Below are 487587 nucleotides of genomic sequence, written 5' to 3'. Positions count from 1 at the left end.
TTATGGCCTACTCAGATCCAGTATGACCATGACTTAACCAATTACCAACACCCTATTTCCAAAATCACATCACATTCTGAAGTTCTGAGTTGAGCTTTTGGAGGATATAATATAGCTGTATCAAATACATTTCAATAGTGTTTACTCACTGGGTGGGCTTATGGTTAAAATATTTCAATGTTTCTCTACACTTTAAGCAGCATATGTTGCATTTACATGAAGTTTATTGTTCAAAAATTGCTTTGCCCTAATATAGCTCACAAGATGCCAGGTCCATCATTCCATACTCATATAGTGTATCTTTTCTCAAAAGCATCCAGCAAAGCTGTTTCTTCTTCCAGCACTAGAATAGATTACTGTTCCTTTAGGTGAGTGTTGGTTTGTGTTTATATGCTATATTGTACACAAAAGAAAAAAAGGTGTCTAAGCTTGAAAGGACAGTTGAATGTGTTCAAGTTAAATGAGTATATGATGATATTCCACTGTTTTAGTTTTGTAATTGGGAAAAAAATAATTTATAAGTGTTAACAAAAATAACTAACAACAATGGCAATAAGGAAAAAATCTCAAAGAGAAAAAATATTCATTTCTAAAATGGACTTCTTTAAGAGACTGGGTATATATGAGTCTTTCTAGATTTTTTTAAGGTTCAAGGGGAGAAAACTTTAAGAAATAATGTTTAATGCTCAGTACTAAGTGGAGGTCAGGCTGCAAAACTGAGGTTTAATAATCAGGGTTCCAACAAAGCTGCTGCTGCTGATCTGCAACCATCAGGGCCAACAAAGAAATTAAATTAAAATGAAAATTGGCAACATTTGAGATATTGTGTCTAAATTATAGTGATTTTCTGTCTTTCAAAATTGTTTGAAAATACACTTATCTTTTAAAGATTTTATGACTATGGTTTCTTTCATAACTGGAGTAAGTTTTATCAAAACCTCAATTCAGTAAGTATTGTCATGTACAGAGGCTGACATCATGGGTAGTCAAAGAATATGTTTAATAAAAAATAATTAAACTTCCATTTGCTCTATAGAACATCATAGAAAGTAATTTAATAAATTACAAATGACTTTTTAAGACGTTTGCTCAACTACAGAAAGCAAATTCAGACTACACAAAACACAACTGGTAAATATTGCAAATGTCCACAAAAGAAAAATTGGACTAAGACTTGAATCATGAGACCTGAAACAAGGGCTATAAATACAAGGCAATAACAGCTATATTTCTTTTAGTAACTACCAACACATACTTGGATATCCTTTCAACTTTAGTATTCTGTAATTCTACTGATTTTTTCCTTATAACCCTTAACTTTATACAACCACATTTGCGTGTTTTTTTCTTAGCTGATAACATTTCCCCAATCAATACTTAATAAAAGTATCTTGAAACCCAGAGAATGCTTAAAGTTAATTAATACTAGCCTTAATGCTTTGAAAACTGTAATTGCCTTATTACATAGAAAGAGAATCACTAGGATGTTAACCAAATTCATTTGACCATAATTAGGAAAATACTTTATCTCATAAATTTGATATAAATTAGATTTTAGTGATAAGATCTAGGATTTTTTTTCCTTTTTTTTTTTTTTTAATTGAGGAAAGAAAGGAATAAAGATCATGTGGGTAGAACTAGAGGGAAGAAGGGATACATGAATGGTGTTGAAATACTCCACCGGCAAACTAAGTTAGCTGTGTTTGAAAACTTTGGCTATCTCATAGGTGTATCCTAGTTAAACAAAAGTGCAATACTGCAAAGGGAAGATACTAAATATGTCACACATCATTTTCATGATGAAGAATTACTACCCACTTCTCCTGGATGGGCTTCATAGTGACTATTGCTAAGACATTGCATAAAGGACTATCAATTCAAAGTACTATTTTGGGAAAATACAAAAATCAATACAATCCCATTGGAACTTATATAATTTTGTAAATACATATAACACTGTCTTTCTAATAAAGGGTTAGTTATTTTACATACAGAAACATAATTCACTGGTAAAGGTCTTGGAAAACCTAATATAATTGCTTAATTCATGACAAAGCCACAGTTTATCAAACATATTGAAAGTTATTTTTAAAGAATTCAGGTTTTGTTTTTCTTTAAATTGATCCCCTGGCAAACTTTATCACTGACTTATCTGAGTACCAGAAAAATGGTAACATTTCTGTCTCCTTCGAATTTAAGTATTTTAACATCTAATTCAGTTCTAATTGTTTACATGTACATGAAGGTGACCTGGACCTCTACTTTGTCAGATTAGTAGCAGCTTTAGCAGGAGAAACTGTATCACAAATCAAATACCAGACAAAACTGAGCAGAAGCCTTGGGCCTCATTTTTGTGGTTTACAGGTAATACCTTGTAAAATCTCTTGAAATTATTCAAAGTGCATTTTCAAAATGGGCAACTCAGTATATTTAATATAAACTGATCACCCAACACTGATTCTGGGTAACAATTAGTTTGTTTATATCTAGAAACTCAAAACAAATTTAGACTATCTGCATATTACATTACCACTATTATTTGTTAATTTTGGAATATTCCATGACATAAAACACAAAGAGAAATCTACACAAATAAAGCAAACAAACAATTTCTTTTACATGAAGTATGCTGTGTTGAAAGTTCTTTTCAGTGGCATTTCATGAGTTTGCCTTTTCTGAACCCTGGAAACAGACATTACTCATCTGAGACAATTTTTTCTAATAGGAGGCCAAACATTGAAAAGTTAAAACTAAGTATGTCTATAGGGTGCCAAAGTCACATGACACAGATTATTTCATGACTTAACTTTGCTGATGTCCGAGTGAAGCTCAGCAAAGACTAAGTCATATTTCTTGCCAGATCAACGTGATATAGAGGATGTGTCTAAAAAACCCCTGAAAACAAGTGTAGAATTAGAAACGAATGTAAACTTCCTAAACTAACTCAGCTGAGGTAACAGGTAGCCAGTTAAATTGGCTGATTGGGAAACTTATTTCTTCTTTAAAACATACTTGTACCTGAATTGGAAATATCAGCAGTGCATCACAACACTAGAGCATTTTCATGTAATTAAAGCAATGGATGGTGACGTAGATTCTACAGCTTTCATGACATTCATTAGCTGCCCAAATTATTGCTGAGTTTTGATCTGTAAATTATAGGTGTCAAGGAGGCTGTAAAACTATATTCAAATTAAATCAGTAATATGCATAAAGTATTCTGTGTTCACTGCAAATATATTAAATATACAACTCTTATTGAGCATAATTTTCATAAAATTAACCCCCAACAAAATTATAATGCCTTTTGTTGTAATTTTACACCTTTATGTATTTGATAGTACATACGAGTTCAGAAACTTATGAATCTTAAGAAATATTACATGCAAAACGTCTCTGAAAGCAGTTTGCACTTCTAAACAAATAACTGAAATGTTCTGTCAGTAAGTTATTGATGCACTCAACACTGGGCTATGTACAATTAATAATTAAAGAAAAAAATCCAAAATCAGTTCATAATTTAAGTGCAGAGTCTGGGAATCAGTCTTCATTACTAGAATCTGAATCCTCGGATGATGATGATGTACTATCAGATCCAGATGAAGCATCGGCTTTCTCTGAACCCTCATCTGTGCTGTTTTCATTGAGAGGACTTGGTTCAGTCTCCCCTTTGTCTTCCTGATCTCTAACTCTAGAATCTTCTTCCTTTACTTCTACAGACTTAGATGAGCCTAAGTCACTGTTCTTGTTTTTCTGTACATCAAAAGTATTGGACTGGGACAAAGTTGGAACATGAAGATTAAGGCCTGGAGTGAGAAGCATCCCTGGATAAAGTATATTTGATAGTAATAGTGGGTTAAGAGCTAACTGGTTGGCAGCTGCAGCTGTATTTAACGCAGCAGTAGAGGAAGTTGAAGGAGAACTTGACACTGAGTTTTCTCCACCATTCTCTGAACTTTGGCTCTCTGTCCTTTCTTTTTTTCCTTCTAGCTCCTTAGAGTCATTTCCCTTTTTCTCTTCAGTCCCAGATTCTGTAGGCTTTGTCAGGAGTCCTCCCATGCCCAAGAGATTAGGTAATCCAGCCATTCCTGACAGTAGCATGGGGAACATAGCAGCCATGTTTTTAGCTTCTCCTCCAGAAGAAAGGCCAGCAGGCATTCCCATCAACCCTGCAGTTACTTGCAGTGACTGCAAGTTTTGTAGGTTTTGTTGTAAGGCCTGAAGCGTTGTGAGATCCACACCGGGAAGTAATCCATTAGCTAACACAGGACTGCCTGAAACATTGGTGGCAGTTGCAGCCGCTGCTGCCGCTGCCGCCGCCTTCGCAATTCCACTTTTAGGCCGTCTCCCGCGCCTGCTCACTTCCTCTCTCACAACAGGACCAGTGAGAATACGTTCATACATACTCTCTGGAAGAAACCCCTGGAAGAAAAACATATTCATTCACATCAGCTCTGTGAAAGAAAAACCAGTAACTGTCAGATTACCGATTAACTTATTAAAAATAGGAAATGACTTGTAAGGTTATTCTGTACTGATATGAAATAATTATGAAAAAGATAATCTATTTTATTGTACAGAACAGCTTAAAACAGCTATTCCACTTCTCATATTATTGTAGGATGACAGTAGGAAGAAGCCTCTAGTCTCCCTCCATGGTGAAGTAGAGTTTGTAGAAGAGTTTCAGGAAACAGAAGATCCAAAGAAAAATTTTCATGGGTGCTTCTGTAACCTTTATGTTTCACCTCACCATTTCATCTAGGAAAGGTCAATTAGGAAAGGATAAGGGAGGTAAGTGCAAGCTCAAGGTTAAAATGAGATGTTTTAATCTGCTAGGTCACTACTCCCCAAAATGCCTGCAATGGCTGGGGCTGGGATTAGGCCAGTTCCAAATTTGGGAGCCAGGAACTCAAAGTGAATCTTTCATGTGGGTAGCATTATTTGAGTCATCACTGCTGCCTCCCAGGGTCCCCAACAGCTATAATGAGAAGTCACAGCCAGGAATTGAATCATGTACTCATTTGTGGGATACAGGGGACTTAACAACTAAGCTACATGCCCAATTCTCTTATGAATCTTTTGACTGTTACCTTGAGAATAGAGGAGATAAGAGTCAAGCTAAAAAAAAAATATTCAAAAGGGGAAAAAGATCATTTGGCTCAGGCAGTAGCAGCATCTGCAGACTGGGAACCATCTATCTAGGACAGTGGAGGACAATCTCTGTACTTTCATTTAGTTCTCCCTTGATCTTCTGAGAGCTCAAAACTCTTAGAAGTTTTAGAAGTTCAGATCATCTGGACCAGCCCCGTCTGACAGAAATATAATACAACTCATATATGTAATTTTAAATTTCCTAGCAGCCACATTAAAAAATAGAAATGTGAAATTAATTAAATAATATATTAAACCCAATATAACAAAAATATTTCAATATATAATCTATAAAAACAAATATTTTACATGTTTTGGTATGTACTTCAGACTTAACACATCTCAATATAGACCAGTTCATTTTAAGTGCTCAACAGCCACATGTGCCTAGAGGCTATGTTTGTGACAGCTTTAGACAATGGTTTAAGGAAAAACTCTTATGAGACTTTTTAATTTTGTTTTGAATTGATGAACTTATTTTCTTATTTTTATTTATTTGTAAGGCAGAGTTAGAGAGAGAGAGAGGAGAAGGGGAGGGAGAGGGGGGAGAGAGAGGGAGAGGGAGGGAGTGGGAGAGGGAGAGGGAGAGGGAGAGGGAGAGGGAGAGAGAGAGGTCTTCTATCTGATGGTTTACTCTCCAAATGGCTGCAATAGCTGAGACTGGGCCAGGCCAAAGCCAGGAGCTTCCTCTGAGTCTCCCACATGGATACAGGGGCCCAAGCACTTGGGCCATCCTTCGCTGCATTTGCAGGCACATTAGCAGGGAACTGGATCAGAAGTGGAGAAGCTGGGACTTGAACCAGCAGTCACATGGGATTTTGGTGTTTTAGGTAGTGGCTTAATCTGCTATGCGACCATACAGGCAAACTTATTTTCTGTCTTAAATTTAAAAAATTTATTTGAAAGGCAAAGAGAGAAAGAGAAAGAGAAAGAGAAAGAGAAAGAGAAAGAGAAAGAGAAAGAGAAAGAGAAAGAGAAAGAGAGAGGGGAGGGAGAATAGGTATCTTCTGTCTGCAGATTTACGTTCTAATTGTCCACAATAGCCAGGGTTGGGTCAGCCTGAATCTAGGAGCCTGGAACCCAGTCCAAGTCTCCAATGTGGGCGGTAGGGACATAAGTACTTGAGCCATAACTTGCTGCCTCCCAGGACATTTTAGCATAAAACTGGAATCTGAGGCAAAGCCAGGATGTGAACCCATGCACTCCAATATGGGATGAGGGCATTCCAAGCAGCATGCTGTGCCAAATGCCTGCTCCTTATATGTTCTCTTTACAAAGTCATTAGGGTTCATTGCAGAAAACACAGCAACAAAAAATACAACATAAAATAAAAATGATCTATAATCTCATCATTGAGAAATAACCAACTGCTAATATTTCAGGGTATGTTCTTAAGTATACACATTCTCCAATCTTCCCCATCTCCCTTTCTAAAATAAAGAAGCGGAATCATTCTGAACTCGATTTTTACAGCCTGTGCTTTTCATTTGGACAACTGTAAAAGCAATAGCTGTTATTTACTAACCATTTGCCATGCAGCTAGAGTTCATTATTCTAAAAGTTAAAGTACTGTCATATTTAACACACTGTGAACTTTTTTCATCATGTTATTCAATGTTCTTCTAGTTTTAAAATGATTGTACAGTTTTCCAATATATAGATGGTTTGCCAATTTATTTCCAATTTTTTTTACTACAATGCCATGATGAATATTCTTATATATATATATTTCTTTGCTGACATATAGAGGTTAAAGTGAAAACAAATCAGTACTTATTGGTTGTGCATTCTATCTCAACATGCATATGACAAATCTGGAAATGTGTTTTGTAAAATAAAATTCTGAACTACAAAATACTATCACATGTTCAGAAAATAGTTTATGAATTCTTAAAATTTAATGAAATGGTATCTAATTTTTAAAGTGATAAATGAGTTATGATTTGTAAAATACTCACAGATTGCTTAACAACTTCTCCCCATTCAGGAGCTACTCCATATTCTGAATTTTCTTTCAGGAATCTACATAAATCTTTTAAAGGAGGAGCAAATGCACCTCCAACCTGTAATAAAAAACAGATTATTAAATCTTTAAAACACAATTCAATCTGAAATTGTTGCTTTTATTCTGTACTATAAAGACATTATTTCTTTAAAATACTATTTTTGAACCACCTGTAACAATTTTTATGATTACATTAAAAAAGGGCTACCAAGGGGCCGGCGCTGTGGCATAGTAGGTTAATCCTCCACCTGTGGCGCCAGCATCGCATATTAGTGCCAGCGATTCCTGGCTGCTCCTCTTCTGATCCAGCTCTCTGCTAGGGCCTGGGAAAGAAGTTGAAGATGGCCCAAGTGGCTTGGGCCCCTGCACTCGTGTGGGGGACCCGGAGGAGGCTTCTGGCTCCTGGCTTCCGACTGGCCTAGCTCTGCTCATTGCAGTCACTTGGGGAGTGAACCAGGACACTGAAGACCTTTCTCTCTCTCCCTCTGTCTGTAACTCTACCTTTCAAATAAATAAATAAAAATCATAAAAAGGGGGGGGCAAACAAAATACATTGATCTGCTACATAAATATATGACACTAACTTCTGAAGTTTCATGTAGAATAATTAAATAAGGATAACAGCTCTTCCCTCCTAGGGTTAAAGATAAAATGAGGCAATTCAAACATCTTAACATAATGTCTAGCTTATAATAAGTTGTTATTACAATAATATGCAAAGTAGTGTGATAAAGACTTTTTTTATTACAACATCTTTTTGAGACATCATTACGTCTATTTTTTAAATGAAGAAACTAATTTTTAGAGAAGGTATATAATTTGTCTAAAGTCAGCTAATAAATGTTAGGGTCATAATTCAAATCCAGGTCTCAAAAACTCATAATCTAATCTATTACATAGATTTACTCTCTAAAAGTAGAAAAAAATACATATCTGTTATATGGCTAAAGTGCTATAACTCACCAATCATATGTAAATTTGAAAAAATAAAAAAAACACTCAATATAATAATTAGTATGATATTGAGATATATTTTGAAATTCAAGTTAAGGATATTATATTTAGGGGTGGGAGGATGTTAAAGATTATATTTGTACAAATGATTTGAAATCACCAATTTAAAGTTCCTTTGGAGTTTAAGAATTTTTTTTATTTTTATTTTTTTAATGACAGGTAGAGTTATAGACAGTGAGATAGACAGAGAGAAAGGTCTTCCTTCCTTTGGTTCACTCCCTAAATGGCCGCTACGGCCGGCGCTGCGCTGATCCGAAGCCAGGAGGTACTTTTTCCTGGTCTCCCATGCGGGTGCAGGGGCCCAAGCACTTGGGCCATCTTCCACTGCCTTCCCGGGCCACAGCAGAGAGCTGGACTGGAAGAGGAGCAACCGGGACTAGACCCCACCGCCCATATGGGATGCTGGCACCACACATGGAGGTTTAACCAAGTGAGCTACGGCGCCGGCCCAAGGATATTTCTTTTTTCTTTTTTTTTTTTTGGACAGGAAAAAGTAGACAGTGAGAGAGACAGACAGAAAGGTCTTCCTTTGCTGTTGGCTCACCCGCCAATGGCCGCTGCAGCCAGTGCACTGCGGCCAGCACACGGCGCTGATCCGAAGCCAGGAGCCAGGTGCTTCTCCTGGTCTCCCATGGGGTGCAGGACCCAAGGACTTGGGCCATCCTCCACTGCAGTCCTGGGCCACAGCAGAGAGCTGGACTGGAAGAGGAGCAACCAGGACAGAATCTGGCGCCCCAACCATGACTAGAACCCAGGGTGCCGGCACCGCAGGCGGAGGATTAACCTATTGAGCTGTGGTGCCAGCCCCAAGGATATTTCTTAAGTAATTCCTTTTGCCATATCCCTTTGAATGAATATGTACTATATTTTAATAGGATACAGCTATTTAATATGTATATTTCCTATATAATACATAATAATATGATATATATCATTATCATTATATTATCATATGATATATATAATAGGAAATATACATATATACATATATATAATATATATTTCCTACTATATATTATATATAAATATATAAAAATAAGTATATTTCCTATTAGTATTCTCAAGTATCTTTTTTTTCAAAGATTTATTTATTTGAAAGAGTTACATAGAGAGAGGTGAGGCAGAGAGAGCGAGAGAGAGAGAGAGGTCTTCCATCCACTGGTTCTCTCCCCAACTGGCCTCAACAGCAGGAGCTGCGCCAGAAGCTTCTTTCGGGTCTCCCACGTGATGCAGGGGCCCAAGGACTTGGGCCATCTTCTACTGCTTTTCTAGGCAGAGGACTGGATAGGAAGTGGAACAGCTGGGACACAAACCAGAGCCTGTATGGGATGCTGGCACTGCAGGCAGCAGCTTTACTCGCTATGCCACAGTGCTGCCCCCGCCCCCCCAGTATTTCTTATACTTTTATTTTCCTTTTTGTTGAGCTTCATTAAACTTCAATTTAGACTGGAGGCTCTCTTGGGGGTTTATAAGGGATTTAGTAGGTAGATTTTTTTCACTTAGTGACTTACCATTCCTTAAGTCTGCCCTAGAGACTGAAGATATTAAAGAACTCTACAAACTAAGGGAAATGAACAGGTTCCTCTGAGGTTACAACAATTAAAAATAAACTACAAGCTGGCGCCGCGGCTCAACAGGCTAATCCTCCACCTAGCGGCGCCGGCACTCCGGCTTCTAGTCCCGGTCGGTGCGCCGGATTCTGTCCCGGTTGCCCCTCTTCCAGGCCAGCTCTCTGCTGTGGCCAGGGAGTGCAGTGGAGGATGGCCCAAGTGCTTGGGCCCTGCACCCCATGGGAGACCAGGATAAGTACCTGGCTCCTGCCATCGGATCAGCACGGTGCGCTGGCCACAGCACGCTGGCCGCACTGGCCACTGGAGGGTGAACCAACGGCAAAAGGAAGACCTTTCTGTCTGTCTCTCTCTCTCATTGTCCACTCTGCCTGTCAAAAAATAAATAAATAAACTACAGAATGTTTAATATAAATCTAACAAGGAAAAAAATTAAAAACTTTCCCATTTCCTTAAAATTGGTTGAGGCAAATTCATTCATAATATTTGATAAGGTGAATTTGTGGCATAAGAGGAAATCTATGCAAGCACAAAATTGAGTAAAATGCTACTAAAATTCACTTTGTTTTTTTCTCTAAGACATTTGTGCTAAGACTTTAAAACAGTAACAAAATCTGAGTAACCTGTTCTTTTTCACAAAATTGGAGCAATTTAGTATTAATTTTAGCATGTTGATATATATAATAATTATTTCAAAAACAATTTTATTCCAAGCTAATATTTCTTATGAGAAATTCAAATGTTTATATGTATTTTTATCATAGCAATGAGAGTATTTAACAGAGAACAAAACAGAACCAGGACATTAACATGACTTATGGGAAATATTTTAGTTTGTGAATCAAAGAACTCAAAGACAAATTTACTGTTCTTACTCCCGGGCCATGCTTTCTTTCTTATTTATTTATTTGTTTATTCACCAAAATGAAAAACAGTGTGTCAGACCTACACATTTACATAGGGCATCACAGGACTTCCATCATTTACTTTGTGGGGTAAAAACAGACATCTACTAATTCAAACATAAAACAATTTGAGTAGACAATCACTGAACCATATCAAGTTGAAAAATAAGCTTTAGAAAAACCCCAACTTTTATCACTCATCAATCAATAAAATAAGAAGTGCAGAGGTACCATTAATTTAGAAGGTACCTGCAAAACATTTCTTTTTATCAGAAAATTATGTAATATGAAGAGTTTAAAAGAACAAGACACTACAAGGCCATCTGGTGAAAGATTACTCCTGAATATATAGCAGATTTACAGAAGTATGAAGTAGTATCCCCTTAGATAAGAGTTTCTCAGCCTTAAAACTATAGACATTTCGGACTGGTATTCTGAGGGCTTGTTTTGTGTACTATAGGTGATTTACCAGCATCTCTGTCTTCTATCCATTACATATGAGTGGTATTCCGCCCTTCCACCGCTCCCCCACCCCAGTGAGAGTCATGGTTACCAATAGTATCTCCAGACACTGCCAAATGTTCCCTGGGGTTGCACAAAAATCACCTCCTCAAGAAAATCAAGGCCTTAGATGTAGTGCCTCCTGCAGCGTACAATCATATGCAATGGCACTGCTAAGGCAATATGTTAAGTGATTTGATCATTTAGCCAATGATATGGTATTTGAAATCAGGATGCATAAAATCATAGTCCTTGCCTTTCCCCACGAATCTGGCAGGGTCAACTTATTTCTTCCTCTATTAGAAAATACTGAATAATGAAACAGTGTTTTAGAGATTTCTTACATATTGAATCAATATGAAATATTAAAAACAAATATACAAATACCTTTCTGGCATTTCTTCTGTTAATCAGCTGAACACGTTCTTCTCCGGTGAGACTATTAACATCTAATTTATTAGGGTTTCTGCAACGATGCCTTTTTTGTTTGGGCCTTCCCTCATGAAGCTGATTTCTCTAAAATATATAGACAAAAAAATACCTTTAAAATCTTTTTAGCCTATACAAAACTCTTCAAAATATTAAAAGGAAACTGATCTAAGTAATTAAATATACGTATGTATGTATGAATGAATGTATGTATGTATGAATCAAATGTATATTATTTGAGCAAGATACATAGACAGTGCTCTCATCTACTGGTTCTCTCCTAAATGTCCATAATAGCAGGGGGAGGCCAAAGCCAGGAGCTAGGAACTCAATCTAGGTCTCCCACAGAGTGACAGAGACTCAACTAGTTGCCCCATCACCTGCTGTGTCCTACAGTGCACATTAGCAGGAAGCTGTAATCAGGAGCAGATCTGGAAACTGAACCCAGGTTCTCTAATATGGGACACGGGCATTTTAAAAAATTTTATTTATTTGAAAGGCAGCATTAGAGAAAGAGAAAGAGTGAGAGAGAGAGAGAGAGAAATACAAAGAAAGAGAGACAAAGAGAGAGAGATCTCTTCCACCCACTGGTTCACTCTCCAAGTGGCTTCAATGACCAGGGCTAAGCCAGGCTCAAGTCAGGAGCCAGGAGCTTCTTCCAGGTCTCCCACATGGGTGGCAGGGGCCACATGTTCATGTCCCAGCTGCTCCAATTTTGATCCAGCTCAATGCTAGTGGCCTGCGAAAGCAGCAGAAGATGGCCCAAGTGCTTGGGCACCTGCTGCCCACAAGGGAGACTCAAATGAAGTTCTTGGCTTTAGCCTGGCCCAGCCCTGGCCGCTGTTGCAGCCATCTGGGGAGTGAACCAGCAGATGAAACATCTCTTTCTCTCTGCCTATCTTTTTGTAACTGAGTTTCAAATAAATAATTCTTTAAAAAAGAAAAACTTTTGGCATTTCAATTTTTTACTTATAAACAGTTATAACATTGCCATCCTAAATAAATTTGTTGTGTATATTAAATGATAATGCATAAGTGCTAAATACTCCCAAAATGGTAGACCCACAGTTAACCTTAATAAATATTTACTACTAGTAAATTTTTTACTAGTAAAAAATACTTTACTAATAAAATATTTATTATTTTAAAACAAATCGCTTGAGAGAAAGAATTGGAAGTTTTATATTTTTACAACCTTCATTGGTTTCAATATGGTAATCTAATATTCAAAGTGATTTTTATTATTAAATACTTGTTGACTATAGAATAAAAAATGGAAAATGACGGCCGGCGCCGCAGCTCACTAGGCTCATCCTCCGCCTTGCGGCGCCGGCACACCGTGTTCTAGTCCCGGTTGGGGCGCCGGATTCTGTCCCGGTTGCCCCTCTTCCAGGCCAGCTCTCTGCTGTGGCCAGGGAGTGCAGTGGAGGATGGCCCAAGTGCTTGGGCCCTGCACCCCATGGGAGACCAGGATAAGTACCTGGCTCCTGCCATTGGATTAGCGCGGTGTGCCGTCCGAAGCGCGCCGGCTGCGGCAGCCATTGGAGGGTGAACCAACAGCAAAGAAAGACCTTTCTGTCTGTCTCTCTCTCTCATTGTCCACTCTGCCTGTCAAAAAATAATAAAAAACAAAACAAAACATGGAAAATGGCAAATGTATTGTATCATGGAAAAGATGGTGATTATTATTTTCTACCAATTTTCCTGACTCTTTGAAGTGGGGGTAAGAATTTATGCTTTATCATTATAGATTTGCTAAATAGCAGAAATAAAATATGCCAAGGTTTGCAAGGTTCCACTTACAGGAATAAATGCTCCTAAATCTTCCACATAACCTGGATGCTCCTTAAGCCATCTTTCCAAATCTTTTCTCTTCGGTGCATCATCTCCTGCAAGTCTTGTCCCGTCTTTAAGATTAATAACTGGAACTGGACTTTCTGTATCAGGAATTCCTTGAGGTTGAGTATAGGACAGTGCTGGATTTATCCCTGTGGAAATCTGTGAAGTGGTTAAGCCCAAAGGAACCTATAGAAAACATCAAATGAAACTGTTATTGCTGTGCTTCATTATTCTAAACAGTATACTTCCAATTTCCTTATTATCCTAAAAAATTCACAAAATAGCAACATGTAGTGTGTTTTGTTTTGTTTTTTTTTTTTTTTTTTGACAGGCAGAGTGGACAGTGAGAGAGAGAGACAGAGAGAAAGGTCTTCCTTTTGCCGTTGGTTCACCCTCCAATGGCCGCCGCCGGCGTGCTACGGCTGGCGCACTGCGCTGATCCAATGGCAGGAGCCAGGTGCTTCTGGTCTCCCATGGGGTGCAGGGCCCAAGCACTTGGGCCATCCTCCACTGCACTCCCTGGCCAGAGCAGAGAGCTGGACTGGAAGAGGGGCAACCAGGACAGAATCTGGCGCCCTGACTGGACTAGAACCTAGTGTGCTGGCGCTGCTAGGTGGAAGATTAGCCTAGTGAGCCACAGTGCCGGCCAAAACAGCAACATGTATGTTTACTAGGACTGAATTTTAGATTCAAGAATCAGTAGTTTCTGGTTTTTTTATTTTTTTTATTTTACAGGTAGAGTTATAGACAGTGAGAGAGAAAGGTCTTCCTTCCGTTGGTTCACTCCCCAAATGGCCGCTACGGCTGGCGCTGCACTGATCTGAAGCCAGGAGCCAGGTGCTTCTTCCTGGTCTCCCATGCGGGTGCAGGACCCAAGTACCTGGGCCATCCTCCACTGCCCTCCCAGGCCACAGCAGAGAGCTGACTGGAAGAGGAGCAACCAGGACAGAACCTGGTGCCATTATGGGATGCCGACGCTTCAGGTGGAGGATTAACCAAGTGAGCCACGGTGCCGGCCCCAAGAATCAGTAGTTTTTAAGCACTGCTTTACTTACATGATTAGGTGGTTTATTTCTGTTAAAAAAGAGGATGTCAACACCTTCTACATTCTTCCTTCTTCCCCTCCTTTTTTTGACTATAGGCTGGTTGTCTAATATCACTCCATTGGCACCAACAGTTGACTGAATGGAAGTACCTAATCAAATTAAAAATGCAAAATAGTGATATAAATCTAGATCTTAAACAAGTTGACAGCGATAACTTTCCTAAATATATGGAAATGTTAGCTCGTTTATCTTACATCAAGCAATTCTTAAACTAAAAGTATCATCCCTATTTCTCATTTAAAAACTTGGAGAACTGTAATCCAGGCCTCTTTCAAATTTTGACTTTTCTTCCCCATCCCCTTCCTGAATCTCCTCCATCCTCTTACTCATACACCTTTTCCTCCTTGACCTGAAAGGGGAAGAAGCAAGCCCTTCTCAAGGCAAACCAAGACAAACTTTCCCCCTTTCGCTGAACCCAGTAACTCCTACATTTCCTTAAAAAAAATTAAGATTTATTTATTTATTTATTTGAAAGTCACATCAATCTTCCATCTACTGGTTCACTCCCAAAATGGCTGCTATGGTCAGGGCTGAGCCAGACGGAAGCCAGGAGTCAGGAGCTTTTTCTAGGTCTCCCATGTGGGTACAAGGGCTGAAGCACTTGGGCCATCTTCTGCCTCCTTCCCAAGTGCATTAGCAGGGAGCTGGATCAGAAGTGGAGCAGCTAAGTCTCGAACCAGCACCCATATGGGATGCCAGGGTCGTGCATGACAGCTTTACCCACTATGCCACAGTGCTAGCACCAAAATAATTTTTGTGTCTCTATATTTTTGTGCCAAAACACCTTTTATTAAATTTACATTAGAACCTTCTTACTAACTTAAAAATATAATTTAACACAAATAAACAGAAACTTCTTTTGGCTTTTTTGTAATTCCCAAAACTTTTCAAAGACTGGTGTCTACCGTACTCCTTTTCCTGTATGACCAACTCTTCTCAGTTTCCTATTCCTGCACCAATCCACTTAAGATATTTTCTTCAAGGTCATCAGTAAGTATCATTATTAGTTGTCAAATTAAAACTAACCTTCCTTATTTCAGCATGCATTAAATAAATATGTTTGTAAGATGTATGAATGAAATTTTTTCCAATAAACATTTATTAAGTAGCCAAGTACTAAATACAACATTGTTCCTTTCCTCAAAATATATAATTTTGGATTATTAAAAGAAAATATTGAGGATGAGGCATTTAAAATAGCTTACATGTTTGTAGTATGAAATGCCTTTTCAATCACTGAGCAAGTCCTATGTATTCTTGAATAAGGTATTATTATTAAGCTGGATGTATTTCCTTACAAAAGCCACTTACCTTCTTCCAATCTGTTTCAGAAAGATACTTTAATACATATGGTAAGGAATAATTAACTACAACAACTAATTCGTATAATACATTTTAGTTTATAAATAACAGGGTAACTTTCCTAAAGTGTCACTTGAAAAAATTTATTCATTTATTTATCTGACAGGCAGAGATAAAGAATTCCTGTCAGCTAATTCACTCCTCAAATGACTATAATACCTAGGGCTGGGCTAGGCAGATGCTAGGAATTCCCCAGGTCTCCCATGGGGGTTTCAGGAAACCAATTACTTGAGCAATTAGCCCTGCTTCAAAGTCTACATTAGCAGGAATGGAATCAAGAGCCAGGGCTGGGTACTCATGCACAACCACGTGAGATCACAGGTGTCCCAACCAGCATCTTAACTGCTAGGCCAACTGCTAACCCCTGATGTTTCACTTAGAAGTACCATTCTGCTCCATTTCTCCTGCAGCCAGGAAGTCCACTGTTGAGCACAATACCATGGCTTCCAATACTTTGATAAAATCTTAAATGCGTCTCCTGCCCAAGCATCTGCAATTTCACACTGTTGTTCTCTTGGGGTATGCCTCTTTCTTTCCTTCCTTCCTTCCTTCCTTCCTTCCTTCCTTCCTTCCTTCCTTCCTTCCTTCCTTCCTTCCTTTATTTATTTTTTTTTGACAGGCAGAGTGGACAGTGAGAGAGACAGAGAGAAAGGTCTTCCTTTACCATTGGTTCACCCTCCAATGGCTGCTGAGGCTAGTGCACCGCGCTGATCTGAAGCCAGGAGCCAGGTTTTTCTCCTGGTCTCCCATGCGGGTGCAGGGCCCAAGCACTTGGGCCATCCTCCACTGCACTCTCAGGCCACAGCAGAGAGCTGGACTGGAAGAGGGGCCACTGGGACAGAATCCGGTGCCCCGACCGGGACTAGAACCCAGTGTGCTGGCTCCGCAAGGTGGAGGATTAGCCTATTGAGCCGCGGCGCCAGCAAGGGGGTATGCCTCTTTATAAGTTTACCATGACTGAACATAAGAAAGAAGGCATATGCAAATTTCTATGGAAATTATGATTCCATTAAAGATTCTGAGAATAGTGCTAAGAGATTTTGAAATATAAAGAATTTCTTTTGGAGGAGTGGGCATTTGACACAGCAGGTGAGATAGTTCTAGGATGCCTACATTCTAAGAGTGCCTATGTTTGAGTCATGGTAGTGCTTCTGATTCTAGCTTCCTGCAAAAGTGCATGCTGTGAGACGGCAGGTGATGGCTCAAGTAGTTGGGTCCCTGCCACCATGTGGGAGATCTGGATTCAGTTCTGGGCTTCTGGTTGCAGCCTGAACACATTCTGGCTGGTGCAGGTACTTGGGGAGTTACCAGTAGATGGAAGATCTCTCTCTCTTTCAAATAAATGAAAAAAATTTTTAAAAGAGCTTATAAGATTTTCAAGAATGTCTTTGCATTCTGTTCTGCCGAAATCTGTCACTAACCTGTGTTCCGGAACTACGAAAGATGAATATGTGGGCTAAGGAATAGTTTCTCTTGATAAAAGAAAAATCAACAAATACTGTGGATAGTAAATTAAAAAGTACTATTCCTTTTCATAACTTTAGAAACCTTCCTATTCTGATATGGATGACCTTTCCTGCATCAACCTTTTACTATATGATGCCCAAAACTCAACCCCTGCTCTAGAGTTCAGATTTTGATGCTTTCCATTACTTAGATTCACCATTCTGAAGTAAATTCTGAACTTTCACACATTTCTGTCTCTCCAGTAAGAATTTACACTAGCTAGATCAGTGTCATCATGAAATCAGAGTATTTCCTTGGCATGTAGCCTCTGGTTCATGCTATCATTTGCCCCTCTTTCACCTCTCCCACCAACCTCATTTCCTAGAAGGACTGCTATCTAATCTTAGTCTCTTGTTCAAAATCACAACAGCTAATACATGACAGAATTCAACCTTAGCTGCTTGGCTCTGCCATCTTTTATCCACTATTCTAGGTAATTTCTGGAATGGATAGTTTTTTTTAAAAAATATTTATTGTATTAGAAAAGCAGAGTTACACAGAGAGAAATGGGTAGACACACACACACACAGAGAAAGAGAGAGAGGGAGAGAGAGAGAGAGATCTTCCATCTGTTGGTTCACGCCCCAAATGGTTGCAGTGGCTGGGGTGGGGCCTGTCCAAAGCCAGAAACTAGAAGCCTTTTCTGGTTCTCCCACGTAGATGCTGGGGCCCAAGCACTCGGGTTATCTTCGGCTGCTTTCATAGGCATCTTAGCAGGGAGCCAGATTGGAAGTGGAGCAGCCAGGCTTCGAATTAGCACTCATGGGATGTTGGCACTGCAGGTGGTGGCTTTAACCACTACATCATAGTGCAGGCCCCAGTTTTTTGTTTTTCATTTTCCTGACATTTATTTATTTAAAAGAGTTACAGAGAGAGAGGGAGAAACAAAGAAAGGGAGATCTTTCATCGGCTAATTCACTCCCCAGATGGCTGCAACAGCCAGGGCTGAGCCAGGCTGAAGAAAGGAGTCAGGAGCTTCATCTAAGTCTCCCACCTGGGTGGCAGGAGCCCAAACATTTGGGCCGGCTTCCACTGCTTTGCCCAGGCCATTAGCAGGAGGCTAGATAAGAAATGGAGCAGCCAGGAAACAAACCAGGGCTCATATGGGATGCCAGCATCATAGGTGGCAGATTTACCTGCTATGCCAAAACACTGGCCCTGGAATCTTTAGTTTTGTTCTCTTGTTATAATTTATTATATATTGCTTTCCTTTATTAACTTATATTACATCTCATTTTGCTCAAGGCTCTTGATAAAATTCAGGGAGTAATCACACAAGAACAAAAAAGGCACAGCCTTTGGAAAGTGAAGAATTTTTTTTTTTTATTTGACAGAGTTAGACAGTAAGAGAGAGAGAGAGAGAGAGACAGAGAAAGGTCTTCCTTCCATTTGTTCACCCTGCAAATGGCCGCTATAGCCGGAGCTACGCCGATCCGAAGCCAGGAGCCAGGTGCTTCCTCCAGGTCTTCCATGTGGGTGCAGGGGCCCAAGCACTTGGGCCATCCTGCACTGCCTTCCCAGGCCTCAGCAGAGAGCTGGACTGGAAGAGGAGCAACTGGGACTAGACCCCAGCACCCACATGGGATGCCAGCGCCGCAGGCGGAGGATTAACCAAGTGAGCCATAGCGCCGGCCCCGAAAAGCGAAGAATTAACAGCATCTATTAAGCTTCTAGTTCTAAAATTTGTCAGTACCTAATTTTAACATCTGTTTAAATGTGTGCCAACTTATTTACTAGTCAGTTTATGTACACTGTTTTATTTAATTCACCCAACAAGGTCCCTTCTCTTTTTCCCATCCCTCGTTTCACAAACAGGAAAAAGTTCTAAAATGTTAAGAGATTTCCCGAAAGCCACGTAAGACAGATCCGTATTTCACATTTGCAGTTATTAATACAAATGATATAATCCTTAGGTAGTAACTCAATATAGTGTTAATAATATTTGAGACTTGATTTTGTATAGCTGCAAAATTAGTGTCACAATTGCTACTGACACTATTAAATAAACAGCATCACTTAACAAAGAAGGTGAAAGCTGTACATCTTCAACTACAATAGCAATTAAATGTTCAGATGATATAAATATCAATCCCATTCACTTATTCATTCAAGAAGAAGGGAGATGGAGGGAGAATGAGAGAGAAAAAGAGTGAGAGTGAGTCAACAATACAAAAGTTGCACTTTCTAAATTCACATTTATTAAATAAAAAAAATAACTACATAACAAACAAAAAAAAAGAACTTAATACTTTACCCTTTTAGTATTTTTTATGTTCTACTTAAAAGTATTGGTTGAACTCTGTAATTAATACACAATTACTCTTAGGTGTTTAATTAATGCTATAACTAGTACTCAAATAGTATTTTACACTTTGTGTTTCTGTGTGGGTGCAAACTGTTGAAATCTTTACTTAATATATGCTAAATTGATCTTCTGTATATAAAGATAATTGAAAATGAATCTTGATGTGAATGGAAGGGGAGAGGGAGTAGGAGAGGGGAGTGTTGTGGCTGGGAGGGAAGTTATGGGGTAGGGGAAGCTATTGTAATCCATAAGCTGTACTTTGGAAATTTATGTTCATTAAATAAAAAAAAAAAAAAAAGTGAGAGTGAGTGAGCACATGCACTCCCACTCTTATTCACTGTTTAATTTTCCTACATGAATGGGAGAGGGGTGGGCTGAAGTCAAGAACTCAGGCTAGGTCTCACATACGGTTGCAGGAACCTAATTACTTTAAGCCATCACCACTGTCTCCCAGGGTCTGCACTGACAAGAAACTAAGTCAGGAAATGTTCCTATTTTCTTGTGAAAAAAAGAGCCCCTTAGTACAAAACAGTCATTATTAGACATAACGTGCAGGATTTATACTTCTGTACTACAAGGATGGCTGGTTCTGGTTCATATTTGAAATGCAATTCATATATTTCTGAAAGTCTAATAATTGGAAATTACACTGAATAATGAATTTACAAAGGACCAAATTGATGCTGATCAATTTATAATTAAAAAGTAGTAAAGCAGCATATAGAAATGGTAATCAATTCAAGATAACACTGATAATAAGCATTATTTTTCCAAATAGCAGGAATTTCACATACTATGCACATGCATGATGAGATTTTTTAAATAAACACTGGCATTCCGGATGGGTGCTGGTTCATGTCATGGCTGCTCCACTTCTGATCCAGCTCCCTACTAACGTGTCTGGGAAAAGCAGCAGAAGGTGGTCCAAGTACTCAGGCTCCTACACCCATGTAGGGTTGAAGCTCTTGGCTCCCAGCTTCAGCCTAGCCCAGCCCTGGCTGATTGCGGTCACTTGGGGGAGTGAACCAGCAGATTAAAGTTCTGTCTTTCCTTCTAACTTTCAAATAAAATAAATAAATCTTTAAAAAAATAACTCGTAGCATTTTTGGGGATTGATGTGTTATGGTCCACACAATGAGTCAGTTGATCTTTAGTATCATTCTCAATTCTTGACAACACACGGACAGACACAGACAACTAGGGCAAGATGAAAATGATGTCAAATTTATTCCTCAATGGCTGCAGAGCACATAGTACATTCAAATTGTCAAAAGCTAATTCAGAGTGGCATGTACCAGGCACAATTTACTTTCTTCTAAGGAAGAGTTTTCTGATAATGACAGTTGCCAAACAATAAAAAGGGTTGTATACGGTAGAAAAATCTTGTTCCTGAAGTGTTCCATGAGGATGAAAGATTGGTCTTTCAGGGATTAGACAATAATTCTTGTAACCTATAGACTTAAGACTAAGTTTTTCTAAACTTTCTCTTTTTTTTTTTTGACAGGCAGGCAGAGTGGACAGTGAGAGAGAGACAAAGAGAAAGGTCTTCCTTTTCTGTTGGTTCACCCTCCAATGGCCGCTGCAGCTGGCGTGCTGCGGCCAGTGCACCGCGCTGATCCAATGGCAGGAGCCAGGTGCTTCTCCTGGTCTCCCATGCGGGTGCAGGGCCCAAACACTTGGGCCACAGCAGAGAGCTGGACTGGAAGAGGAGCAACCAGGACAGAATCCGGTGCCCCGACCGGGACTAGAACCCAGGCCGGCACCGCAGGCGGAAGATTAGCCTAGTGAGCTGCAGCACTGGCCATTTTTTTTAAGATTTATTTATTTATTTGAAAGTCAGAGTTGCAGAGAAAGAGGGAAAGACAGAGATCTCCTATTAGCTGGTTTACTTCCCAGATGGCTTTAAGGGTCTGGGCTGGGCCAGGCTGAAGCCAGGAGTCAGGAGCTTCACCTTGGTCTCCCACATGGGTGGCAGGGGACCAAAAACTTGGGACATCTGCTGCTTCTTTTCCTAGGCCCATTAGCAGGGAGCTGGATTGGAAGTGGAGCAGCCAGGACATAAACCAGAACCGATATGGAATGCTGGCATCATAGGTAGCAACTTTACCTGCTAAACTACACTAGCCCCCTAAAATTTCTCATTTTAACTACTACTAATTACCATTATTTTGTGAATTATGTGATTGTTTTAAAATTCATTCTATACTTTCATAGTGAAATGTTGTCTGTTTTAAAATGTGTACTATACTTTCACAGAAAAATGTTGTCTGAATTGTTAACTGTATAAATTTGATGAAACAATTTTCAAGCCCCAAAGCTACATTGCCCTCTATGTTTTAAAAATGTCATATTCAATAATCCAATAACTATTAAGATTTAAAATTACATTAATAACTTAACAGACATGAGAGGTCCCCAACATTATAAGAAAAATGAATTTTTTATATCACTTCTTAACCTTGGGGTTAAGATCAAGTGAAGAAATTTTTATTGCAATGGCCTATGAATATTTCATACCCAGACAACAATTATTTGCATATTTACCTGATACTGGCACCGACTTTGGGAAATTGACAAGGCTGGTCTCTGATGCACTTTGAAGCTCCCGAAGTCGAGTGAGGTATTGTTGCTGCCCCAGGGCACCATCTTCACTCTCAAACGGTCTTTTCTGAGCAAGTCCTTGCTTCTGAAATGTCAATTTCAAACCACCTTCCTGTTAAACAAACACTATTATTAGGATGATAACGGATAAACAATGCTACTGTAAGATACTAAGATAAATTTTTTACTTAGGAAAAAAACCTTGAAACACTGATGATGTTCTCTCATTTCACTGATAAATCAAGTGAATAAAACTGTTGAGTCAGTTACTAAATCAATATTGAATTTTCTATTCTAAATAAGTAAAATCTAAGTACCATACACACTTTTTTTGAGCAAAACAAAGTTTTTCATGTGACCAGTACATTGTGATGTTTTCAGCTTTAGACATTTGTCTCAGTGTACGTTATTCATTTGACATTTTAGAGGACAATACCCATCTTTTAGACACTGAGTCTCAAATAGAGCTTCTAGTATATTAAAAAAAAAAGGTTACTGATAACAATGCATGCTAAATGTTTAAAAGATAAAGTGTACTGACATACCATTTAGATATTATATAAGAGAACCAGAACAGAAATTGTCATACTGTTTTAAGAAAGCATCTTGATCAGCAGAACTATTTTCAGAAATATAGGGAGAGAAACACATGTAATGACGATCCCTCTAGTAGAATATTCAAGTTTAATAACCTGGATATCAAAAAGAAAACAATCCAAATACCAGGAAACAAGTATGTGAAGGAAGGAAGAGTAAGAGCAGGCAGCCATTTGCAGGAAAAGCATGCTGCACACCGCAATCGCAATCAGGCCCTAGGGCAATAAAAATACACATACGTCTTTGATTTTCACTGTAAACTCCTTTTCTCGTACATGCTTCTTCACCTTTGACATCTGTGTTGACTGATCATGTTCTTCTTTCACACTGGCACCTGGGGGAGTGGGTACACTGGGCTCGCTATATTCTGTAGCTGCTCCAGGGCTGTCCAGCAGTTTTGTAGTATAAAATGAAGCCACCGTGTTAGCATCATAAGTTCTTCTAGCTGAAGGCCACTTCCCTTTCAGAACTGTTTGACAAATACTGTCCAACCGGTTGATCATCACACGATCCTAGAAAAGCATGCAACATCAAAATATAACTTTAATAGTTAGGCCAGACCCTTGGAGATCAAACAGCTTAAAAGCTTTATTGTATTTAACTCATCAGAGTTAACACACAAGAGATGTATATGTGTTCTGTGTAAATATTCTCACATAAATATTACAATTCTCTAATAATTATACAAATTCCCTTTGGTGAAGCTGAAAAATACTATACCATAAAGGCAGTTTTCTATTGTTTTTGAAGAAATGTTTATTTGGTGGGGAGGGAAGGGAAAAGCGAGAGTGAGCGAGCACTTGCATCTTCTGGTTCACTCTGGGAGTCTAGAATTCAATCCATGTCTCTCAATTGGGTGGCGGGAACCCCGTTACTTTAGTTGTCATCTGCTGAGGGAGTGTATTAGCAGGAAGCTGAAACTGGAACTAGAATCAGGACTCAAATATGGGATGTGGATGTCCAAAGTGGTAGCTTAAGTGTTAGACCATATGCCCACTGCTGTTTTTACAATTACAAAAGTAACACAGGTGCCTTATAAAGAATTTAAACAACTTAAAAGTACAAGAAATAATTTAGGGGCTAAAGTTGTGGTATAACAGGTAAAGCCACTGTTTGCAACTCCAGCATTCCATATGGGTGCTGGTTCAAGTTCACTTCTGATCTAGATCCCCGACAACAGCCTAGGAAAAGCAGTGTATGATGGTCCAACTGCTTGGGTCTCTTTCCCTCTCTCTCTGTAACTCTTTCAAAATAAATAAATAAATAAGGCTTTTAAAAAATTTAATGGAAAATGGGAATTATCTTTTAATTCCATTTTTCATAAACTTTTATAAATATCCTCATTTATAAAATAGAAAAATCCTAGGGCTGGTGCTGTGGTGTAGCAGGTAAAGCCACTGCCTACAGTGCCAGCATCCCATTTGGGTGCTAGGTTCGAGTCTGGCTGCTCTACTTCTGGTCCAATTTCTTTAACGTGCCTGAGAAAGCAGCAGAAAATGGTCCAAGTACTTGGGCCCCTGCACCCATGGGAGACCTGGATGAAGCTCCTGGCTCCTGGCTTCAGTCTGGCCCAGCCCTGACCAAATGTTGTGACCATTTGGGGAGTGAACCAGCGGATGGAAGACCTCTCTATCTCTCTGTGTCTCTCCCTCTTTCTCTGTAACTCTGCCTTTCAAATAAATCTTAAAAAAAAAATCTTAAAAAACCCAGAATATCTACCATTATAGCAATCCAGAAAAATATTAATGAACAACCCATCCGAACCAAAAATTTTTCCTTTACCTTTGGCCAGTATGAGGCTGCCAGCATGTAGCCACCTTGTAAGATGTAAGCAGACTCTGGTGTCCCATTGTTCATTTGGAAACTATCCTGGGTCTCATCCTGGGTAGTGCTCAGTGACGCAACACTTTCTTCATCATAGGCTTTGATGTGAGGGGTACCTTCTGCTAGGAACAATTATAATCACGTTTGAAAAGATGGCAAAAAATAACTTTACATGTACTTTTAAAATCTTATATAATTATTTGAAAACATCTGAAAATAAAAAAAAGTTGAAGTAAAAATGAGTTGTAAAAAAATCAAGTGGAATTAAAAAAAGAAAAATATCTATAATTTAGTAAAATACCTATTATTTTAAAATGATTCCTGATTGGTCGACTTCATTTGGATTGGTAAGACTATAAATACCTGATGGGCATACTGTAATTCTCTAAATGAAGTTAATTCTTAGAATTGGGCATGTTTCTCATGGCAACCCTATAAGTTACACAAATGGAGTTAGCTATATGAGATTCTGGCTCTTGCACATGCCTGATGACAACTCATCAGCACCTCGACTGTGGGACTGTTTGAGAACGTCTGCCGAAAAGGACCACCTAATGCTAGGCTGTTGACAGCCTGTGATTTTTATCTGTACCCTTCTGAGTAGGCAGGTATCAAACTTGGCCCATTATAATTTTGTTGGTCAGTTTAATCTGAGCCTCCTGGTGATGTTATATAATATTTTCTTTAAAGTGTTCACTAAGTTTTTCCAGGGAAAAATATAATACTAAATTCAAGGCATTCGTCACAAGGGAATAAATATATAAAAGTTTCTAAATCCTCTGTTTGGCTAATCTATTTTTGCCATGCCTTGAAGACTGATTATGGAACATATACCAGTGTTTCTAGTTTCTTTACAACAGAACCTGAGAAAATTTGTACACATAAAATTTAAGCTAACAAGTTTAAACATGCGTAAATTATATGAATAATATTCTTATCATTTTCACTTGAAAAGGTGCCCTAAAAATAGCAAAATTACTTCATGCATATACCTCGCTTTTGGACTTCCTCTTCTTCACTGTCACTTTCTTCTGATGAAGATGAAGAGGATGATGATGAGGAGGAGGAGGAGGAGGATGAAGACGATGCCGAAGAACAAGACGAGGATGAAGAAGAACTAGAGCCTGATCGAGAGTGGGAACAAGAGGAGGAGGAAGACGAGGAAGATGATGATCTGGAAGAACAGGATGATCTTTCAGAATCAGAGTCAGAATCAGAACTAGATTCTGATCCTCTTTTGTGGACTCTCTGCTTTTTAGAAGCTGGGTTTGGAGTTAGGGGCTCTGTTCTGGCTGCAACCATGCGTCTGTCTGTTTCGCCTTTTCCACCAGATTTCTGGTCTGCAGTGGCCTGTGGTAAGACACCATTCTTTGGACTTACAGGCTCAGACTTTATTAGTGTCCTGGTTTCCACAGAAGACATAGACTCTTCTTCAGAAGACTGAGGTTCTTCTTTTAGGTTTTCACTTTTAACTTTCATATCCTCTAGAATAATACCTTTAGCATCTAGGAGCCTAGGTAGAGAGGTAAGAGGAGAAGCAGAAAGTGCTACTTGATATTGCTGTAAAAGTGGGGTAGAAGTCCTTGAATGAGCCATCTTACTTTGACTGTAGTTCCTTTGAGCTGCCATAAACGAGAGTTCAGGATCACGAAGAATATGATAGTCTGTTCGGCTCACCCCATGCTTAGCAGCACCAATAAGCAAATCCCTATCATGAGGGCCACATTCCCACCAGACTGGTAAGTCTGGATTTGGATGGCAAAGCTTCAAGCGTTCAAACAATTGTGGATGCCGTAGTGCCTGTTCCCGTACTTTCCTTAGAAGTTCAATGCGATATAAAGTCCTAGAAGCACGTTCTTCAGTGATTGGTTGGATAAAAATATTTGGATCCACCAATTCTACATCGAAACAAAGGCAGAAATATTAACTCAAATATACTTCATTACAGATTTAAAACAAATAATACAACTTTTAAAATGTACCTCTACTTAGTATCATACATGGTTTGTAGAATTTGTTTTTGATATTTTTAAATCAAGAGAAGTTTAATTTTAAAAAGTACTGAAAATCACATAACATAAAACACCAGACAGCCTAAATTAGGTAAAACATAAGATTGTTTTGGAAGTATGTTAGAATAACGGGGAATTTACTTTACATCTTATAAATGAAACATTAAAAGATACACCAACCAAATGTAATTTGGCATATTTCAAACTGTACAAGGTAACGAACAGCTCAGCAAAGAACTCATAGGGGCACCACAGGCTTTCTTACATTTTGAGGGAAACAAAGGTACATCTATCAAGCACTGCACAAACTACTCATGAAATAATTCAGTTTCAACATTAGGAGAGGCAAAGTGGGACATATATGGAAACTCTCTATACTTTTCTGGCAACTTTTCTATAAGCCTAACCGAGTTCAAAACAGAAAAGTAAGACTGTGCAAAAATCAATATGAAGGGAAAACAAGGTGGAAGCGTCCAGTCTACTTCCAAGATTTCAAAGCTATACAGTATCCAACAGTTGACATATATCCCTTTAGTAATTGTGGTTATTCGGGAAAAAAATAAAAGTATTACTTTTTTATTTTCATGCACTAAACTAGACTGTTAAGACATAAATATGTAAGTTGTTTGATTTATTTATTAAACAGAATTGCTAGGTATTTCTTTTGGCTACAGGTGCTATAAAAATTAATGAGACATTGAGGGCACTGTGAACTGAAGTCTGGGAAACTCTAAGTAAAACTTCACTCACATTCTTTTTTTTTTTTTAATAAGATTTATTTATTTATTTGAAAGAGTTACACACAGGGAGAGGGAGAGGGAGAGGGAGAGGGAGAGGGAGAGGGAGAGAGAGAGAAAATCTCCCATCTACTGGTTCACTCCCCAGATGGTTGCAACGGCTGCAGTCGAACCGATCTGAAGCCTGGAGCCAGGAGCTTCTTTTGGGTCTCCCATGTGGGTGCAGGGGCCCAAGCACTTGGGGGGCCATCTTCTACTGCTTTCCCAGGCCACAGCAGAGAGCTGGATCAGAAGTGGAGCAGAAGGGACTTGAACCAGCACCCATATGGGATGCCAGCAGTGTAGGCGGCGGCTTTATCCACTATACCACAGCACTGGCCTCTCACTCATATTCTTTTTTTTTTGACAGGCAGAGTGGACAGTGAGAGAGAGAGACAGAGAGAAAGGGCTTCCTTTGCCGTTGGTTCACCCTCCAATGGCCGCTGCGGCCGGCGCACCGCGCTGATCCGATGGCAGGAGCCAGGAGCCAGGTGCTTTTCCTGGTCTCCCATGGGGTGCAGGGCCCAAGCACCTGGGCCATCCTCCATTGCACTCCCTGGCCACAGCAGAGGGCTGGCCTGGAAGAGGGGCAACCGGGACAGAATCCGGCGCCCCAACCGGGACTAGAACCCGGTGTGCTGGTGCCGCTAGGCGGAGGATTAGTCTAGTGAGCCGCGGCGCCAGCCTCTCACTCATATTCTTATTAAGAAAGTCATACACTTTCAATGATGATTAAGTAATTAACTTTTTTTCTTCTAAAACTAGAATCAGAACAATAAATTTATTCACATCAATCTATTGCTGATGAGAATTAAGAAGATAAAAGAAATGAAGATCTGTTGGCAACCATAAGTAATAAAAGACAATATTTTACTTTGTCTGGTTGTCAATCAAGTGAATTAACTGTAGTTAATAGACTGGTAACAAATCTGTTAGGAAATAAAACCAGTGAAGAAATCAATGTGAAATTTAAGAAACTTACATTTTTACAGTGAAATAATAAGAGGCCACTGGGCTTAACTGTTAGAAATCACATTCAACAAAAAACAGAGTCTGCTTATAACATAGTATTACTGGGGCCGTTGTTGTGGCCTAGTGAGTCAAGCTGCTATCTGTAGAACCAGCATCCCATATGGGTAGCAGTCTGAGTCCTGGCTGCTCCACTTCCCATCTGGCTCCCTGCTAATGCACCTGGAAAAGCAGTGAAAGATGGTCCAAGTGCTGAGGCCCCTGCACCCATATGGGAAACCTGGAAGCTCCTGGCTCCTGACTCCAACTTGGCCCAGTCCTGGCTATTGCATAAATTTGGGAAGTGGACCAGTGGATGGAAGATCTCTCTGACTCTCCCTCTCCTTCTATACCTCTGCCTTACCAAATAAATAAATCTTAAAAACAAACAAACAAACAAACAAAAAAACAACAACAAAAAAAAACCATAGTATTACTGGAAGGAACTGCTGACATGATAACCCATTTGAACCTTCAAGACAATGGAATTCATCTCAGAACAGTTCCCGAGCTAAGCATTAGCACCTTGACTAGTTAACCTTTTTGAAGACAGTCCTGGATGGAGATCTTTCCTGCCAACATTCTTTAAAATATCTTATTGGTATGGGCAGGTGTTGTGGTATAATGGGTATTTGCCATCTGTGATGCCGGTTTGAGTTCTGTCTGTTCCACTTCCAATCCAGCTCCCTGCTAACGACCTGGAAAGGCAGTGGAAGATGGCCCAAGAGCTTGGGCCTCTGTACCCACATGGGAAACCTGGAAGAAGCTCCTGACTGCTGGCTTGAGACCAGTCAAGCTCTGGCTGTTGTGGCCATGTGGGGAGTGAACAAGTGAATGGAAGATCTCTTTCTCTCTCCAATTCTGCCTTTCAAATAAAAAAAATATATATTGTTTTAAAAAATCTTATTGGTGGAGGGGGAAGGTCCTCATTTCTTGCAAAATTTTTTCTTTAGCACAATTCCTATAAGATGGACTCAAACTGTATGTAAGTTCCATTTACCAAAAGCTAGCTTTTTAAAAAAATTTATTTGAGGTAAAGTTATAGATAGAGAGAGGGAGAGATATAGAGGTCTTCCATCTGCTGGTTCACTCCCCAAATGGCTGCAATAGCTGGAGCTGTGCAGATCTGAAGCCAGGAGCGAGGAGATTCCTTTGCGTCTCCCATACAGGTATAGGGGCCCAAGCATTTGGGCCATTTTCCACTGCTTTCTCAGGCACATTATCAGGGAACTGGATCAGAAGAGGAGCAGCTGAGACACAAACTGGCATTCATGGGATGCTGGTGCCACAAGTGGCGGCTTAGCCTACTATGCCACAGCACCGGTCCCAAAAGTTGTCTTTTATATTCTACCTCAACCTAATCATAAATGTATCAATAAACACTAGCTATTGATGAAATAAAGAAAAATAAACTTTATACATTACCTTCTTTGGAAGGAAGACGGCAAACCCTCCGACACATGGACATGAATGCATATAAATATTTCTCCAAACTATCATCAGTTTTCTTGTGCAGCCTTGCCATAGCTCTAAATTTTGTCCAATCAAAGTGGCCTCTGTCAGGATCGAAAACTACTCCAAATGTAGATACAACTCTATAAAAGTCAGCCTCTTCTCTTCTTGTCCATCTATTATGAATCACATGAAAGAAAAAGACATGCTGGTCACTGAAATATGTGTTTTTAATGAATATAATGACAATATAAACTTAAAACATGGCAAGTACCTAACACTTTAAAGGACTAAATCCAGGTTTATTACCTTGTAAAATACATTTTTAAATGCTAGCTAACTCATCTATCCAACCATTATTTTATTTATTTATTTATTTATTGACAGGCAGAGGGGACAGTGAAATAGAGACAGAGAGAAAGGTCTTCCTTCCCCAACCATCATTTTAGTTTACACTGTTCCTACAGACACTAACAGGATACAAGATTATAAGATGATCCTGCCATTCAGGAAAAAGAAACTATTTTCAAACACCTTTACAGTTTAAGCTAGTACTTTACAGTTGTACAAGTTATAGAAGACAGAATTTTAGCACAGCACAAAGGATGTAAGGATCAGTTCAGACCTGAGCCATAAAGAAAGCTTCATGTTATGGTTGTTATTTCACATGGGACAAGGCTAAGGTTAGGAATGGAATGCTAGCAAGAGGGCATGGAATAAGCAAAGGAGAAAGTAATAGCATTTTTGCAGGGCATGATGAGTATCCCAGACTTAAAAGGATATGGCCATGTATGTATCTGGGACAAAGTGAGATACAGCTGGGGTCAGATTGTGAATACTCTAAATGCCTGGCTAACAAGAATGTTTCTTCAGGTGAAAGCTCCCAATATTTTCAGAGTAATATATTAATCGTACATGACAGATCTCCAAATTTCAGTATTTCCATCCATAGAAACTTTGCTTTGCTTAACTAAGGATTGCTGTGTAAAGGAGAAAAAACATATGGGAAACACCTTTGAAAAATATTAGCAGGCCATTTTTATTGCAGTAATACATTTTTTTTAAGGGAAAGGGTTTACTGGGGAATACCCAACAGACCGGAGTGAAAGGGCGGCGAAGGGAAAGAGAAAGTATAAGAGAGAAAGCCAGAGGAGAGGAGATAGTGAGGAGAGAAGATAGAGCAGAGAAGAGAGGAGGAGAGGAGAGCAGAGAGCAGGAGAGTCAAGAAAGCACAGGAGAGAGGGGCCAAGAGAGCACGTGTTTAGGAACAGGCCCTTTTAAAACTTTCCCTGAGGGCGGGCAGGGAAGCAGGAGCAGCAAATCCCATTAGGATGGGGGTGGAGCTTGACCAGATATTGGGCCATGTGGCCACCTGGCTAAAATGCAGTAATACATTAAGATCAATGTAATGATGGTTTAAAAATAGCCACCTGGAGATCCAGAATGGGGATTCTGGTTTCTTCTTTTGGCCTGGCCCAGACTTGGATGTTGGGGCCATTTGGGGAGTCAATCATCAGAAAGATCCCTCTCTCACTTTGCCTTCCAAATAAAACTTAATTCAATCAATAGATAGGTCAATCAATTGATAAATAAATCTCTAAACAAATAATCTATAAGTAAATAAATAAAGCCAGCCCCCCAGCCAGCTTGGGAATGCAATTAAGTCAATGAACTTTTGACCTAATAACAGGAAAGGAGCAGTAAGCATTTGGCGTAGCAGTTAGCCCTGTTTGTCTATTTCTGTCTCTGAAGAACCAGGTGATCAATTCAAAAGTGAAAGAAATGAAAAACTGATATTATTTTAAATAATTTTGTTCTGGATTTGGGGTGGTTTTTCGTACAATAGATCACTGAAACTGTTATTTATAGCGGTAGTAGTATTTGAAAATTATGGCTAGACTAAATTCTAGCTACAATGAATGTGCTGTAAATGGAACAAAAGAATCATGATTTCTCTTGCAGAGAACATTCAAGGACTCAGGTTTAACAAGGAGGAAAGGTTATTGTTGAATATTGCTATCCTTTTCTGTGAACTCTATTCTTTTTAAGAAGTTCAACTGTTTGCAATGAATTTGTCTTCATAAAATCTCCTGCAATTTGTTTCCTTTGACATCAGTTGTTCCTTCCATACATTCTTATATTTCATCATGTAAAATAAGATAGCATGAAATTAATTTCATGTAATTTAAGTGTCTATTTTATTGATAATTCAATTACTGAGCATGCTCTGCATCTTTAGTTCTTTATCGCCTTAAGTATTCCTAAATATGACAAAAGACTGACTAAATATGAAATATGGCTAGCAAGATGCAATTAGCAAGGGGTGGAGCCATGGCACAGCAGGTGAAGCTATGGCTTGCAGTGCCGGCATCCCATATGGGTGCAGCTTCAAGTCCCAGGTGTTCCACTTCTGATCCAGCTCCCTGCTGATGTGCCTGGAAAAGCAGCAGAGAATGGTTTCACAAGTGCTTAGGCCCCTGCACCCACATGGGACACTTGGATGAATCTCCTGTTTCCTGGCTTTGGTTTGGCCCAGCCCAAACTGTTGTGGCCATTTGGGGAGTGAACCAGTGAATGGAAGATCTTTTATCTCTTTCTTGGTCTCTTCCTCTCAGTAACTCTACCTTTCAAATAAAATAAATAAATCTTACAAAAAAAGAGATATAATCATCTTTAATAATTTCATCATACTTGTGTATATATAATAGTGTAAGTATATGTGTACATTATACAAAGCACTTTGCTGTGACTAATTTCTCTACCTTTGTATGTTTTTCACAAAGCACAATACTTACATCTTGACAGTCTTTGGAATGAACAACTATGATATCAATATTAAAGATTAAAACTTTAGTGCCATTTTCTTACCTCTGCTGTCTTTCTATCTTGGCTGCCATTTTAGGATTAAGAGTGGCTTCTTCATAAAGAGGCTGCATTACACTGGCAGGCATTGTGAAAGTTGGCTGTATCTGCTGGATTTGTCTGTTTTTATTAGTACGCTGATATGCAGTGATGAGACGCCTCAAACGTGTGGTTAAAGCTGATGGAGTGGGCCAATAAATCTTATCACCTTCCATCAGTTGACCATCTACATTTAAAGAAACTCACATCAATAATAATAGTAACAAAAACAAAACAGATGTGATATGAAGTTCACAAAAGTAGCAAAGTTCTCTACTTTAGAGTTGTTTTCTTCAATAATATTATAGGGGAGAAAATAAACAATTTTCTCATCATAAAAAAGTTTTAACAACAACCCAGAAAATATTACCACACATTTTAAGAGCTACTCAAAGCAAGCAGGACACAACAGAATAACAGCAACAATGTCATCTATCGAAAGGAACATTTCACTTGCACAGAAAGTACAACTCTTGCATTTCTAGGTCTAATACATCATATTACACCTAGTGCCCTGACTGAAATAAATTCAAAGTCAAACTGAAATCCTTGAGAGGTTCAATGCTGCAAGCTCTTCTCATGAAATTGTCTGTATTAAATTTATCTTTATTTAACTTAGAATCAAAATAGTTTGAAAATCATTATGGAAGAAAACTATGGTTTTAAAAGTTCAGTATGACAATGCTATAACTTTATTCACTTAATAAAGTGTAGGAACTGTCTTCACTAAAATCACACATTCCACAATCAAGCTGTGCTCATTCTTTTTTTTTTTTATCTTTTATTTAATGAATATAAATTTCCAAAGTACGACTCATGGGTTACAATGGCTTCCCCCCCCATACCGTCCCTCCCACCCACAACCCTCCCCTTTCCCACTCCCTCTCCCCTTCCATTCACATCAAGATTCATTTTCGATTATCTTAATATACAGAAGATCAAGCTGTGCTCATTCTTACTAAACAAAAACTACCCCTCATTGCTAGTTTAACTATCAGAGGGGAAAGCACTATTCCTGTTGTATGCCAGGTGGGGATGAGTATACTCTAGTGACAATATAGTTCTATTTTGATATCAGAAGGAAGCAGAAGCAAGATATTGCTTAGAAAAACTTTGAAAAAACTGGGTAATAAATAAAGGATACTAATGCACATGCAGAACTAATAAGAAATTGAATATATCATCAAATTAATGCTTTAATGTTGAAACCTTACATACAAGTTTTACAATCAACCATAAAGTCAACAAATCCTCTAATATGTAAAAGCTCAGTGAGTCACTACATAAAGTTCTGTAATAGCTAAAAGTATTGTAAAATTTCTAATCTAGTTATATCCTATAATGATTACAACTGTGTTCACCAAAAATTTCATGTAAGTTTGAAACATTATAAAACTCTGACAGATCTTAGAGTATCATGAGAATGTGGATTTACAATAAAACAAAGTAAAGATATAAATGCAATTTACCTCCATCTGCTATAACAAGATCTCCTGGTGAGGAAACATCATCCTTTTAAGAAAGAATAAAAAATCGTCATAGAGTAATTGGGTTAAGATACATACTAAAAAAAAAAAAAATAGATAATCAAACTTCTTTATAATAGAGAACATTTTTGCAACAGAATTTTAATGATTAACTCAGCAAATATAAAAATTTCAATCAGTTTTCTCAATTTTGATTCTTTTACATTCTACTTTTCCCTTGACACTTTACATAGGACATTATTTACAAAAATTATTTCCTTTTATATGACTACTCAACACATTTACTTATTTGAGGAGAGAGACAGACAGAGGGCTTCTGCTTACTGGCTTACTTCCCAAATGCTCACAGTCACCTGGCTGGGCTGTGCCAATGCCAGGAGCTGGGAACTCCTTCCAGGTTCCCTATATGAGTGCCAGGGACCCAATTACTTGAGCCATCAATGCTGCTTCCCAGAGTCTGTGTAAGTAGGAAGCTGGAGTCAGGATCTGGATGTGAGCATTGAACTCAAGCAGTACGACATGGGCTGTAGGTATCTTAACAACAAGGCCAAACACCAGCCCCTATGATTACTTTTTTTTTTTTTTAACAGGCAGAGTGGACAGTGAGAGAGAGAGACAGAGAGAAAGGTCTTCCTTCCGTTGGTTCACCCCCAGTGGCCGCTGTGGCTGGCGCACTGCGCTGATCCGAAGCCAGGAGCCAGGTGCTTTTCCTGGTCTCCCATGGGGTACAGGGCCCAAACACCCTCCACTGCATTCCTGGGCCACAACAGAGAGCTGGAATGGAGAGGAGCAATTGGGACAGAATCCGACGCCCCAACCGGGACTAGAACCCAGTGTGCCGGTGCCGCAGGCGGAGGATTAGCCTATTGAGCCACAGCGCCGGCCCCCTATGATTACTTTTAAGCCACTTTAATCTCCTCTACCTTTTCTTGCTCTAGGTTTTATTGCTAACCTTTTTTTTCCCTTTCTGTATACTAATTATCAGATAAAATTTATTTATTTTTGTTTTTATTTGGTTATTAGACAACCTGAAAATCTGTTCTTTTTCTAATCTGAAGAGCCTGCTTATGCTACAGATTCAATTTTTATCTGTCAACAGAGGATCTTCAATTATGTATATCAACATTTCTGAAACTTGATATTCATAATTTCTTTTTTTTTTAAGGTTTGCTTATTTATTTGAAAACCAGAGTTACAGACAGAGGGAGGGAGAGAGAGAGAGAGAGGTCTTCCACCTGCTGGTTCATTCTTTTTGTTTTTTTTTGAAAGGCAGAGTTAGACAGTGAGAGACAGAGAGAAAAGTCTTCCTTTTCCGTTGGTTCACCCCCCAAATGGCCACTACGGCTGGCACGCTGCGGCTGGCGCGCTGCGCCAATCCGAAGCCAGAAGCCAGGTGCTTCTCTTGGTCTCCCATGCGGGTGTAGGGCCCAAGCACTTGGGCCATCCTCCACTGCCTTGCCGGGCCACAGCAGAGAGCTGGACTGGAAGAGGGGCCACTGGGACAGAATCCGGTGCCCCAACTGGGACTAGAACCTGGGGTGCCAGCGCTGTAGGCGGAGGATTAGCCAAGAAAGCTATGGCACCAGCCCTGGTTCACTCTTTAAATAGCCACAACAGCTGGAGTTGGGCTGATCCGAAGCCAGGAGCTTCTTCTAGGCCCACGTGGGTGCAGGGGCCCAAGCACTTGGGCCATCCTTGCTGCTTTTCCAGGTGCATCAACAGGAAGCTGGATTGGAAGTGGAGCAGCCTGGACTCAAACTGGGGTCCATATGGGATGATGGCACTGCAGGCAGAGGCTTACCCTACTATGCCACAGTGCTGGCCCCAACTTTGTTTATTTTATTCAATGATTACTAGTTTCTATTGTTGTTTAAGAAAAGCCTAAAGTTAGAATGATCACATTTCCTTTCTTCTGGCATATCTGCAAGATATTTATTGGAGTAGATTTAATACATTTATCCTACCACTAGATTCACTTTGTTTCTGAAAATCTAATGGTTTATCCTTTTTAATGTCTGAAAAATTCTCAGCTCACGTTTTGTGAAATAGTGGTTTACTTGCTCTAAGAAAAATATATCTGAGCTTTTTTAGTGTTTTTTCTTCCGTCAGTCAGTACAATGCTAAGCTTTGTCAGCAGTAGGAACCGGAGAGACACTACAGGAAGAAAAGGTTTTTACTTCCTAGTTCTGGTGTACGCCTCCATTGCTCAGGTCCTACCCCATAGGTTGCTTTCCCACACCTACCTCTCGCAGTATGCGCATCTTTGGCATCTTTAGCACCCCTGAGTCAAAATTTGCTTTTTCTAGCAACCTCCTCCTTGGGTGATTTTGTAGTGTGGAGTTATCTCCAGGAGATACTTCCTTGGAAACCCTAGACACAGATTTCAGGCCAGTTCCTGAGGGGAGATTTCCATTAAGTTGTGCCTGTGTGGTTGCACAGTAAATTTTCTGTTCTGCAGTTGGTTGTGGCCCTGTTTTCCAAGTCTGTAGTAAGGATGGGGGTTCTCCCTCGCGTGCTCTATTTAAGCCCTAGAAGTAGTGTATGCTTCTATATCCAATATTACTATGTTGTTTACAGCTCTTTTTATAAATCTTTCATTAGTTCAATCCCTCTATTATATTTAATAAGTACTTACATTAAAATCTGCCTTTTAAAGGGTGAACAATTAGTGTAATGATTAAGATGCTATTTGAAGGGTTAGTGTTGTAGCATAATGGGTTAAGCCATTGCCTGCAATGCTGGCATCCCATATGGGCACTGGTTTGAGTCCCAGGGGATCCATTTCTGATTCAGTTTCCTGCTAATGCACCTGGGAAGGCAGAGGAAAATGGTCCAAGTGCTTTAAAGGCCCCTGCCACCCATGTGGATAGAGTTCCAGGCTCCTGGTTTTAGCCTGGCCCAGCTTTGGCTATTGAGTCCACTTGGGGAGTGAACCAGCTGATGGAAGAAAGTAATTTTACTTTTCAAATAAATTTATAACTAAATATTTAAACTCTGTAACTCTACCTTTCAAATTAACAAATAAATAAATACTTGAAAAAAAAAAAAGATGTGGGGCTAGTGTTGAGGTGTACTGGGGTAAAGCCATTGTTTACAACACTGGCATCCCACAAGGGTGCCAGTTCTTGTCCCAGCTCCTCCACTTCCGATCCAACTCCCTGCTAATGCCCTGAGAAAAGCAGCGGGAGATGGCCCAAGTATTTGAGCCCCTGCTACCCACGTGGGAGATCCAGATGAAGTTCCTGGTTCCTGGCTTTGGCCTAGCCCAGCCATGACTGCTGTGGCCATCTTGGGAAGTGAACCACCAGATAAAGATCTCTCTATTGTTCTGTCTCTGTAACTCTGACTTTCAAATAAATAAATCAATCTTAAAAAAAAATGCTACTTAAGATGCCCATATCCCATACTGGAGTGTCTGGTTCAAGTCCAGGCTCCTACCAATGCATATGCATGTGGGAGACTTGGATTGAATTTTGGGCTCATTGCTTCAGCCTGACCCAGGATGTTTGGGGGAGTGACCCACTGAAAGGAATAGTTCTCTTTCTCCCTGTTGTCTTCTAACTATTTTTTCTTTAAATATTTATTTGGAAGGCAGGGCATCAAGAGAGAGGGAAATACAGAGATCATCCATCTGTTGGGTCCCTCCCCAAACTGTCACAACAGCCAGTCCTGAGCCAGGAGTAAGAAACACCACCTGAGTCTCCCACTTGGGGGTGGGCACCCAAGCATTTGGACCATTATTCACTGCTTTCCCAAGTGCAGTAGCAGGGAGCTGGATAGGAAGCACAGTAGCTGAGACTGGCACTCTGATATGGGATGCCAACATACCCAGCAGTGGCTTAAGCCACAACGCAGAGCCCCGCAACTAATTTTTCCAGCAGTCTTATGGGATGCTGGCATTTCAGGTAGCAACTTGACCTCCTATGTTACACACTGGCCTCTAAGTAATTTTTAAATATTCTTTTTCTGTTTACAATCTTTTTTCTTGTTAGATTGGCCCAGGCTGATCCACCATGCTCGTTTTGGATAATATTCTAAATAATTTCTTCTCTCATGAGCTGTGTATAATCTCTAGTAGGTAGTTAAACTACTTACTGAGTTTTAATGTTAATAACTGTATTTTCTACTTTTAAAGTTATATATAATCCTTTTCCTTTCTTCCTACTCTCCAAAAATCATCTTTTTTTTTTTTTAAAGATTTATTTATTTCCAAGTCAGAGTTTTACAGAGAGGAGAGGCATAGAGCGAGAGAGAAAGAGAGCGAGCGAGCGAGCGAGCGAGCTGGACAGAGGGAAGGGGAGGGAGGGAGAGGGAGGTCTTCCATCCGATGGTTCACTCCCCAATTGGCTGCAACAGCCAGAGCTACGCCGATCTGAAGCCAGGAGCCAGGAGCTTCCTCCAGATCTCCCATATGAATGCAGGGGCCCAAGGACTTGGGCCATCTTCCACTGCCTTTCCAGGCCACAGCAGAGAGCTTGATGGGAAATGGAGCAGCCGGGTCTTGAACCGGCGCCCATATGGGATCCCAGCGCCTCAGGCCAGGGTATTAACCTGTTGTGCCACAGCACTGGCCCCAATCATCTTTCTTTTGTTAATGGTTCTTTCTTTAATCATTTAAAAATTTACTTATTTTTTTATTTCAATAGATGTATATTATCAGAAGTTCTGAAGGCTCTAATCTTGTTCTTTGTTGTATAATAATATCTGCTTATTATAAACTATTTCTCATATATTTTTAAATTTTGGATTTTAACTTCATTTCATGGAGGTCTTCATATTCAGGATTCATGTGTAGTGTGAAGTTGTTTCTTCCTGAGTACCATATACTCTTGGGATACTACCTTCTTAAATGACATTGAGGGTTCCTGTATCACTAAAATGAATAAAAAGAATCAAACTATAAACCAAAAAGAAGGAGGCCTATCATAAATTCTCAGGGAAGACAATGTTATTTCCTACTCAGAGCCCATGGTAAGATAAATTTCCTTGCTGTTTAACAGTAACACTGGACAGAAAGTATTGGCTTTAACTAGGAATTTCTCATTTATTTTTAACATCATTTTCACAATTCCACAGACTAGTTTCTGATTTTCATTCAACTCTTCTTTTTTGAACATTCTATAAATAGAGCTCATAGAAATATGAGCTGAGAATTCCTCTAGGCTCTACCACTATTTCAAACCTCCTTATGAAGATACAGTTTCTTTCTTGCTGTATACCTTTAGTATCTAGTTCTTACTCTGCTTTGGGATTTTGCCTGCACATTTGTGTTTCATAGCTCTATGAAGGGTGGCATGTGGGAAAGTCCCATTCAATCCACATGTCCAAACTAGCCTCCATCTTGTCAAGGAAGAGAGATCAGGTAAATTTTAAATGAATATTTTTGTGATGTCTGTCAACCCACGGTGATCACTTAATAATACTTACTTAATCTGTGGAGGGACAGAAGATTACATACAGTGAAAACATATGAATGGAAAAATGAAAAAGAATAGAAACAAAAGATACCAAGGAATAACTAAAATTGAGGTTTTAAAGTATTTACCACATACCTCTATATCATCTTTAAAGATGGCTGGGGCAGGTTTATATTCTGGATCTTCCACATCCCTGTTAAAATACCAAACACTAAACTTATCATAATGGACTCACATTTCTCTTGACAAGACAAAAAAATGGAGCCTTATTAGAAGGCTTTTTAAAGGTCAGACTGAAGTTTCTGTTGCCTAGAGAAGTCCAATTCATAATATAAAGCCTGCTGTATGGCAACCAAGAAGAAAGCTAGTTCCTATTCATTTACTTCCAAATTCACTTTTAAATGTGCTATTATTAACCTCAATGTTTCCTCCTTTCCCTTTTGGGAAGAAAGGGAAAATTATGTCAGGCCTTATAACAAGTATAATAAATGCTATCACATTTCTCTTAATTTATAATATTATTGCCTTTCATTTTTCCTCTTTTACCGCTTGTATTTGTCGCAGCTCTGTTGGACAAGTGTTAACTAATTCGAGTATCAGTAGCTCTCTCAGATTTTAAAGTCTAATTCTCTTTTGGCTACATCATTTAAAGATAAACATCATTAACATAGAATATGCCAATGTTGAACAGAAGACAGAGATATATGGAGAATTCTTGACTCCAAAATGACTCACCCATCCATATAATCATTTGCTCTCTGTTCGGCTGCAACAGCTTTGTCATCAGGTTTTCCCACTCTTTCTAAGAAGCATAACGCTGGGTCTGCTCGGATAGTATTATATTTTTCATAACCTGAAAGCATCATCAATTACAAAAGCACAAAAGATAAAGAGAAGAAAGGTGTATAAATATAAGCATTCTTTGTAGTATTGTGGATGATAACTCCTGGACTAAAGGGACCATATATGAAAATGATATAGGTTAAGTGTATTTTCTAGATATTATCACAAATATTACATGATTTGACAATACATATATATAAAAATTTGGATTAAGTTTATCAATAATATGAAAAACAGGAAAAACTGAACACACACACATATTTCACATAAAAATTCTTTCTAAGAGAGGAAGCTATATGAAACATATCCAGCACAAGCAGGTCACAGATGTCCCTCTTTGATGAGAAAATATAGTTCAGTAGTCTATTTTAATGCTGTTTATATAACATGGGTACTATTAAAATAAAATTGTACTAGAAATCAATAAAATGAGAATTAGCTAAATTACAATAGATTTAAGAGGATCCTACCTACCTTACTTCTTACTTACCATGTTTAAAAACTCCAATAAGGAGTGACTTATCAGCATCAAAATCCCACCACTCGGCAGGAACTTCTGAGTGGTCTGGTTCTGGTATCCAAACATCAATGTCACTATTTAAAAAGGAAAAGATAAAATATTATGAATGATTATAAACAAGTCAAAAAGGAAGCGAAGTTTTACCTAGCTTTTAAAGCTGTGTGGTTTTTTTTTTTTTTTGGTAAGAAAAAGAGGTTAGGATTTTGATAAATTTTGCAAGATACCAGCAATTATAATTATAAAACTACATTTTAATAGATAGCATAACATGAACTAACATTATTAAGCTCACCAACATGATCAAATTAAGTTTCAGTGAGGTTTACTAGACAATTCTCTTAAGGAATCATATTCTTTCCACTAATGGAAAGGGTTCTATCAGAAAATAGTCTTATGTTAGCAAGTAATCTGACAAAAATCATCTGCTTCAAATATTGCATTTTGTATAAGAAGAAATTTAGGCTCTAAGAAGGCAAATGAATTAGACAGAAGTTATGCTTTTCTAGACCACTACCACCAAGAAAATCACATTAAAATTAGAAAGTGTTTAATATATAATTTGATTGAATCACTCAATGTACTAATTTTATGCTGTATGCATATATTTTCCATAAATGACAACACCATCCAGTACTAAAACTATAATAATAAATTCATATTGTTTTCATATTATGGCTATTTTCATGAGAAAGAACGAACTTAAGTACTGGTAATTTTGTAAATAATTTTTTTTTCTTTCTTTTTTAAAGACTTTTTCTTCCTTTATTTGAAAGGCAGAGTGACAAGGAGATAGGGGAAGAGACAGAGAGATCTTCCATTTGCTGATTCTTTCCCCAAATGGTTCCAAGGGCCAGGTTTAGGTCAGGCAGAAGCCAGGAGCCAGGAACTCCACTTGGTTCTCTTATGTGAGCAGGAAGGGCCCAAGTAATTGGGCCATCTTCTGTTGTTTTCCCAGACCCAGTAGCAGGGAGCTCAATTGGAAGTAGGGCAGCTGGGACTTGAACTGGCACCCATATGGTATGCTGGCATTGCAGGCCGCTTAACCCGCTGCACTACAATTACAGCACTTTACTAACATTTCTTTTTTCTAAAAAGGTGTAATGCACAGGACTGAACAGTAATCACTTCTTTACCCATAGTGATTCAAGCCATGCTCTCACCTAGCAAGGAAAATAATGTCTGATAATAATTAGCAAAACATTATGAATTTTTATATATTTACATTTTCTTATATTCAAAGTCAAGGAGTAGAGATTGGCTAGGTTAAATTCCTGTATGAAATCAAATACTCTAGATGAGAATTTCCCTGTTTGTTATCCATGAGCTACCAATTTTCTTTTCTTTCTTTTTTTTTTTTTTGTATTTGACAGGTAGAGTTATAGAAAGTGAGAGACAGAAAGGTCTTCCTTCCGTTGGTTCACTCCCCAAATAGCCGCTACAGCCAGCATTGCGCCGATCAGAGCCAGGAGCCAGGTGTTTCTCCTGGTCTCCCATGGGGTGCAGGGCCCAAGCACTTGGGACATCCTCCACTGCCCTCCCGGGCCACAGCAGGGAGCTGGACTGGAAGAGGAGCAACCAGTACTAGAACCCGGGGCCCATATGGGACGCCAGTGCCGCAGGCAGAGGATTAACCAAGCGAGCCATGGCGCCAGGCCCCACAGCTACCAATTTTCAAACAGATATAACCAACTTCATAAATTAATTAACAAAGATCTATAGGTCTGAATAAATGAGAAATTTCCTACTTAAAATTAAGTTCTGGGTCAAAAGTTCATTTGTAAATTAGTTGTCATTGGGAACTTAAAATAAATTTTCGTGTAATAACAAACCAATAAATGGTAGGAACCAAATCAATATTTAACCACTAGTGCCACTGCTGTGGCTCACTGGATTGAGCTGTTGCCTCAGACGGTGGCATCCTATAAGAATGTCAGTTTGAGTCCCAGCTGCTCCACTTCCAATCCAGTTTCCTGCTGATAAACCTGGGAAAGCAGCAGAAGATGGCCCCTGAGTGATTGGGCCCCTGAGACTCTGTGGGAGACCCAGATGGAGCTGCAGGCTCCTAACTTTGAGGAGTGAATGAGTGGATGAAGATCTTTCTGTCTCTGTCTCTCCCTCTCTAACTCCGCCTCCAAATAATAAGTCTTTTCTAAAAAAAATATAACCACTAATATAGTTGAAATAAAAGACACTGGCAACGAATAAGAAAGACATTTTTTATCAGCCAGTGAAAAATACTCACAATTGAATTTTTTTTTAGCTCAGAACAGAAAAACAGGAAAAGGTAGAATCATTTTCTAATGAAATGGCAAAAAGTAAGAGATGAAGAGAAATGTGGTTAAAGAAGGTATTTATTTTTTATCAAGTACCTAACTAGGAATAAACAAAGCATTAGCATTGAAAGGTAAATAAAGAGGAAATGGGCAGGTATTGTGGCACAGTGGGTTAAGTCACCACTTTGGATACCCACATCCCGTATCAGAGTGCTGGTTCAAGTCCCACTCTGCTTCCAGTCCAGCATTTCTGCTCAAGCATCCTAGAAGGTAGCAGACCTGATGGAGTTGTAGGCTCCTGGCTTTGGCCTGGCTCAGCCCTGGTTGTTATGGATATTCGGGTAGTGAAGAAGCAGCTGGAAGATCTGTGTGTGTGTGTCTGTGTGTGTGTGTCTGTGTGTGACTGCCTTTCAACCAAAGGTGGCACTCTAAGCTCAAAACACTGTGGTTATCATCTGAAATAGAAGGTTTTCCTGTTTGTAAAGAAGAAAAGGCAATTACTACATGGTTCAAATGTAAATACTACATATATACTCGGTATTAGTGAACTACTAGTAAAAGAATATAATAAGGTGTATGCACATCTGTTGTTGATTTCTGTTTTTAATGACAATTTACATGCCATCTACTGCATAAAACTTCCTTTAGCTTTCTCAGTCCAGATCACTCATTCAAAATATATTCAAGCAACACTCACCATATGCCAAGAATGACAATAATGAATTAAAATAGACTTCTCCCTGCCCTTTTAAAGAGGTACCTGCAATACTGTAGTATGAGTGCTATGAAAGAGTACTATGGGTATGTGCTTAACACAGACTTGAGAGGTCAGAAAGCCTGAGTCGGTCGGCGCTGCGGCTGACTAGGCTAATCCTCCACCTGTGGCGCCGGCACTCCGGGTTCTAGTCCTGGTTGGGGTGCCGATTCTGTCCTGGTTGCTCCTCTTCCTGTCCAGCTATCTGCTGTGGCCTGGCAAGGCAGTGGAGGATGGCCCAAGTGCTTGGGCCCTGCACCCGCGTGGGAGACTAGGAGGAAGCACCTAGCTCCTAGCTTCGGATCGGTACAGCGCACCGGCTGTAGCAGCTATTTGGGGGGTGAACCAATGGAAGGAAGACCTTTCTCTCTGTTTCTCTCACTCACTAACTGCCTGTCAAAAAACAAACAAACAAACAAAAAACAAAAGAAAGACTGAGTCAATGTTAGCTGAGAAACAGAAGGGAGAGAATGGAGGAAGGAAAGAGAATGACCTAGCAAGAATGTAGAAACCCTGGGGCATCAGTAATTAATCGTGGCACACTGAGAAATGTGCAGCTGAGGCTCAGTAAAAGAGATATGGGTTGGAGATAGAGATCTGGCAGATATCAGCAGAGATAACAATTAAAGCCACTAAGATAAGAATACAAGAAAATATGTGACATGAAGAGAGAACCCACAGGAAGACTCTTTGACATTTACAGGTCATGCAGAAAAGGAGCTTGAGGCCGGCGCCACGGCTCACTAGGCTAATCTTCCGCCTGCGGTGCCGGCACACCGGGTTCTAGTCCTAGTTGGTGCGCCGGATTCTGTCTCAGTTGCTCTTCTTCCAGTCCAGCTCTCTGCTGTGGCCCAGGAAGGCAGTGGAGGATGGCCCAAGTGCTTGGGCCCTGCACTCATATGGGAGACCAGGAGGAAGCTGGCTCCTGGCTTCAGATCGGCACAGCGTACCAGCTGTAGTGGCCATTTGGAGGGTGAACCAACGGAAGGAAGAACTTTCTCTCTGTCTCTCTCTCTCACTGTCTAAAAACTCTGCCTGTCAAAAAAAAAAAAAAAAAAAAAAAAAAAAGGAGCTTGAAAATGCAAGCAGCAAACTAAAAAGAAAAACCATGGCGGAATGATACCTTGGAAGTATTTTAAAAAGGAAGTGATCCACCAAATTTAGCAGCAAGAATGTTGCTGGAGAACTTGTTGGAGTGGGTGGTAGAACAAGGAGGTAGGAGCTGCAGACACTGTGATGGAATACATAATGAATGGGAGGGCAGAAAAAGTAGACAGAAAATGCAGATACTTCTTAGGGGCCAGCGTTGTGGTGTGGCACATAAAACTATCACTTGCAATGCCAGCAACCCATTTAGGTGCCTTTTAATTTTTTTTTTATTTTTACAGGCAGAGTGGACAGTGAGAGAGACAGAGAGACAGAGAGAAAGGTCTTCCTTTTCCATTGGTTCACCCCCCAATGGCCACTGCGGCCAGTGCACCGCACTGATCCGATCCAGGAGCCAGGTGCTTCTCCTGGTCTCCCATGCAGGTGCAGGGCCCAAGCACTTGGGCCATCCTCCACTGCACTCCCGGGCCACAGCAGAGAGCTGGACTGGAAGAGGAGCAACCGGGACAGAATCTGGCGCCCCAAATGGGACTAGAACCCGGTGTGCCGGCACCTCAGGTGGAGGATTAGCCTAGTGAGCCGCGGCGCTGGCCTTAGGTGCTTGTTTGTGTCCTGGCTGTTCTACTTCCAATCCAGCTCCCTGGCAATGGCTTGGGAAAGTCAGTAGAGGACGATCCAAAGTGCCTGGGCCCCTGCTGTCGATGTGGGAGACACAGAGGAAGCTCCTGGCTCCTGTCTACTGCCTGGCCCAACCCTGTCTATTGTGGTCATCTGGGGAGTGAACCAGAGGATCATCTCCCTCTGTCTTTTCCTCTCTCTAATTCTCTCAAATAAATAAATAAATCTTAAAAGAAAAAAATTCTGAAATCCAGAAGAGTAATAATATGGTAGTTTGAGGAACTACAGGATCAAAAATTGTTAAGCTTCTGTGTGTGTGCACACGTTATTCATGTGTATATGTTAAGGTGAGGGAGATGCAAACATGTTACAATTCAAATGAGAGGCCAGAAAGGGAGATTAACAAGAGAGGAGAACATAAGGATGATTCACAGAAACAGTCCCTGGGAAATCACAAACTGATCAAATGCAGTTAGGTCAAGGTAAAGGGGTCATTAAAAATTAAATATTTACTAAGTAACTTTATATGTTCCAGATTTTAGGAGCCGAGAATACAATGATCATATAAAACAGATGACATACTTACCTTCAAGAAGTTTTAAATTATAACACAAAGGAAATAAATGATGCAAACATAAAAAAGCAGAATTTCTCAACAACAATAGGCTTTATGAATAAGTAGTAAGTGACTGGTAAGGTACTTTAGCTGTGGAAGGCAGAGAAGGCCTAATTGAGGAGGGAATACTGGAGTTGAGACCCAAATTACTGGAGGAGGTACTTCTGTGGAAGATCTGAGAAAAGTATCTGGACTAAGAATGAGCTTCACACATTGGAGGAACAGAAACACCAGCAGAAGTAGCAGGGAGGAAAAGAGATTTAACTAGGAGGCCACTACAAAAGTGTAAATAGAATATAACAGTGACTCAGACTAGAGATTTAGCAGAAATAGTGAAACATGCTCAGCTATGGCATGTATTTTGTCAAGCTAAGAAGTTTTCCTGGGGATGAGAGGAAGAGAGGAATCAAGAATGACACCAGAACAACCTACATTTACCAAGACAGAACAGGGAGGGAAAGTATTGGAGATAGTAGATTTGGGAGTCAGGGAAGTTTAAGATGCCAATTTGACTTTTAAGGGGACATGCTGGGAGGCAGCTGACCTAGAGCTTGAAACTCAGGGGACAGGTCTGGTATGAATATGTAAATTTGTCACCTTTTATAGATACTATTTGGTAGGATGAAACTGCATGAGTTTACCTAAAGAGGAACTAAACATAAGCAAAAGAGCTGAGTTCTTGATGAATCTAATACTTAGAGATCTATTAGAATATTAAGAGGAAAGGAGGGGGCCAGTGCTGTGGCGCAGTGGGTTAAAGACCTGGCCTGAAGCGCCGGCATCCCATATGGGCTCTTATATGAGTCTTGGCTGCTCCACTTCTGATCCAGCTCTCTGCTGTGGCCTGGGAAAGCAGTAGAAGATGACTCAAATCTTTGGGCCCCTGCACCCATGTGGGAGACCCAGAAGAAGCTCCTGGCTCCTGGCTTCAGATTGGTGCAGCTCCAGCCGTTGCGGCCATCTGGGGAGTGAACCAGCAGATGGAAGATCTCTCTCTCTGTCTCTACCTCTCTCTGCAACTTTCAAATAAATAAAATAAATAAATAAAATAAATCTTAAAAAAAAGAGGAAAGGAGAATGAAAGAGCACAAAAAGGATAATGAAATGCATAAAAGGATAATTAACTAATATAGCATGAATGCCTACTATTATAGCATGGATGCCTGTTTAAAGAACTGATCATAATGTAGGCCATTAGAGAACATGTTAAGAACAATTTCAGTGGGCCAGTGAAAATAAAAGATTAACTGGAATGAAGAAAAAATGCAAATTAGAGCCAGTAATTACAGAAAACTTTTCAAAGGAGTTTGTTGCAAAAGAAGAGCAAAACAAATTAAGTGGTGGCATGTCTATTAAGAGAGTTGCTATTCCTTTCTTTTAAAGTAAATGATACTAAGGCAGTAAAGTAGGGAAAAAGCTAGATTATCTCAGGAGAAAAATCCTTAAAAGTTTAAGAAGAGACAAGTTTGTTCGTTTTTTTTTTTTTTTTTTTTTTAAAGATTTGGTTACTTATTGCTACACAGAGAGTGAAGGAGAGGCAGAGAAAGAGAGAGAGGTCTTCCATCCACTGGTTCACTCCCCAATTGGCCGCAACAGCTAGAGCTGCACCGGATCTGAATCCAGGAGTCAGGAGCTTTTTCTGGGTCTCCCACGTGGGTGCAGGGGCCCAAGGATTTGGGCCATCTTCTACTGCTTTCCCAGGCCATAGCAGAGAGCTGGATTAGAAGTGGAGCAGCCAGGACTCAAAACAGCGCCCATATGGGATGCTGGCACTGCACGCAGAGGTTTTACTCACTACACCACAGTGCCACATCTAAGACAAGTTCTAAGGCACAAAGTTTGCCTTAGCAGAACAGACCTAATATATCCTTGAGGAAAGAACAGGTGGATACATCTGCAAGTAGAACTCAATGTAGCTCTTGTCTATGTCTATTTTCTTTACTAAAATTGCAGTAAGTTCATTATTGGAGGGTTGTGGTGGTAGGGTGGAAAGATACTATGAGACATAAAATGGTCCTCTGAAAAAGTAGGAAAGCAACTTTTCTTACTTAGCACAGTGATTAACAGTCTGTGCTTAATCTCATTTGAGACTTAATGCTCATAAAAGTGAGTCCATTCACTATGGACTTATCTTCTCCAGCTGGAGGTAAAGGTAAGAAGTAAATGGGTATTTGGGTTTAATTTGAGTTGGGTTGTCACAGGTATTCAGGAGAAAAAGGTAGGGAATGGGAGATAAGTATTTTAGCTAAAGAGCGCAGGATTTTAAAATCTAGGTTTGAACAATGAATGAAGGAAGAAGGGATATCAAAGTGCTGATGGCTACTGAGTAAGTGGTAAGACGTGGGGCCATCCGGAGGAGATTAGATAATTATGACAAGAAGCTCCCAAATTAAATAAGTTGGATGTAAGGAGGTGATGATCAAGATCCAGATTTAAGAAGTAGTGCTGCTCCTGATAATAGCAAGATCAAGTCTAAAACCAGGTGAATGTGGTGAGGAAAAAAATAAATATGACTGGGGCAGGCATTGTGGTATGCTGTGTTAAGCTGTTGGCTCATGACACTACAGCTTTCTGATAATAAGACTGTAAAGGCAATAGATGATAGCCCAAGTATTTGGGTTCCTGTCACCTGTCTGGGAGAGCAGAAGAGTTCCTGGCTACTGACTGCAGCCTGGCTTAGTCCTTACTATTGCGGGCATTTGAGAAATGAACCAGCAGATGAAAGATCTGTGCCTTTCAAGTCAGTCAGTCACTCACTCACTCACTCAATCGATTTATCTATCTATCCATCTAAAAAAAATAGATGACTGTAGATTAAGGTCAAGGATGAGACACCAGGGTATTGGATGGATTGAATGTGGATACAGAAGTCAGCTGCCATAAAACATCTTCCACTATAAATAGAGGGAAGAAGAATAAGCACAGAAAAATAAAGTTTTAGGTTTGGTAGTGTGAAATTGAAAGAAATTTAACCCAAAGAAATTTTGTTAGTTGGATGCTTATTTTTTTTTACAAAGCAGGAAGAATATCAGGAGGATATCAACAGGGAGTTGAACAGTGGGCTTAAGGTATGTAGAGCAGGAGCTGGAAGCTCCTTCCAGGCCTCCCACCTGGATAACAAGAACCCAAGTACCTGAGCCATTATCTGCTGCCTCACTGGTGCATTAGCAGGAAGCCAGATTAGAAGCCTGAAATAGTTGGGATTTGAACCAGGCATAGGTTCAGGTGTCCCAGATGGTAGCTTTACCTGCTGCAACACAATGCCTGCCTCAATACCATTCTTTTTTTTTTTTTTTTAAGATTTTATTTATTTATTTGAGAGGTAGAGTTATAGATAGTGAGAGAGAGACAGAGAGAAAGGTCTCCCTTCCGTTAGTTCACTCCCCAAATGGGCACAACGGCCGGAGCTGTGCCGATCTGAATCCAGGAGCCAGGAGCTTCCTCCAGGTCTCCCATGCAGGTGCAGGGACCCAAGAACTTGGGCCATCCTCCATTGCTCTCCCAGGCCACAGCAGAGAGCTGGACTAGAAGACGAGCAATTGGGACTAGAACCGGCGCCCATATGGGATGCTGGCACTGCAGGCGCAGAATTAACCTAGTGTGCCATGGCGCTGGCCCCCAAGTACCATTCTTAATATTACCATTATTACTACTGTAATTGTTATGACTTTTAGTGACAGAGTCAAAGATGAGAGTAATAGAAGTAAGAGAACAAACTGGCAAGAGCTAGTTCCTTAAGTTTGATGGATTTCCTTCTTAGGAATTTCACTAAGGAGCCACCTAAAATACAATATTTGGCTCATACAAATTTTCCATCATCATGCTATTAATAAACATTATTTGATTTACCTTGCATCAACTCCATCAAATACTTTCTGACACTCATTTCCAATGACTTCTTGCTTTAGATAATATAGCATTCTCACACGAAGCAAAACCCTGAAAATAAGGGAAAATACTAAGTCAAAAGGCAAAAACATATTAATCACTAAAAATATGTTGTTCTCTCACCCACAGTGTTAAAATTAGAAGAGAATTTGAAACATTTTATAATGAAATAATAATTATTTCTGATTAGATGAATCTTGTTACTTCCAAATATATAAAAGGTTTCTTTAACATCTTCACAATTACCATTTTTTAAATTCCAATTAACATATAATGAATTCATTAATGGCCATTTTATCTGCTGATGAAAACAGTGACACAAGAGGTACTATTATCCCTTGAAGGATATCATGTAAGATTAAGATTACGACTGGTCCTAAAACAAACTTCCTTTGTTTGTGAAAATCATCATGCTTTAAGACGTTTAATAAATTTAGAAAGGAAAACTTTCAAAGAGCTGTGTTAAAAATATCCTACTACCTACTTATTACAGTGGTGTTTTATATGCTTTTTGTAGCCTTCATCTTGAAGGAGCTGCTCAGGATTATATTTTCGAAGCCATTCAGCTTTTTGTATATCGAACGAACTTGTTTGCGTCTTTACTTTCTTTCCTTTTCGACCCCTGGGTACAGGAGCTGATAGGCCTGTTAAGATGACAAGATAAATAAAATCAGGAATAATTTATATAAAGATTCGAAATACAACAAATTCTTTCAATGCAATTCCAATGCAAGTAATTTTTGGAGACTTTGTGCAGGTTATACACATCTTGAAACTCAGAGTTACAAGGAGAGAGGGAGAGACAGAGCTCTTCCACCTACTGCTTTACTCCTCAAACGGCAGTAACGGTTGGGGCAGAGCCAAGCTGAAGCCAGGAGCTAGCTGCTTCATCTGGGTCTCCCATGTGCGTGCAGGAGCCCAAGGCCTTGGGTCATTCTCTGCAGCTTTCACAGGCACATTAGCAGGGATTTGGATCCAGGTGGAGTAGCTGGGACTGGTGCCCATATGTTATGTCGGCATTGCTGGTGGCAGCTTTACCTGTTAAGCCACAATGCTGGACCGAGTGTCTTGCTTTTCAAAATTGATTTTACCACATAATATGGATTAGATTAACCACTGGAGGTACCTGTTCAAGAAGGCTAAGTTCATTTTATTTCCTGGAGATTTCTGATATGAAATATCTCAAAAATACAAAATAAGTACTTCTACTTTTTATGTTAAAATATCCCAAGTTTGAGCAGTTTTTTTTTTTAAAATATTTATTTGAAAAGCAGAGCTACAGAGTGAGAAGAGACAGAGAGAGGGAGAAACAGAGAGATCTTCCATCTGCTGGTTCACTCCCCAAATGGGTGCAACAGCTAGGGCTGCACCAAGCCAAATCCAGGAGCCAGGAGCTTCTTCTTGATTACCCATGTGGGTATAAAGGCCCAAGCACTTGTGCCATCTTTCGCTGCTTTCCCAGGCACATTAGGAAGGAACTGGATTGGAAAGGGAGCAGATGCCGGCATTGTAGGTGGCTCCTTTACCACTATGTTACAACACTGGTCTGAGAGAGAGATCTTCTTTCCATTCTTGAGACTCACTTTGCAAGTGGTCTCAAGAAGAAGTGCTAGGCTAGCAGGTGGAAGCCAAGAAACTGAAACTCTATCAGGTTTCTCATGTGGGTGGTAGGGACCCAAGTACTTGAGCCATCTTTGGCTGCCCTCCTAGGCACATTATCAGGGAGTTGGATTGAAAGCAAAGAAACCAGGTCTCAAACCGGCACTCTGATGTGGAATGCCAGTGTCATAAGAAACGGCTTCACCTGCTGTGTCACAATGCCAGCCCCATCTTCAGTTAAAGTAGATAATACATAGTTATGCAGACCTCTCCCATGCAATTCATTCATTTTTTTCCAAAAATCACCACTAGCCTGAATTTGTTTTCTCATTCCATGTAAGTTTATAGTATTGCTACATGGGTTGCAGAAAATATTTAGCACTTAAGGTTTAGATATTATATTAGATACTGCAACTTATTTATAACTCTTGGGTTTTTTCTTGAGATTTGTTTCATGTTGATTTGTGAGATCTTACTTATCCACTTTAATTGCAGTGTAATAATTTATTGCCTAATTATAACATCTCCTTTGATCAATTTCCGTAATTTTGAGGTTGTCTCCTTTCCAATTTTCCATAATCACTAACAATGCACTTTTGACTCCTAATACTTCATCATTTCCGTGTCATATTTTAATAGGTAGGAACTCCATCACAATGAAAACTAAAAGCACTGTATGAATTTGTCCATTTCTCCTTACAATTTTAGCAACACTGGCATCTTTTTTTTTTTTTTTTTTGAAGATTTATCTATTCATTTGAAGGCAGAATTACAGCGAGGCAGAGAGAGGGAGGGAGGGAAGGAAAGAGGAAAGGAGGGAGACCAACTCTCCAACCGCAGGTTCACTTTCCAGTGGCTTCAATGGCTGGAGCTGTGCCAATCTGAAGCCAGGGCTTCTCCCGGATCTCCCACGCAGGTGCAGGGCCCAAGAACCTGGCCCATCTTTCATTGCTGTCCAAGGCCACAGCAGAGAGCAGATTGGAAGTGGAGTGCTGGCATACCATATGAATACCAGTTCTACTCCTGGCTGCTCTACTGCTGATCCAGCTCTCTGCTAACGTGCCTGGGAAAGCAGCGGAGGATGACTCAAGTGCTTGGGCCCCTGCACCCACGTGGGAGACTTGGAGGAAGCTCCTGGCTCCTGGCTTTGGCTTCGGCTGTTGTGACCATTTGGGGAATGAACCAGTGGATGGAAGATCTTTCTCTCTTTCTCTCTCTAATTCTACCTCTCTTAAATAAAGAAAATCTAAAACAAACAAACAACTCATTGATAAAATAAAAACGTTCTGAATTCAAGTCTCCTCCATTCTTGAGGTTTGGGAATTAAACGGTACATATTTTAAAATACATATACTTAAATTTTCCTAACACAATGTAGATACTCTATATATTTAATATGCATACTCTTCCTAATGAGGTTTTCTCAGCTTCATCAATTAATCTATTTTTTCATGTCTGTTGCGTATTCACTTATAATTTACATAGGTTTGATTATTATTTCAATATTTTGTTATCTTTCAAAGTTTCATTATATTTGAAGTCTCTGATGGTACTATAGTTCAAAAAAATCTTTTTTTAATACTTATTTTTTCCAAGTTCCTTTTAACAATTAACAGTAGATGGAAGATCTCTCTCTCTCTCTCTCTTTTCTCTCTTTCTACCCCTTCCCTTTTCTTGGTAACTCTTTCAAATAAATAATAAATCTAAAAAAAATGATCGACCAAAGAGTGACAAGTATTCTGAATGAGCAGAGCTTACTCACTGTGGGCTCACTGAAGGATATCTGGCTGCTTTTATTCCCTGACAGTATCTTTAGGTTTTGAGCTGGTCAGATTACCAAAGAAAAATTTTTAGTTTTCTTTCTTGACTATTGCAGCATGCATAAATTCATTTAAACACCATTTAGTAGCACGATACCTCAACCTCCAATGCAACACAGAAATCCTCTATTTACCTTCTCCAGAAAATAGGCTTTCTGTTTTCATACTGACTATATAGAATTGAAAGGGGTATTTAGCATTTTGAACCACTATTAACTTATAAATAAAGCCCTATCCTTATACCCACTTCCAGAAGTTTCTGATGTTAAAAATCTTGAGTCCTTTGGGAAATATATTAAATAAATCAGTTTGATTTTTGCCTTTCTCATTCTGACCTAGGATTTAGCTCTCTCAATCGGTCAAGTTCATAATCACTAACCTATTTTCTTCTAGCTCACAAAATTTGTTACTGTTTCCTTATACAGTACAGAAAGGTGGCAGTTGCGGGATGAGAGGCACTGCTTATTTAAAAAGAACAAAAATCATTACAGAACCACTAACAGCGAGGAAAAAGCAAGAATTAGAGGTCTTCCCTTAACAGAATTTTCTGCAAAGAAAATATCAATATGGCATGGGGCTGGCGTTGTGGTGCAGTGGGTTAACGCTCTGGCCTCAAGTGCCGGAATCCCATATAGGCGCTGGTTCAAGTCCCAGCTGCTCCACTTCCGATCCAGCTCTCTGCTATGGCCTGGGAAAGCAGTAGAAGATGGCCCAAGTCCTTGGGCCCCTGCACCCGCGTGGGAGACCAGGAAGAAGCTCCTGGTTCCTGGCTTCGGATCAGCACAGCTCCAGCTGTTGTGGCCATCTGGGGAGTGAACCAGTGGATGGAAGACCTCTCTCTCTCTCTCTGTGTGTGTGTAACTCTTTCAAATAAATAAATAAATCTTTAAAAAAAAATCAGTATGGCGAAGAGGTATCTGTGCTCCTGTGTTCACTATTCACAATAGCAAAAATACAGAACAACCTACATATCCCAGCCTTGGCTGATGTGGGTATTTAGGGAATAAACCAGTGGATGGAAGCTCTCTCCTTCTGTTACTCTGTCTCAAATACACAAATCTTAGGGAAAACAAATCTCTGAGACATACTGTTATCAATTGGAAAATTGAAACTTGTTTGATAATTTTTGACAGGCAGAGTTAGACAGTGAGAGAGAGAGAGAGAGAGAGAGAAAGGTCTTCCTTTTTTCATTGGTTCATCCCCCAAGTGGTCACTACGGCCGGCGCGTTGTGGCTGGTGCGCTGCAGCTGGTGCGGTGCGGCGATCCAAAGCCAGGAGCCAGGTGCTTCCTCCTGGTCTCCCATGCGGGTGCAGGGCCCAAGGACCTGGGCCATCTTCCACTGCACTCCTGGGCCACAGCAGAGAGCTGGACTGGAAGAGGGGCAACCGGGACAGAATCTGGCGCCCCAAATGGGACTAGAACCCGGTGTGCCGGCGTCACAGGCAGAGGATTAGCCTAGTGAGCCGCGGCACCAGCCCTTAATAATAATTTTTAAAACCCAACAAACTCATAATATGGCATTTTTTGGAAACTGGAACTTGAATTGAGAGTGAAGGTTAAGGTTCTTTAATATTATCTGTAATGTCTTAAGATTTCTTTTTTTAAAAAAGATTTATATTTTATTTGAAAGTCAGAGTTACACAGAGAGAGGAGAGGCAGAGAGAGAGAGAGAGAGAGGTATTCCATCCTATGGTTCACTCCCCAGCTGGCCACAATGGCTGGAGCTGTGCTGATCCGAAGCAAGGAGCCAGAAGCTTCTTCCATGACTCCCATGCAGGTGCAGGGGCCCAAAGACTCGGGCCATCTTCTACTTCTTTCCCAGACCACTGCAGAGAGCTGGATCACAAGTGGAGCAGCTGGGTCTCGACCTGGTGCCCATATTGGAGGCTGGCGCTTCAGGCCATGGTGTTAACCCACTGCACCACAGCGCCGGCCCCAGTCTCAAGATTTCAATAGAAGTAAATGTTAAGTATTACATGGCTAAAAATAAATTTTAAAAGAAAACAAAGAATATTCTTACCTAGATGATTCTGTAGTTCTCGTGTTTGCCCATCTTCAGTTGGAGTAATGAGATCCCATATGAAACCTTTAATTTTCTCATCTCCTCGGTAGTGAACAAGGCAATATGCTAAGAGGGCTCGGCAAATTATTTCTACATCATGCTCATTGAGCTGCCTTTTAAAACGGCCATGAGATAGAATTTCTCTCCATCGGCCCCACCTGGTAAAGAGATGCATATTTACATTAAAAATGCATCAAGTTCCAGAGAAAAATATGAATCATAGATAAAAAGCATGCAAATCTAAAAAACAAAACTTTTGTTATTAATATAATTTGCTAATGAAGTTTTTATCCATGTGTAGAAAGTAGAGGCATAATATGATATTATTCAATAATGGAGAAAACATTATCCACTTAGTATCACTGAAGACACAAAATTGAAAATTAGGTGTCAGACATTTATATTTAAATATTTAAGGACACCCATCCATCATTCTGGTAAATAAATGTTAAACATAGAAATTCAGGGCACTTGAAAAACAGATTTTATCAATTTTAATAAGATAAAAAACATACTTGAAAAATTTCTGAAACTTTATATACTGGACTACTTAAACATTAAAAATAATATTTTACCCATAAACCAGCAGGTTTTTCTCTACTCTAAAGCATTCAGTTCTTCCATAACCATTGGAACGGTCACAGGGTCTTCTGAGCTTGGGCTTTTCATCTCCTTCACTTTCAGCTTCAGATAATTCAGCCAATTCATCTTTTGTGGCACTGAAAGGTCTTGTTTGCTTTCTAATTCTTGGAGTGTCAATAACCAAGCTGTTCTGTAAAATTTAACAGCTATCACTTGAGGTTCCTTTTATAATTTTGCTTCAAACAATGTTTTATATTTTTACCTTTTAGAGCGCATGAATAATAATTATAGAAAGACAAACTAAATAATTTACTATACTAGTAATTTCAACAACCTATCAAATTAACCTAAAGTTTTCTTATACTTCTTTAAAATTCTTAATACCATATGCATGTAACCTATGACACAGGATAAAAAGTTTGCTTCATTATTATCAAAAATTACTGTATTTCTGTAATTTTAAAACACATATATTTACAAATTTTTATTATTTGAGAGGTAGAGAGAGAGATGAAGAGAAAACTCTTATCCACTGGTTTATTTCCCAAATGACTGCAACAGTTCTGGGCTAAGGACTAAATTCAAAGTGGGCCGGCGCCTTGGTTCACTGAGTTAATCCTTTACCTGCGGCGCCAGCATCCATCCCATATGGGTACCAGTTCTCTCTTCCTATCCAGCTTTCTGCTATGGCCTGGGAAAGCAGTAGAAGATGGCCCAAGTCCTTGGGCCCCTGCACACACGTGGGAGACCAGGGAGAAGCTCCTGGCTCCTGGCTCTGGATTGGCGCTGCTCCAGCCGCTGCGGCCATTTGGGGAGTGAATCAACAGAGGGAGGACCTTTTCTCTCTGTCTCTCTCATTGGATGTACAATGTCAAACAAATAAATAAAATCCTGAAAAAAAAAAAGGAATGGGAACTCTGTCCAGGTCTCCCATGTAGGTGGCAATGACCACCCTTCCTTTCCCTCCACCACCCCTGCAAACTACTTGAGCTATCACTGCAGTCTCTCAGCGTGTCCATTAGCAAGAAGCTAGATTCAGAAGTGGACTTAGATATCAAATCCAGGCACATTGATATGGGATGCAGGCATCTTTAACTGTGAGGCTTTACTCATACCTAACATGTATTTTTAAGCTGAATTTTATACCTCATAATTTTATTTATCTAATTAATTCACAGTTTAGATTATTTTCAAATTTAAAATAAGCAATGCTAAAGTAAATCCTGTTTTCTAAGTATGTCCTAAAGATATATCTGGGCCAGTGCTGTGGCTCGCTAGGCTAATCCTCTGGCTGTTGCGCCAGCACCCCAGGTTCTAGTCCCAGTTGGGGTGCCGGTTCTGTCTCGGTTGCTCCTTTTCCAGTCCAGTTCTCTGCTGTGGCCCAGGAAGGCAGTGGAGGATGGCCCAAGTGCTTGGGCCCTGCACCCGCGTGGGAGACCAGGAGGAAGCACCTGGCTCCTGGCTTTGGATTGGCACAGCACGCTGGCCGTACCGACCATTTGGGGGGTGAACCAATGGAAGGAAGACCTTTTTTCTCTCTCTCTCACTAACTCTGCTTGTCAAAAATAAATAAATAAATAAATAAATAAATAAATAAATAAAAGATATATCCACAAAAAGAGAAATATCCAGGGATGGAGATATGAATCCAAGGTTATCAGTATTTTATAGATCTAGAAAAGTGTTTCAATGCTTTCCAAGATTTTTACTAATATACAAAAACTAAAGTAATAAATTTATGAATGTTGCTATTTTTAGCTTAGTTTAATTCTTTGAAAAAGACTTAAGTTGACACACTTTTTTAAAACTTCTCTAAGGTAGGCACTATGTTGTGGACTGTGGATATGAAGATAACTCCTGCTCACAAAGAATCCAGTAGGGTGTCAGATAAATGTATAATAAATAAAACATTCTTTAGGATAAAATATTTTATGATACATAATGGGTCCAAAGGAACTTTCAAACAACAGTTCTTGAAGAACTAGAAGTAGTTTGCCAGGCAGAGAGGAACTAGCATTATAAATAAAGAGTAATAGGCCTGAAATGGCATTAGATGGTTAGGAAATATTCAAGTCCTAGGCCGAAAAGGATACATGGTGAGACAGAAGTATGGACCATAACACAATGGTCCTGGGGTACTACAATAGTACATACACAGTGCATGTATTTGAGGGAGAAACATGATGTCAATATGTCCTATTACAGGTGATGTTGACCTTTGCCAAGTTTGTTCCCTGTAAAGTTATTTGTTTCCTTTGGTAATTAATATATATTTTAGAAGATATACATGAGAATTCTTAAATATCCTATTTCTCCTTAAATTCTCACCTATTTATTTTAGAATTCATTGATAGATCTTGTTGGTTACAATTATTACTGTGGTGGATTAATAATGATTTTATGTATTGCTAATTTTTTCTGTATTTATTAATCGGAATTCTTCCGTAAGGAAGACTTGTCCCCCTTCTTCTCACAGTTTCTTTAAAAAACTGCATTTTTCTTTTTTTTAAGATTTATTTATTTATTCTAAAGTCAGAGTTACACAGAGAGAGGAGAAGCAGAGAGAGAAAAGAGGTATTCCATCTGATGGTTCACTCCCTAGATGGCCACTACGGCCACAGCTGCACAAATCCAAAGCCAGAAGCCAGGAGCTTCCTCCTGGTCTCCCACACAGGTGCAGGGGCCCAAGGACTTGGGCCATCTTCTACTGCTTTCTCAGGCCACAGCAGAGAGCTGGATCGGAAGAGGAGCAGCCGGGACTAGAACCGGTGTCCATATGGGATGCCGGCGCTTTAGGCCAGGGTGTTAACCCATTGTGCCACAGCACTTGCACCAGAACTGCATTTTTTCTTGAGTAAAATTTCAAATGTCTTTTTTCACATAATCTTAGAGATTTTGATGACTGTCTCATCAATTTACATTAGCTTTATATAATAAAACATTAACTTTCTTTTTTAAAAGAAATTTAATTATCTAAAAACAGAGTGACAGAGAGCTCTTCCAGCTGCTGCTTCACTCCCTAAATGTCCTCAACAGCCAAGGCGTGATCAGGCTAAAGCCAGGAGCCAGGAACTCCATCTGGATCTCACACTTGAGTGGCAGGAACCCAAGTACTCAGGCCATTATCTGCTGTTTCCCAGATAGGTGAATTAGCAGGAAGCTGAATTGGAAGTGGAGCAGGCAGGACTTGAATCAGTATTTCAATATGGGATGCAGTGATCCAGAGTGAAAACTTAACCCACTGTTCCATGGCAACCGCCCCAAAGCAAATTAACTTTCATATGGATTAATGAGACTACTTGTCTCATTAATCTGAGTGTACTTTCATTTTGCCATCAATTTTGTCTTATACAATTTAATGTATAAATCATTTCCATTCTGATTGACATTTCCCCACAAAATGTTTTGTAAAAAGAAATTTAGTTTCTTCTAGTTTTCATCACAAAATATTTAAAAACATTGTACAAAAAATGTTTACTTGGTATACTGTACAATACTCCACTTAATGTTAACCCAATATTCAAATCACTACTTGTAACTTTCTGTATCTAATAATATTTCTTTTTTTAAAAGATTTACTTAAGATTTTAAGATTATTTTTAAGATATTTATATTTATTTGAAAGGCAGAGACAGAGTGAAGGAGAGAAAGATCTCCATCCATCCACACTGATTCACTCCCCAAATGGCTGCAACAGCCAGGGCTGGGCCAAGCTGAAGCCAGGAGCCAGGAGCCAGGATTCAGAATCCAGGAGCCATGAGCCATGAGCTGCCTCCCATATGGGCGCAGGAGTCCAAAGACTTGGGCCATCTTCTGCTGCCTTCCCAGGAGCATTAGCAGGGAGCTGGAACAGAAGTGGAGCAGCTGGGACTCGAACTGGCATCCATATGGGATGCTGACACTGCAAGCGGAGGCTTAACTTTCTATGCCACAGTGCCAGCCCCCTCTAATACTGTTTCTAAATTAAACTTGAGCTTTTCTATTCTTAGCTTTGCTCTTTGTATCTTTCTCTCATACTAAATCACTTTTGATTTATAATTTACTAATATATTTTGACACATGATAATTTGTCTTCAGTGCTTCATTTTCAGAAAATAATTTTCACTAAAGTATAAATTGAAAAATGTAATCATGCAATATTAAATGAATATGTGTTTATATGTTTATTTATAAAATCTTAACTACTAAGGCAATCTATACAAGTTAAATTGACACTTTTGAGAAGCAATGACTTTGAAAAGACCTTGTTTTGACTGTTGAGGCACATTTTTTTTCATACTACTTGTTGAAAACAGAGGATTAATCATATGTGTATAAAGTTAATAGAAAATAGATCTTAGTAGAAGATAAGAATGGGAATAGGTGAGGGAGGAGGAAGAGGTGTGGGAGAGTAGATGGGAATGGGTATGATGGGAAGAATCACCATATTCCTAAAGTTGTAATTATGAAATGTATGAAATTTATATTCATTAAATAAAAGGTTTCTGGGGGAAAATAAATAAATAAATATACAAAGAGTCCTGTTGTCTTGATCCATGTATAGTTTCTGACCTTACCTATTACCACACTGACTCTTCACATTCTGCCAGAATGCCTTCCTGTTTCTGAATGTACTAGTCAATGAATGACTCAGTGCCAGTCCCTCTGCTTCAAAGTTTTGCTTATCTCTTCACATTATGTTGATTTTTTCTCCTCATTCAAATCTCACTGCAAATGTCACCTCAGACTGACTTCTCTTAATAATTTCACTCAATCCTTACTCCTCTCACAACATCCACCATCTTACTGTTTTGTTTCCTTTGCTCCATGAAATTATCTCATGTATTTGTTTGCTGCTATCTCATTCATGAAAATGTAAGCTCTAGGAAAGCAGATGTTTGTCTGTCTTGTTCATTTTAGCTATAATATGAGAGTGGTGCCTGGTTCAGAGTGTGCTCTTGTTGGATCCATAACATAAGTTTGTGAGTATGTGTATTACTAATATATACTATTGGAGAATCATAAAAAGAGATCACATTTTAAATATTTAATTATCTGTTTTGGAGATGCTTTAAATGCTGTACCTAAGAATGTACATGAATATTTTTAACTAGTGCATAGAAAAAATAGATGTTTCATTTCATTACTGTAGGAAAATTTAGTGTCTAAATTTTTTGCTGTAATGGAAAATGTTATATCAAGCATCACTATAACACAGGATCATTGTGCAACATTCTTACTGATGTAGGACAGATTCCTCAGGCAGCACTAAATAGTTTCCCAATTTAATTTTAAAACCACTTTGTCTAGTTACATGAAAAAATGGTTTAATGTCTTAAGTTGCATTGTATCTATGAGTTAAACTTCTAAGATTATGAACTATTAAAATGTTTAAAATGTAGTTTTTCCCATTCTAAATGTGAAACTTTACAACTAAATTCCACTTTATAAAAAACATAAACATTTACTTTAAGTATAATCTTGGGTTCTGTATCTTTTTTTCTACTGTGAAGGAGATCTCCTTATGTTTTTCTATGTCTGATGGTTACTGATGTTTAAGACGTCTAAGTGAAACATATTTTCTATGCAGTTAATTCACTGAGCTCATTTTTGAATTTTATAGTGTTCTGCAGATTTTACTGTCTTTTTAGGCAAATGAACATATACACAAATAATGATTTTTATAAGTACCTTTTAAAATGTACTTATTTCTCTCAAACAGAATTACATATATTTTAAAACATATTAAGTAATAATGACTATAGAGGGAAATGGTACCATTCCTAACTAAAGATTTACAATTGAAGAGCTTGTCTATTAAAGGAATTCCATACAGCAATGCTTTTAATCATTTAGATGTCACACATTGATTGCTTCACATTTGTTCAGATAGATGTCTTAGTAAACAGTTATGCTATTATTATTGGTTTCACGAATTCTAATTTAGCTTTTTGGGCCTTTCTTCCTTAGCTGTAAGGGAAATAATTTAAAACAAAGTTTAAAAATGCCACTTTCTTAGCTACTTTTCCGCTTCTATATTCTACTGGGTTATTATTAATGGTTTTTGATGCCAAGAAAGCAGTGAAACAGCAAAAACCAAAAAGACTCATGATTTGAACCCATATAAAAAAATTTAAAATGCATTATAAGAATGTAAATTATAGCCAAAAGTTAATTTCTCTGTATGACAACCCACCATGACAGATGTCAGAAGTATTAAATTTAAGCAGTGCCTGATGCAATATATGATCAATATACTGCCCCATTCCAATTTATATATGCAGAAGTTTATTGCATAATGGAACACCTTAAAATAAGAATAATATTGCCAAAAATATCCCAGAAGAAAATTCAGAAAGAAATACTTACTCTGCCACTGATAGCATCTATATCTATTTCTGCCTTTTTAGCCCACTTTTGCCAGAAGTTGGGATCATCTAAGGAAATATCTGTCCGGTTTCCAGATGCCACAAAACTCGCCTGAAATACACAAGAAAGGTTTTTCAAAATGTTCTGGAGCTCCAAGGGAAAAAAAAATCCATCAAAGTATACTTAAAATGTTATCTCCTCACATTTACTATGGGTAGAATTTGAATTCAGCATACACATTCAAAGGCTTTTTCAAATCCAGTGGTCTGACAGCAACTGCTCAAGGCAAAGGCTTAATGTCAACATGGTACAAGTGAGGAGCAGCTTATAGTAAGTTATTACTGCTGGTTAACTCCTAAATTTTTGGTATGCAAGGATCAAATAATTTTTTTGGCAAGGAAACTACATAAAACAGAGATATGCTTTCTAAAAACACTACATGAATATTAACAAATTAGGTTAGAACAAGGATTTCAAAACTGCCTGTATTATACAGTTAATTTTCTGCTACATTTCTACTTTAATTCAATTCCATTTTCAGATGGCTATATCTCCTAAAGAAAATGTAACACAACATATGGGAAATAAAAATGAATTGTTTGTATGTTTACAACTCTTTTTTCAATAAAATATTGCATAATTGAAAAATATAATAGGCCGGCGCCGTGGCTCAATAGGCTAATCCTCCACCTTGCGGCGCCGGCACACCGGGTTCTAGTCCCGGTTGGGGCGCCGGATTCTGTCCCGGTTGTCCCTCTTCCAGGCCAGCTCTCTGCTATGGCCAGGGAGTGCAGTGGAGGATGGCCCAGGTGCTTGGGCCCTGCACCCCATGGGAGACCAGGAGAAGCACCTGGATCCTGGCTCCTGCCATCGGATCAGCGCGGTGCGCCGGCTTGCAGCGGCGGCCATTGGAGGGTGAACCAACGGCAAAGGAAGACCTTTCTCTCTGTCTCTCTCTCTCACTGTCCACTCTGCCTGTCAAAAATAAAAAAAATAAAAAAAAATAATAAAATACAAAATAATATTAATGAAATTTAAGTGATTTATTTTATCATGGAAATTAAAAAATATTTTAGGTGGAAGAAATCTTATGTGATACATTTCAACCCTGCAACTTACAGACTAATAACCATGATTTATAACTTAAGTCACTAAAATTAGATATGTCACATCAAAGAAAAGTGATCAAAGTGCTTTATTAAAAAACAGAAGCAGTGATGATACATAATGCTTTTAGAAAGAAAAGGATCTAAAAAAATGCATGCCACTCTTAAAATGATTTTCAAAGAGAATATAATTGGCTTTAAGATAATGCTTAATTATCTGGGATATACTTAAAAGATAAATCTTCACTAATAAACCATCAGGATAGAATTTAATAATACAGAAAACCACACATTAGAAAGATAAACTGTTAAAAACAAATAAGCCATTAATGGCATTCAAGATAAAAAGAAGTTATTAGAACACTAGATAATATCAAGGCATATCAAGGAATTATACTTAATCTTATTTTTAAGTGTGGTAACAGTACTGTAGTTATGTTTAAAAAGGAGGGGGTTTATTCTTAGTGATACATATAGAAACATGTTTAAAGGTAATGATATGTCACCTGAGATTTGCTTAAAAAAATATGAAAGATGGATGGAATAGTAATGAAGGGAGTTTAGCACGAGTTAATTATAGCTGACCCTGGGTGATAAGTATACAAGATCTCATCCCTAATCCCAAAAGCTAAAATCCAGAGTGCTCCAAGATCAGGAAGGTTTTCAGATTTTTGAATTAGGCATGTTCAACTGCTAGTCTATGCCTCTATTCCAAAACAAGAAAAATTCCAAAACCCGAGATTCTTATTCCAAGCATTTCTGATAAGGGATATTTCAACCTGCAGTTTGAAACTTTATAAAATTTCAAAAAAATAAGTAGGAACAAAATTAAAATACTAAACCTCTCTTGCTGAACTTAAGGATTTAGTTAATGTCATTGCTTACCAAGTAATAAGTATACTTATTCATTTTATCAGCATTCTTCTGAGGCTGGGCTTTTAAGATGCTCATACATAGCAAATGTTAAATATTATAGGTGTTTAAATATGTCCATCTTGCTGGCATATTTATGAAAGAGGTGACAGGATTAAATAAAATACATTTACCTTTTAATCTTGTTCTACATTAAACTTTATGATTAGGAAATTTCTAAGAAGCAGTTCTTTTGTATTTATTTGAAATGATGAATGTGGTAGGCTGAATAATGGCCCCAAAGGTGTCTGGTCCTAACATTGTGAGTGTTGCTTTATATGGTAGAAGGGATTTTGCAGATGGGGAGGGGAATGAGTTTGTATTATCCAAGTAGGCCCTAAAAGTAATTAAGCATCCTTAAAAGAAGGAGGCAGAGGGAAATTCGACTATAGAAGAGGAAAAGGATATGACACGACAGAAGCAGCATTTGGAGTACTGTGGCCACAAGCCAAGGAATGCACGCAGTCTTAGGAACTGGAAGAGATAAGAAACAGATTCTCTCCTGGAGCCTCCAGAATGAACCAGCCCTGCTGACACCTTGATTCTAGCCCTATAAAACCATGTTGGACTTCTAACATCCAGAACTATAAGAGAATAAATTCTTTTGTTTTAAGCCACTAAATCTGAAATAATTTACAGTGGCAATACAAAATAACAGAATGAGACACTTCATAATAATAAACCACATAACACAAAAACTTATAGCCAACATCAAAGAACAAAGGTTAACTAACTAGTTGGATAAGATAAAAACAGGATTGCCATTATCTTCTGTATATAAGTCATTATATGGGGAAGGTGGTTAGCCTAGTGGTTGAAACTCTGATTGGGATGCTCATGCCTCACAATGGAGTTCCTGAATTTGACTCCCAACTCAAGCTTCCAATTTCCTGCTAACACAGACCCAAGAGGCAGAGGTGATAACTCATGTAGTTGGGTTCTTGTCACCCATATGGGACCTGGATTGAGTTCAGTTCCCAGCGTAGCCCTAGTTCAGTACCAGCATTCACCAGTTAGTGAACCAGCAATTGGAAATGTCCTCTCTCTCCATCTCTCAAGTAAATAAATAAATAAAGCTTAACAAATAGAAGGTACATCTTAACATTTCATCAAATGGTTTAAGTGCAAGAGATATATATTTAAGGAATTAAGTAATTCCTTCAATACGAGTAGACTTCATTTTGTTCATTTAGAAATGAATTTATTACAACTGAGGACATACGCTATAAAGTCTTCATTAGCATAAAGCCATTAGTTTTTAGGACCATGGAAAAGTTCACTAACTAGGCACATGGAGACTTATTTTGTATTAGTTTCACTGACACGTCTTTTGCGACTTAACCAAGTAAATTAATATCTGTTTTACATGAATTGGAGAACATTTAACATGAAAAGCCAACAAATATGAAATCACTGAAAGAAAAATTTTATGCTACATTAGATAATCATTTTTATTCTACCAGATAACAACTGATTACTGAAATAATCTGCTAGGAAAAACTTCACAATTAAATAGCTTTTGTGGCATTCATCATAAGGAATATGACAGGGGCCGACACGGTGGTGTAGCAGGTAAAGCTGCCACCTGCAGTGCTGGCATCCCATATGGGCACCACCAGTTAGAGATCCGGCTGCTCTACTTCTGATCCAGCTCTCTGCTATGGCCTGGGAAATCAGTGGAAGATGGCCAAGTCCTTGGGCCCCTGCATCCACGTGAGAGACCTGGAAGAAGCTCCTGGCTCCTGTTTCAGATGGTTGCAGCTCCGGCCCTTGCAGCCAACTGGAGAATGAACCAGCAGATGGAAGACCTCTCTTTCTCTCTCTGTCTCTTCTCTCTCTGTGTAACTCTTTCAAATAAATAAATAAATCTTTTAAAAAATAATAAAAGAAATATGACAGGGGTTGGCACTGTAGTGCAGTGGGTTAATTGTTGCAGGCAGGACCAGCATCCCATATGGACACATCTTTGAGTCTGGGCTGCTCCACTTCCAATCCAGCTCTCTGCTACTGTGCCTGAGAAGGTAGCAGAGGATAGCCCAAGTCCTTGGGACCCTGCACCCCTATGGGAGACAAGGATGAAGCTCCTGGCTCCTGGCTTCAGTCTGACCCAGCCCTGGCCATTTTGTAGCCATTTGGGGAGGGAACCATTGGATGAAAGACCTCACTCTCTTTGCCTCTGCCTCTCTTCACTCTGCCTTTCAAATAAATGGGGGCTGGCATTGTGGCATAGTAAGTAAAGCCATTGCCTGCAGTGCCAACATCCCATATAGGTGCCGGATTAAGTCCCGACTTCCAATTCAACAGGTGCCACTTCCAATCCAGCTCTCTGCTAACGACCTGGGAAAGCAGCAGAAAATAACCCAAGTCCTTGGGCCCTTGCACCCGCGTGAGAGACCTGGAAGAAACTCCAGGCTCCTAGTGTTGGATCAGCACAGCTCCGGCTGTTGTGGCCATTTGGGGAGTGAATCAACAGATGAAAGACCACCCTGGCCCTCTGAAACACTGCCTTTCAAATAAATAAATAAATAAATCTTTAAATACAAGAAATATTACAAGCTTATTTTTCAAATAGATGCAATTGTTGGTGCCAATGTTGCAGCTTAGTAGGTTAAGCCACCACCTGCAATGCTCGTATCCCAAGTCTTGGCTATCCCACTTCTGATCCAGTTCCCTGTTAATATGCCTGAGAAAGTGGCGGAGGATGGACTTAGCACCTTCTGTCCCTGCCACCCATTGTGGGCTCCTGGCTTCAGCATGGCCCAGCCCTGGCTATTGCTGCCATTTGGGGAGTGAACCAGAAAATGGAAGATCTTTCTCTCCCTCTCTTTCTCTCTCTCTCTCTCTCCCCCTCTCTTTAATCCTTTCTATAAATAAGCAAATCTTAAAAAAAAAAAAGATGCTGCTGTTAATTGAGAATATTTTCAAGATAACTTACATGATTTCAAGGATTGTGAAAATGCATTAAAACTTACTTTAGAAATGCCTGTTGGGGAAGATGTCAACAAGTACAGATTTATCAATTTCAAAATATTAAATCCTAGTTTCTGCAAAATTATTTTAAAAAATACATTCCTTCAATCACTAATTCCTTTACTATTTGCAAGGAAAGATTTTCATTATTTTTTTAAGTAATTATCTAAAAAGAATTAAATTTATTTATTCATGAGGCAGAGAGACAGGGAGAGAGCTCCCAAACACTGGTTTATTCTACAAATGCTCCCAATAGCTAAGGCTGAGAGCTACAAGTTGAGAACTCATCCAATTGTCTTACATGGGTGACAGTACATGAGTGACAACTACTTGAGTTGTCACTGCTGCCTCCCCGCTGGAATTGGGAGGGGAGCTAGGAACTGAACTCAGCACTCTGACGCAGGATGTAGGCAACCCAAATGGTGCCTAAATCACTAAGCCACATGCCTACCTCAAGGAGTATTTTTAGAAATTAGCAGAAAGCAGGAATCACAAAAGGGCCCTTACAAATAAGCAATCCATTGGAAGCATGATTCAGATTTTGTTTTGTAAATTGAACAATTAAATGTCTTTTGTTCTACATCAAATTTTTACTTTATTTTTTTTTTCATTTTATTTGGAAGGCAGAGAGACAAAAAGCAAGCAAGAGAGGAGATGTAGACATCACTGCCATGTTTATATAACAGCATTCTTTATTACCTTGGCAAATGTTGATCCTCGTCCTTCTGATTCAATTGTAATGGTTTTTGTGCGACGTAGTAATATCTGGTCAATATCTTCTTCACAGAATTTAGAACCTTCATCTTCTTCCTCCATAATAGCACCATAAGCCCCTCTTCGAAGCAGGTCTTCTATTTCCTTTTTGGAAAGCTGTTGAATCTGGGCAGAAAATAATTTTGGTAAGAATGGTTTAAAGATTACCAAGTATGTCAAAAACAAGAGGCCATGTTTAAGTTGTATTTTGGTTTAGGATCAACATAACAGAGAACTCATTGAGGTAATATGCTGAAAGCGCTGACTCTTCTTTTTGCTGCCTTCAAAATAAAAATTATCTATTTGCCAAAAATATCTTACTAAAATAAAGCCTATGGGGCAGGTAATCACTGAAGATTTCTTATTTTTATTTTTATTTTTTGACAGGCAGAATTAGACAGTGAGAGAGAGAGACAGAGAAAAGGTCTTCCTTCCATTGGTTCACTCCCCAAATGGCAGCTATGGGGCGCTGCACCGATCCGAAGCCAGGAGGCAGGTGCTTCCTCCTGGTCTCCCATGCAGGTGCAGGGCCCAAGGACTTGGGCCATCCTCCACTGCCTTCCAGGGCCACAGCAGAGAGATGGACTGGAAGAGGAGCAACTGGGACAGAATCTGGCGCCCCAACCGGACTAGAACCCAGGGTGCCAGCATCATGATTAGCCAAGTGAGCCGCGGTGCAGTCTGTCACTGAAGATTTTTTTTTTTTAATTATTATTTTTTTTTGACAGGCAGAGTGGACAGTGAGAGAGAGAGACAGAGAGAAAGGTCTTCCTTTGCCGTTGGTTCACCCTCCAATGGCCAGCGCGGCCGGCGCGCTGCGGCAGGCGCACCGCGCTGATCCGATGGCAGGAGCCAGGTACTTCTCCTGGTCTCCCATGGGGTGCAGGGCCCAAGCACCTGGGCCATCCTCCACTGCACTCCCTGGCCACAGCAGAGGGCTGGCCTGGAAGAGGGGCAACCGGGACAGAATCCGGCGCCCCGACCGGGACTAGAACCCGGTGTGCCGGCGCCGCTAGGTGGAGGATTAGCTTAGTGAGCCGCGGTGCCGGCCTGAAGATTTTTAAAACTAGGATTCTTAGCCGGCGCCATGGCTCGATAGGCTAATCCTCCACCTTGTGGCACACCGGGTTCTAGATCCCGTCAGGGCGCCAGATTCTGTCCCGGTTGCTCCTCTTCCAGGCCAGCTCTCTGCTGTGGCCAGGAGTGCAGTGGAGGATGGCCCAAGTGCTTGGGCCCTGCACCCCATGGGAGACCAGGAGAAGTACCTGGCTCCTACCTTCGGATCAGCGCGGTGCGCCGGCTGCAGCACACCGGTTGCGGTGGCCATTGCAGGGTGAACCAACGGCAAAGGAAGACCTTTCTCTCTCTCTCTCACTCTCTCTCACTGTCCACTCTGCTTGTCAAAAAACAAACAAAAACAAACAAACAAAAAAAACACCTAGGATTCCTTAAGTAAGAATATTGAGGGAAAAAAATGCCAAAAGCCATCTTTATAGAGACAAATCAATGCTAGTAGGGGACCTTTAAAAGATAACTTAAGAAACTGTTTATAAAAATAACAGGTATTTTCACAAATTCTATTTTGCTATGTCACTATACACATGTCCTAAAACGAGAGCAAAGAATTTCTGTTGTGAAAACACCATCTTAGAATTGATAGGCTCTGGAGGTAAGACAAAAGAGGACTCAGAAGTATTAACTAAAGAGCTCCCTTCTGAAAATGATCTCTCACATAAAACAATGTATTTTATTTACTGCTCCATAAGCATCAAAATTAAATGAAAAAATACTAGAGTTAAAATTAAATGCCAAAAAGAAGAGTGAAAAAGAGAATAAACTTACACCACCAACATTACTGTCTCTTCCACTCATGCTCTGTAACACAGCCTTATCTAAGCCCAGTTTCAGACTGGCTCGGTCAAACATCTCCCTCTCATACGAGTTACGAGTCACTAGTCTGTAGACTTTAACTGCCTTATTTTGACCAATTCTGTGGCAACGAGCTTGGGCCTATTAAAAAAATGAAAAGTTATAGATTCAATTTTTTTTTCACAAAAGGCATTTAACAGTAAATAATATATGGTGTACAAATATGTGAGAATATGAGAAATGTTAGATATTACCTTTTTCTAAAAGTTCAGGTAGAGTTCTCCAGAATGAGAAGTCACACACTCAGTAGTAAGTTAAAATTTAAGGTTATATTTCAGAAATATAAATCCATTTTATTTAAATAGGGATATAACTGATTATTTTTGAAAGGAAAACAAAATCTGTGAACAGATCTTTTAACTGAAGGCAACTTGAATTATTTTTAAAGATTCATTTTAATTATTTGAAAGGCAGAGTTAGAGAGAAAGCGAGGTAGTGAGGGAGATGGAGGGAGAGGAAGAGGGAGAGAGGGAGACAGGGAGAGAGGGAGAGAGGGAGAGAGGGAGAGAGGGAGAGCGAGAGATTTTCTATGCACTGGTTCACTCCACCTCTTCAAGGTTCAAAAGTTGGCCTGGCTGCTGCTTTCTTCTATGTTTGGCCAAAGTTCAATGCAGCAGCCTCCAAAAATCATAAATATATCCCACAACATATTTTAAACAATAAAATACTGTATTAAACTAGGTATATCATTTTGTAAGTTATTAAGACGTATTAATAAAAAGTATATTTTATTGTCATTAAAATAGTATCAATGATTTTATTTTGGACATTTTGTAGGAAAACACACGTTAGTCTGTCCAGATAAAGATGAGTATTATGAAAAAGTTCCAAGATTTTTTATTAAAAAATGAGATTCCTTATTAGCTATGGAATTAAACTTACCTGAAGGTCATTTTGAGGATTCCAATCAGAATCAAAAATTATACATGTATCAGCTGCAGTTAAGTTGATGCCCAACCCACCAGCTCGGGTACATAAGAGAAAAACAAATCGATCTGAATCAGGTTTACTAAATCGATCTATAGCAGCTTGTCGAAGATTCCCTCTGACTCTTCCATCAATTCGCTCATATAAATATCTAGCAAATGAAAGATAATCAATTTAGGTAGATAAATATAATGAAAATGAAGATATTCTATCAAATATAAACTTAATTTTCCTATATTACATTTACTATAAAATTAAAAAGCTATATCATCTCAATTAGTATTTAGGGTTTTATACTTCTTGGTATTGGTGCTAAGGAAGAAATACAAAGCAATATAAAAATATAAAATCTCTAAATCCCTAGATGACTGGGTAAAATAGCACTACAATATTATTTTCAACAGTTGGACTAACAAAAGACAGCCCATAAAATCTACTTTGTTGATCTCATCATAAAAAATTACTTTTTACAAGAAGTAAAAACTTTCATAAGTTCCACAAGAAGCCTGGAAAATTTTTTTTGGTCTTTAATCTAGTTATTCTCAACTGATAAACGTGATTCAGGGTGACTTTTGCCAATGTTACCTATGACAATAAAGGCAACTTGAGGTTTTCAACAATAATCATAAAATTTATATGTACAATTATATTTATCTTTTCTACAATTCTTTGAGTATGGAAACCATGAAATATAAGAATAGCTATTTTAGGAATATTGCAATTTAATGTTTCTACCACTTAGATGGTTATAAAATTGAGAATTATATACATTTTAGAGTAATTCCAAAGGAGTAGAACAACAAACATGGAATTAGAAAGAAAAATGAGAAATTAAAATGAACTATATTATCTTTGACAATATGAACCTTTACTTATCTATAAACACAGACCTTTACTTTTATGAAGATAAAAATCTGCTACATTGAAATCTATAATATTATTTTTATATTAATGTGTTGGTATCAGATTGAATCCCTAATGCTTTAATAAAATATCCCATAATATTCTATTCATCTAAATATGGATAATATTTAAGAGTACCTTACTGTCATAAATGTACAAACACAAGCATGACCAAACTGTATTTAGTGCATAAGAATTCAAGGGCAACAATTTAAGGTTCTAATTATAACAATCAAACAGATCCAAAAAGGCTCTTGCATCAATTTTTTCAATTTTGAAGATGGGTGTCTTAAATATGTCAATTTAAACTGTTGTTACCATGAGGCTTACATATCAAGTAAAATGTAAACTAGTAAACCCATTCCTAGGTCAAAAAAAATACCTGTTAATTTGCAAAGTTTTCTTAATCAGTCTCCTCAGCCCCACCTACTACTGCAACATATGTAGGTTAGGAAAACACATAACACATAATCCTAAGCAATCTTTACTTATAGATTTGAACGGATTCTTATCTAGGTAAAGAGAAAGATAATGCGTAAAGTTAGGTTACGGTATAGTGCTGCACAAACATTAAAAACACAGTAATTGATAGCATAATTCAGAGCAAAAATCAGTGAGTTACATACAGTATGCCTTACCTTTTATGTATGAGATAGTCCTCTAGAATGTCAAGGCAGCGGACCATTTGAGAGAAGATGAGTACTTTATGACCTCCTGCTTTCATTTTGGGAAGCAATTTATCAATAAGGACCAATTTACCAGCAGACTGGATCATTGCTTGAAGATGAAAATCAGAAGCAGCTGGATTGTATGTGTCTCTAAATTCTCCAAGTATTTTTTCCTCAGCACCTATCAAAGAAATAGGAGACTGCAGCAATGCTCAAATGTAGACAACCCCAAGGTGCTTTCTTTTTGTTTTTAAAGAATTATTATTATTATTTTTAAAGAGATACAGAGAGAGGTAGAGCCAGAGAGAGAGAAGTCTTCCATTCTGCTAGTTTACTCCCCAAATGACTGCAATGGCCAGAGCTGAGCTGATCCGAAGCCAGGAGCCAGGAGCTTCTTCAGGTCTCCCACATGTGTGCAGGGACCCAAGGACTTGGGCCATCTTCCACTGCTTTCCCAGGCCACAGCAGAGAGCTGGATTGGAAGAGGAGCAGCGAAGACTCGAACTGGTGCCCATATGGGATGCCAGTGCTGCAGGCTGGGGCTTTAACCCACTGTGCCACAGCACGGCACCCCCAACCCCCACCCCCACCCCCATTGCTTTCTTTTAAGTCAGAATTACTGTTCCTCCATGCTTCTGTAGCATACCTTTCTGATGACAGAATTGCTTTTATTAGAATTATTTACATTTGTGGCTAACTCCATACAATATATGAGTTTAATTTCATTAATGAAATAAACAATGTCTTACATATCTTTTTATGTCCTTAATAGCTGGGCAAAAGGCATAATGCCTTGATAAATTTATGTTTCTGCTGGGGACGGCACTGTGGCATAGAAGGTTAAGCCTCTGCATGCAATGTTGGCATTCTATATGGGCACCAGTTGGAATCCCTGTGCCTCCACTTTCGATCCAGCTCCCTGCTTATTCTCTTAGGAAAGCAGCGGAAGATGGCCCAAGCGCTTGAGCCCCTACATCCATGTAGGAGACCTGAAAGAGGCTCATGGATTCAGCCTGGCCCAGCCCTGGCTGTTACAGGGCAGTAAAGCAGACAACGGAAGACTGATTTTTCTCTCTCCTATCTCTGCCTTTCAAATAAATAAATCTTTAAGGAAAAAAAGTTATGTTTCTGAATGTTTAATGAATATTATTAGGAAAAAGAATAAGTGAAATTGTGGCCCTAATGCTATACATAAACATACAAATTTTAAAATAAATATCTAATATTAACAAATCAATCAATAACAGTGGTCATAACTGAAGGGTGATAATAGTTGATGTGGTCTCAGCTATAAGTATCTTGTTAGCCACAAAAACAAGAATAAATGACAAGGGAAGTCACATTATAAGTCTTTGCTACCTTCAGAATTCCTTCAGAATCTAGACAAAATTACAAAGACTGTGTTCCTGTCCCCAGACTGTCTAGTCAAAAGAGTAGTAGGATTCTCAAAGAGATTTCATTTTTTTTTGGATAAAGTTAAGCAAATGAAGAGTATATTCCCAGGAATAAGCATAAAGACTCAAACACTGTAGAGGGAACACTGTAAAGAACCTCACAAGACCTTAAAAAGTAACATTATTGTAGCACAAAAATTCAAACACTAACAAGGATACCTAGACCATAAAGAAATCAGGAAAAAAAAAAAATGCTGCATGCAGAGGTTCAAATAAGGGCTTTGCTGTCTTTGCCTATCAGGATTAAACTGCTGGAAGAATGTCAGTCAAAACTGGACTGAACAAATTCCTACTCTTGTAACCTGTTCTACCAACACAACAGTAAAGGAGTAGTTTATCTTGTCCTTGTTTAGAAACACTTGTAATTGCTCAGAACACTAGAGTAGATAACTGTTGATAGCTACTAGGCTGTAGTGATGTTTTGCTCCTTTATTAGATTCTGCAGTAGGACAAAAATATTTCAACTACCTTTGATAAGATATGGGTGATTACAGCACTTTCTGAGCTCCATCATGGTATTGACCAAGTTAGGTACGTTAGTTTGTCCTGCTCCTTTGGATAAAAATGAAAAATTCTTCTCCAAAATGGCGCGGTAGTATTTCTTCTGAATGTTGGTCAGTTCTACTTCAATGATGGTTTCTTCTTTAGGTGCCAACTTTTTCTCCACATCTTCTTTTAATCGTCTCAGCATCATTGGCTTCAGAATAGCCTGAAGTTTCTGCACCTGAATTAAAATTATGAAAATACCTATTATATAAGTGTACAATCAATTACACATACAAATTAATTACAATAAGAAATCTGATGTACTTGTACAAAGAGCAATAGGATACCTGTTCTTCTGTTTTCAGATCCCCAAATTCTTGCATAAATGTTGATTCAGAAGGAAACCTTAAGGGTTCAAGAAAATGAAGAAGACTGAATAGTTCTTCAACTGTATTTTGGAGAGGTGTGCCAGTCAAAAGCACCTTGTGTTCCTACAGTAAGCAAAAACAATTGACATCAACCACCACAGCACTAAAATTATATGACAGCTGACTTATCAAATGTTCAGTATTTGAAAAGCAAGTACTTTTGTGAACATAATTTAAAAGTCAACTCAAAATACCTATCTACTTATCTTTAGCAAGTACTCTTTGAATCACTTTTTAAATTTCGTTGTTGGGGCCGGTGCTGTGGTGTAGCGGATAAAGTGGCTACTTGTACCAGCATCCTGTATAGGTGCCAGTTCCAGTTCTGGCTGCTTCACTTCGAAACAGCTCCCTGTTAATACACTTGGGAAATCAGAGGAAGATGGCCCAAGTACTTGGGCCCCTGAACCCTCGTGGGAGGCCCAGTAGCTCTTGGCTCCTGGCTTTGGATCGGCCTAGCTCTAGCTGTTGCGGCCATCTGAGGAGTGAACAGTAGATAGAAATCTCTCTCCCCCTCTCCCTTCTTCCTTCCCTCCCTCCCTCTATAACTCTACTTTTCAAATAAATGAATCTTTTTTTAAAAAAAATCTATCATTCTTATATTTTACTCCATATGCTATTAATTTTTACCTATTTATGCCTTATAAAATTCTAAATAATTTTAAAAGTATATAATAGGCTTCCCAATGAAATAACTTTCTAGGAACAAAGAGGGTATTTGCTTTTTTAAGCCTTCCTTGGTTTGGTAATTTGTATGCCAGAGACTGTTCATTTCTTATAATTTGGATGATTATCACTTTTCACTGAAGAATAAATTGTCAAATCATTTAGGCTGCAACCCAAGAAGTATTGAATATACTTCTAAACTAGAATTCTTTTAAAAATGAAACATTATTAGTAACAGATGAAAATAAAAATGTTAACAGCACAAATTATGATTTAAAATTTCATTTGACACCTTCAAATTGTCTAAATAAATTACATATCCATTTGCACATATATATATATGCTAACAAATGATCTAGAAAAATAACTTCAAACTTTAAATATTGGAGTGAGGAGTTAAATTGGATGTGAGTCATAGATGGAGAGGGAGTAAAAGGAGCATTTGATTTGATACTGTTTATCTGAGTTATCTGTTCTAGTGCTCATATAATATGTGATCTTAAATTAAAAATTAAAATGTAATTAAAAGAAACACATGAATAAGAAAATAACATTAAGAAATCACACTATTAATTATAATCAACAAATGATAAGCATGTAGAATTGTACAGGAACTTTATTTTTTTAAAAGATTTATTTATTTATTTGAAACGCAGAGACCTGGAAAGAGTTCCCAGATCCTGGATTTGTCCCAGCGAGGGGCCATTTATGGGCATTTGGGGACTGAACCAGTAGATGGGAGCTCTGCCTCTCTAAAAATAACAAGAAAAAAGTTATTTATGTCTTAGAAAACAGATATTAACTGCCTTGTACTAATTAAAGAGAAAAAAAAACCCTCAATTATTACAGACAGAATTCAAGTGTATCTATACTCTAAACAAAATACATACCTAATTTATTTATAACTTTTTAGCCTTAGCTTTCTGATCCTCCATGATCTTTTAATACAAAACTAAGAGATAAGTTGTCATAATGATATATTAAGTTACTTACCAGATTCATGAGTTTCAGACCTTCTAGAAGTTTACAATTTTTATTTTTTAACCTATGTGCTTCATCAATAATCACACATCGCCATTCAATTGCATTAAGCTCTCCACAGCCTCCAAGAATCATTTCGAAAGTGGTGATGATGGCCTGGAATCTGTAAGCTCCTCGAATGATACGTCCCTAGAAATTATTATCAAATATAATAATTGGCTAGAATATCTTAATGTATTTTTACTCCTGTCACATAGAAAAAAAGTACACCTAATAACATCTGCTATAAATATTTTCCACTGAAATCCTCATATACGCAGACAGTGCTGTAAAATCAGAAATTTTAGTATTAAAACTACATTAGATTGCTGCTGTCTTCAACAACACTGTCAAAATTTATGTTAATATAATCATATTATTTATAATTGTATCCAAGTAAGTATTCTTGGGTAAAATGTTTTATGATAATATTTAAGATCTGTAATATCAACCTTAGCTAAAAAAAAATTGGTCACTATAAAATCTGGCCAGTACTAGTAATTATTACTTGTATCCATGAGTCTACATAGGTGGCAAAGAAATGGTAAATATCAAAATTAGCCATCCAATAATTTATTTGGCAAATTTTATTTTCTATGTGACAGACCCTGTTTAGCTGCTGAAGATACAACAATAAACAAAACAGACAAAAGTAACTATCAAAGTTGAACTTACATTCCAATAATTCTAATACAAAAAATGGCCAATAAAAATAAACAACAAAAATTTCTTTCTAGAAAAGCAAGCTAGAAAGAGGTAAGTGCTGAAGGATAAAGTAGAAAAAGGATGTGGGATAAGCAGTCTAGGGTTGGAGGTGACCATTGCAATTTTGTATGGGATAGTTGGGAAACCATTACTGAGAAGCAATGTCTGAGCACAGATCTGAAGATAAAGAAGGAAGCCCGCTATACTGACATCTAGATCTGGAGATGGCATTCTTGAAGCAGCAGCAAGTGTCAGAGTCAGAGATAAAGTCAAATTTGACTCTAAAATTTTAATGAACAACTGAAAAATGGTGTTGCTATTTACTAACATGAGAAAATCTACAATTTTGGTTAATACATGTTCAGTTTGAGATGTCTGCTAGAAATATGCAAGAGGAGTTGTTGACTGGACTTTTGAGTACGATTTTAGAATTTAGCAAAGAATTCAGAGTTGGTGATATATAGATTTGGGAGTGTCTCAAAGTACAAACAGTATTGCTTTTTTTTTTTTTTTTAAGTTTATTTATTTCAAAGTCAGAGTTACAGAGAGAGAGAAAGAAAGAGAGAGAGGCCGGCGCCGCGGCTCACTAGGCTAATCCTCCGCCTAGCGGCGCCGGCACACCGGGTTCTAGTCCCGGTTGGGGTGCCGGATTCTGTCCCGGTTGCCCCTCTTCCAGGCCAGCCCTCTGCTGTGGCCAGGGAGTGCAGTGGAGGATGGCCCAGGTGCTTGGGCCCTGCACCCCATGGGAGACCAGGAAAAGCACCTGGCTCCTGGCTCCTGCCATCGGATCAGCGCGGTGCGCCGGCCACATCGCGCTGGCCGCGGCGGCCACTGGAGGGTGAACCAACGGCAAAGGAAGACCTTTCTCTCTCACTGTCCACTCTGCCTGTCAAAAATAAAAAAAAAAAAAAAAAAAAAAAAAGAAAGAGAGAGAGAGGTCTTTCATTTACCAGTTAACTCCCCAAATGGCTGCAACAGCTATAGTTGAGTTGATCTGAAGCCAGAAGCCTGGAGCTTCTGAGTCTCCCAGGCAATTCTTCTGCTTTCCCAGGCCACAGCAGAGAGCTGGATCAGAAGTGGAGCAGCTAGGACTCGAATCGGTGCCCATAAGGGATGCTGGCACTGCAAATGGTGGCTTTACCCACTATGCCACAGCGCCAGCCATACAAATAATATTTAAAGTTATGGAGCTGGCTCCGTGGCTCACTTGGTTCATCCTCCGCCTGCGGGCCCAGCATCCAATATGGGCGCCGGGTTCTAGTCCCAGTTGCTCCTCTTCCAGACCAGCTCTCTGCTATGGCCCGAGAGGGCAGTTGAGGATAGCCCAAATGTTTGGGCCCCTGCACCCACATGGGAGACCAGGAAGAAGCACCTGGCTCCTGGCTTCGGATCGGTGCAGTGCCGGCCGTTGCAACCATTTGGGGAGTTAACCATGGAAGGAAGACCTTTCTCTCTGTCTCTCTGTCTATAACTCTGTCAAAAAAAAAAAAAAAAAAAAAAAAAAAGTTGTACAATGGGGCCAGCGCTGTGGCGCAGCAGGTTAACACCCTAGCCTGAAGCACCGGCACCCGACATGGGCACTGGTTCAAGACCCGGCTGTTCCACTTCCAATCCAGCTCTCTGCTATGGCCTGGGAAAGCAATGGAAGATGGCACAAGCCCTTGGGCCCCTGCACCCACATGGGAGACCCAGAAGAAGCTCCTTGTTCCTGGCTTTGGATCGGTACAGCTCTGACTGTTGCAGCCAATTGGGGAGTGAACCATTGGATGGAAGACCTCTCTCTGCCTTTCTTCTCTCTGTGTAACTCTGACTTTCAAGAAAAATAAATAATTTTTAAATAACCTTTAAAAAAAATAAAGTAGTACATATGAATGAAATCTCTGAGGGAATGAGTAGAGATGTAATGTTTGAAGACCAAGCCCTGGTCACCTCAAAGTTTAGAAATAGAGGTAAGAAGGAATCAGACATGGGGGGGTTGCAAAGGAATAGTTTGTGATGTAGGAGAGCATGAAGTTCTGCAGTCTTAGTAAAGAGGCTGTTTAAATGAGCTTGAAAATGTAAACTACTAAAAGAAAGGAAGGGTTAACAACAATTTTATATTCTTGGATTCAAGTCATATTAATTTAATTAACTTCAATTAATTCACATTGGCTAAATACACTGGCCATTAAATGAAACAGTAGCTCAAGGAAGATAGTATCAAGATTAGTATAAAGGGAGCTGGCATCGAGGCACACTGATTTAAGCCACCACTTAGGATGCTGGCATCCCATACTGGAATGCTGGTTGGAATACTGGTTGCTTTGCTTCTTGATCCAGCTTCCCGCTTTCTCTTAAAGCACCTGGGAAAGCAGCAGAGATGGCCCAAGTACTTTGGCCCCTGTCACATACATGGCAGGCCTGTAGGGAGTTCTGGGCTCCTGAATTCAGCCTTGCTATTGTGGCCATTTGGGGAGTCAACCAGTGAATGGAAGATCTCTCTTTCTCTGTCTCTTCCTTGCTCTGTGTCATTCTTCCTTTCAAATAAATAAAGGATTAAAAAATCATATAAAGTATAAATTTATGGCATTTGTAGAGGTCAAAAATCCTGGAATGAATTGTGTACTTGGCACAGTATGTAAGCAAGTGGTTGAGAGACCCACACCCCCTATCAGAGTGCCTATGTTTGTATCCCCAACTCCACTCCCAATTCCAGTTTCCTGCTAATACACACCCTGGGAGACAGCAAGTGATAGATCAAGTACTTGGATTCCTGCTCTTCACTTAAGGGATCAGATTTAGTTGCTAGGTCTCAGGCACTTGGGGAGTGAACAGGCAGAGGGGAATGCTCTGTATGCCTAACTCTGTAGTAAAACAAAAAACAAAACTGAGATGTAATATGTTCAATTAAGTTGATAACATAAGTGTTTAATAACAGTGGCTGTTGAACTGGGTATAATTTTTTTTAAAATATTGATTCAGAGAGAGAGAGAGAGAGAGAGAAAGAGAGAGAGAGAGAGAAAGAGAAAGAAATATCTTCCATATGCTAGTTTACTCCCCAAATGACCACAATGGCCAGGGCTGGGCCAGGCTGAAGCCAGGAGCCAGGAGCTTCATGCAGGTCTCCCCATCAAGGTTCAAGAGCCCAAGGATGTGGGCTATCTTCTGCTGCTTTCCCAGGTGCATTAGGAGGGAAGTGGATTGGAATTGGAGCAGCTGAGACTCAAACTGATGCCCATATGAGATGTCAGAATCTCAGGCGGCAGCTCAACCTGTTATACTACAACACGGGACTCTTGAATTGGTTTTAGTAATTCCAGTTTTGCTCTGTGGTTTTGGGGCATTTATATAATTTCTTTATGTGTACATTTCCTCATGTACAAAAAGTTGGCATTGCAAAGGTTAAGTGAAATAATAAATGTAAACTTTTGCATAATGCCAAACACAGGATAAATAATAAATGTTTATGGTATATTACTTTTTCCAGGGCAATTTAGAAAATTGTATCATAATTTTACTATTACTCTGATTTCAAGTTGCTTTATAAGTTGGAAAAAAGCATAAGTAAAATATCTAGTTCCTTAATACTATACTAAATTTGAAAGAGTTAATATTGCAAGTTATCTCTATATTTAAAATACAGATATAAGACATCCTTATCTTTTGAAATTTAAAACTACCTCAGATAATATCCCTCTAAAATCTGTAATATTTACAATAAGATATATTATTTAATATATGCTACTCAGTTTATTACACATCAAGAATCTGTTGGCCTTTCAGCTATTGTATATCTAACAAACTCATATGACATATAAAAAGTTTTAACTTTATTAGAAATCCCTTAAAGTCTCAAGATTTAGTTATGCCTTCTGTAAAAAAAAGAAAGGTCAAACTAAATAAATTTCATGGTATGATACAGCTCTAAAATTCTACAAATATAGGATTAGAATAAAATACTATAGAAGGGAATCAAGCTATAACCTAACTGAGATTCCACTGACTCCAAAGGTGAACATTTTCAATAGAATTGAGAAATAACATAAGGATTATACAGGTGCTTCATTTCATGTACATGTAATTGTTTTAACCTTGGAAGTGGAAGAAAAGATGAGGTTACAGAAACAAAAATCAGTTATTTCATCCTTTTAAGCCTGAAATAGGTAGAAAAATCAGAAAAAACTGGGAGATAATGTAGAAGTCTATCTGCATTACTTTACTTCAAGCCCTAGCATATCAAAGAAACTGACCATGTGTTATAATGATGATTTTAGTACAAAAGAATGTAAGAAAGGTATGTATAAGTTATTGCCATACAGTTTCAGGCAATATGCCTTTTCCAATTAAAAAATACAAATTTGTGAATTATGTTTGCTAATTTTATTTCTTACTAATGAATTGCTTAAAATTCATAACAACAACTTCATGACTTTTAGCCTTTTAGCTAAAAAATTCTTTTCTTGTATCACTTTATGATTTGTGTATCTGATAAAAAGAGAGAATTCCTTCATAAAGAGTTAATTAGCCAAAATAAAATAGTAAATGTGCCTCTAAGATATAGGGTAGTGGAATTCATGAAGTTACTGGAGTACTGAAATAATCAGTCCTTAGGAGAAAATGATGGAAGGATGTTTATATTAATACATAAAACAATAAAAAATTTTAGAGAATGTCTATAATCAAAATCCACTGAACATAAAAGAACTATGGTCTCACATGTTGTTCACTGAAAATTTAATTTTAAAAATAGGGGCCAGTGCTATGGCATAGAAGGTAAGGCCACTGCCTACAATAAGAGCCTCCCATATGGGCACTGGTTCATGTCCTGGCTGCTCCACTTCTGATCGAGCTCCTTGTTAATGGTTTGGGAAGGGCAGCAGGTCGGGGGTGGGAGGATGGCCAAGTGCTTGGGCACCTGCATCCACATGGAAGACATGGATAAAGCTCTTGGCTCCTGGCTTTGGCCTGGCCCAGCAATGGCCATGGTGGCCATCTAGGGGATGAACCAATGGATGGAAGATGTCTCTCTCTCTCTAACTCTGACTTTCAAATAAATAAATAAGCCTTTCAAAATTAAAAACTAAGGAAAAGTGAGAAGATGATGAAATGGGTCGTTAACCTAAAAATAAATTTAATACGGTATTTTAAAATAGTAAATATTCAAGTTGAAAATTTTGTGCATTGCTATAAATCAGCAAACATGATTATAGTGAAGTGGAGCATTAACACATTTTTTTTTCCAGCAACTAAGATTTACTGTAAAATAAATATGATGAATAAAAAAGAACATAAACTAAAATCTAACTATACAATTAAAATCTACTATGAATTAAAAAGTAATTGCTATCTAATGCTTATTTTTCAACAACCTTTTAAACAGTAACTTTTTAAACAACCTTTTAAACCTTTTTAAATAACAAGCAAAATCATCAGTAACAAACCTGTGAGTCCCTGAAGTACATCTCATATTGCTGTATCATCTGTCTGCTAATTAGGCTTCCATGATAAACCACAACATTAATATCAGTCCATGTACGAAATTCTCTCTCCCAGTTTGCAATAGTAGAAAGTGGAGCAATAATCAGGAAAGGTCCTCTTATACCAGTCAGAAGGATTTCGTAGAGGAATGTAATTGACTGAATGGTTTTGCCAAGACCCATTTCATCTGCTAAAATGCAGTTTCGCCTGAAATAAAAATATATACATATAATCCATGCATATGTTGAGTTTTTCTGTACATTAAAATGTTTTTAAATAAATGTATATAAATGATCAAAGGTCAAATAAAAAAACCTGCATTTATAAAGATGTAAGTGTTGCTAAAGTTCAGATCAGGTTCAAGATTACAATTTTACTATAATCCTGAAAGGAAAAAAAAAAGATTTCTGTAACTCCAAAATAAAGATATCACTTATTATAATTCTGATTCTTTTAGTAAAAAGCCAAGAGCAAGGCAAACTAAACATGTTATTTATTTAGGAAGCATTTATTAAATACCTCCTAGTATCTCGAGAAAATACAAAAAGACAGGACACAAAAGAAACAGAACATATTCTTTGTCTTCCAGGGCCATGTATCTCTTAGAGAAGCAGACATCCAAATAAACAAGCATTCATGCAATGTGCTATCACAGAAGCGCAGATAAAGCACTGGTCTTCATGGGTGTGCATTAGAAGACTGCAAAGCCTGAAGAAAACCACAGGTATCCTGGCCCCTCCTGTATAAATTCAGATTAAATGTGTATAGAGCAGGATGAAAATCAGCTGTTAATTTAAAAATTAGGGCTGGCGCTAAGGCGCTATGGTATAAAATGTCAAGCCTCCATCTGCAGTGCCAGCATTCCATATGGGTGCTGCTTTGAGTCCCAGCTGATCTGCTTCTGATCCAGTTCCCTGCTAATATGCCTGAGAAAGCAGCGGAGGACGGCCCAAGGGCTTGGGCCCCTGCACTGATGTGGTAGACCCAGATGATACTCCTGGCTTCGGCCTAGCCAAGCTCCAGCCATTGCAGCCATCTGGGGAGTGAACCAGCAGATGGAAGATTTCTCTCTCTGTGTCTCTCCCTCTCTTTCTCTGTGTAATTCTGCCTTTCAAATAAAATAATCTTTAAAAAAATTTTAAAAATAAGCTCCACAGATGACATGTGGTCTAAAACATTTCAGTATAAAGTCTCTTCTGGGGGCTCTGAAGAGTGAGTGTGGATTCTGGCTACAGGAGATAAGGGAAGAAGACCTCCTTAGGCAAATGGGATTTTGCTAAAGGGCATAACAAGGGAGCAGAATTATAAAGAACATGATCAACTGGGGATCTTAATGTTTACTATTATTTTACAAAGAAGGTAAGAGGGAAGGAGTCATAAAGGTCATAAACAGAAGAGATTAGACAATTACACAATGGATTCCCTGAAAATCTTCAAAGAAATCCAATGACATTAAGTTTGTATTTTAAAGTTTACTCTGGTGCTACCATGGATATTAGAGGGTAATTAATTATAAGATGGCACACTAATTGGGTAAGTACTATAAATGGTACAAGGAAGAAAGTATGGGCACATGCATTAAGGAAGAAGAGACTAAAAGAAGAAAACTGATTAAGAGTTAATTCTGAGTTACAAAGAATCAGACCTAGTCACCTAGATGTATGAGGTATAGGTTAGCAAACAGCTTTCAGTTTGGGTGAGTAAATGAATTGTGTTATTATTAACCAGGATGAAAAATATGGAAGAAAAATAAGAATGATATTGAGGAAAAAAGAAATGATAATGTTAATTTTCATCTATTATATTTAAAGATTCACTGAAATAAGACATTCAGACAGCAAGAGGCAAAAAGAAATACGGGCCTAGGTTTAATGCTTTGAGATAACAGTATGGGACCATTAGAATATTAAGGCATGTATGGGGTAGAGGTAGGAGTATGGAGTATGTCTTAGGGAAAGCAAACATGTAATATAAGAGACAGCTAAAGACAGAACCTGGAACAAGAGAAAAATAACATTTAAAGAGAGGAAGAGGAATCAGCAGACTACTTAAAAAGAATAGTCACAAAGGAACAGCAGAGTTGTGGTGTGGAGCCTGTAGAGGATAAGAATGGAGGAAAAGTTTAAAGGGAAGAAGGAATAGCAACGACTATACAACATAGCAGAGAGAGCAAATTAGAGCTAAAAATATCCTGAAATAAAATCCAGACAACAGATTCGAAAGAAAATTGGAGATGAGAAAAATGGGGAGAGCTAGAGTTAGGCTATTCTACCTGGAAATTTGCCAAAGAAATTAGAAGGCTTGAGGCAGACCCAAGGAAGAGAAGAATAATAACTGACAAAGTGAGGTTCTGAGAAGACTGGATGAGATGGCATGTCAAGAATTGAGGTGGAAGGCATCATTAATCTTGGACCTGGGGAAGGACCTTTTAACTTCTGATATATGAGAATTAGAGGTAAGAATGGCTGTGGGTGGAGATATATTTGTAGGTTTAGATGTGAGGACAGGTGACAATTTTGACTTTGAAATCTGTTATTCCTGAGTTTCTCTATGAAGCAGTCATATCTAGAGAGTGAAGGGTGTAGGGCTGTGATAAAGAACTTGAAGAATATGATGGATGTTTAAAACAGGCAACGTGGGGCCAGAGCTGTGGCGCAGTGTGTTTAGCTTCCATCTGCAGTGCTGGAGTTCCAAATGGGCTCTGGTTGGGAGTCCCAGCTGTTGGATTTCTGATCCAACTCCCTGCTACTGTGCCTGGGAGGGCAGTGGAGGATGACCCAAGTGCTTGGGCCCCTGCCACCCACGTGGGAGACCTGGAGGAAGCTCGTGGCTCCTGGCTTCAGCCTGGCACAGCTCCAGCCATTGCAGCCATTTGTGGAGTGGACCCGTGCACAGAGGATCGATCTCTCTCTCTCTTTCTCTCGCTCTGTATCTCTGCCTTTCAAATAAATAAATCAATCTTTGGGAGGAAAAAAAAAACAGGCAATGTAGGGCTGGCATAGTGGCGTAGTGGGTAAAGCCACGATCTGTGACACCTGGCTGTTCCACTTCCAATCCAGCTCCCTGTTAATGTGCCTGGGAGAGTAATGGAAGACGGCCCAAATGCTTGGTCCCTTACACCCATGTGGGAGACCCAGAGAAGCTCCTGGCTTCTGACTTCGGGCTGGCCCAGCTCCAGCCATTGCAGCCATCTGGGGAGTGAACCCGTTGATGGAAGATATTTATCTCTTTGTAACTCTGCCTTTCAAATAAATAAATAAATCTTTTTAAAAATAGTGAAGGCTTTATGATTACAATGATATGGCAACATTAGTACCTATTTTACTTAAAAGATGTTGGGGCACATTAAAAAGAAAAAACAGCTAACATACTAAAACTTTTTCTTTTAATGTGTACAACATACCTATTATACCAATTGAATAACAGCCAGTTGAGTCCTTCCAGTTGATATTCCCTGAGTTGATTGCCATTTTTATAGTCCCTGGATTGATCTATTTTCTTCCAGATATTAGAAGGAGGACGGTCCTTTGTGGAAAAAAACAAAAGTGAATGATGTATATGAGATGTTGAAATTTTTCATAGATTTTATTATTCATGTCAAAAGGCAATGTTTTAAAAGTATTCTTAGAAGCGTAACAGTACAAAATGTTATGATGAATATTTACCCAGCACAAATCCTACACAAACTCTTTCAGAAAACTTAAGAGGAAGGCATATCTCCAAAGTCATTCAATGGAGCCCGGATATCAAAATCAGTTAAAGACATCACGTGAAAAAAATATTGTAGGCCAATAAACCTCATGAACAGATATGGAAATATTCTTAATAAATTTTCACCAAATAGAATCCAACAATATATGAAAAGGGCAATAAATCATCACCAAATAGGGTTTTTGTTTTTTTAACAAGGAATAAAAAGTAGGTTTAAACTGAAAATTAATCAATGCTAATCAACAGTTTAAAAAAAAATAATGGGGCCAACACTGTGGTGTAGCAGGTAAAGCCACTGCCTGCAGTGCCAGCATTCCATATGGGTGCTGGTTTGAGACCCAGCTGCTCTACTTCTCATCCAGCTCTCTTCTATGGCCTGGGAATGCAGCAGAAGATGGCCCAAGTCCTTGAGCCCCTGCACCCCATGGGAGACCCAGAAGAAGCTCCTGGTTCCTGGCTCCTGGCTTCAGGTCGGCACAGCTCTGGCTGTTGCGGCCAGTTGGGGAGTGAACCAGGGGATGGAAGACCTCTCTCTCTCTCTCTGCCTCTCTTTCTTTGTGTAACTCTGACTTTCAAATAAGTAAATAAATTTCAAAAAAAAAAAATAATTAGATAACATTATAGATGCAGAAAAGGTATTTGAAAAATTCAATACCAATTCCTAATAATAATTTTTATCAAATTTTGAATAGAAGGGAACATTCTCAACCTTTGAGGAGCATCTATGAAAAACAACCAAACTCAACATCATACTTAAAAGTGAAAGACTGAATACTTTCCCTCTAAAATCAGGAATAAAACAAGCAGGTCTACTATCAGCACTTCTACTCAACGTTGTACTGCAGGATCCACAAACTAACAAGCAAGAAAAAGAAATGTCATCAAGATCAGAAAGAAAGAAATGAAACCACCTGTATTCATATAAGATATGACTTGTTTGTGGAGAATATGCTTTTAGAGGTGGATATTTGGCATAATGGTTAAGACAGCACTTGGGACAACAGCATCCCAAATAGAACTACCAGGAAGTCCCAGCTCTGCTTCTAATCCTTCTAATTTCCTGGGAGGCAGTAGGTAATAATAGTTCAGGTATGTGAATCCCTGTCACTCATATGGGAGACCCAACCAGAGTTCTGGGCTGCTAGCTTCCCCCTGGCTCAGCCCCAACTATTCTGGGCATTTGGGGAGTGAACCAGTGAATGAAGATCTCTCTGTGTCTGTATCATTCAGCTTTTCAAAAAAAAAAAAAAAATCCTGCATAATCTACAAAAAGGTAAACTAAGCATTGATTTTAGCAAAGTTGCATAATACAAAATCAATATACAAAACTCATTTGTTTTCTATAATAGCAATGATCATGACACTTTAAAAAAAAGATTTATTTATTTATTTGAATGGCAGAGTTACAGAGGCAGAGGTAGAGAGAGAGAGAGAGAGAGAGAGAGAGGAGATAGAGGAGTCTTTCATCCGCTGGTTCACTCCCCAGATGGCTGCAATGGTTGGAGCTGTGCTGAACCAAAGCCAGGAGCCAGGAACTTCTTTCGGGTCTCCCATACAGCTGGCAGGGACCCAGGCACTTGGGCCATCTTCTACTGCTTTCCCAGGCCATTAACAAAAAGCTGGATTGGAAGTGGAACAGCCTGGACTTGAAATAGTCCCCATATTGGATGCTGGCACTGCAGGTGGTGGCTTTACGCGCTACACCACAGTACCGGCCCCGACACATTTTTAAAAAACAAATTTTATGATAGCATCCAAAATATGAAATATTTAGGAATTTTAGAAAATTTGTGGAAGTCTAGTAAATACAAAACTACAAAATACTGCAGAGAGAAATTAATTAAACAGGGTAGGCGTTGTGTAGCCAGCCACAAACTATGATGCTTGCATCCCACATGGGTGCCAGTTTGAGTCCCAGTTGCTCCACTTCTGATCCGATTCCCTGCTAACACGCCTGGGGAAAGAGTGGAAGATGGCCCCTGAAACACACATGGAAGACCAGGATAAAGCTCCTGATTCTTGGCTTTGGCCTGGCTCAGTCCTGACCATTGCAGCCAGCTGGGAAGTGAACCAGCAAATGGAAGACATCTTTCTCCTCTTCTGTTCCTACCTCTCTCTCTGTAACTCTATCAAACAAATTAATTAATCTTAAAAAGAGAGACAGAAAGAGAGCTAAATAGAGATGAACCATGTTCATGGACTGAAAGATTCAACATTGCTAAGTTATTAATTCTCCGTAAGCTGAACAACAGATTCAACACAATCCTGGGGACTGGCGCCGTGGGTCACTTGGCTAATCCTCTGCCTGCGGCGCCAGCATCCCATATGGGCACCGGGTTCTAGTCCCAGTTGCTCCTTTTCCAGTCCAGCTCTCTGCTGTGGCCCGGGAGGGCAGTAGAGGATGGACCAAGTGCTGGGGCACCTGCACCCGCATGGGAGACCAGGAAAAAGCACCGGGCTCCTGGCTTTGGATCGGCGCAGTGCCGGCTGTAGTGGCCACTTGGAGGGGTGAACCAACTGAAGGAAGACCTTTCTCTCTGTCTCTCTCTCTCTCACAGTCTGTAACTCTACCTGTCAAATAAATAAATAAAAATCTAAACAAAACAAAACAAAACAAAAAAACCACAATCCTAAAAAATTCCATCAAGGTTTTTGTAGAAATTAACTAGCAGACTCTAAAAAGCATATGGAAATGCAAAGGACCAGAAATAGGCAAAACAAGTTGAGACTCGTAAAAGTTGCAGAATGAAAACTGTATAAAATGGATGTAAAGATAAAAAGACAGATGACTGGAATAGAACAGATGGTGAAGAAATATACCCACAGATATTTAGTGAATCACTGAGAAATTTGGAAAGGCACTTCAAAGCAGAAAATGTTTTTTAACCTACTGGATACTCACAACCAAAAAATGAACTTTATTCCACATATTGTACTACATATAAAAATGAACTCAAGGGGCAGGCTCTGCGGTGCAGTAGGTTCTACGCCTGCGGCGCCGGCATCCCATATGGGCGCTGGTTCTAGTCCCAGCTGCCTCTCTTCCAATCCAGCTCTCTGCTATAGCCTGGGAAAGCAGCAGAAGATGACCCAAGACCTTGGGCCCCTACACCCACATGGGAAACCAGGAAGAAGTACCTGGCTCCTGGCTTCGGATTGGCAGAGCTCCGGCCGTTGCAGCCATCTGCAGAGTGAACCAACGGAAGGAAGACCTTTCTGTCTCTCCCTCTCACTCTCTGTAACTATACCTCTCAAATAAATAAATAAAATATTAAAAAAAAAAAGAACTCAAAATGGATCACAGACTATTACCTGAAACTATACAATTTCCTGAAGAAAGCAGAAGAAAAATCTTTGTAAACGTGGGTGATGTAAGATTTCTTAGATACAAGGAAAAGAAAAAATGGACTTCATCAAAACCAAGACTTTTCACTTTATAAAAGATACTGTTAGGATAATGAAAAAGAAAGCTACAGACTGGGAGAAAATATCTGCAAATCTTATACCAAAGAAGTTGTATCTAGAATATCCGAACAAAAAGTATAATAAAACAAGTCAGTGAAAAATAGGTGAGGTCTCAGTAGGAAAAATAACTTTCTAAGAAACAAGCAAAAAATTTCCTATTGTTTACTATAAAAATTATATTATACTGTTACTAATTAACAAAATTACTCTTCTGAAAATTATAAGTGTAACACAAATATCAATGACAAGCAGAACAAGCAAATACTTATCAAAGCTCTGCTGCTACTAATACGTGCAGAGTTTACTAAAGAAAACAGTTCTTATGATAGACAACAGATTTTATTTACTGCTTAAAATAATTTATACGTTAAATCATACTCTGTATTAGCTTCTTTGTAGGAATCTAACCACTACTGATTTTTCCATTTGGGACTGAGAAATTACATTTTCAGACTTTCTAAAAATATTTTACATGATTTATATGCTATTTAACAAAAGACTAGCATTGTTACCGACTTTACATTAGTTAAGGAGATTAATGACACTGGCTGATCCTCTTTTACCATAAACTACATTATGTATATAAGGTATTTCTAATTTTTGGAAAGCTCCAAAAGAGATTCTGATAGAGAACCATTGATCTAAAGAAACAGGTTACCTGATAAGGCTAAATGATGGATTACCATTAAGACACAGTCTCTACCTCTAAAATAAAATTGTTCTCTTTCACAACATCCTTTGATCTAAATCTCTCTGAATGAGTTAACCTATTTCCTTATTTCAAAAAAATGTATTCAGAAGTCAAAAGAGGTGGAAGTGAACTTTTGTGCATTTGATAATAGCCTATGGGCATGACTGTGAAGCATAATAAGACCAAAAACAATATATAACAAGCCTTAAAAAATAATAATTCTAAACAATCTTATCCTAAATATTTAATTCATTTCCTCCTCTTATCCTACACTTTCTTATCACAGGAGCTTTCCTTACTCTGGTGTTAATCCAAAAGTAATGCCCTTCTGTCTTTTCACATATAAACTCCCTCTTCAGCTTACAAAAGAAATTTTACAACCAAATCACATTGAAAGAGGAAGGGACAAAAAATTAAGTAAAAATATAACATGTCTACTCAATGTGAATTTCTTTGGTTGTCTCCCCAAACAGAATTCATGTAATAATATTATGTTTGAGAGAAAAACATTTTATAATTATTAGAAACAGAACAAGTTGCCATAACCTTCTAGAATTCCATGGTTTCTGAATTAGAAAATAAATAATCTACTCAAGTATACTTTGTTTTAGTGGGATGAAATATGCATGAAGCCGAAAAGGAACTAACTCACCTACATGCAGGACTTTAACAATATTCTACACAAAAATTACTTCTTTATGAAAGCTATTATGTAACTTTATTTATTTATTTATTTACTTTTTTTTTGACAGGCAGAATGGACAGTGAGAAAGAGAGAGAGAGACAGAGAGAAAGGTCCTCCTTTTGCCATTGGTTCACCCTCCAATGGCCACCATGGCTGGTGTGCTGCGGCCGGCGCACCGAGCTGATCCGAAGGCAGGAGCCAGGTGCTTCTCCTGGTCTCCCATGGGGTGCAGGGCCCAAGCACTTGGGCCATCCTCCACTGCATTCCCAGGCCACAGCAGAGAGCTGGCCTGGAAGAGGGGCAACCGGGACAGAATCCGGTGCCCCAACCGGGACTAGAACCCGGTGTGCCGGCGCCGCTAGGTGGAGGATTAGCCTAGTGAGCCGCGGCGCCAGCCTATGAAAGCTATTATGGATATAGGTAAACTTTATAGTTGTATATTACATGCTAAACTAAAAAGTCAAAGTTTACATTAAAGCTGCTAAATAAAGAAGTGTTAGTTAAGATTTTATGAAGCTGAAGCAGGTTCTTACCAAATGTCTTGTGTCAGGCCTTGAAGCTTGTAATTGTTCAAACTCTTCTATTTTTGCAAGATCTACGTCTTCCTTTAGTTCCCAAGTACTATCTTCATATGGCAATGAGCACCACTTTACTAAGTAGTATATAACAGGCTGTAAAAAAAATTTTCATTTTACTATTTTGATAAACAGAATAGTAACAACTAATTTAAATAGGGATGTTGGAAATCGTTTAAATACACTAACTTAACTACATCAATAAACAAAAATGAATGTGTGTGTGGTTTTAGGCTTTAACTTTTAAAAAGTACCAAGTTTGATATTTGGCAAGTTACAGGTGTTTTTTACTTAAAAAACAGTATTGTTACCAAATATTTACCTCACCAGTATCTTTATCTTCACAAAAGGAGACTTCTAATACTCTGTCTACTTCAACGTAGTCTGGGTTAAATGGTTCTTCTTCCATCTAAAATTAAAAAGTAACTTAATTGATATCTGACAGAGAAGTAGAAAGAAAAATAAAGGCAAATTTACTAGCTTTTCATTATACAATAAATTAATTTGATTTCAATGAATCCTCCAGTAAGAATCCCTCCAGTTTAGTTTCCAAAAGATATTCACGGTACTAAGAATTACCACACTACAAATAAAACCAACCAAACAGCACTAAAAAAAAAACAGGATATTCCAGACAATTAACTTACTAACGTTCACTAAGAATTTCCTAAATGCACCCTATATTTCTTTTGCTACTTTCCTCAGGTTATACAGGTTGAAGACCAATCACCCTACCTGTGAGCTCAATTATCTACTTCATTTTTTTTTTTATTTGACAGGTAGAGATATAAACAGTGAAAGAGAGAGACGGAGAGAAAGGTCTTCCTTCTGTTGGTTCACTCCCAAAATGGCCACTACAGCTGGCGCGTGCCGATCTGAAGCCAGGAGCTAGGTGCTTCTTCCTTGTCTCCCATGCAGGTGCATGCTCACTTTTTTCACATAGGACACACCTGATAACAAGCATTGCCCAACACCAGAATGGTACTAAGGTACTTTCAGGTTTAAAAAAAAAAAAAGGTAAGGTAAGGTAAGAACAATCTAAAGTAATGGATATGTTAGTATGATTATTTCATAATGAATTTGTATATCAAATCAGTAAATTGTGTACCTTAAAAATAACTCATTAAAAAAAAAACTAAAACAAGAAGAGATTTCACTCACTAAAAGAAAAAAACCTGTTTAACTCCTATTTATGTTGTATCTGATCAGGTAAGAAAAATCAGTCTTCATAATAATTTAAACCTTATTATGTACTACTTTTTTTTTTTTTTATGACAGGTACAGCTATAGACAGTGAGAGAGAGAGAGACAGAGAGAAAGGTCTTCCTTCCATTGGTTCACTCCCCAAATGGCCGCCACGGCCAGTGCTGCACTAATCCGAAGCCAGGAGCCAGGTGCTTTTTCCTGGGCCCAAGCATTTGGGTCATCCTCCATTGCCCTCTCGGGCCACAGCAGAGAGCTGGACTGGAAGAGGAACAACCGGGACTAGAACTGGCACCCATATGGGATGCCGGTGAAGCACGCGGAAGATTAACCAAGTGAGCCATGGCGCCAACCCTATTATATACTTCTCACAGCTACAACTTATTAGGATCATCTATATCAGAATAAACAGGTGAGAGATTTTTTTGAAGCACTGGGAGGACCTCTCAGCATCCATGAACTGATAGGTCATTAGAATCATTAAATTTTTTAAAAAGATTTATTTAATTTATTTGAAAGGCAGAGTTAAAGATAAAGGAGAGACAGAAAGAGACAGAGACAGAGAGACAGGGAGAGAGGGAGAGAGGGAGAGAAGAAGAGAGGGAGAGAGGTCTTCTATTCGCTGATTCACTCCCTAAATGACCCAAAGACAGGAGCCAGGAGCTTCTTCCGGGTCTCCAATGTGGGTAGTACAGGGGCTCTAGTACTTGGGTCATCCTCTGTTGCTTTCCCAGGCACATTAGCAGGGAGCCAGAATGGAAGGGGAGCACCTGGGAACAGAATGGGTACCACAGCGGATACTGGGGCTGTAGGTGGTGGCTTAACCTGCTATGCCACAGCACCAGCCCCAGAACCATTTCAGTTTAGAGGAAGATTTTTAAATTTTTAAAAATTTCATGATGGTGAAAACTAGCTGGTAACAACTTAAGCTAGTGAATAAAATCAACCATTAGTTGAGTGGGCTTTTGGTCTAGTGGATAAGACACTCATGTCCCATATTGGAGTTTATGGATTTGAGTCCTGGTTCTAGCTCCCTCCTAATGTCCACCCTGGGAGGCAGCGGGTGATGGCCCAAGGAGTTAGATCCCTGACACCCATTTGGGAGATCTGCACTGTATTCCCAGCTCCAGGTTTTGGCTTGGGCCAGTCCTGGCCATTAAAGGCATTTGAGCTCTGACCACTGAAATGAGAGCTTGCATTATCTTGCTCTCTCCCTTTGCAGCTCAAACATTTTAAAAAAAGAAATAATTGTTTTAAAGTTACCCAGTAGTAAAGAGCAAACAGGTATCATGTTCTGCCTGACATGATTCCCCAACAGAGATAAAGCATCATTTCTGTCGTGTTCTAAAAAGTGTATAACCTGGGGGTTGGAGCCATGGCTCACTTGGTTAATCCTCTGCCTCCGACACTGGCATCCCATATGGGCGGTTGCTCCTCTTCCAGTCCAGCTCTCTGCTGTGGCCCGGGAAGGCAGTGGAGGATGGCCCAAATGCTTGGGCCCCTGCACCTCCACGGGAGACCAGGAAGAAGCACCTGGCTCCTGGCTTCGGATTGGTGCAGCGCAAGCTGTAGCGGTCATTTGGGGAGTGAACCAACTGAAGGAAGACCTTTCTCTGTCTCTCTCTCTCTCACTGTCTATAACTCTACCTGTTCCACCCTCCCAAAAAAAGTGTATAACCTGAATTAGGAAGCATAGCACAACCCCAAATTGAGGGATATTCTACAAAATCCATGAAATGAAAACAGAGGATAGAATGATTAAATGGAACATGACAACTAAATGCAGCATATGATGTTGGCTATCAAAACACAAGTGAAACAATTAGTGAAATATGAATAAGGTCTCTAGATAATAGCATTGTATCAATGTTTACTATTTTTTTAAAGTATTTATCTACCTACCTACCTATGTGAAAAGTAGTAACAGGGAGAGAGGGACAGGGATATGGAGAGGGAGAGGGGGAACGGAGAGAAAAACAGAAATAGAGGGAGGAAGAGAGAGAGATTTCTATCTTCTGCTTCAATTGCTAAATGGCTACAACAGCCAGGGCTGGGCCAGGCTGATGCCAGGAATCAGGAACTCCACATGGTCTCTCACATGGACCACCAATCATCTGCTGCCTTCTCAAGAGCATTAAAAGCAAGCTGAATCAGAAGTGGAACAGCCAGGACTCTAACTGGCACTCCAATATAGGGTGCTAGTGGTATAAACAGAGGCTTAATCTGCTGTGCCACCACGCTGGTTTCTAATTCAAATGTTTATGTAAATAATATATATTTTAAAGAAATAAATAAAGAAGCATTTGCAGTTTACTTTCAAACAGTTCAGAATGAATGCATGTGCATGACAGAGTGAATGAATACAAACGATAAAGCAAAAAAGGTAAAATACTAATACTTGCGAGGTCTAGTTGAAATGTACATGAGGGCCGATGCCGTGGCTCACTAGGCTAATCCTCTGCCTTGCGGCGCCAGCACACTGGGTTCTAGTCCCGGTTGGGGCACCGGATTCTGTCCCGGTTGCCCCTCTTCCAGGCCAGCTCTCTGCTGTGGCCTGGGAGTGCAGTGGAGGATGGCCCAAGTGCTTGGGCCCTGCACCCCATGGGAGACCAGGAGAAGCACCTGACTCCTGCCTTCGGATCAGCGCAGTGTGCAGGCCATTGGAGGGTGAACCAACGGCAAAAAGGAAGACCTTTCTCTCTGTCTCTCTCTCTCTCACTGTCCACTCTGCCTGTCAAAAATAAATAAATAAATAAATAAATAAATAAATAAAATTAAAAAAAAGAAATGTACATGAGAACCTGCTATACCATTTTGTTGAAAAAAGAAAGTTAAAAAAATTCTTCGAATTAAAAACGTTTAGATGAACCTAAAACTGTTATAAAATATAATCTATTTAAAAATGTTTTAGATTAGAAAAGGACATCATTTAGTAGGGCCTAGAGAGGTAATCAATATTTCCAATGATGCTCTCTATACACAAACATAAGGGTGGTAGAAAATATGCAATATATCTTATGTACAGAAAAGATTATTTTCTATTTGCTACATTTCACTTCCTTTGCTTGGATAACTGCTGATACATTCTGTGTGATATTAACACACCCAGATTCAACTTTAAGTACTGGCAAAGATACTAACTTAAAAATAAAAGCATTAACTAACATCTGAATTATCAGTTTTCCTGTTTCAGCTACTTTTCAGGACAACACTGGAAAAAGTAAAGTATTGTATGTAGATACCATTTGTATTCAAATGTCAACATTGCAAGTCTGAGAATTAAAATAAAAAAATTTAAGTTTTTGATACTGTGTGTGTTCAACAATTAGTCTTTATTTTTTTCTTACATCTGCAAAAAAATGTGCTCTTTGTGCTTGTCTCAATTTGAATCGTTTGATTTTCTGCTGGATCCTTTTGTCTTTCAAAAGTTGCTGTTCTGTAGCCCACTCACAGTGAAGATAGGAGCTAAAATTTTTATAAAAAAGCAATGTATTAGAATGACATAGAAAACCATTTTCTTTTAATATACATTTTTAATCGTAACAGCTAATATAAAATATTAGCTTAAACTTTACAAATAGATAACTTTAATTTCAGCCACTGTCATCATTATATCCTAAGTAGTGGTATAAACGTCTACAATTTTCCATAGAGAAACAGATTAGCAAGCTAATCAAGTGCATAACACCACGATGTGACTTCTTTCTTTTTCATTATAACCATTTTGTCATAACCAGAAGGCTAGTGTTTTGCCACAATGTAATGTAATTTAAAAGCTTTCACTGAAGTATAGAGAAAAGTCATAAAATGTACAAAAAGAGAGTAAATGATTTTCTCAAAATTAGCAACTTCTCAGTTAATTTACCTATGCCCAGATTGATGTTTAAAGTTCTGAAAGTCAAGCCATATTATATACATCTAAAGCAATAACTAAAGGTCACAATGTTTTTCACAGAAAGAAGAAAATCAGAAAAATTCAATAGATTCAACACCGTAACAATAATAAATGATGCCCATAATTTGTTATAATATATTTTATAAAGACTCCTGCATTTTGAGCTTGATAGTATTTTCTGGAAAAAAAATTCAGTTTTAACATAAAAGGTTTTCAAGAAGTCATTTTACTTCTTAATGATTTTAAGTTTGTGCAGTTATAAATAATAGACAAAATGCAGCTAAAATACTTACTATATTTCTACTTTATTAGACATTTATTTAAATTAATAATAAATTCCTATTATTTTTCCAACTCAAATACTTACTAATTCTTGTATTTTACAAAAAATTCTTCTGTATCAATCAACACTCCAGGTGATATCTAAGAAAATAAAATTAATAATTGTGACTCTTTTATATAAGCCACAGAATAAAATGTGAAATATAATGTACCATTACTTACTTCCTTTTTTACAATTCTAGAAGATAGTATTTTGTCTACAATTGCAGCATCTTCCTCACTTGGATTCTCCTATAAGAGGAGGGAGAAAAATATGATAGAACTCTTAGTTACCACAAGTTTATAGACACACTAAAAATTGAGCATATTTGCTGGGTACTAACATTACATGTTATGAATACAAAAATGGAAAAAATATATTATTGCTTTTACACTCTTTGCCCTCATATGCATCATAGTAAACATAAGGTGTTTTTCAATATGCAAGGAATTAGTCTAAACATTCTTCATAGTTTAGCTAATTTAACCTATTAGCATCCTCATTATTATGTACCCTATTATCATTTCCTCTTTACAGATTAGGAAATTTAGGAATAGGTGCTGCTGAGGTCTCAACTAACTCAACCAGGGGATGAGTAGTTAGCTTATAATGCAGACGGTAGGATTAAAAACTATAGAAAAGGAGATACAATATGCAAAACACAGAGTTGTCAAAATGTGGCATTCAGGCAATTATGTACATAAAGCAAGGACGAAGTGTTAGCAGTGACTGCAAATGAAGCCAGAAAATCCAAGAAAAATTATTAATTAATACATTTCTGATGTAAACAATTTTATTAACATAATATGGAATTCAGAGGATAAGTTGGAACAAGTTTTAGGAGAAAAAACAATGAGAGTATTTTAATTTCCATTGGTTAAAATGTTTTGTAGTCATTATCACCATTATATCTTACCACAAATAATTGTATCGGCTGTTCAGCAGGTAAAGGAGCTGAGTTCTTTTTTATTTTCATGGAGCCTTTAACCTCTTCTTCAGATTGCTTCCCTTCTGCATCTTCTGCATATTTTTTTCTTTTAATTTGTCGATTTGATCTTCTTTTCTGCAATGAACCACAGAGATCAGATTTCCAAAATTTATTTTGAAAATAATTTAAAATTTTTATATTTTTAAAAAATTACCCTAAAGTCAGCAATTTTGTACATAAAATGCTCAAAATTATGTTCAACATTCATATTTTCTAATTTTTTATTAAAAGAAGATTATAATTTGCCCTTTGCCACAGACTTAGAATATTTCTTAAGTTTTACTTCTTACAGTTTCAAATAAGATCTGTGATATCTTTATCTTTTTTTTCTTAGAAACTGTAGGAATAAAAAGATCTCTTTAATGATTTCACAGTTTGGGAAAAATATATTTTATTAATAATATCTTAATTGCTGTATTATTTTATTTAGATACTACTCCTAAGAACAGTAAAAACTATTTCACATCTTGGACAATATATATTTTAAATTATTAATACTTAAGCAGTTTTTGGCCAAATCCTAAAAATTGCATCAGATGAATACTGCTTAAAAACTAATATGGTGCATAAACCTAGAAAAATAGATATTTGCCAAAACATATGAAACTGTGTTTAAAGTAGAAACAAATTTTAAAAATGTAAAATGTCTATGAATACAAAATATTAAGTATTAAATCTACCAAACAATTCAACTGGATTAACTTTACCCATTTTCCTTAAACGTCAAGAACATCATTGGGCCAGCGCCATGGCTCACTTGGCTAATCCTCCGCCTGCGGCGCCAGCACCCTGGGTTCTAGTCCTGGTTGGAGCACCGGGTACTAGTCCCGGTTGCCCTCTTCTAGTCCAGCTCTCTGCTGGGGCCCGGGAGGGCAGTGGAGGATGGCCCAAGTCCTTGGGTCCCTGCCACCTGCATAGCAGACCAGGAGGAAGTACCCGGCCCCTGGCTTTGGATTGGCGTAGCGCCGGCCGTAGCGGCCATTAGGGGAGTGAACCAACTGAAGGAAGACCTTTTTGTCTGTCTCTCTCTCACTGTCTATAACTCTCTCTGTCTCTCTCACTGTCTAACTCTGCCTGGCCAAAAAAAAAAAAACCACAAAATACAAGAAAACCTTTTAAATTATATTATAAGTAAGAAACATAATTTTTAAATGACTGAAGTAATTTTCAACCAGGAATGAAATACACATGGCTTTACTTACCTTCTTCAATATTTAATATTTTAACATCTGTTTCAAAAGCTTATTATTTCAAGGAGAATTACAAAATCCAAAATAACATTTCTTGTGATGTTTCCACAATTTTCAGTTGGCTTGAAAATTCCAAAGGACTTGGGGTGTTTAGTTTTAATTTCCCTAAACTCTCAAACCAGTGTTTGTGTCATTGCTCAAAATCTGGCAAATTTACTCCTTCTTCCTTTTTCTATTCCATTTTTTCTATAAATTTAGTAATTTCCATGACAGTGCCCAGAAATGGAACCAACAAAATAACCCATGTGTTCTTTTGGTTCCTGCCAGTGTCTTCTATTCGGCAGGCCTTTCATTACTTCTATAGCCATGACAGAAATGGCTCTCAGTGCAGCAAAGTGGAAACAAATTATTATTTATATCCTTAAAGCTTCAGTGGCCTTTAACATCATGCCTATGCCCCTTCATCTTGTGAATAATGCAAGACTGAAAGAAAGAAGAAAGGCAGTATATTGTTCTATGGATACAACAAGCAACTCTTTGCCTCACTCAGGATGGGTCACTATCTCTTGGCCATGAAGACTTCTACATTTCCAACCTCAAAGTAACATTTTTGTTAACACAAGAGACAGGAAGGTGGCATATAATTATAAAACAAATTTAATTCTGCCACATCCAGTTTTAAAAAAATATATTAATGTTCCCTGGTGGTACAGCAATTTCTGTATCTCTAGGCTAAAAATGTTTATAATTCTATTCTGGGCATCATATGGATCTTAATGTTCAGGAATAGTTTAAATTAATAACTAACTATGGCATGTATTATTCTAACAATAACATGTATTATTAATGTCTCACTAAGCATAACTCCTAAATAATTAAGTTTGAGAATAATTTAGCAGATTCTGTTAGATGTTTACAGCATTATGCCTCCTTTCTGGTCATAAAATACTGAGTAAGTACTTAGAAATGTCTCTTAATCTTTAATACATAGAAAATGAGTGGCCTAAACTCTTGAAAGTACACACTTGGTTACTTCTTCACAAGATAGAAATAAAGGCCATTTATTGAAAATAGTTTCCTCATCCTATGAAGATTTTGTGAGTCTAACAATCTAAACCCATGAATTATGAGATTATACTTGATTTCATGAAAAGTACCAGGAGTATATATAGTTACACTGAGGGCAAAGCCACATAAGGTATCATTCTCACAAATTATCCTTCATCATACATTTCTACTAGCTTAAAAATATTTTAAAAAAAATCTGATGTCCACATTTTTGGCTAATGTGTTTTTTTCTGACTGTTTCTCCAGACTGTTTTTCCAACACAATTTTAAATACTAAGACATTTCTAACATTTTCCTTGTATCTTAAAAGTTTCAACAGATTAGTTCATAGCTCTCTGCATAACAGGTCAGATGCATCATTCTTTCAAATTACTAATACTTCATCATGATGACATAGTGCTTGTTTCCTATAATGAACCAATATAAGCTGCTGAAGAGGCATTTTTTAAAAAAATTTAAGTCTTTAAACAGAGTTGGAGTACTGAAGTACTCTTAATTAAGATTAAAGGTAGCAAAAATAAATGCCATATTCATATTTCCAGAGTCTCATGAGGCTCTAAAACTTCATTAGTTTTCAAGAATTCAAATCCTGACAATCCACTGTTATAGCTAAAAGCTACATGGACCCTTCCAACATTTATATCATGATACAATCAAGTACAGCAATAATATATATTTGTAAGTGATTACCAGAAAATATTTATTTCCCCGTTTTGTGTAGTGTGTGTGTGTTAAAGCAACACAACTGTAAAGCAACTTTTGTGAAAAGCATGGAAAAATGTGAATAGTGACCTATTCTACCATTTCATTATTTGGTAATTACATAATGGAAAAAAAATGGCCAGCAATATTCTAGTAAAAATTAAAGCAAAATTTCTCATACTGAATAAATTAAATATGTGTTTACCTAAGTTAAGGATACCATATGAAGAGAAAGCCAGGCCATATAATATTAGGAGCTTTTTCACTGCCCTTACCTCAACTCTTGCAGCAGCCCAGGAGCCTTGAGCCACTACTCTCCCATTGGATAAGAAGCTGCATAAGGAAGAAGAAAGGCCATTCAGGGGCTTTCTGGCCCCATAATTCAACAACTGCCACCACCCCTATGGCTTACAGTCGTGTTTTAAGTATTAGAAAGGAGAGGGTGGCCTGAATTATTATGACCTTCACTAAATATATATCTATATATATACTTAAACTTCACAGGGTTATTTTGAATATTCACTTATTAAAAAAGGCAAAATGCACAGTATTTAACTCTATATGAGGAGATTTTTAATATAATTTAGTATTCTTTCTTCAATAGTAGCACATGAAAGAAAATGTCTCTAGGAATGAATCAATCCATTTGTTTTGTCATTTGTATGATTTTAAAAAATGGATATCTGTAAGTTCATTCAAAAGCACTGTAAGTACAGGATATCACTAGAGACTTCTCCATGCTAAAAGCCATCAAAGAGTTTGTTTTGTTAATTCACCTCTCAGGGCTTCAGCTTAATGATCTCAAAAATTTAGGGGTTGGGAGAGGATATAAGTTTCCTCTCACATCTAATATTCTATGGCAATACTTCCAGGAACATATACTGTAATAATTCTTTCCTATAAATTTAATCATACAATAAGATGCATTTCTACTGCTAAACTACAATATCAATATCCATTAGGTAGTATTATGCTGCCTCAATAACTGTAACAATATTTCTTTTCTTAGAAAAAATGTAATACTCACTTGAGAATCTTGATCTTTGAATGTGTGCTGTGGCATCTGCTCTGAATCAGATATTTCATCTGAAGACTCATTCTTTCTTTTTTGTTTCTTACCCAATGTAATAATGAGCTTGCTGTTTCAAAAGAAAAAGAGTAAACACTAAGAACTCTTTACATTTTTGGTCAAATTAAGATCGCCATAATAAACTTTCTTCCATTCTATATAATTTGCATATCCAACCACAGATAATTAACTTGAAACCCATAATGACATTTTGAGCATTCTAATGGAACAAATAAAAGCAAATTCTATAATTAATGAATCTCTAAGCATAGAAAGGCAGTCAAGTCCTATTTCTTGTTTTTTTTATACTCACAATAACTTTTCATGGGAAAAATTACAGGTTATATAATGATATTTTCTTTAGACTCAATAGTAACTTCTCCCTACTTTAAAAATTTAATTTATGTCAAGGCCTATCTTAGCAATACTGTATGTTCTTAGAGAATGTCATCTATTATTTCTTATATTTCTATAGCATGTATGTATCTTTATGTATGTATATGTTCGTATGTTAATATATACACACAGACCAAATTAAAGATATCTAGAATGATAACAGTGGTTTCAAATTTCATTATCTGCTTCACCAGATACAGGGACATGATCTTAAAGTACCATCGTAATCCTAAACTATGGTAATTACTAATCAGCAAAATTTCATTTCAGACATCTATATTCTAAAAATTGAAAACTTCCAAATTATTTTCAGGTATAATAAATATTTTAGAAGGATATCAGAATTCTTCCAACAATTATTTACTAAAGTGGGGGAACTTGGAATTTAAGAGCATGCACTTTGAAATCACATGGCCAAAAACTGAAACCTTTACTCCCCCCTCATTTAACTATCTGTGAGACAATGGGCAAATTACTTTGTTTTTTTAGCCTTAGTTTCTTTGTGTGGAAAATAAATATAATAGCTAACTCCATTGTCAGAATTAAGTGGTCTAATGTATGTTAGCTCTTAGCACAATCTTGACACATACTAATCTCTCAACTAATGATAACTATTTCTAATTACTATATGCCATGCACTTATCAAGATTCTAGAATATGAAGATAAAGGGGTAGCTCCTAACCATAGACTGTGATCACAGCCATAATGCTAAAAGTGGAGGCTGGCACAAAAGAAGACATGCTTATGTTTACTGAATAGTAAAGGAAATTTTGGAGAAAAGGTGAAGTTTGAGATAGGAATTGAATGATGAAAAAGAGTATAACAGGTAGTAAAAGAGAAGTCAAGGTCCATTCCAGGCAGTTGGATACCAAAGAAGAATAGCATGACAAGAATATACAGAGTATTGTAGGAAAAAGGAAGGGGCTGGGCAACCATAAGGCCTTATATGGCATGTGAGGAGTTAACATTTTAGGGCCAGTTTTCATGCTCCACAGGATAAGAATTTAAAAGGAATCAGTCTTATCCATCCAGTAGCAAAAAATATTCAGTGAATAGGCACTGAGATATTTCTGAATGAAAAACTAAGGCAACTTTTTAAGACTTATTTATCTATTCTTTTGAAAGGCAGAGTTACAGACAGACAGGGAGAGGCAGAAAGAGAGCTCTTCCATCTCTGGTTCATTCCCCAAATGGTTGCATTAACCAGGGCTGGGCTGGGCTGAAGCCAGGAGCTAGAAGACAGGAGCTTTATCCTATATGCCATGTGGGTACAGGGGCCCAAGCACTTGGGTCATCTTCTACTGCTTTTCCCAGGCGCATTACCAGGGAGCTGGACTGGAAGTGAAGCAGCAGAGACTCGAACCCATATGAGATGCTGGTGCTGCAGGTGGTGACTTAACCTGCCGCATCATAGTTGCTGGCCCTAAAATGCAAGAATTTTAAACAATGGAGCAATGTGACTAGAAGGAAGTGAAATACAAGACAGAAAAACCAGTGACAAAGCAAATGAGAATTAGGTTAGAGACAAAGGAAGCAGTCTCCAGCCATGGCAATGTGGATGAAGAGGTAAAGAAAGAAAACAGTTTTTTTAAATTGTGGAAGCAGAACCAATAGAATGTGGTTATTGACTGGATGACCAGATGTAAGGCAAGAAAAAGTTACAGAATAATTTATTCCTGTATTACTCTTGGGATAATGATAATACTTAGTATCTACCTGTGTTATTCTGAATGTGTGCATAAAGTAAGAATAAAATGTGTCTATTTTCTCTGATTTCCAGGTTCCAACATAAGTCATATATGGCTTACGTTGGAACCCGGAAATCAGAGGAAATAGAAAGATACTCTGAAACAACTCTAAGGATCCAAAAGTAGTTCCCTCCATTCCTTCTCATCAGTTTCTCCATTTCCTCCCTCTTCCAGTCCTATTTCCAAAAATAACACTCTCCCTTAAGGACATTATCTACTGTTAGAGATTTATTTACTTATGATCTTGTTCTTCCTCATTCTTATCTTTTCAGTAGTTCTCAAAAGTCATTTCAATCTCAGTAATTTTGTATTCATAGCTTTCATTTATTCACTGTTTACATGAATCAACCTTTGACTTTCTTTGTATGCATTCTCTTACACAACTCTGAGAAGCAGTATCATTATTTTATAAGCAGAGGAAATTTTGGCTTACAGATATTGAGTAACTTCCTAAAGTCACACAGATAATAAGAACAGACAGAAACTAAGCATGGACTCCTAATGTCTAAGGCCAACAATGGTTTTTCAAATGACAAATGACAAATTCAATAGAAAAATTTAAAGTCTTATCCACCAATATGTAACAACTATTTCCTATTCATGCAGCTTTGGCTCCATGACACAATAATATTCCAGAGCTCATTAATTTTCCTCTCACTAAACTGTGATTCCTTTTACTCCATCTTTTCCTTGAATGTTTCATCAGGATTCAGTCTTTCACAACTCTTCAGCCAGCCCCCTTAAGAACTTCGGTGTTTGGGGCTGGTGCTGTGGTGCAGCGGGTTAAAGACCCAGCCTGCAGCTCTCGCATCCCATGTGGCTGCTCCACTTCCAGTCCAAATCTCTGCCATGACCCGGGAAAACAGTAAAGGATGGCCCAAGTGCTTGGGCCCCTGTACCCACATGGGGGACCCAGAAGAATCCTGGCTCCTGGCTTTGGATCAGCTCAGCTCTGGCCACCGCAGTCATTTGGGGAGTGAACCAGCGGAATGTAAGACCTCTCTCTCTCTGGCTCTACCTCTCTCTGAACTCTTCCAAATAAATAAAATAATTCTTAAAAAAAAAAAAAAAACAACTTTGGTGTTTATCAAAGTTCTATTTTCAGTCTTCTTATCTTTTGAAATACTGTACCCAGGAGATTTACTATAATCTATAGTCATGTACCACATAATGATTTCTCAATGATGGACCGACCACATATATGACATTATTCCCATAAAATTATAATGAAGCTGAAAAATTCTTATTTCCTAGTGACATCTTAGTCAGTCATAGTACAACACATTCCTCACATGTTTGTAGACATGCTGGTATAAACAAACCTACTACTGTGCTTACAGATGTACAAAAATTTAGTACAGTTATGCATAATATGTAATACTTGATAATAAGCAACTGTTACTGTTTCTGTATTTACTGCATTATACTTTTTACTGTTAGAGTGTACCCCTTCTATGCATATAAAAAAGTTTACTGTAAAACTATACCATGTTGGGGGCGCTGGGTTGTAGCAGGTAAAGCCACTGCCTGCAGTGCCGGCATCCCACATGGGCACAGGTTTGAGTTCCAGCTGCTTCACTTTTGATCCAGTTCTCTGCTATGGCCTAGAAAAGCAGTGGAAAATGGCCCAAATCTTTGGGCTCCTGCACCCATGTGGGAGATCCGAAAGAACCTCCTGGCTCCTGGCTTCGGATCTGTGCAGCTCTGGCTGTTGCAGCCAACTGGGGAATGAACCAGCGAATGGAAGACCTCTCTCTCTGCACCTGTGTGGGAGACCAGGAAGAAGCTCCTGGCTCCTGGCTTTGGATCTGCCCAGCTCCGCCCACTGTGGCTATTTGGGGAGTGAACCAGTAGATAAAAAACCTCTCTCTCTTTCTCTCTCTCTTTCTCTCTCTCCCTCTGCCTCTGCCTCTTTGTATCTCTGCCTTTCAAATAAATAGATAAATCTTTAAAACAAAAAACAATACATGCTACATCAGCAGCAACTTCATACATCTTATGTTTACTGTCTCTTGACTGCATCAGAGTTGAGTGACTCATCTATGACACCTAGGTTTGTGTGAAGTATTCTCCGTGATGTTCACACAACGACAAGATTGCCTAACAATGCATTCAGAACACATCTCCAAATTTCTTGTTTCTAGGTTCCAATCCCCAAGCGTCAGACTCATAGGTCAGGACTTCATAAGGTTCATGGAAAAGTGGTTTTAAAAGTTAACTTTGTTTTGGTGCCAATACTTTTTGAAATCCATGCAGTTTTTTTTTTTCACAATACACATTTTTTATTATATTTTAAAGTTTGAAGATATCCTCCAAATAATCAACTGCTTATCAGACATATCCATGTGGATATTTCACAGATAACACTATCTCAAAATGACCCCAAATTTAATCCCTTATGTTCTGTAAAGCTAACAGTACAAAAGTACATTAATATTAAAACACAATGTAAATTCAGAATAGCACACACAAGACTATAGCTCAAAGAATTTTCTCAAATTGAAAATACTTGTTACCAGCTTCCAGACCAAGAAACAAGACATTATTGGTTTCTCAGAAATTCATCTCTCATGTGTGTTCCATTAACAACCTCCTGAAGATACCCATTAACCTGTCTGTGATAAAGCTCTTCTATAGATGACTTTTCTCTTTGCATTCTAAAAGATTTCAAAGGCAGAGAGAGAGAGAGAGAGAGAGAGAGAGAGAGAATATCTTACATCCACTGGTTCACCCCACAAATTTCCACAACAGCCAGGGTTGGGCCAGGCCAAAGCCAGGGGCCAGAAATCCATCTGGGTCTCCCACGCGGGTGGCAGGAACCCAAGCATTTGGGCCATCAATGGCTATCTTCCCAGGTGCATTAGTAGGAAGCTGAAAGGGAACTGGGGGATCCAGGACTGAATGGGGCACCCTGATACAGGATGTGGCCGTGACAGTCCCAAGCTACAGCTTAACCCATGGCACCACAATGCCTATCCCTTACAGATGATGTTCAATGGCAAAGCCTGGGACAACAGTATATAAAATTAGATAGTATAATATATACTTGATACTCTGTCCCATTTGATATCCATCTCCAACCCTAAATGGATAGACAGGTTTGTAGATAAGAAAAAAATTAGTAAAATTAGATTTTGGTGCTTAAATATTTTCCTATGAAATGCAAATAAAGGCTTGTTAACATTCTTTAATATATTGTTTAAAAAGGTATTTTCTCAATGTTTGGTAGCCTAAATAAATTATGTGAAATATACTCTGATACATTATCTACATGGTTACTTTAAAATTCAAATTTCACTGAATAAAAAAATTCAACGAAATGAGGGAAACAGACATTCAAATATTTTTCCTAGTTTACAAGTGAGTGTGCAGCACTTATGCTGTTCTTTCTAGTACTATATGCGGATTAAAGGAAGATTCTTTAAGGACAAACGATGAAGCTGCTTAAACACTTTTATGATAAATATTACCTAAATACCTAGAAAATAAATACTAATTAATAAGCACTACCTAATAGATAAAATGATTCCCATATGTTTTAGATAAGCCTCTGTTATATTATTGGAAAAATTTACTTAAAAACAAAAACAGGAAAGTTTATTTTCCTTATGTTCTGTTTTTCTTTCAAGATTTTTTCTGTGCTCCTAAAATACCACCCGATTTCACAAATTTATTAACCATTTCACAACCTAATAAGTCTTATTCAAATTATAACTTAGCAGGAGTCATTTCAGATATTATAATTTCCTACTAAACCACTCTAAGTCCAAAATATTTCTGTTTAAAAAGGGTATATTTCTGCTGTACATTTCAGGAGCTGACATTGTAGCATTGAAGGTTAAGCCTCCACTGCAGTGCCAGCATCTCATATGAGTAAGTTCCAGTCCCGGCTGCTCCATTTCCGATCCAGCTCCCTGCTAATGTGTCTGGGAAAGCCGTGGAAGATGGCCCAGCCATTGCAGCAATTTGGGAAGTGTACAAGCAGATGGAAGATATCTCTCTCACTCTCTGTATCTCTGCTTTTAAAATAAATAAATCTTTAAAAAAAAAAAGGGAGGGGGTACATTTCCATGACAAGACAGAAGTTGATTTAAAAAAATTTTTTTTGGCCAGAATCCAATTCAGGTTCCAGTTTAACTTGTAAGAGGTATTTTAGATTCTTATGTAGTCCTTTCCTACTAAATCTTTCTAAATCTATAATGTTTCCAAGTCCAAAATGTTTCTGTTTAAAAACAGCACATTTATAAGACATGAAAAAAGCTGATTCTGCAATTTATTTTCTGCCAGGATCCAGTTCAGGTTCTCATTGACACTGTAAGAGGTACTGTAGGTTCTTACATAGCAGTTTCCTCTAAACAGAATCTTTCCTCCAGTCCAGAATGTTTCTGTTTAAAAAGCATACCATTTCCAATGACAAGGCAATTCTGAAACTTGAAGTCATTCTTGGTAATTCCGAATTTTTAATAAAAAAGTATACACAATTTAAAAGCTTCAAAATGAGGATTACTTAAGTGGAACACTGATTGGAAATTATGAAATCCTATCAGTGTATATTATATATCTAAAATATGTAGAACCAACTTCATCAGAAAGGTGCCTGTTTAAAAAACAGGTTCCTCATGAGGAAAAATGAGACAAACTCAAATTGATGAACATAATTCAAAATAACTGGCCATTGTACTTCCATGTTGAAAATGTCATGAAAAAATAATTCAGAAATTATCTCAATCTGGAAGAAATTAAGAAGGCATGATGACAAAATGAAATGTGGGAACCTAAATTGGATCCTGTCCTACATCCCCACAAAAAAACAAAGTTTGCATTAAGTCTGCAGATTAGTTAATATGATTGTATAGATGTTGTATGGTTTAATCAGATTTTTTTAAAGATTTATTTTATTTATTTGAAAGTCAGAGTTACACAGAGAAAGGAGAGGCAGAGATAGAGAGAGGTCTTCCATCAGATGGTTCACTCCCCAATTGGCCGCAACGGCCGGAACTGTGCAGATCCGAAGCCAGGAGCCAGGAGCTTCTTCCTGGTCTCCCATGTGGGTGCAGGGGCCCAAGGACTTGGGCCATCTTGCACTGCTTTCCCAGGCCATAGTAGAGAGCCAGATCGGAAGTGGAGCAGCCAGGTCTCGAACCGGCGCCCATATGGGATTCCGGCGCTTCAGGCCAAGGCATTAACCCACTGAGCCACAGCGCTGGCCCCATATCAGATGTTAATATTTGAGGTAGCTGGAAGAAGAGCTAAAGACACTTCTGTCCTATTTTCACAAGTATAAAGTTATTAAAAACCAAACAATAACCTAGATTTGTGAGTTCCAATTCCAGGATTCTGATCAAGCAAATGGGACTCCAATAAGGCTTTAAAAATATTCCTCCAAAGGCCAGGCATTGTCATATACTGAGACAAGCTGTCATCTTTGACACTGACATCCCACACAGGTGTCGGTTTGTGTCCCAACTGCTCCACTTCTTTTTGTTGTTGTTGTTGCTCTTAAGATTTTTAGTTATTCATTTGAGAGGTAGAGTCATGGACAAAGGGAATGAGAGACAGAGAGACAGGTCTTCCATCTGCTGGTTCACTCCCCAAATGGCCGCAACAGCAGAAGCTGGGCCAAGCCAAAGCCAGGAGCTTCTTCCAGGTCTCCTATGCGGATTTAGGAGTCTAAGGACTTGGGCCATCCTCTACTGCTTTCCCAGGCCGTAGCAGAGAGTTGGATCAGAAGTGGAGCAGCAGAACTCCAACTAGCACCCATATGGGATACTGACACTGCAGGCGGTGGTCCTACCCGCTAAGCCACTGCGCCAGTTCCAGCCGCTGCTCCACTTCTGATCCAGCTCCTTGCTTATGGCCTGGGAAAGCAGTGGATGGCCGAAATGCCTGGACCTCTGCCACCCATGTGGGAGACTCAGGTGAAGTTCTGTCTCCTGGCTTTGGCGGGGTCCAGCCCTGACTGTTGCTGCCATCTGGGGAGTGACGGGAACCAGCAGATGAAAGATCTCTCTCTCTGTTATTCTGGCTTTCAAATCAATCAATCTATTAAAAAAAAAAAAAATCCCAGGAGTTCTGATCCTCCACTAGGTTTGAGAATCATGGGCTCACAAAATAACACTACAGAAAACTCCAGAAAAAATATCCGTGGGGGCAGGTGTTTAGCCTAGCAGTTAAGACACTTGCATCCCATAATGGAGTGCCTGGGTTCTACTCCTGGCCTCAACTTATGATTCCAGCTTTCTGCTACTTGTAGATCCTGGAAGCCAGCTGTGATGGCTCAAGTGGTTGGGTCCCTGCCACCCACTGAATTCCTAGCTCCAGGGCATTTGGGTAGTGAACTGGCAGATCAGTGTTCTCACTGTTTATCTGTTTTTCTCTTCCTCTCAAATAAACAAATGGAACAAAAAATTTTTTAAAGATTCCAGATTATTAGACTATTTTATATTTGTAAGATGATTAATATTTCAAAGTGTCTTTAATCACGATATCTCAGTTGATTCTGAGAAAATTCTAAACTAGGTATGGTCCCACCATACCAATAGGGGAAAGTTCAGCCCTGAAATATCAAACACAAACCCAAAGTAACAAATCTAATACCAGACAAGGAAGGTCTTAAATTCTAGATAATCAAGAGCATTCATTGTGGCACCCAGGCTAAGCCACTGCTTGGGACACTCACATCCCATGTCGAGTGCCATTTGGAGTTCTTTTGCTCTGCTTCTGATCCAGCTTCCTGATGATACATCCTGGGAGTTACTGGATGGCAAACCAAGTACTTGTGCCCCTGCCACCCATGTGTGAAACTGGGATGGAGTTCTGAGCTCTTGACCTCAGACTGGGTTGGCCCTGGCTACTGTAGGCATTTGGGGACAGAACCAGCACATGGAACATCTCTTGTCTCTCTCTCTGTCACTTTGCCTTTCAAGTAGATGAAAATATACATTTTTATAATCCTAGGTTACGATTCCAACATATTTTACTGATTTTAAAATAACACATAGACTTCAACTAGTCAATAAATATTTAATAACAATAGTTTAATGAACAAAGAAATGAGAAAATATATTTTTAAAATAAATTATTAAGGTTAAAAGTTATCTGGGGCCGGTGCTGTGGTGCAGTGGGTTGACACCCTGGCCTGAAGCGCCAGCATCCCATATGGGCACTGGTTCAAGACCTGGCTGCTCCACTTCCTGTCCAGCTCTCTGCTATGGCCTGAGAAAGCAGTAGAAGATGGCCCAAGTCCTTGGGCCCCTGCACCCGTGTAGGAAACCGGGAAGAAGCTCCTGGCTCCTGGCTTTGGATCGGCACGGCTCCGGCCATTGTGGCCATCTGGGGAGTGAACCATCGGATGGAAAATCTCTCTCTCTGCCTCTGCCTCTCCTCTTTCTGTGTAACTCTGACTTTCAAATAAATTAAATCTTAAAAAAAAAGGTTAAAAGTTATCTAACAACCAGAAATCTCTATTGCCTAGACAATGACCAGTCAGCCTCAAGAAGTATATGAAGAAAATCAGATGTTTTAGAAGTATAGGGGCCAGTGTTGAGGCAAAGCAGGTTAAATTGCCATCTGTGATGCTGACATCCCATACAGAAGCACCAGTTCCAGTACTGGCTGGTCTGCTTGTGATCCTGCTCCCTGTTAATGCACCTGGGAAGGCAGCAGAAGATGGTCCAAGTACTTAGGTCCCTGCCTCCCATGGGAGACCCAGTTAAAGCTCTGGCACTGTGACCATTTTGGGGAGTGAGGAGAGGGTAGAAGATCTCTCTCTATTTCTGTAATTCTGCCTTTCAAATAAATAAATAAATCTTAATTAAAAAGTAAAAATAAAAGCAGAAAGGCCAGCACTGCAGTGCAGCAGATTAAGCTGCTGCCTGCTATGCCAGCATCCTATACTGGAGCACCAGATAAATCCCTGGCTGCTCTGCTTGATGTCCAGCTCCCTCCAAATGCACCTGGGAAAGGCGGGGCAAGATGGCCCAAGTGTCTGGGCCACTGTCACCCACATAGGAGACTAGAATGGAGTTCCAGGTTCCTAATTTTGGCTTGGCCCAGCCCTGGCCACTGCAGATATTTGGGGAGTGAACCAGAACATGGAAATTCTATCTTTCAAAAAAATAAATAAACCTTTTTTTTTTTTTTAAAGTAGAAAAACAGAATCAGTTAAGCACACTAGCCAACTGTCACAGAACATTCTGTTTTTCTATCATGGACTATAGGGGTTACTGTATGTAGTCTAAAACAAAATTTTGGGGTAGGCATTTGGCCTAAAGTTAAAGACACCAATTAGGTATTTTGGATCAGAATGTCCTGCTAAAGCGTGCTCTGGGAGGCAGTGGGTGACAGCTCAAGTAGTAGGGTCTCTGCTGTCCATGCAGGAGAACCAGGCTGAATTCCTGTTCCAGGGCATAGGTCTGTCCTGGCCCCAGTCATTGTGGGCATTTGATGACTAAGCCAGCAGATGGGAGCTCTAGATCTCTCTGCCTTTCAAACAAATGGAATATTTTTAAATAAAATTTCCCTGCAAGTAAAACTAAAATATTATTATAAATATATTCTACCAAGACAATGACAGTTTTCTATTGTAAGGATAAATATTCCCAAAAGTAAAGTGACAAATACCGAATAAGTTAATAAAAGCACATGCAAAATTTGTTTTAAAAAGATGTTATCAATGTTAGCAAACTGCAGCAGCAGATATTCAGGCCAGCAGATAAGCTAAATATCAAAACATGGGTTTTTTTTCTTGACATTAAAGGACAATTTCAAACTAAGACCTAAATTTGAAATGTTAATTCATTTGATAAGTGCAGGCACTAGTAAACCACAGTGTTTATACTTGACATGTCTATATTTGATTTTCAGATGTAATTTATGCACTCATCTAAATCCTACCCACATGTTATTAGTAGATACTGTGTAACAAGCTGCATTCTACACTGTGTCAATCTGTAATTGCCCCCTGTTGATTCTCTCATTGCAATAATTGGACAATGAATCTTACCCAATTAGTCCATTTGTTGTAATTAACACACCCAATTCATCAAAAGTGAAGAGGCAAAATTCTATTATTTTTTCTTTACAAATCAAGCAAAAGATACTGAAGTTATTTTAAAGTAATCAAACAAACTTTTTTGTTGTTGTTTATAAACATTTAACTCAATGAAACCCCTCAGGTTTAAAGTTCAGCTCAAGATTTCCTATTAGGCCGGCACTGTGGCACAGAGGGTTAAAGCCCTGGCCTGAAGTGCCAGCATCCAATATGGGTGCTGGTTCTAGTCTGGATGCTCCTCTTCAGACCAGCTCTCTGCTGTGGCCTGGGAAAGCAGTAGAGGATGGCCCAAGTCCTTAGGACCCTGCACCCATATGGGAGACCCGGAAGAAGCTCCTGGCTCCTGGCTCCAGATCAGCACAACTCAGGCCCTTGCGGCCATCTGGGAGAGTGAAACAGCAAATGGAAGACCTCTCTCTCTCTGTCTCTACCTCACTCTGTAACTCTTTCAAATAAATAAAATAAAATAAAATAAAATTTTTTTAAAAAGACTTCCTACTAAACCTATCTTGGGGAAAGTGATCAAGTTTGTCCCTTCTTTTAGATAAAACTGTAAATCTGAAATATATGCCAATAACACTGTGGGTTTTTGGTAAATTGGACTATTATTTCCTGTTTAAAGTTGCACTCATTTTTTCCAAAAGGAGGAATAAAAAACACTAAGTTGTTTCATATAAATAATCACTAATAATCCAAGTATTAGATAAGTATTTATTAGTCAATATATTTATGAGTTCAGTCTAATATTATTTCTTAAAAGATATATATTTTTCATAAACTAACAGCTCTGCTATCAGGATTCATTTAATAACATGCCACAATTTTAACTGGTAATAACTGTTTTATAATCAATGACATCTTAGATTCAGTAAAATGTGCTACATCATTCTGCTAATAAATCTTACTAGTTTCATGTAAAGGTATAATTCTTTTTTAAAAAAATTATTTATTTATTTGAGAGGTAGAGTTACAGACAGAGGGAGAGACTGGAAGAAAGAAAGGTCTTCCATCCACTGGTTCACTCTCCAAATGACTGCAATGGCCAGAGCTGGGCCGATCTGAAGCCAGGAGCCAGAAGCTTCTTCTGGGTCTCCAAGATGGGTACAGGGGCCCAAACACTTGAGCCATTTTCTACTTCTTTCCCAGGCCATAGCAGAGAGCTGGATCAGAAGAGGAGCAGCCAGGACTTGAATTGGTGCCCAAATGGGATGCTGGCGCCAAAGGCGGAAGCTTAGCCTACTATGCCACAGCGCAGGCCCCAAGGTATAATTTTTAAAAATGGAAATTTAAGTTTTCATTGAAATTCAAAAATAATATACAGATCTACTCTTTCTATGAATGAGTATGTTTCAGATTTCCACTGAGCTTTATAATTTAGATGTTAAGTAGAAAAATTAGTAAAACATTTTATCTGCTTGGCTTTAAAAATTACAGAATTTATATATAGAATACTAATGGTGTATGATTAATAATAAATGTATACTACTCATTTATCACTCCTTTTTTAAAAAAATTTGAGAACAGAGACACACAGAGAGAAACAGAGACAAAGTGAGAGCTCCTATTAATGAGTTCACTCCCCAAATGTCTGCAAAGGCTGGATCTGAGACAAGGTGAAGCCAGGAGACAGAGACATGTTATTCAACATGGGTGACAGGGGTCCAACTACTTGAGCCATCACTGCTGTGCTCATTAGTAGGAAGCTAGAAGTGGGAACAGAGCTGGGATTCAGTACCTAGGCACTGTGATATGGGATACAAGCATCTTAATCACCAAGACAATGGCCAGTCTCTACAACTGTCTTGTTATGTAACGAGAAACAATTATTAATTAATGTGTTTATATTTTATTCAAGTATGACTTTGAAAATTTTGCAATTAGGGGCCATGTCACTTTATTTATATGTACTATAAAGTGAAAATTTCTGATGATTTATTTTTTACTTAGATTTTGTTCTATAGATGGAAATATTTCTCTAAAGACATACATGTAGGGCAGGCATTCTGCACAGCAATTAAGATTGAGTCCTGGCTACTCTCAATTCCAGTTTGCTGCTAATGTGTACTCAAGGAGGCAGCAGTGATGGAAAAAGTAGTTGGATACCTACCATCTACATGGGAGATTGGAATCAGTCTCCAGTTCCTGGCTTTGGCCTACTCCAGCCTCAACTGTAGTAGATATTTGGTAAGTGAACCGGCAGATGAGAGTTCTGTCTTTCAAACAAGTAAAATTTTTTTATTTATTTATTTGATAGGTAGAGTTACAGATAGAGACAGAGAGAAAGGTCTCCCATCCGATGGTTCACCCCCAAATGGCCTCTACGGCTGGAGCTACACTGATCTGAAGCCAGGATCCAGGTGCCTCTTCCTGGTCTCCCATGCGGGTGCAGGGGCCCAAGCACTTGGGCCATCCTGCACTGCCTTCCCAGGCCTCAGCAGAGAGCTGGACTGGAAGAGGAGCAACCGAGACTAGAACCCGGTGCCCATATGGGATGCTGGCACCACAGGCGGAGGACAAACCCAGTGCGCCACGGTGCCAGCCCCAAACAAGTAAAATTTTTAAAAGAGACATAAATACAAGTTAGTTTTACTAAAAATATACATATACATGAATATGTATGGAACATGGTAAGTAATTTTAAGATATTATTTTCTTCCTTCCTTCTTGGGAGTTCAAAAGACTAGCAAATAAAAGTAGAATTTAATTCTGAGATCTAAGTGTTTTCTTCATAACATACTTAAACTTATTTTCTACTGGGTTTTGATGAATGTCTCCAAATTTAGATATTTTCTGCTGTAACTAGAAAGGAAAGTTACTTCTTGGACTTGATAACTAGGATAATTATGAGTAATACAAAAAAGGAAAGTTTTAAGTTGTTTTTCTTTTTTAATTTTTTTAAGATTTCACTTATCTAAAATGCAGAGTTACAGACAGGAGAGATTTTTTTTCTCTTCTGTTTTACTCCCAAAATGGCTGCAACAGCCAGGACCAAACCAGGTTGAAGCCAAGAGCCTGGAACTCTATCCAGGTCTCCCATATGGGTGGCAGGGACCCAGGTTCTCGGGTCATCAGCCAATGCTTTTCCAGGTACACTTAGCTGGATTGAGAGTGGAGAAGCCAGGACTTAAACTGGTGCTCATACGGGATGCTGGTGTTGCAGGTGGTGGTTTAACCCACAGCGCCACATGCTGGTCCCCTAGAGGAGCTTAATTTCAAAAGGCTAAAACTGATTAATTTTATAGGACTATGAGAACATTTTAAAATAACAAAAGCATAACTTTATGTCTGTCAGATAATCTACAAAACAAAGAAGTAAATTCAGACTGACAACATGGAAACATAAAGCTCAAAGTTATAAAGCATAAAGTTAAAACTGTTTCAGTCAAATCATGTGAAGTTCTAATATATAATCCAAATAACCAAACTAAGTCATAAGAACATTTTGGGGTTTTAGAATGAATTTTACTAATTAACTTTAGAGTCTAACTCACTAATATCATTAGTTATGTCTCTGCAGTTTTATGAACAGATTAGTTTGCCATTTCTGTTTTCAATTTAACAAATCAAATTCAACCATTTGGTATCATTCAATGTTCAATCTTCTTTCCATTCATTCATTTCATAAAATTCATTCCATTCCATTAATGGAGTATCTATTATATACCTATTATTATTTAAGGAAAACCTGTTGTTCTATTTGAAAAGTAGTTTTTAAGCACCTGACCAGCAAGATTATGAAAAATGTCAAAGCAGAAAAAGGTTTGCTTCTAATTCTACCTCACACTTCACTGTCACTCCCATTTCAACTTTTTCAGGTAACTATCGGCAACTCTCTCAAATTCCATGCACGTTTCAAACAAAATTTATTTATCTTAAATGCTCTTTTAGATAACCTGATAAGCAGAGGTATGCTTGTGTGAAAATAGTTAATAGTATCACTAGTCTATTATCTGCCTTAGTAAGTTAACACTTTTTCTCTTTTATTGGACTTTCAAACTGATCTTAATGGAAACACAGTCTTAATGGAAAGAGAAACCTGGGTGGCTGGATGAGTTTAGGCTTGACGATAAGAACTCACTTCACCAGGAGATAAGCACTATCATCATTCCCATTTTACAGATGAGGAATCTTGAGTTGGGAGGTTCAGCACCTCTCCAGGGTTATACTACATATAAGTGATAGAACTGGCATTTCAATAAATGCAATTGCCTCCAAAGCCATAGACTTTAACTACATTATTGTACTGTCTACCCAGTTTAACTCAGAGAATTGTTATAAAACTTAGACTATATGATAGTGCTCTATTTCTTGCATTGAAAAACAACTATGAAAGTGACAAATAATGATAAGGTTTCAAATATACCAGCAAGCAGAGACATTATTATTTTTTTTAAGATTGGTCTTCTAAATTACATCTGTGGGTTAAATAAATAACAGCTCTGTGCATCACACATAAATTATTGTTTACAAACTGAACTACATTTTAAATTTATGTATCATAGTACTGGTGGTTACAATGCAGCATATATTGTTTCACAAATTATCTGATATCAATAATCTGATATTAGTAACCCAAATGTTCTAAAATTAATAAACAAGGGTTTTAAAAAGAAAATAAATATTTCATAACTAGTTGTGAAATACATTCATTTCATAACTAACTGTACTAATGCAACTTATTTTTAACGATGACTTCACATAAAAAGTGAAAACTAAGGAAATTAAAAATTATAAAGTATAGTCTCTTATTTGAAGGCATGGTAATTAAATATTTCAACTGAGTAACACTGGAATTCTGGATTGTATATGAGTTGCATTTATTCTAACTATGCCTTTTCTCTACCATGACACTTATTTTTATCTCTGGTTGGTAAAGATGATCAAGATATTGTCTTACTCCAACAGCCTAATAATATAGGCAAGCTTCAATTTTGCTAACCTGCCTACAATTTATGAACTCCTCTATAAAAAAGATCTATACTCTCAACCAGTCCATTTTTTGAGGAACTACTCATTATCTTATCATATACTTAACTAAAATAGAAAAATGTCATTCCTAGTACAACTTTCTTATTTTCTGTTTTCTTGATATTGTTACCTAAAAATAAATACTAAATTGAACAATGCTGGGTGTTATTAAAATGATTAATTATAATCTACCTACAAATAAAAAAATACAAATAGCACAAAATGTGTCAATACAACATAGTAGTTTTACTATTCCATACTATACCATCATAAAAAAATTGATGCTTCTCTTGAATTCAATTATTACTAATTTTCCCTTGTGTACATTACTTTTTCATAACCAGATTCTCTTCTGGAATTGTTTCCTTTTAGATGCTCCCTTCAAGTTTAAAGCAAATAATTGCTGCTGTAATTTCTGCAGTTTATTGGTCAATTTCTTATTTTATGCATCATTTTTCAAAATATTATCCTTTAAAATAGTACACTGCTTTGACCATATCTCTGAACAAGTTAAAACTGGAAAACTTTAAGCATATTAACTTTTAACCTAGCAAAAGGCTAAATATGGGGTGTCCTAAATAAAATTAGATAGAGCTTTAGAAAAGATACTTTCATATTAAAAACTTTTAATAAAAAAAGAAATCTAACTTTGATATTTCACTTTAGTTGTCTGCAAATAAATGTAAAATCAATCCTAATACTTACTGATCTTAAGAAAGCCTGTACTATTTAATGATGCTATCATGACCAAAGTAAATAATTCAATCTTGTGGCTGCATTTAAAATACTAAGAATTCATTTGGCTTACAAAATTATCATAGTTCTAAAAATTTATTTAATCAATAATTTCTCAAAAATGACGACTTTCATAACAAAAGGGGGTCTTTATTGTGTTTTGTGTGTATATGAAAGAAGAAATTAAGATTAAGCACTTCATACAAAAGTCCACATAAAGCTTTCAAAAAAATGACCAAACAGTTCCTCCAAAATAATTTTAAACCACATTGACCTTGGGTTATATTTACTCTTGCATGCAAAACAAAACGCACATATAAAGCAAATAACTCCTATTATATTTTGTTTGTTGAAAATGTATTACATAAGCAGGCAAATAAAAATAGTAGAATTAATGTATCCCCCTACAGCAACTCTTTTTCCTTAAAATTCTCTTCAAGCATTAATCCTCACTTGGCCTCATTATTATAGTAAGTAAATCAGAGACTGAACATGAGTAAATCAGTAAGCCCCAGGAACTGCTTATTGTTGGCTTACATAGTTTTTGCTTTCTTGCCTTTCCATTTAGTTCAAAGCTATGGGTCTGAGAACTAAAGAGAATGGCAAGAAAACTAAAACTATAAGGTGCCCAGTGAGACACAAATATATAAAGAAGTATAAAAATCTTATAAAGAATTTCAATGTATGGTCCATAAAGAAAGTGAATTTGAAGCTGGCATAGCAATATGGATCTTATTTTTTACCTTCCTTAGTTACACAGACTGAAACGTTTTCCTATTTTGAATTCCATTTACTGATATTTTAAAAAATGTACAAAAAGCTACATTCACAGAATAGGAAAATTTAGGGAATCCTGAAATATAAGTTAATTCATTCAAAAAGGAAATAAGATATACATGATACCTGGAAATTTAAAACTCTAAATGAGAGTAAAATATATCACACTCAAATCAAAAGTAATTTAGACAGGGTATACTTTAAAAAAAAAAGGAATTTAATTTTTAACCAACTTACCCAATTTTCGTCTTCTCTTTTAACTTAGAACAAGGTTTTGTTTTTTTGCTGTCTTTGTCCTTTGGTTTGGATTTCATCCTTCTACCTTTCTTTTCCTCTTTTCCTTCAACTGAAGCACTAGGAAAGTTTTCAGGGCTCATTACTCGTGGAATATTGCGTTCCCCACGCTCCTTTGCTTTTGCTATGGCCTCTGATATTATACGATTAGCTTTTTCTTGCTTGCTTTCTGATTCCACCTTTTTTCTCTGCTTCTTCTCAGACATGACCCTCACCTGGGTATTCTGCAACTTAGTATATGTCCCAGAACCATCATTCTTCTTGGAAGATGGAGGCTAGAGAGATCAAAAGATTGTTTTATAGAATATACCAAAGTACATGTAAAATAACTGACAATATCTCCGAAAATTTAAAGTTATGTAGAAAAATAAAATTTCATGAACAAATACGTGAGTGCTACAAACAAATTAAAAATTAAGACATTTTGCTTATCTTAGAAATTAGTAGAAACAGCTCAACTGCTGCTTTTAAAAATGTAGCTTCAAGACTGGTAATAGATTCATTGATATTTTCATAGCATTTTTCAGTTAGTAAGGTAATGTGATATTTTGTCCTGTAAAAATAGTTCACTCAAATTTTATCCTGTAAATATTCTGTGCATTTGAAATAGAAGTCTCTTCTTTTCTCTCCACTTCAAAACTCTGAAAATTATTAATAGGTTTAAAATAGGAAGTTTAATTTAGAACTATTCCTTACAGTTTATTATTATTTTTACAAAAATAAAACCTTTACTTTAAAACTTGAATTAGAACCTGAAATCATTTAGGTCATTTTAATGCAGCAACATAGCTAGTTAGTAAACAGACATTCCCATACTTAAAATTAGAGAAAGTTTTAGTTTTTCCATGGAAGAGTTAAATGTGGAATTTTTTTTCCCTTTTCTAGATCATAATTATTTTGCTCAAGCAATCTGGGAAAGAAACAAGTTTTACAGTTCTACATTAAAATTATTAATATTTTAGCAATATCACAGGAAGCAGATCAAAAGCATTTTAAAAAGAATTTCTTCTTCAAACACACATTCATCCACATATACTTAGATCACAGTTTTGTTATATTCTTACCCGTAAACATGCCTCTGACTATAGCAAAGGAAAAAACCATCAGGAATTTTCAAACACATTTTCATGCTGATTCCAGTGTGCTTCACTGGATATCTTTTCTATACCTGCCTCATCAAAGATTTCATAGCAGTGCTGCAGCACTGGGAAGGGAAGGAGGGTTTTGAATCGCTCGCTAAAATGCCACCTTAAGGCCTACAGGCTATAACAAATAACCAAGACTCGAGAAAACAGCAACAAGCTCAAGATGGCGATGCAGTACGACTCCCGCAGCAGCAGCCAGTAATAAGGAAGGTTATTCAATCCCATTAGCCTTTTAGCCCAAAGAACCCCTCCTCCTCCCACTCATTCAGGCTTTCACTTACCCTTCCTCTTGGCCTCTTCACTGAAGACATTTTTGGCGTCAGACAAAGGCTTGCCCTCTGCTTTTTCACCACCCCAGGCAGTGCTCAAGAAAAAAGCATTGAAAGAAGATTCCTAAATGGCCTATTTAGCAAGCTGCAACCAAGAGATGCACAACCCTCCACAAATACACATTTTAATTTATCAACACATTTCTGCCTTGGCAAGTTTATATCTACTGTTCATCCTATTTAGGTATGATAAAGGCTGTAAACCCTCCAAAAAAGCAGAGTTTCCTCAATAGCTGTAAGCAGATAGCCAGATTCCAACAAAGCACAGAAAGAAATGAATGCACAAAGCATCAAAATGCATCAGCATGAATATTAGAGATGTCGTTAAAAATACTGACTCCTTCTGCGGAAGTAGGCCAGCAGATGGTGCTACCAGTTATTATTCCATTAGACTCTGCAATTTAACCCCCAATGGACTGTTCTTCCCTCCATGTAACACATTAACTCTCACTCTGCCATTTCCTAAAGTTTTTAAAAATATACGTTAAAAAATCTTATTTTTAAAAATCACCAAAATCTGGTAAAACAGTTCTGTGTGGCTATCAGTATTTAAAAAAAAACAAAATCCAATGCAATTTTTACCGGAGAAAAACACTTTTCTCCACGATATTCTAATATATTTGAAATACGGAAATAGCTTGAAGGGTTAAAGAGCAGGTCATGCAAATAAACACTTAACAAGTGACTTTTCTTTAAGAAATTAGATAATGTCTCTTCTAACAAAAAGCTAACAGTATTACTTTAAAAATACGGAAATGAAGCCATTTTCACTTAAGTTCTAGAAAGAGGCTTATGATTTGAAATGAACAAATGAGACCTATTTATAAAGAATGACTAACTACATTAAATTTTTTTCATTATCTTAATTGGGATGAATACATTAATTTATTTGCCTAACATGAAAAACTCATAAAATCCTCCTGACTTTTACTCTTCACATTCTATTTTAACTGAACTCCTGAATTTTTCCAAAAAAAAAATTAAGTTTAGCTCCTTCCTAAAAATAAATGAGTAGCAGATCAACTTAAATTTGATCATCGATACAATTTCTCTTTCTTTAAAAATTTGAGGCAATTTTAGTAAGCGATGATTTTAAGTAGCTAAAATAAAACTTTACTGCTTCAAAACTCAAGTTTACCTCTTTTGTTAAACTCATTTTTTCAACTGTTCTAGTCTAGTCATATGATAATGCTATCAAAAATTCTTTTTTCTTTTGGGCACCAAAAGGTGAATACTGTCCCAGGAAAACCAATCTAGACAAAATGAAAGGATAGTAAAGGCAGAAAACCATTAAGAGCAAGTATGTAAAAATCATCATAATAATTCGAGCTAACACTGAGTACTTAAGTGCCAGTCATTATTCTAAATATTTTATAAATAATAACTAATCCTGAAGGATAACAAGGAAATAATAACAGTGATGACAGAGAGAAAGGGGGTGGTCAATTAGAAAGATACTCTTATAGTAGTAGCATTACAAAATGATAGATTAGGGGCCAGCACTGTGGCTTAGAAGGTTAATCCTCAGTCTGCAGTGCTGGGATCCCATGTGGGCACTGGTTTGAGTCCCCACTGCTCCACTTCTAATCCAGGTCCCTGCTTATGCACCTGGAAAAGCAGCGGAGGATGGCCCAAGTACTAGGGCTCCTGCAGCCACATGGGAGACCCAGAAGAAGTTCCTGGCTTCGGCCTGGCCCAACCCCAGCCATTGTAGCCACTTGGGGAGTCAATCAGTGGGTGGAAGATTTATTTCTCCTTCTCTCTCTGTAACTCTGCATTTCAATCATAAACAAATCTTTTAAAAAGTGATAGAAGAGACCAGAGAAAGCATGCCATCACAAAATACTAATGATAACAATAATGAAATTAAAATATAGGGCTTACAATGTTCCAGGAACTATTCCTAATATTTCCCATATATTGGCTGGTCTTCAAAATAACCCTGTGAAACATGAACTACTGCTATGCTCATTTTATTGATACAGCTACTGAGGCACAGAAAAGCAACCTGCCTGAGATCACAAAGTTAATGAATAGTGAACCAGAAATTAAAAACAAGAGGGCTTCATTATGCAGATCATGGTTGTAACCACTACATTATATCACTTTTGGTTCAAATAGTATAATTTAGAGACTAATTTAAAAAAAAGTAAGTGACTTTCTAAAAATGCAGGTATACTAGTTATAAAAAAAAGAAGAAATCTGTATTTTTCCCCCAGTGTCTTCAAAGATACTGTTGATTCAAAGAATCAACAAGATATGAGTAAGGATTGGGAAGAGTCAATACTTGGTTTGTTGGCCAACTACTGGTACAAAAGAAGGCAAAAAAATAGGAAACTTACTTGAGAAAGGGTTTATAAGTGTGTGTGTGTGTGTGTGTGTGTGTGTGTGTGTGTAAGTTTAATTCTTTTCATTCTGAGTTTGAAATGTGGAGCTCTAACATGGAAATTTGAGACTGGATCCTGGGAGACAGAAAAATCAGGGCTAGAACGTAAGATGCGGATTCCCCTGCTATTCGCCTTTATTACCCTTAACTTACTGACATATTCAAAGAACCTAGGAGGATTTCCAAAATAACTCACTTCTCCCCAGAAAGTTTTTTAACAGATTCTCTTACCCATATTAAAATCCCAACTGTTTAACAATCAATCTTAGCAGCAAACAATAGAGAATCTGTGATCAACTATTTCTTCTGCCACTAAAACATGTAACATTTTAAAACTATATATAGCTCACAGAACATCAACAGCATGGTGTGAAATAACTAAACCTTTTTAATGCCAGTCACTTCCCAATATACACACAATGCTATCATTTTCTCTGTCCTCCATCTATGAAATCATCAAATTCTGTCAAATCTACAAAATTGTATATTGTTTTGTTTTCTTCTTCTCAGTCTCCACAGCTCCTGCTATATTTATTTCCCACTTGCTTTAGCAAATTGTGGTTCTACAGTAAAATGTTCTTACCTGTAAGAAATATATTCTAAGCCGGCGCCGCGGCTCACTAGGCTAATCCTCTGCCTTGCAGCACTGGCACACCGGGTTCTAGTCCCGGTCGGGGCGCCGGATTCTGTCCCGGTTGCCCCTCTTCCAGGCCAGCTCTCTGCTGTGGCCAGGGAGTGCAGTGGAGGATGGCCCAAGTCCTTGGGTCCTGCACCCCATGGGAGACCAGGAGAAGTACCTGGCTCCTGCCATCGGATCAGCCCATTGCGCCGGCCGCGGCGGCCATTGGAGGGTGAACCAATGGCAAAGGAAGACCTTTCTCTCTCTCTCTCTCTCACTGTCCATTCTGCCTATCCAAAAAAAAAAAAAAAAAAAAAAAGAAGAATAAAGAAATATATTCTAAAGTCTTTAGGAATGAGAATATCAGGTCTGCAATTCTTTGTACTACATTTGGAATTTTATTGTAAGTTTGTGATAATTTTAGAATACAAGCTTTTAAAAAATTTAAATTAGGGGCCGGTGCTATAGCACAGTGGGTTAACACCTTGTCCTGAAGCGCTGGCATCCCATATGGACGCTGGTTCGAAACCCAGCTGCTCTACTTCCGATCCAGATCTCCATTATGGCCCGTGAAAGCAGTGGAGGATGGGCCAAGTCCTTGGCCCCTGCACCTGGATGGGAGACCCAGAAGAAGCTCTTTGCTCCTCACTTCGGATCTGGATCTGCGCAACTCTGGCCGTTGTGGCCAACTGGGGAATGAACCATCGGATGGAAGACCTTTCTCTTTTTCTCTCTCTCTGCCACTCCTCTCTCTCTGCAACTCTTTCAAATAAATAGACCTTTTTAAAAAAATTAAAATTAAAGCACAGGCCTTATCCACTAAGAATCTGTATCCTAACTGATAAAAAATACATTAAAATGTATAACATTAAATCCAAACATTGAAAAATAAGAAAAATAAATCATAGTAAGGCAGATAATTTAGTATATGACTTACAATTTTGATAGCAACTGAGCAGAACACAGGAGAACATACTGGATATACCATATTTCATTTTGGGGAACCTCAGATTTTCATTAAATCATAGGTCACTACCTAATAGTATATTAAATCATGTTCTGATTACCACTAAAAAGATAAACTAGAACAGAGTATAAATGTACTTCACATCCCTAATAAAATTAAATAGTTTTCACATCACCTGTTTGTGGGGAGTCCCACAGGAGTCCCAAAAGAGTTACAGAGCACCGCTAACCCAAAAAGGAAGAGAAAAAGCAAAACCAAAATGCAGTTACTTGAGCTAAGGCCACCAAGCACCAGAAACTGCCTAGACCAACTGTCAGAACAGACATAGGTGGTGAAGCCTGATGAGGAGTGGGGGGCATTACATTATAAGAAGAATCCAACCAGCTGGCTACTGCGTTACTTCACCGTCCCTACTGCACCACAATTGGTCACACCCAGAAGACACCTAAAACATCATTGGTCACACCTGGTAGCTTTGGGATCCGCAAGGGGGAAGGCCTACACTTCCAGGAATGGAGAGGCCTACTTCTGGGGAAGAAAGTCCTTGTCAAGGTCCCTGCGGGTGCCTAAAGGTCAACCAATGAGGATCAGACCCGCCTCAACCTTTAACTTCCATGCCCTGAATCTATAAAAGCTCTCCCAATTCTCTGACGCGCGACTTCCCCGGCCCCCGCTCTGTTGCTCTGTTGGGACCGGGGAACCTCGCCCTGGAGCAGAACCCCAATAAAAGCCTGTGAATTAATTGATTCGTCTGCCTGGGAAGATCTGTTATGTGCCGGACACCTTACAGCACCCAGGCATCAACATCTGGTTGGTGACACCCCAAAGGATGAGCTTGTGATTGGTGACACACTAGGGCACCTTCACCGCCTACCTGCTCCAGAGGGGGGATAAAAAGGCAAGCCTCACAACTGCTCTTCATCCCCAGGGACCATGGCTCAGTGCAAGTGAAACTGCCCAAGTCTCCACTGACTGAAGCTCTGCTTGCCACTCCGCTGGAGCCAACCTCGCCTGGACATCCCAGCTGCTGCCGGACCTGACATCGGAGCTGGACTGGACCTCTCCAACCCTTCACCTTGCTGTCTATCCGGGAACTTCAAGCCTACTGTCCAGAGAGTGCCAGTCATCCCACGACTCCTGCCTGTAAGTGACTGTTTAGAGATCCATCTCTCCAAGTGGTAATGGTGACTTTGGACTTTTACTTTTTTGTGACCGTGATACGAACCTTGAGAACGCAGCATTCACATTACATCCTAGCCATGAGTATTTAGATCGGTTATGCTTTTATGCTTTGTAATAACCATTGATGGATATTTCTGGAAATTGCCTTACTCCTAGATGTGTGTTATAACCTTTGGATTAACGACATATACTGAGTGGTATTGACCTTTAGATGTGTTTATTAAATACATATATATTGAGTGGTACTGATTATGAATAATAAATTATATTGAAAAGACTATCACAATTCTGTGTGATTCTTCCTCATGCTCCGACATGTTGCATTAGCCTTGTCAAGCTGCGTGACAAGTGGTGCTTGCGACACTGTTATTCTCTTTTTTCTTCATAAGGTCAAAGCAGCAAAGACTCTTGAACAAGAAATTGGAGATTTTGGGGCCGGCACTGTGGCACAGCGGGTTAAAGCCCTGGCCCAAAGCACTGGCATCCCATATGGGCGCCGGTTCTAATCCCGGTTGCTTCTCTTCCAATCCAGCTCTCTGCTATCACCTGGGAAAGCAGTGGAGGATGGCTCAAGTCCTTGGACCCCTGCACCCACGTGGGAGACCCGGAAGAAGCTCCTGGCTCCTGGCTTCGGATTGGCTCAGCTCCAGCCGTTGTGGCCATCTGGGGAGTTAATCAGCGGATAGAAGACCTTTCTCTCTGTCGCTACCTCTCTCTGTAACTCCTTCAAATAAGAAAGAGTTACTCCCCAACTGCCTGCAACAGCCGCCGGCACCGCGTCTCACTAGGCTAATCCTCTGCTTGCAGCCCTGGCACCCCAGGTTCTAGTCCCGGTTGCTCCTCATCCAGTCCAGCTCTCTGCTGTGGCCCAGGAGGGCAGTGGAGGATGGCCCAAGTGCTTGGGCCCTGCACCCGTATGGGAGACCAGGAGGAAGCTCCTGGCTTCGGATCGGTGCAGGCACCAGCCATAGCAGCTATTTGGGGGGTGAACCTTTCTCTTAAAAAAAAAAAAAAAAAAAAACAACCAGAAGCATAATAATTCTTTACTTGAATATTCATATTAAAACAATTTCCTAAAAAGAATAGATTTTAGGCCAGCACTGTGGCACAGTGGGTTAATGTTCCACCTGTGGCGCCGGCATCCCATATGGGTGCTGGTTCTAATCCCGACTGCTCCTCTTCCTATCCAGCTCTCTGCTATGGACTGGGAAAGCAGTAAAAGATAGCCCAAGTGCTTGGGATCCTGCACCTGTGTAGGAGACCCGGAAGAAGCTCCTGGCTCAGCTCTGGCCATGGTGGCCACTTGAGGAGTGAACTAGTGGACGGAAAACCTTTCTGTCTGTCTCTACCTCTCCGTAACTCTGGCTTTCAAATAAATAAATCTAAAAAAAAAAAAAAATTAGATTTATAATTAAATTTAGTTGTATATATCAAACAACAATGTTGTGATGTCTTCAAGTTTTTAATGCATACAATATTTTTCTTCAAGTTACCCATAAAACTTCGCTTTAAACAGTGAAAAAAAAATTGATCCAAAGGCAAATTATAACGTCAAAGTCTTTTTCTGAGTTTTACTCTTAGATGTGTTTTCAGAGTTTTTGACAGAAGTGAAACAATTATTTCACTTCACTTTCTTCACATCTGTGAGCTACCATGTTCACAAATTAAAAGGCTTGTGACTTGTAGAAGTACCCAAGTTTCCACTTTCAGCTAATAGTAACATTTTTCAAGTGTCATAATCCTGAATATATTTGAAATAGATAACACATTATCTTTATTTTTATCTTCAATATAACTGCCCAGGCAAATAAACGTTCACAAAAGCTGTTATTTATCTAACTTCCAGGAAATACGTGGGAGAATGGAACATTTTATATGCAACCAGCAAAATGGGGATATAATCAGTAAAATCCAGACTGTGGGAACTCTGAAGGACAAATGACTCTGAATTCATCAAATAAGAAGTTCTAAGGGGCCGGAACCATGGAAAAGTGGGTAACCTTCAAGTGCCGACATCCCAAATGGGTTCCAGGTCAAGTCCCCGACATTCCATTTCCAATCCAGATCTATGCTAACAGCCTGAAAAGCAGCAGAGGATGGCCAAAATGTTTGGTCACCTGTACCTACATGGCTCCTGGCTTCCCATAGGCCCAGCTCCAGCAATTGCAGCCATTTGGGGAGTGAGCCAGCTGATGGAAGATCTCCCTCTCTGTCTCTCTCTATATAACTCTGCCCTTCAAATAAACAAACAAATCCCATAGATAAAAGGGGATCATAAAGGGGACTTAATGGTTAATTAAAATAACAAAAGAAAACAAATGGAAGGAAAAACATGAGAGAAACTTGAAAGACTTATAAATCAAATGCAATGTGTAGGCTTTGTTTAGATATTGACCTGAACAAACAAAATGTAAAAATACATTTATTAAAATATGGAAGCTTAAATTCTGATCAGATACTTGATTGTAGAGGAATTACAGGTTTTTTCAGGTGTCAAACTAGTTTTGCAGTATTTTAAGGACACGTCTTTGATATCTTAGATTACAGAAACTGAAATATTCACAGATGAAGTGATAAGCAGAATGTGCTTCAAAAAAATCCAAGGAAGGCCAGCACTGTGGCACAGCCAGTAAAGCAGCCTGCTCCACTTCTGATCTGGCATCCTGCTGATACGCCTGAGAAACCAGAAGATGGCCCAAATTCTTGAGCCCCTGCACCCACATGAAAGAACTGGAAGAAGCTCCTGGCTCCTAGCTTCAGATCAGCCGAGCTCTGGCCATTGTGGCCATTTGAAGAGTGAACCCAGCAAATGGAAGATCTCACTGACTGTCTCTAACTCTGCATTTCAGGCAAATAAATAAATAAATAGTTAAACAAAAATCCATGGAGAGAGTGGGTAAAATATTTAAAGGGTAGTGCAGATGAAATAGTTGGTGATGGATATTCTACTTTTGTGTATTCAGATCCATGAAATGTTATAAAGAAATTTAAAAAAAAAAAGATTTAACTATTTGAAAGAGTTACACAGAAAAGGAGAGGCAGAGGGAGTGAGAGAGAGAGAAGTCTTCCATCTGCTGGTCCACTCCCCAAATGGACGCAATGGCCAGAGCTGCACTGATCCAAAGCCAAGAGCAAGGAGCTTCCTCCGAGTCTTCCCACACAGGTGCAGGGGCCCAAGGACTTGGACCATCTTCCACTGCTTTCCCAGGCCATAGCAGAGAGCTGGATTGGAAGTGGAGCAGCTGGGATGTGAACCGGCACCCATATGGGATGCTGGCACTGCAGGTGGAGGCTTTACCTGCTACACCACAGCACTGGCTCCACAAAGAAATTTTAAAACTTTTATATCCTGGAATACCAAGTAGATTGGCATGACAAGAAAACTAAATGCATATGGGAGAATGATAAGCAATAAGGAATGAAATCTAACAGGTTAGATTACAAAATTATTACCAGCTTTGTTAAAATACCTGGACATTGCATCTAAATAGTAGTTAAGCCACAGCTTGGGATGCCTGCATCCCATATCAATGTGCCTGGGTTCCAGTTCTGATTCCAGCTTCCTGCTAATGCACACTCTGGGAAATAGTAGCTGATGGTTCAAGTAGTTGGGTCCCTGCTACCCACACAAGAAATCTAGACTGAGGTCCTGGTTTGGGGCTTTTGTTTGGCCCAGGCCTAGCTGTTGAAGTCATTTTGGGAATGAACTAACAGACAGGAACTCTGTCTCAGCCATTCAAATAAACAAAATTTTAAATATATATACATTTACATGATCTTATGCTGAAGAAATTAGATAATCAATAATGATTTTATAGACAGAAATAAAAAGATCAGATTTTCAGAAACATGTTTGCTAAGTGGTTTCAATAAAAATATTCATTCCTGGGGTGGGCAACTGGCCTAGCAGTTAATATCTCAACCTGGGGCCGGTACTGTGGCGTAGCTGGTAAAGCTGCTGCCTCCAGTGCTGGCATCCCATATGAGCACCAGGTTCGATTCCTGGCCGTTTCACTTCCAATCCAGCGATCTGCTATGGCCTGGGAAAGCAGTAGAAGATGGTCCAAGTCCTTGGGTCTCTATACCCGTGTGGGAGACCCAGAACAAGCTCGTGGCTCCTAGCTTCAGACAGGCGTAGCTCCAGCTTGTTGCGGCCATCTGGAGAGTCAATCAGTGGATGGAAAACTTCTCTCTCTCTGCCTTTCAAATAAATAAATAAATCTTTTACAAAAAAAAAAAAATCCCAAATCCCATATCAGTGTGCCTGCCTTCCAGTTCTGATTCTGCACCTCATTGCAGCTTCCTGCTAATAGGTACCCTGGGACACAGCATGTGAAGGTTCAACTGGTTGGGTCACTGCCATCCACATGAGAGATAGAAATTGAGTTCCTAATTCCAGCCTTTGGCCTGAGTCAGCTTGTCTGTCTGTCTCTGCCTCTCAAATAAATGAACAAAAGGAAAGGGGAAAAAAATCTTTTTATACAGGATTTAAAAACAAGTCATAAATAACCTTTCATTTTACATTAGTTTGTGTGTGGTTTTTAAGATTTATTTATTTATTTGAAAGTCAGAGTGAGAGTTAGAGAGAGAAAAGGAGAGACACATAGAGACAGAACTTCCATCTGCTAGTTCACTGCCCAGATGGCCGCAATGCCTGGGGCTGGGCCAGGTGGATACCAGAAGCCAGGAGCTTTTATCTGGGTCTCCCTTGTAGGTGCCAGAGGCCCAAGCACCAGGGCCATCTTCCACTGCTTTTCCCTGACCATTAGCAGGAGCTAGATCAAAAGTGGAACAGCAGAGACTAGGACCGGTGCCCTGATGGGAAGCTAGTGTCACAGGCGGCGGCTTTACTCACTATGCCATAATGCCGGCCCCTGTGTTATTTTCTCAGTGCTTTCAAATAATAGCATCTACCTTAGAGGGCTGCTGTGAGACCTAATACATGGTTTTTACAAAGTGCATAGCATGGTATCTGGCACACAAATCCTCAGAGATATTAGATATTATTATTGTAGTGGTGTGATGTTGTTTTTCTCTACTCAGTACATCATATTAGGGAGTACACTATGCTAGTAAATCTGATTCTTGGTTATATCAACTTTATCACTTGGTTAAAGTAGTGTCTCCCATGATTTTCCACTGTAAATGTTTCCTTTTATAATTACTATATATCATATGAGAAGATATTTTGGGATTATGCAACTTTCCTGTTTCTCATATACATTTATTCAATAATTTTAGCAATTATTGATGGTTCTTGCCTGTAACAATTATTACTACAGTATGTACCCAACAGAAATTTGCTATCATTTCTTCTGCATTTTTTTTTAAGATTTTTTTTTTTTTGGAAGGCAGAATTATAGGGAGAGAGAGGAAGAGATAAGGGATGCTGGCATTGCAGGCAGCAGACTAATGTGGTAATACTGGTCCCCAAAGTACTATTTTTTAAAAAAAGATTTATTTATTTTATTGGAAAAGCAGAGTTATGGGGTGGGAGGAGGGAGATGTGGGAGAGGGAAGGGAAAGAAAGGGAAGGGAAGGGGAGGGAAGGGGAGGGGCGGGGAGGGATGGGGAGAGGAGAGGAGGGGAGAGAAGAGGAGAGGAGAGGGGAGGAGAGGAGAGGAGAGGGGAGGAGGGGAAATATCGAATAGCTGCACTGGTTGGGGCTGGGCCAGGCTAAAGCCAGGAGCCAGAAGCTTCAACCGCATGTCCCACGGTGGTGGTGCAGGGGCCCAAGGACTTGGACCATCTTCCGCTACTTTCCCAGCACATTAACAGAAAGCTGGATCAGAAAGAGGAGCAGCCAAGACTCAAACCAGTGCCCGTAAGGGATGCCAGCACTATAGGCAGTGGATTAACCTGTTAAGCTACAGCACTGGCCTCTCCTTCTGCATTTTCAATAGAAATTCAACTATAAACAAGACCTGGCTCTTCTTTCTTATTAACTTATTTATTCACTTAATTATGCCAATAAATACTCAGGGATATTTATTTCATCCTATGGCTTATAATTTGATATTATGACTATTCATGTGTTACTCAATTATCCCAGCTCTGGTTTTTAGTTCACTTTCATGTTGCTTCCTGTGTTCATGTGATATACCTCCATCATGTTTCAAATATTCCCATAGTTTCTAGCACTCCAGGTATATGGTTAGGAAAGTGTAATGGAGTAGTTGAGAGGGAGGCCATACTACAATAGTTAAAAAGTAAACGATAAGAAAAGAAATGGTGAACTTCAAAGGCTCTTCTTACCCAGGTACATGAAAGGAAAGATAGTAGGGACAGCAGAATCAGGAACTGGAGTATGTTTGTGGGCTATAAAAAACAGCTAATATAGTGCTTAAACACTGAGAGAGAGAAAGAAAAGAAACTAGAGGGTTGGCTTTAAAATTTGAGTAGAAAATTTGAGGTTGCTGTTGTGGTATATTGGATTAAGCTGCTGCTTATAGTGCCAGCATCCCATATGAACACTGGTTTGAGTCCCAGCTGCTCCACTTCCCATCCAGCTCCTTGCTAATGTGCATGAGAAAGCAGTGGAAGATGGCCCAAGTACTTGGGCCCCTGCACCTATGTGGGAAACCTGGAAGAAACTCTGGGCTTTGGCCTGGCCCAGCTCTGGCCATTGTGGCCATTTGGGGAGTGAACCAGTGGACTGAAGATGTCTTTCTCTTTCATATAAATAAATAAATCTTTTTAAAAAAATATTTAAAGCACTCTATATAATAATTCAAAATACCACATTAGCAATAAAAATTTATTATATATAAATATTGCTTTGGTAAATAATATAAACTTTCAATAGTATCTTTTTTCAAATGCTTCCTGCAAAGGGAAAGAAGGTGAGTACCAAAAATAACTTCTTGAATACAAGGCCATCTATAACCCATTTTCCTCCTCAAAAGTTTCCAAAATTTCATGTGTATTTTTTTACTTGATTTCATATTACTATGAAATTAAAAAATTGAACACTAATTACTATAGTCTTAATAGATAAAATAATTCAGACATAGACAGATAAGTACCTGTCTATTACACTGAAATAACAGCAGAGTTCAACTTTTCAAAAATAATTTTACTATACATTGTCCACATCTACCACTCGCACTTAGGTGATCACTGATCCAAAGTTCACAAAGCATTAAAAACTCATCTATGATAATCTATCTTGAAACCAGTAACATTAAGTTTACCAAGATGCCATCAACCACATTTCCCCACTTACAAAGATGATATTGTAGTGACAACCAGAAAAATAGCCCTGATAGTTCCTGATAAAGTAGAAGGGAAATAATGTAAGCAAATTAGCCAAGCAGTTACATAATTAGCTTGATAACACTGACTATCAAGCTCTAAATTCTTTTGGAAAACAATGTTTCCAAATGTCTTAAAATAAATGCACAGGAAAAACAATGTATTAAAGAGTATTTTTTTTTATATCTAATGCATTGAGTAGGCTAAATAGACTCGTGTGATTTGAGAAATATTAAGTATATTTTAATGCACACACATACACACCTATGTATATACATTCATAAACATGTCTAAATAAGCACTTATATGTTGGGTCCCAGTCAAAAAGTTTCCAAAACACTATTCTAAGAGGTCAATGAATACTTCTGATTTCACTATCTGATTTCATATGTATAACATTCTGGAAACAATAAAACTGTAGTTAGAGAACAGATCAGTGGTTGCAAAGGTTTATGGATGAGACTAGGGTTGGAGAGAGGTGGATGTTGTTAAGAAAGGACAATAGGATTCTTGTGATGGTATTATTCTGTTTCTTAACTATGGGTGGTAGATATGTGGATCTACATATGAGTTATAATTTCATAGAAAAAATCATACATGCACACCAATGAGAGCATGTAAAACTGGCAAAATCTAGTTAAGATTACTGGATTACTTTAATTCAACCTCCTGACCTCTGGTAAGATACTGAAGTTCTACAAAATTTTTTCATTAAAGGAAACTGTGTAAAGCGTATACTGGATCTCTCTGTATTATATCTTACAATTTCATGTGAGTCTGCAAATATACAATTGCCTCAAACCTGAAAAAGAAGAGTTTTACGTTTTTAAAGAACAGGGCTTAATCTGTCTCTACTTCAGGGATACTGTCCTACTGACCCTGAAGAAACAAGCTACAGCCTCCGCTGATACACCTCTTTTGAGAGTGTAGGAAGAGAACCCAGCAAAGCTTGTACCCAGACACTTGACCCATGAAAACTACGAGATACTAAATGTGTGCTGTTGAGGCTGGTGTTGTGGCATAGTGGGTAAAGCCACTGCCTGCAACACCAGCAACCCATATGGGCACCACTTCCAGTCCTGGCTGCTCTACTTCTACTCCCTGCTAATGGGCCTGGGAAAGCAGCAGAAGACAGAACAAGTCATTGGCCCCCTGTACCCACATGGGAGACACAGAAGCTCTTGCCTTCTCGCTTCAAATGGAACCAGCTTTGGCTATTGCAACCATTTGGGGAATGAACCAGTAGATGGAAGATATCTGTGTGTGTGTGTGTGTGTGTGTTTCTCTCTCTCTGTAAACCCTGCCTTTCAAATAAATAAATCAATCAATCTTTTAAAAAATATGTATGCTGTTTTAAGCTTCTAAGTATGTAGTGATTTGCTACTACAGAGCATAGCATTAGGAAATTAATACATTCACATACCCAATGATTGAACAGTTCCACTCCTGAGTATATACCCAACATAAATACAAATAAATTCCAATAACATGCAAAATTAACGTATGAGGATATATAAGTTAGAATAGTAGTCACAACTGGGGTGAGGGCAAACAGTGGCAAAGAGGAAGCTCTAGGAGATTTCAAGGATTATTCTATTACTTGATCCAATAATACTTGATTAGGAAACTGATTATGCAGAAGACGATTACACTCTCAAAGTTAATCACACTGTTCACTTAAATTTCTTTATTTTCTGTAGGTACATTATAGTTTTATAAAATTTATATTTAGAGATTATAACTCAGATTATTACCAACATTATCATTAGAGTAAATGACAATTCATTACATCCAGGTTTTTCTGGAAAAGGCCAACAGTGCTTCTCATGCAATGATGTCTTAAGACTAAAACAAATTATTTTTCTTTATAATATTAACATGATACTTCAGATTTTTTCATTTAGAAAGAAAAAGTAAGAGAAATATAATACTGTATATTTCCTCAAATACCAGGAGCAATCTACAAAATGCTGAAAAAGCTGAGAGTTACCTTAACCAATGTCACTAGTCAGGAGGGGAAGGAAGAAGCAGGAAGAAAAGGTAGTTGTTTTTTCTTTTTAACCCACAATAAAAATGTGAAAGAGAAAAAAAGGAAACAATATGTTTAAGTTTGTACTCATTTTAGGTCTTTATGTTTCTGAATAACATGATCAGCATATCTCCCTTCATTTCTATCTCTAATTCTCAAACAACTGTTTTGTTTTTCATATTCCAGCAACACTCAGCAACTTTCCTGTTCTTTAGATACAATATACAAAAACTTTGAATTTACTGTTTCAGTTGTCTACAGTGCCTGCCTAATACAATCCCCAAAGTCACATGTTAATGGTATTTGAAAGGCAGAACCTTTGGTAGACCCATTCATAGGTTAATTGGTTATTCAGGAAGTGGCTTTGTTATAAAAGTGAGTGCTCTTGGTGTCCTTGCTCTGCTCATCATTTGATGACCTCTGCCATGTTATGATGTAGTGCAGGACCATGTCCATCCCTGGTCTTCCCAACCTCCAGAACCACAAACCACTATATTCTTTATAAGTTACTGGTCTCAAGTATTTTGTTATAGTAACAGATAGTGGCCTATAGTGCTCTTTCTCCAAAATATAATCTAGCAAATGTCTATTCAAAAATTGAATTTTGGGGGCAGGCACTATGGCACAGTGGGTTAAGCAGCCACTTGAGATGCCTACATTCCGTATACTCCATTCTAAACCTAGCTTCCTGCTACAGCATCTTGGGAGGCAGCAGGTGATGGCTCAAGTACTTGTGCTGCTACTACCCACATGGGAGAAGTGGATGGAATTAAAGGCTCCCTGGCCCAGCCCTGGCTGTTGTGGGTTTTTGAGTAGTGAATCAATGGATAAAAGTGCTCTCTCTTCCTCATCATTCTTCTTTCCACCCTGTTGCTCTACCTTTCAAATAAGTGATTTTAAAATATACATACCAAAAGGACAGGATCAATTTTCCTCTAACTTACCTATTTAGCAACTCTTTTTATTAGCTTTAATTATTGCGCTACAAACTAAATTAGATTATTTTAGTATAATTTCTATAAGTTATGCTAGTCTACTGATAGTGGAAGACACTCACTTTAGAAAATAGTTGCTAAGAACATATTACAAATAGGTGTAACAACAGACCCTGGAGAATAGGCAAGAAACAAAAGATTGAATATTGTCCACAAAATTGTTGCTATTCTTATGATAGAGCTAAAATATATACATCTACAACATGAGAAAAAGAAGCAGTACCAGATGTTTTGAGGACAAAGATAAAAAAAATCAATAGGAACCAGAAAGGACGAGGAAGACTTGGAACTGTGTAGTCAAAGAATAAGTTAATGTTCAGGACCGGTGCTGTGGAATAGTGGGTAAAGCCGCCACCTGAAGTGCCCGGATCCCATATGGGTGCCAGTTTGAGTCCAGGCTGCTCCACTTCCGATCCAGCAATCTGCTATAGCCTGTGAAAGCAGTAGAAGATGGCCCAACTCCTTGGGAACCTGTACCCATGTGGGAGACTTGAAGGAAGATCCTGGCTCCTGGCTTTGCATTGATGTGGCTCCGACCTTTGCAGCCAACTGGGGAGTGAACCAGCAGATGGAAGACCTCTCTCTCTGCCTCTCCTCTCTCTGTGTAACTCTTTTTTTTTTTTTTTTTTAATTTTTATTTTATTTTATTTTTGACAGGCAGAGAGGACAGTGAGAGAGAGAGAGAGAGAGAGATAGAAAGGTCTTCCTTTTCCGCTGGTTCACCCCCCAGTGGCCGCTGCGGCCGGCGCGCCAATTTGAAGCCAGGAGCCAGGTGCCTCTCCTGGTCTCCCATGTGGGTGCAGGGCCCAAGGACTTGGGCCATCCTCCACTGCCCTCCCGGGCCACAGCAGAGAGCTGGACTGGAAGAGGAGCAACCGGGACAGAATCCAGTGCCCCGACCAGGACTAGAACCCAGGGTGCCGGAGCTACAGGCGGAGGATTAGCCTATTGAGCCGCAGTGCCGGCCTTTTTTTTTTTTTTTTAATTTTATTTTATTTTATTTTATTTTATTTTATTTTATTTTTGACAGGCAGAGTGGGCAGTGAGAGAGAGAGAGACAGAGAGAAAGGAACTCTGACTTTCAAATAAATAAATCTTAAAAAAAGATCTTTATTCAACAATAAACAGACAATATTCAAAAAAACCTTTTGATTCTCAGTACAGACAAAAAGCAATTCTTTTTTATTCTCTAAAAGCCATCTTGTTTCTTTTAAAGTCAAAAATGTTTCTAAAAGTTGAGAAAGAGGGGCCAGTGCTGTGGCGCTGGCAGTTAACGCCCTGGCCTTAAGCACCGGCATCCCATATGGGTGCCGGTTCGAATCCCGGCTTCGCCACTTCCTGTCCAGCTCTCTGCTATGGCCCGGGAAAGCAGTAGAAGATGGCCCAACTCCTTGGGCCCCTCTACCCACATAGAAGACTGGGAAGAAGCTCCTGGCTCCTAGCTTTGGATCAGCACAGCTCCGGCCATTGCGGCCATCTGGGGAGTGAACCATCGGATTGAAGACCTCTCTCTCTCTCTCTCACTATGTAACTCTGACTTTCAAATAAATAAATAAATATTTTTAAAAAAATTGAAATTGGGTTTGTATCCACCCACCTCTATACCACAGAGAGAAAGTAAACTACAATAATCTTAGCAATAGAGGGATTTAAACCTTCATTGTGAAAAGAGGCCTCAACTGGTGCTGTCTGATCAAGCTGTCTGCTAATGTGCCTGGGAAAGCATCAGAGGATGGCCCAAGAGCTTGGGTCCCTGCACCCACATGGGAGATCTGGAAGAAGCTCCTGGCTCTGATGGGATGTAGCCCCTGTCATTGGTGGTCATTTGGGGAGTGAACCAGCAGATGGAAGATCTCTTTCTCTCTGAAAAAAGAAAAGGAAGAAGGAAAGGGAAAGGGAAAGGGAAAGGGAAAGGGAAGAAAAGGAAAGGAAAGGAAAGGAAGAAAAGCAATCTACAGATTCAATGCAATACCAATCAAGATAACAAAGACATTCTTCTCAGATCTACAAAAAAAATGATGCTGAAATTCATATGGAGACGCAGGAGACCTCGAATAGCTAAAGCAATTTTGTACAACAAAAACAAAGCCAGAGGCATCACAATACCAGATTTCAGGACATACTACAGGGCAGTTGTAATCAAAACAGCATGGTACTGGTACAGAAACAGATGGATAGACCAATGGAACAAAATAGAAACACCAGAAATCAACCCAAACATCTACAACCAACTTATATTTGATCAAGGATCTAAAACCAATTCCTGGAGAAAGGACAGTCTATTCAATAAATTGTGCTGGGAAAACTGGATCTCCACGTGCAGAAGCATGAAGCAAGACCCCTACCTTATACCTTACACACACACACACACACACACACACAAAAGGCCGGAGCCACAGCTCACTAGGCTAATCCTCCGCCTTGCGGTACCAGCACACCGGGTTCTAGTCCCGGTCGGGGCGCTGGATTCTGTCCCGGTTGCCCCTCTTCCGGGCCAGCTCTCTGCTGTTGCCCACGAGCGCAGTGGAGGATGGCCCAAGTCCTTGGGCCCTGCACCCCATGGGAGACCAGGAGAAGCACCTGGCTCCTGCTTTAGCCTGGCTCAGCCCCACCATTGCAGCCAATTGGGGAATGACCCAGAGGTTAGAAGATCTCTCTGTCTCTCCATCTGTCTCTGTAACTGCCTTTCAGATAAATAAATCTTTAAAAAGAAATTATCATGGCCTACTAGTTCCATTCCTAGATATATACCCAAGAGAAATTAAAATTTATATAATGATTTATAGCATCATTAATCATAATAGCCCCAAATTGGAAACAACTAAAATATATATCACTGATGAACAGATACACAAAATGTGGTATATTCCATATAATGTAATTTTACTTGGCAATAAAAAATGAAATATCCATAAGAAACAAACAAAAAGAAGTACTGTTAAATGCTACAACATAGATGAACCTTAAGAATATTCTACTAGGCATCATAAAAGACCACCTACTGTATGGTTCCATTTATTTGAAATATCTAGAGTATGCAAACCTATGGGCAGAAAGTTGACTGGTAGTTGCCTAAGGCTTGGGCTGTCAGTAGGATATGATGAGTGACTGTTATAGATTATGAGGTTCCTTTCAGGAATAGTGAAAATGTTTTGGAATTGATCATAGTGATGATTGCACACTGCCATGAATATATTCAAAACAACTGAATCATGTGTCTCAATTTGCTAAGTTATACAATTTGGGGATTATACTAGATAGAGCTATTACTAAAAAAATTATTCTCTAGGCCAGTGTTGTAGTGTAGCAGGTAAAGTTGCTGCCTGCAATGCCAATATCCCATATAGGTGCCAGTTCGCAAGTTCCAGCTGCTCTGCTTTCAATCTAGCTCCCTGCTAATGCACCTGGGAAAGCAGTGAAGCTGGCCAATACTTGGGCCCCTGCCATCCATGTGGTAAACCTGGATAAAGTTCCTGGCTCCTGGCTTTGGTCTGGCCCAGCTATGGCCGCTGCAGCCATTTGGGGAGTGAATCATGGATGGAAGTTCTCTCTGTCTCTCCATCAGTCTCTGTAACTGTCTTTTAGGTAAATAAATCTTAAAAAAAAAAAGAAAAGTATCCTCTCTCCCCCATCTCTCTCTCAGAAAAAAAATTAATGAATTTAGTACAAGTATAGAAAGTTTAACTTTACAGTAACTCATTATTATATTCATTTAAAAGATTATTATTATAAACATTTAAGAGCATCATTTAAATACCAAGCAACTCCTTTCTTAATTAAAAGCCTAGTATTTTTCTTGTAAAGATTTATTTTATTGGGGCTGGTGCTACAATAGGTAAAGCCACTGCCTGCAGTGCCAGTATATCCAGCTCTCTGCTATGGCTTGGGAAAGCAATGAAAGATGGCCCAAGTCCTTGGGCCCTTGCACTCACGTGGGAGGACCGGAAGAAGCTCCTGGCTCCTGGCTTCAGATCGGTGCAGCTCTGGCCATTGCGGCCAATTGGGGAGTGAACCAGTGGATGGAAGACCTCTTTCTCTCTCTCTCTCTCTCTCTCTCTGTGTAACTCTTTCAAGTAAATAAAAAAAAAATCTTAAAAAAATTTATTTACTTGAAAGACAGGGTTACAGAGAGAGGCAGAGACAGAGAGAAGTCTTCCTGGTTCACTCCCCAAATGGCTGAAACGGCCAAACTGAGCTGATCGGAAGCCAGGAGCTTCTTCTGGGTCTCCCACATGGATGCAGGGACCTAAAGACTTGCGTCATCCCCTGCTGTTTTCCAGATGCATTAGCGGGAGCTGGATCGGAAGTAGAGCAGCTGGGACTTGAACCAGCACTCATCTGGGATGCTAGTGCTGCTAGACTAGGGCTTTAACCTGCTGTGTCACAGCATTAGCCCCAAAAGCTTATTATTTTTAAAGATTTATTTGTTGGCCGGCGCTGTGGCTCAATAGGCTAATCCTCTGCCTTGCGGCGCCGGCACACCGGGTTCTAGTCCCGGTCGGGGTGCCGGATTCTGTCCCGGTTGCCCCTCTTCCAGGCCAGCTCTCTGTTATGGCCCAGGAGTGCAGTGGAGGATGGCCCAAGTCCTTGGGCCCTGCACCCGCATGGGAGACCAGGAAAAAGCACCTGGCTCCCGGCTTCGGATCAGCGTGATGCGCCGGCCGCAGGGCACCAGCTGCGGCGGCCATTGGAGGGTGAACCAACGGCAAAGGAAGACCTTTCTCTCTCTCTGTCTACTCTGCCTGTCAAAATAAATAAATAAATAAAATAAAATAAAATAAAATAAAATAAAGATTTATTTGCTGGCCTGGTGCTGTGGTGCAGCGGGTTAATGCCCTTGCCTGAAGTGCCGGCATCCCATATGGGCGCCGGTCTGGTCCTGGCTGCTCCTCTTCTGATCCAGCTCTCTGCTGTGGTCTGGGTGAGCAGTGGAGGATGGCCCAAGTCCTTGGGCCCCTACACCTGCATGGGAGACACGGAGGAAGCTCCTGATCGGCGTAGCTCTGGCCGTTGTGGCCATGTGGGGAGTAAACCATTGGATGGAAGACTTCTCTCTTTTTCTCTTCTTCCCTCCCTCCCTCCCTCCCTCTCTGTGTAACTCCAACTTTCAAATACATAAATAAAATCTTTTTTTAAAAAAGAGATTTATTTCGTTATTTGAAAGGTTGAGTTACACAGAGGGAAAAGCAGAGAGAGAGAAATCTTCCATCCACTGGTTCATTTCCTAAATGGTTACAACGGCCAGAGCTGGGTCAGATCAAAGCAAGGAGCCAGAAACTTCATCCGGGTCTCCCATGGGGATGCAGGGGCCCATGCACTTGGACCGTCTTTTGCTGCTTTCCCAGGCACATTAGCAGGCAGCTGGATTGGAAGTGGAGCAGCTGGGACTTGAACTGTCACCCATATATGATGTAGGCACTGCAGGCAGCGGCTTATACCCCTACACCACAGTGCTGGCCCAATTAAAAGCCCATTTCAAACAAAGGGCCTTTCTTTTTTTTTTTTTAACTTTTATTTAATGAATATAAATTTCCGAAGTACAGCTTATGGATTACAATGGCTTTCCTCCCCCATAACTTCCCTCCCACCCGCAACCCTCCCCTTTTCCGCTCCCTCTCCCCTTCCATTCACATCAAGATTCATTTTCAATTCTCCTTATATACAGAAGATCAGTTTACTTAATATATATTAAGTAAAGATTTCAACAGTTTGCACCCACATAAAAACACAAAGTGAAAAATACGGTTTGAGTACTAGTTATAGCATTAAATCACAATGTACAGCACATTAAGGACAGAGATCCTACATGAGGAACAAGTGCACAGTGACTTCTGTTGTTGACTTAACAATTTGACACTCCTGTTTATGGCGTCAGTAATCACCCTAGGCTCTTGTCATGAGTTGCCAAGGCTATGGAAGCCTTTTGAGTTCACCGACTCTGATCATATTTAGACAAGGTCATAGTCAGAGTGGAAGTTCTCTCCTCCCTTCAGAGAAAGGTACCTCCTTCTTTGATGACCTGTTCTTTCCACTGGGATCTCACTCACAGAGATCTTTCATTTAGGTGTTTTTTTGTTTGTTTGCCAGAGTGTCTTGGCTTTCCATGCCTGAAATACTCTCATGGGCTTTTCAGCTGGATCCGCATGCCTTAAGGGCTGATTCTGAGGCCAGAGTGCTGTTTAGGACATCCTCCATTCTATGAGTCTGTTGTGTATCTCGCTTCCCATGTTGGATGGTTCTCTCCCTTTTTTGTTCTATCGGTCAGTATTTTCAGACATTAGTCTTGTTTATATGATCCCTTTGACTCTTAGTCCTATCATTATGATCAATTGTGAACAGAAATTGATCACTTGGACTAGTGAGATGGCATTGTTACATGCCACCTTGATGTATTGAATTAGAATCCCCTGGTATGTTTCTAACTCTACCGTTTGGGGCAAGTCATCTTGAGCATGTCCAAAGGGCCTTTCTACATAACTTTTCACTCAAATTCAAAGTTGTAATTTACTCAATCATGTGGTCAAATTAGGTTAAAAACTGTACAAAGCATCAAAATTAATTCTTTCTGTATAAGTAGTCATTGTGTGTTTTCTAACTTTGCCAAAGCAGTTATTAGAGGCCTTCAATACTAACAATGCATTATATATAAGTCACATTCCTGAAACCTTTAAAATATATTCACATTTAAAATATTTATTTATTCTTTTCTTACTTTCAACCAACATTATTTTCTTTTTCCTTTCGAAACTAGGTATCTCAAAAGAATACAATCTTGATTTTCTTACTGCTAACAGATTTTTAAAATTTGGATCTTATTCCTCCACAGTTTACAAAAGTCCTATTTTCAAGGTCACCAATAACCTTTTATACTTTCATCCTGCTTGACACTGTTGCTCACTACTTTTTCTGTAATCTGTCTCTATAGATTTGGGGACAATACAAAGTCTTCACTGATCTTTTTGCTTTTAATTCCCTGGTTGTTCATTTTCCTTTTGCCTGACAAATTCACGTATCCCAAGATTCCTGCCCAAATTTGTTACCTCACTCTACACTTTATACTTCAATTATCTCAGCCAATAGCTACAACTATTACTTATCACTTTGTAATAGATACTCCAAAAATACACATCTTTTGAATTCTGGATTTATATTTTTCAATTAACTAGTGACGACTTCTTCTAAAACAGTCATACTGGCTCTGCTCTGTTCCACTTCAAACCCAGAATCATCCGTTCCAGCTTTTATGGATGGTTTTTCCTGTTGAAGTCTTCTCTTAGCCTGACATTTGAAAGCCTTGCACGTGACAATGAAATCTTCCCAAATCGCACTATAAGTATCACCAATTCATTAAAATATTTTTGCTTTCTTTAAAAATAACAGTCTAACAAATCAACACATAAGTAACCCTTCTTTTAGTGCCATACTTTTTAATGTAATACCTATTTCTTATCACTAGATGAGATTAAATAGAATAGCATTAGTAAAGAATTTAGAACAAAATAGTCATACACAAAATATTAGCTGAATATATACTAAGCCCTTCAAGGAATAGCTCTTTTTAATACTGAAAATAATCTTACATGACTGGTATCAATATTATACACATTTTATGAATAAGGATACTAAAGTCTGGAAAGATTAACAAACTTGCCTAAGGTTACATTAGTAGTAAGTAACAGAAAGAAGGTTTAAATCCAAGGCTATGTAACTCCAAAACCACTATTTTATTGTTAATATTTAATAATATAATATTCTTAACTTAGAAAAAACAAACTGACACTTATGAAATGGTATTAAACATATGTTAGTATTTGCCTTATTTGTTTCAAATCACTGTTCTTCAATTTAAAAACTAGTTATAGATATAATCCTACTTCCTTTCCCCACCATTTTTATAGATACACTAAGTCCATCATATGATTAGAAAAACACACATTAATACTAAGCTGATCTTCTGTATATTAAGATAATCGAAAATGAATCTTGATGTGAATGGAAGGGGAGAGGGAGTGGGAAAGGGGAGGGTTGTGGGTGGGAGGGACGGTATGGGGGGGGGAAGCCATTGTAACCCATGAGTCGTACTTTGGAAATTTATATTCATTAAATAAAAGATAAAAAAAAACACACACACACACATTAGAAAAATAGATGACAGTAACAAAATAGTGGTTTACTTTGGAAAGAAAGGGGAATGGGACTTGGATTTTCAATGGTTACTCATAATGGGTTGTTTTTAAAGATTTATTTATTTATTTGAAAGTCAGAGTTACACAAAGAAGAAGAAGCAGAGAGAGAGAAAGGCCCTCCATCTGCTGGTTCACTCCCCAATTGGCAGCAACGGTTGAAGCTGCACCAAACCAAAGCCAGGAGCCAGGAGCTGCTTTTGGGACTCCCATGCAGGTGCAGGGGCCCAAGGACTTGGGCCATCTTCCAAGAGCCGGATCGGAAGTAGAGCAGCAGGGACTCTAACAGCGCCCATATGGGACACTGGCACTGCAGGCAGCGGCCTCACACGCTACACCATAGCGCTGGCCCCATTCATAATTTATTTCTTTAAGAAAAAATAGATTTGAAGTAAATAGTACATTTGTTAAACCTAGGTGGTGGGTAGATATATGAGTGTTTGTATACTATCTTCTAAGCTCTTCTATTTTTACACTGATACTTTTTTTTAAAGGTTTATTAATTTATTTATTTGAAAGAGTTACACAGTGAGGAGAGGCATAGAGAGAGAGGTCTTCCATCTGATGGTTCACTCCCTAGTTGGCCGCAACTGCGCTGATCCGAAGCCAGGGGCGAAGAGCTTCTTCCAGGTCTCCCACGTGGGTGCAGGGAGCACAAGGACTTGGGCATTCTTCTACCGCTTTCCCCAGCCATAGCAGAGAGCTGGATCGGAAGTGAAGCAGCCAGGACTCAAACTGGTGCCCATATGGGATGCCGGCACTGCAGGTGGTGGCTTTACCTGCTTCACCACAGTGTCAGCCCACTGATTCATTTTTGAAAAGTATCAATACATAGATTAATACTGATCTAAGGCCTAGTCTAGAAAGTGATACTTTAAAATTGTTACACCATTTTGATTAGAATAGTTTTTTAAAAATATTATAAAGGTGGATGGGTTATTAATTTCAATTATTGAAGGTATCTGTGTTCCTATATCAAATATAGTATATATATATAGTTCGATATACATTTATTTATTTTTACATATTCATATATATATGAATTTTAAATACTTGATATTGCCAGGGTCTCCCAATTCCATCCATTATATCTTAATGAAAAGTAAGTCTTCTTTTGTTGGCTGGCACTGTGGCGTAGAGGGGTAAGTCTCCACCTGTGGATGCTGGCATCCCACATGGGCGCAGATTCATGCACTGGATGCTCCTCTTCCAATCCAGCTCTTTGCTGTGACCTGGGAAAGCAGCAGAAGATGGCCCAAGTGCTTGGGCTCCTGCACCTGCATGGGAGACCCAGGAGAAGTTTCTGGCTCCTGGCTTCAGATTGGCCCAGCTCTAGTCTTACAGCCATTTGGACAGTGAACCAGCGGATGGAAGATATTTCTCCCTGCATCTCCCTCTCTCTGTGACTCCACCTCAAAAATAAATATATAAAATCTTTAACAAAAAATAAATAAATAAAAAAAAAAAAGAAAGAGAAAAGTAAGCCTTCTCAAGTATGGTTCAAATAATTGGGCTTCTGCTACCCATATGAGAGAACTGGATTGAATTCCCAGCTCCCAGTTTTGGTCAGCTCCAGCCCAGCTGTTGCAAGCATTTGCAGGGTGAACCAACAGATGAGAGCTCTCTGTTTATCTGTCTCTATCTCTGCATCTCAAACAAATAAAACCTTTTAAAAAGTTACCAAAATTAAATTTTGGGTAAGGCATTTAGTGCAGTGGCTAAGACGCAGCTTGGGACACCTGGATCCCTTATTAAAGTGCCTGGGATCAAACCCTGGCTTTGCTGCCGATTCCAGTCTCTTGCTAATCTGTACTCTCGGGAGGCAGCAGGTGATGGCTCAAATACCTGGGTCCCTGTCACCTACATGGCAGACCTGGATTGAGTTCTGGGCTCTTAGTTTGGCCTGTCCAGTCCAAACTGCCGCAAGTATTTTGGTAGTGAACCAACAGATGGAATAGCAATGGTGAGAGTAGGCATCCTTGCCTGGTTCTGGATCTCAGTGGGAATGTTTCCAACAGATGGAAGATATGGCTCTGTGTCTGTCTGTCTCTCTGCCTCTTTTTCTCTCTCTCAAATAACAAAAAAATAAAATTTTTTCATTAAGACTAGCTTTCTTCCTTAAAGCTTAAATTCTTATTATATTTAAATATTGTCTGGTTAATGAAGAGTTTATCTAAAAAATCAGAAATGTGAAATAAAAAGTTACATCACTTAGAACCTGGGAAACCTTTAACTCAAAACACTGTGAAAAAATACAAACTGCATTGAACCTAAATGAAGAGTTCTTAGCAAGTTTTTTCCAAGACAATGCCAGTTTCCATAAAAGTGTTTCCAACATAGTATCCTATGAAGTTACTATAGCACACAATAACCTATCAAGAATAAAATCTCTGGGGTGGGTGCAGTGGTGCAGCAGTTCAAGCTGCTACTTGGTACACCTGCATCCCACATCGCAGTGGTGTTTCAAGTCCCAGTTATTCTGCTTCCAATTCTGCTTCCTATTAATAAACCTGGGAGGCAATGGATGATGACCCAAGTATTTGGGTTCCTGTTACCCAGGGGAAAGATCTGAATAGAGTTCCTGGCTCCTGGCTTCAGCATTGTCCAGCCCTGGCTATTGCATATATTTGGGGAGTGAACCAGAAGATCTCTCTCCCTCCCAACTCCCATCACTTTGTCTTTCAAATAAATAAAATAAACCTTTAAAAATAAAATAATTAAATTAAGAAGTAAAGCTGCATGAATCCACCCACTTTTTAGTAGGAAAAGCAAATACTCTGATATAACTAAATTAAAGCAGCAAATTATAATTGGGGTATACATGCTTAATCAATCATGCTTAGTAAAAAATATGTTTTGCTGTTTTTAATCAGACACTTGTCCTCAACAATTGGGTGAGGATTACTGCTATTAACTAAAGAAACTGGGATACAGAATATCCCAAATAGCTAAAGCAATCTTATACAACAAAAACAAAGCTGGAGGTATCACAATACCAGATTTCAAGACATACTACAGGGCAATTATAAACAAAACAACCTGGTACTGGTTAAAAAAAAAAAAAAAAACAGATGGAAAGACTAATGGAACAGAAAAAAAAAAACACCAGAAATCAACGCAAGCATCTACAACAAACTTATCTTTGAGAAAAGAGCTAAAATTGGCCCCTGGAGCAAGGACAGTCTCTTCAAAAAAACGGTGCTAGCAGCACTGATCTCCACATGCAGAAGTATGAAGCAAGACCCCTACCTTACACCTTACACAAAAATTCACTCAAAATGGTGGGTATATTTCGCTCATAGCTAGTGGTCCCTAGGCAACTGTACCTGGAGTCCATTCTTAAACTTGGTTTAAAAGAAAAAATTAAGAATAGTTTAGATGTTAAGTCATCCAATATCATGCTGAGACATTAATCTTGTCTTATTTATAGAAAACATTTTTAAAGAAGTATTTTGACTTGGTATATTAAGCACAACTCAATTCTCAAAAGTATCTGAGCTACTGCATAAAATTTATGTAAAAGTGAACAAAAAATTTGTTTTAATCTTTTTTAATATTTATATTAGTCTAGAGCTAAGTTTCAAACAAGCAATTCAATTTTTGCTTATATTATATATATATATATATATATTTTTTTTTTTTTTTGGACAGGCAGAGTGGACAGTGAGAGAGAGAGACAGAGAGAAAGGTCTTCCTTTGCCGTTGGTTCACCCTCCAATGGCCGCCACGGCCGGCACGCTGTGGCTGGCACACCGCACCGATCCAAGGCAGGAGCCAGGTGCTTCTCCTGGTCTCCCATCGGGTGCAGGGCCCAAATACTTGGGCCATCCTCCACTGCACTCCCTGGCCACAGCAGAGAGCTGGCCTGGAAGACGGGCAACCGGGACAGAATCCGGCGCCCCAACCGGGACTAGAACCCGGAGTGCCGGCGCTGCAAGGCAGAGGATTAGCCTATTGAGCTGCGGCGCTGGCATTATATTATAATATATTATATATAAATTACTGTACCACAATAGTTATTGTTTCTAAAAAATCTTCACATGACAAGTATGATTTACTTATTCCCACTGTCGGCCAAAAATTAAGCAGCACGTTTAATTCTAAAATAAGAAACTTGAGAAATTCCGACTCTCATACTCACTACAGATGCCTATTACAATGATGGTTTATGCACTTAAGAAATCCAAAGTGCTGAAAATTAAATACATCCCTTCTTTACATTTCAATAAGTCTTCCAATCAAAAACACTGCCACCTTTATTTCCCCTTAATGTATCACAAAAACAGTCGTGACGTATTTATATCCCCTCTCATGCTTCCTCCACTGAAGATAAAAGAAATTTAAGAAGACCCTTAGCATCTCACTGTCTTCCTCAAGTTGTACACATCCTTTCTATTAATCCCAGTTTAGCTAAAAGTTTCCCAGAAAGAAAAAGGAAATGAGGAAAGCATATTTAAAACAAAGCTAAGGCTGTATTTCAAAAATGCTAGGGAGGAACTCATGGCTATTTACAGACCACTGCTCTTCAAGACACCCTAGTGGGGGCTGGTGCTGTAGTGTAGTGGGTAAAGCCAACACCTGTAGTGCAGGCATCCCATATGGGCACTGGTTCGAGTTCCGGCTGTCCACTTCGGATCCAGCTCTCTGCTATGGCCTGGAAAAGCAGTAAAAGATGGCCCAAGTTCTTAGGCCCCTGCACTCGCGTGAGAGACCCGGAAGAAGATCCTGGCTTTGGACTGGCACAGCTCTGGCCCTTGTGGCCAATTGGGGAGTGAATCTTCAGATGGAAGATCTCTCTCTGCCTCTCTGTGTAACTCTGACTTTGAAATAAGTAAATAAATAAAGACATCTTAGTGATAAGAAAATACACAAAAAGTTATGTCATGCTTAATTAGTAGTTCTTTTAGACTACATATATCACACATCTCATAACAGTCTTAAAAATAAATACAAATAATTCATTCTAACATAATTGACAAATATTTATTGAGCCCTTCTAAGTGATAATGGATTAAGTGCAGAGGGACATGTATGGCAGGAAATTAATTTACTAACAATCATGTCTCCAAGAACTGTAAGTGGTATGTTTTTAATATTATATTGTGATCAAAATTAGACTATTAAAATAATTCAGAGAACTGATCTCTTATGTGAAAACGATAAAAAAATTGAGTTGAGTATCTTGTCTTAGTAATTGGGTAAACTTGAATATGAATTAGACTTTTGGATGATATGGAATTATTATCTTAAATGTGGTACTGCATAGAAGAATCATCCTATTCTTAGGAAATAATATGATGAATTTGGAGGTAAAAATCTCATGATGGGGGCTGATGCTGTGACGCAGTGGGTAAAGCTGCTGTCTGCAATGCCGTTATCCCATGTGAGCACTGGTTCATATTCCAGCTGCTCTGCTTTCGATCCAGCTCCCTGCTAACAGCCTGAGAAAAGCAGTGGAAGATGACCCAAGTCCTTGAGCCCCTATCACCTATACAGGAGACCAGGATGAAGTTCCTAGCTTATGGCTTTGGCCTGGCCCAGCTCTGGCCATTGCAGTCATCTGGGGAGTAAACCAGCAGATGGAAGGATCTCTCCATCTCTCCCTCTTTCTTTGTAACTCCGCTTTTCAAATAAATAATAATACATTTTTTTAAAAATAAAGTCTGGAATTCCATGAACATATATATATATATAGAGAGAGAGCATTGTTTATAAGAAAATTTTAAAATCATATAATCATTCATAAATTCTGAAAGAATTCCATGAACCAATAATATCTGAACTGACAGATACAGAAACTAAAGTATAAGTTGAGTTCCATCATTCTCCAGGTAACAAATAAGCTACCAATATCCTTCACTAATTTACGAACTTCAGAAATCTATTTTTTTTTTCATGAAAAAAATCACCTGCCTCAGGATATAGAAAAAGAGGTCCTTTCTGTGGCTCATACAAATTAGAGGATCTGGCTACTATGCTATCCTACCCCTCAGAACCAAAAACAGGGGCCATCCCTACCATCTCCTAGAGCATGTTCCAGGTGCTTGGGATCCTGAAATTCTCTAACAGGGTGGAAAATCATTTTTCTGCGGAGGGCCATTTGGATTGCTATAAGATAATTTGCAGGTCATACAAAATTATCAACTTAAAAATTAGACAGCTTTATTAGCCAAATTGATTGAATTTTGAATCCTGCATGTGTTTTGCCTTAGCCGGGCCACACCAACTGATTTCATGGGCCTTGTAGAGCCTATGGGTTGGACATTCCACACTTACAGAGTCTGTATGGGCCTATTTGGTAGCTTTACTCTCTCAAGGATGGACCCTATTGCTAGTATGTGCATGTTTAAGCAAAGAAATGGAGAGAAGGAGATGGAGCTTATATATGTAGGTTTAAAAGTACACATGTACAGATTCATGAGGCACCTTGAGGTACAGAATGAAACTAGGAGAAGAAAGAGAGTAAGATGGCCCACTTCTGCCATATTCTGAATGTGGAACTCCAGGGATATTAAATTCAAACCAGTGCTTCCATTTGTCAAGGAGGAAGAATAGAATATACTTAAGTTTATCAGCTTGGTTTAGAACATACAAATATTAAGACCCACAGTATGGAAACTTCCATTTGTACTTTCTCTGGGACTCAAAAATATTAGGGATGAGCCTGCATTAAAAATGATTTAACAGGGGCCAGCACTGTAGCATAATGGGTAAAGCCACCACGTGTAGTGCTGGTATCCAATATGGGTGCCGGTTTGAGTCCCGGCTTTCCACTTCCAATCCAGTTCTCTGCTCCAGCCAGGAAAGCAATGGAAGATGGCCCAAGTGCTCAGGCCCCTGCATCTGTGTGGGAGGCCAGGAAGAAGCTCCTGGCTCCCGGCTTTGGATTGGCACAGCTCTAGCTGTTGTGGTCATTTGGGGAGTGAACCAGCAGATGGACGACCTCTCTCTCTGCCTCTACATCTCTGTAAACTCTGCCTTTTAAATAAAAATAAATAAATCTCTAAAAAATGATTTATGGAACAGTTATGTAATAAAAAGAATGGAAAATGAAGTAGGATCAACAATTGAATCTGGGCCAGGACAAAGACAAGAGCCAGGAACTCCATCCTGGTCTCCCACATGAGTAGCAGCAGCCCAAATACTTAGGCTATCTTCTGCTGCCTTCCCAGGAACATCAGCAGGAAAAGCAGGAAAAGGAAGTAGAATAGCAGGGACTCAAATCAGCACTCTAATATGAGATTCCAGTATCACAAGAGGCAGCAAAACCTGTGGGCCTGAGTTAATAAAATTTGCATTGTTTCCAAACACCACACCAAGTTTATGATAATTTGTTAACAACACCAAAAGGAAACTAGTAACATGGCAGTTAACTTGTTACCCATCTAGCTTCAAGATCCCCATATTCTAGGGCAAGAAATGATAATGTGGGTCCCAGAGTCCTATCTTCCATTTATTAGCCAGCTATATAACACCAAGCAATTTATTTAATCAAACTTTAAATCCCTATCTGTTTGTTTGTTTATTTTTTAAAGACTTATTTATTTGAAAGGCAGAATTACAGAGAAAAGGAGAGGCAGAGAGAAAGAGATCTTCCATCGGATGGTTTACTTCCCAAATGGTGGCAACAGCTGGGGTGGGACCAGGCCCAAGTCAGGAGCCAGGAACTTCTTCCCAGTTTCCACGTGGGTGACAGGGGCATTCTCTGCTGTTTCCTAGGAGCACTAGCAGGGAGCTCAATCAGAAGAGGCGCAGGTTAATCCTCTGCCTGTAGCGCCGACATCCCACATAGGTGCTGGTTCTAGTCCCAGCTGCTTCTCTTCCGATCCCACTCTCTGTTATGGCTTGGGAAAGCAGTGGAAGATGGCCCAAGTGCTTGGGCCCCTATACCAGAGTAGGAGACCCATAAGAAACTCCTGGCTCCTGCCTTCAGATTGGCCCAGCTCTGGCTATTGTGGCCACCTGGGGAGTGAACCAGTGTTGGAAGACCTTTGTCTCTGTCTCTCCCTCTGTCTGTAATTCTACCTGTTAAATAAATAAAATCTTAAAAAAAAAAAAAAAGAGAGAGAGAGAGAGAGATAAGTGGAGCCACCAGGGCTCGAACTGGTGCCCATATGGGATGCCAGTGACACAGGTGGTGGCTTAACTTACTATGTCACAATGCTGGTGGCTCAAGTCTTTTTCTGTAAAGAACAGAGGATAAGTTCTACCTCAGAGTTACAGGGGTGAGCATTTAGCAAAGCACTTAAACCACTAATTTGGACACTCACATCCCACATGGGAGTGCCTGGGTTTGAGTTCCTGCAAGGCTCCTGATTCCAGCTTCCTCCTAAGGTACAACCTAGGAGGCAGCAAATGATGATGGCTCTAGTCCTTGCCACTCATGTGGAACACCTCAACTGAGTTCTGGGCTCCTGGCTTCAGTCTGGTTCACACCAACTATTGCAGACATTTGGGGGAGTGAACTAGCAGATGAGAACTTTTTATGTTTGTTTCTTTGTTTCTGTCTCAAATAAGAAGGTTTTATCACTTCAAAATATAAGCAACTGTGTATAAAGCCATGAATGTGTGATAACTGATCAATATATATTGGCTATTTGTATTTTTATTATTTACAACTGCACAAATCCCTAAAAGAAAGTGCTTCAGCTAATATACAAGCTTTATTCTAAAGGAGAGCTTTTCTCCTTTTTAATTTAATTACTTTGCTTTGTTGAAAGGTGGAGAGAGAGAGAAAGAGAGAGAGAGAGATCTCCCAGACACTGGTTAATTCCAGCAACAGCCAGAGCTGGACTAGGCCTAAGGCAGGAGACATGAAGTGAATCCAGGTCTCCTATGTGGGTGGCAGAGACTTAAATTTGTCAGCCATCACTCGCTGCCTCCCAGGGTATGCATTAGCAGGAAGCTGGAATTGGGAACGGAGGTGGGACTTAAATACAGGTACTCTGAGATGGGATATTGGCATCCCAAGCAACACCTTAATCACAATGTCAAATGCCTACCACCATATCAAAGCGTGTTTTTTTTTTTTTTTTTTTTTTTTTTGACAGGCAGAGTGGACAGTGAGAGAGAGAGACAGAGAGAAAGGTCTTCCTTTGCCGTTGGTTCACCCTCCAATGGCCGCCGCGGCCGGCGCACCGCGCTGATCCGATGGCAGGAGCCAGGAGCCAGGTGCTTTTCCTGGTCTCCCATGGGGTGCAGGGCCCAAGCACCTGGGCCATCCTCCACTGCACTCCCTGGCCACAGCAGAGAGCTGGCCTGGAAGAGGGGCAACCGGGACAGAATCCGGCGCCCCGACCGGGACTAGAACCCGGTGTGCCGGCGCCGCTAGGCGGAGGATTAGCCTAGTGAGCCGCGGCGCCGGCCCCATATCAAAGTTTTTTAAATGTACATTTGGTTGACCTTCCAAAAATCCATCTAATCATCATTGCACATAACAGTTTATTTACAAAGATGCCCATCATACCATCCAAGAAAAATAAACTAGCTAAATAAAATATAATACCTTCATGGTATGAAATATTGTGCAGGGGCCAGAGCTGTTGTGTAGCAGAGTGGGTTAACCCAATACCTGCTGTGACAGCATCCCATATGGACACCAGTTCAAGTTTCAACTGCTCCACTTCCAATCCACTTCCCTGCTAGTGTGCCTGGGAAAGCAGCAGAGGATGGCCCAAGTTTGGCCCCTGCACTCACGTGGGAAACCCGGATGAAGTTTCTGGTTCCTGGTTTTGGCCTGGTCCAGCCCTGGACGTTGTAGCCATTTGGGGAGTGAACCAGTGGATGGAGGACCTCTCTCTCTCCACCTTCTCTGTAACTCTGAGTTTCAAGTAAAATAAATAAATCTTTAAAAAGAAATATTATGCAGTCACTAAAATGTTGTTACAAGCATTCTGATTAGGTCCAAGATAGAATAACAAGAATTGGATTTAGTCTCATGTGTCGAAGAACTGAAAAGCAAGGCAAAATGTATGAAATAATAGTTTTGGATATTGGACATCAGGAAGCCCCGAAAAATGATCCTTGAAAGAAAGGAATCTAGTGACCAATTGTCCTAGCTTATTGCCAGGAGTGTTTCCAAGCTGCATCATAGGGATTATGAAACCACGTGGAATTAGCAGTCTCCCTGAGTTAAACAGACAGAACTGGAAGTCAAAGGACCCTCAGGTAACTAGTTTGCTGACAAAGCTGCAGAGAGGAGATAGTTTCACAATAAAGATCTTCAGAAATCTTTAGAATATCACTCCAAGAGTTTCCAGATGAGGAGTAACCAGCACATGTTAGTGAAGAAACTATATAAGACCCAGAACAACACCTGAAAGCAGCCAACCTAACAATTCTCAGATCTGCGAGCCGACAATAATTCATGTTCCCCAAACTCGAACAATATTTACAAGAATGCAAGTTTTCCATAATTTTAAAAGGTAAAATTAGGAGTAGGCATTCGGTGCTGCACTTAAGCAGCCATCTGGCATAGCCATATCCCTTCCAGCTCCACTTCTGATAGCAGCTTCCTGCTAATGCAAACTCTGGGAGTGAGTAGGTGACAGCTTAAGTAGTGGGTCCCTCCCATCCACATGGGAGGCCTGGATTAAGTTCCAGACTCCTGGATTTGGCCTGGCTCACATCTGGCTGTTGAGGACATTTGAGGAATGAAGTAGGGCATGGGAGGCCTCTCTATTGCATAAATGTTCTTTTTTTTAAAAAAAAAAAAAAAAAAGAAAAATTCACAGGGCTGGCGCTGTAGCAAAGTGGGTTAACACCCTAGCCTGAAGCACTGCCATCCGATAAGGGCGCCGGTTCGAGACCTGGCTGGTCAACTTCCAATCTAGCTCTCTACTATAGCCTGGGAAAGCAGGAGGATGGCCCAAGTCCTTGTGCCCCTGTACTCACGTGGAGACCTGGAAAGGCTCCTGGCTCCTGGCTTTGGATCGGCACAGCTCCGGCTGTTGCAGCCAATTAGGGAGTGAACCATCAGATGGAAGACCCCTCCCTCCTCCCTTTCTCTCTCTCTCTCTCTAACTCTTTATTTAAAAGACAGAGTTACAGAGAGAGGTAGAGACACAGAGAGAGGTCTTCCATCCGCTGGTTCACTCCCCAGACGGCTGCAACGGCTGGAGCTGAGCCAATCTGAAGCCAGGAGCCAGGAGCCTCTTCCAGGTCTCCCATGTGGGTGCAGGGACCCAAGGACTTGGGCTATCTTCCACTGCTTTCCCAGGCCATAGCAGAGAGCTGGATCAGAAGAGGAGCATTTGGGACTAGAACCGGCGCCCATATGGGATGCTGGCACTTCAGGCCAGAGCTTTAACCTGCTGCACCACAGTGCTGACCCAAAAATAAATAAATATTAAAAAAAATTCACAATATCGGGCATACATTCAATAATTATTAGGCAAAGGCAAGCAATCAGCCTAGTGGTTAAGATGAGCATCCCACATCAGGGTTCCTTAGTATGATTCTTGGCTATGGCTCCTGATCCCAGTTTCCTGTTCATGTACATGGCGAGAAGCTGTGGTGATGGCTCAATTATTCGGGTTCTTGCCACCTAAAAAACCTGGATTTGTTCCCATCTCTTGGCTACAAACTCACCCTGTCCCAGGACCAGGTGGGCCTGAACCCAGTCGACACAATTGTGGGCATTTTGGGAGGGAATTAGCAGATGAGATTCACACTCATGCATGCTCTCTTTCTCCGCCATTCAAATGAATAAATTTTTTAAAATTTTCAGGCATTCGAAAAAGCAGGAAAATACATCCTATATTGAGGGAGAAAAAAATCAATCAATAGAAACTAGGGTGAGCATTTGGTGCAGCAATTAAGATGCCTCTTGGGATGCCTGCATCCCTTGGGTTTGAGTCCTAGCTCCACTTCCAATTTCAACTCCTTGTATTATAATGGGTACCCTGAGAGGAAGTACTTGGATTCCAGCCACCCACATGGAGACTTGGGTTCAGTTACCAGCTCCAGGTTTTGGCACAGTACAGTCCTGATTTTACAGGCACTGGGGGAATGAACAAGCAGATAAAAGATCTCTCCTTTCTCTGCCTTTCAAATAAACACATATATTAATTTTTTTTTTTTTTGACAGGCAGAGTGGACAGTGAGAGAGAGAGACAGAGAGAAAGGTCTTCCTTTGCCATTGGTTCACCCTCCAATGGCCGCTGCGGCCGGCGTGCTGCGGCCGGTGCACCGCACTGATCCGATGGCAGGAGCCAGGTGCTTCTCCTGGTCTCCCATGGGGTGCAGGGCCCAAGGACCTGGGCCATCCTCCACTGCACTCTCTGGCCACAGCAGAGAGCTGGCCTGGAAGAGGGGCAACCGGGACAGAATCTGGCGCCCTGACCGGGACTAGAACCCGGGGTGCTGGCGCCGCAGGTGGAGGATTAGCCTATTGAGCTGCGGCGCCAGCCTAAAAAAGTTTTTAATTGAGGCCAGCACTGTGGCATGGCAGGTAAAGCCTGTGGTGGCAGCATCCCATTTGTGTGCAGGTCCAACTCCCAGCTGCTCCATTTCTGATCCAGCTGATGTGCCTGGGAAAGCAGCAGAGGATGGCCAAAGGGCTTCAGCCCCTGTACCCATATGGTAGACCTACAGGAAACTCAGAGCTGGGCCAGGATGAAGCCAGGAGCCGAAAGTTTCTTCCAGGTCTCCCATATGGGTGCAAGGGCCCAAACTCTTGGGCCATTCTTCACTGCTTTCCCAGGCCCATTAGCAGAAAGCTGGATAAGAAATGGAGCAGCTAGGACTTGAACCAGTGCCCAAATGGGCTGCCGGTGCTGCAGCCAGTAGCTTTATCCCCTACGCTACAGAGCCAGCCCCTCTCTGTCTCTTAAGTAAATAAAAGTGAAACAAGGGCCAGCACTGTGGTGTAGTGGGTAAAGCCACTGCCTGCAGTGCTGGCATCCCATTTGGGCACCAGTTCAAGTCCCGGCTACTCCACTCCTGATCCAGCTCTCTGCTAGGGCCTGGGAAGGCAGGAGAAGAATGCCCAAGTCCTTGGGCTCCTGTACCCATGTGGGAGACCTGGAGGAGGCTCCTGGCTTCAGATTGGCTTGGCTCCAACCATTGCAGCCATTTCGGGAGTCAACCAGTGACAGAAGACCTCTTTCTCTCCACCTCAGCCTCTCTGTAACCATGCCTTTCAAGTTAAAAAAAAAAAAAAAAGAAACGAAGAAAATAATACTTAAGAAAATTTCTCAACATATAAGACCTCCCTATAAAAATCAAAATTTCTTTTCATCTTTTCCTAAAGAGTACTCTACCACAATCACCATGACCCTCCAGAGGAGGTAAAAAACAGCTACAAACTTTACTTATCTCCAACAAATAATGCTTTGACATTGTTGAATAGTGGAGGACTTGTCATACTTCTTTACCTTTCTTCATCATAATCACCACTCAGGAGCTAAACAGACAATATGAATGATTTGTCCAACATGAAACCTAAAATTACAACTATAGATTCTTAGGAGTTAAAATAACCTAGCAATTGAATTTATTATACACCCACTATAGAAATTCCTTCTGTGACACATTTCAGCTATTCCACCTCTCTGCTTTCAGTAGAAGACTTGTATTTCACACTTGTTCCTTATACTAAAGGAAAACCTGCTTCTGTGATTACCACTGACCGGATCTAATTCTGACCTCTAAAATCCTTGAAACACTTTAAGATAATTACTAGGTTTCTCTTTGAGGCACTTGGTATTATCTTTTTTTCTTTTATTTTATTTTTTGACAGGCAGAGTTACACAGAGAGAGAGCGAGATACAGAGAGAAAGGTCTTCCTTCTGTTGGTTCACCTCCCAAGTGGCCACTACAGCCAGCATGCTGCACCAATCCGAAGCCAGGAGTCACGTGCTTCCTCCTGGTCTCTCATGCGGGTGCAGGGTCCAAGGACTTGGGCCATCCTCCACTGCCTTCCTGGGCCTCAGCAGAGAGCTGGACTGAAAGAGAAGCAACCGGGACAGAATCCAGTGCCCCAACCGGGACTAGAACCCGGAATGCCAGTGCTGCAGGTAGGGGATTAGCCTAGTGAGCCGCAGCACCAGCCTACTTGGTATTATCTTTTTAAAATTTTAAAATGTCAAAACACTGTTGGAAGAAATAATCTAGTTTAGTTTTTGTTTGGTTGTTGTAGGGCTGTATTTTCTCTACGAATGGATAAGCTATTGCCACTACAGTCAGAAAACATGAGTCTTAACAGTGTTCTCCACTTAAAGATTCTAAGTTAAGGTAGATTTTTCAGTGGAGAGAAAAAAAGAAATCATTTATAACATTATTATCTATTACAATGCACTAACAACTATGAAGTAAAGTGAAAGGGGTTAAGACCACAGATAATGGAATCAAACAGCTCAATCCAGTATGAACACTTACTGACTATATGACTTGGAAGTTAATTTATTTAATTTCTTTATACCTCAGTTTGCTCCCAAGTGCACTGAACCATACCCAAATAAAAGAACTATGTGATGGATCGAAGTGTTTATATATGTTAAGTAATCAGAAAAGTGCTTGGCCCAAAGTAAATGCTATCTGTATTGGATATTACAATGTTTTATTACTTTGTACCTACTATAAATTAATCTATTACAACAATTTTGTAAGAAAAACAAATATTTTAAAGACATTGACTTTTCTAGAGCTTAGTAATTATCTTACTTTCATACGGTACTTAAGCAACCTTACAATGGCAAACACTTTTGGAAAAATATTTAATGAAATGAAGAATATATATACAATGTATTAAAATGGAAGATAAAAATCCTATCTGCCAAAGAAGCATAAATTATATGATCCCAACTTTGCTTTTTAAACATGGAAAAATATACAGATGGGGAATGGGGTAGAGACAAACAGATATTACTAGAAATTTATAAAACAAATATCAACAGTATTGATCCTTTCATAGTGATATTACAAGTAACGTGTTTTTCATCTGTTTCCTGTGTTGTCCAATTCTTTTTAACAACCATTTATTGAATTTATCAGAAAAAAAATCACTATCATAAAATATGCTTAGCACAGGCTGCTCAAACCTTTAAAATTTTTTTTCCTAAGTCTAGCAATTCTGTAAGTTTCTCTATTTACAACAACAAAAATGAAATAAAAACTCAAGGTATTTGCTATGTCTTGAGTGCCTGGGACAAAGTCTGGAAAATAGCAGGAACTCAATAAATATTTTGAGTTGAACTGGAAAAAAAATTCTAGGTAGCAAAGTAAAAAAATCATCAGAATATAAAAGTCAACAAAGCATTACATAAAATACATCCTAAAATTCTATTTTCTGGAGTAGGCTTTGTGGCACACGAGGTTAAGCTGCCACCTACAGCACCAGCATCCCATATAGATGCCAGTTTGAGTCCTGCCTGCTCCACTTTGATCAAGCTCCCTGAAAATGTGCCCTGAAAAGTAGCACACAAAGGTCCAAGTGCTTGGGTCCCTTCTACATACATGGGAGACCCAGATGGAGTTCCAGGTTCTTGATTCAACCTGCTTCAGCTCTGGCTGTTGTGACCATTTGGGGAGTAAACCAGAAGATGGAAGATCTCTCTCTCTGTCCTTTTCTCTGTTAAGTATGCCTTTCAAATAAATATATAAATCTTTTTTTTTTTTTTAAAGGGGGCTGGCATCATGGTGTTTCAGGTTAAGACACTGCCTGTGACATTAGCATCCCATGTGGCAATTCCAGCCCAGCTCCATGTTAATGCACCTGGGAAAGTGGCAGAAGATGGCCCAAGTGCTCAGGCCCCTACGTACATGTGGGAGACGTAGAAGGGGCTCCTGGCTCCTGGCTTCAGCCTGGCTCAGCCCCAGCTGTTGCAGCCATTTGAGATGGAAACAGTAATGGAAGATTTCTTTCTTTCTGTAACTCTGCCTTTCAAATAAATAAATAAATCTTTTAAAAAAATTCTATTTTCTCTTTTGATTACTAGTTCAGTGATCACACATTTCACTGATACAGAATTCTGACACTAAGTTTAATTTACAAACACTGATAGATCATACAGTACCCCGTATGCTATTTCCATTTAACAAGTAAGACAGGTTGGTGTGGTGCAGTGGGTTAAGACATTGCCTGCAACGCTGGTATCCTATATCAGAGTGCCAGTCTGAGTCCCAGCTGCTCTGCTTCCAATTTAGGTTTCTTGCTTACGCACCAAGGAAAGCAGCAGAAGATGGCCCAATTACTTGGGCCCCAGTTACCCATGTGGGAGACCCAGAAGATATTCCATGTTCCTGACTTCAGCCAGACCCAGCCCTGGCTGTTGAAGCCATTTGGGGGAGGGAACCAGCAAATGGAAAAATCTCTTTTTCTCTGTCTCTTCCTCTCTCTATATAACTCTGCCTTTCAAATAAATGACTAACTCTTACAAAAAAGATAAAAACAAAAGAATTTATGTTACAAAACAGCAGAAAATATTTGTCATAAGCCAGAAAAATTCCAAAATTTAGAGGTAAACTAGTATTTTCTGTACTGTTTTGTAATTTTTGTAAATGTAATGTTTTGAAAATAATTACATTAAAAAGCACTTGCTATAGCATTTTTTTTCCTCTCCCCATTGAACTCCTTGCCTCTTCATCTCCCTGCAGCTTCTTCCCCCTACATCCAGCAATTTTTCTCACCTCCATGTTAAGTGGCAAAATCAAGAGTCCAATAGATAAGAAATGATCTCAGCAATATCCCTTTCATTTTTAAAGATGTATTTTATTTATTTAAAAGGCAGAGTTACAGAGGGAGGGAGAGGGAGAAGGAGAAGGAGAGGGGGAGAGGGGGGGGGATATCTTCTATCTATTGGTACACTCCCCAAATGCAAGAAGCTGAATATACCCTATTTTTAACAACTGACACAGACTACAGGGTATTCTAAGATATTTGAAATTATATCTGCAACCTCTCTACTTCAGTTGGTGACTAAGAAAAAGGCGTACAAAAATATTCTCTAAATACCCAAAATTCTAATAGAACTTTCTAAAATTCTTTTTTTTTTAATATTTATTTATTTATTTGAGAGGCAGAGTTACAGAGAAAGAGGGAGAAACACAGAGAGGTCTTCCATCTGCTGGTTCACTCCCCAAATGGCTGCCATGGCCAAAGTTGCCCAATCTGAAGCCAAGAGCCAAGAGCTTCTTCCAGGTCTCCCACACAGTTACAGGAGCCCAAGCACTTAGGCCATCTTCCACTGCCTTCCCAAGCCAACAGAAGGGAGCAAGATCAGAAGTGGAACAGCCAAATTCGAACCTGCACCCATATGGTAGTAGGCTTAACCTACTACACCACAGTATTGACCCCTTCTACGATTCTAAAGATAGTACTACCCATGAATTTTCAAACAACAGATTACAGAATATTTTGTCTTGGTTATAATAAAAATGTATTTCAGAATTATTTTTGATAAAATAAAATATTATGCCACTTCAATATTTTTTAAATTTCTTAACTTCTATAGAATACATAATGCAAATTTAATTAAAATCAAAATTATTGCAATTAGAGGGAAAAATAACTCAATTAAAAACCTCAGAAAAAATTTCCATAGAACCAGGAAAAGCATCATAAAAACATAACTTATTAAGACAACATTTTTGGGGCCAGCACTGTGCCACAGTGGGTTAAAGGCCTGGCCTGAAGCACCAACATTCCATATGGGCGCCAGTTCTAGTCCCAGCTGCTCCTCTTCCCATCTAGCTCTCTGCTATGGTCTGGGAAAGCAGTAGAAGATGGCCCAAGTCCTTGGGCCCCTATATCTGTGTGGGAGACCCAGAAGAAGCTCCTGGCTCCTAAGTTCAGATAGACTCAGCTCCAGCTGTTGTGGCCATTTGGGGAGTGAACCAGAGGATGGAAGACCCCCACCACCACCACTCCTCTCCACCTCTCTGTAACTCTTTCTTTCTTTCTTTCTTTCTTTTTTCTTTTTTTTTTTTTTTGACAGGCAGAGTGGACAGTGAAAGAGAGAGAGAGACAGAGAGGAAGATCTTCCTTTGCCGTTGGTTCACCCTCCAATGGCCGCCGCAGCCGGCGCACTGTGCTGATCCAAAGACAGGAGCCAGGTGCTTCTCCTGGTCTCCCATGGGGTGCAGGGCCCAAGGACCTGGGCCATCCTCCACTGCACTCTCTGGCCACAGCAGAGAGCTGGCCTGGAAGAGGGGCAACCAGGATAGAATCCGGCGCCCCGACCGGGACTAGAACCCGATGTGCCGGCGCCGCAAGGTGGAGGATTAGCCTAGTGAGCCGCGGCGCCGGCTTGTAACTCTGTCTTTCAAAGAAATAAAAAATGAATATTTAAAAATAAAAAGACAACATTTCAGCTATGTAGTAACATATCAAAATATGCCAAAATTACATCAGCAAAAAACACTCAGCCAAAATAAATCATAAATTTCCACACATTAAATCATTTGAATTTGAACATATTTAGGATGTGACCTATAATTCAGTCCATATAAAACTGACATGCAATCCATGATTCCCCTACCTTCTTTTACCAATCCATCTCTCTTTACTCCTATAATCAACAAATTCCAAATATCACATTTAACACTAAGAAGAAATAAGAAACTTGGAAACAGGTTTTCAGTAAGTCAAAAAATATTACAAACAGACTGCCTTTAACTATTTTGGACATGTAAAAAAAGAACAAGAAGTCAGTGAAACAGAACAAATCCCAAAACAAAATGGTGAGATTTAAAAACCTTATTGAGGCCAAGTGCTACGGTACAGTGGGTTAAAGCCCTGACCTGCAGCCCTGTCATTCCACATGAATCCTGGCAGCTCCATTTCCTTTTCTTTTCTTTCATTCATTCTTTTTTTTTTTTTTTAAAGATTTACTTATTTATTTGAAAGTCAAAATTACAGAGAGGCAGAGAGAGAGAGAGAGAGAGAGAGTGAGTGTTAGTTTTCCAATGGTTCACTCCCCAGATGGCCGCAAAGGCCAGAGCTGCACCAATTGGAAGTCAAGAGCCAGGAGCTTCCTGGAGCAGCCGGGACTCAAACCGGCATACATATAGGATGCCTGCAATGCAGGCAGCGGCCTCACCCACTATGTCACAGCGCCACTTCCAATCTGGCTTCCTGCTAATGCGCCTGGGAAAGCAGTGGAGGATGGCCCAAGTCCCTAGGCCCCTGCACCCACATGGGAGACCAGGAGGAAGCTGGCTCCTTGCTTCGGATCAGCTCATTTCTGGCTATTGTGGCCATTTTGGGAGTTAACCAGAGGATGGAAGACAACTCCCTTTCTGTTTCTCTCTCTCTCTGCAACTCTTTCAAGTAAATAAAATAAATCTTTAACATTAAACGAAACCTTTATTAATTTAACAGTATCAAATAAGAAGATTTGTAAAAGGTTGCTTATGATGGGTCTGAGAATGTTGTTCAGATAGCTGTCTGTCTATATGCTATCAATATAGGGAGACCTATTTTTTTTTAAGATTTATTTATTTGAAAGTCAAGAGTTACACAGAAGGAGGGGGAGGGGGAGGGGGAGGGGGAGGGGGAGGGGGAGGGGGAGGGGGAGGGGGAGGGGGAGGGGGAGGGGAGGGGGAGGGGGAGGGGGAGGGGGAGAGGGAGAGGGAGAGGGAGAGGGAGAGGGAGAGGGAGAGGGAGAGGGAGAGGGAGAGAGGGCTTCCATCCATTAGTTCACTCCCCAACTGGCCGCAATGGCTAGAGCTGCACCGATCCAAAGCCGGGAACTAGGAGCGTCTTCCAGGTCTCCCACATGGGTGCAGGGGGCACAAGGACTTGGGCCTTCTTCTACTGCTTTCCCAGGCCACAGCAGAGAGCTGGATCGGAGCTGGAGCAGTCAGGACTCGAATCAGCGCCCATATGGGATGCGGGCACTGCAAGTGGTGGCTTTACCTGCTACGCCACAGCACCGGCCATAATCTGAACACTTTTTAAAGCCATGGAAAAGAAACAAAACATGTTTAGAAAAACATGAATTGATGGGGCCAGTGCTGTGCTCACTTGCGAAGCGCGCTCTCTCTTTCTCTCTCTGTAACTCTGCCGTCCAAATAAATACATTACAAGATAAAAGAAAACAAAAATCATGAATTAAAATGACAAGGGACCAGTGCTGTGGCATAGAGGATAAAAAACCAACACCTGCAGTGCGGGCATCCCATATGCATGCCGGTTGGAGTCCTGGCTGCTCCACTTGCGATCCAGCTCTCTGCTATGGCCTGGGAAAGCAGTGGAAGATGGCCCAAGTCCTTGGGCCCCTGCACCTGCATGGGAGACCTGGAAGAAGCTCTTGGCTCCTGGCTTCAGATTAGCACAGCTCCAGCTGTTGCGCCCAATTGGGGAGTTAACCAGTGGATGGAAGACCTCTTTCTTTCTCTCTCTCTCTCAGCCTCTCCTCCGTGTAACTCTGACTTTCAAATAAATAAATAAATCTTTCAAAAAAATTATAACAAGCCTTAGAAAAATTAAGAAGTTAAAAAACTTTATGCTTCACAACTTCAATTATACATTGGACAAAATAATTAGTCAAATCAATCAGAAATGTACACAGAAAATACATGAACTTAAGTTTGTTAAGTGGCAATTTTTCCCAGGTCCATCCTTCTTGACTGAAATGCTTGATTCTCTTCCAGTAGAGGGAGCAAAATCATAATGCTCAACTCAACACTAGAAGAAGGGGAGGTGCAGGGCTTATAAAAGATTAAAAAAAATTATACATATTTATGGTGTACTGTGTGATGTTTTGTTACATGTATACATTGCATAATATAAGTGCCTTTTAAGAATCCTTACATCTATCCAAACATTTTAAAAAAATGTGTTGAAAATACTATTTGAAACAGAACTAAAATCAATTTGGTCTTTTCAAACACTTGAAGTCTTTGAAATGAAAAACTGGAAAATATTTTCATTGTCCACCGAGTCTCATGGGTAAGAAAGGTACTGAATCATTTTATGAATCGTTAATTTAACAACAGGATTTCAGAAAATACAATTTTTTTTAAGAAAGTAATATCCTGGGGCAGGTGTTTGGCCTGGTGGTTAAGATTCAGCTTGAAATGCCCACATTCCATACTGGAATGCCTGAGTTTGAGTTCTGGCTTCACTTTCTTTTTTTTTTTTTTTTTTTTTTATTTTTATTTTTTTTTTTTTTTTTGACAGGCAGAGTGGACAGTGAGAGAGAGAGACAGAGAGAAAGGTCTTCCTTTGCCGTTGGTTCACCCTCCAATGGCCGCCGCGGCCGGCGCGCTGCGGCCGGCGCACCGCGCTGATCCGATGGCAGGAGCCAGAATCCAGGTGCTTTTCCTGGTCTCCCATGGGGTGCAGGGCCCAAGCACCTGGGCCATCCTCCACTGCACTCCCTGGCCACAGCAGAGGGCTGGCCTGGAAGAGGGGCAACCGGGACAGAATCCGGCGCCCCGACCGGGACTAGAACCCGGTGTGCCGGCGCCGCTAGGCGGAGGATTAGCCTAGTGAGCCGCGGCGCCGGCCCTGGCTTCACTTTCAATTCCAGCTTCCTGCAGACTGTGCACCCTGGAAGATAGCAGGTGACGGCTCAAATAGTTGGATACCTCCTACCCGTTTGAGAGACCTATATTGAGTTCCAGGCTTCTGCCTTTGGCTTGGTACAATCCTGACTGTCACAGGTATTTGAGGAGTAAACCAGTGAACGGGAGATCTGTCAATCTCTCTGGTGTGTCACTCTACCTTCCAAATAAAATAAATAAAAGCAATATACTCACATGACAAAAACTAGAAAATAAGGGAAAGAGAAATATACTCTTTACTACCCTAAAACAAATGCCCTTCTGGTATTTTTTCGTATGCATACTTTCATACTACTATGAAAAATGTATGATTATAAAAACATTTATTAAATATTTATTATTATATATTTCACATTAGTCCTAAGCACTTTTACATGCTATAACACTGTTAATTCTTTCCAAAATCTTATAAAATAGACTCTACTAGTTCACATTTTAAACATGAGGAAAAAGACACATAGAATTATATAACCAGCCCAAAGTCACACAGCTATTAACAGGAGCCGAGATTCAAATCAAGGAATTCTGGAATCAGATCATGCATTCTTTGTTTGGTCTTTAAAAAAAAAAAAAAAAAAAGATTTATTTATTAGAAAGGCAGAATGGCAGAGAGCCAGAGAGACCTTCCAATTGCTGGTTCATTCCACAAATAGCAGCAAGAGTTGAGGATGGGCCAGACTCAAACCTGGAGCCAGAAACTCTATCTGGGTCTCCCAAGTGGATGGCGGGAATTCATGTACGTGAACCATCAACTGCTGTATCCTAGGCACATTAGCAGGGAGCTAAATGAGAAGTAGAACAGCTGGGACTCAAACTGCCACTCCAGCAGGGGATGCAAGTCTCAAGTGTCAGCTTAACCAGCTGTGCCAAAACACCCACCCCAAGATTCTGCATTTTTAGCCACATTACTGTGATCTTAGTTATGAATTATGCTTTTCCCTATCTGTAAGATATTATCAGGGTTATTCTTGAAACTCTTTTTAATGTCCAAGACAATTTAACTAATCTTGATGTCATAATAAGCTATGTCATTTCTAGTTCATTATAAATGAGTACAGTAAGACAAATATCTGAGTACTTTTACTTTTGCTATCTTTGTATTATAGTAATATACCACAAAATTACTTTCTAAAACATCTGTATCAATTAGCAAAACTAGGTATCAATTTCACCATAAATTTGGTAGCATTAAGCAGTAACATTAAAATTCCTAATAGGTAAAAATGAAATTATTGACCACATTGAAATTTTCTACTAAAGTTGCAAATTACTCTAGTTTTACTAATTCGATATTCTTTTGTGAATTTCATTTTATATGCTTATCTAGTTATCAATTGAGATCTTAAATGTTTGCTAACCAATTTATATGGACTTTCTGTAGGAATATTAATTCTGTGTCTATCATACTTGTAATAAAACTTTGCCAGTCTATTACTAAGGGTCTGTTTTTGTTAAAATAACCTGATAAGGTTAATCATAATTAAAAGTTATAAGGAAGTCTTTTTAAAACTTTGAAATTTTCAAAATATAAAGTTAGTCTATTGCTTTGAGCACATCAATGAATCATTTTCAATGATTTTTGAAGCAATATAAACCCATGTTAAGATACTCAAGAGAATTATGAAGTTTGAGAAATCTTGAATATATCTCACATAAAATTAACTCAACATATAAATTGCCCTCCCTACCCCAAGTCACCAAAATAAAAGCAAAGAACTACATACCTGTCGTTGTAAACATAGGCGATTTCTGTCATGCAAATGTTGATGATTAGAAAATGGTGAGTGCCAAGTCCGAGTCTGACTTTGCAACTGAGTTTGAGCCATATCGGAAGGCCGTGTTACAAGATGTGAAGTAAACTGTCGATCAAGGTCATGATCTAAAACATGACTTGAATTTTCTTGCCCAAATGTTGACTCATCAAATTGGGGAAGGAGACCTTCCTGAAGTAGGTCCTCTGGGTCAAGTCCTGTGAATGGCTCATTTTGAGATTCCACTTGATGAAGTAAATTCTCTTCTAAAGATGAAAAGCCATTACTTTCGACATGATCATTGAAATGGCTCATTTGAGTTCCTGAGTCAACAGGATCTGGAAAGTTCATGTGTACAGGAGATAATTTTGAATTGCTATAATTATCCTGAGGATGTGACGAATGCAACATTTGGAAATTATTTGAATTCAATGATGTATTGGGGTTTAGGATATGCTGAGAAGACTCTTGCTTGACTCCTCTATGAGGTGAAAATGAATTACTTCCAGTAAAATCAGATAAACTCTGATTTGTATGATTAGGTGCAAGAATTGCAGAAGACTGAAGGAGACTGTTTGGTGATATATGATTACTGGAAAAGGAATAATGTGAAGAAAACTGCTGTGAATTACTGACAGAACAAGAAGTCATATTTGGAGAAGGTCCATTAAAATTTCCCTCTTGATGACTGCTACACTTGAGGAAGTGTACTGAAGGATTTGACGTTTGAGAAAATTGCATTGAAAGAGACTGTTGTGAAGTAGATGCATTAGTAATTTGAGGTGGCTGGTTAACAGTGACTCTGTGTGAACCAGAAACATTAACATCCATAAAATTTTTAGACTGATTAAGAGAATTTTGCCCTGGGTTAAGATTGTTTCTGTTTTGTTGTGAGCGTAGTGAAGTACACTGTGTTTGTTGTTCATTGGCCTGAAATAAGGCAAAGTCATGGTGTGCCACAAAGCTTTTATTTTGATGCATAGAATGTGAATGTCCTTGTTGGTGAAAAGGAGATCCATTTTGATTTGAAATGCTAGTAGCAGTCTGATGGCCCCACATTGGACTGCCATCTGCTACATCTGGAAACAAACCATTGGGCTGGTTTTGGGGGTGGATTGGGGAACAATTAAACTGAGAGTGTGGAGATAACACATGTTCAGGTGGACTACCAAAAGACTGATTAACTTGATGAAATTTCATTGAATCAAACTGATTTAACTGTTCAAAATCAGTCATCTTCTGATGTGTTGAAGGACCCTGAACATGATTCAACGAGTCTATGTGTAAAGGTTCAAATTCTGCACCCAAGTTCAACTCATCAACTAGAGAAACAGGTCCTGGTTGTACAAATGCATCATCTGACAAACCTTCTAAGGTTTCACCAAAAAGATTGGCATCATCAAAAAAGTCCATCATTGGATCTGTCATCTTGAAACTTCAGTAACAATCTGGGTTGTCAGCTCCAAATGGAGTATATTCAGCTTCTCTGAATGTCCAATCCAGTATTATTGGATCATTTCCGAAGGTCATCAACTAATCCAAAATAGGCCAATGTTCATTATTGCTCCAGACAATGACATGTTACAAAGTGTCAGAATCCTAGGAAAACAAGAACAAAAGAAATTACATTTAATAATAAGCATTCACTAAACGTCTGTAAACACAGTTGATATCTGGTGTTAAAAACATAAAATCTCAGTGTATACTATTTTTATGGAATAATTCATTGCAAATAGCTCATTAATATATTCTATAAAGAAAAACGGGGACTTTATTTTTTTCTGTAAGGAAAAAAGGGACTTGACTATGTGTATTTAAAAGTAGCCATGCGTATTACTTTAATTTGAAGTTGATACACTTTGATTAAAGAATATGAAATAAACTTGGGTATAGTATGTCATACTCTATACTATAAAATGGTCATAAGTCCCTGGCACTACTAGTCAATTTATAAAGTTTATCTATATGTATTATACTTTAAAGTTATGTCTTGTTAAGACAGCTGACATCAAAACTTCTCATGTAAATAAGGGCACTGTGATCTTTTGCTCTGGATTTACTGAACAGATAAATTATTTCAGAGTAGATGTGAAAATGCATCAAGAAGAGCAATTGCATGAAGTGACAATAAAGTAGCTCAGAGTGAGATAAAAATTAGCCATCTGGTCAACTGACAGCACAGACATGTGCTGGAGAATATGTTGGGAGATATCACACATATTGCTACCATAGTCCTCCTGTTTATCTATTATGGAAGATCAGCTTCCTGACAGCCAACTGATTGAGACATCTGTGAAGAAAAAGCAAGCACCTTCATATTAGCAGCTGTATTCACTACTCTGTTCCTAATGCCACTCTGGTTAAATAATTTGGAGTATGCATGTTGCTCATTATATTACCAAACTTTGCAAATACTGAGAAATCAAACTGAGGAGAAAACAAACAAGAGCTTCAGTTAAGCAATAAATTGATCTTATGATAGTCACAAGAGAAAAATAATTATATTTTTATTTATGCATATATGGTTGTCCCTCACTATCTGAGGGAACTGACTCCAGGAACCTCTACAGGTTCCAAAATCCACGGATGCTCAAATTTCGTACAAAAACAGTTTATTATTTGCACATAACCTATGCATATGCTTCCATGTACTTTAAATCATCTCTAGATTTCTTATACTACATAAAACAACATAATTGCTAAGTAAATAGTTTTTATAGGGTATTGTTTAGGAAATAATGACAAAAAAAAGTTCATACATGTTGACTACAGGTGTATTTTTCCAAATATTTTCAAGGCAAAGTTGGTTGAATTCATGGTTGAAGAACCCTAGGTAAAGAAACCCATGGATACTGATAGGCAAATATCTATTTTTATACATATACTCATAAACACTACTGATAGGTATAAAGGGTCTAATACATTACTTGTTAATATTAAAAGGCTAACCACTATAATTCCAGGCTTGTATCACATCTAACAAAGGTAATTTTTTGTTCTGCCACCATTGTCTTGAATACAGAATCATAAACGGAGGTTTTCACTCCTCTAATATTAGTTAATTAGAAGATTAATACTGGCATAAGAAACTTTTATTTTTGGAGGCTAATTCCTAAACAAAATTCTGAGAGGTAAAAACTACAGAATCTAGATTAATTTTACCCAGAGATCGACTTATGAATAGTATCTAAATGCTGTAGTAAGTATATTTCAAAAAAAGTAAAATAGGGGCCAACACTGTGGCGTAGCAGGTTAGCCACCGCGTACAGTACCAGCATCCCATACGGGTGCCGGTTCGAGTCCTGGCTGCTCCACTTCCAATCCAGCTCTCTGCTGTAGCCTGGGAAAGCAGTGGAAGATGGCCCAAGTCCTTGGGCCCCTGCACTCGAATGGGAGACCTAGAAGCTCCTGGCTCCTGGCTTTGGATCGGCTCAGCTCTGGCCATTGCAGCCAATTGGGGAGTGAACCAGCAGATGGAAGACCTCCCTCTCTCTCTCTCTGCTTCTCCTTTTTTCTCTGTATAACTCTTTCAAATAAATAAATAAATCTTTAAAAAAAAAAGTAAAATAGAGAAAAATAAAATGTTTTCCAGACTTCACAGTTGTGAGACCAAGCATATGGAGAGTACAAGGTCTGAAGTGAACAAAGCAGTAGCAACACTTTGTATCTGAAGCTCCAGACACAAGATTTGGGAAAGTCTATGTATACTTAAGTTCTTAATCAGGAAAGCAACAACTTATGTTTTCATATGGATATACGATCAAGTGGAACATTTAAGAAAAAAATTCAAATACTACATTGGAAGAACCCCTATGTCATCAATTAATGATAAGGTACACCATCAGTTGATAAAAATAAAGAAATTTTACCAATTGTAACACTATGCCACTTAGAATTTTCAATTTATAATAAGTAAATTTTAAGCTTAATCAGAATTAGACTTATTCTTGGAAATCTATTTTTTCCTGTCTTAAAGTGCTTTGTTTAGTCAATAAAAAACTTGACTGTTACTTGGCAAGAAAATGTGGAACTGCTGTCATTTCTTCAACAATGAATATTTGCATCACTAATACGAAATTTATGCTTTGTTGCTCTAGTTCTGTGCCTTTCTGCATACTCGATAACTTTTTGATTAAATGCTGAACAACAGTGTAATCTTTTCAAAGACATGTTGAACAGCAATTAAATGAGTAATACTAACAATGTACACAGCTCAACTGAAGTGCTGACAATATAAATAACTATGACTAAATTTGTGTTCAAATAGGCACTGACAACTATTCTATGAGTTACCTGCCAGACAACAACTGAGACACATCCCAAGTTCAGAGATACTAAAAGCAAAACTATATGTCTTAGAATTGATTAAAGAGGGGTTGGTGCTATTCCTGGGAAAGCAGCAGAGGATGGCCCAAGTCCTTGGGCCCCTGTAACCACATGAGAGACCCAGAAGAAGCTCCTGACTCCTGGGGCTGGTGCCGCGGCTCCAGTTAATCCTTTGCCTGCGGCGCCAGCATCCCATATGGGCACCAGGTTCTAGTCCCAGTTGCTCCTCTTCCAGTCCAGCTCTCTGCTGTGGCCTGGGAAGGCAGTGGAGGATGGCCCAAGTGCTTGGGCCCTGCACCCGCATGGGAGACCAGGAAGAAGCTCCTGGCTTCGGACTGGCACAGCCCCAGCCATAGTGGCCATTTGGGGGGTGAACTACTGGAAGGAAGACCTTTCTCTCTCTCTCTCTCACTGTCTAACTCTGCCTAATTAAAAAAAAAAGAAAAAAAAAGAAAAAAAAAGGAGGGGCCGGTGATGTGATGAAGTGGGTTAATGCCCTGGCCTGAAGCACCAGCATCCCATATGGGCCACTTTGAGACACGGCTGCTCCACTTCCAATCCAGCTCTCTGCTGTGGCCTGGGAAAGCAGTGGAGGATGGCCAAAGTCCTTGGGCCTCTGCACCTGCGTGGGAGACCCGGAGGAAGCTCCTGGCTTCGGACTGGCACAGCTCCAGCCGTTGCAGCCGACTGGGGAGTAAACCATCGGATGAAAGACCTCTCCTCTCTCTGTGTAACTCTGATTTTCAAAAAAAGAAAAAAAAATCTTAAAAAAAAAAAAAAGGATGTGGAAAAGTAGAACTTACACATTACTGGTGGGAATGCAGCTATTCTGGCAGACAATTTAGTGGTTCCTCAAAGGTTAGACATAGATTTACCATATGATTCAGCAATTCAACTGCTACAAACATACCCAAAGGAATTGGGAGCAGGAACTCAAACAGAAACTTGTATACCAACGTTCACTGCAGCATTATTCACAGTAGTCAAAAAAGGGGAAACAGGCGGGCATTGTGACCCAGTAGGTAAGACTGCCACTTAGGACACCTATATACAATCTAGGAGTACCTGCTACTCCTATACAGGAGTCCCAACTACTCTACTTCCAATCCAGCTTCCTGCTATTGCACCTGGGAAGCAAGAGCTGATGGCTCTATTGTTTGGTCCCCTGCTACCCAAATGGGAGACCTGGACAGAGTTCCTGGCTCCTGGCTTCCACCTGGCCAAATCCCAGCTGTTGCAGGCCCTTGGTGAATGAACCAGTGGATGGATGACCTCTCTTTCTGTCTCTACCTCTCAGTCATTCTGCCTTTCAAATAAGTAAATTATTTTAAAAATGGGGCAGAAGGGAAACCACCTAATGGATGGATAAATAAAACATGGCAAATTGAAGCAGTATTATTCACCAATAAAAATGAAGTACTGGGACACAGATTATCTCTGAAAATTATGCTAAGTAAAAGAAGTCAGCCAAAAGGATCCCAGGTTATACGGTTCCATTTATCTAAAATGTCAATAGGCAAATCTATAGAGATTAGAGGTCACCTATAGACCTGGGGGCAGGGTGAGTGGGTTTGGACTACCAGTTACAAGGTTTCCTTTTGGGGTAATGAAAATGTACTAAAATTGATGAAGGTTATATTTATAAATTCTGTGAATATTAAAGGTATTGCTTTAGGTATTTCAAATGAAACTATATTTCAATAAATATATTTTAAGAAAAAATTATGTGTGTAAAATTATTTTTTATTATATATATATATGTATTTTAAAGATCTGATTTATTTATTTGATAGGTAGAGTTACAGAGAGAGGGAGAGACAGAGAGAGAGGTCTTCCATCCTCTGGTTCACTCCCCAAATGGCCACAACAAGGAAAGCTGAGCTGATCCAAAGCCAGGAGCCAGGACCTTCCTCTGGATCTCCCAAACCGGTGAAGGGGCCCAAGCACTTGGGCCATCCTCCACTGCCTTCCCAGGCCATGGCAGAGAGCTGGACTGGAAGAGGAGCAACCGGGACAGACCAGAGCCCCAACCGGGACTGCCGGCGCCTCAGGAGGAGAATTACCTAGTGAGCCTCGGTGCTGGCCATGGATAAAAGTTCATTCTGTCTCTCCCTCTGTAACTCTGCCTGTCAAATAAATAAATCCTTAAAAAAAAAAAGTTTTCCAAACAAAAGAAGCTATGTTATTTTTATTGTCATTAATAACAGTAAGTAATGTTAGGATAGAGAAAATGTTTACTTTAGAATGTTACATGACAATTCAGGAAATATTAGTGGAATATTAATAAAAACCGGAATTTGAAATTTAGGATATCTATGACATATATATATATAAGTATTATATATATGTTATATATATAGTAGAGCAGGAATCAGGGGCAGGCATTTGGTGCAGTGCTTAAGAGACCACTTGGATGCCTGCATCACATACTGGAGTGCCTGGGTTCAGGTCCTGGCTCCACTTCCAGTTCCAGCTTCCTGCTAATGTGCACCCTGAGATGCAAAGGGGATGGCTCATGCAGTTGGCTTCCTGCCACCCATGTGCAGACGTAGAGGTTCCTGGCTTGGGCCTGGTCTGGCCCTGGCTGTTGTGGGCATCTGGGGAGTGAAGCAACAAAAGGAAGATTTCTATGTGTCTGGCTATATCTCTGTCTCTCTGCCTTTCAAATAAAATGAAAATAAAATTTTAAAAAGTAGGAATTCCAAAACTTTTGAGCAATAATTAATTGAAAGAATATAAACATTAAATTAATAGGGATTCAATACTGCCACTTAATTATTTAGAAATAATGCTTTAAAAGGTAACAAGGACTGTTAAATTTTGTATTCAACATGGATTACAGTAGGCAAGAGCCTGTAATCTTCTCATTCATGTTTTTATATTTATCTGTTTTTCTATCTTCACTCCTTTTCGGGGGAGCTTACCTGCTAGGATACAGATACATTCCAGAATAAATGAGTCTCCTACCTACAAGCCAGTACTTCTGATTAACTTTCCTAAACCAGATTAAAAAAAAAAACTAGAAAGTATCAGAGGATGTTACAGTACTGTTTTAGATTTCTTTAGGTCAAAAAATAGTTGGTCATAACAAGATAGACAGCAATAAAACTAGGAAGTATCAGAGGATGTTACAGCACCGTTTTAGATTTCTTTAGGTCAAAAAATAGTTGGTTATAACAAGATAGACAGCAATGCATTCATACTTTGTTCCTTCTGCCTACTCAAGAACATAACCCCAGACAGTTTTTACATCTCTTTCCCTAGTCATCAATTTGTTTCATCCTACTAGATCACTCTCATCAACATACAAACTAATTGTTACTTCCATCTCCAAAAACCCCCTCTCTAGGGATGGGTATTGAGATGCAGCAGCTTAAGCTATGCTCACATCCTATATCCAAGTGCAGATCAAGTCCTGATTCCTCTGCTTCCAATCCAGCTCCCTGCTAATGCACCTGGGAAGCAGCAATCCAGATGGAGTGACTGTCACCTGGCTTTGGTTTAGCCCAGATTTGGCAGTGGTAGCTATCTGGGTAATGAAACAGTGGATGGAAGATCTCTTTTTCTTGGTCTTGCTGTCTCTATCACTCTGACTTCCAAATAAATAAATCTTTTTTAAAAAAAATCTCCTCCAGGGGCTGGCAATGTGGCACAGTGGGTTAAGCCGCAGCCTATAGTGCCGGCATCCCATATGGGCACTAGTTTGAGTCCTGGCTGCTCTACTTCCAATCCAGCTTACTGCTAATGCACCTGGGAAAAGCAGCAGAGGATGGCCCAACTGCCTGGGCACCTGCACCCACATGGTAGACCTGGAAGAAGCTCCTGGCTTCAGACCCATCCAGCCTTGGCTGTTGTGGCCATTTGGGAAGTGAACCAGAAATGTATGATCAATCTCTCTCTCTCTGCCTCTCCCTTTCTTTGTAACTCTGCCTTTCAAATAAATCAATCTTTAAACAACAAAAACAAAAAAATTCTGGAACTCATTATTCCTCCAATCTTTTTTCTTTTATCGTCTCCTTTACAACCAAACTTAAGAAATTTACTTACATTTGATGTCTTCAACTACTTCCTGTCATTGTCTCTTGAAAGCTTTAGTCCCACTACCTCACCAATCTAATCTGATCAAGACACAGTGATCTCCCCACAACTCAATCCAAGAGATATTTTTCAATCTTCATTCAATGCTACCTGCCTATCAGCAGGATCTGATATAGTTACCAACAAGCCTCCTTGAAACACTTAATTTCACTAAACTGATAGAAAGACAGTTACCTAGTTTCTGTCCTAAAGAAAGAAAAATTTCAGTTTCTTTCACAAATTTCAATCTTTAAATACTTTAAATCTTTTTTTATCAGGTATTCAAGAGAAGTCAAATAATTTTTTGGCCATTTGGGTTTGAGTTACGGTAGAGACTTTATTTTTATTTTTTTAGAAACCTTTTATTTAATGAGTATAATTTAAATCTTTTTTCTATCTACATTCACTCCCAAGGTGAGGTAAGTCTCATGGCTTAAATATCATCAATACATTGGGAATTCCCAAATTTTATTTATAAAATATATGTCTCATACTTAGTGAAACAAAGCCAGTCCCAAAGGGGACTCCCTAATCTGTGAAAACTAACAGAGCACCTAAAAGGAAACCTGAAAAAGTGAAATTGACACTTTGAAAAGCAATGACACGAACAGCCCTTGTCGTGACTGTTGAGGAACAGTTCTATTTTTCTTTTCCTTCTTAATACGATTGGTTGAACTCTTTACCTAAAATAGAATTAACCATATATGTATAAAATCAATTGAAAAATAGATCTCGGGGAAAAATAAGAGTCGGGGCTGGCAACGCAGCTCAATAGGCTAATCTTCCACCTGCGGCGCCGGCATACTGAGTTCTAGTCCCGGTCGGGGCACCGGATTCTTTCCCGGTTGCCCCTCTTCCAGGCCAGCTCTCTGCTGTGGCCCAGGAGTGCAGTGGAGGATGGCCCAAGTCCTTGGGTCCTGCACCCCATGGGAGACCAGGAGAAGCACCTGGCTCCTGGCTTCGGATCAGCGCAGTGTGCCGGCCACAGCGCACCAGCTGCAGCGGCCATTGGAGGGTGGACCAACGGTAAAAGGAAGACCTTTTTCTCTGTCTCTCACTATCCACTCTGCCTGTTTAAAAAAAAAAAAAAAAAGAGTGGGAATAAGAGAGGGAGGAGGAGGTTGTTACTGTAAAGCTGTATAGGTCTGCATACATGCCTACGGACTTACTTCTCTCTCTCTCTTTTTTTTTTCTTTTTTTGACAGGCAGAGTTAGAGAGAGAGAGAGAGAAAGGTCTTCTTTCCGTTGGTTCACCCCCAAAATGGCTGCTATGGCTGGCGCACTGCGACGATCCGAAGCCAGGAGCCAGGTGCTTTTCCTGGTCTCCCATGGGGTGCAGGGCCCAAGCACTTGGGCCATCCCCACCGCCTTCCCGGGCCACAGCAGAGAGCTGGACTGGAAGAGCAGCAACTGGGACAGAATCCAGCACCCCGACCAGTACTAGAACCCGGAGCGCCGGTGCTGCAGGTGGAGGATTAGCCTAGTGAGCCGCGGCGCTGGCTTGGACTTATTTCTACGTGTAAAGTTTAAAAACTGCCTATGGGACCCCAAATCCCATTAAGCTGAGTGGTAAAAATGCCATCTTAAGTGTTAAAGTGACCATATTAAGTGTCAAAGTGATCATATAGATAGAACTAAGTGTTAAAGAGATCATAAAAATAAGATCAAGTGTCTTATAATAATAACAGGTAGAAATAAAAAGAAAAGAATGTTCCATCCAACATGGGAAGCAGTCCACACGGTAGACTCATAGAATGACAATCACTTTAAATAGCACTCTGACCTCAGAATCAGCCCTTAAAGTGCTCTGGTTTGGCTGAAAAGCCCATGAGAGCATTTCAGGCATGGAAAGTCAAGATACTGTGGGAAAAAAAAATGTTCTACATGAAGGATATCCATGAGTGAGACCCCAGTGGAAACAAGGGGCCATCAAAGAAAGATGTACTTTGCTCTGAAGGGAGAAGAGAACTTCCAATTTGCCTATGGCCTTGCCTAAATACTGATGGAGACTGTGAACTCAAAAGGCTTCCATAGCCTTGGCGGTTCAAGGCAAGCCCTCAGGTAATCACTGACGTCATAAATAGGAGTGTCAATTGTAAAATTAACAGCAGAAGTCACTGTGCACTTACTCCCCATTCAGGACCTCTGTCCTAAACGAGCTGTACTTTGAAAATTAACTGTAAAACTTGTTTGCAAACAGTTTTTTATATTTTGTATGTGTGTGTATGCAAATAGTTGAAATATTTACTTAGTATAGAGTTGGTCTTCTGTGTATAGTTCATTGAAAATGAATCTTAATGGAGAATGGGACTGGGCAAGGGAAAGGGAGGAGGAAGTGGGGAAGGAGTGGGAGTGGGAGGGTGGGTATGGTGGAAAGAAACACTATATAACTAAAGATGTACTTATGAAATTATACTCATTAAATAAAAGGTTTCTAAAAAAATAAAAAATAAAAATAAAGTCTCTACCTTAACTCAAACCCAAATGGCCAAAAAATTATTTGACTTCTCTTGAATACCTGATAAAAAGCTAAAGTAACTCCCTGCTAATTACCTTGCCCTATTTCAAAACAAAAGTTTAGAGTGATCTTATTAAAATGCAAGTCACTTCAGGTCACTCAAAAACTCCTTATCTAACTCACATTGACTGATGCAATCTTGGAATTGGTGATCCTGCATCCCATATCTGAGCATTCTGGTTCAAGTCCTATCTACTCCAATTCTGATAGAGCTTCCTGCTAATGTATGTGGAAGGCAAAAATAGGTTCTGGACACATATGGGAGACCTAGGTAGTTTCCTGGCTCCTGGCTTTGGCCTGGCCCAGGCCGTTGTGGAGATTTGAGGAGTGAATCGGCAAATGGAAGCTCTGTGTCTCTCCTCTCTTTCATTCTGCCTTTCAAGTTAATCAATTAAAATAAGATTTTTTTTAAAAGCTGAAATCCTTACTATGACTTAAAAATTCCTATTGAGAGCTATTCACCTCCATTGAACAGCTCTATGACCTCATCTCCTATGTTTCCCTCTTGCTTACCCTTTGGCTTCAGCCACATAGGCTTTCTCAGGTCACTAAGAATACAGGCATGAGAGAGTGATGTCAGCCAAAGAGAAGAATAGGCAGCTATAAACATCCATTTCTCAAAAAAGAATTAAAATTAAATTAAAATTAAAATATAAACATAAAAAGCAAGCAGGAACTGTCAGAATCAACTGTATCAGAACTCTGGAAAATAGCAAAAGGTTTATATCAACCAACAGGATACCAAGAAAAGAAAAAGGCCACAATAATAACAAAATATTCCTAGCAATCAATTCATATTTAAGCACTGCCTTAAATATGCTCAGAGGTAATGTAAACCACAGCCCAAGAATGAAAGGAAACTAGAAAAAGGACAAATTAATAAAATGAAAATATCAATATGGGGGAAGAACAATGAAAATGTACTAAATAGAAATTCTGGAGCTAAAAAGTACAGTAACTGAAGTAAATTCACTATAGTGGTTCAACAGGAGATTTTAAAAAAGAACCAGCAAGCCTGAAGAAAAAGCAAAGGAAATTCTCCAGTCTGAGGAAAAGAAAAATAAGTGAATAAAACTGAACAGAGATCTACCTAAGCAGATCTTATAAGTGACACAACATAAGCAGATCAACATATAAATTTTATGCATCCAAGAATGAGGAAACAGAGAAAACACAGAAAGAACAGAAAAATAAAAGCGAAAGACTCCCAAATTCGATAAAAGACATGAATCTTATATATCCAGGAAGCTCAACAATCTCCAAGCAGGATAAACTCAAAGGCACTCACACCAACACACAATGTAGTCAAAATGTCAAAAGACAAAAAAATAACCTTAAAGCAGCAAAAGAGAAAGACTCCTAATTACTAGAGATTCTCAAAAAGATTTGCAGATTTCTCATCAGAAGCCAATAAGGTCAAAAATCAGTAAGTGTTCAAAAAAAAAAATCATTGACCAAGAAGTCTATATCCAGGAAACCAACCTTCAAGAATAAGATTTTTGGGGCTGGTGCTATGGCACAACGGGTTAAGCTGCTGCCTGCAGTGCTGGCATCCCATATAGGTACTGGTTTGAGTTCCTGCTGCTTCACTTCCAATTCAGCTCTCTGCTATGGCCTGCGAAAGCAGTGAATGATGGCCCAAATACTGGGCCCCTGAACCTGCATGGGAGACCCAGAAGAAGCTCCTGGCTCCTAGCTTTGGATCAGCCCAGCTCCAGCCATTGCAACCATCTGGGGAGCAAACCAATGAATGGAAGATTCATTCTCTCTCTCTGTTTCTCTGAAACTCTGTCTTTCAAATAAGTAAATCTTTAAAAAAAAAAAAAAAATAGAGATTTTAAAACATTGTAAGAAAAACCAAACCTAACATTATCAGTAGAGCTGTCTTAAAAGAAATCCTTAAGGGAGACCAATAAGATGAACTGAAAGAGCACTAAAAGTATCTTCAGGGATGGGGCTGACGCTGTGGCGCAGTGGATTAATGCCCTGGCCTGAAGTGCCAGCTTCCTATATGGGCGCCAGATTGAGACCCAGCTACTCCATTTCCAATCCAGCTCTCTGCTATGGCCTAGTAAAGCAGTAGAAGATGGTCCAAGCCCTTGGGCCCCTACATCCGCATGGGAGACCCGAAAGAAGCTCCTGGCTCCTGGCTCCAGATCAGCACAGCTCTGGCCGTTGAGACCAACTGGGGAGTGAACCATCGGATGGAAGACCTCTCTCTCTCTGCCTCTCCTTTGTGTGTAACTCAGACTTTTAAATAAATAAAATAAATCTTTAAAAAATAGAAAATAAATAAAAGTATCTCAGGGGGCAGCATGTGGCATAGGGGGTAAAGCCATTGCCTGCAACACTGGCATCCCATATGGGTGCCAGTTTATGTCCCAGCTGCTCCATTTCACATCCAATTCCCTGTTAATGGTCCGGAAAAAGCAGCAGAAGATTGCTCAAGTGCTTGGGCCCCTGTCACCCCGATGGGAGATCGGGATGATATTCCTGGTTTTGGCATGACTCATCCCTGGCCATTGTGGCCAACTGGGGAGTAAACCAGCAGATTAAAGGCTTTTCTTTCTCTTTGTCTCTCCCTCTCTCTGACTCTGACATTTAAATAAATAAATATTTAAAAGTATCTAAAAGCCATATAAAGAAACAAAGTAGGGGCCGGCGCTATGGTGTAACGGGTAAAGCCGCCGCCTGCAGTGCCGGCATCCCATATGGGCACCAGTTCGAGTCCTGGCTGCTCCACTTCCTATCCAGCTTTCTGCTATGGCCTGGGAAAGCAGTAGAAGATGGCCCAAGCCCTTGGGTCCCTGCACCGGTGTGAGAGACCTCAAAGAAGCTCCTGGATCCTGGATCCTGGATCCTAGCTTTGGATCTGCCCAGCTCTGGCAGCCAGTTGGGGAGGGAACCAGCAGATGGAAGACCTCTCTCTCTGCCTCTCCTCTTTGTGTAACTCTTGACTGTCAAGTAAAATAAATAAATCTTAAAAAAAAAGAAAGAAAGTACATCAGTAAAGGTAGGTAAATATAAAGGACGGTATCACTGTACCTTTGGCATGTAACTCTTCTTCAATGAGCACACCATGTACTAAAGATCTAATTGTTGACAATAACAATATAAAGGCAAAAAGACAGATGTTTAGGAGCAGAATGTCTATACTACAGAAGCTAACTTGGTATTTATATAGATCGTTTTATGTTTTGTTAATTACAATCTCTGAAATAACTAGTAAGGAAATAACTAAAAAAAAATTAAAAATGAGAAGAAGGAAATCAAAACTATAAAAAAATCAAATGAAAAATAGGCAGTAATGGATAAATTAAGAAACCAAGAGCATACAAAATGTAATAAAGCAAATAGCAAAATTACAGAACTAAGTTTCCCTATCAATAATTTATTTGAATGTAAATTAACTTCTCTATTTAAAAAGAATAGAATGAATAAAAATAAAACCAGATACATGGTCCATCTCTATGGTATAAGAGGCTCACTTTAAATTCAAAGCCATGGGATGAAAGGATGGAAAAAGAGATTCCATGCAAACAGTAAGCAAAAGAGCTGAGGTGATTTATTGTCAAACAAATAGATTTTAAGTAAAAAATGGTTACAAGAGACAAAGCAGGACATTACATATAGATAAAAGATTCCGACTGTCAAGACAACACAACAATTATAAACATATATGCACATAACAGATCCACAAGATTTATGAAACAAAAATACAAAAACATGGAAAGAGAATTCTACAATAATAGTTGGGCACTTAGATCCCATTTTCAATAAGGATAGAACATCAATAATGAAATAAAAGAACTTGAACATTATAAACTGTTTAGACATAAAATACCTATATAGAAACATTCTACCTCACAAAAAGCAAAATATATATTCTTCCAAAGTACACGTGAAACATTCTCCCACATGGGATATCTGGATGGCATTCCTGGCTCCTGGCTTCGGTTAGGGATGCTGTAGCAGGCAAAAGAATGTGTTCTCTCTCTCTCTCTCTCTTCCTCTCCCTCTCCAATAAATTTTTTTATAAGTATACAATGTTGGGGCTGGCACCATGGTGCAATAGGTTAATCCTCCGCCTGTGGCACCAGCATCCCATGTGGGCGCCAGTTCTAGTCCCAGATGCCCTTCTTCCAATCCAGCTCTCTGCTATGGCCTGGGAAAGCAGCAGCAGATGGCCCAAGTGCTTGGGCCCCTGCACCCACGTGGGAGACCAGGAAAATGCACCTGGCTCCTGGCTTTGGATCGGCACAGCTCCAGCCATAGTGGCCATCTGCGGAGTGAACCAATGGAAAGAAGACCTTTCTGTCTCTCCCTCTTATTGTCTGTAATGCTACCTTTCAAATAAATAAAAAAAATCTTTTTTTAAAAAAAGAATATAAAGTGTCTTTTATGGTCCCAGTAGAATAAATCTAAAAAATCAATAACAGAAGCCCAAACAGAAAACACACAAATATATGGAAATTAAACAACACATTCTTAACCAAATGGTCAAAAAAGAACTATCAAGGGATATTGGAAAATACATTCAGATAAGAAAATGGGGGTGGGTGTGCTATGGCAAATTGAGTAAAGCCACTGCCTGCCTGAATCTAAAATTTAAAACCTCCAAAGAAAATTCAGGACCAAATGTCTTTACTAATGAACACTACCAAATATTTAAAGAAATGATACCAACTCACAGAAATGAAGAGGTAGGAACACTTTCTAATTCATTTTATGGGGGCCGGGGCTGGCCCTGTGGCGCTGCGGGTTAATGCCCTAGCATGAAGCGCCGGCATCCCATATGGGCGCTGGCTCGAGATTCAGCTACTCCACTTCCAATCCAGTTCTCTGCTGTGGCCTGGGAAAGCAGTAGAAGATGGCCCAAGCCCTTGGGCCCCTGCACTCGTGAGGGAGACCAAGAAGAAGCTCCTGGCTCCCGGCTTTGGATCGGCACAGTTCCGGCCGTTGCAGCCAATTGGGGAATGAACCAGAGGATGGAAGACCTCTCTCTCTCTCTGCCTCTCCTCTCCGTGTAACTCGGACTTTCAAATAAATAAATAAATCTTTTTAAAAAAATTCATTTTATGAAATCAACAGTTCTCCAACATCAAAGCCAAATAGTCATTATAAGGAAGAAAAAAAGAGAGAGAGAGAGAGAGAGAGAGAGACCCATGAAAGACAAATACCCCTTTGAATGCAATGAATATAAACGGAAATGTCCTCAACAAAACATTAGCAAACCAAACCAAGCAGCATATTAACAGGGTTATATATATGGCCAAGGGGCCCACACTATGGCTTACTGGTTAAAGTCACCGCCTTTAGGGCAAGCAGCCCCTACAGATGTCAGTTCAAGTCCTAGCTGCTCTCTGCTAGGCCTGGAAAGCAGTAGATGGCCCAAGTCCAAGGGAGACCCAGAAGAAGCTCCTCGCTTCAGATCAGCCCAGCTCTGGCTGTTGTTGTCATTTGAGGAGTGAACGAGTGGATTGAAGACCCCTCTCTCTCTGCCTCTGCCTGTGACTCTACCTTTCAAATAAACAAATACATCTGTCAAAAATTTTTTTAAAAAATTATAATGGCCAAGTAGGATTTATCCCAGGCTTGCCACACACACACTGAAATACAGATTAATGGAATGAAGGAAAAAAAACAAACAAACATATGATCCTTTCTACTGATACAGAAAAATAAAAAAGTGACAAAATCAAACATTCTTCCAACATTCTTGGATAACAAGAATTCTCAATAAAATAGGACTAAAAGAGAACTTTCCCAACATAATAAAGGCCATATATGAACACCTACAGTTAACATACCCCAATGGTAAAAGTGTGAATGTTTTTGCCAAGATAAGGAACAAGACAATGATGCCTTTTAAAACCCTTCTACTAAATAAAGAACCAAAAGATCTAAATAGAGAAACTGGAAAAGAAAATACAAGCATCTAATTAGAATGGAAACAGCCCAACTATATAAATAGATAACATGATCTTAAATGGAGAAAACTCTATAAACAATCATACAGCTCAAAACTGGTGGTGCTAATAAAAAAATTCAGCAAATTCAAAGAAACCAAATCCACCTATATCTTATTAATGTAAGGTTAATATTAATTCATAATGTTTTATAATTAACTAATCTATAATAATTTATCTTCAATGTAGTCTTTACTTCTGCTATGAAATCTTAAAATAATTTTCATTTATTTGGGTTTTTTTTAATTTGAAAAGGAGAGGGAGGGAGAAAAAAAAAAAGAGCTAAAGCTCTCTTATCCCCAATTCACTCCACAAATGACCACAACAGATAGGACTGGGTCAGGTCAAAGCTAGGAGTCCGGAATTTAGGTAGCAGAAAACCCATGTACTGCTGCCTCCCAGGGTATACATTAGCAAAAAGCTGGAACCAGAATCAGGAGTAAAGCTGGCACTTAAATCAAGGCATTCTGTAATGGGATGCAGGCATTCCAAACAGCATCTTAACTGTTAGACTAAATGCCTGTCCCCACATGCGGAAATTTCTCTATGCTTCTAGGCAATCTCTTTATAGTTATTTTATACTATGTTTCTTCAAACATTCAATCCTAAAGTGCTCATGCTTACCCAAGGACAATCTTACCTTCTAAGATTTTCTAACTGGAATTCACAAATCACCTTTTCAGGCATGTATCTGTCTTTTTATTAGCCCCTTTTTCCTTTCAGCTGTTCATAGAAAGGGAAGCACAATGGCCTGCGCTGTGCCACAGGAGGTTAAAGCTATGGCCTGCAGCACCAGCATTCCATATGGGTGCAGGTTGGAATCATGGCTGCTCCACTTCTGATCCAGCTCCCTGCTAATGCGCCTGGGAAAGCAGCAGAGGATGGCTCCAGCGCTTGGGCCCCTGCAACCATGTGGGAGACTAGGAGGAAGCTCCTGGTTCCAGGCTTTGGACTAGCCCAACCCCGGCTTTGTAGCCATCCAGGGAGTAAACCAGCAAGTGGAAGATCTCTCTGTCTCTCCTCTCTCTATAACTCTGCCTTTCAAACAATATTTTTTAAAAAAAGGAGAAAAAGAAAAGTAAGAATACCTCTAAGTACCATTCCATCTAGCCTTTCAAAGGAACTTGCGCCTACACATATCCCATCTTTCTCCAGGATATTTAATCATTCCCTTGCAATTGCCTACTTCCCTTCTAACTTTAAACATCAGCAGATCCTACCTTAAGAAAAATGTACAAGCCCAATCTTCCTAAATTTTTTAAAGATTTATTTATTAATTTGAAAGTAAGAGTTAACAGTGAGAAAGAGAGAAAGAGGAGAGAGATCTTCCATCCACTGGTTCACTCCCCAAATGACTGCAATGACAAAGGCAGAGCTGGGCCAGGCCAAACCCAGGAGCCAGGAGCTTCATCTGGTTCACCTACATGGGTGCAGGGGCCCAAATTCGTGGGCCATCTTCTGATGCTTTTCCAAGCACATCAGCACAGAACTGGATTGAAGGTGGAGCCACTGGGACTCGAACCAGTGCCCATACAAGATATCAGCATTTCAGACAGCAGCTTAACCCACTCCATCACAGAAACTGACATCCCAACATCCTAATTCTATCCTTCAATACCAAATACTGAAAATAAGTAATTCACTGCCTCCATTTTCTTTTTTCTTTTTGACAGGCAGAGTTAGTGAGAAAGAGAGCGACAGAGAGAAAGGTCTTCCTTTTTTCCGTTGGTTCACCCCCCCAAATGGCTGCTACAGTCGACGCGCTGAACCAATCCGAAGCCAGGAGCCAGGTGCTTCCTCCTGGTCTCCCATGTGGGTGCAGGGCCCAAGCACTTGGACCATCCTCCACTGCCTTCCTGGGCCATAGCAGAGAGCTGGACTGGAAGAGGAGCAACCGAGACTAGAATCTGGAGTACCAGCGCCGCAGGCTGAGGATTAGTCAAGTGAGTCGCTGCACCGCCCAAACTGCTTTACTTCTAATCCAGCTCCCTACTAATGTCCTGGGCAAAGTAGCAGAATATGGTCCAAGCGCTTGGGCCCTACCACCCAAGTGAGAGACTTGAATGAAGTTCCTGGCTTCCAGCTGGCCCAGCCTTTGCTTTTTCAACCATCTGGGAAGTGAATCAGTAGATCAAAGACATCTCTGGGGGTCAGCACTGTGGTATAAGGGGTAAAGCCGCCACTTGCAGTGCTGGCATCCCATACATGTGCTGGTTAGAGATCCTGCTGCTTCACCTCTGATCCAGCTCTCTGCTATGGCCTGGACAAGCAGTAAAAGATGGCCCAAGTGCTTGGGCCCCTGCACCCACGTGGGAGAACCAGAAAAAGCTCATGACTCTGGGCTTCGGATCAGCCCTGTTCTGGCTGTTGTGGCCAGATGGGGAGTGAACCTGCAGGCGGAAGAGCTGGCTCTCTCTCTCTCTCTGCCTCTCCATAACTTCTTCAAATAAATAAATAAATATTTAAAAAAAGACTTCTCTCTCTTAATCCCTCCCTCCCTTTCAAATAAATCTTTTTAAAAATAAAATAAAAATTTAAAAATGTACCTAGACAATCCAATGCATTCTCAATTCCTCCTGTCTTTGACCACTTTTTAATAATATTTGCCACCACTAACCAAAGTGATAAGAGGCTATACACAAATATTATCTTTTATATGAAGCTGCCAATCACCTCTGTGACCCCATTTAACATATACCATTTAGGCTCTGAGTATTTTAAGAGGACCTTATGACTTATTTATCTCAGGTACCAGCTACCACCCTGCTTGGTCCACAGAAAAGTTATTTAAACATTTTCTGAACGGATTTCCTTGCTTTTCTGATTGATTTAAAGTTTAATAGCTGTTTCTACATTGTGAATTCTTGTCTACCAAATTAATTTACTTAGCATTTCAAATTAAACCTTTTTTTTTTTTTTGGACAGGAAGAGTGGACAGTGAAAGAGAGAGACAGAGAGAAAGGTCTTCCTTTTCCGTTGGTTCACCCTCCAATGGCCACTGTGGCCAGTGCACCAAGCTGATCCAAAGGCAGGAGCCAGGTGCTTCTCCTGGTCTCCTATGCGGGTGCAGGGCCCAAGGACTTGGGCCATCCTCCACTGCACTCCTGGGCCACAGAAGAGAGCTGGAGTGGAAGAGGGGCAACCGGGACAGAATCCGGTGCCCCGACCAGGACTAGAACCTGGTGTGCCAGCGCTGAAAGGCGGAGGATTAGCCTAGTGAGCCGTGGCGCCGGCCCGAAATACTATAAATTTCTTGAAAAAATGTTTTTTTACTATTGGTACAAAATAAAGATATAAAACCCAACTTCCTACTATGTTAACAAGACTATGGTGTATCTTAGTGCCCTTCTTGAAGTCTCTAACTTAGATATAGTAAGAAAACAACAATTTGAATATGTCTTTATAATGATGTTCTCAATTTCTGACAAATTTCTAGTAACATCAGGAATAATGCAGACTTTTTGTCACAGTCTTCCTCTTCCTTCCCCAGGACCTTTCTTCAAATATCCTATGTATTTCACCTACTAGCTGTCAATTCACTTTGGCTGTAAGTTCTCTATCTCCTTCAAGAAAATGTCTTTAATAGATATGTATTTTTTCATTCTTCATAAACCATATTCCTAAAATGGTATACTATTCCATTTATTTTAAAAGCTAAACTTATTTAAGGATCAAGAAGACAGTGTCACTTGCCAATGGACTATAACTTCAAGAATATAAAATTCATGTTCTCTTAGAATTGATGTTATCTAAACAATACAATATGGGTATTCACTTTTTGACTAAAAATCTTTCAACTTATAGTCCTTCATATGGTATCTCATTTGAATAGAACTAGCTATTATCAAATATTTATCTTTGATAAAAAAAACTAAAGATTTATCAAACATAGCATTGTGTTAATCAGACAACATAGCTGAATGTGGGATAACCAGCCCTCTCATACACTGCCAAGAGGAGTGTAAACGGGAGCAACAAATTTGGAAAACTGTAAGACACTATTGTAAAGTTGAACATATGCATATGTGTGACCAGGTTTTCTACTCCTACAAATATGTATTTAATACAATAAAATACATACAGGAATGTTCACATCCATATTATTCCTAATTCCAAACTGTAAATAAGTTCATCATACATTATAATCAACAATGAGAATGAAAGAACTACTCCTGCACAGGAAAACACAGATCTGTCTCACAGAAATAATGCCAAACAAACACACACTATATTGATTCTATTTAATAAAGTTTAAGAATAGGCAAAGCTAATCAATGGCTTTAGAAGTCAGGGTAATGGTTACCTCTGGGAAAGTAGAATGGGATTAACAATTAGGTATATCATGGGGCCGGCACCGTGGCATAGCCAAGTTATACTGCCACCTGCAATGCTGGCATCCCATATGGGCACCAGTTTGAGTCCCAGCTGCTCCACTTCTGATCCAGCTCCCTGCTAATGCACCTGGGAAAACAGCAGCAGATGGCCCAAATGCTTGGGCACCTGCACCAACATAGGAAACTCAGAAGAAGGTCCTGGCTCCTGGCTTTGGCCTGGCTCAGCCCCGGTCATTGTAGTCATTTGAGGAATGAACCAGTATGTGGAAGCTCACTCTCTCTTTCTGTAACTCTGCCTTCCAAATAAATCTTTAAAAAAAAAAAATCAGGTATATGAGAGACACTTATGAGTGGCTGAAAATGATAGCATACTATTTTTTTTTAACTTTTGTGGTAGTTTCAGAGATGTGTTTACTTTGTAATAAATCACAGGCCTATATACATGAATCATACACTTTTTATATATGTCTGTTACACCTTAACAAAAAGTTTTTTTAAAAACTAATGAACAAGATGAAGCTTAAGTAAGTAAACACTTATAAAATCAACATATAGAGCATATGTCACTAAAAAACAAAACATTGGGAAAGAAATACAAGATGGTCTCTGTCATAACTTAAGTAAGAACTGTAAATCATTGACTTACATTCACCAAAGCAGAATATGTATACTTTTATATCAATATATGATAAGGTATTTCTGAAATAATCTTTACTAATATTAAAAACCTCAAGCAATTTCATTTGCATAAATTGATTCAATTATAACACATAGTCCAAATAAGTATACTAAATTTGTGATTTTTAATTCTCAGATTTGTTTAGAGAAAGGTGCTTAGTTCCCTGAAAGGAAAGAAAAAGGCTTAATGAATAAATATTTAATTGCTTTTTTAAAGATAAACATTACAAAGATAGAAACAGAATTAAAAAATCTCCAAACTTTATGCAAAATATATGAAACATAACCATTATCCTAACCAATTTTCTTTTTTTGTAAAAGAGAGATATACTATCTTTCTGAAGCATTTATCATTGATTTCCAATAGAATAAAATTTAATCTACTTTACAATGCTGCTGACTAGTCAGGTGAGCTAAACTGAAATGACCACTAGACAAGAAAGGTAATCTTTTTTTCAGGTTTCAAACCACATTCCTTAGTAGCTATAGCAATGTTTAAAATTACTAGAAAAAGTTTTAAAGTTTGGTAAAAAGAAAACAAAATATAATTATTTGCTTAGTTAACTTCACTTATGACAAAATCTAAGAAACATCAATTTCTGACACCTATTTGTAAGTTACTAGTAATGACTTACTAGTATTTACTTCAAAGCATCATTAAATAAGTCACATTAAAAATTACAAATTCAGGGGCCGGCGCTGTGGTGCAGCGGGTTAATGCCCTGGACTGAAGTGCCGGCATCCCATATGGGAGCCAGTTCAAGACCTGGCTGCTCTACTTCCAATCCAGCTCTCTGCTATGGCCTGGGAAAGCAGTGGAGGATGGCCCAAGTCCTTGGGCCCCTGCACCTCCATGGGAGACCTGGAAGAGGCTCCTGGCTTCAGATAGGCGCAGATCTGGCCGATGCAGACAACTGGGGAGTGAACCATCAGATGGAAGACTTTTCTCTGCCTCTCCTCTCTCTGTGTAACTCTTTCAAATAAATAAATATTTTTTTAAAAAATCACAAATTCAAATTCAGCCCACCTATGAGCCAATAACTAAAGAATGCTACTGTTCTAAGAATAGCAAGACCACAAAACACTGTTACTGTTTACCATCACCCAACATGAAGGATGTTTCAAAAGGTTTGTTGGAAGTGTAAACTGCTATAAAAAACTGCATGGATTTAAAAAAAAATGTTCACATTAAAATAATCTTTTAATTATTATCTTTTTTTTTTTTTTGACAGGCAGAGTGGATAGTGAGAGAGAAACAGAGAGAAAGGTCTTCCTTTTGCCGTTGGTTCACCCTCCAATGGCCGCCACAGCTGGTGTGCTGCAGCCGGCACACCGCGCTGATCCGATGGCAGGAGCCAGGTGCTTCTCCTGGTCTCGCATGGGGTGTAGGGCCCAAGCACTTGGGCCATCCTCCACTGCCTTCCCGGGCCACAGCAGAGAGCTGGACTGGAAGACGGGCAACCGGGAAAGAATCCGGCGTCCCGACCAGGACTAGAACCTGGTGTGCCGGCACCACTAGGTGGAGGATTAGCCTATTGAGCCGCGGCCTTGAAGTATCTTTATACCTACCCATGTAATAGTGCATAGGTTGCCTATCTCTATGCAAAATGCTGGCACGGAAGATTTTAGTGCATATACATAAAGAGATACCTTGGGGATGGGACCCAAGTATACAGACAAAATCCACTTATATTTCATATACACATAGCCTGAAGGTACTTTTGAACAGTAGTATAAGTGTGCCTATGTTTTGAATGCAATCCAACATGAGGTTAGGTGTGAAATTTTCTATTTGTAGTGTCATGTAGATACTCAAAAAGTTTCAGGTTTTTGATTAGGGATGTTCCATTTGTATTTTTTTAGTATCTCTCACGAAAACCTTTTATCTAATATAACCTGTATCACAGAAATATTCACAACAAAACCTGAAAACTGAACTGCACTGTTAAAAGTTATGATCACCTCTGGTGTAAGCATGGTGGGAGTGAGTTAAGCCAACCCGTATGACAACTATATCCCATATTGGAGTGCCAGCTGGAGTCCTGGTTACTCCACTTCTGATCCAGCTTCCTTCTAGTGAATCTTTGAGCAGCAAACAATGCCTAACATCTTGGGCCCCTGCTACTCACAGAGAAGACACTTCCTGGCTTTGGCCTGGTGGAGCCCTGGCTGGGCATTTATAGATGGACAGTGTGTGTGTGCCACTCTGCCTTACAAGAAGATGAAAACAAACATTAGAAAACAGGGGCCAGCATTGTCGCGCAGCAGCTAAAGCTACCACCTGTGATACTGGCATCCCACATGGGATGTAGCTGCTCTACTTCCAATCCAGCTCCATGCTAATAGCCTGGGAAAAGCAGCAGAAGATGGTCCGAGTACTTGGGTCCCTGCCACCCATGTGGGAGATCTGTATACTGCTGGCTCCTGGCTTTGGCCTGGCCCAATCCTAGCTGTTGTGGCCATGTGGGGAGTGAACCAGAGGATGGAGGATCTCTCTCTCTCTCTCTCTCTATATATATATATATATAACTTTGTCTAGCAAATAAACAAACATTAGGAAACAAAACCATCTCAGTTTTTCTAACATAAATATGAAATTCGCTTCTTCCTCTCAAAAGACACTATGAACAGTCATCATATGGTATCACTTATACTGCTAACCTATACTGACTGAAGCATTTATCATTCACATAAAGGTAGATTCTTTTTTTTAAGAGGCCAGTATTGTGGCACAGTGGGTTAAGCCACAGCCTGCAGTGCCAGCATCCTATGTGGGTGCTGGTTCAAGTTCCAGCTGTTCCACTTGTGATCCAGCTCCCTATTAACACACCTGGGAAAGCAGTGAAAGATGGCCCAAGTCCTTCAGCCCCTGCACCTACATAGGAGACTAGAAGAAGCTCCTGGCTTCAGCTTAGCCCAGACCCAGTTGTTGAGGACATCTGGAGAGTGAACCAGCAAACTGAAGTGTTCTCTCTCTCTCTGAAATTCTGCCTTTTAAATTAATAAATCTTTAAAAAAAATTATCCAAAAGGCAGAGTTAAGAAAGAGGGAGAGACAGAGAGACAAAGAGAGGTCCTCCAGCTTCTTGTTCATTCCCCAAATGACAGAAACAGCTAGGGCTGGGCCAAGCTGAAGCCAAGAGCTTCATTCAGGTCTTCCATATGGGTGCAGTGGCTCAATCATTTGGGCCATCTTTCCGCTGCTTTCCCAAGTACTTTAGCAGGGAGCTGGATCAGAAGTGGAGCAGCTAGGACAAGAACAAGCACCTATGTGGGATGTCAGGCAATGGTTTTACCGGCAGCGCTGCAATGCGGGGTCCCGATTCCACCTTCTGAAGAATTTTGGTGATGGTGTTCAAACACTTGGTTTCTTGCCAAACCTTTATTTCCCCTCTGTGGGGAGCAATCCGGACTGGACTGAGTTACTGGAATTAAGACTTATTCTGTGCATCTGCTCTCCCACAATATGGCGCTGGGAGAGAAGTAAACAGCTTCTGCACAGCTGCCTCCAGTTCAACCAATAAACTGTAGGACTTGCTCCTGATTGGAGGAGAGCAGCGTGCTCGGCGTGTGGGCAGCCGAGTTGGGATTGGCGGAGGAGGACTATAAAGGAGGAGAGAGACGGCATGCACCAGGAACATCTAAGGGGAACATCTAAGGGGAACACCTGTGCAGCCCCCGAGAAGAGCCGGCCGGCGGTGTGCCGCTCCCCTGTGGAAGTGGGGAATGTGGCCAGGGGGAACTGCCCTTCCACGGAGGTGGAAGGGATAGTAGCCAACCCGGGAAGAACCAGCAGCAAACCCGGGGAGGGCCGAGCAGACGAAAGAACAGCGCAGGGTCCTGTGTCGTTCCTCCACGAAGAGGGGGAGCGACATAATGGTGCCGTGACTCGGATATGAAGCCTAGGCAGGGTTTAGTGTCGTTCCTCCACGAAGAGGGGGAGCGACACCCCTCATCTTCATCTCAGTAAATCACATGCCACCATCTACCTAGTTCCTTAAGATAGGAACCAGAAACTCTGTTTTAAAAAAAATTATTTATTTATTGGAGAGACAGAGAGCACAAGCATGCTCCCATCTGCTGGTTCACTTCCCAAATGCTCATAGTGGCTACAGTTAGCCAAAGCCAGAAGCCAGGAACTCAATCCAGGTTTCCCACAGCAATTCGATACTTGAGCCATCACCATACATATACCTGTAGGCATATACCCTTTTATTTTCTCCTTTATCACTACAGCTGCCACCTGAGTTCCAGTTACCAAGATGTCTCAGCTAGACAACTACAATATTAGAGTATCTTTGCTTTCAGTTTTGCTTAAAGTGATATCTTAAAAATATAAATTCTTGCCTTATAGCCTTCAAACATTTTTCTCTCTTCCACAAAACTCCCTTCCCTCTTTATCCTTCTAGACTCTTATTATTTCAACTTCAATATCAACACCTGAGAAGCCTTCTCTGGCCACACGTTCTAAAATCCTCCCCAATTTTTTCTCCTAACACTGTTCTTTCCCTTCACCGAGTTCATCACAAGCTGTAATTTTACATTTGTTTGTCTGCTTGTTCTTTATTTATCTCCACTGCTAAACTGTAGGCTCCATGAAGGCAGAGATCACTTATTATGTACTTAATAATTACATACAATAAAGGGATCACTTAAGATGTACTTAATAAATCTATGCAATGAGTGAATGAACATAAATGACCTGCAGTCCAGAGAATAAATTAGAGCTGAAAATGGTTTTCCCTTCTCTGGGTTTCCCACTGTCACCCAATCAGCTTTCTAGCTGTTTGTAAGAAAGAAGCAAAAAGTGTTGTGACAACATAAAGGCAAGACAAGGGGGCACGTCAGGAAGCTCTACATTATAGGTAAAATGAGTGAGACAAATAAAACTAAGATCTCATGAAGAGAAACCCCTAGGGACCACAATGACAAGAGATGATTTTATTCACAATGTGGAATTTGACCTGAGCATTCAGAGTCTGGTAAAATTCCAAGAAGTAGAAAGTAAGGGAGTGAAGCCCAAATAAGGAAGTAAACAGAGGCATAAAGTACTAAAAGATAGTTATAAAACCAGTAAGTAGCAACTTTTAGTTATGAAGTGAATAAGCACAAAAAAGCAAAGCTTACATAAGAAATCTGTATCCCATGCTAAGAATACAATTACAAAGCACTTACTAGGTTAAAAATAAAAACATCCTATAAGTGCCCATAAATCTGACTCCAATTTTTGGCTTTTAAAGATTTTCAAGGGACCGGCGTTGTAGCATAGCGGGCTAAGCCCCTGCCTGAGGTGCCAGCATCCCACATGGGCACTGGTTCACGTCCTGGCTGCTCTTCTTCCAGTCCAGCTCTCTGCTATGCCTGGGAAACCAGTGGAAGATGGTCCAAGTGGGAGACCAGAGGAAGCTCCTGGCTCCTGGCTCCTGGCTCCTGATCAGCCCAGCTCCAGCAGTTGCAGCCATTTGGGAAGTAAACCAGCAGATCGAAGACCTTTCTCTCTGTCTCTCCCTCTGTCTATAACTCTACCTCTCAAATAAAATTTTAAAAAAAGATGATTTCAAACACTTATAACATGCCTTCTCTAGTTTTCACCCTGACCAACCACCTCATTTATATAGTCTTACCTATTTTATTCTCTGTAAGAAGCTGATCTATTATTTCAGTCATATTTTCTTTACCTTTACCTTTACAGACTCTGGACATCTCTACAATTTCTTTATTCTTAGGTTCTTTAATCAGCTTTTTCTTCTAGCACTATATTCACATCAATGATAAACACATCTAAACTTTTAGATAACCTAAAATGTTCATATTACCAACATCATTCTTTAATTATTGGTAAGTTCAATAGATTCCACTTCTAAATCTGGAATATTACAGTTCCTGCCTCTAAAATTTCATACAGTAAGCCTCTTCTTTAGTTCTGTCTTGATTCCACAGGTAAGCTACATTGCTTTGGCACATAGCCTTACTGTAGGAAAAATTTCAGTTGCATTAGATAAAGGCTTTGAAGTTAAAGATACTTCCCAGTTGGAAATTTTACAGTTTCTTTAATTTTATCTTCTCATAGGCTTTTCCCATTGAATATATTTACTAATCTTTACTCACACTTATCCACTTGGAAGTTTTTCTCTTAAAAATGTTCTTTTTCCATGAGGTTAACCATATCATCATTTTAAACTATCTGCCTTTTCATATATTTAAAATTACTAAAAATACTATGTTTGGGGGCCAGTGTTAGGGTATGGCAGGTTAAGCCTCTGCCTGTGATGCCAGTATCCTATATGGGTGCTGGCTCGAGTCCTAGCTTTTCTACTTCCTATCTTGCTTCCTGCTAATGTGCCTGGGAAAACAGCGTAAGATGGCTCGGGACCCTACACCCATGTGGGAGACCTTGAAGAAGCTCCTGGCTCCCAGCCCAGTCCTGACCAATACAACTATTTGGGGAGTGAACCAGTAGATGAAAATCTCTATCTGTGTGTGTCCTCCTAACTCTGCCTTTCAAGTGAATAAAAAAATCTTTAAAAAATAGTACTTTTTGGGCTGGCACTGTGGTGTAATAGGCTAAGTCTCCACCTGCAGTGCCAGCATCCCATATGGTGCCAGTTCGTGTCCCAGCTGCTTTTCTTCCCATCCAGCTCTCTGCTTATGGCCTGAGAAATCAGCGGAAGATGGCCCAAGTGCTTAGGCCCCTGCACCCACACGGGAGACCTGGAAGATGCTCCTGGCTCCTGATCCACTCAGCTCTAGCCATTGCAGCCATCTGGGGAGTGAACCAGAGGATGGAAGACCTCTCTGTCTCCCCTCTCCCCCCTTTGTAGCTCTACTTCTCAAATGAATAAATAAAATCTTTAAAATAATATTATAATAGATCTCATAGGATACTTACAATCCCAAAATTAAAAACCAGAGAAAACTGAGTTTAATACAAAAGAAAACTAAGGCTCATAAGAGCCAAGAAACTTGACTACAGCAACACAGTTGGTTAAATGACACTTTTGATTCTCCTCTAAGCCAAAAAGAGTTTTACTGGATACACTAGCATAGCTATTTTCTATTTTCTAATATTGTTTCCTATACCCTTAGGACATCATCTTCTCCTAGCCAATTGCAACTGTTTTTAACTTCAATATCCATGAGAAAGTCACACTTAGCCATAGGAGAGGCAACTACTTCCCCTACCCCAGAGCATTTTGTGTATTTATTATATGTGGTCTACAGGGAATGTCCCAAGGCCTGAGACCTGCCAATACTTTGTAGTACATTGTAACTGTTTAATGTGAAATATTAAAACCGCGTAAGAAACAGAAAAGTCTTCAAGGATACATCACACAGGTTTAACTTGCTTTGAGCAATAGATGTTTCTCATTTAGCAAACACTTGTGAAATATATAGATAAGGCTCTGTGCTGCCCACTGTTCACTAAAAGTTGCATCTAAATTAAAGTCTGGAAAACCCAAGAAGACATACTACTAGGACCATTATCTGCATTGCAATACCCCTCCCCCAAACAAACCTCCTCCCTCTGCAATGTGTGATCCTCCCTCAAGCTCGCCTCTGTAAATTCAAGTGTTTGCAGACCTAATGGGTCTTTTAAAACTACCTGTAAAATCAGGCAGAATTTAGCAGAGGATAACATTACAAAAGAGAAGCCCTCTGTTCCATTCCAGGTCACAACTGGTTAAGCAGAACTGGAGAATTTAAAATCAGAGGAAAGAAGGGGTGAAATGTAGAGTGCAAAACGGAGAAACTAAGTTGTGATAGCGATTTTGTTAATGAAGATAAACTTTATTAAATACAGGGGATTTCTGAGATGGTCCACATAAATGAATAAAAGTCATAATGGTGTCAAATTGTAGGCTTCCAGGAAAGTAACTGTATAACACTGTTAATAGGACTTTAAAAAATAATTCTTGTCTACTTTGTTCGGAAAAGTTTTATTTTTCTTTAAAAAGAAAAAAAGGAAAACAAAACCAAAAAAGGAACAAACAGAAACCACTCTCTGAGCTGGCGGCGGCGACAGGCCAATCAGACACCCAGGCTTTCCGGGTCGAGCCTGGCTTTTGGGATGCACGTCCCCAAGGACAGCCCGGAACCACCCATCACGTCCCACACCCAGGAACCAAGAGAGCAGCGGCAGCCGCCGCACACAGACAGCGGCCGGCGGGGTGCGGGCCACGCCGCAGACGCGGAGGGGCCCTCGGGGCTGCCCTGGGGCGAAGGATCGCAGGGAAGGCAGGGCAGTCGGCAACCAAGAGGCCAGGCCTGGGAAAGCGCCGGGGGCGTCCCGTGCTCCGGGGCACCGGCGCTCGCGCGGGACGCCCTGTCATGAGTCACGGAGGCGAGACAGCGGCGGGCGGGGGCAGCGGCTGCAGGATGGAGGGAAGCCCGATCCTCAGGAGGGATCCGAGCCCACGGGGAGGCCCTGCCCACCACCCTGCCCTCGCCTCCATCCGACGCAACAGGCGCGGCGGCCGGGTCTCGACCCCAGGGTCTGCGGGCTGGGGGGGCGGGGGCAGCAGCCCGCAGCCATGACAGGCGCGGGGCGGGCCGCGGGCTGGCTGGGCCGCACGTGCGGGCAGCGCCCCCTCCCCGGCCTCCCCGCGCGCCCGCCGTCCCCGGGCGCGGGCCCCTCACCTCCAGCGGCGGCGCGGCCCGGCCTGCCCCGACCCTCCCCCCCTTCCCCGGCCGAGAGGCGGCGGCGGTGGCAGCGGCGGCACGTACTCACCGCCGCTCGCTGGCTCTCGCGCTTCGCCATGACTGAGGCGCCCCCGCCGCCCCCCACCTCGACCGAGACTGACACGCGCGGCTGGCCGGGTGGGGGCGGCCTCCAGCGACCACCCGGCTGACAGAACCCGCCCCCGCCTTTCCCCACCAGTTGAGCGGCAGCCGCTGCCCTGCAGTGCCCCCGGGCTTCCTCCCCACGCCTGAGGCGGCGGGTGGCAGCGGCAGGCGGCGGCGGCGGCAGCAGCACTTACCGGCGGCGCGGCCAGGCCCCCCTGTCAGCGCGGGGCCGGGAGGGAGAGGAGGGGGGAGTGAAGGGGCACCGCCTCCCCCGCGCCGCCACGCACCCGCCTGATTGGCCCAGTTCACTCCCCCAGCACGACCCCACCAGCCCCTGCGAGCGGCACTCCGGCAGCTCCGGCGCTCTATTTGCATATTTGTGCCCGTGCCGCTGATTGGCCCGGGCGCGGAGGGGCGGCCGTGACCGCCGCAGCTCCCGCCAGCCCTCCTGCCGCGTCGGGCAACCCGGGAGGGAGGATCCCCCCCTCGCCGCTCCACTTCCTCGCGGCCTGGCCCGACCTAGGGCGGAGGGCGGCCGGAGGTGGGGTCGCCGCCCTGCTCCAACATGGCCCCGCCGCGCCGCAGACCCAATCGCCGGCGCGGTTACTCCCGCAGCCCCGGGCGGCCCCGGGGCTGGGAAGGGTTGGGGCCGGGCGCCCTCTGGCCGGAGCGCGGGGCAGTGCAGTGGCCCGGGTTCCCCCTCGCCGCCCGCTGCCCGCCGCCCTGCCGCGGCCGCCACGTCAGGCCGCGCCCTCGCGGCGGCCTCTCCCCTCGCGCGGCCCGCCCCGCAGCCCCGCCGCCACGTCAGGCCCCAGCAGGCACGCCCCGGCTGCGATCCGACCGGTGGCGGGGTCAGCGCCGAGGTCACTCACACGCAGGGCATCTCCGGGCCAGCCCGGGTCCTCCGAGGGTTTCCAGAGCCTCCCTTGGTAAACGACCGAGGGTTAGGACTCACGTTCTCCGTTCTCGCTGAGACGCACGGCAAGGCTCTGAAATCGGGTTTTGCACCGAGAGAGTTCGCGATGATGCAGCGATTCGGGTCCCGTGCTAAGTCCAGCACCTGCCGCGGAAAAGGCGCCAGGCCAGGGAGAGACCCAGCCCCAAGTCCTGATGGAGGGCGAGAGCGCACACATCAAGTCCTGGAGAGCCAGGGTTGAACCTGAGGTTCAGGCTCCCGTCCTAAACTGCACAGTTAGGAAAGGAAGAACAAACGAAAAAGGGGGTGGGGGGGGTGGGGGGGCGGGTGACACTGGTTCTGAAGAGCAGAGTCGAACTGGAAAAGCACCGGCCTAGGAAGGCGTTGGGGCACCTGGGTCCCCTTTCCCTCTGCCACTAATTAAATGAGTGACCTACATTAAATTATAGCATGTCCCAGGCCTCGATTGTCCCTTCTGTGAAATGAGGAGGCTGGAAAAGTTTTCTAAAAAAGCCTTCCAGTTCTAAAATTCTGTGGGTTTTTTTATTTTCAGGCCTTGGGACAGCTTTACACCTAACTTAAAATGTTTTTAAAAAATTAAAATACGAGGTAGGCAAAACAATTGGAAGTTTGAACTTAAGACAGCCTCCTTAAGTTGAAAACTGTTTACCATTTCCAATCCAGCATGGGGGACCAGTCACATTCACCTTACAGCAACCTCTTGCAATTTCAACCTCCACCAAAGAGCATTACTGTGCAGGCTGGTTCATGCTGGACCAGAATGGAAGGGCTGCCCTATGCATACTGCTAGTGGCCAAGTGGTTTCATTCCTTGGATTCCCCAGGAAGGCACCCCAGAGTGGAGCTCCATGGAGCTGAGCAGTGAAGGGGCTGGGAGGAAACCCTGCGGACAGAGAGGTTATTACAGATACAGCCTTGATTTCCCCTCTGGGATACTTCGTAACAACCCCATTCCTTACAAGGCACACACAGTTCATCCCAGAGCTCCGCACACTACTTTTTGTGTGAATACTGCTCTAGACTGCAAATTCAACTTGTCGAGTCAAATTTGAGGCCAGTCACATCTCATTTATCTGGCATCATGGCAGAATATGATATCCCAGATAAATGAAGAATCTATTTAAGAACTTTCTGCTCCATCATGGAATGGAAAACTTATGTTTTCTAGAATACAGTTGCCTGAAAATTACTCATACTTGTGATTAAGTACTTGATAATGATCAACACTGTACACGCATTCTCTTAGGATCAATGAATGCCCTCGAAAGTATACAGAATTTGTCTTGATATAAATGGCCTCTACAATGCTGCTTGTCTTTTTTAATGTCTGCTTTTTTCTCTCCTTTCTCATTACTCAACGGGCACTTCTCACTTCCAACTGGCAACCATCTTTCCTTTGTTTTTGATGCTTCTACACTACTCAGCAACTAAGTTCATACAAAACAAATTTTAAATATTACTTCAGACTCTCAGCCTTTGAGTTATAATTTTCTGTAGAGCACTCGACAAGAGTTACAGAGAGTAGAGCCAGAGAGAAAAAGGTCTTCCATTCTGCTGGTTCACTCCCCAAATGACTGCAACGGCCAGAGCTGAGCTCATACAAAGCCAGGAGCCAGCAGCTTCTTCCAGGTCTCCCACATGGGTGCAAGGGCCCAAGGACTTGGGCCATTTTCCACTGCTTTCCCAGGCCATAGCAGAGAGCTGGATTGGAAGAGGAGCAGCTGGGACTCGAACCGGCACCCATATGGGATGCCAGCCAGCACTGTAGGCTGGGGCTTTAACAGCGCCAGCCCCTGGTTTTCACTTCTTAAAAAAACAAACAAACAAACAAAAACCTTATTTGAAAGAGAGAGCACTCCCATCCACTGGTTCACTCCCCAGATGCCTGCAAATAGCCAGGATCGAACCCACATGGGTGGCGGGGACTCATTTACTTGAACCATCGCCTGCTGCCTACCAGGGTCTGCATTGGCAAGAAGCTGGAGTCAGGAACAGGAGCCAATATTAGGCACTCTGACATAGGGATGTAGGCATCTTCACCACTAGGCAAAAAAGCCCGCACCCTCACTTGTTTCTCTTCTTTTTTTAAAACAAACTTTATTTGACAGAGTTAGACAGTGAGAGAGACAGAGAGAAAGGTCTTCCTTCCATTGGTTAACCCCCCAAATGGCTGCTATGGCCAGTGCTGCACTGATCCAAAGCCAGGAGCCACGTGCTTTTCCTGGTCTCCCACGTAGGTGCAGGTGCCAAAGCACTTGGGCCATCCTCCACTGCCTTCCCAGGCCACAGCAGAGAGCTGGACTGGAAGAGGAGCAACCGGGACTAGAACCCAGCTCCCAAATGGGATGCCAGCACTGCAGGCGGAGGATTAACCAAGTGAGCCACGGCACCGGTCACTTGTTTCTTAAATCTCAGTGAGTCTCTGTAAACTAAGGCTTCTGGATCTGTGAACTCTGGAGAAGTTACTGCAAAGGTGGCCCTAGATCTCAGAATTTAGGGACTGCATCAGTAAACAGTACCCTCTGCCACTGAAGTTACCAAGAATCAGTATCGTGAACAACATCAAAATCTAGGGGCATTGGCTTGCCAATTGCAATAAAATGTCCAAAGCGATGGGGCAGCCGTGCTCTCCAAGTTCCTTCTCTCCAGCCCATTCTGGAATGAGAAAGGCTGCAGTCCTGTGCAATGTCATCCCAAGTGGAAGGACCCATGAAAGCCCCTGCTCCTCCAGAGTGGTTCTCTGCAGGCTGCAGGGGACATGCGACCACACTGTGCCATTTACCAAAATTTGGTAGCACGCACTGTGCAAAAGGCTTGTATCTGTTACTTCATTTTATCTTCACAACCACTCAGTGAGGAAGGAATCCCCTCCCCAGCCCCCTGCCATTTCACATAGAAAAGGGCCCAAAATCTTGCCCTGATTACATAGTCATTAAATGACTAAAAAATATTCAAATGGAGAACTGTTTGGTTCCAAATGCCTATAACTTAACAATTTTGTGTATCCCTCCCTTCAGCCTGAGTTTACAATTCCATGTTTATCAGGCATGTTTATTTTAGTAACCAATTTGACAAGTTGGAAGGGGAATTCAGGTCACTAAAACAATATTCCACGATGCAAATCTGTGGAATTTTCCTGCAAGTTTGAGAAATGTAAGCCAAGGCTTTAGAACCTATTTGCTTTTGGGGAAAACTTATAGAATTAAGATTATGAAACTGCAACCTAAGGATTAAACCCTACCTCAGCGAGATCTGCAAAAGTAATAACTTTGGGGCTGGTACTGTGGCACAGCAAGTAAAGCCGCCACTTATTGGTGCCACATCACATATATGCATCAGTTCCATTTCCGGCTGCTTCACTTCTGATCCAGCTCCCTGCTAGTGTGCCAGGGAATGCAATGGAAGATGGCCCAACTGCTTGGGCCCCTGCACCATGTGGGAGACCTACAAGAAGTGCCTGGCTCCAGGCTCCAGTCAGACCCAGCCCTGGCTGTTGCAGCCATTTAGGGAGTGAACCCTCAGATGGAAAATCTCTCTATGTCTCTTCCTCTCTCTGTAACTGTGCCAAGCAGATAAATAAATGAATCTTAAAAAAAAAAAAAAAAAAAAAAAAAAAAAAAAAAAACAGTAATACCTTTGATGCAGCAGGTTAAGCAGCTGCTTGGGACGTTTGCATTCCATATCAGAGAGCCTATACTGAGTCTCAGCTATTCTGCATGTGCAATCCAGCTTCCTGCTAATATACGTGGGGGGCAGTAGGTGACGGCCCAAGTACTTCAATTCCTCCATCCACATGAGGGACCCAGCTGGAGTTCCTGGATCCTGGCTTCAGCCTGGCCCAGCTCCAGCTGTTGCAGACATTTGGGAAATGAACTAGTAGACGGGAGATCTATCTCTCTTTCTCTCTCTTTCCCCCCCCTCCTTTCTTCCCTCCTTCCCTTACTCTCTGTCTCTTCCCCATCTCTCACTCTACCTTTTAAGTAAATAAATGCATCTTTATAAAAAATGATATTCACAGAATAAAATAACCTTTAAAAAAGAAGAAATCTGGAGGATTCACTCATTCTGATTTGACAACTTAATCCAAAGCAACAAAAATCAAGAAAGAAAGGTACTAGATATATAGATCAATGGAATAGAACAGAAGGCCCAAAAATGAATCCTGACATTTATGGCCAATTGATTGTCTACAAGGTGCCAAGACATTTAGATTGATAAATAGTCTCACGGGGCAGGCATTGTGGGGTAGCGGGTTAAGCTGCCACCTGTAACACTGGCATCCCATATGAGTACTGGTTCTGGTCCTGGCTGCTCCACTTCCAGTCCAACTCCCTGCTAATGGCCTGGGAAAAGCAGCAGGGAATGGCCCAAGTGTTTGAGTTCCTGTATCATGTGGGAGACCTGTATAATTCTCCTGGCTCCTACCTTTGGCCTGGCCCAGCCCCAGCTACTGTAATAGTCTGGTGAATGAACCCACAGATGGAATATTTCTCTCTCTCTCTAACTCAGCCTTTCAAAAAAATAAATAAATAAATAAGTCATAAATCTTAAAAAAAAGAAAAAGAAAAAGAGGGGCCGGCGCTGTGGTGCAGCAGGTTAAAGCCCTGGCCTGCAGTGCCAGCATCCTATATGGGTGCTGGTCCGAGTCCCAGCTGCTCCACTTCTGATCCAGCTCTCTGCTATGGCCTGGGAAAGCAGTGGAAGATGGCCCAGGTCCTTAGGTCCCTGCACCCGTATGGGAGGTCTGGAACAAACTCCTGGCTTCAGATCAGCTCAGCTCTGGCCATTGCAGTCATCTGGGGAATGAATCAGGGATGGAAGACCTTTCTTTCTCTCTCTCTCTCTCTCTGGCTCTGCCTCTCTCTGTAACTCTTTCAAATAAATAAAATAAATCTTTTTTAAAAAGTTTGTATGACTCTAGCTATAAACACTCTTCAACTTAAGATGGGATATAGGGTCACTTCTCAAAAACCCATCAAAAGTTGAAAATATCAGGACAGGCATTTGGCCTAGCAGTAAAGCTACTCACATGCAGTATCAGAGTTCTGGGTTTGAGTCCCAGCTCTGCTATGATTCTAGTTTCCTGCTAATGTGGACTATCGTAGACAGCAAGTGATACCTCAATTAGGTCCCTGCCACCAGTGTGGGAGACCTAGACTGGATTCCTTGCTCTTGGTTTTGGCCTGCAGCCCTGGCTGTTGCAGGTCATCTGGGAAGTGAATCACTGGATAGGAGTTCTCTATGTCTGTTTGCCTCTCAAATAAATCAATGTTTTTTAAAAAAGGAAAATATAACTTGAAACAGCATTTAGTACCCCCTACCCAGCCAAACAAAGCTTAGCAACGAAGTACACAGCTGAGTATCAGTTTTTTACCTTCCTGATCACACAGCTGAGTGGGAGCTGAGACTCACTGCTGACTGCCCAGCATGGAGAGAATCACAGGCATATTGCTAGCCAGGGAAAAGACCAAAGTTCAAAATAGGAAGTAGGTTTTCTACTGAATGCCTATGACTTTCAAACTATCATTAAGTCAAAAAAAAAAAAATCATAAGTCAAACCATAATCAAGCCTGAATAGGACATGTACAGAATAAGTAAATAGAGAGACTGAAAGTAGACAACTAGTTGCCTAGGAGAGGACGGAGCAGAAGGTGATGAGGAATGGAGAGTGACTGAGCACAGTTTCTTTTCAGGGTGATGAATTTGTTTTAAAATTAGATAGTGGCTGTGCAACTCTGAATATACTAAAAACCCCTGAAGTGTGTGAATTTTGTAGTAAGTAAATACTACCTCAGTAAGACTATTTAAAAAAAAAATAGATGTGCAGGCAATAAAATCTTCCAACTTTGTAACAGTATTATAACATTAAATCCATATATATCTATATGAACACTTGTTGAGACAATAGGATATATGAGTGTACTTCAAAAAAAATTAGAGAGGTGTGCTTGTTCAGCACAGTGAAGCTGCTGCTTGGGATGACTGCAAGCCACGTCAGTGTCCTGGTCTGAGTCCCAGCTCCACTTCCAATTCCAGCTTCCTGTGAACGGGCATTCTTGGAGGCAGGAGGTGATGTCTCAAGTAGTTGGGTGTCTGCCACCATCTGAGACACCCACATTGAGTTCTGGCCATGTGTAGCCCTGGCTGTTGCAAGCATTTGGGGAGTGAATCAGCAGCTAGGCAATCTCTCCCTCTCTGTCTCACAAATAATCTGGTACAGTGTTTTCATATAAAACGTGTAAAATGAATATTATGAGAAAATTATGTGGGATAGGTGTTTGGCCTAGAGGTTAAGACACTGGTTAAGGAGGCCAGTGTTGTGGCGCAGTGGATTAAACCACCACCTGCAATCCCAGCATCCCATATGAGAACTGATTCCAATCTTGGGTGCTCTACTTCCAATCCAGCTCCCTGCTAATGAATGTGGAAAAGTAGCAGATGATGGCCAAAATATTTGGGCCCCTGCCACCCATGTGGGAGACCCAGAAGGAGTTCAAGGAACCTGGCTTTGGTCTAGTCTAGTCATTGCTTCTTGCAGCCATTTGGGGAGTAAAATAGCAGATGAAGATTGTGTGTGTGTGTGTGTCTCCCCTTCTCTCTGTAACTTTGTTTTTCAAATAAATAAATAAATAAATATGAGAGAGACAGACAGACAGACAGACACTGGTTAAGACACTCACATCCCATGGGGCCGGCGCTGTGGTACAGCAGGTTAAGCCACCATCTGCAATGCTAGCATCCCATAAGGACACCAGTTTTAAGTTCCAGCTGCTCCACTTCTGGTGCAGCTGCCTGCTAATGCACCTGGGAAAAGCAGCAGAAGATGGCCCAAGTGCTTGGGACCCTGCCATCCACGTGGGCGACCTAGAAGAAGCTCCTGGCTCCTGGCTCTTGGCTTTGGCCTGGCCCAGCTCCAGCTATTACGGCCACATGGGGAGTAAAACAACAGATGGAAGATCTCTCTCTCTCTCTCTCTCTCTCTCTCTCTCCCCTTCTGTCACTCTGCTCTTCAAATAAATAAGTAAAACTTTAAAGAAAAAAAAAAAAAGACATCTGTAACCCATATTAGAGTATCTGGGTTTAAGACCCAGCTCCTATTCCCAGCTTCCTGTTAATGCAGGCCCTAGGAGGGAGCAGTAATGGCTCAAGTAATTCAGCTCTTGCCACCCATGTGAGAGACCTGGTTTGAGTTCTGAGCTTCTGGTCTTAGCCTCAGGCCAGCTGAGGCCCAGTGCAGGCATTCTGGGAGTTAAACAACAGATGAGAGATCTCGCTATCTCTGCATCTCAATTATAAATAAATAATTAAAAATTTTTAAAAGAAAAAACTATCCATGGATTTCAATTTTCTGTGCCAAATTAAGTCAAACCTTTATTTCCATTTCTCATGAACTTTTGAAGTACAAACATTATATTTATAAAATCTGTAAAGCTGCAAATAATTTTTTTAAACTTAAGATAACTGCCAAGGCACTGTTATTCTCATATTGGGCTTGCTGCTTTGCTGATTTCATTACAATTTACTTAATTTCCATGTGTTTAAATACCAAAACAACGTGTATGTCCTGGGCTAGGTGCTATGTTGGCTACAGAAGAAAGGATTACTATTCCCACATAAATAATAACAAATTTTAATAAGAAAGATATACTAAATATAGAACAAATGGGTGTGTGTGTATAAACTATCTTCTCTCCTTTATTGTTACTCATTCACAGGTAGACACACCAAAGAAAATTCTCTTTCACGGACCAACAATAGCTACTTATAAATGTTAAAGTATGCTTTTTTAATCTTTCACACATTTTATGTAGATTCATAACTTGAACGTTTTATGCCCCATTATATTACAGAATATAACCTGATTTTCAACCCTCTACAGTAATGAATAGTAGCTTGGAGACCTCAGAGACTTTTCCACATTAGGAAATGAATCTGAAAGGAACTTAAGTTGATTCAGCAGCGAGTAAAAGCTAACTTCACACCAGCCCCTGGGAGTTGTGAAATTTCTTTAATTCAGTGAAGAACACAGGTTCTTTTTAGAACGAGTGAAGGATACCACTAGAAAGCTCTTTAGACGTCTTTTTCAGGCTCTTGTTCAAGCAAACAGAGACGAGGGCTGGGTGGGCTTTTAGTTGTAGCTTAGAGCACTTCTAAGCTCATCTAAAGGCATGCTCAGCACTGTTTTCATATCTAGAGGCTGCTGATAATAACATTCAAAGGACATGTTTGGCCAGGGAGCTCTGCCTCACATTCTTACTCCTAGGCCCATTTAATCGGGAACAGATCTTAGAGTCTCTACGGTTTATCTACTTTATCCCCTGCTTCTAGCCAGGAATATACTTCAAAGCATGGTCCTACTTGACGGTTCACATCTCACTGTGTTCTGCTTTTGTAAACAGCTGCTCGTCCTAATCTTTAAAGGTCTTCAGGAAAAAGAAGTTTTGCTGTTTTCCCTGATAAAAACATCCCCAAGCATCTCATTCTGTCTCTTTATGCATCTGCTTCTCTTCGGGTAATAGATGCAGCTATTGGAAGAATAAGTTGCACTAAACCAAGTCAGGAGGGATCAAAGGCAAGAAACATGGCTGCTATTAAAAAATGAATTCATTCAACAAGTATTTGAAGAGTACCTGTGATGTGTCAAGTACAAAGCCAGGTGCTGGAAATACAACAATGAAAAAGACCTGGCCCTCTGGCTTTGTAGCAAATTATTTTGTGAAGTAAACACCCACTAATTAGTTACATTTTATTAATTTTGTTAACACTTAACCTTCATTTATTGGTACTGTAGTTGGTGTACCTAAAAAAGCAAGCACAGTGGTGGGTTTTGTGGCACAGTGGGGTAAGCCACAGTTTGGGATGCTGCATCCTCTATCAGAGTACTGGTTTAAGTCCAGGTTACCCCTTGCTTCCTGCCAATGCATCTGGGAGACAGCAGACAGAAACAATGAAGGGAAAACCTATACCTCTTAGACGAATCAACGTATAAGAATGTTTGTTTTATAGGTATTGCTGGCATTTTATTTCCCATCCTGGGGCAGTTTAAATCCATCTTGTATTGTTTTAAGCTTCAAAAAAAGAAGAGGATAGGGTAACACCAGAGGATCCTAAATATTTCTCGACTTCTTTTTCCTCACTTGTAATAGCCATGATTATAATTTGGTCACAATCTTTCCACAATTCCATTGGCTAGGTTTCACACCTTTACTTGGTCTTGAGAAAATCTTACAAAATTCAGACATCATTGCTAGGAATAAAACAAAACTGTTGGTTAATAATTATCACATTCTTATATTTTTTAAGATAACAGGATAAGATTTCTCTTGCATCATTTGGATTTCTTTTTCTTTTTGCTATCTTTGCATCTTTAATTGCATAAATGTGACATTAAATAATTTAAAAATAATATTTATTTCCATCCAGTTTCATTAACATGCAAAAAAAAGCACATAATTAATGTGAACAATCTGGTGTTTCAAAATAGGTATACATGCACATTACCATCATCACAATCCACATAATAAACATATTTATCACCTCTAAAAGTTTCCTGTGTCCTTTTGGATCTGGGGGCTTTTTTAATGTTTATTTTTTTAATGTACTTGAAAGGAAGAGAGAGAAAGAATCTCCCATTTGCTGGTTTACCCCCAAAATGTTGCAACAACAGCCAGGGCTGGACGAGGGCAAAGTCAGGAGCTCTGAACTCCATCCATGTCTCTCATGTGGGTGGCAGGGGCCCAAGCACTTAAGCCATCACCTGCTGTCTCCCAGGATGCATTTGCAGGAACTGAATTGGAAACAGACTAGCTGGGATTCAAGTGGGCACTCTGACATGGGATGAGGGCATCCCAAGTGGCAACTTAATCTGCTGTGACACAATGCTTGCGCTTAATTTGTATTCATTTTTGCTTTATTTGAATGGCAATATCACACACACACACACACACACACACACAGAATGAATCTTCCAAATACTGGCTCACTCCCCAAATGCCCACAACAGCCAGAGCTGTGCCAGGCCAACGCCAGGAGCCTGGGTCTCCCACATGATTGCCGGGGCCCAAGTGCATGAGCCAACACCTGCTGCCTCCTAGGATGTGCATTATTAGGCAGCTGGATGTAAAGCAGAATAGCCAGGACTTGAACCAGAAACTCAGATCTGAGATGAAGACATCCCAAGTGTTGACTTATCTGCTGGATTTGGGGGATTCGCAAAAGGCACTATCATTTTTATTAAGACCAAGTTATGGAGGCTGGCATTATAGCATAGTCAGTAAAACTGCCGCCTGCAGTGCCAGCATCCCATAGAGGTGCTGGTTCAAATCCCGGCTGCTCCACTTCCCATCCAGCTCTCTGCAATGGCCTGCGAAAGCAGAGGAAGATGGCCCAAGTCCTTGGGCCCCAGCACCCATTTTGGAAACCCAGAAGAAGCTCCTGGCTCCCAGCTTCAGATCGGTGCAGCTCCGGCCATTGCAGCCACCTGGGGAGTGAACCAGCAGATGGAAGACCTCTCTCTGTTTCCACGTCTGCCTCTGCTTCTCTGTAACTCTGACTTTCAAGTAAACAAATAAAATCTTAAAAAAAAAAAAAAAAAGACCAAGTTATGAAGCATTCCTATTTTATCAGGGCATCATTATCATCTCTCCTATAAGGCACTTAGGAATTATTGGCATTCTTGGACATTTTGAATGAAGATGCATATTAAGTGTGGTTCCTTTCTTTGGAGTGAACCCCATGGTTTCACAGAGGATAAGTAACAACATGCCAACCATGAGAATTAATTCCTGGTTTTATGATTGAAAACTATTTTTATAGAGCAGTGAATCATAAAAAGTTTTGCTGAAAATAAATCACGATAGCCTTTTTCTCTGGTTAACATAAGATGTTAAGCAGGGATGAAGCAGAAGCCTTGTGTGGAAACAGGAAAGGAGTTTTCTTTCTTTTCTTTTTAAGATTTATTTAGGGGCCGGCACTGTGGCTCAGTGGGCTAATGCCCTGGCCTGAGGCGCCGACATCCCATATGGGCGCTGGTTCGAGACCCCTGCTGCTCCACTTCCCATCCAGCTCTCTGCTGTGGCCTGGGGTAGCAGTGGAAGATGGCTCCTGACTCCAGCTTCTTGCTGGTGCAAACCATGGATGGTATCAATGATGGGTCCCTGCCACCCAAGGGGAGACCTGGATTGAGTTCCCAGCTCCTGGATTTGGTCACTGCAAGCATTTGGGGAGTGGGCCACTAGAGAGTAGCTCTCTGTCTCCCAAAGAAATAAACTTAAAGATTTTTTAAAGCAAGGAGAAAAATGTTAGGAAAATGGTGCAGTTTTATCTATGGTACGATCTACAGCCTGACACCATCCTAGGCTCTAGCCCCCACCGCCATTGCTGGAAGCCAGGTGGCCACATGGCCCACCCAACCACCGGTGTCAGCCCCTGCTTCCCTGCCCGCCCTCCCACAAAGTTTTAAAAGGACCTGCTCCTGAACATGTGGCTCTCTTCTCTCTTGGCTCTTCTCTCCTGCTCGCTCTCTCTTCTCTCATCTCTCTCTTCTCTCTGCTCTCTCTCTTCTCTCCTTGCTAGCTCCTCTCCTTTCTGTCTCTCTCTTATATTCTCCTTTTCTTTTGCCCTCTTCGCCCCTTCCCTCCGGTCTGCTGGGTTTTCCCCAATAAACCCTCTCCCTTACTCCGGTGTTTGGTGTGTTTTGTGACGGCCTAACAAAGAATACTTGCTCTGTCTTGCCATCTGATGCCCTCTACCATAAGATAATGCAACAAGAAGGCCCGCACAGCAAACGCTGCATAGATGCCAGTACCACGTTCTTGCCCCAGCTTCCAGAACCTTGAGCTAAATGAGCCTCTATTCTTTTAACAATTACCTGATTACAGGTATTTTGTTATAGCAACAGAAAACAGACTAAGATATTACATAAGAATCACCTAGGAATCTTAAAATCTGTCTTTGCTCAGATGAAGAGGTAATGGGTCTCAGCCTCTGTATGTTTTTAAAGCTCTTTGTATAATTACTTGGACAGCCAAGGTGGAGAAGTACTGCATTAAGCAACATGAAACTGAATAATTACCTAGCAACCAGGTTCCTATCCTCTATGTGAGTCCTTCCTATAGGTGAAAGGCACCCCAAAGTTTTTTTGTGGATCACTCGTTATCTCTTGATTTCTAAATACTTGCCACTTTATCACAAAAGGGCAGAATTGGGCATAAACCAGAGGAAAAATTATCACCTCAGGAAAGATAGCAGGCTCCCAAATAACCCAGGTTCATCCATGAGTTCCTGTCCTGAAAACCTCAACCTCAAGGGGGAAGAAATTTCCAGCCCCAGTCCTTTCGGAGGGGAAGTCAGCCACAAATTCCTTCATTTAGCTGTAGAAGACAGAGGTAATCAATCAAACAAGTACTTGAGCTAGAAAGCAAACAAAAAACAATGCTCACACAAGGAGTGTCCAAATTCCATCCTGCTCCCTGGAAGAAATAGAAACCAAGTATTGGTGGGCTCAGAAATGCTTGTTCTGGGGCAAGCGCTATGTCATAGTGGGTTAAGCTGCCACCTGCAACTCTGGCATCCCATATAGCTGCTTCACTTCTGATCCAGCTCCTCGCTAATGTGCCTGGGAAAGCAATGGAGGATGGCCCAAGTATTTAGGCCCCTGCACCGGTGTGGGAGACCTTTAAGAAGCTCCTGGCTCCTGGCTTCAGAATGGTCCAGCTCCAGCCATTGTGGCCATTTGGGGAGTGAACCAGCAGATGGAAGACCTTTCTCTCTGTCTCACTCTCTCTGTCAGTAACTCTGCTTCTCAAATACATAAAATCTTTTTTTTTTTTTAAAGGCTTAAAATGTGTTTTAATAAGTTGATGCTGCATTTCTGCTCCATTTCTCAGAAAAACTCCAAATTTAAGATATCAGGGACAAATCAAACATGACACATCAATAGAAAATGCACAGCATAACTACCTAAGATAGGCAATGCTAAGAGCTACTGTCAGACCTTCAGCATACAGCAACCCTGTTTCCAAGATTGTACTAAGCCTATCACGAAAAGCTGTGAACAGCAACATCAGACACAAAAGGGCCATTCTTGGGTTGTCCTTACCCAAGAGAAAGATGGAGGCAAGTTAACACAAAATTTTTTAAAGATATACTAAAATGAAAATCTCTAAGAGAAAATGTCTTCCTTAGGACATGACAGGGTAATATATGGGATAGAACAGAACCGTATGTAAGCTGTCTGTGACCTCTGTGGACATTTGCCTGAATTCTCACCTGGGAGTGGAACAATGGGGCTAAGGTCATTGGGGGATGTTTGGTTTTGGTGGTATATGTGGCAGTGTCTCTGGGGCTGGGGGAAGGGGAGAGTGGTGTGGAGATGAGAAAGCAAATAAAACAGAATGGACAAAAACCAGAATGATCAAGATTAACGGGGTTCTAACTGGATCCATTTTGCCACAGTTCCCCCAGGCCCTCAACAATTAAACATTTGAGACTTCAGGAATGCACCACACAAAATCAAACAAAATACCACACAAAATTCATTTGTTAAATATCACCCCTCCCTTGCCCTCTGCCTCCAGCATACTCCCTCAAGTAGTACAGGCAGGAAAGACCTAACTATTGGGAGGAATCCCTAACACTTTTCCAGGGTAGAATTCTGGCTAGTCCAAAAAGGGTCCTTTTTCTTAAAGGGTTTTGAGAAACTAGACACTGCAACTTTATTAGTATCGGCGACGTTTGTTTGGAGCAAATTCAGCTCCAGGAGCTGCACGGTTGAATGCAGGAGGAGTTCCACCAATTGCCCCAATTCCTTCCATTGTAGCAGCTTGGCCAAAACGTTCAGTCGTTGGTGGGGTCAATCCCAAGGTTCCATCCGGCATCATAGTGGCAGGTCCTGGAGGTGCTGGGGTACCAGCTGGCACAGGAGCGGGGGGCATGGCACCTCTGTTGTTTATGCCCATAGCACCTCCCATAGCCATCTGGCCCATCCGTATCTCCTGTTCTCTCGCATCAGGGAAGGTTCCCTTGAATCCTTCCTGCTGTCGCCGCATCATAAAATACATAAAATCTTAAAAAAAAAAAAAAAAAAAAAAAAAGAAGCCAGCACCGCGGTGCCAGCACTCCGGGTTCTAGTCCTGGTTGGGGCACCAGTTCTGTCCCAGTTGCTCCTCTACCAGTCTAGCTCTCTACTGTGGCCTGGGAAGGCAGTGGAGGATGGCCCAAGTGCTTGGGCTCTGCACCAGCATGGGAGACCAGGAGGAAGCACCTGGCTCCTGGCTTCAGATTGGTGCAGCGCGCTGGCCATAGCAGCCATTTGGGGGGTGAACCAACGGCAAAAGGAAGACCTTTCTCTGTCTCTCTCTCTAAAAAAAAAAAGAAATATTGACTTAGTTAGGATACACTATGTGCCCAGCAAAGTGCTAACCACACTTACCATTCCCTGCCCCTAAAAAAATCCACAAACAATACTTGATTTTACTCAACTCTCTGCATATAACCACCACTAGGAACACCAATCCTATTAGACTGGAACAAGTAGGTAGATCAACAAACAAGGAAAGCAATTTCCTTTGCAGCAAGAGAAACCAGGCTCCATAGTCCAGGAAAGAACATCTAAAACTCCACTTACTCAGTCTCTAAAGTCTGTCTCCACCCCAGCTCTGAAGTTCTTTCATTTTTGCTGAAGAAATCCAGGCCAGGGAAGGAACTATTTAAATTCAGATAGCCTCTTATCAGTTAAGATTAAGGCAACAAACTTGAACAGCTGCAAGTTAACAAGGTTCTATTCAAGACATTTTCAGTAGATAAGAAGATCTGGAAAGCTGAAAGTTAGAAGCAGTTTTGCAGGTGGTCCTAGGACAGCTTAAACCGGGAGACCATCTGTCTCCTCACTTCTCAGGGTAGATGCAACATTGAAGGTAGCCTGGTTGAGGCTTTTCTGGGACAGGTGTGGGTAAAAATCTTGTGCGGTTAAGGCAATTCTGGAACCTCATCTGGTTTTAGTTTCCTTATTTATTAGTAAAACATGAAAATATCTATGCAGGGTTAGTAACTTGAATCTTAGAGTTGACACACACACACACACACACACACACACGTCATCATACATTAAGTTATCAATAAAAAGTAGCTAATTTGTAATGCCAGTGAAGCAATCTTCAAACCTATTCAAGCGGCAGAGCTCCTGAAAGTTACAGATCACCGAGAAATGTTGACACATTTTATCAAGTCATATGAACAAGCAAATATGGCTACAATGTCTGTGAGCAATATAGTATCAGAGATAAGAAAACATCTATTCACCTAAACAAAAAGAAAATCCCCCAAACAAGTCATCGAACTGGGTAGCAAGCAGAATCTTCCTGCAGTATTTGTGGCCACTTGTTCATCTGATGTACATCTGAGGTTAGAGCAAGCAACTGCAAGCAGACAAGCAGCAGGAAACAAAGGGAGACAAGAGTTATCACTCAGATTAGCTGCAGGCCTCATAGAGTTTGCAAAGCTCTGCTAATAACACCTTACACTAGAGCTAATCCACTGTTGCAAACTTTTTTTAAAGAAGGAAACTCTTCAAAAAGAAGTCTTTTTTTTTTTTTTTTTTTTACTTTTGCCCAAAGTCCAGGATGTAAATAAATCCGAGACATAGAAGCCCTGAAGAGAACACAGAAGGAAGGATGAGTTGCCCTACGGGATCCACACTGGCTCCTCTCCTTAGGCATCTCTGAAGACTTCCTGGGCTTGGAGGAGGAGATTTTGAAATTTCAGCCCCTTAATTTTGCAGAGGAAGACATTAAAGCTGGAGGGGCCGAAGGATTTACCCAAGGTCGCTCAGAGAGTTCGTGGGAGAACCAACACTAGGCCCTGGCCCATCACTTCTCACTTCAGTATTTGCCTTCACGCCTCCAGGACTACTCAGATGTTGCTGGTTTCTCTAAACCAAGCTGTTAGCCAAATAGATGAGGCAGAACCTTGGTAAACGTCAATTTCTTAAACAACTTGACCTTCTCAGGCTGTCACATTGATCAGCTGCCCTCTTTTGCCCACCTTTCTTCTATTCCATGCTAAAACCAAAACTCTGCACTTGGCCTGCAGAGTGTTTTTTGACCCAGTCCCTGTTGCCTTCTCTCTGCTGTGTCCATTACTGTCTGGTCTCTAATAGCATTTAAGTTTGTGACCCATTGTCTAAGATTTATGTCTACAGCAACACTTTTGAGAACTGAACATATAGGAACAAAGATAAACTTAGGATACAGATAGAGGGAACAATCTAATTTCCAAAGATGGGGCAGATGCCATCATAAATAATGCATCTCTCCAGCACTGATTAGGAAGGAAACTTTTAGGATTTCCTGACTTGTTTATTATTTGGAGGGCTTTAGATTAATCACAAGTGAGTAGCACTACAAGTCCCAGAATTGATTTCTTGTGTGCCCCCATTTATAACACTATCCGCAGCACAACTCCAGACACTCTCAGACCCCCAGGAGATGCATCATTAAACCTGTGCCCTGCATCCCAGTGCACCTGACTCAGCATGAGGAACTGGCTGAGAGCTCCAGGATCACCCCCAGGTCTGGACAACATGGGTATGGGGTGAGAAACAGCAACAACCCTTAAGGAGCAACTCAGTCCTGCTGTCAAGCAGTGGAAACCCAGGCTCTCACTTCACATTCCACACCCCTGCATTTCTCAAGATTTGTTACCTCCACATAAGCCCTCCCTCTTGTTCGATCACCTCATTTTCTGCCCTCATTAGAACTTACAGAAGTATCAGATCAAAAAATTCGCCCAGGGGTTTTAATAGTGCAAATCTATATATGCTTATATTAGCCTAAGTGTGTGTATTGTTAACAGTTGGATTTTAGAGATCATAATCAGCAGGTGTAGAGGACATTCTGGAGCTAAAAGGTCCTGACCTTCAAATAATAACACAAAGAGGTTATGACTTTACCGGAAGAGCCACTTCAGATTACCTTCAATCCTTCAGGACCTGGTTCAAACCTGACCTTCTCAAACCACAATAAATTAAAACTATGGCCCTTCGCCCTCCATCCAACGTGCCTTATTATATTCCCTGCTTTATTTTCCTGCATCACTCAGTACCAGTTGATATATTACATAGTATGTATTTATTTATTTCCTGTCTCTCTCCCTCTACTAGAATACACTCCATAGGATAAGGATTCTGTTTCCTCACCAACACATCCTGTGATAGCACCCACCCAACAGGACGTACTCAACATGTACTTCTGTTACAATGAGTAGGCACATTTTCTTTCCTAAATATTTTCAAAGATGACACACATTCTCATTCTTCCTCTTCTTCTTTTATAAAGTCTAGAATAGACATAGAGGAGCCCATCTGGAAAGTAGGATGGTGAATGGGATGACTTTTAAGTTTTCTCCCTAACATGCTGAACTATAACCACATCAGATGTATGGTGGTGGTGGTGTGTGTGGCAATTGCTTGTTTAACTAGATTATTCACCTTTCTTCTTTTTCTCTGAGCTAACAATGCTAGGATTCCATTTTTTATTTGAAATGTACCCCAGTAAATATATGTAATGAAACATGTAATAAAATTTGAAAAAGAAGCAAAGGATGTTCCTAGCTACGTATCTCTGCAGCACTACCTTCCAGCTGTCCTTTGGAAAATAGCTGTTTATAATTTTGGTTGTTGGTAGTGGTGTTTATAGCTTTTTACTATGCTTAGGATTTCCTAAACAGCACACTTGGAAGATTTTGGTTCATTTCCCCAAACAAACATCATAAAGACTGAACTTCTGGTTCAAGTGTACTAACCTAATACCAGGGTCAGAAGCCAAATGACTGATGGATCCCAAAGCAGTTTAGATTCATGGTGGCAACACATATGTCACCTGTATTGAAGTCCTGAAGTCACTGACCAATGTGTTGAGCAGAGACATGGAGGATTGGGGAGTTGATAATATAAAAGATCAATTCAGCACACAAAAATAACATATTCAGAATCGTTCTTACTGCTGTTGTGACCAGAGAGCTATCACCAGTGACAATGTAAGACCCAGAGCCTATAAGATTAGGTTACCAACTCCTGATCAAAGGAAGATGGCACAGACACAAGGCCTGGCTCCCTTTGTAAGTACTTGAAATTGGAAACTTCCTGGATGTAGTCTCACAGTAGAACTTCAACTCCAGTGTCTACTAAAAGTTACAAATGATCCTATAGAATAACATACATACAAGGTTAGTAGTGCCATCAGTACTGGCAAAAGTTAGGAAACCATCTAAATGACCTAATTCAGGGTGAGCCAAATTATGGAAGGCCCATACAATAGAACACAATGTAACCACTGCTTAAAATGATAACACTCTATATGAAATGAGTTAGAATAACTGCAAATGAGAAAACCAAGTTATCGAATAATAGAGTACATCACCATGGAGGGGTGATGGAGGGGCAGCAGGAGAGGAAAGACAGAACAGGAATATATAATCCAACCATATTTTCTTACATATCCATGAAATATCTCTATACATAAGAAACTGAAACTTTGACTTCTTATAGAAAGGGCACTAGTGGGCCTGGCGCCATGGCTCACTTGTTTAATCTTCCGCCTGCGGCACTAGCATCCCATATGGGCATTGGGTTCTAGTCCTGGTTGCCCCTCTTCCAGTCCAGCTCTCTGCTGTGGCCCACAAGGGCAGTGGAGGATGGCCCAAGTGCTTGGGCCCCTGCACCCGCATGGGAGACCAGGAGGAAGCACCTGGCTCCTGGCTTCGGATTGGCGCAGCACACCGGCCGTAGTGGTCATTTGGGGGGTAAACCAATGGAAGGAAGACCTTTCTCTCTCTCTCTCTCTCTCTCTCTCTCTCTGCCTTGCGGAGCCAGCACACCGGGTTCTAGTCCCGGTCGGGGCACCAGATTCTGTCCCTGTTGCCCCTCTTCCAGGCCAGCTCTCTGCTGTGGCCAGGGAGTGCAGTGGGGGATGGCCCATGGGAGACCAGGATAAGCACCTGGCTCCTGCCATCGGATCAGCGCGGTGTGCCAGCCATGGCGACCATTGGAGGGTGAACCAATGGCAAAAGGAAGACCTTTCTCTGTCTCTCTCACTGTCCACTCTGTCAAAAAAAAAAAAAAAAAAAAAAAAAAAAAAAAAAAAAAAAAAAAAAAAAAGAAAAGAAAGAAAGGAAAGAAAGGGCACTGGTAATGTACATACCTATGAATTTTGCAAAAAAACATTTTGCATTTACCTAGTTGACAGGCAAGGAGATAGAGAGGTCAGATTTTCTAGTTCATTCCCCCAAGGGCCTGCAACAGCCTAGGACAGGCCAGGCTGAAGCCAGGAGCCAGGAATTCAGTCAGATCTCCCCCACGAGTGGCAGGGATGCAATTACTTGGGCCATTACCTTCTGCCTTGCAGGATCTGCATTAGCAGCAAAGTGGAATCTGCAGCCAAAGTTGGGCATTCAACTCAGATCCTTCTAAGTGGAACACTGGCGTTTAAAAGGCTAGACTAAATGCCCACCTTTCCTTATGAATTTCTGAACCAAACAAATGTAATTCCTACTCAAAACAAATAGGAATAGGCATTTGGCATAGCAGTTAAGATGCTACAGGGAATGCCCAAATCCCACATCAAAGTGCCTGGGTTCAAGTCCCAGCTCTTTTACCAATTTCAGTTTCCTGCACCACCCTAAAGGTACCAGGTGTTGGCTCAAGCACTTGGGCCCCTGCCACCCACATGGTGAGGGTCCCAGATTGAGTTGCTTGGTTCCTGGCTTCTGCCTGGTCTAATCCAAGCTGTTAAGAGAATCTAGGGAGTGAACTAGTGAATGGGAGCTCTCCTGTCTGCCTGCTTCTCTCTCTACCTTTCAACTAAATAAAATAAGTGAAAGTTGTAAAATAAGTTTTAAAAATAATAAGCAGGCCAGTGCCGCAGCTCACTAGGCTAATCCTCCACCTAGCGGCACCGGCACACCGGGTTCTAGTCCCGGTCGGGGCGCCAGATTCTTTCCCGGTTGCCCCTCTTCCAGGCCAGCTCTCTGCTGTGGCCAGGGAGTGCAGTGGAGGATGGCCCAAGTGCTTGGGCCCTGCACCCCATGGGAGATCAGGAGAAGCACCTAGCTCCTGCCATCGGATCAGCGCGGTGTGCCGGCCGCAGCGCACCAGCCGTGGCGGCCATTGGAGGGTGAACCAACAGCAAAAGGAAGACCTTTCTCTCTGTCTCTCTCTCTCGCTATCCACTCTGCCTGTCAAATAATAATAATAAGAAGAAGAAGAAGAATAATAAGAAGAAGAAGCCGGCGCCGTGGCTCAATAGGCTAATCCTCCACCTTGCGGCGCCGGCACACCGGGTTCTAGTCCCGGTCGGGGCGCCGGATTCTGTCCCGGTTGCCCCTCTTCCAGGCCAGCTCTCTGCTATGGCCAGGGAGTGCAGTGGAGGATGGCCCAGGTGCTTGGGCCCTGCACCCCACGGGAGACCAGGAAAAGCACCTGGCTCCTGGCTCCTGCCAGGATCAGCGCGGTGCGCCGGCTGCAGCGGCGGCCATTGGAGGGTGAACCAGCGGCAAAAGGAAGACCTTTCTCTCTCTGTCTCTCTCTCTCACTGTCCACTCTGCCTATAAAAAAAAAAATAATAATAATAATAAGAAGAAGAAGAAGAAGAAGAAGAAGAAGCAGGGACCAGTATTGTGGGGTAGCAGGTAAATCCATCACCTATAACAACAGCATCTCATGCAAACACTGGTTCAAGACCTAGCTGTTCCACATCTGATCCAGCTCTCTGCTAACATGCCTGAGAAAGCAGAGGAAGATGACCCAAGTCCTTGGGCCCCTGCACCCAGACAGGAGACTCTGAAGAAGCTCTGGGCTCCTGGCTTTGGCCTGGCCCAAACTCCAGCCATTGTGGCCATTTGGGGCGTGAACCAGCAGATGGAAGATCTCTGTCTCTCCCCTCAACCCTGCCTCTCCCTGTAACTCTGCTTTTTGAATAAATAAAAGACCAATGGAACAGAATAGAAACACCAGAAAGCAACCCATGCATCTACAACTGATAAAGGATTAATAACCAGAACATTTAAAGAGATCAAGAAATTCAACAACAAAAAACCCAGTTAAGAAACAGACAAAGGATTTAAACAGACATTTTTCAAAAGATGAAATCCAAATGGCCAACAGACATATGAGAAAATGCTCAGGATCACTAGCCATCAGGGAAATGCAAATCAAAACCACAATGAGGTTTCACCTCACCCCAGTTAGAATGGCTTTCATACAGTAATCAACAAACAACAAATGCTGGTGAGGATGTGGGGATAAAAGTACCCTAATTCACTGTTGGTGGGAACGTAAACTGATACAGCCACTGTGGAAGACAGTATGGAGATACCTTGAATCTGAATATAGACCTACCATAAGACCCAGCCATCCCACTCCTGGGAATTTACCCAAGGGAAATGAAATCAGCATATGAGAGTTATCTGTACCCCCATGTTTACTGCAGCTCAATTCCCAATAGCTAAGATATGAAATCAACCCAAATGCCCATCAACTGAAGCCTGGATAAAGAAATTATGGGACATGTACACCATGGAATACTACACATAGGTGAAAAAAAATGAAATTCTGTCATTTGCAACAAAATGGATGAAACTGGAAAACATCCTACTTAGTGAAATAAGCCAGTCCCAAAAGCACAAATACCATGTGTTCTTCCTGATATGTGATAACGAATAGAGCACCTAAAAGGTAACCTATGGAAGTGAAATTAACACACAGAGATACAATGACTTTGAATAGCCCTTGTCTCGACTATTGAGGAACAGTTTTTTTTTTTTTCATACAATTTGTTGAGCTCTTTACTTAGTATAGAGTTAATTGTATGTGTATAAAATTAATTGAAAATAGCTTTAGCAAAAAATAAGAATGGGAATAGGAAAGGGAGGAGGAAGAGGAGTGGGAGGTGGGTACGGTGGGAAGAATCACTTTATTCCTAAAGTTGTATTTATGAAATGCATGAAGTTTGTATTCCTTAAATAAAAGATTTCTAAGGAAAAAATAGTTCTAAAAATTAATTAAAACATAGAAATAAAATTAATATCTTCAAGGGCAATAACATTTTAAAAAATTAGATTATAAAAAATTACTTAAGCCCTTCCTAATTTAGGAGGCATGGAGAGAGAGTTCTTTATAATTTTCTTGTACTATTTCTGAACTTCTTTCCAATATAGAAGATTAATTTAAAAGAAAAAAAAAAAAAGAGGGGCTGGTGTTGTCATTCCATATCAGCATGCTTGAGAAAACAGCGGAGGATGGCCCCTGTGCTTGGATCCCTGCCAGCCACGTGGGAGATAGGGATGGAGTGCTGGCTCCTGGCTGAGCCTGGCCCAGCCCTAGCTGTTGTGGACATCTGAGGAGTGAACCAGCAGATAGAAGATCTCTCTCTCTCTCTGTCACTCTGCCTTTCAAATAAATAAAAATAAGCAAATCTTAACAAAAACAAGAGCCTCTTGCTGTAGAGCGATGAGTTGGGAGAGTCCAACCAGAGACTGTCGCAGAAGGGGACGTGTCCAGGATATCTCGCTTGCCTGAGAGGTACATTTAGACTAGTCTGAGAGTGAGTGCAGAGAGGAAATCCCGTCCTCGCTGCTATCATGAAGCGGGCTTTCAGCATTGGCAATGCCGTTCCCCACTGTGCCATCGGAACCACACGCGACCTTCTCTCACTGAGAAATGCCAACTCCTTGCACTGGATAAATACATGGGAAAGAATTTAAATGTTAAAGGTCACGCTTTGCTTTCTCCAAGCATTTAGGAAAAGAGTTAAATGCACTCAAACCTTAAATCTTAGGAAAACTCCCTGGGCCAACGCTTGGGAAGAAGAGTAGGCTCTTGAGGACGCCCAGCAAACAAGGTATTTCCTCAACTGAGGCCCCAGAAGCAGCTTGTGCAGCAAGGCAGTATGTAACAAAGGGGTGCTCTGGAGAGACAGAGGCACATGGAGTAGCAGGAAGCCAACATATGTATGCTTCAGTCCTGATCTACCTCTACCTGAGGCCACGACCTTAATTTTTTTTTTTTTTTTTTTTGGACAGGCAGAGTGGACAGTGAGAGAGAGACAGAGAGAAAGGTCTTCCTTTGCTGTTGGTTCACCCTCCAACGGCTGCCGCGGCCGGCGCACCACGCTGATCCGATGGCAGGAGCCAGGTACTTACCCTGGTCTCCCATGGGGTGCAGGGCCCAAGCACTTGGGCCATCCTCCACTGCACTCCCTGGCCACAGCAGAGAGCTGGCCTGGAAGAGGGGCAACCGGGACAGAATCCGGCGCCCCGACTGGGACTAGAACCCGGTGTGCTGGCGCCGCAAGGCGGAGGATTAGCCTAGTGAGCCACGGCGCCGGCCTACGACCTTATTTTTGTAAGCCTCAGTTAGCCCCCACTGAAAAAATGGAATTCTAAGAGCTACCTTATCTAACTTCCTGGGCTGTTGTGATGAGCAAAAGCTAACAAGGATACAATTTAATTTTCAGAACCATAAGGCTCTGGAGACCAATGTGAAGCTAATATGTATACACAGAACAAAATGTCTTTTAAAAAGGATTGTGACATTTTATTTTTAAAGACATTTATTTATTTATTTATTTGAAAGGCAGAATTACAGAAAGAGAGATGGAGAGACAGAGAGAGAGAGAATCTTCCATCTGCTGGTTCATGCTCCAAAATGGCCGCAACAGCTGGAGCTGGGCCAGGCTGAAGCCAGGAGCTTCTTCTGGGTCTCCAACATGGGTGCAGGGGCCCAAGCACTTGGGCCATCCTCCATTACTTTTCCAGGTACATTGGCAGGGAACTGGATCAGAAGTGGAGCAAACCGGTTCCCACATGGGATGCTGGAGCTGCAGGCAGCAGCTTAACCCACTAGGCCATGGTGCCAGCCCCAACTGTGATATTTTCAACCAGAGAAGCATATGTCATCTTCAGGATCACACCAATCAGAACTTTCTAGCTCTGCCCCCTCTTCTTCTGGGTGACCTAGAGCAAGTCTACCAGCCTCTTTGAGCTTCAGTTTCCTCATTGCAAGACAGGGCTAATGCTACCTACTTATCAAAAGGCTGTGAGAATTCAGCGATGCAACCTCCATAGAGGGCCGGGCACACAAAGAACTCAGGGATGAGTTCACTTTCCTTTATCTTGGGTCATGCGTGGATCATGGTCCTAACCAAGAGACACTTCATCAATCTGCTCATTCATGAAATTCTGTACCACCTGCTCCATTTTTATGTAAATGTAAACCATTTCTTAAAGTGAAATCTGTTAATTAAAATAATGTTTACTGAGGGGACAGTGTCCTGGTTAAGAAGAGGGATTCTAAGGGCAGGTGCTTGGCACAGTGGTTCAAACACCTCTTGGGATATCTGTATCCCATATCAGACTGCCTGGGTTCATGTCCAGACTCAGTTCCTGAATTCCAGCTTCCTGCCAGTGTGTACCCTGGGAGGTAGCAGGTGATGACTCCAGTAACTGGGGGCCTGCCCCTATGTGGGAGACATAGATTGAATTTCTGTGTCATGGTTTTGGCCTGATCTAGTCCTAGCTAATGTGGGCATTTGAGGAGTGAACCAGTGCATGGCAAATTGCTGTCATCTCTCTTTCTCTCTGCCTTTCAAGAAAAGAAAAGAAAAATAAAAGCAGAAGAGGGACTCTGGAGATAGACTGCGTAGGTCTGAAGTGCCTTCCTGCCGCTTCCTAGCTGGGTGACCCAGGGAATGCATGGAGTTGCTCTGTACTTTAGTTCCCTCATCCAGAAGCGTTCTGTAAAATTCTGCTACTAATGAGTATAATAATTATTATTAGATATTGTACTTAATGAGAACACAATGATGAACAAGGCAGGCTTTAAAATTTTATTTCTTTATTCCTCTCTGAAAAGCAGAGAGAGAGAGAGAGAGAGAGAGAGAGAATCTTTCATCCACTGGTTGACTCCCCAAATGCCTGTGATAGCTGGGCTAGGCCAGCCTAAGGCTCTGTGGGTGGCAGCAACCCAAGTATTTTTTTTTAAGGGAAAGGATTTATTGGGGGAAACCCAAGAGACCAGAGGGAAGAGGCGAAGAAGGAAAAAGAGGGAGATGGAGGGCCGGCGCCGCGGCTCACTAGGCTAATCCTCCGCCTAGCGGCACCGGCACACCGGGTTCTAGTCCCGGTCGGGGCACCGGATTCTGTCCCGGTTGCCCCTCTTCCAGGCCAGCTCTCTGCTGTGGCCAGGGAGTGCAGTGGAGGATGGCCCAGGTGCTTGGGCCCTGCACCCCATGGGAGACCAGGAAAAGCACCTGGCTCCTGGCTCCTGCCATCGGATCAGCGCGGTGCGCTGGCTGCAGCGCGCTGGCCGCGGCAGCCATTGGAGGGTGAACCAACGGCAAAAGGAAGACCTTTCTCTCTGTCTCTCTCTCACTGTCCACTCTGCCTGTCAAAAAAAAAAAAAAAAAAAAAAAAAAAAAAAAAAAAGGGAGATGGAGAGCATAAGAGAGATCAAGAGAGAGAACGAGAGAGAGACAGAGAGAGGGAGAGAGATCAGGAGACAGAAAGAGAGCCACATGTTCAGGAACATGTCCTCTTAAAACTGCCGGGAGGCAGGCAGGGAAGTAGGAGCAGAGAATCCCATTAGGGTGGCAGTAGAGCTGACACTGGTGGTTGGGCCATGGGGTCACCTGGCTTCCAGCAATGGCTGCAGGGGCTAGAGCCTAGGATGATGTCAGGGTGTAGATCGTGCCATAGATAAGACTGAGCCATTTTACTAACAATCCTCCCTTTTGTTTTTTATAAAGCAGGAGTTGTATGGGATTATATTAGCCCAAAAAGTCCAGGAGGGTAGAAGGACAATGATCTGTCTTTAGGGCTACTTCCTGCTGACAAGGGGCAACGAGATACTCTCTGCTGGCATGGGGCAATGTCTCAAGCCGCTGTCTCCTGGGTGGGGAGCCAAGTCTATCCTTGTAGCAGCATTTGGTTGACCGCCTGGCTGGTAAAGGCCTGGGACCCACGTATTTCAGCCCTCCTCACCTGCTGCCTCCCAGGGGGTATATTTTACATTAGCAAAAAGCTGGAATTGGGAGCAGAGTAGAGACTTAAACCCAGGCACTCTGATATGGGAAACGGATGTACAAAGTGGCATCTTAACTGCTGCCCTAAACATCTGCCCCCAACAAGGCGGTTTTGATCCCTGCCCTCATGAAGCTCAAGTAAGAGGCTCTGAAATCGCCTACCATTTACCTTACATGTAGAGAAACTAGGAACCAAAGAGGTAAAGTGACCCCAGCAAGGCCACCAAATAGGTAATGAGAGGGCATGCAAGAAGACCAGCCGGAACCAATGAGAAAATTTCACATGACAAGCCACTGTTTCTCCTTGCCCTGTGTAGTGCAATCAGCACCAGCAGATTCAAATCTGGAAACTTAAGAGCCCTGGAAGTATCACAGTGGATTCCAGAAGTCAGTTGGGATTGGCTCAGTAATTCTGCACATTCCTGGCCTCCACCCTCTTTCTACATCCCATTCCTCAGGATGTTGCTGTTGCCTGGCCTACACACATGTGGATCTTGCTGCAAATTCCAAACTTAAAGAGTTTACGGTGGAGGCCATGTGGAAATGCCATACCTCTCACACCACTTGCATCTTCCCTTGTACGTAAGAATCTTACACAAGAACAAGAGCTGGGTCAGTCAGAGATCTCCTGGACAGGGGCAGAACTGGGTTCAGTGGGGCCTGAATTGTAAGCAATACTGGGGCCTCTCTTTAGAAAAGAGATACATAATTAGGAATTTAAAATGAAGTATAAGGCCTTGGAAGAGATGCACGCCACTGAAGGGCCCTGCAGCTTAAGCACGATTAGCTTCTTGGTTAACCCAAGTCTGTTCTCATAGTTGCCTGATTTCCTTCCTTCCTCCCTCCCATCCAACCAACTTGCACCTACCCATCAACTACCATCTACTGTGCACCAGGCAGTAACTTCTTAAGTTTACATCCTGATTTAAAAATTGTGCTGCACTCTAATCTGTGGGTTTTACCCAACTTGTGATAAACACACATCTTTTCTTGATATTAAGCGATGGAAGGATGGATGACCAATCTGTGGCTGCTGCCGGTTACCATGTAGCCAGAGGCTCCAGTTTTCTCTTCACACTTGTAAACACACCCAGAAGCAGGCTTTCCTATGATGGGCATACTGAACAAATGAGATAATCCTCTCAGATGGCAGGTGTGTGCATGTGTATGTGTGTGTGTGTGAGAGAGAGACTTAACCATCCAGAGAAAATATTATATAGCCATGCATAATTATATATAATTAGTATTATATACACATCAACTGATTTTATATTCATGATATCTGCTGTAATGGTTATATGGTTTTATTAAAGTCCCCATATTACAAATGGGTGTTTAATCTAACAGGTTAAAACACCTATATCCCATCCTAGAGCACCTGGGTTCAAGTCCTGGCTCTGCTTTTGATTCCATATTTTCTCCTACTATGGACCCAAGGAGGCAGCAGATGACAGCTCAAGTAGTTGGGTCCCTGCAACCCATGTGGGAGATCCAGACTAAGTTTCCAGTTCCTGGCTATAGCCTGGCCCAGCCTCTGTCATTGCAAGCACTTGAGGAATAAACCAGTGAGTGGCAGCTCTCTCCCTGCCCCTCCCCCACACCTTAAGCAATAATACATGCCCATATTACACATTGGACACTGAGGCCCGGCTTTGAAGAATGACTAAATTTTGAGTCCCATTCAAAAGGAACTGGAATCTTGGGTTGTTATTGCTTCTTACAGGTTTGATGCCCAAGGATAAGGTTTAAAGTTGGACTCCGAACATTTCCCTGTTAATTCCCTTACCCACAGCCCCTCCGTCATCGCATTCAGAGTACAAACACAGCATAGACAACAACAGCACAAAGGGCCCATAGACAAAATAACTCAAGGCCATTTTGTGGGTAATTTGGGGAAGGGAACTTGCTCTTTGTTGGAAGAAAGTTTTCACATTTTCCCGATGAGTCATCTGGGCTGATCCCTCTATTTGCATAGCTTCTCACCTTTCCCCTTCCCGTGGGCGGCTATGTCACCCAGCAACTGCATCCCCAGCGGGGCTGGGTGGGGGTAGGGGGTCGAGGGCTGCACTGCCACACCGCAGACTGCCCACAGCCTCCTAACTTTCCACTTCCAGGCCTCTCCTGGGGTTTACGGAGTGGTAGCACCCCCTCCTGCTGCCCTGGTCGACAGCCCCAGGCTGCCAGGGCACCAAGCCCGCTGGCCTGGCGGGCCCTCTCACAGGACAATTCGGATCTGCTGTAATGGAGAGTTCAGAATGTAGGTCAAGGTGCTCTCGGAAGGGCCCAGGGTAGGATCACCTGACTCGGAGGTGTGTGACTCAGCGGGAAGGGAAAGGAAGAGAAAGGGCGGAGCCGGAATCTCCTGGCCTGCGGGGCCTGGAGGAGGAGGTCAGGTGGCCTCGGTCTGGCTGGTTGTCAGGGGAGGAGGAAGAAGCCGGAGCCCGAAGGAAGGGTAGCGTGACCTCTGGTGACCTCTTGGAGGCGGTATCCAGATCCACCCCCCTCCCCAAGCAGGCGGTCACCCTGGGTGGAGCCGAAACCACGCCCCTCTGAAACCGCGTCTGTGGCAGCGAACGCCTTATTAGCGGCCTCCCCGCGAAAGAGGCACTAAACACGAACAGACCGCTCATCCCTCCAGCCTCCCACCACGCAAGCGTCCCGAAAGGAATCGAAGCCCCCGGCAACATCCTGCCAGGGCAGCCATCCCTGGCAGAGGCCATGCGACTGTTTCCTCCCGATTAATTCCGAATATGAAGATTACTAACCCATTTTATTTCGGGCGTCCTCACGGCAGGGGCCTCCTTTCAAAGGTGTGGCAGTGGCTGCTGCTTGCCGGGTGCTGCTGCTGCTGCTGCAGCTCTCTCTCTCTCTGAGCCTCACTTCCTCTGGCTCCAGCTGCAGGTTCCTCCAAGCCAAGCAGGGAGCTTCCTCACTCCCGGGGCTCTGGGCCCAGGCCCTGTCAGCCGGCCACCCTCACCTCCCACCCGCAGCTGCTCACCACCCTCTTGTGGGTAGCGCTTCTGGGACTCCCTAGTTCCATGAGTCAGAGCCAGGCTGGAGACAGACAGCAGGCTTCCTTTATTAAATCAGCCTCCTGCCCTGCACACCACAGAGGGAAGCTGTAATTACTCGTTCGGCCGGCTCTGAGAACTGAGCCACAGAGACTCGCCTGGGAGGGCTGCTTCCTGGTTTCTGCGTTTATCTAGTGCACCTCGGTTTGGAAATAATAAGACTAACAGCCACGGGTTAAGGACCTGTTACGTAAATGTCAGATGTTTTGCAGATGGAATGGGGGGCATTGGGCCTGGACACCCGAAGAGATTGCTAGAAAAATCTGCTGTGTTCAAGCTGCCAAGAGTTTCTTGTTCTGTTTTGTTTTGAATGCCTCCCGCCTGTTGCCAGAGTCAACACTTGAGGCAGGCTACTCCTTGTTGATGCTGTTGGTTTATAAGAGATAAAGGAAAAGGCAATAAAACATTGTTTGGGGCCTTTGGGTCAGGACTGTTTTATCCTTTAAGCACCACAGACACAAAAGCTCAGGTCTCCCAGCTTTTCAACCAATCTACAGAGATGTCTGAAACCTGAAAACATAGCTGGCTCCAATATACAAAATAAAACCACAAAAGCAAAATAATATTGGCAAACCTCACTAACCGTCCAAGTTAGTATTCAACGGCTCATTCACTCATTCCTGCCAGCCTATGTTCATTCATTCATTCAACAAATGTTTGTTGAGCTGCTTCTTTGTGCTAGGAACAAATACAGGCATCAGGGATGTGTAAGAGCTCAACCAGTGAAAGAAAACCAAGACAAAGATCTCTTCCTTTTGGGGTCACTGATAGACACAATAATAAGTAAATTATATGGTATATTAGAGATAATCATTGTGATTAATATGGAAAAAACCAGAACAGGGTAAGGGAATTGTTGCTAAGGAGGAATTCATACACATCTCATGACATTTAAGAATAATTTGTAGCTTAGAGCTTTCTCACTGTGACAGTTCTCAAGTTTGCAAGATGATCCCTATGAAATTATAACCAATCATAAATGAAATGAGTTGAGGCCATGTTATGGTGCAGCAGGTAAAGTCACTGCCTGCAATGTCAACATCTCCTGTGGGCGCCGGTTCAGGTCTTGGCTGCTCCACTTCCGATCCAGCTCCCTGCTAATGGCCTGGGAAAGCAACAGAAGATGGCCCAAGTGCTTAGGACCCTGCTACCCATGTGGGAGACCTGGATGAAGTTCCTGGCTAAGCCCTGGCCCTAGGGGCCATGTGCAGCATGAAGCAGTGCTTGGAAGATCTGTAACTCTGACTTTCAAATAAATAAATAATTTTTTTAAAAAGAATTTGTTGGATACCTGTGAGAGAATGATTAAGGAGTTAGGTTCAGATGCTGGAGTTTAGATCTTGGTTCTATCATTTACTACTGTGTGATTCTGGGAAAGAAACTTAGTTTCAGTTCCCCATCTGCAAAGTAGGGGTGAGTGGGACCTACATTATAGGGTTTCTGGATGATTAAATGAAATAATAAGAGTAAAGGTGTTAGTTAACATAGCACCTGGCACTTAGCACTCAATAAATGTTATCTATAATTATCATTGCATTGTTGATCTTAAGATGATGATGATAATAACAGGCTAGGTATTGGGGACCCATAGCTGAATAAGATAGTGAAATGGTCCCAACTAGGAGAGGCATTGCAAGCATAAAATCCTTCATTAAGTCCTCACACCCCACCTTGTAGGGTTGTCCCTCGCTGCTCCACCAATCATTATAAAACTGATAAATATGAAGACACCACTGTGATATATCATTCAATAGCCTTCCAGTTGGAAAAAACTAAGAAGTCTGATAAGACCAACTGTTCGAGAGAATACAGACCAACAAGAGGTTCCTGCTGCTGGGGTAGTAAGTTGGCAAACTAACATTGTTTTCCAGAAGACACATGTAAGAATGTTCAGCCCAGGATGTTCAAAGTGGTGGAAAGCTGAACACAACCCAAACGTCCACTGGCAGGAGAATAAATAAGTATACATGGAATGTAAGAGATCTACAATAAAGTGCTAAAAAATAACAGACCACAGCTATGTGCTACAGTATGGATAGAATTGTATGAGAAAAAAGTACATTTCAGAAGGCTACATACTGCAGGCTAATCTTTCAAGAAAGCAAAAAGTAGGGCCAGCGCTGTGACACAGTGGTTTAAGCCGTTGCCTGCAGTGACAGCATCTCATATGGGCACCAGCTGGTGTCTCAGCTGCTCCACTTCTGATCCAGCTCCCTGCTAAATGCATCTGGGAAAGCAGTAGAAGATGGCCCACATGCTTGGGCCCCTGCACCCGTATGAGAGACCAGAATGAAACTCCTGGCTCCTGGCTTCAGCCTGGCCCAGCCCTGCAACTCTTTCAAATAAATAATCTTTAAAAAAATAAAATGAAAGAAAGCAAAAAGCAACACATCTAAGCAATCTGCGTTTTAGAAAAATATTCAAAATGAAATTATTTGTTAGAAAAGCCAAGAAATGGTAAATATAAGATTCAGGATGAGGTGGAAGAGGCAAGGTGATGGAAGGGGAAGACCACAAAGAAAGAATTTGAGGAGAGTTCATTGTATCATAAGCAAAGAAATAAACACTTGGATTCAGTACAAAAAAACAAAAGCCTACACTTGGGACTGGTGTGAAGTGCACTTACGAAGAGGGTCCAGACATTGCGGAAGCACAAGGCGTGCATGTGCTTCCATGAGGACAAAGTGGAGGTGACCCTGCCCCCACATCACAAGCCACTGTGCAGGTTCCAAACTGCTCCCTGGGGTCAGAGGGCAAGGGTGAGATGTCACTGTGATGTGATCAGAAACATCCCTGGCCCTGCCATACTCAGGTCATTGGCCTTTCTGAACAGTGGCTGGCCTTCAGTGCCCTTTCTCCCTGGTCTGTGCCAGGCCTGCCCCTGCCACCAGCCCTGGGAGAGACTTTCAGTTACCATGTGTGGAATTCTCAAACAGGACCAGACCTGCCCCACCTGTGATCCTAGGTGTGTGTAGTGAACCTCACTCAGGGTGGAAGATCCAGGTACCACCCAGAGATCATGCCACTTGGCTACTGAGCCTACAATCCTTGCCATACTCTCTCCTGCTCTGTGGGGAGCCCAGGGGAAAGTACTTTTAGACAAGGGAGGTGCTCCCTGTCATGGCCAGGCCCCACAAGCCACTGGCTGGGGCAAGCATTTTCTACTTAAGTTAAGCCTCCACTTCTGATGCTGGTCCCATATAGGAGTGACGGTTCGAGTCTGAGCTGCTCTGCTTCCAAACCAGCTTCCGGCTAATGTGCCTGGGAATGCAGCAAAAGATAGCCCAAGTAGTTGGAAGCCTCTGTCACCCATGTGGGAGACTCTGGCTGTTGTAGCTATTTGGAGAGTGAACCAGTGAATGGAAGATTCTCTTTCTTTCCCTCCCCCTCTCTCTCGTGTGCTCTCTCTCTCTCTGCCTTTCAAGTAAACAAATCTTTAAAAAAAAAAAAAAAAAAGTTACCTCTAGACCCCCTGATGCTGACACCAGGCAGAAAACCACACTGTTAGTCTCACTTGATTGATGGGACTCCATGGACAGAACAAACTGGGACTCTCAGACACTCATCAGGGACAATCCCTGCTTCTCTTTTGTGCCCTGGTTGGTGGATCAGGGTTCTCAGAGCTCAGGGAATGGCTCACATGCTCCCAACAACTATAAAATCATCAGCTCCTCTCATGAGAGAGTACTAAAACTGAAGTCCGAGAGACCCCAGATCAAGTGTCACCTTTGTCAGTTTCTAGGCTGTCTCCTTTAATTTAATTCTCTAAAACCTCAGTGGGGAAAACACTCATCAGACAGAAAGATGTAGTACTTTCATACCAGAACATAAGCTCCTTGAAGACAGGAGCCTTGTATGACTCCTTCACTGCTCTGTGCCCAGGACCAAGGGCAGTCCATGGCATAGAGTGCTCATTATTGGACACCGTGAATAAATGGGCTGCATTATTACAAGTAAGAGTAAAGGTGATGGTGACAATTACTAACAGTATGTGCCAGAAATAGACCCACTGAAGCTTCACAACCACCCAATGAAGGGGGCCCTGTTATTACTGCCATTCTGTAGATGAGTTCCTGTGATTCAGAGATGTTAGAGATGTTCCCCCACACCATACGGCTATCTGAACAGGTTGTTAGCCAAGTGATATGAATGAGTGGGTTCTTATCACCTCGAAATGACCATAGACAGCCCTTGTGCCTGAGAGGCAGCCATGAGAGTTGCTGAATTTTGATATATTTTTCACTTTTAAAGATTCTAATACTTTTTATAATTCTCTTGAATGTTGAGTAAAAAAATAATTTTACTTATCTGAAAGGCAAAGAGATAGAAACAGAGAGCTTCCATCCCCTGGTTCACTCCTCAAATGCCTGTGCTGGCCAGAGGCTGGATCAAGCTAAAGCTGGGAGTCAGCAATTCATTTATTTTTTAAGATTTATTTTATTTATTTGAAAGACAGAGTTAAAGATAGGGGTAGAGACAGAGAGAGACGTCTTCCATCCACTGGTTCACTCCCCAGAGGGTTGCAACAGCTGGAGCTGAGTTGATCCGAAGCCAGGAGCCTCTTCCACGTCTCTCATGTGGGTGCAGGGGCCCAAGAACTTGGGCCATCTTCTACTGTTTTCCCAGACCATAGCAGAGAACTGGGTCGGAAGAGGAGCAGCTGAGACTAGAACCGGCGCCCATATGGGATGCCGGCGCTTCAGGCCAGGGCTTTAACCCGCAGCACCACAGTGCCAACCCACAGGAGTCAGCAATTCAAAATTCGGATTTCCCACACGGGATTCACAGGATGTGCCTGATAGGGTATAAGAGGGGTTACCCAGGGTAGACAAAGGGCTCGATAGAAAAGGAGACGAGGAGGCAACCAAGATGGACGTGGACTCTTGTTGAGAACTGGAATGGGACTTCAGGGGGCAAAAGGGTGTTTGGGCTTCCAAATCTTTGTTGTAGCCTAAGGACTCCAGAAAATCCAGGGGCGATGACAACAACTGTTTGTTTCTGGGAAGCACAGCAGCACTGAAGGGTCAGCAAAGGCAGCTTCCTTTAGTTTAGTTTTGTTTTTAAAAGAATGTATCCATTTTTTAGACACGCAGTTAAAAATATAGGAGAGTACTTCAAAAAGCTAGTGGAAAACGCATAGTCTAAAAAATCACTGCCTGGATTTAAAAAATTTTTGCACCAAAATAAGCATCTTTTAGCTACATTTTTCTACCAGTTTTTTGAAGCACCCTCATACTTAAATAAATGAGAAGCTAAATGAAGTGGGGGTGGAGAAAGGTTGAGGAAAGGTCATGGGCTGGACTTTCCGAGGCAACACAGCTTCCAAGACTGTCCAGCCAGCGCCAGGCTGCAGCTCTCCAGGGCTTGGCTGATTTACTGGAGATGAACGGCAGCCCCCAGCCTTCCCAGGGCACGGCAGCCAATGAGCCTGATCCACAGCTGGGGGGAAGTACTTGCCTTGCAGTTGGCAGCATCTCCCTGCCTCAGAGCCTTCCTCATGAGAGGATCATTATGCAGTTTGGTCACATGCCCTATGCATTTTAATGAATGAGTCAGGGGACAGACTCAATTTGAAAGAGGAATCGCAGCTCTCGGCAGGGTGAAGGGCTCTCAAGGGATGCACTTGCAGCATGGATGTTACGAGAGAAGGCAAGAAGGAAGCGCCTTCCATTTAGGAGAAAGGACGGTCTGAAAAGGAAAAAAAAAAAAAGGATGGAAGGAGGGAGTGAGGAAGGGAGAAAAGATGGGAGGAAGGGAAGAAGGGAGGGGAGAAGAGGGAAAGAGGAAAGAAGGGACAGGAAATGCAAGGGGCAGAAATAACTGCCTAGAGTTCCAAAAGCAGTGCATGAACACATACCGGGCACTCCCTTGCTCCTTTTCCTGTGCTCATTTACTCCCAACATTTAGCACTATCTAAGTGCCAGGCGTGGGAGTTGTAAGACAAAGGAGACAAAGCCCTTACCCAGGGGCTGGTGTTGTGTAGCGGGTTTATCTGCTGCCTGGAACACTGACATACCATGTGAGTGCCGGTACAGGTCCTGGCTGCTCCACTTCCCATCCAGCTCCCTGCTAATGTGCTCAGGAAAGCACTGGAAGACACCCCCAGTGCTTGGAATTCTAGGCTCCTACTTTCAGCCTGGTACAACTCCAGTCATTGTGGCCATTTGGGGAGTGAACCTGTAGATGGAAGATATCTCTCTCTGCCTTTCAAATAAATAAATAAATCTTAAAAAAAAAAAAAAATGTCCTTACCCAAAAGGAATTTGCATAGAACCAAATCAGTTGGTTCATTTCAGAGTAGCTAGGATAGGGGTCTGATTTGGGGGATGGGATGGGTACAAGGAGATGGTACTCTCCCCCTTCCTGTGCACACACCCACGGGAAGGCTGGAGATCCCCAGCTGATGCTCAAAGACTGGTGGTCAAAGGAGACTATTTCTCAAGCACTTCCCACTTGCCAGATGTGGGGATGCGTGAGCCACAGCTAGGATCTCACAGAGGCCTCACAATAATCCCAGGAGGCAGATCCTGTTACTGTCACATTTTTTACAGATGAGGAAACTGAAGCCGAGAGAGCAGCTTGCCCAAGGTCACTCAGGGATTTGAACTCAGGTCTGTCTGACTCCAGAGTTCTTGGCAGCTCCGTTCTATGCTGTCAGCCAACCCCTGGAAGGGGAGTGCTGGGGAAGGCCTTTCCCTTCCTAGGCTTCCTTCCAAGAACACTCTGAACCCCCAGGAGGAAGAGGCTGGTGTGAATCCAGATGCACTCAGCGCCAACCAGCCTTGGAGCGGATCTGAAACCTACTGAGTGGGGCCATGTGCGAGACCGAGAGCCCAGGGGCAGCAGGGAGAGGAAGGAAGCTTGGCCCCACCGCGGTCAGTTGGGGCGGCATGCCTGTTCCCAGCCTCCACGCCACAAAACACAGGGCAACAGATGCTCAGCAAATGGGTGTGTGGGAGTGAGACTTGGCCTCCCATGGCAGGCGGGCAGGCAGTGTCACCGAATTACTCAACAAAGCCACCTCGGCTTTGAACTTTGAGCCAGGCTCTGCTGGAACGAAGCATGGGGGCTGGGGTGGGGTGGCCCTCACCACTGTGGAAAGGACGTCTGCCATCCCCCTAGCCCCCAAAGTGGGAGAACACAGCCTGGGAACTCAGCCAAGAAACTGGAAAGTCACTGCACACCCACATTCTCAAGGAGTTTTACAGCTGGAGAGAAAGAGCGAAACACAAGCACAGCAGGGCTCTGTGGCCCTGGGCTTCGTGCCGGAGAGGAGAGCGAGGCCACCTGCCACGAACCTGGACTGCACACAAGAACAGCCAGGCTTAACCGAGCGATTGCTGTGTGCCAGGACAGTCATCCACAGGATCCCAGGGCGTCCTTCCCCTGCCTCCTTGTGACGCAGGCACTGTTATTATCCCCATTTTACTGAAAAAGGGACTGGTGGGCAGACAGATGGAAGAACTTGCCAGGTCATATGGTTTCCCCGCTTCTGCTTTCCCCAAGGAGGGATTTTCCCTAAACACGCGTTTTGTCTTGACTCTCACTGTCCATGGCAGTGGGATGACTTTTGTGACTGCAGAAGCCCCCTGGAAGGATCTGCTCAGCTCCGGCCTTTTCCTTGGCTCCTCTGGGAAGGTAAGCTTGTTCTCACACTGGCCTACAGCTTCCTCGCTAGTTTTCATAGTAATGGAGGTGGTATTTTGGCTTTCTGCTGTTCTTTTGTCTTTCTTCCTCAGTATTTCAAGATCTGGGTACCGAAGAGGGATGCTATTTTTCTGGAAGATTCTATGCAGATCTCAACCACACCCCCATTTGACCAGGGGATTCCACACTCTCTCTCCACATTCTGGCAAAGGATGCTCTTGGTCCATGAAATAGGTTCTCTTGAGAGACGTCAGCTCTGCAAGCAGCACTGCCTACCCTCCTCGCTTGTTTGTTTGTTTTTTCTTTTGGATTAGCTTTTTAATTTTTTTTTCTGGGACAAGAAAACCCAAGTTTTGTACCCAGAAGCTTGGTGTAAAGGAAATTAGTCATGAGAGGCTGCTTCTGGGGTGCCAGTGTCTTGCCTATGTACTAGCTCTTTCCCTTGCCACCTGCCAGGTTCCCAACAATGGGTCCTTGACTCACTGGATTGCTACTAGTCCTAACTGTTTACTCAAGAACACAACCGGGCCACTGACCCAAACTCCATGTCAGACCTTGCTTACGCCATACCCTGTAAATCCAACTTTCCAGCCCCCAAGGAACTGCCAGGGAATTCTGAGCCAGTCATGTCTCTGTCTGACTGCAGGCAAAGTCTGTACCACTACGCACTGTGTGACCATGGGCCCAGTCTTAACCAGCTCAGTGCTTGAATTTCCCCATCTGTGAAATAGGAAAGTAATCCCTGTACTCCTGCTTGTCTCACAAGACTATTGTGACACTCAGTGAGATCAAATATGTGGATCTGATTAGATAGGAATAAAAAATGCCTCATGAGACAGAAAAGGGGATTATCATTTTATAGGCTTCGACAATGTACCCAAAGACTTACTAAGCACTGATAGCAAGAGCTTCAGTTTTGCCAACAGTACCCACTGTCACCTTTATTTTGATAACCGACTTGTTGGTTTTCTTCTGCTGTAACAGAATACCACAAACTGGGTAATTTATAAACAATAGATGTTTACCTGGCTCATGGTTCTGGAAGCTGGGAAGTTTGAGAGCATGGTGTTGGCATCTGGCAATGGCCTCCATGCTATGTCACAGCCTGTTGGGAGGGCAAGTCAACGTATGCGAGACAGGAAGATGCAGCCAAAACTTTATTTCTGCAAGGAGCCCACTTTCTTGATGACTAACCCACCCTACAAATAGTGGCATGAATTCATTCACAAGAGCACAGGCCTCAAGAATGCATCACCCCGCCCCTTTGTTTTCAAATTAAAGTTTTTTTTTTAATGGTATCACATTTTTAAAAGTTTGTTTTTATTTGAAAGACAGAGTAACAGAGAGATATAGAGACTTAGAAATCTTTCACCAGCTGATTCACTGCCTAAATGCTCACAATAGCCAGGGCCAGGCCAGGCTGAAATTAGTGTCCAGGAACACCATCCGGGTCTCCCATGTGGGTGGTAGGAACCCAAGCACTTGAGCCATCACCTGCTGCCTCCAGGGGTGCACATCAGCAGGGAGCTCGATCAGAAGCAGTGGCAGACTCCTTCAAGGCACTCTGATAGGGAACAAGGGCATCCTAAGCAGAGGCTTCACCCACTACACTATAATGCTCATCACCTCTTCAAAGTTCCACCTCCTAATACTGTTACAATAGCAATTACATTTCCACATGACTTTTGGAGGAGACATTCAAAGCATAACATTAACCACGCCCAACCCCCCTGCAGTTCCCTTAATGAGCCACCCTTTCCGTCACCCTCCCAGTCCCTGCAGATCCAGTGATACCAGCCTATAATAAATAAATGCATCTCATTTTGTGCAGATGGAGTGAGTGTGACCCAATCAAAGTCAATCATATGACCCAGTCAAAGTCAATGAGACTTTTGTTAGGATTCTTGAGTAAGATAATCCCTCTAGACTTGAGATCTAAATGGATTAGAACTGATGCTGTCATCTTGTTGCTACATTAACCCAAGACTAAAGCTAAAAACCAAAAGCTAGACCCAAGGGCCAAGAGGCAGGCATTTGGCATAGTGGTTAAGATCCTGGCTGGGATGCCCGCATTCCATACCAGAGTACATGGATTCATGCCCCAGCTCTGCTCCTGAATCTAGCTTTCTGCCAATGTGCCCCAGAAGGCAGCAGATGATGGCCCAAGTACTTGGATCCCTGCCACCCACATGGGAGTTCCTGGCTCCTGGTTTTGGTTTGACAGAGTCCCAGCTGCTGTAGGCATTTTTCTTTCAAAGACTTATTTGAAAGGCAAAGTTAGGCAGAGAGAGAGAGAGAGAGAGAGAGAGAGAGAGAGAAAGAGAGAGAGAGAGAGAGAGAGAGAGAATCTTCCATCCACAATTCATTCCCCAAATGACCTCAAATGCCAAAGTTGGGCCATGCCAAAGCCAGGAGCTTCGTCTGGGTTTCCCACACAGGTGGCAGGAGCTCAAGTACTTGGACCCTCTGCTGCTTTCCCAGGTGCATTAGCAGGGAGCTGGCTCAGAAGTGGAGCAGAACTCATGTGAGATGCCAGCATCACAGGTAGTGGCTTTACCTCCCATGCTACGACATCAGTCCCCTCACTGTCACTTACTATCAAAAGAACCCCAGCAGACACAGCTTTCTCTCATAATAACCCTTTTGGCAACTGTGAGGTGTGTATTGTCACCCTCAGCTTATAGATGAGGAAGACATACAGAGGCACAGGGAACCCATGAGCAGTGGAGGCAGAATTTGAATCCAGTCTCTTAGGCTCTGAAGCCCGCATCCTGTCCACTGCACAAGGACTTGGAGAAAGTCTTGAGTCTCACGCCCATGGCTCACAGCATCACAGCAGCGAGCCCATGTGTTGGGAGGGGAGAGGTCTGGTTCCCCTGCTGAGGGAGGACCTCCTTCTCTAGTGTTCTCCGCTCTATGTGCCCTGTCCCTGTGAGAAACGCACCAACACGAAGAGCCCAGTCAGTCCCTATGGGGCTCCTGCCTGATATCAAAGGCTTAGAGGGCTCTAATTGGCTCAGCACCTCTTGCTCCTTGCAGGGGTCCTCCTGTAGAGCATCGTTCTTCTCTGAAGATACTGGGGCCTGACAAAATGCAAATGTGTCCCAGACCTCCCTCAGCTTACAATCTGACCTATCATCGGGCATGATGGCTCTGTAGGAAGATGAGAGTTGAGAGAGCTAAGGTCCCAGGTATAAGATGGAGACAGGAGAAGTAGCACCCTGGAAAGGGAAGAGGGACAGAAAGAAGCACTGAGGATTATGTTTCCATTGGCTGAGGGAGCAAGTCAAACATGTAAGACAATATACCTGGGACTGGCTTCAAAATAACAAAGGGATGGGGAAAGTGGGTGGAGACATAGATCAAATAAGACTGACCAGGGGTTGATCCTTGTTGAAGCTGGGTTATAGGTCCATGAGTGTTTGTCTGTCCCTTTGAGCAAATGTTTGACATTTTCCAAAGTGGCTTTTATTTCCTTATTTTTGTTTTATTTAAAAGGCAAGGAGACAGAGACAGACCCTGCATTTGCTGGTTTCCTCTCCAAATGCGCACAACAGCCAGCACCGGGCCAGGTTAAAGCCAGGAGCTAGGAATTCCATCCAGGTCTCCCATGTGGGTGGCACGTTTATTTCCTTATTTTTGTTTTATTTAAAAGGCAAGGAGACAGAGACAGACCCTGCATTTGCTGGTTTCCTCTCCAAATGCGCACAACAGCCAGCACCGGGCCAGGTTAAAGCCAGGAGCTAGGAATTCCATCCAGGTCTCCCATGTGGGTGGCACGGAACCAAATACTTGAGTCATCACTTACTACCTACCAGGTCACATATTAGGAGGAAGCTGGATGGGAAATGGAGTAGCCTAGACTCAAAGCAAACACTGATTTGGGACACGGGCATCCCAAGTAGCGACATAACTGCTCCACCAAGCATCAGCACCCGAACTAATTTTTTAAAGTATGATGAATAATTAAAAGAAATCTTTGTGTTTGTATTCTCTGAAGCAGCTTTTGCACATATTGAGCTTCCATCCTCTGGCTCACTCCCCTAATGGGGGCAATGGCTGGGGCTAGGCCAGGCTCAAGCCAGGAGCCCAGACCTTTCTTTTTTATTTTTATGGGTCTCCTACACAGGTGGCAGGGGCCCAAACATGTGGGCCATCCTCTGCTGCTTTCCCAGGGCAATTAGCAGAGAGCCTATTTGGAAGTGGAGCAGCTGGGACTCAAACTGGCACTCATATGGGATGCCAGTGTTATACCTGCTGTGATACAATGCAGGCCTTCAAGCAGCATCTTTTTTTTTTTTTTTTTTTAAGATTTAGTTATTTATTTGAAAGGCAAAGTTATAGGGAGTCAGAGAGAGAGAGAGAGAGAGAATCTTCCATCCGCTGATTTATTCCCCAGATGGCCACAATGGCTGGAGCTGTGCCGATCCGAAGCCAGGAGACAGCAGCTTCTTCTATGTCTCCATGCGGGTACAGGGGCCCAAAGACTTGGGCTGTCTTCCACTGCTTTCCCAGGCTATAGCAGAGGACTGGATCGGAAGTCGAGCAGTCAGATCTTGAACCGGTGCCCATATGGGATGCCAGCACTGCAGGCAGTGGCTTCACCCGGTATACCACAGCGCTGGCCCCAAATAAAATATTTTTTAAAAAGGATTTACTTTAATTTGAAAAGCACAGTTACAGAGAGAGAGAACGAGACAGAGAGAGATCTTCTCTCCACTGGTTCACTCCTCAATGGCCATAATGGCTGGACCAGGCCAAAGCCAAGAGTCAGGAGCTTTGTCCAGGTCCCCCATGTGGGTGCAGGGGCCCAAGCCCTGGGGCTATCTTCCATTGCTGTCCCAGGCACATCAGCAGGGAGCTGGATCGGAAGTGGAGCAGCCGAGATTAGAACAACACTCACGAAATGCCGGCATCTGAGGCCCCCAAGCAACATCTTAATCAGTGCTCCAAACACCTGGCCCTCACATATATCTTGTATGCACCTCACCAATGATCCCACTCCCACCCCACCCTCCATTTTTCAAATAGCAAAACTAAGGCTTGGAGAGGCCGAGTCATTTATGCAAGGTGGAACTGAGAGTTGAACTTGGTCCTTCCCACTCCTGCATTCCAAGGTTAGCCTGGAACAGAGAGGCAGGTTTGGTAACCTCTGCTTGGCAGGGCTGGGAGAGGGGGTTGGGGACACAGGCATGGAGGGTTACCCAGAGAGCTTGTCCTATCCACTTCCAAGCTCTGCCTGGAGGCAGCCCGCAGCTGGCGTGGCACAGACCCCAGTGGGGCCTCAGGGAGTCATTAAGCACACAGTGGAAAGCCCCCAGCCGTGGAGTTCACGTGCTTCTGGGTAGTTAAGAATAGTCTAGCCCAGCAGGCTCTGGATCCTTTCATGGGCATCTTGAGAACGACTGCCTGAACATCTGGGTCTGATAAAGAGAGACCCACGTGGGCTCCCCTGCCCCCTTCCCCATCACTATTTGCGCACACACCCTTGAAGCTCTGTGCGTGTGGCTGTTCTTTTCTTTCCTTTCCTCCCAAACATATGGATTCCCAGCTCCTATTTCAAACTCAAATGCTTCTCTGCTATAAACTCCCCAAAGCTCTCAATTTCCTTTTTCCATTGCTCATTCTTTCCTAAAGTGCATGCAAAAGCTTCTCTTAGCTCTGTTCCAATTTCCTTGTTTACGAAAGAAGGGCAAGGAGAACAGTGATTTCCATTATCAAGGTGAAGCAAAGCCCGATTCCTTCCGCAGGAGAACACACCTCAATAACCTGGGAGATCAAAGCTTACCAGGTACGAGGACCAAATCACAGAAAAGCCCTGACTCCTCTAAAACGCTCATCCTGCAGGAGGCCTGACACAGTGCCATCTGCTCCCTTTATCTGGCTGAAACTTCCTCTCTGAAAATCACTAATGGAATAGAAAAAAGAAAAGTCACGGGCATGATTCCCAGAAGGTTACTGCTGAAGTGGGAGTGTGCTATCTGGGAAGAGGGAGCAGGTCCTTGCCTGCTCCTTAGCCTGTGGTCTTGTACATCTTTACGCCATGGCAACACACCCTGGAGAAGGCAGAGAGCCCAGCCCTTAGCACTGAAATACAAGACAAAGCAGCAACCATGGGGGTGGGGAGGAAGGGATGCTCAGCTCATCAGGGGCATACGAGACAAGAAAGGCTTCGCTCAGGCAGACGCCAGGGACCCTCAGGTGCCCAGCAGGCAGCAAAGGTGGTGTGTGGTGGGGAGAGTAAGATGATAAAAGGCTGTGGGGCACAGCAGTGGGGCCTGGAGACAGCACAGATCCCTCTGATTGCAGGCAACAGCTCCTCACCCGCAGCTGATGGTTGTTCTAGAAGGATGTGAGCCCTGTGTTGTCAGATCTTGTATTTTCCCAAAAGAACTGGGGATCTGGTTTTTTACAGTTTCCCAACTTGGAAATGGATTTAAATGAAAAGAAAAAAAAAAAAAGACCAACATCAGGAGTCCAAGGAAACCTGTCTGGCAGTCTGGGCGTTACCCAAGCATCCCGTTTACAAGCCTGGCCTAGGAAGTAGATCCTGTATGACGAGAAGAGCGCGCAGGGAGACGAGGCCAGTGAGAGGTCAGATGAAGCCACACTGGGACTGTTTGCTGTTCCCGGGACTCACCAAACACTTTCAGGCTTCTGTGATTTTATCACCTTGGATCTGCTGCCAGTTGGGTCCTTACCAACAACCCTCCCACTCTGCAGACGCTCCTCCTCTGCAAGCCAGTTCAGAGCTCTCTCTGGGGAGAGCGATTTGTCACTTCAGCCTCTGACCACATTTGAGTACATCTTAGAAACAACTTAAATTCACCCGCCCAGAATCAAGTGACACCTTCCTTTCTGTCACCCTTGACAGACTCATGCCCAGCACATCTGCATATTTAAAAAGCTCTTCTTTTCAAAAACAAACAAACAAACAAAAACCATATTTCATTTCAAAGACAACTCCTTTGAGAAAGAAAAGAGGGAAACTAAGGCACCAAGTTGGCGGCTATTTGCCAAAAGACACCGCTGGCAGGATTCCACCCAGCTGGCAGAACCAGGCACTAAAATATTTTTGAAAGTCTAGGGAGGGGGCTGGCACTGTGGCTTAGTGGGTAAAGCTGCCGCCTGCAGTGTATACCATATGGGTATCCCATATGGGCGCCAGTTCAAGTCCCGGCTTCTCCACTTCTGATCTAGTTCTCTGCTATGGCCTGGGAAAGCAGTAGAAGATGGCCCATGTCCTTGGGCCCCAGCAACTGTGTGGGAAGACCTGGAAGAAGCTCCTGGCTCCTGGCTTTGGATTGGCGCAGCTCCAGCTGTTGCGGCCAATTGAGGAGTGAACCAGCAGATGGAAGACCTCTCTATTGGCCTCTCCTTCTCTTTCTGTGTAACTCTGATTTTCAAATAAATAAATCTACACACACACAAAAAAAAAGTCTAGGGAGGGATGGGCATTTGGTGCAATGGTTAAGCTGCTAGTTTGGATGCTAAGATGCTAGTTTGGATGGAAGAGACTGGATTCAGGTCCTGGCTCTGCTCCTGATTCCAGCTCCCTGCAAATGCACACCCTGGGCAGGAGCAGGTGATGGCTGAGATGACTGGGTTCCTGAAATGGTGCTGGAGACCTGGATTGAGCTTCCAGTTCCAGGCTATGGCTTGGCTCAACCCTGGCCATTGTGGGTGTCTGGGGAGTGAACCAGTAGATAGAAGCTCTGTGTCTGTGTGTGTCTGTCTCTCTGTCTCTCTGACCTGTCTTTCCCTGTCTTCGCAAATAAAAAATAAAATTTTAGGCTATTTTCTGGAATGTATTAATAAAAGTAAGTAGAATTTCCTTACAATGGAATAGTGAAGAAATCTAAAGTGCAGAGAGCGAGATGAAGAAAAACCCTTGGCAAAGATGTGATCATTTAATCTCTTTTCCTGGTAATACCTTTCTGTTGCCAGTTAGGCTCTTTTGGCCTTGCAATCTCCTATGCTAAGGGAATGAGAACCAAGAGTGGGGGGAGATGCCAGGAGAAGAAAGAGCAAGGGAAAGTGTGTTACACAAATGACTACCTGGATCAGGCTGTGTGCAGGAATCCTGTGTGCTTGTGTGTGCATGTGTGCGGTGTATATTCGCATGCTTATCTTTGAATGCAGGCCATCTGGGTAGCAGGAGAAATGTTGTTGTCTTTCCTATTTCAGTAAATACAATAACCCACTAGGAGGACTTTCCTAACTCCAAGCTCCTTACTCTCGTCTCAACACACTGCTGTTACTCACTTAATCAATATATATTTATGGAGGCAGGTGTTTGCCTAGCAGTTAAGACACCTGTGTCCCACACTGGAGTACCTGAAACTGATTCTTAGCTCTGGCTCCTGACGCCAGCTTGCAGCTAATGTAGACCCTGAGAGGCAGCAGTGATGGCTCAGGTAACTGAATTCCTGCCACTCGTGTGGAACACCTGGATTGTGTTCCTGGCTCCCAGCTTCCACATTGCTCAGCCCTGGGCCACTGTGGGCATTTGAGGAGTGAACCTTGAGATAGAAGTGCTTTCTCTCAAATGAAAGTAAATTATATATATATATGTGTGTATGTATGTAAATTTACGGAGCACCTTCTTGGCATATGGTGCTGTGAAATGCACTGGGGCTACTTCGAGGAAAAAGAAAGACACAGTCTTTATCCCCTCAGTTTAAAGGGGAGGCAGACCAGAGATGGGGAGCACTTCGGTGAAGCCAGCACTCTGAGGATGCAGAAAGGGCACAAAGAAAAGGAAGCTTGACCTGCAAGGTGGAGGGGAGGAGCTGGGGAACCTATCCTGGCAGCAGCAAGTCTAAGCTGAGATCTGCAGGGTGGGCTGGAACTGGACAGGTGAGAAGCGAGGAGAATGTTTCACACAGAGGCAACAGTGTGGGCAAAGGTTGCAGGCTGGACTCCTCCTAGTACCAGAGGGTCTGCCTTCAGTGTAGGCAAGCTTCACCCTGGGAAGGCTTTTGGGTGTTGGGGGCTCAGAAGCCAAGTCTGAAACCCATGTGCTGGTGGCCCTAAGTCAAGGCTCAGAACCTTGAAAATCTTGGTTCTTATATAGTAACTGCTTAGCTAAAAGCATTGAAAATGTTCTCTTGTCCTTAGGGTACTCAGAATATAGGATGGGAAACTAAGTGTTTAGGGGACACAAACATGAAGGGTGAGGCAAAGGGCCCAGGATGAACGCATTGGGATTTTAGGGTTCAAAGAAGCTGAGGAGGCCAGTTTAAAGCAGAGAAGACTTTATTTTAGGGGGAACAGAATTGGGAGGGGGGGAGAGTGGGGGTGTTGAGCCTGCTCAGACAGAGGGCAGGGGGTTTAAAGCCAGGTTGCATTCTGTTAGAGCAGTAGGCACAGTCCCTTTTTTTTTTTTTAAGATTTATTTTTGTTTATTTTGAAAGGCAAAGTTACAGAAAGAGAGAGACAGAGACAGAGACAGAGACAGAGAGAAATGTTCTATCCACTGCTTCACTCCCTAAATGGTCCCAACATCCAGGGCTGGGCCAGGCTGAAGCAAGGAGCCCTGAGCTCCCTCTGGTCTCCCAGGTGTGTGCAGGGGCCCAAGCACTTGGACGCCATCTTCCACTGCTTTCCCAGGTGCATTAGCAGGGAGCTGGGTCAGAAGCAGAGCAACATGGCCTCAAACTGGCATCTATATAGGGGGTCAACATCGCAGGCAGACATTTAACCTATTATATCACAAAGCTGGTCCCCAAAGACCCTTCTTAAGCTGCTTGTTGGAGGAGGTGCAGAGCGCAACAGGGACCCTCATAAGATGGTCAGGTTGTGCAGAAAGGCTCCTTGGTTAAGTTCACAGTGCACTGCCTTAGCAGTCTGCGATGTCCCAGGTATGGGGCTTTCCTGGGCCATAAGCATTCTGCTATCCTTTGGGTTACCTATCTGCGCCCAGTTTCATCAGGCCTAGGGGATCTGTCATACCTCAGGGGCCTAATAGGTTCTGTCATGCCTCAGGGGCCTAATAGGCTCTCACAAGTTAGAAATTCCAATTTACGGAGAACAAACAACATTTACACATTGCTCCCCCATTCCCAAAACACACACTAAGCTGGTGAGCTTAGGCAGAGTAGGTGCTGGATTTTTGCTATGCTGGGAATTTACTCTCCAGATCTCTAAATTAATGGTATTTGGAGGTGGGGCCTTTGGAAGGTGCCCAGGGTTAGATGAGGTCATGAGGGCGGGCCCCCTTGGTGGCATCAGCAGCTTTATAAGATGAGAGACCAAGCCAGCGCCCTTGCTGTCTCTTGCTGGGTGACCTTCTGTGCCACAGGATGCATCTGGAAGTGCCTCACCCAATGCCAGCACCGTGTTCTCGACTTCCCAGTCTCTAGATCTGTGAGTCAAATGCGTGTTCTTTATAAATTATCTGCTCTTAGGTATTTTGCTCTAGAAACAGGAAATAGACTAAGATGATTAAAAAAAAAAAAAGATGTATTTATTTGAAAGGCAGAGTGACAGAGAGAGAGGGAGAGAGGGAAACGATCTTCTGTCTACTGTCTTCTGCACCAGATGCTTGCGATAGCCAGGGCTAGGCCTGGCTGCAGGCAGGAGCCAGGGTCTGACAGGAACCCAAGTGCTTGAGACAACATCTCCTGCCTCCGAGGCACAGTAGCAGGACACTGGACTGCAAGTGTAAGGTAGCCAGGACTCAAACCACACGCTCTGATATGGATGTGGGCATTCAAACAGTGACTTAACCCACTGTGCACAACATCCACTGCTAAGATAAACTTTTGTATATATTTTTACAGAGTAGAAAACCGAGGCCCAAAGAAGAAATTATCTAAGGTGATCAGTTCGTTCATCCATTCATCTACTGACTCAACAAACATGAACAGAGTACCTGCTGTAGGCAGGCCTGTGCTAGCTGTTGCAGTTACAGGCGATGAAGAGACACTCTGGGGACATGTGTTGTGGTACAGTGGGTTAAATGAGCCCCTACTTAGGTCACCAGCTCTCCCTGTCCCCAGCACCCCATACTGGAGCACTGGTTCTATTCCTAGCTGTTCTGCTTCCAACCCAGACCTGGGAAAGCAGCAGGTGACGGCACAAGTGCGTGGGTCCCTGCCACTCCAGGATGGAGTTCTGGGTTCCTGGCTTCAGTTTGGCCCAGCCCTGGCTGTTGCAGTCATTTGGGGAGTGAACCAGCAGCCGGAAGCGCTCTCTCTCTCTCTTAAAAAAAAAAAAAGGGACTCCGCCTTGCGGCGCCGGCACACCGGCTTCTAGTCCCGGTCGGGGCACCGGATTCTGTCCCGGTTGCCTCTCTTCCAGGCCAGCTCTCTGCTGTGGCCAGGGAGTGCAGTGGAGGATGGCCCAAGTGCTTGGGCCCTGCACCCCATGGGAGACCAGGATAAGTACCTGGCTCCTGCCATCGGATCAGCGCGGTGCGCCGGCTGCAGCGCGCCAGCCGCGGCGGCCATTGGAGGGTGAACCAACGGCAAAGGAAGACCTTTCTCTCTGTCTCTCTCTCTCACTGTCCACTCTGCCTGTCAAAAAAAGACATTCTTTACTCCTAGAAGCCAGAGTTCAAACCCTCTTTGCTCTTTCCAATACACCGAACTGCAGGCTTGAAATGTGTCCTGCTCCAGTGGCCTGGGTGGGTGCTTTCCTGACCCAGAGTCTAGGTCGGCACACACCTCCAGGAAAACAGCACAGTTGTTATGCAAATGAGCCTTTCAGAGGAGGTGCAGGAGGTCCCCTCTGTAAGTTCCTCCCTTATAGAAACTCTACCTACTAGAGGTTGTCCCATCCTCCACACCTTTCCCATCCCTCTTCCAACCCCACTACCAGCCTAGAGTGAGTTTTAAAACCTCACTTTGCACCAGTCTCCCCTCTCTACAAGCATCTTATGGAAGCAGGGACAGAATAAAGCAGATTGTTTTGTTTTTCAAAGGCTGAGGAGGGAGGAGACACCAGAGCCACTTTGCCTGCTGCACAACTTTGCTATGAGCCAACACTGGCCAAGGTCAAAGATGACTGGCAAAACCCAAGCAGACAGACGTCCCCACAAGATGCTTGGCTTAGCGGCTGGTGTGCATCCCCAGAGCCTGGGCCATGTTATTGCCTGGGGCGATGCAAGTCACAGAGGATGGAAGCTGATGACTGCATGTCTGGGGCAGGGTGGGAGGCCTGGCCAGGGGGAGGGGGGTGGCGAGGGAGAAAGGGAGGAGGGTGGAGACTTGGCTGGTTTTGCACAGACAAATCTCTTCATTTTTCCAGACTGGAAAAAGCTGTTTGGGCTGTGCACATTTGCAGAGAGTCACGGTATTTACTACGCTTCCTGGCTCAACAGATTTCTTTTTGTCATTCAGTCAAACGCAGCTTGTATTTTTCATAGCCAGAGCTGAACAGACTGTGGGGGCTCTTCCCCCACGTTGTGTTCAAAAACACATCATGAGTGACTCAAAAGGGCCTGCCCGCTTGGGCAGCAGGGGTGGGTGGGGTAGCATGTTGTGGAGACAAAGACCTGTGTTTACACAAACACTGTCTGCCCCTTGGAGGTGCACAGCCACACTCCTTATTTTCCCAGCACACATATTTTTGAGCAACCGTAATAACAAACTGCTGTACCAGAAACTGATTGCTACGTTTGCCTGTGCCTCTCGGTTGTCCATGTTGATGGGAAAATGGGCAAAGCGCAGGGGAGGATAATCAAAATGGGTAGTTAATGTAAAAAAAAAAAAAAAATTCCAGGGCAGACCTGGTGGCACAGTGGGTTAGGCTGCTGCTTGGGATGCCTGCATCCCATATAAGAGTGCCTGGGATCCAGTCTCACCAGCGTTTCCCATACAGCTTCCTGCTAATGCACACTCTGGGAGGCAGCAGGTATTGGTCCAAGTACTGGGGTCCTTGCCACCCACATGGGGTTGACCAAAATAGGATTTCTGGCTCCTGACTTTGTCCGTGCCTAGCCCTGAAGTAGGCAGACATACAGGCTGAAATTGTTAGATCTGTGAACTGGAAGACCATGCCTTCGCCATGCCCCTATGTGACTTCATGTCCTACCTGATGCCTTTGCCACGCCTCTGCGTGGACTCATTCCCCTACCTGGCCACACCTGGGTGCCCACCAGCCAATCAGGTTAATTAACCACTCCCCTTTGGAAGTGGGTTAAAAGCCGGACACATTGTGGCCCAGCTGGGCCTTCTTCCCTGGCCTCTTGTCAGGAGGGGGCTTGCTGTAGCCCTGTGCCTCCAGGGCGCATGGCCTTTGGGCCTTGTGCTCTAGGCTTCCTGGCCCAGATACAGGCCTAGATGCTTTTCCACGAGGCTGGTTCCTGGTGCTTGGTATGAACCCCTACTCACCTCTCTCTCTTAAATAAAGCTCTCACTCTCCTATGCATCTTGCTCACTAAATAAAAGCTTAAAATGTACCATGCTGCCTCATTTATCTGTGCTGATATTTAGAATTCTTCTCTAAATATTAGGCAAGAACCCTCTCGGGCTTATTAATTTCGGGAATTTAGTAATAAGCCCGTGGTGAAATCGTAAGGCACCCCAAATTCCGGTAGTACATGTGGCACCCTGGATAGCATTTCTAGGGAACTTTAAGGGGCCACATTTCAGTGTAAATTTTAGGGGGTCTTTTCCGATTTCAGCCCCAGTTGTTGCAGATATTTGGGGCATAAACCAGTGGATAGAAAATCTCTGTGTGTCTTTCAAATAAATAAAAGTAAATGAATAAACTTTAATAAAAAAAAAACATTCTTGCCAAAATGTGCCTCCTAGGATCTGTTGCTACCCACATAACACTCCTCTGATACCCAGTGTGTGGGTTTTCCCCCCAAGCCAACCAGTTCTGGAACACCAGCTGGTGTCCTACAATTTCATTCAATTCTGATGTTAACTTCCTGGAGGCAGCAACAGATCCCACAGGTGAAGGGGCTCAGTCCCTTCCGCAAGTTTGGCCCCCACCTCTCATGCCAGTTCTGGGCCATTAGCACTCTAATGAACTGGTTGTAAATTCAGGGGATCCCATAGCCCCCTCCTTGTGTTTTGTAATTTGTTTACAATGGTTCACAGAACTCAGGGAAACACCACTTATGTTTACTGGCTCATTACAAAGGATTCCAATCAGGAAGAGGTGGACAGAGCAAGGCACGGGGTGGGGGGGTGGGGGGCAGTTTCCATGCTCCCTTTGTGCCCACTGCCCTCCTAGCCCTTCAGTGTGTTACCAAATCTCATTGTTCAACTGTTTCTATTTTTAAGAACTCTTTTATTTATTTATAAGAAAGAGAGAGACAGCAAGGGGGCTCTCATCGGAGTGTTCACTCCCCAAATCAAATCTCCCACATAACAGACACCCAATTACCTGAGCCATCACTCCTGCCTCACAGAGGAAGCTGGAGTCAGGAGCCAAAGCTGGGACTAGAACCCAGGTACTCCAATACTGGAGGCTTTTTAAAAGAAAAATGCATTTATTTGAAAGCCAGCTTGATAGATGAGAGAGAGAGAGATCTTCCATCCGCTGGGTCATTCCCCAACTGCCACAAAGCCAGCCCCAATACTGCAGCCTTTTAACAGCTAGGCTAAAGGCTTAGCCTCCAGCATCAACCCCCACCTTCTCAGAGAGAGACCGTGGGTGGGGCTGAAAGTTAAACCCCCTAATCACTGGGTCTGCTGCAACAGAGTCTCTAACCAGCCCCATCCTGCTACACATGGGCCCCACCTTAAGCCACACTGAGGTGTGACTGAATGTTATGAATAACAAAAGATACTCCTATCAAGAAATTCCAGAACTTTTAGTAGCTCAGTGCCAGGACCTGGGGACAAAGAGCAAATATATTTCTGTGTTACACCATAGCACCGAGTCAGAGTTAGTTCCAAAATTGTTTCTGGCTAGATGTCAGATTAGAAAGTCATTTGCTGAGTCATTTTATGCTATGACACATTATTGAGTACTTACTGTGTGCACCAGGGGTGGAGGTGTCAAGATGAATACAGCTAAACATGCACTTTGCATTTTTAGTAGGAAACAGCACGTACAGCCAATGGGATTGAGGCACCCAGGATGGGCCAGGCCAGTAAGGAAAGCCTTTGGGGGTTGGGAGACTCAGGTGAGTTTTCCCAGGCTCCTTCACATCATACTCCAAGGCTCCTGTTTGTGCAGGGCAAGTCAAACAGCCACACTGGGAGTGCAGTCTTTAAATCCTGCTCAAACAACCTAGGCGTCATGCTGCCCAAGAGATGCAGAGTGGGAGCCTCATTTTCAGAGACGACATAATGACGCGCTCAGGTAGCCTCTGACCTCTCCAGGCAGGGAGAAGACAATAAACAGACACCCCCAGTGACGCAGGTGGGCATCACTGATGGCTCGTCTTGTGCTAGATAAAGAAAAGACCCTCACAGACTTCTCGAACTACTTTGGATGCAGGAGCCACAAGGAGTAAGGAGATGGAGACAGGGAAATAAACAGTTAGGGTTTTTAAAGGATCAGGGGAGTGGGGGAAACTAGGAATTCTCTAGAGTTCAAGTTGACTAATGCCAGATGTGGCTGGCTCACTGTTTTAAAAAGATGATTATGGGGGCCGGCGCTGTGGCGCAGCAGGTTAACGCCCTGGCCTGAAGCACCGGCATCCCATATGGGCACCAGTGCTCACTTCCGGCTGCTCCACTTCCGACCCAGCTCTCTGCTGTGGCCTAGGAAAGCACTGGAAGATGGTCCAAGTCCTTGGGCCCCTGAACCTGTGGGGGAGACCCAGAAGAAGCTCCTGGCTCCTGGCTTCAGATCAGCACAGCTCCAGCTGTCGCAGGCAATTGCGGAGTGAACCATCTGATGGAAGACCTCTTTCTTTCTCTCTCTCTCTCTCTGCCTCTCCTCTCTCTGTGTAACTCTGACTTTCAAGTAAATAAATCTTTAAAAAAAAATGATGATGGCCAAAGGTAATCAAAGAAAAACGAGATATGATGAAAAGGCACACAGTGTGTTAGATGGGGGATGCTACGGTTTGGAAGTGATTTGTCCCCATCTCAACTCAACTTGAAGCTTGGCCCCCAGCCAGAGCCAGGCCTAGCGGGAGGTGCTTGGGTCAAGGCCACCCTCAGGGAGGTATTAATGATGGCTTTGAAGAGTGGGCTGGGTCTCCAAGGAGTGCCTGAGTTCTCTCCAGAGCTCAGGTGGTTACAGAGGAGCAAACCCAGCCCCCAGCATTCTCTGCTCTTTCCTGGCCATGTGACTACTCCCCTGCAGGAGCACATTTCTCCTTGCTCCTCCTCTGTGTGTGTGTTGCAGCCAGAGGGCCCTCACACGACACCAAAACCGTTCTATCTGGGTCTGCCAGCCAGCAGAATCATGTGCCAAATACACTTCTTTATATACAAGGGTACTTCAAAACGTTCTTGGGAAGATGGAATTAAAAGATAGATTTATTTTGGTGCAAAAATTTCAAAATCCATGCATGGTTTTTCATAACATGCATTTTCCATGAACTTTTGAAGTATCTTCTTCATATCCAGCATTAGGTACAACAAACAAAACAGACTAAGAGTTAGGAAGAAGCTTTAGAAATAAATTGCACAGAATGAGGACTACAATAAACAATAATGCATTGTACGTTTCAAAGTTTCTGAAACAGTAGATCTGAAACATTTTCACCACAAAAAAATAATGAGTGTGTGAGATGATGGATTTGTTAATAAGCCTGACTTATTTTTTTATTTTTTAAACATTTATTTAATAAATATAAATTTCAAAAGTACAACTTTTGGATTATAGCGGGTTTTCCCCCCATAACCACCCTCCCACCCGTAAACCATCCCATCTCCTACTCCCTCTCCCATCCCATTCTTCACTAAGATTAATTTTTAATTAAGATCAACTTAGTATATATTAACATTTCAACAGTTTGCACCCACATGGACACACAAAGTATAAAGTACTGTTTAAAGACTAGTTTTACCATTAATTTGCATAGTACAACACATTAAGGACAGAGATCCTAGATGGGGAATAAGTGCATAGTGACTTCTATTGTTGATTTAGCAACTGATACTCTTACTTATAATGTCAGTAATCACCCAAGGCTCTTGTCATGAGTTGCCAAGGCTATGGAAGCCTCTTGAGTTCACAAACTCCGACCTTATTTAGACAAGGCCATAATCAAAGTGGAAGTTCTCTCCTCCCTTCAGAGAAAGGTACCTCCTTCTTTGATGGCCTGTTCTTTCCACTGGGATCTCACTCACAGAGATCTTTCATTTAGGTCATTTTTTTGTCACAGTGTCTTGAATAAGCCTGATTTAATCTTCAATGTTGTAAATATACATCAAGACATCACATTTCACTCCATAAATAGATGCAATTATTATGTGCCAATTGAAAATAAAAATCTAGAGGTCGGGGGTGTGGCACAGCAGGTTAAGTTGGTGCTTGGAAGCCAGCACCCTAAATCAGAGCACTGGTTCAAGTACCAGTTGCTCCGCTTCCAATCCAGCTCCTGTTAAGGCACCTGAGTAAGCCACAGAAGATGGCCCAAGCACGTGGGCCCCTGCCACATACATGGGAGACCAGGAGGGAGTTCTAGTCTCCTGGTTTTGGTCCTTGCAGCCATCTGGGGAGTGAATCAGCAGATGGGGGATCTCTCTCTCTCTCTCTCTGTCTCTGTTGCTCTGGCTTTCAAATAAATAACATAAATCTTTAAAAAATAACCATTTAAACAATGGATGAGAAATAAGAATAACAGTAAAATTTAATGTCATGAAAATTCAAAATTTTTATGTATCCAGGGGCTGGTGTTGTGGTGTAGCAGGTAAAGCCACCGCCTGCATTGCTGGCATCCCATATGGGTGCCAGTTAGAGTCCTAGTTGTTCTACTTTTGATCCAGCTCTCTGCTAACGTGTAGGGAAACCAGTGGAGGATGGCTCAAAGGCTTGGGCCCCTGTACCCATATCAGAAAGCAACAAGCCCCTGGCTCCTGGCTTTGACCTGGCCTAGCCCCAGCTGTTGCAGCCATCTGGGGAGTGAACCAGCAAATGGGAGATCTCTCTCTGTCTCTCTGTAACTTTGCCTTTGTAATAAATAAAATGATTCTTAAAAAAATTGTGCATCCAGGGCCGGCGCCGCGGCTCACTAGGCTAATCCTCCACCTAGCAGCGCCGGCACACCGGGTTCTAGTCCCAGTCGGGGCGCCGGATTCTGTCCCGGTTGCCCCTCTTCCAGGCCAGCTCTCTGCTGTGGCCAGGGAGTGCAGTGGAGGATGGCCCAAGTTCTTGAGGCCTGCACCCCATGGGAGACCAGGATAAGTACCTGGCTCCTGCCTTCGGATCAGCGCGGTGCGCCAGCTGCAGCGGCCATTGGAGGGTGAACCAACGGCAAAAAGGAAGACCTTTCTCTCTGTCTCTCTCACTGTCCACTCTGCCTGTAAAAAAAAAAAAAAAAAAAAAAATTGTGCATCCAAAGACAATATCAACAGAATGAAAAGAGAGCCCAGGAGATGGGAGAAAATGCATGCAGATCATTTATCTGATAAAGAATTAATGTCCAGAAGACACAGAGAATACCTACAACTCAACAGCAGAAAGCAACCTGATTCAAAATAGACAAAGAACTTGACTAGGTATGTTTCTAAAGAAGAATGCAAATGGGCAACAAGCCCATAAGAAGGTGTTTGGTGCTGCTAATCATTAGGGAAATATTACCCACAACTATAATGAGAAAGACAGGCACTGGGTGCACCTGGCTGAGCTGCATCCCATATCAGAGCGCTGGTTCCAGTCCCTGCTACTCTGTTCTGGTGGTTCTGCTTCCAATCCAGCTTCCTGTTAGTGTGTCTTTAAAAGTGTCAGATGATGGCTCAAGTACTTGAGTCCCTACCACCCACATATGAGATGTTCCAGGTGCCCCGGCTTCAGCATGACCCAACCATGGTTGATGGGAGCATTTCAGGAGTGAACCAGTGGACAGAATCTCTTTCGCTTTCCCTCTCATTCTGCTTTTCAAGTAGATGAAAATAAGTAAACATTAAAAAAGGTAAAATCACTCACTACTAAAAAAAGAAAAACAAGCCGGCGCCGTGGCTCAATAGGCTAATCCTCCACCTTGCGGCGCCGGCACACCGGGTTCTAGTCCCGGTTGGGGCACCGGATTCTGTCCCGGTTGCCCCTCTTCCAGGCCAGCTCTCTGCTATGGCCAGGGAGTGCAGTGGAGGATGGCCCAGGTGCTTGGGCCCTGCACCCCATGGGAGACCAGGAAAAGCACCTGGATCCTGGCTCCTGCCATCGGATCAGCGCGGTGCGCCGGCTGCAGCGGCGGCCATTGGAGGGTGATCCAACGGCAAAGGAAGACCTTTCTCTCTCTGTCTCTCTCTCTCACTCTCCACTCTGCCTGTAAAAAAAAATAAAATAAAATAAAATAAAAAAAAAAAAGAAAAACTATAATGAGATATCACCTCATATCTATAATGAAAGCTACTCTTAAAAAGAAATGGAGGGAGGGACTGGTACTGTGGCTTAGCAGGTAAAACCACCACCTGCACTGCCGGCATCCCATATGGGCGCCGGTTCGAGTCCCAGCTGCTGCATTTCTGATCAGCTCTCTGTAGAAGAAGGAGAAGCAATAGAAGGTGGCCCAAGTCCTTAGGCCCCTGCACCCAAGTGAGAGACTTGGAAGAAGCTCCTGGCTCCTGGATTTGGCTCAGTGCAGCTCCAGCCATTCGGCCATTTGGGGAGTGAACCAGCGGGTCACGATCTCTCTCTGCCTCTGCCTCTGCCTCTGCCTCTCTATAACTCTGCCCCTTTTCAGTAATAGTGCTGATGAGAATATAAAAAGGTACATTTGCTGGGAAAAAGATAAAAGTAAAAATACAGGGTATGAAGAGCAGGGCAATGTTGTAGCGTAGCAGGTAAAGCCACTGCCTGCAATGCTGGCATCTCATATGGACACCAGTTGGTATCCTGGATGCTCCATTTCTGATCCTGCTAATGGCCTAGGAAAAACAGTGGAAGATGGCCTGAGTATTTAGGTCCCACCACCCACATGGGAGACCTAGAAGAAGCTTTTGGTTCCTGGCATGGGCTTGCCTAGTGCTGGACTGCAGCCATCTGGGGAGTGAACCAGCAGATGGAAGATTCTCTCTCTTTCTCTCTCTCTGTAGCTCTGCCTTTCAAAATGATTTAAAAAAAAAAAATAGAATTGGCCGGCACCGCGGCTCAATAGGCTAATCCTCCGCCTGCAGTGCCGGCACACCGGGTTCTAGTCCCGGTCGGGGCGCCGGATTCTGTCCCGGTTGCCCTTCTTCCAGGCCAGCTCTCTGCTATGGCCCGGGAGTGCAGTGGAGGATGGCCCAAGTCCTTGGGCCCTGCACCCGCCTGGGAGACCAGGAGAAGCACCTGGCTCCTGCCTTCGGATCAGTGTGGTGCGCCGGCCACAGCGTGCCAGCCGCGGCGGCCATTGGAGGGTGAACCAATGGCAAAGAAAGACCTTTCTCTCTGTCTCTCTCTCTCTCTCACTGTCCACTCTGCCTGTCAAAAAATAAAAAAAATAGAATTGCCAGGGCCAGCATTGTGGTGTGGCAGGTTAAGCCCCTGCTTGCTATGCTGGCATCCTATATGGGTGCCAGTTCTAGTCCAGCCTTCCCCACTTCTGATCCAGCTCCCTGCTAATGCTCCTGGGAAAGCTACAGAATGCTACAGGATGCCTGGGTCCCTGCATCCACATGGGAGACCCAGATGGAGTTCCAGGCTCCTTGTTTCACCTGGCCCAACTTTGCTATTACAGCCATTTGGGGAGTGATGGAAGGGAATGGAAGATCACTCTGTCTCTCCCTCTCCCTAATTTTGCTTTTCAAATAGAAATAAATATCTCTTTAAAAAAAGTTGGACTTCCATGTGATCCAGCATCTCTACTTCCAAGTTATACCCAAAATAACTGAAAACAGGATATCTGAAGGATCCTTGTGCACCCATATTCATAGCAGCATTAATCACAATAGCCAAGAAGTAGAAGCAACCCAAGTGTTATCCATGGGTGAATGGCTAAGCACAGCACAGTATATCCATAGTATGGACTTTTTTGCAGTCTTAAAAAGGAGTACAATTCTGCTGTGTGCTACAACATGAAGACATTACACTACATGAAATAAGGCAAATACAAAAAGACAGATATTGTGTAAAGCTACTTACACGAGGTACTTAAAAGCAAAAAATTCCTAGAGAATAGGAATTAGAGAGAGATAATGGGACAGTGGTTACCAGTGATGGAGGGGTGGGGGAACAGAGGATTTGGGTATTTGCTCGGTACAGAGTCTCAGATCCACAATACAAGAAGGGCCCTGGTGCTGAGGCTGGAGTTGGCTGCACAACGTGAAGACTGGATCCAATACCACCGAGCTGTACCCTTAAAAATGGTTGCGATGTAAATTTCACGATATAAGTATTTTAACGTGATTAAAAAAAAAAAACAAAAACAAACAAACAAAAAAAAACAACAACAGGAGTCCTAATCTTAAAAAAAAAAAAAAAGGGACTATTATAGGCTTCTTTTCCAAAGTAGAAGTGCATGGCTGGAAAAATGTTTTAGTTGCTATGGAAACAAAGAGTTGGCTGGGGCCTGCAGGAACAGCAGCTGGAGTGGAGCAAGTGGCCAGGAAGCTGGCCCTGGGACAGAGGGGGCCTCCAGCTGGGGACAGGACGACAGCAGGCTCCAGCAGGGAGCAGAAGGAGGTAGAAAGAAGAGTGAAGAGGCAGCAGACTCATAGAATGGCAGCACTCCTGCCTCAGAATCAACCCTTGGGACATTCGGATCTGGCTAAAAGGTCCATGAGAGTCTCACAGGCATGGAAAGCCATGACACAGTGGCAAAAAAACAATCTAAATGAAAGATCCTGCTGAGCAAGACCCCAGCAGAAGGAACAGGCCATCAAGGAGAGAGGCGCCTTTCTCTGAAGGGAGGAAGGAACCTCCACTGTGATACGGCCTTGACTAAACAAGTTCAGAGTCGGTGAACTCAAGGGGCTTCCGTAGCCTAGACATCTCATAGCAAGAGTCTCGGGTGATTGCTGACATCATAAATAAGAGTGCCAATTGTTAATCAACAACGGGAGTCACTGGGTACATGCTCCCCACGTAGGATCTCTGTCCTTAATGTGTTTTACTATGAAACTTAAAAACAACACTACTAGTCGAACAATACCCTATACTTTGTGCAGTTGTGTGAGAACAGCCTGTTGAAATCCTTGCTTAGTATATATTAAGTTGATCTTCAGTATATGAAGGTAATTGAAAATGAAACTCGATGAAGGGCAGGATGGGAGAGGGAGTGGGAGAGGGGAGGGCAATGGGAGGTAGGGAGGTTTGGGTGGGGGGAAGCCACAACAATACACAAGTTGCACTTTGTAAATTCACATTTATTAAATTAAAAAAAACTATATAACAAACCAAAAAAAGGAAGAAAAAAGAACTTAATACTTTACTCTTTTAGTATTTTTTATGTTCTACTTAAAACTAGTGGTTGAACTCTGTAATTAATACACAATTACTCCTAGGTGTTTAATTAATGCTATAACTAGTACTCAAATAGTATTTTACACTTTGTGTTTCTGTGTGGGTGTAAACTGTGGAAATCTTTACTTAATATACGCTAAACTGATCTTCTGTATATAAAGAGAATTGAAAATTAATCTTGATGTGAATGGAAGGGGAGAGGGAGTGGGAGAGGGGAGTGGTGTGGGTGGGAGGGAAGTTATGGGGGGGGAGCTATTGTAATCCATAAGCTGTACTTTGAAAATTTATGTTCATTAAATAAAATAAAATATTTAAAAAAAAAGAGAGAAGAGGAAAGGCCCTCCAGGCGAAGGGCTCGTGGTGGCTGGGGGAACCCTGGCACAGGGCCTGGTATGGCAGTCTGCCTGTCCCTCTTCAAACTGAAACTGACAGGCGTCAGAAACACAGCTGACAAAACCTCCACAGTGGGAGTGGGCTGTCCTCGCTCGACTGTGGCCCTGGGGGACTGCTTGGCTTCAGGTGAAACTCTCCATTGCGGCTGGCGTCTGGGGGGGGGGGGTCTTCGAGGCGCCCAAGGCCTCTGAGCACCTTGATTAGCACATGGTGGTGACAGGCCTTCGCGAGGTCCCTCAGCCAGGCCCTCCTGGGGAAGAACATGCGACCCCCTCTGTTGCCCCATATCCTTTCTTGCAATCATAGTGGGAGGAGGCAGGAAGTGTTCACATTTATGAAGGAACTCAAATGTAGGCTTGGGGATGCTATCTAACCCTATTATCATGTGTACATGCTGGCCCTAGACACACTGAAAAGATTAGACATTTTAAATCAACTGCATGGGGGCTGGCATTGTGGTGTAGTTGGTAAGGCCACCCTCTGTGACAACAGCGTCTCATATGGGCACCGGTTCAAACCCTGGCTGCTCCACTTCCGATCCAGCTCCCTGCTAATGGCCTGGGAGAGTAGTGGAAGATGGCTTAAGTCTTTGGGCCCCTGCCACCAACATGAGAGACCTGGAATACAGCTCCTGGCTCCTGGCTTCAACCTGGCCCAGCACCAGCTGTTGCAGGGGCTGATCTCTCTCTCTGTCTCCCAGTAACTGTGCCTTTCAAATAAATAAATAAACCTTTAATAAGTAAACCAGTAAATAAAAAATAAATCAACCACTGCACTGGCATCCTGTTTTGCATTTAATCATTCTTCAATCTGTCAGGGGCCTCAAAAAATGAAATTGAGCACCAAAAAGAATAAAATATTTAGGAATAAACTTAGCTTAGCCAAAGACACGAAAGTCTTGTATACTGAAAATGACAAACTGATGCAGAAAAAAGTTAAAGGCACACATATACAAGACATTCCATGTTCATGGCCTGCAAGACTCAACAATAAAATGTTAACGCTTCCCAAAGTGATTCAATGCAACCTCTAACAAATTCTACTTACTTTATAGCAGAAATGGAAACATCCATACTAAAATTCATATGAAATCTCAAGGGAATCCAACGGACAAAATAATCATGAAAAAAGAAAACTGGAGGTCTCACACTTCTCGATTTCAAAACACTGCAAAGCTATGGTAACTAAGCCAGTGCCTTAGCTGATACCATGTAAAAGATGAATTCAAAATAGATCAAAGACCTACATGTAAGAGCTAATACCACAAAACTCTGAGAAAAAAACAACAGGGAAAAATCTTTATGACATTGGATTTGGCATTGATTTCTTATAAGTGATAAAAAATGCACAGGCAACAAAGGAAACAACAGATAAAGTGAACTTCATAGAAATTAAAAATTTCGGCCGGCGCCGCGGCTCACTAGGCTAATCCTCCGCCTTGCGGCGCCAGCACACCAGGTTCTAATCCCGGTCGGGGCACCGGATTCTGTCCCGGTTGCCCCTCTTCCAGGCCAGCTCTCTGCTATGGCCCGGGAGTGCAATGGAGGATGGCCCAAGTGCTTGGGCCCTGCACCCGCCTGGGAGACCAGGATAAGCACCTGGCTCCTGCCTTCGGATCAGCGCGATACACTGGCCACAGTGCGCCTGCTGTGGCAGCCATTGGAGGGTAAACCAACGGCAAAAGGAAGACCTTTCTCTCTGTCTCTCTCTCTCACTGTCCACTCTGCCTGTCAAAAATAAAAATAAAAATAAAAAAATAAACAAAAGAAATAAAAAATTTCTAGGCATCAGAGGACATAACCCACAGATGAGAGAAAATATTTGCAATCATATATCTGATAAAGGACTAATATCCAGAATATATAAAAAGTTCCTAGAACTCAACAAGAATAACAAAACCACCCAGCCTATATTATACAATGGGCAGGGAAAGGCACATGTTGTTGTGTAGTGGATTGAGGTAAACCTTGGAAACCCACATCCCTCCCCCACTTCTGATCCAGCTCCCTGCCAATGCTCACCTTGAGGCAGCAGGTGATTGTGGGGAGCAACCCGGACTAGACTAAGTTACTGGAATTAAGACTTATTCTATGCATCTGCTTTCCCACAATATGGCGCTGAGAAGGGAAACAGCTTCTACACAGCTGCCTCCAGTTCAACCAATAAACTGTGGGACCTGCTCCTGATTGGAGGAGAGCAGCGTACTCGGCGTGTGGGTAGCAGAGTTGGGATTGGCGGAAGAGGACTATAAAGGAGGAGAGAGACGGCATGCACCAGGAACATCTAAGGGGAACATCTAAGGGGAACACCTGTGCAGCCCCCGAGAGAGCCGGCCGGCGGTGTGCCGCTCCCCTGCAGAAGTGGGGAATGTGGCCAGGGGGAACTGCCCTTCCACGGAGGTGGAAGGGACAGTAGCCAACCCGGGAAGAACCAGCAGCAAACCCGGGGAGGGCCGAGCAGACGAAAGAACAGCGCAGGGTCCTGTGTCGTTCCTCCACGAAGAGGGGGAGCGACAGGTGATGGCTCAAGTATATAGGTCACTGCCACCCACATGAGAGACCCAGATTTAGTTCCTGGTTTTTGGCTTCAGCCTGGCCCAGCTCTGGCTATTGTGGGCATGTGAAGAACGAACCAGTACATGGAATCTCTCTCTCTGTGTAATTCTGCCTTTCAAATAAAATAAATCTTAAAAAAAAAAAATGGGCAAGTTTTGTGACACAGCAGGTTAAATGCTGGTATCCCATATCAAAGTATTGGCTGAAGTCCCAGCTGCTCTGATTCTGATCCAGCTCCCTGCTAATGCGCCTGGGAAAGCAGCAGGCGATTGCCCAAGTACTTGGGTCTCTGCCATCCACATGAGAACCTAAATGGAGTTCCAGGCTCCTGGCTTTGACCAGGCTCTGTAGCCACTGCAGCCATTTGGGGAGTGAATCATCAAATGAGAGATCTCCTTCTGTTTCTCTCCATCTTGTCACCCTGCCTTTCAAATAAAACTAAACTTGCTCATTAAAAAAAAAAAAAAATGTCCACATACCACAAATAATGGCTGGAGCTGATCCCTGATTCTGGCTCTTCACTCCAGCTTCCTGCAAATGTAGACCCTGAGAGGTAGTGATGATCATTCAAGTAACTGGGTACCTATCACCCACGTGTGAAAGATTGCATTCCTGGTGCCCTATTTAGTCCTGGCCCACCTCCTGACATTGCAGTTATTTAGTGAAATGAACTAACAAATCATGGTGCTCTCTGTCTCTTTCTGTGGTTTCTCAAATTAAAAAAAAAAAAAAAAAAAAGCCACAATGAGATTCCACTGTGTATTAGGTCAGGATAGCTATTTTCTTCTCCCCTTCCTTCCTTTCTCCCTTCCAAAGATTTATTTATGTATTTATTTGAAGGAGTTACAGAGAGAGCAAGCAAGAAAATCTTCCATCTGCTGGTTCACTCCCCAAGTGGCCACCAATAGCCAGAGCTAGGAGCAGGGAATTTCTTCTGGGTCTCCTTCATGGATGCAGGGATCCAAGGACTTGAGCCATCCTCCGATGCTTTCTGTGGCACATTAGCAGGGAGCTGGATCAGAAGTGGAGCAGCCGGGACTCGAACTGGCACCCATATAGGATGCCAGTGATACAGGCTGGGACTTAACCTGCTGTGCCACAATACAGATCCTGTTTGCTTCCAGTTAACTGAGGTGCTTAGAGTACCCAAGTTCAAAGACAGAAAGTAGAGGAGTGGTTTCCAAGGACAGGAGGGCGGGGCAATAGGGATACTGCATTGTTCAGAGTCTCAGTTTGGGAAAAGGAAACATATTGTGACAATGATTGTTGGTAACAGTTGTACACAGTGTGATATACTTGCTGCCACTGAATTGTACACTTAACATATGATTACAATAGGGGTGGGCACTTAGCACAGTGGTTCAGCTGCTGCTTGGGATGCCTGCATCCCATATCAGAGTACTTGGGTTCGAGTCCCAGATATGCTGTCCATTCCAGATCCCTGCTAATGTAGACCCTGGGACACAGCAGGTGAAAGCTCAGGTACTTGGATCCCTGCCACCTATGTGGGAGACCCTGAATTGAATTCTGGGTTCCTGACTTTAGCCTGTCCCAACCCCGGTTTTTGTGGACATTTGGGGAGCTAAACAATGGATGGGAGATTTTTTTTTTCTCTCTTTCTCTCTCTCCCATCTCTCTTCCTTTTAAATATAAATAAATACACTGTAAATGGTCAAGATGGTAAATTTTATGTTATGTACACTTTCTCATTTATATACTACAGTGCAGGTGACCCAGGGTCAGTATCCGAAACTCTGAGCAGTTCTGCTCTTGCCTGGTGCCCAGGGAGGCCCTGTCAGCACCCAGGATAAATGGCCTTACTTCTGTTCCCTTTGTCTCATCAAAACTGACTACAGCTGCAAGCATACAAGATCCCAGGCATGAGCAGGTGGGAGCGGAAAATGAACAGGCACGAGGAGTGCTCAGGAGGAGGGCAGTGCACACTGCTTTGACGCAGGGTCTAGAGCCAAGAGGCCTGGAAGGCAAAAGTGGGCACACTGGCTGCTCTGGCACTGTTGAAGAGCAGAGGGGACTTTTTGGTTGGCTCTTGGGTGGTGCCACAGAGGAAGTGGCAATTAAGGTGAGCTTGACAGCACGAGGTGTGCAGATGTGTGAACGGGGAGGGGGAGGGACTTTAGGAAAGCTGGTTGTTTGGTTGCAGTGAGAGGCAGAAGGGGGGGGGACACATAATGCAGCATCAGCAGGGGAGAGGAAGTGACCAGGGAGGAGGTGCCACACAAGGCTGTTATCGAGTTACCCTGGAAGGTGAGCCTGGATCTGGAGCCAGGTCCGGAAGGAATCTGAATGCCTCCTGACAGTATAACATCTTCTATTAATAGAGGACTTACTGTGTGCATCCTACTCAGTAACCTTAAGAAACAGGTGGCAGTATGAGTATTACTTCTGTTTTTCAATGGAGGAAACTGAGGCTCAGAGGTTTGTAACTGCCTAAAGGTACACACATCAAGCAGCAAGAGGTAGACATGGGGTATGAACCCAGGCCTACAGGAGTTGTGAAGTTAAAAAAAAAAAAAGTTTATTTACTTGAGAGGTGTGCACACACACACGTAGAAAGAGAGAGAGAGTATGCACTCTTGTCTACTGGTTCACTCTCCAAATGCCTGCAATGGCTGGGGCTCAAGCAGGCCAAAGCTGGAAGCTGGAAACTCAATCCAGCCACCCCCCACCCCCCTCAGGGGGTGGCAGATTCCATTACTTGAGCCATCACCTGCTGCCTCCCAGGGTGTGCACGTGCAGGAAGCTGGAATCAAGAGCAGAGCCAGGACTTGAACCCAGGCACCCCGCTATGGAATTCGGGTGTCCTGAGCTGCATCTTAACCACTACAACAAGCACCCAGGCCTCCTACCCTATTACAACTGTGGATACATCCCCTTCCAGGGACATCTCTTCACCCACTCAGGAGGTGACAGTGGAGAGGTATTCTACAAAATAACTGACCACAACTGTTAGGATCGTCAGGAATGAGGACATTCTGAGAAAATATCATAACCAAGAGGAGCCTAAGGAGACACAACAATGAAATGCCACGTGAGACATTGGATGGGATCCTGCATAGAAAAAGGACATTAGATAAACACTAAAGACATCCAAATACACTAGGGACTTTAGAAAATAATTATATATACTAGTTGATCGTAACAAATGCACCATATCAGATAACAATATTAGTTGGTTGTAACAAATGTAGCAAAGTAATATATTACTAATCAGGGAAATAGGTGTTTGGGTACAGGAAGTCTGGATTATTATCTCAATTTTTCTGTAAATCTAAATTGTTCTAATTTACATATAAAGAGTACTAAAAACAAATAAGGGGTATATTTTTGGTACAATGGTTAAGATGCTGCTTGGGACACCTGCATCCCATACTGGAGCTGCCTGGGTTCAAGCCCCACTTTGCTTTTGATTCCCGCTTCCTCCTGATCTACACCCTGGGAAATAGGAGAGATGGCTCAAGTACTTGGGTCCCTGGATGGAGTTCTGAGCTCCTGGCTTCAGCCTGGCCTAGCCCCAGCTACTATGGGGGCCTTTGGGAAGCGAACCAGCAGACAGAAGCTCTGTATCTGTCTGTCTGGGTTCCTCTGCCTTTCAAAAAAAAAAAAATTACGATGCTGCCAATTCTACAACGAACACAACCCAACATTCCAGCACATTGCTTTTTGATTGCTAGGGACTGTTTCCTGGCTTGGAAGGATCCAGGAGGTCACCCCAACATGTGAGGAGAGCACAGATCAGTGGAACACACTCATAACATCTGTGATTACTGATCTGCAAAAGTCCTTAAGGACAAGACAGGATGTGCCTCTGGACAGAGCCGGAAAAGCAAGGTCTGGAAATCAAATCAAGACAAGGACAATAAAAAAAAAAAAAAAAAAAAAAAGAAACTGGGCAATTGCATTAACACAGCTGAAGGAATAACAGGTAGAGAGGAATGGCGACGTGGTAGCAGCTCAGGAAAAGCTGTGCATAAAGTCTCTGAGGGTCAGCCTTGTCTCCCCGTGGTCCAGAGTGCTGGGAGTTCTGGACACCCCCTTGAGCGGGACAGGCAGCTCAGTCCCTGGGACACTCTCCCGACAGGATCTTCAGGTGCTGCCGCTGACTGGCCGCATCGCCCACAAGCACTGTGAAGACCAAGGAGGTCCGCAGTGCTGCCACCCTGCACTCCTGTCTCCCTTAGAGGACACAGGTATCCTAGGCTCGCCTCGTTATTAAAATCATTCATCTTGCTCACCTTGCTTCAACTCCACAAGTACCAACCTTAGGACTAGAATCTGGCTTTCCATGTGGACTTTCCCACAGGGACAGAGCGTGCTGACAAGTTGACATAAAGGGTTCAGGCTGCTCTGTAGTCCCTTCTCCCACTGTGATTTAATGTATTTGTGGTCTGGCTTCCTCCCCAGGCAGGGTGAATGTGGCGAGTCTGTCCCTTCCAGCCTGATTAGTTCCAAGGGCACTAAAGAAGCATTACCTCTGGTCTTTGAAGAAAGAGGAGGGGCCGGCGCTGTGGAATAGCGGGTAAAGTGGTCACTTGCAATGTCAGCATCCCATATGGGTGCCAGTTTGAGTCCCGGCTGCTCCACTTCCCATCTAGCTCTCTGCTATGGCCTGGGAAAGTAGTAGAAGATGGTCTAAGTCCTTGGATCCCTGCACCTGTGTTGGAGACCGGAAGAAGCTCCTGGCTCCTGGCTTTGGGTCAGCTCTGCTCCAGCCATTGCAGCCAATTAGGGAGTGAACAAATGTATGAAGACCTTTCTCTCTCTCTGCCTCTGCCTCTCTGTAACTCTGCTTTTCAAATAAATAAATAAATAAATCTTTAAACAAAAAAAAAAAAAAAAAAAAAGGAAAGAAAGAAAGACATGGGATCAGAATGGCCAGTCTCCAGCCCCTGGGACTGACTGGTTTCTCCTTGATCAGCCAGCTTGTCTCCCTCTTTGATTTTTTTTTAAGTTTTTTTTTTTTTTTTTGTAAGATTTATTTATTTGAAAGGAAGAGTTACAGAGAGGCAGAGGCAGAGGCAGAGAGAGAGAGATAGTCTTCCATCCCCTAGTTCACTCCCCAAATGGCTACAAAAGCCAGAGCTGCACTGATCAAAAGCCAGGAACCAGGAGCTGCTTCCGAGTCTCCCACATGGGTGCAGGGGCCCAAGCATTTGGGGCATCTTCTGCTGCTTTCCCAGGCCATAGCAGAAAGGTGGTCAGAAGTGGAGCAGCCAGGACCTGAACAGGTATCCATATGGGATGCCGGCACTGCAGGAGGCGGCTTTATCTAATATGCCACAGCACCAGCCCCCCTCTTTAATTGCTTTACAGATTTATTTATTTATTTGAAAGACAATGATAGAGAAACAGATATATAGAGAAAGAAAGATCTTCCATCTATTGGTTCACTCCCAAATGGCCAAAAGGGCTGGGGCTGGGCCACACTGAAGCCAGAGCTTAGAACTTTATCCGGAACTCCTACATGGGTAGCAGGGACACAAAACACTTGGACCATCATCTTCAGCTTTTCCAAGTGCATTAGCAGGGAGCTGGATTGGCAGTGGAGCATCTGGGACTGGAACTGGAGCATCTGGGACTGGAACTGGCACTCACATTGGATGCTAGTGTCACAGCGGTGGCTTTACCCACTGTGCCACAACACCAGTCCTTCCCTTCCTTGTTTCTTTCTCTTTATTTTATTTTATTTTATTTATTTTTACTTTTTGACAGGCAGAGTTAGACAGAGAGAGAGACAGAGAGAAAGGTATTCCTTTTCCGTTGGTTCACCCCCCAAATGGCCGCCATGGCTGGTGCGCTGCGGCCGGCGCACTGCACCGATCCGAAGTCAGGAGCCAGGTGCTTCCTCCTGGTCTCCCATGCCAGTGCAGGGTCCAAGCACTTGGGCCATCCTCCACTGCCTTCCCGGGCCACAGCAGAGAGCTGGACTGGAAGAGAAGCAACGGGGACAAGAACCAGGGGTGCCGGTGCTGCAGGTGGAGGATTAGCCTAGTGAGCCGCAGTGCCAGCGGCTTGTTTCTTGAGCTATCCTTTGCCACATCAGTCACCTCAGCCACAGCCAACTACCCTAAGCCCACAGAGAACTGTGGAAGACCTGCCCCACCAAAAGCCAAAGCAACAAAACTAAACTTTGTAAGTTCTATTGAACAAAAAATATGAGGGTAGGTCTTTGGCTTAGAGGTTAAGATTGCTGTATCCCAGGCTGGTACTGAGGTATAGCAGGACAAGCTCTGGTCTCAGAAACCCATATCCCATATTGAATGCTGATTCAAGTCCCAGATTCTCCATTTTTGACTCCACTTCCTGGTGTGCCTGGGAAGGCAGCAGAGAATGACCCAAGCCCTTGGGTTCCTGAACTCAAATGGGGGGACCACAATGGAATTCCTGCCTCCCAACTGCAGCCTGGCCCAGCCCTGGCTATTGCAGGCATTTGTTGAGTAAAATAATAAATAGGAGATCTCTCTCCCTCTTCTCTCTCCTTTGTCACTCTTTCAAATAAATTAATTTTGTAAGATTTTATTTTATTATTTATTTGAGAAGCAGAGTTACAGAGAGAGGGAGAGACAGAAAGAAAGATTTTTGTCAGCTGGTTCACTCCCCAGATGGCCACAACAGCCAGAGCTGAGCTGATCTGAAGCCAGGAACCAGGAGCTTCTTCTGGGTTTCCCACGCAGTTGCAGGGGCCCAGGGACTTGGCCATCATCCACTGCTTTCCCAGGCCACAGCAGAGAGCTGGATCGGAAGAGGAGCAGCTGGGACACAAACTCGTGCCTATATGGGATCTGGTGCCACAGGCGGAGGCTTAGCCCACTACGCCAGAGTTTTAGCCCCAAATAAATTAATTTTTTAAAAGTTGGGAAAGTTTCTTTTAAAAAAACATATCCCTATTCTATCTTGGGGCACCTGAGTTCAATCCTGGCTTTAGTCTCTGATTCCAGTCAATGCAGACCCTGGGAGGCCGTGGTGATGGTTCACATCAGTAGGTTCCTGTCGCCCATATGGGAGACCCAGATTGAGATTCCAGCTCTGGGCTTGGTCCAACATATTTCCTGTTGCTGTGGGCATCTGGGGAGTGAATCAGCAGATGGGAGCTCTGTTTCTCTGCCTTTCAAATAAGTTAATAATAATAATTATAATAATGAAGAAGAAAGAGGCCCTATTCCTAGGGGATGATGCCAAGAACACACACGCATAGAGAATAAACAGAAGGAAGAGACAATGTGTAATCTAGAGCAGGGAAGGCCATCCAGCTCCCATCATCAAATACCTGAAAGGCAGTAGTGACGTAAAGGGGATGGATTTATTACCTGAGGCTCCAGAAGGAAGCACGACAACCAAATGTGGAAGGCACATGGAGACAGATCAGAAAAGAGGAACCTTAGGCACAGGCATTTTGACACTGGGTGAAACCACTACTTGGGAGGTCCACGTCCCATATCGGAGTACTGGTTTGAGTCCCAAATGCTCAGCTTTTAATCCAGCTCCCTGCTAATGTGCACCCTGGAGGCAGCAGAAGATGGCTCCAGTGCTGGAGACCCTGCCTACCATGGGAGACCCAGATGGTGTTCTGGGCTCCTGGCTTCAGGCTGCCCTAGCCCTGGCTGTTGTGGACATTTGGGGAATGAACCAATGGATAGAAGACTGATCTCCTTCCTTCCTCTCTCTTTCCTCTCTCTGTCACTCTTTCAAATAAATGGATTTTTTTTTTTAAAAGATGTATTTATTTATTTGAAAGGCATGGTTTACAAAGAGGCAGAGGCAGAGAGACAGAAAGAGGGACCTTCCATCGCTGGTTCACTCCCCAGATGACTGCAACGGCCAGAGCTGTGCCGGTCTGAAGCCAGGAGCCAGGAGCTTCTTCCAGGTCTCCCACGCAGGTGCAGGGGCCCTTGAGGGTACAGCGCTTCTTTCAGGTCTTCCATGAGGGTAACTTGGGCCATCTTCTACTGCCTTCCCAGGCCACAGGAGAGAGCTGGATTGGAAGTGGAGCAGCCGGGACTCGAGCCAGCATCCATATGGGATGCCAGCACTGCAGACAGCAGCTTTACCCACTAAGCCACATGTCGGCCCCTATATGGATTTTTTTTTTTAAAGAGGAACCTTTTATGGCAGTTTTCCTTTAATTTCAGTTATTCAAATACCACCTTCACATTTTTTAAAGAATCTTTTTAAGATTTGTTTATTTATTTGAAAGGCAGAGTTACAAAGAGAGAGAGAAAGGGAGAGACAGAAAAAGAGATCTTCCAACTGCTGGTTCACTCCCCAAATGGCTCCAACAGCCAGAGCTGGGCCAGTCTGAAGCCAGGAGCCAGGAGCTTCATCCCGGCCTCCCACGTGGGTGAGGGGACCCAAACACTCGGGCCATCCTCTGCTGCTTTCCTAGGTGCATTAGCAGGGAGTTGGATCCTAAGTGGAGCAGCCAGGACTCGAACCAGCATCCATACTGGATACTGGTGCTGCAGGTGGCAGCTTTACCTACTACAACACAGTACCAGCCCCTCACCTTCACATTTTAGAAAACTTTTTTCTTTTGTCAAATTTGTGAGTGGCAGTGTCATCCCATAAGTAAGAGCCCCAGCTCTGGACCAGGAATGCCTGGGTTTGGGTTCTAGTTCTGTCACTGCCTAGCTCTGTGACTTTAGGCAAGTTCTTTAACTTCCACATCCCTGTTTTCTTAGAAGCAAAACAGAGCTAAGGGAAGTACCTACCTCAAATAGTACTTAGCCTATATGGTGTGGGGAGGATTCACTGAATCACACATATAAAACGCTGAGAGACACAGCCAGCAGAGGATGCAAAGAAAGGGGAACTCTCATACACTGTGGTGAGAATGTAAATTAGTACAGCCATCATGGAAAGAAGTATGGAGGTTCCCCAAAGAACTAGAAATAGAACTACTATAGAGCCAGTAATTCCACTACTGGTATACACCCAAAGGAAAAGAAACTGGCATATCAAAGACATATCCACTCTTCCATGTTTATTGTAGAACTACTCACAGTATCCGAGATACAGAATCAACTTAAGTGTCTATTAGCCAATGAATGGAAAAGAAAACGTGGTACGTAAACACAATGGAATATTATTCAGCCATAAAAAGGAATGAAATCCGGTCATTTGTAGGAAGATGGATGGAACGGGAAGAAATTATGTTACATGAAATAAATGAGGCACAGAAAGACAAATACCACATGTGAAAGTTAATAACTGTGCATCTCATACAAGCAGAGTAGAACAATGACTCTGGCTGGGAGGCTGAGGGAGACAGGGATGCTTAACAGGTGCAGAGGTACAGTTAGAGAGGGTTAACCTCTGGTGTTCTACAGCACAGCGGGGTAACTACGGTTGACATCAAATAACTGCATACATTTCAAAGAGCTAGCAGAAAGGTTTCTGAATGATCCCCACACAAAGAAATGATACATGTTTGAGGTCATGGGTATGCCAGTTATTCTGACTTGATCAGTATACGTAACATACATGAGGTTGAAATAGCACTGTATCCCGTAATTGCACAATTATTATGCATCAATTACAAATAAAAATATACAGGGGCCAGCTTTGTGGCATGGAGGGTGAAGCACCATCTGCAGCACTGGCATCCCATATGGGTACCGGTTCCTGTCCTGGCTGCTCCACTTCCAATCCAGCTCACTGCTAATGTACCTGGGAAAAGCAGTGGAAGATGGCTCAAGTGTCTGGGTTCCTGACACCTATGTGGGAGACTCAGAAGCAGCTCCTGGCTCCTGGCTTCAGCCTGGTCCAGCCCCAGCTTTTGAGGCCATCTGGGGAACGAGCCAGTGGATAGAAGATCTCTGTCTCTCCCTTTCTCTCTTTGACTCTGATTTTCAAAATAAATAAATACTTTTTTTAAATAATAAAAATAAAAATATAGGGGTGGGAGTCTGGTGCAGAGGTTAAGTCGCTACTTGAAATAACTGCATCCCACACTGGGCTTGAGTCCTGGCTATGCTCCCAACTCCAACTTCCTCCCACTGTGCACCCTGCCAGGCAGCAGGTGATGGCTCAAGTACTTGGGTCTCTGCCACCCATGTGGGAGATCTGGACTGAGTTCCTGGTCCAGCCCTGGTTGTTGTAGGCATTTAGGGAATGACCTAGCATGTGGAAGTTCTTTCTTTCTGTTTGCCTCTATCTTTCTACCTTTCATATAAATTTTTTAAAAAAATTTTAAAAGGTTTTATTTATTTGAAAGTCAGAGTTAGAGAGAGGGAAAGACAGAGAGACAAAGAGAGAGAGAGAGAGAGAGAGAGAGAGAGATCTTCCATCCACTGGTTCACTCCCCAGATTGCTGCAATGGCCAGCATTGGGACAAGCCCAAGCCAGGAGCTTCTTCCAGGTCTCCCATCTGGGTGGGACTTTGGCCATCTTCCGCTGCTTTTTACCAGGCTATTAGCAGGGAGCTGGATCAGAAGTGGAGCAGCTGGGACACCAACCAGTGCCATGTCGGACGCCGGTGTCACAAGCAGCAGCTTTACCTGCTATGCCACAATGCTGGCCTCAAAAACTTTTTATAAAATAAAAATATATATTAAAATTTAAAGAGTTTTTAAAAAGTATTCAGCCTACAGTTAATGTCAACAAATATTATTATATTCTCATCCTGCCTATCCCATTGCTTGCTTAATATTTGCCTTTAAATGGACAAATGATTTATCATTAATATTTGAAAATAATTACTCATTTTCATATTATATGAAAGAGAGATGGATCTTCCATCTGCTGGTTCACTCCCCAAATGCCCTCAACAGCCAGAGCTGGAGTAAGCCATGACCAGGAGCCAGATACCAGAAACTCAATCTGGGTCTCCCATGGAGGTGGCAGGGACCCAATTTCTTGAGCCATAATCTGCTGCCTGTCAGGGTGCACATTATTAGAAAGCTAGGATCAGAAGCAGAGCTAGACTTGAGCCAGGCACTCCCAAGAGGTATCTTACCCATGACACCAAATGCCCACCCCATTGCACACTTATCTTAAAGGAAATTTTAGGGGCTAGCAATGTGGCCCAGCAGGTTAAGCGCTGCCTGCGACACAGGCATCCCATATGAATGCCAGTTTAAGTCCTGACTGCTCTGCTTCTCATCCAGTTCCCTGAAATGTGCCTGGGAAAGCAGTGGAAGATGGTTCAAGTGTTTGGGCCCCTGCCACTGATGTGGGAGACCTGGATGGAGTTCCTGGCTCCTGGCTTTGATCTGGCCCAGCCCTGGCTGTTGAAGTCATTTGAGGAGTGAACCAGTAGATGGAAGATCTCTCTCTCAGTCTCTCCCTCTCTCTAACTCTGCCTTTCAAACAAATAAATAAATTTAAAAAACAAAAACAAAAAACTTTGTATCAATACTATACATGCAAAGTCAGTAACAATTGTCATGTATAGGTGGAAGCAATAAAGACACAAAAAAAGCAATGTTATTAAATCATTACTATTTTAACAATGTTGTTAAATGGTTACAATTACTGTGGCCACTCAAATGCCTTGGATTGGAGGATTGCTGTTTTTGATTAAAAGAGAGAAGCTGGGCTGGGCATTTGACTTAGTGGTTAATACATCGGTTCCAAGGCTCGTATATCATGACAGAGAGCCTGGCGTCAAGTCCTGGCTCTGGCTCCGGATTCCAGCTTCCTAATGCAAACCCTGAGAGGTAGCTGGGTCTCTGTGGGAGACCTGGACTGGGTTCTCCTGTGGGCATTTTGGAAATAAATCAAGGGATGGGAATTCTCTCTCTCTCTCAAATAAATAAAATTTTAAAAAGGAAGTAAGGATGGGCTGGCATTGTGGTGAAGTGAGTTAAGCTACCACTTGCAATGTCAGCATCACATATCTCTGGGTGATGCTTAGAATCCTGGCTGCTCCTCTTCCAATACAGCTCTCTGCTAATGAGCTTGGGAAAGCGACAGAAGACGGCCCAGTATCTGAGTTCCCGCCACCTATGTGCGAGACCCTGGTAGAGGTCCACACCTCTGGCTTTGGGCTGTTTCTGGCATTTGGGGAATGAACCAGCGGATGGAAGATATCTTTCTCTCCCTTTCTGTCTCTGTCACTCAAATAAATAAAAACAAGTCATTAAAAAGAGGGACGAAAGAGCCAGTATTACACAAGTGCTGTAGGACTTCACTGTGACTTCTGCTGACTGTGGTCAGAGGAAGAGTCTGACAAGCTGGAGGAAGTGAAAGGTCAGGATTGGTCAGAGCACCTGCCATGGGGACAGGGGAAGCCTCAGAGTGGGAGAGAGGATTAGAGATGGGGTCAAAAGGGAATACCTTTCCTGCTCTGGGACTCTGTGTTCCAGAGCACCGAGCTCCTCTGTGTTACACTGAACCATCTCACCAGCGGTATGAGCCATACCCCATTAGAAAGCAGAGTTGGTGGCCGGCGCCGCAGCTCTCTAGGCTAATCCTCCACCTTGCGGCGCCGGCACACCAGGTTCTAGTCCCGGTTGGGGCGCCGGATTCTGTCCCAGTTGCCCCCCTTCCAGGCCAGCTCTCTGCTGTGGCCCGGGAGTGCAGTGGAGGATGGCCCAAGTCCTTGGGCCCTGCACCCCATGGGAGACCAGGATAAGTACCTGGCTCCTGCCATCGGATCGGCTCGGTGCGCTGGTTGCAGCGCGCTGGCCGTGGCGGCCATTGGAGGGTGAACCGACGGCAAAGGAAGACCTTTCTCTCTGTCTCTCTCTCTCACTGTCCACTCCTGCCTGTCAAAAAAAAAAAAAAAAAAAAAAAAAAAAGGCAGAGTCGGAAACACTCAGGAGTGCAAGCTGTGGGTGCCTACCTCTCGAGTTTATTTATTTGAAAGGCACGTGCACACACACACACACACACACACACCCATTTCCCATCTGTTAGTTCATTCCCAATGCCTGTAACAGCCAGGGTGAAGTCAGCTGTGGGGAACTCAATCCAGGTCTCCCACACGGGTGGCAGGAACCCAACTACTCCAGTCACTGCCTGCTGCCTCCCAGGGTGTACATTAGCATGAAGCTGGATTGGAAGTGGAGATGCACTATGAACCCAGGCATTCTGATATTGACGTGGGCAACCCAAGTGGTGTCTTCACTGCTGTGCCAAATGTGCACCCCTGCCCCTCATTTTTGTTTTCTTTCTGGCCACAGGGTGCACACAGCAGCAAGCAGGGCAGGCCAGGCTTGTCAGGAAGAAAAGGGCTTAGGGGCGACCCTCAGTCAATGAGGGATGGGAGGGCTGGCGCTGTGGCATAGTAGGCTAAACCCCCAGCTGCGGCACTGGCATTCCATATGGGTGCTGGCTTGTGTCCTGGCTGCTCTTCTTCCGATCCAGCTCTCTGCTAAGATGGCCCAGGTACCAGGGCCCCTGCCCTGATGTGAGAGAATCAGAAGAAGCTCCTGCCTCCCAGCTTCGGATCAGCCCAGCTCCAGCCGTTGCAGCCATCTGGGGTGTGAACCAGCGGATGGAAGCCTTTTTTCTCTGTCTCTCCCTCTCTCTGTCTGTAACTCTGCCTCTCAAATAAATAAATACATCTCTAAAAAATAAATGAAAAAATGAGGGATGGGAGTTGGAGAAGCACCGTGGGTCCCTGAGGCTTCAGGGGACTCCTGAATGCTTTCCCAGTCTCTCCACAGGCCCCCAAGGAAGCGAGCCCCACTGCCCGGTGGGAACTCACTCATAGCTTGTCCTTTCCCGGCTTTCCCCCTTCCTGGTTCACTTCACACTCACTGGGCCTTTCGACATCACTTTCCAATCCATTTCTGCCACCTGATTCCTGGTCTCCTGGTCTGCTCTGGGGAAACCCCAACTGTGGCAGTTTTAACCTTCTGCTGTTGCCCGGTAAGTGGTTCCAGTTTATTGGGGCACTAAAGAAATGGAAAACTTTTTGTTGAATTTTTTTTTTTTTTAAAGACAGACTTACAAAGAGAGGTAGAGACAGACAAAGTCCTCCATCCACTGGTTCACTCCCCAAATGGTCGCAATGTCCGAAGCTGAGTTCCCGGAGCCAGGAGTTTTCTCCAGGTCTCCCATGTGGGTGCAGGGTCCTCTGATGCTTTCCCAGGTGCGTTAGCAGGGAGCTGGATCGGAAGTGGAGCAGCCGGGACTCGAACTGGCAACCATATGGGATGCTAGTGCTACAGGCCAAGGCTTTAACCCGCTGTGCCACAGCGCCAGCCCCTCAAGAGAGACTACTGAGTCAGGAGAGGTGGTGGACACTGAATGTCTTCTCACCCTTAGGATTCAGGATCAAGAGTTGGCAAATTACAGCCCACGGATCACATCCTGCCCGTTGTCTATTTCTGTGCAGCCTGTGAGTTAGGAATAGTGTTTACACGTTTAAATTATTTGTAAGAAAATACAAAGTATTTGAGCTGATGGCTCAAATACTTTTGTTCCTGCCACCCACATGGGAAATCCAGATTGAGTTCTGGGCTCCTGGCTTCAGGCTGGTCCAGCCCTGGCTCTTGAGAACATTTGGGTAGTAAGCCTACCTCTCTCTGTATCTCAGGTAAGATGAAAATAAATAAATAACCACAGTCATAGTTATGTTTTAAAGAACAATGCATTCATGGCACAGTGAAAGGGTCCAGGATACCTGCAGATGGTAGTGAGCGTGGTCACAGGATGAGAGGAGAGAAACGTGGAGTCTGGCGTCCTGATTCTGACTGCACACGGCCTCTCCATTCACCCAGCAACCAGGCCGCAGTCGGCCTCCTGCAGGATAAGATCTTGAACAGGGACCAGCAAGTGTCTTCTATGAAGACCTACTTAGTAAACTTTTTAAAATGTCCTCATTGGCTGGGGCTGGTCCAGGGCCAAAGCTAAGAGCCAGGAATGCAATTGCAATCTAGGTCTGCAGTGGGTGGCAGGACCCCCATGACTTGAGCCGTCACCACTGCCTCCCAGGGGCTGCCTTGGCAGGAAGCTGGCATCAGGAGCCAGAGTGAGGAAGGAGACCCAGCCCCTCCCAGGGTGGGGTGCAGCTGTCTTAACTGCTAGGCTGAACGCCTGCTACCAGACACTAAGTACTTTGAGCTTTCTGGGCCAGATGGTTTCAGCTGCAACTACTTCCCCTGCTATTGTGGTGAAGAAATAGCCATAGACGGTTGTGCAAACGAATGAACACAGCAGTGTTCCAATAAAAGTTTATGGACACTGAAGTTTGGATTTTATATAATTATTGTGCGTCACAAAATGTTAGTCTTTTACTTAAAAATATTCATTTATTTAGTTGAAGTGCAGAGTGTCAGAGAAGAGGGAGGGAGGGAGAGGGGAGGGGGAGGAGGAGGAAGAGGAGGAGGGGAGAGAGAGAGAGAGAGAGAGATCCTCCATTTGCTGGTTCACTGCCCAAATGCCTCCAACAGCCAGAGCTGGGTTAGGATGAAGAAGCCAGGAGCCAGTGACTCCATTTGGGTCTCCCCTCTGGGTGGCAGGGGTCCAAACACTCATGCCATCATCTGCTGCCTCCCAGGATGCGTTAGTAAAAGCTGCATCAGAAGCGGAGCAGCCAGGACTTGAACTGGCGGCACTCCACTATGGGATGCAGGTGGGCCAAGTAGCAGCTTAACCTGTTGCATCACAAAGTCTGCCACTGGTATGAATGTTTTATACCAAAAATACATTTATTTTTTAAAGAGGGCATGAGAACTCTCCTCCATACTCTGCCCCTCAGGAGGTTTCATCCACGTTTGGTGGCTTTTACCATCACTTATTTCCTGATTCCTCCCCCAGTCACAACAAACTTCTGGGCCATGGCTGCATCTGAGATCTCTGATCAAGACTCAGACGTCAGGGCTGCCTGCAGGGCCGGCATCCCATATGGGTGCCGGTTCGAGTCCCGGCTGCTCTACATCCAATCCAGCTCTCCGCTATGGCCTGGAAAAGCCGTAGAAGATGGTGCAAGTCCTTGGGCCTCTGCACCTGTGTTGGGGACCCAGAAGAAGCTCCTGGCTCCTGGCTTCGGATCAGCACAACTCTGGCCATTGTGGCCATCTAGGAAGTGAACCAGCGGATAGAAGACCCCTCTCTCCCTCTCACCCTCTGCCTCTCTGTAACTCTTTAAAATAAATAAATAAAAAAGAAAGACTCAGATGTCTGCTCAACATTAGATTGAGATGGGGATGGGTGAGCTGCTGTTTGCCAGGAGTGTGACTTTCGGCAGTCATTTGCTGGCATGGGGCATCAGTTTCATCACCCGCCAAGGCAGAAAGGATCCTGTCCAGCCTGCCAGGATTACTGTGCTCATCGGATGAAATGAGAGCTGGCCACACAGCACAGCGCACCTGCCCAGCCTCGATCCCCAGTGCTTATTGCATTTTTGCACCTCTGCTCCTTTTGACCACCACACTCCCTACCCACAGGCTCTCTGCGAGTTCCCTGATCTTGCCAAGCCCTTGGCCACCTCCAGGCCTTTGCACCTGCTGCTCTTTCTGTTTGCAACATGTTTGTCTTCACCCTACCCCACGTGGCAGATCAACACGTAATCCTTTTACGTTTGTGTCTGCTTAAAGGTGCTTTATGCAACACACACACACATGCACACAATATCACACACACATAGTGTTTTATTAACACTGAATCTAGCCAACAGCACTATGACTCATGATGAATGACACTTATCTAACATTTTAAACAACCAAATCACCAAAAAAAAAGTGCAAAAAATGTGACACTAGAGCATAAAAATGACACTTATACCAATGTTCCTCAACCACAAAACTCATTGTAGTTGAAAATAGCATAAATAAAAAATGCATGTAAGTGGTACGCATGTGGTACAGTACTGAAAGCTCTGTGTGGGTCACATGTCCCCCAAATCAGAGAGCCAGGTTCAAGGCCCAGCTACTCCACTTCTCATCCAGCTTCTTGCTAATGCTCAACCTGCAGGCAGCAGCTAATTGCTCAAGCAGTTGGGTTCCTGCCACCTATGTGGGAGGCTTGGGTGCTTTTCCAGGCTCCTAGTTTCAGACTGGCACGGCCATGGCTGTTGTAGGCATTTGGGTAGTGAGTCAGCAAATAGAAAAATGTCTGTCTCTCTGCCTTTTTATTTTAAAGTAAGGCTTTTCTTTTCTTTCTTTTTTTTTTATTTTTAAGATTCATTTATTAATTTGAAAGTCAGAGCTACCCAGAGGGAGGAGAGAGACAGAGAATGATCTTCTACCTGCTGGTTCACTCCCCGAAAACCTGCAATGACCGGGGATGGCCCAGGCAGAAGTGAGGAGCCAGGAGCTTCTTCCAGGTCTCCCAAGTGAGTGCAGGGGCCCAAGGACTTGGGTCATCCTCCTCTGCTTTCCCAGGTGCACTAGCAGGGAGCTAGATCAGAAGTGGAGTAGTTAAGACTTGAACCAGCACCCATATGGGATCCTGGAGCTGCAGGCCGTGGCTTAACCCTCTGTGCCACAGTGCCAGCTCCCCCTGCCTTTCAAATAAAATAAACACAAATATTTTAAAAATGCATTCAACACATTGAACCTACTGAACATCCTGGCTTAGCAATACAGGACACTGGAGCCTTGCCCGCTCACCCTCCTGAATGTGCAGCTAGCCAGGAAACACGGCTGGCGACCACTGTTCAGCATCTAGGGAGAATCGGACTGCACACCAGGAGAACGCCAACATTTAAAAGCACAGCTTCTACTCAACACAGGTATAGCTTTCCCACCATCACCAAGAGGGCAAACTGTCAAGCTGAGCTTTCATAAATCGGGGAGTAGGAGTAGTGTGAGAGCCGAAATGCGAAGGCAGACTGTCCCTTTGTTGGACCTCAGCTGAAAAAGTGTATCAGGCCAAGGAGCAGCAGGTGCAGAGGCCTGGGGAAGCCCAGCCTGGGGAAGCCCAGCTTTTTTGCTGTGCTGCCTCTGTCCCTCTATGACCGTGACAGTGTTCAGAAATATTGATTTGGGGGTTACACACAAATTTGATGAAGTCACAAATACAGCCCTTACGAACAATGAGAATCTTCTGTACCTTCTTGTTTCTCTCATTCATACACTGTGAACTGACTAAGGCCAATTCACATCTGTCTCATCCTTTTCTCTCTCGTACCTGGAAGATCTCCCACGGGGCACACAGTAGGCTCTCAAGAACAAATACAGACTGAAGGACTGAATGACTCCATTCAGCACATGTGCTCTGTTCGTAACAGTTACTGTTACCATGCTGTTTAATTTATTTTTATTTATTTGACAGGCACAGAGACAGACAGACACAAAGAGATCTCCCATCTGCTGGTTCACTCCCCATATGCCCACAACAGCCAGGGATGAGCCAAGTTGAAGCCAGGAACCCAGAGTGCAACACAGAGTGGGCTGCAGGGACCCAAATTCTTGAGCCATCAACACCTGCTGCTTCCCAGCATGCTCAGCGGCAGGGAGCTGGAATTGGAAACAGCCAGCACTCAAACACAGGCACCTGAACATGAGACATATTCGGTCCAAGCCGTGTCGTGACCACTGTGCCACTTGCCTGCCCCTGACAGCTAGTGTTTCTGGGACACAGCATACACCTGCCCCTGCCTTCAGCGGCTCTTGCATGTTCTCAATCAACAAGGGAACAGTGGAGTGCTCGTCTGTGTACGGGCTGTGGGGTCAGACAGCCTGGCTGTAAGAGGGGATCAGTTTCTTATTAATTATCTAACCCTACCCACGCACTTTCCTGGCTCTCTTTGAGGTCAGCTTCCTGTGCTACCAAAGGGGTCCTTAAACACTCTCTTACTGGTTGTGAGAGAGCTTCCGCTTGGCCTGCTAGGTTCCATTTACCAAAATGATGAGGGCAGCTCCAGCTGCCTCCAGCATGCTGGGGGCAGGGGAGGGCAGACAGCTGCCCTCCCCCACCACAAATCTCACATTCCACTTCCCTGCACACTTTCAAGTTCAGCCCTTTCAGAAACAGCCCTGGGGAAGGCCGGGGTATTGGCTTGTTACTTGGTTTGGGTTGTCTGACAACCCAAAGGTGAGTAAGAGAGGCCAGCGCTGTGGTGTATGGGAAAGCAGCTGCCTAAGCGGCTGCCAACTCTTATGGACTCCTGTTCGCGTCCTGGCTGCTCCCCTTCTGATCCACTCCCCTGCTAATGTGCCTGGGAAAGCAGTGGAAGATGGCCAAGTGCTTGGACCTTGCACCTACATGGGAGACCCCAATCTGGCTCCTGGCTTCGGCCTGGCCCAGCACCAGCCGCTGCGGCCACTTGGGGAGTGAACCAGCAGATGGAAGATCTCTGTCTCTCCCTCCCTCTCTGTAACTCTGACTTTCAAATAAATAAAAAAGGTGAACAGGAAGAAAAGAATCAGCATTCTTTTCCTTAAAACAAACAAACAAAAACCAGCCTCTGCTTCTCTCCACCTCTTGAGATCAAAAGTCCCCAAATTTGATGACTGCAGGCTGGAATCCCCCCCATGCAGATGTCCAGGCCCCCAAGTCTCTAGGGGTGGGCCCGGGGCACCAGCATTTCAAACGCGCCCCAAGCACTGCCAACGTGCACGCCAAGTTTAGGAAGTGGTGCCCTTCTCGGCGCTCAGCTGCAACCCTGGAGGAGCCCAGGGCGTCACCACCCAGGACTTGCTGCGCGCGGGCTTCAGCACGCTTCGCGGAGGCCGGGCTTTTCTGGGGTTCTGCTCGGCTCCTAGGCCCCGCTTGGAGACTGCGGGTCTCCAGGTCCCGGGAGGCGACAGCACACGTGGCCGCTCCGAATGTCCTGGTTTTGCCTCCGGAGACCGCCGGCAGCGCTCGGCCGCCCCCGCGCTGCCCACCCCAGCCACACCAGACCTCGGGAAACGCCCGCGGCTCGGGAATCCTACCTTGGCCTCCCGCGCTGCCCTCCAGTCCCCGGAATCCTGGGGCTCGGGTTCCATCTGTGGCTTTCGTCGGCGCCCGTGGGGGCTCCGACTAGAGCGCAGGCGCCACCTAGCGGGCGCGGGACGACCGCGCGAGGCCCGGGGCTGGGAGGTGGGAGCGCCGCGCAGGGCGGAAATGCAGCTGGGGCTTCCCGCGTGGGCGGTTTTCCAACCTCGTGCGAGCCGCGGGGCGCAGATCCGGCCTGGGCGGGGCCGCCTTGCTTCTCTTCTCTAGAGGGCCGCGGGGCCTGAACTGGCTCTCAGGGGCACCGGGGCGGGAATGGGGAGCACCGGGCCCTAGCCTGTGTCCTGGGATCCATCCTTGGGTTTTGCTGGCTGGGGTCAGGGAATTTCTGCTGTGATCCAGCGGCTTTCAGTGCTTGCAAATACGCTGGGAGCTTGGGAAGATGCGAAAGACTGGATTTCTCCCCAGCCCAGGGAGGCCCTCGGCCTCGGCCACCCTCTCCCCGTAGGCCTTGCTCCTGTACCCTGTTACTCCCATTGTTTGTGGCTGAACTTTGTTTTTGTGTTTTTTTTTTTTTTTTTTTCAGATGTATTTATTTCTTAATCATCCGGTCAGGCCCCATGTGGAGTGCTGGCAGTTCCCTTCGGCTTGGGCGGCCCAGCTGGTGTTTGCCATCTGTCCAACTCCCTGACCCTTTAGCACTAAATGCTGGTGGCTGTGCCTTTGTCATTGTGACACCAAAAGCACCCCCTTCCTACTTCCAGGAGTCTTCGGGGTGGAGTCAGCCCCCCCCCCCCAGGGTGACAACTTAGTCACTGATAATTAAGTGATGGTTAAGGAGGCACCCTCTCCAAGGAGTACATTTTCAGAGCTCTGTGCATCCTTGGCCATCTGTCTTTCCTGAGGCTTTCAGGGTTTGTTTTATTTATTTTTGATTTAAAAAAAAGTTTATTTTTTTTTGTTTGAAAGGAAGAGAGAGCGAGCTTCTGTCTGTTGGTTCACTCCACCAAATGCCTGCAACAGTCAGAGCTGGATCAGGTTGAAGCCAGGAGCCCAGAACCCCATCGGGATCTCCCACCTGGGTGGCAGGGTCCCAGGTGCTTGAGCCAACATCTGCTGCCTCCCAGGGTGCTCATTAGGTGCGTGATGCGGGTGTCTTAACCGCTGGGCCCAACGCCTGCCCGTTTGTTGGTTGGATTGTTGTAATAAAAATGTGCAAAGCAGAGTTACAAAAATGCTGCTTAGCATTTCATTTATCTATTTGGTCAACAAATACTAACTGAGCACCTACTAGGTGCCAAATACTTTTCTCCAAACAGGACAGAATGAAGAACAAAACAGAAAACTGTCCTTGTTGGATTCACATTTCATGAAGTTCACACACACACACACACAAATGCAATGTGATATAATGGAGCTCTTTCTGGGATAAATACAGGATTCATTAAAAAAATTATTTATAGGGCACTGAGGGCAGAGGCGCCTGATGATAGGCTGTGAGGGTCGCCAGGTTATATGGGGAGCGCCTTCTTGTGATCCTGGCCGGCTCTCTCTGACATCCTTGGAAAATCTCCATCACCAGTGGAAATCAGAAGCGATCTACAAAAGGGAAGCCTGGACCATCCCAGACTCCCGCCAGGATCAGCGCTCTGATTGTCCTGGCTCACCCTGTGCCTGTGCCTGTGCCTGCTGAATCTCTGGACGCTTTGTCCTAATGTAATCTGGTCGAAGTGAACGTCAAGGGCAGAGGATAAGGAGTCTCCTGGGGGCAATGCCTGGGAGGGCAGGAGATAGGGAGAGGGGTGTCTGACAGGGGCCAGCTGCCTCTGCCCCCGCCTGCCCTGGTGAAGGTGAATCGGTCAGAGAAGTGCTGACAGCCCATGGCAAGTACCAGCTGGCAAGCAACTTCCCATTCTTTTATTTTAATGTGTCTCTGAGTCACTTCCAGACCGTGCTTGTAATAACTCAGTCCCCACCACTGTGCCCTAGCGCATGCCGGGGCAAAGTCCTGGATTACGACCTCCTGTGTTCCGACGTGCCTGGCAGCACCTGCGGAGGTGAAAAGCTCTCTAACGACTTTCTCCTCTGCCCTCTCCTGGCATTTTTCTCATTCTGCTAACTGCAGTGTTTTGGAAACTGCAGAGTTATCAATAGGTTGGTTTTTCCTGTAGATCCTGGGCTCTCCAAGGGGCCGCAGCTTGCATAATAATCATAATCCTAAAAAATGATAAGGTGAAAGGCACTAAGAATTTGGGGTTGACTGATTCTAATCCTAACATGACTGTATGAAGCAGACGCGATTGCTTTTCCCATTTTATCATTGAAGAAAGTATGACTTGCCAGTGTTGTGGTGGAGCAGGTTAAATTGCCACCTGTGATGCCAGCGTCTCACTTGGGTGTCGGTTCAAGTCCTGGCTGCTCCCTTTACAATCCAACTCCCTGCTAATGCACCCAGGAAGGCAGCTGTAGATGGCTGGAGTGCTCGGGCCCCTGCCACCCATGGAGGAGACCCCGATGGAGTTCCAGGCTCCTGGCTTCAGTCTGGCCCAGCCCTGGTTGTTGGGGCCATTTGTGGAGTGAACCAGAAGAGAGAAGTTTTTCTCTCTTGGTGTAACTCTTTCAGAAAAATAAGTCTTAAAAAAGCAAGCAGGACTTACAAGTGTTTAAGTAAGCTGTTCACGATGGAAGAGTCAGCAAGTGGGGCCCCAGGACTTCCATCTGCATCGCCTGATTCCAGAGCACACGCCCTGGAGCGCTTTGCTGCTGTGTGCCATGCACCTTCTGTGTGCTGGACAGGATGTGTGTGTGCACCTTCTGTGTGCTGGACAGGATGTGTGTGTGCACCTTCTGTGTGCTGCACGTGTGTGTGTGTGTGTGTGTATGCACGACAGGATGGCTTTTATCCCTTTTACTCTTATTCTGTCGTTTCTTGCAAAGGGAGAATTTTGGTTTTTCTTTCTTTTTTTTAAGGTATATTTGAAAGGCAGAGTGACACAGAGAGGGAGAGGTGGAGCTCTTCCACCTGCTGGCTCACTCCCCAAATGCCCACAGTAGCCTGTGCTGTGCCAGTCAGGAACAGGAACTTCTTTCAGGTCTCCTACATAGGTGACAGGAACACAAATACTTGCGCTATCATCCACTGCCTCCCAGGCACATTAGCAGGAAGCTGGATACAAAGCACAGAGCAGTTAGGACTCAAGCCAGGCACTTTCATATGGGATGCAGGTGTCCCAAGGGGCGATTTAGCCCACTGAGTCCCAATGCCTGCCCCTTTGTTTTGCCTTTTTAAGATTTGTTTATTTATTTGGAAGAGTTACAGAGAGAGAGAGAGAGAGAGAGAGAGAGAGAGAGAGAAAGAGAACACACCAGTGCACTTTCATATGCTGGTTCACTCCCCAGATGGCTGCAATCATTAGCACTAGGCCAGGCCAAAGCCAGGAGCCAGGAGCTTCTTCCAGGTCTCCCATATGGGTGCAGGGCCCGAGCACTTGGGCCGTCTTCTGCTGCTTTCCCAGGTGCATTAGCAGGAAGCTGGATTGGAAGTGGAGCAGCTGAGACACGAACTGGTGCCTACATGGGCTGCATCTATCACAGGTGGTAGCTTTACCTGCTACGCCACAATGCCGGCCCCTGTTTTTGCTTTTTTAAGAAGTTCGTAAAGCTGTGTTGTTGCATAACGGCAGTCTGTTTGGCTACGGACGCGTACGTGGGTGAGTTTATCTTGCCTGTGATGGTGTGGCTTCCCGACTTGGTGTCAGCACAGTTTGTGAGGATCATGCGACGAAGAAGTTGCCCAACAGTGCGTTTCTCAGAAGCGTCCCTGTGGTTGAGCAACGCAGGACTCTATGGTGAAATGCGACCCAGTTCTAGGTAGGAAAGGGGTGAGTTTCTCTTCTGGAGGGATGTCCCATTGGAGTCAGGATCCTCCATCGTCCAGGCTGGATGGAGCTGGAAACAGGGGCGCAGGCAGGATGCTGTCGGGACGCTTGTCGAGGAGGCAGGGGCACGTAGATGCTTGGTCTTGTGAGGCCGGCCTTGTGGACTGAATGGCAGTTTGACTTTTGGGGTCTCAGTGTGTCCTGGGTTACCCCGCAAATCCTCCTAGCTGTTAAGGAGTATAACAGCAGGATGACCCTGATGCTGTCTAGTGGCTTTTCCCCAAAGTCCCCAGCAGTAGTTATTACAGAGGAGGGAGCAGAGTCAGAGATGTTAAGGCACTGGCTGAAGGCCACACAGCCTGTGCACTGCCATGTCAGGGCTCCATCCCACAGCCCTCTCATACATCGAGCCATGGCAATGAACTGCCTTTGTTTTTTTTTTTTTTTTTTTAAGATTTATTTTATTTATTTGAAAGAGTTACAAAGAGAGATAGAGACAGAGAGAGGTCTTCCATCTACTGGTTCATTCTCCAAATGAAGATCTGAGCTTCTTCCTGGTCTCCCATGTGAGTGCAGGGACGGAAGGACTTGGGCCATCCTCCACTGCTTCCCAAGGCACATTAGCAGGGAGATGGACAGGAAGTGGAGCAGCCAGGACTTGAACTGGCACCCATATGGGGTGCCAGTGCTGCAGGCTGGAGCTTTAACCCGCTGCGCCACAGTGCTGACCTGAGCTGCCTTTCTATAGATGTTGAATTTGAGTGCACTCCCAGGGAGGGGTTTATATTTCACCTTGGCCATGATGTCCTTCCCAGGCTACCAGTTAAAATTCTACTCATCCTTCCAGGTCCAGCTCAAGTGCGGCCTACTCTAAGTAGCCTTCCCTTGCCCGCCACTTCCCTTGTGCCTTATTCTTCATATGGAAGCACTTACTGCATTCCCGTGGTCTAATTTGCTGCAAGGATCCTGCCTCCCACAACAGCTTCTGTGCCCTTGGAGAGCAGGACCTCTGTGGTTTGTGCTGATGTCTTCTCTCAGCCTCGCCACATCTGCTCTCTGTTCATCTGCTCTGGGCTCTGGGAAGTTGACTGAAATGTGCAGTGCCAAAGACTCCTATGCCACTGGCTTCAGTTGGATTTGGCCAACGGGAGTCCTGGGAGAGACCAGAGGTGGGGGGGAGGGGGAGGTTGGGCGGCCTGTGCCCTCCAATCCCCTTCTGCAGTGTGCCTTGGATCAGCTACTCTTCTGACCTATGGTCAGAGCTGCAGGCGCTCCTCCGCACAGGTGCCCTCTCTGCCTCCAGGTTTTGTGAACTGCACAACACTCCAGATGGGACCTTGAACCACCTGGGTCAATAAAGAGTTGTTGGGCTAAATCAGAGGCAGGTGTTTGTGTTTGAGTGCATGCGTGAGAAGCAGGAGAGGAGGGAAGCAGGAGAGGAGCTGGCAAATAAGCTCTTGGGCTCCTGGAAATTGCTTTTTTCTTTTTCGTGTGTTTGGGTGATCTTTTAAAATTTATTTTATTTATTTGAAAGACAGTTACAGAGAGAGGTAGAGGCAGAGAGAGAGGTCTTCCATCATCTGGTTCTCTCCCCAGATGGCCACAATGGCTGGAGCTGCACTGATCTGAAGCCAGGAGCCAGGAGCTTCCTCAGGGTCTCCCATGTGGGTGCAGGGGCCCAAGCGCTTGGACCATCCTCCACTGCTTTCCCAGGCCACAGCAGAGAGCTAGATCGGAAGAGGAGCAGCCGGGACTGGAACCGGCAACCATATGGGATGCTGGCGCTTCAGGCCAGGGCTTTAACCCACTGCGCCACAGTGCCAGCCCCTTGGGTGATCTTTCAAACGTTTAAAATATCCTTAGCATACAATACACACAACATTTTGGGTATACAGTTCTATGAGCTTTAACACACTTACAGGATTGTGTAATTACCACCATAATTAGGAAACAGAGCAGGTGTATCAAACCAGGAACTCCCTCATGCTATCATTTTCTAGTGTTGCCACCAGTCTGTGCCCTGTCCATGAACTTCTGTCTTTTGAGAATATCATATAAATGCAATCAAACCTTTTGATGCTGACGTCTTTCACTCAATATAATGCACTTGAATGGCGCCTGACTTGTTGCCTGTATCAGGAGTTAATTCATCCTTATTGCTAGGTAGTATTCCATTGTACCCATGTACCACAGTTTGTTTATCAATCACATTTGGGTGGTTTCCAGCTTTTGATTATGATTGGTGTTGCTCTGAATATTCACGCACAGACCTCTGTCTGAACAGAGGTTTTCCATCCCTTTGGGTGATGTTATGGGCTGAGTTTTGTCCCCTCCCCCCACTCAGGTGTTGAAGCCCCAGCCATGAGAGTCAGTGTATTTGGAGGTCATTAAGGTTAATTGAGAGCACAAGGTTGGGACTCTCTTATCTAGTAGCATTGGTGTCCTTATAAGAAGAAGATAAGGTAACAGAGGTCTCGCTTTCCCAGAACACCCAGGAAGGGCCACGTAAGGACACAGTGAGAAAGTAACCATCTGGAAGCCTGGAAAGCAAATTTGCCAGCCCCTCCCAGCCTTCGGAACCGTGGGAAAAAAACACACCTGTTGTGTAAGTTACTCAGTCTCTGGTGTTCTCTGAGATGGCTGCTGAAGGTCAGTACCTATGGTGAATTACGTTTAATCTTATAAGAAACAGCTGCTCTCGGCCGGCGCTGCGGCTCACTAGGCTAATCCTCCGCCTTGCGGCGCCGGCACACCGGGCTCTAGTCCCGGTCGGGGCGCCAGATTCTGTCCCAGTTGCCCCTCTTCCAGGCCAGCTCTCTGCTGTGGCCAGGGAGTGCAGTGGAGGCTGGCCCAAGTGCTTGGGCTCTGCACCCCATGGGAGACCAGGATAAGTACCTGGCTCCTGGCTCCTGCCATCGGATCAGCGCGGTGCGCTGGGGCGGTGCGCTGGCCGCAGCGGCCATTGGAGGGTGAACCAACGGCAAAGGAAGACCTTTCTCTCTCTCTGTCTCTCTCTCTCTCACTGTCCACTCTGCCTGTCAAAAAATTAAAAAAAAAAGGCCGGCGCCGCGGCTCACTAGGCTAGTCCTCCGCCTAGCGGTGCCGGCACACCGGGTTCTAGTCCCGGTCGGGGCGCCGGATTCTGTCCCGGTTGCCCCTCTTCCAGGCCAGCTCTCTGCTTTGGCCAGGGAGTGCAGTGGAGGATGGCCCAAGTGCTTGGGCCCTGCACCCCATGGGAGACCAGGAAAAGCACCTGGCTCCTGGCTCCTGCCATCGGATCAGCGCGGCCGCAGCATGCCGGCCGCGGCGGCCATTGGAGGGTGAACCAATGGCAAAGGAAGACCTTTCTCTCTGTCTCTCTCTCTCACTGTCCACTCTGCCTGTCAAAAAATAAAAAATTTAAAAAAAATTAAAAAAGAAATAGCTGCTCTCTTTTCCCAGCTGCCTGTGCCGGTTTGCAGTCCCACCCACAACACATGAGCGTTTCAGTTGCTCTATAACATTGCCAACATACAGTAATCGTCGATATATTTTTTTCCAGCTTGTGTATGTGTGTGTTTTATGTTGAGGCATGTGAGTGCATGTGCCACGTTTTGAAGGCAGTGATAGCTAAGGAAGCAGTTGAGAGCTGAAAATGTTCTGAACGTCTCCTACTGAGATCCCATGCATCCTTGGGCTGCACACCCATTGTCTTATCTTCAGGCTTCACTCTGTTCCTAACAGTGTCCCCTAAGCCCAACCAGCCTGTGGATCTGGCAAGTACTATTCCTTATTAGAGGCAAATCCATTTCTGGAACTGAGTAACAGATTAGGTGTGAGTCAGGCCAGCTTCTTGGGTGATGCCCTGGCAAGTTCTGACGTCACTGTTCTGACATTCTCAATGTTTTTTACATTTATTTATTTGAAAAGCAGAGTGACAGAGAGGAAGAAAGAAATCTTCCATCCACTGATTCACGCCCCAGTGGCTGCAACAGCTGGGGCTGGGCCAGTACTTGGGCCCTCTTCTACTGCCTTCCCAGGTGCATTAGCAGGGAACTGGATGGGCAGTGGAGTAGCCGGGTCTTGAACCTGCACTCCAGGATGGGATGCTGGCCTTGCAAGCAGCTACTTAACCTCCTATGCCACAACCCTGGCTCCTCAATTCTTTTTGAGCAAGGGTTCCACAAATTGTATAACAAGTCCTGAGTGTGGGGAGTCTCGGGTAAGCCTAAGTTTTTTCCATTGTTAACGGGCAAAAGACACCACCCCTCTCCCATCCCTTACCACCAATCACACCTGAAACTGCCCAAGCCCACTCAAGAGAGTCTCACTTGGATCCTGGGGCTCCCACTCACTGTCTCTTGAGATCACTTGAGTTAAGCCTGATGCATTTGGAGGCTTCATAAGAGGATTTGCCTTAATTAGGGCTCCTGAACAGGAAGGTAAATGGAAGCTTCCACTCCCCCAGACACCCCAAAAGTGTACTTTGGCATTTATAAGGGAGAGGTAAACAGACAGCATCGTAATGTCTTCCTAACTGTCACTCTGCCAGGTCCGATTGGCAAGAAGCTCATTTAAAGAAAGGTGATTTATGTTTTTCTTCTTTTTTTTTTTAAACCACATTCTTTCAGATCCCTGATTGCTCAGGTCCAGGGAAGGGGAATGGTGTTAACCAGAGGCAGGGGCAGAAAGAGGATTAGAGTGGAGAGTTCCCAGGCTTTGGAGGTAGCAGGGTCTGGGTTTGCATTCTGAGCTGGCTACTTGATCAGGTTCACGCCCTTGAACTTAGGGCAAATAGTCTAACCACTCTGGACTCAGTAATTTCAGCTCTAATGTGAGATTACTAGCACTTCCTCATGGTGTCCCAGAGGATCTATAAAGTGCCCTAGGCTGACATGTACTTGCCCTCTGTAAGTGAACTGGAGTTGATGGCATCATTGACTGTGGCATACGGGCACAGGGCAGTTTGAAAATTTGTGCTGCTTTGATAGCCACTTCACAGACCTGCTTCCCAGGAGCCTGGGTCAGATTCATCAGGCTCTTGTTAGAGTTAGGAAGAGGAAAGCTGGGTGAACAGAGAAAAATAGGGGTCAGGGCAGGGCTCAGCGCTGTAGCGTAGAAGGCTAAGCCTCTGCCTGCAGCGTCAGCATCTCATATGAGCGCCGGTTCGAGTCCCTGCTGCTCCACTTATGATCCAGTTTGTAAGGCCGCCACAAAACACACCAAACACTGGAGTAAGGGAAAGAGTTTATTGGGGAAACCTAACAGACCAGAGGGAAGGGGTGAAGAAGAACAAGAGGGAGAAGGAGAGCGTAAGAGAGAGAGAGTGAGAGAGATCAGAGATCAAGAGAGATCCAGAGACAGAAAGAAAGCCACGTGTTCAGAAACAGGGCCTTTTAAAACTTTGCCAGGGGGCGGGCAGGAAAGTAGGAGCATTAAATTCCATTAGGATGGAGGTGGAACTGACACTGGTGGTTGGGCCATGTGGTCACCTGGCTTCCAGCAATGACAGTGGGGGCCAGAGCCTAGGATGGTGTCCAGGGTGTAGATCACACCATACATAAAACTGCGCCATTTTACTAACACAGTTCCCTGCTAATGTGCCTGGGAAAGCAGCAGAGGATGGCTCAAGTCCTTGGGCCCCTGCAGCCACGTGGGGGACCCGGACAAAACTCCTGGTTTTTGACTGGCCCAGCTCTGGTCATTATGGCCATTTTGGGGGGATGAGCCAGCAGGTGGAAGATCTCTGTCTCTCCTCTCTATGTATCTCTAGCTTTGAAATAAATAAATCTTTAAAAAAGAAAAAGAAGGGTCCAGTATAGAGCACAGGAATTCCTCATTCCAGTTTCATAGCTTAATCAGCAAGTCTTTACTTAAGAAATCATTTACTTCTCCCAAACTTTCACCCATTGTGTCATGTCCCAGATTAAAACCCCATTGACAGCAGACCCAATGGGTAACATCTGTGATGATGTGGGAAGATAGGCAATGAGGTCTTTAAATAGATAATGTTAGGGGCAAGTGTTGTGACACAGTGGGTTAAGCCACTGCTTGGGGGTGCCTGTATCCCATACTGAGTACTGAGTTTGAGTCCTGGCTACTGCACTTCTGATTCCAACTTCCTGCTAATGTGCCTGGGAGGCAACAGATGATGGCCTAAGTAATTGGTTTTCTGCCATTGATGTATGAAACCCAGATGGAGTTCCTGGCTCCTGGCTTCAGTCTGTCCTAGTCCTGGCTATTTGCAGTCACTTGGCAAAAGAAAAGTAGGTGGAAGATCTCTCTCTCTCTCTCTCTGCTTTTCAAATAAATTTAAAAAAATAGGTGAGGATAGTGTAGTGATGGTTCAAATCCCACACACTATTTTTTTTTAAGATGTTTTATTTATTTGAAAGGCAGAGTTACAAAGAGAGGAACAGAGAGAAAGAGACCATATGCTGGGTCTCTCCCTAAAGGGCCCCAAGGTCAGGGCATGCAGGCAGAGGCTTAAGGTGCTCACTACAAAGCCAGGCCCTCCCACCCACTTCTATTTCCTGCCTACTGTGAGAGTTAATGGAATTAAAATGTACATTTATTTGGTCTTTATTAAAACATGCACTTTCCATGAACTTCTGAAGGTTACTCAATCGCTTCACATCTCAATGTCTTCCTCTATTAAGTGAGGATGCAATAACACAACCTGCCTCTCAGGGTTGTGAATGAGGGAATGGGCACGCAGTGTCTACTGATTCTTTTCAAGACTTCCATGTTTGGGTAACCCCGGGAGTCCCCTTGTTCTGCACTGGGTGGAGCTGACATTCCAGGCTAGAGAATGGTGTCCAGGCAGGGGGCCTGTGCGCGCAGGAAGTGAATGGGACACAGAGGGAGGTCACAGCTAGTTGCCAAGGAGCCAGGTTTGCTTTGCCCCAGAGGACTGGGGGTTGGTGTTTACAGGTAACTAGGTGAGGGTGGGGGGCGTGATTTGTGAAGAAGTTAAAGGTTAAACAAAAGGAATTCTTCCTGCGGAATGAATGGGAACTAGCCAGGTGGGGGGGGGGGCAGCGCCTGCCAGCCCTGCCCACCCTGCAGTGGAGGGTGAGGGCTCCCTGTGGCCATGGAAACCTGGCCACTCTTTTCCACGGGGCTGTGGGCTGGCCTATTTAACTCCCTGCACCCAAGGATCTGCATCCCAGACCTTTCTCTTCTCAGGATCCCTTAGCGCCTTTGGCCATCTGCGCCCCGCCGAGATGGGGTGCCACTCCAGTAAGACCACGCTTGTGGCAGAAGAGCCCCGCAAGTCTGGAGAGGAGCCGGAGGGAGAAGAGCCCAGCGTGGAGACCAGTACGGAGGCGGCGCTGGAGCAGGACGCCTCGCGGCGGGACGGAAGCCCTGAGCAGAGCTGAGGAGCTGTTCTCTGGAGATCGAGGCTCACCTCTGTGGAGCAAGAGACAAACCCCATCGTGAGAAGCTCCAGAGGGAGGAGAGACAGATGCCCTGCGTTGGGGTTCAGGTTTCAGAAGTTACCCTCAGCTGGCTTTGCTAACGGGAGCTGTGGGTGGATGCCCTTTCCCAGCCCTGGGGAAGAGGACGGAAGAAGCCTGCACACATCCTGGAATGTCAAAGACGTTTCTGGAAGCAGCCGAGCCTGGCGGCAGCCTGTGCTGACTCCACTGTCTGTCGTGGGCTGTAGAGGTCCAGCGACCCCCCACCGGCCCCAGTTTCCTGCTCCGGGCTTGTGACATTGACTGGGGTGTGTGGATCTCTTCCTCTTCCCCTTCTCTCCTTTTTATTCCAGCAGCTGGCAGAACAGCCCATGTCCCCGACCAGAAGGCTTTGCAATTTGGCTCTCTCTACACTGGTTGTATGAATAATTGAATATCTAACTTGCAGTACTGTTAATGAATTATGGGAATGATCATTATCAGACTGTGATCACATAAGTGGAGAGCAGCAAGGCCTTGGTCACACAGCAAGTGGAGCGTTGGAGTGCTGGTGGGAGGGAGGGAGGGAGGGAGGAGAGATTCACATTCTGGGTTCTTTAATTCCCCAGAAACATGTCACTGTACTAATATGCACATGTCTCCTCCCATCCAAAGCCTGTGAATTTGAACCCTCTAGCATCTGAGCTATCTGCATCCAGCCTTCAAAAATATTTCACTGTTTACTAACATGTCTGTCAGCCTTTCTTTCTCCCCCCTGCATGTGTTTTGTTGTTAATTCGACTCCAAAGCATTTTCATTTGAAATCAAATAGACATGTTTGCAAATAAATGATGACAGAACACATTTGAAAGACAGGATTGGGGGTGGGAGAGGAGGGCTTCCGGCAGGGGAGGGTATAGCTGGGATGCTGGAGAAGACTGCAGAAGAGCCCTTGCTTGGTGCCAGGTGTGGTGCTCAGAACCGGACAGGGATGGTTTAAGGCACAACCTGTTCCTGTGCGATAGATGAGGAAGCAAAGTAAGTCGCCCGGCTGCTATGGCCAGCCGGAGAGAGAGGCAGCCAGGTCCCAACCTAAGCAGTGTGGCTTCTGAACTTGTGCACTTTTTAAAGCAGAGGGTCTTCCCCAACTGCATTGCATGTCGCTTTGCACATGGTCAGAACCCACTGGGAGTTGGCCCATTGTGGGGCAGGTGATGCACTTGAAAGACTTTTACTTTTATTCTGGTGGTGGGGAAGAAAGAAGCGGAGGCAGGGAGGGAGGCGGGAGCAATAAACTCCTGCCAGGGACCCTCTCCCTGGTTATAAAAACCCGAGGAACAGGGGCAGCATTGCTGGTATAGGAGAAGGAGGGGCAAGACATCAAGCAGTTTGGACTGAAAATGAACCACCAAAGGTTCCTTTTGCTTCAGCAGAGCCCAGTGTTTTTCCAAGAAAGGAGCGGGAGAAGCCAGGCCTCATCAGCTGGCCCAGAGCCCTGCTCTGTCCCCCGGGGTGCAAGCTTTCAGTGGGCCAGGACACATGCCTGGGCTTGCAGCTGGGGAGCAGGAAGTTTGAGGTCTCTCTCTCCAGCTTACTGAGGATAGGCCGAACTCCAGGGAACTGCTTGCAATTGTGTGTGAGTGTGAGTGTGTGTGAATAACTGTTTTTCTCTCTCCTCCCTCCTGATGGAATTTTCCCCTGCAGATACAGGACTGTGCCTGGTAAGAGCTGCTCAGGATGGCCATCCTCAGAAGAGTTCTAGGCTGGTGGTGAGGCTTTGAGGCTGGGTGCGGCTTGCTTTACTGGCCCCTAAGGGGAAGAAATCACTCGGCTCCTTACCAAGTCAGAGGAAGGAGGCTCCAGGTCCTTAGAAGTTCAGAAACCGGGTGGTTGATTTTTTTTTTTGCTTCTTTTGGGATGGGATAAAATGCTCATTCAATTACACTCAAGGTCTCTAAGGGCTTTAAAAACAGGATTTCTCATCCACCTCCAGCTGTGGCAAGCATGCTGCAATTTGCCAGGAAGTTAATCTGTAACAGGAAAAAGCCCCCAGTTTCTCTTTAAGGACACTCTAGCTGTTCCATGGGGGCCTGGTAGCGCTCACCTGCCTCCCTCAGAGACTCGGGAATGCTACAAGTGCCTGGAAGTGGTCAGGGTCACGTCTACTCTAATATGACTCCGCCTCTGGAAAGTCAGGTCTGTGCACACTCTGTGACCCAAGGAATTGCTCTGGTCCGCTTCCCAAACTGCTGGGAGAGAAGGGGTTTGTTTATTACTTAACCTATATATCCATCCCCCTATCTATTTATTTATTTATACTTTTAGCTCTTGCCCTGGATTTTTCAGCTATATAAGACAACACATTTTCCCTTATATACCAATTCATTTATTCAAGTACTTAGTGAGTGCCTAGCTTTTTCGGTCACTCACTCACTCCTGTTAATTCAGCAGTTCCTGGGCAACTACTCTGTGCCGAACTCCTCAGTTAATGAAATGTTGATGCGTAGTCTCTGTGGGAGCATGACCTGGAACAGGTCAGTAAAGAGAGATTCCTTTCAGTCTAGGGGAGACTCAAGTTTAGCATTTAAGAGGCATAGGATGGGCGGCATTGTGGCACAGCATATAAAGCCGATGCTTGGGGCCAGCACTGTGGTGCAGTTGGTTAACACCCTGGCCTGAAGCACCAGCATCCCATATGGGTGCCGGTTCGAGACCCGACTGCTCCACTTCTGATCCAGCTCTCTGCTGTGGCTTGGGCCCCTGCACCTGCATTGGGAGACCCGGAAGAAGCTCCTGGTTCCTGGCTTCGGATCAGCGCAGCTCTGGCTGTTGCAGCCAGTTGGGGAGTGAACTATTGGATGGATAGACCTCTCTCTGCCTCTTCTCTCTGTGTAACTCTGACTTTCAAATTGATATATAAATCTTAAAAAAAAAAAAAAAAAGCTGATGCTTGCATTGCCGGCATGCTTGCAATGTCCCATGTCTCCCTTACCTGAATGCTGGTTTGTTCCCAGCTGCTTCGCTTCCAATCCAGCTTCCTGCTACTGAGCCTGTGAGGGCAGTGAATGAATGATGGCCTAAGTTTTTGGGACCTTACCTCCCATGTGGGAGATAAGGATGAAGTTCCTGACTCCTGGCTTTGGCCTGGCCCAGCTCTGGCTGTTGTAAGCATTTGGGAAATGAACCAGTGGATGGAAGACCTCACACACATACGCTTTCTCTCTGACATTCTTCCTTTTAAAGAAAAAATGTCGCTCCCCCTCTTCGTGGAGGAACGACACAGGACCCTGCGCTGTTCTTTCGTCTGCTCGGCCCTCCCCGGGTTTGCTGCTGGTTCTTCCCGGGTTGGCTACTATCCCTTCCACCTCCGTGGAAGGGCAGTTCCCCCTGGCCACATTCCCCACTTCCGCAGGGGAGCGGCACACCGCCGGCCGGCTCTTCTCGGGGGCTGCACAGGTGTTCCTTCAGCTAGATGTTCCCCTTAGATGTTCCTGGTGCATGCCGTCTCTCTCCTCCTTTATAGTCCTCCTCCGCCAATCCTAACTCGGCTGCCCACACGCCGAGTACGCTGCTCTCCAATCAGGAGCAGGTCCTACAGTTTATTGGTTGAACTGGAGGCAGCTGTGTAGAAGCTGTTTTCTCCTCTCCCAGCGCCATATTGTGGGAGAGCAGATGCATAGAATAAGTCTTAATTCCAGTAACTCAGTCTAGTCCGGGTTGCTCCCCACAGATCCCCCTTTCTTTTTATTTTTTGGCGTTGATACGCGCCTGTCTTCGGTGTCCCGCGGCACACACTCTGCTCTACTTGCTAGAGTTGCCACAGGCTCTTACAAGTCCTATCAATCAGGCAAACCGAATCCGGGTCCTCTCTTCGCCATGTTGTGAGGAGGTTTTTAGGCGCTGATGCGTGCCTGTGTTCGGTGCCCTGCAGCGCATGCTCTGCTCTGCCTGCAGGGGCTTACAAGCCCTATCAGGCAAAACGAATCCAAGCCTTCTCATTGCCTTTTTGTGGGGAGGCCTTACTGATGTTAATTCGTGCCTGTCTTCGGTGACCTGCGGCGCATAAGCTGCTAGCCGCCGCAGGTGCTCATCGTGCTCATCGCCTCACTTAATCAGGCAGACCGAATCCAAGCTCTCACATTGCAGTGTTGTAGGGAGGCCTTTCTATTTCTCTATTTCTCTATCTCCGGGCATTCCCATTTCTCCCATTTTACTTCTATCTTCCAGCATTCCTATTTCTCTTTTACTTCTAAACTTCTGTTTCTCTTATCCCCGCAGCTTCCCGCTGCCCGCCCCGAGGCTGCTTCTCGGCGGCTTCCCGGCTGAGCCGCTTCAGCCCGCGCCTCTCTCATCTGCGCAGCTTCCCGGCTTTGCGCGGCTTGGCTTCGCGCGCTCCGCGGTCTCCACGCCCTTCGCGTCTGCACCACGGCCTCACGCCAGCCCCGTTCCCTATCTATTCACGCCCCGTGCTCTCTCTGCACGCGGCGGCTTCCGCGAGTCACACAGCGTAGCTTACGTGTCCGCCACTAGCATTCAATCTAAGTTCCCCGGGCTAGCCTGGCGAATTCAACCCAGCTCACGTTTCCGCCCCACGGTTTGGCTTCCCGTCCTTTGCTCCCCGGGCTAATCAGACGGATCCCAATCTGGCTTACGTTTCAGCTTCTGGTTTCAACTTTTCGCCCCCTATTCCCGGGCTAACTTGAGAATCCCAAAGTGGCTTTCGTATCCGCTTCGGCCTGCCCCCCGCGGCTTCAATTTCCCTAACATTTTTCTCTACCCGGTATATTTCCCCAAGCTTTCTTCCAACAATACTCCTCCCTCATTTCTCCTGGCCTCTCCCCACAGTCCGTATCTGAGTCTATGCCTAGGCTTTCAATAGCTTCTTCCGGCACCCTTTTCGTCCGGCTTTTCCCTAGGCTGTTTGCTAGTCTCTCTCTCCGATATTTTCCCTAGGCTGTTTGCTAGTCTCTCTCTCTGATATTTTCCCAGTTCTTCCCGTTTCTTCCCTCCTAAGTTTCCTATCCATCCTAGGTTTCCTATCCGAGTCACGGCACCATTATGTCGCTCCCCCTCTTCGGGGAGGAACGACACTAAGCCCTGCCTAGGCTTCATATCCGAGTCACGGCACCATTATGTCGCTCCCCCTCTTCGTGGAGGAACGACACAGGACCCTGCGCTGTTCTTTCGTCTGCTCGGCCCTCCCCGGGTTTGCTGCTGGTTCTTCCCGGGTTGGCTACTATCCCTTCCACCTCCGTGGAAGGGCAGTTCCCCCTGGCCACATTCCCCACTTCCGCAGGGGAGCGGCACACCGCCGGCCGGCTCTTCTCGGGGGCTGCACAGGTGTTCCTTCAGCTAGATGTTCCCCTTAGATGTTCCTGGTGCATGCCGTCTCTCTCCTCCTTTATAGTCCTCCTCCGCCAATCCTAACTCGGCTGCCCACACGCCGAGTACGCTGCTCTCCAATCAGGAGCAGGTCCTACAGTTTATTGGTTGAACTGGAGGCAGCTGTGTAGAAGCTGTTTTCTCCTCTCCCAGCGCCATATTGTGGGAGAGCAGATGCATAGAATAAGTCTTAATTCCAGTAACTCAGTCTAGTCCGGGTTGCTCCCCACAAAAAAAGTCATTAATAATTATCAGAGAAAGAGGATGGATATTTCAGCTGTAGGATGGATGACCTGAGGTCGGACACCACAGGCTGCACAGGGCGTGATGTGCAGAGCACACGATGCCAGTGGCTGAGTGTAGACGCGTCCACAGGATTCCATCATGAAAAGCCTGAGAGCTCACCCTCACCATGATGGGGAGTCTACTGGACAGCTCTGGGCAGCAGACTGACACTGGGCGGTCATTTGCCTTTGAGTGCTCTGTCTGCCGTCTCCTGTAACAAGTCATGTCTCCTTGGGGAATCTTTACTGTTGTTAAGGAACCATGATAAGTGTTGCTTATATGCATCAGCAAGTCAGAATACTGAAGCCACATTCTCTTGTGGATGTGGAGAGAAAGTTTTTGATGAGGTGGCCAAGTGAGGAGTCAGGACTGTGCTCAAATCGAATCCCTGGTCCAGGGACAGGTTTTATGGGTTGGGGAAGAGGGAGCTGTCTGCAGAAACATTGCTGAGGTGAGTACTAATTGGAGGGGCTTGGAATCAGGCCAGCATAGTGCAATGGTGGTTTATTATCACTATTATTATTATTAAAGTTTTATTTTTTTGAAAGGCAGAGTCACACCAGATGGAGCTCGGCCAATCCGAAGCCAGGAGTCAGGTGCTTCATTCGGGTCTCCCACATGGGTGCAGGGGCCCGAGTTCTTGGGCCATCTTCTACTGCTTTCTCGGGCACATTAACAGGGAGCTGCATTGGAAGTGGAGCAGCTGGGACTCCAACCGGCGCCCATATGAGATGCTGGCATTGCAAGTGGTGGCTTTACCCCCTACACCACAGTGCTGTAGCCCCACAATGCGTTTTTATCAGCTTCCATAAGAAAGAAGGAACTTTAGAGCCGGCGCCGTGGCTCAATAGGCTAATCCTCCACCTTGCGGCGCCGGCACACCGGGTTCTAGTCCCGGTTGGGGCGCCGGATTCTGTCCCGGTTGCCCCTCTTCCAGGCCAGCTCTCTGCTATGGCCAGGGAGTGCAGTGGAGGATGGCCCAGGTGCTTGGGCCCTGCACCCCATGGGAGACCAGGAAAAGCACCTGGCTCCTGGCTCCTGCCAGGATCAGCGCGGTGCGCCGGCTGCAGCGGCGGCCATTGGAGGGTGAACCAACGGCAAAAGGAAGACCTTTCTCTCTCTGTCTCTCTCTCACTGTCCACTCTGCCTGTCAAAAAAAAAAAAAAAAAAAAAAAAAAAAAAAAAAAGAAAGAAGGAACTTTAAAAAAAAATATGTGATTATAGCCATTATTAAGATGGGAGAACTTTTGGGAAAATAATGGGGAAATATAAGAGGTTTTTGTGTTTGGGCATCAGAGGGAAACCCAGTGAAGGAGGCAGTCAGACTGGAGAGAGGGGCAGTCTGGTGTCACTCGTGGCTTGCATGATGAGATGGGGCTGATCTCGTTCCTGGACTCCAGGCTGGGCACCGTGTACTGCTGGTCACAGTGACTAGAGAAAAGGCAGGCATGTAGACTACCCTAAACAAGGAGAATCTTCTTTGGACTCTATTGAATTAAGAAAGAAACAGTCACCTGTGGGGAGCAACTCGGACTAGACTAAGTTACTGGAATTAAGACTTATTCTGTGCATCTGCTCTCCCACAATATGGCGCTGGGAGAGGAGTAAAAACAGCTTCTAGGCCGGCGCCGCAGCTCACTAGGCTAATCCTCCGCCTTGCGGCGCCGGCACACCGGGTTCTAGTCCCGGTTGGGGCACTGGATTCTGTCCCGGTTGCCCCTCTTTCAGGCCAGCCCTCTGCTGTGGCCAGGGAGTGCAGTGGAGGATGGCCCAGGTGCTTGGGCCCTGCACCCCATGGGAGACCAGGAAAAGCACCTGGCTCCTGGCTCCTGCCATCGGATCCTGCCATCGGATCAACGCGGTGCGCCGGCCGCAGCGCGCTGGCTGCAGCGGCCATTGGAGGGTGAACCAACGGCAAAAGGAAGACCTTTCTCTCTGTCTCTCTCTCTCACTGTCCACTCTGCCTGTCAAAAAAGAAAAAAACAAACAAACAAACAAAAAAAACAGCTTCTACACAGCTGCCTCCAGTTCGACCAGTAACCTGCAGGAGCTGATCCTGCTCCCGATTGCAGGAGAGCAGCGTACTCGGCGTGTGGGTAGCAGAGTTGAGATTGGTGGAAGAGGACTATAAAGGAGGAGAGAGACAACATGCACCAGGAACATCTAAGGGGAACACCTGAGGAACATCTGAGCAGCCCCGAGAGAGCCGGCTGGCGGTGTGCCACTCCCCCGCGGAAGTGGGGAAAGTGGCAGGGGGAACCGCCCTTCCACGGAGGTGGAAGGGTCGGTAGCCAACCCGGGAAGAACCAGCAGCAAACCTGGAAGGGCCAAGCAGACGAAAGAAAAACGCAGGGTCCTGTGTCGTTCCTCCGCGAAGAGGGGGAGCGACAGTCACCTTTTCTTGGAATTTGTAACATTGTAGGATATAAGTCTTGAACTTCTTATCAATTTTCCACTCCTGGGGAGGAAGCTATGGATAGAAGATGAGCTTGTTTTCCTGTGCATCAGACACCAGAGCCACGGGCTTTTGCAGAGAGAGTTTACTATGAAGCAGCCAAACAAGGAAGCAGGAGCAATTCTCAAACATGACTCCCTGCCTAGCTTTCACTAGGAGCTTTCACAGGAGGAGAGGTGGTGATGGGACATGGGAGTTAACTGGTTAACGAAGACAGAGGGGTCCTTGGTTCTTTTGCACACACATGGTCACCTATATGGCTCTTCCTACACCACATGTTCAGAAATGGAAGCCTCAGCCTGCTTGGTTGGGGGAGATTTTGGCCCAAAGCATTATTATTTCATCCAGTGGTCAGTGGCACATATGGCGCCATCCTGTGGTTCTGACTAGTTTTATTTATTTACAAGGTGGTGGGGTGGGGAGCAGGCAGAGAGGGAGATGATCAATCTTCCATCCATTGGTTCACCCCTACAATGCCCACAACAGCCAGGCTCGTGCCAGGCTGAAGCCAGGAGTCAGGAACTCCATCTGGATCGCCCGTATGTGTGACCAGGTTCAAGTACTTAAGCCATTATCTACTGCTTCCCAGGTGCGTTAGCAGAAAGCAATCCCTGAAGCATGCATGGCACTGGATCCCAGGCACTGTTGTATGGGATGCCAGCATCCCAAGCAGTGGCAGAACCCATTGTGCCACAAGGCTGGCCCCTGGTTTTGTCTGGGTCTCACAAAGTATTACATCTCTGAACATAAGGTCCAAACTGTGGTCAGTTCCCTATCGCTGTAGGACCCAGTCGTGAGTGGGGCCAAGAGAAGGACAAAGGCAGGCCAGCTTCCGGGTGAAGTCGCTGAGCAACTGCATCTTGCACTGCCAGAAGCTGATACTAGCCCTAGAGGATTTGCGTGAGCTAATGCATTATCTTTTGTTGTTGTTACAGTGGCTTGAATTTGCTTTCTGCCATTTTCAAAGACTTCTGAATAAATCAGGTCAAGTTAGATGTGTACATTAGGTCAGGCACCTTGGTAACTACTTGGGGATGCAGGTAGGAGGGATAAAGCATGAATCCAAGTTGGGAGAAAATTCCCTGCCCTAGGAAAGAAGACTGGAAGGAGGGCCAGGTTCAGAGGAAAGGTTAGTTGAGTTTTTTTTTTTTTTTTTTTTTTTTTTTGACAGGCAGAGTGGACAGTGAGAGAGAGAGACAGAGGAGACAGAGAGAAAGGTCTTCCTTTGCCGTTGGTTCACCCTCCAATGGCCGCCGCGGCCGGCGCACCGCGCTGATCTGATGGCAGGAGCCAGGAGCCAGGTGCTTTTCCTGGTCTCCCATGGGGTGCAGGGCCCAAGCACCTGGGCCATCCTCCACTGCACTCCCTGGCCACAGCAGAGGGCTGGCCTGAAAGAGGGGCAACCGGGACAGAATCCGGCGCCCCAACCGGGACTAGAACCTGGTGTGCCGGCGCCGCAAGGCGGAGGATTAGCCTAGTGAGCCGTGGCGCTGGCCCTGGTTTTTTTTTTTTTTTTTTTTTTTTAAAGATTTATGTATTTGAAAGGCAGGGTGATGGGGTTGTGGGGAGGGGGAGGGAAGGAGAGAGAGAAATATCTTCCATCTACTGGTTCAGTCCCCAAATGGTCACAGCACCCTGGGCTGGGCCAGTCTGAATCATCAGAAGTGGAGCAGCCAGGACTGGAACCGGCACCCTGATATGGGATGCCTGCGTTGCAAGTGGCAGTTTAGCCCACTGAACTGCAATGTTGAGTTTTGGAGAAGTTCTGTCTGATGTACTTATGAAGCAAAATATGAACATAATAATAGCAGGGGTCGGTGTCGTGGCGTAGTGGGCTAAGCCAGTGCCTGTAATGCCTACGTCCTATATGAGTGAGAGTTCCAGTCCAGGCTGCTTCACTGCTCTCTGTTAATGCACCTAGAAAAGTAGCAGAAGGTGGACCAAGTGCTTTGAGTGCCTGCTGCCTATATGGGAGACACAATGGAGCTCCTAGCTCCTGGCTTCAGCCTGCTTAGGTCGCTGTGGCTGTTTGTTGACGGAAGAAGCAGTTGGAAGATCTCCTTCTGTCACTTCCCCTGCTTTTCAAATAAGTAAAATAAGTCTTAAAAAATGAGAGCAGATACTTAACATCACTCTCACGAAGTCCAGCCACTGTTCCAAATGCATTACACAGCGGACTCACTGAATCCTCACAACCACCCTAGCCTCATTGATATGCAAGCACAGGAGGCATGCCGGTTCGTTTTATGGTGTCAGAAGTGGCCTGGGCTAAGGGATCGCCAGGGAGCTGGTGCACCTTTATTTCTGGGTGTGTCTGCGAGGGTGTTTCCTGAAGTGATGAACCCTTGACTCGGCAGGCTGAGTAAAGCAGACTACCTTCCAGCAGCGTCCACTCTGGAAGACCCAAGCAGAGCAAAGCAGAGGAGGGGAGAAATCCTCGCTCTTCTTGATCTGGGCTTCCACCTTCTCTTGCCCCTCAGACCCCGGAGCTCCTGGTTCTCAGGCCTTTCGGGCTCAGACAGAGTTACAGAGCTGGCTCTCCTGACTCTCTGGCTTCTGGGTGCCATATCAAAGCACTTCTGGGCTTCCGTAATCATGTAAGCAAATTCCCATTAGAAATCTCTCTCTTTTTTTTTTTAAATGTTACTTTTATTATTTATTTGAAAAGCAGATATCTATCTATTTATCTATCCATCCATGTCTATTCACTCTCCAAATGCCTACAGCAATAAGGGCTAGGCCAGGCTGGAACCAGGAACTCCATCCAGGTCTCTTGTACAGTACTTGAGCCATCATGTACTGCTTCCCAGAGTGCATTGGAAGGAGGCTGGATCAGAAATGGAGCAGAAGGGGCTGGAACCAGCACTCAGATATGGGATGCAGGCATCCCAAGTGTCTGTGCCACAACACCTACCCTGAATTTCTTCTTATAGATTTCTCTGTATCCAATTGATTCTATTTCTCTCCAGAACTCTGATACAAGGGGTCAAGTAACTTACATCAGGTATTTCGTCTCTCAAGGACAGACCTGGGGCAGTTTGGTTCTCTATAGGCTGAGACTTCAGAAATTCATCTGTGAGTTGTGGGGGACTTTTATGACCTCAGAGTTAGCGTAAAGTTCATTTCATTTTTAATAGACATTTTATTTTTAAAAAATTCATTTATTTTCAGTTATTGGAAAGAGAGTTGGAGAGAGTGAAATAGAGATCTCAGATCCACTGGCTCACTCACAAGTGCCTGCAACAGCCAGGGCTGGACCAGGTCAAAGGCAGAAGCCTGGAACTCCATCCATGTGTCCTATATGGGTGGCAGGGACCCAAGTACTTGAGCCATCACATGCTGTCTCCCTGGGTGCTCGTTAGCAGGAAGTTGGAATCAGGAGTGGAGCTGGACTCAAACCCAGGCACTCTGATGTGGGATGTCAGCATCCCAAGCAGCAAGATGAAGAACGCTTATCTGAACTTCCTTTATCTGACTAAAGCAGAGTCTTTCAGATACGAGGCTGCCAGTAACCCCCACTCTGAGGGAGTTTCCCACGGATTCAGCTGCCAAGAAAACAGATTACTCATTCCCACTGAAGCCTCAACCCCCTTCTTTTGTTAAATTGATAATAGATACCTTCACTTTGAGCTGTTCCCTGAGCTCTGCATTGTTGGAACCTCCTGTGTACAAGGGTGACCACCTCCCCTTTTAAATCTGACTTTTCTTGATAAAATTTGCAGTCCCCAATCACTGGATCTTATTTAGGAGAGGAAAATTTTTCCTCCCAACAGAGTCATCACCCAGGAGAGATAAGCAGCCTGTGTCCTCTCATCCACATCTGAGAGTGCTTCAAAAAACTCATGGAAAATGGACTTTAAAAGCAAATTTATTTTGGTGTAAAAATTCAGAAATCCATGCACAAGACTCTTCAAAAGTTCATGGAAGGGGCCAGTGCTGTGGTGTAGTAGGTTAAGCACCCACCTGTGGCAACAGCATTCCGTATGGGCACCGGTTGGAGTCCTGGCTGCTTTATTTCTGATCCAGCTCCCTGCTGATGGTCTGGGAAAGCAGTGGAAGATGGACCAAGTCCTTGGGCTCCTGCACCTGTGTGGAGGACCTGAAGGAAACTCCTGGCTCCTGGCTTCAGATTGGCCCAGCCCTGGCTGTTGCAGCCATTTGGGGAGTGAACCAGTGGATGAAGGACCTCTCTCTCTGTCTTGCCCTCTCTCTGTCTGAAACTCTGCCTCTCAAATAAATAAATCTTTTTTTTAAAAGCCCATGGAAAATGTGTGTTATGAAAAAATACACATGGTCTTGGCCTTGGGCTCTGTTTTTGACCTGTTTAGCCTAGTTTAGTTGGGTCAGTTTGCTGAAAGTCTCTTCAGTGACTGATTGCATTTCCCACCCCTCACTCCCCATATCTCATCACGCTTGTGTGTCTTCATTAGCATCCTGATGAGTTGATCTATAACAATCCCTGTTACCTTAGTGGTTTTCCATCCATTGATCCTCACCCTGATCCTGGCTATAAATTCCCACTTTTCCTTGTTTTTCATTTTAAGTTTTTTAAAAAATATTTATTTATTTGAAGGCAGAGTTAGAGAGAGAGAGGCAGAATTATATATATGGAGAGAGAGAGAGAGAGAGAGAGAGAGAGAGAGAGAGAGATCTGGTTTACTCCCCAAATGGCCACAATGACCTAAGATAGGCCAGGAGGAAGCCAGGAGCCAGGAGCTTCTTCCGGATCTCCTACATGGGTGCAGGGGCCCAAGAATTTGGGCCATCCTCTGTTTTCCCAGGTGCATTAGCAGGGAGCTGGACTGGAAGTGGAGCAGCAGGGACTTGACCTGCAACATAAGGTATGACAGCATCATAGGTGGTGGCTTAACCAGCTATGCCACAATGCTGGCCCTTATTTTTAGAATTTTTAGAAGGATTTATTCACTTATTTGAAAGGCAGAGTTACAGAGTTGGGGGAGGGGGAGATGCAGAGAGATCTTCCATCTGCTGGTTCATTCTTTGAATGGCTATAACAGCCTGGGGCTGGGCCAGGAGCCTGGGACTCCAGCTAGGCCTCGCGTGTATGTGGCTGGGGCCCAAGCACTTGGGCCATCTTCTGCTGCCTTCCCAGGCTCATTAACAGGAGCTGGATGGGAAGCAGAGCAGTCAGGACTCAAACCTGCACTCCTGTATGGGATGAGGGGTTGCAAGTGGGGGATTTAACCAGCTGCACCACAACACCTGCCCTAATGTTTCAATTTTAAGCTACCTAGTTTGTGGTGCTGTTAGAAGTGAATCAGTGCTGTATATTCATAAGAACTTAGCTTAGCCTAAGTACAACTGTGATGCTGCAAAGGGGAATGAGTTAAAAAAACAAAAACAAAAACAAAAAACTTATGAGCTCACTTCGCGGAGCTGAACGGAACACATTCTTGTCTTCCTGCAAGAAAGAATCCAGACATGAGACAGAGGAGTGGGAAGCAAGGTAGCAAGGTGTAATGGGGTGGGGCATCCATCAGAAGAGATGGGTACCTCTTTGGATAGGATCTGAGAGACAGTGCCTAGCCTAGTTTACATCTAGATTGAGATTTCTAAAGGAATGGGGTCCAGTTTTCCCTGCCATTTCTCCTTTCCTCTCTTCCCTCTTCCCCTGGACAAAGGATTTGCTGAGTATGGCAAAATTTCTCCCAAGGTTTTACTACCTGGTGTTATTAGACTGGGTAGCCCTACCTGGCACCTGGCAGAAGCGATTCCCTGGGGTGCCTTCCTTGAAGAAAGGCTGCAAAAGTTTTATTGCCCAATGTTATGGAGCTGATTAGACTTCCTGGTGCCTGGTAGCAGCAATCTCTTTGACAGAAGGCTTGGGCCACCTGCAAAGCTACTGGGGGATGGACAGGACTTTGTAATGTAAAATACTGGGCTGCTTCGGAAGTGTTCTTCCAGGGCTGTTACCTTCCTTTTTGAAGAAACTTTTTGTTTTCAGGCCCTCACTCAACATTGGCTAATTTCTAACTTCCTTACAATTTTAACTACATAATCACAGTGTAAAACTCCTCCTCTCCATCCTACCTGCCCAACAACACCCAACCCCATTGCCTCTCCTCCTCTTGCACTGTTGTATCCTGTTTAGATCTTGCCAGAAGTAGCTCAAACTAGGGGAAGGGAACTTTGCGTGAGAGACATAAAAGGAACTTAAGTTCTGAGTGACACCTGCTTCCACCAGTTGGTCACTGCTCTCAAGACTAGGTTTTTTTTTTTTTTTTTTTTAAAGATTTATTTATTTATTTGAGAGGCAGAGAGAGAGAGAGAGGTCTTTCATTTGCTGGTTCACTTCCCAACTGACCACAATGACTGGAGCTGGACTGATCCGAGCCAGGAGCCAGGAGCCAGGAGCCAGGAGCCAGGAGCCAGGAGCCAGGAGCCAGGAGCTTCTTTTGAGTCTTCCTCATGGGTGCAGGGACCCAAGCACTTGAGCTGTCTTCCACTGCTTTCCCAGGCCACTAGAAGGAAGATTGGAAGTGGAGCAGCTGGAACTCGAACCAGAGCCCATATGGCATGCTGGTGTAATGCCCAGATAAGTGGATCCCCAAAAAGCTATCAGCGACCCGATCACACCGAAATGCAAAAGCAAGGTTTGTTTTCAAAGTACAAGCCTCAGCAGGGAACTCATCTGACCAGCCAATGCAGCGGCCTTCAGAGGAAGGCCCAGTTCTTCGTTCAGGGACACTTTTAAAGCAAAAATATGTCAGTGAGGTTTTACGGTGTGGGGTCTTTGGTGGTTGGATGGGGCTGTTCCGGGTTGCTCTTAGTTGAACAGAGGAGGGGGTGGTCTCCGTTTGTCTTGGGTTCAGGGAGTTACCTCATTTGGTAATCTCTATTGAGCTGCCCTTGGTCTGCTGAGCTGCCCTTGGTAAGCTTTGACATTTCTGGAATGCCCGAATGCCTGCTTTTACAAGGACTTGGTCTGCTGTGGGAAACGGAGGCTGCTTTTTATTGTTTCAAAATAGAGTCCCTTTGGCTCTTCACTGGCACTACAGGGAGGGGCTTAGCCTACTACACCACAGCACTGGCTCCAAGACTGGGTACCAATAAACACCTTGCTTTCTGCTTCCTTCTGAGTCCATCCTTTGGTGTGTAGGTGGTCTCAGGTGGGCTTATTTCCCACAGGTATGTTGTTACGGCAGCCTGAGGGAACTAGAGCACCCACAGTTAGCACCCATCTTAGAGGAGAAGAACCTGATGATCAGGGCAGGCCTTGTGGCCCAGCAGGTGAAGCTGCCACTTAGGATGCTCACATCCCGTATTGATTTGACTCCCAGCTGCTCCCAATTCAGCACCCTGCTAATGGTGCACACTGGTAGACAGCAGGTAATGACTCAGCAACTTAGGTTCCTGCTACTCGCATGGTAAAACTGAATGGAGTCCCTTGTCCCTGGCTTTGGTCTGGCTTAACCCTAGCTGTCATGGGCATTTGAGTGAACCAACAGATGGAAGATTTCTCTCTTTCTCTATCTCTGACACTCTTCCTTTCAAATACAATAAATCAATAAAACTTTCCAAAAATTAAAAAAAAAAAAAAAAGAATCTGAAGAGTGAGGTCAGAAAATTCCAGCAGGAGAGACAGGTAGGGTTGATAGGGCCTGTCCGTTCAGAGCTGCATTTCAGAATCACACTTGAGGCTTTTTCAAGGAACACAAGTCCATGCCTTGATTTAGACGGTCCTCGTCGGCACCCTGTCCACCATGGCTGTTGAGAGCCATTGCTTATGATAAGAATGCATCCTGTTCATGCATTGGACTCACCTTCAACAGCTCACTGTCATCCTTGGTGGAGAGACACGGGCCAGGACAAGCTGTGCCTGCTGTGTACAGTTGTGAGGGTTGTAGTCAGAATGGGAGGGGAAATGCATGGTGATTAGGGGAGGCTCTGTGCATAAAAGGGTAACCCTCTCCAGGCTCTATGGCCTTTTCTTTCTGCCCATTCAGGTTGCTTGTCTGTGCCAGTCCTAACGCTGAAACCGAGCCCCTCTGCAGTGCTCCCGAGGCAGGAGCTACACAATTTCAGCTCCTGGTCTCCCAGCCTCTATCCCTCAGCTTAAAGTTTCCTTGTCCTGTTTTATGACTGCAAATCAACCTCTTACTGAAATCAGCTCACTAAACGGAGGGAGTGGTGCAGGCAGCCCTCCAGGCTCCCTGAACACAAGACTCGTGAGGTCACTGATCTCTCCTGTGGTTAACATCTTGACTTTGGTCTTATCTTTTTTTTTTTTTTTTTTTTTTTTGACAGGCAGAGTGGACAGTGAGAGAGAGAGAGACAGAGAGAAAGGTCTTCCTTTTGCTATTGGTTCACCCTCCAATGGCTGCTGCGGCCGGCATGTTGTGGCCGGTGCACCGCGCTGATCCGAAGGCAGGAGCCAGGTACTTATCCTGGTCTCCCATGGGGTGCAGGGCCCAAGCACTTGGGCCATCCTCCACTGCCTTCCCGGGCCACAAGACTTTGGTCTTATCTTAAGGGGTTTCTTTTCCAGGAACCCTAGGGCCCAGGCAAGAAGTAATGACCAACTTCATGTAGCCCCAAGAGTAACAGGAATCCGCTTTGCCATCATCAAAGTTCCATAAAGGACACTATGTTGCCAACCAGTGAAGGCAAGGCCACGGGCACTGAAGCAACCAGGAAGTTGAACACGAGCTGAACATGCACCTCTCACCCCCTGCTTCAATCTAGAAGAACCTTTGCCTCTAACCTCTGGGAGAGCGCAGGAATTCAGCAATGACTGCCTGGCTCCTTGCTCTGCGCCTTGTAATAAACATCTTTCAATCACCTCCCCAGGGTCAGTGATTGGCTTACTGCATGTCTGATGAGTTGATCCAGTTGTGGGGGTTCCATAGCAATGCCTCCTATCAGTGTTGGAGGTGTCCTGTAACAACACCCTTTGATGGTGTATGAAAGGGAAAAAAGTCTTTCATTCTGTCATCTTAAGTTCATTAGCTGGGGCCCCGGAAATTATATCAAGGAAGGAAAGATTTTTTAAAAAATATTTATTTATTTATTTGAAATGCAGAGTTACAAAGAGGCAGAGGCAGAGGCAGAGGCAGAGAGAGAGAGAGAGAGGTCTTCCATCCACTGGTTCACTCCCCAAATGGCTGCAACAGCTGGAGCTATGCTAATCCTAAGCCATGAGCCAGGAGCTTCCTCCGGGTCACCCACGCAGGTGTAATCCTTGGGCAAGTCCTTGGGCCATCTTCCACTGCTTTCCCAGGCCATACAGAGAGCTGGATCAAAAGTGGAGCAGCTGGGACTCAAACCAGCACCCACATGGGATGCCGGCGCTGCAGGCTGGTACTATGGTGTGAGAGATAAAGCCGCCACCTGCAGCGCCGGCATCCCATGTGGGTACCAGTTCGAGTCCCAGCTGCTCTACTTTCTGTCCATCTCTCTGCTATGGCCTGGGAAAGCAGTGGAAGATGGCCCAAGTTCTTGGGCCTCTGTACCCATGTGGGAGACCTGGAGGAGGCTCTTGGCTCCTGGCTTTGGATTGGCTTGGCTCCGGCTGTTGCGGCCAATTGGGCAGTGAACCAGAAAATGGACGATCTCTCTCTCTCTCTGCCTCTGCCTCTGCCTCTCTGTAACTCTGCCTTTCAAATAAATAAATAAATCTTAAAAAAAAAAAAAGAAGTTTCTGACTCGGGCCTGGCCCAGCTCTGGCTGTTGCAGTCATTTGAGTTGTAACCCAGTAGATGGAAGATATCTGTCTCTCTGCCTTTCAAATAAATAAGTACATCTTTTTTATTTATTCATTTGAAAGGCAGGGGGAGAGAGAGAGAGAGAGAGAGAGAGAAACCCTCATTCTCCAAAATGGCTGCAACGGTTGGAGATGGGCCAATCTGAAGCCAGGAGACAGGAGCCTCCTCTGGGTTTCCCATGCAGCTGCAGGGGCCCAAGCATTTGAACCATCTTCTACTGCTTTCCCAGGCCACAGCAGAGAAATGGACAGAAAGTAGAGCAGCCAGGACTCGAACTGGTACCCACATGGGATGCCAGCCCTGCAGGCGGCGGCTTTATCCCACACACCATAGTGCCGGCCTCTTATAGAGCATCTTAACAGGAGGATGATATGGATTTACAGAAGTGGTAAGACAAAGGAAGAGGACTTTCAGTTTTTAGGGTGACAGATTGTGAGAAGGTAAAAATATGGGGGAACTCGATGCAAGGTAACGATCAGTTAGTAATGAAGCAGGAGATAGCTAGGGCCTGGAGCAAATAGCAAGAAAAAGGAAAATTCAGAAAAAGCTGGGAAAAACTAAAACCACTTGTTTTACTTGCTTAAAAATGCCAGTTTTGAAAGCAGCTAGCTCAGACAGCCCAGGCTAGAAAGGTCAAAACCAAATGGCCAAACCTCGGGAAGGAACAACAGGATCCAATCTTGTGAAACATATTGACAGGCACATTGCATTAGGGGTTTAATATTCAGTGACCGGAGGCCAAATAGGGACCCTGATGGGAGTCTCCCCAATTACGCCGGTGGGAGCGGCCTGAGCACCCCTCCACCCAGGACCTCCTGCTGGAGTCGCCAGTGGTACCTCTCTGTCCAGGACCCTGCTGCACACTTGGCGGAAGTCTCCTGGGCAGTGATCCCACCTCACTCTAGGCCCCAAACACCATTGGGGCCCTGGGAATAGGCTCTGAGCTGAGTCTTTCTTGGACTCTAAGCTGAGCTCTTTCCCAAGGGCCATTCCTGCTCACCTTGTGGAGTGTGATTTGCTTGCTCTAACAATTTTTTTAAAAAGATTTATTTATTTATTTGAAAGTCAGGGTTACACAGAGAGAGAAAGGGAGAGAGAGAGAGAGAGAGAACGAAAGAAAGTCTTCCATCCGCTGGTTCACTCCCCAATTGGCCACAACGGCTGGAGCTGTGCCCATTGGAAGCCAGGAGCCAGGAGCCTCCTCCGGGTCTCCCACGTGGGTGCAGGGGCCCAAGGACTTGGGCCATCTTCTACTGCTTTCCCAGGCCATAGCAGAGAGCTGGATTGGAAGTGGAGCAGCTGGGACTCGAACCCATGCCCATATGGGATGCCAGCACTGCAGGCGGTGGCTCTACTCACTACACCACAGCGCATACTCTAATAAATCTTTGTTGCCTATGCTTGCTGTTTGTGTGAGCTTTGTTCAATTCATTATCTGAGGTTGAAGAACTTGTCCTCCATACCCACAGCAGTAAGGTTTGTTGTGTCAGTTCCTCTGGTGACTTCTCTGGGCTAAGGGTCTAGAGTTGTCTTTGTTGATTAGCTTTCTGTTCTTTTTGGTGGAAAGAGGGAGGGAGACACCTTTATCAATTTATGTCCTGATTTTATGTAATATGAGGAAAGAGTGTTTTTCTTGAATTGGTTTCTTCTCAGTTGTGCAAAGCTAAAATAATCCAGATGCCAAAGTGACATACTTTTGGGTAGAATATTCTGCTGCTAACATCCTGAATGAAGCAGTATCAAAGAAATTAAGCATCACAACCAAGATTTTGAAAAAATATTACTTTAAAATATCAGAAACCTTGCTGATATTTCTTATTTTCTTCTGAATCCTTTTGCAAATCTTTCCTGGTCCCACTCCTTGCCCACCCCTCCAACACAGCTGGATAAAACAAAAGGAAGCAGCTTGTCATGTCCACGGAAATGTTGAGAGTCTGTTATTGCATGAATTTACATTTTTCTCATTAACATGTATACACGTTCACTATGGATACTTAGAAAAATAGAGGAGCAAAAAAGGAAAAGTGCAAATCATCTTCAATCCCACTATTTAACATTAGTAATTTAAAATATGTTGAGGCTGGCATTTGGTGCAGTGGTTACACTGACACGAAAGACATCTGTATCCCAGATTTGAGTACCTGGTTTCAAATTCTGGGCTCCTGGCTTTGGCTTCCAGCTCTGCCCTGGCTGTTTTGGCCTGTGGGGAATGAGACAGCAGACGGATGATCTCCTTGTGTCTTTGTTTCTCTGCCTTTAAAATTAATAAATAAATAAAAATTACAAAAAACTTTCAGTGAATGTCATTCCAGATTAAAGTATGCAATTTTCTTTCTTTTTTTTTTTTCTTTAAATTTATTTGAGAAGGAGAGGGAGGGAAGGGGAAAGAGAGAGAGAGAGAGAATCTCATCTGCTGATCCTATCCCTGAAAACGCCTGCAATGGCTGAGGGGATTTAATAAGATGCTCAGGGACAGCTCTGGCTATCAGAGAACTAGGGGGAAGAAGAAAAGGTTGAAACCAGGTGCTGGGAATCCAATCCAGGTCTCCCATTTGGGTGGCAGGGATCTAAGTACTTGAGCCATCACTGATTCCTTCCAGGGTCTGGCATAGTGGGAAGCTGGAGTCAGGAGATGGAGTTTGGAATCAACCTGGTGATCAAATCCAGGTAATCCAATGTGGGGTGCAGGTGTAATTGCATCTTAAGTGCTAGGTAAAATTTGCTACCCCCAATTTTTGTTTTTTAAATACTTTTTTTATTTGAAAGGCAAAATCACACGCACACACACACACACATTTTTCAACCACTGTTTCATGTCCCAAATGCCTGCAACAGCCGGAGTTAGACCAGGCTGCACCCAGGAGCTGGGAACTCCATCTGGGTCTCCCAAGTGAACCCAACTAATTGTACTATCATCCACGCTCTCTCTGGTACATTTGCAAGAAGCTGGATCAGAATTACGGATTAGCCAGGACTCAAACCAGGCATCCCAAGTGGTGACTTAACCTGCTGTGGCAAATGCCCAGCCCATTGTTGTTTTAAAACCTTTTCTTTTTATGCAAATACAGTTTCCTTTCTTAAATTTTTTTTAAAATTTATTTGCAAGGCAGAGAGACAGAGATCTTCCATCCACCAGTTCACTCCCCAAGTGCCTGCAACAGCCAGGCTGGGCTAACATAAAACTGTTATATAGCACCCCCAAAACTGGAGGAATTGCTTTATAACCCCCAAAATGGAGTTTGCTCACCTGATGCACACTGCAAACCAATCACTGGTACTGGTAGGCATTAAGTATGAGGTGCAGAACCATTAGCTGGGCAGCTATGGCCAACTTCCCGGGCTTCCTGAGAGCTTAAGGGCTAAAGGTTCTTATAGACTAAGTAGGGTTGAGAGGTGCATGTTCAGCCAGTGCGCAAGACCCTGGCTGGTCAGCTGTGCGTGTGGCCCTCCTTTGATTGGTTGGTGATATTGTATTCTTTAGGGAATTTTGATGATGACAAACTGCTCTGCTCAGTGCAAGTGATAGTCACTTTTTACTCAGAGACTGGGGTTCCTTGAAAAGACTCCCAAGACAAGACTGAACATGGAGATGTTATCTAAAGGGGACCCCATGTAGGGTGGGCTGCACCACCTCCTCAATTTACTGAATTAATTTTGGTAAAAGCAGTCAGGAAACTTTAAGCAAAGAGAGGGAGGCTGGGAGACTATGTGAGACCAGGATGTGATAGTATCAAACATGGGCATCAAAGGCACTGTGTAGGGATCTGGTTTCAAAGCCAGGAACCTGCAACTCAATCCTGGTCTCTCACATGGGAGGCAGGGACCCAAATACTTGAGCCGCCTCCCAGGGTGCTCGTTAGCAGGAAGATGGAACCAGAAGAGGAGCCAGGATGCAAACCCAGCCACTCTGATTGGGATGTGGACTTCCCATGGCCTCTTAACCACTGTACCTCGTGCCCACCTCCAGCTTTGTTTCCCAATGCCTTGGACTAATAACCATCTGCAGTAGAGACAGGATGTCACCACCAGAGGGCTGTCAAATTCCACAACCTCAGAAACAAATCTATCAACCAAAATTAATTCAACAGGAATTTCATTCATTTCTGCCTTTCCCAAGAACATTAAAAAGATCCATTTCATAACCCACAGAAATACTTACCAAAATGCCTTTTCTTCTTCCCCCTAGTTCTCTGATAGCCGGAGTTGTCCCTGAGCATCTTATTAAATCCCCTCAAATTCTCCACCAACTTCCATTCCCTGTGACTTTTCTGTTCCTTGCCTCCTCCTGTCCTCCTCCTTCTTTACTATGGGGATCCGTTGTGCCTTGCCATTAAAAACTACTTTCTTTTCTGCTTGGCTCATTACCTAAGTCTCCATAACAACAACAACAACAATGCCCAAGAATTATGCAAGGGAGACTCTGCTGCTTTCTCATGCCCTCTTCTGCAGGTCATTTTCATGGCTCTGTATCACAAAACCCCCCAAAGCCAGCCTGGCACAGGCTTGCATTGCAAGAATGTCCAGAGTGCTCACACTCTGACACATGTGTTTCTGTTATACAACTATGTGATTCCTCTTTTTTCTAAATTTCTTTTTTATTCTTTTAAGTTATTCATTTATTTGAAAGGCAGAGGAGAGAGAGGGGAAAAAAAGAGTTATCATGGCCGGCGCCGCAGCTCACTAGGCTAATCCTCCGCCTGCGGTGCTGGCACCCCAGGTTCTAGTCCCGGTTGGGGTGCCGGATTCTGTCCCTGTTGCTCCTCTTCCAGTCCAGCTCTCTACTGTGGCCCGGGAAGGCAGTGGAGGATGGCCCAGGTCCTTGGGCCCTGCACCTGCATGGGAGAACAGGAGGAAGCACCTGTTTCCTGACTTTGGATCGGTGCAGTGCGCTGGCCATAGGGGCCATTTGGGGGCTGAACCAATGGATGGAAGACCTTTCTCTCTCTCTCTCCCTCTCACTGTCTAACTGTGCCTGTCAAAAAAAAAAAAAAAAAATAGAGTTATCTTCCACTTGTTGATTCATTCTTTAAATTTCTTTAACATCAGGGGAAGGGCCAAATTGAAGCTGGGAACCAGGAACTCAGTCTGGGTCTCCACCATGGGTGGCAGAGACCCAGCCGCTTGAGCCATGACTGCTGCCTCCCAGGCTGTGCTAATGCAGGAAGCTGGGATCAGGAGTGGAGCTCTGGGACTTGAAACCAGGCACTCTGATATGAGATGTAGTACAGCTTAATTGGTATACCAGGTGTCTGCTCTTTTTCCAAAATTTCTTTCTTTTTAAACTTGTTGAGCATCAACTGTATTGGTATGTGATTTTTCAAAGTGCATCCAAACATACATGTCATATACATACTCTTCAATCTTGCTGTCTCTCTAGTACCCCATTGGCTTTTGGGTGGCTGGGTCTAGGCTCCTGTCTCTAATGCAAGAAGGGATCCAAAGAAAAGAGGTCAGGCGAGAAACAAAATTTATTCACATGCAAAGTGAAGCACCCACTCTAGAGGGTGTGCGGGCAAGCTCCTTTGGGTCCATTCCTTGCTCTGATCTGGAGGCACAGGGGGTGGTGTCTGGAGGTGGGGCTTAATTGAATATACAAAAGAGATGGAATTTGGGGGCAGGGCTTGAGAACCGTCCATTTCCTTGCCCTTCTTTGGAAATCTTGGAGTCATCATGGCAGGTGGATGATGAGTGTGAGTGTTGGCCGGGATAATTTTGTCGGAATGACACTCTAATTGGCTAAAGGTTGGCAGCCATGTTGGTTATTTTTGGCTGACTGCTGTTCTCAACTGTGACATTGCAGAAGCTGTGCTTTTCGGTTGCACAGAAGGGGTGGAGTTTGGGCGGTGCAGGCAGTGCAGGCAGGGCTGCAGCTCAGGTGAGTCAGGGAAGGGCTGGTGACTGCAGCCCCCCTTTCTAGCCACCTCCCTGCCTATGTTACAGTGGTTAAAAAGAATTTTTTTTTCTTTTTGTCCCACCTTGGAAAATTAGGGAATCTGCCAAGACAAGATGGATTAGACAAAATATGTAAAAAGCCTAGTTCAAGTCCCAGTTTACACAGTGACTAGTCCATTTTGAAAAGATGTCATTATAATTTGGTTATCATTTTGAAGGCAGACAAAATAGCCGTCTTCAAATATTTGAACTGTGCCTTTATGGAAATATATTAGGTTTAATCTATTAGCCAGAGGTAAAAACCAGAAGTAACGAGTGGAAGGTACATAAAAGCAGGTTTCAACTCTTTGTAAAGAACTTTCTAAATATTTAAAGATATTCAGAAATGACATGTGGTATTTTGAGAAACAGTGTTTTCTGTCTTGAGGATATTTAAACACCCCAAGATTTTGTTATGAGCATAAGTATCTCAATTTTTATTCCATCTTGTTGCCCCCACATAGATAATAATTTATTTATTTATTTTAAGATTTATTTGTTTATTTGAAAGTCAATATACAGAGAGAGAGAGGAGAGGGAGAGAGGGAGAGAGGGAGAGATGGAGAGAGGGAGAGAGGGAGAGAGAAAGTGATCTTCCATGCCCTGGTTCACTCCCCAAATGACTGATATGGCCAGGACTGGGCCCGTGGAAGCCAGGAGCCAGGAGCTTCTTCTGGGTCTCCCATATGGGTGCAGGGCCCAAGGACTTGGACCATTCTCCACTGTTTTCCCAGGCACATTAGCAGGGAGCTGAATTGGAAATGGAGCAGCCGGGACTCGAACCAGCACCCATATGATGTCGGCACTGCAGACTGCAGTTTAACCCTCTGCACCACAACCCTAGCCCCATATATATATATATATATATATATATATATATAAAGTAAAAATTTTATTTTAGGGCAGATAGAATGGGGGGTGGGGTAAAGAGAGAGTGGGGTTGAGCCTGCTGGGACGGAGGGCAGGGGGTTTGAAACTAGGTTTCATTCCTGGAGATCAGTTTAAAGCAGAGGCATAAATATAATGCCCAGGAGAGAATAGGGTTTATTTGAGAGTGGATATACATTCACTTGTGTGTGGACCACTCCACCTGGAGAGACCCGTCATGAGGGGGGTCAGAGAACTGCCTATGAAGAGAGAGCATGGGAGGAGGCCAGAGAAGGAGCCAGAGGCAAGGTCCAGAAACCCCCCCAAAAGCAAAAAAGCCATTTCCACATTATCAGTCCCTTTTATGAGGGGACTTTTATGGTGAGGGGTGGTGCCCTAATTGAAGATGAACATGGGGTGGGGTTTAGTATGCTTGAGGCTGTCTTTGAGTTTCATGGAATCCCCACATGAAACTTAACTTCCATGTGGCCATCATGGCGTCTCCTCCTTCCCTGTCCCAGATGTGACACAGGTGCATCATGGGAAAGTAGGCATACTGGATTGACAGGTAAGGGAATGGAGTTACAATGTGGGGCTAAGCAGAGATGGTGAGAAAACATGCCAGCTCAACTCTTCCTACCTAATCTTTCTGCCTAGTTGCCCCACATCAAGTTGTCAATTTTTTCCGCTGATACAGTGCGTCTGTTCTAGCAGGTGAGAGGATTTTGATCTGATTAGAAGTCTAGAAGCCTGCTTTCGAAGCATGGTGTGATCACTGTAGGAAAGGAACAGTAACTTTCTAACCTCCATAGTTCATTGATTGGATCCCCTGTAACAAAAGCAGGTTAACCAGAAAAATAAACAAGTTCAATACTATGTTAACAGGCTTAGTGACCAGATCTTCAGGGAGGTCTCAACAGGTGAAATCTCCAAGAGCCAGTCTCAAAGGGGTAGTTCAAACTTCCGGCTTAAACTCATTGTTGCTGGAACAAAGAAAGAGGGTGCAGGGACAGGTTAAACAGGAACAATGTTTGTTGCAGATTTCAGTCAATGCTTTCTCCATGGTTGAGAGCCTCTAGTGACTGAGTTGCTCTTTTCTTCCTGGTTCAGAGATGGAGACACCCTCACAAAGTGAGAACTCCTCTCTAGGTGTGCATTTCTCTTACAAAAGGGTAAATTCTAGGGGCACGGCATTGTGGCATGGAGGGATAAGCTGCCACCTGTAGCGCTGGCCTCCCCTATGGGCACTGGTTTGAGACTTGGCTGCTATACTTCTGATCCAGCTCTATGCTAATGTGCCTAGGAGAGCAGTGGATGATGACCCAAGTATTTGACCTCTGTACCTACGTGGGAGATCCAGAGGAGGTTCCTGGCTCCTGGCTTCAGCCTGGTCCAGCCCTGGCTGTTGTGGCCATTTGGGGAGTGAACCCACGGATGGAAGACCTCTCTCTCCCCCTCTCTCTGCAGCTCTGCCTTTCAAATAAATAAAATAAATAATAACAATGGGTACATTTTACTCTTGTTTTGGTGTCTCCTAAAACAAGAAGATCAAAATAACCCTTATGCCAAAGAGGCATATGGGGGGGGGGCATCTTCTGGTTTCCTACTGTCATATTTTGGGGTCGTGTGTCCTCAAGCTTATCAGTGCTACCAGCTGTGTGTTCTTCAGTAGATTATTTATTTATTCTGAGCTTCACATTTCTTATCTGTTAGCTTTTACATAATATGTGCATGTTATATAGTATAGCAAATAATATGTTATACAGGGACACAGGTTATTTTGACTGTGAAATTAGTTGAGATATATATAGGATAGGATTGATATAAATAAGGATGACTATTATTATAAATATTCTATCAATGTTTATATTTACTAGAATATATTCCTGAGCATGTTAATAGCTATTATGAGAAAAAAAGGTTGGGGGATCAATAAGTTTGGGAACATATGCACCACAGGATTAAATAGGGACCTTTTATTTTAAATTTTCTTTTTTTTATTTATTTTTTATTTTTTATTTTTATTTTTTGACAGGCAGAGTAGACAGTGAGAGAGAGAGACAGAGAGAAAGGTCTTCCTTTGCTGTTGGTTCACCCTCCAATGGCCGCCGCGGCCGGCGCGCTGCAGCCGGCGCACCGCGCTGATCTGATGGCAGGAGCCAGGTGCTTCTCCTGGTCTCCCATGGGGTGCAGGGCCCAAGGACCTGGGCCATCCTCCACTGCCTTCCCGGGCCACAGCAGAGAGCTGGCCTGGAAGAGGGGCAACCGGGACAGAATCCGGCGCCCCAACTGGGACTAGAACCTGGTGTGCCGGCGCCGCAAGGTGGAGGATTAGCCTAGTGAGCTGCGGCGCCGGCGGGACCTTTTATTTTAAAAATCACTTTATTTATTTATTCATTTAATTTGCTTGAAAGCCAAGAAAAGAGAGAGAGAGAGAGAGAGAGAGAGAGAGAGAGAGAGAGATATCTTCCACCTGCTGGTTCACTCCCCAGATGGCTACAATTCTAGGGCTGGGCCAAGCTGAAGCCAGGATCCAGGAACTTCTTCCTGGTCTCCCTCGTAGGTGCAGGTGCCCAAACACTTGAGCCATCTTCTGCTGCTTTTCCCAGGCCATTAGTAGGGAGCTGGGTTGGAATTGGAGCATCTGGGAGTCGAACCAGCGCCCATATGGGATTGCTGGCACTGCAGGTGGCGGCTTTACCCGCTGTGCCACAGCACTGGCCCCTACTTATTATCTTTCTAAAATATCCTATTGGTCATCTTCTGTGCTATTACTAATACCATCTGCAGAATCTCAAAATGGTCTCCACTTTCTTCCCCAGTATCTCTCTACCTACAAAGAGTCTAGCCGCTTATTGACTAACTGGATAACTTTTAAAGTGCCTCCTGATCTTGATGTTTCATAAACCATTCATTTGAGAACAGTTGGCTTTGGTATAATACTGCAAGTTAAAACCTTGGTATGAACAAGGTCATAGGTCCATAGATCAGTTCATACTATAATTAGTTATAAATAATTAGTCTATAAATTGCAAAGTGTGTCCTCAAATCTGAAGATGATATTAAATGATACAAAACTGAAAGACACTTTTGGAATTTAAATATTCTTCAAAATAATCCTAATTAAGGAAAAATCATAGTACAAAAAAAAAAAAAAAGAGGATGAAATGCAATACTAGGAAAGTTAAAGGTGATTAAAAATTTAGGTACTAGGGGCCAGTGTTGTGATGTAGTAGGTATAACCATCCCATGCGGGCACCAGCTGCTCCACTTTCAATCCAGCTCTCTGCTAATGGCTTGGGAAAGCAATAGAAGATGGTCCAAGTGTTTGGGTCCCTGTCACCCACATGGGAGACCCGGATAAAGCCCCTGGCTTTGGTTTGACCCAGCCCTGGCCATTGCAGTCATCTGGGAAGTGAACTAGAGGATGGAAGATTTCTCTTTCTCTATCTATCTCTCTGTAGCTTTGACTTTCAAATAAATAAATAAATATTTATTTATTAAAATCTTATAATCTTCTCTCATTAAAAAAAAAAAAAAAACAAAAAGAAACAAAACGAAAGAACAGCTCTCTCCATTGCCATAACCAAACATTCTCATGTGGTCAACAAGGCCACACACAGACTCTCTCCAGCTGGTTCTCCCACCATGCCAGGACTCCTACTTTCTACATTCCAGTTACCCGGCCTGCTCTCACATTCTCCAACACTTCTCCCTTTGGAGACAGAAGTTTTACACTTGGTACTTCCTACCTTTTAAAACTATTTTTCTAAAAAAAAGAGATTTATTTATTTGAAAGGCAAAGCAACAGAGAGAAGGAGAGAGAAGAGAGAGACAGAGAGAGGGAGAGAGAGGGGGGGGGGGAGAGATCTTCCATCCTTTGATTCATTCCCCAAATGACTGCAACAGCCAGGCCAGGGCCAGGCTAAAGCTGAGAGCCAAGAACTCTATCCTGGTCTCCCACATAGGGGCTGAGACTCAATTATTTGGGCCATCTTCTGCTGCCTTCCTTTGGTACATTAACAGGAATCTGGATTGGAAATGGAGCAGCTGGGACTCGAACCCTGGCACTCTGGAGTGGGCTGCTGCGTTGTAAGCCATGGCTTATCCAGCTGTGCCACCATGTTGGCCCTCCCCAGCCTTCTTGGCACCCTGCCGTTGGTCTTCCCATCCCCGGTCTGTGCTCTCTTCCTTGGAAAGCCTCCCCGGCACTCCTAACAAGTGCATTCTCTGTGCACCTCCCCTCCGTAGCGGCATCATTATTCGTTGCTGAGATCCGTGGTCAGTTTTCCCAGCCAAGTCTCCACCAGGGCAAGAACTGTGCTTCGTTTCCCCTAAAAGAGGACTTACCTTGTAATAGGTCCTCAGTAAACATTTGATAGATGAATAGGCTTTTAAAATACTTACAATTAAATTTACTTTCATTTTATTTGAAAAGGGGGGGGGAGAGTGAGAGAGAGATTGATCTTTCATCTCTTGGTTCACTCCCAAAATATCTGCAATAGCTGGGGCTGGGTCAGGCCAAAGCCAGGAGCCAGGACCTCAAACTGCATCCCCCACATGGGTTGCACGGGGCTGAGAACTTGATTCATCACCTGCTGCCTCCCAAGGTGTGCCTTAGCAGGAAGCTGGACCAGGAACTGAAGTTACTCCAACATGGCATGTGGGCATCCAAAGTGGTGACATAACTGCCAAGCCAAACACCCACTACTAAGATACCTTTAATTGAAGTTAACATAATATAGGGCTGGCGCCGCGGCTCACTAGGCTAATCCTCTGCCTTGCGGCGCTAGACACCGGGTTCTAGTCCCAGTCGGGGCGCCGGATTCTGTCCCGGTTGCCCCTCTTCCAGGCCAGCTCTCTGCTATGGCCCGGGAGTGCAGTGGAGGATGGCCCAAGTGCTTAGGCCCTGCACCCCATGGGAGACCAGGAGAAGCACCTGGCTCCTGCCATCGGATCAGCGCGGTGCGCCGGCCGCAGTGCGCCGGCTGTGGCGGCCATTGGAGGGTGAACCAACGGCAAAGGAAGACCTTTTTCTCTCTGTCTCTCTCACTGTCCACTCTGCCTGTCAAAAAATAAAAATAAAATAAAATAAAATAAAAAAGCATAATATAGACAAGGGAACATATCCTATGTATACAGTTAGGTGAATTTCCACAAAGTGATGGGCAAACTTGTAAGAAGTTTCCTCTGGATTCTGGATTCTTAAACTTAGTAGCAAACGAGAATGATGTCTAGGGGCCAGCACTGACTTCCACATTCATTACTGGTATGCCAGTTGATTCCTGGCAGTTCCACTTCTGGTTCCAGCCTCCTGCTATGCACTTGGAAGCAGCTGATGGCTCAAGTACTTGGGCCCCTGCCTCCTACATGGGAGAACTTAATGGAGTCCCGGGTTCCTGGCTTCAGCCTGGCCCAGCCTTGGCTGTTGTGGGCATTTGGGTAGTGAACCAGCAGATGAAGATCTCTATCTCTTTTTCTTCCTTTCTCTCTGTCGCTTTGCCTTTCAAATAAATAAACAAATCTTACATATATATATAAAAAAAAAAAAAAAAAAAAAAAAGACGTCTAAAGAGACTGCAGAAGGTGAGCACTAGAGGGCAGTAGAGGCAAAGGAATGGAGAGCAGCCCCGCGAGTCCGTTGTTCAGGACAACGAATGGATGCCCTGTAGTTTCTCAGAGGCACAGAGAGTTCTGGCAGGCTCTGAAGCCAAGCAGACATCTTTCTGGAGGACAGAGGCTGAAGAAGTCTCCTTTGAGGTGCTCGGCAAAGAGGACAATGCCTTGCGATCACCATCCCTTATCCGTGCTTTTCAGGTGCAATGGGGACCGCAAGCGTGGGTCATCTTAGGAGTCCTTGGGGATGTTGAGGAGTCAAAAGGCTGTGTGAGAAGTTGCACAAATGGAGTCTCTGAGAACTGAATGAGCTCCGGCTTCAAAGCAGCAATAGGACCCTGCAATTCTGTTGCCCCATAAGGCGAGCACCTGCTACCACCAATCCTGTGAGGTGCTTTGTGATCTTTGCTGTCTGCTTCTTTTTCAGTGGCTCTCCTTTTATTCTTTTTAAAAAATAATTATTTATTTGAAAAGGGGAGAGAGATAGAGGAGAGAGAGAAAAAGACAGAGAGGGAGACCCTTCATCTACTGGTTCACAAATGCCCACAACAGCCGGGGCTGAGCCAAGCTGCAGCCAGCAGGTCAGAACTCAATCCAGGGTGCCGGCTCTGTGACATAGCAGGTAAAGCCGTTGTCTGCAGTGCTGGCATCCCATATGGGTGCTGCTTTGAGTCTCGGCTGCTCCACTTCCAATCCAGCTCTCTGCTATGGCCTGGGAAAGCAGTAGAAGATGGCCCAAGTCCTTGTGCCCTGCACCTGCATGGGAGACCTGGAAGAAGCTCCTGGCTCCTGGCTTCGGATCGGCACAGCTCCAGCCATTGCAGCCAATTGGAGAGTGAACCATCAGCTGAAAGCTCTCTCTCTCTCTGTCTCTGCCTCTCCTTCTCTCTCTGTGTAATTCTGACTTTCAAATAAATAATGAATCTTTAAAGAAAATAAAAATAAAAAAATAAAATAACTCAATCCAGGCATCCCATGTAGGTGGCAGGGAGTCAACTACTTGAGCCACCACCTGCTGCCTCGCAGGGTGAGCATTAACAGGAAGCCTGAATTGGAAGTAGAGCCAGGACTGGAACCCTGGCATTCCCATATGGGATGTAGATGTCCACACAGCATCTTCATTCCCGTGCCAAAAGCCTGCCCCCTCCCTCTATTTTTGACTTTAAGTTGCTGCTTCTTCACTTCTGCTCTTCTCGAACACTGTCCCCAGACACTTTTCTGAAAGGTCTGTTTTGGGCTTTGCTGTGTGGTGACCAGGTAGTGATCAGGCAGACATCCACCATCCATCTGTGTGTAAGGGACCTTATTGAATTCTGCCTCCTAAAACCAGCAGTCTGAAGAGAGCAGCAGGCCCACCGGACACTAACCTCAACTTTATGGGAAAAAAACCACCTTTGGCTGGTGCTGTGGCATAGAGGGTTAGGCCACCACCTATACTGCCTGCATTCCGTATCCATGCCAGTTCAAGTCCCAGCTACTCCACTTCTGATCCAGCTGCCTGCTAATGTGCCTGGGAAAGCAGCAGAGGATGGCCCAAGTGCTTGGGTTCCTGCACCCATGTGGGAGACCCAGATGGGCTCCTAGCTCCTGGCTTTAGCCTGGTTTAGTCCTGGCTGTTGCATCCATCTGCAGAATGAACCAGTGGATGGAAGATGTCTCTATCTCTCCCCCCCCCTCTCTGTAATTCTACCTTTCAGATAAATAAAATAAATCTGTAAGAGAGAACCACCTAAGAAGGATGACAAACACTGTACTATTCTTAGAAATATCTGAAAATAAAATAAAAGCAACACCAATTGGGCCGGCGCTGTGGCATACTAGGCTAAGCCTCTGCCTGCAGTGCTGGCATCCCATAAGTGTGCTAGTTTGTGTCCAGGCTGCCCCTCTTCCAATCCAGCTCTATGCTACAGCCTGGGAAAGCAGTAGAAGATAGCTCAAGTGCTTGGGCTCCTGCACCCACATGGGAGACCCAGAAGAAGCTATTGACTCCTGGCTTCGGATTGGCTCAGCTCCAGCTATTGCAGCCATTTGGGTAGTGAACCACTGGATGGAAGCCGTCTCTCTGTGTCTCTCTGTCTGTAATTCTGCCTCTCAAATAGATAAATAAAATCTTAAAAAAAGCAACAGCAATCCATTGCCAACCTAGCTAAGCAGCCTTAGACTATGTAGGCTTTAATCACGATTCTCATTGGCTGTCAATTCATTCTGGATTCAAGGACTCTGAGGCTGACAGCTGTGCTGAGTCCAGACTAGTTCACTTGCAAACTGTGCATCCTTGGGCAGGTAACTTGACATCTCTGAGCCTCACTTTCCATCTCTGCACAATGGGATGATATTACTTTCCTTGCCTACCCCTTTAGGATGAGAATGAACGTCCTTTGCAAACTATAGGATGTGGCTGCTTCAGTGGTTCTCAGCCTCACCTGTGCATCAGAGCCACTGCAATGCTTTAAAAATATGCAGATCCCCAGTCCCTATCCCAGAGAGTACTGACCCCCCGGGTCTGGTCTGGGCTTGGTGGTGTATTTTGAGAGTTACCTCAATGCTTCTGTTGCACATGCTCAGTTAAGAACCTCTACATGTCACCGAAGTAGGATGGTACATGTGTCTATCATGATGGCCAAAGAGAAATTGTGGAGATGCAGCCAGGATTCCTGCCCATTGAGCTGCGCTCTGGTCCTCATTCTTGGCAGAAGGCCACCTAGATTAAAGCATCAGGTTGTGTGAGAGCCGGTCTTAGTCTACAGACAAAGATACGCTGCCTGAGGTCAGCGATTCTGGGCAGCACATACGTCACAGTCAGGCGCATCCAGGACAGAAGGATGTCCACAGCTGAGAGCAGACAGATGCGTCCAAGGTACGTTCAGGTCCCAGTTCCAGGCCGAACTGTGGAGGAAACAATAGCTGTAGGGAAAGTCAAGCCAGGATGAAAGTGAGTTATGCACCTGCTGTCCCTGGAAAGGCGGAGTTCTAACATTCTGAAAGCCCCGCCCACTTGTCCTTGCTCACAAGCAGACTAAAAAAAAAATCCTGATTTCTGTCCATGAAAGCACAAATTAAGCAAAAATCAATTCCAATTTAAATGCATTCCACCCTTTTCATATTGTAGTTGTAGAGCTAATTGCTCCTTATTGTCATATGCTGCAGGGCAGAAAGTCATCATTAAAGTACTAGACATTCTTTCCATGAAATGGATTTGTGCCAGAGAGAGAAGACCACTGATGAGCTCTTCTTAAGTGGCTTGTTTTGAAGCTGATTTTCTTTTTTAAAAGGTACCTTTGAAGAAAACCTCTTAAGTTTGCAAGAAGAGGGGTCGCATTGTGGCATAGCAGGTTAAGCCTCTGCCTGTGACCCCGGCATCCCATATGGGCATGGGTTCGAGTCTCAGCTGCTCCACTTCTGATCCAGCTCCCTGCTATGGCCTCAGAAAGCAGTGGAAGATGGCCCAAGTGCTTGGGCCCCTGCACCCCTGTGGGAGACCTGGAAGAAGTTCCTGGCTCCTGGCTTTGGTCCATCCCAGCTCTGGCTGTTGCAGCCATTTGGGGAGTGAACAAGTGGATGGAAGACCTCTCTCTCTCTGCCTCTCTGTAACTCTGCCTTTCAAATAAATAAATCAATCTTAAAAAAACCAATGTATTCCATGAAGAAATTGCATGGATTTCAAATTTTTTGCACCAAAATAAACTTTTTCTTTTTTTGACAGGCAGAGTGGACAGTGAGAGAGAGAGAGAGACAGACAGAGAGAAAGGTCTTCCTTTGCCATTGGTTCATCCTCCAATGGCCGCTGCGGCCGGCGTGCTGTGGCCGGCGCACCGCGCTGATCCGAAGCCAGGAGCCAGGTACTTATCCTGGTCTCCCATGGGGCGCAGCACTGGCACCGGCCCAAAATAAACTTTTAAAAATATGCCATGGCCTTTCTTTTCTTTTTTTTTTTTAAAAGATTTATTTATGTATTTATTTGAAAGGCAGAGTTAGAGAGAGAGAGAGAGAGAGAGAGAGAGGTCAATCTTCCATCTGCTGGTTCACTCCCCAAAGGGCTGCAATGGCGGAGGCTGGGCCAGGCTGAAGTAGAAGTCTAGAACTCCATCCAGGTAATCCATGTGGGTGACTGGGGCCCAAGAATTTGGTCCATTTTCCAATACTTTCCCAAGACATTGGCAGTGAGCTGGACCTGAAGTGGAGCAGCCAGAACTTGAACCAGCACCCATATGATGTCACATGTGATGGTTTAACTTGCTGTGCCACAACACCAGCCCCCACCCCTCCAAATGTACATATTTTTTAATACCATTGTCCACAAACATTTTAGACCTCTGGACTTCAGTGTGATTCTTCTGTTCAATGCTGCATTGAAGTCTGTGTTAAACAATGCATGAAAAAGACATGATTCTCAAGAGACTCTCTTCCTTTCCATTTTTATACTTAATTTAAAATGCAAAGAAATTTTAAAACATTTATTTGAGAGAGAGAGAGAGAGAGTGAGAGAAAGAGAGAGAGAGAGAGAGAGAGAGAGAGAAACTCTGATCTGTTGGTTCACTTCTCAAATACCTGCAGTGGCCAGTGCTGGGCCTGGGACCAAAGGCAGGAGGTAGGAATTCAACCCAGATCTCCCATATGGGTGGTGTGGACCCAGTGGCTTGGGTCATCACTTGCTGCCTCCTAGGGCCTGCATTGGAGGAAGCTAGAGTGGAGCTACAGCTGAGCTGGAACACAGGTACTCGGATACGGGGTGCAGGTGTCTTACTTGCCAGGCTAAACACTTGCCTCTATTTTAAATTTTTATCACGTCTTCTATTTTGAAGCTGGAGAGAAGTCATCAATCCTCAGCCCCGGCTGCTCTTGGCAATTCTCTGAAAGTTTAAAGGAGGGGAATAGGGCTGGGCTGTGGACTTGGGAAATATTGTATCTGAGAGTGCGGCTCGAGCCGGCCCTGCTGTGGAGTGGAGAGGTTTTCTGCAGTGCTACTCACCCCCATACGCTGTTTCTGACTTTCACCACATTCCTGGCTCTATCGTCAAGCTCACTATCATTCTGTGGTCCAGAGTTTCACGGTTCAGCTTCATCTTCAACGCAATCCCATTTCCTACATGTGTCTGTTTTATAGCGAACACAGACTTGGGGAGATGAGTATTTTTCCCAGGGCTATCCAGCAAGTAAGGGACAGAGCTAGGATTTGAATCCAGATTTATGTGACTCTCCAAAGTTCATGCTGCCAACCGTATGTGAAAAGCCAGGTGATGAATTAGTCCATGCTGCAGTACTCATCCATCCATGCTTTGCCCCTTCAAGCTGACGCTGTGGCGTCGTGGGTAAAGCCACCATCCATAAGGGCACGGGTTCGAGTCCCAGCTGCACCACTTCCAATCCAGCTCTCTCCTATGGCCTGGGAAAGCAGTAGAAGATGGCCCAAGTCCTTGGGCCCCTGCACCTGCATGGGAGACTTGGAAGAAGCTCCTGCTCCTGGCTTCGGATCAGCGCAGCTCTGGCTGTTGTGGTCAATTGGTGAACCGGTGGATGGAAGATTCTCTTTCTCTCTCCCCTCACCCCCTCTGTAACTCTGACTTTCAAATAAATAAATAAACCTTAAAAATAATTTAGGAAAGAGTAATATTTAATTCAGACAAAACCACCTGGGGCTACTTGGGAATATTCAGGCACTGGGAGACTCAGAGGTTGGGAAATATTTTTATGTAGGGGGCACTCAAATGATATCAAGAAGGTGGTCTTTGCATGAGCTGAAATTGCCTTTCCTTCTATCCATCCATCCATCCATCCATCCATCCAGTAGCCAACACTGATCTCCTATGTGGTTAAACAGACAAAGCCCCTGGATCTATTTTAAATTAGATCTAATGCCCACTTGTTCTCTTGCCTCCACTCAACACCTGTTTGCCCTCTGAGTGTGAATCTGTGTGTCTTTGGGTGACAGAGATGTGAGACAGCCCTGATCCCTCAACACTAGCCCTGGACTCAGCACTTTCCCATCACATGTTCAGAATATAGCTCACTTTCATGGCTGTTTAATTATGGCTTAGAAGACCATAATACTAAATTAAAGTGAAATGTAATTGCTCTGCCAGTTTTCACACTGCCAGAATCCAGCCGATAACAACAGGATTCTCTGAGCATCTCCAAAAAAGAATTTGCTGTTGGTGACAAGAAGGCAGAAAGAAAAAAGTCTCTCTTTTCCACATTTGCCCTGCAGTCAAGCTGACACAACAGAAATGGAAAACAATTGGCACAGGCATAAAATTCTATGACAAAAGGAAATTTGTGAAAAGACAAATGGATTTCTTGAGGGAGAAACATAACTTCCTCTGACAACACTGTATTTAGGAAAAGAATTCTGTGGTTTGAGGATATTAGGGTCGTTGAAAGTAGTCATGGTTTTTTTGGGGGTGGGGCTAAGGCTCTTCATTTCCTCCTCCCCCTAAACCCCACAAACTTTCCCCTTCAAATCCATATTAAAGTTAATCATCAATTGGAAGCCAGAAAAAAATATTGGAAAATCATTCTTTTACAAACGGAAACTATTATAATTTAAAAGGGTGCAAACGAAACCATACATTTTCAGAAGGAGATCAATGAAAACCACTTTATTAGAAAATATAAATCACTTTTTAATTTCAGATGCAACAAGAAAAGAACTCATTTTTTTCTGTTCCATTGAAATTGATTGGTACACCTGCAGAGAAAAGCAGCTTTATCATCTCGTTATCAGCCAATTAATATGCAGGTCTAAATGTGAATACTATTCTAGTTAACTAGAAATGGATGATTTTATTGAAGTCTTAATAGACTAGGAAAAGCTGCCTTCCACCCCGCTAAATGAGGTCAGTTGAGAAAAAAAAATCATAAATGTGTAACTCGGAATGGGTGGAATCTAAAACAATTTCTCTCACTCATTAGAACATGGAGGACTGGAAATAAAGTGACATGTCTGAAGGCAGAGGGACCTGTTACATGCACGAAAAATCAGGACACCGAGTTTTCTTTTAATTGATTCTGACGTTGACACTATTGCTATTGAAAACTTGACCGTCCTTGGTCCTTAACCTCATCTCCACTTTCAAGATAGGTCAAGCAGAACTGCAAAAATAGGTGGAGTCTACTTCCCATTCGCCCATTTTCCCTTTCTGTGTTCATTTTCTGCCCTGAGATGTTCTCCCTGACTCACCAGAAGCCTAGGATCCTCAGTTGTCTCTACCCATTTAACTACCAAAAGAGCCAGATGCCCTTGGGACAAGCTATTCACACCGAGATATCACTGAATAATAGGCTAAAAGTGCTACCATTTCCCAGGATACTTTAAAATAGTATAATCAAAAGCAGGGATTGACAGCAATGTAGTGGAGTGCCAGCCTTTGGCTCCCACCTCCAGACAAAATTTTGAATGAAAACAGCCCCAGAGGGCTTAAGGGTCCAATTAAGAACCCATAGCAACACGGTGGAAATAACAATGGAGAGTAACTGCAGAAAGGATCACAGAGGGTGTGGGCACAGCTGACTTCTGGAGACTGCTATGAATGAGAGAAAAGGCAGGAGCTGTCAGTGCTGGCCACACAGCAGGTGTCACTGTGTCCCCAGTGTCACTGTGATCCCCGGTGGTCTGCTCAGCAGAGGACCCTGGCAGCCCTTGCCATCGAAGACTTCAGCTGTAGACAGCAGCCCCCTTAGTTTCATCAGCACAGACGCCAGCAGTCTGCTCTCCAGAGAACACCAGCAGATTTCACCCCGAGGTAACCAAGAGCTACCACTGTTGTTGATACTGGGGATGGCGCTGCACCCTTGAAGGAGTTGCTGTTGTGCTGCCCTGAGGCCAGGGCCACCAACTTCTGCCCCAACCCTGTGTGTGCTCTAGATCCCAAAGCCATGACCCCTCTGTGTGTGCTCATTTCTTCTCCAGAGCCTCTGCCATTGTGGGCTAGCCTGTACTGCCACTGTGGCCCAGCTTGTTCCTTGAACTCCAGAGCCACAGTTTTCCCATGTGTGTCATGCTCTAAACCTCAGCTCCATATCTTCGCCAGGATCTCTGTGCCTCAGACGTTTGTGCTACTACCACTGTGTGTGCAGTCTTGAGCCAGATCCCAGGCCAAGAGAGATTGTCTTGGCAATGACTTCCCTGTGGAGAAACAGATTAGAAAGACCCCAGAAGCCTTTGCCATCCAAAGCCTCAACAGCCCTTGCCAGTACTGTGGCCACTCAGAGCCTTGGCTGCTGAGGACTCCTGTGATCCTCACTAGCGCTGATCTCCACTGATGGAATTGCACTGGGACTGTGCTACTGGGTTCTCATTGGAGCTGGCACTGCTGCACCCCATCCAGCTGGAGCCCTTGCACTCACCCATAGGTGAAGTTATCCCTTCATTGAAAGTTGGGAAGAGATGGCTGTTCCATCAAATGCACGGGTGTAAATGAAGGGCAGCAACAAACAATCTAGCAGCTAAGATGCTGGTTGAGATGCCCCTATGGCATATTGGAGTGACTGGGTTCAAGTTCTGGCTCCACGCCTGATGCTAGCTTCCTGCTAATGTGTACCCTGGGAGGCAGCTCAAGTATTTGGGTCCCTGCCACATGCAGGGAGACTAGGTTGTGTTCCTGGCTCTCAGCTTTGGTCTGGTACAGGCCAAGCAATTGCAGGCATTTGGGGAGTGAACCAGTGGGTGAAAAGTCTCTTTCTCTCTCTCAAATAAATACCTTTTAAATTATTATTTAAAAAAAGCACACACACAAGTCAAGGAAACATGACACCACCAAAGGAAAATACTTCAAAGAAAATGAAGAATCACAGATCAATTGAGAGAGAATTCCAAAAATTGTTTCACGGAACCCAGTGAACAACACAATACAGATAGACACTTAAACAAAATCAGAAAACAACACATGAACAAAATGAGAAGTTCAACAAAAGAAATTATAAAAAGAAATAAATTCTCAAAGTGAAGAATGTAATGCACAAAATAAAAAATGTAATAGAGAACATGAACAACAGATTTGTTTAAGCAGAAAAGAGGATATGTAAACTAAAAGATAAGTCATTTGAAAATATTCAGGCCGGCGCCGTGGCTCACTAGGCTAATCCTCCTCCTTGTGGTGCCGGCACACCGGGTTCTAGTCTCAGTCGGGGCGCCAGATTCTATCCCGGTTGCCCCTCTTCCAGGCCAGCTCTCTGCTGTGGCCGGGAGTGCAGTGGAGGATGGCCCAGGTCCTTGGACCCTGCACCCACATGGGAGACCAGGAGAAGCACCTGGCTCCTGGCTTCGGATCAGCACGATGCGCCGGCCGCAGCGGCCACTGGGGGGTGAACCAACGACAAAAGGAAGACCTTTCTCTCTCTCTCTCTCTCACTCTCCACTCTGCCTGTCAAAAACAAACAAACGAACAAACAAACAAAACAAAAAACAACAACAACAAAAAAGAAAATATTCAGAGGAAGAAAAAAGAATGAAAAAGTGTGAGAAGTCTACAGAATATGTGAGACATCATAAAGAGAACTTTCACATAGGATTATAGAAGAAGAGACTGCGAAAAAGGGAGGAAGCTTATTTAAAAAAACAATGGCTGAAAACTTTCCCAAATGTGGGGAGAAATACAGACATCCAAATACATGGAGTTTAATGGTTTCCAACCAGGTTCAATGCAATGAAACTTCACTAAGACCCTTCCCAGTCAAACTGTCAAAGATCAAAGACAAAGAGTTATTTATCAAAGCCACAAGAGAAAATAGCTCCTTACATATAAGGGAACACCTGAAGACTGTTGGGGGATTTCTCTGCAGGTCAGGAGAGAGGAAGAGGATTTATTTATTCAAAGTATTGAGAGGATTAACTGACAGCTGGGGCCGGCATTGTTGTGCAGTGAGTTAAGCCACTGTCTGCAATGGGCACTGGTTCGCATCCAGGCTGCTCCACATCTGATTCAGCTCCCTGATAACGCATCTGGGAAAGCAGCGGAAGATGGACCAAGTACTTGGGCCCCTGCACCTGCATAGGAGACCCAGATGAAGCTCCTAGCTCTGGGCTTTGATCTGGCTTAGTTTCAACCATTGAGAACATTTGGGGAGAGAACCAGTCAACTGACAACCTCTCTCTCTCTCTTCCTCTTTCTCCATAACTCTACCTTTCAAATAAATAAATAAATAAATAAATCTTTATGTAGAAGAAAGAATTGGCAACCATAATACCTCACCCAGCAAAGTTGCCCTTGAGAAATGAAGGAGATGTTACCAGAAAAACAAAACTGAAGGAGTAAGAAAAAAAAAGAAGTGCTAAAAGGATTTCTTCAAGCTGAAATGAATAGATACTAACTAGTAATATGAAAACACATGAAAATATAAATCTTACTGGTAAAGTTAGTAGAAACTCAAATTCAGAATACTTACTGTTGTAATGATCATGTGTAAATTAGTTATAACTTTAATATAAATGTTAGGAGACACAAATACTAAAATTAGCTATAGCTACAATAACTTGTTTTGGATACATAGTGTAAAATACATAAATTGTGACATTAAAAACATGAAATGTGTGTGGTGAAAGTGTAAAGATTGTTATGCAAAAAAGTTAAGTTGCTATCTACTTAAAAATAGACTGTTATAAGTTGTTTTCTGTAAGCTTCATGGTAATCACAAAACAAAGACCTGTAAGTAGACACACAAAAGATAAGGAGAGATGATCCAATGCTTACCACTACAGAAAATCATCAAATCATGAAGGAAGACATCAAGAGAGAAAATAAGCAAGATCATCAAAAAAGTTAGAAGAAAATGAACAAAATGGCAATAGCAAGTCTTATTTTTATTTATTTGAAAGTCAGAGTTACAGAGAAAGAGAGGGGAGAGAGAGAGAGATAATGATAGAGAGAGAGACAGTGAGCCTCCATCTGCTAGTTCACCCCCCAGATGGCTGCAATGGCCAGGGCTGGGCAAGGTTGAAGCCAGGAGCCAGGAACTCCATCTGGGTCTCCCATGTGATAGCAGGGGCCTAAGCACCTGGGTCATGTTCCACTGTTCTCAGCAATGGAAAAACCATTGAGACAGAAACATCAATAAGGAAACATTGGACTCGAGCCACAATTTAGAACAAAGGACCTAACAGACACACAAACATTCCAACCACCAGCAGCAGAATACACATTCTTTTCGGGTGCACATGGAATACTCTCCAAGAAAGATCATATTAGGCTCCAAATCCAGTCTTGACAAATTTAAGGAGTCTCAACTCATATAAAATGTCTTTCCTGACCACCATATGAAAATAGAAATCATTTATAGGAGGAAAATTGGAAAATTCAAAAATTATGGAAATAATTAATAGCTCAAAGAAGTCAAAAAGAAAATTAAAAAAAATATCTTGAGACAAAGGAAAATGGAAAGAATATACTAAAACTATGAGATGTAGTAAAAGCAGTTCCAGAAGGCAAGTTCAGAACAATACATGTCTATATGAAGAAAAAAGAAATACATGGGACTATATCCAAAGGAAATAAAATTATCGCTTAGAGCTGTCTGCACTACCATATTCAACCCAAGTATCTGCTGATGGATGTCTTATTCTATTTGTGCTGCTATAACAAAATACCTCCGACTGGATCATTTATACACAGCAGATATTTATTACTTACAGTGCTGGAGTCTGGGAAGTCCAAGATCAAGGTGCTGGCAGATTTGTTGTACGGAGAGGGCTGAGTCTCTTGTGTCCTCCAGATAGGAGAAATGCTGTGTCCTCACTTGGCGGAAGGCAGAAAGGCCTTCATCCCATTCATGGGGGCAAGAACCCTCATGGCCTAACCCTCTCTTAAAGGCTCCACAACCTAACATCACATTGATTATTAAATTTTGCCACCTAATTTGGAGGTGATGCATTCAAACCATGGCAAGGCATACATGGAAAAAAAAATGTGGTATTATACACATGATGCAACATGATTCAGTCTTAGCAAAGAAGGAAATGTCATTTGTGACAACGTTGATGAATCTCAAGGACATTGTGCTAAATGGAATAAGCCAGGCATGGAAAGACAAATGTTGCAAGATCTCACTAGCAAGTAAACTGAACCTAAAAGAGATGGAACTCATAGAATCAAAGAGTAGAAGGATGGTCACTGGAGGCTGAAGCTGGGGAAATAGTGAGTTGTTGGTCAGAGAATAAGCTTGTAGTTATAAAATGAATAAGTTCTGAAGGCCTATTGTACAGAATGGTGCTACAGTTCATAATAATGTCTACTTGAAAAATTTTTTTTTGATAGGCAGAGTTAGAGAGTGAGAGAGAGAGAGAGAGAGATAGAAAAGTATTCCTTCCATTGGTTCACCCCCCAAATGGCCGCTATGGCCAGCGCGCTGATCCGAAACCAGGAGCCAGGTGCTTCCTCCTGGTCTCCCATGGGGTGCAGGGCCCAAGCACCTGGGCCATCCACCACTGCCTTCCCAGGCCACAGCAGAGAGCTGGACTGGAAGAGGAGCAACCGGGACAGAATCTTGTGCCCCAACCGGAACTAGAACCCGGGGTGCCGGTGCCGCAGGCAGGGAATTAGCCTAGTGAGCAGCGGCGCCGGCCCCACTTGAAATTTTCTAAGAGAAAAAGTGGATATTAAGTATTTTGACTACACACACACACAGTGAAGTGATGGATGTATTTAGCAGGATTGTGGTAATTATTTCACAATTTATTTAATATATAAAAATGTTGTATCATATCCCTTGGAGATCAGTTATACCCCATTAAAATTGAAAAAATATAGCAGTAGTTGTCAAACTTTTTCTGTAAAAGGCCACTTACTATGGGGCAGGCACTGTGGTGTAGCGGGTAAACCTGCCTGCCATACCAGCATCCCATATGGGCACTGGTTTGAGACCCGGCTGCTCCACTTCCAATCCAGCTCTCTGCTATGGCCTAGGAAAACAATAGAAGATGGTCCAAGTGCTTGGGCCCCTGCACTCACATGGGAGACCCAGAAGAAGCTCTTAGCTCCTGGCTCCTGGCTTTGGATAGGATCTGCTCTGGCCATTGTGGCCATTTAAGGAGTGAACCAGTGGATGGAAGACCTACCCCCCACCTCCAATCCCATCTGTCTCTACTTCTCCCTGTAACTCTGTTTTTCAAATAAATAAATTAATCTTTTTTTAAAAAAGATTTATTTGTTTATTTGAAAGTTGGAGTTACACAGAGAGAAGGAGAGGGAGGGAGGGAGGGGGAGAGAGAGAGAGAGAGAGAGAGAGAGTCCTCCATCCACTGCTTCACTCCCCAGTTGGCCACAACGGCTGGAGCTGTGCCTATCTGAAGCCAGGAGCCAGGAGCCTCCTCCGGATCTCCAATGTGGGTGCTGGGGCCAAGGACTTGGGCCATTCTCCACTGCTTTCCCAGGCCACAGCAGAGAGCCGTATCGGAAGTGGAGCAGCCGAGACTCGAACCAGTGCCCATATGGGATGCCGGCACGGCAGGCGGCGGCTTCACCCACTACGCCACAGCGCTGGTCCCAAAATAAATCTTAAAAAAAAAAAAAAAAAGAAAATTGGTGTCATGATTTTAGACACATTTATAATGTCCCGGATGCACAACAGCAAACCCATTTTTTGCACTTGAAACCAGTCCTTCCTACTTCCATGAAGAGTGCTTCTATCAGAAGGTGCTGCTTGAACCTGTGAACGGAGTGTTAGCAAGGATTCTTAGAGTGGGCGTTGCCAAGGACAACAGTTGCCACTGACCCCATGCCATGTACACAGTCATTTTTGTTCACTGAGATCCTGAAAGAGGGAATTAACATAGACATCGTAAGTGGCATTTAGATATCAGCCACAGTCAGATGGCCTCTGTTCATTGGGCAGGGACTAAGACCCTTGACACTGGCCACTGGTCTGAGTGCTTACAGGGGGTTACTACAGCTTTGACCTTCTTGTTCAGATGGCAAATGTACAATTGTGTATCTATATCATGGAGTCTTCATATACCACTACAATTCTTCAATGTAATGAGCCCAAATAGCCAAACTTCATTTTCCCATTAAAAAAATTTTGGCAAATATGCTAGAAGTCTAGTATGTCTTAGACTCAGGACTGGATAGGTAGGAAGTTTAATTTTTTTAAATGTTATTTATAAAAACAATACACATTAATGGAGAAAACTTTGGAAAACAAAGAACAGCCCGAATCCACACACACACACACACACACACACACATACATATACACACATAAAATACTGATCATTGTGTCATTATGCACAGGTAGCTACTACACATATAGACGAATCTACCATTTATTGATAAATATCAGTTTTTTGTAGAAGGAATAAATGACATACTGAAAGATGAAATCATATCCTACAAGTTTTATAACCAACTACTGTCCACTTGGCAATCTATTGTGAAAATTTTCAGTATTTACTCTTTTATGACATGATTTTTTGCAGAAGGCTGAAGGGTGTTCTATTGGTTGTCTATGGACAATGACAACACTTTCATAGCTAACATTCCCCTTTTATAGGGCAGCACAGCTGGTGCCCACACAATCCCATGAGACTGCTCACAATCCCGCCTCCTGTATGTCCACTTCCTTGTTCTCTCTTTCCTCCTTATCCTTGCCCTTCCTTTTCTTCCTTTCCCTATTTGTCCTCTACCCTCCTCTTTCTATTCTTCCCCTTCTCCTCCTAGTTTTCCCCTTTTTTTGGGTGGTCATCCGTAGAGATGTCAGGGCAGTGGAGAGATTGGGCTGGTACATGTGCAGGCGTGTATGCACTGCAGGTGCACGTGCACTTTGAGGGCTACACTGTCTCATCGGGTCCTCTGAGGCACCACCGGCACATCTTGGAGACAGTTTCTGATAGTCAATCTTCTGGGACTTATGATTTTGTTGGAGCTCTTCAGGTCGATGGATGGGGGGGGGGTCTCATATAAAAGAGGCTTATTTTTCTCTTTTGAGCTAAAGATACATAGGGTTGAATTGAACCATCTTGAGAGAGACTGTTTCTGGTTGCATTCAATCAGAGGTTAGTCAAACCACTTCTGCTTACAATGTTCTAAGACCAAAAACACATGTGTCTAAGCCAGATGTTTTGATTCTGTACCAGATTCTTTCCTGAAGCTTTCCCCCCATTTTAGTCTGGCTCTACCTCTAGGATAGAGTCATTGTTCTCTATACTCCTTCCAAGTATTAGATTCTATGATTTCCTTTTAAATATTTATGGAGAAAAAAGATGGAGAAATCTTCCATCTGCTGGTTCACTCCTCCAGATGACTGCACCAGCCAGGGCTGTGCCAGGCTGAAGCCAGGAGTCAGGAGCTTCTTCTGGATTTCCCACATGATGCAGGGGTGCGAGCACTTGGGCCATCTTCCGCTGCCTTCCCAGGCACATTAGCAGAAAGCTGAATTAGGAGTGGCGTGGCCAGGACTCAAGCCAGTGCCCATGGGGGATGCCGGCACTGCAGGCAGTGACTTAAGCCGCTGTGCCATAGCACCAGCCCTCAGTGTTTATTCTTTAGAAATAATTTATTTACTTATTTGTGAAAGAGAACAAGACAAATAGGGAGAGAAGAGGAGAGAGATAGAAAGGGGGGTGGGGGGAGAGCACTTTTGTATGCTGGCTCATTCCCTGCAATGCCCAGAGTGGCCTGGGGGCCAAAGCCAGGACCTGGAAACTCAATCCAAGGCTCCCATATGAATGACAGGAAGCCGGCTCCTTGAGTCATCGCTGCTGCCTCCTGGGGTCTGCACTGGCAGGTCGCTAGAGTCCGGAGCCAGAGCTGAGAACAGAACTCAGACCCTTCAGCGTGGGATGTGGGTATCCTAATTGGCAGCTTAACCACTACGCCAAACACTTAACCCCAATCCTGAAATTGATACTGGCAAAAATCTTGAATGAAAAAGAGATTAAACTAATGGCAAATAATGAGATTTCATTTTTTCTGGGAACTTCCATATGTCAGGCTACCTGTGAGTACGTGATGGAACATCTTCGTGATAAAAGAATTGAACGCATGGGAAGGCAATGTAGACACACACCCTGGACAGACAGATGCTGGTTCCTGCCTGCATGCTTGAACAAGCTGCCAGGGCCTGCATGGAATGTCATGCTAAAGACCCTTTAAATACCTTGACTGAGCAATTTGGCTGTACCCCATTTTCCCGTTTCAAAATGGTTCAGATTCCCTTTGCTCCGTGAAATGCATGAAAGCTGCTTCTGACCACAGAGACTAATATGCTGTCCCTTTTATCTCTAAAACGGGCTCCCAATTGGTTCCAGGGAAAGTGATTTCCCCAAACTTGGCTGCCAGCTGTCATTGGCTTATATGTGACCCATTCATTTTGACATGCTCATTAGAGCTGGGTTCTGGGTCGCTCTGGTCACGAGCAGGCAGCCGGCTGGCGGCAGCCTACACCAGCTTTGGTGGTTGCAGAAGCCTGCCATTGCGGGGGGGAGGTCCCACCCTGTGTACCCATTGTGAGGACCTTCCTTGACACCAGACAGGCATTGGGAAGCACTGGAGGAGAGACTCAGCTTTCTTCCTCGCTTCCCTTTGCTTCCTCCTTGGTAGCAAGTTCAGCAGCGACAGTAATAATTCATACAGATTGCTTGGGCTTGAATTGGCTTTGCTCCCCGAGGGCTGGGTATTCTTGCACATGCTCACGCCTCAGTCTCTCCACCCGCAGCATGGAAATAATAACAGCGCCTGCTCCTAGTGATGCTAGGAGGAGTAAGCCAGTTAAGGTGTGTGAAACACTCAGAACAGTGCCGGGGAAGTTAGGCTTTGTGCAAGTTTGCTGATACTGCATTCAAGGAACCCGAGGTCCGCTATGAATGGAATCCAAGCTCCATGGGTACACGCGGCCATAACCCGTGAGAGTCTCAGTCGGCAGAACCCCAGTGGGATGTGATTAATGCTTCCTTCTCTTTATGTCCTGCTTGCCATTGTTTCTTCCCCTCTCCTCTTCTCTATGGGAATTAGTTTCCTTATTGCTTCTGTAACAAGTGACCACAAGCTTTCTGGCTTCAAGCACCACACATATGTTGCCTTACAGTGCAGTAGATCCAGTGTCTCACCGGATTGAAAAATCCGGCTGTCAGCAAAGGGCTGTGTTCCTTTCTGGAGGCTCTAGGAGAATTTATCTCCTTGTCTTTTCAAGCTTCTAGATCCCACGCCCATTCCTTAGCTTGTGACCCCTTCACATCACTCTGGCTTCTGCTTCTGTCATCACATCTCTTCCCTTTCTCCCAAATAAAGACCCTGGGATTACATCGGGACCGCTTAGGTAATCCAGATATTCTCCCCATCTTGTGGTCCTCGATTTGATCATAACCACAATGTTTGTTTCACCCTGTAGGTGCTCCTAGGTTTATGATGGGGCTATATCCTGATAAGCCTATTGCAAGCTGAAAATATCATAAGTAAATAAAGCATTAAATACACCTGACCTACTCAGCATCCTAGCCAGCATGCTGGTGAGTTTTGGTTCTTTTCTTTTTAGTTGACTGGGAGTGGCCCAGCATTGAAAGAGAGCATTGTATTGCGTATTGCTAACTCAGGGGGAAAAAATAAATCAAAATTCACAGTACAGCTTCTACTGAAGGGGCATCACTTTTGCTCTATGCTAAAGTCAAATCATTGTTAAGTCATACTATTATTGAATTGGGGACTATCTCTTTAAGACACACCTTCACAGTTTCCAGAATTAGGACATTGTCATTGAGGGGGACCACAGTGAGGGCACTTCAACAAATTCATGGAGGGGCAGACACTGTGGTGTAGAGGGCTAAGCCTCTGCCTGTGGCATCAGCATCCCAGATGGGTTCCAGTTTGTCCTGGCTGCTCTTCTTCCAATTCAGCTCTTTGCTTATGGCCTGGGAAAGCAGTGGAAGGTGGGCCCAAGTGTTGGGCCCCTGCACCCACATGGGAGAACTGGAGGAAGCTCCAGGTTCCTAGCTTTGGATAGGTGCAGCTTTGGCCATTGTGGCCATTTGGGAAGTGAACCAGCAGATGGAAGACCTCTCTCTTTGTCTCTCCTGCTTTCTATCTGTAACTATGCTTCTCAAATAAATAAATAAAATCTTTAAAAAAAAGTTCATGGAGAAATGGAATTAGGGGCCAGTGCTGTAGCGCAGTGGGTTAATGCCCTGGCCTGAATGGCTGGCATCCCATATGGGTGCAGGTTTGAGTCCCAGCTGCTCCACTTCTGATCCAGCTCTCTGCTATGGCCTGGGAAAGCAGTAGAAGATGGCCCAAGTCCTTAGGTCCCTGCACCTGCATGGGAGACCTGGAAGAAGCACCTGGTACCTGGCTTTGGAATGGCGCAGCTCCGGCCATTGTGCCTAATTGGGGAGTGAACCAGTGGATGGAAGACCTCTCTCTCTCTGTCCCTGTTATCTCTCTGTGTAACTCTGACTTTCAAATAAGTAAATCTTTAAAAAAATGGAATTAAAAAACACTTATTTTGGTGCAAAAAATATTGAAATCCATGCCTAGTTTTTTTTGTAATATGCATTCCCCATGAATTTTTTTAATTTTTTAAATTAAAAAAAAGTTTTCACAAGGGGCAAACATTTGGCACAGTGGTTTGAGTTGCTGCTTGCAACACCTGAATCCTATATCCAAGTGCCTCTTTTTTCTTTCTTTCTTTTTTTTTTTTAAGATTTACTTTATTTATTTGAGAGAGAGAGAGAGTTTCAGATAGAGAGACAGAGAGAAAGATCGTCCATCCACCGGGTCACTCCCGAAATGACCACAATGGCCGGAGCTGAGCCGATCTGAAGTCAGGAGCCAGGAACTTCTTGTGGGTCTCCCATATGGGTGCAGGGGCCCAAGTGCTTAGGCCACCCTCCGTTGGCCTCCCAGGCCACAGCAGAGAGCTGGATAGAAGAAGAGCAGCCAGGACATGAACCGGCACCCATATAGGATGCTGGTGCTGTAGGCAGAAGCCCAGCCTACAGTGCCACAGCGCTGACCCCCTAAATGCCTCTTACAACTCCCCATGATTCAATTTCCAAACCAGATTCTTGCTAATGCCATCTTGGGAGGCAGCAGATGATGGTACAAATACTTGAGTCCCTGCCACCCACTTGGGAGACCTGGATAAAGTTCCAGGCTCCTGGCCTCAGCCTGGCCTAGTCCTGTCTATGGAAGGCAACTGGGCAGTGAATCAGTGGATTGAAGCTCTTTGTCTGCCTGTCTTTCTATGCCTCTCTGCTTTCCCAACAAAATTAAAATAAATAAATAAGATAGCAAAAGTGTTTATAAAATCCCAGAGGAGGAGAAATGTCTTTAGGCATTGCTAGCTTTGGGCCTCCCAACACCAAGCCTTCTTGAAGCAGAAGAGTCTGCCCGGGGATGGGCATTTGGCATAGCTTGTATTGGAGAGCCTGGGTTCAAGCTTCCTGCTCATCACCACCTTGGGAGGCGGCAGGTCGGGGCTCAGGAACTCGGGTCCCTGCCACCCACGTGAGACACCAGGATCGAGTTCGCAGCTCCTGGCTTCAGTCCGGCTCAATCTCAGCTGTTGTGTAAACCAGAGGATGGGCGTGTGCTCTTTCTTAATCTCTGCCTTTAAGATAAATAAAATAAATGAAAACAAAAGGGTCTACCTATCTGCTTGAAATGTTTAAACAGAAAATATATTAACTTTGCAAGAATAAGTTAAGGGCCGGCGCCGCGGCTCACTAGGCTAATCCTCCGCCTTGCGGCGCCAGCACACCGGGTTCTAGTCCCGGTCGGGACGCCGGATTCTGTCCTGGTTGCCCCTCTTCCAGGCCAGCTCTCTGCTGTGGCCAGGGAGTGCAGTGGAGGATGGCCCAAGTCCTTGGGCCCTGCACCCCATGGGAGACCAGGAGAAGCACCTGGCTCCTGCCATCGGATCAGCGCGGTGCGCCGACCATAGCACAACAGCAGTGGCGGCCATTGGAGGGTGAACCAACGGCAAAGGAAGACCTTTCTCTCTGTCTCTCTCTCTCACTATCCACTCTGCCTGTAAAAAAAAAAAAAAAAAAAGAATAAGTTAACAGATCAGTACATTATCCTGCCCCCTGAATTTCAAACAGCTGGGTTCCCCAGTGCAGAGATCAAGTGGGGAGAGTTCTAGGTCTGCCTCCCTTGCAACAACCCGAGCAGTCACTCTGTTGTCAGTTTCACATGTTGAAGATTCTCCTAAGATTTTATTTAAAGGAAGGACTCAATGGTTCCCAAATATTTGAAGCCGCTGGAGTAGCTGACCTCCAGGTCTCTGTCGATTCTAATGTGTATAATTTTTGTTTCAGGAAATTCAGAAGCTTTATGAAGAAATCACTTATTCTTTAGTATCTGTTTTTTTTATTTAGCTAGAATCCCTTGCTAATAAAAATGTCTGTACAATATAGCCACAGTACCATAACCTTTGTCATAGCAAGGCAGTATATGACCTTAGGAAGCATAAAGCTTTGTCTGTATCTCTTATGTTTCTCAGACCTAGGATTATTTCATCGAAGTGGATGGGCATTTGAACATGATAGAATTCAGATATGCACACTACCCCATAAGTGCATACATATAATACATGCAAAGAAATTAGAAATGCACAGTCATGGAAAAAATCTGAAAATTTCACAGCTATCAATATAAGAAGAATGTAGGCTGGCGCCGCAGCTCAATAGGCTAATCTTCCACCTGTGGTGCCGGCACACCGGGTTCTAGTCCCGGTCGGGGCGCCGGATTCTGTCCCGGTTGCCCCTCTTCCAGGCCAGCTCTCTGTTATGGCCCGGGAGTGCAGTGGAGGACGGCCCAAGTGCTTGGGTGAACTTGGAGGGTGAACCAATGGCAAAGGAAGACCTTTCTCTCTGTCTCTCTCTCACTGTCCACTCTGCCTGTCCAAAAAAAAAAAAAAAAAAAAAAAGAATATAGAGATCATCAGTTATTCCAAATAGGTCGCTATTAACCTTTTAGAATATTTTCTTTCAATATTTATTTATTTATTTTTAAAAAGATTATTTATTTGAAAGAGCTACACAGAGAGAGAGAGAGAGAGAGAGAGAGAGAGAGAAAGAGAAAGTCTTCCACCTGCTGGTTCACTCCCTAGTTGGCCGCAATGGCTGGAGCAGCGCCAATCTGAAGTGAGCAGCAAGGAGCCAGGAGCCAGGAGCTTCTTCTGTCTCCCACATGGGTGCAGGGGCTTTACCCTCTATGCTACAGTGCCGGCCCCATTTTCCAGTATTTAAAAAAATTGCGGGGCCAGGGCTGTGGTGTGGCGGGTGAAGCCACCGCCTCTGGTGCTGGCATCCTATTTGGGTGCCGGTTCAAGTCCCGGCCGCTCCACTTCTGATCCAGCTCTCTGCTGTGGCCTGGGAAAGCAGTGGAGAATGGTGCAAGTCCCTGGGTCCCTGCACCCATGGGGGAGACCCAGAAGAAGCTCCTGGCTCCTGGCTTCGGATTGGCGCAGCTCAGGCTGTTCTGGCCATCTGGGGAGTGAACCAGAGATGGAAGACCTCTCTCTCTCTTTTTCTCTCTTTGTCTCTCTATGCCTCTCCTCTCTCTGTGTAACTCTGACTTTCAAATAAATAAATAAATCTTTAAAAAAAATTACGTGGCCGGTGCTGTGGCTCACTAGGCTAATCCTCCGCCTTGCGGCACCGGCACATCGGGTTCTAGTCCCGGTCGGGGCTCCGGATTCTGTCCCGGTTGCCCCTCTTCCAGGCCAGCTCTCTGCTGTGGCCAGGGAGTGCAGTGGAGGATGGCCCAAGTACTGGGGCTCTGCACCCCATGGGAGACCAGGAAAAGCACCTGGCTCCTGCCATCGGATCAGCGTGGTGCGCTGGCCGCAGCGCGCTAGCCGTGGCGGCCATTGGAGAGCTAACCAACGGCAAAAGGAAGACCTTTCTCTCTGTCTCTCTCTCTCTCACTGTCCACTCTGCCTATCAAAAAAAAAAAAAAATTATGTGCAGGGGCTGGTGTTGCAGCACAGCAGGTTAAGCCTCTGGGTGTGTCCTTGGCCTTCCATATCAGAGTGCCCATTCCAGTCCAGCTCCCTGCTACTGTGCCTGGGCAGGCAAGGATGAAGATGAAAGTGCTTGGGTTCCTGCCACCCAGGCGGGAGACTCAGATGGAGTGCTGGGCTCCTGGCTTCAACCTGGCACTACCCAGTTTGGGGAGTGAACCAGTAGATGGAAGATTCTCTCTTTTTTGTCTATCTTTCTCTCTTTGATACTGTGCCTTTTAAAGAAATAAAATTTTTTAAAAATAAAAAAAATTTAAAAATTATGTGCACAATGCATATGCAAATTATTAGTACAAAATAGGAAACACATCATGTTCATAGGTCTAGCTGTTGATTTTTTCGTATTTTTTGTTTATTTTATTATTATTTAGTTATCACATATTATTATCTCTTGAATATTCTTGTCATATTTGTAGTTGTTTTACACCTGTGATTTCAATGACTGAATAAAGTTCTTTAATGTAGCTATGCCATCATTTTTTTATCAATTTTGATAAATTGGATATTTAAAATGTTTCTAATTTGTCATGACTATCAATAACAGTGATATAGACCAATCTTTTTAAAAAACATTCATTTTTTTCATCTACTTGAAAAAGAGAGACACAGATTTTCCGCGTGCTGGTTCACTGTTCAAGTGCATGCTACAGCCAGATCTGGGCCTGGCTAAAGCCAGGAGGATAGACCTGACTCAGGGTCTCCCATGAGGATGGCAGGGACTCTAACTGAGCCATCGTCCACTGCCTCCGAGGGCACCTCCACAGGGAGGTGATGTCACGGATGGTGTTGGTCCTGGCCCTTCGGCTCACTACCTGGTATGCTCTATGCCAATACCAACAGACATTCTTTCTCCCTGTATGTTACAATATCTATAATTTCTTTTAAAACACGTTAGCATAATTAGTGGCTGAGTAGGCCTGTGCCAGTTCATTGACCTGAGAGCCAGGAACCAATCATCCACCTGCAGTCTGGAGTGGAGATCTGCCATGGAGCCAAATTCCAGAGGTGGCTACTGCAAGCCTGTCTTCAGTTCTTTCTACATCACAAGCAAAGGATTTGCCAATTATCCCACTGGTATCAAACATGGACTTTTATTGGACTATTAATCGGTTTGCTGAATGTTCAAAATGAGCTTAAGATCTGCAGACTGGGCTACACTGTGTAGTTTAGAGACATTCCCGTCCCTTGCTTGGACCTAGCAAGGCTTGCAGCCTGTGATTTAGGGATGGCATCTGGGCTGGGTACCTTGCCGAGCCGTTAAGATGCCAGTTAAGACGTTGCATTTCCCAACACAGTACTGGGGTTGGATTCATGGTTCCTGACTCCAGCTCCCTGCTAATGCAGACCTTGGGAGGCAGTGGTGATGGCTCAAGTACATGTTTCCTGCCATTCACGTACAAGACCTGGATTGAGTCCCTGGCTCTCAGCTTTGGCCCCAGTCATTGTGGGCACTTAGGGAATGAACAAGCAGATCGCAGCTCTGTCTGTCTCTAATTCTCTGCTTCTCAAAAAAAAAAAAAGTCCCTAAACCTCAATCAATATTCCGTTAGTCATTGGTTACAAGATTCTAAGCAACAATGGTAGAATCCTACTCTAATCCACTTTTTTAAAAATTATTTTTTACTTATTTGAAAGTTACAGAGAGGGGCAGAGAGAGAGAGAGAGAGAGAGAGATCTTCATCTGCTGGTTCACTTCCCAAATGACTGCAATGGCAGGAGCTGAGGTGATCCGAAGCCAGAAGCCAAGAGCCAGGAGCTTCTTTCGAGTCTTCCACGTGGGTACAGGGGCCCAAGAACTTGGGCCATCTTTTACTGCTTTCCCAGGCCACAGCAGAGAGTTGGATCAGAAGTGGAGCAGCCGGGACATGAACCATCTCCCATGTGGGATGCCGGCGCTTCAGGCCAGGGCTTTAACCCACTGTGCCACAGCGCCAGCCCCATCTAATCTACTTTGAATAAACTTTCATACAGGGATCTATCAGGGTACCTGAAAGATCAGAAAGCTGGGCCTTCATCAAGTCCTAGTTGAATGAACTGCTTACTGCTTGCTTTGCTAGTGAATGTTTGTTTAGTTAATGTTGGTAGGCATGACAGTTGGCAGTCCAGGTCAATGGGACAGAGCTGTAACCTTGTTCCTGCTAAATAGGGTGTCACATGGGCTCAGTGGAGGGTTAGCTTGTGGTGGGCAGTGTCTGTCTGGCCATCCCTCTTCTTCCAGGCATGAGGATGAGCCAGCTCATCCCACGTCTGCATCTGATTTGATTTGAGAAAATGCATCTGAGTTCTAAGAGCGGCTTAGGCTCTTGAAATGTGAAAACAGGAGGAGGGTGAGATGGGCACAGGATTGGGGGGAGGGGAGGGATGGATGGGGAAAGAAGGGGAGGGGAGAAGAGAAAAAAAAAGAGAAGGAATAAAAAAAGAAAGAGAAGTTTGAAGGAATGGAAAAAGGATAAGAAAGAGATATATAGAGAGAAGGCGTCTGTGTGTGATTTTAATTTTGATGGACCCCTTCAGTGTCAGACATCCATAATGGATGTAATATGGCAAGACAAACAGAGAGCGCCTGTTCTGAAATGCAGAGGCCCTGGTCCCTGGTGTGGCTGTGTCAAGTTACTGAAAGGCCACGCTGCCTGTGACACTGAGCTCCTCATTTGCATTTCTAACGGCGACCCGAGGGCTGGTTGGATGTATGAACAGGAAAGGTAGCTTCCCGAATGATGTACCCACGACCTTTTTGTGTCACCTCCTCCTGAGAAGACGTTAGGAAAAGTTTTCTAACTTGGTTTATACGAAAGGCCAGATTAGATAATAAGCTTGAAAAATTCTACAATATTTCTCCTGCTATGTATGTAAATGCAGTCTGACTCAGTGGGAACCTATACATGTTTGTTAAATGAATGAATAGCATTTGTTTTAGGGTTTAAAAGATTCATGGTCGAATCTTTTTGTCTGCATTAAAAATCTTTATTTTCAAAAAGTCTAGGAAGCATATTTAACAGTGTTCTGAATTTCTACAATACCGTTGCTACTAATACTAATGATAATAGATAATATGTATTGATGTGGGTGGGAGGGCAGATATGGTGGGAAGAATCACTATATTCCTAAAGTTGTACTTATGTAGTGCATGAAGTTTGTATTCCTTAAATAAAAGGTTTCTTTGGAGGAAAAAACAAAAGAATATTTAAGTGGTCATAGGGGGTTAGAGAAGGGAAAGAGGAGAGAGAGGGATTTTTTTGTGGTGATGGAATATTTCAATATCTTAATTGTGTTACTGTTAGTGGTTATATGATGAGAAAATATAATAAAGTTATGCACAAAGGCAAAAAAGATAATTCATATTGAGTATTTATCTGTATATCTTATAATTTTTTAAGATTGATTTATTTATTTGAAAGGCAGAGTTACAGAGAGGCAGAGGCAGAGGCAGAGAGAGAGAGAGAGAGAGAGGTTTTTCATCTGATGGTTCACTTCCCAGGTGGTCTCAATGGCCAGAGCTGTGCCAATCCAAAGCCAGGAGCTAGGAGCTTCCTTCGGGTCTCCCAAGCAGGTGCAGGGGCCCAAAGACTTGAGCCATCTTCTACTGCTTTGCCAGGCCATAGCAGAGAGCTGGATCAGAAGTGGAGCAGCTGGGACTCAAACTGGCGCCCAAATGGGATGCCAGCACTGCAGGCGGTAGTTTTAACTCGTTGCGCCATAGCACCGAACCCATGAAGCAGCTGTTTAATTTGAACCCAGGATGTTAGACTCCAGACCAGAAGCTGCACTGCTTCTCTGTTTTTGATATATAAACACTTTCATTGTACAATGTCTTCTGTTTTTAATTTTTTTTTTGACAGGCAGAGTTAGACAGTGAGAGAGAGAGAGAGAGAGAGACAGAGAGAAGGTCTTCCTTCCATTGGTTCACCCCCCAAATGGCAGCTATGACCAGCGCTGCGCTGATCTGAAACCAGGAGCCAGGAGCCAGGTGCTTCTTCTGGTCTCCCATGGGGTGCAGGGCTCAAGCACTTGGGCCATCCTCCACTGCACTCCTGGGCCACAGCAGAGAGCTGGACTGGAAGAGGAGCAACCGGGACATAACTGGCGCTCCAACTGGGACTAGAACCTGGAGTGCCGATGCTGCAGGCAGAGGATTAGCCTAGTGAGCCGTGGTGCTCTTTTTTTAAAGATTCATTTACTTATTTGAAAGGCAGAAAAAGAGAGAGACAGAAAGAGAACCTCATCCATTGGATCACTTCCCAAATTGTCACAACAGCCAGGGCTGGGCTGTGCCAGGCTGGGTCACAGCTAGGAGCCCAGAACTCGAAGCCTGGTCTCCCATGTTGGTGGCAGGGTTCCAAACACTTGGGCCATCTTCTGCTGCCATTCCAGGTGCATTACCAGGAAGCTGGATTGAAAGCAAAGCAGCCGGGACTCAAACCAGCACTCTGATAAGGGTTGCTGGCATCACAGGTGGCGGCTTACCCCACTGCACCACAACACTGGCCCCTGTGCCATGTCTGGAATGTCTCTCCTTTTGTAACACTGCCACTCGAAGTTCTTTGCTATTCCTGGGATTTATCATTAGTGTTCAAACTGCAAAAGTTAGTCTGGGGCTGGCCCTGTGGTACAGCGGGTTAAAGCTCTGGCCTGCAGTGCCGGCATCTCCCAAGAGCACCAGCTCGAGTCCTGGCTGCTCCACTTCGGATCCACCTCCCTGCTAATGGGCCTGGGGAAGCAGCAGAGGATGATCCAATTCCTTGGGCCCCTGCACTCACTTGGTAGACACAGAAGAAGCTCCTGGCTGTGGATCGGCTTAGCTCTAGCTGTTGTGGACATTTAGGGAGTGAACGAGTGGATGGAAGAAGACCTCTCTCTCTGTCTCTACCTCTCTCTGTAACTCTTTCAAATAAATAAAAAAAAATCTTTTATTTTTTTTTTTTTAAAGAAAGATCACATTCCTGTAAAAAAAAATTAGTCTGTGTCTAACCTTACCATCCCTAAAGACTAGATCAGTGGATGTCTGACTTGGAAAATAATCCACTTACTGGATGAATATTATGTGCCACACGTGTTGTCCACATCATTGCCTGTTCTCACAGACAACTCTGAGCAATGAGATACTTTGTCATCCCCATTTACAGATGAGGAAACTGAGACTTTGAAAGGTCACATGGTCTACGACTAGCAAGACTGGAGTTAAACCAGCTCTGTGAGATCCCACATTTCTCCTGTTCTAAAGGAAGGGCTCAGGCCCGTTCTTGGTGAGAGTGTGTCATTGACATGGTCTTCATGTAGCTTCTCTTCGGGAGACACCTCCTTGGCTAGGCCTTCAGAGGAACACCAGTTGGAGAAGACGGGGTGTTCTGTCTGCTTGGAAGCAGATCAGACATTTGTAAGGACCTGCCTGGCTGTTTCTTTGAACCTTGATTGGCTACACGATAGTACATCAAGCAGTTCATGGAAAATGGAATTAAGAGATAAATTTAGGGGTGGGCCTCGTGGCATAGTGGGTGATGCTGGTGCTTCGGATGCCTGCATCCAGTATCAGAGTGACTGTTCGAGTCCCAGTTACTCTGCTTCCTATCTAGGTCACTGCTAATGTATCCTGGGAGATAGCAGGAGATGGCTCAAGTGCTTGGGTCCCTGCCACCCGAAGGGAAATCCAGATAGAGTTCTGGGTTCCTGGCTTTGGCCTAGCTCAGTCCTGGCTCTTGCAGACATTTTGGGATTGAACCAGTGTATAAAAAAGATCTCTCTCTGTCTCCCATCTTTTCTCTGTCTCCCATCCTTTCTCTGTCACCCATCCTTTCTCTTTCACTCTGCCTTTCAGGTTGAGGAAAATAACCGATAAACATTCAAAAATATAAATTAAATTGTTGTAAAAAATACTGAAATCAACGCATATGAGAAGTCTTCCAAAAGTTCATGAAAAATGTACATTATGAAAAAATATGCATGGATTTCAGTTTATTTTGAACCAAAATGAACACCTTTAAATTTTTAAAAAATTAATCTTATTTCTTTAATGAAGAGTTTGCATCTGCTGGTTCACTTCCCAACTGCCCATGACAGCTAGGGCTTTGACCAGGCTGCAGCCAGGTGCCAGGAACTCCATTCATGACTTTCTGTGGGTGGCAGGGACCCAAGCACTTGGGCCATAACGTGCCTCCTCCCAGGGTGCATATCAGTAAGAAGTTGAAATGGGGAGTGGAGCCAGGACTCAAACCCAGGCTCTGTGATATGGAATAGGCATCCCAAGTAGCATCTTAGCCACTATGCCACAGTCCACCCCCAAGCTCCTTTAATTCTATTTTTCTATGAATTTTCAAAGTACACGCATATCTCTACTGACACAGTGAGTGGACCCTGTTGTCCATCTTAGTCTCCAGATAGAGCTGGACAGACCTTCGCCTTGCTCTCCCTGACTTGAATTAGCGCTCTTACCAGTAATAAAAAATTAATTTTAGCACTTGAGCTAATTGGGATAAAAAATGTGACACCCAAGCCAGAAATAAGCTTAATGAAGCCCATTAAATAATTTAATGATTACTTAATTATGTTCATTTAAAATGCAGGAATTGATTACTCTCAAATTAATTTTACCATCTCTGTACCTTTTTGAGCACATTTATTTTGAACAAAATGAAAGATTAGTTTCGTTTCTGATGGGCACTCACTCTGCCATTAATAATCACGTCTCATTATAATGAGAAAATGTTGTTTTGAATAAGTTCATGTGACTATATATTTCCAGATAACAGGCAAGCTTGTTCAGTGGGGGGAGATTTAAGCTGTTGAAAGCTATTTGAATCACAAATGAAGTAAGGAGAGGATGGATGGGCTCAGTGAGGACAGGTCTGGATGGTAAGACCTCAAGCAATCCAAGCGATCCAGCTAATTAGGGGCTGGATCAAGGTGTTCTGAAAGCTGCCAGCACATCAGGTGTGTGGGCTGGGAAGGGTTAAACAGGAAAGGTTCTGGCAGACACGTGTTGCATGCTTTGCTAGCACCTTTTCCTTCCTTCCTTATAGTTGACGGTCACCTTCACTTGGAGGTCAAAGACCCCTTTCCAGACTCTGGGAGTGCAGCACAGGACCCACTAAGCCAACCAGTGCATTTGTTGTTCTGGTCCCAGGGATCAGTACCTAGGTGAGCAGCTGTCGTGGGGCCATCCAATCAGAATCAAGGAATTTTGGGACAAGGCTCTATGTTGACATTTCGGTAAGGGATGAAGCGGTAAATGGACATCCACTGGGGGCCCTCGAGGGAAGCCTGTTGAATTGAACTGAAGAAAGCGGGTCTGAGAGACAGATCCTGAGCCCTGAGATAGCCTCTCTAGAATCTAGGCCTTTTCATTACAGGAGCCGATGAATCTCTTCCATTGTTGGAAACCGTTGTTGCTTACAATGGAAACATCCAGGAAAGGCAGGCCTTAATAGGTTCCAGGGTTTTTCTTTACAGCTGAATCCTTTACCATAGAATCCCAGGCTTTCGGGCCCACATGACTTCCAGTGGAGGTGTCGCGTCAACATCTTGGAAGCTGATCTGTGGTCTAATAGGGGTGTCTTACATTTGAAGGACATTTAAAATAAACTTTTAATTCCATTTTTCCAGGAACTAAAAAAAATTGTTTATTTGAAAGGCAGAGTGACACACACACACACACACACACACAGATCTTCCCTTCACTGGTTCATCCCCAAATACTGGACCAAAGCCAGCAGCCAGGGACTCTGTCCAGGTCTCCCACATGGGTGACAGGGACCCAAATACAAGCCATTATCCACTGCCTCCCAGGGTGTGTACCAACAGGAAGCTGCATTGGAAGCAGAGCTGGGACTCGATCCCAGGCACTCTGATATAGCAGGCAGGTGCCCCAAGTGGTGGTTTAACCTGCTGCACCACAGCATTCCCCCTGAAGAGCTTCAGAGGCTTTCAGCTCTGCTGACAATGGCCCTATTTGTCTATCATGACACAGAGCTGGGTGGTCAAGGGAGAGATGCTTTGTTGTCAGAAAGATCTGATGATAGTCGATCCCTGCTCTTCTACTGTGCAACCTGGGCTACTCCTATTTCTGAAAATGAGAATGATAGCTACTGTGTAAAGTTCTTCTTTATTTTAATTTTATTTGAAAGGCAGTAAGAGAGAGAGATCTTCCATCCCCAGATTTACTCTCCAAATACTTGCAACAACCAGGGCTGGGCTAGACCCAAGCCAGGAGCCTGCAACTCAGTCTGGATCTGCCATAGGAGCTGCAGGGTCCTAACTACTTGAGCCATCATCTGCCACCTCCAGGGTGCGCATTTGCAGGAAGCAGGATCAGAAGCACAGGTGCTAGGACTCAAAACCAAGCACTCCAACACTGCCTGCAGGTGCCCCAAATGGTTCCTCAAGCTGCTGTGCCCAATACCTGCTCTACAAATTCTTCTTTTAAAAAGGAGAAAGTGTGGGTCGGCGCTGTGACATAGTGGGTAAAGCCACTGCCTGCAGTACCGGCATCTCATATGGGTACTCGTTCAAATCCTGGTTGCTCCACTTCCAATCCAGCTCCCTGTTAACGCACCTGGGAAAGCAGTGGAAGATGGCCCAAGTGCTTGGGACCCTGCACCCACATGGGAGACACAGAAGAAGCTCCTGGCTCCTGGCTTCAGATGGGCCCAACTCCAGCTGTTGTGGTCATTTGGGAAGTGAACTAGTGGATGGAAGACCTCTCTCTCTCTTTCTCTTTGCTTCTGCCTCTGCCTCTGCTTCTCTGAAACTTGCCTTCCAAATAAATAATAAATCTTTTAACAAAATGAAAGTGTGAAAATTGAAACAGAATGCATTTTATGAGCACCTGGTACGTGGTACACAAATGGTGCCTAATGCTGGACAATGCTAGCTTTTTCTTTTGAAGTCAGGAATGTTTTAACCTGCTAACTGTTTGCGTCCCCCACCTCACATGCTTGTCTTCAGTTTCACCATTAGAGACCCAAGGATTTGATTTCTGCAAATATGTACACATCTCTGGAGGATCTATTGATTATGCACCCCATGGTGAAAATTGGAAGTTGTTAGTAATCTATTCGTTAGGCACAAGGAGAGATGGAAACAAGTAGATTTTGATTAGGGGTGAGGGGTTAGATGGCGTGTTCCTCAATGCTTCATTGGGTGACTCAAAGGAGGAAAACAGGCTCAGAACACAGACAAATAATCCACTTTCCCAGGCTAATGTTTTGAACTCTTAAGGGTGTCTGAAACACTGGTGTCTTTGTGGAGCCACACCACGAATGAGGAGTTCTACCTTAAGGTTTCAGTTGCAGGGCATAAGTAGGATGAGGCACTCTCTCCTGGCCCAACAAAGATACTCCTCTTGTAAGGTACTCCTGTTGTAAGATACTCCTGTTGTAAGATACTCCTGTTGTTCCGACAGCCTCTAGAAGGAAGGGGTTGCCAGGCGCGAGCATCCTCAGTGTGTGGGTTTTTGTTAAGCCGAAATGAAACCATTCTGCTTACGTACCTGAAAACCCACAGAGTGACTGACTCTGGTCATAGCTGGGTTCAATGGCCCAACACATGGAACTGCCCCTCTTCATTTCTGCTTTTCTTGCCAATGGCTTCGTTTTCAAACAAGATGTTCCCAAGGGGTGACAAGTGATCGTCAGGAGTCCCAGGGTCAACGGTTTAGCAAATGGCTTTGGATGTGTAATCTCCCATTCTCAGTGCAAGTTGCCAGTGCCTATTATCCCCAATCTACAGATGAAGACGCTGAAGCTCAGAGAAGTCTGGCGATGGTCAGCCGGAGTCAGCTATGGGTTGAGTGATGTCCCTCCCAAATCCATATGTTGAAGTCTGACCCCTAGGACCCTAGAATGTGACCTTATTTAAAGGTAGGTTCTGGGGAGTGATGCTGTGGTGCAGCAGGTTGAGCCGCTGCCTGTGACACTGGCATCCCAAACAAGTGCTAATTTGAGTGCCAGCTGCTCTGCTTCCAATTTAGCGCCCTGCCAGTGCGCCTGGGAAAGCAGCGGAGAATGACTTGACTACACGGACCCCTGCCACCCATGTCAGAGACCCAGAGGGAGTCCCAGGCTCCTGCCTTTGGCTTGCGCCAGCCCCAGCTGTTGCAGTCATTTGAGGAGTGAATCTGCTGATATAATATCTCTCTGCCTCTCTAACTCTGCCTTTCAAATAAATAGAAAATATTCAGTAAGATAGGTCTGTACAGAGGTAATGAAGTTAAAATGAAGCCATTAAGAGGGAACCCTTATCCAATAGGACAGGTAGTTTTGTAAAGAGGTGAAGTTCAGAGGCAGCAATGCCTTGAGTGAAGATGACAGGAGGCTTAGGGAAAAGAAGGCTATACGTGAGCTACAGCATCTTCCCACATGGCCCTCAGAGGGAACCGACTCTGCCAACGCCTTGATCTTGGACTCCAGAAGCGCGAGCCAGTACGTTCCTGCTCTCCGCTCCTCCGCCCCCCATCTGTGGTCCGCTCTTCCAGCAGCAAACCAATTCAGAGCCCAAATTTGACTTCAGCTCCGCCTGAATCCGAAGCAGGTGTTTGTTCTCCTGCACCACATCGCTCCACGACGTGGAATGCACGTGCTAAAGGAGCGTTTTAGAAGATGGATTCATTGCTGCACGGAGAAAGCAAGCACTTGTCTGGATGGGCTCCTGCAGGGCTCGGTGCTTGCCCAGACCCCTCGAGGAAGGCGAGCACTTTCCACAGGCAGCTGTGCTTGAACAGCTCCAAACAATCCGGAGTGCAAGAGGCAAACACATGATCTTCATACTGCGTAATTGCAGATTACAATCGAGAGAACATTTTAATTTGTTCAATTAAAGTTCCACGTGTATCTCCACGCTGTCAGCACTCGGTGGCCCTGGCACGAGGCAGTCTGAGCAGCACTGATTCTTCCCCTCCATGTTCTTGTCAAACACCTTATGATTGTTGCAGGCTATCTACTCACTCCTTCCCTTAGCGACACCTACGGAGCATCTCCTGTGATTTGGTCCCCGTACAGAAGGCCCTCCAGATCCCTAGGTTCTGCATTTGGGGATTCCACCAACCGTGGATCACAGCTACTCAGGACACTAGTTCGAGTCCCAGCTGCTCCACTTCCAGTCCAGCTCCCTGCTAATGGCCTGGGAAAGCTGTGGAGGATGGCCCAAGTGTTTGCGCCCCAGCAACCACATGGGAGACCTGGAAGAAACTCCTGGCTTCAGATTGGCCCAGCTCCGGCCAGTGTGGTCTTTTGGGGAGTGTACCAGTGGATGGAAGATCTCTCTGTCTCTGCCTCTCTCTGTCTGTAACTCTGCCTCTCAAATAAATAAATAAAATTTTTTAAATAAAAAAGTTGTTTCTGTGATATTTAGCAGTTGTTTCTTCTCACTTGGTCTTCAATGCGTCTTTGACCCTGCCAGCACATCTCTGTGCGGACCAGCCACATTCTGGGTGCTCAACAGTCCTGTGTGCTCAGTGGCGTTTGTCTTGCACTGTGCAGGTCTCGAGGCTGTTGCTGCCTTGATCATGGTAGTAAGAGAATCGCATCGATTTCCATTTACGTTTGTACCACGTGCCAGAAGTGCTCTTTTTAATTCACATTGTCTTTTTCTGTAGCTTAAGTTTTGAATTCACTCATATAATTTAAAGTAAAAATATAGGGGTGGGTGTTGTGTGCAAATTAAGCCATTACTTGGGATGTTTGTATCCCATGTCAGAGTGCCTGGTTCCAGTTCTGATCCATTCTGGTCCAGATTCCTGCTGATGACCACTCTGGGAGGCAGCAGATGATGGCTAGAGTGTTTGAGTCCCTGCCACTCATGCGAGACATCTGGATGGAGTTCTTGACTCTTGGCTTCAGCCTGGCCCAGTCCAGCTATTGGAGGTATTTAGGGAGTTAACCAGTGGATGAAAGATCCCTCTTTCTGTCTCTCTCTCTCTGCATTTCAAACAAATAAAATCTATCTTAAAAGCACGTGACTATATAACAGAAAGTCTTGACCTCACTCACCATTTCCCCCCGTTCTATTCCCTAAAATAAAAGCAAACACAATACAAAAAAATAAAGTAAAACAAGAATTCAACTTTCTTAGTATATTGCATATCCTTATTTTTTCTTTAAAATATGAATATATCTTCTCACTTTCCTTTCTTTGCTTTAACTAAAAGGGAGAAAATCAGAAAATCATATATGCATCCTGCCTTCTATGGTTGTAACTAAACACTTCCTGCCTCAGCTTTTCTGTTTCTTTGTCAGAGCTGCATTGTATGGAGGCATCATAATTTTCTTTTTAAAAAGAGTTATTTATTTGAAAGGTATATATATATATATATATATATTTTTTTTTTACACCGCCTGCTGGCTAGCTTTCCCCATGTCTGCAACAGTAAGAACTAGGTTGGACTAAAGCCAGGAGCCAGGAACTCCATCCATGTCTCCCATGTGGGTGGCAGGAGTACTTGGGCTATCACCTGCGGCCTTCCCAGGTGCATTAGCAGGAAACTGGGTCAGAATCAGAGTAGCTGGGACCCGCTCCAACGTGAGATGTGCGCTTAACTTTCTGTACCACAACACCTGCTCTAGAGATACTCTAATTTAACCAGCTACCTATAGATGAAACTTTGGAGTGTTTCCAGGGTTTGCAATTAAAAGCAAGATATTGCAATGAATATCTTTGTCCAGATGTCATTTCATATGTATGAAGGGTTTGTTGGAGGGTAAATTCCAAGAACTGGGATTGCTGGGGCATATGGTAAAGTGTGTAATTTGAGAAAATCTTGCCAAATTGTCCTCTGCAGTGATGGTACCAATTCATGCCTCTACCATGAAGGTGTTTATGGACAAATTGTTGGCTTTGATCCTCTAAAAAGACTGTGTGAGTTACATATTGTGATACCCGTTTTTTTGGTAAAGAAACTGACAGCTCAGGTAGGTTACTTGGCATGCACAGAATAGGTTTGTCAATTTCAGTTCTGATTTAAAAACACATACTCACTGCAAAAAAATGGAAAGATGACAAAGAACTTCTTTACCTGAATTTTGAGAGTAAGCTGCTAAACTGACCCTATCCCTGTCTATTTGTCCCTGAACAGCTAGGGATGGATTTTTCACTGATTAACTGTGAAACAGCAATTCCAAAAATAAGCACAGCACAGTAAGTGTTTCATAAGGTTAAATTTATTCCTATGTTCTTTCTGTTAGGAAATGATGGCCATGCTAGATATGGTTAATTTTTACATTTTTATTCTGAAAATCACTAACATTTACAAAAGTGCAGTCATGTAATGAATCCCCTAAAGTGAGATTTGCCCTTCTTTTAAAAGAAAGGTCTTAGAAGGAACAGTTTCTTCTGCCTCTGGAGTTTACTCTGTGATAACATGACACCTGGAACCACAGCAGCCATTTTGTGACCATGAAGAGACTAACTGGAATGGTGAAGCTGAAAGATGCACCCTGAAAGGTGTTGATAGGGCACAAAATTAAGTCATCCTGAAGCCACCCTACCTCTAGCTCATTGACCATCTGATATAACAAACCTCTACCTGTTTAAGTTGCTTTTAATTGAGATTTGATTAGTAAATTAGTAAAAATTGGAAGTATCCTAATGGGTACATGAGTTTTACTTGGGAGTCCATTATAATGGAGAACTGATAGACACTAAGTCACAGCAATTGTATAGACAGAAGTGCCTAGAGATTGCCTTATATTTAAGAAGTGCAATGTGCTGCTTGCTAAGAGATACTGAGAGGATGCAACTGGTCAGAGAAAGTGAGTAGGAATGGACAGGGCTGGCACCAACAGTGTTTGCCACAGCTTCTACCCGGTTACCCCTAAGCCAGCCTGGCTCAGAGGCCTGAAAAACTTGGAGTGTACAGATCATTCTTCCCATCCCCAAACCAAGGGCATGTAATTTTTCTGAACTGATCTCCCAGATTAGAAAAAGAAGAAAAAGAACTAAACCAAGCATTTGACTTCATTAGTATAAAAAGAGACAAAACCAGGTCATTTAATTTGAACTGGAATGGAACAGTGAATATTTATTTGAAAGGCAGAATGGGGAGAGAGGAGAGAGAGAGAGAGAGAGAAAGAGAGAGAGAGAGAGAGAGGGAAGGAAGGAGAGAGAGAGAGAAGGAGGGAGGGAGAGAGAGAGAGAGAGAGAGAGAGAGAGAGAGAGAGAGAATCTTCCATCTTCTGGTTCACTTCTCAAATGCCCACAACAGCCATGGTTGGGTCAGACTGAAGCCAGGAGTCAGGAATTCACTCCTGGTGTACCACACGAGTGGCAGGGGACCAAGTAGTTGAACCATCTTCTGCTGCCTTGCCAGGAGCATTAGCAGGAAGCTGCACTGGAAGTGGAGTGACTAGAACTTGAACCAGCATTCTGATATATTGGATGCCAGCATCACAGGTGGTGGCTTCACCTGCTGTGCCACAGTGCCGGCCTGGAGGATAGCTTTAGTTATGTAGTAAGAACTATATGACTGTTGGCTATCAATGTATGTTACCCAATATCATCATCATCATCATCATCATCATCATCATCATCATCTCAGGAGTAGAATAATATGAGAATGTTGGAGTATTCTGCAGTTGGGCCCTTGTCAAAGTAAGTAAATGAATACAAAAACAGCTCTACCCACAGCTGGTTTTATAGCTGCAGGGCTATGAGCCAAAGGATTTGGCCCCACTCAAAGCCCACAAGTGGTACAGCTGCAAAGCTGTAAGGGGAGAGAGACAAGAGTGCTACATTTCAATAGCTGTGGGATCTAGGCACGGCCACTTGTGAACATGAAGCAATGATGTCTTTTTTTTTTAAGAAAGCTTTTATTTAATAAATATAAATTTTATAGGTACAGCTTTAGGAATATAGTGGTTCTTCCCCCCCCATACCCGCCCTCCCACTCCCCACTCCTGTCCTACCTCCTACTTCCTCTCCCATCCCATCCTTCATTAAGATTCATTTTTAATTGACTTTATATGCAGAAGATCAACTCTATACTAAGCAAAGATTTCAACAGTTTGCACCCACGCAGACACACAACGTATAAAGTGCTGTTTGAAGACAAGTTTTACCATTAATTCTCATAGTACAATTAATTAAGGACAGAGGTCCTACAAGGGGAGTAAGTGCACAGTGACTCCTGTTGTTGATTTAACAATTGACACTCTTATTTATGACATCAGTGATCACTCAAGGCTCTTGTCATGAGCTGCCAAGGCTACGGAAGCCTTTTGAGTTCACAGTCTCCGTCAGTATTTAGACAGGGCCATAAGCAAAGTGGAAGTTCTCTCCTCCTTTCAGAGAAAAGTACCTCCTTCTTTGCTGGCCCCTTTTTTCCACTGAGATCTCACTCACAGAGATCCTTCCTGTAGGCCATTTTTTTGCCACAGTGTCTTGGCTTTCCATACCTGATATGCTCTTATGTGCTTTTAAAAAAAATTTTTTTTTTTTTGACAGGCAGAGTTAGACAGAGAGAGAGACAGAGAGAAAGGTCTTCCTTTTTCCATTGTTTCACCCCCCAAGTGGCTGCTACGGCTGGCGCGCTGCACCAATCCAAAGCCAGGAACCAGGTGCTTCCTCCTGGTCTCCCATGTGGGTACAGGGCCCAAGCACTTGGGCCATCCTCCACTGCACTCCCAGGCCACAGCAGAGAGCCAGATTGGAAGAGGAGCAACTGGGACAGCATCTGGCGCCCCAACCGGGACTAGAACCCGGTGTGCCGGCACCGCAGGCAGAGGATTAGCCAAGTGAGCTGCAGCACCGGCCACCTCTTATGGGCTTTTTAGCCAGATCCGAATGCCTTAAGGAAAGCAATGATGTCTTTACCAAGAGGCTGGCTTGGCTCGGGTCTGATTTCTGTCCCTCAGGTCAGCATGACCCGGTCCCAGCTCAGAGCAGAGGGGCACTCAAGTCCCGGCACCTGCTCCTGGAGGGCGAGCTGGGCTGGCTTCTGCCTCTGCGGAGCAGCATTTCTAGGCACTCACTGACAACCTCTCAGTCTTTCCTTTTCCCTGGGACACTGGGTAGGAAGAACTGGAGCTCCAGCTCTGTTTGAACTCCACCTGTATGGGAGATAAGAAGGGTAGAAGAAATTCCAAGTTGGGCTTTGGGGAAAAGGACTGGATGATTCCATCACCTAGTCTCTTAGCTTTTAATATCACTATGACACAACAGTTTCAAATCTATGTATAGAGCAGCCTATTTAAAGCCCTTTAGAATCTAGGATAACAATGCCAAAATAATTTCAATGTAAGTCTTTGATCTCCTCATTATAATGCCATTACCATACCATTATTAGCTAAGATTACAATGACAAATCAATTTTAATTGAAGTCTTTGGAGATGCCATTTATAATGCTATTATCATGTGAATTTGCAGTGGGAAAGCTACTTGAGCAAGCTTGTTGAAACAAAGCTATAATGCCACTGTAATGGAAAATTTTGATGGTGAAATTATTCCATGTCCCTAGGGACTGGTGATTATCATATAAAACCACCAACCATGAACATGATGTTCCCCCAAATAATAAATCATGCAATAGATAGTATCTACTAATCAAAGAATATCTTTTTCATAGAATGAGTTCACAAAAATCATAGAATCCTAAAGCAGATAAATGCTCCACATTTATAAAAAATTTCATATTTCATCTTAGTTGAAAGGAGGAGGTGGGGAGCAAGACAGAGATAGAGATAGAGAGAAAGAGAGGTCTTCCATCCATTGGTTCACTCCAAATAACTGCAACAGCCAGGGCTAGGCAAGGCTGGAAACGGGCCAGGAACTCCATCTGGGTCTCCCTTGTTGGGGAGGGATCCAAGTACCTGAATCATCGTCTGCCTCCTCCCAGGACAGGAAGCCAGACTGAAAGCAGAGTAGCTAGAACTCGAACTAGCCACTCTGAAATGGGACGTGAGCATCTCAAGTGGCAACTTAACCACTGGTCAAACGCTTGCTCCGTTCCTCATTTTGGAAGTGAGACACCAGGCACAACATGAGGAGACCTCACTTGCCTAAGCCCCTGGGGTGAGTGAACTCAACACTTTCTCCCAACCAGCCCCGCACCCCAGCTCTTTCTTTCACTCTGTCTCCAAGTCTTTGACTCTTGGACAAAGCTCCAGCACCCGTGGATCTGCTAAGCATCAGGACTCCAGGAGAACAGACGGATGGTAAGGTTGGCATTAGGCTGGGGCCACAAGACAATTTCCAGATCACAAGGGTATTCTAAGGTACTTGCTTTGGACTTTGGATCCAAGAAGAATTTTCCACGTCTGGTGATGCCCTGACTCCCAGGGTAGGGCAGTTGGGACTTAATTCTCAGTCCATGATTTGCTATAAGAGGATGTTTCTTTCCTGGAAGAAAAACTTAGGCTCTCCTGGTTTTGAGTAGATAAAGACAGAAAGGAAAAATGATCACAGGACACCGAGGAAGTGCTGAATTCAGGCAACTGAAGACTTGGTAAAAGTAAAAAAATCAGTTGCACTTGTTGTTTGGCTGAAGAGAGTGTTTCATTCAATCGCCCTGGGAAGCCATTGCTTCAAACCAGCTCATTAGTGTGCCTTTCACTCCCAGAGCAAGTCTGGTGTTTTCTCTCTCTGCTTCCTCTTAATTTGTCCAAAATGCAGCCAGCCTACCCTCGCTTGAAAAAGGGTATGTGACAGAGGATGTATTCCCTCTGTTCCTTCATTGCACCATCCCTCCTCTCTGGTTTTCCCTTCTTCTCAGCCCACTTTTTAGTGAGAAGACAGGACCAGGCAGGGAATACACCCTTCTTCCTGGATGACTCTATCAAGGGCCGGATGTTCTGGCCCATTTGCTCAGAGCCTGTCCTTTCCTTGACAACAGTGGGCGCTAACATTTGTGGGGATCGTGCTGTGTGCCAGGCATGGTGCTGAAGGCTTTGTTCAGCACATCCAGCAGTAATTACTACAGCATGTGACCCTGGGGCCCAGGGGAGGAATTTGGCCAAGGTCGTGTGCGCAGTTGGAGCATAGAACCTTGGTTTGTTGCATCCCAGAGCCCCAGATCCTAACTATTTTGGGTCAGAGACAACTTTGCTTAGGGTAGTGGCTGAGCACAGGGACTCTGGAGTCCAGTCAATTTGTCTATATCTTGACTTTGCTGTGTATCAGCTGAGTTACATTGCACAAGTGACTTAACCTCCACGTGCCCACTTCCTCATCTGCAGACACGAGGTCAACCATGACAACCTAGTTTAGTTTGTTCTTAGGAAGTTATTATCTACAAAACACTTGGAATAGGGCTGAAGTCCAGGTGTAGTCTGCGAGGAACGCCTATTAGGTCTTTCCCTTTTCAACTACATCACCAAGTTCATCAGAAGCCCTGACTTTTGGAGAAGGGTAGAGGGAGATGCAGAAAATGGGTGATGCACATGAAGGCACTCTCCCACACTAAATGTGGATGTGTACATTTGACCTGGGTGCACAGCTTGAAGAGGGAAAGCCAGATCTTAGGGGAGGCTGTAGCTGCTTCTGTCGGGCAAAGGCCAATTTTGAAGGGACAGGATTTGAGAAGATGAAATCAGTGACCCTCTTGAAGTGGGAAGAAAATCAGTTTCATAAAGTCAAAGGCAAAACGTTAGTATATGGCAACAGCAGTGTAACTAATTATCCTTGGATGAGTGGCGGTCAGTTAAGCTTTAGACAATCTCAATAAAAATCCTTAGACCCATGTCCAGCGGGCCACGGGTGAACAATGGCTCAGGAATGTCAGAATTCTGAGTTCTTATCCTAGCTTAGCTGTCCTGTGAACATAGCTCCTTAATCCCCTCATGCCTCTGTTTCCCTGTTTGCCAAATGCCAAGCGTCTCCCTGGGTGATTTTGAGGGATAACCAATAAAAAGGATTAGGGACAAGAACCACCATCCAAATTGTTAATAAAAGTGGCATTTTGTCCACAATTATTTGCATCTAAACCCTTTATATTCTCTATGGTATCTTCCACTCTCTTTCCTATTCTTGGACATTTCTCCAGAGCCCCTGTGGAGAAGGAGAAATACGACACATGTGGTACAGTATCTTGCAGTGAAATCATAATCTGAATGAAAGAGGAGAATTGACCACCCTGTGACATCTCAAGCAGTTGCTGTCCAGGAGGGAATTTCACCTAAAGGATGCCCTCAGCCCAGCAAACAAAGAAGCAAGAGAGAAAAATGCCATGGCTGCCCCACATCTCACCATGTGATGCGGGTGTGGCCGCCTGGGTGAGGCTGGGTAGTGCCTGAGCAAATATAATAGGAAGGTTCGAACGCTGAGAAAAATAGCAAAATTTCCAGCATGCTGGAAATTAAAGTTAACTCCACGGGCATAAATAACGAGCACAATGTTGATTGAAATAAATGATGTAGTTTGCTTTAGAAATGTTATTTGAATAACTGATATTATACTTCGTTGGGTTATGATTTCAAATGCTTTCGATTATACATTTTCATGTTTCCCCCCAAACAGTCTTTCAAATCAGTATAAATTGCTGTATGTAGCAGGCATGTCTTGATCTTTAGCTGCCATGACAACAGGACTCAGAGAGATGCATTTTCATAACAATTGCGAGCAGTGTTTAGTATCAGTGTTACTTTGTGTCAGGGAATGGCTGGCTCTGGGAAGAAAATAGCATTGTTTTCTTTAACTTGAAACCTTTGGTTGTAATAATTGAGAAGTAGAAAAATTGTTTAGTGGGAAGGAGGTAGAAGAGAGTAAAACCCAGAGAGAGAGAGAAGGGTGGGAGTAGGAATGAGAAGAGGAGGGGGAGAGGAGAGAGAGAGAGAGGGAGAGAGAGGGAGAATGAGAGAGAGAGCCTTGCCCAGAAGGGAGAGCTATCTCAGCGTGTGCTGGTGTAGCCTAGAAAGTAGCTGGGAAATCAGATTAGCTAATTGAGTCAGTGATGTGATTTTAAGTGATACAATCAGTTTTCACAAACTGGGAGAAAAATACAGACATGCATTTGCTTATATATGTCTTTTTTCTCTTGTCTATTTGTTTTAAGTTCAGTATTCTAAAACAGCCCAAAGAGAGGCAATCTGAGAAATTAGGAAGATAATACTTTATTTTTAAAAGAATTAAAAAAATATATTTCAGGGCAAAAGAGAAAGAGAGAGTGCTTTCACCTGCCGATTCACCCCCCGAATACCTGCAATGACTTGGGGACCAAATCCAGAGTTGCGAACTCAATCCTGGTCTCCCATGTGGGTGGCAGGGACCTAAACACTTGAGCCATCGCTACTGCCTCCCATGGTCAGCACTAGAAGAGAGCTGGGGTAGGGAACCAGAGCTGGGCATTGAACTCGGGTACTCTGGTGTGGAACAGGGTCATTTGAACAGCTGGGTGAAATGCCTACTTCATGCAGAGTTTTTAAAAGTGGGAAGGGGGAGCCTTGTGATGCAGTGGGTTAAGCCACTCCCTCTGATCCTGGCATCCCATATGAGAGCTGGATGGAGTCACAGTTGCTCCGCTTCTGATCCAGCTCCCTGCTAATGCTCCTGGGAAAGCAGCGGAAGATGGCCCAAGTGCTTGCCACCCACATGGGAGACTCAGATGGAATTCTAGGCTCCCAGCTTGGGCCTGGTCTAGCCCGGGCTGTTGTGGCCATTTGGGGAGTGAACCAGCAGATAGAAGATTTGTCTCTCTGGGTCTCTCCCTCTCTCTCTCTTTGTAATTCTCTACCTAATAAATAAATATATCTTTAAAAAATGGGAGAAGGGATAGGGGGCTGGCAGGTGGTGCACTAGGTTAATCCTCTGCCTGCGGTGCCAGCAGCCCATATGGGCACTGGGTTCTAGTCCCGGTTGCTCATCTTCCAGTCCAGCTCTCTGCTGTGGCCTGGGAAGGAAGTGGAGGATGGCCCAGGTGCTTGGGTGCCTGCACCCACATGGAAGACCAGGAAAGAAGCTCCTGGTTTCGGATCGGTGCAGCTCTGGCCGTGGCGGCCATTTGGGGAGTGAACCAACGAAAGGAAGACCTTTCTCTCAGTCTCTCTCTCACTGTCTGTAACTCTACCCATCAAATAAATAAATAAAAATATAAAAAAAAAAAAAACGGGAGAAGGAATCTTGAGCAACCTGCAAAAGACATACATCTATGATGGGTATTACTATTATTGTATTATGTAACTATTCTCATGGTAGTTAATAGTTGTTAGCTACAAATTCTATAAGCAGAGAAGGAAGTGCAATGTCAGGACAAGAGTGGGGAAAACTTCTTGGAGAGAAAGCTACTTGAGAGCTGGTCCTGGAGCATAAACTGGGTCAGTGGGGCAGAGAGGAAATGAAGTTGTCTCAGTCAAAAGATGATGGCGAAGGACTTGGGTCACAAGGGCTGTGTGTGTTTTACGAACTTCAGCCAAAATGCACATCTTGTGGTTTCTTATAATCTCTTTTGGAGCTTTCTGAATATTCTATTCCCAGAGGTGGTAAAAATAACATTGGGTGTTTGAAATGTTTTCTGTTTTCTGCTTTCATTTTGCATATCTCTTCATGACATTCAGAAATGGACAGAGAAATGAAACGATATACACATTAAGGAAGAAACTTCTCTTCTACAGGCATTTTCAAAAAATCAAAATGATAAAAGAAAGAGAAAATTCAGCTGATTGATCTGCCAGTCCTGATATGTTGGTTTGCATTTCCTGTGCAAAAGAGAAGCTGTAAGATTGTATGGCATCCAGTTCTAAGTGACAAACAGAATTAGGAATCAAACCGATGGACAGCCACTGGCTGCAAGTGCTTTCGCGTGAGCGACAGAGCATTGCTGCCCTTTGGAACTATCCTCACCATCAAGGAGAGAATTCTAGAAAGGCACTGGGCTACTTTTGGTCTAAAGTTCACCCAACAACTTCAAGGGTTTGTAATATCCACATATCATCATACTATTATTCTCAAAATATTAAAAAATTCAGTCAACTTTTGTGCTTGGCAATGAAGTTGAGCATGGTTTTGAAATTATATACTTTTGTATGCCTTGAAATAAATGTTGGGCATCTATTTTATTTCTTGAGAAATATGTTTTATTGAAATATGGCATGAATATTTAAAAATGATAAAAATCATATATATAATATGAATATTTGAACAGTGTACAAATCACCTCTACAGAGCTTGATGAAGTTTTACAAAGTGCATCCATGTAACCAGCACCAGATCGCGTAATTAAACAGAACCAGCACCCTGGAAGCCTCCCTCAGACTCCCTCCAGTCAATATGCCCTTTGAAAAGAAAACACAGCTCTGAATTCTATTGTGCCCATCAGTTTTGCCTGCATTTTGAACTTCACGGACTCCTACAGTATATGCCCCTTTGGGTCTGGCTTCCTTCATTCAGCATCGTTTAACCATGTTTTACATATTCTTTGCAGTATAATGCTTTTGACAGACACGGAAATAGAACAGTCAGATTTTTATTTGGATGAAGAACTTTTGGCTGGAGCTGCTGAGATTGCTGTCCACAGAAAGCCTTCTGCTCTCAGCTTCTTCAGGGTTTGTATCAATTGTAGAAAGTCGCACAGTACACACATTCTGAGTTGGCCAACATCCAGTGACTGACCGTGGAGGGGCATAACAACTTGACTGCTTTGTCTCACTATGGGATAGTTTTGACTTATTCTCCATGTTGCCTTTGAGTATTAGCTAGACTTTAAAGAACCAGCATTGCCATTCAACTCCCCTACTCTGTTCCATCCTTCTTCCTCCCTCTCCCTTCTACAAAGGTTCATTCTTAATGAATACCCTACATGTCAAATTCTATTTTACTGTCTTCTTCCAGAGAATTCAGCTTGTGACAACTGGTACTGGGAGAGGTCCAATAAAGCAGGCAATAAGATAGGGCCTGGGAGTTGGATCGCTTGCCATCTGGCTGGCAATGAGAACTTTATCACAAGGAATTGGTAGAACATAGCTAGCCTGTGACACAAGGTGACAGGTCCACTAACAAACACTTATCAATGATGCTTTGAGGTGGAGTAGAAAAGAAGGCATTACCTAGTGTCATGCATCAGCTATTTGAGAAATTTGGGGGTAGTTAAAATTATGAAAACAATAGGGTTATGACCATTGCTACGTGTTAGGTGAATGCAGTTGCCATTATGAGTGGCAGGGCTGGAGTGATGGCAAGGAGGGATACAATAGGATGACTGACCTTGGAGAGTTAGGGAGGTAGTTAATAAAACATGGCATCTCTAGAGACAAAAATAGACATGAAGCCAATATGAGCACTGCCCAGCTTGTATCAACGGAAGAAATCGCTGATGGATGACCATAAGATTGAGGACAGTGAGCTCAATGGAAAACATAACTGCTTGTCTCATTTCCCGATCTGAACTCATTGAAGAATAGGCAGGTCTCCAAGAAGGCGCAATCTACGGTGACATGATAATGGTTCTTTTAGTCCTTCTCTTAACGGACACTAAAGAGAGCACCTATACACCAGGGAAAGGAAGTGCCCAAGCACTTGGAGGAATGTTGGACTTGAGGTCCAAGTGGACACTGTTACCAAGAGATCAATCACATCAACTTGGTCCTCCTTTTAGGTGGGGCTTATGGAGATCAGGTAGTAAGAGTCCACTGCATCCACAGACCCCCACAGTGGTTATTTTTCCAACCCTCAGATGTATAATTGGAATTGACATAACTGCTAGTTGAGTCCTTAACCTTTGGGGTAGGAACTGTTGAAATGAGTAAAGCCAGATGGAAACTCCTCCCCTTGACCATTGCTACCTCCAGCCAATTTGATAATCAATAAAACAGTGGGCAACAGGGTGCAGGATGGTGGAAATTAGCGTCAGCCTTAAGGATCTCAAGAGTACAGGCTTGGTGAGCTTTTCTCTCCATTTCATTAATCAGTCTGGCCCCTGTAGAAACAAGGTGGATCCTGGAGGATGACTGTGAATGTAACCAAGTACTACGTCCAGTTGCAGCCACCATGCCAGGTGCATAGCTTTTCTGCAGCTGAAGATTACAGTCTCAGATTTAGGGTTTGCAGCCACTGATTTGGTGAATGTATTCTTTTTTGTTTTTAGTCCCAATCAGAAACTAGGATCAGAAATAGTGCATTCATAAGCAATAGGCAAGGATATACATTTGTAGTTGTTGCCCTAGAGCTATTTAACTCTCCTACCCTCTCTTATATTATAGTCCGAAGAGATGTTGACCATTTGGACTTCCTAAATAGGATCATATTGATGCATTACATTGGGCAAGAAATGGCTGAAATGATGGAGGATGTGTTCCAGAGAACCAGAGATAAAACCTATGAAGATTTAAGGGGTCAATAACGTCAGTAAAGTTTTTGGGGTCCAGGAGTCAGGGTTATGCTGGGATAATGAACTCCAAAGTAGAAGACAAATTATTGCATCCTATCACAAAGAAAGAAGCCCCATGCCTGGTAGAGCCCTTTGGATTCTGCAGAAAGTGTGTTCCACACTTGGGAATACAACTGGGGCCCACATGATAGACATTACACAAGGCAAGTTCTGGGTGATCCATAAAGCAGGGAAGGCTCCTGCAGCCATCCAGGTTGTGGTACAGCAACCTAGTCACCATCTGACCTGGGACACTCTATCAGTGAGGGGAAAAAATGACACATAATCCCACTGAACTATAAACTATAACCACCGCTTTGTGGCAAGGGAGAGAGTCATCATCTTGGTGTTTGCAATTGACCCCCGTATCTGGAGGATGTAGGGCTGCTTTTCTACAATGAGGTGGTGGAGGAATAAGTGGGGTGCCCAGGTGATCCCTCTAGATCCCGGCTGGCACTCACTTGGCCAAATGTGACACCCAGGGGACAAGTTCAGCAATCCTCTGAGAAGAGCATGGTGACTCAGACCCTTCCGTGATGAGGAGCTGTGTCCTGCCACCAGGTGGCACTGAACGCAGGTGGACATTGAGGATGTGGTAATCTAGAATGAGCAGTGGAGGAGGAAGATGTTGAGTATTAGTTGTGGTTCTTACAGTTGTGGGTCGGTAGTTCATCCAACTAACTTCCATCTTCCAAGTGTTCCCCAGGGAGGGGCCCTGGAGAAGCAGTGCCCTCCTTGAACAGAAGTAATGAAGTAGATCTGAGGAAAAGGACTTGTTCCCTTGGCACCTGGAAAAGCTGCTGGGAGACACTTTTTGTCAGCTCCCGCAGGGTTTTCCCAGCTGCAGAGTGCCACCTTGTACTTCTGAGGGTGGCCTCCATCTAATGACAGGTTATAAAAGGAGAGGGAGGCATTCCAGGGCACTCCACCGTGCAATAGCTCAGGTGGACCATGTGTGCATTTCAGAGCTCTGCCTGGTGTTGGCTAAGCTTTGATGGGCCTAAATTGCAGTCTAACTTCTCTTTCTGCCCAATCCCATGTCCATTTTTGCCTTCCACAAGTGTCAATTCTTGGGATTTTTTTGGGGTAAGGTGCAGAAAGCACTTGGAAATTTGAGAATCCTTGTTTGCTTTCTTTTCCTCGTGGAGAAACCTGGGTTCCTATCCTATGGAAAGACTTAACTACCTGGGGCCAGCACTGGTGGAGTCGGTAAAGCTGCTGCTTGCAGCGCTGGCATCCCTTATGGATGCTGGTGAGAGTCCTGGCTGCTCCACTTCTGATCCAGCTCCCTGCTAAAGTGCCTGGGAAAGCACTTTAAAATTGCTTTTAAAAAATTGCATTTTTTTAAAAAAGATTTTATTTATTTATTTGAGAGGCAGATTTACAGACAGACAGACAGACAGACAGAGAGAGGGAGAGAGAGAGAGAGAGAGAGAGAGAGAGAGAGAATCTTTCATCTGCTGGTTCAATGGCCGGAGCTGAGCTGATCTGAAGCCAGGAGCCAAGAGCTTCTTCCAGGTCTTCCAGGTCTTCCAGGTCTCCTACATGAGTGCCCAAGCACTTGGGCCATCTTCCACTGGTCTCCCAGGCCATAAGCAGAGAGCTGGATCAGAAGAGGAGCAGCTGGGACACAAACTGGAGCCCATAGGGGAGGTTGGCACTGCAGGTAGAGACTTAGCCTACTACGCCACAGCACTGGCCCCCAGGAAATTGCATTTTACAAACAGAGGAGTGGCATCACGGGACAGTGGGTTTTAAAAACTGAGACTGGTATGGCACAGCAGGTTGAGCCATCACTTCAATGCTGTGCTGGCATCCCACATGGGAGTACCGATTCAAGTCCCAGCTGTTCTGCTTCATATCCGGCTCCCAGATAATGTTCCTGGAAAAGCAGTGTAAGATGGCCCAGGTACTTGGATGCAGTTTCTGGATCCTGGCTTTGGCCTGACCCATCTGTGACTATTGTAGACTTTTGGGGAAATGAACCAGTACATGGAAAATTCTCTCTCTCTCTCTCTCTCTCTCTCTCTGTCATTCTGCTTTTCGAAAATAAACAAAATACAAAACCCAACCAATGAAAGAAGCAGGAAAACCGAGGCACTGGGGCAGGCGTTTGGTGCAGTGTGTCAGAAGGTGCTTGCGATGCCTGCTTCCTGTCTGGGAATGCCTGCATTTGAGTCCTGGCTCTGCTTCTGGTTCCAGCTTCCTGCTAAAGAGCAGCCTGGGAGGCGGCAGATGATGGCTCAAGTAGTTAAGTCCCTGCCACTCACCTGAGAGATCTGGATTGAGTTTCAGGCTTCTGCCTCCTGCCTGGTCCTGTCCTAGCTGTTGTGGGTATTTGGGAAGTGAAACCAGTGAATGAAAGATCTCTCTCTGTCTGTTTGTCTCTGTCTCTTTGGCCTTCCAAGTAAATAAAAAATAAATACATTAAAAAAATCAATGGGAGAATAAAGGAATGACATGCCAAGGAAGACAGGACGGCGTGCGGCCCTTAGATTAAATCGTGTAGAGGGAGACCTTCTTCAGGCCTGGGTGAGGCTGCCTAGCCCAGCTTTCAATGAAGAGGAAAGATAAAACTTTCCACTTAAGGAGGACAGCTCCCTCCTCCCTCCCCTCTGCCATCTTGAGAAGTTTGCCTACATCTTGCTTTTTCAAGTGGGACAACTGAAATATCTTCTAGCTATTTGTTCCAGTAGTTCAATATATATTCTTGGTTATATCAAATATTTGATATTTTAGGAAATCAGCCTTGTTAAATTAAAGTGGATAAGATGGCATTTTAAGGTCACCTTGGTATGATCAAACATGATGCTGACATTTACAATCCATTTCCATTGCTTCGCACATGTTTCCTTGTCAGCTAAATCCAGACTCTTCAAATTTAAAGGAGTTTCAAATCTAATAATGCAATTATAAATATTGTACCTGAATAACTAACTGCCCACTGATTTCCATGCAAGTTACAAAATCTTCATATGTCCTTTCTTGTCATTGGAAAAAAAAAGCCCTTAAAATGATTTTATTATAATGTTACTTCTCTAAGTATAAACAAATAAAAGCACTAAATGTTTTATATACTCCTTAAGTGGATGGCTTTTGTTCATATAAAAGCAAAATAAATTTGTAAATTAAAATAATGCCACAAACGAAGACATGCTGTTAGCAACTTTAAGGTGATAGAAAAGTCTTCCAGAAACCATGTCTTCCCCCGCTGGATGTCTTAACTGCTCCTGGTGCCGGCTCAGGTCCTCAGGTCAGGATTCTCTGCTTCTCGTGGGGTAATGGCCACTGAGTTCTCACCCAGAATGTCTCCATTGCAACGACTGTGGCACTTTTGCCGTGTAGTTTGTCCTGTCATCGTTTGTCTTCTTGTTGAAAGTATCTTCTACGAATGAGGTCTGCCTTTCCTCTTCCATCAACATGAGGCCCGAATGTCAGCTCTGGCTCAGACATTGTGTGGGGATAGTCAGGTCAAAGGTGAATATCCCAGTGACCCAGATGTAAAATGCTTAGTATTTACAGATCCACACAAGACACAACTTACAATATCCTGGCGATGTGTAAGGGCTGAACTTATACCCACAGTCCCCTTCAGGAACCCATCAATCTACATCTCTGTTTACGAAACACTCATTTGGAGAATGTAAACGAAAATATAATAATAGAACTCTTGATGGGATACGTGGAAGAAAAATGTGGGAATGGTCACTGCAAATAAGAAAGGAAAAAATTTTCTGGATAAATTATGGGAAACGTTTTAAAAAGAGTTTCATCATTAAATACTTTTTACTGGGGCAAAATACACAAAACACACAATTTATCATTTTAACTACTTTAAGGGTATAGTTCTGGAGCAATAAGCACGTCACAGGTGCAGCAGTCATCACCGACCATTCCCAGAATTCTTCTCTTCTTCCCCTCCTGAAGCTCGGCATCCATCAGACTCCCCACTGCCCCTTTCCCCTAGCCCTTGGCCACCCCATTCAACTTTCTGTCTCTGTGAGTTTGACTGCTCTAAAAACCTCACATAATTGGCATTGTACAATATTTTTCCCTTTAGAGACTTACTTCACTTAGCCTAATGTCTTCAAGGTTCACGTTATAGCAAATATCAGGATTTCTTTCATTTTTAAAGCTGAATAATTCTCCTTTGATGTATATACCACATTTTGTCAATCCATTCATCTGCCAATGGGACACTTGCAGTACTTTTACCTTTTGACTATAATGAACAACGGTGCTATGCACATAGATGTGCAGATACCTGTTTCACTTTTTTTTCATACGATTTTCAGTTTTCTGTCAAAGTAGCTGTTCTTTTTTTTTTTTTAAAGATTGATTTATTTATTTGAAAGGCAAAGTTACAAGGTGAAAGGAGAGAGAGAGAGAGAGAGAGAGAGAGAGAGAGAATCTTCCATCTGCTGTTTCCCCAAATGCTGGCAATGGCCAGGGCTGGGCTACACAGAAGCCATGAACCTGTAACTCCATTTGGGTCTCTTATGTGGGTGCGGGGACCCAAAGACTTGGGTTATCTTCTGCCGCCTTCCCAGAAGTATCAGCAGGAGCTGGACTGGAAGTGGAGCAGCTGGGACTCAGGCCAGCACCTACATGTGATGCCAGCATTGCAGACAAATACTTAACCCAGTGCGCCACAACTCTGGTCCCCTGTTTCACTTCTATTGGGTATATCTCCAGAAGTGAGATTCCTGGATCATATGATAATTCTATGTTTAATTTTTTGAGAAAACACCATATTATTTTCAACAGTGGATGTATTATTTTTCATTCCTGCCAGCAATGTACAAGAGTTCTCCATATCCTTATCAACATGTATTATTTTCTGTTTTCTTTAAAATATTTTTGATAATAGCCAACCTAATTAACAAGTATGAAAATTGTATCTTTTTGTGATTTTGATTTGCACTTCCTTAATTACTCATGATGTTGAATGTCTTTTTTATGTGCTTCTTAGGCATTTAGATATGTTTCCTGGAGAATTGTCTATTTGAGTACTCTGACCATTTTTTGAAAAGATATTTATTGATTTATTTGAAAGGCAGAGTGACATGGAGAGGGAGGGATGGTGGGAGGGAGGTTGAGAAAGAGAGGGAGGGGGAGAGAGAGAGAGAGAGAGAGAGAGAGAGAGAGAGAGAGAGACTCATCTGCTGCTTTACTTCACGAATGCGCACAACAGCCAGAGTTAGGCTAAGCCGATTCCATGAGCTAGGAACTTCAGGTCTCGCATGTGTGTGGCTGGAAGCTAAGTACTTGCCATCACCTGCTGCCTCTTAGGATATTATCAGGAGGCTGGATCAGAAGGGTGGGGTAGCCTGGACTTCAACTGGCCACTCTTACATGGGATGTGGGCAGCCCAAGTGTCAGCTATGACACAGTGCCCAACCCTGGTCATTTTTAATTGAGTTATTTTTTATTGTTGAGATGTAGGAGTTCTTTCTATATTCCAGAAGTCAATCCCTTATCAGATAAATGATTTGCAAATATTTTCTCCCATTCTGTGGGTTGTTTATTCACTTGTTGATAGTGCTCTTTGGTAGACAAAGCTTTTTATTTCAATGAAGTTCAGCTCATCTGGATTTTCTTTTTTTGTTTTAGTGTTAAATCCAAGAAACTCTTGTCAACATAAGATTTTTTCCCTTTTCCTTCTAATATTTTATAGTTTTTGTGCTTAATGTTTAGGTTTTGGATCCATTTTGAGTTAACTTTTGCAGGTAAGTATCTAGCCTTATTATTATTATTATTATTATTATTATTTTTCCCTGTATATACAATTTTCCTAATATCATTTGTTGAAAAGATTGTCATTTCCTCATTTAATGATCTTAACACCCTTGCAAAAAATCATTTGAGCAAATATGTAAGAGTTTACTTCTGGACTTTATATTCACTTTCATTGGAGTATATATCTGTTTTTATGCTAGTACCATAGTATTTTGATTACTGTGGCTTTTCTTTTTTTAAACTTTTATTTAATAAATATAAATTTCCAAAGCACAGCTTTTGGATTACAATGGCTCCCCCCCATAACTTCCCTCCCATCTGCAAGCCTCCCATCTCCCGCTCCCTCTCCCATTCCATTCACATCAAGATTCATTTTCAATTTAGTATATATTAAGTAAAGATTTCAACAGTTTGCACCCACATAGAAACACAAAGTGTAAAATACTGTTTGAGTACTAGTTATAGCATTAATTCTACTGTGGCTTTTCAGTAAATTTTTAAATCAGGAAGCATGAGACTTTGAACTTTGGTCTTTATTTCAATATTGTTTTGGCTCTTTGGGGGTACCCTGAGGTTTCATATGAAGTTTAGGATGGAATTTTCTGTTTGAAAAAAATGTCATGAGAATTTTGATAGGGATTGAATTGAATCTGTGGATACGCAGGCTAGTATATTGACATCATAATATTAAGTTTTCTAATTCAAGAACATGAATTTCTTCATATTTGTCTGTGCTTTCTTTAATTTGTTTTGGCAATATTTTGTTCTTTTCAGTGTACGTTTTTGCTCTATTTTCTTGGTTAAGCTTATTACTAAATATTTTATTCTTTTTGCTGCTATTATAAATAGGATTGCTTTATCAGTTCCCTTTTGGATTGTTCATTGTTGGCATATAGAAACATTGGATTAAAATTACTTATTCAATTCACTTGGAAGGAGTCTGAAACTCAGTCTGAGTCTCCCACGTGAATGGCAGGGACCCAAGTACTTAAGCCATTATCTGCTTCCTCTCAGGGTGCACATTGGTAGGACGCTGGAATCAGAAGTGAGCTGGGGACCTGAATACACTCAGACATGGACTGTGGGATCCTAAGTGGCATCTTAACCACTGTGCCAAATGCCTACCTCAGTCCTTAGTTTTGTATCAGTGACTATGCTGTTGGCTGTGAGTTTGTCATATATGGGCTTTATTATATTGAGGAAGTTTCCTTCTATTGTAGTTTGTTAAGTGTTTTATCATGAAAGTTTGTTGAATATTTTTCTGCCATAATTCAGATCTTTTTTTATTAATTTGTTAATGTGGTATATCACATTGATTGATTTTCATATTTTGGGGTAATTTTGTATTATGGAAAAAACCTTACTTGGTTATGTTTAATCTTTTTAATATGCTGTTGAATTGGCTTTTTAGTATTTTATTGAAGATTTTTTGCATCAGTATTCATAAGGGATATTGTTTTTTGGTTTTGTTTTGTTTTTCAGCCTGGCTTTGGTAGCGGAATAATGCTGGCCTCAGAAAAAGGACTGGGAAGTGTTTCTCTTAATTTTTTGGAAGACTTTGATGAGGATTCATGGTAATTCTTTTTAAAATATTTGGTGAAATTCACCAACGAAGCCACCTGGTCCTAGACTTTGTTGTGTTAAGAGGTGGAATAACAGCAAGTAAAAATGCCACCAGATTTTGCACCATTTTCAACCTTGCTTCTCCTTGATGAAGCATTTGTTTCATGCTGTACGTCTTTGACTGGCGTGCAGAGCTTCTGGAAAGGTGTTTCAGCCTACTGTTTATGGTGCATTTCCGTGGGGAATGAAGTCTGTCTGGAACTTCCTAGTCTGTCGTCTTGATGATGTCCATACCTCTTTCATTTTTAGCAAGTATTTTGTTTTAGCTTTGCATAGTTTCAGCCAGTTTGTCTGAATGGTATCTTTTCCAGGAAGAAATCCAGCTACCACTGGGTTTGAAAGACACCTTTGAAAGATGCCTAATAGTTCTTCCCTTCTTGTTCAGTCATTTCAATGGAGATGGTCTAGTTTCATCCGAGAAGGATTTGGGTTGTGATGAATACATGGGAGTTTTGGGAAGTGTAGCTGAACATCGTCTTGTATAGGACATTAGTCTGTTTATGGTTCTCTAAAATTAACACCAAGATTTTCTTCCCGGAATACCCACGGTGTTCTGAGTAAAGTGCCTCAATGTGGACATTAGTAGGTGAAATAGTGGCTGGTTTAAGGGTTCTCACCAGTTGGCCATTTTGCCAGAATCAAATCTCACTATGTATAGCTATATTTTCTTTATTTTTGGGAAAATAGTAAGGATTTTTATTGTCAAAACGATAGACCATAACAGTGGGCTAAATAAATTAATGGTTCCTAGAATTTTACCCTTCAGGGCCTCCCTATGGAATTGGCAGCTTCTTATGTAGACAAGATCCTATCTTAAACAAAAACCAGCAGGTGTTTAAGAATGTGCTCATGATAGTGGCTGAACACACATATACAAACAGAGTAGAAATAAAAAGGCAATTCCCTATTTCCTTTCCTTATCAGTTATGTGTTGCATAAAGATATGAGTCTCATTTTTGTGAAAAATGCTTTCAAACAGAAAAATCGCAAATTGTTCTTTCTCCCCCACCCTCCCCAAAGTTTTAGGCCCTGACTTGAATAAAGGAAACAGGGGCTGCTGTGGCATAATAGGTTAAGCCTCTGTCTGTGGCACTGACATCCATATGGGCACTGCTAATGGCTTGGGAAAGCAGCAGAGGATGGCCCAAGTGCTTGAGTCCCTATACCCATGTGGGAGACTCGGAAGAAGCTCCTGGCTCCTGACTTCTGATTGGCCCAGCTTCCACTGCTACAGCCATCTGGGGAGGGAACCAGCAGATGGAAGACCTTTCTCTCTCTCTGTCTCTACCTCTCTCTGTTTGTAGCTCTGCCTCTCAAATAAATAAATTCTATTTTTTAAAAATAAATCAAAATAGGATGGCAATAGTTTCATATGAATCTTAAGGATTGTAATGTAACTGTAGTTAATATCTTTACTGTAAAAATGGTTAGCATCCATTAGTCTATACCCAATCAGTTGATTTTTCCCCTTAGATAGTCTCAATAAAATTGTCATTAAACTAATCTTATTTTAAAGGGGAACAAAGGACACCCAAGACTAGGGTTTGTTTTGTGACACACAGAAGAGAAGCACTCCTCCAACAACACTGGCCCAAGAGGCAGCACATTAAGAACTGGCTGCAGGACAAAGTGGTGCATTAAGTCTGCCAAAAAGCAAGGAGATTTCATTTGCAGCATTAGAAGAGGAGTCTCTGCCAAGTCTGGCTTTTAAATGTACCCAGATCTCAAACAGATCTTAGGTCTCCTTAACTGACAAGTCTGGAACACATACCAGCATAGTCAGGAAGGCCAAGATTGTCTAAACTAGTAATGAGGACTTCAACTCCATGATTTGCCAATGCTCATGTTGATAGTGGCAAAAGAATGAAGAAGCTTGGGTTTTGGAGCACTGCAGATAATATTTACCTACTAAGCAGTGATGAGAATTCTTGGTCTAGCGTATAGGAAACCAAGATAGATAATGAGCTGCCCCTGTATAACCATTGAGCTAACTTAGACTAACTTTAAATTAAGTACAAAATGGCTTCAATAGAACAAAGATACGCTTTGCACTAGTGCTTCTCAAAACCAATCGTGTCTCCAGCTCTAGCCACAGACTAAGAGCTTTAATATATCTTTTCTGTGTCAGAACTAAGGTAAAAGGGGAATGATGCACAAGGTGCCCTCTCTCCAGTCTCTGGGATGGAGAGAGCTCAAGAAGCTAATGGGCATGAGTAGACTCAGGTCACAGGTTTTGAAATTATGGTTGTTTCTTCTCGTCTGACACTGGGATATCCATCTTGGGTGCCTTGAGGATTCCTTGACCTTCAGCCAGTTGAGTGGCCTGGACATAGATCAGTGCTATTGGAAAGGGCTTCCAAGGCTCTTCTGTAGCGTGGGTGGCAAGACTTTCTGATCATCTTTTTGGAAGAATCTTGTTCAATGAGGCTTCTTTTATCAAAGGAGTTTCTGTCCTTAGCTCCATTTCTAGAATCCATGTGGGTAGGATTTGGGCCCAGAAAGCCTGTGGAAGAAGCAGAAGTAAACCAGTCTCTGGGTTTCTGCTTTGGGGGAAGGTGGGCTGGGCTGATCTGCCTCTCTTCTTTTGTCATAGCCTACTCCCTAAAGCTTTAGTTTTTGGAGTGCTTCTGCTGCCTGAAGACACTTCGTCTCTTTGATGGTCAAGTCTTTGTTGGATGGGTAGCCAGCACCTCTTACCCCATTTGACATTCAAAATACTGAATACTCCCTGGGCCTTTTTTTTGATTTGAGAATTCATGATGACATGGATAACTTTAGCCTTCACCACTGGGACCTTGTTCATACTGTCAGAGTCCGAGGGCAAGGCATAGAGATGGAGGGGACTATGGCTTCTCTTTCTTCCACCCTGATGAGGTGCTAAGACTTACGCCCGGGAATCACCAGCTCCCAGGGAATCTGCCCATGTCTGATGGAGGAGGAGTCATTGTTGTTGGGTCTTTGATGGTATCATCATAGCTCAGTTTCCAAAGGGATAGCATGAGTGGCAGGAAGGTATTGCCTAATGGTTCTTCAGGCTCAAGAGAAGGCACTTCTGATTGTCTCAAAGCCATTGAAAGACTAGAGTCCAGAGACTTTTCTATTTAGATTTTAACCTTTCATTGTTTTGTCTCTATTATACAGTTTTTAATATAGTAAGTAATTGTAGACATGAACACTCTGTTCTGGTCAGTAGGTTTAATTGATTTCCTTCTGCACTTATGAAAAAAAGATTTTGTTTCCATGTGTTCATTTTTCCTCACTTTTAAATATAAATTTGTGTTCTTTTAAACCTTTTTTTTTTGTTATACCATCTCTCTGGTTGCCTCATTATGAGTAATATAAATAAATAAAAAAAGATTTATTTAGGCAGGTGCTGCGGCTCACTTGGCTAATCCTCCGCCTGTGGCGCTGGCACCCCAGGTTCTAGTCCCGGTTGGGGCGCCGGATTCTGTCCCGGTTGCTCCTCTTCCAGTGCAGCTCTCTGCTGTGGCCCGGGAGTGCAGTGGAGGATGGTCCAAGTCCTTGGGCCCTGCACCCGCATTGGAGATCAGGAGGAAGCACCTAGCTCCTGGCTTTGGATTGGCGCAGCGTGCCAGCCGAAGTGGCCATTTGGGAGGTGAACCAATGGAAGGAAGACCTTTCTCTCTCTCTCTCTCTCTCTCTCTCACTGTCTGTAACTCTGCCTGTCAAAAAAAAAAAAAAAAAAAAAAGAAGATTTATTTATTTAGTTGAAAGGCAGAGTTACCAAGAGGCAGAGGTAGAGGCAGAGAGAGATCTTCCATTTGCTGGTTTACTCCCCAAATGGCTGCAATGGCTGGAGCTGGGCTATTGGAAGCCAGGAGACAGGAGCTTCTTCCAGGTCTCCCATTTGGGTACAAGGGCCCAAGTTCTTGGGCCATCTTCTACTGCTTTCCCAGGCCATAGCAGAGAGCTAGATTGGAAGTGGAGCAGCCGGGACTTAACTAGGGCCCATGTGGGATGCTGGCTTTGTATGTGGCAGTTTAACATGTTATGCCACAGCACTGGATCCAACAGTAGCATTTTTATACATCAATAATGTACTCGCCAAAAAAAAAGAAATAAGAAAAGTAATCTTATTCACAAAATCCATGCATACACAAATATGTAGGCATAAAGTTAACCAAGAACTGAAAGATCTTCACAACAAGTTATAAAACATTGATGAAAGAAATGTAGCAGAAACAGAAAAAATGGAGGCATCTCTGATCATGGATTAGAAGAACAATGTGGTTAAAATGTTCATTCTGGGGGCCCGGTGCTGTGGCACAGTAGGTTAATCCTCTGCCTGCGGCGCCACATCCCATATGGGTGCTGGTTCTAGTCCCAGCTGTTTCTCTTCCCATCCAGCTCTCTGCTGTGGCATGGGAAAGCCATGGAGGATGGCCCAAGTGCTTGGGCCTTGCACCCACGTGGGAGACCCAGAGGAGGCTCCTGGCTCCTGGCTCCTGGCTTCGGATCGGCACAGCTCTGGCCGTTGCAGCCATTTGGGGAGTGAACCAGCAGATGGAAGACCTCTCTCTCTGTCTCTCCCTCTCACTGTCTGTAACTCTACCTACCAAATAAATAAATAAAATCTTTTAAAAAAATTAAAATGTTCATTCTGGGGCTGGTGGTGTGGCACAGAGCTGAGCCACTATTTGTGATGCCGGCATCCCATGTTGGAGTGCTGATTTGATTCCCGGCTGCCCTGCTTCCCATCCAGCCTCCAGCTTGTATGCCTAGGAAGGCAGTGGAAGATGGCCCAAGTACATGGGCCCCAGCCACTCCTGTGGGAGATCCTGAAGGAGTTCCTGGCTCCAAGCTTCACCCTGGTGCAGCCCTGGCTGTTGCAGACATTTAGGGAGAGTGAATCAGCGGATGGAAGATCTCTCTCCCTGTGTCTTTGTCTCTCTGTTACTTTATCAAACAAACAAATAAGCTTTTTAAAAAAATCTGTAGTACTCCAAGTAATCTATAGATTCAATTCAATCCTTATTGAAATACCAATAACATTCTTCACAGAATCAGAAAACACAGTGGCAAAATTCATATGGACCCACACAGTAAACAAAATAGCCAATGAACAAAAGAAAAAACTGAGCAAAAAGAACAAAGCTGAAGACATGATATATAATACTTGACTTCAAAACAAGCTATAAAGCTATAGTAAACAAAACAGAATGGCACTGGAATAAAAACACATAGATCAACAGAACAGAAGAGAGAATCTAGAAATTCATCCACATATTTATGGCCGACTGTAAAAAAAAGATTCATTTATTTATTTGAAAGAGAAAATGATAGAGAAAGAGAGAGGGAGAGACAGAGAGAGAGAAGAGAGAAATTCCATCTGTTAGTTCATCCCCCAAATGGTTACAATGGTTGGGGCTGGGCTAAGATAAAGTCAGGATCCAGGAGCTCCAGCTGGGTCTCCCACACAGGTGCTTGGGACTCAGGTACTCGGGCCATCGTCTGCTGACTTCTCAGGTGCATTAGCAGGGAGCTGGATCAGAAGAGCAGCTGGGACTCAAACTCTGATATGGATGCTGATGCTGCAAGAGGTGGCCTACAAAGCTGAGCCACAGTGCTCACCTGTGCCCACCGATTTTTGATAAGCTTGCCAAGAGCATGTGTTGGAGAAAGGACAGTCTCTTCCATAAATAGTCCTGAGAAATGTGGATATTTATAGGCAGAAGAATGAAACTAGATCCCTACCTCTCACCATATGGAAAACTCAAGTAAGAATTGATCAAGGACTTACATGTAAGACTTGAAATTATGAAGCTGCTAGAAGGAAATATAACAAAAACACTTCAAGATATTTGTATAGGCAAAGATTTTTTTATAAGATTCCCAAATCACAGGCAACTAAGGTGAAAATTAAAAATGAAGTTATATCAAATTAAGAAGCTTCTTCAGAATGGCAAAGGAAAACAGTCAAGAGTGAGAAGACAACCTATGGAATGGGAGAAAATATTGGAAATTATTTTTCCTACAAAGGAGTTAGTATCCAGAAGATATAAGAAACTGAAGCAATTCAATAGAAAAAACTGAAATAATTCGATTTAAAAATAGGAAAATTGGCCAGCGCCATGGCTCACTAGGCTAATCCTCCACCTGCGGCGCCAGCATACCAGGTTCTAGTCCCGGTCGAGGCGCCGGATTCTGTCCCGGTTGCCCCTCTTCCAGTCCAGCTCTCTGCTGTGGCCAGGGAGTGCAGTGGAGGATGGCCCAAGTGCTTGAGCCCTGCACCCCATGGGAGACCAGGAGAAGCACCTGGCTCCTGGCTTCGGATCAGTCTGCAGCAGCCATTGAGGGATGAGCCAATGGAAAAGGAAGACCTTTCTCTCTCTCTCTCACTGTCCACTCTGTCAAAAATTAAAGAAATAGGAAAATGGCCTAAATAGACATTTTTCAAAATTAGATATACAGATGGCTATATTAACTACTTTAACTACATTAAAAATGTTTAGTACCACTAATCATCAGGGAACTACAAGTCAAAATCACAAGGAGATAGATATCATCCCATCCCAGTTAGAGCAGCTATTTTGAAAAATCTGCCCCCCCATCAACACAACAAAGAAACAAACAAAAAACAACCCGAAACGAATGCTCCTGAGGATGCTAAGATAGAACTCTTATTTATTTTTTTTTTTTGGTGTGGATACATTTTAATACAGCCATTTGGAAAACAATGTGGAGATTCCAAAAAAAAAAAAATCCCTGAAAATACAATTACCCTATGATTTAACAATTCCACTATTGGATGTACATCCAAATGAAATGAAATCATTATATCAAATAAATACTTGCACTTGCATTTTTATTGCAGTACGATTCACTAGCCATGACTTGGAATAAACAAAGATATCTATCAAATGATGAATAGATTAAGAAGGGGAGATACACACACACACACACACACACACACACACGTGAGTATGGAATAGTATTCAACTGGTAAAAAGGTGACATCCTTTTGTTTGCGGCAACATTATGTTAAGTGAAATAGTCTAGGCACAAAAAGATGAGTAGTGCATATTCTCACTCACTAGTGGTAGCAAAAAAGTTGATCACAGGAAAGCGCAGAGCAGATAAAAGATGTCTAGAGGCCAGGAGGGGAAGAAGGGAGGGAGATAGAGTAAGGGTAGCTGATGGGTGACTTCACACAGTTAGGGGAGAAATGGTCTGTAGCAGAGCAGATTAAATAGTCTGCAACAATTAATTACACACTTGGGGCTGGAGCTGTAGCGTAGCGGGTAAAGCCACCACCTGCCATGCCAGCATCCCATATGGGCGCCGGTTCGAATCCCGGCTGCTCTACTTCCGATCCAGCTCTCTGCTATATCTTGGAAAAGCAGTAGAAGATGGCCCAAGTCCTTGGGTCCCTGCACCTGAGTAGGAGACCCGGAAGAAGCTCCTGGCTCCTGGCTTCGGATCAGCGCAGCTCCGGACGTTGTGGCCATCTGGTGAGTGATTCAGCGGATGGAAGATCTCCCTCTTTCTCTCTCTCTGCCTTTGCCTCTCTGTAACTCTGCCTATCAAATAAATAAATAAATCTTTTAAAAAATTAATTACACTCTTCAAAGAGTTTGAAGGTTCCTAACACAAAGCATTGATAATATTTGAACAGATAGAAATACTAATTACACTGATTTGCTCACTATACATTTTATTGATGTATGAAATGATATTACTGTATCCTATGAATAAGCAAAGATATTATATGTCAGTTAGAAACCAGAAACTTAAAAATATAGGGCACATCAGGTACAAAATACTTGAGGATGATAACGAATGACTATGTAACTGGTTTTGGTAAGGGAAAACCTCTGAGCCTGGTTGGTGGCTGGTACAGCGGTTACGATGCTACTTGGGATTCCCACATCCCATATCAGAGTGCCTGGGTGGTTGCATTCCAGGCTCCAGGCTCCTGGCTCCGGTTCTGGTTCTGGTTCAGTTCCAGCCATTGAGAGTACCTGAGGGGTGAATTAGTGGATGGGCAATCTGTATATATATTAATATATAAATAAATATGTATAAAATATTTAATATGTGTTCATTTTTTATCTATATGAAAATTTTGATTTACCTGTTTCTGAGAACTACCTTTGAAAAGATATTACATGTTTGGTCATTGTAGTAAAAAACAAACAAACAAAAATAATATTCCTGAATATTCACCAGAGATCACTACTGTTAAATTTTTGATGACTATACAAATATTAATCAATAAAAATATTCTTCAAAATGAGATCATAGGGTACATACAATTGTAATGTGTTTTTTTTTTTTCACTTAGGATATCATTAAGATCTTTCTGTTTCAATAAATGAACATCTGTGTCATCGTTTTTAAATGTAAACAACTTGGCATTCCGTTGCAGGACAGGAAGATGGACTTCTTCCAGGCAGGCTCAATTTCCCAGAAGCGCAACTCTGCTTTTCCCAAGTAGGATTTCAGTTCTTTATGGGCCTTGTTTGTCAGAGGCTACCCTAATGACCCTCAGGGTTATGAATTTCCCAAATCCGTTAGAGTCAAAAGTTGCAAAATTGATCTTTGTGATAAATAACCTCTCATTATTTTAATATGTAAAAGCTGATGGTCTGTGAAGTCCTTCAAGGGAATTCTTAGATCATAGGTTGAACAGTATTCAGTAGCATTTTTTCTGTTAAATATAGGGCATTTCTTTGAAAGTGTCAAATTCATGTTTGGTACCAGGCTAGGCTGACTCTGTTAAGCCAGATGACAAGGCTGCCTATGGCTGGGGAAAAGGCCCAAGAGTTCACGAGTCTTTGTGCCTGCCCAGGCCTCCCACACCCTTTCCTAAACACGGTGTTTCAGAAAATCTACTTCCAAGGCCCTACAATCCAGGGAGGGGGCTCTTAAACTCGGTGGGCAGTCAAGGCTTTATTTTTTTTTTTTTTTAAGATTTATTTATTTTTTATCCTATTTGAAAGGCAGAGTTATAGAGGAGGAGAGACGGGTGGGGATGGGGGGAGAGAGCCAGTCTTCCATCCGCTGTTTCACTCCCCAAACGGCAGCAACCGCTGGGGCTGGGCCAGAGAGCCTGGAGCTTCTTCCTGGTCTCCCAAGTGGGTGCAGGGGCCCAAGCACTTGGGCCATCTTCTGCTACTTTTCCAGGCATAGTAGCATCAGGGAGCTGGATTGGAAGTGGAGCAGTCAGGACTCAAACTGGTCCCTACATGGGGTGCTGGTGTTGAAGGCAAAGATTTTACCCACACATCATAGTGCCCGCCCCTAGTCAAAGCTTTTAAAAATGTAAACATCCCAGCTCCTGGGTATCCCGATCAGACCAACTGGAGCAAAATCTCTGTAGTGGGGCCAGAGCATCAGTGTTACTTAAAAGAAACAACAATCCAAGAATTCGGTGTATTTTAATAAACAGTTCAGTGATGCAACCTGTTGACATTGAACGTGACCTGTATTAATATGCAAACAAACCAATTTTACCAGAGGAGCACCTGTTTGCATCACAAAATTGGTTGCTATATTAGGTAACTTCATGGAAGAGTCTTGTAGAAAAGGGAGAGGCTCTAGGAAGAGGCCTGAAGAGTCCCACATAGGGTCCATCCTGGTGGCATAGAGGTTAAAACCGCCGCCTGTAGGGCTGGCATCCCATATGAGTGCCAGTTTGAGTCCCGGCTGCTCCACTTCTGATCCAGCTCTCTGCTATGCCTGGAAAGTAGTAGCAGATGGCCCAAGTCCTTGGACCCCTGAACACACTTGGGAAGACCAGGAAGAAGCTCCTGGCTCCTGGCGTCGGATCGGTGCAGCTCCGGCCATTGAGGCCATTTAGGGAGTGAACCAGCAGATGGAAGACCTCTCTCTCTGTTTCTGTCTCTGTTCTGGCTTTCTGTAACTCTGCCTTTCAAATAAATAAAGAAATCTTTAAAAAATATATCCCGCATATTATTTATAGAGGGATTTAACCCCACTGTATGATACCTTTTAATAATCAAAGTGATGGAAACACAGGGCATTCTCTTTGGAAAAATACAGGCCAGGTGTCCATTTCACCTTGTTGACATACAGGGGACTGATATGCCAGGTAACAGTTATGATCAAGATGATAAAGGTTGGGGCTGGAAAAGCCGCCGCCTGCAGTGCCGGCATCCGGTGTGGGCACTGGTTCGAGTCCTGGATACTCCACTTCCTCTCCAGCTCTCTGCTATGGCCTGGGAAAGCAGTAGAAGATGGCCCAAGCCCTTGGGCCCCTGCACCCACGTGGGCGACCTGGAAGAAGCTCTTGACTCCTGGCTTCCGATCGGCGTAGCTCCAGCCATTGCGACCAGTTAGGGAGTGAACCAGTGGATGGAAGACCTCTCTCTCTCTCTCTCTCTTTGCCTTTCCTTCTCTGTGTAACTCTGAATTTCAAATAAATAAATAAATAAATAAATAAATAAATAAATCTTAGAAAAAAATTCCCTGTATCATTGCCAATGTTTGATATTAGCCTTTTTTCATTATGAGGCTTGTGAAATCTTTCATTTTCACTTTCATTTGCCTGATTACTCGATCATTTGAGTTTCCTTCTGAATCCTCTTCATGTACTTTGATTATTTTTCTATTGGATTGCTTTCCCAGTGATTTATAGGCAGCCATCTATATTTTTGATAATAACCACTTACTGATTATATTTTTGGGTTTTATAATAGGAGCATTACTTGCTTTCAGATATTGATCTTGTATCACATATCTTTATTGAACCGCCTTTATAATTCTAATAACTTAAATACTCTCTTGGGTTTCTCTATGTTGATAATAACATTCTGAATAAAGACAGTTTTAAAAAATTGTTTGCATTTGTTTTCATAGAATTGAAAGGCAGAGAAGGAGAGAGAGGGAGCAGGAAAGAGAGAGAGAACAGAGGGAACAGGGATCTTTTATCTAGTGGTTCTCTCCTCAAATACCCACAACAGCCAGAATGGGGCCAGGCTGAAGCCAAGAGCCCAGAACTCCATCTGGGTCTCTTATGTGGGTGGCTGGGGCCCAAGCCCTCGAACCATCATTTTCTGCCTCCCAGAATGTATTAGCAGGATGCTGGACAGAAGCGTAGTAGCCAGGAAACAAAGCAGCACTCCAATATGGGATGTGGGCATCCCAAGCTGTGATTTTTATTCTCATTCATACTTAAATATTTTAATAGACTCAATTTCTTTTTTTTTTTTTTTTTTTGACAGGCAGAGTGGACAGTGAGAGAGAGAGACAGAGAGAAAGGTCTTCCTTTGCCGTTGGTTCACCCTCCAATGGCCGCCGCGGTCGGCGTGCTGCGGCTGGCGCACCGCGCTGATCCGATGGCAGGAGCCAGGTGCTTTTCCTGGTCTCCCATGGGGTGCAGGGCCCAAGCACCTGGGCCATCCTCCACTGCACTCCCTGGCCACAGCAGAGGGCTGGCCTGGAAGAGGAGCAACCGGGACAGAATCCGGCGCCCCGACCGGGACTAGAACCCGGTGTGCAGGCGCCGCTAGGCGGAGGATTAGCCTAGTGAGCCGCGGCGCCGGCCTAATAGACTCGATTTCTAAAGAACAGTTGTAGGTCTACAGCAGTGAGTAGAAAGTGGAGTCCCATATATCCCCGGCTTCCACACCTGCATAGCCTCCCTCACCAATGTGGGACATTTGCTTCCGTCAGTGAACTTAAACTGAGACACAGTTATCATCCAAAGTCGACAGAGTTCATTACTGTCCACTCCTGGTGTTGTCCATCCTATGGGTGTGGGAAAATTTGTAATGATTTGTGCCCAGCATATAGTCACAGAATTGGAATCTTTCCGTTGTGTGGCCACTCTCATTGAGTGACATACAGTTAAGATTCCTGCAACCTTATCACGGATTCATAGCCCACTTCCTTTTAGCACAGAGTAACATTCCTTTGTCCGGATGTATTACAGTTTATTTATCCATTCACCTCCTGAGAGACATCTTGGTTACTTTTAAGTTTTGGCAATTATAAAGATACTACAAATGTTATAAGTTTTCAGCTCATTTGGATAAAAACTAAGGAGTGTAGTGGCTGGGCTGTATGGTAAGAATTATGTTTGGTTTTGCAAGAAATCACAACTGTCCCCCAGAGTGGCTCCACTCTTTAGTGCTTCCACCAGCAATGAGTGAGGGTTTCTAGTGCTGCACATCCCAGTGGTACTTGGTGTCATTGTCAGTGCTTTCGAGTTTGACCATGTTAGTAGGTGTATGGTGGGATCTTGTTTTGATTTGTAATGCCCTTATCATTTATGATGTTAAAACTTTCCACATGCTTTATTTCCAGCTGTGTGTCTTCTTTAGTGAGATGACTCTTCAGATCTTTTTCCCATTGTTAAGTCAGTTGATAATTTTATTTTTAAAGATTAATCTAATGATTTTGAAAATCAGAGTTAGAGAGAGAGAGAGAGAGGGAGGGAAGGAGGGAGGGAGGAAGACAGAGTCTTCCATCAGCTATTTCACTCCCCAATTGGCTGCAATAGCCGGAGCTGAGCCAATCCGGAGCCAGGAGTCAGGAGCTTCCTCTGGGTCTTCCCACTTGGGTGCAGGGGCTCAAGGACTTGGGCCATCTTCTACTGCTTTCCTAGGCCATAGCAGAGAGCTGCATTGCAAGTGGAGCAGCCGGGACATGAACTGGTGTCCATATGGGATGCCGGCACTGCAGGCAGTGGCTTTACCTGCTATGCCACAGAGCAGGCCCCATATAACAACCCTCTCATGAGAACTCAGGGATTGCACAGGAAATATCTCTGCTGAGAACAGGGCCCACAGTGACCTAAGTCCTCTCACTAGGCCCCACCTCCTAAAGGTTCCACAGCACCCCTGAGTACTGCCATCCTGGGGACCAAGCTGCCAATCACATGGACCCATGGGGGACACCCAAACTATATCTAGACCATAGCAAGTTCTTTCTTTCTTTTGGAAAAGAGACCTTTCTCAGATATGCCTTCTGCAAATATTTTCTCCTAGTCTGTGGCTTGTCCTCTTATTCTCTTGTTCTTTATATTAATTTTTTTCCTTGTAGTACAAAGGAGTAATGTGCATATTTGTTTCTTCCTTTAAGGAGACCACCAGTATTAAATGTTTTAGCTTTAGATGTGATTTTTTAAAAAAAATATTTATTTATTTGAAAGAAAGAGTTACAGAGAGAGAGGGAGATCTCCCAGCGGCTGGTTCACTCCCCAAATGGCCATGCTGGCTGGGGTTGGGCCAGGCTGAAGCCAGGAGCCAGGAGCTTCTCCCGGGGCTGCCACATGGGTGCAGAGGTCCAAGGACTGGGGTCATCCTCCATTGTTTTCCCAGGCCATCAGCAGGGAGCTGGATTGGAAGTGGAGCAGCTGGGACTGGAACTAGTACCCACATGGGATGTTGGTGCTGCAGGTCATGGCTTTAACCTGCTGGTCCCTAGATGTGATGTTTATTATAGGTTTCTGATGATACCTCAACAATTTAAGGAAGTTTCCTCTCTATTCCAAGTTTGTGAAAAAATTCTCTCTCACCTACATTTATTGAGATTATTATTTATTATATGGTTTGGTTTGTTATTGTGATGGAATATCCTAATAGGCTTTCTTTTTTATATTTTATTTTATTTAATGAACATAAATTTCCAAAGTACAGCTTATGGATTACAATAGCTTTCCCCCCACCCCATAACTTCCCTCCCACCCACAACACTCCCCTCTCCCGCTCCCTCTCCCTTCCATTCACATCAAGATTAATTTTCAATTATCTTTATATACAGAAGATCAATTTAGCATATATTAAGTAAAGATTTCAACAGTTTGCACCCACACAGAAACACAAAGTGTAAAATACTATTTGAGTACTAGTTATAGCATTAATTAAACACCTAAGAGTAATTGTGTATTAATTACAGAGTTCAACCAATAGTTTTAAGTAGAACATAAAAAATACTAAAAGGGTAAAGTATTAAGTTCTTTTTTTGTTTGTTATATAGTTTTTTTTTATTTAATAAATGTGAATTTACAAAGTGCAACTTTTGTATTGTTGCGGCTCCCCCACCAACCTCCCTCCCTCCCCTCCTGTGGCCCTCCCCTCTCCCACTCCCTCTCCCATCCCGCCCTTCATCGAGTTTCATTTTCAATTACCTTCATATACTGAAGATCAACTTAGTATATACTAAGCAAGGATTTCAACAGGCTGCACTCACACAACCGCACAAGGTATAGGGTATTGTTCGACTACTAGTGTTGTTGTTTTTTTATTTTATTTTATTTTTTTATTTTTTATTTTTGACAGGCAGAGTGGACAGTGAGAGAGAGAGACAGAGAGAAAGGTCTTCCTTTTGCCGTTGGTTCACCCTCCAATGGCCGCCGCGGCCGGCGCGCTGCGGCCGGAGCACCGCGCTGATCCGATGGCAGGAGCCAGGAGCCAGGAGCCAGGAGCCAGGTGCTTTTCCTGGTCTCCCACGGGGTGCAGGGCCCAAGCACCTGGGCCATCCTCCACTGCACTCCCTGGCCACAGCAGAGGGCTGGCCTGGAAGAGGGATAACCGGGACAGAATCCGGCGCCCTGACCGGGACTAGAACCTGGTGTGCAGGCGCCGCTAGGCGGAGGATTAGCCTAGTGAGCCGTGGCGCCGGCCACTAGTGCTGTTTTTTAAGTTTCATAGTAGAACACATTAAGGACAGAGATCCTACATGGGGAGCCTGTACCCAGTGACTCCCGTTGTTGATTTAACAATTGGCACTCTTATTTATGACGTCAGCAATCACCCGAGACTCTTGCTATGAGCTGTCTAGGCTATGGAAGCCCCTTGAGTTCACCGACTCTGAACTTGTTTAGTCAAGGCCGTATCACAGTGGAGGTTCCTTCCTCCCTTCAGAGAAAGGTGCCTAATAGGCTTTCTGATATTAAATCAAACTTGCTTTTCTGGGATAAGCCCTACTTGGTCACAATAATAAATATTTTATTCACTCCTGGATTTAGTTTGTTAGTTTCAGGTTTAGGATTTTTGTACCTTCCTAAGTTATCTTTCTTGATGTATACCTTTCCTTTCTTGTGCAGTCCTGGTCTTGTTTTCATGTCAGATTTACATGAGCCTAATGAAGTGTGCTGCGATGTTTTCTCCTTTTCCTTCTTTTCCTGGTCTAGTATTTTTTTTTTTTTTTTGAACTGGCAATTAGAAGATAGCCCATAACACAGGAAGCATAATGTTAGTGTTAGTTTATGTAAGAGAAGGATTATGAGTTCCTGAGTGTTGGGTAGCATTCATTTCTACCACCATCTATCACTTTTCTTTTTGCAGGTGTATTTTAACTACTTATTCAAGATCTTTAATTTTTATAGGTCTGTTCAGTTTTATTTTTTCTCTCTGTATTGTTTTTAGGAAGATATATGTTTCTAGCTGTTTGTCCATTTCAACAAAATTTTTAAATTTATTGGCTTACTGTTTAGAGAATACTCTTATTAATGCTTGATTATTGCTACATTTGTATATATAGTTTCCTTTTTATTCCTAATATTGGTATACCATCACTGTGGTTCAATATCTATAACACATTAACTAATTTCCTATATTCCCCACTGGAATGGAGAAAGGAATTTACTTAGTTTAGTTTTCTATTTTTTAAAAAGATTTATTTTATTTATTTGAAAAGCGGATTTACAGAGAGAGGGGATAAACACAGAGAGATCTACCCACTGGTTCACTCCCCAAATGGCTGCAATAGCCTGGACTGGGCCAGGCCAAAGCCAGGATCCGGGAACTCCATCCGGGTCTCCCACATGGATTGCACTTGGGCCATCTCCCACTGCTTGCCCAGACAAAATTTGTGGGGAGCTGGATCTGAGGTAGAGCAGTCAAAGTTGGACCGGTGTCCGTACGGGATGCCAGCGTTACAAGTGGCAGCTTAATCTGCTATGCTATGCTGACAGTGCCTGTTTAATTCACTATCATGTTCTTAGTGTACAGGATGTGGTTGGCCCCTGGAAGTAACTCAATATTTATTGAGTAAAATAATGATTGATACTGGTAGTGATCCTTGGTGAGCAGAGTCACTTTCTTCAGGTTTGTCCTGGATCACCTAGAAGAACATGAAAATCCCTGCAGTCTCTGGTGCATACCTGTAGGCTTGGCTGCATGTCCACATATCTGGATATATAGTCAAAGTCACGTGCAGCTGAAAAACACTCATATTTTCTGAGCAGCAGGGGAGAACTTGGAGGGCTCTGTCTACTCTCAGATTAATTCCGCTCATTAAGGTGAACTCTGCTACCACAGATGGAAGGGGCTATCCTACTCCATTTGGGCTATTATCACAAACTGCTGGCTGGCGTGGCGGTTCACTAGGCTAATCATCCACCTGCGGCGCGGGCACCCCAGGTTCTAGTCTTGGTTGGGGCGACAGATTCTGTCCCGGTTGCTCCTCTTCCAGTCCAGCTCTCTGCTGTGGCCCGGGAGTGCAGTGGAGGATGGCCCAAGTGCTTGGGCCCTGCACCCGCATGGGAGACCAGGAGGAAGCACCTGGCTCCTGGCTTTGGAATGGCGCAGTGCGCCGGCTGTGGTGGCCATTTGGGGAGTGAACCAACGGAAGGAAGACCTTTCTCTCTGTCTCTCTCTCTCACTGTCTAACTCTGCCTGTCAAAAAACAAACAAACAAAACCTGCTGCAGATCCGGTGACTTACAGACAACAGGAACTTATTTTTCCCAGTTCTGGAGGCTGAAAACCCAAGGTCCAGGTGTCAGCATGATTGGGTTCTTGTGTGGCCACTCCTCCAGGTTACGGATGGCTGACTTCTCTTTATGTGGTGGAAGAGGGGAGTGAGCTCTCCGAGGTATCTCCTTGTTAGGACATTGATCCCTCACAGGAGAATGCTGTCTTTATGACCCAACCACCTCCCCAAGTCCCCACTTCCTCACAGTGCCACCTTGGGTATCAGAATTGCAACATACAGATTTTTGGGGGGCACAAACATTGAGACCATAGCACTGACCATAGAAAGCCCTCTTTTAAAAAAAAAATAGATTTATTTATTTACTTGAAAGAGTTATAGAGAGGCAGAGGTGGGGGAAGGGGAGAGAGAGAGAGAGAGTCTTCTATCTGCTGGTTCACTTTCCAATTGGCTGCAATGGCTGGCTATCCGCCGATTCGAAGCCAGGAGCCAGGAGCTTCTTCCGGATCTCCCATGCCAGTGCAGAGGCCCAAGCACTTGGGCCATCTCTCTCTTTCCAGGCCATAGCAGAGAGCTGGATCGGAAGTGGAACAGCCAGGATTTGAACTGGCACCCACATAGGATGCTGACACAGCAGGCAGCAGCTTTACCCAGTATGCCACAGTGCCAGCCCCAGAAGGCACTCTTCATAGAGTTTTTGTTTCCCATATTTAATGTCCTTCAGAAAACAATATTCACGCACTCCCTCTGTCAGGCAGCTACAGAGTAGGGACAGCCGGCCATTACTCAGCTTGGTGTATCAAACAGGTATTTTTGAAAATATACAATCTTTGAAGATTTTTATTCTTCAGACAACTTTGGCTTTGAAAATCCTGTATATCTTAAAAGCAGTTTCATAGTGTCAGTAGTTTCCTGTGATTGATAGCCACAGCACACTGAGCTCACAGAGATGTTAAAAATGTGGCATAGGAAAAGAGAAAAAGGACTTTACAATATTGGATTCTGTAGCAGTAAGTAATCTGCTCTTGGCTTTCCTTTCTTTTACTAAGGATTTTTTTCTCCTTTTCGGTAAGGTCTGTGTTTTATTGCATTCTAGATTTGGACATACTAATAAAAAATTCTTTTTTTTTTCCTATGCTTGCCTGCATCTTACTTCTCAACACAGACAGAATTATTGGATAAGAGCTATAGTTCTGTTTCTCTTTGGAATTCTGAAATCCCAAATTGAAAAAAACAAGCAAGCAAGCAAACAAACAAAAAGACCAATAAATTGGGATACCAGGTAGGATACTGACATTGGCGGGTCTCTCCTGGGGGGCAAAGGGAGTGACTGTGTTATATTCTCAGGAAGGGGGAGGTGGCTCTATCACAAGGTGTGATGGCAGGCAGCAAGGATGGGCGATGTGCAGAAGCAATGAAGTGGCATAGTACACGGATCATTTTGGGAAATCAAAGAGGTTATTCTTACTGAGTGTGCAAGTTACTATTTTTCGTAACCAGAATGTCCTATAAATAAGCTATGGTAGAATAGCTGCCCTGACAAATAGATTCAGGACTGTAATGGCTTATCTCAGAAATGTATTTCTTGTTCAATAGCTGTCTAGGGTGGGTGTTCGTGTTGGGGGGGTGGCTCTCCTTGACCAGATCATTCAGGAACATAGGCTCTGCCATTCCCTACAGAAGGGCTGATTTTTTTTTTTTTTTCAGGAAAGTGCTAGATAGTAAACATTTTAGGCTCTGCATTATATTCTCTATCATGTTGACACAATGTAGCCATTGTGTCATGAAGGAGACACAGCCAGTATGTGGCATGGCTATATTCCCATAAAACATTATTTACAAAAAGTGGTGTCAGGCTGGACTTGGCTCTGGGCATGGTTTGCTGACTCTTGTCCTAAGCCTGGTCATACTCTTCTGTATTCAGCAGAGAAAGGGAAAAAGCAGGGAGGAATTAGGGTGGGGCCAGGGACCACGGTTGGAAGTCAGGTCCATCATTTCCCTGCATATTTCACTGGCTAGTGTTCAGTCACATGGAAACACCCAACTGCCAGGGAGATTGGTAGACGTAGTCTAGCTGTGTGCTAGACTATGTGTGCTGGGATAGGTATTGGCAAACCAGTGACAATCTTTAGCACAGTCCACACAACAGAAAATCTGAAAATGGAATTCAGAGTCCATCTTCAGACTATTATTAGTTCTTAGCCAAAGGGATCAAAAAGCATGACAGTGGGGCTGGCGCTGTGGCATAGTGGGTAAGGCCGCCGCCTGCAGTGCCAGCATCCTATATGGGCTCTTGTTTGAGTCCCAGCTGCTCCGCTTCTGATCCAGCTCTCTGCTATCGCCTGGGAAAGCAGCGGAAGATGGCTCAAGTGCTTGGGCCCCTGCACCCGTGTGGGAGACCTGGAAGAAGCTCTTGGCTCCTGGCTTTGGATCGGTGGCCATCTGGGGAGTGAACCAGCAGATGGGAGACCTCTCTCCCTCTCTGCCTCTGCCTCTCTGTAACTCTGCCTTTCAAATAAATAAACAAATCTTTAAAAAATAATAATAATAATTTAAAAAAAAGCATGACAGTGTTCAAAGTCATCAGATCCATGTCTGAATCCCGGCTGGGCCACTTGCTAACTACGAACTCTTAGATAATTTATTTAACCAACTCATGCTTCAGTTTCCTTCCTGGGAAATGAGAGTAATTATGGTTACTTCTTAGGGTCATTGTGAATGTTAAATAAAAGAAAAACCTGGAGATGTCTCTCACTTGATAAGCATTCAATAAATAGTAGCTATTATCATTACTATCTGGTAGTACTGACACTACTACCTGGTAGTAATGATAATTACCTCCTGGCTGGGCTCCAATCTTTGCTCTAGTGCTCACTAGCTATAAAATTTTGGATGAGTTATTTAACTTCTCTGTGCCTCAATTTCGTCATCTATAAAATTCCCTATTGTACAGTAGTTGTGATGATCAAGTGATCTAATACATATGAAATAATAGGTTCCCAGGCCTAATGATGCTTAATAAATGGTATTTGTAATTATCATTTTGATATACTGATCCCTAGCAGTTAAACAGGATATTGTATGTAGTATGAGTACATTAATCTATTCAGCAAATACTGAGTGTCTGTGAACCAAATTCTGTGCTACACTTTGAGGAAAGATGTGTTGAGTAGACCAGACATTTTTCCTGTTTTCATGGAGCTTACAGTGTGTTTGCCAACATGTATCTTCTATTTATTATTTACTTATTTATTTATGAGATTGAGAGACAGACTGAAAGAGGCAAGCAGACAGAGTTCCCATTCACTGGTTCATTCCCCAAATGCCTGCAAGGACAGGGGCTGGGCTTGGGGTGAAGGCGGGAGGCAGGAACTCAATCCTGGCAGGAACCCAATTACTTGTGCCATAACTATTCCTTCCCAGGGTCTGAATTAGCAGGAAGCTGGAGTCAGAAGTTGGGGCTGGGAATCAAATCCATTTTTCCTGGTGTGGGGTGTGGGCATCTTAACTGGCACCGTGGGCTGGTGTTACGGTGTAGCGGGTTAAGCCACCGCTTGCAATACTGACATTCCATACAGGCGCCGGTTGAGTTCTGGCTGCTCCACTTCCGATCCAGCTCTTCACAAATGTGCCTGGGAAAGCAGTGGAAGATGGCTCAAGTGCTTGGGTCTCTGCACCCACATGGGAGACCCAGACGAAGCTCCTGGCTCCTGGTTACCGGCTGTTGCAGCCATCTGGGAAGTGAAACAGCAGATGGAAGATTCTCTCTCTCTTCCTCCCTCTCTCTGTAACTCTGCCTTTCAAACAAATAAATAAATAAATAAATGTAAAAAAAAAATATGGCACCTCAATCATTAAGTGGGGCGCCTGCCCCATTCTATTTTTTCTGAGTTGTCTCTCTTAGTGAGTACTTTTAATACATTATATAATGTATCCTAACTCCTTGAATTAAAATTGTCTCTAGTTTTCAGACAAGATAAGTGGTTCAGAGAACTTAAGTCATATGAACGAGGTCACAGAGCTGCTAAATGGTAGAGATGATATTTGAAACTCTGTTCTTCCAACTCAAATTGCCAGTGTTCTTAGCAATTGTGCTGGGCTGTCAGATCTGGGCCACATAAAATGATTTGCTTGGTGAAGTGTACTCTGTTTAATGGGAATGTAGGTTGGAGGCAGGGGGCGAGGGGGCTGTGATGGTGAGGGTGGCCTCTTGGCCTCCCTGGGAATTCAGTTCCATCTCTGGACCATTTATGACAGCAAATGCCCTCTCTACTTGGACGACTTCAAACATCCCCCAGGATTAGAAACATGTAATCTTATCAGCCAGGTTTCGTTCCCATCTGCAGGAAAGCTGGGTTTTTCAATTTAATCACCGGCTTAAAAAATGGGAAAAAAAATAACACAAAGAAATCTACTGTCTCTACCCTTCTTTAAAATGATGAATGCTTTTTAAAGGCAAATCCATCATTGGTCACTTGAGGGAGGAAATGTCAAGAAAAGTTATGGTTTGTTAGCTTTTACTTCTTGACATTATACAAGAAAGTAATTGAAGTACAACAAATGCCATGTTGTTTTACCTCATCTATTTATATAGCAATCTGACAAGATGAATATATATGTTACTCTGGGTTTGGAAAAAAAGTGACACAGGCCCCATGATTCGTTCTATTGTCTTATCAGTGCCGATCAAAGCGCACCTTCTCTCCACAAAACACATGGCAGGGGAATTGCTATCCTTTCCTGTAGGTTCCTGGATATTAAACAAGTGAACTCATTTTACCTCCTCAGCCCCATTAACCTCTTATCTCAAGCTCTTAGAGCTCTAACATGGATGCAGAATAAAGCGGGTGCAAGTTCAATCCAACACAACACCTATTTATCGAGCACTCCCTCCGAATAAGACACTACACCGGAGATGCCATTAATTCACGATCTGTGGGAATGCAAGTGCTTCCAGGGCTAAACGTTACTATTATACCACTTATGAAAACAACAAGTCTGCTAAACAAATCTGCAAGGTGTATTTGCTATCTATTATGCTATGTACCTGAAAACCTTTATTAAGTCAGATTTTAAATTCACAAACAAAGAGAGCTTGCTGTTCGAAGAATTTTGTACAAATGTTTCTGGAGAATATATCATCACAGACAAAATAAGGGATTTTTAAGTTGGATGTTTGCAAGGGAAATGGCCCCTTTGTTTAGGGATATTATGTGACTAGTGCTATGAAAAATCCCAAGGCTTGTTTCTAGGACACCCACGATTCTTTGTGGTTCGGTAGTCTGGTTGTCAAGCAATTTAAATAGAAGAGACCCATTAAATTATTATTATTTTTCCTTCTGAAAAGCATCAGCCACAAAACAAGGGTGTAGAACTGCTTATTCAGTGGTGAAGACCTCTTCAGTTCTCCACATAGGTTGCTAGGAAGGAAAGAGATACTGAACTGTACTTCACGGGGAGAGGCAGGGCGAGCTATCACTGTACCTTAACCCTTTTATTGTGCTGACGTTACCTTAGAGCATGAGCTGGGGTCTCAGGTGAGTCATCCTGAGACGTCATGTTAAGAATCATGTGACAGTATTCCTGTGCAACATGGTAGGATCATGTTAATTTGCATTTTGGTTACTCTGATGTTTACAGCCCCTTTGCATATTTTTCTGTCTCTATGTAAATAGGTTGAGTGAGTTTGAATTAAGGAATAACATTAATATGTACAATGTACAATCCATACAATGTAGTAAAAAGAATTTGGCCTTGACTAAAGAGAGGCTTTCAGCTTCTGGAAGTTCATCTGTTTCGTCAGTGACAGGAGAGCCTTTGTTTAGACGGTTCTTAGCGTGAGGCCAGCCACACCTGATAGTCTTCTGTGGGGGCTGGTCACACCAGAAAGGCCCAACCTGTCACTTATGGCAGGGATTTGGCTCCTGTGGTATTAGCTGACTTGGAGATTGAATTCTAGAACTATATTGATCAAGGAATCCAGCCCAGTCAGAAAGCGCCAGTAAAAGCTCGAAACGCTTAGGCTTAGCAAGGTCCTCCAGCTTGCAAAGCTCCTTGAGTACTGACATGTACTGATAGCCAGAAGGCAACATACCCTGACACCACAGGCGAGGACAAGGAAGCTCTGGATCTGTAACCCACTGAGTCTGCCCCTGGAACTCTTCCTTTGGCTGCTTGTAGAATGCGTCCTTTCCCCGTACGTAATAAGCTGCAACTGTGAATATGGTAACCTTGGGTGAGTTCTGTAAGTTCTTCTACTGAATTATCAAAATTGAGGGGGGTTTTGGGAATCCTCCAGATTTGTAGTTGGTGTCAGAATTACGATTTGGCTAACTTCGGTGAGTACTGTAACTGAAAGGAATCCTATGGCCAGAATTTGTTCAGTTATATGCAACATTGATAGTATATCTCAAACTACCCCAGACAAGAGAGAGAGAGAGACAGAGAGGTCTTCCCTTCGCTGGTTCACTCCCCAATTGGCTGCAATGGCTGGAGCTGCGCTAATCCGAAGCCAGGAGCCAGGAGCCATGTGGGTGCAGGTACCCAAGGACTTGGGCCAACTTCCACTGCTCTGCCAGGCCATGCAGAGAGCTGGATTGGAAGTGGAGCAGCTGGGACTCGAACAGGTGCCCACATGGAATGCTAGGACCACAGTTGGCGGCTTAACCTGCTACACCACAGTGCCGGGCCCAATCTGTAAGTCTGACTTTCAAATAAATAAATAAATAAATATTTTTTAAAAGAAAATATTTTATATATATATAAATTATATGGGCCTTAGAATTTTATTGAGACTTGCTTTATGGAACACTAATATTTACTAATATCTCATATGTGCTATAAAAAGTATTTTCTGCAATTATTGTGTGAGAATTCTATAGCTTTCCATAAAGTCAATCTTGAATTGTTGAAGACTTCTAGATCTTTAGTGGTTTTTGTTTGTTCTGTAAGCTATCTCTGAAAGCTTGCGTTTGAAGTAATAAAAAGAAAAAAACACTTTTTATGATTTGTTTTGTTCACACCTGTCATTGTGATTGAACAGTTACTTCCTTTGTTTCCTGTCAATTTCTGCTTCATATGTTTTGAGGCTATATTATTGGGTACACACACACTTCTAGTTACTACATCTTTTGGATGAACTGAAGACTTCATCATTGGGATAAAACTTCAGCTTTAAGTTCTATTTTGTCTGTTATAAATACAATTAAACCTACCTTAAAATATTTAATGCTTTAATATTTTTCTAAACTTTTATTTTTATCTTTCTGTATTTAAAAATTTTTTTTAAAAGCTGTTAGCTTCTTTTTTAAAAAAGATTCATTTATTTACTTGAAAGGTAGAGTTACAGGCAGAAGCAGAGACAGAGAGGGAAAGAGAGGTCTTCCATCAGCTGGTTCACTCTCCAAATGGCTGCTACACCTGGAGCTGGGCCAATCCAAAGGCAGGAGCCTGGGGCTTCTTCTGGGTCTCCCACGTGGGTGCAGGGGCCCAAGGACTTGAAACATCTTCTGCTGCTTTCGCAGGCACATTAGCAGGGAGCTGGATTGGAAATGGTTCAGCTGGTACTCAAACCAGAGCCCATATGGGATGCCAGCACTGCAGATGGTGGCTTCACCCAGCAAGCCACAGCGCCAGCCCCTCTTTCTATATTTTTATGTTTTAGATATCTCTTTTAAAAACAACTCATAGTTTTAAAATATTCATGTGACATTCTAGAAAATACTATAGAGGTTCTTCAAATAATTAAAAATAGAACTATCATATGATCCAGCAATCCCACTATTGGTATATAAAGGAAATGAAATTAACATCTCAAAGAGATGTTTGCATTCTTTTTTTTAAAAAGATTTATTTATTTATTTGAAAGTCAGAGTTACACAGAGAAGGAGAGGCAGAGAGAGAGAGGTCTTCCATCCACTGGTTCACTCCCCAACTGGCCACAACGGCTAGAGCTGCGCCAGAAGCCTGGAGCTTCTTCCAGGTCTCTCATGTAGGTGCAGGGGCCCAAGGACTTGGGCCATCTTCTACTGCTTTCCCAGGCCATAGCAGAGAGCTGGATCAGAAGTGGAGCAGCAGTGACTTGAACCAGCGCCCATATGGGGTGCCAGCACCGAAGGTGGTGGCTTTACCCGCTATGCCACAGAGCCGGCCCTGATGTTTGCATTCTTATGTTTACTGCAGCATTATTCACAATAAACAGGATCTAGAATTATCGTAAGTGTTCTTTGGTAGATGGGTAGATAAAGAAAATGTGGCATATACATACAATGGAATAAGATTTAGCTATTCACTCTGGCCTCAGAATCAGCCCTAAAGGCATTCAGATCTGGCTGAAAAGCCCATGAGAGTATTTCAGGCATGGAAAGCCAAGACACTCTGGCAAAAGATCTCTGTGAGTGAGATCTCAGTGGAAAGAACAGGTCTTCAAAGAAGGAGGTACCTTTCTCTGAAGGGAGGAGAGAACCTCCACTTTGACTATGACCTTGTCTAAACAAGATAAGAGTCGGAGAACTCAAGGGGCTTCCATAGCCTTGGAAACTCATGACTGGAGCATAGGGAGATTACTGATGCCATAGACAGGAGTGTCAATTGGTAAAGTCAACAACAGGAGTCACTGTGCACTTACTCCTCATGTAGGATCTCTGTCCTTAATGTGCTGTGCATTGAGATTTAATGCTATAATGAGTACTCAAATAATATATTTCACTTTGTGTTTCTATGGGGGTGCAAACTGTTGAAATCTTTACTTAATGCATACTAAACTGATCCTCTGTAAAAAAAAAAAAAAAAAAAGAAAAGAAAAGAAAAGAAACTATCAACTCCCAACTTGACTCTCACTGGGATTAAACATGACAATAGGTCTGATCTGATTTCATCATCATTAAAAAAAATCATCTATTATTTTTCACTTTATGTTTCTGTGTGGGAGCAAACTGTTGAAATCCTTACTTAATGTATACTAAGCTGATCTTCTGTATATTAAGATAATCGAAAATGAATCTTGATGTGAATGGAAGGGGAGAGGGAGTGGGAAAGGGGAGGGATGTGGGTGGGACGGTATGGGGGGGAAGCCATAGTAATCCATTATTCGTACTTTGGAAACGTATATTCATTAAATAAAAGTTAAAAAAAAAAAAAGATTTAGCTATTAAAAAAAATCTCACAGTTCACAATAGCATGGAAGGGCTTGGAGGACATTATGTTAAGCAAAATAAGCCAAGCACAGAAAGACAAATATCACATAACCTCACTCATCTGTGGAGCTGAATAAAATTGAACTCAAAGAAGCAGAGGATAGAATGGTGGTTACCAGAGATAGGGGATTGAAGTGATATTGGTCAAAGGACACAGAATTTTAGTTAGGAGGAATAAATTCCAGAGAGCCCCTGCATGTCACAGTGGCTGCAGTTACATCTGCAGTCTTACTACATGAATTCTGTTTGTTCCATCTGTTCTATATTATTTTAAAAATCTTCTTTCTTATATTCTTATGTCTTATATTTTGGATATCAGAACACTGGTTCGAGTCCTGGTTATTCTGCTTATGATCTAGCTTCCTGCAATGTACCTGGGAAGGCAGTGGATGATGGCCCAAGTTCTTGAGTCCCTGTCACACACATGGGAGACCCAGATGGAATTCTGCCCTGGCTTTTGGGCATTTGGAAAGTGAGCCAGTGAATGAAGATCTCTCTCTCTCTCACCATGCCTTTCAAATAAATACATAAATGAATAAATAAATATTAAATATCTCTTTATATTTACTCCCTTCAGGGTTATGAATAATTATTATATATGTGCATACATACAAATGTAAATATATGGGTACTGATATATGGGGAGGGTTTTTTTTTTTTTTTTGACAGGCAGAGTGGACAGTGAGAGAGACAGACAGAGAGAAAAAGAAGACACCTGGTTTCTGTTGCCGTGGAGCTTCTAGATCAGAGCTGCTGCCTGTAGAAGCATCTAGAAACTAGAGCTTCCAAAAGGTCATTCTAGAACACAGAAAAGAAGGGTAAGTCTAATTCAGGGCTCAGCAGTCTATGGTCCATGGACAAACCGCAACTTGCAACTGGTCTTGCACAGCCTGCCAGCTAAGAAATGTCTACAGCTTTTAAGGGGTGTAACACAGAAAAAGACAGAGAATGTCAAGGTGGCCAACAAAACCTAAAATATTGACTTGCGTGCCCTTTACAGAAGATGCTTGCTGACTCCTGGTCTAACTTCAGAGGGGTATTGTTGAATCTGCCTTCGCACTCCGTGCTTCCCTCCCACGCTGTCGCCCATAGCTTTTGCATGGGGCTGCCCGCAACTCCACCTCCAATGTGGAGCATGAATTGCTCTCAACACCCCTCCTTGCCCGTGGTAACAGCTCAGGAATACTCCCCTGTGGCCAATGGGCTTTCGGGATCCGCAGAGGGATAGAACCCGGGATTAGAACTGCAAGGGGCCGACACCGCGGCTCAATAGCCTAATCCTCTGCCTGCGGTGCCGGCACCCCGGATTCCAGTCCTGGTCGGGGCGCCAGATTCTGTCCCGGTTGCCCCTCTTCCAGGCCAGCTCTCTGCTGTGGCCCGGGAGTACGGTGGAGGATGGCCCAAGTGCTTGGGCCCTGCACCCCATGGGAGACCAGGAGAAGCACCTGGCTCCTGGCTTCGGATCAGCATGGTGCACTGGCCACAGCGCGCTGGCGCAGCGGCCATTGGAGGGTGAACCAACAGCAAAAGGAAGACCTTTCTCTCTGTCTCTCTCTCTCACTGTCCACTCTGGAAAAAAAAAAAAAAAAAAAAAAAAAAGAACTACAAGGATGCGAGTTTGAAGCCGTTGATGTCCATGATGTGGCGGGAGTTGGTCTGGAAAGAGGAATGCAGACAGTCTTGGTAACATGATGTTTGCTTGCTTCTCAGGGGCCTGTCCTTAGGAGTCTCATCATAAATCATAAATCCTGGTAAATAATATCCACTCCCTAATTCAGGAACTATTCAGGGTGCCTTGTAAATCATAGGATATTCTGGAAACTTAAATAAGACACAGACCAATGGAACTACAAGTTCCAAGATTTTATTCCTTTATGTTACCTATATAACCACCTGGTGTATAGCTCCAAAGCCTGCTGATACCCTACAGACTGCATCATTAAAAACACTCATGCAGTGGCCGGTGCTGTGATGTAGCCAGTTAAGCCACCACCTGCAGCGACATTTTCCCATATGGGCACCAGTTGCAGTCTCATTGGTTCCACTTTCAATCCAGCTCCCTGCTAATGCACCTAAGAAAGCAGTGAAAGATGGCCCAAGTTCTTAGGCCCCTGCACCCACATGGGATCCCAGATGAAGCTCCTGGCTCCTGGCTTCAGCCTGGCCCAGCCCCAGCTGTTACAGCCATTTGGGGAGTGAACTAACTCTCTCTCTCTCTTTCTCTCTCTCTCTCTCCTCTGTAAATCTGCCTCTTAAATAAAATAAATAAATCTTTAAAAAAAACCACTCACCCACTAATCGCTGCTTCCATGAGCTCCACTTGGATCATACCCAGGGTCAAAGTAACATCTGCCAAGTTCTGTGAAATGGGAACCATTCCGAGAGTGGATTCAGTCCTCCAGGGCTTATCTCTTACAGCAGTGGCAGCAACATCTTGCTCCCTTGCCCCTTGCTTCGCCTCCTGCTTGTCCTCCTCCCCCTCTTATTCATCTTCTTCCTCTTTCTACAACTTCTATTATTTACTCTGTCTCCCTTTTCACCGCTCTGTCCTACGTGTCTGGTAACTGAAGTACCAGGTACATCTAAGGACCCTTCAAAAACTTCATGGAAAATGGAATTAAAGATAAGTTTAAGGGTAAAGACATGGGGCAGCGGTTGAGATGCTACTTGGGACACCTGCATCCCATATGGGAGTGCCTGGGTTTGAGTCCCTGCTCTGCTCCTGATTCCAACTTCCTGTTTATGTGCACCTGGGAGGCAGCAGGTGATTCCTCAAATAGTTGGGTCCCTGCCAACCACATGAGACCTGGATTGGGTTCCAGGCTCTTGGCTTTGGATTGGCCCAGCCCTGCCTCTTTCAGGCATTTGGCGAGTGAACCAGGGCATGGGAGATCTCTGTCTCTGTCTCTTTGCCTTTCAAATAAATAAAATTTGACGTGCATGCATAGAGAGCTTTTCAAAAATTTAATGGAGAAAACCATGTACGTGTTTTGCACCAAGATAGAATCTTTTAACATCAGGTTTCCTACGCAGGGAGTCAGGATCCCTGCTTAGTCCTGACTCAGTTCTAACTGTGACATTGGACAAATTGTTTGTCTTCTATGCATCTGTTTACTTCTTCACTTTAAAAATAAAGAGGTGGAGTAGGAAACTGCTATGTGTTTCTACTCTTCCAGATTTAATGGTGGCAAGGAAAATATTACAAAACAACCACATGGATTGAAGAGAAAAGGAAATTGTGTCTGTAGTGAGGGGGCGACTTTGGGAATGGCTTTTGAGGCTTTTGGCAAGAAGCTGTCTGAAGAAATGCTGATGGCTGCAGCAGACATAGCAACACAGCGCCCGTGGAGGGAGGTTCTGCCAGTTCACTATCTTGGCAAGTCACTGAAAATGTTCCTTGCTCCTGAAGGCGGGAGTGTTCCTCACACTTTTTTTTTTCCTTCAGACAATGGTGTTTCACCATCTCTACGTGGAGACGCTCACCTTTCACTCTGTGCGTGGCAGGTTTTTGTAACTGGAGAAACTATCCTCTATGTAAATACTGTCCAGGAAATGAATCAGCCTACCTGGGTGCTTATGAAGTGTCAGGCGCTTTAGTTACAGGTCTCAGGATGGAGAACAGATGCCTCCTTCCCTCCGGGAGTTTTAATCTGGAGACGCTGAATGGAGAATCATTTAGGCCTAGCCAGAAAACAGAAATACATCTAAGTATTTAAAATGAGGGAGTTCAAATAAAAAAAAAACAAAAACAGATCTACAGGTGATGGAATTGCTGATTCGCCAACAGGGGTTGGCCAGGAGGTGATGTGGACCTGCTGACTTGGATGATTTTTATTTGTTTATTTAAAGATTTATTTATTTATTTGAGAGGTAGAGTTATAGAGAAAGAGAAGGAGAGACAGAGAGAAAGGTTTTCCATATACTGGTTCATGCCCCAAATGGCCAAAATGGCTAGAGCTGGGCCCATCCGAAGCCAGGAGCAAGGGGAAGGCTGCATGCCCTCTGGGGGGCACCATGTTTCCAGAATTCTGAAAATAAGACATTCTTGCATCTCCTGCTTCCCTCGTCTCACGTTGTTTTGGGAGTTTTTGCTCTCACACATCCTGAACCTTCTGATTCTTGGTGCCTTAGAGCTGGCTGCACAGGGTGTGGTTCTGAGAACGTCAAGGATGGCCGGTCTCTCTTGGATTTGCCTTTTGAGTCAACACCCGTTATTTTCCCTTTACAACCCCAGAAACCACCAGCAGATGGCGCTGTGAACAAGTGCGTCTGCCTAGGTGTGATTTACACAAGCCCTTGAAGGCTTTAAATATTTATCCACAAAATTCAATAAAGCTGTTCATCAAATCTAATGCCTGGAATTTGGGCAGCCCATGAAAATATTATAATATTTTGCCCGAGGTTCCAGAATCTTCTTCTGTATGATGTGTTTGTGTATTCAGACTCCCGGTAATTGTTTATCATGAGCAGAAAGGAATTCATGTGACATATTAGAGATTTTGCATGAGACCAGGCCTGTGCAGTCTTCCTAATTTTTTTCCTCTGGATCTTGTAGGAATTTCAAGCTCCTTATCTCACGGAGAGGTCCTCAAGATCGGGCATTAGGTTTGATCCTTCTTTGTAGACTCAGCACCTAGCAGGTGCCTCGCAGAGAGGAAGTGCTCCCTGAACAAATGAGTTCAGGGAGGGGCAGATGGATAGAGTTACTTTTTATCTTTAAGGAGTGTGTGTGTGTGTGTTACTGCCCCGCTAAGAAGCGTTTGGAAACACATCTGTTACAATGGGGTGAGTGTGTGAATGGATGAGATAGGATCCCCATCTACTATTTAGTGAGTGGGGTCAAAGGATGCTGATCATGCTGAAAATGATTGAGCACAAATAATTGTCCTGCCCAAAATGCCTTTTACTGTACCCTCAGAAAAAGGTCTTGTATGGCTTTTTTCTAGTTGGTGATGCTATACAGCCTGCATAACTTCTCTAAACATTTTTCCTCATCTGTAAGCTGGAGATATAAACATTCACCTGATTAACTCAGAATTGTCTTGGATCTCAAAAGAGTGATGTGTCAAAGCACTTTTTGCAAATTCTAGAGCATTCAATGACATAGCAACCTGACCATGACGCTCTAAGCAGGTAAGGCTGCAGTCACGCAGGTGGGACTCTACCTTGTTCACACCTGAATCTTCAACATCTCAGGCCCTGGCTCCCTCCCTCCCAGCTGCTTATGTCCTAAATAAAAGCCCTCTCTGAGTCCTCCTTTTCTTCCACCCCGAAAGTCCAAGACCTCAGTAGCCATATCTGTTCTACATTCAAAATTTCCTTGAGTCAGTGGCTTCTTCCATCTTTCCTATGCTTCGCCCAGGTAGACTGCAGCTCCTGGGTGAAGCCCTAGGGGTAATGATCTCAGGACTTCCATTCTTGCCACCTGTAGGGCATTGTTTTCTGCAACAGCCAGAGTAAACTTTTCTTTTTTAAATTTTTGTTTTGAAAATTTTATTTATTTGAGAGAAAGATCTTTCATCTGCTGAGTGACTTCTTTAATACCCACAAGAGCCAGGGCTAGGCCAGGCTGAAGCCTGAAGCTTGAAACTCAGTGTGAGTCTCCCATGTGTGTGGCAGGGACCAAGTATTTGAGTCATCTTTGCTGTCTTCCAAGGTGTCCATCAGCAGGAAGCTGGAATCAGCAGCAGAGCTGGTACTTGAAGCCTGGCACGCTGATATGGGATCGGGTATCCCACCACCTTGCAAATGCTTGTCCCAGAGTAGACTTTTAAAGACAGGCGCTGTTGCGGCTCACTAGGCTAATCCTCCACCTTGTGGCACCGGCACACCAGGTTCTAGTCCTGGTCGGGGCGCCAGATTCTGTCCCGGTTGCCCCTCTTCCAGGCCAGCTCTCTGCTGTGGCCAGGGAGTGCAGTGGAGGATGGCCCAAGTACTTGGGCCCTGCACCCCATGGGAGACCAGGAGAAGTACCTGGCTCCTGCCATTGGATCAGCGCGGTGCGCCGGCTGCGGCGGCCATTGGAGGGTGAACCAACGGCAAAGGAAGACCTTTCTCTCTGTCTCTCTCTCTCACTGTCCACTCTGCCTGTCAAAATAAATAAATAAATAAATAAATAAATAAAGACAGGCGCTGGATTGCGTCACTTCCCTGCGTAGTGCCCTCCACTGGCTTCCCACTTCCTTGGAGTCAGAGCCACTCACTCCAGTGACTCCCGGGGGGCTTGAGTGCTCTGCTTCCCTCCGAGACTTCCTTGGATCTTAGGATACAACAGTGTCTCCTTGCTCACTACAGTGCGAACTACCACACATTTTCTTCTATCCAGAATGCTCTTTCCAGGTCTTATCTGTCTTCAGATCTCAGTTCAGATCTCAGCCCTTGGAGAGCCTCCTTCTGGCCTCCCCACGTAGATCATGTAGCCCTACTAAGCATGCTACATCCTGTTGTCTGGTCTAATTTCTTTACAATGCTGTCCCTCCCGGCAGGGATCGCATTCGTTTTGATCTGTTTGTGTTTCCTCTATTAGAATGTTACTGCCATGAAAGCAGGTGTCTTCTTAGAGTTGTGTTCCTGGAAGCTAGAAGGCTGACAAGCAAGCACCTGGAGTTTATTAAATGTTTGCTGATGGACAGAAGGGTGGTTCTGGCTCAGGGTTTCTCGTGGGGTTTCTGTCAAGCTACTGGCCAGGCTCAGTTATTTGAAGGCTTGACTATGGCTGGAGGCTGTGCTTCCAAGATGGCTCAGCTACGTGACCATTGGCAGGAAGCCTCAGTTCCTTGCCCTCTGGGCCTCTCCCCGGAGCTTACTATGATGTCACAGTTAACTTCACTCAGACCAGGGAAACTGAGGGCCAAAGCAAGGGGGCAGCTGTGATGCCTTTTGTGAGCTCATCACACATCCTATTGGCTGGAAGGTTGCAAAACCCAAGCCACATTCAAGGGAGGATGAGGCGATGCCGCTGTTTGGAGGCAGGAGTGTCGAAGTATTGGAGGACACACTTGAAAACCACCACTCCCTGGGGATCAGGCACTAAGTGGGCCTGTGTTCTCTTGCTGAACTGTAATACTTCCCCACCAGGCCTCATGTAACCATTCAAAGTACATCACTGAAGACAAGATGCTTAGACACAGCCGGCCTCCCCTTTTAAACCCAAAGAGACTCAGCTTGGCCGAGGGCAGCGGCAGCGTCCCCTTTAGGCTTGGGACGCACAGGGAGCCTGCATTTCTTTTTTCGTCCTTTTCATTCTTCCTCTACTTCTTTCAACACTGGTATTTGATGGTGGGCGGCCCAGATACAGCCCGGCCCTCAAGCTACAATCAATGAGGCCCCAGTGATAACAACACAGCAGATTGAAAGCCAAGGGAAACTTGTGTCGGAGAATCCTCGTTAATTGAAGTAATTAAACCAGCAGGAAGCCATCTGAACAATTATCACACTACAAGGAAAAACTCATTTTAAGGCCTTAGAATAAACATTCTAATAAATAGCTATTAGTTTATATTTGTAAATACCATCAGCTTATCAGGAAATTTGCTAATAGATTTTTAATTAAGGGGAACTGCACATTTATAGCAGAGCTGTGGTGCCTCCCGCTCAATATCCTGCCTCGGGTTTGGATGTGGAGCATTGAACTCACTTTGGCTTGATCTCTCTTGGCCGAAGTGGCTGATCACTTTTAAGAATTTAACATTTGTTTCATCTTATTTGAAAGGCAGAAAGAGAAAGAGGTGGAGATAGACAGATGGAGAGAGATCTTCCATCCTCTGCTTCATTCAAGTGCCCTCAACAGCAGGGCTGGGCCAGGCTGAAGCCAGGAGCCTGGAACTCCATTCAGGTCTCTCACGTGGGAGGCAGGAAGCCAAGTATTTGAGCCATCACTGCTGGGTGTGTTTTAGTAGGAAGCTGGGTTGTAAGTGGAGTATCCAGAACTTGAACCAGGCATTCCGGTATGGGATGCAGGCATCCCAAGCAGCAACCCAGCCATTGTGCCATCCCCGTCCCCGATAGGCCTTTATTAGGGGAGAGATCGTAGCACGGGTTGTTTCATCAGGAGCTGGGCCAGACGTCTGTATCCTCACAGACAAAGGGGTGACATCTGCTCCCACATTACCTAACGACTTATTAGGAGAGAAAGTCCTGTAGAAATTGGACACAACAGAGAACAAAACAATGGGATCCAGGAGTCTGGATGGCGTGTGCAGGTGAAGGTGGGAACTTCTCTCACCTGAAAGTTCAATTTTTTGAGTATTAATAGCTTATTTTTAGAAGGAATTCATCCCTTCTCATGAATCTTCACCAAAACCTCATGAGGTTCTTAACACCATGAGGATCAGCCCTATCTCCTGGATGAAGTCATCCTGGCTGTTGCAGGTTGATGTCACCCAGAAAGTCAACGACAGGGTTGGTCCCAGGACTTCCTGCTCTTCCTTGCCTCGCTTCAGCCTGGTGCTTCCTGTTCTACCTTTAGTGCAGACATCAAGGATCGGCAGATCTTTTTCTATGAAAAACGAATCCATTTGCACACACATGATTTTAGTTACAAATGCAGAAGCTTCCATCACACCTTGAAAGTCCATGGTAGCCAAGGGTCTGTTTGATCCCAGAGAAGAACCCCTGCCACTTACCTGGCAGCGAGGTCTCTTCCACTTACTAGAGGTTTGGACTTGACATGAGACTGTACATCTAACTTTTTGGGTGAAAGAAGACTCCCTTGTCCATCAATTCCCTCCCCGTCTGCTCTTTGTTGATGATTCTGGGCAGGGGGTACCAGGCTGTAACAACATTTATCAAGGGGTCCACCTTCTGTGTTGCATTATCTAAAGATACCTGTGTTAGCCTTTCCCTTAATATATTTTCAATTAAAAGCATTAGAATCAGATATCCTAACAGATGCCTCTTTTTCTGATTCAATTTCCAATTTGGGGATTTTTTCTTGGATTTGGCATTAACTGACTCTATTTTATGGGCACGCCCACACTCCCCCACCCCCCTTCTTTGCAATATCAGTGGCAGAGTAATATGATAAAGTTCTTACTTGACACACTGAGTAGTCTGTAATATGCTAACATTTCTGTATCATGTTAGTATTGCATTAAGCTAATATGACACTAATTCAAGATGACAGGAAAAATGACTAATACAATAAGACCTTCATCTAGTTCCCCAGGGCTACCACACAAGTCTGATTTAATTCACCTGAAACCTCGGGTGGATGGGCTGGGGTAAGGTACAATATGGCCATGAAAAATAGAAATCCCTGAAAAACAAAAACAATACCTTTTTCTGCCTGCCTTTCCTTCTCTTCTTCCCACCCCCACATCCTGGTTCCTGGGATGCAGAAGGAGGAGGCGTGGTACAATATGAGCAATGGTTGGTTCCATGCATCAGGTTTTGGAATGACAGCCCAGGGTCCAGATCTAAGTTCTGCCAATTATGGATCTTGGGCAAGGGACTTAAAGTTTTCTAAGCTTCAGTTTCCTGTAAAAATTTACATAATCTCATGAAGCAGTTGCGAGAACTAAATCAAATAATGAATACACAGTAAGTATTCACGAAAGGGTAGCGATAGTGATCATGAGAATGGCAACATTTTGCTGGACAAAACAACAGAGGAAATAGTGGAAAACCCTTGGATCTGGAGACAGGCTTCTTAAAATTCTTTTGTGGTTAAAAACACACATAACATAAAATTCACCATCTTAACCATTTCTAGGTGGACAGTTGAGTTGTTCATATTGTTGTGCAAAAGATCTCCATAACTTTTTCATTTTGTGAAACTGGAAAATTCTACACCCATTAAACAGCAATTTCTCATTTCTCCCAATCTCCAATCCTTGGAAATGAGCATTCTATGTTCTGTTTTGATGCATTTGAGCATTTTAGATATTTCATAAAAGTGGAACCTGACAGCATGTATTTTTTTAAAGATTTATTTATTTGAAAGGCAGAGTTACAGAGAGGCAGAGGCAGAGAGAGAGAGAGAGAGAGAGAGAGAGAGAGATCTTCCATCCACTGGTTTACTCCCCAAATGACCGCAATGGCTGGAACTGGGGCAATCCGAAGCCAGGAGCCAGGAGCTTCTTCTGGGTTTCCCACATGAGTGCATGGGCCCAAGCACTTGGGCCATCTTCCACTGCTTTCCCAGGCCATAACAGAGAGCTAGATTGGAAGAGGAGCAGCCTGGACTAGAATCTCACATGGGATGCTGGCACTGCAGGCAGCAGATTTATCTGACACGCCACAGTGCCGGCCCTTATCTTTTCTTTTAAAGATTTATTTGAGCCGGCGCTGCAGCTCAATAGGCTAATCCTCTGCCTTGTGGCGCCGGCACACCGGGTTCTAGTCCCGGTCAAGGCACCGAATTCTGTCCCGGTTGCCCCTCTTCCAGGCCAGCTCTCTGCTATGGCCTGGGAGTGCAGTGGAGGATGGCCCAAGTGCTTGGGCCCTGCACCCCATGGGAGACCAGGAGAAGCACCTGTTTCCTGGCTTCGGATCAGCGCGGTACGCTGGCTGCAGCAGCCATTGGAGGGTGAACCAACGGCAAAGGAAGACCTTTCTCTCTATTTCTCTCCCTCACTGTCCAGTCTGCCTGTCAAAAAAAATTTTTTTTGAAAGGCAGAGTTAGAGAGAGAGAAAGAGAGAGAGAGAGAGGGAGGGGGAGATCTTTTATCCATTGGTTCACTCCCCAAAATGGCTGCAATGGTCAGGGTTGGGCCAGGCCGAAGCCAGGTACTGGGAGCTTCATGTGGGAGCAGGGGCCAAGCACTTGTGCCATCTTCCACTGCTCTCCCAGGTGTATTAGCAGGGAGCTTGATGGGACGTAGAGTTGCCAGGACACAAACTGGTGCCCATAAGGGATAGTGGTTTTGCAGGTGGCAGCTTAACATGGCATCCCACAAGGCCAGCCCCAGCAATCATCTTTTTATAGTTGTCTTGTTTCACTTGGCCTCGTGTGTTCAGGGTTCTTTCAGGTTTCAGCATGAGCCAGATTTTCCTTCCTTTGCAAGGCTGAATACTATTCCATTACGTATGTACCATATTTTGTCTAGTCATTCATTTGTTGATGGACATCTGCGTTGCTTCTACCTTTCGGGAGAAGCTGTCATGAACACGTGTGTACAAACACCTCGCAGAGATCCTGCTTTCAAATCTTCTGGGGTGTAAACCCGGAAGTGGAACTGCAGGGTCACACGCTCATTCTCCTTAGCTTTTGCAGGAGCTCCCATTCTGTGTTCCGTGGTGGCTGCCCTGGCTCACAGCTTCACCAGCAGTGTACAAGTCCTCTATATTTCCCCAGATGCTTTTGAAAAAAACAAGCACTGTTTACACAAATAACAAAAAGTAACACCTCTTTTCTTTTTGGGGGTGGTACGAGGTGCTAGGTCTTTGTGGTTTTTGTTTGCATGTCTCTGGTGAGTATGATGGTGAGAGTATTGCCATGTAGCTGGCGGCCATTTGTATGCCATCTGTGGACAATTGTTCAGTCCTTTGACCATTTCTTTTCTTTTTTCCCAAAGAAACCTTTTATTTAATGAGTACAAATTTCTTAAGTACAACTTTAGGAATATAGTGATTCTTCCCACCATACCCGCCCGCCCCATCCCCACTCCCACCCCACCTCCTCCTCCCTCTCTCATTCCCAGTCCCATTCTCCATTAAGATTCATTTTCAATTAACTTTATACACAGAAGACCAACTCTATACTAAATAAAGATTTCAACAACTTGCAGACACACATACACACACACACATACACACAAACTGAGAACAAATTTTACAGTTAATTCTCATAATACAACTCATGTCACAGTGACTCCTATTATTAATTTAACAATTAACACTCTTATGTTTGACATCCGTGATTACCCGAAGCTCTTGACATGAGTTGCCTAGGCTAAGGAAGCCTTTTGAATCCCATCTCCATCAGTATTTAGACAAGGCCATAAGCAGCGTGGAAGTTCTCTCCTCCCTTCAGAGAAAAGTACACCCTTCTTTGAATGCCACTTCTTTCAACTGGGGTCTCACTCACGGTGATCCTTCATATAGGACTCCCCCCCCCCCCCCCCACTGCGCCCGCCCAGCAGTGTCTTGGCTGAAATGCCCTCATGGGCTGTTCAGCCATACCAGAGTACCAGAGTGCCTTGTCTTTATCCATTTCTTTTTTCTTTTCTTTTCTTTTTTTTTAAAAGAGTTATTTATTTATTTGAAAGTCAAAGTCACACATAGAGAGAAGGAGACACACACACACACACACACACACACACAGAGGTCTTCTATCCGCTGGTTCACTCCCCAGATGGTCGCAACAGCATGACCTGCACTGATCCGAAGCCAGGAGCCAGGAGCCAGGAGCCTCTTCCAGGTCTCCCATGCCGGTGCAGGGGCCCAAGGGCTTGGGCCATCTTCTACTGCTTTCCCAGGTCTATTAGAAGGGAGCTGGTTCGGAAGTGGAGCAGCCGGGACTCAAACAAGAGTCCATATGGGATACCTGCACTGCAGGCCGCGGCTTTACCCGCTACACCACACAGCCGGCCTCCATCATTTTTTTTTTTTTAAATGCACAAGTAGTTTATTATGATATAGCTTATGTAAAGTCAGGGAGTATTTACAAAATACAAACCAGCAGCGGCACCCATGGAATCCAGCTGGTCACACGAGGGAATGAATACTTGGACAAAGTCACACGTCACTCATATGGTGGACAATCAGAAACTCGGTCGGAAAAAAGTCAATCCTCAGAGGAAACCACGGAGTGGGACGGTCAGCGGGCAGAGCGAGCGAGCAGGCCCTCAGCCAGGCCGGCGCTGCTCCGACAGAGGGCGCCACGGCCGGACAGGGCGCCGGGCTGGGCCTCGCTCCTCCTGCTCGCAGCTCGCGTCGGGCGGGCAGGGTCCCTCAGAGCCGAGATGAGAGGCCGGCCGGAGCCACACAGGCTTGTTCCCCGCGCAGTGGCCGCGTGGCCGTGGCAGGAGCGGCTCTGGGAGGGGCTCCCACCCGGCGTGCTGCCCGCTGAGCAGGCCCTGGGCGGCCCACGTCCCTGGCGCGCGGCCCGCAGCTGAGGCGGTGACACCACAAGGCAAGTGCTGAGGTCCGGTAACGCCCGCGGTGGTGGACAGCGAGCGCCCGCCCCGTGTGTCCCAGCTAAGCGCGCGCAGTGCGGCAGGCAGGGCACCCGGCTCAGCTTGTTCTTAATTGCAAAAAAATTTTAAATTTTGTTGTCATCCAGTCTGTCTATTTTCACTGGAATTTTTGGTGTTATATTTAGATAATGCTTGCCAGATACAGCGTCATGAAATCTTCCCTCTATGTTTTCTTCTAAGAGTTTTATAGTTTTAGCTCTTAAGTTTAGGCTTCGGGTCCATTTTGGGTTCATTTTGGGATATGGAGTAAGGGTCCAGCTTCATTTTTGTGTATGTGGATATCCAGCCTTCCCAACATCATTTGTTGGAGACATTCGATTGTCTTGGCACGTTTGTTGAAAAATATTTCATAATATAAGCCATAATTTGTTTTCGTACTTTCTGATGCCACTACCATGCTATTTGAATATTGCAGCTTTGTAGTAAGTTCTGAAATCAGGAAGGATGGGGTCTCCATCTTTGTTCTTTTTCAAGAATAATTGGGGGTCTGGCGCTGTGGCACAGTGGGTTAACACTCTGGCCTAAAGCCCATCCCATATGGGCACTGTTTTTTGTTTGTTTGTTTGAAAGAGAAAGACTGATTCGGACAAACAGAACCTCCATCTGCTAATTCACCCCCTAAATATACACAACAGCCAAGGATGGGTGAGATTAAGACGGAAGTTGGAACTCTGCGTCTCCCATGTGAATGGCAGGGACCCAAATACTTGAGCCCTCATGTGCTGCCTCCCAGTGTGCGCATTAACAGGAAGTGCTAGTCGGAAGTGGAGCTGGGATTCAAACCCAGATCTCATCTGGGTGTCTCTGAACCACATTGTATAGTTCTTGCTCATTTATTTATTGGGCTGTTGACATTTTCCCATTAACTTGTAAGAACTTTTTCTGTTAGATAAAATTAACCCTTTGGCATATGTGACACAAACATTTTTGGAATTTTTTTCCTTTGTTGATGGTGACTGTTACAGAATTTTTTTTTTTTTTTTTTTTTTTTTTTTTTTTTTTTTTTGACAGGCAGAGTGGACAGTGAGAGAGAGAGACAGAGAGAAAGGTCTTCCTTTGCCGTTGGTTCACCCTCCAATGGCCGCCACGGCCGGCGCACTGCGGCTGGCGCACCGCGCTGATCCGATGGCAGGAGCCAGGTGCTTTTCCTGGTCTCCCATGGGGTGCAGGGCCCAAGCACTTGGGCCATCCTCCACTGCACTCCCTGGCCACAGCAGAGAACTGGCCTGGAAGAGGGGCAACCGGGACAGAATCCGGCACCCCGACCGGGACTAGAACCCGGTGTGCTGGAGCCGCAAGGTGGAGGATTAGCCTAGTGAGCCGCGGTGCCGGCTTTCATGCTTTTTTTTAAAATAAAGCTCAAACTCTGCCATTTTTTTTTTTGTTTGAAAGAGAAAGACTGAGTCGGACAAACAGAACCTCCATCTGCTAATTCACCCCCTAAATATACACAATAGCCAAGGATGGGTGAGACTTAAGACGGAAGTTGGAACTCTGCGTCTCCCATGTGGGTGGCAGGGACCCAAATACTTGAGCCCTCAGGTGCTGCCTCCCAGTGTGCGCATTAACAGGAAGTGCTAGTCGGAAGTGGAGCTGGGATTCAAACCCAGATCTCATCTGGGTGTCTCTGAACCACATTGCATAGTTCTTGCTCATTTATTTATTGGGCTGTTGACATTTTCCCATTAACTTGTAAGAACTTTTTGTTAGATAAAATTAAGCCTTTGGCGTATGTGACGCAAACATTTTTGGAATTTTTTTCCTTTATTGATGGTGACTGTTACAGAATGTTAAGAATAATTTATTTGAGAGGGTGAAAGAGATGGAGAGAGCTCCTGTTTGCTAGTGCACACCCAGTTGCCATCCGTGGCAGACGGGCTGTTCCAGGCCAAACCTGGGAGCTGGGGACTCAATGCAGGTTTTCTCTGTGGGTGGCAGGAGTCCAATTACTTGGGCCATCACCACTGCCTCCCAGGGTCCACATTAGCAGGAAGCCGGGTCAGGAGCCAGAGCCAGTTATCGAACCCAGGTCCTCCACCGGTGGGATGTGAGTGTCTGAGCTGGCACCTTAACTGCTAGGCTGAATACCAGCATTTTATTGTGCCGATGTTTTGCATTTTTACAAAATCAAATTTTTAAATATTTTTCTGTGTGGCTTTTGAGTTTCATATCATGCTTGAAGTGACTTATCCTGTGTTTTTGATTTATTTTTAGTGTGTAAGTGTTTGTTCTGTTTAAGTGTTCCCTCTATTTAACATTTATTTTTGGGTAAAAAGTGAATTAGGGATCTGGCTTTTTTTCCCCTTTCCAGATGACTAGCTAGTTGTCATAATACCTTTAATGAAAAGAATCCACCTTTTCTCTACTGATCGAGCTGCTATTTTTGTCACATAATACATTTTTATAGGTATTTAGATCCACTTCCAGACTTGCTATTCTTTTCAGTCTGTTTTATGCACCTGGATCAAATTATTTTAATTACTGTAGCTTTATAGTTCCCTAGAATGAGCTTTACTCATTCATGAAAAAGTCAATTGATATCGTATCAAGATTATATAAAATTTATTGGCTGATTTAAGGTGAAGTGACGCTTTATAATGCTCCGTCCTCCTTCCAAGAACAGGTCCGTCTTTCATTCATGTTTCTTTTCATGTTCCTCTGAAGTGCTGTAAAGGTTCATTTTGTAGAGTCTTTGCTTTTTAACATTTATTCCTACGTATTTTATCTTTTAAAACTCCTATTTATAAATGAGGTTTTTTTCCGTCCATTATATGTTCTAACTGGGACATTTGTCTATGGAAAAGTAATGTTATCTGCATATAAAATTTAAATACTTCACTACATTCTCTCTTTCCCCCAACAGCTGTTTAGTTGATCCTTGAGGATTTCAGAGGTGTACAGTCACATAAAGTACAAATAATCATTATTTTCCCTTCCTCTTTGCAATGTAAGCTATCACAGTTTCATAGCTTGCTAAAGCATCTAGAACAATGTTAAATAGTGGTAGTGAAGGTGGAGTATCTTCTTTTATTTCAGACATCAATGGGAATGTTTTGGTAATTCATTATTACTATTATTTTTTTTGACAGGCAGAGTGGACAGTGAGAGAGAGAGAGAGAGAGAGAGAAAGGTCTTCCTTTTGCCGTTGGTTCACCCTCCAATGGCCGCCGCGGCCGGCGTGCTGTGGCTGGCGCACCGCGCTGATCCAATGGCAGGAGCCAGGTACTTCTCCTGGTCTCCCATGGGGTGCAGGGCCCAAGTACTTGGGCCATCCTCCACTGCACTCCCTGGCCACAGCAGAGAGCTGGCCTGGAAGAGGGGCAACCGGGACAGAATCCGGAGCCCCGACTGGGACTAGAACCCGGTGTGCTGGCGCCGCAAGGCGGAGGATTAGCCTAGTGAGCTGCGGCGCCGGCCTGGTAATTCATTATTATACATGATGATGACTTTTTCCTTATACGTTTTTAAAATCATATGAAAGTTGTGTCTACTTCCCTATATTTTAATAAGGAGTTTCCTTTTTTTTAAAACCAAGATTAAATGTTGAGTTTTATCCAGTGTCTTTACCAGCATCTGTGAAGGTGATGGCATCATTTTTTCTAAGTGGACATGTGACTATGAGTCCTTATTGTTGCTCTATCTTTGCATTTTAAATCTGAGTATATTATTCTTTTAGCATGCTGCCAGATTCTAAGTGCTGATATTTTATTCAGGATTTTTGCATTATCATGTACAAGTGAGATTTACTCTGTATTTTAAAAAATGTGGTATCCTTTTGGTATAAAAGTTTTGCTGCTTTGTAAAAAAAGTTGGAAATATTCTTTTTTTTTTTTTTGACAGGCAGAGTTAGACAGTGAGAGAGAGAGAGACAGAGAGAAAGACCTTCTTTTCCGTTGATTCACCCCCCAAATGGCCGCTTCTATCCCAGTTCCTAGGGTGCTGTCCTCTTGGTTGATGCGAGGTCACTGCCATGTCCACAATGCAGACCACAAAAATGGCCAGGGGACACCAGGGGACAAACACTCCCCTTTTAAACAAGGAGCAGAAGCTGCTCAGGCTGCCCATACTCAGATGCGTTGGCAAGAGATCATTTCACGTCATGCTTGGATGCAAGGGTGGATCTTGCTGGGGAAGAGAGATTTGGGAATAATGGCAGTTAGTGACATGCCAGCTTTCAGATCTGTTCCCACACAAAGACCAGAGCAGCCCCCCATCCCCGCACACCCACGACATCTAAACACATAGTTTTTCTGCTTAGAACTCTTTCATGGCCTCCCACCAGGGTTGAATAAACCCTCATGGCCGGTAAGGTCTGCATGCTTTGGTTCTGCCCATCCCCCTAGCCTCCTGGCACTTTAAAAAATTTATTACAGTAGTTGCACTTTTTTTTTTATATATACATCAGGAGCTGTTTACTCTTCTGGGAATGTTTTCTCCTCCTTTCTTCTGACCTGTGAATTCTGACGTTGTCTTCGCTTCTCAGCTCAAATGCCGTTCTTTTTAAGGAGGCCAACACAGATGTCCACAGGAGGCCAGAATCTCTTGATAAACCCTCTTGTGACACCCTGTATGTAATTTTTATATCATTTTCCCCCAAGTGAACTTAAAGAATCCTGTGACTGATTGATCTTGTTCTCCTCTGGTGCAATGCAAGCCCCACGAGACTTGGGAACACGTTTACCCAGTCATCCTGGAACCCCTGGCACCTGGCACCCTGCGTGAGGCAGAGAATGCCGAATGAGTCAATGAATGAAGGGAGCAGAGGAGGCTGGCATCGCCGCATGTGTGGGTGACACTTGAAGGTTTCGGCCTGAAACTCGGGGAGGCCCCAGGTGTGTTCCTGAATGCCCTGATGCTACACTCTCGGGGATGTGGGGTGCAGGCAGGGGTGGGAGAGCCAACGACAGCAGACACTGGCTGAGATTTTAGCTGGATTCAGTTCAGAATCCCAGCAGGGCCAAGCAAGACCTCGGGTTGCTCTGTTTTCCTTGGCCAAGTACTTGGTAAAGAGAAAGGAAGGAAGAATGGGAGAAAGAAGGAGAGGTGGGACAAGGCAAAAATGATGTATCTGATGAAGTTCTGTGCACAGCAGCTAATATGGTTATTCTGGTCAGCAGGACAGTAATAATTCTCTTAAATTATTTATTTATTTGAAAATAGGGAAGAGAGAGAGAGAGAGGGAGAGAATCATCCAGCTGCTGGTTCACTCCAAATGGCTGCACCCAGAAATCAGCCTGGGTCTCCCACATGGGAGGCAGGGACTCAAGTACTTGAGCACTCACTTGCTGCTTCCCAGGGTGCGCATTAGAAGCTGTAATTGGAAGCAAGGGTGGGGCTCTGGCATCCGACCTGGGCATTGGAAGCAGCGACGTAACCACCATGTCAAATGCTGGTCCCCAAAACAGTTCTTTCTGCATGTCTGGGCTTCCTGTTGAGGAAGTATGTCCCTAGATACCATTTTGCTTTCTTCTTTCTATACATCTTTAAGATAGGTAAGACAGTCCTGATTATCTTTTTTCGTTTAATTGCTTTTATTATTATTATTATTTTTTAAATTTTTTGACAGGCAGAGTGGACAGTGAGAGAGAGAGACAGAGAGAAAGGTCTTCCTTTTGCCATTGGTTCATCCTCCAATGGCCGCCGCGGCTGGAGCGCTGCGGCCGGCGCACAGCGCTGATCCGAAGCCAGGAGCCAGGTGCTTCTCCTGGTCTCCCAGGAGGTGCAGGGCCCAAGCACTTGGGCCATCCTCCACTGCACTCCCGGGCCACAGCAGAGAGCTGGCCTGGAAGAGGGGCAACCGGGACAGAATCTGGCGCCCCGACCGGGACTAGAACCTGGTGTGCCGGCGCCGCAAGGCGGAGGATTAGCCTAGTGAGCCGTGGTGCCGGCCTGCTTTTATTATTTTTATTTCTTATTGAAAATGATACACATTTCTTCGAGAAATCTTGCCAAATGTGAACAAAAAGAAGAAAAAACATTAAAAATTTTAAAAAATTATTTGAGAGGGAGAGAGGAAAAGAGAGAGCGAGCTTTTGAGAGAGCTCTCATCTGCTGGTTCACTCCCCAAATGCTGGCAACAACCAGGAGGCCAAATCCAGGAGCCAGGAGCTCAATCCAGGTCTCCCATGTGGGTGGCAGGAACCCAATCACTTGAGCCATCGCCACTGTTTCCCAGAGTTTGCATTAGTGGGAAGCTGTAATCAGGAGCCAGAGCATGGATTTGAACCCAGGTACTCAGGTGTGGGATGTGCGTATTTTAGCTGGCGGCTTAACTACTGGGCTAACTGTTGCCCCTCACACATGTACCCACTCACTCCCACCTCATCATTCAGAGATGGGTGCTAACACCTTGATCTACACTCTTTCTTGATCTTTCTCTATTTGTATTTCCTGTTCTCATTTCACAGGTGAAGATGGGGCTCAGAGAAGATGAAGTTTGTGTGTCTATTTTCATTTTTATTCATGTGATTTTTTTTTTTTTTTTGGCCAATATGTAATACAAAAAGGACTGGAGCATTGCACTGACCCTGTCATACTGGGACCCATGTCTTCTGACTCATTTTGAGTTCAGGTGCCTGTTTCTACTTTTCCAGGCAGTGAAAGCTTGTGGATACGAATTCATGTTCCCCTCCCAGAGGGGTCTGACTCAAGAGTCGAGAGATGTGAGGTTGGCTCTGGAGAGAGTGGTGGGGAGGCAGGTTGTGCAGGGAAGCACAGGAAGCCTGACAGAGCCCAGGACAGATGGACAGTCTTTCTGATGCCACATTCTGATGCCCAACGTAACAGATGACAATTAGCAGTCACCAGCTGTAAAGTGACTGTGAATAAAATGAGCCTTTTGAAAAAATGCGTTCAGCAAAACATTTGAAAATCCAACACTGAGTGTTTGTTGGCAGCCCAGAGGCTATGTGGCTCCGGGAGGGGCCAGTTATGTGCCATGGATGAGGGCTCCTGTTGGAATCTCCTCTCCGGCTAGAGCAAGAATCTCTCTTCTGAAAGGAGGGAAAAAGGTTCACCCAGTGTTGCTGCCTGTTGTTTTTTAAAGATTTATTTATTTGAAAGGCAGAGTGACACACACACACACATACACACACACACACACACACAGAGAGAGAGAGAGAGAGAGAGAGAGAGAGAGAATCTTCCATGCACTGGTCCATACCCCAAATGGCTGTAACAGCCAGTGCTGGGTCAGGCTGAAGCCAGGAGCCAGGAACTCCATCTGGGTTTCTCACAAGGGTGGCAGGGGCCCAAGCACTTGACCATCTTCTACTGAGTTCCCGGTGCATTAACAGAGAGCTGGCCTGGAAGCAGAGCAGCCAGGACTCAAACCAGCACTCAGATATGGGATGTCTGAGTCGCAAGTGGTGGCTTAAACAGCTACGCCACCACACAAGCCCCCATTGTCGCTTTCTGAATACCTGAACTTGAACAAGTGCCTTTCATAACTTTGGTCCGCAGTTTGCCAATCTGTAACTGATGTTTTTGTCCCCTTCCTGCCCCCAGCTGCTGCCTGTTTTCCACATAGTTTCTAGAAATGGTCTTTAAAAAAATGTAAATAAGCTTGAATGAATCCCTTGCTTTGAAATCCTCTGATGTCAGCTAACACAGACCCCTAATTGTCTGTGGGATTGTGTGGCTATGGAAGGACAAACCAACTCAAATTCAGACTCAGTTTCTCACTTTTTTTTTTTAAGATTTATTTATTTATTTGAAAGTCAGGGTTACACAGAGAGAGAAGGAGAGGCAGAGATAGAGAGAGAGAGGTCCTCTATCTGCTGGTTCACTCTCCAATTGGCTGCAACGGCTGGAGCTGTGCCAATCCAAAGCCAGGAGTGAGGAGCTTCTTCCAGGTCTTCCACGTGGGTGCAGGGGCCCAAGCACTTGGGTCATCTTCCACTGCTCTCCCAGGCCATAGCAGAGAGCTGGATCAGAAGTGCAGTAGCCGGGACTCGAACCGGCGCCCGTATGGGTTGCCAGCACAGCACTGGCCCCCTCATTTTCTTTCTACATTCTCCTTACACACCACACAAGCAGTTCTGCAGTGGTAGATACCAGTGGTGTCTCCAGTGCAGCTCTGACACTATCTCCCTGGGGACCAGTTCAGATTCCACAGATCCAGGGCTCCACTCCCAAGGCTGTCCTCCCCTACTACTTTAGATGCCAGCTGCAGGCCCCAGGAATCTTTACCTGGGTTTCTGGCTAATTGGCTATAAATCAGAATCCCTATAGCCGCTTCTCGGCTTTGATTAGTTTGCCAGAATGGCTCACAGAACTCAGGGAGATAATGTTCGCAGGTTTACTGTACGGGGTGTTACGAAGGCTACAGATGAACTGATGCAGAGGGCAAGGTACGGGGGAAGGAGTGCAGAGCCCCACGCCCTCTCTGAGTGCACCCCCCTCCAGGAACCTCATGTGTTCAGCTACCTGAAAGCTCTCCAATCCAGTCCCTTCAAGGATTTGTGGAAACTTCACTGCACAGGCCTGGCTGCTAACAGACTGGATGGAGAAACCCAGCAAGGTCTCTCCATTCAGATTCATCAGCATTCCTTCCTGCAGGGTATGGAGCAGGCCCCCCTGGAGTGAGGAGGCCATATGAACTGTGGTCTGAGTTTCCATGGCTTGTCTTGGGGAGGGAGCTATGAGCCAAAAGCCGTGGGTGAAAATCAAAAGATATGTATTCTACTATGACAGGCGTGTAGAGTCATGCAGTAAGGTCCAAGGTCTTCTGGCACCCAGCTACTTCTTTACCTTCATCTTTTAAAAATATATTTTATTTATTTGAAAGGGAGAGGGAGAGGGAGAGGGGGAGGGGGAGCGGGTGGGGAAGGGGGGAGATCTTACCTTTGGGTTCAGTCCCCAAATGCTCACAGAAACTGGGACTGAGCTAGGTCAAAGCCAAGAGCTAAGACTCAATTCAGATCTCCCACACTGGTGACACGGACCCAATCACCTGCGCCATCATCTGTTGCCTCCTTAAATGTGCACTGGCAAGAAGCTGGGATCAGGAGTGGAGCTGGGACTTCAAGCACTCTGATCCAGTACGCAGGTGTCCAGAGGGGCTCTTTAACCACTGCCCCAGTGCCTGTCCCTCCAGTGGCATGCTTCCCACACATTCCTGTGGTCACTCAGATGAAGCCACACTTGCAGTGAGCCAGAGGCCTTGGTCTCTCCTCTTCCTTCTGCTGGGAAGGCTGTCTCCCCAGAAAACATGGCATGGTTTTCTTCACCTGGGTCGCCATTCAAATGTTACTTCTTTCCTGACCATCCCAGTGAAGGGGCTCCCTTTGCCCCCGTGAGCTCTATCCTGCCTAACTTGGTTTTATTTTTTTTATTAGACTTATCACTATTGAATGTGCATTCTCTTCCCTTGCACCCTCTTTACCCCCATGTCCACACACACCCCTAGACTCTAAGCTCTACAGAGACAGGCACCTTGTGATGCATCTAGCTGTGATCAATATAACCTCATGTCACATATCCTAAAACAATGACAGCCATCAAGCAGTTTCTTTACATTGCCTTCCCCTGGACTAACGCTGTCATCTTCTGTAGATCCAAATTGTTTTTTGGGCAAATGCTGAGCCCTCTTTCATAAAGATTGCACCAAGATGTCTGTGACACATTTCTGTCTGACATCCCAAGTGACAGGGCAAAAGATTTTTCATACAGTCCCTTATGTAATAAAAACAGTGGTTATTAAGAACTTTTATTACATGAGAGGACTCAAAAATTGTCCAGAGAAAATGCATATGATGACAAAAACTATGCATGGACTTAAAAAATTTTTGCACCACAGTAAATATCTTTTAAAAAAAGATTTATTTATTTATTTGAAAGGCAGAGATAGAGAGAGAGAAAGAGAGAGAACAAGATCTTTCATCTGCTGGTTCACTCCCCAAATGGTCATAACAGTCAGGGCTGGGCCAGGATGAAGCCAGGAGCCCAATCTGGCTCTCCCGTGTCAGTGCAGGGGCCCAAGGACTTGGGCCATCTTCTGCTGCTTTCCCGGGTGTCTTAGCAGGAAGCTGGATAAGAAGTAGAGCAGCCGGGACTCGAACTGGTGCCCATCTGAGAGGTTGGCACTGTAGGTGGAGGCTTTACCCCCTACGCCACAGTGCTGGCTCTAGAAAGCATCTTTTAATTCTATTTCTCCCAAGCATTGTGAAGTACCCTGTATTGGAGCAGTTACTGCAATCATAGACCATCCTTACCCTTTTAGTTCCTGCCAGCTTGACTTCCAAGTGTTAGAACTTACATCACTTTCGCTGAGAACTTTTTCTAGACTGTCATTGGTCTCAGAAGCCCATGTAGCTCATTGAAAGTCCTAGGGAATTAATGCCCCCTAAAAGCAGCCCTCAATCAGTGACTGTTTCCTGGGATTGCTTCCCAGGGAAATGATCTTCACTTGAATCCTTGAATTAGGTTTTGTTTCTTGGGGAACTCAATTTAGATTGTGCTATCATGTGTATGTATGTGGTCCCTTCCCAGACTTTGTACCATATGTGCTTGTTGCTGTGTGATCTACTTATTTTTTTTAAAACCATCAATAGCTATGACAGTTCACACTGACCAAGTTAATTTATTTTTAATTTTTTAAAAAGATTTATTTATTTATTTGAAAGTCAGAGTTAGAGAGAGGAGAGGCAGAGAGAGAGAGAGAGAGAGAGAGAGAGAGGTCTTCCATCCGATGGTTCACTCCCCAGATGGCCGCAACGGCCAGAGCTGTGCTGATGGGAAGCCAGGAGCCAGGAGTCTCTTCCGGGTCTCCCACATGGGTGCAGGGGCCCAAGGACCTGGACCACCCTCTACTGCTTTCCCAGGCCACAGCAGAGAGCTGGATTGAAAGAGGAGAAGCCGAGACTAGAACTGGCGCCCGTATGGGATGCTGGTGCTTCAGGCCAGGGCGTTAACGCACTGAGCCACAGCGCTGGCTCCTCAAGTTAATTTCTTTTAACAAGATTCCCTTGCTTTTAGTAAATATGAAGTTTTGTCCTATTTTAAAGATTTATTTGTTTGAAAGTCAGAGTCACACACACACAAACACACACACACAGACACACGAAGAAAGAGAGAGAGAGAGTGAGTGAGCGAGCTATCTTCTATTTGCTGGTTCACTCCCCAAATGACCACAACAGCCAGAGCTGGACCACAACTGAGGTCAAATTATTTTTCTCCCACGTGGGTAGTAGGCACTCAAATATTTGAGCCATCATCTGCTGCTTGCCAGGTGCATTAGCAGGGAGCTGGATCAGAAGCAGGGTAGCAGGGACTTGAACTGGAGCTCCAACATGGGATATGAGAGTCTCCAGTGGTGGCTTCACCCCCTGTGCCACGGTACTTGCCCCAATAAGCATAGAATTTTAAAAGGACGTAATTGTTTTTGTGGTTTTTCTTGGAGCGCACACATTATTTTAGGCTATCAATGTACCCCTTCCTGTATGCCTAGGCTCCTTCATTTCAGCACGATGGGCATTTAGGTCTGTGTATTTCTTGTTGTGGGGGCTGTCTTGTGCAACCCTGGCCTCTAACTACCAGATCCCTGCAGCACACCCCCGATGTGACATCCTCAAATGACTACAGATACTGACACATGTCTCCTAGAGGGGAAATCCCCCTATTCAGATTACTACTGTATGCACTCCCCTGATCTCCCCAAAGCTAGGACTGTGTCCTATTTCAATCACACAGTCTTAGATCTTAGGCTGAAAAGTTACACATTCAAAGATTATTCAAAACAACTCTGACAAAACATGGTTTTGGTGGTCTGCTAACTATTGCCCTCTGATGATTTGTGCTGTGTCTGTGTAACTAAGCTGCAGCCACATTTCCCAGAATCCCTTGCCTTGTCTTGCAGGAGGTTTGTCTGCAAGAGAACCTTGTGTGAGATGGAAGGTGGAAGGGAAGTTGCCATCCTGTTTTGCTTGAGGGTAGGGAAGGAGTCAGCTCTGGAGCCCATGTTGCATGCCTCTTTCCCTTGGTTTATGACCTTGGTGTGGACCAGCAGTGTGACCCATAGCTCCTTCCCTTCCCATGGGCTCCTGCCTCAGTTTCTCAGAATCCTGCACCAGACTTGGGTGTGGCCCTTGCAGATATGTGTATCAGTGATGCTGGAAGCTTAGAAGTGGTGAGAGAGCAAGGTGGATGCCAGTGAGAGCCATGTGTGAGTTCCAACATTCCTTCTCACGGTTCTAGAATGTTATTCTGGTTCTATTTTGTCTAGATTTACCCTCACTTCTTGCTTGTCTTCCTTTCACACTGGTGAGGCCTGCTGATTTTAGGATCAGACACAGGGACAACAGAACTTCACAGACTCCATGCTCACCTATGACCTAAACCCCATAACAAACCTATTCCACCATGCATAGTAATTGTGCTTCCCTGATTAAACCTAACTGTTAGATACACACCCCCTTGTGGCTTGTGGTGCATCCTGACTGGGAAGTTATGTATTCAAATATTGCTCAAAAAGGCTTACGTCAGACAACTTTAATGCAGCTTTTGGTGAACGGATTCTTTGCACTCTTCCTCTCTCCTTTGAAATCTACTGCAGTGGTTACTCAGGCACATGAATTGCAACAGAATTGCATGTTGGGAGAGTCCAGACAGGATTCCTCACGTGACTGGAGTTTTCTGCACAAGCTCAGCCCCATCATCTAAAATCTCAAAATTTAAATCATCTTCCCCAAACCTACTCAGTGTCACATTCTCCTTAGAGAAATGTCCCGTCACCTGGTATACCAGGGGTTAACTTACCCAACTGCCTGCAGACTCTATGGGTTATTCCATATTTATTTCAATTATATAAGTATACTGGGCCGGTGTATTTATTTTAAATCACATTATCTACAGCTTCCCAAGCATGTGTCAACAAAAAGAACGGTTTCAATTTAGTAGACTTTGAAATGGTGTGCAGTTTATCCTCACTTCAATTATACCCTCTACAGTAAGTCATGGGCAGCTTCAGGATTATTCAGGGCAAGTTAATGCTATCTGAAAGCATTGATTTTCCCCTCCTCTCCGAGAACAGTTCACTGAAGGATGCAGCAGAGTCTCCTTTAAGGAAACACAAAAATACATTTCTCGGCGGCAACTTCTGAGAAATCTCAATCTTAGGGGCTGTGCACGAAGCTGCTGGAGAAGTTTCTGACCTCCAAAGAAAGACAGTGCAGAGCTGGCTGCAGAGGGGTGATCACAGCAGGAACCTTGCTTCTTGGCTTGAAAGGATGGAAGATGGGGGCAACAGAGGGAAAGGAGGACTCCTGTGTTCTATCTGCCTATAAAGAGATGCTTATTGCATACCTACTGAATGCCAAACTCTGGGCTTGGGGCTGCAGATACAGTGGTGAACAACAAAGCTCACAGGTGGCTTCATAGAACCCACATAGTCGCCTCAGGTTACGTAATTAGGAGGACCTCAGGCTTGGCTTAATGTTCTACTCCTGCCATCTTGAAATTCTTAATAATTTTCTTTTTATTTATTTATTTATTTTTTATTTATTTATTTTTGACAGGCAGAGTGGACAGTGAGAGAGAGAGAGACAGAGAGAAAGGTCTTCCTTTGCCGTTGGTTCACCCTCCAATGGCCGGCGCACCACGCTGATCCGATGGCAGGAGCCAGGTGCTTCTCCTGGTCTCCCATGGGGTGCAGGGCCCAAGCACTTGGGCCATCCTCCACTGCACTCCCGGGCCACAGCAGAGAGCTGGCCTGGAAGAGGGGCAACCGGGACAGAATCCAGCGCCCCAACCGGGACTAGAACCCGGTGTGCTGGCGCCGCTAGGTGGAGGATTAGCCTAGTGAGCCACGGCGCCGGCAGTAATTTTCAGTCAAAATATCCCAAGTTTTCATTTTGCACTGGGCCTTTCAAAGCATGTTGCTGGTTCTGAAAAAATAATTATGTCTACTGTTTTCATGAAGTTTAGATTGTAGTTGGGGAGACAGATATTTGCAAATCACCAAGCTACTAATTCCAGTTGTGATGAGATCTTTGAAGGGTGCTCAGAGGGTATGTAACATAGGGACTCATCTGGAGTCGTTGAAGGCACCCCGAATAGGGATTTTTCAACAGACTACTGAAGGTGGGTTAGTAGGATACAGAGTTCTCCAGGGAAATCATTCCTGGCAAAGGGGACACCGTGAGCCAAGGCCCCCAGGCAGGAAGGAGCTTGGCCTTGCAGTGGCCTCCTCTGGTTTTAATAGACCAAGCTCCTTCCCATTGACACCTCACTTTATGGCCTGCTTAATAATTTCAAGCAGGGGTGGTATTGTGGTGCAGCAGTCTGCAGTGCTGGCATCCCATGTTGGAGTGCTCGTTTAAGTACGGGTACTCCACTTCCCACCCAGCTTCCTGCTGGTGCACGTGGGAAGTCATGGAGGATGACCCACGTGCTTGGTGCTTGCATTCCTGCACTCATGTGGGAGACCTGGAAGAAGTTCCTGGCTTCTGACTTCAGCCTCGCCCAGCCCTAGTTGTTATAGCCATCTGGAACCAGCAGATGGAAGATCTATCTTTCCCTCTTTATCTGCCACTCTGCCTTTTAAATAAATAAATAAATTCTTCAATATTTTTTTTTTTAACCAGACTTGAAGTGGCAGTTGTTAGCATTGGAAAGAGCTTGGAGCTCCGTGATAGTTATTAGACTTTAAAACGTTTTACCTCTTTTACTCTATTAAGGTGACTTACCTTTATGAATTTTTCTAACATTCAACCTTTCTGTATTTCTAGAGTTACCTGGTTTGGTTGTGCTTGTGGTATACATAGAAATACATACTTATCATTTTTACTATGTTTAAGTGTAAAATTCAGTACATTCACAAATGGTGAGCGACCATTTCCAGAACTTTTTTTTTTTTTTTTTTTTGACAGGCAGAGTGGACAGTGAGAGAGAGAGACAGAGAGAAAGGTCTTCCTTTTGCCATTGGTTCACCCTCCAATGGCCGCCGCGGCCGGCGCGCTGCGGCCAGCGCACTGCGCTGATCCGATGGCAGGAGCCAGGAGCCAGGTGCTTTTCCTGGTCTCCCATGGGGTGCAGGGCCCAAGCACCTGGGCCATCCTCCACTGCACTCCCTGGCCACAGCAGAGGGCTGGCCTGGAAGAGGGGCAACTGGGACAGAATCTGGCGCCCCGACCGGGACTAGAACCCGGGGTGCCGGCGCCACAAGGCGGAGGATTAGCCTAGTGAGCCGCGGCGCCGGCCTCCAGAACTTTTTCATCATCTCAAACAGATATTCTCTACCCATTAAGCACGGCTGCCTACCCCAGCCCCAGAATGGAGAGCATTCTTCTCTGTTTTACTTTTGTCTTTGTTATTATTTTCCATTCTACCCTCTCTATTCATTTGCCTATTCTGGGTACTACCTTAGTGTGTAAGTGGATGCTTCCAATATATGTCCTTTACGTCTGGCTCATTTCACTTAGCCTGATGTTTCCAAGGTTGTTGTGTTGTATTACAGTTTTGTTCTTGGGGCTGGCACTGTGGTGTAGAGGTTAAGCCTCCACTTGCAGCGCTGGCATTCTATATGGGTGCCAGTTCAAGTCCCAGCTGCTCCACTTCTGATCCAGCTCCCTTCTAATGCACCTGGGAAAGCAATAGAAGATGGCCCAAGTCCTTGCAGCCCTTTCCACTTGTGGGAAACCCAGAGGAAGTTCCTGGCTCCTGGCTTTGGCCTGTACTAGCCCCGGCCATTGTGGCCATTTGAGGAGTGAACCAGCTGATGGAAGATTCTCTCTCTCTCTCTCTCTCTCTCTCTCTCTCTCTCCCTTTCAAATAAATAAATAAATAAATAAATCTTAAATAAAAAGCAAAGAATTTCATTCTTGGAGTGCTTACAGGCCAGGCGCGGGTTTGGCTGCCCAGTGGGGCTGGGGCTGCTGCAGGGCTGGAGCTCAGGTAGGGAACGCTGGGGTTGGATCCTGAGGGCTGGAGACCGCAGACCTTACACGGGATGCAGACTGGTGCTGCCTGGAAAAACTGAACAAGCTCTCTGGACGCTGGGGCCCCCACGCTGATGACTGATGATGTCTGCCAGTAACAACATAGCACAGGCCTGGAAGCTGATGGAGCAACTGCTCATGGAAACCAAGACTGAGCACATCAAGGTCTCCAAAGCCTCATGGGGACTGGCCAGTTACCGCAACAGCACTTCTGGAACGACCTCTTGCTGTTCAGAGTTCCTGCTTCCAAGAATCCCTTCAAGGGCAAAAAGCCTTGTATTATTCTATAGCTCTGTGCTCTGGGGTATCTGATTTTCTCCATCTCTTTCTCTCTCTCTCTCATCTCTCTCATCTATCACCTATCTCTATCTGTGTATTTCTATCATCTACCTAGCTAATCAATCATCTGTCTCTATTATCTATCTATCTGTCTATTATCTATCTATCTGTCTATTATCTATCTATTCATCTTATCTCAAAACCCATCATTTATCTATCATCATCTATCTCTAATCTATTATCTGACTACCTCAAGCAAGCCATCATTCAGTATTTAACACAAGCAAAATATCTCAAATCTCCCGAACTTTTTTTAATTCCAAAAGAATTGCAACATGTGTGCACTGCCATGATGGGGTACAGTGTAGCCCCTGGGTATTGATGGATTTTATTTTATTTTATTTTTTTTTCTAATCCAAAAATGCAGCCCTCTCAGGGAGCCTGGCCAAAACAGGGACTGTGGCTTCCCCAACACTCCCAGGGAAGAAAAACTAAAACGTTGTAGGCTATGTGCTAATGATTTTTTATTTAATTTAATTAATTAATTAATTAATTTATTTTTACAGGCAGAGTGGACAGTGTGAGAGAGAGAGAGACAGAGAGAAAGGTCTCCCTTTTGCTGTTGGTTCACTCTCCAATGGCTGCTGCAGCTGGGGCATTGTGCTGATCTGAAGCCAGGAGCCAGGTGCTTCTCCTGGTCTCCCATGGGGTGCAGGGCCCAAGCACTTGGGCCATCCTCCACTGCCCTCCCGGGCCAGAGCAGAGAGCTGGCCTGGAAGAGGGGAAACTGGGACAGAATCCAGCGCCCCACCCGGGACTAGAACCCCGGTGTGCCAGCGCCACAAGGCGGAGGATTAGCCTATTGAGCCACAGCGCCAGCAGTGCTAATGATTTTTTAAAGCTCTCAGTTTCCATTTGGATAGTGGGCTCAGAGCCCAGAGGTAAGAGAGGGTGAACTTGCTGCTGGGTCCAGTGACCTGGCTGGATGGGAATCCCTCACAATTTGCTGTTTGTAAAAAGTCCTCACTGGGTTCTTGGGAAAATGAACAAAATAATAAAGGGATTTGCTTCTCTTGTAGCCCGCCTCCATGCCTCTCTGGCAGGAGGTCTTTGACTCTAATACATCTTGCTTTTAAACCTTTAAATTTCCCTTTTCTCTTTGCCTGTCTGCTTGGAAATTCTTCCATGTGAGACAAAGAACTGAAGTTAATAATAATTTCTCTGCCACCGTTTTCCTGTAACATTTTGGTGCCACGTCTCGGATTGCAACTCCAGTGTGATGCGGTTTGACTCCAGCCAGCAACGGGATCACCCCGTTGGACTGGTATTGTCAAATTGTGACCTGTTTTGGGCCGGTGCTGTGGCAAAGTGGGTAAAGCTGCTGCCTGCAGTGCTGGCATCCCATTTGGACACTGGTTCAAGTCCCGGCTGCTCCACTTCCGATCCAGCTCCCTGTTATGGCTTGGGAAAGCAGTGGAAGATAGCCAAGTCCTTGGGCCCCTGAACCCTCGTGGGAGACCCTGAAAAATCTCCTGGCTCCTGGCTTTGGATCGGCACAGCTCCGGCCGATGTGGCTATTTGGGGTGTGAACCAGTGGATGGAAGACCTCTCTCCTTGTCTCTGTCTCTGCATCTCTGTAACTCTGCCTTATAAATACATAAATCATAATACATAAATACATAAAATAATAATAATAGGTAAAATTATGTTGGAGGTTGACAAAATGAACTTTTTTGGGGAAAAATCTCTCTTTTTTTGCATATAAGACATCATGCCATACTGCTAACATTTTTTTTTCATTCTTTTTTAAAGGCTGAATATTGTTCCATTATGCATATGTACCACACTCTGCATATCCACTCATCACAAATCTTTGCATCATAAGCTGGCTACTGTCAGTGATGCCAGGATGTTGGGCTTTGGCCATCTGTGTAATCTTTGTGTATTTTGCGGTTGTTTTCCTGTTGAGAGGAGTGGTTGAGATTGGAATCTCATCCTTGTCCCCATGGTCCCATGCAGATGGACCAGCATAGTGGTGACACCTATGGCTTTGAAGTCAGACAGCTGTGGGCTCAAAGCCTGATTACACTGACAAGATGGGGGACTTTTGGGCCAGCTTCTCAACCTCTCTAAGCCTGGGTTGCCTGCTTCATGGAAGCAAGGTAATTAGAGCAACTTGGGAGCATACTTCAAGAGTTAGGATAGTGTCCGAACACTACTTAGTTCAGTCATAGGTATGTGGGAGAGAGAGAGAGGGAGAGAGAAGGAAAGAGAGGGAGAATGCATTGCTCTCTGCCTGTAGGAGCTGCTGGGACAAGTGCTCTCTGTTTATGAAAAGATGGGACCCTTGAACTACCCAAGATGGGAGCTTTGTGGGACCCCGAGTGTCTGCTCATTGGCAGCCCCTGGGGAAGCTTATGATGCAGATTCATGGGTGTGCTTCAGCCCTACTGGGTCAGGGTCTCTAGGGAGACACTTGGAAATGAAATTGACATTAAACAATCGAGAAATGGTTTTACAAGCTGCTGTGCGTGGCAACCTCTTCTTGGGTTCCTTGTTCTCCCCACTCATATTTTAATATTTCAGGTGGGTTAGAAAACCTTCACACCCATACATTGACTCAAGGCTTCTGTATAAAGTGGGCCTTTGTTTCAGTTTACTTTGAACTGTGGACCTAGCAATGAATAATTGATATTTTAGAAACCGATAGATTTTGAAAAAGGAAACTTTCCTCTCAAAAAGTAATTATGGAAATTTCATAATAAGGTGACAGATTTTTGAGGACAGTCAGCCATAAAAATTACATTTTGCAAATTGTTCTTGGAAATAATTATTTTAATTGAAGCAGATATTCCCAAATCTAAATTTTCAAATTCTAATAGCCTTGGAATGTTCATTTCATCCTTGTCAACTACTTTCTCTACTGATATGGCCTGAATATGTCATGTTAAGAAGAACTTCTACTTAACAGGAGCTGCTTGGGGACTATGTATATGAACTCAAAGATTTGAATCTGTGTAAAAAGTTCGGTAATCATGCGAGGACAGCCAGGAAGTAATTTGGGGGCCCATGAAATCTTTTTTTCTAAAAAAGATTTATTTGTTTATTTGAAAGGCAGATTTATAGGGAGAGTCACAGAGAGAGAGATATCTTCCATCCACTGATTCATTCCCCAAATGGCCGCAATGGCCAGAGCTGGGCCCATCTGAAGCCAAGAGCCGGAAACTTCTGGGTCTCCCACGTGGGTGCAGGGGCCCAAGCAGTTGGCCCATCTTCTGCTGCTTTCCCAGGTGCATTAGCAGAGAGTTGGATCAGAAGGGGAGCCAGGACTCCAACTAGCACCCATATGGGATGCTGGCATCACAGGCAGGGGCTTTCTTTACTCACTAGGTCACAGTGCTGGCCCTGGTGAAATCTTCAGTGCTTACTTCTTTGACTATGTGAAAGGCTATCTTTGCAAAGAGGCAAGTATCTCCCCAGCATGCTGAAGGCAGTCCTATAGGTTGGCTTTCTTCAACTCATATATTCATTCATTCATCCATCCATTCATTCCACAAATACGTATTTTTAAAATTTTTACTTATTTAGTTTCATTTTATTTGAAAGAGAGAGACAAAGAAAGAGAGATAGACAGAGATTTTCCATCCATGGTTCACTCCCCAGATGCCCACAATAGCCAGGCTAGACCAGGTTGAAGTCAAAAGCCTGGAACTCAATCTGACATTCCTACTCAGGTGGCAGGGACCCAAATATGTGAGCCATTATCTGTTGCCTCCCAGTGTGCACAACCACAGGAAGTTGGATTGGAAGTAGAGCACCTGAGGCTTGAACACAGCACTCTGATATGGGAGGCAGGACTTCCCAAGGGTGACTTAACTACTGTGCCCCACGCCTACCCCCATCCCACAGATATTTAGGAAATGCCTGCTTTGTGTCAAGCATTATGGAACTAGGAATATATTGGTGAGTCACACTGGCACAATCCCTACCATGATAGAGTTAGTGGTGCAGGGAAAGATAGCCCTTGAAGGGATAGTTCCCAGTATGAATCATGCTATCAAGAGAAAGGCAGGAGCCGGCGCCACGCCTCACTAGGCTAATCCTCCGCCTGTGGCGCTGGCACCCCGGGTTCTAGTCCCAGTCGGGGTGCCGGATTCTGTCCTGGTTGCTCCTTTTCCAGTCCAGCTCTCTGCTGTGGCCCGGGAAGGCAGTGGCAGATGACCCAGGTGCTTGGGCCCTGCACCTGCATGGGAGACCAGGAGGAAGCACCTGGCTCCTGGCTTCGGATCAGCGCAGTGCACCGGCCGTAGCGGCCATTGTGGGGTGAACCAGTGGAAAAAGGAAGACCTTTCTCTCTGTCTCTCTCTCTCTCACTAACTCTGCCTGTCAAAAAAATAAAATAAAAAAAAATTAATATAATTAAAAAGCCTTGGCCTTAGAGGAGCAGAAAGGATTTGAATGGCCCAAGAGGAAACCCTTGTGGCTCCTCCCAGGTGTACAGGCCACTGGCCACTTGCCTGGAGAGCCATTTCTCACCCTTCCCCTGCTCTGGTTTGCATTACAGGGTTGATTCCTGCAGACTCCTGGTTTCTGGAGAGGTTTGTGTAAGATGAGGCCTAGATGTTGTATATGAGAGTGAAAGGGGAGCAGACACGAGGGTATTTTTCTCCCCTTTCTCTCTGCTTCTGGGGTCCTCTCTGACATCAGCTGCTGCATCACTTTCATGGTTCCAGTTCCCAGTGGGCAGCACCCATCTCTGGTTCCTGCCTATAAGGAGCTGCCCTTCGTCTTGACAGCACTAGTGTGGTAGCTGCTTCTCTTAGCTCCCTGGGTTGCCTCGTTGTCCCCTGAGGGTGCCTTCAGCCTTTCTAGCTCCTCTGGAACTCATTCTCCACGTCACATGTCCTCAATTTAGCCCAAGTTCTGTTTTCCTCACTGGCTCCGGGCTGCTATCCTGGAGCTGTCAGGGAGGCTCATGAGGAAAGGGAAGGATGGATGGGGCCTAGATTGAAGGAAGCAGACGTGTAGAGGCTCATATGGACCACACAGGGGTTTCTTTATGACTCCATCTGGCCTCCATTTGAGCACCTAATCCTGTGAGCACCATTAAGTTGCAAGTCTTATGGAGCTGGGGAGTCAGTATTGATAGACTGGCAGCTGTTCTTCCTTCTGACAACGGCCAAGGCTTTTTCTGGCCAGCAGTTGCACTGACCTTGTTTGTGTTCCCAAATTTACCCCATTCAAGGTTCGGGGACACTCTTCATCCCTCCAAACAGAGATTGAGGTCCTAGCTTCTCATATACCTCATGAACTAGGCCCCACTGATGGTAAAGTGGGACCATGGGCACCTTATTTTTGCTTTTGACTTCAGAACTGAGATGGTTAAAACTGGGTATTACATTAGGTACCAAATAGTTGAAAGTAAACATTTTTGGATAGATAAAAATTTTAGGGTTCATGGAAAGGATTTGGCTGCCCAAGATCTCCTAACTCATCTTGCATTTACTACATTTTGTTCAAAATTTATGTCTTTCATGCAGAATCTTTCACTCCTACCTGTGTAATTGCAGATACTTTAAAATTTAGATTATTTTGTGTTTCAAAGTAGAAGAAGCTACTGAACAGAAGTCTGCATGTGCCTGTATCTTTATCTTTCCATGCATATTTGGTTGTATAAAAATGTCAAAAATCTATTTTGAGGTTCTGCAAAAGAGAACTCTTTCCGGAATGACACTTGAACTGTTAAATATCATCTCAAATCTCATTTTGGGGGCTATAACCTTCTAAAAGCCTGGCACAAGACTAAAGTGGATTAAGGTTGAAATTTTCCAGAGGCTTTGTCTCAGACCAGTGAAGTACTTCTAATCACTTTCTATCATTATCAAAACCGGGACGGCTCCTGGGTCTCACGGTCTACCGTTACTGTCCTTATTTACAAGAATTGCGTATCATGGTTGAGAGAATAATTGTTGACCAGAATTCTTGTTATCAAAACAAACATAGAAGAAAAAGAATTCTACATCTTTGGCTTCATTAAGCTTCTGGGTCATCTTAATGACTCCTACTTGTTTTATTCTTCCTCCCTCCAGTTTTCTAAAAGAGAGAAAAAATTCCAAAGACTCAGGGTTGAAGATTTCATGTTTTTGTATTTAGAATCCCAGGCAATTTGTCTGAATAGTTGGAAGATACACATATTTTGCAACATGCTCCCCTCCCCTACGAATGAATTCTTTATCTTTAATGAGATGATCTGTCCAGGCCTAGGTAGATTATCTGTGAGATTATTTGGCAGGTAAATGCAAAACCAAGATCACGCCTGTTTCATTCCTTGTGAAATTCCAAGAGGCATTACTAAGGACTCAGGCATAAAAGTTTAGAATCTGTGTCTTTGCATGAATTTAATCATCTCCATCAGAATCCTTAAGGAATTACAATAACAGTGATTCATTCATAATTCACAATTTCCATTATCTTCTTTCTACATCTAGTGTGGGGGGTAAAATTTATGGCTTCATTTACATTGTGTTCTATGAATAATAGAAGAAATACAGTAAAGACCCATGGAAATGTTCTTGCTGCAGAGGCACTTTGGAGCACATCTGCCTCACAATAGCCTCCTCCGCCTCCGTACAGTGCAGGATCTGCCGAGCTCGCAGCTGCGAAGGGAGCCTTTCAAAGGGGCCATTCTCATTACACAGAGTCTTCTCTTTCTTTGAACTTCAAAGCAGAATGAGGAGACCTTAAATGATATGGGGTAGGTAAGTGATGAATTGCAACTTCAGGTACAAAATATCTTCAATTACGTGTACGCGGAAACACAGCCATTCGGCGGAGCCAGGATGTTTGTTCAGATTGGTCTCTGGCAGACAGGCAGGAACAAATTTAATCTTGAAATTTCCTGGAGCTGTTGGGGGCCTTAAAGATTATCTGGCCAGAAGTCCTCCTTTTGCAAATAGGGAAACCAAGGCATCAAGAAATAAAATGACTGATTCAAGGTTACCTAGTAGAGAGAAGTTTGGGAACACGATCAGCTAGTTCCCTTTGCTCCTGGTCCAGTTTCCACATTACCTTTGTTTTAAACACAAAGCACCTGGCTTTGTGACATAGCAATAAAGCTAGCAGTAATCCTCTTGGCTGGGGATTTCCAACATGGAGCAAAGATATTTTCAAGAATCACCCCCCCCCCCACCAAATCATAATCTCTCTCGATTGAAAATCTGCACTGAAAAACATTTTGAGATTTGAAGAAAGAAATTTGTCATACTTCTGTGATTAAGGAAATCTCATTTTTCTTCTCCTAAGGAATGACAATAAAGCTGATGAAAACCTTTTGACGTTCAGATTTCTTCCCCTGGTGTCTAGTAGTAGCCCAGTGCGACACTTTATTACCACTCCATCCACAAAAGAATAATAAACAACCCATATATTTAAAGAATGGGCTGTCCTTCGATGAGGAGCTTTCCAACAATCAGAGCATGACCTAGGCTAGCCAAACCCCTTCACATAGTACAGGCTCAATGTATTTTTGCTGAAAAGATTAAATGAGAAAAATATGATTTTTTTTGTAGTTTGTTGCCTGTTGTAAAGAGAAATGTTGGAAAGCTATAACGTTGTCCATCACTTACTTTTCTGTGCCAGGCTCCCAAGTTCTTATCCTATTTTGTTTTAGAAGACAAAACAAATCATGGAAAATAATTATATCTAAAGGGTTTGGGAAAGATCTCTTGTTTCTTACAGAATGTTTCTATAGCATGCTGGCTCTAATTTTATTAAAGTAACTCTGATATTGTGTTAGTAAGAAGGCTTTTTGTAGCTGGAAAGGGCAACTGATATTAGTAGGCAAAACGCATACAAATTCAACAGCGCCGTGATTCACGGATGCATATTCTCTCTGATCCAACATGTCTAATACATTTAGTCATGCACAATAAAAACCAAACAAAAGAATCAACCATCGGCCTTTCACTGGCCGCTTCCCACCCCAAGCTTTCAGGAATTCCTCTGGTTATGCACACACCACAATCCAAATGCTATGTGTGGTTTTTGTTTGTTTGGTTTGTTTGTTTTTTGTTTTTTTTTTTTGACTTCCCTCAAGTGAATGGGAAAACTCAAGGAGAATTTACTCTAGACAGAAAACACCAACAGACAATTTTTGTTTACCTTTTTGGGCAAAATGCTTGTATCACTGTGTTCTGGGAGAGTCACTTGAAGACAAGTTGATCTCATTTTCTAAGGAGAATTCTTGTATTGCGTGTACCAGCAGATAAGTGTAGAGGTAACAGAAACAAAAATTTGAATTTCCACAATTTACAAAGTATGATCCAATCTAGTCCCCATTTCAAAAATCTACCTGCCAAGATGGGTCCAATTAAGATATTCTTTGGGCTGCAGAATAAGACCATACCGCCTGTCGAATTTCTCAGGGTCTGCTTTTTATTTATTCATTTATTTGTTCAGTTACAAGAGCTGTTTATTAAGTACAGGATGAAGACCAGATTTTTGATTCTGACTTGTAAGACTCTCAAGGATTTTAAGAACTTAGCACTCTATTAGATCTCTCTCTCTCTTTCCCGTAAACTATTTCTTTTTCTGTCTCACTATAATGGGATGAGGGATGGTGTTGGTGTGGCATTAAACTGATACATCACACTTTGTTTCTGGACCTTCTTTCTCTTTTATCTGTTCGTACAGATTCAACTTTTTTGTGTTGAGTTCTCCTCTGACAGTTCTCTTCTGAAAGAGACATGGGTGTGAAATAAAGCTATCAACTTGGGTGTGAAATAAAGCTATCAACTTTATTTTATGGAGAGTACACAGAGAGTTTCTATTTTGAGGGACACAATGCAAGCTCTGCTTTTCTCTGGGCAATCCTTTAGAATCCCCTTTATTTTATTTATGTATGTATTCATTTTGGGTGAAGTACCTGCAAGCAAGAGTGATCTTGCAGCCTGTGCTGGAATGGCATACAAGATTGGCCCCTTTGAAGCTTAAGGGCAGAAATAGAACATCCAGATTGAAATCCTGGGTGAGTAGTTCTCAACTGGGAGTAATTTTCCCCTCCAGGGGTCATTTGGAAATTTCTGCAGATGTTTTTGATGATCACAACTAGGGCAGATTTGCTACTTGCATCTACTGGGTAGACGCGAGGAGATGAGGCTATACAGCCTATATATGCACAGTGTAGGTCCCATACCAAAGAATTAACCTGAAACAAATATCAGGAGTGTCAATGGTTGAGAAATTCTCATGTGGAATACTGTGTCTGACTCTGAGTCCAACACTTTAGTAAAAATATTGCCAATCTGGAGATTGTCCCAATAAGGTGGGTGAGAACAGGAGGTTGGGAGTTGGTGGAACTTGGCAATAGTAACAAATAAGATAAAATATGGTAAAAAAAATGACTCAGATTGTTTAAGAAAAGAGGAACAGGAGTCATGAAACCTTGTTCTGTTACATCAGAGACCAAATTGGAGGCCACAGGGACAGGATTTAACATAAGAAAGCCACTTCTAAGCATCCAAGTTACTGGGTGTAGAATTGCCTCCCTTGTGAAATGATGAGTTCTCTGTTTCAGTTCAAATTGAAAGTGACCCTCTGTAGAAGGTAAACTCCCTGAGAGTAGTCCAAGTCCCCAACTCGTTCACCACTCTGCCCTGCCCCCACCCCAGGGATTGGCTTGGTATATAGGAGATTCTGCATAACCCTTTGTTGACTGAATAGTACTTTAATCACTTATCAAAGACATTGTAGAAGACTCTCAAGGATACTGAGATGCCAAACTTTCATTTTCGGTCTGGTCTCATACTTCTACCTGTGCTCTAGGGAATATATTATATGAATTGTTTTTAAAAATGTATTTATTTGCTTGAAAGTCAGAGTTACAGAGAGGGAGGGAGAGAGAAAGGGAGAACTTCCATCCATTGATCTGACTTTCCAGATGGCCACAATAGCCAGAGCTGGGCCAGGCTGAAGCCAGGAGCCAGGAGGTTCATCCAGGTCTCCCATGTAGGAGGCAGGGCCCCAAATACTTAGGCCATCTTCTGCTGCTTTTCCCAGGCCACTAGCAGGGAGCCGGATCAGAAATGCAGCAGCCAGGATGTGAACTGGCGCCCGTGTGGGATGCTGGAGTTGCAGTTGGCAGCTTGACCTGCTCCAGCACAAGCCTGCCTCAGTGTTATCTAAATTTTAAGGTAACTGCAATTAGAGTTCATAGATGGCAGAACTCGATGGAATGTTCCTAAGTTACACTGATGGAATTACTTTCTGGAGAATCTGAATCCGTATGTAACCAACCATATGTTGACATGAAAGATGTGTCCCACTTTTAAAAACCCAAATGTGGTAGGTAATCTAGATCATTATATATTTAAAACTTTTTATTGAAGTATTAAGTGAGTACATACAAAGAAGTGCACAGGAAATAAACCTACAATTTGTTGATTTTTTCAAACTAAATATACCCATGTCTCTACTCTCCTGATTGAGAAAGTGGATGTTTCTAGTATCCAACCCCCATTTGTGTTCCTTTCTAGTCACTATTCCCATAGGGAAGCCACTGTTCTTCATTCTAACAACATTTCATCTGTTTTAACTTATTTTTTTTTTGACAGGCAGAGTTAGACAGTGAGAGAGAGAGAGAGACAGAGAGAAAGATCTTCCTTTTCTGTTGGTTCACCCCCCAAATGGCCACTATGGCTGGTGTGCTGTGGCCGGTGCGTTGCGCTGATCTGAAGCCAGGAGCCAGGTGCTTCCTCCTGGTCTCCCACGCGGGTGCAGGGCCCAAGCACTTGGACCATCCTCCACTGCACTCCCGGGCCACAGCAGAGAGCTGGACTGGAAAGGGAGCAACTGGGACAGAATATTTTATACACAAAGAGTCATAATGTGCATACTCTTTGTTTCTGTCTTCTTTCACTCAACTCTATGTTTGTAAAATTCATCCAGATTGTTACATGTGGTTGTAAATTGCTCACTTTCATTACTGAATAGTAATAGTTACTCTTGTATGACTATACCATGATTCATTCATCCCTTCAGTCACGAATGGAAATTTTGAGTAGTTTCCGATTTTGAACTATTAGGACTAGTGCTGCTGTGAACATTCTAGAACATGCTTGTATTCATTATCTATTGCTGTACACAAAACCACAACAAAACTCTAACAACGGTGTGTGTTTTCTTATGATTTGGTGAGCTGGCTCAGCAGTTCTCCTACCAGTTCTGTGTGAGCTCATCCTGCAGCTGCACTCAGCAGGATGTGAAGGTTCAAGATGGCCCTGCTCATGCCAGGCAGTTGGTGTTGACGTTCAGCTGGGGCATCTTGTAACTTCCTCCATGGGGTCTCTCATCCTCCAGTAGCCTCATCTGGCTTCTTTTTGTGTGTGTGTGTGTGTCAACCTTAATAAAAAAAGTTTATTTTTATCTACTTGAAAGGCAGAACAACGTGTGTTAGGGGGTGAAGTAGAGAGGTTCATCCCCCAAATGCCCATCTGGAGCTGGGCCAGGCCAAAGTCAGGAGCCTGGAACTCCATCCGGGCCTCCCACATGAGTGGCAAGAGCCTAAGCACTTGGGCCATCATCTGTCTGCCTCTCAGGATGTGTCAGCAGGAAGCTGGATTGGAAGCAGAGCAGCTGGAACTCAAAGTGACACTCTGATATGGGACGCAGCATAACGAGCAGCAACATAACCTGTTGTGCCACAACACCTGCCCCTAGACAGACTTTCTTACATGGTAGTCTCAGAGTCATGTTTGCAGAGGGTGAAAGCAAAAGTTCAAGACATCTTGAGGTCAAGGCAATGGGACTCACATATATGATGCTTTTGCCATGTGGCCAACTCAAATTCAAGAAGTCAGAGAATAGACTCCCCTATTGGATGGGAGAAGCTTCTAACTTTTGTGGCCATATTTTTAAATCAAATTCATTGTCTTTTGGTGAACATTCTACACATTTTTGTTTTGACTGTATCTGGGAGTGAGTGGAAGAGTTATAGATTTGTAGATACCATGAAATGATTTTCCAAAGTAGCTGTTCATCTATTTCTCCTACCAGCATGTATGAGAGTTGAATTGCTTGAGGTATTTACCAATACTTAGAAGAATTTTTATTTTATAAGGAATCAGTGTGAAGGTCCATTCAAGTAGCCAACTCTCCTAATACACAATTTTAAGCCTTATTTTCCAAATGCATAATATATGTCAGTAAAGGAGAATCTTTAAGGCCTCCACCCCCTTGGTAAAGCAAAGCACCTATATGCTTCTTCTTTTTTTTTTTTTTCTAAAGATTTTATTAGGCCGGCACCGCGGCTCACTAGGCTAATCCTCCACCTTGCGGCGCCGGCACACCGGGTTCTAGTCCCGGTCGGGGCACCGGATTCTGTCCCAGTTGCCCCTCTTCCAGGCCAGCTCTCTGTTGTGGACAGGGAGTGCAGTGGAGGATGGCCCAAGTGCTTGGGCCCTGCACCCCATGGGAGACCAGGATAAGCACCTGGCTCCTGCCTTCGGATAGGCGCGGTGCGCCAGCCGTGGCGGCCATTGGAGGGTAAACCAACGGCAAAAGGAAGACCTTTCTCTCTGTCTCTCTCTCACTGTCCACTCTGCCTGTAAAAAAAAGAAAAGATTTTATTTATTTACTTGAAAGGTAGAGTTACAGACAGAGAGGGAGAGACAGAGAGAAAGGTCTTCCACCTGCTGGTTCATTCCCCAAATTACCACAACAGCCTGAGTTGGGTCGATCTGCAGGCAGGAGCCAGGAGCTTTTTCCTGGTCTCCCACATGGGTTCAGGGGCCCACACACTTGGGCTGTCTCCCACTGCTTTCCCAGGCCATAAGCAGAGAGCTGGATTGGAAGATCAGCCAGGATATGAACCGGCACCCATATAGGATGCTGGCGCTGCAGGCGGAGGCTTAACCTACTAAGCCACAGCACCGGCCCCACCTATATGCTTCTTTGATGGTTTGAGGACACATTTGCATCTTTTTTTCCTGTTCCAATAACAGGTGTTGTGTCTTCAGTCACTTGAAAAATAGATCCTGGTAAACTTAGGGTACTCTTTTAGCTCAGGTTGAGTTTACAAAAAGGTCTTAAAAGATTTATTTAGTTTTTACAAAAGAGATTTTAGACTAAAGCACTTGCAGTCCACACTACTGGTTTCTGTATAGTCAGACAGGAATACTGGCCACTATTCAGATGTGGGAAATGTAGTTTTTCCATTATGAAACATAATTTGCTTGTTGAATTTTGCGAGAAATGGTAGATGTTGGGATAGAATCTCAATCTACTGTCTGTTCTGCCCTGTTTACTTCTCCTAGGGTTGTGTCTACTTCAGAACTTTAGAGAAAAGAGGCATCAAGTCCAGCATCCTCAAATCTCAAGACTGACATTTTCTGAGACAGTTTTATCTGGCCTGGATCAAGTTGCTATGTTTTCCTTAACTTCTGGAATCCATACATTTTACTTATTTACTTTCATTCTCTCCTGAAACTCCACTAAAATGATATAAAAGGAGGTAGTTTTTTTTTTTAGTAAAGAAGAGGATATAGAAGTGATACATACTTAGAAACTACTAAAAAATATACAAAATAGTAAGTGACTCAGCTCACTTGAAAAACCATTCTTATAAGCCTGCTGTGTGAAAAGTCAAACACAAACCTTATTTAAACCACAGGCCCAAAGGTTTGGAATTGGTAACACAAAATAGGGTAAAGTAGGGGATCAGAAGGGGGATCATTGGTTACTTGAGAGTCTGAGGCTCGGGTCCCATCCTCACTGGCAGGCAGCTGAGCAACTACTTCTCCTCAAACCAGAAACTTATTCTTTGGAGGGTTTAAAGAAGAGGGCAAATGGAGTAGGGGCCCTATTCCTTCCTGAAGATGGGACAACCCTGCTGAAAACATGGTTTAAAGGAATGGATGCATACTGGCTACTAAGACCACAAACTGTTCCTTCATTCAGCTTCTACAAGTGACATTTAGTCCTTTTTCCTTCCTAGGAGGAGGTGAGCCTTCTCTGGGGAGTCTGGCCTGGTTTATGGGTGTTTTACAAGGAAATGTCCCAGCTGGATCACCCAGAGAAGTTAACAGACAGTATATTGCACTCTGAGCTTCTCACCTGTTTTTATCTTCCCACACTTTTAAATACAGCAAACAATTGGATTATCTGACTTCAGATAATGCTTAAACATTGACAGACAGACATAAGACTGAATAACAATGACAAAGCATCAGTCTGCTCCATTTCCAATCCAGCTCCCTGCTAATGGACTGGGAAAGTAGCAGAAGATCCCCAAGTCCTTGGGCCCCTACACCCATGTGGGAGACCCAGAAGAAGCTCCTGGCACCTGGCTCTGGATAGGCCCAGGGCTGGCTTTGTGGCCATCTGGGGAGTGAACAAGCAGATAGAAGATCTTTCTCTCTTCCTTTTCCTCTCTCTGTCTGTGACTCTGCCTCTCAAATAAATAAATAAATCTTTAAAGAAAATCTCCTAGACAATGGAGTAAAAAAGAAAAAGTGACAGAAAATTTAAAAGACTAGTCCATGAAGTTTGACACCTAAACACTGGGAGTTCCAGAAAGGGAACATGGAGGAAGAATTGAAGAACATTTCTCAGAATCCAAGGGAAAATTACCAGATAGAAGAACCATTGAGTTATAAGCACATTGACTGGAAATGTATAAGACCTGTGTGTCTCAGGACACTGGGGACAAACAAATAGAGAGGGAAAACTGGTCATAGAAAGCGCCAGGAATCCAAACAGATCCAAAGTTCTCAACAGTCATACTGGATGCTGGAAGACAATGGATAAATGCCTTCAGCATTCGAAGAAAATGCATTATAAACACAGCCAAACTATCACTCAAATATAATAATGGACAAGCTTTATGTGAAAGAATTTCTAATAAACAGAGACAGTTAAAAAAAAAAAGGCCATGGTGGTGGGTAGACGCTGTGGTGCAGTGGGTTAAGCTATTGCTTGGGTTACCCATATACCATATCAGAGTGCCTGGGATGGAGTCCCACCTCTGTTTCTAGTCCATCTTCCTGCTAATGCACCTGGGAGGCAGCAGATAATGGCCCAAGACCTGGGTGGTGTTCCTCTCTCATGGCTTCGACCTGACCCACCTCTGGCTGTTGCTACATTTGGGAAGTGCACTAGCATATGGAAGATCTCTCTCTGTTTCTCCCTCTCTTTCTGTCACTCTATCTTTCGAATAAATAAATAGAACTTTAAAAATGGCAGTGGGAACAATTTTAGGTGTATGTCAAAATCAGGGAATGTTATTTTGTTTGGTCCTAATTATGTTTCTTTTATTTAGTTTTTAAATTTTTTAACGATTTGTTTGTTTATTTGAAAGGCAGAGTTATATATAGAGAGAGGGACAGGTAAAGAGAGAAAGAGATCTTCCATCTGCTGGTTCATTAGCCAAATGGCCAGAATGGCCAGGGTGGGGCCACGCTGAAGCTAGGGGCCCAGAGCTTCATCTAGGTCTCCCATGTGTATGCAAGGGCCCACTGCTTTCCCAGGTGCATTAGCAGGAAGCTGGATTGGAAGTGGAGCAGCCAGAATTCCAACTGGCACCCTTGTGGGATGCTGGTATCACAGGTGGTAGCCTAACCAGCTATGCCACAATGCTGGTCCCAAAGCAAAATTTGTTTCTTTTATTTTAAAGGTGGATACTTCCAGTTGTCTAGATATTAAGAGTTGTGAAAAGCTTTTATTATTGTTTTATTTTCCTTAAATCCTTTGATCAAAAACAATATTAAAATCATTTAAAAAAAAAAAGCATTTTATTGCTTCCCATCCTAAAGGGAAAAGGGGAAATGTCAAATTAAGGTGGTGTTTTTTAGGCAAGCAATTTTCTCTCTTCTATGCCCTTTTCCAAGAAGTTACTGAAGGATGGGGTTCAGGAAAGAGGAGATTCAGTGGAAGGGAGAGGTGAAAGGAACTCACAGGAAGCCAATGAAGGGAGCTCTCAGGATAATAGATGTACATCAGGCCTGAGAACAACCGGTTCAGGTTGCAGCATGTCACAACCTCTCTGGGAGAGATTTCTCCAACAAATGGAGATTGACAGGATATCTGATCACTTAAGTGTCTTTCCTTTTTTTAAGATTTATTTATTTATTTTAATTGAAAGTCAGAGAGAGGAAAGGCAGAGAGAGAGAGAGAGAGAGAGAGGTCTTCCATCCACTGGTTCACTCCCCAATTGGCTGCAACAGCTGTAGCAGTGCCCATCCAAAGCCAGGAGCTAGGAGCTTCTTCCTGGTCTCCCACACAGGTGCAGGGACCCAAGGACTTGGGCCATCTTCTACTGCTTTCTCAGGACATAGCAGAGAGCTGGATCAGAAGTGGAGCAACTGAGTCTTCAACCGTTGCCCATATGGGATGCCAGCATTACAGGTGGTGGCTTTACCCACTACACCACAGTGCCAGCCCCTTAAGTGTCTTGAAAAGAGATTTAGGCAAAAGTCAGAGAGCTTGAAGTTGTGCTAGGGATAAATTCAAAGAGAACAAAGCATATTAGAAAGGCCAATCATCTCTAGGGAGACCAAGATTTGTATAGGAAAGAAAAATAATCATTAGTTTGCTCATGACTCAACCCGTGAACAGCTTTACATAGTCATAATGTCAACACCAAATATTGACCTGGAAAAATTACAAAATAGTTATATTGGAAGTTGGGGGGAATGGTGGTGAGGGGCAAGGAAATGAATAGAAGTTCAATGATCGTTTTCCATAGAAGGAGGTGAATTGATAATGTCCAAAATGAAAACAAAGAAATCCAAAGTGAAAACAGAAAATAGAGAAAACATAAACATAAACATTAAATGTGTGGTTTAGAGATATGAGTGTAAATACCAAAAGTTCTCTCTGGAGATATGAAAGTGGTGTTGGCTGCTGGGAAGACAGAAGAGAGGTGAGGTGGGAGTTGCTGAGTTTGTATAAACTAGTAGAACTCTTTTGACTCTGCAAATATGTACCTTTATATCTTTGATAAACATGGAATTAGAAAAAGTCATAGCAGAAAGGCTGTTTTGTAATAAGTCCTCAATAATGAGCTCTTAGCATTAACTTTATGATGCCTAGTGTGCCCAATGTGGGGCAGATGTGAAGGAACAGGGAAAACCTAACTTGATACAGAAGAACTCCATCTGTGTGTTAGTTCTAAGCAACTGTGTTCGTGATCTTATTGTTGGATCTTAATGAAAATATGAGACTCTATAATGCCTCAAGAGGAGAAAGAAGCAAAATCATATTCTTTAAAAAATATTTACTTTTTTCTTTACATTTTATTTGAAAGAGACAGAGATTAATATTTCATCTGTTGGTTCACACCCCAAATGTCCACATCAGCAGGGGACATACCAGGCCAAAGTCAGGAGCCCAGAACCTTATCCAGGTCTCCCATGTGGATGGCAGCATTTCCTGCCTCCCAAGTTGCACATTAGCATGAAACTGAATGGGAAGTGGAGTAGCCCAGACTTGAGCAGGCACTCTGATATGGGATGCAGATGTCCTGTCTCAAGAAGCAAATTAAACCATTGTCCCAAATGCCTACCCCAGCAAATTAATCTTTGAGTGCAGATTCTGTATCCAGGATGGTGTACTCATACATATGACTTCATTTGCTCTTAAAAACACACTATGATGTATGATCATTTTAACACTCCATGTTCCCATGGTTTAATTAGCTTACTGCCACCCTTCATACTTGAGCTGCTGGCTTCAACTGCATCATTACTTCTTGCTGAATAATCATCTCCATTGGACAGTTGGGGACAATCAGTTTCAGAAAGGTTAAAATTGTTCTTCATCACACAGTAAGACAAATCCTTGCTCCTCCCTCATGGTCTCCATTCAAGGCATCCAAAATCATATAGGCACAATCTTGTATGACATTTTCATAATGGAGCAATGAGGGAAGTCCGGATGTTTGGAAGACAGGTGTAACTGGCAAGCTCCAAAGATGTCTGTGTTCTTTTGTCAATGAACAGACCCCTGGGCGGGCTGCCCTGGGAGCTGATGCAGCAGGCTGCCTTCTGTTCTCATGGCTTGCCGAGTTGCTCAGTCGTGCCAACTCTAGACCCACAGAACCAGTCTGCTATTTATTTAATCTTTTAGATTCCTTTGGACAGAACAACATGTTGGCCTTTCCTCTTGGTGAGATAGGTGAGGTGAACATAAACAGAATCCTTCTTCTTCCTGTTCAGAATGCAAGGATGTAGTTGATACCAGTGACTTGAGCCTAAGGGCGCTTGTTAGAACACTGGAGTGTGGGGTGTTGAAATGAGACCCTGAAAACAAGGATGCCACATCTGGTTTCACCCCAATCCAAGTGGCCATAACTGATGGGATTGGAATTGAGATTTCTAGAAGCGTTAGGTGTCCCTGGAATTGCATAAGAATGTGTGCTTCTTGTAGACATTTCGGAATATATGAAAAAGGACTGTATTACAGTACACATGGGAAGGAAATGGTACCTACATAAAGACTAAGAGGGTACATTTATTGTGTAGATTTTTTTCTTACAAAAGTGTGGATGGAGGAAGGGAATCTGACAAAGAATAGTGAAGCCCTCTAGGCCAGAAACAATGGAGAGGTGGTACCATGCCTACACCTGAAGGAGCTCTGGAAGAGAGAATTCACCAGATCCTAGAGCAATACGGAGATATGGAACAGCTGTCCAACAGAGCTGAGGCTGCAAGTTGAAGGATACAGTTCCTTCCAACCTGTACTGGTATACAATGAGTCTTAGGAATAAATAACCCAATGTCACTTTCCACCAGTCCTCTCATCACCTGCTGGTGTCTGCCATTGGTTGAACTCAATCAGAAATCAGGGGGAAGAGAATGTGTAAAGATGCAACATTAAAGGTTACCCTTCCAGGCCATAGAACAGGGTGGAGACAGATGAAGAATGGGCTTGAAGAGGGCAGACAGAGACCATCCAACACAGGAATAAAAAAATCAAACAAAAGTCACTCCTGGTCCCAGCTTGTGCAATTTCGGTGCCCACCCTCTAGCTGTGTCCTGGTGATTGCTTTGGCTTTCCTCCTCCCTTTGTGCATTTCTGCCACTCTGTAGATCCATGGCTCCAAATGGTGCCAGCTCTCCTCAAGGAGACAAACACTCTTAGCCAGTATATTTTTATTGTGAAGACATCTGCACCTTGATGCCAGCCAAAAACAACATATGGAAACGTTTCCCACATTTTCACCAGGGGGCACTCACTCCTTTCCCATGGATGGCTAGAAATGCTTTTTTGGAAGTATTTGCTGGCCAAAATAGAAATCTTTTTATAGCCACAGGGAATGTTGGAATCATCGCTGTCTTGAAGTGATTTCTGACCAAACAGTGTTTCTGTTTGAAATAAGATGACTGAACTCTGAGTACGCTTCTTGATGAATGTTTAGGACCCAACTTGCATGTTCCACTTGGAAAATGCTTTGGGTCTAAACACTGCCTTAGTCTTCTCTCAATGAAATGTACAAAACAATGAAGATTTTGAAAAGATAATCTGCACACTTCAGTTTGTGGGCATGCTTTTTAGCGCTGAAAATCTAACAAATCAAAGCAGGTGTGCACATCCTTTCTTTGGGAACTGCTTGGTACCCATCCACATTACGATGATGGATACATGGGGGCTCTTGGAGGAGACATGCTTTCTTAAATATAAATTCTCCCAAATGGAAAAGCATTTGTTTGGTTTCATATCAATTCTGTTTAGCTATTAGGTATGAAAGTGACACACTGTTTGTCAAAAGAACCATGCTGACAGCCAAGTAATAAAGCAATGTATGGGGCGTGCGTGGGAGGCCACAGACATATATTTATAAAAATTCCCCTTAAAAAGTGTGTATTCTAGGCCGGCGCCGCGGCTCACTAGGCTAATCCTCCGCCTTGCGGCGCCGGCACACCGGATTCTAGTCCCGGTCAGGGCGCTGGATTCTGTCCCAGTTGCCCCTCTTCCAGGCCAGCTCTCTGCTGTGGCCAGGGAGTGCAGTGGAGGATGGCCCAAGTGCTTGGGCCCTGCACCCCATGGGAGACCAGGATAAGTACCTGGCTCCTGCCATTAGATCAGCGCGGTGCGCCGGCCACAGCACACCGGCCACGGCGGCCATTGGAGGGTGAACCAACGGGAAAGGAAGACCTTTCTCTCTGTCTCTCTCTCTCTCACTGTCCACTCTGCCTGTCAAAAAAAAAAAAAAAAAAGTGTGTATTCTGTTTGAAATTTGATAAAACTAAGTCTAGATCTCTGATTTCTTTTAAATGAGTCCCATAACTACAGGAGGGAGAGAAGAAAGATTAAAATGTGCAGAATGGACAATGATGGGGAACTTTGCTCTATATTGCTCTATTGGAGTCTTGTTATAGAGGTATTTAATCTCCATTAAGTCAATCAAAACAAAAAGGTAGATTAAAATGGGCTTGTGTTCACAAAAACCTTTGGGGTTTGGGTTGTGGCTCAGTGGGTTAAATTGCTGCCTGGGGTGGCTGCATCCCATATTGGAGTGCTGGTTGGAGACCTGGTCCCTCCACTTTTGATCCGGATTCCTGCAAATGCACAACCTGGGAGGCAGCAGGTGATGGCCCAAGTGCCTGGGGCCCAGCCACTGATGTGGGAGAGTTTGGAAAGAGTTTCAGGATGCTGGTTTCAGCCTGGTCCAGGCCTGGCTGTTGTAGGCACTTGGGGAGTGAACGGGAGATGCAAGATTCTCTATCTTTCAATGAGATGAAAATACACACATGAACATTTGAAAAACCAGGACTAGTAAGTCTGGGGACTGTATGGTGTAAGGTAGGAGCGAAATTTCAGCAAGCAATAAATCTGGAATTGAATATTGGTTCCATCACTTCTTATTTCTGTAACTTTGGGAAAATTATCTAAGAATGTGAGTCTTTGTTTCCTGATATGTAAAATGGGAGGAAATTACAGTGTCTACTTAATAGAGTCGATGTCAAGATTAAGATGTGTTTGGCACATACGAGCCCTCGGTACTTAATGGATATTATCATTATTTTTATAACAAAACAATTCCATAAAAATATTTAGAGATAACACATAGCAAGGAAATCATCACATGGGTTGAAATAATTTATTGCTGGGCTCCTTTTTTTCCAATTAACTTCAGTAGCCAGCTATGGTAGTGCTAATTAGTTATTTAAAAAACAACAGCTGTTTCAGTGAATTGACTGTCACAAAACATAGGATCCTAGAGCTGGAAGGACTAACAGATTCATCACTTCCAAACTTCTTTAATGGTGAAGAGAATTCTTTTAAAAATGTTTAAAGTAAAGCTGATTTGTCTGCATAGCCACAAATTGAAAAGATGGGTAAATAATTGCATTTTCTCATTGATTCTGAACTTGTAATTTATACATTATTCCTTTCCTTACAAATCAATGCTTTGATGTTAGTGAGAAAAAGGGTGATTTCTTTTTATTTTCTGTAAATTGGCTGACTATTAAATTTACTCTCACTTGTTTTGTAGATGTTTGGAACATAATAGAGAATTTATATTTCAGATTTTAATGAAAAATCAAAAATGAGTGTCCTTAATACTGATGCCAATATATAGATTTAGCATAATATGTATCAAAATTTTCATGGCATTCTTCCAGAAATAGAAAAAAGTTTCTAAAATTTGTATGGGACCATGCACACACACACACACACACATACACACAAAGCCCAACCCATATAGCCAAAGCCACACTCAGAAAGAAAAACAAGTTGGAAGCATTATATTTCCTCATTTAAAATTATATCACAGATCTCTAGTATTTAAAATAATATGGTACTGACATAAAAACAGAAACATACATAAATGTGACAGAACAGGGAACCCAGAAATAAACTCATACAGATATGGTTAACTAATTTTTTACAAGGGTATTAAGACAATCTCTCTTTTTTTTTTTTTAAAGATTTGCTTATTTACTTAAGAGGCAGAATTACACACCGAGAGAGGGAGAGACAGAAAGAGAGAGGTCTTCCATCTGCTGGTTCACTCCCCAAATGGCTGCAGTAGCTGGAGCTGGGCTGATCCAAAGCCAGGAGCCTGGAGCTTCTTCTGGGTCTTTCATGCAGGTGCAGGGGCCCAAGGACCTGGGCCATCTTCTGCTGCTTTCCTAGGCACATTAGCTGGGAGCTGGATTGGAAATGGAGCAGCTGGGACTCCAACCAGCACCCATATGGGATGCTGGCACTGCAGATAGTGGCTTTACCCACGAAGCCACAGCGCTGGCCCCTCTTTCTATATTTTTGTTTTAGATATCTCTTAAAAACAACTCATAGTTTTAAAATATTCATATGACATTCTAGATAATACTATAGAAGTTCCTCAAAGAATTAAAAATAGAACTACCATATGATCCAGCAATCCCACTATTGGCATATAAAGGAAATGAAATTAACATCTCAAAGAGATGTTTGCATTCTTTTTTTTTAAAAGATTTATTTATTTATTTGAAAGTCAGATTACACAGAGAAGGAGAGGCAGACAGAGTGAGGTCTTCCATCTACTGGTTCACTCCCCAATTGGCTGCAATGGCTGGAGCTACGCCAGGAGCCAGGAGCTTCTTCCGGGTCTCCCATGTGGGTGCAGGGGCCCAAGGACTTGGGCCATCTTCTACTGCTTTCTCAGGCCATCAGCAAGGAGCTGGATTGGAGGTAGAGCCACTGTGACTTGAACGGGTGCCCACATGGGATACCTAACCCATTGCGCCACAGCACTGGCCCCACTGAGAAAATCTCTTACTTGTCATTCAGTTGGCCAGTGGCTGGAATTGATAAGTAGTGTTGGGAACACACATGCAATTCTTATGCTGCCATCTCTGAGGCAAGTCCCTCTACTGGGAGAATGAGATGCTCATTGGAAAATGAAAAGTTGAAATGTAAGGGAAGAGCATTTAATGGTTGTTTTGAGATCACGTCTTTTTGATGTACACAGGGCAAAGGATAGCAGAGAATGGACAGGAATCTGTAATTAGCTTTTCATTTCATCCAGGACACCTGCTTCCAGGAATGCCCTTATCTCTAATTACTTAAGGTTGGAAATTGAGCTGCAGAGAGGAGACTTTCTTGTAAGATGTCGAGTGTACTCCGATCTCAGCTTAACGATCTTTGTAGGGCTTGTGCTTGGATAGGACTTGGATCAGGGCTGACGTGGGGAATTGAGGGACAGGGCCAGCAGGAAGATATTTAGCTCTGGAATACTTCAAGGATGTCTAACTTGTCCTCTCCCTTCCCCAGCCCCCATTCTTGCTCCATCCTGTTGGTTAGAATGATCCTCTTAGCCAAAAAATCTATCATGTCACTATCCTGTGTAAAATTCTTCAATGGCTCCATTGCTGTCAACCCAACCTCATGGTTACCTCTCCTCTTCCCATAGAGTGTTCCTTTGCTTGCAGGTTAGCTTATTCTCATTCTCCAGGTCTCAGTTTAGTACTATTTTGCCTGAGATGCCTTGCCTGACCTTCTAGAACAGCACTGTATAGTAGAAATATAATGTGAGCCACGCTTGCACTGAGTTAAAGCTCTCTGGCAACTATGTTAAAAGAAATACATGAAAACAATTTGAATAATCTATTTTATATTACTAATACATCAAAATATTTTTATTTCAACAAGAAATCAATGTAAAGATTACTGATATTTATTATTATTAGATAGTAAGTCATAAACATCGCTTGTGTATTTTGGTGCACACAGCACATCTAATGAAGCTTAGCTACATTTCCAGTCTCAATGGCCATGTGTCACTAGGGTCTCCTGTCTAGGATAGTTAAGCCTCTGTGTATCTTGCTTTCCATCTCTGTTGCCATGAATCAGACATAGCACTTATGTCTGCCCACTAGGGGGATCCTGTTCTTTCTTACCTCTGTGTCTTGGCACAGAGTATTTCTTTTGCTTGATACTCTCTTCTCCACTTCCCCTGTACATGGCTAGCTAGTCAGTGATTTTTCAGGTCTCAGCTTCCTCCAGGAAACCTTCCGTGACTTCCCACACGCATGCTAGGAGTCTTTCCTGTGTATTTCTGCGTGTTCTTTCAGAATCATCATAGCATGTTTCCTTCTGGATTCACCAATGCCTGTTGGTAGCTCCCTCTCACTGTGGTCTTTTTGCAGGGACAGCTGGTATGTCTGACTCATTGGCCAATGGCTAGTACATACTAGAGTATCAGTAAAGTATTAACTTCCTGATTTTCAGATACCAAAATCACTTTTCTACTCACTTTTGCTGAGTTATGAAGCCAAGCACATCAACTTTTTCAGTTAAAAACTCAAAATCTAATTGAGTTATTTCATAAAATATGTTGACTCATCTGTTATCAACCTATATATGTGGAGATATTCTCTAAAAAGAAAGAATATTTACTCAATAATGTTGTATCAATACTGGTTCTCTAGCTGTGACGTGTTAGGGTTACAGACAGTCTTAACATTGAAGGAAGCTGAGTGAAGGGTTCATGAGTTCTCTACAATATTTTTCATGAAATTAAAAAATGAGTTATTTATTTGAAAGCAGAGTGACAGAGAGAGAAGGGCACACACATAAACACACACATAGATCAACAACCTGCAACAACCTGCAACAACCTGCAGGCTGGACCAGGCTAAAACCAGGAGCCAGGAACCCCGTCTGGGTCTCCCACATGGGTGGCAGGGACCTAAGGACTTGGGTCATTTTCTGCTGCCTTCCAAGGCACAACAGCAAGAGGCCGGATGAGAAGTAGATGGAATGCTGGCATTGCAAGCAACTACTTAACCTGGCATTGCAAGTAGCCACTTAACACCACAACACCAGACCTAACTTTTTGTGAATTTTAAAACTATTTCCAGATAAAAAGTTATTCTAAAAACTGTATCTTCTCCATTTCAGCAATTTCAGATTATCACAAGGTTTTATAGCCCATAAGTGCTCTTGCTTGGTATTATTAAACCGCTGTTTCCTAAGAACAGGGCTACACCATGAAGCAAAATCTGGAGTGGGAGAGGATTCCCATTAGGGGCTCTGAGGCTCTGTGGATTCATGGCACACTTTTGAATATTAGAGTTTTGGCAGCCCTCTTGGAGTGATTAGGAGACTAGAAACAATATTTAAACAAATTAGGAATAATTACAATGCAATCATTACCAAAGCATAATAATGCCTCCCAGTGTTTATAAAGCAGTTAGGGGTCACGCCTTAACACTGTCCTGTTATTTGAGTAGAATTGTCTGCTGCCGTGACTGTACAAGGGGTTCCAAAGAGTTAATGAAAAATGCACATATGAAAAAAAACTGCATGGATTTCAGAAATTTTTGCATCAAAATAAAATCACCTTTTTAATTTATTTTTATTTTTATTTTTTGACAGGCAGAGTGGACAGTGAAAGAGAGAAACAGAGAGAAAGGTCTTCATTTTTCCGTTGGTTCACCCCCCAATGGCCGCTGCGGCTGGTGCACTGCGGCCGGTGCACCGCGCTGATCCGAAGGCAGGAGCCAGGTGCTTCTCCAGGTCTCCCATAGGGTGCAGGGCCCAAGCACTTGGGCCATCCTCCACTGCACTCCCGGGCCACAGCAGAGAGCTGTGAGGGGAAAGAGAGAAAGAGAGAAACAGACAGGGATCTTTGCATGCTGGGTCACTCCCCGGAAGTCTCTAATGGCAAGGGCTGGGCCAGGCTGAACCTGGAATCCAGGAACTCAGTCCAGGTCTTGATTTGGGTAGCAGCTCTCCCTCATAAGTGGCAGGGACCCATATCTTGCTGTCTCCTAGGACCTGCATTAGTAGGAAGTTGAAATTGGGAGCAGAGGTGGTACTTGAATCCTAATACATGATATGGGATGTAGGAGTCAACTGTAGGCCAAGTGCCCACCCAGCTTATCTTTAATTCCATTTTCCACAAACTTTTAAAAGTGGTCTCATATTCTTACATATGCACAAGCCAAAGCTCTCGCTTGCTTGACCTTGCTTGGCTTTTGTTCCAGCAGGTTAGACCATCTTTTATGTTTTTCCTTCCTGCCCAACTAAACTATTATCAGACAGATAATGCTGGAATTGTGTGAGTTTTCAATTGTGACTCAATTAGAAAAGTCACATTGGGCAAAATTTTATTTGTGTAAAGCTCATGGTTCTTTAACATTTCACAGTGCAATGGTGGAGAACCATTGATCTGGATAGTGTAGATGGAAAGTTATTCTTATTCTTAGCTAATGCAAATCATCTTTACAGAGCCCAATTAAAGCCCTATGTCTTTTTGAACATGTTAGACTCTGATGATTTCTTCCTTTCCTTCAACTCAACCAACACTGTGTATTGACATGTGATCTCTAAACTTTTGTGTCATTTTATAATTCTCCTTTATTTTATTTTTTGTTCCTATTTTCCTTTTTTTTGGTTTATGATATTTATTTGGAAGGCAGAATTATGGAGAGAGGGGGACACAACACACACACACACACACACACACAGAGAAAGAGAGAGAGAGAGAGAGAGATCTTTCATCTGCTGGTTCACTCTCCAAATGGCTGCAATGGCCAGGTTGGGCCAGGTTTAAGCCAGGAGCCAGGAGCTAGGAACTCCATTTGGGTCTCTCAGGTGGGCAGCAGGGCCCAAGCACTTGGTCCATTTTCTGCTGCTTTCCCAGGCACATTATCAGGGAGCTGGATCACAGCACGGCAGCCAGGACTCCGACCCGCACTCTGATATGGGAGTTGTGCCATAATGTTGGGCCCTATAATTTTCCTTTAAATGTATATTTGCTCATTCTAACAACCTGCAGGTTCTATGAAGGTAGGAGAAATATCTGTAACTCTATTGTGTCACCCACTCTTGGTTTTTGAGTCAGTTCAACTTAATTCTACCTGTAGACCCTAAAAATAAACATTAAATTGATTTATTTAGATTAGATGATTTGTGCAATGGCAACGGAAAGTGTTGAGTTGTACGTACATTGAACTTATCATTGAAATTCTTGCCAATACAGACACATATCCTCTAAGAAAACATCCTAGGGGCTCCTGTGTGGCACAGTGGTGAAGTCACTGCTTGGGGTGCCCCATGCTCTATGGGAGCACATGGGTTTGAGTCCCAGCTCTTCTTCTGATTTCAGCTTCCTACTGTTGTGCTCCCTGAAGGAACGTGATGGTCCAAGTATCTGAGTTCCTTCCACCCATGTGGGAGATGTGGATTGAATTCTAGGATCTTGGCTTTGAGTTGGCTCAGCCTGGCTATTCAGGACATTTTGGGAGTGAACCAGTGGATGGAAGATCTCTCTCTCTATGTCTTTCTATTCCTTTCTTTCCCTCTGTCTGCCTCTCAAATAAAATGCAAATAGATAAAAATTTAAAAGAAAACCATTCTGTATTTACAGTATTCATTTATTCATTCAATAACTAGTTATGGATTATATGCAAACAATGTGCCTGCCATTGAGTAAGGACTGAGAATATGAAGGAAGCAGGACAGACGGCACCATGCCTGCATGGAGCTTATGCAAGCTCTCCTTTCTCAGTGGTACCCTAGCACCCAGCACACTTCATTCTCAAATAAGCGGGCTGTTCGAGAATGAAAGGCTCCAGTACATACGCTCCTAAAGGGCAGTCTACCTAGACACAATTTGACAACAGAATACCGAATTCGGAATCTATAGAGCACGTTTCACAGCTGGTTAAGCCATACATCTCTTCTCTTGCATTGTGGATGTAGCTTCTTTTCTTTTTTCTATTCATAGAAGTATCATCTCTATTACTTTTTTTTTTTTTTTTTTTTTTTTTTTTGGACAGGGAGAGTTAGACAGTGAGAGAGAGAGACAGAGAGAAAGGTCTTCCTTTTTCCATTGGTTCACCCCCTCAAGTGGCTGCTACAGCCAGTGCGCTGCGGCTTGCACGCTGCACCAATCTGAAGCCAGGAGCCAGGTGCTTCCTTCTGGTCTCCCATGCGGGTGCAGGGCCCAAGGACCTGGGCCATCCTCCACTGCACTCTCGGGCCACAGCAGAGAGCTGGACTGGAAGAGGAGCAACCAGGACAGAATCCGGCACCCCGACCGGGACTAGAACCTGGGGTGCCGGTGCCGCAGGCAGAGGACTAGCCAAGTGAGCCGCGGTGCCAGCCTCTCTGTTACTTTTTATGAATATATAATAAACGGTATCCACTTGCACATGCTATTGATTGATCTGATTTGTAAAAAATTGTGTATTTTAACTGGTTTCTGGGAGAACAAATATGTGAGTTGACATATATCTTGGAGTCAGAAATTAGAGCCTTTAGGTTCTAAAATCACCTCCCCGCTTCAGAATTCTGAGCTGTGTTGATTTTCTGTAACTTCTTTACCTTCTTTGTGCCTCAACTTACTAAAGTGCCAAATGAGAACTTGTTCCACCTGCTTCATTGTGTTGCCACAAGATTAAAGAAGAATGGACTGTAAGGCATAGTTTAGGAGCTCAGTAATGTTAGCCATCTGTCTACACTGATGATTTTCAAACTAGTTTAAAGCAGGTTGTGAACCTTGTAAAAAATATTTTGCAGTCATAAGTAAGTACGCACACACACACACACACACACACGCAGAGGTCAACTTCTCTGCCTGAGGCTAGGGTGAGAATCTAGGATCTGTGATGTCTCTCCCAGGCCTTCTAGAAAAGTGACTCTCAGATTTTAGTGTCTCCGACAACTGCCCAGGGAACTTGGGCAGACCTTCTTCTATCCAATAAGCTTGAGCCTGTATATTCTTATTAGTTCCGCAAGTGGTTCTTGTATGCTCAGAAATTTGACAACCACAACTCTCCAGTTCTCTGCAACACTTTCAAAGCCATTGATCCATGTCATATAATTTTTAATGACCACACAAACCTCATAGAATACATTCACACTGATATATTTAAGTGCTCCACTCTTGATGGATATTTAACTTGTTTCCTTTTTTTTTTCAATTATAAGAATCATTACAGTAAATGTTCTAACACATATACACCCTTCTGGGTGTATGAGAATGTCTGCCAGATAGATTTTTAGAAATGAAATTGCTAGACCCAGAGTCTACGTGCTTTAAATTTTGACAAACATTGCCAAATTGCCCTCTGAAAGGTTATATCAATTTACTCTCCTGCCAACAGTGTTGAAGAGGGTACCTCTCTCCTCACTCTGTCATTTTTCTCTTGACTCAGGTTTTAACACTGTTTACTTTAAGGGCATTGATGAAATCCACATCAGTGATAAACGGGTGTGTAAGCACCTAACTGATTAGCTTTAGAAACACATTCAGCAGCTCTATCGATACTTCAGAAATCATTTTCTTATCAGTGGGCTCCTCCCTCACAAGGCCAAGACATCCGCTAATATGTATGCTTATCTTTATATCTCTGGCATATTCCAAAGTAGAAGAAATTTTGCCGCTTCTCTCGGTTTCAGCAGATATTATTTATAGTCAAGAAATTCTGAAGTCAAAAAATATAATTCTCCCATTGTGGAGTGCCTGGATGCTTTGCTGTGATCAGAGCCATATCTCTGAGTAACACATCACGGGAGTGACAGCTCTCTAGTGATTTAGGAGCCTGCCAGATCATTAGAGCATTACCAATGTAAGAATGTATTAGTGTAACACATCATCAGCGTGTTATCGCTCTGTGATGAATTGCTCCAAATCAGAACAATGGCCTAAAGAAACTATGAATTCTTCTAGAGTTAGAAATGAAATCCCTTTTCTTGGAATAAATAAATGTGAATGTTGTTCTTTCACAGGAGAGAGAGGCTTGCATCATCTATTTTTGATCTTTTGATTATCCCTTGGTCATTGTCTCGTTTGAGCTGGAGACAAGGTCTTCAGCAGCGTGCGTCGGAGGCTTGCTAGCCATAAAATTAATTACTTGTGCCGAGGGAAGACTGACATTCAGAAAAAGAGGTCTTTACTGCCATCCTTGTGGTCTGTTTCCCTGTATGCTGGGTAGTGGGGAATTTTTCATTTGTGCATTTCCTTTGAAAGGGGAACTCCTCGAGTGCAGAGACCATGTTCTGTGTACCTCGGTCCGTCACAACGGCTCCTGAGCAGCCTGTGGTGAATTCTTGGTGATGGAGACGCTGTCCACGGGAAGCCAGAAATGGCTGTGATTGGTGCCATTCCTTTGCATAATGGCTACACTTGTATTTCATATATTTTAAATTGTATTTGAAGGTGAAGGAGACAAAGAGACAGAGACAGATGGAGAACGATCGTTCGTCTGCTGGTTCACTTCCCAGATGATCGCAACAGCTGGGATTGGCCCAGGTTGAAACTAGGAGCTAGGACTCAGTTTGGATCTCCCACATGAATGGCAGGACCTGAGATACTCAAGCCATCATCTGCTGCCTCCCAGGATGTGTTCCAGCAGAAAGCCGGAATAAGAAGCAGGGCAGGGCCTCAAACCCAGGCTCTCCAATATGAGGTGGGGCTGTCCCCAGCGCTGCACCCAGGGCTCACCCCTGATGGTGCTTTTATGTCAGCCTCCGTAAAGTGAAAATATGCCAAGAGCAGAAGGGAGTAGGGTTGTATTAACTTCCCACCAATAAGAGGAGCAAGAAGGACCAAAAAGGAGGACCAAAATGTGTGTGCCCACCAGGGCAGATTTTCACGAAGGACTAGTTACAAGCTTGGACTGTGGGTTTGAATTCTTGGTAGGTCACTTCCTATTTTGGGCAAGTTGTTTGAGGTTGTTGAGCCAGTTTCTTCATCTGTAAAATAGAGACACGGTTAATAACTGCTTTACAGGGTTCTTGCGATGGCTCTGTGAGTTTATTGCAGGGGAAAAGCTTAGAAGAGTACTGGTACTTGCTAAATGTCCTGTAAATGTTGCTGGTGGTTGTTGTTATTTTTATATTTTTCTTTCCATAAAAGAAAAAGCCTTGGTGCTCAACAGCTCGGAACTTGGGGAGGACTGGTAGTGACACTAGGAGTTTTAGACCCTCAGCATTGGCGTTCCCTACTCCTAGCCTAGTACTTTATTGTTTCTGTACTGTACTAAGATGCTTTCAGCTCTCTCTCTTTTTTTTCTTTGAAGATTTATTTATTTATTTTAAAGGCAGATTTACAAAGAGGCAGAGGCAGGGAGAGAGAGAGAGAGCAAGCGAGCTTCCATCTGCTAGTTCACTCCCCAAATGGCCACAATGGCTGGAGCTGGGCCGATCTGAACCCAGGAGCCAGGAGCTTCTTCTGGGTCTCCCACGTGGGTGCAGGGGCCCAAGGACTTGGAACATCTTCTGATGCTTTCCCAGGTGCATTAGCAGGGAGCTGGATCAGTGGTGGAGCAGCCAGGACTTGAATCAGCACCAATATGGATGCTGGCACTGCAGGCAGTGGCTTTACCCGCTACGCCACATAGCGCCGCCACAACAGCTCTCAAATAAGCTGTACTTTGGAAATTTATATTCATTAAATAAAAGTTAAAAAAAAAGAAAGAGAAACTTTCAGGTAAGCCATTCTGAAAAACTACAGGTACCTGTGGAGAATGCCCATAAAACCAAGTCCCAGACCCAATGAGAGAATTTGGCATACAGGTTGGCAGGTGCAATTTAAAAATGATTAGGTTTATAGCGGTTGGCAATGTAGCGGGTCAAGCCACCACCTGTAGTGCTGGCATCCTGTATGGGTGCCAATTCAAGTCCTGGCTGCTCCTCTTCCTATCCAACTCTCTGCTATGGCCTAGGAAAGCAGTAGAAGATGGCCCAAGTCCTTGGGCCTCTCCACTGGCGTGAGAGACTCCGGGGAGGCTCCTGGCTCCTGGATTCAGATTGGCATAGCTCTTGCTGTTGTGGCTATTTGGGGAGCGAACCAGCAGATGAAAGACTTCTCTCTTTCTCTGCCTCTGCCTCTCTGTAAGTCTGCCTTTCAAATAAATAAATCAATCTTTAAAAATGATTGGGTTTATAGGAAACACCAAACAGGAGCTTCTACTGTTGCTGCTATGAGTCAGGCACTGTGCCAAGTTATGAGGGGGATTCAAGTAGTGTGTAAACAATGGAATTAAAAGACAAGTTTATTTTGGTGCAAAGGAATTTTGAAACCCATGCATAGTTTTCTCATAATATACATTTTAATAAAGTTTTTGAATTTTCCCCTCTTCTTGCATTGCCACGATCTAAACCTTGGTATTGAAATCTATACTCAGCCGATGAGAAAAGTGCAGCTCAGAGAGGTCAGGAAACTTTCCCAAAGACACATTGCAGGGAATGTGTGGAGCCGGAACTTCATTCAGATTTTTTTTTTAAATCATTCTGGAGCTTGCAGTTTTAACTGCTACACATTTCTTGAGAATACACATCTCACATTTACAGGGTAGCGCTGCATGCTTTGCAATGTGTGGCCCACCTGGAGGGATAACTTGAAATAGAGACAAATGGAAAACACCGAAAATTCATGGTGGATCACAGAGTACAGACGCCCTGGTTTCCCTGAGGCCTGGCAATCAGCATAGGCTGAGTTCCCCTAATCCAAGAGTGTTTTCCAGGAGAGGCTTTTGGGGGGCTGCACTCGACTCTTACCCATCCTCTGTGGTCTGCTTCTCATTGTGTTCAGCCCATGCAGGGATGGCATGCATGCTGCAGATAAGCAAAGATGGGATGCAAAAGCCCTCCTCCCGGTTCGGCCCCCTCCCTCCTCGTTCCTCCTTCAAAGCAAATTGCAAAGAACAGTTCAGTTCTGATCAGGCATTAAAATGTCATCACAGCACATAGTTCTGACCAACTTAATCCTGTAGCTTGCTGCCGAAGGCTGCATCAGCATGTCGAACTTTGGGTTATGGGAGAACAATGATTTTCTGTGGCTACCGATTTTTGTTTTTAAAGCACATTCAAATGGAATCAACACATCAATGCCAGAGACAGTATTATAAATTATTTCAGTGAACTTTTAATTTCAGTGGGTAGATGGAAAGCAAGTTTGTTGAAATGAGTTTTTGCTGGTCTGCAGGAGTCCTGTTTTCTTTGGAATGGCTTTGGGAGGCTAAGAGGGCCACTGTTTCCTGTGGATTTTTTTTTTCTTTTTTGCAGTTGTTTTGGAGAACAATTTTCTCTGACATGTAGCTGGTTGTTTTATGGCTCTAAGAAATATATTGGTTTATTCATCTGTTGCAACTATAATAATATTGCCATTGGAGTCCAACTCGGTAATAAATCAGGCCATTCCTTTCTACTCTATACAAATAATTAAAATAAAAATCGACTGTGCCAGTGAATTTGTTCTACAAGCTGAATAGAATTGTGTGCTATAAGTCTAGATATTTTGGTTGACACAGGACTGTATATCTTAAAAATAAGAAACCAAAAGGTGGGAAAATAAGACCTTATTTCATTATGTGCAATTTATAACATTTATCTTGAAGATAAAGTTGCCTTCCTCTGCTGCCTATTAACTAGGAGCCAGAATTCGAATACTGTGGAGTGTTCATGGCCCCATAGCCTCCCCCCCACCCCTTCTCATTCTCTTCCTTCTCTTTCCTTTCTTTTCCTTGCATCATTAAAAAGCAAGTTGAGGTTCATTATTGTAGCTCTGGAAATAAGGGCCTGTTATTTATGTATGCATACCTGCATATATATTTTTATTCACATCTTACCTTTTTCCTGAAAAGAAACATTAAAGCAGCTTGCAAAAATACATAATTCAAAATAAAATAAAAACTTGAGCCAGAAAAATTGGTAGAAATGGTTCAGAAGGAAAAATTAAGGCACAGGATTGACCCACAAAATGAATGCATTGGTGTCTGGCATGTTGTTAGGGGAGGGTGCTGCATTTGGCTTGAAGACTTCTCCTAGGATTTGATTATAAGCACATTAAGGACTTGGGAGAAGCCAAACTGTCCTTGGTGTTGACACTAGGGAGAATTTTTTTTTCTTCTGGGCCCTTACTCAGAGGACACTATAACTCAGAGACAAGAATCTTCAACAATTCTTAAGAAATTCAATCAGTTAATTGGATTTTTTGTTTACTTGTAGTTTACTGAAGGCCAATGGTACAGCACCAAGCAGTGAAAGCATGTCTATAGGAGCCAAATATGCAGTCTAGCTGTAACATTTTGACCTTGCCTAAACAAGAAATGATCTTAGCACACCGAAGTAAAGGTTCTCATACTTCCCTGTGCATAAGACTTACCCTTCTCCCTTCTCCCTAACACGTGAAGATAAGCTAGGTGATGCTGCAGAAACAACTTCCAGATCTCAAGGGCTTAAAACAACAAAGGGGCCGGCGCCGCGGCTCACTAGGCTAATCCTCCGCCTTGTGGCGCTGGTACCCTGGGTTCTAGTCCCGGTCGGGGCACCGGATTCTGTCCCGGTTGCCCCCCTTCCAGGCCAGCTCTCTGCTGTGGCCAGGGAGTGCAGTGGAGGATGGCCCAAGTGCTTGGGCCCTGCACCCCATGGGAGACCAGGAGAAGTACCTGGCTCCTGCCATCGGATCAGTGCGGTACGCCGGCCGCAGCGCGCCGGCCGCAGTGGCCATTGGAGGGTGAACCAATGGCAAAGGAAGTCCTTTCTCTCTGTCTCTTTCTCTCTCACTGTCCACTCTGCCTGTCAAATAAAAAAAACAAAACAAAACAAAAAAAAAACAAAACAAAGGTTTATTTCTTGCCCGTGCTACACAACCATTGCAGGTAAATAGGAGAAGTTGGTGGGGCTCGCGGTGTGGCAGTGTCTCTGCTCCACCTTCTGCACTCAGAGATCCAGGCTAAGAAAGGCCCAATCTCTATGCTTCCATGATTGCCAAAGCAGAAAAAGGCTGCAGCAAGTTGCATTCTGGCTCCTAAAACTTCTACTTGGAAGATATGTATGTTTTGACTGGTACTGCGGCTCACTAGGCTAATTCTCCACCTGTGGCTCTGGAACCCCAGGCTCTAGTCCCAGTTGGGGCACCAGATTCTGTCCCAGTTGCTCCTCTTCCAGTCCAGCTCTCTGCTGTGGCCCGGGAAGGCAGTGGAGGATGGCCCAAGTCCTTGGGCCTTGCACCCGCATGGGAGACCAGGAGGAAGCACCTGACTCCTGGCTTTGGATTGGCGCAGCGTGCCGGCCTTAGCAGCCATTTGGGGGGTGAACCAATGGAAGGAAGACCTTTCTCTCTGTCTCTCTCTCTCACTGTCTAACTCTGCCTGTCAAAAAAAAAAAAAAAAAGATATATATGTTTTACTTCCTAAGTTAGTTGATTGGTCAAAGCAAGTCACATGGTCACATGTAGGTTCAAAGGGAGCAGGAAATTACAACTCCATGTTGGGACTGGAAGAGGAGAATCTGTATTTCAGTTTATTTTTTTTTAAATATTTCAGAAACAAAGAAATGGAGAAACAGAAATAGACAGAGAACTAGCTGCTATTCGGTGGTTCACTCTCCAAATGCCTTGGAGTTATGAACTCAGTCCAGGCCTCCTGAGTGGGTATTAGGAACCTCACTACTTGAGCCATCACCTGCTGCCCCACAAGGTCCACATTAACATGAAGTTGGAATTGGGAGCAGATCTGGGACTTGAACCCAGGCACTCTGACATGGAATGCAGGTGTCTCAAGCAGTGTCTTAGTCACTAGACCAACATCCAACCCTGAATCTACATTTTTATATGGAAACCCTAAATGTTTAATGTTTCCAATGCAAATAGTATTTTTTTTTTTTTGACAGGCAGAGTGGATAGTGAGAGAGACAGAGAGAGAAAGGTCTTCCTTTTTTGCCATTGGTTCACCCTCCAATGGCCGCTGTGGCCGGCGCGCTGCGGCCGGCGTACCGCGCTGATCCGATGGCAGGAGCCAGGTACTTCTCCTGGTCTCCCATGGGGTGCAGGGCCCAAGCACTTGGGCCATCCTCCACTGCACTCCCTGGCCACAGCAGAGAGCTGGCCTGGAAGAGGGGCAACCGGGACAGAATCCGGCGCCCCAACTGGGACTAGAACCCGGTGTGCCGGCGCCGCTAGGCGGAGGATTAGCCTAGTGAGCCGCAGCGCTGGTTTTTTTTTTTTTTTTTTTTTTTTTTGACAACTGGAGGTTCTTAACTGGATGTGAATGACAGAATAACTTTGAATCTTTGGGAAAAATAATAAGCTTGGAAGATCTTAGCTGGTTTCCAGGATTATGTGTTTTTATTAAAGCTCTGCAGGTGACTGAAGCATTTTCATGGTTAAGAAGCGCAGGCATTGAACTTGGGAGGAAATGGAATCAATTATAAACATGTGCCCTTCTCCAGTACAACATGTCGTGATAGAGTCCTCTGAAATGTTTAATCATTATTTTGTAGCTGCCTAGATTTTAGAAATTAATGTGATGAGCGAATCTAGTTAAAGATAATTTATATGGAAACGAAATGGCTTAATGTGAAAATTGTCAGCTCTGATTCTAGAGGCAATTGTGTTTAATTCTTGTATCCATTTCTTCCAGTATTCACCTCCGTATCTGTGAAGTGCTTGCTCTGCTTTGGATATTAGTGTCCCCAAAGGTCCATGTATGAAAGAGTTGGTCCCCAGGGTGGCACTGTTGGGAAGTACTTGGAACTTTTAGGAGCTAGGTTCTAGTGGGAGGTCCTTAGGTCATTGGGGGCATGCCCTCAGGAGGTAATTCTCACAAAAGGGTTGTTACAAAAGCCCATCCAGTTTGGAGCCCTTCCCTCTGCCTCCTGGCTCACCATGTAATCCTCCCTCTGCACTTCCTCTGCCATTGCTTTCCACTGCCCTCACAGAGGCCAAACAATGGGGCTGCCTGATCTTGGACTTGAGCCCCCAACACTGTTTGCAAGTAAAAAGAAACAGATGAAATCAATTATTTCTAACATATTTTACTTAATCTAATGCATTCAAAACATTATCATTTCAACATGTCATCAATATAGAAACTATTAATAAGATATTTTGCATTATTTGAAATTCCTTGTGTGTTTTGCACTTGGGAACATGTGAGTCCTGACTAGGCAAATTTCAAATGCTTTGTGGCCACAGGTGGCTAGTGGTCACTCTGTTGGACAACACAGACCTCCAATTTCCCATTATGGCAGGTGAATATTCAGCTGTTTTGCAAGTTGAGAACATGATAACCTTTTATTTTTCATGGTTTTCTTAATAGGCTGATAAAATGTATGATAGTGAACAACTGGAGACTAACTGTGGTGAAATCAGACTACCTCTTGGGCAGATAATGGAACTGAGAAACTTGCATTCGGAAATTGTCAAGAAGAAAACGAGAATATATTTGCTCTCTCTTAGGTTAATTATTCTTCAGTTTTGGAGAATAGAGATTAGTATGTAGAAGAAAAACATGGCACGAGGGCCCTCTGCCATTCAGCTTGATAAGACTACAGTCGTAGAAATGACAAAGGAACACAAATAGTGAGGAATGAGGTCAAGCCTTGAACAGTTCTGCATATTTGACATCCTTCTCAGCTGCTTTCTTAGTTTAGAATTTTCTTTTTTTAAGATTTATTTTATTTATTTGAAAGACAGAGTTAAAGAGAGAGGTACAAACAGAGAGAAAGGTCTTCCATCTGCTGGTTCACTCCCCAGATGGCTGCAATGGCTGGAGCTGCACTGATCCGAAGCCAGGAGCCAGGAGCTTCTTCCAGGTTTCCCACGTGGATGCAGGGGCCCAAGGACTTGGGCCATCTTCTCCTGCTTTCCCAGGCCATAGCAGAGAGCTGGATCAACAGTGGAGCAGCCAGGACTAGAACCGGCGCCTATATGGGATGCAGGCGCTTCAGGCCAGGGCTTTAACCTGCTGTGCCACAGCACTGGCCCTTCGTTTAGAATTTTCAACAACTGTTACTATGAAGGGGCATTACTCAAACCAGCCAGAAAATGACTTGCTTTATTTAAGTATTTATGTATGTATTTATTTATTTGAGAGGCAGAGAGACAGAGAAAGGGGCGGAGGGCGGGCAGGGAGAGATCTCCCATTTCCTGTTTCACTCCTCTAATCCCCACCTACAATAGCCAGGACAGGGCTAGGTCGAAGCCAGGAGCCTGGAACTCATTCCAGGTCTCCTGCATGCATGGCAGGAACCCAATTACTTGAGTCATCAGCACTGCCTCCCGGTGTCTGCATTAGCAGGAAACTGGAGTCAGGAATCAGAGCCGGCTCTCAGACTCAGGCACTCCCATATGAGATGCAGGCATCTTGACTGCTAGGTCAATGTCAAGTGCTCAATTTGTATTTCAGAAAATCCAGGGAAATTAATTTTTTTAAAAGATTTATTTATTTACTTGAAAGTCAGAGTTACACAGAGAGAGTAGGAGAGGCAGAGAGAGGTCTTCCAACTGCCTGTTGACTCTCCAGATGGCCAAAGCGGCCAGAGCTATGCTGATCCGAAGCCAGGAGCCAGGAGCTTCTTCCAGGTCTCCCATGCAGGGGCAGGGGCCCAAGGACTTGGGCCATCTTCTACTGCTTTCTCAGGCCATAGCAGAGAGCTGGATTGGAAGTGGAGCAGCTGGGACTCGAACCGGCACCCATGTGGGATGCCGGCACTGCAGGCAGAGGTGTTATCTGCTACAACACCGTGCCAGCCCTTGAAATTAATTTTTGTACTGAGGATTTTGTTGTTCCAGGTTTCCAACATCCATTATCTCTTCTTCTAGCAAGAACACCCCAGTTTTCTCCCTGAAGATTCACCGTATCTTCCAGTCTCAGTCCCTATGCTTTGCAAAGTGTTGCTCAATGCTGAGCTGTAGTGGTAGAATGCCTGGCCACTCAGAGTTTTGGGCCTCTGGTCACACTGATTAGATTGGGGTGGGCACATTCAAGCAATGCCAGTGAGGCTCAGTCAGCCTATGTTTGAGCTCTGGGATTCACTTGTGCTTCAATCCTCAGATCTTCTCTTGATAAATTTCTTATATCTCTTTTTGGGCATGACTAGTTTGCATTCATCAGTAATTTTCTTTTTTAATTATAAAGAGAGGCAGAGAGACAGACACACACACACAGACACACACACAGAGTGCTTGTATCTGCTGGTTCCCTCCCCTAATGCCTCCAACAGCTGGCCACAACTCAATCCAGGTCTCCACGTGGGTGGCAGGGACCCTGCTACTTGAACCATCACATGCTGCCTCCCAGGGTGCACATTATCGGAAAGCTCAAATTGGGAGCAGAGCCTGTGGTCAAACTCTGCTAGGGGATAAGGGTGTTCCAACCTGGCATCCTAAGCATCCTAACCACTAGGCCAAACGTCTGTCCCAGTAGTAAGTTTTTAGTGATTAACTTTCCCCAGTGTGGATTTCAGTCCTATAAGATGCTCTATAAAAAAGAGTTTCCATGATCTAATGAATTTGGTAATTTCTGTACACTAGGTTCCTTCACTCAGGGACCCACAAGGCACTTTGGCATGTTAGAAACAGAATCTCAGAATTTCAGAAATTGGATCAACTCTGTTTTTCCAAGACTTCCTGAGCTATGGCCCTTTTCTTTTTCCTCTCTGTGGAATGCCTTTGCCAGCCTTTGCTTTAGAAGGGAAGGAATTCTAGCATGTTTTAAGTGATGGAGCTATGCTACCTCCAGTCCTGGACCCCATGCAGATGTTATGTACTGGAATGTTATAGTGAAAGTACCACCAGGAACCATATGTCTAAATAGACATTATGTATCTGACAGGAAAACATCATTTAGACACCACTTAGACTTCCAGGCAACCAAATCAGGTAATACCTGATACTTAAGTCAGGCAAATTGCCTGAGATATCGATTTATTCTTGAATAAATGGGATCAGTATTTATCAATTTCTTTATTTATCACCCACCAACTCAACAAGTGTTTATTGAGTCACTACTTTGTTATAGTCCCTAACCTGAAGTGGGTAATAATTTATAGATCTTTATACATGAATCCAACTTGCAATATTCTTATTCTTGCTCTTCTGGTCTTTGCCTAGCCTGGATGAACATTTATGCTGCGCAGGCTTGGTTTGATGCTAAACTGTAACTGCAGACAGAAACTGGAGTTACTCATCAAGAGAAGTAGCTAGCCCATCACGGGATCTTACTTAGACATTGCACTTTACGTCTTGACCACTTTCAATGACATCATCTTATTTAACCCTAATGCAAACTTGAGTAGCTACTATTATTATGTCTGTTTTGCATAAAGGATAAGAGAGGTCCAGAGACATTAAATGTCCTGCCCAAGGCCACGGCATTTTGAACATTTGACATCGGAGACCCAGCCCCTGGATTCCCCATTTGTCCCTTTTTTACTGACTAGTATAGTTTATCACTTTCTCAGTTTGCTCCAATATGTAGGATGTGACAGGTGGGACTGACTTTTACTGTCAATATATAGTAACTACTGGCCACAAATACTATTGAGTATTTGGAATGTGGCTACTGCAGTTAAATCACCAAATTTGAAATTGGACTTTTAATTAATTGAAGCTTAAATTTAGAGAAATACTCATTCTAAATATTGGAAAATTTTTAAGCATGCTAGAGATCACTTGCATATATAAACCTATTTTTTCCAACTATAAATTCTGTGGTATCTAAAATATGGATCATGTATTTTTTGATGGAATCCAAATTGAGATGTACTGTTAGTTTTAAAGCTGTTATCAGATATTGAACGTAGAGCATAAAAAAGGATGCAAAGTATGTCATTAACAATTTTATATTAATTAAATATTGAAATTATAATATTTTGCATATATTGTCTTAGAGATATATTATTAAAATAAATTCTTCAATTCCATCTATTTATTTTCCTTTTAAAATTTTATTTAATTTACAGCCGGCGCCGCAGCTCACTAGGCTAATCCTCCGCCTAGCGGCACCGGCACACCGGGTTCTAGTCCCGGTTGGGGCGCCGGATTCTGTCCCGGTTGCCCCTCTTCCAGGCCAGCTCTCTGCTGTGGCCAGGGAGTGCAGTGGAGGATGGCCCAGGTGCTTGGGCCCTGCACCCCATGGGAGACCAGGAAAAGCACCTGGCTCCTGGCTCCTGCCATCGGATCAGCGCGGTGCGCCAGCCGCAGCGCGCCGGCCGCAGCGGCCATTGGAGGGTGAACCAATGGCAAAGGAAGACCTTTCTCTCTGTCTCTCTCTCTCACTGTCCACTCTGCCTGTTAAAAAAAAAATTATTTAATTTACTTAAAAGGTAAAGAGAGAGAGAGAGAGATAGACAGAAAGAGAAAGAGATCTTCCATCTACTGGCATAGCGAGGCCAAAGCTAGGAGCCTGGAACTCCATTTGGGTCTCCCAAGTAGGTGGCAGGAGAAGCATCTTTCACGGCTTTTCAAGCCACATTAGCAGTGAGCTGGATTGGAAGCAGAGCAGCTGAGATTTGAACTGGCACTCTGATATGAGTTGCTGGCATCACAGGCTTAACCTGCTGCACCACAACGCCAACGTACTAAATTTCCTTTTTTTTTTTTTTTTTTGGATGTAGCTCTTTAGAAAGAATAAAGTTACATATATATATATATATAACATATATATGTGTATATATATATAGCTTTTATAATATTTCTAATGAGCAGACTGCACTGATAAAAACTTGGGCTGTATGTTTAGCGGATAAATTCTAAACTGAAATGAAGCGGGCAGTGGGATAGCATAGAACTAGAATTCAGAACATGGCCTTGGGAGTCACTTAGTCTTGGGGTGAGTTCTGCCTCTAATACCCACTAATGGGGCAAGTTACATGACCTCTTGAAGCTTGTTTTCTTACCTGCCAATTAGGGAAATGTTAATATCTCCTTCATTGAATTTTTTTAGGGATTCAATGAAGTTAATGCATGTATAGTACATTGGTATTAAACATTAGGCAATGTTTAAGTGATCATTACTTTGTTAGTAGTAATAATAATCATTGTAATGATATGCTAGGTATAAAATGCAAATAGAATCCCTAGCCTTAGTAAATGATGGTATTTTTCCGGGAGCTTCATTTTTTTTAAGCATCATCCTCTGTTGCAATTCATTGCACTGGACTGCATTAATCATACCCTGTTTTGTTCTCGCTGACAGTAATGAATAGTAACTGATACAAACCAGCCTGCTAGGTCACTGATGAGGTGGCTACAAATGCTCCTTTCCAAGGCAGTTCTTAATTACCTTTTGTGTGTGAAATACCATATGCTGTAATCCCTCTAGCTGCAGATCTGCTCCGGGTTACAATGCCATGTTCGCTTTGAAGCAATGTCTCTGGCTGATTTCTCCTCTGCAAATCTCAGGGAGAGGCTTGATTCAGTTGTTGTTCCTTATGATTCTATTTTTTCTAATTGGGTGACTTTCTAATTCTCTCTTTTCCATATCATTTTGCTGATTATTTAAGTCAAGTGACTGCAGCTGTGCTTTGCGGCTTGGGACTGGTTGTGTGCTGAATTTGTTGAAGGCATCTGTAAACTCTCCTAATGACAGTGACGTGTACATACCTGGGTTAAGGCTGCAGAGTTTTTAGGCCATTGGAAACCACTAACAAACATGATGGAGTTTTAAAACTTTTAAAAGTCGGTCAATGCTCCCATACTTGAAGTTCAAGTTTTTAGCCTCCCAACCTACCCAAAACACATTCAGAAACAGGGGTGGAAACGAAAGAAGGCTTTTTCATGGCCAGGCATATGGTTGTTGCCAAACACAGTATTTTACGCAGAAAGAAAGCAAGACTTTTTGCAAAAAGCTCTGACTTATCCATAAATCTAAAATAGGCTGGCAAACATGTTCGGTAAAGAGAAGATATTAAATATTTCAGGCTTTATGGGGCAATGAGATCTTGGTCTCAACTACAGTAGACCTTCTTATCTGTAGTTTTGCTTTCCAAGCTTTCATTTACCTGCAGTCGGAAAATATTAAATGGAAACCTCCAGAAACAAACAATACATAAGTTTTAAATTGCACTCTTCTGAATAGCAGGATGAAATCTCATGCTGCCCGCGCCATCCTACCTGGGATGTGAATCATCCCTTTGTCCAGTGTCTCCACACTGCCACTTAGCAGCCGTCTCAGTTATCAGATGCGCTGTCACAGTGTCACACTGCTTGTATTCACCTAACCCCTATTTTACTTAATATTGGTCTCCAAAGCACAAGAGGAGTGTTGGTTGAAATTTTATCATAACATATTGTTATCTTATTACTAACCTTTTATTGTGCTTTATTTGTAAATTAAACTTTACCATAAGTGTATATGTATAGGAAAAAACAATAGATGAGGGCACTTCAAAAAGTTTGTGGAAACTGAATTAAAAGATAATTTTATTTTGGTGTAAAATTTTTGAAATTCATTCATGGTTCTTTCATGATATGCATTTTATGTGAACTTTTTGAACACCCCTTGTTTATAGGATTTGGCACCACCTGCAGTTTCAGGCTTCCTCTGGGGGTCCTGGGACAAATCCCCTGATGGATAAGGGTGGGCCACAACACTCAACTTGGCCTGTTGTGGAGTGAAAGCAGCCGTAGACAATATAGACAGGATGGAGCATGGGTGCATGTCAATAAACTAGAAGAAATAGTATTCTTTTAAAAAAACTTATTATGCACATATATGTATATAATATATTTTATATATATATATATACAGAGAGAGAGAGAGAGAGAGAGAGAGAGAGAGAAAGAGAATACACACAAGCTCCTATCCAGATAGTTCGTTCTCCAAATGCCAGCAATGGCCAGGACTAGGCAGAGGCCGAAGCTGGTAGTCAGGAATACAATCCAGGTTACCCACATGGGTATCAGGAACCCAATTACCCAAGCCATCACTGCTGCCTCTCAGGGTCTGCATTAGCAGGAATGCTGGAGTCAGGAGTCAGGGAATGGAATTCAGGTGCCCTTGTAAGAGATACAGATGTCTTCACTGCTGGCTAAACATCTGCTCCCTCTTTCCCTGCCAATACAATTTATTTACAAAACAGGCAGCAGACTGGATTCGGCCCACACCCGACCTAAACTATGGTAACAGATTAAAAGCAGCAAAGCACAGGGAGGGGATCAGAAGAGATGCCTGTTGGAAGATGAAAGAGTAAAAAGAGACCTTCAAGGTGGACAGAACCATGGAGAAGGTGCACCCATCCAAGGTCCTTCCATATCCCGACGGGAATGGCCCTGGTAGCATGGTAATGTGATTGAGTAAATTATTTCAGATGTGATAACTAGGATTCATAATGATGGTCCCAGGTCCTTCAGGAACTATCAAAATAGGTTGTATTCTGATGACAAAGGCAGGAAGTTAGGGGGCCAGTGTTGTGGTGCAGTGCATTAAGACACAGTGTGCAATGCTGGCATCCCCTGTTGGAGCACCAGTTGGAATCCTGGCTGTTCTCTTTCTAATCCAGCTCCCTAATTCATCTGGGAAAGCAGCAGAAGATGGGCCAGGTGTTTGGGTCCCTGCCATCCATGCGGGGACTTGATGGAGTTCTAAGCTCCTGGGTTTGGCCTGGCCCAGCATGGCTGTTGCAGCCATTTTGGGGAGTGAACCAGTTGATGAAAGATCTATTTGTCACTCTGCCTTTTAAATAAATAAAATAAATCTTAAACAAACCAACAAGGAAGTAGGAAATATTTGAGAGAATTAAAGCAAACAGATGAGAATAAAAAAGATTTTTGGCGCTTAAGGTGGTTAGTGTCAGTTATCTGAAAAACTTCTAGAGTGCTCCATTTTCTGAAATCTGTGACTCCTGAAGTGCTACTGTTCTTTTGTCTTTGCTAATAAAACCAACATTCTACGTGGATCTTTGGACAGATTCTCTGTAGGGCTTAGGAGAAACTTCAAGATTTACATTACCCATGCCCTTTCCCTTTTTAAAGAAATCTATGCAGAATGATAACACGTTCTTTATATGCTCATAATTCATGCTGGCTGCTGAAGGGCAGCACTCTTCCAGGAAAGAGTATTTTGGAGTATGCTTGCTGAACTTGGGGGGAAATCGGTTGTTTCCAGCTCGGGGTACTGGGAATTCACAGCTCTGAAGGAGCTGGGTTGCTGCTGAATTGATGTCTTTGAGCATTTTTTCCACATTTTCTGGTGACTTTTTTGAGGAAGAAAATTCTGTGACTCCTCATTCAATAGATTCTAGCTCTTTCTTCCCTATGCTCTGAACCATTCTCTATTTATCATTATTGATACAGGGCATCAATATTGGCTGTGATTTATTCTAGTTCTCCCTTCAATATAGCTGCTGTTCAAGTTATAAAATATGAATTTGCAAAGACGGCTTCGAAAGTTTCCCAAGTTATTTAGAAAATCTCTCAGGTTTTGACCATCAAGGAAGAGTAATGATAAAAAAAAATGATTTTAAAGGAAAATTCTGACTTTCACTGTTTGCAAAAATGTTTCTTATCTAGGAGTTTATTACAACTTTGTAATAATGCTGTGAAGTGTTGTATGAGGTTGATATCTGGAGCCTCATGTAGACTTCACAGGTGCAAATCCTGGCTTCATAGCCTACAGCGGTCTGATTTTAGATAAATCACAACCTCTCTCTAGACCTTTTTATTTACTTGTAACCAAAGATCTGTAATCCTGTATTTTCCAGAGTTGTTGGGGTTGGTATTAACTGAGATGCTACACACAGAGTGCTTAGCATTACATAAGGCTGCCAGGTGTAGCCACGTAGATTGTGACTTGTGTAACTCAGGAGGGGACACCAGTCAGAGACTACACTGCAATGTGGCAGCTCTGGCATGAAGTTAGGGCTATATGAAGCTATTATAAGTATTACTAAGACACCATGATTATGTAGCATTTTTGTGAAAAATCATCATCTTATTCATCAGCAATTCTGACATATTCAGTATTTGGCTGCAATTGTTGGATTAAGATAACAGATAATTATTCAGTTAAAGTTTGGGCCAGATTTTTGTTTCTCTGTGGATTTGATTTTTCTTTACCAAGTTTCCAGGGTTTTCTTCAAGATGACTCTAGCCAGTTTATCCCATGCCTAGTGTCTTATTACTCTTAGAAAAGTAAAGTTCTGGTAATTCATTCATTTGTGAAATGCTGTTCATTCTCAGTGTAGAGGAAATGGAGCTAACTGACATGATTTCTCAAGGGGCTTACAGTGTTCTGGGGAGTCAGACAGGTAAGGGAAGTAGAGCAAGGTGAGAAGTGCCTGAAAGTCTGAATTATTAATTCATTAATAATTCATTAATTACTCTTTTTATTTCTTAAGCCCATTAAATGAACTGCTATCCATGATGGTGTAGTACTAATGGGATACTTAATAGCTAATTAAGTATTAATTAGTAAGTAATGGTTAATTTCATGTATCAACTTGACTGGGTCATGGGATGCTGAGATATTTAGTCAAACATTGTCAAGGGTACATCTTGGAGGGTGTTTTGGGTGAGATTAGTATGTGATTTGGTGGATCGAGTCAAGCAGACTCCCCAAGGTGGATGGACCTCATCCGAGCTGTTGAAGATATGAATAGAACAGAGAGGCTGCTAAGTTAAGAGGGAACTCCTCCTGCCCGACCGCTGTAAGCTGAAATATCAGTTTTCTGTTGGTTTTAGATTCAAACTGAAATCTTGAGGCTTCTTCGGTCCTGAGCTTCCTGGCTTTTGGGCTAAGACTGCACGTTGGTTTCAGGCATTTAGTTGTGGGCTAGAAATACACTGACTTTCCAGGATCTTCAGCTTGCCAATTACAACTCACAAAATTGTGTGAGCCAATTACCTATAATAAATCTCATTCTATAATATCTATCTATCTATCTAACCTTTCTTTCTTTCTTTTCTTTCTACCTACCTACCTACCTACCTACCTCAGCAGATCCATGATTAATACAAGTAATAAGATGTAATCTTTTTTAAAAAAATATTTATTTATTTATTTATTTTTTTGACAGGCAGAGTGGACAGTGAGAGAGAGAGACAGAGAGAAAGGTCTTCCTTTTGCCGTTGGTTCACCCTCCAATGGCCGCCGCGGCCGGCGCACCGCGCTGATCCGATGGCAGGAGCCAGGAGTCAGGTGCTTTTCCTGGTCTCCCATGGGGTGCAGGGCCCAAGCACCTGGGCCATCCTCCACTGCACTCCCTGGCCACAGCAGAGAGCTGGCCTGGAAGAGGGGTAACTGGGACAGAATCCGGTGCCCCGACCGGGACTAGAACCTGGTATGCCGGCGCCGCTAGGCGGAGGATTAGCCTAGTGAGCCGCGGCGCCGGCCTAAAAATATTTATTTATTTACTTGAAAGTCAGAGTTACACAGAGAGAGAGGAGAGGCAGACAGAGAGAGAAGTTTTCCATTTGCTGGTTCACTCCCTGGTTGGCTGCAATGGCCGGAGCTGCGCCGATCCAAAACCAGAAGCTTTTTCTGGGTCTCCCATGCAGGTGCAGGGGCCCAAGGACCTGGGCCATCCTCCACTGCTTTCCCAGGCCATAGCAGAGAGCTGGATAGGAAGTGGAGCAGCTGGGACTTGAACTGGTGCCCATATGGGATGCTGGCACTGCAGGTGGCGGCCCTACCCACTACGCCACAGCACTGGCCCCAATATATAATCTTTTCCTTATGAGAGCTCCGGGGGAGCAAGCCATGATTTTTCCCTTTAAAGAACTTAGAAGAAGAGTGCAGTCTTCTGGGACCCAATGAAGCTGTAACTCACTCTTGTAGAACAAATAGGAGGAAGGTGACAGACAGACAAATATTCAGGCAGTTGGAGAAAATTGAGTTGTATTGGATCAAGCTGAGGCCTTGGTGGCAGGCCTGGATGTATGATAGTGTCCCAACCATGCCACTGTAATCCCTGTAATCTTGGCAAACCCTCTTCCCACCTCTGAGTCTCAACTTCCCCAATTACCCATGTGAGAAAAATAACCTGCTTTCCACTTGTGGGGAGCAACTCGGACTAGACTAAGTTACTGGAATTAAGACTTATTCTATGCATCTGCTCTCCCACAATATGGCACTGGGAGAGGAGTAAACAACTTCTATGCAGCTGCCTCTCGCCAACTTGAGTGATGACCTGCAGGAGCTGATCCTGCTCCTGATTGAAGGAGAGCAGCGTGCTCGGCGTGTGGGTAGCAGAGTTGGGATTGGTGGAAGAGGACTATAAAGGAGGAGAGAGACAACATGCACCAGGAACATCCGGATAACATCTGAGCAGCCCCCGAGAGAGCCGGCCGGCGGTGTGCTGCTCCCCCGCTGAAGTGGGGAAAGTGGCAAGGGGAACCGCCCTTCCACGGAGGTGGAGGGACGTCAGCCAACCCGGGAAGAACCAGCAGCAAACCCGGGAAGGGCCGAGCAGACAAAAGAACAGCGCAGGGTCCTGTGTCGTTCCTCCACGAAGAGGGGGAGCGACATCACTATCAACTCTGACGGTTCCTGAGAGGTCTGGTTGATGGGAGCATGTGAAATTTCTTTGAAAAATGGAAGGGGTAAAGTACCATATAAAAGTGAAGAGGTGATCATTTTAGGTTAGGAATATGAACTCCAGTGAATGCTATCTTAATTAGGTTACCTGAAAACCTGAGACAATGACTTGGGGACAGGTGCTTCTAGGAGTAAGGGGATATGGAGAATGTCAACACAGGGTGTGTAAAGATTGTTTCTTTGGCAGTGGAGGTCTAATTCTAGCACGACTCCAGAAAAGCAAATAGAACAGCTCCCAGAGATGTTCACTTGAAGGATGTTATTGGTTCCTCTTTCTCTATTCAAGAACAGTGTAGCTAGTATCTGGACTACAATAGGAAAAAGAAAAAGGGGAAATTATGTAGGGAATTTTCATGGTGTCCAGATATCTGATCTGGTATCCAGCTTGTGACTTTAATGGACCTCATAATTATAGAAACATATTCTTTTCTCTCTTTTTCTCCTCTAACTCTTGTTAATAGAATGTCTGTTGGATAAGAGCCACACAAATGAATGCATGTATTTGTTAGAAGCAAAAGACTTTTTTCTCCCTTCGTTTTGATCTTGCTTCTTTTGAGATAATCTTTCTCATCCCCAAACATTTTCATAGAGTATTGGGCTGGCCAGGAAGTACATTTGTAATCAGAATTGAATCTTCTATAACCAAACTGTGATTAGATGGCCAAACAATTTTTGAGATCAAGTCATTCATTCCCTTATGAAGTGGGAAACAATACAGTGGCTTTATGTGGATTATGCCTGGAATTCTAAACTCTAAAAGTCCTTTGAGGGTTTGATAAATGTGCACTTTATCAGATTAAAACATGCTAAAAGTAATAGAATATATTACACACACACACACACATATATATATATATATAATTCGCTTCCTGCTGAGCCTTGATCATCTAGCAAGCCCAATCTATCAAAAGGCTGCTAAAAATAGTGTCTCTCACAAAGAAGTTCCAAAGTGTGATTTCTGACAAAAACACTATCTGAAAACCCTGCTGTCATTTGGTAACTTCTATGTCAGTGCGATCTAATTTTCAGATTTCTCTGATTAAGTTTGTCTCTTTAGCATAGGGGCAATCTATTTGCATGTTTAAGATTGAAATTAGAGCGCTTCCACTCACAAGTCTGTTTCAGATGCCTCTTTATAAACCAAGGTACTGCCGCCCTCAAGTTTAGTACCTTTGAAAATATAGAAAGGTGGGAAATTTAGGCCAAATATGTGACCTAATTATTAGTTTTCTGGATGGGCAGCTGTTCATGACTTCAGCTGTTTCGACTGAAACCATTAGGCGCAAACCTTCACTCCTGACTCTTGAGCTTCCCCGAGTAGGCAGTTATCCCCACTAATTAGCTCAGTGATCTTCAGCAAGCCACTTTGTAGATGGAGAACCTGGAGGTCAGAGCGGAACATGTCGATAGCAATGCTCGCCTCAGAGCTGTGAAGCACCTCGCACGGTGATTCACGTGTGGTGTGCAGTCACTCAGGAAGAGGTTTTGAGCATCTGTCGTGGCCTGGCTCTGTTCCAGAGGCTGAGGTTAAAGTGGAGCCCAGGGCAGAAAAAAGCTGACAGAGGCAGACAGGCAAGAGCACGCTAAGGAATTAGGGTCAGGTGGGAATGGTGAGAAGCAGCAGAGTGGTGTAACGAAGAGGGACTGGGTGTGACTTCTGAGACAGACTACCAGATCTCTCTGAGAAGGGAGTAGTGGAGCAGACACCTGGGTAGCAAAGGATGTGCCGTGGACGTAGCTTGGGCCAAAGGAAGGCAAACCCAAGACCCTAAGTTAGGTCTGAACTTGGCATCTTGGAAGGAGAACAGGAGGCTTGGAGTGTAATGAGCAAGGGGAGGGTGGTGAAGTGGGCTTTAAAGGCCAGTGGGGGCTGCATTGTGTAGGGCCTGGAAGACATTGGTTTAGAATTTGCTCCAAGTGTGATGGAAAACCATTGAAGATCACCGAGCTGGATGCTTTGTGGAAAAGAGAATCTGGGTGAGGAGGCAAGCGTAGAGCCAGAGGGGAGGCTGTTGCAATGATTCAGAAAAAATGATGGATGATAGGGCTAGGGAAGAAAAATAGAGGAATGGGCATTTGGCATAGAGGTTCAAATGCCACTTGGATGCCCACATCCTATACCAGAGTGCCTGGGTTCAAGTCCCCCTCACTTCTGATCCAGCTTTCTGCTAATGCGCCCCTTGAGAGGCAACAGGGGATGGCTCCAGTACTTGGTTCCCTGCCATTCACATGGGAGATCCAGATGGGGTTGTGGGTTCCTGACTTCAGTCTGTCCCATCCCCAGCTGTTGTGGGCATTTAGGGAGTGAACCAGCAGAAGCAAGATCTCTCTCTTTCTGTTTCTGTCTCTCTCTGTTACCCTGCAATTCAAATAAGTAAAAATAAATAAAACTTTTAAAAAGTGGAAGAATATGGAGTATATCTTAGAGGAAGATCAGGATATACAATTTGGATGTGGAAGTGGCTGGAAAGAGAGAGATCAAATGTTATAGTTTACCTGTTTGTGTTCTCCCACAACTCATATGTCAGAACCCTAACCCTCACTGGGATGGGTTTTGCAAGTGGGGCCTTGGGAAGTGTTTGGATTGAGATGAGGTCATGAGGGTGGAGCCCTCATAATGGGATTCATTTCCCTATAAGAAGATACTCAAGTGTTCTCTCTACCATGTGAGGATACAATAAGAAGACAAACCAGGAAGAGTGTCCTGCCGGAGCCAAGTTGGACGGTACCTGGATCTTGAACTTCTTAGCCTCAAGTACAATGTGGAATAAATTTCTGCTGTTTAAGCCACATAGTCTATGGAGTGTCTGTTATAGCAGCATGAACTGATAAAGACATCAAGGATAGCTCCTTGTTTTTGTCTAGGAAATCGGTAGTAAATAGTGGTACTGTTTTCTGAGACAGGAGAGACATGGGGCCAGGAACCCGAGAGGAGGGGATTTAAATGTGATGCTGTGTTAGCTAGACTTTCCTTGGGTGAGCCTGAGATGAAGATGTGAATGTACTTAGATTATTTGGGAGAAAAGAGAGATTAGGCAAAGAGGGGAAGGTAGCCAGTCCAGGGCATGTGACCAAGTGAGTGACCTCTGGGGAAACTCTGGGAATCAGAGTAGAACATCCACCTCAGTGCTATTCCACAGAAGTGGCAAGGAAGTTGGGTTTATTAATTTGCTAACTCCCTGCAGACATTGATTGATGGCTGTTCCTTGGTAGAAATCCGTTTCGTGGCACCTCCCATCTGCTGTGTGTGCAGGTGAATTGTCCCCCAGCAGCCTGAGAAAGCTGTCAGATAGAGAAATGCAGGTGCTGGCAGGTGGAGGTGTGGCAAGATAGGGACATGGGATGCACTTGGTGCAATGCCAAATAGGCAAATCGACTCAGAGTCAGCAGCTCTGGTGAGAGGCCAGGACTCCTCCGTGTATAGAGGGTGGAGACTAGAAAGGATCGTCGATGGAGGGTTTGTGGATAGAAAAAAGAAAGCTGTTGAGTTGAAAGTGTGTGCATTGCACCAACATTTACAGTTGATCCTGAGGAGAGTATTGAGAAACAGTGACCACTGAGGTTGGAGGCAAATCAGAAAACAGTGTGGCTAGGACGGAGAGAAGGCTTTGAGCACAGTGGGAGGGGCTGCTGTGTCAAATGCTGCTGAGACGCTCTGGAAAAAACTGAGCATTGGATGGCATAACTTCCTGGTGCACTTGCAGGAGATACTTGATAGCTAAGATGATTATTACGATTGTTAATTTGACCCTTCAAGTTCACATTGAGAATTTTTCCTCTTTTTTTTTTTTTTAAAAAGATTTATTTATTTATTTGAATGGCAGAGTTACAGTGAGAGAGAGAGAGAGAGAGAGAAATCTTCCATCTGCTATTTTACTCTCCAAAGGGTCCCAATGGCCCAAGCTGGTATGGTTCAAAGCCAGGAGCAGGAGCTTCTTCCAGTCTCTCACGTGGGTGCAGTGGCCCAAATATTTGGGCCATTTTCTGTTTTTTTTTCCCAAGCACATTAACAGGGAGCTTAATTGGAAATGGAGTGGTTGGGACTTGAACCGGCACCCATATAGGATGCCTGTGCTGCAGATGCAGGCTTTACCCTCTGTTCTGCAGTGCAGGCCCCAGTATTTTTCCTTTTGACCTGTCTTTTGTAACCTCATGAATCTCCACACTGTCCCTGGAAACCATAGAATTCATCCCCTTGGATTCCTAGTAGGGACTTCATGAATCTTGGTTGAATGTGGTTTGGTGGACTTTCCTTCAGAATTAGGACTTTCTGGACAGTGGGAAGAGAAAGCATCTCAGTAAAATTCCAACTTTGTCTCTGGAGACTCTCAGCAGCAGGTTAGTTCTGAAAAACATGGTGCTCTTAATAACGGCTGTTCTAGAACTTACATAACCAAGAAGGTTTCCCAGAGGATACGGTGGCTGGAGTTTCTCTAACAGTATTCTTCCACTGAGGGCAATGGTTTTCCTAAGGACTTTTATATTCTTACATTTTAAAAGCACAAGTCATAAATGTAAGCATTTGAGGCTCTAGCAGAGGTGGGGAACTTCTGGGCAGTGGGTTGTATTAGGCCCGCAAAATCGTTTGGTCTGGTCCTGGCAAGGCAACCCACAGGCGAGACCGAAATTCAATAAATCTATAGCAGGCTAATTATTAAGTTGATAATTTTGTATGGCCTGTGAGTGATGTTATAAGTACCCAAATGGCCCTTGGCAGGAAAAAGCTTCCCTACTCCTGCATCCGGTACCTAGGGGTGTACACTAGCTTGTTTTCCTTTAGAAATCTACCTATGAAATGAAATTCTTGGAAGGATGTCTTTCCCCAAGCCTGAGAGCTTGTTTAGGTGAGGTAGGGTAGTAATTAACACTAACAATGTAGTAGAAGTGAAGGGATTCAGCTAGCAAGATCTTTGCCTAGCCCTTCTCAAATGTGCCACTTCAGCTGTGTACTAGATGCATACGACTTGTTCTTGGCCTTAGAGAATGTTCCAGGCAGATCATCTGAGCTATTATCGTGTCTTCTCTTTGTTGTAGTCTTTCAAGAATTGTCATTATCACATTCCTGTCTTAAGCAGAAGACATCAAGCCAGATGAAAATTGTGAAGACAAATTTGTTACTTTTGGGAAGGTAGCTCAGGTAGCCGAAGTGAGTTACTAAACAGTTATTTAAGGGTAAGTACTGAAATCCTCTGACACTATCCTGGATTTAATTTTTATCAGTTCAGATTAGAGGAGTGTTTCAAACTATTTCCAAGTGCTCAACTCTGGTTAATATTTTATTGTTTCTTTTGAGTCTCTGTGTTTCCTAAGAACTCAACCTTTCCATGGTGCTGTATTTGAGACTTTGCCTTCACCTTCAACACGATAAAGATTTGGTCAGAAGATCGGTGTTGTGTGTGTGTGTATGCCTGCAGGCATATATGTACTTGCATGTAAATCACATGAATGTTTTAACCAAAACAAATCATTTTCCCCACTTGGACTTATATTATTTCTGTCTGTTTTATAAGTCGTTTTATAGCTTGATTGTATTTATTTATTTGAGAGACAGAGAGAGGGAAAGATAGAAAGAGTTCCCATCTACTGGTTCACTCTCCAAGTATCCACAATGGCTGGGCCTGGGCCTGGCTGAAACCAGAAGCAAAGAACTCAGTCCAGGCCTTCCACATGGGTGGCAAGGAACCCAGCTGCAGCTGCCTTCCAGGGTCTGCATTAGCAGGAAGCTGGAATCAGGAGCCAGAGCAGGCACTCGACTATGGGATGTGAGCACTGTAACTGAAAAGGACAAATGCCTGCCCCGATTTTTTATTATTGACAACTATGGATCCTTTTTAACATTTTGAGTAGTGTATGAAGTGAAAATTACCCAGTCTCTAGCACCCTCCATGGCTCCACACACTTTTAAAACTGCATCCCTGCGTCTGATGCTATTCCTGGGAAGGCAATGTAACTTAATGCAAAAATGTCTCTGCTCAGCCCCTTGTACTTTCTGCCATGCCAGACTTTGAGATTCTGGATGGATGGAGAGAAAGGCTGATGGAGGTCAGCTTGAGGCTCTGTGTGGGAGTGGTGGAGCTGTAGCAATGGCTGTTTTTCTTCGAGTTCAAGCCTTGGATCATAGGATGGAACCAAAGATAGTGACAAGAAGTTAAACATTTCCAGTACTTTCTCTTTGGTTCAGAGAGTTTGTATGTGTTTCTAAATCAGTTTCACTTGTTACAGCAAGATTCAGTTCCTCTGTTTGGGTTGGTGTTGTGGCATGGTGGGGTAAGCCATCGCTTGTGATGCTGGTGTCCCATATGAGCACCGTTTTGAGGCCCAGCTGCTCCACTTGTGATCCAGCTTCCTGCTATTGTGCCTTGGAAA

The 487587-nt window shown here is 43.2% G+C and overlaps 2 protein-coding genes, 1 long non-coding RNA gene and 2 pseudogenes across 49 annotated transcripts; 2 read left to right on the top strand and 3 right to left on the bottom strand.

Moving 5' to 3' along the window:
• Positions 1–981: 981 nt before the first annotated feature.
• On the bottom strand, positions 982–282810 carry CHD9 (chromodomain helicase DNA binding protein 9). Of its 40 annotated transcripts, none has more exons than XM_089320029.1 (42): positions 282677–282803; positions 175820–175986; positions 169037–170662; positions 122140–122222; positions 120657–120988; positions 102701–102812; positions 101949–102006; positions 98642–98788; positions 97908–97976; positions 97771–97826; positions 96856–96973; positions 92628–92714; positions 92264–92401; positions 86582–86703; positions 83142–83385; positions 76990–77166; positions 75253–75396; positions 74888–75143; positions 72936–73146; positions 71350–71545; positions 70381–70548; positions 68485–68664; positions 62798–62908; positions 56443–56639; positions 55826–56025; positions 50870–51029; positions 50347–50436; positions 41100–41203; positions 40502–40619; positions 39902–39959; positions 34332–34374; positions 32830–33049; positions 29935–30137; positions 25706–26611; positions 24672–24835; positions 23129–23401; positions 22236–22404; positions 14468–14607; positions 13377–13598; positions 11532–11660; positions 7110–7214; positions 982–4422 (listed from the first exon to the last, which is right to left on the bottom strand). In XM_089320029.1, exons 6-42 carry the CDS (start codon positions 102769–102771, stop codon positions 3541–3543), a joined length of 6936 nt encoding a protein of 2311 aa, XP_089176155.1. In that variant the 5' UTR covers positions 102772–102812; positions 120657–120988; positions 122140–122222; positions 169037–170662; positions 175820–175986; positions 282677–282803; the 3' UTR covers positions 982–3540. The 40 variants fall into 40 exon arrangements, with proteins under 40 accessions (XP_089176155.1, XP_069919623.1, XP_069919608.1 ...); XM_070063522.2 differs by lacking the exon at positions 282677–282803 and adding an exon at positions 199943–199973; XM_070063507.2 differs by lacking the exon at positions 101949–102006 and having other exon boundaries at positions 282677–282810.
• Positions 237313–294798, top strand: CHD9NB (CHD9 neighbor). Of its 8 annotated transcripts, none has more exons than XM_089320033.1 (3): positions 286260–286387; positions 289042–289160; positions 293723–294798. In XM_089320033.1, exon 3 carries the CDS (start codon positions 293761–293763, stop codon positions 293914–293916), a length of 156 nt encoding a protein of 51 aa, XP_089176159.1. In that variant the 5' UTR covers positions 286260–286387; positions 289042–289160; positions 293723–293760; the 3' UTR covers positions 293917–294798. The 8 variants fall into 8 exon arrangements, with proteins under 8 accessions (XP_069919631.1, XP_089176161.1, XP_089176159.1 ...); XM_089320034.1 differs by lacking the exon at positions 286260–286387 and adding an exon at positions 286542–286558; XM_070063530.2 differs by lacking the exons at positions 286260–286387; positions 289042–289160 and adding an exon at positions 237313–237465.
• A 13487-nt stretch (positions 294799–308285) lies between these two features.
• LOC149120952 (uncharacterized) lies at positions 308286–316120 on the bottom strand. The gene is made up of 3 exons (XR_016224634.1): positions 315941–316120; positions 313923–314035; positions 308286–308538 (listed from the first exon to the last, which is right to left on the bottom strand). It is a non-coding gene; the product is annotated as an uncharacterized LOC149120952 (long non-coding RNA).
• Positions 316121–380083: 63963 nt separating this feature from the next.
• Positions 380084–380848, bottom strand: LOC100353767 (putative monooxygenase p33MONOX pseudogene; annotated as a pseudogene).
• Positions 380849–432769: 51921 nt separating this feature from the next.
• Positions 432770–432978, top strand: LOC138846389 (guanine nucleotide-binding protein G(I)/G(S)/G(O) subunit gamma-7 pseudogene; annotated as a pseudogene).
• The last annotated feature ends 54609 nt before the right edge of the window (positions 432979–487587 follow it).

This window comes from Oryctolagus cuniculus, chromosome 18, assembly GCF_051225735.1.
Source record: "Oryctolagus cuniculus isolate XC-2025 breed Fujian yellow rabbit chromosome 18, ASM5122573v1, whole genome shotgun sequence".
Lineage (NCBI taxonomy): Eukaryota > Metazoa > Chordata > Mammalia > Lagomorpha > Leporidae > Oryctolagus > Oryctolagus cuniculus.
Note: the sequence above shows the minus strand (reverse complement) of the source record. Positions and strands in the feature narration are given on the sequence as shown.

Bases quoted from the DNA above. Each gene is read 5' to 3' on its own strand.
- CHD9 (XM_070063503.2), bottom strand. From the start codon at position 170,491: ATGACAGATCCAATGATGGACTTTTTTGATGATGCCAATCTTTTTGGT. The intron at 75,144-75,252 runs GTATCCTATTGC...ATTTTAATTCAG, and splicing joins ATCTGAAAACAGAAGAACAG to GTGCAGAAACTTCAGGCTAT. The intron at 13,599-14,467 runs GTAAGTAAAGCA...TGTTTTCTATAG, and splicing joins GAAATAAACCACCTAATCAT to GTTCCTTTGGGCTTAACCAC.
- CHD9NB (XM_089320032.1), top strand. From the start codon at position 286,523: ATGGTGAAATGCGACCCAGTTCTAG. The intron at 286,548-293,722 runs GTAGGAAAGGGG...TTCTCTTCTCAG, and splicing joins GAAATGCGACCCAGTTCTAG to GATCCCTTAGCGCCTTTGGC.